This window comes from Carcharhinus amblyrhynchos, chromosome 11 (genome assembly GCF_965287045.1).
Source record: "Carcharhinus amblyrhynchos chromosome 11, sCarAmb.v2.hapA, whole genome shotgun sequence".
NCBI lineage: Eukaryota > Metazoa > Chordata > Chondrichthyes > Carcharhiniformes > Carcharhinidae > Carcharhinus > Carcharhinus amblyrhynchos.
In genome coordinates this window covers 31,411,632-31,988,347 of record NC_137334.1, presented here as the reverse complement: position 1 = coordinate 31,988,347, position 576,716 = coordinate 31,411,632, and the positions used below count along the sequence as shown (strand labels likewise).

At 42.2% G+C, this 576,716-nt stretch overlaps 4 protein-coding genes and 1 pseudogene across 6 annotated transcripts in view; 2 read left to right on the top strand and 3 right to left on the bottom strand.

Moving 5' to 3' along the window:
* glsb (glutaminase b) overlaps window positions 1-1,798 on the top strand; it is a 129,713-nt gene extending 127,915 nt beyond the window's left edge. The window contains exon 19 of the mRNA XM_080198813.1: window positions 1-1,798. This exon is cut by the window's left edge and continues 30 nt beyond it. The gene's annotated coding sequence lies outside the window, so the exon portion shown is untranslated.
* Window positions 1,799-6,548: 4,750 nt separating this feature from the next.
* LOC145350009 (signal transducer and activator of transcription 1-alpha/beta-like) lies at window positions 6,549-50,450 on the bottom strand. The gene is made up of 24 exons (XM_080198812.1): window positions 50,356-50,450; window positions 43,519-43,671; window positions 42,813-42,957; window positions 41,463-41,561; window positions 39,923-40,012; window positions 35,254-35,332; window positions 35,000-35,091; window positions 34,396-34,547; window positions 33,283-33,441; window positions 32,556-32,648; window positions 27,281-27,340; window positions 26,949-26,978; window positions 26,756-26,849; window positions 24,412-24,453; window positions 24,077-24,160; window positions 22,454-22,552; window positions 21,259-21,394; window positions 20,306-20,358; window positions 20,119-20,213; window positions 19,804-19,943; window positions 18,842-19,030; window positions 15,844-15,919; window positions 10,675-10,777; window positions 6,549-6,799 (listed from the first exon to the last, which is right to left on the bottom strand). The coding sequence occupies exons 2-24, from the start codon at window positions 43,644-43,646 to the stop codon at window positions 6,776-6,778; spliced, it is 2,262 nt and encodes a 753-aa protein (XP_080054938.1). The 5' UTR covers window positions 43,647-43,671; window positions 50,356-50,450; the 3' UTR covers window positions 6,549-6,775.
* Window positions 50,451-82,951: 32,501 nt separating this feature from the next.
* On the bottom strand, window positions 82,952-189,770 carry LOC145350008 (signal transducer and activator of transcription 4-like). Its single transcript, XM_080198811.1, has 23 exons — window positions 189,651-189,770; window positions 178,344-178,472; window positions 166,930-167,074; window positions 136,955-137,053; window positions 135,145-135,237; window positions 129,018-129,096; window positions 127,004-127,089; window positions 119,116-119,267; window positions 118,866-119,024; window positions 117,348-117,440; window positions 115,277-115,336; window positions 115,159-115,179; window positions 114,979-115,072; window positions 114,024-114,068; window positions 112,273-112,356; window positions 110,208-110,306; window positions 105,930-106,065; window positions 99,798-99,850; window positions 97,086-97,177; window positions 92,985-93,124; window positions 87,546-87,737; window positions 85,917-85,983; window positions 82,952-85,830 (listed from the first exon to the last, which is right to left on the bottom strand). Exons 2-23 carry the CDS (start codon window positions 178,469-178,471, stop codon window positions 85,698-85,700), a joined length of 2,250 nt encoding a protein of 749 aa, XP_080054937.1. The 5' UTR covers window position 178,472; window positions 189,651-189,770; the 3' UTR covers window positions 82,952-85,697.
* Window positions 189,771-227,758: 37,988 nt separating this feature from the next.
* On the top strand, window positions 227,759-499,831 carry myo1b (myosin IB). 3 transcript variants are annotated; one of them, XM_080198810.1, is made up of 31 exons: window positions 227,759-228,798; window positions 241,653-241,793; window positions 265,408-265,523; window positions 328,247-328,341; window positions 362,312-362,416; window positions 363,294-363,340; window positions 364,121-364,184; window positions 399,382-399,480; window positions 405,605-405,708; window positions 414,030-414,177; window positions 415,587-415,705; window positions 420,671-420,757; window positions 423,574-423,639; window positions 430,075-430,179; window positions 441,674-441,736; window positions 443,743-443,943; window positions 444,950-445,176; window positions 446,341-446,541; window positions 449,908-450,001; window positions 450,647-450,796; window positions 457,220-457,288; window positions 460,222-460,308; window positions 460,616-460,702; window positions 469,233-469,319; window positions 473,437-473,511; window positions 479,606-479,740; window positions 481,629-481,735; window positions 484,832-484,964; window positions 486,442-486,594; window positions 494,725-494,852; window positions 498,427-499,831. In XM_080198810.1, exons 2-31 carry the CDS (start codon window positions 241,659-241,661, stop codon window positions 498,548-498,550), a joined length of 3,411 nt encoding a protein of 1,136 aa, XP_080054936.1. In that variant the 5' UTR covers window positions 227,759-228,798; window positions 241,653-241,658; the 3' UTR covers window positions 498,551-499,831. The 3 variants fall into 3 exon arrangements, with proteins under 3 accessions (XP_080054936.1, XP_080054934.1, XP_080054935.1); XM_080198808.1 differs by lacking the exon at window positions 460,616-460,702 and having other exon boundaries at window positions 227,760-228,798; XM_080198809.1 differs by lacking the exons at window positions 460,616-460,702; window positions 469,233-469,319 and having other exon boundaries at window positions 227,761-228,798.
* Window positions 499,832-546,119: 46,288 nt separating this feature from the next.
* LOC145349807 (small ribosomal subunit protein uS17 pseudogene) lies at window positions 546,120-546,798 on the bottom strand (annotated as a pseudogene).
* Window positions 546,799-576,716: the final 29,918 nt, after the last annotated feature.

The window sequence follows — 576,716 nt, the reverse complement described above, 5'->3', positions numbered from 1 at the left end:
ATTACTGTAAATGTTTGTAAGTAAAGGTTCCAAAGGAATGCAAATGATTCAATGACAATAACATTGTACCATCTATCAAGTTCAAATAATACTTTCTCTGAAACATTTTCAAAGATTTTGGGAAATATTGGGAGGATTAGAATAAATATTCTTGAGAAACCATTAATGAACAGATAAATAACTAGATACATGAGGCATCTAACAGGTTTATAATCAAAACCTTGCTTATGCTTAATTAAAGAATTTGGTTGAACCCATTTTAATTTAAGGGATTATTTATACTGGTGGCATTTTTGATTTTTTTTTAACTAACAACACGAGTTTGATTTTCTCGTGTTGGAATTGCTGCAGTAATTTCATGTAATGAAAACTTAATAGAACTGAAAGAGCATTGTATTTCAGAAATGAACATTGTTAAGTGTACAAAATGCAGTCCCTGATTGCTGTTTTTCAGGACAATCAAATTAGAATGTTACTTAATTGTGGTTTGACTATTTTATGCAATTTAGTTAATTGGGTCAAATTAATGGTCTGCTGCACTTCTTGAAAGCACAATGTTATTATCAGACTTCTACATGTGATAAAGGTGTAAGCTAAATGGCACGAACAGCACGTATTCAATTCCCATACCGGTTGAGGTTAATCGTGAAAGCCCTGCCTTCTGACCCTTGCCCCTCCCCTCAAGCTAAATCACCGCCAGTCAGCTATAGCCCTCAAAGGGGAGAGCAGCCTTTGGTCATCTAGGGCTATGGTGATTTTACCATTCTTTTTACCTTTAATTGGTTAGTTCAGCACAACATTAAGATTTTCTGGAAATGGGGTAAACTGTTTTTTGCAAAAACTTTTATTGTACAGTATATTAAAACAAACAGAAAAAGGGCATTTTGAACCTTTTTAGAGAAGATGTCAAAGTATTTGATCTGTTCAACCCAACTAATCTTCTGAAACAACACCTTACACCTGTAAGATAATCACGGAAAACTGAAATGTTTTCAATACCTATTTCTGTTAGGAAATTTGGCCTTTTTTTTTCATTGAGAAAACTTGATAGAGGGTACAGCTAGTGGCATAGGATGCTGCTAAACTGGATATTTAGACCTTGAAATTTCCAAAAATGAAAAAGCATTTGGCTTTCCACATATTCTGAGATATTTCTGAAATACTAACCCATTTGCAGGGTTTGAGAAAGCTTTCTGCTGACGTGTTTTGTATGAATCATTTGTATTTGTGTAGGATGCCAGTTTAATACTAGCATTTGATGCATAGTGTTTGGCTGAATGACCTGAACTGCCTAAGCTTGCTTGGTGCACTTGTCTGTGTATGTGCATGCTTAGGATTGTCTTAGAAAGATTATAGCATTTCAGCATATTTTTGTTGGTTTGAATTTGTTTTCATATATGAACTCCTATCCATTGCTGTAATTGCTGGGTAGGAGTTGCTTCACTGCAATAAGTATATTTTCAATAATTGTAGATGTCACTGGTATAGGGTCAAACCAGCCTGCTCATGCTTCGGTCTTGCTCAGTGTGGGGCAGGACTGCCCTTTGCTTATATTTAAACCGGTGTCCAGATTGTGACTGTAATTGTATTTTTCCACATTGTGACCTGACTGCCTATTCAGGCATGGCAAATTGATGATGTTTAATGTACTTGCTTACAGCAATCTATTTTTAGTGCGTTGCTCCATATTTCAATCTGAAATGTTATTTTTGAAGTGTTGCTGGCAATGCAATGGTATTTATCTAAAAGATAGAGGCAAATCAGGTGTGTTAAATACACAATAAATACAATTCAGAAAGGTTTGTATTCATTTTTTTAATGCACATAAATGTATTGTTCTTAACAGGCTGGCTGTTAATTATCACCAACTTGATGAAAAAGGGTATTCCCCAAAGGAACTGATTTTCCACAATCATTTACTTATCAGTTATTTGTTACTGGCCTTACTGGGTGGTGTTGCCAGTTACAAACCAGAGAGTATTCTCTAAAAAAAACTTGTAATGGAGATTTATGTAAAAAAACACAAACCTCACATCCTTATCATCTCTGCCATACATCTCCAAGAGATGCTTCCAAGGTAATTGTGCACATTTCACGTTTGTGAACCTAGTCCATGTCAGCAGGTTAGTCTGCTGTGGATATTGATTCCAACTAGGGACACTGGATAATTTTCCCTTTCTTTCCCTCCTCACTCTGCTGGCTACTAAAATAATACAACTGACTTCAACACATTCACTCGATTAACATGGAGCCTGAAGCTTTCAAGATCTGTGTACATAGTGCCGCACCAAGTTAATGAGCTTTTGATCTTGCTCGTTTCCACACACACAATATCACTGTGCAAAAATCTGTCCAGATTTTGCTCCACTCTCTGGATTGTAACATTTTAGAGGCTGCATATCTTAATCCGTTTTCTAGGATGGAACCAAGCAGAACTCCACATGCCACAGGCTATCCAATGAGGTGTGAAGAAAATATAGGAATCTATCAGTTAATGTCTATGGCTGTAAAATTGCATGACTTTGCTATTCCTTTGCAATTCCTTTGCAATAATGAGTATTGGCTTTTGTCTTTTTTCTATTCTACATTGTATTTGTTTTAAAATGCAAGCCATGTTGCTTTATTGGTTTTAAACTTTGAAACAACAGATATTTGTAAGCTCCTTGCTGTGAAGCTTTACACATTGGTGCTTTTCCGTCAACACCAACTTTTGCTCTTTTAATCCTGCACGAGACAGACAAAAGGCACAGTAGAAAATACCGGAAGGGCACAGCAGAAAATACTGGAAGTACACAGCAGGTTATGCAGCATCTATGGAGAGAACAGAATTAATGTTTCAAATCTGTGAGCTTTCATCACAACTGGGAAAAGTAACAGGTTTTGATCAAGAGGTGGCTGGGAAAAAGACAAAGTCTGCAATGGGGTGAAAGTCAGGGGAAAATGAATGACAGAAGAGGGCCAAAAAGAATGATGATAGGGCAAGACAAAAAACAAAAGATTTGCCTAAATTATGTTTGCTGCTGACTAAAAGAAAATAGAGCAGAGACCATGGACTGAAATTGTTGAATTCAGTGTCTGGAAGGCTGTGAAGTGCCTAATCTAAAGATAAGGTGCAGTTCTTCAAGCTTGCATTGACCTTCAGTGGTGTGCTGCAGCAGGCACAACACAGTTGTCAGTGACAGAGCCCTGTGCAGAATTAAAATGACAGGTTACCAGAAGTTCAGGATCATGTTTATGTACTGTAAGGTATTCTGCAAAGCAGTCACCCAATCTGCTCCCCAGTTTAAGCAGCAAGTGCAGTACTCTAGGTTGAATGAAGTACACAGAAATTGCTGCCTGGAAGGAATGTTTGAGGTGTTGGACGATCAGGATCGAAAAGTGCTCATTTCCTATCTTTGCATGGAAATGTGCTGGGGGAGACTGAGTGACACGGAGGGAAGGGTCCCTTTGCAGTGCCAAATGTGTTAGTGGTGGGATTACTCTTAACACTGGTAGAAAATTATCTGTGGAATATGGAGGCTGATGGGGTGGAAGGTGAGGATTTGGGGAATAATGTCATGAACAGAATCATGATTCTGGAAAGGAGGGAAGAGGGTGAAAGCAGAAATGTGGGAAATGTGAATATGCTTGGGGAGTTGGTCAATCTTTGGTTGACAGAGACATCCCAGAAGGTTGGATTATCAGTACAGATGTGATGGAAACAGGAAGGACTGGGAGAATGGAATAGAACCCTTACAAAAAGAGTTTGTGTGAGGTGTAGTCAAGGTGACAGTGGGCTAATGTTTGTTAAGTGATAGCCTATTGCTAGAAATGGAGACTAGCAGTCAAGGGAAGAGTCAGATTTGGCCATGTGAAACTGAAGGGTGGAAATTGAGAACAATGGGGATGAAAACAATCTTGTCATTGTAGTATATACAAGTGCAATAAAATGATTGTCAATTTCAGCAATGATAATCTTTCACTAACGGAGGCAAGATTCTCACTGAGGAGCTTGCATCCTCAGAACCGTGAATTCCAAAACTGAAACCTTCTGATACATCTAAGGCTGTTGGGCACTTGGAAGAAAAAAAATACGAGCAATGTTCAACCTTCGTAGAATTCTACATTGATTGTCACCACAGGTGTTGCCAATAAGATGGTAATGTGATTTGTTCCATCTGCTGTGGTATCAAACTGCATATACTTGGATTGCTAAAACCTTTGGAGGTTGAATTGTTTGGAATTATAATAGTTATATATTCCACATTCCCATGTATGGCCTAAATAAATTCTAATTTTCTTCCTATAAAAGCAAAATACTGCAGATGCCGGAAATCTGAAATAAAAATACACCAGAAAAGCTCAGTTTCGTGCCCTGAAAAGTCATACAGATCCGAAATGTAAATTCTTATTTTCTCTCTTCACAGATTTTGCAAGTGTTGCTGAGTTTTTTCAGCTTTTTCATGTTTTTAATTTGTTCATTTCTGGTAATAATAATGTGCCACATATTAGACTGTTTGTATTTTCTCTTACTCCTGTGATTTCTTATGTTCTCTGTGAAACTGTTCAAGATCATAATGTCCCAGCTAAAGATTCATTGCATTTGACTTCCAGACCCTGCTAGAATTGGTCAGGCAGTCAATGGGGTATCTTTTAATCCATGTGCTTTTGTTTAGCGCAGCTTCAGATGACAAGAAAACTATGGAATGAAGAGATTTTATTACATTTGTAACACTTTTAATAGCAGGAAACTTACAAAGAAATTTAGCAGGAGGAGCATGATCAGTCCAAGTTTAACATGGAAGAGATTAGGATTTTACAGCCTCAGTTGCCATAAAACTATAACATCCCACCCAAGGTCAGTGGACTTTTCCATGGTCTGTCCCTTGCCCACTCTGATTCCTGTGATGGGCAGGCCTGTAAAATTCCAGCCAGACAGGTGAATCAAAGCTTGGGCAAAAAGGCCCTTAAAGGGGGCAGGAGGTGGGAAACTTGAGAGCTAAGGACGTAGATGGCTGAGGGCACGAGTGTCAGCAGTTGACATTAGGAACACTACGTAAGTTAAGAACTATTGCTTCCTTCAAATCTTAAGAGGATTTCAGGTGGTTACAGAGGCAAATGGGCATGAATGATCAGAACATGAGACTGAATTGTTAAATTGTGTTGGAACTAATGTGGATCAGTGAACACAAAGATGATGGCTTTGTGACTTGGTGTCAGTTAAGAACATACAAAATGAGTAGGCTATTTGGCCTCAAGCCTGCTCCACCATTCAATAAGATTATGGCTGATCTGTTTGAGAGTTCAATTCCCATCTACCCTCAATAACTTTTCATTTCCTTGCTTAATGAGAATCCATTTACCTTCACTGTAAACAGTGATGCTGCTTCTACTGTATTCTGAGGCACAGAATTCCAAAGCTAAACAATCCTCAGGGAAAAATAAAAATTTCCTCATTTCTGCCCTACAAGGATGATCTCCATTTTTAAACTGGGTTATTGGTGAGGGTTTTGGATGAGCTCAAATTTAGGGAGAATGGGATCTGGGAATTGGAATAATAATAATTATTATTATTGGAATAATTAGTGGAATAATAATTGTTGGTATAATTAAGACAGGAAGTCACAAAAGCAAGAATTAAGTTTTCAATAGCAGACAAGCTGCAACAGGACATTGAGTGATATTGCAGAGAAGTGCAATTAGGCACTTGGAGATTATATGGATGCTAAGGTTTTGGATAAACTGGCAAGTGAGGGATGAAATCAGTGTAGACATGGAGATTGTAGCAGGAGTTAAAGACAATGGACTGAGTCTTCCTACTGTTTGATTAGAGGAAATTGCAGTCTACTAACAAAGTGAAAGATGTTCCCATTTACATGCGGAATGTGATTTCATGTCAGATGATAAAAGTCGGAACAACTTGCTGAGAAATAGAAATACAAGTTATGTTAAGAGAGGCTTTAGAGTTAATAATGTAGACTGACAAGAGAAAATTGGGTTATGACAGGTTAGCCAAGGTACCAGGTGAAGGCAGTCCTAGTACAGAGGGTGTGGGAGGAGGATGGCATGTTCATCCTCCTCCCACAGTCTTATTACTAGGATTGCCTAGATGGGGGGGTTCTGTTCTGTCAAAGGTGAAAGGCTGCTGCAACACAGGAAGTCAGTGTCATCTGTGACTTCGATTAGAGCTGTGGCAGAAACCAGTTTTGAGAGAGTGAAGACAGGCATTGATTTTTGGAGGTGATGAGCACAAGTATTTGAGGAAAGAGGTTGAGGTAGTAGTTTGCAGGGATACATAGATTAAGGTGTTTTGAGAAACTGACAGTGGATTTGAAAGGGAGGAGAGTTGGTAGTTGATAGGACAGGGCAATATCAGCTAACAACTTACACATGTAATAGGCTAAAATGTACCTGTGAGAGCCGGAGGATTTTGATTAATGAAACCGAGATCAGGGAGACCAAGAGCAAAGTATAAAGTTGTGGGGGATAGGAGCTTGCTAACCCAAGAACTACCTTAAAGTTTTCAAACAACTAACTCAATACATTTAGTTTAAAAAGAAAAAGTCACATTAATTGAAAGCTAAATTTAATTGTTATAGTTAGTATTTCACAATTCAAGCAAATCATACAGAAATGATGCAAGTATTCTCTAAATGTAACTAAAACATTACAGGCAGTAGCTACTTTATTCTTGAAACATTTATACCAAAAATATGACTATTTACAATGTAACAAGATCAGTTTCCAACTCCAAATGATGTCTTAATGGATCCATTGGTATGAAGAGCACTCTTGGTTAACTTGGATAGGCTGAGCACATCTTGTTAACAAAAGACAAAGGATGATTAATGGAGATTCAAATATTGAATGAGTCAATGATTGAAAAAAATCTAAAAACATTTAAACAATAAATGCAGTTTAAACACTTTGATTTGCTATATGCCCTTCATAGAGTCTGTACTAGAACTGGTACATAACATTAGAAAATCATGTACCAACTGTCCAAGTAAGTAATTATGGAGAATGCAGACTAGAAAACATCCCCAATCTCAAGAGATTATTCACAAATCTCTCCTTTAGTGGTTAAGACATTCCCATCTAAGCAACAACAGTCAACCCTCCAGCATCTATGCCTTGTGGTCTCCAGTGCAGTTCTCAAAAAACAATCAGGCAGAGTCAATGTGATTTTGTGAAAGGGAAATAGCGTTTGACAAATTTATTAGAGTTCTTGAGGATGCACCAAGCAGGGTTTTTAATTTGTATATGGGATGTGGGTATTCCCATCCTTAATTTCCCTTAAACTGAATGGTTTGCTAGGCCATTTGATTCAAATGCTTTGCAATGTATCTGAAACCACATGTAGGCCAGATTTCCTTCACTAAAGGGCATTAGGAGTAAAGGGAACCAGAAGATGTATTTGGATTTCCAAGAGGCATTCAATAAGATGCTACATATGTTATTATACAAGATAAGAGTTTGTAGTGTTGCATATGGTTAGATGGCTAGAGGGATTGGCTAACTAAAATAGTTGGCATAAATTGGTCATTTTCAGGTTAGCAAAGAAACTAGTGGAATGCAATGGGGTGCTATTTGATCTAAGTTAATGGCTTGGATTAAGGGACTGACAGCATTGTAGTCAAATTTGTTGCTGACACAAAGATAGGAAAGAAAGTTGATCGAGGACAGAAGGTCTGCAAAGGGATATAGATATTAGGAAGAACAGAAAAGCAGAATATTTGAAGAGAGAGAAACTGCAAAATGCTGCAGTACAGAAGGATCTGATGTTCTTACATGTGAATCACCAGAAATTAACATGCAAGTACAGTACAAATGCACATGCTGCAAATTAGGCTAGCATTTTTTTTGTCCATTCCCAATTGCCTTTGAGAAAACAGTGGTGAGCTGCCTTCTGGAAGCACTCCAGCACATGTGAAATGGGTACACCCAGAATGCTTTAAGTTAGTTCAAGATTTTGACACAACGACAGTTAAGGAACAGCAATATAGTTCTATGTCAGGATGGTTTGGGGCTTGGAGGAGTGGTGGCATTCTAATGCACCTGCTGGTAGAGATCATGGGTGGGATTTACTGCTCAACCCACTGTGTGTTGATCCTAGTCCTGCCATCGTCACTAGTGTTTTCTCTTGAATGCATCCCTTGCTGCCACGAAATCTGGCAGGGGTGCACTATTTGCAGGAGTGAACGGCTGGACAGTTCCAGTAGGTTTGGAAGATGTTATTGAAGGACCCTTAATGAGTTGCTACTGTGTATGTTGTAGATGGTGCACACTGCTGCCATTGTGTGTTAAGGTAGGGAGTGAATGTTGGATGTCAAAGGTGGTGGGTTAGGTGCCACTCAAGTGAAATGCTTGGTTCTAGATGATGTGGTGCTTCTTGACTGTCATTAAAGCTGTACTCATCCAGGCAAGGGGAGAGTATTCTATCACACTCTTAATTTGTGCCTTGTGAACAGGGTTTGGGGAGTTATGTGGTGCAAGGGTATAGTCAAACGCTGCCTTGAAGCCAAGGGCAGTTGTTGTCACCACGCCTTAAGAGTTCAACTCTTCTGTGCATTTTGAACTCAGGGTGCACTGAGGTCAGGAGCTGAATGACCCAGGCAACACCCAAACTGAGCAGGTTATTGCTGCATATGTGCTGCTTCATAGCAGTGCAGCTGACCCTCCATCACTTCACAGGCCTGTCAGGGGAATGGAGTACAAAAGGTCATTCTGCTGCAACCAGAAGTGGCATTAGTGTTGAACACAGCCTCAGTTTTGGTGTTCTTATTTAAAGGAGGGATATACTTGCATGAAAAGCAACCCAGAACTTTCACCAGGCTGCTTCCTGGGATAACAGGACTGCCTTAAGAAAACTTTCATTGGGATTTGGAAGAATGGAAGGTGATCTTATTGAAAGACGAGATTGAGATATAACAGGGTAGATGCCAAGAGGATGTTTGCCCTCATGGTGAAATCTATATGACAAGTCCCAAGTCAAACCTGAATGCTCAGCAAGTCGGCTGGCAACATCAGCAACAACACCTGCCATTAGTTCACAGAAGTGGGGCACAGTCTGTGATTCTCTCCCATCCCCCTCCTCCAGATATGCAGTCCTATCCCTGGGTAAACATCAAGCGTACATTTCATTTTAGTTTAAAGATACACAAGCTAAATGCCAAATTGAGAATGACAGTGCTAATATTAATGCCAGAATGTGGGCATAATTTTTCTCTTGGAAAAAATAGAACATTTGAGACTTGAAATTGAAATATTTTATAGGTGGACAGCTAATTTTTAAAACTAGCAGTTTCATGGTTTTAACTTGTTTGTTTTTTATGGAGGAGAAAAACAAATGTGAAGTTGTTTTCAGTTTAAATGTCACTTTGTGACAGGGTTTGGCATTGATGTTGCAGCCACAGGGGAACTCAATAGATTTATGTTCTATAAATTGCCATAAATAACTGAACTACCATCATGTGACACTGCTGCACCAGACAAGGGCAGCACAAAATGCAGGTCATTTAAAAACTGTCTAAATGTATCAAGCAGAAGATGGACTGGTCAAGTGCAAGTGGTAATAGGACAGTGACCATCAAGGGACACCCAACATGATTTCAAACCAATGAGGCATCTGGTCAGCGGCAGATGTTCAAGTTCTGCTGGCCAGAGTTCAGCACCCCTTCAGTACCAGAAGCACCATCCAGAGCAATGGGCACAGCTGGTACTGCACGAGGAATAGGACTGGAGTCCCTGGAACCAAGGTAAGTGGTTCAGGCTCACCAGGGCTATTAAAGGTAATTTCCAGAGCCCATCCATCCCATAAAAGCCCACTTGGAGACTGTCAGGGTATACCTTGGTCTTCCCACTCGTTAGAATACTGAAGCCCCTTAATTGGCTACAAGGGCCAAGATTGGTTCTAGGGAGAAGGCTAACCTCAACCTTCGCCACTCCAGACACCATCACTTCAAAGCTAACAATGTCTCGACGTATAGCATTGACTACAGGCAGTTTGAATATTTCAACCATACGTCAAAGCTTTGCGAGATCACAACACTTCCACCCACTAACACCAAGCACTTTAAAAATTGGCAACATTTAACAAAAGAAATATGAACTTAAAGCGATTGAACTTCAGGCACCTGAAAGAATGGCTGTGGTATAATAGTTTTATTTTTGAGGAGGGGTGTGATTTGGCTTTGATTTTTCACATTTTGAAGAGTGGCATGGAAGTACATCTTTCATTTAAATTACATACAAAAAGGCAAGTTGCTGACAGTTAAATCAGAAGAGAAGCAATGTTTCAATATTGACAGCAGTTGAGGGAAAGCAGGGGAACAAGATTAATAATCAATCTGATCCTTCAGAGTCACTGTAAATGCTTAATGTATTTTTTCCAGTGAAATTAAGACTGGGATTATCCAACCCTCCCAGCCCCCAGGATCTTCCAGTCCTGCTGAAAGTCATGGAGTATTTGGTTGGCCTGTTACATTCCCTGCGCCGGGTCATGTCACAACAAGGCTGGAAAATCCAAGCCTAAATTTTTCTACTGATTTTTCATCCAATTGTTCAAATTGTCAACCTGTGAGATAGAAATAAATATTGTACTTTCACTGTTAAGTTAGTTTACTATGCTAAATGGAGCAGCGTGTATCATCCAGGGGTTTGTACAGGCTCCTAAGCACTGATTCTAAAACTTACCACTGTGTCAATTTCTGATGGACTCAGGTGGCGTTCCAATTCACCAAAATCCTCTACAGACATGGGTAGCAGATTTTCTGTTGACTGCAGTCGAGAGGGGTGACTGAAAATGATAAAAAAAATCTTTTATTCAAAAGGTGCGTCTTGAGAGATAAAGGGAATGAATAATCTGCATAATGTTGTGCCTTTCACAATCTCAAAACATCCCAAAATGCTCTACAGCCAAACAAAATACTTGGGTTGTAAATTGGCTACTGCATTATAAACAGCAAGGTCACACAAAGCAGTGAGATAAAGGAGCAGAAAATCTTACTTCAGGGATTAATATCAATCAAGAGCAGCAAAACGTTGTTGCTATTTTTCCGCAATGTGCCTCAATTCTTTTACCAGCACGTCCGATCAGGATCCAAAGCTTCGCGATCCTCCTATCTACTCTATTCAGACTTGAACACCTCTAAATCCTCTGAGGAGAACAGACCCAATTTGTGTAACTGAAGTTCTAATGTCGAGGCCTTCAAGACACATGACAGTGCAGAGTCACTGAGCAAAGACTGATAGCCAAGTTCCACACACGAGGGCGGGCCTCAACCGGGATCTTGGGTTCATGTCACACTATCAGTAATCCCCATGACTTACAAAATCTCTAACTGTCCTGTCTGGAGACAATACACATCTCTTTAACTTGTGCTTAATGCTCTCTCCACTTACATTGTCTGTACCTTTAAGACTTGATTAGCTGTAAAGACTCGCATTTCGATCATTATTCTGTAAATTGAGTTTGTGCCTTTATATGCCCCGTTTGTGAAACGATCTCCCACTCACCTGACGAAGGAGCAGCAAGTGTCCGAAAGCTAGTGGTGTTTGCTACCAAATAAACCTGTTGGACTCTAACCTGGTGTTGTAAGACTTCTTACTAACTGAATAACTCATCTTTGGAACTATTTGCATGAATCTGCTCCACTGTCTCTAATGCCTTCACTTCCATCCTAAAATGTCATGCTCAGAATAGGACTTTATTGCAACTTCCCTCGCTTGTGTATTTTATGCCCTTTTTTTTGATTCAGTCATGGGACATGAGCATTGCTTACGGGCCAGCATTTATTGCCCATCCCTAGTTGCCCTCGAGGTGGTGATGGTGAGCTGCTTTCTTGAATTGCTGCAGTCCACGTGCTGTGGGTTGACCTGCAATGCTGTTAGGTAGAGAATTCCAGGATTCTGACCCAGCGACTGCGAAGGAACGGTGATATATTTTCAAGTCAGGATGGTAAGTGGCTTGAGGGCAACTCACAGGTGATGGTGTTCTCATGTATCTGCTGCATTTATGAAAGCCAGAATCCCACATGCTTCATTAAACACTTTCACAACCTATCCTGCCACCTTCAAAAATTATGCTTCGATCAGTCTAGTACCATCTCAAATACTGTCAAATAATTTCTCTTGATTTCAGTCCTAAATTTATTTCTATTTGCAGCATATCAATGTCGGGGTGACTAGGCGCAACAAAAGAAAATCTCTTTATTAAATAAACTGTTTAGAAAGATACAACAATGTGTATATTTGAATGCAGCATCTCATCTGCTCCTGTTCTTTCCTGGTTGTCATTCAAAGCAGAAGCATTAACATGCATCTTTTTGCCAACTTTCTTACCTCAGTACCATCTTCTCACCTGGCACAGCAGCCAATGTGTACACGTGGAAGTAGAAATTTTTGCTTCTACACCTCCCACCTCACCCCCAGCCTGCTCTCTCAGTTCAACCCCAGGCCTCACAGCGACAAGATTAAAACGTCAGTAAATGCGAGTAGCAAAGCATCAGTGCACTAAAGCACAGGACCACAAGTTACAGATCTTTAATTCAAGTATGAATTTAAAACAAATCAAATGGATCAAAATATGGTAATAAACCAAAACAGTAGTAAATTCTTCTGTTGTAATGTTCATGTGCTGTGGCAAATTGGTGAGCAGGTATTGCACTTAAAATACCAACCTGCCTATTTAATGAAATAATTTGGTGTCTGCACAAAGTCTCTTAAGATCTCCAATCCAGTTACTCTTTTGTTACAAGACCACCCACTTCTATCTTGGTAACCTTGCCCAACTCCAACCCTGCCTCAGTTCATCTGCTGTGCAAACCCTCTCATCTACACTGATCAATTCTAGGTTTGATTATTCTAACATACTGGTGGTTTGGTCTTCTGTATTTTACCCTTTATACTGGAGCTCATTCAAAACTCTAACACTAACTTGCACCAAATCCCATTCACCCCGTCATCTGTATTTACTGGCCTACATTGTCTTCTGGTTAAATAAAGTCCTGATTTAAAATTCTCATCCTCATTTCCAAATCCCTCCATGGACTTACAACTTTATTTCTAATCTCCTCCAATGCCACAACTGTCAAGAGACACCTGCGTACTAATTTTGGCCTCTTCAGCTTTCATATTTGTAATCATTCTACCATTTTGTCTGGATTCTAAGGTCTGGAATTCCTTCAGAAAACCTCTTGGCCCTTATACCTCGCTTTTCCCATTTTAAGGCATTCTAAAACATACCCATCTATTGTGACATCTCATTTGGTTTAGTGTCATATTTGTCTCCTATTTGGTAAAGCACCTTCAACATTTTCATTTGTGTTAAGAGGCTTTTTAGAAATAATTGTTGTTGTTTAGTTATGGAAATCCTAACAGTTATCAATCTGGAAACTTCTGGAATTTAAATCCACAAAGTAGAAAGGTCATTAAATTAAATTAAAATATCACTATTGTTGAAACCTTAAGATTTCAGATATACAAAGATATTTTAGTTGCAATGGACTTCTGGCCATAGCAGAATTAAACCTGCCCCTGCTACATAGAGTTTTATAAAAAAGCTAACAACAACAGCCAGTTCATTGAAAACACCACCACCTATTGTTGAAGAATTAGAATGGGTCCATCGTCCCAGTTTTGTTACTGTATTTTAATTGTTATAGGAAATACAAAGACTGAAAGAATGCAGGATCTTTCAGTACATGTATTTTTAAACTTCCATAGTCTTCCTTTTTCCTCAGCCAGGATTTCTCCTCCACTGTCACTGAGAGGACCATGACCATCCAGTCATTTCCCCCACTTCTACCTTAAGACTCCCAGACCAGGATAAGACTCCCTTATCTTCACTTTCCACACCACCTGCCCATGTTTACCAAGTTGTCCTCCAGTGGAATGTTACCAGCAAATATATCTTCCCATCCCATCATTCCAAAGGGTCCACCCATTCCCTCCAACACCCTGGTCCAGTCTTCATAACCTGCTCCCCTTCCCAAATAACCTTTTGTGAAACCGCAAAAGATACAGAACCTGCCATTTCATCTGTCTTCCCACATCTAGAGCTACAAACACTCCGAACAGATGCAGCAGTCAATTGTACTTCTTTCAACTTAGTTATTCTCTGCTCACATTGTGATCTCTTCGACATGGAGGTGACCAAATGCTGACTGATGGCTTTACAATCTCCTTCAGTCCACAAGCTTAATCCGGAGCTTCCACATATCGTTAATTTAATTCTCTGCCCCTCGCTGCTCTCACCCTCCTACATGTTCTATCTAATGAAGCTTAAAAGCTCAGGGAAAAGCATCTCATCTTTGATTAGACATTTTACTTTTTGGATGAAACACTGATTTCAAAAGCTTCAGGTCGAGTTACTGTTTCCATTTTATTTGGATCAACATTGTTGATAATTATTGTGCTATGACCATCCTCTGGACCCATTTTTATTTCTTTCCCCCATGCCATTATCACGGACTTTATCTTTTGTTCTTTCCTCCCATCTTTTCCAGTCTCAAAATTGGTTTATAAACTTTTAACCTCCAATGCTTCCAGTTCTGATAAAAGGTTGTCAACTTGAAACATTAATTGTTTCTCTCTCCACAACTGCTGCCTCTGAGCATTTGCAGTATTTTCTGCTTTTCCTTAATCTTACTCATGCAGTTTGAAGTTTAAAACTAAGCTTAAAGTTTATTTATTAGTGTCATAAGTAGGCTTACATTAACACCGCAACAAAGTTAGAGTGAAAATCCCCTAGTAGCCACACTCTGACGCCTGTTTTGGGTACACTGAGGAAGAATTTAGCATGGCCAATGCACCTAACGAGTATGTTTTTTGACTGTGGGTGCAGACCAGAGCACCCAAATGAAACCCATGCAGACACAAGGAGAATGTGCAGAGTCTGCACAGACAGTGACTGAAACCAGGAATCAAATCCAGGTCCCTGGCACCACAAGGCAGCAATGCTTACCACTGTGCCACCCTGCAGTCAAGAGAGCGCAAGGGAGGGAGGGGCTGGAGTGAAAAGGGTAAAATGTTGAATACAAAAGGTAGACTAGTAAAAATTATACAATGCACTGCTTATTTTTGGGTATATAGAATCATAGACTCCCTATAATGCAGAAGGCAACCATTTGGCTCATCAAATCTGCATCAACCACAATCCCGCCCAGGGCCTATCTCCATAACCTCTCACATTTACCGTGCTAATCCCCCTGACAGTAGGTCAATTTAGCATGGCCAATCAACCTAACCTGAACATTTTTGGACTGTAGGAGGAAATCAGAGCACCCAGAGAAAATCCACGCAGACATGGGGAGAATGTGCAAGCTCCACACAGTGTACTTGGAAAACATTCTGCACTGGCCCATTGTGACTCATTGATTAATGGTAGTTTAGCTCTAATGTGCTTTAAGAACTAATGTCTATTGAGAAGACAAATATTTAATTATATCAACCTCATTGGTAATACTATACTTCCAACTATTCTGGATACTTCAGACAATTTTTGTTTGCAAAGATACCAAAACATTTAATAGATTTCAACAAAGAAAGATATTTCATACTTACGTCTGTACAATTGTGCAAGTGTTAAGAATCTTGGTATGTCTTAGGAAAATTTCATTTGTATCTATTGAATTAAACTTCACTTTGTGGGTAATTCAGAATAAAATAATCAGTATTGAACAAAGAACAAGCTTAAAAGTTGAACAACCACCACCTGAAGAGTTTGCAAGCCCACCATTTCTAGTTTGTTTTGTTTCAAGAAATTGCATTTAATGAGCATAAATTGGCTGAAAAAAAACCAAAATGTACACATTACCTGCATTGAAACAATTTAAGGAAACAATTTATAAAAATGTAACTTACACTTCAGACACAGAGATCAGTTCAGTCTTTATATAACCGCTGGTCTTGGAGTCATCTACATCCATTGGCTCTGAAGCTAAAAGAGAGAAGAACCACATATCGTTAGTTTACACTTGTTGGCGATGAGAATGACAGTTTCCAGTGGTAGCCCAAGTGCTCCTTTGAAAATCTGAGAACCACTCAACCCATATGTCACTTCAAGAACAGCATGTCATAGGAATGGAATCATTCCAAATGGCCCATATCAGATCTGATAAAACTGCCTGAATAGGCAACAGTTCTGGGTTACAAACAGCATTACCAGCAGACTTGTCCCTTCAGCAAAAAACATCAGACACATAAATGAATAGAACGTAGCAAAGAGTAGTCATGAGACCTTCATCTGTTGACATCCTTTCTGAATGCAGTAAATTTATAAGAATCAGGTTAAGAACTAAATGAACCATGTAAGTTTAAGCTTACAGATAAAATACAACTATTTCCTCACCGCTCCTGACAGGAAATGGATGTCTCCAAGGTCACCAGTTTATAAATGATCAGCCTGCGTGCGAGTTTGCCAGGTGTTGGTTTAAGTACGTGGAATGGAGTGTAATGTGAAACTGGATTTAAAGTGTGCCTCTCTGGAGCTTGGGAATTAATTTAAGTATTTGGACATTGGACTGCTTACTTTCCGCTTCACTCACACCCCAACCTTCCCTGTTCTAATCTTCAGATACCCAAGGCTCAGACACAGCAATCCCAAGATGAAGGAAGAGTGTATCACCACACCATGTGATCTGACACCAGTTCAGGTACTGGCATGGTGTATACTTAAAAAGGTTAGTAAGAAGTTGGAATCTGCAGATGGATGAGTCAGCGGGTATTAGTGGGATGCAGCCACAAGCAGGAAAAAGATAATTGGTGTTCCAAGTCACTAGAGGGGAGTCAAGTAAGGATCACAATAGGATGGGATACAAGAGTGCTGATGGGCATGCAAACCAAGGTATTAGGTATATGGGATAGCTTCCTGCTATTGTCAAGGAGCATGGGAGGAGCTCAGCTCCTAGCTGGCAAAAGAGCATTGTGCAGAGCGTGACCTCTCCACTCTCGCTACTCCAGTGGCAGATCCAGAGGTACTGCCACCTCTTATCTGCTGCAGCCTGTGTGTAACAGTCATCACAGCCTTTGAGGACATGGCGACACTACTAAATCAAGGAAATCACCACAGCTTTCCCAAAAACATTCCAATGGGCTTTCAGAGATTTTGCAATAGCAGAAGTTATTCAAATGTATTTTTTTTAATTAGTGCTGGGCCCCTCCAGTAGCTGTCCTCTGCCAAAGTGCAAACAAATTCCTCCAAGGGACACACATGGTTGAAAGTCAGCTGCCACATTAGCCAGTCAAAAAGTTAGCATCATTTCACAGATTTCCAGTGCATGCTTGGGGATGCTTATATAAATACTATTTCCAACATGCAGTGTTGCTCTTGGCTTTACCCAGAAGTGACTAGAGACACTGTGTGCCCCGGTACAGCATTCAGCTTCTATAATGGCATGTCCAGCAGCATAGCAGATCCAAATTTGACACAGACACGGGGTTCTTCTTCAGGGCTGAACAATTCTTCAGCCATATTTATGATATAAATAAGCAGACAAAAAAAGATAATAAAATGGGGGGAAAAAAACTAGGAGATTTAATTTAGAAAAATGCAAGGTGATGCATTTTAGCAGATTGAACCAGGGCAGGACTTGCTCAGTTAATGGTAGGGCACTGGGGAAAATTACAGAACAAAGAAATCTAGGGGTACAAGTTCATAGCGCCTTGAAAGTGGAGTCACAGGTGGATAGAGTGGTGAAGAAGGCATTCGGCATGCTTGGTTTCATCGGTCAGAACATTGAATACAGGAGTTGGAATGTCTTGTTGAAGTTGTACAAGACGTTGGTAAGGCCACACTTGAAATACTGTGTGCAATTCTGGTCACCCTATCATAGAAAGGATATTATTAAATTAGAAAGAGTGCAGAAAAGATTTACTGAGATGCTACTGGGACTTGATGGTTTGAGTTACAAGGAGAGGCTGGATAGACTAGGACTTTTTCCTCTGGAGTCAAGGAGGTTAAGGAGTGATCTTATAGAGGTCTATAAAATAATGAGGTGCATAGATCAGCGAGATAGTCAATATCTTTTCCTAAAGGTAGGGGAGTCTAAAACTAGAGGGCACAGATTTAAAGTGAAAGTGGAGAGATACAAAAAAGTGTCCAGAGAGGCAATTTCTTCACATTGAGGGTGGTGAGTGTCTGGAACAAGCTGCCAGACGTAGTAGTAGAGCGGGTACAATTTTGTCTTTTAAAAAGCATTTAGATAGTTACGTGGGCAAGATGTGTATAGAGGGATATGGGTCAAGTGCAGGCAATTGGGATTAGCTTGGGGGTTTAAAAAAGAGTGGCATGGACAAGTTGGGCCGAAGGACCTGTTACCATGCTATAAACCTCAATGACTATGAGATGCTTAAACTATTTAAAGGCACATCGCACAGAACGCAGTGTGCTATTCTCATACTGGATTGTTTTCACATTGTTGTGAAAATTGGGCAATTTGTAGCACTACAAAGAAATTGGAACATTTGAAAGCCATTCCCCCTTCCCCACTGCCCCCAAAAAAAGATTTTTGTTAGAACCAACTGAACACCATTAACTCAAAAGGAATTTACCTCCATTGTGTAAATTGTGGGTCAAAGAATTTCTTTTAACAGTTTGCCTTTTTGGTGAAATCTGTTTCCTCCATTTCACTGAAAACATGGAGGGTTTAACTTTCAAATCGGATACACTTTGCAAATTAATCTTGCTCTTACAGTTCTGTCACTGTACCTATAACAGCAACATTCAAATGTGTGCACAGTCACAACTAACTTAATTATACTGGTTTCCTCCTGACTTGTCAGATCTTCAAGAAGTCCAATGCTGTTGCAGAGTTTTTATTTAAACTCAAGAATATTCCAATTCGGGTCGGGCTCTACTTACGATCTTTTGGCCTGGAGTAATACTTCCCAAATGCCTGATCTTTGGGAACCTCGGGATACAAATACTTCAATGGATTTTCAGGAATATTTTCAGCTGCCATGACTTTGTAGTTGCGAATGATGTCTGGGAAGGTTACCGCTGACAGCTGATGCTTTGTGTATGGCTCTACTGAATGAAACTGGGACTCATCTAGGGAAAAAAAGTTGAAACAGTTAGAAATTTTCAACAAAAAGATACAGATTTTCCCCCTAGATGTGCCTATACAATAGGGATACCAGCAAGTGATATGGTATCTAAGGGACATTTTCCAACCCTATCAATTGTGGTGCTCATGTGCAAAACATGCACATTAAGGGACACGGAAAAAATAACCAGGAACTTGATTTCATTTGTTTAATCTTAAACATTGAAGTCAGTGTAGAGGCAAAGAAAGAGAGAATGGGACACAATAAAGTGGGTGGCCAGCCCACTGCCTTCCCACCCACCCCGAATCCCATATTATGAGGCTACGCGTATGGTGTCAAGCAGCTCAACCACTCTTTAGGTCTATGGAGGTCCTTAAATGGATAACTGATGTCCACTTAAGGACCTTATTCCACCTCTGTTGCCATAACATGTGAAGAAGCCAGTAGGACTAGCAACCTGGCAGGTTTGAAAGCACTGGCTTCTATTGGGAAAGGAGAATTTATCTCCCTCAGAGGAGAAGGTGGTGGGGATGGTGGTGTTAGCTGCTAATGGGGCCCATTATTAATAATTATTAATAATAATTCAGAAACAGTGTTACTAATTTACCATTTTAAAATCTGAAGTCCAACAGTAAAGCGCAAACTACATTCAATTTGTTTCTCTGCTTTTGTTTTTAAAGACGTTTCTTCTTGAGGACCAACAAATTCCAAGCAATTAAAATTTCTGACCCACCAACAGCAAGCTTTGTACATCTACAAAAAATTCAATCCACTTACCACTTAGTGATATTTCCACCCAGGTAAAAGTAATGGCACCTTCTCTACTGCTCTCGCTGAACCTCAGTAAAAATGTACCTGGCTGTTTGCCCTTCAGGAGAGCACGTTCTTTTTCCTTACTCACAAATCCCATGATCCACCTGAAATGGTCAAAACTAAATTTAATTTCCTTAAATTCCTTGAGTTGTTTATATATATATATATATATATATATATATATAAAAAAAGCAAGTGTTACAGATCAAAATCTACTCTGCTAACTTACATGGTTGTTACATACAGGTTTCATATTATGCTCAATGATATTCTACTTACCCATCATTCCAGAGGGGCAGGAGGTGCTTTTTGATTAATTCCAAGATCCCTTCAATCCACAGCCAGAAAGAGAAAGGTTTTTCATTCAGATTCTCCTGCCATATCATGGAGAGAGTTCATCAAAAGGGATGTGCTATTTTTGAATTCAGTTAGCAGCAATTACTTTGATTTAAAGTTAACTACTTACCTTGCAGAATCTTGACCATGGAATAGTACTGTCATTGAAGCTATTATTTGTACCTAATATAGACAAAGCAATTCAGTAAGTTTAACAATCACATTTTACCACAATATATGCTTTCAAATAACAGTTTTAACATTGCAATTTTCATAATGTGATGTGTTTGCAAAATTCCATGTTTTCTACTAGTTAATCTTGTTTTTTTGGTACAGCACAAAGTGATGCTTTATTTTGCTCCACCTGACATGTTTTTAAAAAATTATGACAGTTCTTTCAGGGAGAAATGCTTTCTTTTAGAAAGACAGCTACAATACCACAAGATCAAGTGTTAACAATGCTTAATATATTGAGGAAAGAGCAGGCAAACAGTATTTACTCAGTTGCATACATGCTCTTTGATCATCATTATGTTAAGATAGAATAAACAATATTCAATTAATTCTATGTAATTTAAAGTGCAAAAACATATGTACTGATGCCTGCCTATGTACTGACAGATACAGTCACTGCATAAAATATTGAGCAACAGGAAAATTAAAGCAAACGTAAAATACAAAACTCTTATGAAAATTGGGTATCAACAATATTTTTAATATATTACAATTGTTAAAACATTGTTAAAAGTTCTTTAACTACACACTCACTGCTAGGTGTTGTAAATAAATTGAAATGTCTGCTCTCTAGTTGCTGAATAGGAACCCACATTTTGTACAATCCACTTAACGTCATGGCTCACTCATCCAGAGGAAACATGGTTCAACCAAATGGCATAACGTATATGTAAGAGGAAACTCAAAAATGTTGTCACCTTCAAAACTTTTAAAGACATTCAGGGTATTTCCTCTCCTAAGGACAACTCATTAACATACAATGAGAGGACTGACGAATAATTCTGTTCCTCCATAAGCCCCCCCAACCCCCTCCCCTTTTCAAACATATCTGGTTATTGATTATCCTACCTAGCAACTTCTCTCCCAGCATGCTGAGCTGTTCGGCATTAAGGCCTCGCTTGGTGACAGAGGAGAACTGCCAACTCAGTACCTCAGATAACTGACTCCAAGTGGCAGCTGGAGGGTTGGAGAAAAAAGCCAGTGTCTGAAAAAGGGAAAAAACGTGTAAAATAGATAACATACTTCAGGATGGCTCTGACAACTGAATCTGACAACTTTACAATTTTTTACAAGCTTGTAAATCCTGAATTATGAATTTCCAAATGCACAATTGTAATGAAGTTGAAGACTGATTATTTCCAACTATCATTTTGTTTCATGGTGCAAGAAAAAGATGAACTTCCAACGTTTAGAAAAAATGTAAATCGTAATTCTGAAAACTATAAAGCAAATAGTCAATACTCAACCATCACCACTTTTAGGCTTTTTTTTAGTTCAATGTTAATTCCACCTGAATTTCAGCAATTTTAAAGTTGTTCTTTTGTTTTAATTTTCTTATGGGAAGTGGGTGTTGCTGGCAAGACCAGCTTTATTGTCCATCCCTAATTGGTCTTGAGGGGGCAGTGGAGAGTCACCTTCCTGAACTGCTGCAATCCATGTAGTGTAGGTACATCTGCAGCAAGTAAAGGAAGTGATATTTCCAAGTCAAGATGTTGTGCGACTTGGTGATGTTCCCATGTGTCCTTGTTCTCCTTGGTGGGAGAGGTTGCAGATCTGCAAGGTGCTACTGAATGAGCCTTAGAGAGTTGCTGCAGTACATCTTGTAAATGGTACAAACTGATATCTCTGTGCACTGGTTGGTGAAGGGAGTCAATGTGATGGCAGCAATGATTTGATATTAATCCACTAGAAACAGGCATTAAATAGATAACTTTCCATACAGTGAGGCTAGCAAGAAGCATTGCATACATTGAAAATGTGGATGTACAACACAATGGGTGGGATTTTCTGGTCATTTCCACTGACGGGGACCCCCAACTAGCGGAGACTGCAAACAACTGGAAACCAATGACAGGCCACCTTCACAAATAACACAAATTAAAACTGTTGGTATGCACTACTAACAAGTGAGACTTTCCCTTCTCCGCACAAATTTGGCAATGTATTCCAATAATGTGAACGCAATATAGCTTCAACTTATAAAGCCAGTGATCCTTTGCAGCGACACCCAGTTATGTCAATCAATGCATGACATGCAATGTACCTTAGCCTCGCTTACGAGCATGTTGTACCACAAAATAGAAGCCCAGCCATTGGGGAGCTGGCTAACATTGGATATCACCACCAACGGCAAAGATGTAATCTGCAGCAGTGGAGAGAAAAAAGTTTATTATGAAATGCATCATTCTATGATAAAGGAGGAGCCAGTTTTCCTCAAAAAGCTTAAATATCACTGCCCTGAATAGACACCATTTGACTTACAACATTAATGCTAGCAATTCAAATTTATTCTACTTCTATGTCATTCAAATCATACTTTAGTCTCCTACTCCATAGTAATTTGAAGCAAAACATCCCATGTTCTCAATTTTCCTCTAATTCATGTGTGATATCAAGGGCTGAGGTTTCATCTGCCACTACTCAGCAACCCCATGTTGGAAAACTGGAAGTGATGTGAGGTGAATTTATATTTCCTCACCAGCATGTTCCAAATTCAATTTTACCCATCATTGTTATTTCCACTCAAAGAGAATGCATTTTTGAAGGCTGCATTAATCATGCCCGTTAAGTTCACGTACCTTGGGGGAAGCGTGCTTTGGAGATAGGAACTCTCAGCCCATTTAAAGTTCTTGCCAACTTCACAATGTAATGGTGTTAGATTTAATTGTGTCTCAGAGCAGTGATTGATTATAGGCCTCTGTCCGTAAAAGATTGCATTAAATTGACTAGCATTGTATAAGAGTTCAATCGCATTAAAGTACTTTCTCCAGCAGATAAATTCATTTTCTGTATGGAGAATCAGTTATGAATGTACATTGGGGATACTGTGTGCTGAGTCTTCAGGCACACTCCAGAATGCATTAGGTACACAAGCAAAGAGCCATATGACACTGGCAAACTAGATTCACAACCAAACAGCCATATAACACTAACAAGTCTTGTGCTTTTCTTGATTTGTCCTTGTCTATGTTGAATGACTGTTTTCACATGATCTTCCGTCATGTCTCAAGAGCACTCATCCCAAGATTTACTTTTGAAAGAAACAAAAGTTGCAACGTTTCATGGGCACGGTGGCTAGCACTGCTGCCTCTCAGCGCCGGGGACCCGGGTTCAATTCTGGCCTCAGGTGACTTGTGTGTGGAGTTTGCACATTCTCCCTGAGTCTGCATGGGTTTTGTCCAGGCGCTCCTGTTTCCTCCCACACTTCAAAATTGTGCAGGTCAGGTTGATTGGCCATGATAAATTGCCCCTTAGTGTCAACGAAATTAGAAGGATAAATATGTGGGACCTGGGTGGCATTGTTGTCAGTATAGGTTCAATGGTAAATGACCTCCTTCTGCACTGTAGATTCTGTTTTTTTTTAGCATTTCAGTCAACTATTCAAAAATGCCTCAAAACTATCATTTACAAGTAGTCCAAGGCCCACTGAAGAAATCTACAATCCATTTAACATCTCGTCTCCTGACCAAATAGAATGAAAAATAAAAATTATGGATTTTGGCTTAAGTTCAGCTAAGTTGAATGACATTGTTTTCTCAAGAACACTCCCATCCCAAGATTTACTTTTTAAGGAAACACAAGTTACAGAATTGGATTTCAAATTGCTTTGAAATCAGGAATTTGCTTATAGAAGTGCTAGTTTTTTTTTGTCCTGAAAGCTTCTCACCTCAAGATCAATTATCACATTTTGATGACAGAACTGAGTCTCAAAGCTGATGGAATGAAGTTCCTCAGTCACAATAAGTGGTCCCTGTTAAGGCAGATTGGAAGAAGTTAGTTTTGCTAATGATTTAAAAACAGAATACAAACAGTTCAAACAAAATAATATCAAGGAGTATATTAAGGGCAGAGGGTGAAGCAAGGACAAGGAAACCAGCAGGAATTGAAACAATGGGTAAATGGGAATTGGTGTTTTGAAGAAGCTGGATATTTCCAGGGTGACGTGTGGGAAGTGGCCGTGAACAATGTTACTTTTGGAAGTATCCACAACATAACACTTACTTCTGTTGTTCGGCTTCCTGCATTTTTCTGTTCCTTCAGTTGCTGCAATTAGAAACAAACCATGATAAAGTTGATATAGAAAGGAAGGATAGACTATGAATCTAGGCTAGCGCTAAATATAAAAAAGGATAGTAAGAGTTTTTATAAATATATAAAGAGGATGAGGCTGGCTAGGGTGAATTTTGGACCCTAGAGGATGAGAAGGGGGATTTAGTGGTGGGGGAATGAGGAAATGGCTGAGGCCTTGAATAAGTTTTTTGCTTCGGTCTTCACGGAGGAGGACGCGAATAGTTTGCCGGGTGTTAACGATGGAAAGATGGTAGGAGTTGAGGGCCTGAATGCGATCACTGTCACTAGAGAAGCTCGACAGACTAGCGGGACTGATGGTAGACAAGTCCCCAGGACCGGATGTAATGCATCCCACGGTTCTGAATGAAATGGCAGAGGTGATAGTGGATGCCTTAGTGATTATTTTCCAAACCTCGCTGGATTCCGGGGAAGTGCCGCAAGATTGGAAAACGGCTAATGTTACACTGCTGTTTAAAAAGGGTAGCAGGCAAAAGGCAGGGAAATATAGGCCAGTTAGTTTAACGTCTGTTGTAGGAAAAATGCTTGAATCCGTCATCAAAGAGGAAATAGCGAGGCATCTTGAGAAGAATTGTTTGATAGAGCAGACGCAGCATGGATTCGTTAAGGGGAAGTCGCGTCTGACGAATTTATTAGAATTCTATGAGAATGTGTCTTGTGCGGTGGACGGAGGGGAACCGGTGGATGTGGTGTTTCTTGATTTTCAGAAGGCGTTTGATAAGATGCCACACAAGAGGTTGTTCCAGAAGGTTAGGGGGCATGGAGTTGGGAATAAGGTGTTAGCGTGGATAGGGGATTGGCTGTCAAATAGGAGGCAGAGAGTGGGTGTCAATGGGTGCTATTCGGATTGGCGGTTGGTGACTAGTGGAGTGCCCCAGGGATCGGTGCTGGGGCCTCAGCTATTTACCATTTGTATAGATGATCTGGAGGAGGGAGCTGAGTGTAAGGTGTCGAAATTTGCTGATGACACAAAGGTAAGTGGAACAGCAAATTGTGCGGAGGGTGTAGAAAGTCTGCAGAGGGATCTGGATAGCTGAGCGAGTGGGCAAGGACCTGGCAGATGGAATACAAATGTTGGCAAGTGTGAGGTTATCCACTTTAAAAAGTCTGACAACACCAGGTTTTAGTCCAACCGATTTATTTGATAGTAAACGCACAAGCTTTCGGGTTAGTCCCATCATCAGGTGAACCTCTCCATTCACCTGACGAAGGGACTAACCCGAAAGCTTGTGCGTTTACTATCAAATAAATCGGTTGGACTAAAACCTGGTGTTGTCAGACTTTTTACTGTGTTTACCCCAGTCCAACGCCGGCACATCCACATCGTTATCCACTTTGGCAGGAATAATAGTAGGAAGGACTATTACTTACAGGGCGAAAAGCTGCAGCATGCTACGGTGCAGAGGGACCTGGGGGTCCTTGTGCATGAGTTGTAAAAACCCAGCCTACACGTGCAGCAGGTGGTCAGGAAGGCAAATGGGATGCTGGCCTTAATAGCGAGGGGGATTGAATATAAAAGTAGGGAGGTCTTGCTGCAATGGTACAGGGCACTGGTGAGGCCGCAGCTGGAGTAGTGTGTGTAGTTTTGGTCGCTGCACTTGTGCAAGGATATTTTGGCCTTGGAGGGAGTGCAGAGGAGGTTCACTAGGTTGATACTGGAGTTGAGGGGGTTGAGCAAAGAAGAGAGGCTGAATAGACTGGGCTCGTACTTGTTAGAGTTTAGAAGGATGAGGGGGGATCTTATTGAGACGTATAAGATGATGAAAGGGATGGATAGGGTAGAGGTGGAGAGGCTCTTCCCGCTCAGAAAGGACAGCAGGACTAGAGGGCACAGCCTCAAGATAAGGGGGGCAGTTTAGAACAGAGTTGAGGAGGAACTTCACTCAAAGGGTGGTGAATCTCTGGAATTCTCTGCCCATTGAAGTGGTGGAGGCTACCTTGCTAAATATATTTAAGACGCGGGTAGATAGGTTTTTGGTAGGCAAGGGAATTAAGGGTTATGGGGAGAAAGCGGGAAAGTGGAACTAGCCACTTCAGATCAGCCATGATCTTACTGAATGGCGGGGCAGGCTCGAAGGGCTAGATGGCCTACTCCTGCTCCTACTTCTTATGTTCTTATGATACATTAAAAATAAAATCATTCCATGTTTTAAAACATGGACTTTTCTGTAAATATTGTTAGTGAACTGAGCTTTGAACAATTTGAGTACAAGAGCTCTGTGGTGAATTCACTGATCCAAATCTTTGGTTTGCCTACCAGATGTCGGAATTCAGCAGCGAGGCTTCCATTTGTTGACTCCTCCATGTTCATCACTTTTGTATTAGTTCCCAGTATATTAAATTTTCTAAATCTACAAGGAAGTAAAGGAGAATACAAAACACATATGAAAACAAAAAAGACAAAACCACACAGGGGAAAATCAACATTGGAAATAAATGTCTATACTTACCCCTTTACAGAACATTTTTCAGTGACATCCCTAAAAAGAAATGACACTATTATTCTATTTTTAGTGCAGAAACCTTAAGATAACTGATTTAATGACAACATCCCAAAAGTCTTTTAAAAAAAAGGTAAATTAGGAAATATTCTAGTTCGATATTACTTTATCTTATTGTGCAACTAATGTGTATTTCAACTATTCATGTTGACTCATGGTCATCTCAGATATTGAATATTAGCTGATCTTTAAGTTTACATTAAATTACTACTTTCCCATATTAAGATGCCCCTTATAATTTGCAGCATAATATAAATGAAAATAAGTATGATACCACATACTTGTCAAATGATGCTTTTACACGCAATTGGTAATTCAGTTCTGGTAGCCTTACTAAAAGCCTGTAACAAAATTGGAAAAAGAAAATAAAGAGCTAGTTCTTCAAACAGATTAAACAAGCCCTGCTTATGTTAAAATACTTCCTTATCTAATCATTAGTAGCAATTCCAAATCTTACTGTTTACCACTTGCACTTTCAAAGTCCGTGGTAAAATGAATCATGAGGTAGTCACTTTGCTATCAAGTCTGACATTGCAAAAAGACAGGATCCCTAGAAACATAAGCAATTCACGACTCTACCTCTACTTCTTAACAACAAAGTGCATGCCCTCCAACCATAACTAGTGCTAAGAATGTCAAAGCACAAATTATGGACGAGTTATTGCAAATACTCCGCAGGCAGGCAACTATATTGCGATCAGGGACTTCAATATGTATGGGTAGGAGCCTGGGATGGTGCCTTGGGGAATTGAGAGATGGAGAAATGCAGCAACAAAGGATGTTTTTCCTCAGTCTATGCACCCACTGGAATAGGACAATCAACAGTTCCATCTTTAGATATAAGGCACAGTACAAAACTCTCGAATACCCCTAAAATCTAAATACTGGCATCAGACTGACTTTATCACCATCCAGCAGAGCAACACGAAGATGTTATGATCACCAGGGTTATGGGAGGAGTGGAGTGCTCTACAGACCACCCAAGATCAAATTTACTATCGCACTGACAACCAACATACACCAGACCCCTAGAGAGAAATTGGCATCAGCAGACAGCTGTGAACAAGTTAGGCTTCAGTAGAGCTGTCCTCCCAACATCATTTCACACAGGTTTTGTTCAAAGAAGCAAAGTTAACCTTCAACAGTTCTGGAAGCTGCCAATTGCGTCTTTGGAACACAGAAAATTAACTGATCGGTTCAATGAAAACAATTAAATTAAGGAAATCCTACAGGAGAAAATGCAGCATGACTGGGCAACAGATAAAGCCGGTGCTAAGAAACCATTCCAGGGAGTCTGCCGCATGTTGGTTGTCAGTGCGATAGTAAACTTGGTCTTGGAGTGGTCTATAAAGCACACCACTCCTTCAACATCTTCAAACTCTCTTTATAACAATCTGAGATCCCTATCTGCTTCAAGACGACGACCATCATCCTGGTACCCAAGAAAAACAAAGCAGTGTGCCTTAATGACTATCGCCAGAAAGCTCTGACATCCACCATTATGAAGTGCTTCAAAGAGCTAGTCATGGCATGAATCAATTCCAGCCTCCCGGACGACCCGGATCCACTACAGATTGCCTACCACCACAATAGGTCCACAGCAGACGCCATTCCCTGGCCCTGCACTCAATCCTGGAACACCTAGATAACAAGGACACCGATGTCCAGACTACAGCTCAGCCTTCAACACCATCATACCCACAGAACTCATCTTCAAACTCCGTGGTCTGGGCCTTGGTACCTCCCTCTGCGACTGGATCCTGAACTTCCTAATCCGCAGACCACAATTAGTAAGGATAGGCAACAACACCTCTTCCACAACCATCCTCAACACTGTTGCCCCTCAAGGCTGTGTTCTCAGTCCCCAATATACTCCTCATACACCAATGACTGTGTGGCCAAATTCCCCTCCAATTCGATTTTCACATTTGTTGACAACACAACTATACTGGGTCGGATCTCAAACACTGATGTGACAAACTACAAGAATGAGATAGAGAATCTTATGAACTGATGCCGCAACAATAATCTCTCCCTCAACATCAACAAAATGAAAGAGATTGTCATCAACTTCAGAAGCGTAAAGGAGAACATGCCGCTGTCTACATCAATGGGGACAAGTAGAAAGGGTCGAGAGATTCAAGATTTTAGGTGTCCAGATCACCAACAACCTGTACTGGTTCCCCCCATGCTGACACTATAGTTAAAGCCTCTACTTTCTCAGAAGGCTAAGGAAATCTGGCATGTCAGCTATGACTCTCATCAACTTTTACAGATCCACCATAGGAAGCATTCTTTCTGGTTGTAACACAGCTTGGTATGGCTCCTGCTCTCCCTAAGACTGCAAGGAACTACAAAAGGTCGTGAATGTAGCCCGATCCTTCACGCAAACCAGCCTCCCATCCATTGACTCTGTCTACACATCCTGCTATCTCGGCTCGGCAGCCAGCATAATTAAGGAGCTCACGCACCCTGGACATTCTCTTTTCCACCTTCTGTCAGGAAAAATATACAGAAGTCTGAGATTACGTACCAACTGACTCAAGAACAGCTTCTTTCCTGCTGCTGTCAGACTTTTGAATGGACTTACTTTGCATTAAGTTGATCTTTCTCTACACCCTAGCTATGACTGTAACACTACATTCTGCACTCTCGTTTCCTTTTCTATGTGTGGTATCCTTCGTCTGTATAGAAACAATACTTTTCACTGTCTATAAATACACGTGACAATAATAAATCAAATCAAAAATCAAATCGTCCCATAACCCTAGTGATCATAGCATCTTTTATGCACTCCACTCCTGCAACAGAAGCTGTGTAGAATGCAAGATGTTCCGTGGCCCAAACAAGCCTGCTGATTGGCATGATAAGAGGAATTTTTATATAAAGTCCTGAAGTCTCTGTACGTATGTCCCTCACACAGCTACTTATCCTCTCAGTACAGGTGAGTCTTTTCTAATGGACAGGACAGTTATCAAGGAGTGCTGGGCTGAGCACTTTCTTAACCACGCAAGCACCATAAAATGGGGTCTCTCTAGACAAGATTCCAGACCGGCCCAAATGTGAAAAGCTGGACAGCAAATCCTCTACTGTGGAAGTTGACAAAGCCCTAAAATCCCTCCAATCAGGGGAAGCTGAAGGCTCAGGATCCCAAGAGAAATTTACAAATCTTGGAGATCAGCTAGCCATTAAACTCACACAGTTATAATCACGGAATGTGGGATCAACAAACCATTCCTCAGGAATTCAAGAACATCACAATTGTTCACTTGTACAAATGAAAATGGCAAAAATGTGTGACAGCCACAGAGTAATTTTCTGCCTGTGATAGCTGGTCAGATTCTAGCAATACTTCTATGCAACAGGCTAGCATTAATACAGCAGAATACGTCCTTCTAGAAAATCAAACTGGGTTCAGCAAAGGCAGAGACATTTGCAACTAAACCTTTATCTTTTGGTAAATACTATGAAATGCCACAAATGGATGGGAATCTACTGTGCCTTTGTTGACTTGACAAAAGACTTTGACACAACAGATATTCCACCAACCACCACCAAATTCTGACTATTACCCACCAACTATAACAATGACACAACGCTGGAGGCTGCAGATAACTTCACCTACTGCCAGAAGTGTCTGCAATCATAGTGGGGAGCTAAATAGCATTGCCAGATCAAGCTCAGCATTGTCCATTTACACAAGAAACTGTGGAGAAAATGAGGTATTAAACTTAACAAAATTTGGTGTGTACAAAGCTGTTGTAATATCTACCTCTCTTGTATGCCTCTAACAGACAAAACTACCGACTTCAAACACATTAAGTTGCTGGCAGATTCAATGAGATACATTTGGATCATGAATATCGAAATGAGTGAACAAAGTGTCCAATGCTGAGGTACTTTAAATAGCAGAAATGTTTGGAACTGAAGCACTCAAAGCCCAGTTCTGATGAAGTGGTCATGTAAGTATATACAATTGATGATTAAATTCCTATGGATGTCACGTGTTCTCAACTTCAAACTTGGGAGACTTTGGAGATTACGATTCAAGCAGTTCTTGGAAGATGAAGACCAGGAAATGTGGCTATAGACTGGGATAAAAAGCACAACAGAGAACTACCAGGGGAGTGATCAATTAGTATTGTATATTTCATTGAACAGCAAAGATGACAGGCAAAGGACCAAAGGCAAGCTAGAAATATTGGGTGCACCAAACAAACAAAAACACCATTTATCCTTGCCCGCACTGTGGAAAATCATACAGGTCTGCAAAACAGGATCCACAGCCACACTAGAACGCACAACAATTTTTAGACACACAAGAAATGACCATCTTTGATAATAAAGGAAAACTGATGACAACGATGGCTTAAAACCACACTACCAAGGAACAGAGATTACAGGGGACAGTGTGGCCTCCATCACGATCAACAAACAAGGCTACAAATTCATTTTCACAATACAATGTGATGGCTGCAACATATTATTAAAGCACAGGCCTCACTGTGCACCTTAACAGCAGTTTGCTATTTAAAAGTTGTTAAAAGTCACATCAATAACACATCTGAAACATTTGCAGAGTGATCATTAAATGCTATAGGCAAAAATTATTCTTCTGAAGAGTCACACTTTTTAGCTCCACTCTACAGCTACTCCTGCCTGGTTAATACGTTCATTTCCTCAATACAGACTGTGGTCTTTAGCTCATTCTTGATAACAGCCATGAAGATACTAACATGTCACTGAACAAATGCAAGATGATGCATTTTTAAAGATCAAATTTTAGGTGTTAATTATACTGTAAGTGGCAGAACCCTTAGGAACATTAACATGCAGAACAACCTGGGCATGCAGGTCCACAGTTCCCTAAAAGTGGCCAAGGTGATTAAGAAAGCATATGGCATGCTTGCCTTCTTCAGCTGGGACACTGAATACAAGAATTGGGAAATCACGTTGCAGCTATATAAAACCTTGGTTCGGCCACATTTGGAGTACTGTGTGCAGTTTTGGTCACCACACTACCAGAAGGATATAGAAGCTTTGGAGAGAGTGCAAAGAAAGTTCATCAGGATGTTCTCGAGGGCGTAGGCTATGAGGAGGATTACCTAGATCGTTTTCACTGGAAAGATGGAGGCTAAGGGGAGACCTAATAGTGGCTAACAAAATAATGAAGGGCATAGACATAGAGAGGCTAGTCAGGAGAGTTTTTCCTAGGTGCAAGTGTCAATTATAAGGGGGCATAGGCTCAAGGTAAGAGGGGGAAAGTTTAAGGGAGATGTGAAGGAGAAGTTTTTCTTGTGCAGAGTGGTGAGTGGAACATGCTGCCAGAGGAGGTGGTGGAGGCAGGCACACCAGCAACATTTAAAATGGATGGGTACATAAATAGAAGGGAATAGAAGCATATGTACCAAATAAGGGCAGAAGGTTTTGTTTGAGTTTAGTTGGGGCATCATGATCGGCACAGGCTTGGAGGGCCAAAGATCCTGTACCTGTGTTGTACTTTTCTTTATTCTTTGTAAATCTACTGATGGTCAAACATTAAAAAATATCACTGACCTTAACTTCACAGTAAACTGCACGCCAGTCTTTAGGACCATCGGTCTCTGTGGGTGAGTTGGCATACAAGGCTGTCGCTCTACCACAAAGGAACTAAAGTAAGGAGTGGAATACAAATACATGCAATTAATGTAAATACACATTTCGCAAATAACATTCTTTTAAAATGGCAATATACTTCAAACTGTTACAATAAAAGTTAATGAGCAAATGATCCATAAAGGAACATCTAAAATGCACAGGAAGAATATTACACACTGGTTAGCGTACTAATCAGTGAAAGTGTTGGCAGAATTGAAAATGCCTCAAACTAGAGGATATAACAAATTTACTTCCAGTTTTTCGTTGTGTTCAGATATTGGGAAAGTCTATGGGAGCACTTGTTTAATGCAAGAACATTGTATTTCTACAAAATCTCGGCAAACAGTAATGGATACGTTTTCTTTTGTCTTGGTACGGTCACAGTTAAACAACCTGCCAAAAGTCATTGTCTAAACAGAGTTGATGAATACCACCAATACTAGCAAAAGATCAGTAAGGACACACTGGTCTTTGCCAGTGTGAAATGGGCTCACAGCAAATCAGCAACCCGAATTACACCAGACCCAGTTTTCCTTTCTGTTGTGTAGCAAAGGGAAGTTGGTTTCGTTATCTTAAAAGCTCGAGGGAATTTGGATGAAGTGTTTGAAAAAGTCATTTTTACTCAAGCTTTCACTGAAATTGTTACCTTTTAATAAGGATGCAAAACAAATTGTTGTTCCTTTCCTCCAAAAATTGTTTATTTTGTGTAATGGGGTCCCCTTCATATGAATATTTCTGTTCCAGCTCTTCCAGTTTTTTTAACTGTTGCCGAACCTGCTGCAAACTTTCAGCCAGCAAAGTGAACCTGAAAACACAATCATGAATAAACTATTAGCAGGGATAAAATCAACTGTCCATTCTCTGTCAAAGACATGCAACCAGATGTCAGGACTTGGAATATCAAGTGATCAAACCTCCAGGAATGCCTCCCACAAGTGTTGGCAGCCATACTCCAGTGGAATGCATCGATAAGCTTCTAATATCCCCTAACCACCTTCTAGCACCAAACAGTAGAATCCATAGCACTGACGGAGGGGAATCAAGTTAGCTTCTTCCACCCCACCAACAACAACCTTACAGCAACTACTACATCCTGTGCAAGCTACCAACATGGATTCAAATTAAGTACATCTCACCCTCAACTGGAAAAGAACCCTAGGGTTGTAATCAACTGGAGGCCCAACAAACAAAATGAAATGAAATCACACTCTGGCAGACTGCAGAATTAAGCACGATCCCAGATGAGGGCAGAGACATGGAATACTGCAGGTGATGCAGCCCATCTAGGATGTTTACAGTACAAACAAGGATCATTTTAAAAATAAGGACACCCAAACTAAGTCCTACTGGTTTCCTTCATTTCTAAGCTTGGATGTGCCTCAATCTGATGGAAAACATGAGCATTTTGCATAACAGATTAGGTGTTACTTTGGAATTAAAACATTTTATTGCAGGTAGGATGGAAAATGGTTCAAATAAGCCATTTAATAGCACCCAGTAGTGCCTGGAAAGGGAACAGAATGGAGAGGAGAGATGGGAAGATAAGGTGATTTTCCAGTTGGTTCTATGACACAAGAGTTAAAGATTTGTTAGCTGCCCTTTAATTAATACCCCTTTATTGCCATATTATTGTTTTATGTAATCAAAGCTTCAGCTGCCATGACACCCAAATAACTTGCTATGTTCTGGAAAGGTATACACGCAAATCAATAATTTATGCTGAGTTAGCCAAGTTGCCACAACTGGTTGAAAAGCTCACCATTGCTGCAGCTGGTCAAGACAGGTGTTTGGTGGTCCACCAATGCACGCAATCTGCTGTCTCCGTTTCCATTCTACCAACTCTTCATTGATCAAAATGCTTTCAATTGCCTCCGTTTCATTCAGCAGGGTGGCAGTTTTATTGATTACATCCTACAAAGAACAATATAGTAAGTCAGTCAGTGAATTCTACATTTTTTTAAAATGTGTACAAGACGTAAAAATATTAGAGCGCGTGCACACGCACGCAACTCTGCAAAATCAATCATAATTTAAAATATCCAAACTTCCTTTTAAAAATGACAACTTTTCAATGAATTGAATGTGTAAACTGTTTTCAGAAAGCTATCTAGTTTGAGTGCTGATCAATAAAATAAACAATCCCACTTGGTCACACTTATTGAAAACACATTTGCTTATAATGAATTTCAGTTTTTTTTCAAAATCCAAATTTGGAAAAATAAAAACTGTAGCTCAGTCGATTACTCATAAGCTTAATATGACAATAATTATTAAAGTATTTTAGTCTTTTTAGTAAAGCTTTAAGTAAAACTTCAGCTTTAGTAAAGTTTAAAAAAACCACGACACTATAACTCACGGTTTACCTTTCGTTTCGAATCCAACTTGAGCATCATATTGTGGAGATGGAGTTTTTCTTGTTTAATTTCATTTTGGGCTAAACCATTAACTTCATGCTCTGCAAATGATAAATGAGAATGAAACAAAACATTGAACAAGCTGCACAGAATTTTAATTCATAACAAAACAGAAATGCCCTAAAATGAATTGCAACATAAAAAACTCACTTTCTTTCTCTAGCATCCTTGGTAAGCATATTAACATAAAATTTAATTCTTACCTCGACTTTGTAAAGTTTTGGATCTGAAATCAAATTCATCCTGAAGATCTTCAAGGGACTTGATTTCTTGTTCAATCTCCTAGAATCACAAAATCAAGCCGTGGTTATCGAAGGAAATAAAGGAGAGTATTAAGTTAAAAGCTGATGCGTTCAGAGCGGCTAAAAATAGTAGGCGATTAGAAGATTGGGAAAAATTTAAAAATCAACAAAGAATGACTAAGAAGGTGATAAAGAAAGGAAAGATAGAGTATGAAGCTAAACTAGCTCTACATATAAAAAATGACAGTAAAAGTTTTTACAAATATATAAAGAGGAGACTGGCTAGAGTGAATGTTGGAGCCTTGGAGGATGAGAGGGGGGATTTAGTGGTGGGCGATGAGGAAATGGCTGAGGCTTTAAATAAGTTTTTTGCCTCGGTCTTCACGGAGGAGGACACAAATAGTTTGCTGGATATTAAAGGTAGAAGGATGGTAGGAGATGAGGGCCTTAATGCGATTACTATCACTAGAGAGGTAGTGCTTGATAGACTAACGGGACTGAAGGTAGACAAGTCCCCGGGACCAGATGGAATGCATACCAGGGTTCTGAAAGAAATGGCAGAGGTGATAGTGGATGCCTTGGTAATTATTTATCAAAATTCGCTGGACTCTAGGGACGTGCCGGAAGATTGGAGATCGGCTAATGTCATGCTGCTGTTTAAAAAAGGTAGCGGACAAAACGTAGGGAATTATAGGCCGGTCAGTTTAATGTCTGTAGTTGGAAAAATGCTAGAATCTGTCATCAAAGAAGAAATAGCGAGGCACCTAGGAAAGAATGGTTTGATCGAGCAGATGCAGCACGGATTCGTTAAGGGGAAGTCGTGTTTAACAAATTTATTGGATTTCTATGAGGATGTGACTAGTGCGGTAGACAGAGGGGTAGACAGTGGTGTTTTTAGATTTCCAAAAGGCGTTTGATAAGGTGCCTCACAAAAGGTTGCTACAAAAGTTTAGGGTGCATGGAGTTGGGGGTAAGGTGTTAGCATGGATGGAGGATTGGTTGTCTAATAGGAAGCAGAGAGTTGGAATCAACGGGTGCTATTCTGGTTGGCAGTTGGTGACTAGTGGAGTGCCGCAGGGATCAGTGCTGGGGCCTCAACTGTTTGCCATTTACATAGATGATCTGGAGGAGGGGGCTGAGTGTAGGGTAACAAAATTTGCTGATGACACGAAGATGAGTGGAAAATCAAATTGCATGGAGGGTGTGGAAAGTCTGCAGAGAGATCTGGATAGGGTGAGTGAGTGGGCGAGGACCTGGCAGATGGAGTGTAATGTTAGCAAGTGTGAGGTTATCCACTTTGGTAGAAATAATAGTAGGAGGGATTATTATTTAAAAGGTGAAAAGCTGCAGCATGCTACGGTGCAGAGGGACCTGGGGGTCCTTGTGCATGAATCGCAAAAACCCAGTCTGCAGGTGCAGCAGGTGATCAAGAAGGCGAATGGAATGTTTTGCCTTGGAGAGAACGTAGAGAAGGTTCACTAGGCTGATACCAGAGATGAGGGGGTTAGCCTATGAAGAGAGACTAAATAGACTGGGTCTGTACTCGTTGGAGTTTAGAAGGCTGAGGGGGGATCTTATAGAGACACAGATGATAATGAAGGGGATAGACAGGGTAGAGGTAGAGAGATTCTTCCCACTTAGAAAGGATAGCAGGACTAGAGGGCACAGCCTCAAGTTGGGGGGGCTGCAGTTTAGATCAGAGTTGAGGAGAAACTTCTTCACTCAAAGGGTGGTGAATCTCTGGAATTCTCTGCCCATTGAAGTGGTGGAGGCTATTTCGCTAAATATATTTAAGTCACGGGTAGATACGTTTCTGATAGACAAGGGAGAAAGCGGGAAAGTGGAACGAATCCACTTCAGATCAGCCATAATCTTATTGAGTGGCAGGCAGGCTCGAAGGGCTAGATGGCCTACTCCTGCTCCTATTTCTTATGTGCCTAAGACAAATAAACCTACATTTGTATAGTGTCTTTCATGTCCTAAAGTGCTTCAAAGTCAATTACATGAAGTACAGACACATTTACACACTTAATTAGGACAAGGTTAGAGGGTGGGAATCCTGTGGCAAGTCACTCATCTCCTGACTTCCCAAAGTCTGTCCACAATCTACAAGACACATGACAGGAGTGTGATGGAATACTCGCCACTTGCTTGGATAAACATTGCTCCAAAAGCACTCTAAAATGGGACACCATCTAGGACAAAGCAGTCGACTTTTGATTGGTATCCCTCTTACAGCTACCCACTTCCTTCACCACTGACACTAGTACACACACTGCAGAAACTCATCAAGGCTCCCATAGCAGCTTCCAACCCCACAACCACTACCCTCTATAAGGACAAGACAGCAGCCACAAGGAACACCATCATTTGGAGGTTCCTGTGCAAGTTATCTACCACCTTGACTTGGAAATATATTGCCATTCCTTCACTGTTGCTGGGTCAAAATCCTGGAACACCCTCCTTAACAGCACCATAGCTGTATGTACAATACAAGGACTACAGGTGTTCAATGAGACAGCACACCATCTTCGAGGGCAATCAGAGATGGACAGTAAATGCTGGCCTAGCTAGTTACGTCCACATAGTGTGAATTAATTTTTTTAAAAATCACCCATTATGATCCCACAAAAGGAGTAAATGATCAGCTTTGTTTTGAGTTTTATAGCTGGAAAATGTGAAGCAAGAGGAGATTTCCTGCTTCTTTTACCAAGTTGAATCTTTTATTTCCAGTCAACAATAGGCAGCAGTTTAATAATTCAACCAAAAGTTGGCATTTTGAATAATGCAGTACTCCCCAGAACACCATTGATGTGTCAAGCCGAGACTGTGTTCAAATCATGGGAATGGAGTTTGCAGCAGTAACCATCTGACTTGCAGGCTAGAACGCGACTCATTTTATAACACTTAGTATTGGATGACACAGATAATTGAAAAATTTAACATAAATACAAATTCTCAAATTACATGTGCACTATCAAATTCTGTTGAAGGTCATATTTTCACCCCATTGTAAATTACTCTTTCATAAATGGCTTTGGATAATTCTATTGATGAATTATACAAGTCTTCTATCCTTTCAGTTCCATGTCAAATAGAAATAAATCATGATGCATGCAACACAATTTCCAAACGTCACAATTCAGAAATGAACCAAGAGATGCAGGAAGCTCATATTACAAAGATACTTCTTGTCCAAATACAGAAGTACAAATCCTGAAATAATTACTGTAACTATTTCACAAAGAAATGGAAAAGAAGCACATTATTCATGTTAATGCTCTGCATCTGTAAATAATATGTTTATGCCACTAAATCTTCATTCATTAACAACTTAAGCATCCACAGCTGCCAGATCCCTTAATAGAATGGATGGAGCTAATTGAAAGCCTGCCTCCTGGAAGACTGGTGAACTACTCTTGCTGTCAGGAAGTCCATGCTCAGGATGCCTTTTGGTCCTGACATTGAGGTCCAGAAGATTGTGGTAACCAATTGGCCTAAGCTTTAGATTTTTAAAAAATACACAACGATCCACCATTGGCTGATAAAAACAAGTTACTGAAGTGGGAGCTAAGACAGCACACACACCATTATCATGACCGCTAAAACTAGCATGTCAATGTAGAAAAATGTCAGAAGCACAATGATAAAATGGGACAGACGCCAAGGATAGAATATGAAATGAGACCGAAAATTCGGTCAAGTGGATGGGCTTTACAAAAGATCAAATTGGAGAAAAATGTGATGCTATGGCCAAAAGTGACGTGGTTGGGGCAGAAAAAGAGAAGATGCACAAGAGGTTGAAGTTGGAGGAATACAGTTCGGGAATTGGGCCAAGGAATACATTGTAAGAGTTGCAGTGAGGATGAGGGTCTTTGCCATAAGGGGGATTTAAACAAAAGAAGATTTTGGGGCATTGGGAATCAGAAGTTAAATTCAGATTTGAGGGAGCAGAAGGGAGCCCAAAAATGTTTAGTGTCATCTGACAGGCTCATTACAAATAATGAAGACACTTGTGGACCAGATTCTCTTAAATACACAGACTTGAGTGCATGAAAATTGGGGCCCATTACTTACGTCAACAGCAGCAAAGAATGCACCAGATTGCTTATACTGGAAGTCAGTTTGAAAGCTCATAAAGAGACACTCGCCACAAAAGGCCTGATCATTTTTCTATCGAAGCTACCTACTTGCCATTACACAGTGTGCATTTCTAAACGCAAGAATTTCTAATACTTATAAATTTAGAGGAAAGATTGCAGACAGAAAATTATTTTTAAAACAAATCCAGATTCCTACTTTGTTATTCATTGGAACAATGCACAAGATGATCTCAATATTTGAACAGCTTATCAATCCAAATTCAACCACAAAGAGTGGCCCAACCATTGCTGGAAGGGCTATTTGGATGGTGGAGAGTAGAGTAGAAACACATTTTGTCACAAGTTCAGTCCTGTAATGACGCAAAATAAAGCAAATTATACAAGGAACCCCAATCTTCCTGTGCTCTATCCCAGCTCAAATTTCAGATGTGACTTAAATTAAGATTCTGATTAGAAATACATTTCTACTCAATCAACATTCATGTTATGATTTGAACTCAAGAGGAAGTAGGTGACCATATACATACCTGAACATTGCTCTTTATGTTCTTCACTTTCTGATCCAGCTGTTTCTGCTTATCCTGAATCACAGTATTCTGGACCAGACCAACTTGATTCTGCAAATTCAAACATATTGCAAATATAAATATTCTGGTGATGTTCTTCCTCCCACAATTTGGAGAAATTGGGCTAAATTTTCACTCCTTCTGCTTAAGTGCTGCACATCCATTCAAAATTCAGAATCATAGAAACCACTACTAAAGATGATAACTGGAAAATCTGAATCCTGATGACATACTTGTGACAGCCAGCATCTGAGGGAGCCACACCAGCCAGATTCAATTCCGCCCCACACTTAGGTAGAAAGTTAGAAAGAGCAATTTGTCTCTGGGAACAGGAGAAAGTGAAGAGGGGAAGAGACCAAATAATCCGACCACCTGTTTCCTGAGCAGGATTCCTACCCTGTTGGAAAGTCCAGTGCTTCACGTAGCACAGAATAATTCACTAGAGGTACAAATGTAAAGGAGTTCTCCAGGGGAAATAGGGGGCTATATGCATGATCACAAACTTAGCAAACATTTCCTAAACTTTGAATTGATGATTTTTACTTTGAGAAACAGGACAAAGTACCAAAATTACCATATAACAAGACAGCAACCTAACAGCGAATGATATTATCACATTCCGATCATTTCTCAACCAACTTATCAACATTTTCTTGATAGAAGGTTTCCGAACTCAACTATTTTTATTATGTCTCAGCAAAGTTGTTGCTGTTTACCTGGGAACACTTGAACATAATAACACCAGAATGAGACGATCATGGTCAATGTCTTCTGGGCAGTTGAGCCTATGAGACGAGGCTGCAGGACTCTGAGTTTCTGCTAGATTGGTCAGACTCAACTGGCACCAAGGTGGGTATTAGTCGAGAGGGTGTCAAAACAGCAGATATGCTGACCTCTAAAAGAAACAATCATGTACTGCTCACTTCACATGGACTGGGCTCCAGTATTTCCACTGATCTACAAACAGCAGTACACGGAAGAAGGGTAACTCCATCAAAAGCTTCAATCTATTCGATCCATTCCAGAACAACCAGAATGGATCGAAGCAAGCATGAACTCCTATTACAAGATTGTGCAGCAAAGAAAGCAGAACACTAATGCCATGCAAGATAATATAGAAACAAATTCCCAAATACATTTGAGCATAGCCACAAAATTCCTTGACAACTTCAATAACCCGTGACTGCTTCAATGAAACCAGCAGCCTTTTTTTTGCCCAAGGATTGGGTCTTCTTCTTTGGCCGTTATAGCAGAGCTGAGAGGGGCTCATTTCAAAGTTGTTCCTATTCTTGACTGACTCAAACACACAATTGCATTTCCTGTTCTTATGAACAGATAATGGGAAGCAAAATGAAAAACGTTTTCAATATGAATTACTGCAATTCATTACTAGCTTTAGGTCATAATGAGCAGGATCATTCACTTCAATTGTTTTAAAGCACTGAACATGAAAAAAAATGCTGTTTTAGGCAAAATTGAAATATGTTGAATTAAGAATTACCTGTTCAGCTTTCAGGGCATTTTCCAAGATTTTCTTTTCTTCTTTCAGGCAGTTAGATATAGTCAGTGCCATCAGAATAGGCTCTTCCTGGAAGAAAACCTAAACAAAAAAGGATAGCTCCAATATACTTGATATGTGTTTATACAGAAGGTAAAATTTAATCAAACCTACTAGAGGTAATTTACCTGCAATTTTTAATCAAGTCAATCACTATGTGCTTTGCAAATGGAAACATACCATTATTATCAACACCAAATTATACATTCAGGCATTTATTGGAATAGTATATTTACTCAGAAAAGTTTATTGCATTAAAATCGACAGGTCGCCCTGCATAAAAATTTTCTCCTTTAAAAGAAGTTTCCTTATGTTGTGCACCCACATGTTCTTTTATAGAGAGACAGAATCCTTACAGTGCAGAGGAGCCATTTGGCCCATCAAATCTGCACCAATTCTATGAAAGTTCATCCTCCCCTGGCCCTCCCCTCTATCCCTATACCTGTAACCCTGTGCATTTACCATAGTTAATCTACCTAACCTACACATCACTGGACACTAAGTGGCAATTTAGTACAGCCAATCCACATAACCTGCACATCTTCGGGCTGCTCACTATCTAACTTACAAACAGTAATTATGTTAAAGTCTCCCTGAGATTGGTTTTCATCATAATATCCCCACAATTTCATATATATTATGTAATGTAAAATTGGCTTATCAACCTAAAATGTGTTTCAGTTTGTTTTAGAAACAATATCAAGCAAATCAATTAATATAAATGAGCCAAATGAGCAAACTGCAAAATACCTGGGCTTATTTAATTTTTTCATTATTCGTTCGATTTATTCTCCAGTAAATGTTACTATAATGTGGAGATGCCGGCGTTGGACTGGTGTAAACACAGTACAAAGTCTCACAACACCAGGTTAAAGTCCAACAGGTTTATTTGGTAGTAAAAGCCACTCACCTGATGAAGGGGCAGCATGTGCTCTGAAAGCTAGTGGCTTTTGCTACCAAATAATCCTGTTGGACTTTAACCTGGTGTGCAAGACTTCTTACAAGCTAATTTATGCAATGAGATGTTATTTTGCCATTGAACTATTTTAATAATGTTCATCCTTGTTGTACTACAAAAACAGCGGCACAACATTGGAAAACAGAATAATTTGCAAGCATAGAATTTGAAATTGAGCCAATCAATTTTACATTGGAGGCTAATTTGTCTTTGCTGCAATGCTGTTGTAAAATCTATTTTAAGCAGCTGAGTTAGGAAATTGGTCACTCAGGCACTCACATAATTGCTGTTTGTAAGTTGGATAATGAGCAGCACATAGAAGCTCCAATCCATACCTGCAGGTTGCGTTTGATTTTTCTGATGTTGTGCTGAAGCAAAAAGTTGTTCTCCAAGGAAAATCGACTGTATTGGTCATCCAACTGCACCAGCAGCTCATGAAACAGGACTGTGGCCATTGAATCATTTGTGGCAGCGTGTTCCCTGACAACATAAAACAGTAAGTGATAAATCAATTAGCTCAGCCTGTGAAAAAGTAGAGAGATACAACTGAAGGGATTGAAATTGTTCTTCAGTAAAAACACAAAAATAGCAAATCAAAAGAAAAATGATGTTAACAACTCCAGAGTCCAGTGCCCATCAAAAGAAATGTGCAGAATGTGAATTGGGCGATTTGCTTTCACACATTTTGCACATGCCAAAACTAACTTCATTCCTCTTTCACCAACCCCCAACATTTCTGCTTTAAGGCAACATGGTGGTGGCAGTGTGGGTGGCACAGTGGTTAGCAGTGCTGCCTTACAGCGCCAGAGACCTGGGTTCAATTCTGGCCTCAGGTAACTGTGTGGAGTTTGCACATTCTCCCTGTGTCTGCGTGGGTTTCCTTCCCGTCAGGGAGATTAGCAGGGTAAATATGGGGGATTATGAAGATAGGGCCTGGGTGGGACTGTTGTTGGTGCAGGCTCAATGGGTCAGATGGCCTCTTTCTGTATGATGATTCTAACCTTTAATCAGCTTTTTGAATTGGAATTGAAGTATTCTTACCAGTCTTTAGTCTCCAGCCACTGTCCAAGGTACTGCCTGATCTCCATTGGAAAGTTGTCATCATAGAGCTGATCAACTTGCTCAAGGAATTTGGAGTCTAACTGTTGTAGCTGGTACCACTGTGACATTCTGCAGAATGTGTGTATGAGTCACCTACATGAAATTTAAAGAAAAATACATTTGGAATATTTTATAATAACCATACTTCAAATTAAGAAAAATTATCCCTACATAGTCTCAGCCCCTGCTGGCCCTACCACCCTCTGTTCCTCCCATTCCCATAGGGGTGGCATGGCAGCACAGTGATTAGCACGTTAAATGTTACAAAGACTCCTCAATTTCATGTTACATTTTTATTTACAAAGTATCTTTGTGACATATGAGTGAACGGAATTGTCAATTAGCATTAAATATGGAGCTGTTGTGCTGCGGACTACACCTACTAGAATCTGGATTGAGAATGACCACTTCCATTTCACCAAACCTTTACTGTCGCCACAAATCAACACTTCCATTTTTCATCGTCATGCATGTTAACTACAAATGTCAGCAAATCTCTCAATCCATGCAGAGTCCCCAACTCCTACTATATCATAGGGCTGCAAAATATTGAATCTTGATAGGTTTCTCTGCAATAAACCATTGCATTGGAGGAAATCTGGATATTGCCCCCAGTAGGCTAGTGAACTCAAAACAGTAAACGGACTGTATATTTTTTCTTCAATTAAACATCCGTCTTATAAATTTCTGCAATAATGAATTAATTATACAATAGATATATAAGGGTAACTACACTTGGATCTAAACAACACATGAATGAATCTTTAGTAGTATCAGAACAGCATATGTCAGGATGTCATCTACAGTTTAGCAGTTTCTGGGTTCAAGTCATGCTTCAAAACACAAAGAAATTACCTTGGCTAACACATTAATACCCGGTCATGTTTTAGATTAGGCAACATCATCATGAGCTATTTAATAAACATAAACCAATCCCATTTCTCTATTTAAAAAATAGTGGGAAATTCCCCATGGGTCAATGATTACAGTAAGAAGTCTCACAACACCAGGTTAAAGTCCAACCAGTTTATTTGATAGTAAACCCACAGGCTTCCGGAAACGCTATTCCTTCGTCAGGAACAAAGGAACGCTGTTCCTTCCGTACACCTGACGAAGGAACAGCGTTTCCGAACGCCTGTGGGTTTACTATCAAATAAACTGGTTGGACTTTAACTGGTGTTGTGAGGCTTCTTACTGTGTTTACCCCAGTCCAACGCCGGCATCTCCACATCAGCAATGATTAGACATAGAGTGAGCATTCATTTCATTTACTATTTGTGGGATGAAAATTAGAGTTGGATGTATTTCAACCATCTTTAAAGGTACAGGACTTGGCTCCTTGAAACTGACCCTTTTTTGCTTTCTTTGGCTGTCTCCAGGAAAATGAGCACAGCAAGATGTGATTTGTGCCCAATTCTTTAAATATTAAACATAAACTAATTCCAAAGAATGCACCAAAAGGCGGCAAGCTTTGGGTATCCATGCACCTTTAAATTCAAAGCAAAAAGAGAAAATACTGATTAGTCTCAACAGGCTTGACAGCATCAGCGGAAAAAGAAACAGAGTTGACATTGTACAACACTTATGGACTTAACTCTATTTCTCTCTCCACAAATGCGAAGGTTATCCAGCATTTTCTGTCTTCATTTCAGGTTTCTAACGTTCACAACATTTTGATTTTATTTGCGTGTTCACTTAGTTTGTCAACCTTAATGGAAGGTTAATACTCCAGGCACCGTTGCAAGCAATACAAGAATAAGATCACGAAGCAGAGATTACACTTTGACCTGTGCGATAAAGGCTTACGAACTTCGTTTTGCATGCAGTCTTGCTTGGTTTTTCTATATCTTATGACCTCCTTCTGACATTCACTTGAATTTCCATCATCAAACACCTTGATTGTAACTGTTGATTAGAAACCTAACTGGACAAGGCACATAAACATTGTGCTCCAGAAGCAAGTCAGAAGCTGAATATTCTGTAGCATTCATTTTCTGACCTCACAAAACCTTTTCACTACATGCAAGGCAGGAATCAAGAGTGTGATAGCTTACACTCCACTTGTCCACAGCTGTACACAAGAAGTTCAACACCATCCACTTGTCCACTTGATCAGCACGCCATCCAGCAACTTAAATATGCACACTTTCCATCATGGGCACAATGTGACAACAGAGTACACCATCCACAACATGCAGTGCAACAAGTCTTGCCAAGTCTTCAGCTGCACTTTCCAAACCCAAATAACCAGAAGAATAAGATCAGCAGGCATATGGGAACATCACCACCTGCAAGTTTCCCTGTAAGTCACAAATCTTCCTGCCTTTCCTTCATCATTGGTGAACCAAAATCCTGGAACGCCATCCATAACGGTACTATAGTGTACCTAAACTAAAAAGAATGCAGGAGTTCAAGGAGGCAGTTCACAGTCACCTTCTCAAAGCTCACAGCACATGAATGAATGCATTTTAAAATGTGAGTCACATCACTTTCAGAGATAGGTGTGCCTTTTCAAAGTGAAGGCATCTAGCTCAAGCTTGTGGGATCACACTAAACAAATGGAACCTGTTAAAAAGCAATTCCTGTATGGATTGGCAGATGCAGTCTCAAGCTTTGCAGACTGCAGTTACTCCCACCTGTGACCAGGGAAAGAACAGGCAAGGATGGGTGGGGGGGCGGGGGGGATTAAAATATTGCAGCTCCTGATCAACACAGTGAAGAAAAATAGTGCAGAGAACAGGGGCAACCATGATCCAAACAACAGGAATGTTTTGTTTCAAAGTAAACCAATTCTCCAGGCATCTAGTTATAATGCCGCAAGAAACATGTTCTTAGTCCACATTAGGGATTTTAGGCAGTTTACTGACATAGCTTCATGTTCCTATAGTTACAAAATTATTTTCATTAAAATAAGTGCCATAATTCAACTTGATTTTTGTTAATAGCCGCAATAGTAATTAGGCAAGTGTGATTTTTTTTGGTATGCGTGCCCAAGAATCTTGAGAGGAGAGCGTGAAAGTCCAAGGTCAAGTTCCATGTTGTTCTCCTGTTTAATGATGTGCCTTGCTGTCTCATCTGGCCACTTGATGCATATCTCTCCTGCTCTAGAAAAGCCTCAAGAAAAGACCGATAAGAAATAGTGGCGTCATCGACAACTCAAACAAGTAAGCACTGTTCCTTCCTGAGCTTGTTGCCCAGTCTGCTGCCCGTAAGTCCAAAAATAAAATTGGTTTGAGTCTGTAAGCCCCACTTTAGCCAAATAAGTACCTAAATTAATTCTCTCAGGCAATCTCAAAATAATTACCTCTCCGGACCACCAATCGACAGAAATCCTTTCTTACTGGCCTAACAAATCACTAAACATTAAGTAATTTGGGACTTTTACGTCTAGTGAATCTATGTAATAAAGACTGTCACCCAGCCAAAATATTCAATTCATATCACACCACAGTCTAATAGTGTTTATTGTTTAATGTGCGGTTCTTTGAGCTCAAGATAACTGAGAGGAGCCTATACAAGAGAAATTCAGCATTGAAAATTTTCTGAAGTCCCATTGACTGAAAAATTGTACAGAAAAAAACTACCTTATTCATAGGGAGTGATAGTTTGCATATTGAAGATAATATGACAAAAAGGTTCGCATTTATAAAGTGCAATTCATGATCACTGGACATTTCAAAATGCTCTGCAGCCAACGAAATACGTTTGAAGTAGTCCATGGACTTTAACTTGGTGTTGTGAGACGTTGTACTGTGCTGACCCCAGTCCAATGCTGGCATCTCCACACTGTTGCAGTGTAGGAAACCTTGCAGCCAATTGTCACACAGCAAACTCCCATAAACAGGAAAGTGACAATGACCAGATAATCATTTTTGTCATGTTGACTGATAGATAAATATTGATCAGGATATTCCTTGCTCTTCTTCAGAAATATAGTACCATAAGAACTTTTACATCCATCTCAGAAGGAGGCCAGGCCTTGGTTGAGTGTCTCTTCAGAAGAAGATATCAACAACAGTGTAGCACTCCCTCAGTACTGCACTGAAGTGTCTGCCTTTACAAAGGTGTTCAAGTCAAGGCATGGGATTTGAACCCAAAATCCTGTGATTCAGCCAAAAGGGCAAACAATAGAAACATGGATGACGCTAAATTTGATAAAATACTTATTGATTTTAAAAATCATCTTGCAACCAGCCTCCCATAAATACTTGGATTTGCGAAAATATGTAATTGGTACTATTATACATTTATTCATACAACCAGATTTGCATTAATCTTTGCCAAGTCTTTAACTACCAATAAATTACCAATTCAGTGAACTCAAAAGTTTGCTTTTAAACTTCAACTTGTTGGCGCACAGTCTACTAAACAACTGCATTCCCAACTCATGTTGCGTCGCTTTTGCACAGCTACAAGCTACCGTTTAACTGACCATTACAGCCAAGATTCTTCCCGTCAGCCCAGCACTGCTACTCAAAATTTACAAAAAATAATACAGCATTTATTTTTAAGGCCAGTTTATGGATTTTACATACAGAAGCAGTACACTTTGCCTGCTAATGTTAATTGCATTATCACTCCCGTTTCCATATAGTCATATTTCAATGGAAATCCTCAATTTGAAATGTCAATTTCTTCTCTGTTTTTCTCCAAGTTCGGTATAGGTTGCTCATTAAGGTCAGCTCACTAAAGAATATAAATCACGTCACATTGTTCTACTAGTAATCTGCTTCACAGTGGTACTTTCATTAAATACAATCAATATCATATTTTATCCACTTTCCACAATTTTAAAATTATTATACTATAGGTCAACGTGTAGATAAAATGCCAGTGGAAACAGTACAAAAGTTAAAACTCAAACCATTTCACATATTCAAATCTTACAAATAAACCTTTATCAGTTACTTTTGTATATACTTGCAGTTCTGAAATTCACTTCAAACTTTCATGCCAGCTTATATTTAACACACCCCTCTGCTAGGCATAACAGATTCTCTCCTTAGACCAAACCTGATTTGTTGGCTTTGAAAGTATTTGCCACGTTTTACACAAACCCTCCAAACACTGTACATTGCCATTTCAGCTACAGTAGGGAAGGATTAGAAAAAAATGAAATGAATCAAGATGAAAGTTCAAAGTTCACTTGCAACAGCTCAAGACAGAGTCAGTGTTCTCCTCTGCAAAATGGTCCAAGATTTCCCCAAAATTCATCTCGAAGACTCAACAATCCATTTATTTGGAATACATCATGAATATATAATCCTTTAAACAAAAATATATTTTTCTTAAAAGTTTTTTTGAAAAATCTTACTGGTGGCCACAACAGTACCAAAACTAGAAACTAGCATGTACTTCTGGATAATCAGTGTTTGCACTGCAAAAGGCACTCCAGCCATAACAGCATGAAAAAAAAATTATGAAGCATAATAGGGTAGAATAAGTATACTTTAATTTATACAGATAACAGAAAGAGAAGAGACTTGCAAAGGCTTTAATTTGCCATATTCCACAAAGGATCATTTGCATCCTTTTATCAGAGATTGATGCCAAAGAAAAGTTCATGAAAACAGTTCCAGGGATATTTTACATGATTAGACTGGAGAGACCGGGGTTATTCTCCTTAGCAAAGGGTGAGAGGGGATCCAAGTGAGATGTTCAAAACAACAAGGGGTCTAGACAGAGTGGGTATAGAGAAGCCGTTCACATTGGCAAAAGGGTTGAGCAGAGGATACAAATTTAAAGGGACTAGTAAAAGAAACAAAGGTAAACAAACTTGTTGCAGTGTGTGCTTATGATCAGAAATGCCCCCGAAGGAAAAGAAATTGCAGGGTTACAAGAGAGTGGCATGAACTGAATTGCTCTTGCAGGGAGTCTGCTAGGCTGAATGGTCTCCTTCTGTGTTGTAAATATTCTTGAATTCTTTGCATCACCCCAACCCCTCTTTGCCATCCTAAAAAGGCTACAGGATTATCAGAGGAACACAGCAAGCAACTTTTTATTTGTGCGTGCCTTTATTTTGGTTCCTCATTATTTTGGCCCATATCATACATTTCAGCAACGCAGGTAAAACCAAACTCGCAGCAGTCTCACCTCACAACACGAGCCCATCTTTTCCTTTGCACAGGTGCCAACTTGGACACTTGCACTTTTTGTGAAATTTTGCTTTGATTTCAATATTCCCACGATCTGTGCATGGGCTCTCCCCTTTCTGCAAAAAGGAAGTTATCCAGAACTAAAAAACTTCCACACGTCCCTGCAAGTTATTTTGAAAAATCTGGTCCTGAAAACGAGAAGTTCCCCCACGCTAAACATTTTCCCAAACAGGTTGCTGGCTCTATCGTCTCGCAGTAAGACGTCTCATAACACGAGGTTAAAGTCCAACCAAATTATTTGATAGTAAACTCACAAGCTTTCGGGGTTTGCCCCTTCGTCAGGTGAATGGAGAGTTCTGGCCTCAGACAGGGCATATAATAGAGCATCTCCACATCATATCCTCTCACCACAGGTGCTGTCAGGCCCTCTGAATGTCTTCAGCATTTTCTGTATAGGTCAGTTTAACTCAGTTGGCTGGACAGCTAGTTCATGTTGCATGGCCACAATCAACAGCACCGGCTCAAATGGCATACCGGCATGAGATTATTCATGAAGGCCCACCTTCTCAACCTTACCCCTTGCCTGAGGAGCGTTAATTCTCAGGTTAAATCATCTAGAACCATGGTAACTTTTTACCCACAATCAGACATCCGTATGTGAAAAGAAGACAACAGCCCAAACCTCAGCACTGAAGCTCCAGAGCCAGCGGGACCGCACCAAACCTTCACCCTTTCCGACGCCAACGAAACGATCTGCACCACCGGCGGCTCCCCACGCAATGTAAACGCGGAAGGAGCAGCGGGGGGGGCGGGGAAAGAGGCAACCCCGCCCCCCCACGCCTGATTGACATCCCGCCCAGCCAATCGCAGAGCAGGGTCCTCTGAGCGACCAGTCAGCGTGCCGAGAGGGGGGGCGGGGCCCGGGGCTCTTCCCGCCTCTCTCTCCCTCCCGCTGGAGGCACTGCCGAGCCCAGCCCAGGCCGGGGGGAGGCAGCGGGAAGAGCGGCACGTGGTTTCCAAGAAGTAGCAGTGTAAGGAACAGGAGGCAAGTGGCAGGAAAGCGAGAATCGAAAGTGAAGATGCCGCCGGAAGCGGTGGCTTGATAATGTGAACACTTGCATCAACACTCACCTTTAAAACATACAGGCAGGAGCTCAGCCACATGTACTTAATGCCCCAAAATAAACTGTCAACAGCATCAATAAATAATTTGCCTTTATTGTAATACTTATTTTGTTTTCCGACTTTATTTATTATTTTTGCCTGCTTGTTTTTCTGAAAGATGGAACAACATTTTTTTGCTACCTTTTGGTACTTCATTCCTAATCAAAAACCCAATGAAATCCAGATTTCCCACATGAAGGACAAACCAGAACCGAGCTGACAAGTATTATACATCACATCTTGTGCTCAATCAAACAACATCCAAGCTAACAGGATGAGGCATTACACCGGCTCCCGGACTTGGTCTGAGCTTCATCTTAGCCAAAAGGCCAAGCTGGCTTTAAAATTTGGAGCAACATTTTAAGGGATTGGGCTACCTATGCTCATGCTGCAAAGTTTGTGTCTTTGCTACCAACTGCACATGTGTATGTGTCAAAGCCTGTTTTATAATAGTGACACGGGTTATCCGAGCAACAAGAAAACAAATTACTAATTCAAATATCAGCTGGATGCTCCAGTTTCCTCCCACAGTCCAAAAGGTGTGCTGGTTAAGTGCATTGGCCAGGTTAAATTCTTCCTCAAGTGTACCCAAACAGGTGCTGGAGAGTGGCAACTAGGGGACTTTGACAGTAACTTCATTGCAATATTAATGTAAGCCTACTTGTGACACTAATAAATAAACTTTAAACAAAGTTAATGTCTCAAGCTATTCCTTATGATGCCCGTCACTCCAAACACTGAAGACCCAAAACATGGATACCACTTGCTCTCTCTTCAGCACAACTTGAGCCTGGTTTATTAGACAAGCTGTGGAGATGCTGGCGTTGGACTGGTGTAAACATAGTAAGAAGTCTCACAACACCACATTAAAGTCCAACAGGTTGTGAGACTTCTTTGTTCTCTCTTTTCTTACTGTGTTTACCCCAGTCCAATGCCAGAATCTCCAAATAAACTTATCAGACAACACAGTGACTGAGCCAGAATGATTGTCCACCTTTGCAAGATCCAAAAAAAAAAGTCCCTACAGTAACCCCCCCACCTTTACTGGATGACCAGAGATCAGGAGGCAGAGTGTAATAGTGCAAGGTCGTGTCTGGATTGAAGTCGAGAGATTAGAGAAAATCTATGTGTTGAGAGTGGAATAGCACAGAGCAGAGCTCTCTATGTTATGTGCTGATAAAAAATTCCACCTAATCAGGGGTAAGATCAGACAGGACAGCTCAGTACACCTGGCAGAGTCAGGGTCGAGCATGGTTTTTAGAACCTGAATGGCTTTGCCCACAGTTTGTCTTGGTGCCAGAACATCAATGCTATTGACAATATCCTGCCCACTAAGCCTCCACCCAGTAATTTGCTGACTCCCTTTTCCCTGCCCACATATGTCACCACATCCAACATGGATTCTGAGGCAGCTTTACTTTACGTTTGTGTCATAACCTAGGAAGTCCAACTGGAAAGGAATATGATTTATTACAGTTCACAAAGTAAAACCAATGATCATGGGGTACACACACGAGTCCCCGTCAATCTTTTTGGCAAATCAGATAACTAAATCAAATAAAGGTAAAAGGGGCAGCTTCTTAAAGGGGGGACAACTTAAAACAAAAAGCAAGGCATAAAGGAAACTTAGAACATCAAACCAAATGTGATTAAGTGGGTCCCTATGGTACCCAACAAGTATGGAAGGCCTTAATGACACCTGTTGTAGGTTAAAGACATCTCTGAGACTGTTAGTGAGTCAAAATACAGTAAGATTTATTTCAAAAACTTTTGGGAGAAACCTGGTCCTAACAGTGTTTACCAGGCTTCTCTTTGAACACAAATACAAGTGTGTATTTATAGATCATGAGTCCCAGTATGAATCATGACGCAAACTCCCGATTCCGATTAGGATTGCAGGTCTTCCTATTTTGATCATGACACAAACTCCCAATTTGGCAGCTGCAGTCATGACATAATCTTCAGCCCAATCACAATCCGTAACGTTTCCAGCGGCGTCGGCATCCTTGAAGTTACTTGGGTAGTCATGGCTGTCCCAGCAGGACTCTTCCTGTTAAAAAGCCGGTATCGCAATCTACCAGCTGCAGCTGTTTAATGATGTTCAGTTAGCACAAATAGGTAAGGTTTGCAATGTCGGCAAAATAGCATTCATATTTGACTATCTATCTTTAAGGAAATGAAAGTTAAAGAATGAAAGACATGAACAAGTGAAGAAAACATGAATAAATAATTTATACTGATACCAGGGGCTGTATAAGCTTAAGGAGATCAGCCAGGAGGAAGGATTATGTTTATGATATATGCTAGGTACAAAATGCATTAAATTCATTAACCCTTTCTCTACTTCAGCACCTGCGGACACCGCATGCTCCCTCTCCAGGGACAAATGGCTGCAAACGTAGTGGTGGTAGAGGGACAGACAGTCAGGTCAGACGACCTCTTCGATTGCCCATTGTCTGGACCTGTTTATGCCAAGCTTGACTGCGCGTAAGAGTAGGTTCAGGAGGTGGTGCTCCTTCTTCCCGACCCCCTCTGCACCAGATGCCCGTAGATCAGGACCATGGGACTGAAATGCAAACAAATAAAAGGTCTTTTAGATAAATTGCAGTTTAGCAAATCCTGTCCTGGGTCTTCCATATAAAAGACTCAGGCAAAAAGTTGCAGCTGGGCAGGCCACTGCCTGTTACCAGGGGAACTCATACTCAAGGAGCCCTAAAGGAAGAATAATCAGCAATTCCCCATGAGCCTCATGGGGGTCATCTCAGTTTGACTATTTTCTCCGATGTGAGGAAGTTTCTGCTAGAGGCAACAATGTTCCAGAAACTGTTCAGATTTCAACTGAATATAAGGAGTCCTTGCAAATCTGTTAATGTAATTTCTGAGAAATAGAATTTGATTTTTCTCATTACACCATCTCAAAACAATACTGTAAATATACACTATTAGCAATGTGTACAGTAGATTATCAAAGGAATTTAGATAATCAATAGGTTTAACATTGCAATTACATTAATTTCTGTAGAATGTGACTTTGGTTTTGGTTTAATTTTGCCAAAAACATTTAGAAAAGGGTTGCATTTAAATATTCGGTGTGAAAAGCAAACTTAGAAAACACTGTGACAGAAGTTGGTTAAAATGTTAATACAGCAGTTATTGAAGTTGCATTCTCCCCACCACCACCCCCTCCCCCCCACACACACACACACACACACACACACACACAAAAGGCAGATAATAAGCAATTTGTTGGTCATTCAGTAAATCACTAAATATTTCATACTTGCTGCATTGAGGATGCCTGGTCCCATTCACTTGGCAGCCAGTGTCCTGCATATCTCCCTCCCTTCATGTTGTTCGCACAGGGAGCTGCAAGTATTGAGTAAAAATAGGTTTTTACTGGAAGTTATAATGCAAGGTCATCTTTTTTTCTTTGAAGGCAGGCCATTGGAAATTATTTTCTTTAAGTCAAGCTTGACAATTCACAAATGTTGGGGGGTTGGGTGTAGTATGTCCATTAATTTGTATTGTTAACTGCAAATAAGTTGCACTGTTTGAACTAAATGATTCCTATCAAACTGTTGCTGTATAAATAAAAAAGCTTAAGCAACTTGCTTTTGTAATCGTCACTGCTTTTGCTCAGTTTTCTCAGGATACTTTGGAATGCTTTGGAGAAGTGTTCATGGTGGCAGAAAGCTTAGCACTGCTGTCTCACAGCTTCAGCGACCCAGGATCATTTCCAATTGATTTGATTTGATTTGATTTATTATTGTCACATATATTAACATACAGTGAAAAGTATTATTTGCATGCTATACAAACAAAACATACCATTCATAGAGAAGGAAACAAGTACAGAATGTAGTGTTACACTCATAGCTAGGGTGTCAAGAAAGATCAACTTAATGCAAGATAAGTCCATTCAAAAGTCTGACAGCAGCAGGGAAGAAGCTGCTCTTGAATCGGTTGGTAGTTGACCTCAGACTTTTGTATCTTTTTCCAGATGGAAGAAGGTGGAAGAGAGAAAGTCTGGGGTGTGTGGGGTCCTTAATTATGCTGGCTGCTTTGCCGAGACAGTGGGAAGTGTAGACAGAGTCAGTGGATGGGATGCTGGTTTCCGTGAAGGATTGGGCTACATTCACGACCTTTCGTAGTTTCTTGCGGTCTTGGGCAGAGCAGGAGCCGTACCGAGCTGTGATACAACCAGAAGGAATGCTTTCTATGGTGCATCTGTAAAAGTTGATGAGAGGTGTAGCTGACATGCTTCAAAAAGATAACCATCGTCCCGGTACTTAAGAAAAACCAAGCAGCGCGCCTTAATGATTCTTGGCTAGTGGTTCTGACATCCATCATTATGAAGTGCTTTGAAAAGTTAATCATGGCACAAATTAATACCAGCCTCCCGGACTACCTGGATCCACTACAGGTTGCCTACCGCTGTAACAGGTCCACAGCAGACGCCATTTCCCTGACCCTTCACTCAATCCTGGATCACCAAGATAACAAGGACATCTATGTCACCTTTGGGTGACTGCCTGTATGAACTTTGCATATTCTCCTATGTCTGTGTGGGTTACCTCCCACACAATCTAAAGATGTGCATGGTAGGTGGATTGGCCGTGCTAAATTGCCCATTAGTGTCCCAAGATGTGTAGATTAGATAAATTAGCCATGCAAAATATGTGGAGTTTTGGGGGTGGGGGGGGGGGTGGTAAGGGGATGATAGGGGGCGGAGGGGTGTCTCAGTAAGATACTCTGTCAGAGGGTTGGTGCAGACTCGATGGGCTGAATGGCCTCTTCTGCAATGTAGGGATTCTATGTGAGAGATACAAGTAACAAATTCAGATGGGTACAGCTATTACGGTTATACTGTTGAGTTAGACTATATTATTCTAAACAAATCAGAAAATGTTGGGAAATCTCAGCAGGTCAGACAGTGGAGAGAGACAATAGAGTTAATGTTTCGAGTCCATGTGACTCTTCAGCACACTGACGAAGAATAATACAGACTTGAAATGTTAATTTTATTTTCTCTCTCCACAGATGCTGCCAGACTGTTAAGTTTTCGGTTTCTGTTTTCAGCATCAGCAGTAAGTCAAAGGAGAAAAACACCTGGTTAAAAAGGCCGAGAATAGAATAGATTGTTCATGAACTATAGCAGAATTGGAGCAGATAGGGAGCAGAGATTTGTAGGAAAGGAGATACAGAATAAAAATAGTGGACTCTTGGAGAGCAATACTCTCCAAAAAAATTAGCTGGTAGCTATTTGTGGCTTATTGGCAATCCAAATATGACTTTTAAGAAAATTGGAAAGAAAATAAATCCAATAAGGTGCCACACAAAAGGTAATATGCAAGATAAGAGCTCATGGAGTTGGGGGTAATATACTAACATGCAAGAAGATTGGTTAATGAACAGGAAGCACAGGGTGGGAGTATTTTCATTTTTGTAGGCTCGAACAAATGGATTTCTGCAAGAGTCGGTGTTGGGCCTTGGCTATTCACAACGTTGTTAATGACTTAGGTGAAGGAACAAGAATAATATATCTGTTTGATAGTCAGTAAATTGGGCCTGGACTCTCTGTTTAGAGTAATGAGATGATTTCATTGAAACATTCAGAATTCTAAAGAGGTTCGATAGGGAAAGCACTGAGAGGTTGTTTCCCTTTGCTGGGGAATCTAGAACTTTAGGGATGGGAGGGGGGCAGTCTCAGGATAAGGAACTGATCATTTAGGATCAAGATGAGAAGAAATTTCTTCACTCAAAGGTAGGTGTGAAACTTTGGAGTTCTCTACCTCAGAGGATTATAATGCTCCATCATTGAACATATTTATTGTCCCTCAGGGGATATGGCAACAGGCAGGAAAATAGAGTTTAAACCAAAGATCAGCAATGATCATACTGAATGATGGAGAAAGGTTGGCATGCTATATTGTCTATTCCTGCTCCTATTTCTTATGTGCTTGTGTTCTCAAGTATTATCAATACTTAGTTTAAGTAGGTCAACCCTTCATAAGAGAAATCCTCTGATCTGTGATTGTCATCCCATTTTTGTGGTAATTTTATGAAAGGCAAACAACTATTAGTCAAAATATTTGGCCAAAAGAACAATTTGTTGTATTTATGAGGAAGAATTTTGTGCTTCACCATTTATTGAGATGGCATAAATGTACACAAAAGGAACTTCTCGTGCTAATGGTGAACAACAGGAATCTACCCACACAGTGAATCCTAATGTAATTACTCATAAACCATTGGCTGATTTTTTTTGCACATTTGTTTCTCAGGAACTGAAATTTCCAATTAACCAAAATAAGTTATGTAATAAGAGCATAAAAATACTACAAATCTGCAATATCATGATAAAAAAATTAAAAAATTACCTTTGTATTAAGATGATCCAAAGCAGTTTAACTTCTAATATAAATCTCACTGGGTTTTTGAGTTTAAACTTAACATTGAAACTGAAAAAAAATTTGGAACTCAATGCAGTAACTTGAAAGAAAATTAGTAAAACACATTAAAAAAAATGTTTAACATCACTGCAAAAAAGAAAAACAAGTGCAAGACTAAGATAAAGATACAGATAGGCTGAATGATAGCCCATAAATACTTGCATAGTTAACAAACATTGTAAAATCTCTGGGAATCTATTGATAGGAATGGTAAAAGAAAATTATTTTAGTTGTGCCTCAGCAACTTTAAGATGAATCATGCTCCGACCTTGATTTACTCAACTGGATAGGTATACCAATGTGAGTGTCCCCTCCCAACCCAATATCCCCAGTACCAAGGCACTGGTTACGCACAACCAGCTATGATGGATGGGCCACATTGTCTGCATGACTGACGTAAGACTCCCAAATAAGGGTTCCAGTCCGAGCTCTGCAATGGAGGGGAACACTCGGAGGGCAGAGGAAATGCTACAGGCCACTCTGTAAACCTCCCTCAATAAATGAAACATCCTCATTGTTATGTGGGAATTGCTGGGCTAAGAACACACAAACTAGAGAAGAATCTGTGAAAGCGCCAATCACCTTGAGTGTCACGGGTGGAGCACACGGAGGCCAAGCGTAAAGAGCAGAAAGAGAGCAGAGAATCCAGAACGTGCCACCCACACACCTCAACGGACAGCGCCTGCCAAACCTGTGACAGAGTCTGTGGCTCCAGGATTGAATTATTCAGCCACTGCAGAACCAACCTCCCTGGATTGCAAGCAAGTCATCTTCAACACTGAGGGACTGCCAAAGAAGACTCAATATTGAACCATTTATTATGCTGATTATCAATTTACAAGGCAGATACATTCAATTCAAAACTAAATTATAATCCTTGAGGGTTTTCAAAAATTCCTATTGAATATAAAGGATAACAATGCATAATTCCAGACATTAAAGTGGAGCCCAGTTAGAACTGTTTCTGGTATCCAAGCTGGCTAGCCAAAGAAAATTCCAGATGTGTATTTCTAACTGAACTGTCAGTACCGCTATGGCCGATTAAACAATATTAAATCACATTATGACAAAAATACTCACCATGATGGCCATTGTGTCCCATTGGTATTGAGCAAATTAATATACTCTTATTTATCAAATAAAAACTAATTGACATCAGCATTAAACTTTATTCAAACTCTTGCAAATGGCAATTCAGTTTAAAATCCCAGCCCATTTGTACGGTATTGTATAAGAAGTATTCCTGCAGCTTGTTACTTGAGCACATGTTACTTGCACATTGCAGGAAAATGAAATTAAAAATCAAGCTCGAGTATTTTGTGCAGCATGCATTTACTAGTGTTTACATGATAGCATCACATATTGTTTGACATATGTGCTGTAAATTAATCTACATTTTCATCACGTGTGAACGTGCATTTTGGAACCATAAAGTTCAGAAAAAAACTCGATTTTAAGATTGAAACTGTGATAATTTTTTCTACTAATTAACTACACAGGTTGTCCCACGTTCTTTTTCTGTTCTATTTGGTCTCTTCCACTTACTTTTCTCCCATTTTTCCTTTCCTTCCACCATTTTAGTGCCTGCTTCCATAGTTTCTAATCTCTCTAATGTAGCTGGTGTTTTTCTAGGTTTCAGTTTCTTCTCAGCTGTTTCATGAAGTATAAAGATATCTAGCATTAACAAGGGTTAATATGGGACTGAGAAACAGTGCTGCCCACGGTGTAAAGTGACACATCACATGAGAATGCAGTCAGTTATGGACTGGACAAAGACCTGTGTAGAAGCAAGCATAGAGTTAGCTCATAGCTTGGGCTACATACCCTGTGCATATGTACATAGTTGTGTGTTACCAATCAACACTTAATGTTCAGCCAGACAAGACTCAGAACCTCTTTGTGAAATCTACTAAACATACAGCACACAACAATGAGATGTTGTTCCACTTTTTGTTTTAATGTCGCTTTGCCAAACCAAAGACAAGGGTAATTGTTGAACAGATTAGACCAATCTTTAAAACAAACTACATGCAGTTGCTTATGATTTCAAATTATTACAATTTCTTATATCTATTCAATAATTTTGATATTAAACAATAGTTGTAGAATAGCTGCTTTAATATTAGAAGCAAAAATAAAAAACACTAGCAACAATGTTGGTTACTTGATCTTTGCAGCGCCTTTCTGTTTCACTTTCAGATTCTCAGCAACTGGAGTTGTTTACTAACTTATCTTTATCTTCGCCTTGATTTAATTAGGTTCAAGGATCTTGGTGTATCCATAAAAGGTAAAGTCACCGTGGTCCCCGATGGACCATTGGCTGCTCTCCCCTTTAGAGGGAGAGCTGGCTGATGCCAATTTTTACCTGAGGATCACCACGCCTCGGGTGAGGGGCAAGGTTGGGAAGGCAAGGCCTTCGTGGATAACTTTAGCCAGTACAGAAATTCAACCCATGCTGTTGGTGTCACTCAGCATCACAAACCATTTATCCAGCCAACTGAGCTAACTGTAACCTTTGTATTCAATAAGGCCTTCCATGAAAACAAGAGCTACAATGTAGACACTCATGGATGCAAGACTTCAGGAATCTGAATACAAAGAAATCCAATATAAAAGTAGCTTTCTGTTTTGTGACTGACACTTGCTTTAATTGACCTGCAGACGACAATCATAGAACTGTATGCTGAAGTGTATTAAGCTTTGCACTGTTTATAGTGGCTAGCACAATGGAATTTCATGTATATATAAATACATTCTTGACTGTATTCTCTCCACGTGTGTCCAAAATATGGTTACATTTTCTTTCGAATCATTCGTGGGGTGTGAGTATTGCTGGCATGATTCATTCTGAATTGCCCTTGGGCAATTTTAAAGTTATAGTGAACAGCCGATGGGACAGGATAAAATGAGGAACGGACATATCAATGGAGTGCAGTCCTGCCAATCAATCATGCACACTTTACAGCAACAATTATTAAATAATGATGAGGAACAGGAGCCCTTGTTATGATTTTCAGAAGGCGTTTGACAAGGTACCTCACAAGAGGTTATTGCAGAAGGTCAGGGGACATGGAGTTGGGGGTAGGGTGTTAGCGTGGATAGAGGATTGGTTATCAAATAGGAGGCAGAGAGTGGGGGTCAATGGGTGCTATTCGGATTGGTGGATGGTGACTAGTGGAGTGCCCCAGGGGTCAGTGCTGGGGCCTCAGCTATTTACCATTTATATAGATGATCTGGAGGAGGGAACCGAGTGTAGGGTGTCGAAATTTGCTGATGACACCAAGATTGGTGGAACGGCAAATTGTGCGGAGGGTCTACAGAAGGATCTAGATAGGCTGGGCGAATGGGCCAGGAAATGGCAAATGGAATTTAATGTTGGCAAGTGCGAGGTGGTCCAGTTTGGTAGGAATAATGGTAGGAAGGATTATTACTTACGTGGAGAAAAACTGCAGCAGGCAACGGTGCAGAGGAACCTCGGGGTCCTTGTGCATGAGTCGCAAAAACCCAGCTTGCAGGTGCAGCAGGTGGTCAGGAAGGCGAATGGGATGCTGGCCTTCATAGCGAGGGGGATTGAATATAAAAGTAGGGAGGTCTTGCTGCAGCTGTATAGGGCATTGGTGAGGCCGCAGCTGGAGTACTGTGTGCAGTTTTGGGCGCCGTACTTACGCAAGGATATTTTGGCCTTGGAGGGAGTGCAGAGGAGGTTTACTAGGCTGATGCCAGAGTTGAGGGGATTGAGCTATGAGGAGAGGCTGAATAAACTAGGCTTGTACTCGTTAGAGTTTAGAAGAATGAGGGGAGATCTCATTGAGACGTCTAAGATGATGAATGGGATGGATAGGATAGAGGTGGAGAGACTCTTCCCGCTCAGAAAGGATAGTAGGACTAGGGGGCACAGCCTCAAGATAAAGGGGGGGCAGTTTAGAACGGAGTTGAAGAGGAACTTCTTCACTCAAAGGGTGGTGAATCTCTGGAATTCTCTGCCCGTTGAAGTGGTGGAGGCTACCTCGCTAAATATTTTTAAGACGCGGGTTGATGGGTTTTTGATAAGAGAGGGGATTAAGGGTTATGGGGAGAGGACGGGAATGTGGAACTGAGCCACGACAGATCAGCCATGATCTTATTGAATGGCGGGGCAGGCTCGAAGGGCTGGATGGCCTACTCCTGCTCCTATTTCTTATGTTCTTATGTTCTTATTTCCCTTAGCTCAAATACAGTGAATTCAGTTGCAGTGCTATACTGCCAAATCATTTTTTGCTTCATTGCAGTGAGATTGTAAATACTGAACCACTGATATGTTTTCTTCAGTCATTTACTTTGCGTGTGCATTTTTAAGGAAGCAGTTCCTCTTCATTTTAAACTTTTTTTAGCTTTTATCTGCCCCAACATTTTAGTGTTTGCTTCTTCATTTCATTTTTATGCATTATTTTCTGTCTCACAGATGTTCCATTATTGCTTTTCTTTTAATTACTTTCCTCGTACATTTTTAATCATCTACTGCATTGTTTCCTATCTGGCCCTGCCGCTAAATTTCATATTTCATTTCTTGATGCTGTGCTCTTCATCTGTAGTTTCACTTTTGTTTATTAAAGTCACTTTGCATATCTAAAGACAATGACTATTTTTACAGCTTTACCCAATGTTTCAATGAACTGTTTCAGCAGTTTCCAATGGATTTAAGTTACTATACTTCCTTATGCATAGTCAATATTTCTGATGTTTAAAGGTACTGTTATCGTCGAGTTCTGCTAATATTAGAAACAAGAAAAAAATGAGAAATGTAAGTGCTCTTGCCAAGAGCGAAAAGTTGTGGGTTCAGTTCATGGCTGAATATATAATACTGCCTGAGTATATGATCTAGCTGAATATTTCAGTAGTACTCCAGGAGTGCTTCATGATGGAGTCGCCTTTCAGGTGAGCTGGAAAACTAAGGTGCTGGAATCTGAAACAAGAACAGGAAGCACTGGAAAAACTCAGCAGTTCTGTCAGCATCTATTAAGAGGTAAAGCAGAGTTATTCTTTCAAGTCCATTGACTGTTCATCAGAACTGAAGGGAGGGTGAACCATCATGCCAGGAGTGGTCTTCAGGGCTAGAAGAGCAGTCCAACCACGGGACACCCATCCCGTGAGAGAATGGCGAGGCCAACCCCAGCTTAAGCCCACCCAATCCCCAGGACTCTTAGGGAGACATGGGGGAGACATCCTGGCAGCAGCAGAAGGGCAAATGGCATTTGGACATATCCTTGACCTTCTTAGAACCCAAGGTACTAGGCCAGGGTACCAGTGTCAGGGTGTCAGGGGGGCAGTGCACCACTGGCACTGCCATGGTGCATGGTCTAAAAGGAGCCTGAGGAGGGTTTTGGGGGAAGGGGCTGAGGGAGGAGGGAAGCTGTATGGGGGAGAGGACTGAGTGGGGGAGGGGCTTGAGGGGGGGTCTGAGTGGGGAAATGGGGCTAAATGAGTTGGAGGCAAGGTTGGGTTGAATTAGGTTGTTCGATAAGGTGCCTCACAAAAGGTTGCTGCAGAAGGTTAGGATACACAGAGTTGGGGGTAAAGTGTTAGCGTGGATTGAGGATTGGTTATCTAACAGGAAGCAGAGAGTTGGAATCAGTGGGTGTTTCTCTGGTTGGCAGTTGGTGACTAGTGGAGTGCCGCAGGGATCGGTGCTGGGGTCTCAACTGTTTACCATTTACATAGATGATCTGGAGGAGGGGGCTGAGTGTAGGGTAACAAAATTTGCTGATGATACGAAGATGAGTGGAAAAGCAAATTGCGTGGAGGGCGCGGAAAGTCTGCAGAGAGATTTGGATAGGCCAAGTGAATGGGCGAGGACCTGGCAGATGGAGTATAATGTTAGCAAATGTGAGGTTATCCACTTTGGTAGAAATAATAATAGGAGGGATTATTATTTAAAGGGTGAAAAGCTGCAGCATGCTACAGTGCAGAGGGACCTGGGGGTCCTTGTGCACGAATCGCAAAAATTCAGTCTGCAGGTGCAGCAGGTGATCAGGAAGGCGAATGGGATGCTGGCCTTTATGGCGAGGGGGATGGAATATAAAAGTAGGGAGGTCTTGCTGCGGCTGTATAGGGCACTGGTGAGGCCACAGCTGGAGTACTGTGTGCAGTATTGGTCCCTGAATTTGCGAAAGGATATATTGGCCTAGGAGGGAGTGCACAGAAGGTTCACCAGACTGATACCGGAGATGAGGGGGTTAGCTTATAAAGAGAGATTGAATAGACTGGGTCTGTACTCGTTAGAGTTTAGAAGGCTGAGGGGGGATCTTATAGAGACATATAAGATAATGAAGGGGCTAGATAGGGTAGAGGTAGAGAGATTCTTCCCGCTTAGAAAGGATAGCAGGACTAGAGGGCACAGCCTCAAAATAAGGGGGAGCAGTTTAGAACGAAGTTGAGGAGCAACTTTTTCACTCAGAGGGTGGTGAATCTCTGGAATTCTCTGCCCGTTGAAGTGGTGGAGGCTACCTTGTGAATACATTTAAATCACGGGTAGATAGGTTTCTGATAGACAAGGGAATTAAGGGTTATGGGGAGAAAGTGGACCTGATTCACTTCAGATTGTGAGAAACGCAGCTCACAGTCAAACAATTTAGTCAAGTCAAGTTCTGAAGGAGCAAGATTTTTATTTAACGTTCTTGCAAGACCGGGTGTCCAACAAAATAGGCACACCTTACATCAATTTGCAGCACATTTTTATACTTTTTTTTTACAAGCATTGTAATGGCTTTGCAATGTGTTGTTCTCCCCTAATTGGTGGTCCCTGTCCCATCTATGTGTTGTCATTCCCCTATTGGCTCGAGGTGCCCCAAGTTCCCATCCCCTCTACTCCCCATCTAACCATGTCTCCTGTTATCACAAGAGTGCATTAGTAAACTCATCCATCTTATCCAACACTGTTACATGTCCAGTTCAGATTGGCGGTAATCAATCCTTTGCCAACTTAATCACTGCTGTCCCGACTATCTCAGTGACCTTTTCCCCCCTTCTATGCTTAGTTGTAAAAACAACACATCTTGCAGACCATTTGCTTTTTGTAACTTGGGCCTCTCACATTCCTTCAGGATGTGGTGTATGCTTCACTGCACATCACACCTCTGGTGTTATCTCCATACCACAGGCAGTCTTTTTATTATCCCTAACTATTGCTGTGTTAGCAGCATCGAACCTTATGTCCTATGTTTGTGACTAAACTCACAGTTGTTTCCATAATGTGGGTTATCAATGTGCCTGGCTATATCCAGTCTACCTAACTTTAAGCTATTTCTCTATGCTGTACAGATATATGTGTTAACAGCATCTTTACCTATTGCTCACAATATCAGCCATGATCTTATTGAATGGCGAGGCAGGCTCGAAGGGCTAGATGGCCTACTCCTGCTCCTATTTCTTATGTTCTTATGTAAGAGGGAGGATGTCCCTTTTTGGAGGTGCTCCCCTGGTCAATGGTGTGGGACAGTGGAGGGGGGAGGGGAGGGGTGGGGTGGCACCATTTCAGCTTGTGGGGGAGGGGAATCTGTCTCTGACCACAGAAACTGGGATGCCTTTTAAAAATGGTGCTCTGCTCTCTGAAAAGCCATACTGGCCAGCGGGTTATCCTGAGATGGGTTTATTTGTATCGTTCATGTGGGTGAATCCCTCCTGACAGGCGCTGCCGGCACCAATGGGAATCACTCCTGAAGCATGGACACTTAGTTCCAATTCGAGTGAATCATGGCCACTGTGTGCAAATTGGATATTGTGTTTATCTACATTACCTATTCATTTTCTTCTACCGCTAAAGCAATCATCTAGCCCATTGCATAACTTGTCTTCAATTCCACAAGCTTTAATTTTAGTTAACTTTGTGCATGTCATAATAAATTAATGAGATGTCTGGTCTAACGCTTGATAAACAAGCAAAGGATTTGTTTATAATAATGAATTTTGTTTCCCTAGTCAGGCATCTTTGAATTGGATTCAGGATATTCAATTTAAGTGAACAATCCATGTTAGCCTTCTCCACAAAATGTCGCCACAAATAAGGATAAAGAAGCCAGAGTGAACGAGGAGAGGAGATAAAGAGAGAGGAGGTCAGGTGGTTGCGGACATTACCTCAGAGCAGGGAGGGCAAGGATGACAGCACCATCCAGCTGCCAGTCCAACACCGGCATCTCCACATCAGGGTATACAGCCAGGGATCCAACTAACTTGTCATAACAGTGTGGCAGAAGGTTCCAGCTTTCAAGGGAAGCTGCCACATCTGTCACAGTTGAGACATGGAAGATTTAAAAAAATCATTTTATAAAGGTTTTTTCTTCTATGCTGTTAAAATGGCGAATTACTGAGCTAAAAATGGTTCAGTCACTCACTGGATGCCTTGCACCAGTTTCAAAGTAACAATGGCCACAGGGCAAGGAGTCTGTGCCAGCCAACTCTGCACAAAGGAAAACTTGTGCAAGTCACAATCTCCCATAATGTTGCTAATAGACAAAGCATTAGCAATCCGAACGCAACAGTTTCAACAAAGAGAGTGGCAGTTAGGTTAACCCGACACCCGTTTTCCAAAAATGGAATCCAAACTCCAATTAAAGACCTAGGTTGCAATATTGAGAATATACATCCTGTGTCCAACATCGAGGATGTATGTCACATGACGTTCCCCAAGCTGTACTGTGATATTGTTTGTCGCAACTGAACTCTGGAAGTTTGTTTGAATTTCAAAGTGAATAAAACTCCAAGCGACAGCCTGTGCTGTCTTCTATCAAGCCAGCGGCAGCAGAAAGACCTTGGCCACTCATCAAACCTGCCAACTGCTGGAACCATGGCCTCCAAACTAACTCATTCTACATGCTTTCTCCTGACATGCAAGTCTCACACTCGAAAGATGGGGGGGCTTTCTACAGTCAGCCCATCTCCCCATCTCGCAATTCTGCACGCATGTAAAACCCATACGTGTAGTTTCCTGTGGTTGTGCTCTGAACCCTCTTCTTTTTTCATTATCCCCATTTACTGTGTGAATGTAAAAGGGTGGACATTGTGAAACCCCTCCCATATATGTATGTGTGTGTGCGTGCGTGTGTGTGTGTGTGTATCTCTATTTCACTTCTATTTTTGTCTTACCTTGAATTTGCTGTACAAGTTATTAATAGAGGATTGGAACATTTCCAAATTTAAGGGTTGAACATAAGAACATAAGAAATAGGAGCAGGAGTAGGCCATCTAGCCCTCTGAGCCTGCCCCGCCATTCAATAAGATCATGGCTGATCTGTCGTGGCTCAGTTCCACTTTCCCGCCCTCTCCCCATAACCCTTAATCCCCTCTTATCAAAAACCCATCAACCCGCGTCTTAAAAATATTTAGCAAGGCAGCCTCCACCACTTCAACGGGCAGAGAATTCCAGAGATTCACCACCCTTTGAGTGAAGAAGTTCCTCCTCAACTCCGTTCTAAACCGTCCCCCCTTTATCTTGAGGCTGTGCCCCCTAGTCCTACTGTCTTTTTTGAGCGGAAAGAGTCTCTCCACCTCTATCCTATCCATCCCATTCATCATCTTATACGTCTCAATGAGATCTCCCCTCATTCTTCTAAACTCTAACGAGTACAAGCCTAGTTTATTCAGCCTCTCCTCATAGCTCAACCCCCTCAACTCCGGTATCAGCCTAGTAAACCTCCTCTGCACTCCCTCCAAGGCCAAAATATTTTTGCGCAGGTGTGGCGCCCAAAACTGCACACAGTACTCCAGCTGCGGCCTCACCAATGCCCTATACAGCTGCAGCAAGACCTCCCTACTTTTATATTTAATCCCCCTCGCTATGAAGGCCAGCATCCCATTCGCCTTCCTGACCACCTGCTGCACCTGCAAGCTGGGTTTTTGCGACTCATGCACAAGGACCCCGAGGTCCCACTGCACCGTCGCCTGCTGCAGTTTTTTGCCACGTAAGTAATTGTCCTTCCTACCATTCTTCCTACCAAAGTGGACCACCTCACACTTGCCAACATTAAATTCCATTTGCCATTTCCTGGCCCATTCGCCCAGCCTATCTAGATCCTTCTGCAGACTCTCCACACCCTCCGCACAATTTGCCGTTCCCCCAATCTTGGTGTCATCAGCAAATTTCGACACCCTACGCTCGGTTCCCTCCTCCAGATCATCTATATAAATGGTAAAAAGCTGAGGCCCCAGCACCGACCCCTGGGGCACTCCACTAGTCACCACCCGCCAATCCGAATAGCACCCGTTGACCCCCACTCTCTGCCTCCTATTTGACAACCAATCCTCTATCCACGCTAACACCCTACCCCCAACTCCATGTCCGTCGACCTTCTGCAATAACCTCTTGTGAGGTACTTTGTCATACGCCTTCTGAAAATCCAGAAAGACCACATCCACCGGCTCTCCTCTATCCACCGCCCAAGACACATCCTCATAGAACTCCAGTAAATTTGTCAGACACGACTTCCCTTTAATGAAACCGTGCTGCGTCTGCTCTATCAAGCAATTCCCTTCAAGATGCCTCGCAATTTCCTCCTTAATGACGGATTCTAACATTTTACCTACCACAGACGTTAAACTAACCGGCCTATAATTCCCCGCCTTTTGCCTGGCACCCTTCTTAAACAACGGCGTAACATTAGCCGTTTTCCAATCCTCCGGCACTTCCCCGGAATCCAGCGACATCTGGAAAATAACCACCAAGGCATCCACTATCACCTCCGCCATTTCTTTCAGAACCCTCGGATGCATTCCATCCGGTCCTGGGGACTTGTCCACAGTCAGCCCCTCCAGTCTGTCGAGCACCGCCTCTCTAGTAACAGTAATGTCATTAAGACCCTCCAGTCCTACCACCTTTCCATCACTAACACCCGGCAAATTATTCACGTCCTCCTCCGTGAAGACAGAAACAAAAAAGTTATTCAATACCTTAGCCATATCCCCATCCCCTACCACTAGGTCCCCTTTCTCATCCTCTAAAGGACCAACGTTCACCTTAGCCAGCCTCTTCCTTTTTATATATTTATAAAAACTCTTGCTATCCTTTTTTATATTAAGCGCTAGCCCAGCTTCATAGTTTCTCCTACCCTTCTTTATCAAATTCTTTGTCAATCTTTGTTGACATTTAAACCTCTCCCAATCCTCTTCTCGCCCACTACTCTTAGCTACTCTAAATTCCTCCGCTTTTAATTTAACACTTTCCTTCACCTCCTTCGTTATCCACGGCTTATTACCTCTCCTCCTACTGTCCTTTTTGACCATCGGAATAAATTTCCGCTGAGCACCAAGAAAGATCTCCTTAAAGATCCTCCACTGCTCCTCAGCAGACCCTCCCTCCAACACGCTCCCCCAGTCAACATTTGCCAATTCTTCTCTCATCCTACCGTACTCCCCTCTATTCAAACAAAGTACGTGTGTCTGGGAACCCACTTTCTCCTCCTCCATCTGCACCAGAAACTCCACCATACAATGATCACTCTCCCCAAGAGGATCCTTCACCGCAAGGTCCCTAACTCTACCCGCCTCATTACATAGCACGAGATCCAAGATAGCTCTCTCCCTCGTCGGCTCCAACACGCACTGTTCCAGGAAACTATCCCGGCAGCATTCCAAGAACTCCTCCTCGAGCCCACCGCGTCCAACATGGGTCGACCAATCAATATGCAGATTGAAATCCCCCATAACTACAGCCATCCCATTCCTGCGTGCCGCACTTATTTGCGCGTTAACAGCCCGCCCCACCTCCAGATCATTATTGGGGGGCCTATAGACGACACCCACCAGCGTCTTCCTCCCTTTGCTGTTCCTAATCTCCACCCACAATGATTCCACGTTCTGCTCCTTGGCTCCAATATCATCCCTTGCTACCACCCTGATGCTATCCTTAATCAGCAGAGCTACGCCCCCCCGCTTTCCTCCTGCCTATCCTTCCTAAACACTTGATAGCCCTGTACATTCAGCTCCCAGTCCCTGTCACCTTGCAGCCATGTCTCTGTAATGGCCACCAGATCGTATCCATTTGTGTCGATCTGCGCCACCAGCTCATCCACTTTATTCCGAATGCTTCGTGCATTCAGATAAAGCGCTTTCATCCCAGCCTTCACCTGGACCCTATTTGCCGTAACGCCACCAACCATACTCACGCCCCCTACTCCCTCTATTATTGGGACATCCTCGGCCTCTTCCCTTACCTGTACCCTCTCCTTAACTTTAGACCTCGTAACGTCACCTACCCTCGCACCCTCCCCCCCCAATTAGTTTAAAGCCCTGTCTACAGTCCTCTTTACTCGATTCGCCAGGACTCTGGTCCCAGCACGGTTCAGACCAACCCCATCCCGCCCGAACAGGGGAAAATCAAAATAAAAAAACACCTTTCTGTTTACAGACAAGTAGCGATTAGGAAAATCAGTGCAGTTTAAATTGACCTCCCGTCCTTTCCATGACACGTCCATATGGCAGATGATTGGACCGGAGGTAGCCTCCATAGAAACATAGAAGATAGGAGTGGGAGGAGACCATTTGGCCCTTCGAGCCTGCTCTGCTATTCATCGTGATCATGGCTGTTTATCCATCACTATAGCCTAATCCTGCTTTCCCCCAATAACCTTTCATCCCATACACCCCAAATGCTATATCTAGCCACCTCTTGAATATATTCAATGTTTTTTCATCAACTACTTCCTGTGGTAATGAATTCCACAGGCTCACCATTCTTTGGATGAAGAAATGTCTCCGCAACTCTGTCCCAAATAGTCCACTCAGATTGTGACTCCTGGTTCTGAATTCCCTCACCATCAGGAACATCCTCCCTGAATTTAGAATTTTATAAGTCACTATGAGATTCTCTCCTCATTTGTCTGAACTCCAGCAATCATAACCTAGTCAATCTCTCCTTATACATCAGAATCCAAACATCTGCCATCCCCAGAATCAGCCTGGCAAACCTTCACTGCACTTCCTCAAGAGCAAGAACACCCTTCCTCAGGAAAGGAGACTAAAACTCTATATTCTATGTATTCTAGATGTGGACCTCACCAAGGCTCTGTATAATTGCAACAACACATTCCTGCTCCTGTACTCGAAACTTCTCGCTATGAAGGACAACATACTATTTGCCTTCTTCACCACCTGCTGTACCTGCAGTGGCTATGCACAAGGACACCCAGGGCCCGCTGCACATTCCCTTCTTCCAATTTACATCCATTCAGATAGTAATCTGCCTTCTTGTTTTTGCTTCCAAAGTGAATAATCTCACATTTATCCAATTATATTGCATCTGCCATTAATTGGCCCATTCACCCAACCTGTCCAGTTCATGTGTAAGGATCTCTGCATCCTTCTCACAGTTCACCCTCCCACCCAACTTGGTATCATTTGCAAACTTTGAGATATTACATTTTGTTCCCTCATCCAAATCATTAATATATATTGTGAATAGCTGAGGTCCCAGCTCCGATCCCTGTAGCACTCCCACTAGTTACTGCTTGCCAATTTGAAAAGCACCCATTAATTCCTACTCTTTGTTTCCTCTTTGCCAATCAGTTTCCTATCTAACTCAATACACTTCCCCCCAATCCCATGTGTTTTAATCTTACACAATAATCTCTTACGTGGGATTTTGTCAAATGCTCAAACCACATCGATTGGTTCCCCCTTGTCAACTCTACTAGTTACATCTTCAAAGAATTCCAACAGATTTGTCAAGTATGATTTCTCCTGCATAAATCCATGCTGACTCTGATCCTACCACTTCTTTCTAAAAGCTCCACTATAAAGTCCTTGAAAATGGATTCGAGAATTTTCCCACTACCAATGTTAGGCTTACTGGTGTATAATTCCCTGCTTCCTCTCTACCTCTATTTTTGAATATTGGAGTGACATTAGCTACCTCCAATCTGCAGAGACTGTTCCATAGTCTATAACAGACGACCATAGTGCATCCACTATTCCTAAAGCCACTTCCATAATTATTCTGAGATGTAGATTATCAGGCCTGGAGTTTTATCCACTTTCAAACCCATCAATTTTCCCAGCACCATTTCTCTACTAATATTGATCTCCTTCAGTTCTTCCCTCTCACTAAATCTTGCATGCTCCAACATTTCTGGTATCTGATTTGTGTCCTTTTTTGTGAAGATAAAACCAAAGAATGTATTCAGTTGCTTTGCCATTTCTTTATCACCTATTATACATTTCCCTCTTTCTGTCTGTAGGGGACCTATATTTGACTTCACCAACCTCTTTCCCTTCACGTATCTGTAGAAACTCTTAGTATCAGTCTTTATATTCCCTGCAAGCTTACTTTTGTACAGTATTTTCCCCTTTTTAATCAATCCTTTGGTCATTTTTTGCTGAATTCTAAACTGCTCCCAATCCACAAACCTATTATTTTTCTTGGCCGATCTATATGCTTCTTCCTTAGATTGGATATTACCTCTAATTTCCTTTGTAAGCCAATTGTGTGGCTGGATACCTATTATCTTTGGTCATTGTTGCACTTAACCGTTATGCCTCCAGATCTTTCCAGGGTTCAGTAGCCGATCTTTGTGGACCCTCCCAATCAGATGCACAAAGTTATGTCAATGGTTAGAAAGTGACAATAAAGGATGCCAAGGTTGTGGGTTTGATTGTCGTACTCAGCAGATGCACTTACATGTGTTTATAGGGGCAGCAGGCATGGTGGCACAGTGGTTAATGCTGTTGCTTCACAGTTCCAGGGGTAGGGATTCAATTCCAGCCTTGGGTGACTGTGTCTCCCTGTATCTGTGTGGATTCCCAATGGGTTTCCTCCCACAGACCAAAGGTGTGCAAGTTCGGTGGATAAATTGGCCCAAAGTGTCCAAAGATGTGTGGGTTAGATGGATTAGCCATGTTAAATGTGTAGAGTCAGTAAAAAGTCCAGGTTTTAGTCCAACCGATTTATTTGATAATAGACTCACAAGCTTTCGGGTTAGTCCCTTCGTCAGGTGAATGGAGAGTTCTGGCCTCAGACAGAGCATATAAAGCACAGACAGTTTAGAGATTACTGATTAGAATGCGAATCCTTACACCTAACTCTAATCAGTAATCTCTAAACTGTCTGTGCTTTATATGCTCTGTCTGAGGCCAGAACTCTCCATTCACCTGACGAAGGGACTAACCTGAAAGCTTGTGAGTCTATTATCAAATAAATCGGTTGGACTAAAACCTGGTGTTGTCAGACTTTTTACTGTGTTTACGCCAGTCCAACGCCGGCATACCCACACAAGTGTGTAGAGTTACAGGGATAGTACAGGGGAAAGGGCCAGTGTAAGGTACTCTGCCAGAGAGTCAATGCAGACTTAATGGGCTGAAAATCCTTCTCTGTGCTGTAGGGATTTGATGATTTTATGAAGCTGTTAACTAACATTCTCTTAAGGCAGGTGAGAATATTCATGCATTTCAGGATGAATCAAGTCAGCCAGACTGAGTGAGACAAAAAATTGCTACAATTGCAGGGAACCTATGTATCCAAAGTGTTGTTGATTGCATATACATGGCCATCAAGGTGCCTGTTGGCAGAGTTTCACTCTATGAATGTTCAGGTAGTTTGTGATCCCAGTTTCTACAGTTTTGTGTGAGGTACCCTGCCAGCTCCCACAATGCCGACATACTGAGACCATCAAGTACTGAGGCTGTTTGCGGCTCCAGCTCACTTCGACGGATGGTTGATTGATGACAAGGGGTACGTTTTGAAAACGTGACTGATGACACATCTCAAGCATCCAAGGACCCAAGCAGAGGACAGATACAATCACTGTCATGTATCATCAAACAGAATGGTGGAGAGGATAACAGGTCTGCTGAAAATAAGATTCTGATGTCTGTTCCGCTCCAGGTGCCCTGCAATATCTACCATAGTGAGTGTCCTCATCATTGTTGACTACTGTGCTCTGCATAATTTTCCTCTCTCTGTATCGGGGAACAATTGGGTGGCACGGGTGACTGTCTGCATGGAGTTTGCACATTCTCCCTGTGTCTGCATGGGTTTCTTCCAAGTGCTCCGGTTTCCTCCCACACTCCAAAGACATGTGGTTAGGTTGATTGGCCATGGAAAATTGCCCATTAGTATCAGGGTGACTAGCTGGGTAGGTATGTGGTGTTACAGGGAAAGGGTCTGGGTGAGGTTGTGGTTTGTGCAGGCTCCATGGATCAAACGGCCTTTTGCACTATAGGGATTCTATGATTCTATGGCCAGGAGGGAACTCAGGTGGGTGCACTTGCCTTAGAGGAAGAATCCAACGAAGACTCAGACGTAGACCCCGGGCAGATAGATTGTGTGGACAAAGAGGCTGAAATGAGGAACCTCCAGGGTGACCCTGATTTGGCACTCCTTCAGCTAGCTGACAAGATTTGTCTTCCATCTGAGATCAGGGGCGCCGCCTTCTCCTCAAACATTTCAGGCATAATGAATCCAATGTCACAACATTGCCTTAGTAATAAAGTTTGTTGTCCCAAACATTTCCAACTAGGCAAAGATGAGGCAACCAGCCATCAATCTCACAGCATACACAGTGCTGATGAGTGGAGAACTTCCAAAAAGAACTAATGTACAAACATGTTATTTACAATGAAAACATAAGGCACCATGCAGGCTCAGTAAGTAGCTGAGGGCAAAACATGCTACACTTTCAAGAAAGAGTCAGATATAGCTGTTAGGGAAAAGGCAGGACCAAGCTATTGAGTTAGATGATCAGCCATTATCTTAATAAATGGCAGAACAGTCTCAAAGGATTGAATGATTTATTTCTGCTCCTTTTTCTACATTTTATGTAAACCCTTTGCAGTATCTTAAGCTTATGTTTGTGTATACCACATTGAAGAACCTGCCCACCACCCCTCAGTCACAGTGGCATTAGAGAAAGATTGCTGACAGTAGTGTCCTTTTGGCGTAGATGACCTTGGCGATCATCCTCTGGTCAGTGGAGCCTGAATAAGCTCTGCTTGAGAGAGTGCGCTCTGCAACAAGGCTGGGCAGATCCCCCAATCACTGTGGATTCTGAGGGTGACAAGGTGACTGGATGAGCTGCTGTCCTCATCTGGGACACTGAGAGGAATCCACAGAGAAGACAGACAGCTCGTCTGCCATTGTGAGCTATGTCTGGACTTCTACGTTTGCCACTGATTGATGGGCACCCGTTGAGAGACTGGGTGCCATATCCATCTCCCATGGAGTCATTGTCCGTGTGAGGGCTTACGGATCCGAAAACAACCACAGGAATCCTCATTATGTTTTTGGAGCCACCTCTCCATGAGAGTCACCGCTCTCTCAATGGATGAGGCTGTGCATCCGGGACTCGGGGTTGATGCAATGCTCATGCTCTGCACAGACTCCTCAACGATAGAGACCATGACATGCAGATCCTCAGGGATCTCTGCCAGAGCTCCCCGCTCATCCTGCTGGACATCTAGCATCTGTAGCCTGATTGACAACTCCAGAGGTTCCTCATCTGCTTCAAAATCAGCATGCTTCTGCTCTCCAGTAGTCCCCCAATTGCTGGCACAGTGGGCACTCTGTCATCCCCATCTGCACATGTGTACTGCCATCTGATCCAGCACTCTATTGCCCTCTGACATGCCGGTATTTGCACAGGTGTTATGTGCTGAGTGAGGTCCATCTTCCATCAATGTCTGCTCTTGTATCACTGGAGGGTCATTGGCCTCCTAGCTGGCTTTGGATGATGGCTCATCTGAGGGATCAAAGCAATCGGTTAGAAGTATTAATCATCATGAATAATCAATGCCCATGATGAGCGGCCTGTTGTGAGTGGTATCACAGTCCTTGGTGCATCACTGAAGTTCTTATGAGGGATAAGATGCCCATACATTCTTTTCGCTTTCTGCCTGCCTTGTTTCAGCCTACTGGGACCCCCCTCTTGAATTGCAAATCTCCCAGCTCATGGCTAGTGAGGATTGCCAGGTCAATCAGCCAGCCCACTGCCAGTGACAGATCACTCAGCATTGTTATGGTTATGATTCCCTCTTATGTGCAGAGCTCCATTTAGTCCTCAATCTTCTACCTCCAACACCATTCCATGCTGCCCCCCCCATTTCCTTTAACCCGCCACAAGGCATAGGGGTGTTCCCAACTCCTTTGCACATCTGACCCTTTAATGGATCCAGGATTTCAGATTTTTATAGCTGTAACAGGCATGAGCCGAAGTGTGGTCTGAAACTCCATGAATCTTACATCTTTGGGCGCAACTTGGGATGGCACCCTTCCTCAGATTTCCACGGGACAATGCCCACTCAGAACTCACTCTTTGCTGCAGAAGATCATTCACGGTGGAACAATGGTTAGCGTTGTTGCCTCACAGTGCCAAGGACCTGGGTTCAATTCCCAGCTTAGGTCACTATTGGCGCAGAATCTGCATGTTGGCCATGTCGGTGATGCTCATATCCCATAAATGAGGAAAAACGGTTTATTTTTATCACTTTTTCAACTGCATTACTCTGTCTACATGGGTTTCCTCCAGATGCTCCGGTTTCCTCCCACAGTTTGACAGGTGTGTTGGTTAGGTGCATTGGATATGCTAAATTCTCCCTCGGTGTACCCGAACAGGCATCAGAGTGTGGCAAATAGAGGATTTTCACAGTAACTTCATTGAAGTATTAATGTCAGCCTACTTGTGACACTAATAAATAACCTTAAAAAAATTTTAACTTACTCCCTGCACTGGATCCACATGCGATGGACCAAGTTATGCCCATTGACCTCAGCTGCCACCTCTGCCCATGCCTTATTTATGAGGTGGGGTGGCTTCCTCCTTCCATCCTGTGGCATGATGATGCCCTTCCTGGCTATCATGTCTTCCACAATTGTGTACAGACAATTATTGGAGAAACTGGGAGCCTTGCTCCTACGAGAACTGCCATCCCGTCTGCAGTGTCTTCCTGATGCTGACTTCCCCCTGTGTCCTCTGTTGGTTTCAGTAGTCTCAAGCAGCTATCTTTAAACTTCAGACTGGGTTGCCATTGGACCCTGTGACTGTACACACCCGCCCCCACTAGCCCCGCTGACTCTATCCGGATATGCTTGCACATGGCCACTTAATTGACAGCCAGTGTGATAAGTTGTGCAAGCTATAAAATGCTGGGCTATAAATAATCATGATCTCAAAAACCTCAACCGTGTCTGCTTGACAGGATCTTTTTTTCTGTTTTCTTGAATTTAATGAGTGAATTGTAGAATCCCTACAGTGCAGAAGGAGCCATTCAGCCCATCAGAACTGCACCAACTCTCTGGAACAGCATCTTACCCAGGCCCATCCCATCCCCTTAACCCTGCACATTTACCACGGCTATTCCACCGAACCTACAGATCTTTGAACACTGAGGGGCAATTTAGCATGGTCAATCCACCTAGCCTGAACATCCTTGGAGTGTGGGGAGGAACCAGAGCGAACTCATGCAGACACAGAGAGAATGTGCAAACTCCATACACACAAACTTCACACAGACAGTCACACAAGGCAGAAATCAAACCCATGTCCCTGGCACTGAGGCAGCAGTTCCAGTCATTGTGCCATAAAAGATGATCCAAATAAAAACAGATATTCAATGAAACCTGTTTATTTTAATTAAAGTTCAGCTTTGTTCTACAGGAATACAGCCTCGATGCTGGAGAATAATTATTCATTTTAACCTTGCAAGTACTTATAGTAAATAGGTTTAAAGGACCTCTGTTTACTTAAGTTCTCCTGGGATTTCAGATTAGCATGATTTACAGGGTCAGATGACATTGTGGTTTAAGTGTAATATTAGATCCTTTGAAAGGATAAAGAGGTTTTTTGCAAAGAGTTGGAGTTTGAATGTTCTGGTTGACGTTAGGTGAGATTTACAGGCTTCTGAAAGCTCTAATTTGCTCTGAAACTCCAAGGCTGTCTACATTCATTAGAGAAAATATATCTGTGATTGCTAAGTCTATTTAAAGTGGGGTTTAAATCTCTGAGAAGAATGTTGCTTATTGGAACTGAAATGGTGAAAAGTTAGAAATTAGAGATGTTCTTTTTCGTAGAATCATGGAATAGAATCCCTACAGTGCAGAAGAAGGCCATTCGGCCCATCAAGTCTGCACCAACCACAATCCCACTCAGGTCTTATTCCCACAACACCACATATTTACCTGCTAATCCCCCTGACACTACAGTCAATTTAGCATGGCCAATCAACTTAAGCCACATATCTTTGGACTGTGGAAAGAAACTGGAGCACCCGGAGGAAACCCACACAGACATAGGAAGAATGTGCAAACTCCATATAGACAGTGACCCGAGGCCAGAATTGAATGTGGGACACTGGCACTATGAGGCAGCAGTGCTATCCACTGTGCCACCGTACTGCCTCCTTTTCATGCTTAAATATTGTTCAACTGCTAAAAGTTAAACTGCTTCTGTTTGTTAGTAGCACATTTAAACTGTGTTATGACAAAAACTTGCTTTGATAAAAGATCCTTAATTTGTCAGTAGAATCACACCTGCAGTGACACATCCTGTCCTCACATTTAAGCCGAAATAGAAATATTGTCAGAGTCTATTTGACTTCATAATATATTTTGGGATTCTGTTACGGGATCCTAACAATATAAATATATTGAACTTTAGTGTTTTAATATATTAAACTGAATTGATTTTTGAATGCAATAGATATAATTCATTACAGTTTAATTTAATACATTCTGATAAAAATACTTTTGTGCAGTCAATTGTACACTCTCATTTGAGAAATAGTTACCACAACATTATCAGTCATCAAATGTTATCTACAATATCTTAAAAGTAAACTCTTGAAATCCTGGAGGGTTTTATTGGCCTCTTGCTGTTATAGTCAGAGTCATTGTGGTTTACATCATGGAAACAGACCCTTCAGCCCAATTTGTCCATGCCGCCCTTTTTCTTTAAAACTCCTGAACTAATCCCAATTGCCTGCATTTGGCACATATCTCTCCATTGTAGCCATGTTACTATCTAAATGCTTTTTAAAAGATAAAATTGTACCTGTCTCTACTACTACCTTTGACAGCTTGTTCCAGACACACACCACCGTGTGTATGAAAAAATTGTCCCTCTGGACCCTTCTGTATCTCTCCCCTCTCACTTTAAACCTATGCCCTCTAGTTTTAGACTCCCCTACCTTTGGGAAAAAGATATTGACTATCTATCTTGTCTATGCCCCTCATTATTTTATAGACCTCTATAAGATCATCCCTCAGCCTCCTACACTCCAGGGTTGCTGTGCTGGGAAACCAACAGAAATACGGGGAAATAGCAAAAAAAAGCCATTATGGACGAAAATAATTAAACACCTCAAAGAATTTGAGGACCTTAATATCAAATGTGATCCCAGCCACTAGCAAAATTAAATCAGACTACAAGCAGGCTGATCTTTATATGATACCTTATGAAATTTGAAATATCTTTTCAGCATTGATTTTTTTTTCATTTCACCAGAAAAGTAAAGCATTTGTTAATACTTTTATTCTTTGGAGTTTTCTTTAATGAATTTGATGATATTGCTACTCTTTCAAAGAGTATTTTGTCATTAGCAAGAGTTTGATATGGTACACTTTACAATGAATTTAAATGGAAATGATTGTACATATGTAATGGAGAGGTAGATATTGTTTTCCTTATTAGTGGGCCAGATACTGCTGGGGCAGGGCGTACCCTGTAGATTACAATTGCTCTGCACATATCGGCTTTAGCATTTTTTTTGCTCACAGAATTGATGGGACTGTTAGCTGATAATGGCACAGAGAGGATGCCAGAGCATCTGGTTCCAGGCGACCAATGAGACAAATGGCCTATCTTCTAAAGCAATAAAGAATTGCAACATAAACATAGGTAGGATCAAAAAGGATGGTGAATTAAGATGGAATTTTATCTGGCATGAAGACCAAGAAGGCTAAATCCCAAAGGAATGCTGGCAAGTCAGAAACAGGACCTGATCCCACTCACTTCTGCTTTACTAGGGTGCATTCAGAGGTGTGTATGAAATCCCATTATTTCCCGGGATTAGCCCTTGCCAGGAGGGAGGGACTATTTGCAGGTAGGGAAACATTCTAATTACCAGGCTTTGTGGAGGCTTTTTCATTGAGCATCGTGTCTCCTGGTTTCCTGACCAACTGAGGTATACCCATTCTATCAAAGGAAGGATTTCAAATTAAAAGTATCACAACAAATGTGGATTTTTCAAGCTGCAGCCACCACAATACTGGGAAGGGGACCAAAAGTTTAAACCCACACTTACCTGGGGATTCTTCTGTGGGATCCAATGGGGTGCACTGAGCTCATGGAAAGGAGGAGGAGGACAACTTTTCTTGGATGGAAGTGATCAAGGATGTCAATTGCAGATATGTGCTCCCTTTGACCTGAAGACAGCACACTATGAAGATCCAGGACCTCAGGAGAGCATGGCAAGTGAATGGCATGACATTTTCAGGGACCAAGACCCACACTCTTTCTCAATACTCCTGCACAGTACTGCTCAGGACAAGATACCTTGCAGCTGCACTCATGGCTTTTTTTTCTAGGCACATCATATCTCTACTTGAACATCCAACAATCACGTTCAGTATCAGCCACTTGCCCTCTCATCCCATGCCTCATGGCTTCCCGCCATAGATGGAGTTGCTCCTTCGCTACATAAAATATTATGAATACTCATAATTCCCTGCTTTGTCTCCGTGAGTGAGAGGATGGCATACAACTTGGCAAGAAGCAGAGACCCAGAGCGAGTAAGGGGTGAGGTGGGTGGGATAGGGGTTTGGCCTTCCAGTGACAGCACCTTCTCAGGACCTGGATAATATGTGGCCACCTTCTCTACCAGGAAAAAGGTCTTGTTGCAGATGTCAGTATTGATCTGTTATGAAAGCCTGAGGTCTCCTGAGGCACTGATGCTTAGACATTTTGGGAGAGCTCTTCCTCTACCTATAGACTATTGGCAGCTTCCTTTGCCTACTTCTAGCTGGGTCTTGGTATCATTTTCTTTGCCCCATGGAGGGGCGTATAGCTGAGAAGAAATCAGGTGCTGCTTGTGTTGCATCTCTTCTCCCTCAGCAGAGGTGTAAGGTGGAGCTGTCTTGTCATGAAGGCTGGCAGCAAGGTAAGTGAAGTACGGTATAGTAAAGTGCCTTGACCAGCGGTCTTGAACCTGGCCACAGCTGGAGTTCTGCAGTCTGAGGCTTCCCAGCTTGACTGTTTAATTGAAGATGCTCTCCTTACTGTGTAATTGCGTCAGTGTAACACTAGCAAGCTGCTGAAAGATCACGAACAGGTGCCCTGGCTGGAAAATCCAAAATCTATCGTTAAAGCAGTTCAAATTGGCCTTTTAAAAATATTAATCAGTTCTCAACAGATCCAAGGAGGTTCTTGTTCACCTTCAATCGCAACCTGGTGAAACCGAAAGGAGGACAGGACAACGTTAGGGTTTTAGCCAAATGTCACTTCTGGGGGGTTCAACCCACTTTCACTCCCACCTCCATTTGCCTGGGAAAAAAACACTACCTTCCACTGCCATTTGGTCTCATTAAAATAGGCTGAGTGTCAATAAATTCAGGCTAATCTATTATTCCCTAACAGAACTGTGGGTGTATCTTCACAACAAAATTTCAAGGTGGCAGCAGAGCGTGGGAACTTCTTGCAAGCTGTGCCCTGCATACCTTCTAATTCTATCTTTTATTCTCGTTCTATGCTTTTAAATCTTTATTCTCTTTTGAACTCTCTAACAATGATTTAATTCAATCTTTTGCAGATTTGGCGATCCTCAAGGCCTTAGAGACACCCGACCTGAAACTGACCCAGACCTGCCAACCACCTGGGTGCTGCAACTGAATCTGCAGTCACATAGCTAGGGATTTCCTTACACTGGCTCCCACTGGCCAAGAAAATGGCTTTGAAGCCTGGGACTTTAATCTCCAGCCCCCCGTGACCTAGAAAATGCCACTGGAGCCACAGCCTTCTCTCTCCAGACGGCACTCCCTCAGCCCCCACAGCTCAGGAAGATGCCGTGGAAGCCGAGGCCTTCATTCACCTGGTCTCCACTGGCCAGACCTGCATCCCTGGGGCTGGGGTCTTCTCATCCCCAGATCCAACCGAACCCGATGGCCAGACCAGTAAGTCTGGAGCTGGAGCCTCAAGCCCACCTGTCCCCAACCCCTCTGACCCAGAGAGCTGCCACCTCCTAAGCACTTTCCCCATTCTCCTCTTCTACAACTGCCCCACACTCCTGAAAATCAACTCCTGCTGCTTAAAAATCACTAACACTGCTCTTTTAAATTTATTTGCAGGTATAGAAATTCTCCCACCTCTGAGGCAAGATCCCGACTCGGCAGTGACCTCAGAACACCAACACGTGGAACCAGCCATCCATACATCCACAACTGTGACCCCAGAGATGCCATTGACTTACCAGCCCTCGACTCATCCACACTGGAGCGTAGTCTGAGCTCTGAAGGCAAACCATGCAGACTCATCTACCAAAGCAGGAGCTGCAAGCAAGGCAACGAATCCTCCATCCATACACCAACCAGTGAGAAGAATGTCATTGGACACACCTATACCCTGAATACCACATACTACTGTCACAATCTCCCAGAGCCAAAAGAGACATCACTCCAGGAAGCATGGAAAACATAAAGGCCTGCAGGTGAGAGTGAAACCACGTGGTCGCAAGGCCCCTCTCCCTTGATTACAATCCCTGGAAAACAAGCTGGATGAACTTAAAGCCAGATTCACAGGGCAGCACGGTACACAGCAGTGGGACGGCACGGTAGCACAGTGGTTAGCACTGCTACTTCAGAGCTTCAGGGACCTGGGTTCAATTCCCTGCTTGGGTCACTGTGTGGAGCTTGCACATTCTCCCCGTGTCTACGTGGGTTTCCTCCAGGTGCTCAGGTTTCCTCCCACAGTCCAAAGATGTGCGGGTTAGGTGGATTGGCCATGATAAATTGCCCCTTACTGTCCTGGCATGTGTAAGTTAGATGGATTAGTGGGTAAAATATGTTGGGAAATGGGGGTAGGGCTTGGTTGGGATTGTGTTCAGTGCAGACTTGATGGGCCAAATGGCCTCTCTCAGTACTGTAGGGCTTCTATGATTCACTTTCCAAAGAGAACTCAGGGACTGCTGTGTGCTCTGTCTCACAGAGATATGGATCATTTCCGCTTCACCGCACTGTGCCCAACAACCAGAGGATTTCCAAATCCACCTTGTGGACTGCACAGTGGCCTCAGGCAAGACTTGGGAAGATGGGATCTGCCTTCTAATCAACACCTCTTGGTGCTTAGACGTACCAGCACTGGTAAGTTTCTGCTCCCCGGACCTAGAAAACTTGACGCTAAAATGCCAAGCCTATTATCTTCTGTGGAAATTCATCTGTTATTCTGACAGCAGTCTATATCCCATGCAGGCATGAGGACTGCGCTGGATGAAATAAACACCAGCACAAATAGCCTCGAGATGAAACATCCTGAGGCCTTGTTCATTGTGGCCAGGGACTTTGGTCAGAACTCCAACACTGCAACAGAAATCATGCATTTCTGTTCGTTCCTGATGTTTCTAACACTGAAAATAACTCAGAAAATACTTGCCAGTCTGAAATTCCTTCTTTAGAGGAATATTAACTTGAATCATTCCAATGATTTTAATCAGTTTATTTAAGAAGCGTATAACACTATCAAGCACAACATTAGTACGAAGTTATTCAACATTTATAATTCCATAACAAATTGTTCTAATCATAATTGTCAACCATTGAAATCCATAAAAATGTAACAAAAAGAGCACAGAAAAAAATGCAGGTTTATCTCCCATGTTTTCCAGTCATATGCAATATTAAATAAAGGATATTCTAAACATAGTAATCTGTATATAACAAACAACTTTAAAAAATCAAGTACAAAATTAATTAAACTGCATTATTAGTAGTTAGGAAAACATGTAAAAAATGTATATACACAAGGATTATTTACAGAGCTAAAGAAGAAGGTATATGTAGACCATAATGTCATGGGAGTCTCAAATTAACTTCCATGAATTCTTAGAGCATTTATGTACACAAAGCACAAACTTAAGATATTTGAAATGCAAAGTTTCAATAAGATAACTGACCCTCAGTATTTAGTGAATATTAGTTTCACAGTTTAAAGAAATCTACATATAAATCAAACAGTGTTTTGCCATTTCTTGTAGATGGAATAATGATGATAATTGAATAAAGGTCACACATACAATATAAAATTCGGAGTGATTATTTTAGAATCTCAGTGGGCTTGAAGTGATCTTCAAGTTTCAAACAATCAGATACTTATGTATTTTGTTTAAAAAGTTCAACTTGAGGCATGTAATAAGTTAACAAAAAAACTGACACCAAAAATATATATTTTGAAAACCAATGCTAAAAATTAACTCGTACTGAACCTAGAATACAACAGTCAAATGTACTGTTGTATTGACCTTTTAACCTATGATTGTGCCAAGAGTAGAGGTTAATTAGAGCTGTCCAATTTTCCCTGGAGTTAGAAAAATGAGCAGTGATCTCATTGAGACACAACATTCTGAATTAGTTGGATAGAGTAGATGCTGGGAGGATGTTTCCACTGTTTGATGTCAGTCATTTTTACATAGGGCTGAGATGAGGAGAAATGTCTTTACTCCAAAGATTGGGAATCTTTGGAATTCTCCACCATAGAGCTGTGCATTTTTTAATTATTGAGCATGTTCAAGTCAGAGGTTGATAGATTTTAGATACTAAGAGAATCAGTGGATCTGTGGATAGTGTAGGAAGATGGACTTGATTTAGCCATGACCTTACTGAATAATGGAGCAAATAGTAGGGTCAAATCACCTACTCCTGCTCTTATGTCATATGGTTTGCAAGGGTCAGTAAGCACCAATAGTTTTCAAATCTACCGTAATCTGTGAAAGCTAACAGGAAGAGAGGCTGACAAACATCCAAAACATGCCAGGTATGTTACAAGTGTGTTGAAGAATATAATGTTATTGTAAATACGATACATATACTATTCATTAAACTTCCACCCTGATGTCAACAAAACGTTTTCAGATGGGCAGCGTGGAAATGGCAGTATAACTGTTGAATTTGTTCAATGACCTGACTTCAGCCTATACCAAAACCAGAAATAGATAACCTCATACTTCTTGAACTTTGCAGGGCACCTCTAGTCTGATCTAAGGCCAAATATTAAAAGTCTCAGAGTGACCTGTCAGTCCACCTGGGCATTTTAGAAATTTACGCTTTTTTTTTGAGGTAAGCAACATTTCTGTTTGTGCTCAAATAATTTTCAAAATTAGCTTCCCATGTTGTGAATTTCTGTGCCAAGTATTCAATTGCTTATGTACACAACTCCATTCTTGCTGAGGTCAGGACACCCACAGCGAACTGTGGCAAGCATTGTTACTTTGGTTGGACAAATTTTCATTGCATAATACAGGGCCTGAAACTTAAATCAACAATATAACAATAAGTCAGCAATTGAACATTATATTGATGTCATTTGTCATTGGTGCCAATATATTTTTGCCTACGTTTCCACATTGCAATTACACTTATGAAATAGTTATTTGTATCCCCTTGAAATTGGTGGCATTGTGGTATTGTCACCAGATTAGTAATCCAGAAGCCCAGGATAATGCTCTGGGGACCCAGGTTCAAATCTCACCATAGCAGATAGTGGAATTAAAAAACTTAATAAAACACTTGGAACTAAAACTCTAATGATGACCATGAAACCATTGTCAAATGTCATATAAACCCATCTGGTTCACTAATGTCCTTTAGGGAAGGAAATCTGCTATCTTTACCTTGTCTGGCCTACATGTGACTGTAGAGCCCCAGCAATGTGGTTGACTCTTAAATGGCCTCAGAAACGGCCCTGCAAACCACTCAATTGCATTCAACCACTACAGGGTCAATAAAAAGGAGGGAAACTGAAGGGACCAACTACCATTGACCTTGGCACTGGAAACCATCTATCTACAAGATACACTACAAAAACTCACCAGGGTTCCTTAGGCAGTACCTTCCAAACCCTTAACCACTACCATGTAGAAGGACAAGGGCAGCAGATACAAAGGAACACCACTACCTGCAAGTTCCCCTCCAAGCTATTCACCATCCTTACTTGGAAATAATATCCCTGTTACTGTCACTGGGTCAAAATCCTGGGATTCTCTCCCTAACAGCACTTTAGGTGTACCTGCACCTTCAGGGTCTGCAGCAGTTTAGGAAGGCAACTAGGGATGGGCAGAAAATACTGGCCCAGCCAGCAACACCCACATCCCATAAATAATTTTAATTTGTTTTTTAAATGCTATCAATAATATGTAGATTTTTGCAGTTTGTTATATGAGTTATTGTGAAAAAAGCTATGGAAGTCAGTTTCAATCAAATCATTGCTTCAAAACATACAGCAGTCTCAATTTCTGCTGGACTCAGCTGTTGTTTCAATTCAGCATATACTCCAGGTGACATGGGAAGAAGGTCTGATGATGAAACTGGAGCTGTGGAAGCATTTGGACTGAAAAAAAAAACAACAAATTATTGGTCAATACTAAAACACAGCAACTTTTGGTTAAAACAAATTAATCTGTTGTTCATACTTACAATTCAGAGAATGGGATAAACCGTGAAGAAATATAACCTTTCTTCTCTGTCTCTGTTGGTTCAGAGACTGTATAAAAGAAGAAGAAATATGAATTTCAATCCTCAATATATTTTAATTATTTGTTGCTTTACTGAGGCCAATTGCTCTTTAACAGTTCTGTAAGATTAGCACAATACAATGTTTAATTTGTTTTCTCCCATTTTCTCTGGACGATTTAAACACATACTGGGTGAAATCACACCAGGAAATGGCAGTGTGTTGATTCCAATGCGAGAAACAGAGGAGGCGATTTTACTGACTCCTCACCCCATTTGATTGGTGTGGCAAGCCACCAAGATTGCAAGAGGGGTGAAAAACTGGGTTTGCACCAGGTTTCTCACCTCTCATGATCTTACTAGCTCCGGATTGTCGGCACTCTACCCAGGTTTTGAGCACATGCTGCCATTTCTGCAGATGAAGAGTAGAGGCTCAAAATCATCCCCATAATTTGCAGTGGTTAAAGTTTATTTATTAGTCACAAGTAGGCTTACATTTACATAGTAATGAAGTTACTGTGAAGATTCCCTTAGTCGCCACACTCCGGCATCTGGTCGGGGACACTGAGGAGAATTTAACATGGTCAATGCAATCAAGCCTGCACATCTTTGGAACATGGGAGGAAACCGGAGCACCTGGAGGAAACCCATGCAGACATGGGGACAAAGAGCAAACTCCACACAGACAATAACCCAAGCTGGGAATCGAACCCAGGTCCCTGGCGCTGTGATGCAGCAGTGCTAACCACTGTGCTGTCCCTTTAATGGTTTAATTCAGTTGTTAATCCATTTTATCTGGGTAAAGATCGTGTTACATTATCACATGGAATAATTCAACCTCTAATATTTCCAAATCTGGTCAGAAACCTGAGGGTTATACATTTAGAAAGTCATGATCAAAAAGTGTGCTGACGGCTTAATTTTATTGTAAGGAGGATCTTATGTCTTCATAGAGCAATAAAGGCTATTAGACAAAGCAGATACGCTAAGGGGTGTTGGTGGACATGTATAAGGAATTAATGACATTCATTATTTATGAGCAAGCCCATTTACTAATTTTGTGGGTGCTAAGTTTTGGTTGTAACGTAGGAACAGAAGATATCTGTAGTTTAATAACTTTTGTTGAAATGTCTATCAACCTTAGCTTTAAAAGTAACAACTGATCTATCATCAATTGACGTAAGGGGAAGAGGGTTCCAAATTTCTACCACCCTTTGCAGGAAGAAATGTTTCCTAATTTCACTCTTGACTCTTGTTATAGATTCCCCAAACAGCGAAATAGCTCCTCCCAATCTACCCTCCATGTTCCCCTTAGTATCTTGAAAACTTCAATCAAATTATCCAACAAATGCTAGGGAATACAATCTAAGTCTCTCCTTGTATTTTAACCCTTGGGAGTCAAGGTAGATTTCAAGTAAATGTATGCTACACTCCCTCCAAGGCCTATGGTGCTGTGTCCAGATCTGCTCACAGGTCTGCAGACGAACCAGGTCTTTATATGTTTCAGCTTGTTGAATGTGGTGGAATGTCAGATTAAGAATATTGTTTCATCATTTGTTTTTCAGTACACCCTCACAGATTGCTAATACTGACCTTCTTTTGGCTTGTTGTTGTAATGCTTTCCAAAAGCTTTGTCCTTTGGAATGTCAGGATATAGGTACTGTAGTGGGTTCTCGGGAATATTCTCAGCCACCATGACTTTGTAATCACGGATAATGTCAGGCAGAGGAACCGCTAACAACTGGCTCTTGGAGTAAGGTTCCACTGAATGAAATTTCATTTCCCCTAAAACAACAATAGCCACCTATTATGCTCAGGCCTTGCTGTAACATTAACTTAAAAAAAAATTTAACATCAGTACTGAATGAAACTTTGACTGCTAACTTTCAACTCTATTATATTTTAAAACACATTTTTACATATTTCCCAGATTTACTCTCCATCGCCAACCCCCATGTAACCCTAACTGTCAATACGTGGGTCACATAATGTAAACCAGGTTGTATGAGCCGAGAAGTATAAATTGGATTTAAATCATGAACAGAGAAGAATGAAAAAAAGAATGAAAGGTTGGATTAAGATAAAGATATATGTGGCAGGAAAAAATTATTTTAGTTTTTACTTTGTAATGTTTTTAACACTATCTAATTTCTGAGGGAATTAAATTTTCCAAGCCAGTCGTGGTTTGACAGTAATGATAACTTAATAATTCAATTACACCAGACTGCACCATTCCTAACTCTTCCTAAGGACCATATGGATTAGTAGCACCACTTCACACATTTATGTGCACGTCAATGCCAAGTCTATCAGCGAAGTAGTTATACTGCAGCCCAGGAAGCAACAGGATAATTTGGACAGCAACTTCAGCATTTCTGCTTTTAACTGCACACATGTCTAACATGGAGGTTGCTGTCCAATTTAATCCACAATAATGGTGAGCACTGATAATGCAAATCTGGGCTCATATTTAGTCTGCTGTACAGAACAAAAGTGGGAAGTGGTGAGTCTATTTGCATTAATACCCAGTGACAAACGTAGGCACAATTTTTTTACAAGTCTTTTATATAAATCAGATTGGTAAACACATTCATAATACCTCAAAGGATGATTGCAGGTTTAAAATTTAATTTCTGGTTTGGAGAATTTCACAATTGTGATCAGTTACTTCTGGGAAAAAGGAATACAAAAATTCCCTCTTTACTTGATAAGAACTTAAATGCTTTTGATATAGAATCATTATTTCTGCGCTTGAGTGCTCAGAATTTACACTCTTCAATGTTAAAACTGTAACAAATAGTACAAACAGAAGGGAGGATAAGATGCAAAACAGTATCAAAAATTAAGCTTAGCTAAAGCACCTATCTAAGATGGCGTTTTTCATTTGCCTTTTCACATTGATACAATGCAGATCTGTTCAGGCATCCAAGTGAACAGACACACCTATATTTCTTGGGATGGTTCCACACATATGAATCCATTGGGGTGAGTTTGGGTGAACTAGCTCCCAGGGTGTATTCACCAGGAAAGGCGATAGCTGGTTTGATTCCCATTGAAACTGGCCACCCTACCTAGAAAGGGTTAGAGGAGGGTTAGGGATCAAATTTTTGGATTCCTGCCCAGCCAAGAGGTAAAGTTACAAAGAAGCACATTGTCAAGCAATCCTTATGTAACAGGCAGACAAATGAATATGGCAGAAAAGTGCCAACTGAGGACATCTTGTGAACCTCGAGCAGAAACCTGAGAGGTTTGTCGGGGCATGTCATGGTTTATCACTTTACTAGCATGTGGGGATTGTTTGATTTACTGACTCTGTATAAGAGAAGGGCTCTTGAAGCATGGAAAGAATGTGACAACTCAGGGACCACCGTTACAAAGGAAAGAGGACCCCGAAGTCATAGAAGATGATGATATTCGTATTGAGTGACTGAAGCCTGGCCATCTCCCTCACCAGTGCAGATAATCTCAGTAGAGAGGCTGAGTCATCTCTGTAGTACATTCTCAGAAATTGCGATTGTCATCTCTTCTGAATAAAGTTGTACTAAATTTTTGTGTCTTTATTGTGTCTGTCTAAGCCGATCAAGCAGGGTCTTGGTCAACATTTTGCCTGGGTGGTCTCGATTAAAGTGGTCACCTTAAAGCCACAGTCGAGTCGGAAATCCCAAAAGCTTAGTAGTCACAATGGTGCATGCTAATGAAGCCTGGTATGAGCTACTTGGAAAATACCAAAGGGAAAATGGCCGGAGAGCTCAAAGCTTTTTGATCTCCCTCTAGAGGGTCAGGGATCCATGGAAAGTCAGTTGTGGGAAGAAAGAAAGAAAGAAAGAAACAATTAGGCAGGAAGGCCACTAAGGTTGAAAAGCCTTTGACAATCACTTGCTTGATTAGGTTTCTTCAATGGGCTGAGAAGGAAAATAAAACCCTCCAAGTGGAGAAAGATACTCTTGAAAGGCGAGTTGCTGAATTTGGAAAATGACTGAAAGAGGAAGTAAAGAAGGATGAGGTAAATGTGATACATATGACTCAGTTGCAAATACAGAGTGAACAAATTTACCAAGAAAAGGAACAGGCAGTGAAAGCAAAAGAGATCCACCAGTTAACCCATGAAAATACAGGCCTTGAAGCAGAAGTTAGGGTCCTATATACAAACAATCAGGATTGCCACCCAGTGGTGGACCACACAAAATGCCACGGAGAAGTCGAAAGATTGAAGTCACAGCTATTGTTCCAGAGAAGGATGTAATGCACATATGGGGATGTTGAGGGAACCATGGGCACTGATGTGGCCTGGGAAGTTTAACAGAAGAGACATCTGAATACAGATGATGGAACGCTTGGTCCTGAGTCTCTCTGGGATGCCGAGGTCGGCAAGGACAAGAAGGCCACCAAACAAGTTAAATCCGGCCCCACTGAACCATAGGGGAGGATCAACCATCAGAAGACGGATTCCAACACAGTAAATGGTATCAGATTATAATAACAGCACGTAACAGCAGGAGTATCTTGATCTCTGTTTCATGTAATATGGTGTGGTTTCCTGTTCTTGTCATCCTGGTACTGATCGGAATCTCGTTGAGAGATGGATTGGTATCCTTTAGCGAACCAAAGGTCATGATAAACAACTCTAACATACCTACGTGCTTTGAGTGTCCGGTTAATCGCAGCTATTTACAACTCACCCGGGACTTGGTTGTGCAATGTGGTGTGCCTTCAGTCATGGAACCAGACAAATCTGTGTCATAACTTTTCAATAAACACTGTCGTAGCCCAGCTAAAACAGAATGCTGGAATAGAGTGATGTGTGTGAATATTCCACATGCCAGAATCAGAACTGAGGGACCTCCCTTGCTCACTATTACAAACCCATCCAAGTTTAAACTTTGGGGAGATAGAAGCAAGAAATGTGCTACCAACCCTTATGAAAATGACTCTCACTACAACAATGTTGGGAATTACTCCTAAGTGAAACTATTAAAGTGCTCTGAGACAACACCAGGGCCAGACAGTGGTGTTATATTAAAGGAAAATGAGATGGGTTCTGTTTGATAATGTCTACCATGAATTGATACCAGTGGTTGAATCTCAGAGTGGTACAACTGCCCCTGGGCCCCAAAGGATGTTAAATGCAAAAGTGACGCAAATCTTAGTGAGGCAAGAAGTTAAAGTAGATAATAAAGAATGGAGAAAAGAAGATGGCAAAAAGGGATAACAGGGACCATATGTCAGTCTGTGGGGCAGAGATGTCTACACCCTAGATCTGAAAATCCTTAATCAGGAGATTAAGACTTTGACGGGACAGATGAAACGTTTTCTGTCTGTCCTAAACAGTAATCAGGAAAATAGCTCTCAGGCAGGGTAAGAAGGAGCAGAAGCAGACATGTATACAGAAATGGTGCTAGAAGGTCATGCCAACACCATAAACCAACTGATCATAGGTCAGGAGAAAGTGAGCAACTGGGAAAGGGAGAAGACTTTCTGCAGTACTTTTGGCAATTGGATGGTGGCACAATTGAGGGAAATCTTAGAACAGGCAAATGCTGGAAAGCTTCCATCCTGGATAACTAACAAACAACTCAAGAATCTGACCATGCGATCCCAAAATTCCAATCTAACAACATGTGATATTAGGGACCTGATTAAAAGTTTGCTTCAATGAAGAATGTAAAGGGAATACTGGGAATGCCCTGGGCATAGTATCTCGGATACTAATAATATCACCTAATGCCCCAGAAATGAAGGTATTCAAAGTAGATAATACTGGGGTTATTAAAGGGGGATGTTCATACAACAGAAAAATATCCTATGCCATCAGTCATTAGTCTCAATGGTTGGAACTACCTTCACTAAATGAAAACAGACCAGAGTAATCAGGTGTCTTTATCCTATCCATCCTGAAGTGAAAGCGATGTGCGGTTTGAAAACCAATATAATGTCCATAAATTGGACCTTAGCAACAAGTGAGGAGGAAGACGACCTAGTTAGAGTTGGATATATGGATAATGGTACCTATTGTGCCACCACTGAACTGACATCATACCATTATGGAGCGTTAACCTATCTAAATCAACAAAACATCATTTTGTTTCTCACTGGAATTGGCTACCTGTATAGGCAGAATGTAACTAATAGGCATATGCAAGAGGCCAAAGGTCATCATAAAGTGGAAATTAGAGGAAAATCAGTTCCTTGATGATCTTGTCTCACTGGAACTGCCAACTATAGGAAATTCATGCAGTGACATGTTCAGCATGAGTGGTTCAGTCCATATAACAAGGGGTTTCACTGTTGTGATCACTGTTGTAAGATTAGTTACTGAGTAGTAAAAGTAAATTCTTAATCATAAGAGACATGGGATTCATTTATAAGAGAAATCAAAGTGAATATTGAATGCAGATCCAAATTTGTTACAAACATATAGGATAAATAACATGGGGAAGCTGTGGGAAAATTATGTTGACAGAGTACAGCAGTACCAAAAAATAGTGATAAAAGCCAGACTAACTTTCTCTTGACTTGAGTTTGGGTTGAGCAATCATGCAATAAACTGTTCTATATTGTTTACCCGCCATCTCTTTATTCTAGAGAGGCCTGAAAGACAAATCTAAAAGCCATCCAATTGTTAATAGTTTACAAAGCCACCGATCTTCATAGAATCATAGAATTCTATATTGCAGAAGGCGGCCACATAGCCCATTGTGGGACCACAATCCCACCTAGACCCTATCCCCACAACTAGCATTTACCCTAGCTAGTCCCCCTGACATTAAGGTGCAATTTAGCACGGCCAATCCACCTAACCACCACATCTTTAGATTGTGGAAGAAACCGAAGCACCCAAAGGTGGAGAATGTGCAAATTCTGCACAGACTGTGACACAAGCCGGGAATGGAACCCAGGTTCCTGGCAGTAGTGCCATCCTTAGAGCACACTATATTCCCGATGATTTTTTAAAACATCTTTTAAATGACAAAGCTCATGCCTCTGACCCAAGCTGACCTGTGGAACAGAACAGAAATTCCATTACCGACTCACCATTCTCAGATCGATCCACCCAGGTAAATGTAATGGCACCATCCCTGCTGCTTTCACTGAACCGCAATAGAAATGTACCAGATGGTTTATCCTTCAGTAATGCTCGCTCCCTCTCCTTGCTTACAAATCCCACAATGTACCTGAAGAGACATATACCAAACATGTTAATTTGGACAATTATACATGACAGTATTTCACTGTGCAAGATTCAAGCTATTTTACTTCCTTTTTCTCTCTCCTATTCTGAAGGTGCCAACTTCAGTTGAATAATACTACTATGGTTGCTGGAGGCCCACAGGCAACTTGCTCACCAACCATTTTTGACATATAGGCCCAGGCAGTCCGTATCAAAAGGTCTTCTATATGGAGAATATCACAGCTAAGTTGCGTGTACTTTCCAACAGGAATTTATAGACAACCATCAAGAAAAACTAGCTGTCTTCTCTCAAACTGAACTTAGGTGTTATAGAATCCTTACAGTGCAGAAGGAGAATAATTTAGCCCATTGAGTCCACTCCAACTCTCTGAAAGGGCATCTGGAGAGCAAACCCGCAGCACTGGAAGATCCCGCTGGCAACAAGAGCTGGAAAATTCTGGCCGCTGTACTTTTCACAATGTCAGGTAGTCCAAAAGCACCTTATAACCAATAAAATACTTGGAAGTATACACACAAATGTGAGGTATGAGATGTGGCAACCAAACTGCACACAGCAAATCCCAAAAATTATAATGAAAAGAAGAACAGAATCTATTTTAGTCATATTGATTGAGGGATGAATATCAGGCAGAACAGCAGGAGAACCTAGGATCTTTGACTTCTACTTGAGAGTACTGATAGGATCTCGATTTAATATCTCAACAAGGTCAAGTTTCTGGGATGGATAATGAACTCATGACGGTGATTTGAGAGGTAATGATGCAACCACAAAGCTTAGGTTGACAATTCACATCATTTTCTAAGCGAGGAGAATTATCGAATGCCTTAGAACATAGAACACTACAGCACAAACAGGTCCTTCGGCCCACAAGTTGCACCGATCACATCTATAGCTAACAAGCCATAGAACTATGTGCAACTCCCAATCCCATTAGATCCCATATACTCATCCAGAAGTCTTTTAAAAGACCCCAGCGGGTACGCCTCTACCACCACCAATGGCAGCCGATTCCACTCACTCACCACCGTCTGAGTGAAAAACTTACCCCTAAACATCTCCACTATACTTGCTTCCCAGCAGCTTAAACCTGTGTCCTCTCGTAGTGACCATTTCAGCCCTGGGAAATAGCCTCTGAGAATCCACCTTATCTATTCTTCTCAACATTTTATAAACCTCTATCAGGTCACCTCTCAGCCTTCGTCTCTACTGGGAGGAGAGCCCTAGCTCCCTCAACCTATCCTCATAAGGCATGCCTCCCAATCCAGGCAACATCCCTGTAAATCTCCTCTGCACCCTCTCAATAGCTTCCACATCCTTCCTGTAGTGAGGCGACCAGAACTGCGCACAGTACTCCAAGTGGGGTCTGATAAAGGTCTTATAAAGTTGCAGCATTACCTCCTGACTCCAAAACTCAATCCCTCGATTAATGAAGGGCAGTACACCATACGCCTTCTTGACCACATCCTCCACCTATGAAGCCGATTTAAGAGTCCTTCTGCTCTTCAACACAGCTAAGAGTCCTACCCTTGATATTGTACTCCTTCATCCCATTGGTCCTGCCAAAATGGACCACTACACATTTATTCACGTTGAAGTCCATCTGCCACTTCTCCGCCCAGTCTTGCATCCTATCTATGTCACGCTGCAACTTCTGACATCCCTCAAGACTATCCACAACACTACCAACCTCCATATTGTCGGCAAACTTACTAACCCACCCCTCCACTTCCTCATCCAGGTCATTTATGAAAATGACAAACAGCAAGGGTCCTAGAACAGATCCCTGGGGCACTCTACTGGTGACTGACCTCCATGCAGAAAAAGACCCATCCACAACCACTCTCTGCCTTCTGCAGGCAAGCCAGTTCTGGATCCACAAGGCCAAAGCCCCTTGGATACCATGCCCTCTCACCTTCTCAAGAAGTCTTGCATGGGGGACCTTATCAAACGCCTTGCTGAAGTCCATGTAAACCACGTCCACCGCTCTTCCTTCGTCAATGTGTTCAGTCACATTTTCAAAGAACTCAACTAGGCTCGTAAGGCACGACCTGCCCTTGACAAAGCCATGCTGACTATTTCTGATCATTCTAAACTTCTCTAAATGCTCATAAATCTTGTCCCTCAGAATCCTCTCCATCAACTTACCAATCACTGAGGTCAGACTCACTGGTCGGTAATTTCCCGGGCTATCCCTGTTCCCTTTCTTGAAAACAGGAACCATATCTGCAATCCTCCAGAGCCTCTCCCGTCTCCAACGACGATGCAAAGATCATCGCCAGGGGTTCTGCAATCACTTCCCTCACCTCCCACAGTAACCTGAGGTACATCCCATCTCGTCCTGGCGACTTATCTATCTTGATAGAATTTAAAAGTTCCAACACATCCTCTTTCTTAACATCCACATACTCAATCTTTTCAGTCTGCTGCAAACCTGTAGTACAACCTTGATTGGGAGGTTGTAAGGGCAGGCCTTACATAGTATTATAAATTTCTTTTGGATATCAAAAAATCGTAGCCTTGCTATCAGACAGAATAATCTTGAGCACTTTTGCTACTATTGACATTATCAATGCTCTCTAAGATAAGTCAATCCCGGTAAAAGTACTCAATACACCATACGTGCCTCAAATTTTTTGAGGGAGTAGCTAAATTAGTAGATGAGGCTGTTCACTGGGTTTAAGTCATTTTGAAGAATGTATAAATATTTATTACATTATGAAGGGAGGAAAGAGAGACAACTTGTATAAAATAAAATTTTACCCTAGGATGATTCAGAATAGACTTGTCACGTAGATTTTTAGAAGATATTTGATAAACATCTGAGACTGAGAATACATGGAATCAGAGAAAAGTAACCCAAATGGAATGGTAAAAGAAAAATTAAACAGTGATATATCATGATAAAGCTATTAATGTGGACTGAAACTAATGGAGTTCCTCAAAACCTATTCTGAGCAGTCTGATTTTTGCATTACTCAGAATATGAAAATGACTACTTCCAGTAGCATAAAATGTGTATTGTTGCAGGTTGACTTGACAGTACCCAGAGGAATCTGGGTGAGCTAAGGAATTGAAAGTATCCAGGATGTAATCAACAAGGGTAATCAAGTAGTGATTTACATCTAAATGCCATTAGGTTAAGAGGTCAGAACAAAAAGCTCATCAACCTGAAATATTAACTCTGTTTCTTTCTTGCTGAGTATTTGGGGCATTTTTGTTTCTGTTTTTGTTTCAGATTTCCAGCATCAGCAGTATTTTGCTTTTGTATATAACCCTTTAGGCCACATTTAGAATGTTCTACCTTAAATGGCCACGATTTATTGAAAATGTCTCAGGAAAAAGTGACTGACAAAGAGGATTGAGTGCGCACAGGAGCCAAGTCATCCCATATTAAAATACCTGTACGTACAGACAGTTTATTTAATGTGTCAGAGAACTAGAGAAAACAACAATACCATGAGCTGAATGAGAATTTGGATAAGAATGGGGAAGAATGTGGTTAAAAAAAAACCTCAGGTACAGATCGTCAAAAATACTAGACAAATAAGTTGGAGTATTACTAGTACCAAGGAAATAAGTTCCATCAAATGCAACAGATGAGGGTCAAATAATGTAGTATTAACATTTCAGATTAAAATGTGTGTCTTTTAAAGAGGTAAACAAAATCTTATTTAATATAATGCAGGCTGTCCCGTAAATGGAATAAATCAATATTTCGCTATTAAGCCTGCTAATTCTATTATCTTTGTAAAGTGCGGATCATGGTCACATCACGTGACGTGGGAAAAGTCCCTGATTCGAAACTTGACAGCTGCATTAACTCCAAGAGACGACCATTAATCTTAGTAATCAATGCTTCAGCATTACTGTTAAGCCAGCAATCTACAAATACATCTCTGCGATTTCCATCACTTTATCTTGTATTATTCAGGGTTTTAATTACCCATCTATCCATAAAGCCAAAAGGTGTTTCTTGATGAGTTCTAGGATTCCATCTAACCACAGCCAGAAACTGAATCTATTAGGGAGATTCTCCTGTAAATGAAACCAAAAGAAAATTACTAGAATTTATTAAAAATAGCACACAGTGGTTCTGCAAATTTTTGAAGTTTACAACTACTTCAAGCTAAAAGAATAAAACACTGCCTCCTGGTTTATAGGAATATTTGTATGTATACACATGCACAAAGGTTTAATACAAGATTAGGAATTCAACGTATGCACAAACACACAGAAAGAACTGCCACTCACTTCTCATTGCCGATAACAATAACTTACAGTATTAGAACACGTTCCACAGACAAAAATAGCCCAGTGATTTGTAGTGAAAAGAGAATAAAAATGACATGGAGCCAAAGAAGCAGATAGCAGAGAAGTTGTTCAAAGCAGTGGGTCTGCAGTCTTGAAATAAGAATGGCAAGTACAGATTTGAATGGTTTAAGAATTCCAAAGCACTGAATCCAGATGGCTAAAGTCACAGCTGCTAATGGTGGGATGAGGGAAGTGAGGATACAGAAGAGGCTGGAGTCAGAAGAGCAAAGAATTAGTTGGTGATGTGTATGAGGGATGTTGCAGGAGCAGAGGAGATTAGAAAATTAAAGACACATTTAAAGAGGTGATGAAAATTTTAAATTTGTGGCGTTGGAGTATTGAGATCCAATGAAGGTTAGTGTGACCAGGGCTGATTAAATTGATAAACAAAAAGAAACTTACAGTGGAGTTTTAGATTTTAGGTGAATTGAAGTTTATGTCATTTATATAGATTGTAAGTAGTTGCAAATACTCTAGTTAGGATACAATCATGGACTCCCCAAGCTATAAAAGATAATAAAGAGAGAACACATACGTACATATTATTTGTTATTTTGTTAATTTACTTCTGTTACCCAACCAATTTGGGGTTTGGATTTTTAATGTGGGTCAATATTAGATGTGGGTCAATATAGATCATTCAGTGGAGTGGAGTATTAGGTGACATCCTGAGTCAAAATTTATTAAGTGATACACAATATGGAAAAGAAACACCTTAACGCATTTAACCGAACAAATAATTTCAGAATCATATCGATCTAATCTTGATCATTTACATTTACTGAAGTTAATATTTAGTTTAACTATACTCACTATGCTAATTAATTTTGGGTGGATCAATTATTTTATGTTTAGAAATAGTTGAATGATGTACGAAATAAAAAATATATTTTATTATATGTAGTTAAACAAGTTCAACAAGAGAAAACTGTGCTTGGATTTTCAATTAGAAAATGTCTCAACAGAAAATTGTAAGGGATTTCAAGTTTAGTCCACTCATGGATCACCAAAGTTGGACAACTGCTTTACATCAGCAATGATCCACATGACTGAGCAGGAATGAGAAGGACTAATTTATCCAAATCAGACCAATACGACTGATTGAAAGGAGTGTGTGAATCAGAAAGGTTCATTTGAAACTGCGGCAACATGTTGCTGGTGAATTAATGAGCAATGTCAATGTTATTTCATAACAAGGTGCATTCATGAACAATGTCATTTCATTGCAAAAGAAATTGAAACATTGAATGCCTTAATTAATTTTTAATTATGTACCATAGATTGAGTTTTGTTGAGTGGGTCTATCAATGCAAAGTCTGTGATAGATGGTAATTAATCACATCTCAGACTTCCTTCCTAACATGAGATGTCATGTCATAGAACATTGAACTGTACAGCACAGTACAGGCCCTTCGGCCCTCGATGTTGTGCCGAGCTATGTCTGATCCCAAGATCAAGCTAACCCACTTCCTATCATTCTGGTACTGGGATTCAGGGAGGCATTACATAGTAATGTAAATAACATGTCTCCTAATTGAAGATATTGCTAAACTATATGGGTGAAACATAAAAGGAAAGTAATTTGCATTAAAAGTGCCTCACCTTACAGCATCTTGCCTTCTTGAATGGAAAAGACTTGTGTAAAATGCTAAGTTGTATGGATTAGTTGAGAAGAATAATCCATAGAATGCCTCCATGGAATTCTTATAGTGCATGGTGGCACATAGTGCCTCACAGCGCCAGGGACCCAGGTTCAATTCAGGCCTCGGTCACAGGGTTTGGGGGATTAGCAGGGTAAATATGTGGGGTTATGGGAATAGGACCTGGGTGGGATTGTGGTCAGTATAGATTCGATGGTCTGAATGGCCTCTTCCTGTACTGTAGGGATTCTAGGATGCTATGATTTGAGAAGGAAGCCATTTGGCCCACTGGGTCAGCACCTCATTAAAAGAGCATCTTATCCAGGTCCACCTGCGCCCTATCCCTGGAACCCCACACATTTACCATGGCTGATCCATCTAACCTACAATCTTTGCACACCAAAGGGCAATTTAGCATGGCCAATCCACATAATCTGCACAGCTTTGGAATGTGGGAGGAAACCCACGCAGACACGGGGAGAATGTGCAAACTCCGCACGCACGTGCACACACACACACACACACACAATGTGCAATGTACATCACACTGCAATAATATGAAAGTTTAATTCTTCAATTATGGAGCGCATATATTATTGAGGTTTTTATATCCTAAGATTCAAAATGGCATATAACATTAGCAAAACAAAGACACTAATTAGACCTTCAATAAAATTATGTTAATAAAATTTAAATATACTTGCCTTACAGAACTTATTCCATGAAATGTGGCAATCATTGTAACTCAACTGTTGTCCTAGAAATGAGTAACAAAATATCAAGTGAATATGTAAAAGCAGAGTTGAATATAATTTTACCAATATATTATTAATTCTAAACTGCAGAATTACCCATTCTTGTTGTTTGTTTAAATCTCTAAACTGCTACACACATTAGGTTTAAAATCCATGCTTTGGTTTATTAAAAATAACCAAATGAAGACCTCTTGTGGTTTACATTCAGTAAGCCATAAATGAACTTTTACAAAGGAGTTTCAGATTTTTTGAAAATCTTTCCCCCCCATGTACTGCATACCACATTGTAATTTCTTCCTGATTCCTCATCTAAAAAGCATATTTACTAACAAATGGTGCATCTTCTGAGTCTTCCAGTCTCATCTCTAGTAGGAATCATGGTGGAGGGGGATACATCATTTGACCAGAGGTGACAGACCTATTTCCTGGTGGCGAAATAAACTGTTGGAATTTTGTTCTCCTGACTTTCAAGGCAAGGTTAAAAGGTGGATCGAGCTTCCCAACAAACAATGTCAGGAACTCCATTTACAACAATTAGCGTTTTGTGCATGCTCACTAAAGGCCTCACCTTACTGGAATTAAATTCGCCACCAGTCAGAACCTTTACTTTTCTGACTCTATATAAGTTATGTGTACTTGGCAGGCTGCACTCCTTTCATGGCTTTGATGTGAATGATCAGCTGATGCTGATTTTGCTTCTTGGAAAGCCCTCATAACTTCATTCATATTGCATGCTAATAGCAAAAGACTTGCCAAGGCTGGGCATGGGGAAGCAGGCTAAGCAGGAATAGGGTGTTGGGCGGGGGAAAGGCTAACAGCTGTCAACTCAGAGGAGGGATGAGGGAGGAAGGGAGGTGGAATGCCTCAAAGGGGCATGGCTGGTGGATGACAGCCAATTCATGACTCCAAACCTTCATCCTCCTGGGTAAATGGCCATGGCTGACAAGGACTCATGTCTTTTTGTGCTGCCATGGCAATGGTCTGTGTAGTGTCCAGGGCAAAGTACAAATGGAAGAGTCAGGGGAGGAAGGAGTGGTATTATTGAACATAACTCTCATCATCCTGCGCCATGCGCATTCATGTATGAATGAGAGGAAAATCCACCTCTGGTCCTCCAGGATGTCGTTCACCTGGAAGAGGTGAGAATGTTAAACCTAGATGGAGGTCAAGTGAAGGGCTTAATGTTTGCCTGCTAGCTTGGTGATGGATGGAAACATGCAAACATGCACTAAGTTTATCACTTCAATTTGTTTACACATCCATTGAGGGGTCTATGTTGCAGGCTGCAAATAACACTATCTTGGTAAGGGCTTTCATCCACATGAGAAGGGGGCCTCTTTTCAGTTTCACCCAGGGACAGGAGGAGCAAGGGACCTGGCAGCAGGAGGCAGTGAGCCTCAAGGTGGTCAAGACGCTGGTGAACAGATTGCACTGAAAATTCGAGCACTGGCCCAACCATGGGTATGACGTATGGCATTTCTCTTATCTAGGGATGAGTGAAAATCAATGCCTTCATTTGTCTGGGATGTGGTTGCCCATTTCTGCCTGTTTTTCCAGTAGGAGCTGCAGCCACAAGGATTCTGGAGGAATAATGACGAGCTCCTAGCCTACATTAAGTGAATGTCTGTCTGGGTGCCCTTTAAATATGGCGGCAGGACCTTGGACTCAATGAAGTAACAGCAGGGGGGGTGACTTCCTACCAGCCTATCATTAGATTTGCTGTGCTCCTCACTGATGCATAATTAATGACCTGACGGTGGAAGATCTCACATGTTCAGATGTTCAGGTGGGAACACTCCCACCTGCCATCAGACTCCGACTTCAGAACGGAAGATTCGATCATTCATCCAACTGTCCAAGGCAAACTATACTCTTCATTCCCAAATTCATAGAAATGATTTTTGGTTGTCAGGATCGTACATTTCAGTATAAAAGCAGGAAGCTAAAAGGATAGATTAATCCACGGTACTTTGTTGTTAACTTTTCATTTCCTTTTTGGGTACAAAGATTTTAAATGCAAACTCTCTGCAGAATGTGCATGCTTATTGACACTGTGGGCGGAATTTAATGCCCTTCCTCAGTGCCAGGGGACATATAAACAAGCAGAAGGATGATGGGTGGGACCTTGCTGCATTTCTGCCTCCACCCTGATTAAGTATGTGGCAGTAAGACACATGCAGTTTCCACCTTGCTGTCAATTGAGGCCCTTAATGGGCAATTAAACAATTCATCCTTCCATTGTCGGGAGTAATCCACTTGCTTTACAGGCAGCTCACCATATGGAGAGCATAACAAGAAATGCCACGCGAAGTTGCTTGCAGGCTCAAAGGAAGGATCCCTTGTTCAAAGTATTATCATATTCTATCAAGGGACCAGGCATCGGGAAAGGAGGACCCACTGAAGAAGGGAGACCACGCCTACCCTTCAATCTACATCCTCCTCCAGCCATTATTTATCTGTGCATGGGATGTGACCCGAAGCCTCAGTTGGATGTTGTATGTTGTATTGCAGTGACCTCCCCAGTGACAATAAACTGTGCGATTCTAATAACGAAGAAACATTCTTGTGAATTTAAAACCAAAGAGGGTTGTTTTCCTTGAACAGCTGGGACAATGTTTCCCTGTGATTGGCCGGCGGTTGGGACAGCCGCCCCTGAAGTCCTTTGTCCCGAGGAAGGCCCACCACTGTCCGGTTCAGTGCCTGGGTGCTACTTAATTCGATGTGCCTTCCCTAAAAGAGGCAACACCGCTTACTTACTGCAAAATAAATTACACTTTTCAGTAGGTTAACTGTACCTCACCTTTTCATTTTAGCATGAACATCTCCCAGTAAAATTTCTTTTGCGCCAAAATTCTCACTGATCATTTGGAATGTTTTAGCCGAACCATTCCTACAATCTGCTGTTGTTTTCAAAGCTATTTTTCAATCCTGCTGTTGTTCAGGTTTCACCACAATACAAGTATTAACTTGCTTTAAAATCTCTGCCAAAATATATATACAGCAAGTTTTCAGTAACATTCTAGCCAAACCAATCATTTCCTCTGTTGCTGTTCATGTGAGTTCACCATCAGTGCAACGGAAAGCTTATTTACGATACATCATTCAGACAGTCGCTTTGAAAGATCCACAAACTAGGGGTAAATTTTATAACTTTCAGGCAGCCTTTTAAATGGTGACCAATAATCCTGCTGTAGAGAGGGGAGCTAAAACTGAGGCATGGAAGGGAAAATACACATTTCAGATGCATTTGCAAGAGATGAGGAACTTTAACAGCAGTACAGTTGACTTTTGTGTCCCATGTTATTTGGTAGGGTGCCAAGAATGTGTGCTTGTGAATGTTGTGGTATGTTTTTAAAGAAGTCCTTTTGAGTATTTCCTATAATGATATATATAGTTTGTCCTGTCAAATGATAATATTGACATATATGAAATGTTCTCATTACTGAACTGAAGCACCACAGAGTCCATCTTAGTCTCTGGAGAAAATGTGAATATCATTACACTTTACTGTTCGAAAAATGTGAAATATTTTGCAACGTGTCTTTCAGAGATTTTATGAATAAAGTATATTTGTCCAAAAAAAATTAACTTTTAACCAAATATGGAATATTTTGATGTTAGAATAGAACAGCACAACAGTTTAGAAGAAGAAATCAATAAATTCCAAAATGACTAATTCATTAATTAGTTGTCAAAGACTACCGCTCAATTTTGTGATGTGATAGATGTTTGGGCAAAAAAGGAATGTGACAAGATCATAAGAAATAGGAGCAGGAGGAGGCCACTCAGCCCATTGAGCCTGCTCCAATATTTAGTAATGTCATGGCTGATCCGATTGCATCTTAACTCCATTTTTCACAGAATAATCACCCGCTAAGAGAAAGAAATACTCCTCATCTGTCTTAAATGGGAGACTCTTTGGCCAGAATTTTCCAGCCATTCATGCCAGTAGGCTCTTCCACTCAGTTGCAGTCCAGTAAAGGAAACGCAAGTCCTGCTTCTTCATGAACTTACTTTCATGTGATTCAACTCCACGTACACATCCAACACCCAGTGCTACCTCTAATCTCTGTATATATCCCAGTGACTTATATTAAGTGATTAACATCCAATTTAGGATGACCACTGTTAACCCATTCCTAACAATAACTAAGGAACTTTCTTGTAAGTAGCTATAGGGGAACATTTTCAACTTGCCACGAAACTGATAGTACTGATTAGCCATCTGTAACAGAAAAAGCCCAATTTTCATGTCAATTGATTTTCACTGAGTAGCTAAGGAGAAAGATTCAGTGTATACAAAATGCTTAGTCACATGCCACGATGGAGTTCTGCAATTAATAACTTTGCATTTGACATCAGTTAACCCTACTAAATGTCATGCAATTTGCACTCAAAAAAGCACTGAAGTAACCTGTCTGCTCAGCAGAGATGCTGAAAAGATGTAAAGAATCAAGAACTGTGCAAATGAGAATTTAAAATCAAAGCCAGCATAAAAGCATCTGGTAACATCATAAGGAGGAGCATGTTGCCTTGAAGAACCTACCCCTATCTTGATGTGCTCGTGTCAGTTCTGTTACTCTGAGAGGAGACAAGGAATCTTGGAGCAGTGGCACAAAGAATTAAAATACATCAGCTTGCTGAAAAGGTTTAATGTTTGGGCAAAAAAAGGAATGTGCCAAGATCATAAGAAATAGGAGCAGGAGGAGGCCACTCAGCCCATTGAACCTGCTCCAATATTTAGTAATGTCATGGCTGATCTGATTGCATCTCAGCTCCACTTTTCACAGAATAATGACGCTGAGGAAAAAAATCCTCCTTATCTGTCTTAAATGGGATACTCTTTGGCCAGAATTTTCCAGCCATTCATGCCACCAGGATCTTCCACTCCTGTTAACAGCACGCACCTACCGCTGGCTTCCCCAGGGGGAACCCTATTGACAATGGCAGGATCAGAATATACCACCGCCAGCCAATGTTAGGCCGTCTCCATTGCTGCAAAACAAGCAGTAGGTTGTGTGAAAAATCCTGTCCTTTAGTTTAGCTGTGCTTCCTAGTTTTATGATCGCCCAAAGAGAAAACATCATTTCAGCATCCATCCTGTCAAGTCTAATAAGGTAACTTCTCATTCTCCTCAACTTTAATGAGTGGAGGCCCAACCTGCTCAACATTTCCTCATCCATCTCGGGAATTAGCCTAGTGAAGTTTCTCTCAACTGCTTCGAAGTGTATCCCTTACTCCATAAATAATCTCTGGCTAGTTTAAAATAAGCATTTTAACACAACTTTGCTTTGTTTTGCAGATGGACAGTTTTCTTCTCTCCTGAATCCATCCTTTGGTTCACCCAGCCTGCTTTGTGAGCTTTTCAATGTATAATCCAATACTTTCATTCTGAGGCGCAGTACAACGGCAGTACAGCAGGTGGTGTTTGATCACCAAATTTAGCCCTTACAATTGGACATTTTATTGCTGACTAGATTGAAATTTTAAAAAAAAATGCAAAATAAGTAGGGTCGATACAAGAAGAATATTTTATCACAAATTTTTGACCTATCAGCAAAGTAATTTTGAAAGGAATCAAAGATTTAAGTTAAATAATGAGACTTATGAAGGTTTTTTTTAGTTTATTCATTAGTGTGTTACTGTGAAAATCTGGTGTTTTCCACAACAACTTTAAGGCAAATTCACCTGGGCTCTGGGCCAGCCTGCCTGCATGAGGAGGCTGCAATGTTGGGAAGCTTCGTCTCCAGGCTGCCAGAAAATAAGTGAAAAGTAGAAGGAAGTAGGAGAAAATAGGAGTGGCCAAGAATGTATCCCTGGAGGCAGAAGGAGTTTCCCTGGGGGTGGGGGGAAGAGAGAGAGAGAGAGAGAGGGAGGGAGGGAATACTCCAGCTGATAAATGATGAGAGAACATTTCTAGGATAGCAACAATTGTCCGTAATATTTGGGCTGGCGGGCTCCTGATTGTTCAGTTTATTAGCTTCTCTTTGTTTATCCTAACCATGGAAATACTCATGGGCATTGGGACCTGTGGGTATGTCAGCTAAATCCAGTGAGTCTCTGATTTTTTTTTTTACCTACCCAGCAGCTTCTCTGCTAACATGTTGAGCTGGTCCGAATTCAAACCTCGTCCCACGTAAGAGGAAAACTGCCAACTCAGCACCTCTGAAAGCTGACTCCAAGTGGCAGTGGGCGGGCTGGTAAACAAAGCCAAATTCTGCAAAATGTAAAGTACAGAACTAACTCAATCAGTTCTTATCTGAACATACAGGGATAAAGACAGAAGATACTGCAAACAATAACCAGCAACAAGCAGCTAAGAGAAAAGACATGCTAACATTTCACGTCTAACCACTTATCGGAACTTCAAGTGGTTTTGTTAAAGGGTTACACCCAAAACCTAGGCTGTCTAATTCTTTTAAACACAATAAAATGTCTCAACATCAGGTTGAAGTCCAACCAGTTTATTTGATAGTAAACCTGCAAGCTTTTGGAAACACTGTTCCCTTCGTTAGGTGTGTGGAAGGTTCTGATCAGAGCTTTCCACACACCTGAGGAAGGAACAGTGTTTCCGAAAGCTTGCGGGTTTACTATCAAATAAACTGGTTGGACTTTAACCTGGTGTTGTGAGACTTTTTACTGTGTTTACCTCAGTCCAACGCCGGCATCTCCACATCATAATTCTTTTAAAAACAGGGGAGGTGGTGGCATAGTGGTATTGTCACTGGACCAGCAATCCAGAGAGCCAGGGTGATGCTCTGGTGACCCAAGTTCAAATCCCACCATGGCAGGTGGTGAAATTTGAATTCAACAAAAAAAAAGTCTAGAATTAAGAATCTAATGATGACCATGAAACCATCATTGATTATCATAAAAACCCATCTTGCTCACTAATGTCCTCTAGGGAAGGAAATCTGCCGTCGTTACCTGGTCTGGCCTGGCCTACATGTGACTCCAAACTCTTACATATCCTCTCAAATGGCCCAGCAAGCAACTCAGATCTAGGGCAATTAAAGATGGGAAATAACTATTGATCCAGTCAGTGACACACACGTCCCATGAATTAATAATTAGAAAAAAAATGTGAACTGGGTATTTCCAGTGTTTGCAGCTTTCCTCACAGAGCTGATCTATTATCAAATTTAACTGAAATCTCTTGTAAAAATGTAAGCGTTTTCATTGCTGTATTAGTCAGACCCAAATGCATTGTGTGCAGTTCTGAGCAATTAATCAAAGAATGGATGTTAATCTCAGGAAAGTAGCATAGGAAATTCCAGTTATTAAGAATTTTAAGAAAACTAACAAATTGATACAGGCAAAATATTCATCATTTTGATTAATTTAAGAACAATTTCAAATTGAGAAGCTGAGTAAGAGAAGTGATCAACATACTTTCTAATTGTTTTGAAGCACATGGGTGATTTAAGTGCCTGGTCCCCTTAAATTTTTTTTGTGTTGGTGCACATTATGGTAACTTACAGGAGCCGATTTGTGTGGAGCCCGCATGCGTGGGCTTGGGTTGCTACACAGCTTAGAGGCAACATAAGAAGTTAAACAGCTTAATGAACTAACAGGAACATGACACTAGGAAGAGATCTTTTCAACCTGTCAAGTTTGTCACCATTTAATCAGAAATGTAGTGAGGGCATTCCAGAACTTGGGGTCTGAGCAATGGAAGGCACAGTCATTGATGATGGAATGGTTAAATGGGGATACCCAAGAGACCAGAATTGGAGGAATGCAGATATGTGAGGCTTGTAGGGCTAGAGGACATGTCAAGGATAGGGAGAGGCCAGTCCATGGAGGGACTTGAGAGCAAAGATGATCATTTTAAAAACACTGTTGGCCGGAAGCCAATGTAGGTCAATAAATAGATGAGCAATAGGTGAAGGGAATTGGTGTGAGTGGGGCCACAGCAAGAGAGTTTCAAATGACCTCAGGTTTCCGAAGCATACACAGTGGAAAATGATCCAAGAATGAGTTGAAATCATCAAGTCTGGATATCATAAAGGCATGAATGAGGGTTTCAGCAGCAAATGAATTAGGTGGGAGCAAAGTCAGGCAATATTACAGAGGTGGAACGAGGTAGTCTTGATGATAGTGTGAATAAATGGTCAGAAGCTCATCGGAGGTTTAACTACATCTCCACAGTTGTAAACAGTCTGGTGGAGTCTCAGACAATTGCTTGGGATGCGAATGGAGTCAGAAGCTTGGAAGAGGAGTTTGCAGTGAAGACAGAAAATAGTGACAACTATCTTCCCAATACTTAATTGGAGGAAATTTCAGCTTACCCTGTGTGGGATGTTGGATAAGCGATCTGATAATTTAACAAAGGTGGAGGTCAAAAGTGGTGAGGCAGAGCTGGGTGCAACTAGTGTAGATGCAAAAACTAATGATGTGCTTTTAGATGAAGTTGTTGAAGGGCAGCACATAGATGAGAAATAGACAGGGGGGCTAAGGAAAAATCATTAGGAATCTCCATAACAAAATGGTGAAGGAGCAGGAAGGGACATAATTGCAAGTAATATTGGCTGGGATTTTCTAGCCATTCACATTTCGTTGCTGTTGCGAGGATGGAGAATTTGGCACTCAGCCAAATCTCCGTTCGCTGCAGCGAGACCAGAGACCAGGTGTGAGCAGCTGGAAAATTCTGGACATTATATAGATATGAATGGAGAAAGCAGTCCTACCCAACTAGACGACAGTACAGATGGACTGGAGGAGGAATTTTTAAAAATTCTTTCATGGGATGTGGGTTCACTGACAAGGCTAGCATTTGTTGCCCCTCCCTAATTGCTCTGGAGAAAGGTGATGAGTATTGTTTTGGGGGGTGGGTGGGGGGTTGTTGGAAGTTTGCAGGTTGCCACTGAAAAAAGCAAGGAGGTAGATTTTTCTTGAGGACACCCTGCTGGAATAGGATGAGGGTGAATTTATCAGGAGGAACCGAGAGAATGTATTAATGCTGGAACAAGGGAATCAAAGAACAGCAGAGAGGGTGCTTGGGCATTTGTTAAAGGTTTCCAAACTTTGGGCTGGCACGGTGGCACAGTTAGCACTTCTGCCTCAGCGCCAGGAACTTGGGTTCAATTCTGGCCTTGGGTAACTGTTGGTGAAGAGTTTGTGTGTTCTTCTCATGTCTGTGTGAGTTTCCTCCAGATGCTCCGGTTTCCTCCCATAGACCAAAGATGTGTGGGTTAGGTTGATTGGCCATGCTAAATTGTTCCTCAACGTCAGGGAGATTAGCAGGATAAATACATAACGTTATGAGGGGATACAGCCTGGGTGGGATTGCTGTCGGTGCAGGCTCGATGGGCCAAGTAGCCTCTTTCTGCACTTTTGGGATTCTATGATTCAATGACATGGGAGAAATTGGCCTTGCTCACAAAGTCCATATCCTGAGAATTATTCTTTTAAAAACAGTTACTCAAAATGCAAAGTGTTTATTTTAAATAATACAGGCCACTGCTGGAGAAATTGCTTTAACTATTCTGTTCTATTGTTGCTTTCCTGCCTTTTCACCTCACTCTATTCATGAACCTTCTTAAAATCCAATGGATGGGATTTTCTGCACTCCAGCTCCCCCTCCCCCATGCCCCCATTCACATGTTTCGCGGTGGCAGAGGTGGCTCACCATTGGGAGGTAGCAGGATCTTCTGTCCCACTATTGTCAATGGGATTTCCCATTGTATGAAACCCCCATAATAGGGAAACCCACGGCGGGGGTTCACCATCGGCGGTTCAGGAAGATCCCCATGATGGGAAGGGCCGGAAAATTCGCATGTCTGGCTGAGCTTTAGATCACTCCCATTACTATACTGCATCTATTCTGCTTTTAACCATAGAATAGAATCCCTATAGTGCAGAAGGACGCCATTTGGCCCATCAAGCCTGCACCAACAACAATCCCACTCACGTCCTGTCCTCATGACCCCCTGTATTTACCCTGCTAGTCCCCTTGACACTAAGGGGCAAGTTTTCAGCATGGCCAATCTTTCCTTGATTGGCATTTTTTTCATTCACCCTTTCAGAAATAAGATTTTCTACATTCAAAGTTGTTCTGGTAAACAGTATAACTGCGAACAATGTGAGAGCAGAATATTCCAGCTATTTGGAGCTTCTTTGCAGAACAAACTAACACTGGGAGATGCAAAACTGACATGCTGCAGTCCCTCTGCTGGCTGAATGGTGTAAATGCAGTGTGACAATGCCCATGCCCATTATAAATGGGGGAGATGAACATATAATGAAAAACATCAGGAATTGCCTGAAGATCTATGATTTTTAAGATGGATATTAATTGATCCATATCTTTTCTCATTTCCAGATTGGGAAAAAAAACAAGAAGATTGACTGACTTACCTTGAGATCATTCATTAGCATGTTGTACCATATAACAGAAGCCCAACCACTGGGCAGCTGACTCACATTGGAGATGACTACTATAGGCAAAGAACTGGTCTGTTGTTCAAAAATAAAGGCAAACAAGTATTAATTTAACCCTTCGAGGGCTCCATGTGTATCACATTTTATAACAAATATAAAGGCTGGAATTTAATGAACATCCCCCTTCAGAGGAATGTTCCAAGGCAGAGGGAACTGTTTAATCATTTGTGAGCATGCAAGATGGGGCCCAGCCATCTGTACAACCTTCCCCACTTGTCTGCTCACCGCCCCCCCCAACACACCCACCCACCCACAACACCCACCCCCACACACACACACACACACACACACACACACACACAGTAATCCCTCAGGCAGGAAGGCAATCAATATCCACTTAACAGCCTCATACCACCACCATTGATATTGGTATTTAACCAGCAGGGGATGGACAACTAACAAGCAAATTTGAGCAGGTTTGCCTGTAGATTCATGGAGGGCAGAACCCTTGTTGAAAGGTACTTGGAGATCATCGGAGGGCAGCATTGGAAAGGCAGACGTTTGCTGAGAGCCAAAAACTGATTAAATGATTCTCAACCGATATGAGTTATTATTGTTGTGCATTGATTTGGTATGCTGTTCTCGTAATCAGAATTCTGTGGTAAAAATGAAAGTCCCACTGCACCCCCCGAGTCACTCCCGTTGAACAGATATGTAGATGAGCAAAAGAGTTCCCCATTAACATAAGAACATAAGAAATAGGAGCAGGAGTAGGCCATCTAGCTCCTCGAGCCTGCCCCGCTATTCAGTAAGATCATGGCTGATCTGAAGTGGGTCAATTCCACTTTCCCGCTTTCTCCCCATAACCCTTAATTCCTTTATCGATCACAAATCTATCTACCCGTGACTTAAACATATTCAACGAGGTAGCCTCCACCACATAAATGGGCAGAGAATTTCAGAGATTCACTATCCTCAGAGAAGAAGTTCCTCCTCAACTCTGTTCTAAACTGAACCCTCCCCCCCTTATTTTGAGGCTGTGCCCTCTAGTTCTGGTTTCCTTTCTAAGTGGAAAGGATCTCTCTACCTCTATCCTATCTAGCCCCTTCACTATCTTATATGTCTCCAGAAGATCACCCCTCAGCCTTCTAAACTTCAACGAGTGCAGGCCCAATCTACTCAATCTCTCCTCATAAGCTAACCCCCTCATCTCTGATATCAACCTGGTGAACCTTCTCTGTACTCCCTCCAAGGCCAATATATCCTTTCGCAAATAAGGGTACCAAAATTGCACACAGTACTCCAGTTGCGGCCTCACCAATGCCTTGTACAGTTGCAGCAAGACCGCCCTGCTTTTATATTCTATCCCCCTCGCGATAAAGGCCAACATTCCATTTGCCTTCTTGATCACCTGCTGCACCTGCAGATTGAGTTTTTGCGATTCATGCACAAGGACCCCCAGGTCCCTCTGCACAGTAGCATGTTGTAATTTTTCACCATTTAAATAATATTCCATTTTACTATTATTTCTTCCAAAGTGGATAACCCCACATTTGCCAATGTTATACTCCATTGCCAGGTCCTCGCCCACTCACTCAGCCGATCCAAATCTCTCTGCAGACTTCCGCGTCCTCCACGCAATTTGCTTTCCCACTCATCTTTGTGTCATCAGAAAATTTTGTTATCCTACACTCAGTCCCCTCTTCCAGATCGTCTATATATATGGTAAACAGTTGAGGCCCCAGTACCGATCCCTGCAGCATGCCACTAGTCACGAACTGCCAACGAGAAAAGCACCCATTTATTCCAACTCTCTGCTTCCTGTTAGATAGCTAATCCTCAATCCACACTAACACTTTACCCCCAACTCTGTGTACCCTAATCTTCTGCAGCAACCTTTTGTGAGGCACCTTATCGAATGCCTTCTGGAAACAGTGTCATGTACCCTTGCACCCCGGTTCTTGGCTAAAATTAGGATTTCACATTAGTAAATTAACGGTATATTTAATAAGTGTCCAGATAAGTGCTTGAATGAACTCACTTCCAAATCTATGGCCAAATCTTGATGACAAAACTGTGTCTCAAAATTGATGGAATGGAGCTCCTCTGTGACAATCAGAGGACCCTGTAGAATTGAAACAGTAATGACAACATTTAGAAAGAGGACAAGTAAAATGGAACACTCAGTAAAGACAGCCAAGTACAACTTTAATTAACACTTTGAATATAAGAACTTAGTAAAAGCTTCAAGGAAGTATAATTATTTAATAAGCAATCAACTGAAGTATATATAACAAAGATGTGGTTGTTTAAGAGAGCCTAAATTACCTTAAAAATAAGCACCAGAGCCAGTTTTCACCTAAGTTTGTGGATTAGAATTTTTATAAAAATATATAAGGAATTAATTGGATCAAATTGATATGGTACTTGGAAAGAAAATTCAGACATCTTTATTCAATATCACTTAAATGCATTTGAAACTAATTATAGCTTATAGCATAGAACATGGTGATTGTGTTTGTGCCAGCTTTTCACTAGAATCATTCAAAATTATTTTCACTGTCTCCTTCCTTCTCCAACTAACTATTGTGTATTCCTCTGCTTCAAATATTTCTCCTTCGAAAAAATGCCACATTCTTTGCCTCCACTATTCTCTGTGACATTGCTTTCCATACTCCAGCAATTCAGCATAATTCAATTTATCCTACCCATTCTCCTCAATCTCAATTACGATATTAAATTGATGATTCCTTGTTATGTCTTTTCAATCATTAGAAAACAGGGTGTTGGATTTGATGGTGGGCATTGGGGGAAGAATATGACGGAAAGCTTAGAAATCAGTTTCATGCCAGCATGAATGTACAGTGGGATCTTTTGCTGGTGCTTGCCATTGCAGGTCAGAAAACCCATCAAAGGCTGATGTGAATTTCATTTCCCCTCCTCCTCCAACTCTCCCATTCTCTGATTTGAAACAATGTGGCATGCAAACATCAGGACTCACCTGAACAATGTCTAGAGTGGCTCTGGATTCAGGATGGAGGCTGCCTGCAACCTTGGACCTGGAAAACTACAGTAGTAGGTTGGGGGTGCATCTGCAGGTGGACCTTTCAGATTACTGTCCTGGAGGGGGGTCCAACTCCCAACCTCAGAATGTTCCAACTTTGTTCTCAGGAGGCCAATATTCCAGTCACTGAGTGTTCCCGGATCTATCTTCGTTTTAGGACAACACACCTTCTTTCTTTCTTCAATAGTGGTCAGTGATATCTGACACCTTTTCAATATAACACCTTAACATGATGATGGACTACACACCATCCAGTGCTGCCCCACCATGGAATGTAAAACTACCAGGTGCGTAATTGATTAAGTAAAGACCAGAGGTTTTGGCATGTTTTCCCACTGGCCACTGCAGCAGAAAATGTTCTGCATTTTCACCCCCACCATGGGACTTAGTCTAAAATGGATGAATTCCACCCATAGGCATTCTTTGTTCACCATATCAAATCTATTCATAATTTTAAAATCACAACTGAACCTTTTTAGAGCCTTCTCTGCTCCAATGAAGCAGTCTTGGCCGCTTCAAAATTATAGATTCCCATCCCAGTCATCCTTAAAGCAATTATGTTCTGTATAATATTTTCTATGCGTTTCTTAAAAAATAGCTAACATTATACATTGAAAAGTTTCACCGTGTCATGTTGCTCGTTTAGGAACAGCAGGAAACGATAGTCTATTGCTCTGGCTGTTTTGAATGCAATTCATTTAATTAACGGAGCTTTGGAAAAAAATTACCTCATTCCCTTTAGTTCCTGCAGAAGATTTCTGTTCTTTCAGTTGCTGTCAAAACATGTAAATACTAGATTAGTTTTCTAGTTTTCTAATTTTCTACTGAAGGCCCTGCTTCTTCCACAGGTTTTGGCAGATACCAATACTCGACTGCACTTGCAGAAATAGTACCTTTATATCAAAGCACTTCACACAGTGAACTATTTATGGAGTGTAAAGATCATTATGCAGCCTGGCATTCTGTGCTGGCAAAATCCTAAATCACAGAATGAGTAATTGGATTCCTTGGTTAAAGGAAGTGCATTGGCTAGGAGACAAGGAGAATTCCCTGCTCTTTGAATAATTATTACAACATTTCTAACTTCACCAGATTTAGCAAAGTATGCAATATTGAAGTATACTCTCAAGGGTATCAACCTTGATTATGGCTTTGACTGAGGTTCAAACCTATAACCTTCTACCCTGAGGCTATATTGCTTCCAAATAAGCAAGTGAAGCCGAGGTAGCATCTCACCCAGATAATGGCCTGGATTTTCCAGCACTGTCATGGTGAGAGCAGCCATGGGAGATTCAACGGCCCAGCCAAAGGTCCACTGACTTCTGACAGGACTGGATAATCCAGGTGGTGATTGGGACTGGAAAAATCCTGCCCAATGAATGCCAAACAGACTATTTTATCTTTGGAAGACATCCTAGCAAAGTCCAACACTGTTTCAATCCACTGGGATCACTGGATAGCAATTTGAGGCAGGAATCCATAAGGATCTTCTTACTTCTTTGCCCAGACATCCTGTCTAACTCAGTACAAAGCAAGAAAGAGACTAGGGACCTCCTTTGTGGTTTTACACCATACCAACTTATTATTACTGGGCAATCTGGGAAATCTGATTACAATTTTCAATTCTTACAATGTTGGCATCAACTGTTCATTTTGAAGTGAATAAACAAAGATTTTTTTTACCAGGTGTCTGAATTCCACAGAAAGACTCCCATTCACTGACTCTTCCATGTTCATAACTTTGCTGTTAGTGCCTAATATATTAAATTTGCGATACCTGTGAATGGAGAACATGTCATTACGTGTCTACAACAACTTTAAGTTTTTCAAAAAATTGAGTAATTTTCATTTTATTTCCCTTACCCTCTTGCTGTTGAGCTTTCCCTAAAAAAAAGGAAAAGAAATGGGAAAAACAAATAAATCTTATTATAGAATTAAAATAATATTTATTAGGTTGAAAATAAAATGTTTTTTTACTTACTTGTCAATTGTAGCTTTCACCTTTAACTGGTAGTTCAGCTCTGGTAATTTTACCAAGAACCTATAAAACAAAAGAAACTTTTACAAATGCCAATTTTCATTATTATGTCAGTATTTTACTTTGACATTAAGACATCACTCGCAGCGATGCTCCCTGACACCGCTGAAGCTGCGATACTTTCTCCCTGTTCTATAGGCAGCTCCCCCTCTATCTACGCAGCGATCCCTGAGGTTAACTCCACTCTCGTACTGCCCTACATTATGTCAAAAACAAAATAAACCTTTCAAACTTACAAACATACATTCAACTACTGCATCATAACTCAAGTGTTAGGAATGTTGCAAAAAGACAATTTGGTTTTGTTTTTAAACTCGCCCTTGTGTAGGAACAAGACAGACAGGATATTGAGCCAACATCACTTGGCCATTATAGCAAGCTGTCCCTGTAACTCATGTGGGAGTTTGGCAAACTGGCCTACAATACAGAGCTCCAAAGTGGGCGTAGACAGGGCCAGAGGCTGGATTCCTTATGCTTGGAGTTGTTGCTTTCCCAAACCTCAGCAGGATCAACAGAAAATTGATGGCCAGTGTACCCAGTGATTGTAGGAATGCCAAATAAGTGAATACCTCAATGGAGTTACAGGAGTGACTTCCAGGGCTGGTTTGTAAGTTTAAAACGTACACACCAAGCCCTCCATGGATGGCAGCCAGATAGATTTAGACAGTGTGGACTGGCAGGTATATACCTTCACACAGTGATGTAGAGCAGGGATTTCCAAACTGGGTTCCACATGATTTGCTCAGGAGGTCCTTGGACTTTTCAAATTTTCAAGATAGTTGCCCTTCTGGCTTGGCCAATCGAAGGTGGTTGTTTCATGTTGTTGGCTGCTGATAGGCACACTGATCAGCCTATCAGCAGCCAATGATCTGAGAATCTGGCCTCTGATCAGCCAAGTTAGAATACCTCAATTTAAACTCTCAGGAAAATGAGAGGATGGAGCAGTGAGATGTGAGAGAGAGCAGGAGAGGGGGCCCCAGGCAAAGGGGGCTCTGATGAGTGGGCCCTCAAGAGGGGAACACCGGGGGGGGGGGGGCACCCCCGAGAGGGGAACGTTGGGGGAGGGGGCGCCTGAGAGAGTAAATGTGTAGGGGAGGCTCTGTGGGATGAAAGTGTGGTGGGGGGAGGAATGCTTGAGAGATGAAAGGGGGGCACCTCAGAGAGGAAAAGGGGACAGAGGGTGGGTGAGGAGGAACCGGGAGTGGGGCCCCAAGAGAGGGAAGCCCATGAGCAGGAGCAGAGGGTTCGGAAAAAGGAGCAGGAGGCCTGGGAGTGGAGGGCCCAGGAGATCGGTTTGGGGGTTAGGAGAGGGAAAGGCGGGCCTGGAGAGCCCAGGGTGCAGAAGCCCCAAGAGAGGGCAGAGCTGCTGGTCCCACCAAGCAAGGATGGGGCTGCAGTGTACTTGAGAAGAGCCGAAGATGTGGGGGCTCTGAAAGAGGCTGGGGTCATCGGTGCCTGAGAGAATCCAAGAGGGGCCAAACCCTTACAGGGGCCGGTGTCTCATGAGCCCTGAGCACGTCCAGGGAGGACCAGTTCTCCAGCTGCACTCCTAAGCTCTACATAAATTTATGAGCAATCGATGAGAATCACTTTTCCATTAAAAATGACAAAGTAAAGCTTCAGTAATTTGTTGAATAACAGAACATTTTAATTATAATTAATGGCATAGATACATCTTCTGAGTTTGTTGTGTATGTTTGTACCTATTGTGCAATAAAATCATTTTTTGTGGTTTAAGTCTTCAACATAATAAGTATATTTCTCAGGGGCTCAGGGAGGTCAAAAAGGTCACGAGGCTGAAAAAGTTTGAGAAACCCTGCTGCACTAGAGATTACAGATGAGGTGCCTGTGCACTGACACTATGTACTCTGAAGGGGATGGTGCTAGAGGATACTGGTAAGTTCAATGCCAGTGTTTCTGCCTGAACCACAGCCCAAAAGTATTCAAATTGCATGTGTTAACTAAAAGAAAATCATCAGAGCATTCTTTTATCAACCACAAAAAGCACACCCACCTGATTTTCACAGTGAACTGCACACCTGTTTTTAGGACCATTGGTCTCTGTGGATGGGTTGGCATACAAGGCTGTCTCTCCACTACAAAGGAACTGAATATTTTGGACAGAAAATAAATGTTGTCGTTTACACAGACCATTTATACTTTTGTTACGAGGAACTGGAGATCTAATTATGACTTGTTCATCTATTAATGTTAAAAGATTGTGCAACATGATCATTAAATTAACACCTCAAGTTTACTTCTCCATAATTTAGTATGAAATGTTATCATCTGGAAAAGTGCTGAACCATTTAGATTAGGCTTGGTTACTGGTCAGTGCTGAGTTAGTTGATGTCAATTGAGGTGACATCAAGGAGCTTACAACTGGACTTAATGTCATTGGGTTAGTGATTGGAGTAAAACGTTCAGCCATGCTCCCACTCCTCAACATTATCCAGGTATTATTGTCAGAGAGCACATTGATCTGAACATTGGATAGAAACAGGATCAGATCCAATCATCATGCCTTGTAGTATTACATAACCTGCTGGCACTCACTGTCAAGGTTCCTACATGAAGAATTGGCATTTTGATGAGGTAAGATTACTGTTGGTACTGATGAAACCATGCCACAGTAGAAGTCCCTGCCTTCACAGGAGATATAGAAAATTAGTTTGTTTACTTAACAAATAACCTAACAATTTAAGTAGCAAAATCACTGTAAATCTGAGCATAGTGATGAGGTTGCTTCACTAACAGTAGGTATGATATTTTTCAACAACTTCCAGTTGAACTATATTTACTCGTATATAATGATATACATGATTTTTATTTCCCCAGTTCCACATTTTTTTTTCTGTCCCACATTAATAACTCTGCATCCTGATCCTTGGGAAAGTCTGAAGACATGGACAGGTTAGTACTGCTCTTTGGTTTAGCTTACTGGGTAGAAAATTTAAAAGGAGTATGAAGGAACATTAAGGGAAGTGTACATGTCTGCATTCTTCTGAACAGGAAAAAACACTGGCAGAAACAAATATAGTTAGATGTCCACTGTGCTCTCCTGGGTATTGATGGGGCTTCTCACGAAGCATGACTAGCCCTGCACCTGTATTAGTACAGATGCAGCATTGTTATTTTAATAAGACAAGGAGGTCTGGACAGCTCCTTCCTCATCCACTGATTCCACTCATTGGATGTCCCAGGGCAGGGGCACCCGTGAAATGTGAGACACCCAAGTGTCTGTGAGATCTAGGACCAATTTACTTTTATTCCTCCCTGTCCCAGGATCAGTACTCATCTGGATGGTGACTTTCAGAAGACCCCTAATCTCAGAGGCTCAGGGCACCACTTCCATCAGCTCAAATTTCCTGCCACATTTAAAGATGTAAAGGCTCAGTCAATAGACCTCTCTTACATCTGGAGTTTTCCCCCCGTGTATAACTAAGATAAACATGAGCAATTGTCTTTTGGATTAGAATTTCTAGGTCACAATAATAAAACAAGCTGCCTTTTTAAAAATCAATGTTTGTACCTTTTGATGAAACTGTAAATCAAAATATTTACTCTTTCTTCCAAATGTGGTCTTTGCAGAGGCATTGGATCTCCATCATAAGTCACCTTTTGTAGCAGTTCTTCTAGTTTTTTCAGCTGTCTTCTGACCTGAAATAAGCTCTCTGCGAACAATGTAAACCTAGTTCAAAAGAATTTACATCACTCAAGGCAGACCATATTAACAAGGAACAGAGCTGAAAACTGAGGAGTTCTGATATTTTGCACTCTACCAGTTCTGCAGTTGATCAAGGCAGGTGTTGTGTGGCCCTCCAATGCAGGCAATTTGCTGTCGTCGTTTCCATTCTGTTAGCTCTTCAAACAATTGTCTGTTCATCAGAAAATCCATTTGGTTTGACAATTCTGTGATTTTATGGAGCACTTCCTAGATGACACAGAAATTCAAGAGTGAGTAGATTCCTAACACATACCTCATAACAATATCTTCAGATACAAATCACTGACCAACACATTTCCCAGAATGATGCAGCTTTAATAAAAAAACTGGAAACATTTCAGGCATGGAACTGTGACTTGTAAATGACTCGGATTTTGACATCAGCAGCAAGTGCCAATGATTTCAGTGACAGCTGCCAACAAAGATAAGAACATAGGAAGACAGAAGCAAGGTTAGGCCATTCAGCCCCTTGATCCTGCTCTACCATTTTACTAGATCATGGATGATCTTCAACCTCAATATCATCTTCCTACATTATGTCCATATCTCTTCATGTCACTGATATCCAGGAAGCTATTGACCTTTGTTTTGCACACAATGACTGAGCCACTAAAATGTTTATTTATTAGTGTCACAAGTAGGCTTACATTGACACAGCATGAAACGTTACCATGAAGATCCTCTAGTCCCAACTTTGGTGCCTGTTCAGATACACCAAGGGAGAATTTAGCATGGCCAATGCATCTAACCAGCACGTGGGAGGAAACCCATGTCGGCACAGGGAGAACATGGAAACTCTGCACAGCCAGGGACCCATGCCGGGATAAAGAATTCCAAAGATTTACCACCCTCTGACTGAAGAATTTCAGGGGAGGGAGGGAAAGAGACGGCTGGGGAGGGGTGGGAGGGAGAGAGATGGATGGGAAGAGGGAGGATTAGTGAGGAAAGAGAGAGCATGATTGGAAGCAGGGATCTGCACATTATGTTCGCCAGCACCAATCAGAAGGATTTTGATGGTCACAGGAAGGGGATTCAGCACCACCATTTTTCAAGCTGATTCTGACACAGTTGAAAACAAACTGAAAAATTGCCAGCGGGAAGCTCTCAGGGCTGGTGGGAGGTGACAACCACTGCACTTGTGGGCTGATAAGGGGTACCCAACCAATTTCTACATAACCAAATAAAGATAAAGGCACTGCTGGGACATGTTCAGAAGAATCAAATGCCCATTTTGACAATATGATGCCTTAACTCACGTTGCACATTCTTGTGAGATATGAACCTGATTGGGGCTATTTTAGGATTGGTTTACAAGAAACCTTTGTCCCTCTCATGGGAAACTCCAAATGTCAGAAGGAGCCAACTGAAAAGGGGCCAGAGGCCAAAATGCATCTCTCTGATGAGCTGGAGCATTAGACTTCCTCCCTCCCCCATAAAGCTCTTATAACATGAGTGCAAGTTGAGGCTGATGTGTAATCCAAAGGATACAATCAGACAATGCCCTGACTGAGAGTTCTCTCACCTGGCAGAAGCCCCTCTGTCATGCTTGGGTCATTTGTGTGTTTTAGCGGTCGGGGTGGGGGGGCAGAGTTTGGCTGCCTTACGGATGATCTCGAAAGCCATAACATCACTCCAAGAGTCTCAGTGGGGATGTAATGTCTGGGATGGAAGTCACCCACAATGGCTACCCAGTTAGCAGTAGGAATGTGAACATTTCAGGCTTATGTTCATCCAGATTTCTGTTCAATGTTTCCATAAACACAAGCATGTGTGCCCCGTGGATTCAGTAGCAATGTTGCCTTCATCCGGGCAATCAGTCAACTAAGGAGGAGAAAGTAAGTCCATAATCGTCAGGCTGGGCTAAGGGAAGAGCCTCACTCTGAGGAGCAAGGGGGCTCCCTCAGGAGTCAAAAGCTGAAGCTGACAGAGTCATTGAGTGGAGGCATTTGGCAAGATCAAGGATTATAGGAGATGCCTGTCATACCTCCAGATGAGAGAGAGTACCATAAACACCATTGCAAATTGAACAATATGGTGGGCCACAACAGCCACAATCTCCAGGGGAGTTGATGTCACAGGGACAAGGAGGCTCTAAAACTGACAGCCACTCTGAACTTCTTCATGAGTTGAACTTTTTCATGAATTGAACACTGCAAGACTCCATTGAAGACCTCTGGGATTTCTCAATCAGCTACTCACAAATGCATACAGGTGGTCACCAAGGCCTATTTAGCAAGGCACACAATTACTTCCAGTTCTAACGAGCTGAAGCCAATCAGGCTGCCAGGGCAGTGGAAATTACAAGGCCGGATTCCCATAGGCACAAAATGCACTCATATATATGACTTTAAGGGCTCCCTGGAAACAGCCATTACAATTCATCAATAGAAAAAGGTTCCACTCTCTCAACGTGCAGCTTGCCTGCAATCACCAGAAGCAGATTATGCAGGTATGTGAAAGATACTATAGAAGCTCACGACTTGTACATTTTGAGTCACTCGCAGGTGCCACCAATCTTCAAGGGTCCTCAGTGCATCCAGATTTGGCTCCTCAGTGACAAGGTTACCCACAAAAAACATGGCTGATGATGCCCATTCAGCAAAGTGCCTCAGAGGTATAACATTGTTCATGCTGCAACATGCTCACTAACAGAGCAGATCATTAGCATCTTGAAGATGCATTTTCAATGTCAGGATAGGTCAGGCAGTTCTTTCCAGTAAGCTCCTCAGAGGGTCTCACACATCATCGTGGCTTGTTGTGCTCTACACAACTAGGCGCTCCAAAGGGGATTTGCTTTGCCAGATGCCGAGATGACTGCACACCTGATGATGAGAATTTCAAGAGGGCTGAGCTTGGTGAGGGTGAGGAAGATGAGGCACCAGAGGAAGCAACCAATACATGGGCTAGATGAGGCAGGAGAAGGTTGACTTACCCTTGCAGATGAGATCATTCATCCTCTTCCTGCACTAGATGGCAGCCCTCTTCTGAGCATTGGCGTTGACTGCCCTGATGATCTGCATCCAGGTTGGTGTGGTGAGGTTGGTGGATCTCCTTCTGCCATCATAGCAATGAAGTAAGGCCTGGAGTTCCTTAATAGTATCCAGAGGTGCACCCAGCACTTTGTCACTGAACCTGGGGACAGTTGTTTTCTTACCTTTTGGAGTCATCAAACACCAAGACCGGCCCTGTGTTGCAGACAGTGATAATGAAGTGCATGTGTGTGTGTGGTTTAAATATGGCATCTGGAAAGATTATCTGATGAGGCCACAGCGGGGGGGAAGGGCGAATCCCAGCCCACCTTGCCACAAGACATGATATCCTTCATGTTCATGCAAAAATAACGAGCTGAGAATCAGACAATCTGTAGCAGAAACACACCATGCTGACAAGCAGGAAATGCTTTTCCCAGCCTCAACCACACTCGGTCCCTGAAGTGGAAATTTCCACCCAATGTGTTGCAAAATGTGATGTGCAAGAAGTCAAACTTGAGGTGGCCAATTTGTCAGCCCAAATCTACCAATAACATCAGTTGAGCTTGTAAAACTTACACAAGAGTGCAACTTTTATTCTAGCACTTGCTCTTGTGTTCATGGCTAATTAAGCAGATAAATTCTACCGTTAGCTAAAATGTGCATCTTTACTGGCACTGAGTATGGGGCAGTACGCCCAGGTATACAACTAAACCTCAACAGCAATGTACATATTCATTGGAATAAATGTAGGATGCCCATCACATTCTTCCACCCCTTCTGAAAGGCAGAAAACAATGCATCACCAGACCAAAATAAGCAGGCTAAATTACTCAGATTCACTTGACAACCAGAAACTAAAATCCCCAGCATGATAAACAGAACACAGATTAAATCAGAATCCATCCAGAATTAGTTAATATATATTTACTAAAATAGTGCTTCTTACAGGAAGGCCATTTCCCCAGTTGGAGTGAATAATGACTCTTGGTGACCAATCTCACCAAATTCTGTGGGCTGGCCAATGCAAATATTTTGAAAAACTTTTATTAGTGCAGAGAGTGATGAATGTCTGAGGTTTGGGGAAACTCCAAGTGCAACATCTCTTATTGGTAAAGTACAACTTTTATGGAACCAGTACTGGATTTTGGGGTTTTCAAATAAGATGAGGGAATGAAAAAGGAGAGAACAGTTTGCACAGGGGGCAGGGGGAAGGTCATAATATTGGTTAAAGAAACAATCACAGCTGTGTGGAAAGATTATATGTTTTTGGATCATCAAGGGACAATCACACAGGACTACTATAGATCTCCCAAGAGTCATAGGGGTATCGAATGGCCAAATATACAAGTAAGTTTCTCTGAAGTACAAACCAGTGGGGTAAATGTGTTGGATTTGAACCACTTTAATATCAATGAATAGAAGACATGGAATTCTTAAAACACATTCAGAAGAACCTTTTTTAGTCAGTGTGCAGCAAGCTCAACAAGAAAAGAATATAGACTTCGGGTCAGATTTTTGTGGGAGAGACTATCTGGAGCCAGGAAAATTCCTAATCTCCACAGACCCATCGCTGTTCTGGTCAGGTGCAGGCATTGAGTTGGTACCACCGCCTTCTAAAGCAGGACTGAGCCATAAACGGAGGCAAGTGGATGGCGATGACAACAGACCAGAATAGCTGCTTCTATTTACTGGGACATTGACCAAATTATTATGGTAAATCTCAAGTCCACAAACTCTCCCCACTCAGCCACATCCACACCCATGCCCCTTCCATGCTCCACATCTCCCCAAGTGCTTTTATATCCCCCATGTTCCTTCCATATTCCCATGCATCTTCTATACCCACTTTTCCACTATCCATTGTACAGAACCAATGAGCCATTGGCAAGTCTTCCAAATGTTCCTGAAACTGATACAATGAAAGAGGCTTTGGGAGAAAATAGCTCCATTTACATCCTCTTAAAAGCTAGAATCAATCACAGAAATTCATAGTAGCAACATCAGAAGCTTTTATCTACTTCCACCCTCAATCTTGTATAAATAAACATATAGACATTGAAAATAATCTTGCGAAAGAAACAGCAGATTATTACAAGGTAATAGAGATGTCAATCAAACAAAGCTCTCCCTCCCCTCTGCAGATTTATAAGTGTATTAGATATTCTTGTAGCCTAACAAAGCATTCATAATGAGGTCAGCTAGAAACCGTATCATAAAAGGAGGCTGAACAAATGACTTTACTAGGAAGGCTTGGTGCTAGAAAACTAGTATTGCACAGTAATTTCAAAAGAGTAAAAAAGGACAGAGTAATTGCAGGCCAGTCAGTTTAACTTCAGTGAATGGCAAATCATTGAAAAAAATTCTGATGGAAAGTATTAATCATCATTTAGAAAGCCATGGATTAAGCAAGCACAATCAGCATGGATTTGTGAGTGGAAAGTTAACTTGATTTAATTTTTTGAAGAGGCAAAAAAAGAGGGTCAATAATGTTAGTGTTTTTGATACAGTCTACACAAATTTTCACAACCTTTTTGACAGGATCCCATTGAACAAATGGACAATCTAAAAGCCTATGGGGTTCAAGGGAAAGTGACAAGTTGGATCTAAATTGATTCAATGGCAGGAAACAAAGTAATGATCAATGGGTGTTTTTGTGACTGAAAGGCTGTTCACAATGGGGTTCTACAAGGCTTAATGCCAGGTCCCTTTCTTTTGTGGTGCGCTTCAATTATTTAGAATTAAATGTAGGGGCCATGGTTAAGAAATTTGCAGATGATACAAAAAATGGCTTTGTGATTGATAGTGAGGAAAATAGCTGGAGACAAAGGTGTAGGAAGATATCAAAAGACTGGTCAGATGGGCAGAAAAGTGGCAAACTGAATTCAATACAGAGAAATGTGAGATAATGCATTTTGGGAGGGCAAATACAGCATGGGAATACACATTAAATGCTAGGATGCTGACAAGTGTTGAGCAACAGAGGGACTCAGTGCATGTCCACAGATACATAATGGTGCAAGTAAGTCAGCTAAGAAGGCATAGCAATATTTTTCATTATTAGTAGAGCAGAGAAGTTATGCTCAAACTGTATAAAATACTTAGGCAACAGTTAGAATATTGCTTAAAGTTATGGTCTCCTCATTGATTTACTTTTTAAATTCATTTGCAGGATGTGGGCAACATTGGCTAGACTAGCAGTTACTACCCATCCCTAATTGCCTTTGTGGTGTTGAACAGTCTTCTCACAGGAAGGATGCAAACACTTTATACAGGCACAGAGATATACAAGTGTATTGCCAAGACTGAAGATTTATAGTTACGAGGAAAGATTGTATAGACTGGCTGTTTTCTTTGAAACAGAGAAAGCTGAGGTGACATTTCATTGTGCTGAATGTTTGGAACTTACTACAAGAAAAGGTGAAAGAATCAAAAATCCTCATTGCATTTAGTAAAATACTTGGATGTGCACTTAAGACCATAAGACATAGGAGCAGAATTAGGCCACTCGGCCCATTGAGTCTGCTCCGCCATTCAATCATGGCTGTTTTTTTTCTCATCCCCATTCTCCTGTCGTCTCCCCATAACCCCTGATCCCCTTGTTAATCAAGAACCTATCTCTGTCTTAAAGACTCTCAGTGCCCTGGCGTCCACAGCCTTCTGCGGAAAAGATTTCTACAGATTCACCACACTCTGGCTGAGGAAATTTCTCCTCATCGCAATTTTAAAGAACTGTCCTTTTAGCCTGAGATTGTGCCCTCTCTAATTTTTCCTACTGGTGGAAACATCCTCTCCACGCCCACTCTATCCAAGCTTCACAGTATCCTGCAAGTTTCAATAAGATATCTCCTCATCCTTCTAAACTCCAACGAGTACAGACCCAGAGCCCTCAATCGTTCCTCATACGACAAACTCTTCATTCCAGGGATCATTCTTGTGAAACTCCTCTGGACCCTTTCCAAGGTCAGCACAGCCTTCCTTAGATACGGGGCCCAAATCTGCTCACAATATTCCAAACAGGATCTGACCAGAGCCTTATACAGCCTCAGAAGTACATCCCTGCTCTTGTATTCTAGCCCTCTTGACACGAATGCTAGCATTGCATTTGCCTTCCTAACTGCTGACTGAACCTGCACGTTAACCTTAAGAGAATCTTGAACAATGACTCCCAAGTCCCTTTGTGTTTCTGATTTTCTAAACATTTCCCATTTAGAAAATAATCTATACCTCCATTCCTCCTTCCAAAGTGCATAACCTCACACATTTCCACATTGTATTCCATCTGCCATTTTTTTCGTCACTCTCCTATCCTGTCCAAGTTCTTCTGCACCCCCGCTGCTTCCTCAATACTATCTGTCCCTCTTCATATCTTTGTATGATCTGCAAACTTAGCAACAGTACCTTCAGTTCCTTCCTCCAAATTGTTAATGTATATTGTTAAGAAGTTGTGGTCCCAGCACTGACCCCTGAGGCATACCACTAGTCATTGGCTGCCATCCTGAGAAAGCCCTCTTTATCCCCATTCTCTGCCTTCTGTCAGTCAACCAATCTTCTATCCAGGCCAGGATCTTACCGTTAACACCATGGGCTCTTGACTTATTTAACAGTCTCCTGTACGGCACCTTGTCAAAGGCGTTCTGGAAATCTAAATAAATCATGTCCACTGGCTCTCCTTTATCTAACTTCCTTGACACCGCCTCAAAGAACTCTAACAGATTTGTCAGACAGGACCTCCCTTTGACAAAGCTGTACTGATTCAGTCCTACTTTATCATGCACTTCCAAGTGCTTCATGATCTCATTTTTAATAATAGACTCTAAATGACACTTCAGTCCCATAAGCTACATAGCCATGGACCAAAAGCTGGAGAGTGATATTAGGTTTGATAGTTCATTTTCAGCTGGTACAGTCATGTGGGCTGAGTGGTCTCCTTTGTGCTTTAAATTCTGTTTATGTTGTATAATAGCATCCTACCTTTCGTTTATGATCCAGTTGATTGAGCATTCCTTGCAACCGAAAAACCTCCTCCTTCACGTGAAGACTGTTCCTATCACTGTGTTCTGAGAAAACAAAGTTAACTCTGATAAAAACACATAGGTGACATTGTCATGAGCATAAAAATTGACACCAAAGTGTGTTCCAGCTCATGGGACATATTAATCAGAAATGGGCAGACATTCAGCATGCACTGTGTTAGGGATGGTGGAGATATAGGGGTAAAACATACTGCAAATATCCATCAGTCAACCTGGGGTTGCTAGAAATAGTGAAGTCATATGGAATTTACATTTAAAGGGACAACAATTACATGTTGAAGACGTTTGAAAATGCTTCATCCCTGTCCTTTGCACTGACGTGCTGGACTCCAAGGAACCTCCTCTTCCAGTTAGTTGATGAATTGTCGACTACCATTCATGATTGAATGTGGCAGGCATGCAGAGCTTTGATCTGATCCATCAATTGTGGCATCATATAGCTCTGTCTTTAGCATATCGCTTCTGCTGCTCAGCATTCCTGTATCTTCAACAAGATTACATCTCAATTTTAGATATGCCTGGTAGTGCTCCTGGCAAGCAAACCAGGAATAGTCCCCTGACTAGATAATGATGGCAGAGTAAGGGATATACCAGGCTATGAGATTATAGATTGGAGTTGAATTCAATTCTGCTGATGGTCCACAAAGCCTGGTCCAATTTTGAACTGCTAGATCAATTCTGAGTCTATCCCATTTAATGGGAGTCTTAGTGTCACACAATATAATGCAGGACATCCTCAGTGTGATGGCAGGACTTGGTCTTCACACATTACGGTGGTTACACCGATTAATGCTGCCATGGGCAGATGCATCTGCAGCAGGTACATTAGTGAGGATGAGGTCAACTAGGCTTTTCCTCCATGTTGGTATGCTCACCACCTACCTCAGACCCAGTCCGGCAGGTATGTGCTTTGGGACTTGGTCAGCCCAATGTGTAGTGTTGCTACTTAGCCATTTTTCATGATGGACATTGAAGTCCCCCATCTAGATTACATTCTGGGCAGAATCTTGTGCCCTCTCTCATGGTGGGTTTGGTGTTGGTGGAGGACAGGGAAGGCATTTAATTAGATAGGAAGTTGCAGCTAAGGACCTCCTCACTTTCCTATCCCTACTCTGATGGACAATCTTCCCACCCTGTTGCCAATTGAAGTCCTTAAGTGTGCAATTAATTTCTACTTAAGGATCTCAACTGAGTGGCTTGTAAGGCCATTCCAGAAGGCAGTTATTAGTGAATCCAATCTGTGGGTTGAAGTCAGTTAGACCAGACACGGTAAGAACAGATTTCCTCCCCTGAAGGACATTTTAACTACAATCTGAAATTTTCATAATTATGAAACAAACTTCTCATTTTTATTTCAAATTTACTAAGAAAATTTTCCAGCTGCCATAGTGGGATTTGAACATGTCCCTGAAATGTCAATCTGTACCTCTGGATTACTGCTTCAACAACATTAAAGCATGCCATTGTCTGCACAGCCTTCTCTTCCTTTATTTAAAGTTTCACTTCTTTGTCTGGTTTCAATCCTAACAAAATTGCTTAATACCTTTTAAAAGTTTTTTTTATCCTCATTCTGCCAAATTTCACCTCAACTTTCCATTCCTATTACATTATATACAGTATACATCAATTCTGATCATCTAGATGAAACCTGAAAGTATTATTTATGATTGTTGCAATGATACAGAACAGAGCTCCTATTTCCAAATAAACTATTAACCAATTAAACTAAATCAAATGAACTGAGGAAGTTAAAGGAGCAGCCCCTTCAAGGCTACTGCTTTAAACAAAAGACAAATCACAAATTAAAACACCGACAGAACAGGACTCCTCGCCCCATTCCCAATTAAAGATGTTAACCATCAGCATTTCACCCAATTCGAGCCATAGATATACATCACAGGTGCTAGGACTTGGCTGCACAACAGAAAACAACTTTTCATTGTGAAAATTACCTTGTGTTTGTAGTGTCTTGTATCTGAAATCAAATTCATCCTGCAGGTCTTCAAGATTTTTGACATCTTGTTCTACCAACTATTTTATGAAAAAAGGAAAATAACTTTGGTTATAAAGATTTGTAAAGTTAGCCTATTTATGACTTGTATAGCAGTCAAGTTTTAGGATGAGGGTTCATGGTTGACACAGGATACATTCAGCCCAAACAGTTCATACCTGTGTTTGTGCACCACTTAAGTCTCAATTTTTTAAAAATCTAATTCTACCATTGTGACACTTTATTCCTTCTCCATCATCTGTTTAGTTTCCTCTTGAGTGTATCAATACTATTCACTACAACCACTGTCTGTGGTAGTGAGTTCCAAATTCCTATCACTATTTGGACGAAGTGATTTCTTCTGAATTTTCATATGGATTTCTTGGTGATCACCTCAGGTGTAGAGTGTCTCAGAGCCTTAGGACCAAGACTGTGCAGGTTTTTGGAACTTACCAGATACCTGGGCAGGTGGTTTGGGTGGTGTCCAGGGTTGCTGGAGTGTGGGCATAGACTGGTTTGCAAAAGATAAAATAGATAACAAGTGAGGCATCACATCATGTTAATGCAGAACCTATCTGAATTGTCCAGGTGAGTTTTTTTTTTACTCAATTAAAATTGATGCACGACCCATTCTAAAATCATCTGGATTTTGGGGTGCTGGAATGGAGACACTGCGTACCTGTACTGCTGCCTTTCTGCATTTAGCTATAATAAGGGGTTTTATGATTAAATACAGTGATTCTAGGAATTGGAACTTAAAAGAAAATCTCATCTTCTGAACAAGGGTTTAAGGACACCAACATCTTGTAAGGCATAAGCTTTAACACAAAGCACTTCCCGACAAACAGGAATGGACCTTTGCAAATTAAGGATGCATCACCTGAGTCAGGCACTGATAAATTGTATGTTGCCACAATCTAACAATGGACTAGTTTAAATTTTAAGGATGCTCCTAAATCAACTGTCAAAGCTGGAAAAATATGTTCTGACCTTAAGAGACAATTGTGTAATGATGAATTTACCACCATCTGCATTTCTCAGTATCCAGTTTTGTTTGAAGGATGTTGTGTAGAACAAGTGTGTAGTCCAGTATATACACTCAACATGCCTCCTGCCGGTTCAGCTTTCTCATAATATAAATATTCAAACCTCACAGCAGGATTTTTAGATTTATTGGATTTATTTCTACAATGTTTAAGGTAGCTGCTGCAGTGCAGTGACAATTGTTCTCTCTTAATTGGGAAAGAGATATCTTGCTAGATGCAGTTTCTTTCTACTCAGATATCTTGATTATCTCTCTGTCGTATTAAGACTTAAAAAATTTGAATTCTCTAATGGAAACAAGCCTATACTTTATTTTCAAAGCCCTATCAATGTTGGAAGGATGTATTTGTACTCCAAGATCCATTTGTTCCTCTATTCTGCCTAGACTTGCACTTTCTAGTTAAGTCATGGGGGAGGGTGAGCTGCTGGCCAGGATAGTTTGCATTCTGGAGCTAACAAAATCAAAACAATGAATGAGGTTTTCAACAGGAGGTGGGCTAATACAAGGATAGAGATGAGTGATTAAATGGAAGTGGGTGGTAATGGAGAAGATATGGGATTAGAAGTTCAGATCAGGCACATAGAAAATAGGAGTATGCAATTCGCCCCATCAAGCCTGCTCTGTCATTCAATATAATCATGGCTGATCCTCTACCTCAATGCTATCCTCCTGCTCCCTGCCCATATCCTTTGACGCTCTGGAAATCTATCTCCTTCTTATGTACGTTATGTTATTAGCCTCCACAGCCTTATGTTGTAGAGAATTCTACAGGTTTAATGCCCTCTGACGAAGACGTTTCTCATCTTGGTCCTAAATGGCCTACCCTGAACCCTGAGACTGTGACCTCTTGTTCTAGAACCCTCAGCCAGAGGTAATAACATCCCTGCATCCAGTCTGTTCAACCCTAAAAGAAGTTTATGTATTTTGATAAGATCATCCCTCACTCTTCTAAACTCCAATGAATACAGGTCTCGTAAACCCAATTTCTCCTCATACAACTGTCACAGGAGAACAGTCACCAGGAGAGAAAGCCCAAATTACAGGCGGACATTTTGAACCTTTAAAAACACTGAATTTTTAAAAATGGATTCCTGTGGAGATAATGGAAGCTGATTCTCTTCTCAGCAGGAATTGTATCTTTTAAGTTATGTTCTAGACTGTCTTGTGGATTTTTGCCTTCCAATGGGATTGGGATAAAAATCCATCTGCAAAACTTGGGCAGTTTGGCTAAGTGATGGGTGTGTCAGAGTGTGTGACACAGAACCAAAAAGAGGTTTCCCCATCCACCCCACGCTCTGGCAAGTAAAAATACAAGCTTCGCTCTTGCTGATTGCTGAAGCAAGCCAAGTCAGCAAGCCATAGTAGAAAAGGAATCAGGGCAATGAGTCAGTTAGACTGAAATGTAAAAACCAATTGCACAACTGTTGAACCTAGTACTAGTAGCACAAATCTTAAACATTTCACCATCTTTTCCTCACAGACAAGTCAAAGACTGATTCATACTTTTTTAAAAAAACTTATTCTTGGACTCACTTCTCATTTATAATTTGTTTGAATGTATGTGCCTGTGTTTTATTATATCTCTTGCATTTAACAGCTAACAAACTCACTCTTTCTTTAACTGAAGAAAGCCTGGTTAAATTGCTTCCTTTTAAAAGGTAAATATATTGAGACTGGGCAAAGGTATCAGCAAGGGAAGGGGTTCTTTTTTAAGTAATTTTGTGAGACCAACCAAGCGGGTTGAATCAAGAAAGGGAGGCCAGTTCATCTCTCTTCACCATGGGTGACTTTGGAACTTTGCTGAAATAGTTCCCACAGAGTGAATGGGAGAGTAATGAATTTGGGGATTTAGCCCAGGAACCAGTCGTAACAATGACAATCCTGACATCCCAGGAATCAGTCTGGTGAACACTTGCTGAACTCTCACTATGGCAAGTATATCCTTTCTTAGATAGAGACCAAAACTTGGTGTGGTCTCACCAAGGCTCTGTACAGCTACAGTAAGACATCCTTACTGCTGCATTCAAATCCTCTTGCAATAAGGCTAACATACAATTTGCCTTTCTAACTTCTTGCTGCATCTGCAAGCTTTCTTTCAGTGACTGGAGTACAAGAACATTCAGGTCCCTTTGCACATCAACATTTCCCAATCTATCACTATCTAAATAATTCTCTGCCATTCTGCTTTTCCTTCTGAAGTGGATATCTTTGAGTGGCACAGTGGTTAGCATTAAGGCTTCACAGCGTCAGAGACCTCGGTTTGATTCCGATCTTCAGTGACTGTGTGGAATTTGCATGCTGTCCCCTGGTTTCCACTGGGTGCTCCAGTTCCCTAGCACAGTCCAAATACGTGCAGATTAGGTGGATTAGCCATGCCACATTATCCCTTAATATCCAAAGATGTGTAGGTTAGGTGGATTAGCTATGGGAAATGTAGGGATAAGATGGCAGGGTGTGTCTGGTTGAAGCAATCTTTCAGAGAGTTGGTGTGGACTTGATGGGTCAAATGGCCTCTTTATGCACAGTAGGAATTCTATAATTCCCATCCTTCTAAAAAAGAGAGGCGGCACTGCTACCTCACACAGCCAGAGACCAGGGTGCAATTCTGGCCTTGGGTAGCTGTCTGTGTGGAGGTTGCACATTCTCAAAAAAACTCCAGCAGGTAAATTCCCCTTTCATAAATACATGTTGACTTTGTCTAATTCTATTGACATTTTCCTAAGTATCACATCCTTTATAACCAACTCTAGCCGTTTCCCTAATACTGATGTTCGGCCAAATGATCTGTAATTCCCTGGTTTCTTCCTCCCTCCTTTTCTAAATAGTGGGATTACATTTGCCATTCTCTAACTTGCCAGAATTGTTCTAGAATCTATAGAATTTGGGAAGATGATAATAAACACATCTACTACTTTTATGGCCACCATTTTCAGTCCCATTAATTTCTCCAACAGTTTTTTTTACTTGTACTAACTTCCTTAAATTCCTCCTTCTCATTAGACCCTTGCTTCCAAGTATTTCTTGGAAGTTACTTGTGAATTTTCTTGTGAAGACAGAACTAAACGAATTGTTTAATTGCTTTACCATTTCCTTGTTCTCCTTGTTATGTACAGTTGGGTAGGTGGTTAAGGTATGCACATCAGAAAAAGTTGACAGTCAACATTTATTGCCCTTCCCCAATAGCCTTTGAGAAGGTAATAGTGCACCATGTTCATGCTCACATCTCTTATGCATGGAACCCAATAGCATTTTTATAGCATTCCACATGTACAAATAATTCAGCAAGGTTCCCATTACAATTACATCTTCTGGGGACACTGCACAACAAATCGCTGCAATTATCCTTGACCTAACCTGCAGGTTGTTACATTCTGTCCTTGTGGGCAAGAACCTTTTTAATTACAATGTCACAAAAATATGTTTCTGTTTGTACAAGATAGCAAATTGTGCAAGGGAACAGTTAGGCACAGATATTATGGCTCCTGATGTTTTTGTAGTACTCATGTTCGCATATGCAAGGTTTAGAGTGAGTAGATGAAATTGAAAGCTCCCCCTCACTTGCCTTATAGGTATTGCCATCTCACTCTTCGGTCTTGTCCTACTTTACAATCTGCCACACCAATATTTACACAACCACAAAAACATCACATATAAGGTATATTTCAACATGAATTCTTTGAAGTTAATTGCTGCAGTTAGAGTTTGATTTTGTTTTATTTTCTTTCATTAAAGTCCTGGAGTAACACCTTGCACTTGATAGTACCGCACATCACCCTGCAACATGCTCAGCATTTGCAGATACCGGTGCCATTATGCATGCTGGAGGTTGCAGTTAGTAGGCTTCAGGAGTAGTATTGGATTAATCAGTATGTAAATCAAGAGGACTACGTGACAGTGGAAGAATGTTAGAACACATGGTCTGAACTCTTCTACAACTGACAGTGAAAAACACATGGTTCAGCTAGGTGAACAATTATCTTTATTATAGTTTACCACTGATGTTCGAAATACATACATCACAGGTATTTCGGGTGCAATCCTGCAGTGATTAGACTTCAAAAGTACCTCAATGGCTGTAAAATGCTTTGGGACATCCTGAGCTCTTGAAAGGGCGTATCTAAATACAAATGTTCCCACCGTTACTACAGAAATTTTGGGGTCAAAATTCCAAGAACATCTCAAATTCTCATACACGTCTAAAGTTAATCTCAGGTACTAGTGTTAAGACGTTCTTGCACCTGGTAAATTGGCTGTGCAGGTTGCACCGATGACACCACAAGTGTAGTATCAATCAGCAGCCAAATGTTCATCTTTTTTACCCATTTTCTCTGCCCTGGTTCTCCTGAAAATGTTGCCTCTCTCACAGGAAGAACCCAGACACTTTCGGATATCATATATTTCGATAGTAGTACTGATAACCAAGGTCATATCACCACAATCCTGCCCCCATGGTTGTCCGTACAAATACCTTGGGACCAGCTGTAAGGTGTCCATGGTCACCCCCATTGAGATCTGTATTTCCGAACACACTAAAGATGAAATATGCAATATTCCTAGTCTGCATAGCTCAGCTACTGACTGATGAACATGTTTAGCATTTAATAAGGCTTAACAAGCAAATGCTTGCTTTCTTTTAGGTTTAATTAATTCTCTTGCACTTTTTGAATAGGAGGAATTCTTTAATAAGGCCTTAACAAGTAAATACTTTATTTTCTTTCAGGTATCATGACTTTTCTTGCACTTTTTCTTGAAAAGGAGGAATTCTTATTGAAGTTTAAACTTGGATGAATAGGGCTATAATCTCTTGACCCTACACTCGTCCTGGAAAATCTCAGCTGCTAGTGGCACATCTCAGAAAGCTGACATCAATTTATTCATAATTTTTCAACATGAATTGCTGGTGGGTAAGGTCATTTTCTAACAGGTACTGAGTCAATTTATCTTTTCTATTTCATTCCCTATTTCTCACACATTTATCTTTGTAATAAAATGGCCTAAATCAACTCCTATGTTACACTGACAGCTTCACAATTAACAAACATACTTGTGTGTTGGTCTTTATGGCAGTCATTCGGTGTTCCAAATCTCTCTGTCTTTCTGAAATCATGGAGTTCTGTAGCAACTTTTCCTCAAGCCCCTAAGACACATAAAAGAGATTAAAATTTCAGGGACAAAATGAAACAGAAGATGTTGACCTCGACTGAATTTGTTATAACTGTATTTTTCAATAAATGAAAATGACTCCAAAACCAATAAGAGAGCAGATTTTTATGTTCTATTTCAAAAAGTAATTTCTTCTGTTTATATCAAAAAACCTCTGAGTGAACTCTAGTTATGATGTAGAGATGCTTGCGTTGGACTGGGGTAAACACAGTAAGAAGTCTCACAACACCAGGTTAAAGTCCAACCAGTTTATTTGCTAGTTGGCGGGGCAGGCTCGAAGGGCCAGATGGCCTACTCCTGCTCCTATTTCTTATGTTCTTATGTAATCCCACAAACTTTCAGAAACGGTGTTCCTTCGTCAAAACGTTCCACACACCTGAATCCCAAATCCAGCATGAGTTAATGTACTTGACTAAGGCATTGTAAGCAGCTGATTTATCACCCAGCTTCCCTTTTTGAGTTTAACTTATGTTTTATGTTTGGCTGCAGAATCACTTACAAGTATGTGATCTTGCAGTTGACACCTACTGCAGCCGGTATCATAGTTGAGACAAGCTATGTTCAGTTGATAAATTCTCCATCTAATTTTACCTGAGATCCGTCCAACAGTTGATTTTATAACTGAAACAATCTACAGTGGATATTCAGGAAAGTTGATGCTACAGTCATTCTGTGGCTGAACTATAGTGCAGCTGAAAAGCATAACTGATCTTACAGATGACATGCAAACAGCAGAACTGAAAACAGATTACAATTGATATTATATTTAATACACAAAATGGTTAATCCTGAGTCTTAAATGCAGAAAAACCTGTGTGTGTTTAGAACATTGAGCAAGTATATAACATTGCTGCGTTTCTTGGATAATGCTCAAAATTACACCTCATTTTAAAATGATTTGTCTTCAAATCCACAATCAATGGTGTTTTGACAGCACTGCCAATTTGGATATTATTGTTGTTATTAGTAAACTATTATCTGATTTTCAGACCTAATAATCACTTGCTATCTGTGGTGAAATGTTGCCAATAATAATTATTGCAATTATAAATTGAATAACATGGAGATGTCTATTTTGAGAGCAGCATTGCACTAAAAAAGTAAAATTGATTTCAATATTATATAGAACGAACAACCTAATGTTGGTCTGTAACTTGCTTGGGATGTAGAATTTTCACTGCATTTATAAATAGATCATATCTTTTTTTTAAATCACTTGAGAAAGTGAAAAAAAATCTTGCTGGAAATTAACTGGACTTCCAACTACGTAATAAGACACTAAGCAAAGCAGCTCAATTCTTAGCAGTGGTTTCCATAGTGCCAGTTGTCTACTGTACACGTTTGGCAACCAATGCTGGAAGTTCTTATCCCCAGTAATGAAGGAAGAGAAGGGATTTCACAGCCTATGATGTTTTATCTCTGAAAATACATGCATCAAAAAAAGCTATAAATCAGTGTATCCTTTCTTATATTCTGTGCTATACTTAAAGTTTAATCCTGGGTATAAAACAAGCTGCTGTTTTACTGTTGCTCTTTGTGTACAACTGCTTAAAGAAACCCATTTTCACCTCCATAATTTGCTGTTTTACTTGCCATGTGATTGATCATTAGTTATATAGAAGAAGGCACTCACACAGCAACTATTATTAGATAGCAATGAAATACATGAGCTTCTAAAAAAAACTGCATACCTGCTCAGGTGTGTTCACTGTTGTTAGAATCCTCCGCTCTTCCCTAAGACAATTTGCGATAACAGATGCCATATGCAAAGGGTTTCCCAGATACTGCACCTATAACATCAAGAAAATGGTAATGTAGTGATGGAATATTCAAACACAGCACTAACAAACAGGCAGTATTATTTTAATGCTTTGAATCTCTCTATTATCAGCATTGGGAAGGCATATCAAAGAAAGACTATTATTGTAAATTTCTTCCTTTTTCAAATTATTTGCCTTTTGCAACTTATTTCAATCTAGGCCAGGGAGAAAGATCTGGATCATTTATGCATTCATAACTGCTGTAACAACATTGGATATCCACAGGCAAAACTGATGGTGAAGGGTTGTCTGCTGTTTCAGAACATGGTTGGAGGATTTCAAAGACTGACCTCTTTACAGAAGAACCTTAAGGCGAAAATGGCCATACATGAATCTCAGGAGAACATTCCTAATAGAGAAACTGCAGCAATCATGGCAAGAAACAATGAGCAAAGTGAGTGCAGTCTTCATGTCCATGGGTTGTGAAAGTAAAGGTACAAAGTTCTCAGAACTAAGGAAGTATGTAATAGTAAATTTGAATAAATGATGCCACTAAACAGAAACAAAATAGCCTTAGTATGCTTGCAACAAACAGCCAAAATCAGCAATACACAATGCAAATCCTTCACACCATCATCAACATGCTAAAGATGTTTACAGCTCCAATCTGGAGCCAGATGAAGACAGAGACTTCCTTTCATTCACAGAACTGATATTGGAGCTCCACCCAAATGGATCCTGAATTTTGATCCTTCGATACAAGATCCTCTCACACTAATGTACTGATTTCATCCCATGTTAACAATGTTACCCACTTCCTTTTACCCATTCTTTCTGAATTGCAATTATCCTAATATTCAGATCCCAGTTCTGTTCACCCTGTCTCTGAAACTGGGGCTGTTCTCCTTGGAGAAGAGGAGATTGAAAGAACACAAAACACACAAGATGAGAAATCAGAGACGTAGACTATTATGTTTGGGTCTTGTTTGAAAAGTATAAAACGACCACAAGGTAGACCTGGAGAATTTACACAAGAGGCAATTTATTACAGATCTCAAAAGCTTTAGTCAGTCCTACACTGACTCCCCAAGCTCCACCCTGGGAAGAGCTAGCCCATGGAGTCATCTAACCCACACTGTCAAAGGGGCAGCATACACCGCAACCTACAAAAATAAAAAATAGGCCATATGGTCCACTGAGCTTGCTCCTCCATTCAATACAATGATGGCTCATCTTGTAATTCAACCCCATTTTCCCGTCAGTTTGCCAAGTGACCAGATAACTTGTTTTTATGATGTTGATTGAGGAACAAATATTAGCCAGGACATTGGACAGGAGTCCCCTGCTGCACTTCATAATTATGTTATGGGGTCGTTTAAGCTTGCCAGAATAGGCAGATGATGGTTCAGTTAAAAATCTTATCAAAAAAAAATGAATTTTATGCTCAAGTCTTTGATACAGATTGCATTCTGGCAATAAGCACATTAAAGGATAGGCCTCCCTATTTTACACAATTTTGGAGGGAAGGAAAATAACTATTGGGAAATGGTTAACACAGGGTTTTTTTAAAGCAGACCACACATGACATTAAACTCATTATTGGCCATCATGTTCTATCATGTGATGATCAAATATTTTAAATGAAAACAAAAGTACAAGTGACTGTAAAAAAGAGATTTAAATAATCAGGGATTAGGGTAGGGGAAACTCAGCCTCGGCTGTTGTCCCTGATCACTATCAATTGACTTCTGAAGTGTGAAATATGGGTACAAGGGATGTGGTTAGAATGTCTAACTTGCTACTCCCAGAAATAATTGAGGTGGATTGCATAGATGCATTTAAAGGGAGGCTAATTAAGTACACGACAGAAAAAGGAGTCGAAGGGTACTCTGATACAATTAGATGGAGTATACTCACAGGAGGTTTGTCTGGATTATAATATAGACCAGGTCTTGTTTCCATGCTGTAAATTCTTTGCAAATTCTATGCATTTGAAATACTGTAACCTTCAAGGCTACAAACAAGGTGTTGGAAGGTAGGATTAGAATGGATGGCTAGGTTTTATTTTTCAGCTGGTGTAGACATGATGACTGAATGACCTGTTTCTATGCCATAAATTTCTATGACTCTAATTCTCTGTAACACTGCTTTGATATTGTTCTGCAGTTAAATCAACTTGGTTTGAAATTGATTGAAGTTGATAAAGAAAGGAAGGATAGACTGTGAATCTAGGCTAGCACTAAATATAAAAAAGGATAGTAAGAGTTTTTATAAATATATACAAAGGAGGAGGCTGGCTAGGGTGAATGTTGGACCCTTAGAGGATGAGAGGGGGGATTTAGTGGTGGGGGATGAGGAAATGGCTGAGGCCTTGAACAACTTTTTTGCTTTGGTCTTCACGGAGGAGGACGCGAATAGTTTGCCGGGTATTAACGATGGAAAGATGGTAGGAGTGGAGGGCCTGAATGAGACCATTGTTACTCGAGGGACTGATGGTGGACAAGTCCCCAGGACCGGATGGAATGCATCCGAGGTTCTGAAGGAAATGGCAGAGGTGATAGTGGATGCCTTGGTGATTATTTTCCAAATCTCGCTGGATTCTGGGGAAGTGCTGGAAGATTGGAAAACGGCTAATGTTACGCTGCTGTTTAAAAAGGGTAGCAGGCAAAAGGCAGGGAATTATAGGCCGGTTAGTTTAACGTCTGTTGTAGGAAAAATGCTTGAATCCGTAATCAAAGAGAAAATAGCGAGGCATCTTGAGAAGAATTGTTTAATAGAGCAGACGCAGCGCGGATTGGTTAAGGGGAAGTCGTGTCTGATGAATTTATTGGAATTCTATGAGGCTGTGTCTAGTGCAGTGGATAGAGGGGAACCGGTGGATGTGGTGTTTCTCGATTTTCAGAAGGCGTTTGATAAGGTGCCGCACAAAAGGTTGTTACAGAAGGTTAGGGGGCATGGAGTTGGGGGTAAGGTGTTAGCGTGGATAGGGGATTCCTGTCAAACAGGAGGCAGAGAGTGGGTGTCAATGGGTGCTATTCGGATTGGCGGTTGGTGACTAATGGAGTGCCCCAGGGATCGGTGCTGGGGCCTCAGCTATTTACCATTTATATAGATGATCTGGAGGAGGAAGCCGAGTGTAAGGTGTCGAAATTTGCCGATGACACAAAGATAAGTGGAACAGCAAATTGTGCGGAGGGCGTGGAAAGTCTGCAGAGGGATATAGATAGGCTGAGCGAGTGGGCGAGGACCTGGCTGATGGAATACAAATGTTGGCAAGTGTGAGGTTATCCACTTTGGTAGGAATAATAGTAGGAAGGACTACTACTTCCAGGGCGAAAAGCTGCAGCACGCTATGGTGCAGAGGGACCTGGGGGTCCTTGCGCATGAGTCGCAAAAACCCAGCCGACAGGTGCAGCAGGTGGTCAGGAAGGCAAATGGGATGCTGGCCTTCATAGCGAGGGGGATTGAATATAAAAGTAGGGAGGTCTTGCTGCAACTGTACAGGGCACTGGTGAGGCCGCAGCTGGAGTACTGTGTGCAGTTTTGGTCACTGCACTTGCGCAAGGATATTTTGGCCTTGGAGGGAGTGCAGAGGAGGTTCACTAGGCTGATACCGGAGTTGAAGGGGTTGAGCTATGAGGAGAGGCTGAATAGACTGGGCTTGTACTCGTTAGAGTTTAGAAGGATGAGGGGGGATCTCATTGAGACGTATAAGATGATGAAAGGGATGGATAGGGTAGAGGTGGAGAGGTTCTTCCCACTTAGAAAGGACAGCAGGACTAGAGGGCACAGCCTCAAGATAAGGTGGGGGGGGTGCAGTTTAGAACAGATTTGAGGAGGAACTTCTTCACTCAAAGGGTAGTGAATCTCTGGAATTCTCTGCCCGTTGAAGTGGTGGAGGCTACCTCGCTAAATATATTTAAGACGCGGGTAGATAGGTTTTTGGGAGGCAAGGCGATTAAGGGTTATGGGAAGAAAGCGGGAAAGTGGAACTGAGCCACTTCAGATCAGCCATGATCTTACTGAATGGCGGGGCAGGCTCAAAGGGCTAGATGGCCTACTCCTGCTCCTATTTCTTATGTTCTTATGAAATGATATGGGCACAAAATGCTGAGTAAATTGGACTCAGACTTGTGAATGACAGCCCTCGAGATAGTGATATGAAGTTGTGTAACAGAAATGATAAACTTTAATGGATAGAAAATCACAGGAATTGCATTCACGATTTTCCAATCTGTGCTTTCAGTGGATGAGCGCTCCTGCCAGGAATGTGCATTCAGGAATCAATCACTAAATATGTGGTTGATTGTATGGAACAATTATACATCTTACAAGGAATCTATATTGGCTTAAACCGGTTGTCGTTCACATTTGTCTGGGCTTGATGAATTAAGTTGATAACAGCTTCACACTTGATAAAATACCACAGAAGAGGTTTCTAACAAAGATAATGACAAAATGTTGGAGGATAGAAAATAAAAAAATAGGAACAATGATTCTGTTTCACAGAGATTCGAGTGGAAAGTTCATATTTGCTATATACACAAATGATTTAGACTTCTGAATTGAAGGAAAGAACAGAATTGTTTTCAAAAGAGCACAACATAATTGCAGTGAAACCTTGTTCATTGATCAGCAAGGGTTATTTGCGGTTTTCACCTCACTACTGGCTCATGTGGTCAATGATACTTGATTTTTCCAATCAGATATATGAAGCCTCCAAAAAAAGTTTAAAAATGTGATTTAAATGTCAAATGATAAGGTTTTTCCACTTCACTGACACATCAATGAACTTGGTTATTATTAACATTCATAATTTACCCTAATCAAACTGTCATTGTGCGCTAAGGGAAAATTAAGGTCAGTCTCCAACATTATTTGATTCTATAATAAAGTTAGATATTGTGAGAAATAAACATACACTATTCATTTTAAGCTGTTAAAGTATCCTACTGTTTATTGGCCAGTTAGTTTTGTTAGTTACAAAACCAATGCACAGAGTGGATTGGGCAAGCTTTCAATCCATCTCCTAGCTCGCTCCAAAAAACAAACTCAAACTGAATCTAATTCATGGTAATCAAAAACAAATAAGATCCAAGCTGATAAGGTAAGACATTGCATCCCATCTTGGGCTTGATCTGACTCTTGACCTTAGCCAAAAGGCCGAGAAGCGATAGCAGTTATTAGAGTACCCCCAAAAATAGGTTGGGGATTGTGATACACAATTACCCTTTGTTGCAGGCAGAATGCAAACTTATGCTGCCTACACAATTAATTTTTTATTGCAGGAAGCCAGCACTAAACATGCTGTTAGGTAGCTGCTACCTCAGCAGAGGGAATGTGAGCAAAGCCAGCATGAGTTCTATAGATAGCCTACGTACTTAAACAAGCCTGCACCTTTTAAAGAAGATGCACATTTTGACTGGAGATTGGGCTGGAGATCATTATAAGAGGGAAATTTGACCTGGGAAAGGCACAACACAGTGCAGGTCCCAAGATTTTCCCAAAACTGGACAAGAGGGCCTTGGTATACAAGCTGAGGAGCGAGAGAGATGTCATCTATCCACAGTGACAGGAAGTGTTGCAAGCAAACTTTGCAATGGCAGTGGAATAAGATAGCCACATGGGGTTAGGCTCCTGCACCTAGCCAAAGGCCATGGATCTGTGCCACCAAATGTTCAATAACTGCACACAAATGGTCAAGGTTAATGATCATCAATGCAAATCTAACCAACTCCACCACCAGCCTCATAGACTGCTCAATGCACCATACCCACAATCTTGATCAATCATGACACATACTGCACACTCATAGCTTCATCTCACCCACACACACTTAGTCCTGATCCAAGTCTCACATCTACATCTAACTGCACATACTAGATTATTCAACCATGACAGCCAGACCCACTTGCTAACACAGTTTCTGCTCTCTTGCAGCTCAAAGACAGATATGGCTGCATACCCTTAAACCTGTTGAGCAGATGGTGCTCACCATTACTGGAACAGTCCTGACTGAGTTTGTGGCTGAAGGATCAAATATTAAGTTACACTCATACCTCATCCTCTTCTTCCCATCTGACTTGCCCTTCAGCCCACAACCTCTTCTGATTTACTTGCTGATGATGTAAGTATGCAGCTCTTGCATCCCTGCTACCCCGTCTCTGCAGCTCAACCCTTCTCCTATCAGATATCCAAGAACTACAATCTGGCCAGGCAGTGATGGAATAGAAAAAGGCAGAAGAACGTTGTCACTTATTCCCAGTTGCAGTGTCAGTACCTGAGCTGCTGGCTGTCTGAACTCCAGAATGTAAATACATATGAAATAGGAACATGAGATGATCATACCGCCTATTGGGCCTATTCTGCCATTCAGTACAAATGTGGCTTCTGTTGGGCTTCAACTCCACTTTCCCACCTGCTCTCAGTATCCTCTGATTCCTTTGGAATCATTCTCTTAGAAAGAGCTGTCTATCTTAGCTTTAAATATATCCAATAATAGCACATCACAACCCTCTGGGGTAAAGAATTCCAACTGATTGAAGAAATTTCTCCTCTCAGCCCTAAATGATCAGGCCCTTATCCAAAATAGTGCACCCCTAGTTCTAGTTTCCTCAGCCATGGAAAATGACTTCTCAGTATCTATCCTGTCAAGCCCCTTCATAATCTTGTATGTTTTACTGAGATCACCACTCATCCTTCTGAACTCCAGAGAATATAGATCAAATTTACTCAGCCTATTGTAGGATAATTCTTATCAGAGGGAACAATCTAGTGAACCTTCGCTGTCCTGCCTCTAATGCAAGTATATCCCTCCTTAAATATGGAAACCAAACTTGCATGAAGTATTCCAGATGTGGTCTCATTAAAGCCCAAGACAATTGCAGTAAGACTTCTTTATTCTTGTACTTGTTCCTTGTATACGTACAACCAAGTGTCTCTGAACATCATCATTTTCAAGTTTCACACATTTTGAAATATATTCTGTTTTTCTGTTCTTGCCAAAAAGTGTCTATGGGTAGGATTTAATGACCCTCCCACTGGTGGGATCCACGTTGGGTTCTCTGGCCAGCAAGGGGGCAAGCAACACAAAACCTGTAGACTTGATGGACCTGGAAGATCCTGCCAGTGGCCAAAGGTTCTCTGCATCTGCTGTGGGAAAACCCTCTGCAGGGACACTGGAAAATCCCAACCTGGTTGGAATTGAAAGGGTCAGTCTGTTGCAGGTGTAAACATCATTATGGCCACTAAATTTTGCAAGAGGACCATAATGAGATTTGTGGTAGCAAGATCATGGTTTGAGATCAACCCCACGTCCTGCTGATCAGAGCGAGTCCACCCCCAAACATGAACATACCGGGGGCTCTCCGACAACAACCCCCCCCCCCCCAACATTGGGCTCCGTGGAGGACCTGCCCCCGGCACAGTTAAGCACTGCTGGCTAGGCACCGCCAGGCTGGCCATGCCAGTGTCAGGGGCAGTGCCAAACTGTGCATATCCCTCTTCCCCTAATGGCTATACTTACCTTGGGGCCCTCAGTGGGTTCCCTTTGATTGAATCCTATTGTTCTGTGAACCTCAGTGTTGTGATATCACATCAGTATATTCTGAGGGGGTGAAATCATGTAGTGGGGAGGGCCATTAATAATATTAAGATGTATTAAAATCCTTTCAAATGAGGTTCCCATTCTTTTACATTACTGGCGAGGGGCAGGGAAAATCTCGTTGGCGAGAATCTTGTTTCCCGACTCCTGCGAGATTGTGTGCCTGCGCTGCTGTTAATGCTCGCAGCGAATCTGGGTGAAAAATCACTCCTGGAATTTTTGTTTTTCAATGGAACATAGTTTCGTTAAACGTTTTGATGTTTTCAACTGTTTATTTATTGCTCTATCTTTTAGTATTTTTAGCCAATGAATCTTAGCCTGCTCTCTCTTTATATCTATCTAATTGGTTTTGTTTAAGTTTAAGGTTGCCTAGCCATTGAAGGTAACTAACCCCCAAAGTCCTTATGTTGTCCATTACAATTTAGGCTACCCTCCCATTTTCCATTCTACTTGTCATTCTGAAAGATTGGGTACACTGTAATATTTATTTCCCAACTCTGATCACCTTATAACCATGTCACTGTAATTGCAATGCTTCAGTCTATCTGATGTATGTACACCTGTGTGCTGCCAGGTAGGGAGTTCAAAGATTTTGACGTAGCAATGATGAATGAGTAGTAGTAATATATTTCCAATATATTTTCAGAATGCTTTGTGATTTGGAAGGAGAACATGGACATGATGGTGCTCCCATGTACCCACTGCCTTACTCTTCTAGGTGATGAAGGTCAAGGAAGCCTTGGCTAGTTGCTGCAGTACACCTTATTGCTCATAAATGTTGCTGGCCAACATGCATTGATGATGGAGGGGCAGATTGTTAAGATGGAAAGGATGGACAGCATTCATCACTGCCACTCTATTAGTGCTCTTGCTATGGCTTTTCAGCAAGCCTGCCCAGACTGTTGTCACAGATGCTGAGGTGGCGCAATCTAATATCAGTTTTCTAGGACCAGGGCTGCTTGAGGTTGTTGTGCAAAGCCATCTGCAAACTCTTCCACTGAAAGTCAGCAGCATTCCATCAACAATGCTTTGGTTACTGGTGTAGTATGGCCTAGGAACACAGGAACAAGGCACCCAGAAGATGACTTTCACAAGGGTATTTAATTGACACTTGTATGTAATATGGAATGTTTTGATTTATGATTTTAGTCTGAAATGTTTATTTTCTGGTAGCTTTTATTTTTTAATTGTTGCTGAGTGAATGTTTTAGTGAACGGCAACAGAGAGAAAGTAAGGTGTGGAATCATTGGTGAATGGGGATTTCAGAATGCATTTACTATGATTAAAAGAGTCAAATGAGTTGATCACAGGCAACCCTCTCAGAAAGGGTCCATGTTGTTCCATGTTCCTCCTTAATTGGTTGCCATGTAGCTGCAGTAAGGGGTATGCCCTCACAATGCTGAGGTTGTGCACCATGCAACAGACAACCATATAGTTTGACAGCAGGTTTCCTCCGGAGCAGTACAGACAGCAGAAGCAATGTTTAAGCATCTCAATGGTCTTCTCCATCAAAAATGTAGCTTTTATCATGTGCAAGTTATCCACATGCACACAGGTTGTGCATTGGAATCAGATGCCATATCATCAAAGGGTATCTCTCATCACCCAACAGCCACTCTTCATTTGTCATGGTGAGTCAGATGGAGATGGTACAATGAGCTTCTGTAGAATGAAAGTACCATGATGGCTGCCAATATTGCAACTGAACTGCATGATATGCTGGGTATGGTCATGCACAACTGGATGGTGAAGGAATGGAATTTCTTTTGGCACATCTTAAAATTGGCATATGGTGCTTGCAAGCACCATGTGTTCAATTATGGCATCTTGCACCTTTGGTATTCCTGCAATCCTTTGAACCCATGCGCGTACTCCGCCTTCTTGTCTTTAGAAACAAAGAACAAATATATTGAGCGCTCTTGGAACGCACAGCCTCAGTGTCCTGTTATGCAACAATGGACAGCAAACTGACAGATGTTGCAAATCCTATTTGCTCCAGTCTGGATGGAGCCAGATGCATGAATGTTCATGAGCACAGTCACCTTTACAGGCATTGGCAATGCCGTCCTTGTCTTGCTCTGGGGCTGCAGCAGGTAGCAAATTTCAGTGGCCACCTCAGTGAAGTAGAGACATTTGAAGGTTCCTCTCTTAAGGTTTAATTTAGATGCAAAGTGCAACATAGTACAGCATGCTGCTGTTGTGACATCCATCACAACATCACTCTTTATCTGCAATAATATCATTTACAACACTATCTTTTGAGGTTTTATCCCTCCAAATTTCCCATTAACAGTGAGTGACAAACAACCTATTCAAATCTGAAGATGAAGTAATGGAATTTAACCCCAAAATTTTCTGTCTTCACTGGAAATTTCTAAATCAGACTTCCCTACTGAACGTGAGTGGGTGGAGCCTAATTGGCAAGCACTTTCAAGCAAAACACAGTCTCCTACACAAATGTATCTTGCTCTGGAGTTATAACAAGAAACACTGAATTTGGTAAAATGCACCAAACCAATTATGATATAATTTACTGCAATTTATTTTTACTTATTTTAACTTTGAGATGAAGTTGAGAAACCATAAAAAAAAATCCAAAGCTCAAGTTAAAAGTAAATTGTCAATAGATAACTGGATGAGTAGGTGGACAGAGGCAGGCTGAAATTTCCCCAACTTCAAAAGCTTCACTAATGTTGACAAGAATTCACATGCAGATAAAAAGTGGTTAAAGATTTTAGAGATTTCACTTTTCAGTGATTTATTAGTACTGGAAGATGATACTTTCTCTGCAAAATGAAAGTTCATCCTCCTAGAGCAGACAGCTCTGCAGGGCACTGCTACTGACCAACCAGCTAAACTATGTTCCTTTACTGGAAATGAGAGGAGTAGATCATTAAGATAGGATTCTTCCACGACGCTCGAAATGAGATGCAGACTTCAGTTATGTGGAGAGATTGAGAAACTGGGGTTGTTATTCTTTGAGCTGAGAAGGTTACATAGAGATTTAACAGAGATGCTCAAAATTGAGAGACATTTTTATGGATCAAATAAGGTGATACTCTTTATATTATGTTACTCTTTTAAAACTTTTCACAAGACGGATTACTGTTTTTCATTAATCTTGCTGACCTCATTCACCTTTGTTTAGGTGGTAGTATGGAGTCTGTATGTTCTTCCTGTGTCTGCGTGCGTTTCCCCCAGGTGCTCTGGTTTCCTCCCACAGTCCAAAAGCTAGGCTGGTTAAATGCATTGGCCATGCTAAATTCTCCCTCGATGTGGTGACTAAGGGATTTTCACAGTAACTTCATTGCAATGTTAATGTAAGCCTACTTGTGACACTAATAAATAAACTTTAAAAACTTTCATTTACTTTACTTTCCTTGTGATTACTTTGAAATAGGATGTGGACAGGTACAATAAGCATTTATTCTGCATTAGCTGCATATAATTGATTATATTCAGCTGAAATACATTAACGAATCATTTGGTCTCCTATATATCACAGCAGACTGAAACTGTGGTTGTTGGGTTAAGAAGTACATGTTTGTAATGTACTCTAACAGGGGTGGGTGTGTTTAAGCTGTGCTGTTAACTACTAAAACATAGAAACAAATTTTCCAATTCACAGCAAACTGGGTTGGCTTCTCTTGAGTCAACAATCTTCTTCAACACATAAAAGGTTACTGTAACTGTACTGGCAATAACTGAAAAAAAACACCCTATCCGGTGCTACTAACTCACAATCAAATACTATTAACTGTTTTAGTGGGCATCCATCATACTTGCAACCTGCAGAAATGTAGCCTTGTGTTTCAGGCATTCAAATTTGTAGCAACCTTTTATTCGATGCAGAATGTCAAGTTTCTGACTGCTTCTAAGGAAGCAAGAGCATTGGAAGAATTTTGATTTCACTGTAGCCTGCCATGTTCTACTTTGCCATGCATAAAGGTCTGGACTTGGACACTATGGGTGACAGAGCTGCTTTGTAGGCAGAAGTACATGAAGGAGAGCATCATGATCAAATTTGCTCAAAGGACTGACCTCTTCAGTAACTGCAAAAACGGACATCAGGGCACAGATAAGCACTGATGTCTTCCTTTCTATTTAATAGACTATGTCAGCGTATCAAATCTTTTTCATCCCTCTTCAAATGGAGAACTAATCTTTCCACCCAGTACCCAAGAAAGCACATACCAACACACCAGCCCTCTTTGTCCCTGCATAACAATGCCAATAACCATCGGTTGATTGAAGATGTCAGCATCAAATAAGTGCAGCCTTTCCCTATAGAACCTCCATGAACAACAAGTTACAATATAAATTACCACTCTATCTTAAAACAAAAGGCCAAAGTGGAGTAAACCAAACTATGCCTTTCCTTTCACTGTGCCAACTGTGGGTGGCTAAAGATGCCTTTTTTTCAGCAAATTCTAGCCTTTTTCCTAAAGGTCAGTTTTAGCAGAAGTGGCCAGAGGACTGGGGTGAGCTCCCTCTTGTGACAGTTCATTCCTGGGAGAAATATATATGATTGGCTGCATCTCTGGAGCTTGCTCATGATTAGCTTTACATCACCTTTAACATGCTACTGGTATGGTGCTCAAAGGGGGAATGGTAGAAGCTTGGCATACGATAAAAAAATAGAATCCGACAGGTCGATTCCAACTGTTGCCATTACGCTGGGCCCTGGATCTTTATCAACTAATCAGTGAATGGATAATCTTATAGAAGTTAGCCCTGAAAGATGGAAGCATGATTTACAAATACTAGGGTCATAGAGTGATAGAGATATTCCAGCACAGAAAGAGGCCCCTCAGCCAATCATGTCTGTGCTGACCATCAAACATCCATCTATTGTATTCCCACTGTCTAGTACTTGGTCCGTAGCATTGTTTGCTATGGCATTTCTAGTGCTCATCTAAATACTTTTCATGAGGATTCCTGCCTCTATCAACTTTTCAGACAATGAGTCCCAGATTCCCACCACCCTCTGGGTAAAAGAGATTGTCTTTGAGTCCCTCCCAATGTCCAGCTCCTTACATTGAATCTATGCTCCTGGTTACTGATCCCTCTACTAAGGGGAAAAGTTTCTCTCCTATCTATGTCCCTCATAATTTTGTACACTTCAGCCAGGTCCCCCGACAGCCTTCTCTACTCTAAGGAATATATCCCCAGCCTAGCCAGCCTCACTTTCTAGCTGAAACACTCCAGTCTAGACAACATCCTGGTGAATCTCCTCTGCACTCTTTCTAGTATAATCACATCATTCCTACAGTATCGCAACTAGAATTGCACATAGTACTATAGCTGTGGCCTACCAAACATTTTATACAACCCCATCATAACCTCCCTGCTCTTATTTTCAATGCCTCAGTTAATAAAGGCAAGTGTTCCATATGTTTTCTTAACCGTTTAATCTGTCCTGCTGCCTTTAGGGATCTTTGGACATGCACTCAAATATCTTCTGGTCCTCTGTACTTCCTAATGTCCTACCGTTCATTGTGTATTCCCTTGTCTTGTTTGTCCTCCCAAAATGTATCACCTCATACTTTTCAGGGTTAAATTCCATTTGCCACTGTTCTGCCCATTCTGCACATTTGACCAGCCTGTCAAAACCATCCAGTACTCTAAGGCTTTCCTCGTCATTACTTCCACATCACAAATTTTCATGCATCTGTGAACATACTGATCATACCCTCCACATTTCGTCCAGATCATTAATGCACACTACAAACAGCAAGGGATCCAACACTGGTACTTGCAGTACATCACTAGACACAAACAATCTTCCGTGAACACCTCTGTCTCCTGCCACAGCCGATTTTGGATACAATTTGCCCTGGATCCCACGGACTCTTACTATCTTGATTATTCTCCCATGTGGGTCCTTACCAAAAGCTGTACTGAAGTCCATGTAGACTAATCAACTGCATTGTCCTCATCTACACGCCTAGACATCGCCTCAAAAACCTCAATCAAATTTATTAGACATGATCTCCCCCTGACAAAGCTATGCTGACTATCCTTGATGAATCATCATCTCTCCAAGTGGAGATTAGTTCTGTTCCTCTGAATTTTTCCAATAATTTCCCTGTTGCTGATGTTAGACACATGGGCCTGTAAATACCTATTTTTTCCCCCTTCTTGAATTATGGTACCACATTAGCTGTCCTTAATCCTCTAGCAACCCTCGCACACAACAGGCCTCAGAAAAGTTAGCAACATGGATACAAAATTGGCTGAATAATAGGACGCAAAGTGGAACAGTCAATGGATATTTATTGGGCTGGAGGAAGGTTGTAGTGGTGTTCCCCAGGGATCTGTATTGATAAACTTGCTTTCTCTGATATACGTTGATGATCTAGAACAATGCAGGGGACATTTTCAAAGTTTACAGAACGGGAAATTATTGTAAACTGTGAGCAGACAGTAATGAACTTCAAAAGGACATAGGCAATTTGTGGAGTGGCAGATAGGCAGCAGATGAAATTCACTGCAGTGAAGCATGAGATGATGCATTTTGGCAGGAAGAACATGAAGAGATGATATAAAAATGGTAAAATTCTAAAAGAGGTGTAGGAGCAGAGGGACCTGGATATAGACCATTGAAGGTGGCAGGAGAGCTGGAGAGAGCATTTAGTAAGCCCACCTGGTTTTTATTGATTGAACAATAGAGTACAAGATCAAGGAAGTTATGCTGAACTTATACAAGACACTAGCTTGACCTCAGCTGGACTATTGTGTACAGTTCTGGGTGGCACATTATAGGAAGGATATGAACGAATTGGAGAGACTGCAGAAGAGGTTCACAAGAATGATTCCAGGGATGAGAAACTTGAATTATGAAAATAGATGGGAGAGGTTGGGTCTGTTCTTTTTGGTATGACAATACTGTGTCTTTAAGAAATATATTTGTGTTATGTTTGTTGTGCATGTTTTTTTAAGAGTCAATTCTATTTACTGGTGCTGCTTTGTCTGTAACAGGCAGTCCCTGTTGGTAATGCAGAAAATTTATTGCTCCTAATTGCAGGAATGTTTGTTTTAATCTGGACTAATACCGTTCTGTTAGTTTAGTGTTTTTCCTGGGGCTTTTCGGGGTAGGGCTTTACTAGGCTGATTGACAGGAAAAATCGTGTGACTGGGTAGGATTAGGCTTACACAGAGAAATCAATTCAATTGCTGCTAGGGATCTTCAGCGAGAAGAAGCTCTGTGTGTCTCTGTCTCTCTTGATATAGAGACTGGGATTTGCCTGAAAATGGGTCTCCTCTGAGGTTCTGCTGTTTGGGGAAGTCTCCTTCTCTGGACGCTGATGTACGGAATTCAGAAGACAGATATGTTTCTGTATCTGTCCAGAAGGATTAAAAGGATGGAAACATAGCACACACATGAACATATCTGCTTTTGAGTTAACTGATTCTGACGAACAATGTATATCTGCAGGGATATTGCTTAATTGGAACTATAGAGATGGTTAACTGTTAAGAATTATATCTTGTCATGTTTAAATATTTCAACGGGTAAAAACTATACTAGTTCTTTTTGTTATATTTCAACTGGTTGTTAAAGTTTGTTTTAATAACAGCTTCCTATTGGGTCAATTGAATTATACCTGGAACAAATGCATTGCCTGGAAATGTGGTGGAGGCAGAATCAATCGAAGCATTCAAGAGGGCATTAGATGATTACTTAAATAGGAACAAAGTGCAGAGGAACAGGGATAAGGAAGAGAAATGGCACAAAGACATGATGCTTGCCAAAAGGCCTCCTTCTGTGCTGTAACAATTCTGTGATTTGTAATCACTGTACTTGGATAGTCCTAAGATCATTCCCCTTTTCTTTTACTTTTAGAAAGTGACGAATGCTACAATTCAAAAAAAGCAGTGTGGCTAGTGTGTTACCTTGCCTATCCAGGCCATGTCACTGAAAATGCAGTCTTGGAGTTGACGATTAGAATACCACCTCCCTCCACATGGCAGACTGACCTTTTTGACAGGTTTCCTGTTATAAACACTCAGCATTCTGTGGCTAATTTTCAACTTCCTTTCCTAGAACCTGAACAGATTATATGGTGAATAAAGGACCTTCCAGTGCATAATAGGCATATATGCATCACCCCTCCACCATATTTGATGGTTACAAACTTTTTGCATTTGAAAGGCTGAAATGTTTAAAGAAAAATTAAGTAATTACAGTTGATAATTGTAGATTGGGCAATTGAAATTCACTAGCTTTAATGAAAAGGCAATTGTGATGAAAAGGTCTACAAACTACATTAACAAGTAAACAATAATCCCAATTGTGACTGTTTGGAAAGAAAAAGGAGCACTTAAAAGTAGCTTTGTATCTTTTAACACATCTATCAAATTTAGAGCGCTTAAAAATACAGCACATTCAATGCTAACCATTATTTCCTGTACCTTGCTCAGGAAACAACAGATAACAAACTACTTGAATATAATAATGTCACATGTTGAGCAATAGACTTTCCTTTGTCCCCCATTCTTACTTTACATAATTAATCTCAACAGGATGTTATCAACTATTCAGCATACAAACATTTTCCATTCCCAAAAGAGTTTATTTTTGATCTGATAAACAGTCCTAAAGACACCACATCTTTAAGTATGCATTTTAGCAAAAATAATATAAGAAACATTATTTTCAAAATAATAATTTGTTTGCTACATATATATTTTTGATCACAATTGCTAGAAAGTCAAACCACCTTGGTACAAACACTGGGGCCTAATTTCAACTTAAATATCTGTAAAACAGACACAATTAAGGACAAATTTAAGAATTCCATTTGTGTTTTTTAAGTCACCACTAAATTCATCAAGGCTTTTTACATATGCACCCACTCACTTAACTTCATTTCAATTTTGAAATAATTATCTTCCACCCATTTTCAGAACTAGTCGAAGATTGCACTGCTTAAATTTGGAAGTAGTTATGTTTAGGCTTTGCAGTGGTCACTTGAGGCTGCAGTAAACAATCTTTCTTCCTCCACAGTAATCAAATAGATTACTGTCATCCTGCACCCACAGTCCCACTTCTGTTTGTCTCTCCTTCCCAGCCAAATCTGAAGGGCTCAATAGTCATGCTACACTGGGGCATCCAGAGCTCAGGGGCAAAGGAAAGTCTATTGCTCAACACATTCAAGTACTTTGTTGTCTGTTGTTTCCTGAGCAAGGTGCAGGAAATAATGGTTAGCATTGAATGTGCTGTTATTTTTAAGTGCTCTAAATTCGATTGACATGTATTAAAGGATACAAAGCTACTTTTAAGTGCTCCTATTTTTTCCAAAGGTTCCACAGGAAAAACATATAATGGCTTTCGTACCTCTCTCTTCCAGCGAGTGAGTTCAAATGTACTCCCATGGAGCACAATTGGATCATTCTGTGCCCATTACAAGGCACCATTAGATAGAGACCCCATAGGTACAACAATTAACTCCGATTCCTATAATAACAGTGCTAAATGATTAATTTCTCTGACCTGTTTCTAGGTGACACTTCATTTTATTTATTTCTTTAGAACGGCTTTTCTGCAAATTTTCTTCCTTTCCAGGAGGCACTGTTCCCTCACTCACTCACTCTGTTGGACACTTTCCATTTGAGGGTGTGGTAAACTTCAGCAAGGTTTTGAAAATCAAAATAATCACAACTGAGACAATTGTCATCATATTACTGCATGTGCACACATGAATCAGGACAGCAAAGTCAGGCAATTATTCACAAATAAAATTTGGGATATGTTATGAAGCGGAGGTTGATCCTCCCCTCGAAATGGTTAGTTGTTATTTTTTCTAAGAGGAATACTTCACCTCATAACCTATTAAAAGTGTGCAAGTGGTAATATCCGTGCTTCAGCAACTTTTAGTGGTCAAATCAAAATAACTATATGATATTCTCTCTTTAAACTCAACAAGTACCAATTTATTTATCTAACTAACAGTGAACAAGTTAACTAAACTATTAACAAACCAAATAAAACACAATTTTAATGGAATGCTGTTTGGATAAATACAATTCCCACTTATTAACAAAACAATAGAATTTTAGTCACTCTCTAAATTACAACCAGGTTTGTTGTCTTCCAGAATATTCTGTCTTCTTTGCTATCTGATTGAAGCTTTCTTTTAAGACATAAGTGAGGCAATGAGAGCCAGCAATTCTTTCTGTCTCTCTCTCTCAGTGAACTGAACTAAGCTGTTACAAGTGGCAGTAGCTTTTCTGCTTATTGTCCCACGACCTTTTCTTTTATACCCGTGATAACATATCCACATCCTCTACAATATTATTGGTTCTCAGGTTACCAAAACATCAGTTTCAAATCTCTCAGGTTGCTGGCATCCAAGTGCTTAATTTAAACTGATAGGCTGAATTCAAAGACACCCAGAAGCCTGAAGTCTGTTACCAAGGCAACCCTACTGTTTGGCCTTTGATACAAATGTTTCAGTCTGGATATGTGCCTGCATTTTTTAAACTTTCTAAGCACAGAAAAGAACACTTTTTTTTAAGGGACCATGCGATACTTTCACCTCTTAGCATTTTACAATTTTTTTGTAATATACAAATGCCAAATTCTAACATTCTACTGAACTTTGCAACATCATGAAAAGATGGCTTCTTTCTTCTCTTTTAAACTCATGATAAAGTATCTGCAATTACATTTTCATGACCTGCAACATATACAATCTGTAAATGAAATGCTTGTAACCTAAGACTCCAATGAAATAATCTGGTGTTCTTGTCCTTAAATCTTTCCAGAACTATCAAAGGATTGTGATTGGTCTATGCAGTCATTTCTGATGAACTGTTTGTAACATAAATATTACAATGTTGTAAGGCCATTACAAAACTCAATAACTCCTCTTCAATCATGGAATCTTTTGTCTGGTGAAAAATAACCCATTGGTCTTTCACTTCCACTATCATTCTCCTGTAACAACACAGCTCCAACACCTACATTGCTGATGTTGATGGCGACTTTAAAGGTTTCAAAAAGTTTGGCATGGCTAAAAAGGGTGGTTAGCACTGCTTTTAAATTCTCAAATGTCTCCTGGCATTGTTTTTTTTAAACAAATCAGTCAATTGTGCCACTATGCTACTAAAGTTTGGTACAAAATTCCTGTAGAATCCAATCAATCCTGAAAATCGTAGTACTTCCTTCTCCAAAGATAGTCTTGGAAATTCCTCAATGGCCTTTGTCTTCACGTTTCTTGGTGTCGTCCATTCGTATCCGACGTTGTGTCCTAAGAATGTCACTTCCACCTTTGCAAATTCTGTTTTTGCTAAGTTTGTGACCAACTTTGCCTTCCGTAGTCTCTTGAACAGCTCTGCCAAATGCTCCATGCGATCTTTCCACGAATGATTAAAGATCACTAAGTCATCTATGTTAGCAGCACAATTAGTCAATCCTGCAACAACTGCGTTCATAAGCCTTTGAAAAGTGGCTGGTGTGTTTTTCATCCCAAAGGGCATTACTTTAAATTGATGTGGTCCATTTGGGGCTCTCTCTGACAAAGGTACTTGCCAGTAACTGTGAAGTAAATCCAACTTTATGATGCAAGTAGCTTGTCCTGCTTTTTCCACACAATTGTCCAGCCTTTGATAAAAGCAAACTATTGATGATGCTGGAATCTGAAACCAAAAGAAAAAATGCTGGAAAATCTCAGCACGTTTGGCAGCATCTGTAAGGCGAAGAAAGAGCTGACGCTTCAAGTCCAGATGACCCTTTGTCAAAGCTAAAAGGTATAGAAAGTGGGAGATATGAGGGATAAATGGCATAGAAAGTGAGAGAATGAAAGATGAGTCATAGCCATAAAAACAAGGGGAAAGGTTAAGAAGGTGCTGAGCACCTTCAGTCTGTGCGCTATCAGGATCCGGACCTTCCATTGCTGCCATTTTAACAAACGATCCTATTCCCATGCCCATATGTCTGTCCTTCACTTGCTGCAATGTTCCAGTGAAGTTCAACCCAAACTGGAGGAAAAGCATCTCATCTTCAGGCTAGGCACATTACAACTTTTGGCCTCAACATCGAATTCAACAAATTCAGATGATTAGTCTCCCCCACCTCAACCTTTCTGCTTTCATTTTATTTAATTTTTAACTGTTTTCCACCTTTTATTTCATTCTTGTCTTTCTTTACTTTTCTTCCACCCCCACTTCTCCCCTTATTTTATCCCCCCTTTTCTGACCTCTTCTCCTCCCTTTTCACAATTTTACCTCTCTCCCATCCATCTCCCCCCTCCCCATACATCTTCATCTGTCATAGCTTACTTTCTGATTTCAGCTTCTTTGCCAAATGCCCATTCACACCTTTTATTCTCCCTATGGACGACCATTAGCACCTCTTAGCCTTTCCTCTTGTTTTTGTGACTATTACTCATCTTTCATCCCCTCAGCCTACAGTACAAATACCTCCCACTTTCTATACCTTTAGCTTTGACAAAGGGTCATCAAAGATGTGCTGTTCGGCTGATTGGCAGGAATAAATTGTCCCTAAATCAGTTTCCCTCAATCTGGATGGCCATAAAACATTAGACAGGGGTCGTGGGTAAAGAGGTGGACTGGTGGTGTTGAGATGGTGGCGCGGGCTCGTTGGGCCGAAGGGCCTGTTTCCCGGGCTGATTTTTGTTCTTTGGACTCGAAACATCAGCTCTTTTCTCTCCTTACAGATGATGCCAGAGCTGCTGATTTTCCAACATTTTCTCTTCTGCCTCCAGCCTTGGAATTGGGATTGAGTCAGATTTAGCCGCAGTATTAACCTTCTGATAATCTACACAGAATTGTTGAGTACCATCAGGTTTGGGGACCAACACGATCAGCGAACTCCACTCAGTTTGACTCAGCTCAATGATGTCTCCTTGTAGCATCACTTCCACTTCCTTCTGAACACGCGCTGCTTTGAGGGAATTAAGCCGATAGGGATGTTGTTTCATTGGAACTGCATTCCCTACATCAACCTCATGCACTATATCATTAGTCCTCCCCATTTTATTTCTACATAGGTCCTCATAGCACTGTAACAAGTCTTTCAATTCAGTTCTCTGTTCCTGAGTCAGATAGCTTACTATCCTAATCCATTCCTTGAGAACCTCTTCATTATTCAATTTATTCTGAGGCACATCAAAATCCAAATCGTATGAATGGCAGTAACTAAAACCTGTTTCTGCGGTTCCCTTCGCCTGTCACAGTACTGTTTTAGCATGTTCACATGACATACCTTATATGTTTTTTTCTATTTGGCATCTTTACCAGATAATTCACTTGACTTAACAACATCTCAATCTGATCGGCATCACTAAACCTTGCTTTGAAGGGATCTCCTACCATTGGTAAAATCACCAACACTTTATTCCCACCGGCAAATGTATGAATTTTAGATTTCTTATAGAAATCAGAGAATCCTAGAGTGCAGAAGGAGGCCATTCGACCCATCAACTCTGCACTGACCACAATTCCACCCAGGCCCTATCCCTATATCCCATGCATTAACCCTAGCTAGTCCCCCTGACATTAAAGGGCAATTTAGTAGGGCCAATGCATCTAACCCGCACATTTTTGGACTGTGGAAGGAAACCAGAACATTTTGAGGAAACCCACACAGATACGGGGAGAACATAGCAAACTCCACACGGACAGTGACCCAAGCCGGAAATCGAACCCGAGTCCCTGGTATTGTGAGGCAGCAGTGCTAACCCGCTGTGCGACCGTGCCGTCCTAGTGCTTCTTGCTTCATTAGGTGCTATGCCACCTTCAAATAGTATCTAGCTAATTCACTCCTCTGTTTAATATTTCTTTCACCTCAGATATATAATCCAACTGTGAGATCTCTAACTTCAGACCTACCAATTTACCAACTGCACTCAACCCTCGAACATCTAGATAACAAGGACACCTATGTCAAACTCCTATTATTGACAACAGCTTAGCCTTCAACACTATAATTCCTATGAAATGCATCTCCAAACTCCGTGGCCTGGGCGTCAGTGTCTCCCTCTGCGACTGGATCCTGAATTTGCTAACTCACAAGCCACTATCAGCAAGGGTAGGCAACAACACCTCCTTCTCGATCATCCGCAACACTGGTGCCCCACAAGGCTGTGTTCTCAGCCCCTACTACTCTCCTTATACACTGATGACTTTGTGACCAAATTCCCCTCCAATTCGATTTTCAAGTTTGCTGACAACACGAGCATAGTAGGTTGGATCTCAAATAATGATGAGACAGAATACAAGAATGAGATAGAGGAGATAGAGAATCTGGTGAACTGGCGGGCAACAATAATCTCTCCCTCAATGTCAACAAAATAAAGGAGATTGTCATCAATTTCAGGAAGTGTAGAGGAGAACATGCCCCTGTCTACGTTAATGGGGATGAAGTGGAAAGGGTCAAGAACTTCAAGTATTTAGGTGTCCAGATTACCAATCTGTCTTGGTCCCCCCATGCCCACACTATAGTTAAGAAAGCCCACCAACACCTCTACTTTCTTAGAAGATGAAGGAAATTTGGCATGTCAGCTACGACTCTCACCAACTTTTACAGATGCACTAGAGAAAGCCTTCTTTCTGGTTGTGTCACAGCTTGGTATGGTTCCTGCTCTGCCCAAGACTGCAAGGAACTACAAAAGATCATGAATGTAGCTCAATCTATCATGCAGACCAACCTCCCATCCATTGACTTGGCAAAGCAGCCAGCATAATTAAAGACCCCATGCATCCCAGACATTCTCTCTTCCATCTTCTTCCTTCAGGAAAAAGATATCAGTCTGAGGTCACATTCCAACTGACGCAAGAATAGCTTTTTCCCTGCTGCTGTCAGACTTTTGAATGGATTTACCTTGCATTAAGTTGATCTTTCTCTACGCCCTAGCTATAACTGTAACACTACATTCTGCACTCTCTCATTTCTTTCTCTATGAATGGTATGTTTTGTCTGTATAGCGCACAAGAAACAATACTTTTCACTGTATGTTAACACATGTGACAATAATAAATCAAATTAAATTTTCCTTAATTTTAAAGGTCCTCTTACTTTGTATCCAAATTTCACTTCAAGTGGAACAAACTAAGTTGATTCATTTGGAGCATTTCTGATAGCAAATAATATAAAAGGAATACCTTTATCCCAATTATTTGCATAACCCTGATATAAGTTCTCAACATGGTCTTTAGGGTCTGATGCCACCTTTCCAATGAATCCTGGGATTCAGGATGGTATGCACACGATGTGAAGTGTTTGATGCCTAAACTATCCATGACCCCCCTTAAATAATTTGGCAGTAAAATTAAACCCTTAGTCTGACTGAATCTCCCTGGGTAATCTGTAACAGGTAAAGCAAGCAAGCAATTCCTCCACAACCCTTTTTGTCTTGACATTCTGTAAAGGAATTGCCTCTGGAAACCTGGTAGACACATCCATTATGGTTAGCAAATACTGGTTCCACTTTTGGTTTTAGGGAAGAGACGTACACAATTAATTGTAACCCATGTAAAAGATTCTTCAAATGTGGGAATTGGCATCAAAGGTGCTGGTTTTATCATTGCCTGTGGCTTTTCTGCCCTCTGACACAGCAAAATTCAATCACATCTTTATGCAATCCAGGCCAATGAACATGCATCTGTATCTTAACCTGAGTCTTCCTCACTCCTAGATGACCTCCTACGGGTAATTTGTGCGCTACCTGCAATACTTCCTGTCTGTATTCTAACAGCAACACAATCTGGTGAACATCCACCCATTTCTCATCTGCATGAACTTGCCAAGGTCTCCATTTCCACCTTAAGATTTTACCATTAAGGTAATAGCATTCTGAAATACACTCTGATTCCTTTTCCGTGTACGCATTATGATATAATGCATCTATCAACTCATCTTTCTGTTGTAATTCCATTAATTTTTCAGAATTAAACACCTTTGCCTAACCTGCTATTTGCTTAGGTTTTTCCTTTTCTGTCTCATCAAACAGTGTCAGCTAATTGGATCTCAACTCCTTCATCTTTGTCTTTTGTTCTCCCTCTTTGTTTTAACTTAGTGGGAGTGATGGAAAACATGGCTATTCCAGGAATACAGTCTATCCTTGGAAATGATATAGCTGATCGCAGGTGGGAGTGATGCCTATTATAGTGGAAAAGCCAAATGAAAACCAGGGAACTGGCATGGGATCTTGTCACTATACAGTTCCGAAAAATTTCAGGGTATTTTTATTTTAACTCTTTAGTTCCCTGGTTTAAAAAAGTTTTTTATCTCCAGCCTTTTAAGTTCACATTCTAACTCCAACGCTTCATGTGCAATTTTATTTTTTCTAGTTCACTGCACTTGACTGTTTCTCTGATAAACCTAAATGCTTGGCTATCTCCATTACAATTTCAGCTTTCCTTTTATTCCTGGTTAAACCTAATTTTAGCCTGTTTGCCAATTCTACAAGTTTTTCTGTCTTTCTAAACTTTCTTGGCAAATTCAAGAAGCATCTTTAACCCCACAACCTCTTTAGCAACGTTAAGAGCCATTTTCCCCATTTTTGATTCAATCAGCTTGATGTCGATTAGCAGATCTTTCACTTTTCACTTAAGAGTTATTTAAAGACCTAGGACTGTTCAAATCTAGGGCCTCAGCCCCCAGTCTGTTAAAGTGGAGGCTGCTCCCCCCCTCTGAGAAAATAATACCTAACCATTCATAGAGAAATACCTCGCCTTATAATCTATTAAAAGTATATGACATATGGTAACATCCACGCAGAAGTGGTATTTGTGCTTCAGCAACTTATAGTGGTTAAATCAAAATAACTACCTGAGACTCTCTTTAAAATCAGTAAGTAATAATTTATTTATCTAACTAACAGTGCACAAATTAACTGAACTATTAACAAGCTGAATAAAACACCATTCTAATGGAATGCTGTTTAAATAAATACAATCCCACTTTCTCTTTCTCTGCCTGAAGCTTATTACCAAGGGAACCCTGCTGTTTGGTCTTTGATACAAATGTTTCAGTCTATGTACTACATATGCACCTGCATTTTTTTTAACTTTCAAAGGACAAAAAACAGCAGCTTTTTTTTAAAGGCACCACGCAATACTTTTGCCTCTTAGCATTTTACAATTTTAAAAATAATTTAAAAAATAAATTCTAATATTCTACTCAGCTTCACAACAGATACTAAAGTGGGTATAGCACGCCTACCACAACTGATTACGTTGTAATGAAAGACTTTAATGTTTTACTTCATTAACTGCTAGTTATTGTTGTAGTATATGGATCAACTACACAACGGTGTGAACTTGTGAAACATTCAAACCTGGTAAAGCATTCAACTTATGTTTCAAAAAGTAAATTAAAAGATGTAGATAATTCAAATTACTTCAGGATGGAACGTTAGCAATCTTTTTCTTAACTCATTTTGTTCGCTTAATCAATACTTTCCTGCTTTAGATACTGTTATTTCACTGTAACTTCATTGCAGTGTTAATGTAAGCCTTACTTGTGACTAACAAGTAAACTTTAACTTTAGAAAATATGACTCCAGGTTTTTAGTTAAAACTACTCTCCCAAGCCATTAAGAAGGGTGTAACAGCAATTGTGGTTTACTCCCCCTCAAATTTCTCCCCTCCTGTCGCAGTGAAGTGCTTCATAGTGTCTCAGCACCTTCAGATCACTCGACTTTGATGGAAAACTAGACCACATAGGAGTCTGCAAAACATGAACATGGGCCCAGCAACTCTCTGGTGCAGAACGTACATACATCAAGATGTTGAATTACCAAAGCAGCTATCCAGTATTCAAGTGACAATGTTATGAAAGAGCACAAATTAAACCTCATTACACAATGACAATATTCAGTCAGTTCAGAAAAGTTACTGGTCTGCTTGTTTACTCAGTTGAAACATTTACAAACAGGTAATGCCACATTTGGAGTTGTGCCAGAGCTAGTATGGTTTTAAAAGTGAAAAAAGCTTATGCCAGACATTTGGTTTTAAATCCAGTGCACTATTAAACTGTTGTGGTCTATCTTGCCACTGGACAACACTGGGGCAAGAATTTCTCTAGTCATTTTGGTGACATCATAAATTATCTGTGAAATTTTCTTCTGTTCAAAGATTCTGGTGCAATTGCAAGTGTGATATTTTAAGAGTACATTTACGATGTTCAAAACATAATGAGGCAGTTTTACAGACACACTTACAATCTTGTTAACAAAGCAACTAATGGAACTCTAACTCCAATGCAAACTAGAAACACTTTCCATTGGCTCTCGCTCCATATTTTTACCCACAGCAGCAGCTATCAATTAAAAATCCACAAAGCCTAAATTCTGATTAAGTAATAAACATTGCTGTTGGCAGTGTTCAGTCTGGAAAGACAATGGCATGTGCCAAAAGTGTTAAGCGTTGTCTGGTGCGGCTCAGGAGCCCTATTCTGGCACTGGCAGTTTCTGCCGCATTCACTGCAGAGTAATACAGTGGGCTGAGGTGGTGCGTGGTTCGCCTGGCCTCTGTTTTCTCTGGGGTCTCTTCTTGGCTAACTGAGCTTTTCATTTCTGCTTGCCTCTTCCAAAGCCCTTTATAATTCTCAGCCTCCAGATGTCACGACTGTCAGGGATGATCTCCCAGTTGTCAGCATCAATATCCGCCATCTTCAAAACTTATTTGTATGTCTTCTTGAGCAGAGGTAGAGATGCCCAAAAGCTAGTGACCCAGTGGCTAATTCATCGTATAGAAGCTCTTTGGGTAAATAGCATCATGGGTAAGGTCAGTTATGATGGGGCAACATTGGAAGCATTTGAGATTTACAGTGAGGTTAAACAGGATTGTGTTTTGACACCAAAAGACTTTTGCATTTTCTTGTGTTTGCTGCTGTCATATACATCAGGTTATCGATAAAAGGTGCCTACTTGAATACCAGGACTGATCGAAAGCTGTTCAGCCCTACTCACTTGGGATCCGAGACAAAGTTTCAGCAAGTCCTCATCAGGGAGTTCCTTTGCAATGACGATGTTGCACCAACATTTGATATTGACGAATAGTGACAAATTTGGCCATCAGCACCAAGACGACAAATGTCATGGCCCAAGATGTTACCACAATTCCATCTAACAGCACTGGCAATGTGACACTGGAGATTGCTGAGAGTCTCTCATATCTAGGCTCCACAATCAACTGACATCATCTGTCACTTGATGCTGAAATCAAAACATTACATAAAAGCTGCAACTGTTACATCCAAGCTGATTAAGTGTACGTGGAACAACAGCAACTTGATTGACAATACCAAACAGCAAGTCTACCAAGCGTACCAACAAAAGAGGACATCACACTATGTGGCTTCAATGGACAGCCAATTCTCTAAGTGTAAATAGATTCTCTCCGCTCACATGGTCAAATGCTTTGGTAGGATCAATGAAGACAATATTTTATACATATATATAGTTTGTGCAGGAGTGCTGGCTGCCCTTGCTTGATGAGTTCAGTCAATATAGCATCAGCAGCTGGAGCTTTGCTCATGGTAAATGAGTCAGTGGCTCTGCTAAGCTCCTCTGCTGTAGGCTCAATATCCTGTTGCCATAATAGGCAGACCTTCTATGGTGTCCACAGCCTCCTGGGTGACAGTATTTTACCTAGGGCACAACTCAAGGTAGTGTTCCTTGCCAGGATGGCCAAACGGCTAAAGTATCGGACTTGAGATCAAATGGAAAGACACATGTCTGTGTAGGTTTGAGCCCCACTCTTTGTGCTGTCAGTGAATATTGACATTGCTGTTTTGAAACACCTAATGGTTTTTATTGCCTTCCTGCTTGGCTGAATGTATATCATGTTATCACTATCTCCCTATCCACTGCTTCCTGTTAATGTTGGATAGGCCAAAATTCTAAGCTTCTTCTTTTCCTTGAGCAATGTTTTGATCTGACAATCTCACTTGTATCCCAAAACCTTCTACTCATTTATCAGTGTGCTGATAATTTGCATCCATTCACCAGTGATGGTCTTTATTGCTGATTTGACTCACCGACATCAAAGTTTTGCTAAGGTTTCAAAATTAATGTCAGAAAAGACCAGCATTGCTTATGTTGCCCAAAATAAACTTTTCATGGCAAAATTCTGTGAATTATTCTTTATCAATTACCGGTGAGGAGAAAAAGGCGTAGGTTGTAGTATGGATAAAGTGGAACTGAGTGGAGCGAGGATTAAAATGCCTCATGTATGATTGGAATTAACTAGGAAACAACAGAAAGATGATCCATGGAACAGACTTTCAGGTTGAGGTCGAGGCAAAATTAGGTTACAATGGTCTGTGGAAGAAGGAGGGTAAGCACAAAATTAGGAAGCAAAAGGCCCCAATCTTGTATACAGAATAAAGAACAGTACAGCACAGGAAACAGGCCCTTCAGCCCTCCAAGCCTGCGCCACGCATTGGTCCAACTAGACCATTCGTTTGTATCCCTCCATTCCCAGGTTGCTCATGTGACTATCCAGGTAATTCTTAAACGATGCCAGCGTGTCTGCATCCACCACCCTACTTGGCAGCGTATTCCAGGCCCCCGCCACCCTCTGTGTAAAAAATGCCCTCTGATATAGGAGTTATACCTCGCCCCTCTTACCTTGAGCCTGTGACCCCTCGTGATTGTCACCTCCGACCTGGGAAAAAGCTTCCCACTATTCACCCTAACTATACCCTTCATAATTTTGTACACCTCTCTTAGGTCTCCCCTCATTCTACGTCTTTCCAGGGAGAACAACCCCAGTCTACCCAATCTCTCCTCATAGCTAAGACCCTCCATAGCAGGCAACATCCTGGTAAACCTTCTCTGCACTCTCTCTAAAGCCTCCATGTCCTTCTGGTAGTGCTGCGAACAGAATTGGACGCAGTACTCCAAATATGGCCTAACTAGCGTTCTATACAGCTGCAACATCAGACTCCAGTTTTTATACCCTATACCTCATCCTATAAAGGCAAGCATACCATATGCCTTCTTCACCACCTTCTCCACCTGTGCTGCCACTTTCAGGGATTTGTGGACTTGCACACCTAGGTCCCTCTGTGTTTCTATACTCTTGTTGGCCCTGCCATTTATTGTATAGCTCCCCCCCTACATTAGTTCTTCCAAAATGCATCACCTCGCATTTATCTGGATTAAATTCCACCTGCCATTTCTCCGCCCAATTTTCCAGCCTATCTATATCCTGCTCTATTGTTTGACAATGTTCATAGCTATCCGCAAGTCTAGCCATCTTCACGTCATCCACAAACTTGCTGATAACACCAGTTACACACCTTCTTCCAGATCATTTGTATATATCACAATTAGCAGAGGTCCCAGTACAGAGCCCTGCAGAACACCAGTGGTCACAGACCTCCAGCCAGAAAAAGACCCTTCAACTGCTACCCTCTGTCTCCTATGGCCAAGCCAGTTCTCTACACATCTAGCCATCTCTCCTTGTATCCCATGAGTCTTAACCTTCTTAACCAACCTGTCATGAGGGATTTTGTCAAACGCCTTACTGAAATCCATACAGACGACATCCACAGCCCTTCCTTCGTCAGCCGTTTTTGTCACCTCCTCAAAAAACTCTACCAAATTTGTAAGGCACAACCCCCCTCTTACAAAGCTACGCTGTCTATCACTAATGAGATTGAATATACAGATATTGAATATCAGGATTATATGACATATGTGATAGAGGAAAAGTCCTGATAATAGGACTAGCATTTTTCATCTGTAATAGGTTAAATTTAATAATTCAATAGAATTATTGAATAGGGGATAGGGCCTGGATAGTTGTCAGTGCAGACTTAATCGGCCAAATGGCCTCCTTCTGCAAGTAGGATTTCTATGATAATTAAGCAACATAATATAAGTAATAATAAACATTGAAATCTTTATGTAAATACCAGTGATCCAACGAAGATATATGCAAAGAGTGGAGAGCAGAGAAAGAGCTTTGTTTCTTTTCTAGGTTAGTAATTTATTTTATAAAATGCCTGACCGAAAACCCCTTTCAGTACTTGTCTTTTAAAAAAAAGAGTGCATAAATCTGTGACAGCCAATTTATATCCTCTTTAACAGGCAAGCCCTGACATGTTCTCCAAAATTAAATTAGACAACCTATGGAAGAGTACATTTCCTGCATTTCCAACAACATAATTTGCCAGATTATGTCAACCAAAGTAAAAACATTGTCAATTTCAAGCTCAGAATTAACCACTTGTCCAAATTATCTTGGGTAACACATGTTAAGTTTCAGCATGAAAACAAGAATTTCAACAAGTCAAAACACAGATGCAATGTTAAAATCTTACCTGAAGGTTTTGTTTAATTCGTTTCAGATTATGCTGAAGTAGGAAGTTTTTTTCTAGGAAGAAACGACTATACTGGTCATCTATTTGTTTTAATAAATTATGGAATAGAAGAGTAGCCAGGGAATCATTATTCGAGGCAAGGTCCCTGTTAAAAACAATGACCAAACCATTAAGTACAAGTCCAAGCACCTTATCTTATGTTATACATTGTTAATGGAGAAAACCATGATTTTGTTCCACAGTGGAAAATCCAGAATGATTCAGAAAATAAAGATATGAACAAACCTCATTCTGTAGGTGTATCTGGTCTCCTGAAGCAAGTATGTGGAAAGTTTAGACATTTTCTTTCTTTAAATAAACTTGAAAGTGTGAGTGTGTGGATGTTGCGTGACAACAGGAACAAGTTTGGCATTACATCTCCCTCTGTAAAGCAATCTGCTGACACTGAAGCTCAAGACAAGTTTGTTCTGGCAGGAAGCCATCATTGCTCCCCAACTCATACCTGGGACTAAAATTGCAATCTTGTCCCCAATGGCATCACTGCTCTGCATAATTAAAGCAGCATAGTGGCATCCAGTGAGAATGGATGGCAGAGTAGGCTGTAGAGGTCATACTGTCTACTCCTATTCGTTATGAGAAGGCAACTGGATTGCAGAGGGTAATTTGGTGCTAATATTTTAACAGCCTCCCTAGTGTCACAGCTCACAGATTACAGGTAGTTACTTATGTGAGGCACTGTACAGCTGCCTGCTTAATCCCAACATAGGTCAGACCTTCACAAAGTGAGGAATAAGAAAAGGAAATAAGAGTAAAATCCTTTGACCTATCTATTCCTTTATAGTTTTTTAATTTCTTTTCTTCTCTTTAGGTTGCTATTTGCATGCCAACATGCCTTGTCTTTGACGAATTGTGACGATTGTCTGCTTAAAGAGTGGTTTTGACAAGTGCTCTGGTATTGGATCATGAGGCACGACGAAAAATTGTCTTTACTCCACAGTTCCAATCAGCTACAAGCAGTTTCTTGTTAGTCATTTATATTTGATCCATAAATCCTAAAAGCAGTGTGAAATGTCCTTGGGTATCCTTCTCAAAACTCCATATTTGGATTCCTTCTTTCAGGCTTCCTCCCTACCACAGTACCAAGGCGGTTCTTATCAAGGTCACAATTGATGTCCTATTTGACTGTAAAAAAGGAAAAATGACCATCCCCATCTTTTTCAAACTGTCTGGAGTCTATGCCACAGCTGACTGCACCATCCCTCCTCCAGTGCCTCTCAATCATCATCTGGGTGGGCCTGCACTTACGAGGGTCCACTCTTATCTGTCTGTTCATAACCAGAGATTCACCTCCAGTGGTTTCCCTTCCCACTCCTGTATAATCAGCTCTGGTGTTCCCAAGGAGCTATCTTTAACTTCTCCTATTTCTTATCTACATGCTGCCCCTCAGCAACACATCTGAAAACACAATATTAATTTCCACCGATACATTAATAATACATATCACTACCTCACCACTATCTCTCCTGACTCCTTCACTGTTGCTAAATCGTCAGAATCTTTGTCCAATATCTAGTACTGAATGAAATTTCCTCCAATTAAATAATGAAATCATTTTGGACCCTGCACAATCTCCGTTCCCGAATTATTGACTCCTTTGCTCTCCCTGGCAACTTTTGCCATCTTGGTGTTGTGTGTGACTTCAACATGAGTTTTGAACCATATGTGTGCACCATTGTTACAACAGCCTATTTCAACATCTGTAATGTAGTCTGACTCTACCCTATCTCAGCTCTACTTTTGCTCAAACCCTCATCTATGCCTTTGTTACCTCAGGACTAGACTATTCCAATGCACTCCTTGCCGCCCACCTTTTAACATGAAAAATGTGAAGTCATACAAAACTACTGCCCATGTCCTGGGTATGTTGATCTCCATTGGTTTCTGATGAAGAAATGTCAAGTTTATCCCCATTTTCAATTCCTCTGTGCCCACGTTCCTCTCTGCCTGTAATCTCCTCTAGCCACACAATGCTCCGAGATATCTGTGCTCTTAAAATTCTGACCTCTTGAGTGTCCTTGACTTTATTCACTCCATCACTGGTAGCCATGCCTTCAACCCTCAAGGCTTAGGCTCTGCAATCCTATCCTTAACCTCCTCTACCTTCTTTCTTCCTTTAAACTTCTTAAATCTTCCACTTTAGCTAAGCTTTTCATCATCTGTGTGTCCAAGCCCCGAGGATGGCTCAGAGTTTACAGAGCATTCAGGAGTTCATCCAACACACCTTCATACCCATGGTGGTTGCACTGTGCTGTGAGGCTCTGAGAGCTTGATGGGGATAAACAACCTGAGCTTCACCAAGCTAGTCCGGATATTCTGCCGTCTCATCTCTGAAATTCATATGTGAGATCCTACCAACCAGAAGCATGTTATTAAAAACCTGAGGTGCAGCAACCAAAGAGTAAAGGGTTGAATTGGACCCCTCCAGAGGCCACTGCCCTAGACTGGACATGTATGCTTAAGCTGTCAGGAGATGCATCAGTGCCAGACTCAACAGCTGCAAGACAGTCCCGAATGTCACCCATGCACAACACAATGCCATCTGCGCTCTCAAGACTAATCACAACATTGTCATCAAACCAGCAGACAAAGAAGGGGCCCCTGTCATACTGAACAGAACAGATTGCTGCAAAGAACTGTACCGACAACTGAACAACCAAGGACACTACAGACAGTTACTTGCAGATCCGATCAAAGCACACAGCCGCTAACTCAACAGACTGATCAAGACCTTTGATCCGGACCTTTAGAGCACCCTCCATGCTCTCATCCCACATACTCCCCACGTTGAGGATCTCTATGTCTCCCGAAGATACACAAAGTCAACACACCCAGACGTCCCATCAAATCAGGCAATGGGACCCTGCGTGAGAACCTCTCTGGCTATGTTAAGGACATTCTGAAACCCATCGCACAAGGAACCCCCAGCTTCTGTTGCTACACTGTGGACCTCTTACAGAAACTCAGCACCCATGGAGCAGCTGAACCAGGAGTTCAACTTGTCACAATGGACATCTTGGCACCCTACACCAGCATTCCCCTCAACAACAGCATTGTTGCAACTGCCTCAGTATTCAACACTAACAATTGCCGATCTCTGGATGCAATTCTATAATTTATCCGCTCCATCCTGGGCCACAACGTCTTCAACTTCAACAACCAGTTCTTTATCCAGACACAGGAACAGCCGTGGGGATCAACTTTGCACCTCAATATGCCAACATAAGAACATAAGAAATAGGAGCAGGAGTAGGCCATCCAGCCCTTCGAGCCTGCCCCGCCATTCAATAAGATCATGGCTGATCTGTCGTGGCTCAGTTCCACTTTCCCGCCCTCTCTCCATAACCCTTAATCCCCTCTCTTATCAAGAACCCATCAACCCGCTTCTTAAAAATATTTAGCGAGGCAGCCTCCACCACTTCAACGGGCAGAGAATTCCAGAGATTCACCACCCTTTGAGTGAAGAAGTTCCTCCTCAACTCCGTTCTAAACCGCCTCCCCTTTATCTTGAGGCTGTGCCCCCTAGTCCTACTGTCTTTTTTGAGCGGGAAGAGTCTCTCCACCTCTATCCTATCCATCCCATTCATCATCTTATACGTCTCAATGAGATCTCCCCTCATTCTTCTAAACTCTAACGAGTACAAGCCTAGTTTATTCAGCCTCTCCTCATAGCTCAATCCCCTCAACTCCGGTATCAGCCTAGTAAACCTCCTCTGCACTCCCTCCAGGGCCAAAATATCCTTGCGCAGGTGCGGCGCCCAAAATCTTCATGCATAAGGTTGAACAAGAACTCTTCACCACACAGGATCTTTAAATTACACTATAGACTAGATACATCGATGACAATTTCTTCCTTTGGACTCATGGCGAAGAATCACTGAAACAACTACATGATGACATCAACAAGTTCCACCCCACCAACAGATTCACCATGGACTACTTTCCAGAATTAGTTGCATTCTTGGACACATGCATCTCCATCAAGGACGGTCACTTCAGCACTTCACTGTACTGCAAGCCGATGGATAACCTCACGATGCTCCACTTCTCCAGCTTCCACCCGAAACACGTTAAAGGAGTCATCCCCTGTGGAAAAGACCTCCATACACACAGGATCTTCTCAGATGAGGAGGAACGCCATCGCTGAAAGACGCCCTTGTAAGAACAGCATATGGCTCTCGACTCAACGATCGATAGTTCCCACGTGCCACAGCGAAAAACCGAACTGACCTCCTCAGAAGACAAACATGGGACATGGCGGACAATGTACCCTTTGTCGTCCAGTACTTCCCCAGAACGGAGAAGATATGACATCTTCTCCGGAGTCTTCAATGTGTCATTGATGAAGATGAACATCTCGCCAAGGCCATTCCTACGCCTCCATTAATTGCCTTCAAACAACCGCACAATCTCAACAGACCATTGTTTGCAGCAAACTACCTAGTCTTCAGATGAACAGCGACCACAACACCACACAACTCTGCCATAGCAACCTCTGCAAGATGTGCTGAATCATCGACATGGATGCCATCATCACACGTGAGAACACCATCCTCCAGCTACACCATGTACACATACTCATGCAACTCGGCCAACATTGTCTACCTCATATGCTGCAGGAAAGGATGTCCCGAGCCATGGTACATCGGCAAGACTATGCAGATGCTACAACAATGGATGAACAGGCATCACTTACCAATCACCAGGCAGGACTTTCCGCTTCCTGTCGGGGAACACTTCAGCAGTCAAGGGCACTCAGCCTCTGATGTTCGGGTAAGCGTTCTCCAAGGTGCCCTTCAAGACACACGACAAAGCAGAATCGCCGTGCAAAAACTGATAGCCAAGTTCCGCACGCATGAGGACAACCTCAACTGGGATCTTGGGTTCATGTCACACTTTGTGTAATCCCCACCATTTAGTCTGGGCCTGAAAATTCCTACTAATTGTCCTAGCTTGAGTCAATTCACATCTCTTCAACCTGTGATTAAATCTCTCTCCACTCACATTGTCTACATCTGTAAAGACTTGATTACCTGTAAAGACTTACATTCCAACCATTATCTTGCAATTGAGTTTTTGTCTATATCTACCCCGTTTGCGAACCCAACTCGCCACTCACCTGATGAAGGAGCAGCACTCCAAAGCTTCTGAACCAAATAAACCTATTGGACTTTAACCTGGTGCTATGAGACTTCTTACTAAAATCATGAGGACCATGTTACTGGAATTGTTACACAGCCACCACAACAGACTGCCATTCGGAAACTGTTGAGTGAGGTGGACTCAGCCAGTCAGCCTGCTGAAGGTTTGGTTGCTAATGTGATTACAGCAGGAGATTATGGTCTCAATATCAATATCCTTTATCAGGGATGTTGTTGGATTTTGCTTTGATGCTTCTTTCAAGCGCCTTGGGATATTCTCTAACCTCACTTGAAGCTAGGATTCTCCAGTCCCATTGCTGTTAGCAGAGATTTGGCTGAGTGCCAAATTCCCCATTCTCACTGGCAGCAGCAGTGTGGCATATGAGACCAGGGAATTCTGGCCTATGTTGTGTTAAAGGTGCTTTACAAACAAGTTCATGCTGCCTCAGGTAGTTTCATTTTTGGAACAATCCTGATTTAGTTTCAGAAATAACATTAAAATTTGATTTTTTGTTAGTTGCTAGCTATTCAACTGTTAGCTATTTAAAAATATAGGCAAGTTCTGTGAATGTTAGCATAAAAATCCAATCAAACTTTCTGCAAATTGTGCATTAAATGTTCTATTAAAACAAAAAATGTAATAAGTTTTAAATCTTCTGACGTTTGACATGATTTATTTTCTGTTCTCTTTGCTTCACTCTGTCTTAGAACTGTAGCTCAAGGTGCGATCTCCTCTACAGTGGGAAGACCAAGCACAAGTTAGATGACTACTTTAATTTCCCTTCCCATCCCTAATTATCTGCTGCTGCAATGAAGCTTAACATTAATTCTGACATTTTTTTTCTCTTTCTCTTGGACAATCTGCAGCCTCCTGCACTGAACCTTGACAATAGTCACCTCAGAACCTTAGCCAGATGCTTAATTTTTTTTGTGTGGGGATGCTACCGATGTGCAATCAAGTCTGCCCTTGTCTGGAGAGGAGGAAGGGTTAATGTTTGGGATGAAATGCACTGTAATGTTGGCAGGGAGATCTGTTCCCCTGGTGTTGGTCGGCTTTTTGTCTTCTTAGTGTTGGTGCATTCATTAGGGTAGGTTTTCAGATTTCCGTTCAGACACAATACAGCCAGAGTGGTCTGACTTTTCTTTCTATTGCAGTCAATGGAAATGAAAACTGAATGGTTTCAAAAATAACTGGTGGATCCACGCTGCTTTTTCACACTGAGGTGAACAGAATTAACTATTTAAAGCGTTTCTTTCTTTTAACTCAAATTAGTCCTAATTATTTTAATATTTTGAATTCTTCACTACCGACATCATTCACAACCAAACTTCTGATGGCTGAAATGAATTGCAGAGGTTTACTTGTGAACAAGGGAAAGTGAAAATCTATCCCATTATCTTTATCAAACTTTCTTCTGTTTTAGATTTCAGACCGTTCTACAATGTTACGTTATTTCAAGTTACCATAGAATTCTTACTGCGCAGATAGATGCCATTCGGCCCATTGAGCCTGCAGTGACAACAATCCCACCCAGGTCCTATCCCCACAACCCCACACATTTGTCTTGCTAGTCCCCCTGACACTAAGAGGCAATTCAGTACAGTCAATCAACTTAATCCACACACCTTTAGACTGTGGGAGGAAACCAGAGCACACAGAGAAAACCCACAGAGACATGGGGAGAACATGCAAACTCCACACAGACAGTCATCCGAGGCCAGAATTGAATCCATGCCCCTGGCGTGAGGCAGCAGTGCTAACTACTGTGCCACCATGTCACCCTCCTATCTTTTCACTAGCATCCCTCAATGACTTGGTCATTCTTTGTTTCTCCAACTTTTTCAACTTCAATGTTTCTTTCAGCTTTGGCTCAAATGATAACCTTCTGAATTAATTGAGAGATCTATGAGTTCAACCTTCAATTCAGAGATTCAAGTACAGAATCTAGGCTAGTGCAATACTGAGGAAGAGCTGCACTTTTGGAGATTTCATCTTTCATGTATGATGTGAAATCAAAGTCCATCTACATTGACAAGTAGACATGAAAATCTTAACATAAGAACATAAGAAATAGGAGCAGGAGTAGGCCATCTAGCCCTTCAAGCCTGCCCTGCCATTCAATAAGATCATGGCTAATCTGTCGTGGCTCAGTTCCACTTTCCCGCCCTCTCCCCATAACCCTTAATCCCCTCTCTTATCAAAAACCCATCAACCCGCGTCTTAAAAATATTTAGCGAGGTAGCCTCCACCACTTCAATGGGCAGAGAATTCCAGAGATTCACCACCCTTTGAGTGAAGAAGTTCCTCCTCAACTCCGTTCTAAACCGCCCTCCCTTTATCTTGAGGCTGTGCCCCCTAGTCCTACTGTCTTTTTTGAGCGGGAAGAGTCTTTCCACCTCTATCCTATCCATCCCATTCATCATCTTATACGTCTCAATGAGATCTCTCCTCATTCTTCTAAACTCGAACGAGTACAAGCCTAGTTTATTCAGCCTCTCCTCATAGCTCAACCCCCTCAACTCCGGTATCAGCCTCGTAAACCTCCTCTGCACTCCCTCCAAGGCCAAAATATCTTTGCGCAGGTGTGGCGCCCAAAACTGCACACAGTACTCCAGCTGCGGCCTCACCAATGCCCTATACAGCTGCAGCAAGACCTCCCTACTTTTATATTCAATCCCCCTCGCTATGAAGGCCAGCATCCCATTCGCCTTCCTGACCAGCTGCTGCACCTGCAAGCTGGGTTTTTGCGACTCATGCACAAGGACCCCGAGGTCCCTCTGCACCGTCGCCTGCTGCAGTTTTTCGCCACGTAAGTAATAGTCCTTCCTACCATTATTCCTACCAAAGTGGACCACCTCACACTTGCCAACATTAAATTCCATTTGCCATTTCCTGGCCCATTCGCCCAGCCTATCTAGATCCTTCTGCAGACTCTCCACACCCTCCGCACAATTTGCCGTTCCCCCAATCTTGGCGTCATCAGCAAATTTTGACACCCTACACTCGGTTCCCTCCTCCAGATCATCTATATAAATGGTAAAAAGCTGAGGCCCCAGCACCGACCCCTGGGGCACTCCACTAGTCACCATCTGCCAATCCGAATAGCACCCGTTGACCCCCACTCTCTGCCTCCTATTTGACAACCAATCCTCTATCCACGCTAACACCCTACCCCCAACTCCATGTCCCTCGACCTTCTGCAATAACCTCTTGTGAGGTACTTTGTCAAACGCCTTCTGAAAATCCAGAAAGACCACATCCACCGGCTCTCCTCTATCCACCGCCCTAGACACATCCTCATAGAACTCCAGTAAATTTGTCAGACACGACTTCCCTTTAATGAAACCGTGCTGCGTCTGCTCTATCAAGCAATTCCCTTCAAGATGCCTCGCAATTTCCTCCTTAATGACGGATTCTAACATTTTACCTACCACAGACGTTAAACTAACCGGCCTATAATTCCCTGCCTTTTGCCTGGCACCAACTCTTGTGGCGCAACTCTGAACAGCATGGGAGTCATGGGGTATTGGCTAACATTGCAACTGTAATTCTACTTAGGAATACTTCATTGGTTGTGTAAAATTTTGGCATATCCTGAGGTTGAGAGTGACATTATATAAATGCATGTCTTTTAAGGTGTTGATATTCAAAGTATTTAGTTCTGTCAATTGGTAGTACAAAAGTTTAGTATTGCTCAACCATGTTGTCAAAACTTTTCATCTTGCTCTCATCAGGATAGATTTACAAGAATACTAATCGGAAGTGGAATGACCATTATATGAATGATGATTGATTAGCAAATGACCTATGATTAGTAGAGGTTTTGCTATGGAGAATGCACCAAGGAACAATAAATTGCCAAGCTTTTGTTCAAATTCAAACTAGGCAGATCCTCTCTGATGGATCAAGGCATTGTTATAGTAGATGAGACATTGATTTCACATCTTACATGACAGATGGAATCTCCAAAAGTGCAGCTCTTCCTCAGTATTGCACTGTAGTGCTAGCCTAGACTCTGTACTTGAATCTCTGAATTGAAGGTTGAACTCATAGGCGTTTCACCTGATTCAGGAGGTTATCATTTGAGCCAAAGCTGAAAGAAACATTGAAGTTGTAGACGTTGGAGAAACAAAGAATGTGTGAGTAGCCAAATCATTGAGGAATGCTAGTGAAAAGAAAGGAAGGTATGACTGTCTCCTAAGCATCTGTTTAGTTGAAAAGGATGCAATGTGTGGACATGTTCCTCCTGTCTGCAAAGAATAGGGCCCTGTGTAGGAAGACATGTATCTCCTCACACATATAGGTGAGCCACACTGTGGGCCCAATTAATAATCATAAATTGGTTGTCAATATAATTCTTAGCACAATCAGGATTGTTTAGCAAGTGCTGTCAAATTGTGAAATCACATCTAATGTTGGACACTATGTTGTAAGTTTTCCAAACAGTGGCTGGTTGGATTTGGTCCGTACTTTACCTATTACAAACAGTCGAAGGGACATACAGTTTGATATTATCCACCAGCTTTGGGACATACAGCCTACATACCTGGCATCATATTGGCACTGAAATTCATATACCACAATACTTGTGTGATAGGTTAAATGTCTTTTTGGCTTCCATTCTGTTAGTGCAGAATGCAGTGTTTCTACATCATGATAGTTAGTATGAAATGGCTACTTTTATCTGCTGCTCAAATTTTTCAGACACCTTAATTTTTCAGAATAATTAGTGATAAATTGGACAATTGTCAGGACCGAAAATGGAATCATAGGTCCACTCATGAGTTTTCACAATGTACAGTGAGTAATAATTGGATCAGGGTAGCCATTATCCCACAGGATTACTTTGATGCTCCCTAGTTTCACATTACACTTGCGTGGAAATCAAATAGCTCAGATCTTATTTACAAGGTTGCTGATAGTGAATCTGGAAACCCACTGGCAGATTTCCCAACAAGCATATTAAAATAACAAGGTTCATTTGACTGCACCATTTCAAAGCTGAATGGATAAAGCCCATTAAGGTGTGTTAGGAAATTCTTACATGCAGCTGCAGATTTGAATATAGCAAATGTATCAGTGTCATTCCATCCAAAATGCGTTTCTTGTGGAAATCGACAATGATGTTTGTGAGAGCTGGACCCAGAGGGAATCCCATGGCAACACTATCTATGCTGTATACATGGAACTGTTAAATTGAATTCAACTGCATGGGTTGCTGAGTTCATAAGTTCAATTAGGACAATTGGAATGACATCTGTCCTGATGAGTACATGATGGAGAGCTTCGACAACATGTTGCTTTTTCCAGCAACATTTAGTTTTCAGGAGGTTGCAATGTGTTGGGGGGTAATGGTAAACTGTGTGTTTAGGGACTGGGGAGGGAGGGGGAATAATAATGTAGACCTTGAGGTATCGCTGGAAGTTCACTGATGATTTGCCTGACATTATTAATATAGCTTCTTGCAACCAAAGCGAATAAAACCGATTAACAGTTCATTTAGCTCATGTAGTCTGTAGGGCCTTCCCGTGCACAAATTGGCTGTTGTGTTTCCCTCCGTTACAAAGACTATAGGATTGATTTCAAAACTATCAACTGCTAGCAGCGTGAAGTCCATTTAGAAACGATGGCCAGAATTCAAGGCCATTCACTCCTCAACACCGCTGCCAGAGAGGACAGAGAATTTGGCACTCAGCCAAGTCTCCATTCACGACAGCGGGATGGGAGAATCCCACTGGCATGAATGGCAAGCAATAGGCTGAATTCTCCAGCCAATCCCTTCACTTGCTGATCATTCAAAAATTAAAATCTACCTAAAGGTGTTTTGGATATGGATGCTTGCTGAGAACTTGACTGCATTGCTGCTTTTTCTCTCTCTCTCCTTTTTAGATGATTCTATTGAAGGGTTTGATCAACTTTCATTTTCCGTTCTGAAATGGGGCCCTGACCAAAATGTCAAATATCTGTTCACTTCACAGATACTTTTTGAGCCTTTGTGCACCATTTTTATCAGGTTTACTGCGTTTGAACTTTATTTCTGCTTTTTTAAAATCAGCCATTGGATGCCGTGATGTTGACTTTATCGCAGCTGCAAAGAACAAAACTAAGTAAGGATGCACAATGTTTTCTAAGACAATGAGTTGGCATTTATCGATATATCAACATCCCAAAATAAACTATCAAAAGAAGGCAACTGAATTTAACTAAGATCTTACCAGTCCTGGTGTTCCAACCAATGTGCTAGGAACTGACGGACCTCCATGGGAAAGGTATCATCGTACAACTGGTCCACTTTTTCTAGGAGCTGTGAATCCAGCTGATGGAGTTGATGCCATTGGGCCATTCTGTCAAAAAGATTGAAAAACAATAACAATCAGCGTAGAACAAACCTAACTTACAGGAAGTGAAAAAATAAATTGATTTGATTACCATAACTAATAATACCATAACTAATTATTTCAAAGAGATTTTCATTTGCTGCCAAAACAGTTGGAAAAACTCAGAACACACCCCTCCTTTTTCCTGTTTCCTACTGCTTCTCATGAATTTCGACCCACATACATAAAAACACCAACACGTATGCTATGCCTTCAACTGAATTGTTATTAGTTGTGAAGCTATGGTTCACAATGTAGAATTATACTGAAAAGTTATTATTTGTTGCAAGACCAGCCATTGTATTCATGGACAAAAATATTACTAGTCATTACATACCTTAGTAGAGGGAAGATCATAAACAAAACATGACTGAATATCTGACAGTCTTTAATAGTTTCGTAAGGGGGGAAGAAACGTGTGAACATGGGAGAAAGTGTTACAGGTACTTCACCACAAAATATAAAATATAATGTGACCACAAAGACAAATGCTGTGACATTTCTAAACTGCACTTGTCTTAACCTTATTCATATCATACCTGATTCACAGATTTTAATTTTTTGTGTGCTTTACTCTAAAATTATTGATACATCTTGTTCTGAAAATAATTGCCCGGAAAATAATGGAATCAATTTGTGCTACAGCCAACAATTCCTGATGCAGATTCATGCTTTGTGAAGCCTTGCACCAGGGAAGGTAAGATAAAAGTTTAATCATATTTGGTTAAATGTATGTGCCAATTTCACATTATTTTCATCATAAACATCACTCTGAACAAATCCCTGACACTGAGAGCTGTGAAGGGTTAGAACATAAAAACTAAGAGCAGGAGTAGGCCATCTGGCCCCTCTAGCCTGCTTGCCATTCAATAAGACCATGGCTGATCTTTTTGTGGACTCAGCTCCACTTACCCACCCACTCATCATAACCCTTAATTCCTTTACTGTTCAAACATTTATCAATCCTTGCCTTAAAAACATTCAATGAGCTAGCCACAACTGCTTCACTGGACAGGGCATTCCACAGATTTGTAACCCTACGTGTAAAGAAGTTCTCCTCAACTCAGTCCTAAATCTGCTTCCCCTTATTTTGAGGCCATGCCTCCTAGTTCTAGTTTCACCTGCCAGTGGAAACAGCTTCCCTGCTTCTATCTTATCTATTCCCTTCATAATCTTATACGTTTCTATAAGATTTCCCCTCATTCTTCTGAATTCTTATGGGTATAGCCCTGTTTACTCAGTCTCTCCTCATAAGCCAACCCTCTCAACTCCAGAATCAACCTGGTGAATCTCTTCTGCACTCCCTTCAGTGCCAGTATATCCTGTCCTCAAGTAAGGTGACCAAAACTGCATACAGTACTCCAGGTGTGGCCTCAGCAGCACCTTATACAACTGCAACATAATCTCGCTGTTTTTAAACTCCATTTCTCTAGTAATGAAGGGCAAAATTCCATTTACCTTCTGAATTACCTGCTGCACCTGCAAAACAACTCCTTGAGATTCCTGCACAAGGACACACAGGTTCCTCTGCATAGCAGCATGCTGCAATTTTTACCATTTAAATAATAGTCCAATTTCCTGTTATTCCTGCCAAAATGGATGACCTCACATTTACCAACATTGTATTCCATCTGCCAGACCCTCACCCACTCACTTAGATTATCTATATCCCTTTGCAGACTTTCAGCATCCTCTGCACTCTTTGCTCTTCCAGCCATCTTAGTGTCATCTGTGAATTTTGACACACTGCACTTGGTCCCCAACTCCAAATCATCTATATAAATTATAAACAATTGCAGTCCCAACACTGATCCCTGAGGCAAACGACTAGTCGCTCATCACCAACCAGAAAAGCACCATTTACTCCTACTCTTTGCTTTCTGTTAGTTAACCAATTCTCTATCCATGCTAATACATTACCCGTGACACTGTGCACCTTTATCTTATGTAGCAGTCTTTGGTGCGGCACCTTGTCAAAGGCTTTCTGGAAATCCAGATACACCACATCCTCAGGTTCCCCATTGTCCACTGCACATGTAACGTTTTCAAAGAATTCCACCAAATTAGTCAAACACGATCTGCCCTTCATGAATCCATGCTGCATTTTACCAATGGGACAATTTATATCCAGATGTCTCGCTATTTCTTCCTTGATAATAGATTCAAGCATTTTCCCTATTACAGAAGTTAAGCTAACCGGCCTATAGTTACCAGCCTTTTGTCTACTTCCTTTTTTCAAACAGTGGTGTCACATTTGCGGTTTTCCAATCTGCAGGAACTGCCCAGAGTCCAGTGAATTTTTGTAAACTACCACTAGTACATTTGCCATTTCTCCCACCACCTCTTTAAGTACCTGGCATGCATTCCATCAGGGCCAGGAGACTTGTCTACCTTTAGCCCCATTAACTTGCCCAACACTACCTCTTTCATGCTAACAATAGTTTCTAGGTTCTCACTTACCATAACCTTCGTGTCATCAATTTTTGGTATGTTATTTGTGTCTTCCACTGTGAAGACCAACACAACATACCTGTTCAATGCTTCAGCCATTTTTTCATTTCCAGTTATTACATCCCCCTGCTCATCCTCTAAAGCACCAATGTTTATTTTTGCCACCCTTTTTCGTTTTATACATTTGTAGAAACTTTTACTCTCTTTTTATATTCTGAGATAGTTTAATCTCATAATCCATCTTACCTTTCTTTATAGCTTTTGTTGAATTAACTTTTGTTTAACATTCATCACACTTTATATATTTGATGGATAGTTTCCTACTTTGATTTCAGTTTCACCTGGATTGCTGAACACGGGTAAGGTTTGAAAAATGATATTGGTCAAAAATCTGTGATAGAATCTATCTTTTCCAGGTGTCCTGCTATTTCTTCCTTAATGATAGAAAGGAAGAAATAGCAGGACATCTAAAAAAGAATGGTTCAATTAAGCAGATGCAGCATGGATTCATGAAGGGAAAGTCGTGTTTGACAAATTTACTGGAACTTTATGAAGATATAACGAGTGCAGTTGACAGAAGGGAACCGTGGATGTGGTGTATTTACATTTCCAGAAGGCATTTGATAAGGTGCCTCACAAAAGGTTGCTGCATAAGATAAAGGTACATGGAATTGGGGGTAAAGTGTTAGCGTGGATTGAGGATTGGCTATCTAACAGAAAGCAGAGAGTTGGAATAACTGGGTGCTTTTCTGGTTGGCAGTCAGTGATTAGTAGCGTGCCGCAGGGATCGGTGCTGGGGCCTCAACTGTTGACCATATACATAGACAATCTGGAGGAGGGGACCGAGTGTAGGGTAACAAAGTTTGCGGATGACACAAAGATGAGTGGGAAAGCAAATTGCATGGAGGACACAGAGAGTCTGCAGAGAGATTTGGATAGGTTAAATGAGTGGACAAGGATCTGGCAGATAGAGTATAACGTTGGCAAATGTGAGGTAATCCAATTTGGAAGGAATAATAGCAAAATGGACTATTATTTAAATGGTGAAAAATTACAACATGCTACTGTGCAGAGGGACCTGGGGGTCCTTGTGCATGAATCATAAAGACTCAGTTTGCAGGTGCAGCGGGTGATCAAGAAGGCAAATGGAATGTTGACCTTTATTGCAAGAGGGACTGAGTATAAAAGCAGGGAGGTCTTGCTGCAATTCTACAAGGTACTGGTGAAGTCGCACCTAGAGTACTGTGTACAATTCTGGTCCCCTTATTTAAGAAAGGATATATTAGCTTTGGAGGGGGTGCAGAGAAGGTTCACTACGTTGATTCCGGAGATGAGGGGGTTAGCTTATGAGGAGAGATTGAGTAGATTGGGCCTGTACTCATTGGAGTTTAGAAGGTTGAGGGGTGATCTTATCAAGACATATAAGATAACAAAGGGGCTAGACAGGGTAGAAGTAGCGAGATTATTTCCACTTAGAAATGAAACAAGAACTAGAGGACACAGCCTCAAACTACAGGGGAGTCAATTTAGAACAGAGTTGAGGAGGAACTTCTTCTCCCAGAGGGTAGTGAATCTTTGGAATTCTCTGCCCAATGAAGCAGTGGAGGCTACCTCGTTAAATGTGTTTAAGTCACAGATAGATAAATTTTTGACCAATAAGGGAATTTAGGGTATGGGGAGCAGGCGGGTAAGTGGAACTGAACGACTATCAGATCAGCCGTGATCTTATTGAATGGCGGGGCAAACTGGAGGGGCTAGATGGCCTACTCCTGCTCCTGTTCCTTATGTTATGTTCTTAAAAAGAGGCTTAAAAAGAACAGAGAGAGAGAGAGAGAGAGAGGGGAAGTGAGAGCCATAGAGCTTTGTGGAAGGAATTAATTAGGGTTTAGGCAGCTGAAAGCACAGGCAGCATTGGAAGAAGAAATGAAGTTGTGGATGCACAAGGGAGACAGAATTTATGGAATGCATAATTTATTGAGGGTTTTAGGGCTGATTGATGTTACAGAGATAACGTGGGAAAGCCCAAAGGATTTGACATGAGGATTAGCACCTTAACAGAAACGAGGAGCAGGAGTAGGCCATTTAGCCCTTCAAGCCTTAATATGATCTCAAATCCAAACGGCAGAAGAAGGGAGGCAGACCAGGGCATTGAAATAGCTGATTCTGGAAGTAACTAAAACATGGATGAATGTTTCGGCATGGAGAAGAGAGGGGGAGGTGCAAGTGATATCGTAGAGGTTAAAATAAATGGTCTTTATGATGGAAAGAAAGTGGAATCTGCAGCTGGGCTCAGGGTCAAGCAGTAAATTGTACTTGCAAATGTGCCAGTTCAGCTGAGACAGTGGCCTGATGGGCACAGAATTGTGGCTTGGAAACTGAGGTCACAGCGGAGGTTAAATGCAATGACTCTGGTCTTAACTTCAACTGGAGGGCATTTCAGCTCATTTGTGATGTGGATGTCAAACAAGCAGTGTGTCAAGAAAGTCTTGGATATGTTGAAAGAGATTATTGTACAATTGGTGTGATCGGTGTATGTGTGGAACCTAACAGTGTGTCTTTTGGTACTATCAGCAAGGAGCACCATATAGGTGGCAAATGGGAGCACGCCAAATGAAGATGCCAAAGAGGCTCAAGGCACAAAGAAGGGAGGCTAGAAATGGGATGATAGCCTGCAAGAACACACTGGTCAGAGTTTCTTGAGGGGATGATGACAGCAAATTTAACGGGAAGGCGGCCAGGATCTAATGAAAAAGGACATATTGACAATATCAGCTACCATCAGTCAGGAGAGGAAGCAGTCATACAGACTCGCACAAACATGGCAGGCAACTGGTTAAGCCATTCACAGCTGGATCTGACTAAACCACATTAAGCTTCCTTGGGTCTTGTTCGTATCTCGCAAAACTATTTGTTATTTCTGGATTATCCTAGAATGCAAAGATCATTGCTGGCTTTTTTATGCTGCTGGTTGTCTTAGTCAACACCTCTCCCCTGCCTTTTCCATTCTCACGTCCAAGCGCAAGCAATTAATGGATTTCTTTGTCACGAAGAATGACACCATTTGCTCGGCTGCTTCTGTCATTTTTCCCCCTTCCTTTAGCCAACAAGGCCAAATTTCCTTTGAGGTAACTTTGTGTCAAAGCCCTGAACATACTTTTTCTCAATTTTCTCTCTTACCACATGCGCTTCCTGAATTCTTTGTTTACATAAGACACACCTCCTGCTCCTTTGATCATATTCCCACTAAGCCGCTGCCCACACAACTTCCGATACCTGACTTGCATGATAGTTGTTCTCGCTCCTAAAGTGCAGCCCCCCCACCTTCAAATCTGTAATTAAAAAGAAGTCCTTGATCCCTCTGGCCTTGCAAATTACCACCCCATTTCCAATGCAGTGACGTTGTAATACTGTTACTGTACTACCAATCCAGAGACCCAGGATAATGATCTGAGGTTCTGTGTTCAAATCCCACCATGGCAGTTGTTCAATAAAAATTAAATAAAAATTTGGAATTCAAAGTCTAATGACAACTGTGAAACCACTGTCAACTATTATAAAAACCCAAGTAATTCACTAATGTCCGTTAGGGAAGGAAATTTGCCATCCTTACCTGATCTGTCCTACATGTGAATTGAGACCCACAACAATGTGGCTGACTCTTAAATGCCCTCTGAAATAACCTAGCAAACTACTCAATTCACATCAATTAGGGATTGGCAATAAACGTGATGTTAGCCACACCCACATCCCATGAACAAATTTAAAAACCCTCCATTCTCCTTCATTGTACAGTTATCTCCCAAAACCATGCCTATCCTTCCCTGAACTCCCCCCATTTACACCTGTGCCATGGTACTAAAGCAGCTCGTCAAAGTCAAATGACTCCTCATCCATCACCACCAATGTGCAGTGTTCAACATGGTTGACTACATTCTTCCCCTCCAATGCATTTCTACCATCGTCCAACTGGGTGGGATTGCACCCTTGTTCCATTGGAACATAGGAATAGGCCTTTAAACCTGTTCTGTCATTCAATTACATAAGAATTAGGAGCAGTAGGCCATCTGGCCCCTTGAGCCTGCACCGCCATTCAATAAGATCATGGCTGATCTTTCCGTGGACTCAGCTCCACTTACCCGCCCACTCACCATAACCCTTAATTGCCTTACTTTCAAAAATGCATCTATCATTGCCTTAAAAACATTCAATGAGATAGCCTAAACTGCCTCACTGGACAGGGAATTCCACAGAATCATAGCTTTGTGGGTGAAGAAGCTCCTCCTCGACTCAGTCCTAAATCTGCTTCCCCTTATTTTGAGGCCATGCCCCCTAATTCTAGTTTCACCCGCCAGTGGAAACAACTTCCCTGCTTCTATCTTATTTCCTTCATAATCTTATATGTTTCTACAAGATCTCCCCTCATTCTTCTGAATTCCAAAGAGTATAGCCCCAGTTTACTCAGTCTCTCCTCATAAGCAAACCCTCTCAACTCTGGAATCAACTTAGTAAATCTCCTCTGCACCCCTTCCACTGCCAGTGTATCCTTTCTCAAGTAAGGAGACCAAAATTGAACAGTATTCCAGATGTGGCCTCACCAGCATCTTATACAGCTGCAACATAACCTCACTGTTTTTAAACTCCATCCCTCTAGCAATGAAGGACAAAGTTCCATTTGCCTTCTTAATTATCTGCTACACCTGCAAACCAACTCCTTGAGATTCTTGCACAAGGACACACAGGTCCCTCTGCACAGCAGCACGCTGCAATCTTTTACCATTTAAATAATAGTCCATTTTGCTATTATTCCTATCAAAATGGATGACCTCACATTTACCAACATTGTACTCCATCTGCCAGAATCTCGCCCACTCACTTAGATTATCTATATCCCTTTGCAGACTTTCAGCATCCTCTGCACACTTTGCTCTGCCACTCATCTTAGTGTCATCTGCGAATTTTGACACACAGCACTTGTTCCCCAACTCCAAATCATCTATATAAATCATAAACAATTGCAGTCCTAATACTGATCCCCGAGGCACACCACTAGTCACTGATCACCAACCAGAAAAACACCCATTTACCCTCCCTCTTTGCTTTCTGTTAGTTAACCAATCCTCTATCCATGCTAATACATTACCTGCAACACTGTGCCCCTTTATCATATGTAGCAGGCTTTGGTGCGGCACTTTGTCAAATTACTACTGGAAATCCAGATACACCACATCCACAGATTCCCCGCTGTCCACAGCACATGTAATGTTCTCAAAGAATTCCACCAAATTAGTCAAACATGACCTTCCCTTCATGAACCCATGCTGTGTCTTACCAATGGGACAACTTATATCTAGATGTCTTGCTATTTCTTCCTTGATGATAGATTCAAGCATTTTCCCTAGTACAGAAGTTAAACTAACCGGCCTGTATCATGGCTGATCTACAACATGGCTCCATATAGCAGCCTTTTCCCCATTTCTACAAATAGATTTGAAACCCAAAAATCTACCACCTTTGGATATAAATGTAATGATTGATCTACATGAATTGCATGCAGGATTATTGCGCGGTATCATTCCTGAAAGGTCTGCTGAAACTTTCTGGAGCAGGCACTCAAGTCCTATGCTCGCCTCCCAGTAGAAATCAATTCATTCTGTTCCTCGTAACATCTTGAAAACTGTGATCAAATCAACACTTAACTGTCTAAACTAATAGAAAGATCAGAAAAACAGCTGCAGTCAAATTAGGTTCTTTAACTGTGTTCTTTAAATACAGCAATTCTAATTATTCTTTCTCCAAAGACTTTACCCAATCAGAGCTTCTCACTCTGCAACAGGAGGAAGTGCCGTTGAGGCGAAGGGAGAGATGTCAGGTCGCGGAGGGGGAGGAGGTGCTGAATAGGATGAGGGGTGGGGGGGGTTGTAGGGTCAAGGGGGGAGGTGTCAGATAAATGGAGGGGAAGTGCCAAGTAGGGGGTAGGTGCCAAGTGAGGTGGGGGGGGTGGTGGTATTGTAGAGGCAGGAGGTGTCTATAGGAAAGTGATCTTTAGGGGTCAAGGGGCAGGGAGGTGTTGAATAGGGGGGTGTTTGGTAAAGGAGGAGGTGCCAGATAAGAGGGGTGTAGAGTTGGGGAAGGTGACAGATAGGAGGGGAGTGTAGGGTCAAAGGGGGAAGTGTGCATAGGAGGGGTTGTGTAGGATCAAGGGGAGAATTGCAGGTAGAAGTAAGGTGCTGGGTAGGAGGGGTGGTGTAGGGTTGAAGGGGCATGGTGGTGTAGGGTTGAGGGGCAGGAGCTGTCAAGTGGGGAAAACGTAGGGTTGAGCAGGAGGGGTGGCAGTTTGAGGTGGAAGAGGTGTCAGAAGGAGAACTCAGATGGAAGGAGGTGGTCTCAGGTGGTGGGAGGCGTCTGGTTGGGGGTGGGTTGTGTCGGGGGAGGAGGTCTCAGGTCGGCAGGGGTGTGGGGTGTGTCAGATCGATGAAACGGGAGCTGTTTGGTTTGGTTTGCACACGTGGGTGGAGTTAGGTGGGAGTTAGTGCATAGTTTGGGTTAGATGGTAGTCAGGCCAGTGCGGTCAAACCTGGTCGGATCAGGTGGGGGAGTCATGTGCAAGTGGGGTGCTTGGTGGGATGGATGTGGTGGTCCCCTGGAGGCTTGGGAATATGGATGTGTATTGTGTGGGAATCAGTTTGGGTGTTTAAAATAATTATGCTGAAATTACTTTAATTTTTTCCATCTCTTTTTCAGTAACTGTCAATGTAAAACTGGCAGAGCAGAAAGTTTGTGATTAAAATCATTTTGACGGATGTTACCTGCACAATTGTCTAGAGGAAGTAAGGGCTTCTGGACAATTACCAGATTAACCCTTACATGGTAAATTCCAAGAGGGATTTCCCATCACATATTTGTGGCACCCCCCCCCCCACCTCAATCTGATTCTGGGGAGCTGGGAAATTATTTCCCATTACTCTCTGTCTCTTCATCTAAGATAAAAATATAGATTGTAAAAAAGTCCCAGCACTGACCTTTGTGGCACTCCATTAGTCACAGCCTGCCAACTTGAAAATGTTTAATTCATGCCCACTCTCTGCTTCCTGTCTCTTAACTAATCTTCTGTCCATTCTAATATATTACCCCCAACTCCAAATGCCCTTATCTTTCCTATCAATCTTTTGTGTGGCACCTTGTCAAATGCCTTTGGGAAATTCAGGTGTAGCACACCTTCTGCTTCCCCTTTATCTACTCCATTAATTACATCCTCAAAATAAATTGTCAAAATAAATTTTTGTAAAATCTTGGGACTTGTTCTAATCATTTTTTGCGCATTATTAAGACTTCCAGTTAAGACTTCCCTAATAATAGATTTCAGCACTTTTCCACCAACTAATATTTGGACAACCAGTCTGTAGATCCTAGTTTTCTCTATCCTTCCTTTCTTAAAAAGCAGTCTTACATTTGTTAACTTCCTATCTGATGGGGCTGTTTCTGAATCTAAGGAATTTTGGAAATTCATAGCCAGCACATCCACATCCATCTCTTTTAGAATTCTCGGGTTTTGGGGATTTGTCGATATTATCGACTTGTCAATTTCTCTAGTTCGATGGATTCCACATCTTGTTTTATGGTCAACATTCTGGGTATAGTAGTGCAGAGCGAAAAACATGTGATTTGACTCCTGCAATGTATGGATGCCTACTCTGTCCGCTACGTTTTCCAGCCGCCCCATCTGAATCCTTGTCATTTGTTTTCGGAAGCTGGAAATTGAGCCAATCGTCAGGTTATACCAAAGGGCACCTGTATCTTAAAGGTTCGGTTCCCTACGCTTGAAAAACACGGAGCTGTCTTTTCACTTTATGAATGCCGCCTGTTCTATGGTGTACTTTCAGCTGCATTCACGTATTCCGACATTCGACAGCTAAATTCACCACACAAACAGAAAGTTGACCCAACTGACTCATTGCTACCACACGGCTGACGTGCGTAAGAACATTGAAGGGATTTCCCTGTGACAAGCACTTAGCGACCCTGGTAGAAGATCACCCCGCGTTCAGCGAATGTTCGGAATAAATCCCATCTGTCCTAAAATCACTCCTTAACGTCATGAAGGGACAACACGTGCTGCTAAGAAAGTTTAACCCTTCAAGCCGGAATCTTTCAAATCAGAAGAAAAGGGGTTTCAAGTGGTTCCACACAGTTCATGTGGAATAAACTACACCACTTTCTCTGACATGGCACATATAAGGAAAGGCAAAGCATGGTTCTTTGATATATATTCGCACACACAGCCATTTCAACCGTCTGAGTTATTTCTCCAACCAAATCACAATTTATACCCCTTTTGTTTTATAAATATCTGAAATTCGATTTAAAGTCATGTTTCTGCCTGCTTTGAAATACTTTGCCAGTAAGTTAGTGCAGCTATTAATGTAAGCGTTTCCGAATAGCCATTTCTCCCAAATGGTGCAAGGTGCGGGAAATCAGACCGATTAAAAGTGAAGTTTCTCCTTATTTTCTACCCTTTTAACTGGAGCCCTGAGGACGAAATTGGGAGATTGCCCCCGGTGTCACAAACCTAAATAAATATCGCAGAAGCGTCCCTGTTTCTGAGGGGAAACATAATGAATAAATCATGAAAAAAGACTAACTTACCCACTAAATCATAATATTTCCACACTTGTCTATACTGCGCAGTCTACTTACTTTGCAGCTTCTTCTCAGTCGGTGCCAGTCTCTCTGTTGTCTCTCTGTATGTTGTCTCTACCTCTCTCTCTGTGGTGTCTCTATCCCTCCCTGTGTGTTGTCTCTGGCCCTCCCCCTCTCTCTCTCTCTTTCTGGTGTCTCTGTCTCTATCTCTCTCTGTCCCTCAGCCGCTGACGCTCGCTGTTTCCGGCACGCGCTGCGTTCAGTGTTCCATCCCGTGGTGCGCGCTCACAGCTCGCGCGCGCCACGTGCCCGAGGCTCTCTCCTGCCTCGGGCAGCGGTGCGCATTCCTTCAGCGTCCCGCTCCAGCTCTGTGTCCAAGGTCTAAAATTGTGGCAGTGCGGTAGGTGCAAAGAGAGCAGCTATCACCCTTTTCCTCTCCCTCACTCTATCCCCATGCCCTCTAACATCTCTATTTCTTCCCCCCAACCATCCCTCCTCTATTCCCTTTCCCCAATCTCCCTTTTGCCTCTAAAGACCCCATGGCACTATATCAAAGAGTTTAGGGTAACCAACTATGGTTAAATATATTCCTGGAGGTTTCATCACATGACTTTCCCCTCACACTCCAACCATTAGTCAGCCAATGCAGCCATTCTTGTGATCCACCACCTGAGAACCATAGAATTCCTACAATGCAGAAGGAGGCCACTGAGCCCATTACCAGCAACAATCCCACCCAGACCCTATCCCCGTAAGTCCTCGTATTTACCCTGCTAACGTCCCTGACACTAAGCAATTTATCATGGTCAATCAACCTAACCTGCACATCTTTGGACCGTGGGAGAAAATTCATGCAGATACAGGGAGAAAGTGCAAGCTCCACACACAAAGTCACCTGAGGCCAGAATCAAACCCGGGTCTCTAGCACTGTGGCAAAAGTGCCAAATACAGTGCCACCATGCCCTCTTAAACCAATTGGAAAGCAAAAAGACACATTAACCAAATTGATGATGTTTGACTGTTAGCCAAATAACTTTCTTTCCCGTTTTCAATATTTTTATAACTGGTTTAAAGAAATGTTCAAAGAAAATAATAAAAAGAAACAAGTTTTTTAATGTCCCAATAATTTTTTCTCCAGCATTGCATACAGCAGTGTCCTGGAGATTGACCTTCAGTTCTTGGAGACTCCAGGCCAATACTGAAGAGTTGGCAACCTTAGACAAGTTATCCCTTAATATTTATTCCTCAACTGATATCACTAAAACAAGTGGGAATGTCACAATGCTTTGTAGAGTTTTGTTGAATATGATTTGTCTCCCACATTTCCTACATTAGACAATGACCACTTTTCAAAAGTATTTCACTGGCGACCCATTGATTGTGAAACGTGCTCTATAAATGTTGATGAATGATTATGGACCTGAAATGTTAATCTTGTTTCTCACTCCACAGATGTTTGCAGATCTGCCAAGTATTTCCAGCATTTCCTGAGATTAAAAAAAATCAGATTTCCAGTACCTGCAGTGTTCTGTTTCCAAATAAACACCCTTTTCTTGCAGGAAAATGGCAATTGATAGTATAAACTCAAATGCTTCAATTGAACTGATAATTGACCATAATCAGTACCAAGAAGAATCTGTTGCCCCACAGGCTGAAATTCTGCAGTTTACACTATTTTGTTCTGGTTTCTGCTGACAATACATCACAGTGCAACAGAAGATTGTGAGAACACCAGAGAAATTCTACTCAGTGTGCAGAATTATTTCAAACATATCAAGAGTTTCCCTTTTGGAGGAGGTGTTTTTCAGCCACAGGCTTATATCTCACTAGTTTGGCAGACCTAAATTGGAGTGCTGAGGGACTTGAAATTTTTAAGTGTGGAATTTCCCCTTGGTTTGCATTGCATTAGTTTGCATTGCATTACCAAGAGAGAATATATTACAGTGTGTAGACCACTAAGTTGTTATGCAACATCCAAAGCTATCTCCTCTCTGATGTCAACAACATTTTCTCATGTTTTTACATTCATTGTGACAATCGTGTAGTGATGTTTGCTTTCTCCCTGATTTTGGTAGCCTTTTAGTTGTTGAATATACTTTAGTTCTTTTTCCTTCATCTTCATTTGCTCTCATATACCTAGTTTACAATTTCTGTTTCTATGTCTGTTTATTGTTTCTACATTTTCACTTTGTGTTTCCCCTGCAATTATCTTTTTATTGTCCTTCCTCATACTGCCTGAAGAGAAAAGGAGAAATTAACACAGGACAAGAAACTTAGCATCCATTGAAGATGCTGAATCCTTGAAAGCACACCCAACTAACCTATCGCATATGTATTGTGGGATTGCGAACAACTTGGCTGATTTTCACATGCAACGTGAATATCTGATAGTATTGCAAGATCTCACACGTAAATCTGACAAATCTGACAAGTGTGACTATATCAAAAATATCCATACCGTTCTTAACACCAGGCTCGCATTCCGTATCCATTGGACTTGCCCCAAAGAATGACTGAACAAAAATAAGTTACAAAAATGCTTGTTGGACGTGTGTAGAAGTGACTAGCTGCCAGGTGATATGTGATGGGATTCATGCTCACTGCATCCAAATACATATGAGCTGCCCAAGACACAAAAGTGTCTTCATGCCCTGTTTATCTATGACTGGTTCTGTGTGACATGAATTGACCAATGGTTGGGTGAGTTGCAACAACCAGTTCTGAGCAAGCTTTCCACATACATTATGAAGGATTCCTTCCCTTTTGCAAAAACCATTCAGGACTCACATTTCAAAAACAATGCTGTGTTCATGTTTTCATTAGGCATTGCTAGTTATTCACCAATTTACCATTCAAGGAAGCTGTAGACATTTGCACCATGTCACTATGTTCTGGCGATCCAGATACACCAAAATCTGAATCTGTATTCATTGAACTTATGAATTCAGTAACTCATGCAGTCAAATTCCATTTTAACAGCACCATTTATGCTTAAATAGATGGTGTTGCCATGGGATCTCCTCTTGGTCCAGCTCTCACCAACACTTATGTAGTTTTTCATGGGAAACGCATCATCGATGGAATGACATTGAACCTCTTACCCTTGCATATTTCCGATTGGTGGATGATATATTTGCTGTATTTGAATCTGTAGCTATATATAAGAATTTCCTTATACATCTCAGTTGGCTTAATCCTGCGCTCAAATTCACCTTACAAATGGAGCAATCAAATAAGCTCCCTTTTCTACCATACCAATTGGGACACTGTCCAACGGGTTCTCTACTACTGTCTACTACAAGCCTATCTTCACTGGTCAATATAGACACTGGAATTCCTACATTTCATGCGCTTTAAGATTGGTCTCATCAGCAACCTCATAAATAGTGCTGGAGCTATTTGCTCACTGTGCAATCCTTGATACTGAATTGAAGAGCATCATGCCAACCTTGAGATAAAGACTACCCTGATTAGATCCACTCACAGAATGCTGCCATCAAGGCAAAAAGACGTTCTGCCTATCACACAAATGAGTAAAGTGGTGCATGAATTTCAGTGTCTGCTTGATGCCAGGGATGCCAGATCTTAACAACTGGTGGCAAATTATTTTAAATGGCACGTCCCTTTAGCTGTTCACAACAAAATACAGACCATACACAACTTGCAAAACTCCAAATGTCACATTAGATGTGATTTCACAATTGGACATTACTTGCTAAAAACCCTGATTGTGCTAAGAATTATACCAAAAATATATTTTAAAAACCAATTTAAAATTATCATTTGAGCTCACAGAATGGCTAACTTACATATGCTAAAAGCCATATACTTTCACCTAGGGTTCTTCCTTTGCAGATAGAAGTAGCATGTCCATACACAATGTCTTTTCCAATAGAACAAAATTGTGAGGTCAGCCATTCATTCCACATGGCAATGTCTTGACTAATCAGAGTCAATCTGCCTGGTTTGAATTTAACACAAAAGCTTGTTAACAAAAAACTGTTCCCAGCTACATTCCCCATGGTAACACCTTTTCCAACCAGCATCAACTTGTCAACCAATCAGCACTGTCCTCTCAGGCAGTATGAATTGTTGTTCCCTTTATTATTGTGTAATATTCCCAGTGAGTGCAAGGTGAAAAGTTTTGTTAGTATGTCTCTTTTTTCAGCACTATTGGACTATTTGAATCTAAAGATAACAGGTGCATGGAGGAGGGTTCCTGCAGCAAGAGCAGAGGTGGAAGCAGACAGAATTCTTATGGAAAACATATGGAGTCGGAAACTCCACTCTGAGTTGAGTGGGATACCAAGATTGTTTCACACTGAAGCAATGCTGGGGAGAGGAATAGAATTGATGGCAGTGGTTGAAGATGACCTGTACAAACAGGACGGTTTGCACTTGAACCAGAGGGACACTAATATCCTGGGAGGGAAATTTGCATCTGCTCTTCGGGGGGGGTTTTAAACTAATTTGTCAGGGGGATGGGAAAATGAGATGTAGTCCAAAAGCCAGTGTTAAGGGTCACGAGGTACTGAGGAAGGTACCAAGGTCGCAGGAGTGTACAGGCAAACAGGATGGTGGGTTGAAGTGTATCTACTTCAACGCAAGGAGCATCAGGAATAAGGTAGGTGAACTTGGAGCGTGGATTGGTACTTGGGACTATGATGTCATGGCCATTACGGAGACATGGTTAGAACAGGGACAGGAATGGTTGTTGGCAGTTCTCAGGTATAGATGTTTCAGTAAGAGTAGGGAAGGCAGTAAAAGAGGTGGAGGAGTAGCATTGTTAATCAAGGATAGTTTAACAGCTGCTGAAAGAAATTTTGAGGGCAATCTGCCTACTGAAGTAATGTGGGCTGAAGTTAGAAATAGGAAAGGATCAGTCACATTGTTAGGAGTTTTATACAGGCCCCCAAATAGTAATAGAGACGTGAAGGAGGAAATGGCAAAGCAGATTATGGATAGGTGTGGAGGTCACAGGGTAGTTATCATGGGTGACTTTAACTTTCCAAATATTGATTGGAACTTTTATAGGTCGAATAGTTCAGATGGGACACTTTTTGTACAATGTGTGCAGGAGAGTTTCCTGACACAATATGTGGATAAGCCGACAAGAGATGGGGCCACATTGGACTTGGTACTGGGTAATGAACCAGGCCAAGTGTTAGATTTGTTTGTAGGAGAGCACTTTGGAGATAGTGACCACAATTCAGTGTCCTTCATTATTGCAATGGAGAGGGATAGGGTCACACAACAGGGCAAGGTTCATAATTGGGACAGGGGAAATTATGATGCGATTAGGCAAGAATTAGGGAGCATAAGGTGGGAGCAGAAACTGTCAGGTATGGGCACAAATGAAAAGTGGAGCTTTTTCAAGGAACAAGTACTGCGTGTCCCTGATAGTATGACCCTGGCAGGCAGGAAGGAAATGGCCGAGTGAGGGAACCATGGTTCCCGAAGGAAGTTGAATGTTTTGTTAAGAGGAAAAAGGAAGCGTATGTAAGGATGAAAAAACAAGGGTCAGTTGGGTCGCTTGAGTGTTACAAGGTAGCTAGGAATGAGTTAAAGAAAGGGCTTAGGAGAGTTAGGAGGGGGCATGAGAAGTCCTTGGCAAGTCGGATAAAAGAAAACCCCAAGGTTTTTTACTTTTATGTGAGAAATAAAAGAATGACCAGGGTGAGGTTAGGGCCAGTCAAGGATAGTAGTGGGAACTTGTATATGGAGTCAGAAGAGATAGGTGAGGCATTGAATGAATACTTTTATTCTGTGTTCACTAAGGAGGAGGACCATGTTTTTGAGGATGAGTGCATGATACAGGCTGATAGGATGGAGGAGGTAGATGTTCTGAGGGAAGATGTATTAGCAATTTTGAAAAACCTGAGGGTTGACAGGTCCCCTGAGCCAGATGGGATGCATCCTAGGATACTTTAGGAGGCAAAGGATGAGATTGCAGAGCCTTTAGCTTTGATCTTTGGGTCCTCACTGTCCATGGGGATAGTCATGATGTGGGTATGCCAGCGTTGGACTGGCGTAAACACAGTAAAAAGTCTGACAACACCAGGTTTTAGTCCAACCTTTTTGGACTAAAACCTGGTGTTGTCAGACTTTTTACCATGGGGATAGTGCCAGAGGACTGGAAAGTGGCAAATTTTGTTCCTCTCTTCAAGAAAGGAAATAGGAATGACCCTGGTAATTATAGGCCAGTTAGTCTTACTTCAGTGGTTGGTAAATAAATGGAAAGGGTCCTGAGCGATAGAATTTATGACCATTTGGAAAGGTGCAGTTTATTCCAGGATAGTAAGCATGGTTTTGTGAGGGGTAAGTCCTGCCTCACAAATTTGATTGAATTCTTTGAGGAGGTAACTAAGTGTGTGGATGAAGGTAGAACAGTTGATGTCATTTTAGTAAGGCGTTTGATAAGGTTCCCCGTGGTAGGCTTGTGACGAAGATAAGGATGTGTGGGATAAAAGGGAATTTGGCCAATTGGATAAGTAACTGGCCGTCTCATAGAAGACAGAGGGTGCTGGTGGAAGGAAAATTTTCAGACTGGAGGCCAGTTACCAGCAGTGTACCACAGGGGTCAGTGCTGTGTCCTCTGCTATTTGTGATTTTTATCAATGACTTGGAAGAGGGGGCTGAAGGGTGGGTTAGTAAATTTGCTGATGACACCAAGATTGGTGGAGTAGTGGATGAGGTGGAGGGCTCTTGCAAGCTGCAAAGAGACATTGATAGGATGCAGAGCTGGGCTGAAAAGTGGCAGATGGAGTTTAACCCTGATAAATGTGAGGTGATTAATTTTGGTAGGACAAACTTGAATGCAGATTATAGGGTCAACGGCAGGGCTCTAGGAATGTGGAGGAACAGAGAGATCTTGGTGTTCATATCCACAGATCTCTGAAGGTTGCCACTCAAGTGGTTAGAACCGTGAAGAAGGCTTATAGTATGTTAGCGTTTATTAACAGGGGGTTTGAGTTTAAGAGCTGTGGCGTTATGCTGCAACTATACTGGACGTTGGTGAGACCACATTTGGAATATTGTGTTCAGTTCTGGTCACCTCACTATAAGAAGGATGTGGAAGCATTGGAGAAAGGTCAGAGGAGATTTACCAGGATGCTGCCTGGTTTGGAGGGTAGGTCTTATGAGGAAAGGTTGAGGGAGCTGGAGCTTTTCTCCTTGGAGCAGAGGAGGATGAGAGGCAACTTAATAGAGGTTCATAAGATGATGAGAGGGATTGATAGATGGGACGTGCAGAGACTATTTCCTCGGGTGGATGTAGCTGTTACTAGGGGGCATAACTATACGGTTCATGGTGGGAGATATAGGAGGGATGTCCAAGGTAGATTCTTCACTCAAAGAGTGGTTGGGGTGTGGAATAGACTGCCTGCTGTGATAGTGGAGTCGGACACTTTAGGAATTTTCAAGCGGTTATTAGGTAGGCACATGGAACACACCAGAATGTTAGGGAGGGGGTAGTTTGATCTTGGGATTGGACATAGCTTGGCACAACATTGAGGCCCAAAGGGCCTGTACTGTGCTGTAATGTTCTGTGTTTCTATGAGACCATTATTCTGCTTGATGGTTAGCCAAAGGAAATTACACTCATTCAAGAATAGATATTAAACAAGCAATCTGACGACACAGGAGCAGAAAAGCAGTTGAGTGTGATAGTGCTAATATGTAGAAACATGTATAGAAAATAAGAACAGGAGAAGGCCTTGTAGCCTGCACCACTATTCATTCTGACCATGGCTGAGCAATAAATTCAATATCCTGATTTCTCCCCCTCTCCTTCCCCCTCATATCTCCCTCCAGCCCCAGGAAATATGTTTAATTCCTTTTGGAAATCACACAATGTTTTGGCCTCAGTTACTTTCTGTGAATTCCACAGATTCACCACTCACTTGCTGAAGAAATTCCTCCTCACCTCAGTCCTAAAACGTTTACCTCATATCCTCAAACTATGACCCCTGGTTCTGGACTCCCCCACCATTGGGAACATTCTTTCTGAATCCACCCTGTTAGAATTTTCTAAGTTTCTATGAGATCCTCTCTCACACTTCTAAACTCTGATGAATATAATCCTAACTGATTTAGTCTCTCCTTAAATGACAGTCCTGTCATCCCAAGAATCAGCCTGGTACACCTTCACTATACTCCCCCTACAGCAAGAACATCCTTCCTCAGATAAGGACACCAAAGCTGCACAAAGCACTCCAAGGCTTCACCAATGCCCTATACAACTGCAGGAAAATATCCCTATTGCTATACTCAAATTCTCTTGCTATGAAGACCAACATACCATTTGCCTTCTTTACAACTTGCTGTACCTGTATGCTTACTTTCAGTGACTGATGCACAAGGACTCCAAGTTCTTGCTGAGTATCTGGCTCTCTTAATTTACATCCATTCACATGATAACCTGCCGTCCTATTTTTGCTACTGACGTGGATAAACTCACATTTATCCACATTATAATGCATCTGCCATGCACTTGTCCATTCATTCAACTTGTCCAACTCATACTGAAGCATCTCTGGTCCTGTGTAATGAGACAGGAATAATGAATGATCTTACAGTTAGGGAAACTCTTGGAAGAAGCGAGTATGGTTGAATTTAAAATACAGATGGAGCATGAGAAGGTAAAATCCAATACACAGTGTTGTGTGCTTAAATAGCTCAGAATATAAAAACAGATAGCAAAAGTTTCTACAAATATATAAAACAAAAAAATAGTGGCTAAAGTAAACATTGGTCCTCTAGAGAATGAGAGGGAGGGTGTAATAACTGAAAATGAGAAAATGGCTGAGGCATTGAACAGATATTTTGTGTCAGTCTTTACAGTGGAAGACACAAATAACGTGCCAAAAATTGATGACAGGAAGGCTATGGCAGGTGAAGGTCTAGAAACTATCATTATCATGAAAGAGATAGTGTTGGGCAAGCTAATGGGGCTAAAGGTAGACAAGTCTCATGACCCTGATGGAATGCATCCCAGGGTACTAAAAGAGATGGCAGAGGAAGTAGCAAATGTACTAGTGGTAATTTACCAAAATTCGCTGAACTCCGGGATGGTTCCCGCAGATTGGAAAACAGCAAATGTGACGCCATTGTTTAAAAAAGGAGGTAGACAAAAGGCAGATAACTACGGGCCAGTTAGCTTAACTTCGGTAATAGGGAAAATGCTTGAATTTATCATCAAGGAAGAAATAGCAAGACATCTGAATATAAATTGTCCCATTGGTAAGACACAGCATGGGTTCATGAAAGGTAGGTCATGTTTGTCTAATTTGATGGAATTCTTTGAGAATATTACATGTGCAATGGACAATGGGGAACCAGTGGATGTGGTGTATCTGGATTTCCAGAAGGCATTTGACAAGGTGCCACTCCAAAGACTACTGCATAAGATAAAGGTGCACAGGTAATGTATTAGAGTGGATAGAGGATTGGTTAAGAGAAAGCAAAGAATGGGATGGAAATTCCCACCCAAGGTCAATGGACCTTTTGCTTTTCCATCAAATTCTCTGTCCCACCTGCAATGATTGTAGCGGCAGATGGGGTAGGAAGATTGCAGAGATTCAAACATGGAGTTGCACGGAAGGTGGACATGGATTTGGGGAGTGACAACTTGTTCAAGAGCTTTGGGGAGGTAAAGGAAGTTGAAGATGAGGCAGTAGTTTGCAGGACAGAGGGGTCAAGTACATATTTTTTGAGGAAAAGACGATGATAACTTTAACTGATTTTGACCAATATCTGAGCATGTGCATTTTTGACAAGGATCACTATGTGGTCATTAGGACCAAAGGCATGGTCAGATTTTTTTCCTCTTGATCATTAAGGCTTAATTTAGAAACCTGAGCATAACACTGGTTGAGATTAACTAATTCAGAACAGGATTGAACCTGAGTCTTTAGTATTCTTTATGGCTCAATATCACAGTACAATATTTATTGAGTCAGCAGTTGAAACATTGCTTTCATCTATTTAACACTGTTCAAAATTGCCTTGAACTAAACTGTTCGCATTTCAGCTATTACATTTCTGAATATCTGGGCAAATGAGTGAATATAGGAATGTTGAAACCGTTAAATTGTCCTTTGTCCATTTGGCTTCATATAGACTGATCCGCTACAATGTTAGAATGTTTGAAAGCTAAACCACACTTAGAAGCACTTAGGTGTCTGACATTTGACACCCCTAAGGGAAAATTTTAAGTGTGAATGACACATTCGTTAATTCTTGCTTTTACATAAATTAAAAGGTTAGTTTTAATTTCTGGCACTAAGGAAGTTCAGACGTTATTGAGTATTGTTTTATTAAAAAAAAATCTATTCTTAGACACGATTTCAGGGAAGATGGGGGAAAAAGACAAACATTGTGAAAATTAAATTATCATTATATGATTGACCAATGAAGAGATTAGAGAAACTGGAATTCTTCTATTTAGAACAGAGAAGGTGAATGAAAGATATAATTGAAATATTCAAAATTATGATGACTTTTAGATCGTGTAAGTAAGGAGAAATTATTTACACTAGCAGGAGGGTCAGTAACCATAGGAAACAAATTTATGGTAATCAGCAAAAAAAATTCAGAGGGAAGCTAAGTTTTTTTTACACAATGAGTTGTTATGATCAGTAATGAACTGCCTAATAGGGTGGTGGAAACAGATTCAATGCTAACGTTCAAAAATGAATTGAATACATACTGGAAATAGAAACATTTGCAGGGTAACGGGGAATTGGTGGATAGAGGTGGGAATAATTAAATTGAATGATTTATATTGTCACATTCAATGAAAAATATTGTTTCTTGCAAGCTATACAGTTGAAATATACCATTCATAGATTACACAGGATAGAAGGAAAGGATAGGGTACAGAATATAGTGTTACAGATAGCGATAGGGTGGGGAGAAAGATCAGCTTAATATGTGATGGGACCATTCAAAGATCTGATGACAGCAGGGAAGAGGCTGTTCTTGAGTGGGTTGGCACGTGATCTCAGACTTTTATATCTTTTTGCCAGCTGAAGAAGGCGAAGAGAGTATTTTGAGGTGTGTGAGGTCCTTGATGATGCTGGCTGCTTTCCTGAGACAGCAGGAAACATAGATGGAATCAATGGGTGGGAGATTGGTTTGCGTGTTGGACTGGGCTGCGTTCACAAGTTTTTGTAGTTTCTTGTGGTCTTGGTCAGAGCAGGAGCCCATACCAAGCTGTGATGCATCCGGAAAGGATGCTTTCTATGGTGTATCTATAAAAATTGATGAGAGTCAAAATGGACATGCTGAATTTCCTTATCCTTTTGAGAAAGTAGAGGTGTTGGTGAGCTTTCTTAACTATAGTGTCATCATGGAGGGACCAGGAAAGGTTGTTGGTGATCTGATCACCTAGAAACATGAAGCTCTCGACCATCTCCGCTTCGTCACCTTTGATGTAGTCAGGGGCATATCCTCCACTATGCTTTCTGAAGTTGCTGACTATCTCCTTCATTTTACTGACATTGAGGGGCAGATTATTGTTATCATACATTTCACTAGATTCTCTATGTCCTTCCTGTACTCCGTCTTGTCATTGTTTGAACCCATTACAGTGGTGTTATCAGCAAACTTGAAAGTGGAGTTGGAGCAGAATTTGACCATACAATCACAAGGAGTATCGTAGGGGCTGAGGACACAGCCTTGCGGGACATTGTGGGTGTTGAGGATAATCATGGAGGAGGGATCATTACCTTTCCTTACTGATTGCAGTCTGTGGATTAGGAAACCTAGGCTTCAGGTGCAGAGAGATAAGCCAAGCCCTAGACCGTGGAGTTTGGAGATGAGTTTTGTTGGGATAATGGTGTTGAATGCTGAGCTGTAGTCAATAAAAAGGAGTCTGACATAGGTGTCCTTGTTGTCCAGCGTTTAGTGTATGGCCAGGGAAATGGTGTTTGCTGTAGACTGATGCAGCGATAGGTGAACTGTAGTGGATCCCAGACAATTTGAGAGACTGGAGGTAATGTTTGTCATGACTAACTTTTCAAAGCAGTTCGTGATAATGGATGGCCCAGCCATTGGGCAGTAGTCATTAAGCTGTCTGGCTTTTCTTTGGTACAGGGATGCAGGTCATCTTCTTGAATCAGGTAGGAACCACAGATCAGAGTAAAGAGAGGTTAAAAATGTCTGCAAATACCCCCACCAGCTGGTGCATGCAGGATCTGAATGCTCTTCCGGGCTAGTTGCTTTTCGTGGATTGACTTTCAAGAATCTGACACCTGCAGTGGTGACCTCGGATATGGTTCAGCCAAGGCAGATGGTGTCCTCTTGCTGGCCTCTGCATCAAAACGAGCATAGAATGTTTTGAGCTCATCAGGGAAGGGTGCATTGTTGCTGGCAATTCTATCTGTCTTCACCTTATGGCTGTTTATTTTGTGTAGACCTTGTCATAATTGGTGAGTGTTTGTATGGCAAGCCTGGGACTCTTGCTTGGTCCGGTACTGTCTCTTAGCATTTTTGATAGTTCTCTGTAGGTCATATCTGGATTTCTTGTACAGATCAGTGTTACCCGACTTCAATGCCTCAGCCCTGGACTTCATTGGGCAGTGGATGTCTCTGTTCACCCATGGTTTCTGGTTGAGAAACATCTGGATTAGTTCTTTGGCACACAGTCTTCTACACACTTACTAATGAAGTCTGTGGCTGTAGTGGCGTACTCATTTAAGTTGGTCGCTGAGTCCTTGAATATTGACCAGTTACTGACTCAAAACAGTCCCAAAGGAGATCATCCGTTTCCTCAGACCAACATTGCACGAATTGGATAGTTCTTTTAAAGAACCATCTGCTATGTTCATCAAGTTCTGAACCAAACCTTGAATCCGGAGCTCCTGACCCATAGGTGGGGATGCCACAAATGTGTCGCAAAACTTCCCTCTGACCATAGATACATTAATCTGATATCTGAAAATGAACTGTGTATCCAGTTCCAGTGAAGAATGAAAGATCTGTATTTGTTGGGATATACTTCAACACAAATTTAAATAAACTGTCCTAATTTCTTGTAAAATTTACAAAATATAAGAAACAAAACTATTCAAATCTATTGGCAATTTGCCAGATAGTCTCATCAATGCTTTACTGACATCTGCTGGTGGCAAAAAGAATTGTTGCTTTGCATTGGAAAGAAAACAAATCTTTCAACCATTGACCTTCTGTGAATCTTTGGGCAAACTAATTCCCTCAAGCAGACATTTGTTACTCTCATTGCACTTGGGAAATATCATAAAACATACAGGATGCCATCTACCTCTGCTGAATTCAAGCTTAACATTGGGGCTTGGGGAGAGGGGCATTGAAAGGACAGTGACTCACTTTGCACTTTTCTGCTATAACAGGGTTTTGTATATTTAAATGAAAGAAAAGACAAGTGTTCATCACATTGTTGTAGTATCTATTCTGGAGACTATCATAGGTAGTTTGCAAAGGGCTGACTTTCTGGGCCAGCGCACCATAGTGACGCACCGGTTAGATGCATTGACAGAGAACAGACACTGGATTGTGGCAACTAGGGGAATTTCACAGCAGTGTGTAAATATTTCTCATTGCCAGCTTCGGATGGTGTGAATTTTGTAAGACTCACCCATTTAAATTTTTATGTAGCACAATGGTAGGTGCTGCTGCTTCACAGCACCAGGGACCAAGGTTCGACTCCTGGCTTGGGTCTCTGTCTGTGTGGAGTTTGCACAGTTTCCCTGTGTCTGCATGGGTTTCCTCCAGGTGCTCCAGTTTCCTCCCACATTCTGAAAGACGCACTGGTTAGATGCATTGATTGAGAACAGGCACTGGACTGTGGCAACTAGGGGAATTTCACAGTAACTTCATTGCAGTGTTAATGTAAGCCTTATTTGTGACTAATAAATAAACTTCAAACTTTAATAAGCAAGCCCTCTGTGGATTAAACCATTTACGGGGTGGGGGGCGGGGGCATGCTGTGTAGTAATATCCAGTTCAGAAACAGATTTAAAGAGCTGTTGTTATTCCTTAAAGAGGCACCTACAACTTTGTTGGGTAAGTTCCATTCACAGGAATATAAAGGATGGTTGGTAATAGTGGAGGGAGCCAAGCAAGAGGGGAGCAGTGACTTTTACAAAGGAAACTTTCAAATGAGTAACTTTTTTCTGCTGCGGGCAGCACCTAGTAGGATTAACTCACTGTGCATTGTCATGAGGGGAAGGACCATCAGAAGCAGATGAATGGACATGCATGTTTTCAATTAGGGGATAAGAATATGCATGAACTTAGTGGCACCATGTCATTGGCAACATGTATTCTGGAATAAAACAGGAAATACTGGAAACACTCAGCATCTGTAGAGATGGAAAGAAATATAACTTTTCAGTTTAGTGATATTTCATGAGAATTCAGGATTACTGTGGTGACTTAGCATTCTAATTGAATTGTTGAATTTGCTGGACCTGTTTTTCCTACAGTTGGTGAACATCAGCTTCAGGTATGTAATGAGCATGCTCTTCAGAACAGATCTGTCTCTCCTGCTATATGATATCTCCTTCTCTGAAAGCATAATTTGTGTACAGCCTGTACACTTTTACAGGATTGTTTTATAATAGTAAATCATTGAAGCAGTGGAATCTTTGCTTTCAATGTCTCTATGTATTGTAGCGACATATTCTCATGTTTTCTTTATGCTGTGGTTTGCAAATCCACAGACTGATATCTTGGAACATCAAATCATAGAATCCGTAGAATGCCTACCATGCAAAAAGAGGTCATTTGGTTCAGTGAGTCTACTCTGACACTTCAAAAGCGCATTCCACTCATGCCCTTCACCCTATCTCTGTAATCCATGCATTTACCATGGCTAATGTACCTAACCTACACATCTTTGAACACTAAGGGGCAAGTTATCACGGCCAATCCATCTAACCTGCACATCTTTGGACAGTGGGAGGAAATCAGAGCACCTGGAGGAAACCAATGCAGACACAGGAAGAAACTGCAACTCCACAGTCACCCAAGTCCAGAATTGAACCTGGGTCCCTGGAGCTGTGAGGCAATAATGCTAACCACTGTGTCACCTTGCTGTTCGTATGACTCAAGAGGTTGTTTGAAGATCTGTGAAATCCACTTGTTATGTCTGGATATTACTTTAAATAATGGTATTATAGACTGACAATAGGAGAAGTGTGTTTCTGTAGTTTCCTGACATCTATCTTCAAGAAGTGTTTTTAATGGTTACATACAACTGTGTGTTAGTTGAATGTAACCCACTTCCTATTCATGAATGCCATTGCATTGTCAAGAGGAACCATGTGATCACATTGGTTAAACTGATGTGGCCTTGCATTCTAGGAAATATCGCTGGTTCACCTATTACTGTACTGCTCGTTGTTTTCCTTTGGAGACTGTGCAGACTAATTGACCTGACACATACCAGCTGAGGCAGCCATTAGAAATTCATGTCAGTGGCTTTCACCACCAAGGACAGAATATTCCTGTTCTTCACAAAATCTGCAGGAGTTGGAAACAGTTCTGAGACTGCCTCTCTGATATCCTTGTAATGCAGGAGAGGTCCATTGACTGTACTTGGAGATGAACAGGTTTTCATAGGCTAGTTCCATAGGGCAGCATGGTGGCAAGTGGTTAGCACTACTGCTTCACCGTGCCAGGGACCCAGGTTTGATTCCTGGCTTGGGCCACTGTCTGTGTGGAGACTGCACATTCTTCCTGTGTCTGCTTGAGTTTCCTCTGGGTGCTCCGGTTTCCTCCCACAGTCCAAAGATGTACTGGTTCGGTGCATCGGCCATGCTAAATTCTCCTAACTTGTACCCAAACAGGTGCCTGAGTGTCGCAACTAGGGGATTTTCACATTTCGGTGTTAGTGTAGGCCTACTTGTGACACTAATAAATAAATTTTAAAACTTTAAACTTTATCAATGCATTTATCTTTGCACATTCCTGTGGAAATTGTTATTGTTCACTATAACTTTGCAGAAAGAAAGGGAATTCCTCGATGATCATTTAAGTTGAGATACATTTCCATTGTAGGAGATCAAAAAAGTAAGATAAAAAGAGAAATTTGCAACATTTAACTTTTAAACGACAAAAAGCTTGCAACACACCAAAAGAAATGCAAAAAAAATTTTAAAAACAAAACAGGATTTCAGATTCAGAAACCAGCAAAGTACATCATGAAGTAATTCACAAATGTGGGTTTTAGATTTCTGGGGAAAATCCTGCAAAATACAGAATCTGCCCTGATCCATGTGCTTGCTAAACAGCCAGTGATCATTCAAAGCAGTGACATGCCAGTAACACAAACTTTCTATGCATTGAGAAACAGGAAAAACAAGCAAAGCAACCCCGGAGCATAGGACAACCTGAGGAATGTGGCAGTTAGCCTGGGGTGGGGGCGGAGGCGGGGTGGGGGTGCGCGGCGTCAGTGGTAGGGGTTGGAAGACAAGATGAAGAGCAAGATTTCAGAACTGGGAAAATAAGAATCTTAGAGCATGGCAGGTGGAGAGATTTCACCGTGGACCTTTGACATTACACACCTCCCATCAAAACCTCCATCCCAACCCATTGATCACACTGGTCTTGTGCATGCATGACCAGCACCAATGGAGAAGATTTAACCTCAGTGCTATAAATCCTACATAATCATTTTTTCGTTCTGATTATTTAATTTATAACGAGTTGTTTCCCTCAAAGTATCAGATTAACTTTTTTTGGACACCTTAGGCAGAAAGTATAGGATACAATGATCTATTTAGTTTACTTTCAGTCTGCAAAAGAGATAGACATAGAACATAGAACATCTAATCGAAAAATAGAGAAAACGCAGACTCCTCATATGTGCATACACAGATATTTAGAGTATTGATATTAATCATGTTTCCTAAAAACCTCAGGTAAAAACCAAATTTCAGACCTACAGCAGTGTTTCATTTGTCCTCTCTCAGAGATCAAGAAGTATTACTCTATTGTGGTATTTTTTGACAACACCAATTTGCATTTGAATTGAAGTCACTGTTGTTATAAATGTGTTGGCCAATTTGCACATGACGAGATAATGGCAATGTGGTAATGACCAATTAACTTGTTTGGTTATATTGACTGAAGAATAAATATTGGCCAGGACAACAGGGTATAACTTCCCTGCTCTTCAAAATACTGCTACAGGATTGCTTATTCCATCTGAGAATGAAGACAGGACCTCTGTTGATTAACTCAGCTGAAAGGTTTCATCTTTGACAGTGCAACATTCCCTCACACTGCGCTGGAATGTCAACTTTGACTTCATGTTCCCACCTCTGGAATGGGTCTAACCCATGTCCTCTGACTTCAAGTCAACGTGTTACCACTGAACTACGGTTAATATAGCTAACTTTGTCTTACTGCTTACCTTATTCAAACATGACAGGAAAGTACTGAGGTATATATTCCGAAGAAGCTTACTCACTTTGTAAGATCCATGACAGCAAAGTGTGTCAAAATAAGTTACGTGTAGCTGATGTTACCATAGTGTTGGCACATCAGACAATTATGCTTGGATTATTCCTTTGCATTAATGGGGAAGGTTTTATTTCAACTTTCACTGAAAACTTCCATAAAATGTGCACATACTTAATTTGTGATTGTCTGATTGTTTATTGTTACAATAGAAAGGAATTGTTTCACTCCTAGGCTTCCAGCATAGCACATTTCAAATAAAGCTCTATCTTAGGTCTGTTATGATCCCAGCTGCTTTTGCTACTGGGGAGTCAGTTCCCAAAATGGAACACTGATCCAATAGACTATGGGCGGGATTTTCCAGCCGCACTTGCTTTAAGGCCGGAAATTCCTGCTCGAGGTACTGTTGTATGGTCCGCCCCAACCCGCTATGATTCCTATGACAGGTGGGATGGACACAGTAATTTTTATTTTTTCTTTAGAGATGTGGATGAGTCACAAGATTTATATTTAACAGAAGAACACATTTACTAAGCATGAAAAGATTGATTATAATACAGTACTCCTTCACCCTACCTATATCTCCACATTTGTATTCAGATTTTTAAAGATATAAATGACAAATATATCTTCTACTATAATGGTTTTGGCTAGTACACAGTCCATGTAATCCAACAGGCCAACTGTTGTCAGACACACCATACTCTGAAATCAACAGACAGGTACCACCCAATATAACTTCTGTGGTATTGTCAAATTCCCCTCAGATGTTTATCTCATTGTGAGCTAACTGCTTTCATTGTGAGTGTTTCCAAACTCCACTCTTGAAAAACATGCATTAGAACCTTCTCCCAAACAATGCTTTCTCTTGGATGACTTCACCAAGGATTCACTTCCATGCTTTCATTCTCTCCTTTTAGTATTCCTCTGCCTTGTATTGCCATTCATGCTTCCACACAATCTCCCAGGTATCCAGCCATGCCATCACAACACCACTGCTTCACAGCTTTATTAAGATGTCACTAACCTTAGAATTACTTAACCTTCTCCAGATCTGCACCTTTAAGCTCTGTCCTTTAATTGGCAGTCTTTCTCTGTCCCTTTCTTTAACTGCAGTGATCAGTAACTTGTTCAAATTTCCATTCTTTGTGCCTTTGTGTTCAGTCTTTCTGGGACTTCTCCATTCACTTCCTGGTTTCTAGGAGTATCTGTTCTTTAGCTTCTGGAGCTTGCTTTTTGCTCCTTATGCCATTGTCCTACCTCTCTACTGACAGTTTCTGTGAGAGCTGCTTTCTTCTCATGAACCCAGTTCCAATTGAACTGCAAATGCTTACACTTTTAAGTGTGGGTTCATAATTGCCAAGCATCAGCCTAGTCTTTCTTTAAACCCTGTTTGTTTTCATGTTGTAAATTACAATGCAGACATGTAGACATCTTTGTTTAACATGAAGCTAACTAAAGTTAGCTTCATGTTAGCTTTAGCTAACTAAAGTTAGCTTCTTATGCAGAAATACAAAATTAAAGTTAAAGCTCTGCTTTGTTTCTAATATCCATAAATACAAATATAGATTACTTCAAACTCCCTTTGTTTCCTGACAGGTCCACTAAATATTCTCTACTATCCATCATCAGCAAGACTTTTGTTGACGAGCAAATGGGAAGAAGTCTCAATGTTTCCACAAGATCTAATGTAAAGCTTCTCTGTACAAATGTTCATGTTTTGACACCCTTTCGAAAGTGTTGTGTTTAGAATTGTACACAATACTCCAGATGAGGACTAACCACAGATTATTTTCTTTTTGCAGTAAATGCCATTATTTACAAAGCCAAATAGCCAAACACTTCTTCCATCACCATGTATTATTGTTAGGATTGGGATTGTAAATTCCCAGCTCCTTTTGTTCTTCTAATCCCCACCTCCTCAAAATAGTACTATTTACATTATACTGCTATTCCACAATGTTTCTCCCACTGTACATAGCTTTGCACTCTAAGCATGTAATATTGCATCTGCCATGTGCTATGTATATCCCAATATTATTAGTCAGCTTACATCTTCCTGACATTTGCTATTATCATACGCTATTTACGACACTGCCAAGTTTTGTATTGTTCTTAAACTTCAAAATTTATATATAACAAGGAAAGCATTGGCACTAATGCAGAGCCCTGTGAGACTCCATTGCACATTTCTCCCCTGTCAAAAATTAACCATTTGCCGTTACTTCCTGCCTTCTACCCCGTAGCCAACTTTGTACCCAAATTGCCATCATCCCTTTAATATCACATGCTTCTATTTTCTGAATAGGTTTGTTGTGAGGCACTATGTCAAATGCCTTCTGAAATTTCCTATTTGCAACATCCAGTGCACCAATCAGGTTCATCAGACATGATTTACCATTACCCAATCTGTGTTGGCTGTCCTTTAATAACCTCCAAGTGAAAATTGATTTAGCCCTTGACAATGATCTTGTTAATTATTATAGGCGGCACAACGTTTTCAGTTTTGTCAAAAAACTTTATTGGGTGTTTTGTTTGCGTTTTGGTTCCACGCTCCTGATCTACAGGCACCCAGTGCATAGGGGGAAGTGGGGAAGGAGGAGGACCTCCTTGTGAACCTGCTCCTGGGCCTGGCGAGATGAGGCATCTACACGTCCAGGCAGTGGGTGACTGAGGGGGTCGTCCAACCTGACTGTCTGCTCCTCTATCACGGCCATATTCGCGTGTCCCTGGGGAGGGAGCATGCAGTGTTCAAAAGCAGTATTGATGTCTTCCATACCCGCTGAGTGATGCAGGGACTGGGGTGTTTTATTGACCCCTTTAATCACATTTTAGTTTGATGTTTTAAGCTTCCTTTCTACTTTGTCCTTTGTTTCAGGCAGTTCCCCTCTTCTTGGGGGCTGTCCCTTTCAGTTTGTCCCTCAATAATTTGAATTAGTTTAATTGTTTAGTCAAAAAGAATGACAGTGATCTCCAGGTCCCCTGCAACAGTTGGTGTTTATTATTGCCCCTTTTAATCATATTTTAATTTGATGTTTTGCGTTTCTTTGGTTTATTTTGCTTCCAGCAATTCCCCCTTTATTGAGGGGCTGCCCCTTTTGCTTTGTCCCTCAGTTTATTTGAAAAAACATGCTTCATCTGCCACTTGTTGGAAGGAAATTGGGAACACCTGCATCCTGTTGCTGCTGAGGAGCTGTGTGCTGTTGGCTGTGCTCATATACTCCTGCAGAATCTGGAATGTTTTTCCCTGGAGTTCTCTCAAGGAGATGAATTAAGGGGCTCGATGATACTCTTGAGAGGGAGAGAGGCCTGGAGTTTGGAGGCCTAGAGCCTGGAGCTCAAAGGCCTCAATCACTTGCAGAAGGAAGGACAGGGGCAAAAAAACAATGGTCTCCAGTACCTTTCCTGCCATTGGCAACAGAGGCCGATTCTTGTTATACTGCAACTGGCAATGTTAATGAATACCTACCAGTTACAGAGCTATGAATGATCTGAAAAGACAGCCAACAGTTTCCATTAATCTTTAATCTGGAATTTGATACCAGTAAATTCTAAAAATATCACCAAAAATGCAAGGCTTCCAAACAATAACTCTGACCTTCAGACCTAAATTGGTATGGTATTCCTTGGGTTGGTTTTCTCATAACCTGGGACTCGTATAATCTCCCAGGAGAAAATAGATAGGAGAAAATAAAACTGAGGTGAGACTGTGCAGAGGCTGCTACACAGGGCATGGGAAGGAGAAGGCAAATGACCCCGATATTGTGCCCAATATTTTTATTTAATTCCATATGGGATTTTTAAAAAAATTGGAAGAAATCCACTGTCACTGAAGAAGAACTAGTGAAGAGAAAAAAGCTATAATTTTATAATGGTTGCCACAAACCTATATTTGTTTCAATAACATATTCTCCAGAGCATAATTTGAAGCTTCTTGGAGGAAGAGTAAACCTAGCATCAGTGTTTGGTCTTTAATTCTGTCAGCAGAACTAACATTTAATGTTTAACCAGCAGAACATTTTGGTTCTCATGTCAGTACCAGGCCCATTGCCTTGCCTTTTATTTCAGTCACCCCTTCCTAATTTTTCCTTTCTAACCTTGGTGTTAATTTTTATGTCTTGTGAAGCATAATGTTGTCCAAATGTACGTGAAGAAAGGGTCAGGCATTTCATAGTCCAAAATGTTTATGTTTCTATTCCGCTACAAGTTCAAACCTATTTGAGTGTCTGCGTGCAACATAAAGTACAAGAAAAGTGAGGCAAAATGATAACACAAATGTGCGCGTTTGAGAAATGATGTGAGAGTGTGTCTGAGGAAAAGGGTCGAAAGAACCATTAAGAAGCACACAAAAGGGAATGCCTGATGTAAAATAATGAAAGGGAGCAACAGAAGTGAGGAAATGTTCAACAATAACTTCCATCACAACTCCCAGACAAAGAATGATAGAAAACTATTCTAATTCACTGGGTTCACATTATTGGTTGAAATCAACTCATTAATGCACAGGCAGGAGGAAAGCTGGAATAGTGGCTTTTGTTTAAAGTGGACGCCATCTACAGTCTTGTGGTATATTGGGAATAGTGAAAGTTAACGTTAGTTTTATTAGTGTCACAATTAGGCGTGAACACTGCAATGAAATTACTATGAAAATCCCCTAGTTGCCAAATTCCAGTGCCTGTTCGGGTACACTGAGGGAAAATTTAGCATGGCCAATGCATTTAACCAGCAAGTCAATTGGCATCAATATCAGCGCAATGCCAGCAGGGAATTATTGGCCCATATTTTACCATAACTAAAGATGTTGGGCGCGATTTTACCACTTCGCCATGCTGATCGTCAGGTGTGGCAAGCTGGAAAAATAGAATGCAATGTCAAAACTCCGTTTCTCACCCAGCACCAAAAGGTTTCCAATCTTCCTGGTCCCTTCCGAGTGGCACGAACCGCTTACCACCCAGAAAGGGTGTGAAACTCATTAGCATGAGATTGACTGGATTTCAATACCATTAGCGAGTTCAGCACACAGGCTTCCCACTTCTCCAGTGAGACGTCACACTGGCGGGAATCACTACTGGTCTATAAAACTGTGGCTCAGGTGTAGCAGTAGCGAAGGAGAGTGAAGAGGTGAGTACCACTACAAGGGGGGGTGTGAGTCTGGGGGAATGTCTCAGCTGCTATTATGGTATGGATTGGGGTGGGGGGCTTGTATAGGTGCAAGGGTTTGGGGATACTCAGGTCAGGGATCACTTCTAGCTTGAGGCTCGTGTTACGTGGATTTCCTCTGGTCACTGAATGACTCCTGAGGGGTTGCATATGTGGTCATATGTGGCCCAACTCAGATTGCATTGGTTACCCTGCTATCTGATGCTGGACAGGCTCTGTGGTTCCTTGTGGACAATCCGTCCCAGACCCCACTAACTGTAGCAGTCAGCAGCTCTGTCAGCTGCTGCTCCAAGCTCGGGAGCTCTGCTGATGTTAACATGGCTGTTCACACTACATGGACTCTGCAATGTTGCCCTTGATGGGAACTCACCTCATGCCAGTCATGAGGGTGCCCCTTTCCCTTCTGCTTGAACTGCAAACCATTCCTGGAAGCCAGTGCATCAGACATACAGGTGGGTGCACTCATGTCTATGCCTCAGGAGTTCCAATGGGGATCGCAACATAGCCCTTATGCCCCTCCACCCTCTCCATGACTGGTATGGCAAGGATGTTGGCAACCCATTGAGGTGCTGGGTGGCCAATGCCAAGACTCTGCTTATGGACTGTCTCTCACACCCCCCACCCCCAAACCCATCCAGCAACAATGGATTTTGCTTTAAGCCAATCTTGTGGCTGCTGTGATGAATGAGAGAGATGTTCGTCTGTGGTAGTGCTAGCCCGGGCCAGAAACTGCAGCAGGAGGGCAATCGGGATCAGGACATGGCTGCTTATTGGCCCGAGAGGGGCCCAGAGGACGTCTATTTCATTACCATAAGAAGTAGTTGATGCCAAAACATTGAATGTTTGAGGCAGCTAGATATAGCACTTGAGACAAATGGGATCAAAGGTTATGGGAGAAAGCGGGATTAGACTATTGAGTTGGATGATCAGCCATGATCGTGATGAATGGTGGAACACGCTCGAAGGGCCAAATGGCCTCATCCTGCTCATATCTTCTATCTCCTATCCTCATGGATCTGGCATCTCACAGGGCAGGAGGACACCCACTCCCTTTGGCAGTGAAGGTCATGGTGGCCCTCAACTTCTTGGCCTTCCAGACGTCCAGCAGAGACCTCTATAGCACCTCCCAGTCCTCTGCACACAAGTGCATGTGTGAGGTGACGGATGCCCTATAAACCCGGACAGGCCACTACATTGATGCTGATGCGGGCCGAACCCAACAGGATGCCTGGGCTGCAGACTTCGTCACCATTGCCAGGATGCCCTATGTACAGGGGCTTTCAATAGCATGTACAACACCCTGTGGGCCCCATATGACCATGGGATGCCCTTTATTAATTGAAAGGGATTCCATTTTGTGAATGTCCATACAGTCTATGACCACTGGCTTAACGTTATGCAGGTATATGCATGCACTTGGTGACCATGCATAAAAGCTACATTTTGCCCAGCTCAGACATCCCCAGGGTCTTTGACCATCCTAGGCAACCGGGATGGGGTTACCCGCAGAGGTCATGGCTGATGATACTGGTCATTAGGCTGAGGTGGAAACCCGTTACAATGAGGCCCACAATTCCACCTGGTCCATTGTCAAGCAGTGCATTGGGTTGCTGAAGATGGGGTTCTACTGCCTGGACTGCTCTGGCAGGGCTGTCCATACAACCCTATGAAAGTCTCCTTCTGCATTGTGGTGCTCTGCTATGCTCACCACAACATGGCATAGCAGCAAGAGATTCCCTGAAGGAAGAGGAAGGGATCCCGGTGGAGGAAGCCCAGGAGGTTTTGGAAGAAGAGATTGAGGAGGAGATGGAGGACAGGCGGCAGCAAGGAACTGGCAGGGCAGGATCCTCATTGCCACAAGGTTCACCCACTAGGAGGCATAGGACCAGGCACCCCCCCATTACCCCTTGCCCACATGCCCTACTATGGCCTCCATTGATGTCACAGTAGGGTGATGGGCCTGGATTGGCGAACTCCCTCAAACAACCTCGCAGATGCAGGAATGTTGCTGTTGCTCCCTCCTGCAATTCCTGGCTTTGCCTCTGCATCTTCTGCAACTTCGGGAGAACTGATTCCAGTGGCTCAGCAGCAGGCTGGAGGCCAATTGTTCCTTTGGCTACAGGAAACCTCTGCCTACCCAAGGCCTCGGACTTTCTGCCTTCAGTGGTTGTGTGGTGCGCACCAGAAGGGCCCCAGAAGCCTCATCGCTAACATGTCCCACCATGGTAACCGTATCTGCGCTGGTTGATGGTGCAGCTGAAGCCAGTGTTGACTTTCCTTAGAGGTATTGACGGAGGTGGGGACACAGGAGTTGGCGTCGACTCCTGATCACTCATCAGGACCATCTCCTGCAAGAGAAGACACTTGGTTGAGAGAAGTATAACATACAGCAGTGCAGAAAGGGCCTTTCAGCCCATCATGTCTGCACTGACAACAATCCCAATCAGGCCTTATCCCTGTAACCCCTCGTGTTTACCCAGCTAATCTTCCTGACACAGAGGGGCAATTTAGCATGGCCAGTCAACCTAACCCGCACATTTTTGGAGTGTCGGAGGGAACCGGAGCACCCGGAGAAAACCCACGCAGATATGGGGAGAATATGCAAACTTCACGCAGACAGTGACATGAGGCTGGAATTGAACCCGGGCCCTGGCGCTGTGAGGCAGCAATGTCACCTTGCTGCCTGATCAGTGCAAAGGAGGGACAAGTTTCTGGGCCGATTGCAACTTATTTGAGATATGTCAAATGAATGAAGGTTTTGTGGCTCCTCACTTCTCTGAGTCACCATGACCTGGTTGTCACTCACAGAGTATGTTCCTGTCAGGAAGTCAGGAGAGGAGCTCGGAAACCCCACCTCTGGTTTTCTTCCCCTCCTTCCTGTTATGGGCCATCTCCTCCTGCAGGGACAAAAAGGGGGATTGAAAGCCTGATGGCTGGAAGACGCAGGATGTCAGGGTGGGGACAATTGGGTGATGTATGTTGGCACCATGCCTCGGCAGACAGGAGTTGTGAAGGGGGGTTGCCAGTGGAGAAAGGTGCTAGGGGCCAGGCGCTGATAGGCCGTGGAGCATCAGGGAATGGATTGATGTGGATATTCCAGGTGTGACAGACGGACTGATGCCAAGATGGGATGAACACTCTCCCTTGCTGCCCGAATGCTTTCTGCCCTGCCATCTCCAGTCCTTTGTGCCAGTGCACAGACACTCACTGCTGCTGCCACCACTTCCCAGGCCATGTTGCCGGCCTGAGCCCTGGATCATTGACTGTGTAGGGGAAAGAAGATGGCCCTCCTTCTCAGTGTCCAGCAGCTGTCCCAGCTCTCCCTCCATAAATCGTGGTGTTGCTTTGTGCAGTGCCATCTTTCTGGCGTGACTGGCTGTTTGTGCACCTTATTTAAATACAACTCCACCTGCTTAACGGCACACAGCTGCAGCCACTTCACACACCTGGAGCCTCTATAATGGCGTGATTCACATGGAGGCTCTTTCATTGTACAGAGTGTTGAAAGATTGCAATGTGGAGTGTGCATGAGAGACCAGTGTGTAACGCTCCTGTTTTCTTGCCATTATGACACAAATATTTTGGGGAAAATTACACCCATTAAGTTTGGATCATTGAATTGAACTAAGGGGTGGCTGACTTTGCACACCTGAAAACTCCAAGTTCAATCCCTGATCTGAGTTAGCTGAACTCAGCTAGGGAATTACCATTAACTTCCATCAATTTAAAGAGCAGAACATCAATCAGGATTCCCAATCTGAACTATTGTCCAGTGATCCTTATCGGAAATGTATGTACGTGTCTGGACTTCAGGGACTTTGTTGGGATTGAGTGGGAAATTTATATGATTGGATAACTTGCTACCACTCACTCAGGGATCATGGGATTGGGTGGGATGTTTATATGATTGGGTAACTCGCCAACACTCACCACAGAGATCCCAGATAAATATTATGTACTTGAGGAAGAGTGAAGGTGTCTGTAGAACTTTACCCCAGCAAAGAGTTAATGCCTTCAGGATGGGAAGAAAAAATGACAAAAAGAACATGACTTCCATGCATTTTCCCAAGTCTAATTTTGAAAATGTTATAAAAAGTATTAATGAAATACATTTTATGTTTGCTCTATGAGAAAAATACAGGTTTTGAGAATTGAATGAATGTTTCACTCATAATCCTGATCAAATCCTTTATTAAGATTTTAAAACCAAAAGGGTTTCTTTAATGAAGAGGGTTTGAGGTCTTTCTCGCTGAAATCCGTGAATAACCTGTGGCCAAATCTATTGTATGAATAATAGCATTCACTGAGAAGGATAATTAAATCTTGTCTTTCAGTTTCAATGAGAACTGATTGTAAAAATGACCAATAATTATTTTTCGAATACTCAAAGAGGACAATCAAAAAAGAGAGACGAATTGTGTTAAATAAGGCATGCAATAGAATTAAACCCTGTGAAATACGTTGCTGTTTATTAGTGATTACTAAAGTAATCATTTTACAAATAAGAGGTCATGAAATTCCAAACAAACAATAGATTGCCCATCAATGACATTTATCTAAATTATCCACTGGAACACACTAAACAATTAAATAGTTACAGGCACAGAGTTTCGGTCTCAACAGCTGTAAATCATTGCCTATAGAAGAATTTCTAACTTACAGGTGTGCTGGCGCTAAATCTGACATCCCCAATAATAGGGGCAGGAATCTCAATATGCTTTTAGCCTGTGCCCATTTGATGAAATAGAGGCAAATCATCACCTCTGTGCTGCCTGTTTGTTAGCATGATTTCTGTGTTCAACCAGCGGTAACCATGCTAATAATGACCAGCTATACGTATAAACAGGGATTCCAAAATCAGTACTTGCTAGCATTACCTATCACTAACTCTGCTTAAAGACAGCCTGCGCCTGTTAAAGGGATGATAGGTATACCAGCTCACTGAAGGGTGAAGTCATGTACAGACTCATAGTCATAGAGTCGTAGAGGTTTACAGCATGGAAACAGGCCCTTTGGCCCAACTTGTCCATGCTGCTCTTTTTTTTTAAAACCCCTAAACTAATCCCAATTGCCTGCATTTGGTCCATATCCCTCTATACCCATTGTACCCATGTAACTATCTAAATGCTTTTTAAAAGATAAAATTGTAACCGCCTCTACTACTACCTCTGTCAGCTTGTTCAGGACACTCACCACCCTCTGTATGAAAAAATTGCCCCTCTGGACACTTTTGTATCTCTCCCCTTAAACCTATTGCCTCTAGTTTTAGACTCCCTACCTTTGACTATCTACCTTGTCTCTGCCCGTCATTATTTTATAGACCTCTACAAGATCATCCCTCAATCTTCTACGCTCCAGAGAAAAAAGTCCCAGCCTATTCAGCCTTTCCTTATAACTCAATCCATCAAGTCCTGGTAGCATCCTAGTAAATCTTTTCTGCACTCTTTCTAGTTTAATAATATCCTTTCTATAATAGGGTGACCAGAATTGCACACAATGTTCCAAGTGTGGCCTTACCAATGTCTTGTAAAACTTTAACAAGACTTCCAACTCCTGTATTCAATGTTCTGACTGATAAAACCAGGCATGCCGAATGCCTTCTTCACCGTTCTGTCCACCTGTGACTCAATTTACAAGGAGCTATGAACATGTACTCCAAGATCTCTTTGTTCTGTAACTCTCCCCAATGCCCTACTATTAATTGAGTAAGTCCTGCCCTGTTTCAAACTACCAAAATGCATCACCTCACATTTATCTAAATTAAATTCCATCTGTCTTTCGTCAGCCCTCTAGTCCAATTGATCAAGATCCTACTGCATCTGGAGATAACCTTCCCCACTGTCCTCCATGCTACCAATCTTGGTGTCATCTGCAAACTTTCTAACCATGCCCCCTACATTCTCACCCAAATCATTAATATAAAATGATATAAGTAAACAGTGGGCCCAGCACTGGTCCCTGAGGCACACCACTGGTCACAGGTCTCCCGTTTGAAAAACAACTCTCTACAACCACCCTCTGGCTTCTTTCAAGAAGCCAATTTTGTATCCGTTTCGAAACCTCACCCTCGATCCCGTGAGATTTAACTTTATGCAACAACTTACCATGCGGTACCTTGTTAAAGGCCTTGCTAAATTCCATGTAGACAACGTCAACTGCATTGCCTTCATCTACCTTCTTGGTTACCCCTTCAAAAAACTCAATTAAATTTGTGAGACATGATTTTCCACTTGCAAAGCCATGCTGACTGTTCCTAATCAGTACTTGCATCTCTAAATGACTCTGTTGAAAAGCATTTAGCCAAGGACTTTAATGGTCCAGGTGACAGAAGAGAGCTGATGGGTGCACACAACGAAATGCTTGCCGCATTAAGAAGCCTGCATGAAAGGCTGTTAACAGTGAAAGCAGTATGCAGGAATCTGGCATCACCTTGGTGCAGGACTTCGTACAGATATTTGAGCCAATCCTTTCCAGCTTGGATGTGGTAGTCAACTCTATTAGCACACTTGTGGACACAACCAAAATGCAATGCCTGATGGCAAATGTCTCAGCTTTCATTGAAGCACAAGAAACATCACAAAAAATCCAAGTGCCGCAGTGGGAGCTGAAACTTGAACCATGCATAGTCAATTAGTGGCCATGTGAGTTCAGACACCTGCCACCATAGTGTATAGTTATCAGCATTGAAAGGTACTTGTGGGTTGTCGTAGCAGTTCAACAATCTATTCTCGAATATTGAATTGCTGAGGTGCCACCTGATAGAGATGGCAGTAACTTCATGAGTAAGAAATCTGCTGTCCCCTCTCAGGATCCATCTTCACAGCCCTGCCACTCCACTTAGTGCCCCTCCTATTGGCCTCTCAAACAACCAGTCCAGTCTTTTGCTTCCTATACTGCAATGATTTAGTCTGAAGCTGAGCCTGTTAAGGCCCACTATCTGCAGTAACCCACTCCCAAAAGTCAGCACTGAAGTGGCATGCTCCAGCAGAGTATTAAAAAGCTTAGGCTAGGGACTAAAGGATTGCATATAGTTAATTGTTTATATTTGAATGTTTGAATGCAATGAGGCATCATATTATTTATCAATTTGATTTGAAAGAAATCAAGTCAGAGAGCTGTCAGCTGTGTTACAATTAGTATCTCACCAGCCTGTGAGTCAAAATGTTATGGGCCAAATCCATGTCTTCAGCACAGAAATCTCGGCTGCTTTGCCAGTGTCATTTTGTCAAAAGTGTTACCTTTTGAATGAGACATTAAACTGAGACAGACAATCACAAGAGATCTAATGTAATTATTTCAAAGAGATATGGGGACATTATCCCCGGTGTCCTGGCCAATGCTTAACCCTCTATCAACGTCATGAAATAACAGATTATCTGGACGTGATCACATGTGTGGCAGCTTGCAATGTGGAAATTGCTGTTGTGTTTCCCGCGTTATGACTGATTACAATTCAAAAGTACTTAATCGGTGACAAGACACGTAAGGGTGTAAAAGGCATGGTATGAGTACAGGAATGCCTCTTTTTCTAAATTTGGTTTGAAACATTTATTTTGTGATGGCTTTTATTTTTGCACTGTGACCAAGATAATGCAGTGATGGTCAATGACAATGATAGTCAGTGACAGTGAAGTTAAGGAATGTGCGACTGTTGGTTCATGGGATTTAAAGTGTGTTCACTGATATCACACACAACTCAGTTCTTTACATGCAGCCTAGTCTGAAAGATGCTTCCAGCTCCCTGCCTTGCTTCCTGTTTTGCCTCAGCTCCCTTCTGCTCTTTCACTTCCCCTTCCTGCTCATGTTCCTACTCTTTAGCATTACATTTGTTAGCTCCCAGCAATTCTCCAATTGTGTTGGCAGGTTTGTGCAGCATAATGCCACAAACTTTAAGCAAAGTAACGAAGGACTCCTCCAGAGCGTAACTGTTGTTTCTGTATGCTAATGGTCTGCTCTATCACATTTCCAATTGCAGAATAACTCTCCCTGCATGCCTGCTAGACATCTGTGTGAAGATCGCAAATCTGAATCATGAACCATGTCATCAGTGGCTGGCACTGATTGCCCATCCTTTGGTTTGTGGTGACAGCTAATGCTAAGTTGGCATAGCAGATTTTTAAACTTAAAAGGTCCAGTGCACTGTTTTGAAGAAGAGCAGGGAATTTAGCATGGCCAATGCACCTAACCAGCAAGGCTTTCAGATTGTGGGAGGAAATCGGAGCACTCAGAGGAAACTCATGTAGGCACGGGGAGAACATGCAAACTCCATACAGACAGCGACCCAAGCTGGGAATCGAACCCGGGTTCCTGGCACGTGAGGCATCATTGCTCACCAAAGTGCCACCTACTATCTCATCTGAAAGAGGGCATCTCTGACAGTGCAACTTTCCCTCAGTACTGCACTGGGAGCGTCAGAGTAGATTTTTGTTCTCAAGCTAGAGGCAAGCGTTCGAACAGCTGAGCCACTTGAGTAGGGAACTTGGATAGCAAATTCTTGACTTTTGTATTTAAGCTATTGAGAAATATCCCACAGATGCTCTAAAGAACCTGCCTAACATGACTTGCATATTGTTAACTAATTTCCAAACATTTATAAAGACGAACAAATTAGGGGATTAGAACAAATATCGCAAAAACCTTACTTCATATATATTTTTCGAATATTAATTGTTGACATTTACTGCCTGATTCACACTTCAATAACAATCACATTATTTTACTGTCATGGAATTTTCATACTTGAAGTTAGATTTTTTGTTATATTTTCACAGAAAATTTAGATTTCCTGGACTGGTTGAAGAATTCAAAGCTCTTTGAAATATGTTTGCACTCCTGATGATGCTGCTAATAAATGGAATATTTCTAATTGTGTGCATTAACAATACACATTGATATTACTTTGACCTCTAAAAGCACCATTTATCCTTGTGTCAGTATGCCATTTATTTTTTCCATGCTTGCAAGTCTATATATCATTTTAAATACATAAAATGCTGATTGTTAATGCACTTAAGATTTTCATTCAGTAAGTTGAAATTGAAACGTTCTCACAATTTATTGCTTACACGAATGCCAATGTGCTCAGATGCTGCAAGCTCTTTTAAAACTTAATTTATGATCATAATTTAAAGAATCAAATAAAAACCTTAACAGTGTTGCAGTATCCGAGAAGCTGTCGCAGTAATTTCCAGTAGGTGGCGCATTTATTCCAGAATAAGACTTTACCAAAAGTTGTATGTGCACCTTAAATTATAAACTCTGATATATTGTTCATATTTGGAATGACATCTTGCACCTTGATGAATCAAAAGAAATCCAAACATCTGGATGACAACCTGATGGTACTTCATTTGAACACCGTGAAATTGTTCCATTATCTTTAAGGTACTTACCTTTGATCAATGTCATATATAATGTAAGAGGTCACACAACACTAGGTTATAATCCATCAGGCGAAGTCTGACGAAGGTGCAGCACTCTGAAAGCTTGTGATTTCAAATAAATCTGTTGGACTATAACGTGGTGTCTTGTGACCTCTCAGCTTGTCCATCCCAGTCTCCACGTCATGGCTGACATATAATTTAAGCAGAGAAGATGATTTTTTAAATTTTAATTAATGTTGTAATACTATTTTCTTAAATTATTTTTGCCAGTTTTCTATGCAATGTTCCCCTTCCTCTCTTGAAAATCCTACTTTCTTTTAGGGTATACTTAACGCAGGTACCACTCACCCTCTAGCATCTTAGTGTATTGGACAGAATGTTGACAAGTTACCATCCAGTCATTATAACCCTCCTATGTTCATATAACATCTTGTTTTCTGCTGAAGGGCCTCTTCCAAAACCTTAATTTGTCCCCTTTCCAGCTGCTGATAGACTTGCTATTTTTTTATTTGTTCATGGGATATGGGCATTGCTGGCTGGGCCAACATTTATTGCCCATCCCTGAGGGCATTAAGAGTCAACTATGTTGCTGTGGATCTGGAGTCACATGTAGGCCAGACCAGGTAAAGGTGATAGATTTTGTTCCCTAAAGGACATTAATGAACCTGATGGGTTTTTACAACAATTGACTGATGGTCATCATTAGACTTTTAATTTCAGATTTTTATTGAATTCAAGTTCCACCATCTGCCATGATGAGATTTAAAACAGGTCCCCAGAGCATTCCCTGGATCTCTGGATTACTAGTCCAGTGACAATGTCACTATGCAACTGCCTCTCTTATATATTCATAGCACTTCCTACTTTTATTAAAATTTTATATCCTGTCTTCTGTGTGTCCCAGTGGAATCATGGTATTAACTCCCTAATGGTGAAAATGATTCAAAAGATGCATTCATATCCCATTAATTACCCAGTTCATAAATATTTTTTAAAAATTAGCTTCATCTGTGATCCAAACCCCATCTAAGGATGGTGAAAATTCTATTTTCAAAAATTATAATAAATATATATTGCATATATCATACATTACAGAGATTACTGGCAACTTATGGAATTAGTACCTAGATGTTTTCAATATGAAAGTGAAACTAGCAGGAAATCTAGGAGGGGTGGGTATATGTTCTGCTGTCAGATCATAACAAATTTGTCTACAAACCAAATGCACGGTACCATTTAACTGTTTTAGAAGTAAATTTTATTTGATTCAGTTGGAACCCCATCTACTAGGATAGTATTTGGGTACAGGCCATATTTCAGAACATCAGAAAACACATATTTAACAAGTACAAAAATGATGCAAGAATCCCAACCACAATCCATTTAATATTCATACCATCTGAAAGATCTATAGTTTGCCGGTTGACACTCAATCTGTTTGGCCGCATTATGAATATCCATATCCAGCCAATCAAGTTCTGGGGCGGACTTGAACTCATAGCTTCTGGCTCAGAGGCAGGGTTACTACCCACTGTGTCACAAGACTTCCCATCCAAATACCTGAACATTCACTTATTCCAACTACATTTGCATCACATGTATTTAGTATACTCTGGAATGTACTGTGTCAATTTACATTAAACCTGCTGAGGGGGGAATGAAAATGTTGATGGGTAATTGCAAATAAAATTTTATATAAACATCAATTTGGTGGCCTCCGGATAACTCAATGACATCTAAAAGCTCCCACTCTAGCACAGGTTGACTTTTTTTCTCTCAGTAACATCCAAGTGTGAACATACTGTGTTCTCTTTGAGCAAAATATATTTACTTACACTGTTCACTGAGCTGAAAGATGCTGATAAACTCTCCATGGGCACTTGGAACTGCTGAGACACATTGCTTACCAAGGTCAAATCTGCTGAACTTTTAGCATTTTCATTGCAATGGCCCAATTTCACTTTTAATGAGCAGTGGACTGGATAACAAAGGCACAATTCAAGACAGGAGCCCACCACAGTTAGTGGGACGAATTCTGCTGACGTGCATATTTACTGACAAGTAGTTTAGTTTGTAAACTTCAAATTCTACTAAACACTGAACATTATTTACACTGTATTACTTAATTTTTAAAAAGCTAGAAAGTGCAGAATGAAAATAAAAAGGAAATTAGGAATGCAAAGAGAGCGGACGAAAAAATATTAGCAAGTAAAATCAAGGAATACCCGAAGATGTTTTATAAATACATAAAGATTGTGAGGATAAGTAAGGAAAGAAAAGGGTCAAACAGAGACTAAATTGGCAACTTGTGTTTGGAGGTGCAAAATGTGAGCATGGTTCTCAAGGAATATAGTGCATAAGTTTTCACAATAGAGTGAGCTGAAGCAGGCATTGTAGTAAAGGGAGTGTGAAAATTGAATGGGATAAACACAGTAAGGGAGTAAGATGCTAGATTCCTTAAAAGTGGATAAATCACCAAGAGCTGTAGAATCATAGAATCCTACAGTGCAGAAGGAGGCCATTCAACCCATCGAGTCTGCACTGACCATAATCCCAACCAGGCTCTATCCCCATAACCCCATGCATTTACCCTAGCTAGTGCCCCTGCCACTAAGGGGCAATTTAGCATGGTCAATCTTCCTAACCCACACATCTTTGAACTGTGGGAGGAAACTGGAGCACCCAAAGGAATCCTATGCAGAGACAGGGAGAATATGCAAACTGCACACAAACAGTGACCCAAATCAGGGATCAAATCCGGGTCCCTGAAGCTGTGAGGCAACAGTGCTCTTCACTGTGCCACGGTACTGCCCCGCAAACTCCACACAGACAGTGATCCAAGCCAGAAATTGAACCCAGGTCCCTAGCACTGTGAGGCAGCAGTGCTAACCACTGTGCCAATGTACCACAATTATAGATTGTTAAGGGAAGGAATAGTAGAGGCTCAGACCATAATTTTCCAATCCTCTCCAGCTACAGATGTGGTGCCAGAATCATGCAGGAATGCTAACATTGTACCATTGTTTAGAAAAGGAGGAAGGGATAGAATGAATAATTGCAGCTCAGAGAGCAAAATCTCAGTAGTGAACGATGTAAAGTTTATTTATTAGTCACAAGTAAGGCTTACATTAACATGCAAATAAGTTACTGTGAAATTCCCCTATTCATTATAATCCGGTGCCTGTTCGGATCAGTGTACCTAACCGGCATGTCTTTCAGCATGTGGGAGGAAACTGGAGCATCTGGAGGAAACCCGCACAGACATGGGGAAAACGTGCAAACCGCACAGACAGTGAACCAAGCTGGAAATCGAACCCGAGTCCCTGGCGCTGTGAAGCAGCAGTGCCTACCACTGTGCTACTGTGCCATCTTCGGAAAAAATTCTGAGAGGTGGTTTGAGGACAATCCACATGAATTTGTTCAGGAAAGGTTAATTTAATTGATTTTTTCGAGGCAACAAGGAGGATTGGTGAAGATAACACGTTTGATGTAGACTGAATAGATTTTAGCAAACCTTTTGACAAGATCTCACATGACAGACTGGTCTGTAAATTGAAAGTTTATAGGATCCAAACTAAAGTAGTTGGTCGGATACAACATTTGTTCAGTGGATGGAAGTAAAGGGTCATGGTTGACAGGTGATTTTTGTGACTGGAAGGCAGTTTTCAGTGGGGTTCTCAGTACTGAGCCTTTAACATAGAAACATTGGAGCAGGAGTATCTAGTTAGTCAACTAGATCATGGCTATCTCTTACCTCAAGGCCATCTTCTGGCACTATCCCCATATCCTTTGATGTCATTGGTATCTAGAAATTTATCAACCTCTGCTTTGAACCTAATCAATGATTGACCCTTTACAGCACTCTGGAGTTGGATAATTCCAAAGATTCATCACTGTGTGAAGACATTTCTCCTCATCTTGGGTTTAAATAGCCTTCATCTTGTTCTGAGACTGTGCCCCTTGGTTCTAGATCCCTCCCTCACCAACTAGGGAAACATCCTTCCTGTATCCATCCAATCGAGCTCTGAAAGAATTTTGTATATTTCAATGAGGTCACATTCCATTCTTCTTGAGACAGTATAGGCCCAGTCTACTCAATCATTCCACATAGGACAATCACACCACCCCAGGAATTAGTCTAGTGAACCTCTGTTGCACTCCCTCTGTGACCAGTATATCTTTCCTTGAATAAGGAGAGCAACACTACACACAGCACTCCAGGTTTGGTCTCACCAATGTGCTATACAAATGCAATAAGACTTCCGTACTCCCGAACTCAAATCGTCTCGCAATAAAGGCTAAGGGCAAGATTTTCCATTCTCAACTGTGGCTGCCTCACTGCAAATGAGACCGGAGAATGTGGCATTTCAGCCAAAACTCCATTCACTTTCAGCAGTCCTGGAGAATCCTAACCATGAAAGAGGACGGAGATCTTCACCCTAAACACCATTTGACTTATTGCATGTTAGCTTTCATTGACTTCTGAAAAAGAACTCCCGGGTTCATTTGGACATCAACAATTCCCAATCTCTCCTGTATATTTGTGGTAAATATCATATATATGCATATATAAAATACATAGATACCAATACATAGATACCATATGTTTGTAATATATATCAATGATTTAGACTTACCTGTAGACAGTATGATTAGGAAGTTTGCAGATAATACAAAAATTGCCCGTATGGTTGACAGTGAGGAAGAAAATTGTAGAGTGCAGAAAGATAGCAAAGGGCTGGTCAGGGTGGCAGAAAATTGGCTAATGGAATTCAATCCAAAGAATTCAATTTGAGGAGAACAACAAAAGAAAGAAAGAGAATTCATAATAAGTGGTAGGACTCTGAAAATTGTAGAGTAAGAGAGAAACTTTTGGAATGCAACTGATCCTCAAAGATAACAGAACAGATAGATCAGGCGCATTAGATAGACTGTAGCTGCATACTACTACGTACAATTCTGCATAGCACATTAGGAAAGATGTAGATGTGACCACATTTGAGAGGGTACAGGGAGGGTGATTGGTCTGTTGTTAGGAATGGAGAATATTAGCTATGAGGAAAGATTGGTTAGGCTCAACAGCTTTTCTTTGGAGCAGAAAAGGCTAAGGGCAGATTTAACTGTGGTTTATAAAATTATAATGAGGCTTGGATAGAGTGGATAGGAATGACCTATTTCTGTTGACAGAGAGGTCAATAATTGGGGTGCATAGATTTAAATTGATGGAAGAATTAGAGAGGAGTTGAGGAATATTTTCTCCACCCAGAGGGTGGTATGGATCTGGTACTCACTGCCTGAAAGGATGGGTGAGGCAGAAATCCTCATTGTATTTTAAAAAATTCTTGGGTATGAAATGGAGGTATAATTTACAGGGCTATGGATGAAGTGGTGGAAGGTGGAAATAACCAAGATAGCAGGCACAAAATTGATGGGCCAAATGGCCTCCTTTTGAGCCATAAATCTTTGTCTAATTCTAAAGGCATTCAAACTTCATTGTATATGAATTCAGAATGGGCAACACATTAATTAAAAAATTAAGTATATTATTTTAAAAATTGTTGCATTCTGCAAAAATGAATCAGCACGTTATTTATAAAATGATTCCTTCAAGTATTATGACTCAGTGGATTTGCACAGTCAGAAGCCGAATGATACAGCCCAGACTCCATCCATGGTGAAATGAGGCAACTTAATTGGAAACCGCTGGAGTTTTGAGTTGCCTCAGTTCATGGAGTGGTTTTGCAGCTCCCTAATGTTTATTTGACCCAGTGAACCACTAGGTCTCTTTCTCTCTGGCTTATTCTAACTGATCTCAATCAGATTGGTGACACTGTTACTACAACTGACAGTAGACATACGGGAACACCACCACCTTGAAGTTCCCCTCCAAGCCACTCATCACATGGACTGCAGTGGTTCCAGAAGGCTGCTCATTGCCAGCTAGTGATAGGCAATTAGGGATGGGTGAACAGCCTGCTGGCACTCACTGTGGCAGATTCGGAAACAAAGTAACTAGCAGAAAGCACTCGATGCTTCAGAATCCTATCCCGAATAAAGAGGCAAAAGGAGAAAGTTGACCTGAAAAATTGCTATTCAAAGTGAAAGTGAGTGTATATAAATTAGAGAAAAAAGAGACTTGCATTTATGCAGCGCTATGTACTTTGAGATATAGCTATTGTTGTAATATGGGAAACAGTGCAGGTAAATTTGTGCACAGCAAGCTCCCACAAATAGCAATGTTGATAGTGAGCAATTTAATCAGTGATGTTAGTTGAGGTATGGATATTATCCAGAAGGCTGGGGAAAAATAACTCCACTGCTTGTCTTCAATATTTCACGGTGGGATCAGCACTTCTGACGGTGCAGCGCTTCCTGTGTGTCCAGGCAGCCTGTGGAGAGGAATTCATAGCATTTTGGGGATGGGAGGATGCAACCAACTTAGGCTAACAAGAGCTCAGGCAATCCATCCACAATTAACCGTTAAGATACAGGCAAAATACTGCGGATGCTGGAATCTGAAACAAAAACGGAAAATGCTGGAGAAATTCAGCAAGTCTGACAGTATCTATGGAGAGAGTCCGAAAGATGTGCTGGTTAGATGTCTTGACCATGTGAAGTTCTCTCTCTGTACCTGAACCGGTGCTGGAGTGTGGCGACTATGGGGTTTCCACAATAACTTCATCGTAGTGTTAATGTAAGCCTACTTGTGACACTAAGCCAACGTTTCGAGTCTGAATGAACCTTTGTCCAATTAACCGCCTTTTAGGGAAGGATAAATCCCAGTCTTGACATTTCTTCTTTTGTCCTTGCTTCGAAAGTTGCAAAACCATAAACTCCGCTAGAGCTCCAAAAAATGGGATTTCTCCCATTGAAGTTGTCAGTCCTCTTTCTGTATGTCCCCAAACAGACTGTGTGACCGCCCTCACCTGGAGCAATGCTGTTGCTGCTGGGAGGAGGCGGGGAAAGCAGAAGGTGATTAGCATGGATGGAGCCGGAGAGCGGCACACCCCGCCTGAGGCTGGGACTGACACACAGAGGCAGGCTTCACTGGCTTTAGGGTTAGACAGGGAGGGAGGAGAATAGGAGCGAGAGGCAGGCGGCTGTGACACCAGAGCCCGTTCCCTAGCCATTGTCCTCTCATTGTGGCAGCGTCGTCCCTACAAAGGGGGGAAAAGAAAGAGCGCTCGGATTTATTTTATAACAGCCTCACAGAAAAGGTAACGTGCTTTTCTTTTTCTCTCCATTCCGAACTTTAAAATGTAGCGGGTTTTTTGAGAATCTCTTTAGAGATAGAATGGCGAGACCACATGTTTAAAATGTGATCTCATGTTTAAACGGGGAAAAGTTCCTAATTTCAACCCAACTTTAATGCCTACACTGGAATAACTGAGCAACTTAGTGAGCATCCAGTTAATTAGATGCTATAATCCATTTATTAAATAAAAGGGTCCCGACAACGAGACAAAGGGAAATAGCAGTGTGATTTACCTCCCGTGTGTGTAGTTTGCGGGTTCTCTCCACTCTCTGTCCCTATGTTCTTGTGTGGCTGAAGAGTTTGTTGGTGTTACAGGAGATTGGAAAGATTTTTCTAATTTTTTTTCATGTAGTGTTGAGGCGAGCGGATGTACAGTGAGATGTCAGGGTCGCTATCAGTGACTACCCTGTTTTTAAAAAAAATCTCTCCAGAGGATAATCAGTGTTAGAGCCGCCGTTAATATTGTTCATAGACTGGTGGGTGAAATCTGCAATAGTTCTTCAGTGAGACAGCTAAAACTGTGTGTCTCCGCCGCTATAATAATGTAATTCAGATGTGATTGAAACCAGATGATTTTCTCTCTCCGGTTCCTGTCTACTCCCCCCACCACCCCACAACAACCACCACCACCACCCAAATCTTGCTGATTTCTGGTGTTGGGTATTCGGATGAGCGGAAACTGCCATGTTTTGTTTGTGTTTCTCACCCTGTCCAGCTTTTCACTTATTATTTTTTCACCATCCTGTTGTGGGGTTTTGTGGCAGCTCTTCCTCTCTCCAGTTATCCATTTCTGCTGGCTTCCGCGATGCTTTGGTGTGCCACCCTGTCCCGGCACGGTGAATGGTCCTCTGGCATTGCGAGCTGTGAGACAATCTAATGTGGCAACAGGAGCAGTCACCTCACTTTATTTCCCAGCTCTTTACCCTGAGCAGACAGCGTTTCTTTTAAAAATCAACTTTCACTGTAACTCACCCAGCGTGCCATCAGCCTGGGAGTTTCACTCTGATCGATTTCTCGCTAGCCTGCACTAACCAGCTTAAAGAGTAATGCATTGAAAAGGAAATAGAGAAACAAGACGTGTTCTCGGTCCGGGTGACACGGAAGTACGGTCTCTGCAATGTTTAAAAGTCCAAAGCAGCAGGTAAACGCCAGCGAGCAACGTCTGGCTGACTCCTGTACACTGTGTACTGTGAGCTGTTACTGTTAGGCCAGGCCAAATGCTGGACAATGCTGAACACGCAACATGCTTCTCTTGGCTTTCTGAGAAGTTGTGTGTTTCATGACACAATGTGGGATCCCTGTAAATTGCCACTCCCTATGTATGTGGTGAATCAGTAAAATAGTTTACCAAGCCCATTTAACGAGATGGTTGTTACAATCCAGCTAAATGACGAAGGATAGAACTGGAGCCAATCTTTACACACCTTTATAATACAAGCAATTAGAGTTATGCACTGCAGCACCACCTAACCCAGCCACAGATTCAGTTTTTGTGTCCATTTCCAGGCACACAAATAACTCCGCAGTTAATACTCGCAACCTGTACGGTATGGTAGCACAATGGTTAGCACTGCTGCTTCACAGCTCCTGGGTCCTGGGTTTGATTCCCGGCTTGGGTCAATGTCTGTGTGGGGTTTGTACGTTCTCCTCATGTCTGCGTGGATTTCCTGTGGGTACTCTGGTTTTCTCCCACAGTCCAAAGATGCGTGGGTTAGGTTGATTGGCCATGCTAAGAAATTGCCCCTCGGTGTCTAGGGATGCATAGGTTAGAGGGATTAGTGGGCAAATATGTAGGGATATGGGGGTAGGGCCTGGGTAGGATTGTATTTGGTGCAGACTCGATGGGCCGAAGGGCCTCTTTCTGCACTGTAGGGTTCTATGATTCTATGTACACAATTAAAAACATGTATATTTAATATATACTTAACACTTTTGCTAATGATCACTGTGTAGGGGAGGTGATGACATAGCGGTATTATTGCTAGACTATTAATCCAGAAGCTCAGCTAATGTTCTGGGACCCTGGGTTTGAATCCTGACGTGGTAGATAGTGGAATTTGAATTCAATAAAAATATTTGGAATTAAGAATCTACTGATGAGCATTGTTGATTGTCAGAAAAAAAATTGATTCACTAATGTCCTTTAAGGAAGGAAATCTGCTGTTCTTACACTGCCTGGCCTATATGTGACTCCAAAGCAATGTTACTGTTAGGCCAGGCTAGGTGATGGGCAACTGTCCTTGGGCAACAAGGATAGGTAATAAATGATGGCCAGTCATGCCCCATCAATGAATCTTTAAAAAAGGTTTAAAAAGACATTATAACTGAAGTGGTAATATTTGCAGATGATTCCATCTTGACAAAAATTTGACGTATTGTTGTCACATTATTATACAGTGAAAAGTATATAAAAATGATATGAGGACAAGGTGAGTACTTGAAATATCATATCAAAGTGCTATGGACTAAGTGTTGGAAAATGGGAGTGAAAATGCTTGTTGGACATCACAGACATGATGGGCCGAATGGCCTCTTTCTGTGCTGTAAAACTCTACGACAAGGGCCGCCACCAATGTCACTGAAATCATATTATTGTTCATTGGAGCAAACTGGCTGTTTTCTACATTCATTGACTACATTTCAAATATATTTAATTAGTTACAAAGTGTTAGGGGACACCGTGTTGTAATGAAATGCACTGATTTTATATTTCCTTTATCTTTCTTGAGCAGTCAAATGGTTTTTGCATATATATTATGATGCACAGGTATAGTGTGTGGCTAATCTTTTGCCTTGCTAACTGATTCCTTTATAAGATGCTCTTTGAATCTCCATGCACCAATCCCAGTTGCTAATGGGGTAAAGAAGTAACTTCCTTGCCTGGCCTTTATCGTCGTCACTTTGAAGCTGGTCAGTCACTCTAACGTTTCGCTCCTGCCTTGTTGGGAAAAATTCTTGGATTCTGCCCTACTTGCACGAGAGTGGTTGAAATTCAAAACTCAGCCTGTACAGGATGATGTGACCCTGCATTCTACCCCTTTATAGCACAGAACTGTGGCACATGAGTTACCTGTGCCCATGTGTCATGACAGAGACACTTCTACTTTAACAGGATCACCTTTCAGCCTTTGATGCTTCAAATATTAAGTACAACAAATTTATTCTCTCCATCAACATTTTCTATTTTAATGGATACATTTCTCTCTCTTTCCAAAAGTTATTTCCAGGCAACAATTAATGATTTGGACAACTTATTCCCAGACATCAGCTACAAACTTACAGTTTGATGTTAGTAGGTGTACAACAGTAATGTGGGTGGATCACCAATATGCTGTTTCTTTCTTGGCTCTGGAGAAACAGCTGGTATGCATTTGTCATTTCTCCCTAAAATCACTTCTGCAATTCAGAGATCAATATGTGAGAAAGTAGAATATAAACCCATGTCCTACCATGTTGTGACACAGTACATTGTGGGATGCATTAGTGTTTGAGCCCTGGAATATATTTAATCATCTTCTGCGTTGCTATTCTTTAACTTAACATGGAAGCTTATTTGATCTAACATGTCTTTGAAAGTCATTGTTAAGGAAATGCCTAACTTTTATTTGCTATTTTAAATACCAGTCTTGTTCTTCCGTGTTTATTTCTTATCAACATGTGTTATAAGTATTTTATAGTATTGATCATGCCTAAGGCTTTCCTGTGTAGTCAAACTATGTCAGTGTAGAAGCACCACACTAATGGGAATTCCACTGAGAAAACTGTATAGTCATTGCTGATTTGGGATGGTCAGCTGATATATAAATGACAGTCTCACTAAGTGGCTGCTGTAGGATTTTAAAAGAATTAGCATCTATCCTACTGCGGTAGTGGGGAGGAAAGCAGAGTCTCTTTGTGGTCAACTTAGCTCCAAGGCACGACCTGGCAATGGGAGATTGATGGGAACTGAGTTGATCAAAAGCTAAGGTAGGGCACTAGTCAGCCAGTGAGTCTGACTCATTGATGGTGCTGTGAGGGGTAGACCTATTGCTGTTTGGATTCTTCCTGCTTAACTCCACACATGTTACAGTCAATGAGCTGCCTCATGTTGGTTGGTTAACTTCCAGAAGCAGTTAATTGTGTCCTTTGATGGACTGAGCACACATTACATAACCAGAAAATTAAAACTCTCATTAGGTTTTCAGTAGTTTTATTTGGAGACAGTTAGGATGAGGATCTCTTCATGGTGAGACCAAAATAAAACGATAAATTACATAGCCCACCTAATTGGCCTTTGGAATGCTAGTAATCTGGGTTTCTAAGTGAAACGTAAATGTACGTTCACTCGCTATGCAGAGGGAGTTTTAGTACAGCAAAATTTAAGTCACATAACTCTGGAGAAACAAAAAAAAATCAATTTTTAACCATAATGAAATAATTGGGTAACGAGTGTAATAGAGATCAGGTAGTCTTACTGTACCTTGTATCGATAAACACTTCTTTATTGGAAATGCTTTTTAATGGGGTGTGCCTGATGGATGGAAGCAGTTTAGTAACAAAGTGGATTCACTGTTCCATCATACCAGTAGTTGAATAGTGCTTAACTTAAATTAGTTTTTGCAGTGTTAATGTTAAGCTCTATGTAGTTTAAAGAGTCTACTGGTACATATAAAAAAATTACCAAGCCAATGGACACATTTTTTGGCACAGGTCCAGTTATATATACTTCTCAATTTTCCATCTAATCAGCTTATAACAAGCTCCGACTGTATTTAAAGATAACATAAAGGTCCTGCAGATTGCTGAACAATAATTAGTGGAACAAAATGACTTTCAGTAAAGGAGAAAACCTGTGCAGGTAATCATTTCAAATTGCAATGTCTCGAGAGAAAAGCCTTTAGATCCAAATTGTGTTAGTTCACTTCCTCTACAAATGCAGATTTAAGCATCTGGCTAAGGGCATGATTAGAGATCAGATAAGTATAAGTTGAAATGTTCAGTTATTGTATGGGCACAAATGCTCCAGTGATGCTTGGTTCAGGGGGTGCAGAATGTTGTTTTTGGAGGGTAGCCAGCTAGTGCTGAATAGTAGAACTGTACGACTATTTGCAGCTTTACTTGATTGCTTTTGGGAATTGAGCAGTAGTTTTGTAGGACCTTGTCTAAGAACATTAAATGGATGGGACTTGTGATTAAGATTGCACATGATCTGGTTTGAACTTTTTCTAAGCTTTTGTTGTATCCACCTTAACCATCATGTAGTCATGAATTTTTTAAACTCCTCTGGTTTAGTTAACTTGCTTCTGCTGAGCGAGATATTGAGCACTGCAATGTATGAACTCTTCAACATCTGAGCAATTGAATAGTACACCTAGGTTTTTTTTAATTTGGTGCACTAATAATTTCAGTGCTGTCACCATGGTAATCTTGGTAATCCGTCACTACAAACCTCATGGTTGCTGGTTAGCTTTCTTTTAAACAGTTGACTTGAGTGATGTTAATGAGAGTGAAAGAAGAATTCTGTTTTCGTTTATCTGAGAAATGATAGTTAAAGGCAAATGTTATATGATATTGAAGAAGGGTTCTAACTAAAACAGTAAATGGTGGAATTAGTGTCCAGCTCCATGAGCAGAAACCCCAAGTTAACACTTTTTGGGTGTAGACCCTTTTTATCAGAAGTGGATAAAGAGTGAATGGCCAGAATTTTCCGGCCATTTTCACCAGTGGGATCTTCTGGTGCATAGAACAGGGAATCCTGTTGACGGTAGTGGGATCAAAAATCCCAGCACCGCTGCCATGGAACATGCTGCAAAGGCACGTTGAGATCCCCAGAGTTTGTCAGAGGAGTGGTGGGTAAGGGAAGGGAGAAAGAAAATGGATTGAATGTCTAAACAGGTTTTCTCTGAAAAACTGGAAAGAGGTAAAATCTGATGGAAAAAGTATGAGGATTAACACTGTGGATCATTGAAAGGCATTCAAAGAACAAATAAGGTGATGAAAACCAAGAGAGTGAGAGTTGCTGATATGAAAAAAGCTGCCATGCGAGAAAACAAAAATGGCTCCAAACACGGAGTAGATTTGTCAGCAGTGGAAGAGAGGAAAGGCAGTTGTCCTCAAGTGTCCCATGCTTACTGCCAAAACTACCAGACTATGTTTTATCAGACAGTCCACACCCTCAATGCCAAACTGTTTCTGCATCATCCTTCCAGTAGTGATGTAACCTCATTACCTCCAGGAAGATGTAGTTACAATCTGAAGTGCTAAAGACAGTATTCAGACCAGATGATTGTATGTTGCTGTAGGAGATAGTTGAGGTTTGCAGCTTCACTTGTATTGACACTTGGGTGGAATTTGGCAGGGAATTCTTTGGGAACTAAGATATTAGTTTTCTGCTCAGCTTGCCACTTCTGGTAATTCCCACTGGGAAGTGACATTGGCATAAAATGAATTCGTCCAAAAGCTGAAAGATAAAATGGGAAGGGAACTGGGGTAAAAATTTGCAGGAAAGTTAAGATCACACTATTTTCATTCAATCGTAAGGCCTGGCCTTTGCTGGCTGGCCAGCATTTATTGCCCATTCTTAGGTGCCTTTGAACTGAATGGCCTACTAGGCCTTTGCAGGGGGAAGTTGAAAGTGGCTCTGGAGTCCACTGTAGGACATCAGGTAAGGACGGCAGATTTCCTTCCCATTAGTGAACCAGATGTCAATTGTCAGAAAAACCCAATGGTTTCATGGTCATCGGTAGAGTCTTAATTCCAGATTTTTTTTTTATTGAATTCAAATACCACCATCTGCCATGGTGGAGTTTCTGGATTAATAGTCTAGCGATAATACCATTAGGCCATTGCCTCCCCTTGCACACTGAAAGCAAGTATTTGGCAAATCGGTTGAGGTTATTCTCCAACTATTAATGTTTGAAGTGCACCAGTATAGGGTGGACATTGCTGACTGGAACTCTTAGAAATAAGTGTGTAAGCAGCAAGGTCCATTATTGGTGGTTTCATTCTAACTGGGCACATCATTGCTGTGGAATGCAATGAATTCTGCATCGAAATGTCAGAGCTCTGTGCATTCCCCATTGTTGGGTGTGGAGTGTTTTTGCAACAATGTGCAAATGTCAGTATTACTTCACATGGCATGAAATTAAGAGGTGTCACCAACGAAGTTACATTTTTATTTAATATACTGAAATGTATCTGTCACCTTTTAATGTTTGAAGAATTATATATTGTGGTTAGAAACTAAATGAATGGGCCTGTGACAAAATGACTTTGATTAAACTAATGAGTACACAATTACGACAGTGTAGCTAGTATAGATTTCTCTTTCACTCTTTCAGTCCCTTGCTGCAGACTACTGTTATGCTAGTAAGCCAAATGTATTTATGACATTAATATGTTACGTGCTAATTCACACATGTTGACAATTGCAGTTGAACAAATTGGAAGCGTGTTTAGTATTAACTATATAACATGTGGAGAATATGCCCAACTAGAAAATGTTACCACACTTGCAGTACTTCTTTAATTTGCTCAGTCATTGGGTAATCTGTTCAGATAAGTTGGCACAGCCTTGGAAAAACTGGGTGGATTGCAAGATGTGGAGATGCTGGCGTTGGACTGGGGTAAACATAGTAAGAAGTCCAACATGTTTATTTGGTTACCAAGGCCACTAGCTTTCGGAGCGCTGCCCTTCATCAGGTGAGTGGGAGTTCTATTCACAAACAGGGCATATAAAGACACAAACTCAATTTACAAAATAATGATTGGAATGTGAGTCTTTACAGGTAATCAAGTCTTAAAGATGCAGACAATGTGAATGGAGAGAGCATTAAGCACAGGTTAAAGAGATGTGTATTGTCTCCAGATAGGACAGTTAGTGGGATCTTGCAAGCCCAGGCAAGGCATGGGGGTTACAGATAGTGTGACATGAACCCAAGATCCCGGTTGAGGCCATCCTTGTGTGCAGAACTTGGCTATCAGTCTCTGCTCAGCGACTCTGCGCTGTTGTGTCGTGAAGGCCGCCTTGGAGAACGCTTATGAAAGATGAGAGGCTGAATGCCTGTGACCGATGAAGTGTCCCCAACAGAAAGAGAACAGTCTTGCCAGGTGATTGTTGAGCGGTGTTCATTCATCCATTGTCGTAGCATCTGCATGGTCTCCCCAATATACCATGCCTCAGGACATCCTTTCCTGCAGCATATCAGGTAGATGACGTTGGCTGAGTTGCAAGAGTATGTATGGTGTATCTGGTGGGTGGTGTTCTCATGTGAGATGATGGCATCCGTGTCGACCTGACACATCTTGCAGAGGTTGCTGTAGCAGGGTTCTGTGGTGTCACGGTCACTGTTCTCCTGAAGGCTGGGTAGTTTGCTGCGAACAATAATTTATTTGAAGTTGTACAGTTGTTTGAAGGCAAGAAGTGGGGGTGTGGGGATGGCCTTGGTGAGATATTCGTCTTCATCAATGACATGTTGAAGCTGCGGAGAAGATGTCGTAGCTTCTCTGCTCTGGTGAAGTACTGGATGACGAAGGGTACCCTGTCCATCGTGTCTCCAAGGTGGCCTTCACGACACATGACAGCGCAGAGTTGCTAAGCAGAGACTGATAGCCAAGTTCCGCACGCATGAGGACAGCCTCAACTGGGATCTTGGGTTCATGTCAAACTATCTGTAACCCTCACAACTTGCCTGAACTTGAAAAATCCCACTAACTGTCCTGTCTGGAGACAATACACATCTCTTTAACCTGTGCTTAACGCTCTCCATTCACATTGTCTGTACCTTTAAGACTTGATTCCCTGTAAAGACTCACATTCCAATCATTATTTTGTAAATTGAGTTTGTATCTTTATATGCCCTGTTTGTGAATAGAACTCCCACTCACCTGATGAAGAGCAGTTGTCCGAAAGCTAGTGGCTTTTGCTACCAAATAAAACTGTTGGACTTTAACCTGGTGTTGTGAAACTTCTTACTGGATTGCAAGAAGCAGATCAGCATTGCTCAGGTATAGGCCTGGGCTTGGAGTGAGGTAACTACTGTAGCATAAACAATCCTGTGGTGCCAGTTTCTTAATACAGCATATCACGTGACTAAAGGGATAAAGTAAAATGTATTTATTAGTCACAAGTAGGCTTACATTAACACTGCAATGAAGTTCTTGTGAAAATCCCCTAGTCACCACACTCCGGCACCTGTTCGAGCATGCTGAAGGAGAATTTAAAATGACCTAACCAGTACATCTTTCGGACTGTGGGGGAAACTGGAGTACGTGGAGGAAATCCACCTTGATACGGGGAGAATGACATTACGCTATTGATATAGAGAGCTAAATCTCTTTTTAGACGTAGTACCTCTGGCACTAGTTATGCACCATACAGAATAGATAGTGTTGGTGAATTTCTCCTTTATATTCAGCTATTTATGTATATGTTTTACTCCATTTACCACAGTACAAGTCCTTTTTGCCAATTCTGCTATGTTTCCTCTGAAAAAATTGTACTGTTCGCAATCATTTACTTGAACAGAAAATGTGTTCTTGCTTGATTACTACAGTAAATTTGTAATTCCTGTTCTTAGGAATTACTGGAGTAGCGTTGCACAAATGCATTTTTTTTCCCCTCATTGCCAGGTCTCAATTGACCAGCTTTTTAACGGGTAGTTGTATTCACACTGGATCAAGCATCTGAATTTAACATTGAGAGAAACGGAATCCCATCCCATCATGAAAACATTATTGCCTCAGCGCCAGAGAATGACTCAAAATTGTTATTTCAGAATACTATATAGTTAAGTGATACAAACCATATAAAATGAATATTTCAAGTATTCCCAGAGGTTGCTTCTTGAGTAGGAATATAGGACTCAGGAGTAGAAATAGGTTATTTGGCACTTCAAACCTACTCTTTTGTTTTGATAAATGGCTGATCTGGCTGTGGTCTCAGCTCCCCTTTTCTGTCTGTCCCCACATGGCAATAAAAAGCTATCTAACTCAGTCTTGAATAAATTCCATGACCCAGCCTCCACTAGGTTCTGCAGAAGAGAATTCCACAGACTAATGACCCTCCAAGAGGATAAAAAATCTCCGCATCCCTGTCTCAAAAGGTAGGCCTCTTATTCTCAAGCTATGTCCCCTAGTTTTGTCTCCTTCATAAGAGAGAACACTGCGAGTCCCTACAGGACCTTGTGCATCTCAAAAAGATCACCTCTCATTTTTCTAAACTCCAATGGGTATAGGCCCAACCATTTCAACCTTTCTAAATAGAAGCCCTTCATCTGAGGAACGAGTTGAGTGAACCCTGTCTGGGTTGTTTCTAAAACAGTCATTTTTTTTTTACAAATAAGGAGACCAAGGCTACACATAGTATTTAGGGGCCGGAATTCTCTGATGTCAGACACCTTGCCACCACTGCCAGCAAGAACAGACAGTTTGGCGCTCAGCCAAATCTCCATTCGCTGCAGTAGGATGGAGAATTCCAACCCCAATGTGGTCTCACCAAGGCCCTGTACAGCGCAGTAAAATTTTCCTTTTTTTATATTCCATTTATCTTACATCCATTTGCCTTCCTAATCAGGATAACTTTGTGATTCATGTACCAGGATACCCAAATCGTATGCCACCAAGTTCTGTAATCATTCTCTATTTGAATAGTATACTGCTTTTCTATTCTTCCTTTAAAAAAGTGAAGAAGTTTACTTTTACATTCTTGCAGTATTCATTATAAATCTTCTGCTTGGTTGTCATGGGCAGGGTAAACTGTATGATACCCTTTGTATTTCACTATCAAACGCACAGTTTTTAAAGAGGAGTTATAATTTTCCTTTCTGCCTCATCGTATGATGGGTTGTGGTGTACTCTGGATTTCGCTGTTTTCACACAAGCGCTGTACAATCTGAAGGCCTATTGATCCATCTTGCGCTCGCTTGCTCGCTCTTACTCACATTTTCACACACACTAGATTTGCCTTCAGGAACTGGAAAATTCCAGCACTAATGATGAAATTGAAACAGACCTCATGCCTCGATTGTGAGAACATGCTTGTGTAAGAGGAACATCTTGCTGATGTTTGTAATATGACATAACTATGAATATGTTTGGCGATTGTCTCTTTCGGACTTGTGTAATTTTTGAATGGTTGGAAACTTTCCCAACTGCTCATCGTAACGTTTTGGTGGAAACCACAAAAATAGGCAAGTAGCCCTTTTAACAAAGAGACAGCAGTAAAGTGAGAGAATTCCAACCAATGAGAGTTTTTATGCCATAAATGCCATTTTTAGTTACATTGCCTAAATGTAAAAAATTGTAATACACAGTTTGGTTAAAAAAAATTATTTCCACAATATAAATAGTTTGTTTTAGGATGATTCTGATTCTGACGTTGAGTTTTAAAAAAGCGTTGCAACTTTTCTATTGGTCCAGTGACAGGACAATTATTTTGTATTCAGTTCATGGGACATATTCAGCACAGTTAGTTTAATAGATAATAGAAGATAAAAGCAAATTACTGCGGATGCTGGATTTGGAAACCAAAAGAGAAAATGCTGGAAAATCTCAGCAGATCTGACAGCATTAGTAAGCCGCACATTTCTCCTTACAAATGCTGCAAGACCTACTGAAATTTTCCAGCTAATAGAAGATCTTGAAACCAGGTATAATTTTTTTTGATATTTGTCATCTTTTGTAATATACTGTGTTGCTATGGATGCAATGTTTATAGTTCCAGAGCTGTGTAACTCTTAATATATCAATGTTGCCTGTAATTATTGTAAAGGTTGGAACAAGATAACATCTTAACCATGTCTAATGTGACCTTTAAAACCATTTGATAGTTGACAACACATCTCAATTTATTGTTAGAACCCAAGAGGATTATTATTTACTATTAATCCAAAGTTAGTTTGAAGATAAACTCCTAATATTGGCACTGCTGTGGGACCTTTAGGATCTGACTAGGAATAAGTGATGTCACATCCATATCTAGTATACTGTCAGTTTTATTCTCGCACACAGTACAACTTCATTCACCCCACATTGTGCTTGTGACGATGCAAAATCTTTAAAGTTGTGCTGTGGTAAAGAAGGAATAATTATATCTCAAACTTACTGCTGCAATTTGCATTAGATCTAAAATCTTATTTGCATGTATTAATATAAGAAGTTATCGATAATTTTGTTTTACATTAGGTAAGAAAACTTTCTGACTTAGAATGGCAGTAGTCACAGAATCATAGAATCCCTACAGTGTAGGGAGAGGCCATTTGGCCCATTTGAGCCTGCACTGACAACAATCCCACCCAGGCCCTATCCCCATAACCTCACATACTTATCCTGCTAGTCTCCCTGACACTGAGGGACAGTTTAGCATGGCCAATTAACCTAACTTGCAATTCTTTGCAGTATGGGAGGAAACTGGAGCACCCAGAGGAAACCCACTCAGACACAGGGAGAACATGCAAACTCCACACAGACAGTCACCTGAGGCCGGAATTGAACCCGGGTCCCTGATGCTGTGAGGCAACAGCGCTGACCACTTTGTCACTCCTTCTTTGGGCTCTCTAGGCTAGGAACGAATGTGATCATAAGAAATAGGAGCGAGCTTGGGCCATATGGACATTGGAGCCTGTTCCACCATTTAATAATGTGGATGATCTGCTGCCATAACTCTACTTCTGCACCCACATTGCTTAATTTCTGTTTGTTTGGAATATTAACATCTGTAGTGATAGCAGCAGCAGCAGCACCCCCAGTGAGAGAGGATCGCACATTATTAGAAAACAGCTACTTTGTCTGTTTTATGAGTACATATTTTCAAGTTTTAACTTTTCTATTTCATTTCAGGGAAAAATGATGAAATCGGAAGTGAAAACATCCCTCCTGGACAACATGATAGGAGTGGGGGACAGTGTGCTTTTAGAACCTCTCACCGAAGATTCATTCTTAGAAAACCTCAAAAACCGCTTTGATCACAGTGAAATCTATGTAAGTACCATTAGAGTATATTCAGTGTAAAATAAAATCTATTTCTTACGGGTTTCCAGATAACGTATGTTTGTTAAACACTCTTAATGAAAGCAAAAGTTGTGGGCTGCACTTAGAAACATTTCCATTTCACAGAATATTTATATTTTATCCCTTTTGAGTTGTGGCTCAATATAATCTTAGCATTAGAAATGGCATATGAGGTACAAGTTGTTTACATTCACAACTTAGGCTGTTAGCTGCCAGTCTTGGATGTCCTTGGTTGTTTATTATTTTCCTGGATGCTAAAGATGGCACTTTGCTGTGAACAATTCCCACTCGCAGAAGAATGACACCAACCCTTTTTCCACTAAATGCGTAGTTACAAGTTAAGAGCTGCCTCTGAGTATTGCATCAAGAAGCTGGAGATAGCGGGGTGAATCCATTTACCTGACAATAAAAAGCCAAAGCTTTTTAGCATCTGAGCAAAAATTTGTAGTCCTCCTGCCATTGAGGACACTCCACATAGAACTAACCCGAACCTTATTGAATCCAGTACAATATTGCCGTTGGATCAATGGTTCATTGTCTCAGTGCTCCATCTTGGCTGACAGGCTTCAGTCATCCCAAGACACTTCACAGCCAACAAATTTTGTGTAGGCAGCAATTAGCAGGAAAAAAGGATCCATGAATACCAATGAGGCAAATGGCCTTTTGGCAAAATTGATTGAGGAATTAATGTTGGGAAGAACAAGTCATTCTATTATATTAACCTTAATTGCTTTTGTAATACTTCAACTTGTATTCTTCAGTTCTGAAGTTGCACTGATAAATTAGTCTTTACATGTTCTGAAGAGCAACATTTAAAGTTCCATTGATGCATCAAGGAATCTTGAGAAGAACTTCTTGACTAATAAACTATAGTTTGGAGTAAAGGATTGCACTCAAACAACTGTTTTGATAGAAACTTTTTCCTGTGAGAAAAGAATCTTGCATTGAAGGAAAAATGGATGTAATCATACAGAACGCTAAGAATAATTGTGTCAGAACTAAAAATAGATTAAAAAGTCATAATAGATTATTTGATGCTTATGCTTTTTTGCCAGCTTTGGGTCATAATTTATAGCAAATCAGTATTACTGGACCATCGGAACGAGAGTTGTCCATTTTATCCCTCTTTCTATTATTCAGTAGATCATGGCTGATCTGTGACTTAACTCCATGTGAGGCCTTTGTCTCATATCTCTTTTAATACCTTTGGTTAACAATCTGTCAATCTTGTGTTTAACTGTAACAATTAAACTAGTATCGATTGGCATTTGTGAAAGAGAATTCTGAACTTCTAGCATCCTTTGTACGCAGAATTGTTTTCAAATTTCAATTCTGAAAAGTCTGGCTCTAAATTTAAACTCTGTTCCCTAGCTCTGACTCCTCAGCCAGTAGGAACAGTTTGTCTCGATCTACCCGATCTTTTAAACTTGAAAACGGCAATCAAATCACTACTTAACCTTCTAAAACAATCCCAGTTTGTATAATCTTTCGTCATGATTTAACCCTTGAAGCTGAGGTATCATTCTGGTAAACCGACACTGTGCTCCCTCCATGGCCAATATTTACTATATTATGGCGTGGTGCCTAGAAGTGCTCTCCATACTCTGAAGAAGAGTCATACAGACTCGCAGCGTTAACTCTGTTTTCTTCTTCATAGATGTGACCAGACCTGCTGAGTTTGCCCAGCATTGTCTGTTCTTATTTCTGCTCTCAGGACTCCAATTGTGGTGTAATCATGGCTTTGCGTAACCGAATCATAACTACTCAATGTGGCAAATCCAGAATGCCATTAGCCTTTTTGATTATTTTCTGCACCTGTTCATGACATTTAGTGTTACTGGATCCTGAAGCCTCTTTGGACCTCCACTGAATTCCCACATGTCTCCCTCGCAGTTTGGTCATTTGCCGTGGCTAGCAGGAGTTCTATGGTCTTTTGAAAAAGTTCTTTTGAAAACTGCACAACAGAAATGCCAATAACCCGTCCTTTCCCTTTATAGATACTAACTGAACTGTTTTCTGTTTTTTGTTTTTAAGTCCACCACTTGCAATTTTATTCTTACTTTTTAATTTGGATTATATAGCCTCTGCTGTTTGTGGTGGAGTAATAGACTCAAAGTTTAGAACTGTGAAATTCTGTTATGAAGTTGTGATGGGGCTATAGCAAAATGTAAAATGGCAAAAAAAAAGCTGTCACACTGCAGAATGGAACTGCAATGCTATTGAATAGCAATGACTAGGATCTGTCTTCACTACAATTGAGTGCAGCAAAAGGTTAGTGAATAGTACCTACTAATTTGGAATCTATTGCATATGAATAGTGATGAATAGCTTCAATTGCAATGGATGAATGAGCTCCACACGGCAGACCTAGTGAGGTGCAAAGTATTCTGTTTAGCATGATTGATGCCCTTCCACTTAATTATGTGAAAGCTAAAAATAGTAAATTGTTGGATCCTTAAAGCAATTAAGACCCTTCACGTTTGTTTAGATCCCAGAATTAGTATTGTGTAATGTTCAGGAATAAAAATGGAAAATGCTGTAAATACACAACAAGTCAGCCAGCACTTCTCTTAAAAAGAGAGACTGCGTGTGACCTATTCTCTTAACAAATGCTGACTGATCTATTGTATTTTTCTAACATTTTCTGTCTTCATTTTGAGATTAATTGTAATGTTTTTGTTCTTTTTTAAAATCTCTTTTTCAGCTGCAATTTTCACAATTGCCTTTAGACAGTTGTGTGATCCATTTGTCAGATTGGTGGATTTGTCAGTCTAATAAACTGAAACCTCTGCACATTGATGTGGGGTTGCTAGCAATTAAACAACAAAAAAGATTTTTCTTTAACATCGGAATGGACAGGAAGATTGTTTTATATGCAGTTGCTGAGAGGAGCTGTAACGTTGAACCTTGACTGATAACTGTATTGATAGTTGGCTATTTCTTTCTTGCAACACAAGTTGCAGGATGTGAGATTGTTCAGTTTAGTTGCTTTGTTGTACAGTTTTGCAGTGAGAATTCAAGGCTGTATGCAGAGTGTCACCGCAAGATTTCTTCTCAAAATACCAGACATCAGTTCAGCCTGTCTGTGTGGTCAATAAGAATGTGAGAATTAGGAGCAGGAGAAGACTATATGGCCTGTCAAGTCAGCTATGCCATTGATCATGGATGATCTTTGGCTTCAAATCCTCACTCCTACCTGCTCCCCATATCTGTTGATTCCCTGGAAGACTAAAAGTCTATCTCTGGCTTAAGTAAATGGACATGATGTAGAGATGCCAGCGTTGGACTGGGGTAAACACAGTAAGAAGTCTCACAACACCAGGTTTAAGTCCAACCAATTTATCTGATAGTAATCCCACAAGCTTTCAGAAACGGTGTCACACACCTGACGAAGGAACACCGTTTCCGAAAGCTTGTGGGATTACTATCAAATAATTTGGTTGGACTTAAACCTGGTGTTGTGAGACTACTTAGGTAAATGGTGCATCCACAGCCCTCTAGGTTAGAGAATTCTAAAGATTCACAACCCCTTTTGAGTGAAGAAATTTCTCCTTATCTGTGTTCTCTCCTTAAAAAGGGTGTTAGACAGGGTATGTCCTCTCACCATGTTTATTCAACTTCCAAACATAAATGTGGCCTGGCGCCACTCATCAAGGAAGTTCACATCTTGGACACAGCAGGAGCAGATATTTTGAAAAAGTAAAACAGGGCAGAGCACATGGAAGACTCCAAATGGCATAGATGGTATCAGAACTTGGCCAGGCCTCTCTTTGGGACAAGCAGTGAGGGCAGCAAACAGAAATTGACAGCAAAAGATTGTGCATACTATAGCACACAGATCAGAGCACAGATGAATGAAAGAAAGACAAATGGTCCCAGATAATTGGGCCCTCATTCTGAAACTGTGCCCTCTTGTTCTTGATTGCCCAGCCAGAGGAAACAACCTCTCAGTATCTACACTGTCATGCCTTGTTTCAGTGAGATTGCCTCTCATTCTTCCAAACTCCAGAGAATATAGGCCTGATTGACGCTGCCTCTTATCTCAAAGAACAAACTCTTGAGCCTTCACTTGGTACGGCATCCAATACAAGTATATTCTTCCTTTTAATATGAAGACCAAAACTGCACACCGTATTCTAGATGTGGTCTCACCATCACTTTGTACAATTGTAGCAAGACGTCTTTATTCTTGTCTTTCAATCCTCTTGCAATAAAAGCCAACATGTAATTTTCCTCAATTACGTGTTGTATCTGTATAAATACTTTGTGTTCCTTGGCTGGGTATATCCAACTCTATCTAAATATTGCCATTTTCTAGAGTCACGCTTTGAAAAAACATATTCTGGTTTTCCATTCTTAAGACTAAAGTGAATAACCTCTCACGTCTTCACATAAGCCTCCATCTGTCATCATGTTGCCCACTCACTTAATCAGTCTGCATCTGTTTGCAATCTCCTGGAGTTCTCCTCGTCGCATGCATTTCCACTGAGCTTTGTATTGTAGGTGGAAATAGAGCGAGAACATTAAGATGACGCTCTTGAAATTGGAGAAAGTGAACATGTGCTCCGTTTTATATAACTTCATAAAAACAATCTAGCCACACACCAAGTGACCAAAGTGATTCCACTATAGTGAAGATGTAATTTTCCAACATTGCACTGTTAATACAGAACATAATTTGAAGAAAGTGCATCTTGGACATTTGGGCATGTGTTCTGTATCCATTTTCCAAATGGAAGTTTAAAATTGTTTGGTGGAATGTGCCTGAACTTCCAAATGTCTTATTGGTCTATTAGCAAAGCTGGCTGGGCTCTCTAACGTCACTGTGGGTGTACTTGTACCAGTTAGATTGCAACAGTATAAGGTGGCCACCAGTACACCATCACCTTCTCCAGGGCAATTGGGGATCAGCAATAAATGCTGGCCTTACTAGCAATGCTCACATTCTGTGGAAGAATAAAAATTTAATATTGGGCAAAAGTTTAGCTCCATGTAGTATTCAAAATTAATTCCCTAAATTCTATTCAGAGCCTTAAGAGTTTTGCATTGACATTTAGAATGTAGTGGAGAATATCTGTAAAGTCAGATTTTTATTGCTTTTGAATGTCTGTACTCATCAAATACTGGTGCTGGGGAATATTCACTTTGGATATTCATGATAGCATAAACCACTCCTTTTAAAGTAATCATCAACATAGAATCCCTACAGTGCAGAAGGAGGCTATTTGGCCCATCGAGCCTGCACTGACGACAATCCCACGCAGATCCTATCCCTGCTGCCCCATGTATTTGCCCTGCAAATCTCTATGACGCTTAAGTGTTAATTTAGCATGGCCAATTATCCTAACCTGCACATCTTTTGGATTGTCCGAGGAAACTGGAGCACCCGGAGGAAACCCATGCAGACATGCCTTCTCTAAACTGAGTAAAGCACTGTCTCATAAACAGTTTTTACACTAGTCACTGCTACTTTTGACTGGAATGTTGAATTTTGTGTGAGTTGAACTATGGTTGTATACCTACGCTGAACAGTGTTCAGGCTCCAGAAACACGTTTCAGCCAGCAGAAAGGATAAAACAAAACTACCGGACTGGGTTAGATTGGAACACAGGTCCCAGAGGTGAAAGGATAATGAATTTGAATGCATAAACCAATTCGCAAATTATTATGGTGATTTTGAAGAAATATGTGCATACAAATTTTGGCATTGCAATATTTTTGTGGTGGGTTTCAGAGTACTGCCTTCAATTTAAAAAAACAAAATTCATTAGATGCCGAAAATCTGAAAAAGAACCAAGCACTAGAATTACTCAACAGGTTTACCAGCATCTGTGGAGACACATTTTGAAGAAGACTCTGTTCAACTTCATAGAACCATAGAATCGTTACAGTGCAGGATGAGGCCATTCAGCCCATTAAGTTCTCACTGACCACAATCCCACCCAGGTCCTATTCATGTAACCCCACATATTTACCCTAATCCTCCTGATCCTACCCTCCCGATACTAGGGTCAGTCAACTTAACCCACACATCTTTGGGCTGTAGGAGGAAACCCATGCAGACACGGAGAATGTGCAGATTCCACACAGGCAGTGGCACGAGGCCGGAATTGAACCTGGGTCCCTGGCCATCGTGCTGCCCTTTCGACTGAACTTGAAACATAACTTTTTCTCTCTTCGCAGATACTCCCAGACCTGCTGAGTATTTTCAGCACCTTTCTTTTAATCTCTGCCTTCAGTAATATTGGTGTCTTTGGAGTTAGCAAGATTTACTTGAAGTTTTTTTCATCCGTACTGCTTGATACTATAGTAGCAAACGGTATCTGTAGCATTACTGATGGACATCTCTTTTGGCTCCATGGAAATTGAGTGCAGAACTTTTATTGTAGAAGTCAATCAGTAAAGCAATTCCTCAATTGTGGGTATGAATGAACCTCACCCAACTATCAGAAAAAAATTTAATGCTCAGAAAATTAAGTTCTAGTATATCCTTTCTCAAGTTAGGAGACCAAAATTGTACACGGTACTCCAGCTGTGGCCTCGCCAACACCTCATACAGCTGCACAATAACCTCACTGTTTTTAAACTCCATTCCTCTAGCAATGAAGGAAAAATTCCATCTGCCTTCTTAATTACCTGCTGCACCCGCAAACTAACTCTTTGTGATTCTTGCACAAGAACACCCAGGTCCCTCTTCACAGCAGCATGCTGCAATTTTTTACCATTTAAATGATAGTTCATTTTGCTGTTACTCTTACCAAAATGGATGACCTCACATTTACCAACATTATACTCCATCTGCCAGACCCTCGCCCACTCAGACAATCTATATCCCTTTGCATATTTTCAGTGTCCTCTGCGCACTTTGGTCTGCCACTCATCTTAGTGTCATCTGCAAATTTTGACACACTACACTTGGTCCCCAACTTCAAATCATCTATGTAAATCATAAACAATTGTGGTCCCAACACTGATCTCTGAGGCGCACCACTAGTCACTTATCGCCAACCAGAAAAACACCCATTTACTCCCACTCTTTGCTTTGTTAGTTAATTTGCTTTGTTAGCTCAGGAACTACTCCTCCAACTGGAGAGGGATGGCATGTTGGCACAATGGTTAGCACTGCTGTCTCACAGCACTAGGGACTCACGTTCAATTCCAGCCTTGGTTGACTGTGTGGAGTTTGCACGTTCTCCCCATGTCTGCGTGGGTTTTCTCTGGGTGTTCCAGTTTCCTCCCTAGTCCAGAGATCGGCAGCTTTCGTTGATTGGCCAGGCTAAATTGCACCTTTGTGTCAGGGAGATTAGCACGGTAAATATGTAGGATTATGGGAATAGGGCCTGGGTGAGATTGTTGTAGGTTCAGGCTCAGTGGGTTGAATAGCCTCCTTCTGCATTGTAGGGATTCTATGTTTCTAACCTTCTGGCCATCTACCCCTCTCACCCTTTTTAAGATGTTCCTTAAAACCTATCTCATTGATCAAGCTCTTTGTCCTCTGGTTTCTTCTGTGCCTTGGTATTGAAAATGTTTTATTGACACAATTCTTGTTGAAGAATATCAACATGATCACATTAAATGCACTATATGTTATGTATAAAATGCCTCAACACTTTATATATAATATAAAGGGACAAGATTAGATCTGGGAAGAAAACAATATATTTTTAGTTTATCTGCTTCAAAAAGAGCTGTGCCAAGTAATCAACAATCACTTAATAACAAACACAATTTGTAATGAACTCTGTTAAGCTTTTAATCTTCTCACTCGGTTTGGTAACAATAACTGTTGTGGATAATAATTGACCAGCTACAATTAAAATAGTGGCCCAACGGACATCTGATACTTCTCCTTCATAATTTCAAAAGAAATTTTGTGCAATATTGAAGTGGAGTTGTGACCATTGGTAGACTGTTAGTTATTGATTTGAGCATATTTGTGCAAAGAGAACTCTGGGTAACAAAAACAGCAAGGGAGAAAAGGAAAACACGTATTTCAATCAGGTGGGAGTTAAGCCAAGTTATTCTGATGCTGTTGTGACCCTGAGCATGTTTGTTCAGCAGTCTTGCAAATGATTATTAGTAGTTGGTACTGAGGATCCAATTGTTGCAGTGTACAAAGGTTACATAGAGAAAAATGAACAGCATGATAGTAACCAATGTATGTTAAAGTGGATATTTTAGTGGTTGTAATGTGGATTCAGTTTTGGCCTTTTTAATTATGACCCCTCCCTCCCTCCAGAAATGTGCTTGTCACCTATTTGGATGTTTCAAAAGTCTTTCCCACCTTTAGATATATTGATGGAGTGCACAGTTTTTGTAACAATGACTTGATGATTAGGAATCTATTGATTGTATTGCATGAAAGTATAGGATAAGAACTCATTTTAGAGAGACAGAGATTGAGATTGCCAAATTAGGTCAACATATGCAACAATGATTTGTATTTACATAGCACATTTTAACATACCAAAATGTTCCAAGGTCCTTCAAAAGGCATATTATGAGACAGAATTTGACACTGAAGGAGAGATTAGGATAGGTGAGGGTTCAAACGAGTAAAAGTGCTTTAAATGGGAATAATTAGTGCCTGCTGATAGCAAAAAATCATTTCCTAAACTCTGGTGGCTATTGAATGTGTTCCCTGAAATCTTAAACTTGTTCACTGGTATGGTATCCTATTCATGAACTTTCAGTCAACATAGTCTGTGCCCAGCTTAAAATATCAAATTGGTGGCTGTAAATTATATTTGACCATTAGTATTTTGAGTTACAGATAATCTCAAGTGAACATCTAATTAAATACAGCCATTCAGGAAATTCACACATCTTTGTTTAAGGATGGATAAACACATAAGGACAATAGAATTCCAGTTAACCTGGAAACTTTGAAACTCAATGATGTAAAATGGGTGTGAATGGAGCCTATTAATATTCGATTGTATTATGATGGTTTCCCTTATCCAAACTCTTTTTTGTTTTTATTCCAATTCAATCAAGTCCAATTCAGAGTCTCAACAAGTTTGAAACATTCCTGATCCAAGCCGACAAGACAGGGATCTCACTTCCTGTCTTGGGCTTGATCTACATGATCCAAGCTGATTGGAGTAGGCATCCAAGGATTGATCTTATTTGCATCTTAGCCAAAATAGGCGGAGATGCCGCTTTTAAAAATTGCTTCAAATGAAGCTGAAATGTAACCTAATGACTTCAACCAAGCACAGCATGTCCATACTACACTTGATTTTAGCCAAAAGGCTGACATGCAGAGCCGGGTGAATCTGAAGGGGCCTGAGCAACAATGCAGGATGATTCAAATCAGTGATCACACTGCCCTTTGGAAAAAAGACTTTGAACTTTTGGAAGTCACATGATGAGGAAATCACTTTGCTTTTAAAACCAGCAAGAAACTGCTGTTAGACAGAATTGTACTGAAAGCCATTAAATTCCAAGCTGCAACTTATTCCAGTTAAAGTTCACCTGGAAATTCACTTATACGAAACTATAGCCTGCAGAAAATCTCTCACTTTACAAGGGTTTCATTTTCAACTTTAAAGCATCAACTGCGTCTAAGAAATTACAATCTGTTGAGATTATAAGATGTAACAGTATATTACCACCTTCTGTATCCAATCTTTGCATATGTGGAAGTGTATGTGAGACTTGAGTGAAGTATTGCATTTTAAATTTGGGGTAAGTGTTTGATGATAAATAATCTTCTTTATTGTAAACCCACAAACAGCTTTCTGCTGGTTTTATTTCATCAGGCACTCATCCCGACGATAAGAAAATACACAGCTCCTAAATGCAAACATCCTCATGATGGATAGTTAAAAGAAACACAAGTGGTCAATAACACCAGTTTGAGCTTGAAATTTAATGCATATTTTTACAGAACAAATCACAATTCTTTCTTGCTGTTTTCACTGACGAATACAAAACTAATGCCTTTAAAAGTGATATTGGTTTGGATTTAATGGTGTCCTACTTGCAAAAAGACAGCATATCTGGGCTGAATGAATTAATCTCAGTAGTAGGAGCGCTTCAGTTGCCTCAGGGATCCTTGTCTGGGCGATGGAAAAATAGTAAAGATTGATGTTTCTGATTATTATCCAGTGATCTTGTTAGAATGTGCATGCACTTGAAAATTGAATGAAGAAGGAATTAGCATCAGACTCATGGTTCATTCCCCACAGTCTTGGTTCGTACTTGAAAGATTGTCACCTGAGATAAAGTGAGGAGATTGGCACCCATGGAACAATAGAACTGGTGTCTTTTTGGTTAACACGTACAGATATTAATTTTCCCTGAGTTTCCAAATAAAACAAACTGGAACAAGTTATTTTTGAGAGAACAGAAAAATGAGTGTGATTCTTTTTCATACAGGTGAAGCATTTTATGACTGGAGGTTGCAATTTGCATTAATTGAGTCCATATGGACAAAATAATGGAAAGTTATCAGCAGATTCTTCAGAAAGAAGCTGCTGGTGATTGAATTCGAAAAGGGTGTTGTAGGATAAGTGAATTAGGGTATTTTGTGTGTCCAGTATTTAAATAAATTATAAGATTGTATACAAGATAAATTGATAGATATAGACTTAATGCTGGTAATCAGGCTGTTAGTTGAATATATGCAGAAATATGTCTAAATGACAGTATCAACTGTCATTGAAATAGAATTCCCCAAGGAACTTGGTCAACTGTGTCAATGCAACTTTTGAGAGCCAGTGGTTAGGTGGATTACCTAGCCCTGCTCTGCAAAGTAATATCTAATATTTCACTCTGATATCTTCCAGTTACAATTCTGGGAGGAAATGAAAGGGAATGCAGTTGGTGCAGTTTTTAAAGGGGGAAAAATAATTTGTGAAATGAATAGTTCTGAGTATTAAGACTTCAAATAGATGTTGTTTGTTCATTGTGATGCCCCAGGACTATATAACCCTTCTTGCCAAGTGTTCTTTTAGCATTATGACTATGGCAAATGCAGACATTTATACAGCTAATGATGCACTGTTCAGGAAGTGGCCATGACTGTATGTTGTGAGAGGATTTGTCACGGTTAGTCAGTCAAGTCATATTTAAGCTAGATGAGACATTAACGCAATCCCTATTTGTATTTCTCTGTAATTTCTTTATAGTCCTCCCGTGGCCTTGCCCTTCCCTACCCTGCGACTTCCTCCAGCCAACAAATCTCGGAGATCTGCATTCACCTAATTCTGAGTACTCCCATTTTAATCACCCTACTATTGTTGGCAGTGCCTTAGGTTGTCTTGGTCCTACACCATTATGCCTTGCTTTTCTCCTTCAAGATGTTCCTTAAAATCAACCTCATTGACCAAGCTATTGATTACTGACTAATATCTCATTGCCAAATTATTTAACTGTTGTGAAGTTGTAAACATTGGCAGCACGGTAGCGCAGTGCTTAGTACTGCTGCCTCTCAGCACCAGGGACCTGGGTTCAATTCCAGCCTTGGATGTCTGTGAGGAGTTTACACGTTCTCCCCATGTCTGCATGGGTTTCCACTGGGTGCTCTGATTTCTTCTAAAGATGTGCAGATTAGATTGATTGGCCATGCAAAATTGTCCTTAATATCAGGGGGACTAGAAGGATAAATATATGGGGTTACGGGGTTAGAGTCTGGTTGGGATTGTTGTCAAGTTGTGAGCTTGATGGACCAGATGGCGGCCTCCTGCACTATAGGGATTCTATGATTCTTCTATGATAAAGTGGTTGGATATGGGAAAATATTTGGGCTGGAATCTTACCACTGTTAACATGGATGGGATTTTCCCATCCCGCCATAGTGAATGGAGTTTTGGCTGGCTGCCACATTCTCTGACCTTGCTGCTGCGGGAATATGGTGTGAATGGCTGGTAAGCTCGCATCCTTGGGAATGGGATTTTCTGGCGGTGTTCACACCAAGAATGGAAAACTCTGCCCAAGATCAACGGACCTTTGCTTGGTCCTGCCTCGCTAGTTATGATTCCTGTGGTGTTTGGAATGAGAAAATTTCACCCTTGGCATTTGTTGGTCAAGAATCATCCAATTGGACCACAAGATGTCTATTGGCTTTCCAGCTTACATGGGAACGTAGTGCATGACAGGTGTAGGCATGTTGGATGAAAGGTCATAGCGGTGTGAGGATGGGGTGGTTGGAGATAATAACGGACGATAATGCTTCAGCAATATGGCCAGAATTTATAATCAATGTCAGCTGCAGTCTAACTTCAGATGATGCAGTTTCTTAAAACATGAAAATGGGAGTTTTAAAGCAGTTATCAGTGTTAAACTGGTATAGTTAACCATGGTGATGGCCCCATTTTAATTATGTGTTCTTTCTTGTTCATGCAAGCTCTGGCAGTTTTGCAAACCAGTCTTAAATGCCAAATAACTTACTTTGCTGTATTGGTTTTGGGATTCCCTCTGAATTTTGTTGTTCAATTAATATATGCTCTGCCCATTGGCAAAAATTAGTATTTGTTTTCTATGGGGTGGGTTAAGTTGGCAAAAGGACATCAGTGAGGGTCCCATGACCTTCCAGATATATCACAAATAGAATAAAGATCCTCCAGTGGACCAGCTTGAGTCAGCATCACGATTGCCCAAACTGGTCAGGTCACTCCCATTGCCTAAATGCAAGACTTGATCACGCAACTGGTTTTACAAGTTGGAAATAGCATGAGTTGAATTGATCTCAGTGCAACATAGTACATTCAGTGCAGTGTGCAGCACGGATTAAAGGGTATAAGCTATAAGGAAAAGCTGGACAAATTAGGATTGTTTTCTCTGGAGAGACAGAGGTTGAAGAGAGACTTGAAAGAAGTCTATAAAATTATGAGAGGCACAGATAGGGTTGACAGTCAGAATCTTTTCCCAGAGTTGAAATGGCTAATACTAGGGGGCATGCACTAAGGATGAAAGGGGGAAAGTTCAAAGGGGCAAGTTTTTTTTACAGAGTGGTAGGTACCTGGAATACGTTGTCATGGGTGGTGGTGCAGGCGGATGAGATGGAGGCTTTTAGATAAGCACATGAATAAACAAGGAGTAGTGGGATATGGACCAAGGGCAGGCAGAAGGGATTACTTCAATTTGGCATCCTGTTTGGCACAACATCGTGGGCTGAAGAGCCTGGTTCTGAGCTGTACTGTTCTATATTCTAATGTTCTAATTTTAAATAGGAATGTGATAGATTTTTAGGGTCTCGTGGAATTGAGGATTATGGGACGTGGGCAGGGAAGTGGAGTTGAGGCAGAAGATGCTATGCTTGTATTGAATGGTGAAGCAGATTTGACAGGCTATGGGGGCGATTCTCCCAGCGCAACGGGCAGCAGACATCAGCGGAGGCCATTTAGCGGGCTCCCCACTGGGCATCATGGCATCGTGTGTCTCCGCCTCCACGTGCTTTAGAGTCATCAGCTCTCCGCCAAGCTAATTTAAGCATTGAAATTTGAATTTCCCTACTATTAGCGGGCCCGAGACTGCTAGTGTCTTCCTGCCTGCCAGGAGTGGCTCACTCCAGAGAGGTTTACTACTGCTCCCCACTAATGGTGACCTGACCCTGCTGGAGGGAACAGAGCCCATGGAGGCCCCCTTCCTGCCCGGAGGTCAGGGGGTGCCCCCTTGGCAGTGCCAATCTGGCCCTTTGCACTGCCTATCAGGCAGTGCCAAAGAGGTGGAGCCTGTTGAGGGGTGCTAATGGGTGGGAGTCCCACTGCCACTTTGCACAGGGACTGGTGGCAGACAGAGGGAAGGGGGGGCTTGGGGCTATTGAGGGGCCATTGCTGGAGGGCAGATCTGGGACTGCCAGGGGGAGGTGGGGTGTTGGGGCTGCCTGGAGGGCATGGAGGAGGAGGAGGAGGAGGTCAGGAAGATTAGAGCTTGCAGAGGGCAAATCGGGGCAGGTCTGAGAGGCCAATGATCGGGGATGGGCAGCTCAGTGGGCCAGTGATGTGAGGGATTGCAGGGCAGATCAGCGATGCATTGGTCTCAGTGCTTACAAATCAGCACAAGAGCAGTGGCTCGCTCAGCCCTATGTGCTGTTGGTCTCTCAGGTGGGAATTGGCCCTGCCCATTGATTTTGAGAGTGAATCTCATTAGGAGACTCTGCAGTGCACAGACTATGAGAGATTCATTCTGAAAAGCCCGCTTTAAAAAATTAGAGAGAGTTACTCCAGTTTTCATGCAAATTTGTCACTTTAAATTTTTTGGGGTGAATCGCCACCTATGAATTTCCTACATTATCGCACATCACTGAAATCGGACTCCACTTCTGTATCTTTGATAAATGTGCAGAAATGAATCAGAATACTTCATTGCCTTTTTGCTCCTGTACATTGGTACACGGTATATTTGACTTGTTTTGCAAAGATGTTTCACCATTTAAATTGTAGGTAATAAGAATTTCAGTTGGTCTGCAGAATGTTCCAATGGTTTGGACCTAGTAATCCTTAATGAAGTCATGGTTGTATTGAAGCTTACCATTTATGATGTTTTGGAGACAGAACTATATTGTGCCATCAACAGGAAGACTTATTTAATCATAACACCAAAAAAAAGGAAAATATTAAGGGTGAAACATCCAGTAGATACTCAAAACATCCTTCTAAGTACAACTTTGTTCTTCCTTACTGAATTAACACAATAGTGTTTATGGCAGTGACGACATTTAGACACATCTTGTTTTAAAAGGAGTCACCTTTTTTCACGTCCTATTTATATAAAATTTATGTGATGGTAATTTTATGTATCATCAGTCCTATCATGATGTTAAGGAACAGAGACATGTAAGAACAGCCTGGGGGTGAATTGTCCCTTTGATCTTTCCTTCTCTTTGTGTAAGTCTGCTTCAAAGGCTGTGCACGCTTGCGGACAATCACATGGCAAAGATTTTGAAATTTTAATGCTGACATTTCAGATAAGGAATTTCATAAAGTCAATATACTTCCCCAGAGATGGACCAAAATCGATCTGAAAACCTCATGACATTATCCATTTGAGTATTGACAATGGGCAGCACTGGAGAAAGCAGGAGTTGTACTGTGTTATATCGAAAGAGATTGAATTTGCTGTTTTTCTGTGCTTCGGGAAAACTGAGAAATATTGTGACTGCACTAATGATGCTTTCACAATGTCCGTTTCAATTCCTATTCTGTGAGTACATCTTACCTGGGCTTTGAGTCTGCTTTCAGTTTACAAAAATGGATTTAACTGCATGAGCACTGTGTGATATATACACAGCTTTTTTGAGTCAACAAGCAGAAGGGGCAAATTCTAAAGTGAATCTGTTGCTCATTTTCATACTAAATGAGGCCAGAGAACGCAAATATCCTTGGAGTCCAGACTTCCTTTAGAAAGCTGCATCAACCCCAACTTTCCTCAGTGTGGACTGAAGAAATGTCAAGAGGAAAGATAAAGTCTATGTTTGGTAATAACCTGCTGATTTATTTTTATTTATTTTGAAAACCAAAGCTAAGCATTTAAAACTCATCACCACAGAGCACCAGGAACCAAAACCTTCTGCTGGCTGACTGAATTTGCAGCAATACAGGATTTCCTCTGATACTGGCATCGTCCAATGTCAGGCAGGAAAAGTGGCATTGAGCCCGCCATTGGTAATAGCGAATTTTTACGTCTTATAGTGCGGAGTGGGAGGGAGAAAAGGCAAGCAAAGGTTCTGTGACATATCCCTAGCAGGTGGCCTCTGATTCGCCCGATCTGCCATCAACTCAGCGCTTTGATGATCTGGGCACCATTTTTAATTGCTGCATCCGAGAAACATTCTTCACCCAGGTGCACCCACTGACATCAGACGAGCACACTTTTACCCCCTGCACTGCCCTCGCCTCTAAATTCCCCTTGGAGTCACGCTCACCAGGTACACGTCTTCTGAGGCCAGTCGTGCATCGTGCCATTCTGCTGTGGTATTGCTGTGGATGTATTATTTGATGTGGGGATATGATTCTGGTGTATGGGCCCTATAATTACATGTTAGTTTATTACAATGAGGGTCCAGATGGTGAGCAGGAGGGGGAATGGGAATGTGGCCCATCACACGGATGGTGGGGAGGGGGGCGGTGCTGATGGTTATAAGCAAATTATTGCAGATGCTGGAATCTGAAACCAAAAAAAAAGCTGGAAAATCTCAACAGGTCTTTGACAAAGGGTCTTCTGGACTCAACATCAGCCTTTTCTCTCCTTGCAGATGCTGACAGAACTGCTGAGATTTTTCAGCTGTTTTTCTTTTGGGGGGGAGGAGGTGAGTGGTGGTCCTGCTTTTAAGTCAATGTGAAACGTGACTTTGAGCATCTCACGATATATTCTGTTCTTGTAGCCAAACCCGCCCAACAAAACCTGGAGCAGAAAATTGTGGACCATGTTTCAGGCTGATAGCTTTCATCTGTACCATGAAAGCTATCTCTCTCATCCTAAAGAGTGCTGGGCAGTTACTGCAGATCTGCAATCAAAATTGCTATTGTGCGAAATAAAGGACGCCACAATGGTTAACACTGCTGCCTCACAGCGCCAGGGACCCAGATTCAGTTCCCGGCTTGGGTCACTGTCTGTGCAGAGTCTGTACATTCTCCCTGTGTCTGCCTGAGTTTCCTCCGTAAGAAGTCTCACAACACCAGGTTAAAGTCCAACAGGTTTATTTGGCACCAAAAGCTAGTGGATTTTGTTACCAAACAAACCTGTTGGACTTTAACCTGGTGTTGTGAGACTTCTTACTGTGTTTACCCCAGTCCAAACGCCAGCATCTCCACATCATGGGTTTCCTCCCACAGTCCATAAGATGTGGTGGTTAGGCGCATTGGCCATGCTAAATTATCCTTCAGTGTACCCAACCAGGCACCAGAGTGTGGCAGCTGGGGATTTTCACAGTAACTTCATTGTAATGTTAATGTAAGCCTGCTTGTGTCAGTAATAAATAAACTTTAAATACGAGAACCTGCTTTTTCATACGCAGTTTACCTGAGGAGCCATGTAGCTAAAAGCTTGATTAAGTTATCTCGCACAATCTCAGTAACATGTGTTTTGCCGCAGAAAACCAGCCAACTGTCCTTCCAACCCATCAGTTTGCTAACTGTTTTATCTGGAATTAATCCCCATGACCTTTTCCTGAATAGAAATTTATCTTAAAAGCTATCTGAATTTTTGTTCTGCAATTTCCTCTCCTGTTTGATACTTTATGTAGATCAAAGTACACTGACTGTAATTATCAAATGCATGTAACAATAGGAATGACACATTGTATAATGTGCGCGCGTGCCCCCGTGGCTGTGTGTGTGCGTGTGTGTGTGTGTGTGCGTGTGTGCGTGCACCCCCCATGGCACTGTGTGTATGTGCACGCCACCAACCCCTACCCCCCCCGCCATGGCACTGTGTGTGTGCGCGCGCGTGCGTGCCCCCCCCAATGGCATTGTGTGTGTGTGTGCGCGCGTGTGCCCCCCCCATAGCACTGTGTGTGCGCGCGTGCACCCCCCTCCCCATGACACTGTGTGTGTGTGCATGCGCGTGTGTGCCCCCTCCCCATAGCATTGTGTATGTGCGCGTGCGGCCCCCCCCCCTCCGGCACTGTGTGCTCACAGCGCTGTCTGTGCATGTGTGCATGCACTGTGGCTACAAAAGCAGGGTGGTATGCTTACCTGTAACTCACTTGCTAATCCACCGAAGCATGTACACCACCTACAAGGCACAAGTTGGGAGTTCAATGGAATACTTTCCTCTTGCCCGGATGAATACAGCTCCAACAATACTCTAAATACTATGCAATGTTGGGGGTTCCCTTTTAACATTGTTTGATGCCAGGTATGATATAAGGGCGCAAGATCAGCACCATTTTGGAGTAGTCAGTCCTGCTCCCTGACACACTCTCTCGTTGGCCCATTTCCTCCTGTTGCTGACTGTCCCTCCCTCTAGTCATTGACCTATGTGATCTTGCAATTCAAAGCTGTTCTTCCTGACTCTTGCTGCTCATTTCCCAAGTCCGCTTTGATACCAAGGCTTCAGGAAAGAGATGTGAGGAGTGGGAGAGTCAACCAGCAACCAAGAAGCGTGGCTACTGACTGGGTAGATCAAGGAACATGATGTTTGGGAAGAGAAAGAGCTGGCTAAGAGGATTAATGAGACACAGAGGTGTGTGAGGGAGGCAAGTGGATAGAGTTGGCATATTTCTTTTATATTTTTAAATTTAAAACTTTTATTTTAAAAGTTATTTCATTTCTGAACATAAGAATTTAACAATGTATGATGTTTCAACTTACATCTGTGTTTTACTGCATGGAAAGATCCTACACAATATTCCTACAGATTTAACATTGGTTATAATGGGAAAATCTGATTTGCTTAAATTTTTTCATTTGAAGTTGTACTTTTCAGGATTGCAACTAATAACATTAAACAAGCCCACTCCCTACCCATCTGAAGCAAATTCTTTGAATAGGTCGCCCATTCCCGGGCAGTTCTCAACTTGCAGTTTGGTTGATTGGAACAGCTCATCGACCATCATGTGATTTCTTTGAGTCCATTACTTTCAGTAATTTCAGCCGTAGTATTTGTGAGCACAATGTTCATATTTTCGTTCCACCCCCACTATTGTCAGTTAGAAATTTAGCTAGTGCTCCATGTTTGGTCCATATCCATTTTTTCCATGACTTTATCCATAGCTGCTTTTTTGTTTTCCATATAATGTACTCCTGTAGAAAGATTGAAAATGGTTGCCATGACTGTAAAATGCAAAATGAACACGTTACTGTCTTTGTCCCACACCTTTTAGTGAAGTAGTTGCCATGGATATAAAGTCTTGTGTCAATAGGAAACCTGCAGTGGCACATGGCGGTGCCCTCCTGTACTTTTTACGTGTCATAATTTGCACTAATCTCTCTGAGCTTGTGTAAACTCATCAGTCGCACCCACATCCTTCAGTAGGATTTGTAATCTGTGACGAGGATGGTGAGCAAATCTTAGGATGATTTCTTTCTTTCTATCCTCGGTTCTTATCACCTGAAGCCGTTAACACTTCTATAAAGTTCTGATTACAAGTGTCAGGTGTTGTAATCTGACATCTGACACTATTAGCCTGATTGGGTAAAGTGTAGGTCCAATGACTTTCTGAGAAAACAGTTGCTTCAGTGAGTTCCATGTCCAATTTTGTTTGAATTCTTCATGGAAGGCTTGCTCAGCAGTAGACTCTACATCAATAATAATCAATAGAACATAGAACATTACAGCGCAGAACAGGCCCTTCGGCCCACGATGTTGCGCCGACCAGTTTTTAAAAAAAAAACACTGACCCACTAATCTAAACCAATCCCTTTTCGTCCATAAACCTATCCACAGATCTCTTAAACGTCCCCAAACTAGGCGCATTTACAACTGCAGCAGGCAGGGCATTCCAGTCCCTCACCACCCTCTGGGTAAAGAACCAACCCCTGACATCTGTCCTATAACTATCCCCCCTTAATTTAAAGCCATGCCCCCTCGTGCTAGCTTTCTCCATCCGAGGAAAAAGGCTATCACTGTCCACCCTATCTAAACCTCTAATCATCTTATACGTTTCAATAAGATCCCCTCTTAGCCTCCTTCTTTCCAGCGAAAACAACCCCAAATCCCTCAGTCTCTCCTCATAGGACCTCCCCTCCATACCAGGCAACATCCTGGTAAACCTCCTCTGCACCCTCTCCAAAGCCTCCACGTCTTTCCTGTAATGTGGGGACCAGAACTGCACACAGTACTCCAAGTGCGGCCGCACCAGAGTTGTGTACAGTTGCAACATGACGCTGCGACTCCTAAATTCAATCCCCCTACCAATAAACGCCAAGACACCATATGCCTTCTTAACAACCTTATCTACTTGATTCCCAACTTTCAGGGATCTATGTACACATACACCTAGATCCCTCTGCTCCTCCACACTATTCAAAGTCCTCCCGTTAGCCCTATACTCAACACATCTGTTACTCCTACCGAAATGAATTACCTCACACTTCTCTGCATTAAACTCCATCCGCCACCTCGCGGCCCAGCTCTGCAACCTGTCTAAGTCACCCTGCAAACTATGACACCCTTCCTCACAATCTACCACACCTACCATGGCCTACTGATATTATCGCTAGACTATTGATCCAGAAACTCAGCTAATGTTCAGGGGACCCAGGTTCGAATCCCACCACGGCAGATGGTGGAATTTGAATTCTGTCAAAAATATCTGGAATTAAAAATCTGGAATGAGCATTGCTGATTGTCAGAAAATCCCATCTGGCTCACTAATGTCCGTTAGTGAAGGAAATTTGCCATTCTTTTGGTAATGGTAATGCTATTTACCATTTATATAGATGATGTGGAGGAGGGGGCTGAGTGTAGGGTGACGAAATTTGCTGATGACACAAAGATGAGTGGTAAAGCAAATTGCTTGGAGGGTGTGGAAAGTCTGCAGAGGGATCTGGATAGGCTGAGTGAATGGGCGAGGACCTGGCAGATGGAGTATAAAGTTAGCAAGTGTGAGGTTATCCACTTTGGCAGAAACAATAGTAGGAGGGATTACTATTTAAAGGGCAAAAAGCTGCAGCATGCTACAGTGCAGGGGGACCTGGGGGTCCTTGTGCATGAGTTGCAAAAACCCAGTCTGCAGGTGCAGCAGGTTATCAAGAAAGTGAATGGAATATTGGCCTTTGTAGTGAGGGGGATAGAATATAAAAGCAGAGAAGTCTTGCTGCAACTGTACAGGGCACTGGTGAGGCCGTAGCTAGAGTAGTGTGTGCAGTTTTGGTCGTCGCACTTGCGCAAGGATATATTGGCCTTGGAGGGAGTGCAGAGGAGGTTCACTAGGCTGATACCAGAGATGAGGGGGTTGGACTATGAAGAGAGACTAAATAGACTGGGTCTGTACTCATTGGAGTTCAGTAGGATGAGGGGGGATCTTATAGAGACGTATAAGATAATGAAAGGGATGGATAGGGTAGAGGTAGAGAGATTCTTCCCGCTTAGAAAGGACAGCAGGACTAGAGGGCACAGCCTCAAGATAAGGCGGTGGGGGGGGGGGGCAGTTTAGATTGGAGTTGAGGAGGAACTTCTTCACTCAAAGGGTGGTGAATCTCTGGAATTCTCTGCCCGTTGAAGTGATGGACGCTACCTCGCTAAATATATTTAAGTCACGGGTAGATGGGTTTTTGATAGACAGGGGAATTAAGGGTTATGGGGAGAAAGCGGGAAAGTGGAACTGATGCACTTCAGATCAGCCATGATCTTATTGAATGGCGGGGCAGGCTCGAAGGGCCAGATGGCCTACTCCTGCTCCTATTTCTTATGTTCTTATCCTTACCTGGTCTGGCCTCCATGTGACTCCAGAGCCACAACAATGTGGTTGACTCTCAACTGTCCTCTGAACAAGGGCAACTGGGGATGGGCAATAAATGCTGGCCGGCCAGCCAGCAACGCCCATGTCCCACGAATGAATATTAAAAAAAAAAGTTAATATTTGCAATATTCATTACCATTTTATCCATTTCTAGTCCCTCAGAGTACAATAGCTGAACGGCCTTAGACAGTGGTCTTTCCCCATTGTGCCTCTGTGATAGCTGCCCCAAACTTTAGTGTGTTACTCAACATGTGTTCCTGGACCTTGGAATACTTGGTCATGGACAGCTTTTTTCTGTGGAAGCCCAGCGATTTTCAGGCTGACCAGTATGTATCGTTTGCTGCTTTGATGGACTTCCAGCCGCGATTGATGTCTATCTTGATGTGCAACCCTGAAGGCAGCTTGTATGCTTCAGACCCCCTCAGAGAATTAATCCCATATACCATGTGTAGCAAAACCACTTCTATAATTGCCACTTCTCCAGTTTTTCCCCTCAGACTCTGCTTGCCATCGAAACATATGTAGAACTGGCAGTAAGAGCATATGTTTCTGTTAAAAATGCTATCAACAGCTGCTGTAATTGCAGTGGACCTGGGAAACTTCAGCAGTTTTGCAGAAGAATGCTTTTGAAATGAGGGTTTAAAAGGATGCATCTTGTACTGATTAAGGCAGGGATATTTTTAAGAATAAACTTTGAGTGGTGCTGTAGTAAAGACATCAATAGACATTATGCATGTTTGTGATTGCTTCGCTGTGAGAGGTAAGGTGCACAGTAATATGACAGGTTTAAGGACCTGCTTTTTCACTTGTGCTTAGTTTTCGATAAACCTCAGAACAGCAAGATGGAAATTCCTCTACTCCTGTATAAAATATATTCAGCCATTCTCGACACTGCCCTCAGTAGGTGTGATCCTGCAGTACCAATTGTCTAAAGGAAGAACAATTTGGTAGTTTTATTAATGAAACTACAGGATGGCTGACGCAGAAAATGGTAACTTATTGCATTAGGAGCAGCTTTTCTGAGATTGCTATTTGAGGTTAGTTACAGCAGAGTGGAGGCAGCATCATGATACTGTGGTAGGAATTTGATAATCTAAAGGTCAGTGACCGAGAGGAATGTTGTAGCAGTAAATGCAGGCTTATTAATATTAATAAATGTCAATATCTTAATATTAGCTAAGTCAATTTGTGATGGTAATTAAATATATGAAAATATACAGTATAAATATTTAGCTGTAGAGTTTTCATATGATTTAATAAACCAGGCATTAAAAGGGCATTGAATTAGGCTTACATTAACACTCCAATTAAGTTACTGTGAAATTCCCCTAGTTGCCACAGTCCAGTGTCTGTTTGGGTCAATGCACCCAAGCAACACAACTTTCAGAATGTGGGAAAAAACCGGAGCACCCGGAGGAAACCCATGCAGACACAGGGAGAACGTGCAAACTAGATATGGTCATGCAAGAACAGAATCCAACCCCAGTTCCCTGATGCTGAGGCAGCAGTGCTAATCCACTAAGCCACTGTGCTGCCCTAAATTATTTTTCTCCAGCTTGCTTTTGGGATCTGCCTTTCCCTTGAACCTCCCCCAACTGGTGTGGAAATGAATAGCAAAGACCCACCAATCAACGGTGCACTTGATTGATCCCACTATCCATTTATTGGCATGGTGGCACAGTGGTTAGCACTGCTGCCTCACAATGCCAAGGGACCTGGAGTTGATTCCTGGCTTGGGTCGCAGTCTGTGTGCATGTTCTCTCTGTGTCAGCGTGAGTTTCCTCCAGGTGCTCCAGTTTCCTCCCACGTTCCAAAGACATGCTGGTTAGGTGCATTGGCCAGGCTAAATTCTCCCTCTGTGTACCCGAACAGGCACTGGAGCGTGGCGACGAGGGGCTTTTCGCAGTAACTTCATTGCAATGTTATTGTAAGCCTACTTGTGACACTAATAAATAAACTTTAAAAAATAAAAATGACTTTTCCTGCTTTATAGCAGAAAACTAAAGTCTCACAACACCAGATTAAAGTCTAACAGGTTTATTTGGTAGCACAAGCTTTCGGAGTGTTGCTCCTTCCTCAGGTGGGTGAAGAGTTATTACAACTTACTGTGCTTATCCCAGTCCAATGCCAGCATCTCCACATCGTTACAGCAGAAAGCCCATCTTTTAGAACTGCTAAGTCATAAATGTGTTGTATTTTAATTTTGTCATTTTTGTTTCTCTCCTAATACAGACTTATATTGGAAGTGTAGTCATATCTGTAAATCCATACAGACACTTGCCCATCTATACCCCAGAGAAAGTAGAAGAATATCGCAACAGAAATTTCTATGAGCTGAGTCCTCACATGTAAGTAAAGTAAAGCTAAACAAACTGCAGCTGACTCCAATCAAAGGACAGCGTATGGGCCTAGATGTTTACCTTGGATGAAAGGATAAAAAAGAGGATATGAATACTTTATTCTTTGGCGTTTTATTAAGACTGGTCTTCCTAGTTTTGTTGTAATTTGTTTAGTATATTGCAAGCATCTGCCAAACTGTTCCATCACTGACAAATTCTTCTATTCTCTGCTTGAACCCTGAAAGGCTTTGGTCCAAATATGGCATTTTCTTTTTCACTTTGTGTTTGACCCCATCTGTCCCTGCAACATCTGCTAATGCATTTTGTAACATAAACAGGGAAGAAGATTGCTCCTGAGCATTTATGTTCGTACGCGCAGAGTGGGTAAAGTGGGCCCTTCATGACTATTCTGTGGCAAATTGCTGTCAGGAACAAATACAATTTTAGCGATAAGTGGAATTTAAAAAAAAAATGATGTTACCTTTTAGCTTGGATGAAATTTATTTCAGTTTCTGATAAAATGGTTCACAATCCATCTTTGGAAAGTGACCTTTGCCTAACAAGGCAGAACAGGATGTTTTATTTAAGAAAATATATTTTTTCTTCCATGTGGGAATATTTAGAAAATGTTCATCATTTTGGTATTTTCAAAATATTTTCCCAATACTTCAGAAGGGATATTTAATAAAATGCTGTTTATAAACATTAGCAATGGTTATGTTAGAAGAGCAAACTTTCCTTTTTTAAAGTTATTTTCACATGAGCCTACAAACCAGACTTTGCATCTTCAATATGTGATGTACAAATCCATACACACGGTTGTTGTGATGGATTAATGTCTGCCAAGGTACATATTAGCTCCCCCCGACACTTAACAATAGTCAGGCATCCTACTACACCTCAATCAAGCAGCCCTTTTTCATTCGCAAATCGAGATGGCAACCGAGAGGACCTTGTGACTCACTCTGATTCAGAGCTGACACGTGTCCTGTGGAATAAGGCTCATGGGACAGAAATCATGATTCTTTTGCCCTTCACCATCTGTGGGTTCTGAGTTCAGCTGTAATGGCCTGGGGAGGTCCAGTGAGAGCAGTGAATCAGAACAGATCAGTTATTGAGCTTTGGGGTTTCCCCTGAAATGTACAGTTCACAATCACAATGAGCAGTGAATTCAGTATATGTAAATGAAATAAGTACAAGTAAGTAAACACACCGAGTGAAACAGAGATTTACTTATACTGCTTTCAATTTAGCATTCCCTGCCCACAATTCAATCTCCTGTACATTGGTGGGCAAACAAAAGGCAGATTGTGAGACAGTTTTGCGGAACACCCCCGTTCAGTCCGTAAGCTTGACTCTCCGCTTCCTATTTCCCCCACATTTCAGTTCTCCACCTTACGTCCACTCTGACCTTTCAGTCCGTGGCCTGCTACAGTGAATCTCCAGACAGCTCAAGGAACGGAACCTCATCTTTCTTCTCTGTTCTTTACATTAAGTTCACCAACTTGAGATCATGATTTCTGCCTCCATTTTGTTTCATTTACTGGTTCAAGTTTCTTCACTTTGCATTCAGATGGCTGCTATGCAACCACTATGCTTCACATGGTTACATCTCTTGTTTCTTCACTTCACCAATTCCTGCTCCCTTTGGGTTTCCCCCATCAAACCTGGGTGATTTTAATCTCTTGTGCTCTCCATCCTATCACTGACCTTCCATTTGTTGTTTTCACCCCATTCTGCCCCCTTTTGCTCAAAACCTATTTTAGGAAAATTTTCTCCCAAAAAATTTTCTCTGTCCAATAGGCGGTTATCCTGCCTGTTTCTTTTGGGTGAGCTGAATTTCATGAGTTTATAGAAATCATAGAAACCCTACAGTACAGAAAGAGGCCATTCGGCCCATTGAGTTTGCACCGAACACAATCCCACCCAAGCCCTACCCCCATACATATTTTACCCACTAATCCCTCTAACCTATGCATCCCAGGACACCAAGGGACAATTTTAGCATGGCCAATCAACCTAACCCACACATCTTTGGACTGTGGGAGGAAACCAGAGCACCTGGAGGAAACCCATGCAGATACAAGGAGACTGTGCAAATGCCACATAGACAGTGACCCAAGCTGGGAATCGAATCCAGGTCCCTGGAGCTGTGAAGCAGCAGTGCTAACCACTGTGCTACCATGCCACCCATGGTACTCTGTGCTAAACAGGCTGTCAAGTGAGGGGAGGAGCAGAGCCAATACCCACTAGAAAGGCCAGCAACAGTGTGCTGAGGGAGCCATTGGGCATCTGCCCATCTCACTATATACCAGAAGACCAGTTGATATCCAACCCCTCGGACATTGCCAGCCTCCCAGTCGGTGGCCCCAACACCAGCCCTGACCCCATTGGTGCTGCCTGGTGTCTGGTGGGCACTGCTCCCTCCTTGCCCCTGACCTCCTGGGGGCCTCAATGGCCTCCAGCGTGGCCGATAGGACCTTGTGATTCTGGTCCACGGCTGTGATCCCCGCTGGTGGCAGCTTTCACCGGTGAAGTCGGAGAGCCAGGTGAGGCTGGATAAAAGCATCCAGAGCTCGCTAAAGAGATTTAATTAAACTTGCAAACTCACGACGGGGAATGGCGGAAGGCTGATTGGAAAAATAAATGACCCAGGAGAATCGTGACCTGCCAGCCGCTGGGTGGGAGTTGGATTTGTTTGGCTTCCGCTTACTCCCGCCCCACGATGCTACTCGACTCGCATAGCGGGATGGGAAAATTGTACCCAATATGTTTCTATTGTTGCTCAGGTTTGATGAAGAGTCAGCTGTTGATTGTTTGTCGCCATGGATGCTGTCTGATTTGCTGAATGTTTCCAGCATTTTCTGTTTTTATTCCGTATTTATAGCATCTGCAGTATTTTGCAGGGAGATGTGATTATTGATGTGTCTGCCCTGCTAGTACTGTGCAGTAACCACACTGGCTAACTGACTCCATTCTTTGAACAGGTTTCTTTACAATCCAAAAACACAGGTTTGTTATTCAACACGGTTAGAGCCAATAATCTGCTAATAAACTGTCGGTAGTCCTGTCCATGAGTATGATTGAGGAGGGGTTCAGAATTAGTCTCGTGTCTTAGTATTATAATACCTATTTGCATTCAGGTCTTCAATTTATTGCCATCTTTTTAAAGTGTTTATTTTCCTTTAAAAATGTCAGAAAAATGAAGTTGGTGTTAATTGATGTGCAACACTGAAAACGGTGCGGCCATTTTTCATCTTTATTGACACATGACAGATATCCGTTTGGGCGCATGAACAAACTAATTTAATAGTGTTTGAAATATAGACGTTTCATCAATATTTGAAATGGTGAAAGCTACTTTAAAGTTAGTCAGCTGGTGTTTCCACAGGGGGTTAGCTTGGCAGAATCCCTGGCAAAGCAGCAGAAAGTATAAAAGAGCACACTTGTGCCACTTCTCTAGCGTCTCGACTGAAGTTATGGCAGGAAAATGGGAGAGTCTTGTGGACATTATAGGGTCCATTTTTTTTTGTTTCAGGCACTTTATTGGTAGGCCTGTAATAGTACTTCACTAATTTCTCACCCAATTTTTCTCCTCTTCTGAACTTAACAGTCCTGCCCGATTTATAAAATGTAACAGAATAAATGATCTGTTGAAAGTCTGCGTTGTATTAAAACTGCTGATGCAAGTCGTTTGATGCTGTTTGACTAGAAAAAGCTGTTGGGCTAGCTAACTGTCAGATTAACAGGAAAATTAAAACGGAATAGCTAAATAGAGCTGAACCGAGGCTGAAAGCTGAATGTTTTGTAATGATTGTAGTTATATTTCTAATGAAAGAATTTCTATGGCAGTGTTGAACAATGGGAACTATGTTGTGTTAAAGGTGTAAGATGTACTTCCTACTCAAGATATTGCTCTTGTTTTAGTGTCAGCATACGACGTTAGTTAGTTTAGCCTTCGATAATCTTTGGTGCAGATGGCTTGTATGTTTATGCATCATATTATTATGTTTCTACATTACCTGCTTATCAAGGCAGAGCTTGCTGAATGTTGTACCAAATCTGTAAAGTTGTGGTGAAGCCGCTTTCAAACAGTGCATGCCATGTGAATCTTAATATTCCGAAGTGGTAGAACTTGAGATGTAATTCCCTTTCATTTTGACAGAATAATGGATTTGACAACCTGGGTAACCTCTCAGTTACATAACGATTGGCAAAGACTGGAGGGGAGATGGAGTGGAGAATCCGTCCAAGTCTGTTTGAGATTAAATTAATTGTTAGCAATTGTTATGCAGATAACAAGTTTATTTTTAAGTATTGCCAGCTTGTCATAAAGCAATATTTTAGATTTTAAGGTACCTTTAAAAATTGGGATAGCAAAGCTGAAAAATAGTATTCCTTGAGGGAAGCTTCTTCTTTTAGGGATCCTCAAAGACTTGCACGATTTTATGACTGCAAGTTGCACTGAATGATATCCTAGTTGGATTATATCTTGACAGCTGAGAACGTCTTTGTAAAGCAAGTGAGCAGTTGGGGAAGTTGGGAGCACCTAGCTGGGTAGAGAATGCAAATACAAAATAAAATATATGCCACAAGTGCACAATGAACGGAGCAGAATTAGTGGAGAGAGAGCCTAAAAGAACTGGCTGTAGATTTGACAGTTTTAGTTGCAAGATAAACAATGAAAAAAGGATGGGATAGGTAACCAAAAGAGCATTTATTTATGCATGAAGATTATAAAATCTATTAGGTTAGACCACTTTGGATGACACTTCTGTGATCACATTACATAATAATGGAAATACAAGCTGCAGATGGAGAGAAGAGCAGCAAGAATAAAAGGGAGGAACAAAGATGAGGAAGTTTTTAAGCTTTCGTATCTAGATCTTTTGACCATTTTCCTACAAAATTAAAATCACAGAATAGAATTATAGAATCCATACAGTACAGAAGGAGGCCATTCAGCCCATCAAGCCTGCACCAACAACAATTCCACCCAGGCCCTATCTCCATAATCTCACATATTTACCCTAACACTAAGGGGCAGTTTAGCAATTTACAAATCTTTGGACCATGGGAGGAAACCAGAGTACCCGGAGGAAACCCATGCAAATGCGGGGAGAACATGCGAACTCTACATAGTCACCTGAGGCTGAAATTGAACCTGAGTCCTTAGTGCTATGAGTCCTTGCTGCACCACTGTGCTACCTGTTGAAGACAAGTAATTTTCAACATGTTTTTAAAGGCATAGCGCATTCACACAAATCTAATGAATGTGATTCAGTTGCTCTATAGACTGCAATTAATCTGCTTATCAGAATTATCTTGGCAATTAGCAATAACTCACACCCAACAGGCAGAATCCTATGACCCTGTCGCAGTGGGGCAGGGCTGGAATAGGTGAGGAGCAGTTCTAAACTCCTTTAGGTTCTGTGGGACTGGAATATCTCAACGGCAGGAAGGGGTGTAAAGTTCCGCAAATTGTATTGGAAAGTCTTTGGTCCTCTTTCTGGCTAGTAGACATAGCCATGATGTGGGGATGCCGGTGTTGGACTGGGGTAAGCACAGTAAGAAGTCTCAGAATACCAGGGTAAAGTCTAACAGGTTTATTTGGCAGCACAAACTTTCAGAGCGCTGCTCCTTCATCAGGTGCGTGAGGACTTGTGTTCGCAAACAGGGCATATACAGACACAAACTCAATTTACAAGGTACAGACAATGTGAGGGGAGAGAGGGCCAAGCGCAAGTTAAAGAGGTGTATATTGTCTCCAGCTAGGATAATTAATGAGATTACTGGCTGGAGACAATACACACCTCTTTAAATTGCGCTTGGCCCTCTCTCCATTCACATTGTCTGTACCTTTAAGACTTGATTACCTGTAAAGACTTGCGTTCCAAACATTGTCTTGTAAATTGATTTTGTGTCTTTATATGTCCTGTTTGCAAACACAAGTCCTCACTCACCTGATGAAGGAGCAGTGCTCCGAAAGTTTGTGCTGCCAAATAAACTTGTTGGACTTTAACTTGGTGTTGTGAGACGAGTAGATGTAGAACAGTAATATACGGTACTGTTGATAACAGTCAGCCCCACAGCTGAAATAGAAAGCCACTTTGGAGTTTTTGAGTCAAAGGGAGCAAATGTGGATTCCCACTTTCCCAACAGGCCAGGAGTGCCACATTCTGTCTGCAACTCAGCAGGCTGGAGATTGGAGTTCACAGTGAAAAGAACGTCCTGAGTGAAACTGACAAGCTGTTAACGTTTTGATCAATTACACTGAAGAGTGCAAGCCATGGCCAATTGAGAGACTGTTGTGCAAGGGTGCATGCAAGTGTTGCCAGTTCAGATCAAGGTGTGAAATGCCTTTGGGAGTGCTGTATAGGGGAATGCGGGTCAGATCAGATTGTGGAGCTTGACACCTAATAACACTCGCCTTTCATGCCTTCCTGGTCCTGAATCTGCTTGCTGCACTGTCCTTGTGTTGAAGGGAAAACACACCGATGATTTCTTTAACTACTTCCATCTACATCTGCTTGGTTGAAGAGGTTGTCCTGTTCCTCCAGCCCTCGGGAGAGTTCACCTCACTGCAACTCCTCATGTCTCTCAGCTGAATCTCAAGTAAGAGTGAAAGCATGAGGGAAAGCTGTGGGGGGATTGGAAGGGAAGGGGGAGCAGTATTTCAAGTTGCTGTCTAACCATTCCTAGGCCTTCCTGTTTCTGGTTCTTCTCTCCACTCCTCTGGTTGCAGCAGCCTGTAAAACCCAAATGCTCCTGGCCTTTTTCTGAAACATGTGGCCCTTATGAATAGAAATCCTTCCTTTTGGCAGAATGGTCAAGCCATTAAGTCTTCCCTGATTGGCCAGGAAGCCTGAAGGTCTGCTCTTAATTAGTGTGCTTGGATAACGAGCAAATGAATGGCCCACTACTCTGGAGTTTTGGTTCACAACCCAAAAATGGTACCACTGTAGCACCAGAGACTAAAGTAGTAGGGTAGAGCCAACCTTGACTCATTGGGTAGCACTCACTCTGAGTTGGAGCATTCTGTGTTCAAGTCTCACTCCAGGGACTTTGGGCACGATTCTCTCAAAAACGTTCTAAGTGCTGAATTCTCGATTTGTTTCTTCAGTGGGAGTTCAGACGAGAATCTCCCACACTCTGTGTGCAATACAAAAGTTGCGAATATCATTAAAAGCTCAGGGGGCAGTGCCTATTCACCCCAGAGACCGTCCAGTTCGCTGGTCTCCCTCTAATGCTGACTGATTCTCATGCAGAGTGGCAGCAGGAACTCCACCACCTGACACTGAAAGGGCACCCATGCCCTGGGGGCACCACCGCCCTGCTGCCCGATCCCTTTGGGGGCCCCGATTGTCCCCCCTTCACTCCAGCAAAGAGTCTCTCTGGCTGTACAGAATTCAGACCCAAATCTGCTCCAGTCATACCACAAGAAGGAAGTAATAATATCTTGCTGCATCATTTACAGAAGCTCCTTCTACAAGGAAATTGGTGTGGAGATGCCGGTGTTGGACTGGATGAGCGCAGTGAGAAGTCTCTCAACACCAGGTTAAAGTCCAACAGGTTTATTTGGTATCACAAGGTTTTGTCAGGTGAAATTGGAGTTGCAGTACTTTTGTGTAATGTGCCATTATTTAAGTTCTGCTTCATTCCTGGGTTTATTCCACTCTTTCCTGAATGATGGTTACCAGCTGCTTATGAAACCAAGTTGAGCAGCTGCATTGTGCCATCCAGTTATTTTCTGTTCATTTTGGGTGCATGTTGTGACCTTTAGATTATCGTATGATACACAGCAAAATCTAGGTGATCTGAAATAAACATTACTGCCCTTGTTTGGGCACTTTTATTGGGGGAGTTGCTGAGTAGAATAGAAATATATCACAGCAGTGGTGAGTAAGCTACAAAGGGAGTGAGGAAAAGTAAATTTCTGGCTGTGAGTTGGATTTGTTGTTCAGGTAGGCTCCTTTTTATTGAACAATCAATTGAAATTCACACAACAGCAAGATTTGCTGTGCAGGCAATCTGCTACGACATTGTTTCTCTCCCATTTCGTGGTGGGGATGTCATCCAAGAACCAAACTTGGGAACTGCCAAGAATAAGCTTTAGGATTCATAAGCTTCTCATAAAAGGATTACATAAACAGAAACCATTTGACAGTGACCATTGCCCAAAGGGAGTGCAGCCTTTTTCCTGCTAAATGCATTTCAATGCCTGATGCCAGAAATTACAACACAGTAGTGGGAACATTTTTGTGAATGACCAGATCATTTACATTCTTGTTAAATCCCATTCCCATACAAATCATATCAGTTTAGTTAATTTCAAATACTATGATTTATTTTCCAGTGACATTCTGTTGATTTTTTTTGAGTAAATTAATTCAAATTGCAAGATGTATGTGTTTCTCTGGCTTTTCTACTGGAGAAATTTTTTCTGTTCCAAGTTCTTCCTTATTCAGCATGTGTACTTCCAGCAAGAATTAATGCATCATGATCTGGTGCAGGAAACTCTTCCCTCTTTTTTGTTCAGTTAACCCAGCAGTGAATCATGGAATCCTATAGTGCAAAGGAGGCCATTTGGCCCATTGTGTCTGTACTGACCACAATCCCACCCAGGCTCTATCCCCACAATCCCATGCATTTACTTTAGCTAGTCCCCTGACACCTAAGGGGCAATTTAGAATGGCCAATCCACCTAACCCACACATCTTTGGACTGTGCTGTTGGCCAACTGTGGTGCCACTTTCGCTGCCTAGAACCTAGTTTAGTTGAGTCAGTAGACTTCAGACCTTGACCTGCTTACTCATTACTTGAAGCTATCAAGTCAACAGGGCGGTCCTTTAAGAAGTCCTGAACAGAAGACATGCTTCAACAAGGCAGTTTATTGTTTCCAGTGAAGGCAATTAACCTTGAGTGGGAAAGATTGTAACTTTGAGTAGCAGTGTCGTTCTAGCAATTGAACCAATACATGGTGAGGAGAAAATGATCAGAAGAATACATTCTCGAATTGGCTTCTGACTTTTAGACGTGTGATTGTCTCAGCCATAGATGTGGACATAAGGAGAAGCATTGCACTGATGTCAGAAATGATAATTGTGTTGATACTGGACTGATAAAACCACCTATTTATGCTTTAAAAATTCAACCACAAATTAGTTTTAACCCATGTTTGTTAAGTGTCTGTCTGTACAAAGATACCTCACCTTAATTGCAACATTCCGTTATGTAAAGAAGTAGATTTGTTCATTCTGATACAAATGTCTGGCTCCAGAGAATAAGGTAGTAATCCATTAATGGGGCAAACAGTCCTGATAGTAAATGAGATTACGGCCTTGAAATCATTCCAAAGTTGTCATTATTTTAATTCCATGCCCTTTGTACACATCCTTTTTTTTTCTTTTTCAAATGTGTACTCATTCCCCCTTAAATTCTCCCTTTGTTCTTTTGGTGCTACTCTTCAGCTTCTACCCTTCTGTTACTATTACAGGTGGTTCTCCTCAATGCACTTAAATGTATTCAGAATTTTGAGGATGATTCTTAAAACCCCTCCTAAACTATCTCTTCTCCTCACAGCTAAAACCTGTCATCTCTATGACCATTTTTGTGATTCTCTGCATTCCTTCAATAATGAAGAGTCTAAGTGCATTCCCTTGACCTTTAACAGCAATACCACCATTGTATTTCTCACCATCCATATCCTGGAGGAGCCGGGGAGAGACCATCATTGACCAGAAACTTAACCATGTAAATACTGTGGCTACGACAGCAGGACAGAGATTGGGTATTCTGTAACAAAGCTTTTCCAACATATACAGAACATGAGTCGAGGGTGTGATGGAATATTGTCCACTTACCTGGAGTAGTGCAGCTCCAACAGCACTCAAGTAGGTCATTACTATCCAGGGCAAAGCACCTACTTTCTTGCCCCTGACCTTTCACCACCCATCCCTTTCCAGTACCTTAAATATGAATTCCCTTCTTTACCAATGCACAATAGCAGCAGTGTACACAATCTACAAAAAGCACTGCAGCAACTCACCAAGGTTGTTAAGTATATTCAAGGTTGAGATAGACAGATATTTACTCAGTAATGGAATCAAGGGTTATGGAAGTGTAGGATTCTTAGCAGTATTGACAGGGTGGATGCTGAGAGATTGTTTTTCCTTTGTTGGAGAGTCTAGAATCAGGAAGCGTAATCTCAGAGTAAGGTGTCGCCCATTTAAGACAAAGATGAGGACGAATTATTTTCTCAGAGGGTAGTGAATCTGTGGAATTTTTTTACCAGAGAAGGCTATGGGGGTGTGTGGTAAAGTATGTTCAAAGTTGAGAGAGAGATGCTTAATCAGTAAGGGAATCAAGGATTATGGGGATAAAATGGGAAAGTGGAGTTAAAAATTATTATATCAGATCACTCATGATCTCATTGAATGGCAGAGCAGACAAAATGGGCTGAATGACCTACTTGTGTTCCTATATCTTCTGGTTTATGGCTCTTGGAGGTAATTCCCTGTTCCTCAGCAACATACACTGCTGAAGTCCTCGCAGATGGAAATCTTAAAAATGAATTGCTTTGAATTATGCTTCCATTTCTTACCCTGGTTTCATGGTTAAAAACTTTTTCAAAAGTTAAGCCTTCTTGAATGAGATGTAATTGGGTTTTTTTGACAGCATAGTAAGTATTGTGGAGCAGCCCCTCTCACACTTCCTACTTTCTAGTCTACTGACTGTGAATTCTTCATTGTGATTAAATGCTTTCCTTCCTTGGTGACATTACTATTGAATGTCCATCACTGGGGCCAGAATGAAAATAACATTGATAAAGGTGAAAGCCACACCAGAAATAATTAGATCTTTGTGAGCAGCTATCTTCGAAGTCCACAATGTATGTTACCACTTCATTGCTGACAGCACGATCTGGGTCATTGACTCTATGTAGGTTCTGAGTGGGGACCCTTAACAACTGCATTTCATGGGGCTCTGGTGATGGGCTTAGGACGCTTATTATAAGTTACTCATCCCAAAATTTTAGAATGGCATCAAAATAGCAGAATAAGGGGGCAAATTATAAAGTGACAGGTTTGTGAAGTTGGGCTTGACAAATGTGGCATTTGCATAAGGTATCAGCCTGTCTCCATGGTAGTATTCTCACCTGAGTGGAGGGGTTGTGTGTTCAAGTTCCACTGTAGACATTGGCACACAATTCAATCAATATATGCTGAGGTAAATGTCATCTTTCAGATTAATTGTTAAACGCAGTCTGTCCTCTCAAAAGGTCATAGAAGATTCCAAGTTACTAATTGAAGAAGGGGTGAGCTTCCATCTGAGTTCCCTCTGATATTTACCTTTCAAACAAGATCAAGAAACTAGATTGTCTGTTCATTGCCACAGTTTTGTTTGTGGAAACTTTCTTCTGGTCGTTGCCACAGTATTGTTTATGGAAACTTGTTGCGCTGAAATTGGCTGTAGCATTTTTTACGTTGCAACAGGAACTCCGCTTAAAAGTCCTTCATTGGTTGTAAAGCACTTTCAGACATCCTGAGATCGTGAAATGCAAGACATTTATTTCTATAAGCAGCGGAATTATAGGATTAATAGAAAATACTGTTGGACTGAAGTCATCTTGAGAGTCAGGGGTCCCTCAAATCAAGGAAATGGTTTGGCCGGAAGCAAAGGAGGCGAAGTTGTTTGAAATGATTCTGCCACTGGTCAGCCTCTAGGGGTCCAGCTTTGACAAAGGGTCATCTGGACTTGAAACATCAGCCCTTTTCTCTCCTTACAAATGCTGCCAGACTTGCTGAGATTTTTCAGCATTTTCTGTTTTGGCTGGAGTGTTGTATTCAATTCTGGAATCCTAATGAAAGGAAAAATGTAGATGAGAAATGTACAAAGAGCTACTGATTTGGAATGAGAAAATTAGGCATTTGAAGAAACTGGAACTTGTCTCCTTGGAGAAGAGGCGATTCACTGAGAGATAGGATGGAGGTTTTACAATGACATTTTGCTGAGGGGCAAAGAGCAGTGGTTAAAGCACCCTTTTTTAATGGATTAGTAATCATGAGTCCTCCTATCTGATTTGGGCAAAATGGTGCTAGGTGAGCTTCGAATTTAAAGTTTATTTATTAGTCACAAGTAGGCTTACATTCATACTGGAATGAAGTTACCGTGAAAATCCCCCAGTCACCATACTCCGGCGCCTGTTTGGATACAAGGAGGGAGAATTTAGTATGGCCAGTGTACCTAACCTGCGCATCTTTGGACTGTGGGTGGAAATCGGAGCACCTGGAGGAAACCCACGCAGACATGGGGTGAATGTGCATACTCCACACAGACAGTGACCCAAGCTGGGTCCCTGGTGCTGTGAGGCAGCAGTGCCAACCACTGCACCACCGTGCTGCCCTTGCCACTCTGCTTTGCCTTGAAGCATATAGTACTTAAATGTATAATTAAAGAAAAATTCTCCTCTTTTGAACCTCTAATTGGTGCCTACCACCAAATTTGGTGAGAGTGTGCCTACCTGAAGATCTTTGTGCTGCTTTTTGTATGCACATTTTCCGCTGAGCTGTATGTTGCAGGCCACGATCTGTACCTACCCACTGGCTCGCACGAAGCTCACCTCCAGCCACCACTATTTGAATACTCTTCACCATGGTGTTCCTGACCACAATGCCACAAATGGCTGTCCACTTTGCCAGCATGGTTGCGCTTAGTACTTCCATATTTTTCTCATGGACGCTTGGCATGTTCTCACCCACAGCTACGGCTCCATGGACTGAAGTGAGAACCACTAAAGTGGCACATTAGTCCTGATGATCTGATATATAGAATCCATACATTCAGCCCATTGAGCCTGCACCAGCAATCCAACCCTTTCCCCATAATCCTATGTATTTAGCCTAGCTAATCCCCCTGAAACTAGGGTGAATTTAGCATGGCCAATCAACGTAACCTGCACACCTTTGGGCTGTGGGGAGAAAACCCATGTGGATACGAGGAGAACGTGCAAACTCCACACAGACTGTGACCCAATCCGGGAATCGAACCCTGTGAGGCAGCAATGCTAACCACCACCACCCTTTGGCAGAGTGAGAAAGAAAAAGGGAAGACTAGGATGAAATGAAAGTAAGGAAATTCTGGAAGAAAGCATTCCTTCAGAGACCAGAGATAGCAATCAGTTTTCAAAATAGCTTACCATCATACTTCATGCCTCACTCCTGGACTTATCTATCCACTGGTGTCAACTCTGGTTCAATTGTATTCCTGAGGTATTGTCGCATACCCAACCCCATCAAACAGCTTTTCTTTTCATCTGCATTATTTTTGTAACCAAATAACATAAGCATTAAAAAGAAAATAGAGCACACTGATTCCTTGTAGCAATTCCCAGATTAATCTTTTAATTCCCAGGGATTCCAGGGCAATCCTGGAGAATTTGGCATCGTTCCTGTCTTAGCTGGCATTTGAGCTGGGTTGGTAGCAGATTTGGTACACTCTACTCACCAGATTTATTTTAATACAGCCTGAGGATTAATGTAGAACTGTCCTGTGCCTCTCTAATGATATGCGAGTTCAACACACCAGCCATTTTGCATCGGCTTATTATTTAGGCATGAATCATTGCTGGCCACACTTTATAACTGAGCTTGTTTAGAACAGCATTTGAAAATATTAAAATAAATTTTTGCTTTGGTGCTGCTGGTGTCCTACTGATTTGTTGATGGTGACGGTATCTTAGCCTGAGGGGCACAATTTCTTTGTGCTGCTGGTGAGTGCAAAAGTCAAAGATTCCCCTTTTAAATGCTTCCGCTGCTAACACCAAAATAAAATAGCCCTCCGAGGTGCTCCGAAGAATGCCCAGTGGGCTTTTCAGCAAAGGGCAATGGGTATGAAGCAACACAGATACGCACAGTTTGAGGATTAACCTTGAACAGGTCGATAAGAGAGCAGGTCGGTGACTTTGATTTACAGATGAGTCATCCGAACATTTAATGGCTCGTGGCTTTAATCAATTTAACAGTGACAAAGGATGTTTTTGTATTGTTGTCAGCCCCATTGGCTGACCAGCCACTACAGTGCCACAGAACAAAAGGAAATTTCATCAAAAATCACAGCTGGCTACTGCTTTTGATATGGAATTAGCTGACTAAAAGCTGCATAAAACTAGATGAGGTTCTATTTTTGTCACAATGTTGGTGTGGAGTGTTATTTAACTCTGGAATAGTCTATTTAACGTAAGCTGCCAGAAAATGTGACTGACTGAAAGAAATAATGTATTAAAAATAATAGAACATTTTTAAAAAGATCACTAGTGCGGCATCAGTAAAACATTCTTTCAACTTAATTCCACATCAACTGTGAAATCTGTGATTTCAAATTCACCAGATGTGCAGGGATTATGTAACACAACGTATTATCTGGTTTGCCCAAAGACAACTTGCTTGCAAAATGTAATTCGTGTTTTATGCTTATTGACAGAAGCCATAGCCACAACTGGAGAAAGAATTTGGGGTGGGGTGGGCGTGAGTGAGGGAGCAGTGGGTAGAGGGTTGAACACTAGTGTGGGGAGGGCGGGGTGGTGATTTGGTGGAGGGCATAGTTTGGATTAAAGATATGAGGGGCCAAGGAGGTTGGCAAAGTGGGGAGCATAGCTTGACATGCCTGGTGTGAATGGCCATGGGGAAGAAGGGTGTGGGCATAGCTTGACATGGGTGCTTGGCAGGGGGGTGGGGGGTGCCATTGGGCAAGGCCTTTAGAACTTGCCTTTCAAAAGGTTCGTTCTTCCAGACAATGGTTCTCGGCACTTCCAAGCTGCCATGAACCACAACTCTTGACAACTTGGCTTGAGTCTATGAAAATTGTGGAGGACTCTGACATGCCTACCCCTGAAATGGAGTTAGCCAGTTCAGGAGGGTAGAGTAGAAGCTCGTAACCTGAAACAGCCCGCACCCTTAAAACGGCATCACTGAACATTGGAAACCTCGGGAATGGGGTCAGGAATCCTGGAATCCGGTTCTAGCCACCATTTTCACCCTTCTGTGTGGGTTCCATGACTCCATGAAAATCTGGATCTTACATGATCTTAAATATTGAAGAAGAGTACCTAGGGCACAGTTGAAGCTTTCATTGGTAAATCAAGGCTCTGGAACAAGTTTGATTTTAATCAATTAAGAATGCCTGAAAAATTAATGAGGAAATGAGACCATTCAATCATTGAGCCCCCTCCTCCTAGTTTGCTATTGTGTCATTGTCAAGGACATCTACATTTTTTCCAAGGATTCCTGAAAATGACTTGCATGAGCCTAAATCCCAAAGTTTGCAATATTTTCTGATGTTGCGCCCTGGCAGGTACTGTGAAATACTAAAGGCAAAGGAAATTTTCACTGATAGTTAATGAGTTTCTATTGTTAAAACTTAAGGATATTATATCTTTATCATTTGATCAGTGAGGAAAATGGACTTCACCAAGAACATGGGGCGCAGTGATTGGTTAGTACTGCTACCTCAAAGTGCCAAAAACGCAGGTTCAATTCTGACACAAAAAGGTTATTTTTGTGTCAAGTTTGCACATTCTGCTCCCCCCAACCCGCCCCCCCCCAGCCCAGAACGTCTGCGTGGATTTCTTCTGGGTGCTCTGGTTTCTAGCCACGTGTGTTAGGTTGATTATCCATGCTAAATTGCCCCTTTAATGTCAGGTGGATTAGCAGGGTAAATATGTGGGGTTTTGGGGATAGGGCCTGAGTGGGATTGTTGTTGGTGCAGTCTTGATGGGTTGAATGGCCTAATTCTGCACTGTAAGAATTCTATGATTCTATGATATTCTGTGGAGTCCAATCTTAATCTCTGTTGCCCTCACACAGAATTGTGTTCATCTCGTTATCTCGAGATGTTTTGGAAGGGACTTTGTTGAACTCCCCAGTGGAGAGTGACTGCTCAATAGTTCAGATTTTGTGATGTTTCCTGGAACTGGAACATCTGGCTTCTGTTACTTGTCTTCTGGGATTTGCTGAGAATTGAATATTAGGCTTTAAATTTTCCTTGTGTAAACAGTTGTGTCGAGATTTATATGCAACTATTGTGTGAGATATCCTGCAGCCTTATCTGTCTGTTTATTGCTGCGATATTTGACGGTCAATTGACTGAAATATGTCTGTTTATTTTTTGAAAACAGTAAAATTTCTTTACTTGCTTAAAAATTGTCCCTCCTCTGCCTGGGATTCCCCGCAGGGCAACAATCTAACTGGAGGGCAGGATTACTGGCCTTGGGCCTCAATAGCCCCATTGCTCAGTGAGCCACTAAGGGACTGTAGGCCAGAGTGATTTGTGCACAACCTTTGTTTTTCTGAAATTTCCTACTCCCTTTCTGTAGTGAAATGCCAAGTCCCTTGGAAATTTCCCAAGACCATGTGGATCAGATCAGGGGCTTGACGTGTGGGATGTCTGAAGTTGAGAGTCTGAGTCCTACCACTTGTCAACACACTGGAGCAGAAATTCCAAATATCCTAATAAGGCAACTTAAAAAGTCTCAAAACATGCTGAGTATTTAAGTATGAAATATAGTCACATTGTCAACTATTTGAGCAATAGCTTCCTTTCCCTACCCTGCTCCGCCTCCCTGCCATCTCAATGCCTAGCACTTAGGCTTTTAGGTGGGTGGCATGTCAAGTGTTCTATTTGCTGCAGCTGAATTTCCAACTGCTTTGCAAAAGCAGCTTAATAAAAACCCTGTATAATATCTGAGGAGCTACAGCCCCCATGCCCATCCCACTATCCATCCACAAAGGTGTAACAGTGTTAGGAGAATTTTAGAGATTTCCAGAAGCGTTTTTGCAAAAATATACTTTATTCATATAAGATCTGAAAGACACATTACAAAACATTTCCAACTATTATAACAGTAAAATGCAATGATATTTATGTTTTCCCCAGAGATCAGGATTCACACTGAGGTGCTTCAGTTCAGTTTGAGATCATTAAATATATTTCAATATTTCCATTAGTGTGCAAAATTCTTCACAAACTATATACATTGAGCATGTTGCTCTCTGTGGTGCTTCTATTTCCAGAGGTTTTTAAACATTTTTTTACTCCATCCTTAAAATCCCAAAGCCAATGCACAGAATGGACCAGGCAAACCCAAATCCGTTCTTTGCTTGCTCCAAAAACCAAATTCATAATCCAATTGAATCCAATACATGGTCTCCACAAGAGTGACAAATAACATCCAAGCTGAAAAGACAAGGCATAGCATCCCATTTTGAGTTTGATGCTTGATCTTAGCCAAAAGGCCGAAAAGTGAGTTCTTCCATGTAATCCTGCACTGCTGTGAAGTTTCACTGTGGTCTTCTGCTCTTTCCCCCATCTGCTCCTGCTGGGCATTCTCCTAGTTTAGTCAGTGTGTTCATGTGACTGTGAATTTGAGCATTTTAGTGCTCACCGTCCTAACAATCAGCATGTAAGAAGCTCCTGCCAGCTCTCAGAAGCCCAGTTCCATATCATGCTCAAGGGAGCATTGATTGGCAGTGGGTGAGACTTCTGTCTGCCCTTGGAAGGAAGCGTTGTCACCCAATCAGATTGCCTGATAGCTCACCAATCCTTCCAAGCACTGCCCTGCACTAATCAGATGATGTACTGCAGTGCTATGCCCTGAACTAAGTCTTGGGGATCCCTGGAACAGGATAGCTGGGGATGCCCTAGGGTTCAGGGGGACATTCGAGGAGGATAAGTCAGGGTGGGAGAGAAGGTCTGGGCGCCCAGGTCTCCTTCCCACCTAGGATGGAGAATAGTTGGAAAACAAATTGCCTGTTCTGCCAGATCAACGATCTAAAAATCCCAAGGGGTGCAGAATATTCTAGGCAGTAGATCTGATAATCTCCTTCATTGGTTTGTTAATTGCAGGTGGATGTGCTGCTGATCCATGTCTGCACTGCTGACTGAAATATCTCATGAGGTTGGGATGTTTGACCAATGACATCAGACACTATTTTAAGTGGTGGCCCAGTGGTTAGCAGGGCTGCCACACAGTGCCGAGACCTGGGTTGAATTCTGACCTTGGGTCAATGACTGTGTGGGGTTTGCACATTCTCCCCATGTCTGCGTGGGTTTCCTCTGGGTGCTCTGGTCTCCCCCCACAGTCCAACAATGTGCCGGTTAGATGGATTGGCCATGACAAATAGAATTGTCCCTTAGTGTCCTAAGATGTGTAGGTTTGATGTATGTGACTTGGTAAATCTGAAAGACATGCTGGTTAGGTGCATTGACCCGAACAGGCGCCAGACTGTAGTGACTGGGGAAATTTCACGTTAATAATGTTAATGTAAGCCTTAATTGTGACACTAATAAATATGTATTTAAAAACATGTGGCGTTATGGAGATGAGGTGGGGAGAGGGCCTAGATCAGATACTATGTCAGTTTATCAGTCAGAGTTGGTGCAGACTAGCTGGGCTGACTGGCCTCTCTCTCTGTACTGTGCTTCCAGGTCAGCTGTGTGCTGTCCTGGGACGTATAAAATTCTGTCCATAGAATTTTGCAAAAGGTACCATTCGACCCATTGTGTCTGTACTGGCTGTTTGAAAGAATTAACCAATTAGTTTCACTCCTCTGCACATTTCTAATGGCCCTGCAACCTTTACCCACTCAGGTACATAGAACATAGAAAAACTACAGCACAAACAGGCCCTTCGGCCCACAGGTTGCACCGAACATGTCCCTACCTACTAGGCTTACCTATAACCCTCTATCTTACTAAGTCCCATGTACTTATCCAGAAGTCTCTTAAAAGACCCTATCGAATCCACCTCCACCAGTACTGCCAGCAGCCAATTCCACACACCCACCACCCTCCGAATGAAAAACTTCCTCCGACATCTCCTCTGTACCCACTCCCCAGCATCCTAGACCTGTGTCCTCTTGTGGCAGCCATTTCAGCCCTGGGAAATAGCCTCTGACTACCCACTCGATCAATACCTCTCAACATCTTATACACCTCTAGCAGGTCACCCCTCATCCTTCGTCTAGTGAATTTGCTTTTAACACAGTGAGCCTGCGTGTTCAAAACTATAAAAACTAACCAAGTAAAAAAAATTCTTCCTCTGCTTCCTTTGCCCCATTAGTCCAGACAAATTTCTCCTTATCGAGTATATTTCAACTCCCTTGAGGAAAATATCTTTTGAGGAAAATTTATTGCTCAGTTACACAAATCGGCCTAAATCTCTGCACATACAGAGCTCTTTGAATTGCAAAACCTAACTCACAGTCCCCTGCTTACATGTGTTGATGACCTCAACCATCTCCACTCGCATGAAAACCAACAGGATATTTCACTTGGCCAAAAAAAGCCAGTTAATCTTACAAACCAATCCCCTTGTGCCTACCCTATGAGCTCCGTTTCAACTTAAAAACTTGCAAGAAAACTAGGCTGCACAATTCAGCTCCTTGACGCCTGGTTTTTAGGTGCTTTTGTTTTCAAAATGGAGTCTGCGCAGCACATGCACACGTCTGGTACGGGCTGTGCTGGGTGTTGTTTTGGTGAGGACGGTGGCGTCCCAATGAGCATCCATGGGAAATATGCCAGGTCACTGAATTGTGTTGCCAGGCAGCATGTGATACTGTTTTAATGCCAGTGCTGTAATGTTGAAGAATGAGGAATCATATTCCTCCTCTATCATGGCCTCCCTGTGCTACCACCTATTGCTGCTCCTTCACTGTGCGGCTGGTTTGCTAGTGGTTTGGCTATTTGAAAGGAAAAAGGCACAAGGGGAGATTGCCCAAAGAGAGAGCAGGAAAAGTAAGAGGGGTGCATGCTTGCACCATCTGCAGCATGCTTTCTGGTTCCCTTTATTTAGGTTCTTGGCCTTTTGACTAAGATCAATCATCAGATTAAGCCCCAGATCAGTTACAATGCCTTTTCTTATCACCTTGGATCTTGTAAGTCTGTCCCGTGGGGATTTTGAATTGGATTCAATTTGAATTGGTTTTTGGAGCAAGCAAGGAGATGGATTAGTAGCTTGCCTGGTCCACTCTGCACATTGGCTTTGTAACTTTAAAATTAAATAATTTTTAAAAAATCAGCGGAGCTTGTATTGAATGGATAGAGTGAATATTACACGTATCACAATTGTAATGACCATTTTGACATATCTCACGTTACTTGATGACTGTGATGAAGCACCTCCGCGTGTAACAATGTGCGTAGAGAACCTGAGTGTTTTGCGCTTTGTGTGACAGTCACTTTGGAATTTTCTTTCCCAAATTTTATGAATAAAGTATATCTTTTTTAAAAAGAAGTGATTGTAGGATCTGAGGAGGAGGATTAGGTACAAAAATACTGCCATCCTTGATGGTTCCTGTCCCACTGTTGACCTTTGGCATCAGTGATGTCTAGATTTTGCCAGCTCTGATTATGTGTCACCTCGTACTGCAACAGAAAGGGAACTGGATAAGTGAGTGTTGTGTTGTGTAATCTGTTTGGCAGTACATGCAAGGTCTGAGATGTGGCTATGAAACTTGCGGTCACACTATGTGGGAGGGTGAGTGAAGCTATGAATGTTATCTATGAGTCGTAATTGATGGAAATTGTTGGTAGATGAATGTTGGAGATGTGTGTCGTGTCTGAGGTGCAATTGATGGAATATTGCATTTGAAGATGCATCCACTGATTTTGATCATGTTTGCCAGCTCATTAACCTCTTTGGCGCTGTGACCAGATCCTTGGTGCTTGATCACTGGTGCTGACCTCCACAGTTAGCTGGTTCCATTGCCTTTGCAACTTTTATTTGGAGAGCTTGTGGCCTCTCCTCCTCCACCAACAGTCCAGCATTGGTAAACCTTGGAGCATGCTCTCTTCCCTGTTACACTATAATTCATCCCTCTTCCTGCTCAGACTCTCTCGATAAATGGTTTCAGCATCTGGTCCAGCCAGAAAATGCACCTCCCCTTTTAAGAGGTACAGGCTGGCTTTAAGTACTGTGGCTGCACACAAACATGGGCTTCATGCTGAGGTGCGCAGCCACTCGACAGTGGGTTTAGTGTTGGCTGCAAGCAATGACCATCTAAATAAGCGAGCAGCATGAAGATGATGTTCTGCCGGCACCAGAAACAGCAGGCACAGGCCAATCATGCATAAGACCATCAGACACATAGGAGCTGAAGTAGGCCATTTGGCCCATCGAGTCTGCTCCACCATTCATAACTGATCTGATATGATAATCCTCAACTCCACTTTCCTGCCTAATTCCCATAACCCTTGATTCCCTTACTGATTAAAAATCTAAACATGCTCAAGGCTGAGATAGACAATGACCCAGTGTCTATATCGTAATCCCCATTTAGAGAATCAGAGACCAATGTCTGCCTACAGTCTTATTTTATACCAGTGTTGTGTAAATCTCTGTTTCGAGATCTTCGATGAAATGTTTTGTTTAAGGATGACATGGAACTTTATTTCCAACAGCATTACTGTGTGAACGTCAATAGAGGATTTCTTGCCTCATGTTTAAGGGTGTTCATTATTACTTTTGTGATTTGTGATATTAAAAATGGGACAAAGCAACATATCTTTCAGTCTAAACTGAATATTAGCAAATTTGGTAGAATTCTGGCCGTGATTCTCCCATTGCAACCTACAACTTTCCTGTTGGGTCACGGTGGGAGACGCACGTCTGCAGCCTTGAACAGGGATTTTTTGCACATGCGCCAGGAATGGATGAGCATCTCCCAGAGCTGGCGAACAGTCACTGGTCAGACTACACTGAAACCAGCGGGCAGGCAGCTAAGTCATTTAGATCTTTTCTGTATGTATTTTAAATATGTATATTTGTTCATTACCGGGATCTTTCGGGTCCTGATTGAATCTTTCACCCCGCCAGGAGTACTTTCATTCTGGCGGAGTTCAGACTAGCTACTCATGTTTGGGGAACTAGCGGGAAACTCTGCTGGAATGAAAGGGGGGGGGCAATCGGGGCCTCCCAAGGGGTCGGGCAGCGGGGGGTGATACCCGCAGGCAGTGCCAACTTGTGCTCCCAGTACTACCCAAGGGACAAAGTAGTACACATGTCCAGGGGGCACCTTGGCTCTGCCAATTGGGCATTGGGCAGTGCCAAGGGGTGGGGCCTACTGTGTGACGAGCCTTGGGGGGCAATCAGTGAGGGTGGGGAGTTCTGCTGCTAGCCTGCAGACAGGATAGTTTGGGATGGGGGGGGGGGCAGCGATTGTGGGGGTGGGCCTGCCTCTTGGAGGAGGGGGTCTGTCCCCAGGGTGGGGGTCTGTCGAGGTGAGAGGGGTGGGGGGATTGCCACTGCTGGGGGTGAGGCCTGGACAACGGGGTGCTCTGGGACAAGGGGAGGTCAGGGCTGATCTGGGAATTGCTGTGGTGGCTGTGAGGAGGGCTGGGGGGCAGCACTGTGGGGGTCCCGGACTGGCCAGCAAAAAAAAAGAGTTTGATAGTTTGGAGCCACTGCACATGCACAGAACTCCAGAACTGCCAAACGACAGTGTGGATAGGCCCCACCCCCTGTGTTTTTAATGATATTCCTGACTGGGACCTCTTTGTGTACAGAGTGCGGAGATTCAGGTGACAGAACAGTCAGGATTTAGAATAGTTTTCTCACCAATTCAGCACTTTTGGGAGAATCGCAGCCTCTCTCTCTCTCTCTCGAGCTTTATAGGTGGCATTGCCGTACCTGCCGTTTTTACTCTAGTTCCATTTTTGGGTCTAATATATGATAACATAAAGCAAACATTTTGTGCCTTTCTAACCACTCAGTAGCTGCCTCACCTATTGAACAGCGGTTTATCCTTTACCAATTTTGATCACTGCTCTGAGGCACTGCTGAAGGGATGGGAGGTGGGGGAATTTGAACATAATGGGGGGGGAATTTTTACGTTCCACCTGCCATGGGAATTGTAGCGGGCGGGACATGGACCATGCAAACGGCCGTTGACCTCGGGCAGGATTTTCTAATCTTGGTGTGAGCCCTGTGCTTGGTCCATCAAACTCTATCATTTAACAGGAATTTTGATAAAAGACGCATGTGTTGGTTGACATGGCCCTTAATAGGTTGCCACTATTCCTGTGGAAGAATAAATAAAATAAATTCAAACACATTAGCATTCCGGGTAAACCATTGTGAAAACTGAATTTGTGCATTTGCTTTCCATTTGACTATTGAACCTATATCTGTGACAATTCCTGGTACAGTTCTGACATACACTGTTAAGAATCATAAAATCCTTAGTGCAGAAGGCAGCCATTTGGCACGTCAAGCCAGCACCAACAACAATCACATCCAGGCCCAATCCCTGTAACCCCATGTATTTACCCTGCAAACCCCCTGACACTAAGGGACAATTTAGCATGGCCAATCAACCTAGCCTGCACATCTTTTGGAGTGTGGGAGGAAACCAGAGCACTCAGAGGAAACCCACACAGACACGGACAGAATGTGCAAACTCCACACAGATGGTCATCCGAGGCTGGATTTGAACCTGGATCCCCGGTGCTGTGAGGCAACAATGCGAATCACTGCACTACTGTGGGGTGGCACAGTGGTTAGCACTGCTGCCTCATAGCTCCAGGGATCCCGGGTTCGATTCCCAGCTTGGGTCACTGTCAATCTGGAGTTTTGATGTGGAGTTGCTGGCGTTGGACTGGGGTAGGCACAGTAAGTTGTCTCTCAACATCAGGTTAAAGTCCAGCAGGGTTATTTGGTAGCGCAAGCTTTCAAAGCATTGCCTCTTCATCAGGTGAGTGAGAATTCAGTTCACAAACAGAGCATATATAGACATAAACTCAATTACAAGATAATGGCTGGAATGCGAGTCTTAATAGGTATTCAAGTCTTTACAGATACAGACAATAAGAGTGGAGAGAGGGTTAAGCACAGGTTAAAGAGGTGTGTATTGTCTCCAGCCAGGACAGTTAGTGAGATTTTGCAAGCCCAGGCAAGTCATGGGGGTTACAGATAGTGTGACATAAACCCAAGATCCCGGTTGAAGCCTTCCTCGTGTGCGGAACTCAGCTATCGGTTTCTGCTCAGCAATTCTGCTTTGTTGTGTGTTGTGAAGGCTGCCTTGGAGAATGCTTACACGAAGATCAGAGGCTGAATGCTCTTGACTGCTGAAATGTTCCCCAACTGGAAGGAAACACTCCTGCCTGGTGATCGTTGAGCGGTGTTCATTCATCCATTGTTGTAGCGCCTGCATAGTCTCCCCAGTGTACCATGCCTCGGGACATCCTTTCCTGCAGCATATCAGGTAGACAATGCTGGCCAAGTCACAAGAGTATGTACAGTGTACCTGGTGGATGGTGTTCTCACGTGAGATGATGCATCCGTGTCGATGATCTGGCAAGTCTTGCAGAGGTTGTGTGGTGTCACCTTAGTCACCTCAGTACTTTACTGTACCGCAAGCCCACGGATAACCTCACAATGCTCCACTTCTCCAGCTTCCACCCTAAACATTTCCTAAGGACAAAGCCCTCCGTATACACAGGATATCCTCAGATGAGAAGGATTGCAACAGATACCTACAGATGCTGAAAGACACCCTTGTAAGAACAGCTTATGGCGCTCGACTCATTGATGGATAGTTCTGATGTGCCACAGTGGAAAACTGCACCGACCACCTCAGAAGACAAACACAGGACATGGTGAACAGAATACCCTTTGTCATCCAGTACTTCTTTGGAGCAGAGAAGCTATGACATCTTCTCTGGAGCCTTCAACGTGTCATCGATGAAGACTAACATCTTGCCGAGGTCATTCCCACACCTCCACTACTTGCCTTCAAACAGACCATTGTTCGCAGCAAACTACCCAGCCTTCAGGAGAACAATGACCACAACACCACACAACACTGCCATAGCAATCTCTGCAAGACTTACTGGATCATCAACATGGATGCCATCATCTCATGTGAGAACACCATCCACCAGGCACACGGTACATACTCTTGTGACTCGGCCAACATTGTCTACCTGATACGCTGCGGGAAAGGATTTCCCAAGGCATGATACGTTGGTGAGACCATGCGGACACTACGACAATGGACGAATGGACATTGCTCGACAATCACCAGGCAAGACTGTTCCCTTCCTGTCAGGGAACACTTCAGCAGTCAACAGCATTCAGCCTCTGACCTTCGGATAAGCGTTCTCCAAGGTGGCCTTCACGACACACGACAAAGCAGAATTGCTGAGCAGAAATTGATAGCCGAGTTCCACACGCATGAGGAAGGCCTCAACCGGGATCTTGGGTTCATGTCACACTATCTGTAACCCCCATGACTTGCCTGGGTTTGCAAAATCTCACTAACTGTCCTGGCTGGAGACAATTCACACCTCTTTAATCTCGTTTAATCCTCTCTCCATCCACATTGTTTGCATCTTGATTAAAGACTCTTGATTATTAAGACTCGCATTCCAACCATTATCTTGTAATTGAGTTTGTGTCTATATTTGCCCTGTTTGCCAACTGAATTCTTCACTCACCTGATGAAGGGGCTGTGCTCCGAAAACTTGTGCTACCAAATAAACCTGTTGGATTTTAACCTGGTGTTGAGACTACTTAATATGGAGTTTGTCCATTCTCCCAGTGTCTGCGTAGGTTTCCTCCAAGATTTCATGCCACACTCCAAAGTTTAGGTTGATAGACCATACTGAATTACCCCTTAGTGCCTCAGGATGAGGGATTAGCGGGGCAAATATATGGTGTTGCAGGGATAGGGCCTGGGTGGGATTATGGTTGGTGTAGACTTGATGGGCCAAATGGCCTCCTTCTACACTGTAGAGTTTCTATGATTTCTACTTGTGCAAAAGGATTGGGTTCGTGTATACAGCATTTGTTGAACGAATGAATCCGATCCCATGGTTTGGATCCCATTTTTTTCCAATAATAATGCTGAAAACTTTTACTGAAACATTGGTTTTGAGGTTGCACATTACACCAGATTGCAAGAATTTGAGCATGAGTTTTATGGCAATTTTTCATTCTGATGGTGTTGCTGATGTTTTTCAGCTTTTCTGTGGCAGTTGGTAAGATTGGAATTGAATTGCAGTCTTGCTCTTTACCAACTATCAATTGTTCCATGTTTCGAAATCCTGTCAACTATCGTAAGCAATGTCTAAGATATCAATTGTCATAAGTGGCTTAATGGTCTCACTGAAATATTAAATGCTTTTGTTTCTACTAGGCTTTTTTCTTTTTATATTGTTGGTGCCAAAGTAATTGAACTGAAAAGTATGTAAAATATTGAATCTTATTAAAAGTACTATATAGATTTTTTAATGCAAACGTTCCCACATTGATAGTAGGAAGGTGCTTCATTCACAGTGTTACAACATTTATTTAATCCCATAATACTTAACAGAAACATTGATACTGTTTGCTACAGTTGACAGCAGCAGCTATTGTGACAGATGTGAGGCTTTACAATATGGCTATGCTTTAAATTGTCTTCTTTAATTTGGGAGGAAAAAAGAGAAGTGGAGAGGGGCATGTAATTTCTTATTGTTCTGTTAGTATTTAGTTCATGCAACCTGATTGTCAGGTGGACTGGGAGCTCCAGGTCAAACCTATTCAGAATTAAGTGCCAAATTTAACACCTGATCACCTAAGGGAAAAGACAGCTAGCCTTGCTGCTGCCATATGTACATATTTGGGGATCTGAGAGAGATGCTGCTATGGGTATAAAACCGTAACAGCAGAACGCTGGTGAGAATTGATCCCCTATTTGAATAACTGTACCTTGGAGAGATTTAAAGACCAAGAAGTTACCTGGTGCTGGAAATCAATGTATTTGGGAGGATTGAGCAGAGGGACTTTTAAAAGGGCTCTGGAAGACACGGTGGAACAGTGGTTAGCACTGCTGCCTGTAACACCAGGGACCTGGGTTCAATTCTGGCCCAGATCACTGTGTGGAGTTTTGCACATTCTCTCCATGTTTGCATGGATTTCCTTTGGGTGCTCCGATTTCCTCTCACAGCCTAAAGATGTGCAGGTTTGCTTGATTGCCAGTACTAAATTGCCCCTTAATGTCAGGGAGATTTGCAAGCTAAATACGTGGGGCTAAGGAGATGGGGCCTGGGTGGAATTGGTGTAGGCTGGATAGGCTGAATGGCCGCCTTCTACACTGTAGGGATTCTATGACTCAGCCCTGTGTAGTAGGGAGACAAGAACCTGTTAATGTGTCGAGAGAGATTTGGGATTTTTAAAAACAAGGTTTCATTTCAGCTGAGAATGCGGTATAATGTATAAAAGTGGCTTAGGATTTTTGGTTGTGTTAAGAAGAAATACCTTTCTCTAGTTTAGCTTTGGGGAGGCGATGGCCTGTTGGTCTTAATGCTCGATTATTGATCCAGAAACTCAGCTAATGTTCCAGGGATCTGGGTTCAAATCTCACCACGACGGATGGTGGAATTTGAATTCAGAAAATATCTGGAATTAAGAATCTACTGATGACCTTGAAACCGTTGCCAATTTGTTGGAGAAACCCATCTTGTTCAATAATGTCTTGAAGGAAGGAAATCTGCCATCCTTACCTGGTCTGGCCTACATGTGACCCCAGTGGCATAGCATTGTGTTTAATCTCAACTGCCCTCCAAGGGCAACTAGGAATGGGCAAGAAATGCTGGTCCAGCCAGCGAGACCCATCTCGCACGAATGAATAAAACATTGCCCACTAATTAATGTTCGGTCTCTGTTGGTTTTGGTGTGTTTATTTCAGTCAAAGTCTTAAAATGTGAAGTCTTGTCGTGCGATTTGTTTGTGTTGCCATTAATAAATTTGTATCCCTTTTTTAAAGTAATCGGTCCCTATGGGGATTGTAACACCATTGACAGTTGCATCAATAACATTTTACTGTGTCAGTGATTTACATCTAGTTCTTTTTGCTCATGTGCTTCTGTTTCTTTTTCTGCCTACTTTTAAACATTACTCAAAATGTAAAACACCAGCATGGATGAAAGGAGTAAGAGAGAAGAAGAAGTATATTCAGCTAAGCTGTGCTTGAGTGGTGCTAAGTTAACATTTTAAATGTCTGCAGATGATAGGAGGTTGGGGAAAAATGAAGGAGCAAAGGAACTTCACACATTGAGGTTACTGGAAAGCATTAATGTCTATATTTAGTTTTTTTATAACTGGTGTTCTCCAATCGAGTTGAATTGTCAATACTCCAGTAAAATAAAAAAACAAAATTCTGGAAATCACAAGAATAGAACAGGAGTAATCCAATCTCTCCTTGAGCCTGTTCTATAGTTCAATAGGATCATGTCTGATCCGACTGTGACTTTCATGCCAATTTCTTGGTTGTGCTTGGGAGATCTTCCATAACCTTTGTCAATTAAAAATCTTACAGCCTTGAATATATTCAATTGCCAGCCTCTACTGCTCTCTGGAAGAGAATTCCAAAGATTAATGAAGAAATTGTTCTTCATCTCATTGGAAGGAGGAGATCCATAAGATCATAGAACATGGGCTGAATGTCATACTTCTGCTCCTATCAAGTCTGCTCTGCCATTTAATGAGATTATTGACTGATCTGATGTGATAATCCTCAACTCCACTTGCCCATCTTATCCCCATTACCCTTAATTCCTTTCCTGATTAAAAATCTGTCTTTCCCAGCCTTGGGACATACTTAACCCAGCCTCTGCATCCCTCTGTGGTAAATAATCCCTTATCTTTAAACTGAGCTCCCTTGTTCTAGATTCCCTCACAAGCAGAAGAATCCTGTAAGCATCTACCCTGTCAAGCCCCCTTTACAATTTTGTATGTTTCAATAAGCTCACTCCTTATTCTTCTAATTTTCAATCAGCTCAACCTGCTTAACCTTTCCACTTAAGATATCCCAGGCATCAGCTGAGTGAGCAATCTCTGAACTGCTTCCAGTGCAAATATTGATGTTTTTCAGTAAGGAGATACACATGGTATGCAGTTATTCATGTGAAGTCTCACCAATACCTTGTAAGACCTTCCCACTTTTATACTCCCTCCCCTTTTCAATAAAGGCCAATCATCAGAGCTCCTTTCTAATTATTTGCGCTACTTGCATGCTCGCTTTGGTTTCATATACAGGGACAGCCAGATCCCATAACAGACGGCTGTTTATCACTATTTAAATAATCTATTCTTTCTGCCAAAGTGGATAACCTCACGTTTTCTCATCACCTTCACTTTCTCATCCTAATCTCAAATGGGAGACCCATTTTGAAGCCATCTCCTTAGTTCTAGTTTTCTTCAGAAAAGGAAATTTCCTCTCAAGCTTCCACTCCATCCAGCCCCCTTAGAATCTTAAGTGTCAATAGGATCATCTCTTTATCTTCTAAACTCCAATGAGTATAGGTATAACTTGCTAAACCTTTCCTCATAAGATGACCCATTCATCCCAGCATTCAGATTAGTGAACCACCTTCGAACTGCTTCCGATGCAATTATATATACCTCCTTAAATAATGAGACCAAAAACTGTACACAATACAATGCTCTGTATGGTTGTAACAGGGCTCCCCCACTTTTACACTCCACCTGTCCTCCCTTACAATAAAGGTCAACATTCCATTTGCCTTCCTAATAGCTTGCTGTGCCCCATGCTAACTTTGTGATTCCAGGACATATGCATCACTGGAGACCGAAACCACATTAATGTTTCAGGTCGATCACCTTTTGTCAATACTTTCTGTTAATGATTTACTTCATGGATATCTTAAGGAAAATATAACTTTATGAAACCAAAACTGAAAAGATGCCCTCTGGCTGGACGTATCATATTGTTGAAAGAATGCACCTTTATCGCTCCTATACAATGGCACAGTGGTTAGAGCTGTTGTCTCAGAGTGCCAGGGATTCGATTTCTGGCTTGGACCACTGTCTGTGCGGAGTCTGCATAAGTTTCCTCTGGATGCTTTGGTTTCTTTCCCACAGTCCCAAAGACTTGGTGGTCAGGTGCATTGGCCATGCTAAATTCTCCCTCAATGTACCCGAACAGGGGCTAAAGTGTGGTGACTAGGGGATTTTCGCAGTAATTTCATTACAGTGTTAATATAAGCTTACTTGTGACTAATAGATAAAGTTTAAACTTTTCAATTAACTTACAAGGACTTACACGCTGGCTACTGTGCTCATGCCCAGTTGGTAAGAGAAGCATAGGCAGGATTTAAAGTTGCTCTTTGCATTAGTATTGGACCAACTGAGGCCCTTTTAACTGAAGCAGCCACCAGAGTCCTTGTGTATAGCAGTATTCATTGGCAAGCTCCAATTTTCCATTAACTTGAAAATGTTTTTGAAGTAATTTATTGCAGACAAAACTTATAATGCGTAACCTTTGAAACATGTTCCTGTGCAAAATAAGTAATGGTTGGCATCAAAGTAAATACACATTGGAGAGCAGAAATAGGATATTGTACTTGCTCTGCTCTGATTAATTGTAATGCATAAAAATATTTAAAGTACCACTTTCTGTTTTCTCTATGAATACTGTACAGTTATCCCTGAGTGTCCTCATCTCTGCCCCAGCGGAATTATGTGCTGAGTTCTTTGTAATGCTCTTGTAGAGATTATAGGTTTTAATTTTAACAGTTAACCAAACTGGTACTGGCTTTCATTTAACTCATGGTCAGGCTCCTTTAATTGACAAAATATCATAAGAGTCGAGCTAAAATAGACCCAGTATTCATTTTCAATTTGCAGACTGCCCTTAATCATAGGAAACATGGTTCAGTCTACAGGACAAGCAAGTATTTTCATACACCGTCACCACAGATAGTCCAGTTTAGCATCAAATGGCTGTGACTATTTTTTTCTGTAGGAAAACCTTTATTTGATTTTAACCGTTTCTCTGGAACACTGCACTGACTAAATTAAAGAACATACCCTAAAAGTACAAGCTTAATAAAAGATCTCTCCCTTTGCAATAGAACCTCTGCTTTTAAACCCTAGTTCCTTTTTGAGCTCCTCTTTGTTTGATATCTGCTTTTGAATGATGCTGATGAAATTATGGATTCATACACAATTGAAAACTATGTTAAGTGATTGCTCAACATGTGACAATATTAAGTGAGGAAATTATTAACGACAATGCACATTTCTTAACTGCAATTCTTGAAAATGCATATCCCATGACATCAGATGAATCACTTGCCTACAACAGGGGAGATTTTCCTGGTCCTGTTGACGTGCGCTTGCCGACTAAACTGGGAGGAAATTTTGACTTTGGGACGTGGATCAATGGCCCAAAATGTTCCCATCCCCAACCTCACTTATAAAAATAGGTGTGAAACTGGCAATAACTACTGGCCCAATGTCAGTGGGTAGTCAGTCTACATACTTTTACAGCCTCTTTAGGGACAAGAGATCCAAACCTGGATGACTTGCCAGAAATCTTTTCAGTTCTCCATCCCACTTCCCCACTGCAGCTTTGGGGATCAGTGGGTCTTGTGTGTGGCCACGAGTCCTGCTGTTGAAATGTTTCCCCTCTATGGTGATACCACAGTTTTTAGTTTATAAAAGTAGAAATCCCTTCAAAGGACATCACGTTGGAGGTGCCTTGGTGGCTTCTCCTCCAACAACACCAGCACCCGCCTCTGCCTGTGGGCCTGCTGTTCTTCTCAGGTCTTGTCCACTGTTTAATTGGTCAGCTGACATGGCCAATTAGGATGCCGCCTTCAGTAAGATCACATTGATGTTCTTAAATGATTACTTTTACGGGATATAAAATCCTGCCCGATGTTCTTGGCTTTAACCAACTGCACAAACATTCTCAATTCACTTCATATCTACCAGATTAAAGCATCAACAACCCTTTCTCCTCAATAGATTGGAGACTATCAGCCAACTTTGTTGTGAGTGAAAACTTAACTGGATCTATTTTAACTTGTGTTGCATAAGGTATACTGCCCATAACAGTTGATATGATCCCCTTCGAGATAATAACTCTTAAAAAGAGATTAATTCCCCAGTGACTGAGGGAAAGAACTGAAGAAGATTTAATGACTTGAATTTTCAGTATGGCGGGTTCCAGGCAGGGAACACATCCTTGCTAATTCAAATGGTCCTGATGCCATATTATACTTTAACAAGTGTTGAGTGGCATAAGGCGGGACTCCTGGCTCTCACTTGGGAGGATGTCCCACTTTAAAGAGCTGACAACCAATTAGACTGGCCTGTAGCTGTCTAGTCCACTCATGCTCGGTGTTGCAATGGCTGGAAGAGGCAATGCAGGGAGATGTCTGGCACTAAGTTTCATGCACTAGAGGAGACGTTAATTTGCAGGGGCCCTGGTGGTGGTGGGGCAAGGATTGGGAATGTCTGGTGGGGGGAGGGGCGGCAGTCACAAGAGGCATGGTTGGGGTTCTCTGAGGATAGGCTGATTGGGGAGGGTACTCTGGAGGTCACTGGGCCTTCAGGGGAAGGCACCCCTAATTAGAATGGATCAAAAATCATATACCATTGAAACGACTTCACTTGTATACACAAACATTATAAAAGAGCAATATTTTACGGGGGAGTGTATGTTTTCCAATTCTAATAGCTGGCTGGGCTCTCAGCCAAGTATATACTGTGAGGCTTGGCTGAGAACCCGGAGGGCTATTATGAGAATAGAATGCCTGTTCCCCTGAGGGGAGCTCATGCTCTGTGATTTCTGGATCAGTTTCACAGTGGTTGTTTCATGGGTTTGTATTTCAGGAAGTTTCAAAGGGCTTAGATGATTGACACTTTTATTAGCTTGTGCTTCAGACTTGCTTTTCCAAACATAGAAGAAAGTCCTCAATAAATAACTTATTTTGAAGTTTTTTTAATACATTCCACTTTACACTATGGGGTTCATTGGTCCTAGAGAATGAACAGTGAGTCAATGGGCATGGAAGTGACAAATCAGCAATAGGGAGCATAAAGGGACATAGTGAAGGTTAGATGTCCCAGCCTGGAATAGGGGGCATGAAGAGCCTTGGAGGTGGGTGGAAGGGCAGAGCCTGAGGCATGAGGAGCCATAGGGAGAGGTACGAAGATCAGAGCCTGGAATAGGATGCTCGGGAGCTGGGTGGAGGGTCATGAAGTAGCATGGATAGGGAGTGTTTGGAACATGAAGCGGTGTGAGAAGTTAGAGCTGAAGGGCTTTTGTTTTCCGTCATTGGGGAAAAGGCCCATGACACCAAGGCAGGCCTTTTAAATAGCCTGCCACCACACCTAACATCCCCTGTGGCTGCCTCCAAACTACTTCCCTGGTCAGCTGCCTGATTACAGTTTGTGCCAGGCCCAGGGCAATAAAATTTCCATCTTTGTTAGAATTTTCCTGAAGATGAAGATCTAGGCCTAAATCTCCAGAAGTTCCTTTTCTTTGAATAAAGAACCAGCTATCATTAGCATCCCGCTTGGTTGTCAACACAGAAACAGTGTGGTGTGTGTGTGTGTGTGTTGTGCTTCCCATCGCTCTCCCTCTCCATGTCTTGGCATTTCTGTGGCTTCTAAGGACTGAAACCTGCCGCTTGATTTTGGACAGGTTTTTTGCATCAAATGGGCCTGTTTCTGAGTTTGTATAAGCTAAAAGAGACATTTTAAAACATAACTGTCTTGTAAAGTCCTGCAGTGGTAGAAAATTTCAACTTGCATTTGGAAAAAATGAGAAAAGCCAATTAGAAAAGCCAGCTGGTGAACACCCTGGCACCAGGGAGTGCTTCAGTAAGCAAGCATCATGATTGCTGCCAGGATAGCGGGCACAGACCTGCACTATGTGGTCACATAGGAGCTCAGCGTTAATGGAATGGTATCCTTTCCTGTTAATAAATGCTCTTGTCTCTGGAAGGCACTGTAATGTTCACATGTGCCTATTATGCCTTGTATCTATGGAAATCTGGCAAGGAATTGTTATCTTGTACAGAAATGGTTTGAATGTTTAGGAAGTTAAAAAAAAATCAGCAGTGTAGTTGCATCTTTGTGTGAATAGATATAGTTTTGCACAATGGAAGTCAGGCAGGTAGTTAGATTGATAACCCACCTACCATATTTTTAAAAGCAATTAAAGGTCTACTGAGCTTGTTAACAAGCCAATAAACTGGAATAATATGTTGCTCCTTCCATAATGTGATGTTTACAAAAGAAACATGGGTAATGGGAGTTATGCTTTTAATGGCAAGTGTTGCAAAGGCAGATAGACATACCCCAAGCAGGGCTATGGCTGAATTCAGCAGAGCAGGACTCGGACTTTATAGGTATTGATATTTTGCGTTTTCATTGAGTTTCAAATTGCGTTAGGGCATTCCCTGAGGGAGGGGTACAAAAAGGAAATGCTGCAAACTGAATTGTGCACCATCACCTGTTGGTGCACACCGTTCTCCCCTGTGGGCATTGCATGTTCAGTGGGAAGATTTCCCTCCAGTGAGGAAGAGAAATAGAAGGCCAAGGGCATGTTAGCCTTGAGGCGCAGAAAGGTGGGCATTCTCTTGTGGAATAAGGGGCTGTCGAGGGGAGACAATAGCTGCAGGTGGACGACTGAAGGCGACAGCGCTATCCTGCCAATCTGGACAAGACTTGTATACTTACAAATTGCCAAGCCTGAGAAGATTCCACCTGTCCGTGGAGATGGTCACATCAATTTGCAACGTGTTGTCTGGGGAAATTGCATCCTGTGACCAAGGCCCATGGCCCTGAGCTTTTTTTGCAACCAGTTTCCTCAGGCGTCATCAGGAGATTTATGTGGAATGTAGCCACCAGTTGTGCACCACAACATCGAGGTGTTCACAGATATCATGTGCCGTTATGCCCATGTGTTTACCTCATTTGCAAGAGCAGTGCTGTTCATGCTGAAAGAGCCAGAAGCTTTGATAGCATTACCAAATTTCCAAAAGTCCAAGCCATAATTGGCTGCATTTATGTGTCCAAGTGCCCTGCACACTGCCAAGAGCATTGATTAATAGGATAGATTAACATTTCATTAATGTTCAGCTCATGTGACCACAGGAAATGGATAATGCAAGTCTGTGCTTGCCAACCTGACAGTAGTTTTGGTGTCTACATACTGAGAAACTCTAAGGTGCCAGCACATTATCAGCCCAGGACATTTGGATGGCTGGCTGGCTGGGAGATACCCTCAACAGAGATAGTGGATGATACCAGTGAGGAATCCATACGTGGAGCCTGACAGAGCACTAATGAAAGCCACACACCCACCAGTGCCCCCATTGAGCAGATCCTTGGTGTTCTCAAAATGGACTTCAGATGTTGGGCCAGATCAGTTGGCGTTCTGCATTATGCACCTTGGAATCTCACTCATGGTTGGTGTCTGCTGTGCCTTGCAAAATTTGCCTCCCAAGAGAAGGCATACCTTGGCAGAGGAGGATCTGATAGAGAGAGCCTCGTTTTCTGATGATGAGTGTGAGCATGCCGGTCAGTTGCAGGGAGGGTCAGGGATGCCCGAGTGGCACAGAATTTTCTAATTCTGAGAAAATTCCAACAGCAATGTACCTTCACCACCTTGTCCCATTCACCTTCTCCTGTTTTCTCCCTGACATCACTGCCAAAGCCACATCGATGGACAAAGGCCCATCGAGAGTCACTGATTAATGCTGAGCATAGGGATGCACATAAACACAAATCCTCTTAGCAGCATCTAATCAAACCCATTCAAGAGCATCACATCACACACACAAAATGCAGCAACACAGCCAGAATATCATGTGCAATGAACAATCATTAATAACATAATGAATTAACATTCTCCACTTGGGACAAATATGAAAATCGCCCCAAAAGTTTAAACCCACATGTGACTAATGTGTTTTCTTGTTTTGGAGCGGTGCTCTGCCTGCTGTCAGCTGTGCTGGAGACAGGCTGCTAACCCTGTTTGCCTGGGATGATGTTGGTGACCGTCCTCTGGGTCACTCAAGACCATGTGACAGTCTTGGAGTAGACACTCATTGTTTGGACGTAGAACTTGGAGAGCCAAGTACCAGAGGATGACTATCACCCAGAGAATCCAGCAAAATCAGTACCTTCAGGAAAAACAGAAACGAAAGCCAAATGAATATATATCCCACCACTACACAATTGGCAAAGGCACTATTAAACATTGAATGGTGGAATTCATCCAAATATTCCAAAAGGACAAGTGATTGTTGGTCAGATCTTGCTGTCCTGAACAAGTGCTGCCTGTAATGAGTTAGATTCAGGATGGAGATTGGAGTGTAATCTCGAATGTCTGTAATCAGTGTTAAAATTAAAACAATAATATCTCTGGCATGTTTTTCTCACTGAATCATCGATACTTGCCCAGATAACACTGAATGAGCATAGTGTGCAAAAAAATCAATGTCCTTCAGAAATGACCTGCAGCCAAAAGTGGTTTTCTTTTCTGAAGCCCACTTTTTTTCTTAATAACTTGTCTTAGGCATTTGTGGAGTTGAATTTAAAGGCACCACTTTTTATTCAATGTCGGTTTTGCAGTGTGTGCTGTGAATTTGGAAGTGTTGTCTATGTGTAAGTGTAGACATTCTCTATATTCCAGACGATGTATTCACTTAAAATTTGGATTTTAACATGTTTAGCTGAGGAGTGCATAATTTGACCAGACAGCAGTTTCTAGAGGACAATATGAAAGCACAGTGGTAGAAGAGGAAAGCAACTGTCCACAAGGGCCATGGCCATGTGGGTAAAAGTGCCCCCTTTGATGCTGAGTAGATCTGAGTTCTCAGCAGGAGTTGCATAAGCTCCAATGATGTCGAGGCTCTGAGACTTTGGAGGGTGGTGGACAGGATCTGCTTGCTGAATCTGGAGACAATATCTCTAGTTGTGATTGTAGTTGAAGCAAGTTACCTGCAACATCACCAGTTGAATCCAGTAGTAGCAGTTGAGTCAGATTGCCACTTCAGTCAAGAGCTCTTAGCTACAAATCCAGCTGTTTCTGGACAGTACAGTGTATCCCTGGTACCTAACATCCAGAGCTGTAGGGCTGAAGGTAAGTGAGCCATATCCTCTTTTTAATGATACTGGTTGCATAAACTAGGTAAGTTTAAAGGTCCAGCCAGGTTGAAGTGTCTTTGACAAAGTAAGTAGATAGGATTTGGGGCTGGGGTTATTCTGTTTGAGCAGATGATGGGAATCTCGTGGGAGAGTCACTCTGAGTCGGTACCATAATAATCCAGAGGTTAGAAGAGATTTTAATTCTTCTAATTGTCTCTGGGTAACTACTGATGTAATATAATCAGAAACCTCTGAAATTTGCAATTTAAATCACATTTTTGGATGGTTCCCAGTGCAGGACAGTTGCCCGAGGGGAAATTGCACTTCCCAGGCAATGACCATGCAGGGTATTTCCCAGGTGTCTGGAACTTGGATGTTACAACCTAAAAGGATTTTCTTCACTTAACTTGAAAAACAAGCATCTTTGCTGAGCTCCAGTAGGTACAGTCAGTGAGGTAATTTTTGAGATGTAGTCACTGGTGTAATGGAGGAAATATAGCAGCCAATCTGAGTGCAGTAAACTTCCACAAAGAGCAATGTGATCGTGACCTGATCTCGTTTTAGGAGTTGGTTCCAATCACTTCAAACGCCCCTACCTCAGTGTTGCCCCAAGTCTCCATGTTTCTCCTTATTTGCAATTTCAGGTCTTTGACATCCTAAGTAGAAGTGGAAAGACATCTAACAAAAACAGGGGATGCTGCAAACATTCAGCAGATCAAGCAGCATCTGTGATGTTAACCGTTCCGACTGATGACCTTTGCGAAGTCATCGACCTGAAATATTAACTCTGTGGGCCAGATTCTTCAACCTCGTCCCCCACAGCTGGGATTCTCCAGTCCTGCTGCATTGAATGGAGATTTGGCTAAATGCCAAATTCGCCATTCTCGCTGGCAGTGACAGCAGGATGGGAATGGCTGGAAAATTTTGGCCTGTTCCTCTTACCACAGAAATGGCTGGAACTTCTGAGTGTTTTCAGCATGTATCGTTCCCACCTCCCTCAAAGTCCAGCTCTTTTTTTTTCCAAACACCAAACTAAAGTCAATTGAAGTAATGAATACTTGAGTGATCTTGAAGTTTGAATATTGGAAACATAGATCCTAAGAACATAGGACGAGGAGTAGGCTATTCAACCCATTGAACCTGCAAAGTCATTTAATACAATCATGGCTGATAAGCGACTTTATTGCCTTTTGCACCCACTATCCCCATAACTCTTCACATTATTGTTTATCAGAAATCTATCCACTTTAAACATACATAGTGACTGAGCTTCCACGACCCTCAGAGAATTCCAAAGGTTCACAATCCTCTGTGTAAAGAAATTTCTCCTCATCTTGGTTCTAAGTATCATCCCCCTTAGTTTGAAATTATGTCTCCCAGACCCATAGACTCCCCAATCAAGGGAAACATTTTGCCTGCATCAACCCTGTCTATTCCTTAAAATATTTTATAGGTTTCATAGAACGTTACAGCGCAGAACAGACCCTTCGGCCCACGATGTTGTGCTGACCAATTAAGAAAAAAGCAATGACCCTCTAACCTAAACCATTCCCTTTCCATCCATAAACCTATCCACGGACCTCTTAAATGCCCCCAAACTTGGCGCATCTACAACTGCAGCAGGCAGGGCATTCCATACCCTTACCACCCTCTGGGTAAAGAACCTACCTCTGACATCCGTCCTATAACTACCACCCCTTAATTTAAAGCTATGTCCCCTCGTGCTAGCTTTCTCCATCCGAGGAAAAAGGCTATCACTGTCCACCCTATCTAAACCTCTAATCATCTTGTACGTTTCAATAAGGTCTCCTCTTAGCCGCCTTCTTTCTAACGAAAACAACCTCAAATCCCTCAGCTCTCCTCATAGGACCTTCTCTCCATACCAGGCAACATCCTGGTAAACCTCCTCTGCACCCTCTCCAATGCCTCCACATCTTTCTTATAATGTGGGGACCAGAACTGTACACAATACTCCAAGTGCGGCCGCACCAGAGTTTTGTACAGTTGCAACATGACGTTGCGGCTCCGAAATTCAATCCCCCTACCAATAAACGCCAAGACACCGTATGCCTTCCTAACAACCTTATTGACTTGATTTCCAACTTTCAGGGATCTATGCACATATACACCTAGATCCCTCTATTCGTCAACACTATTCAGAGTCCTACCATTAGCCCTATACTCTACACATTTGTTATTCCTGCCAAAGTGAATTACCTCACACTTCCGCATTAAACTCCATCCGCCACCTCTCGGCCCAGCTCTGCAACTTGTCCAAGTCTCTCTGTAAACTATGACACCCCTCTTCACTATCTACCACTCCTCCGACTTTGGTGTCATCAGCAAATTTACTAATCCATCCTTCTATACCCTCATCCAGATCATTTATAAAAATTACAAACAGCAGTGGCCCCAAAACAGATCCCTGAGGCACTCCACTTGTAACTGAACTCCATGACGAATACTTTCCATCAACCACCACCCTCTGTCTTCTATCAGCTAGCCAATTCCTGATCCAATTAACTAAATCACCCTCAATCCCATACATCTGCATTTTCTGCAGAAGCCTTCCATGGGGAACCTTATCAAACGCCTTACTAAAGTCCATATATACCACGTCAACTGCCTTACCCCCATCCACCTCTTTGGTCACTTTTTCAAAAAACTCAGTAAGGTTAGTAAGGCACGACCTACCCTTCACAAAACCATGCTGACTATCTCCAATCAATTCATTACTCTCTAAATAACTATAAATCCTATCCCTAATAATTTTTTCTGATACTTTGCCCACAACAGAAGTAAGACTCACCGGTCTATAATTCCCGGGAAAGTCTCTATTCCCCTTAAACAATGGGACAACATTCACTATCCTCCAGTCTTCTGGCACTATACCTGTGACCAACGACAACCTGAAGATCAGAGCAACAGGCTCTGCAATCGCCTCTCTTGCCTCCCAGAGAATCCTAGGGTAAATCCCGTCCGGCCCAGGGGACTTATCTATTTTCAAACCCGCAAGAATATCTAGCACATCCTCCTTATCTACTTCAATACTATCCAGTTTACAACCCTGTAACCCAGTGTTCTCCACAACTACATTTACGTCTCCCTGCGTGAATACCGAAGAGAAATATTTGTTCAGTGCCTCTCCAATCTCTTCCGGCTCCACACATAACTTCCCACTGCTGTCTCTGACTGGCCCTAATCTTGCCCTAACCAATCTTCTATTCTTAACATATCTAAAGAAAGCTTTAGGATTCTCCTTAATCCTATCAGCCAAAGTCTTCTTGTGTCCTCTTTTAGCTCTTCTTAACTCACTCTTTAGCTCCCTCCTGGCTAATCTATAGCTTTCCAGTGCACTACCTGAGCCTTCAAGCCTCATCCTGACATAAGCCTCCTTCTTCCTTTTAACCAGCGAATCAACTTTTTTAGTGCACCACGGTTCCCTTACTCGACCATTTCCTCCTTGCCTGACAGGGACATACTTATCAAGGACTCACAGTAGCTGTTCCTTGAATAAACTCCACATTTCGGATGTTCCCAGCCCCTGTAGTTTCCTAGTCCAACCTATGCTCCCTAATTCTCTCCTAATAGCCTCATAATTACCCTTCCCCCAGCTATAACTACTGCCCCTAGATTCATGCCTATCCCTTTCCATCACTAAGGTGAACGTAACCGAATTGTGGTCACTATCACCAAAATGCTCACCAACTTCCAAGTCTAACACCTGGTCTGGCTCATTTCCCAGCACCAAATCCAATATAGCCTCACCTCTAGTTGGCCTATCTACATACTGAGTCAAAAAACCTTCCTGCACACTTTGTGTAAAAACTGACCCCTCTAATGAGCTAGAGCTATAGCTATTCCAATCAATATTAGTAAAGTTAAAGTCTCCCATAACAATTACCCTATTACTTTCACTCCTGTCCAGGATCGTCTCTGCAATCCTTTCCTCTACCTCTCTAGAACTTTTAGGAGGTCTATAAAAGACTCCCAACAGGGTGACCTCTCCTCTCCTATTTCTAATCTCAGCCCATACTACCTCAACAGACAAGTCCTCATCAAACTTCTTTTCTGTCACTGTGATACAGTCTTTGACTAATAATGACACTCCTCCCCCGCTTCTACCTCCTTCTCTACTCCGACTGAAGCATTTGAACCCCAGAACCTGCAACAACCATTCCTGTCCCTGCTGTATCCATGTCTCTGAAATGGCCACAACATCAAAGTTCCAGGTACTGATCCACGCTGCAAGTTCATCCACCTTATTGGGAATACTCCTCGCATTAAAGTATACGCATTTCAAACCATGCTCTACTCCACCCCCATGATGCTGTGCTTTACAGTCCTCATCTATGACCCCCTTAATCTCATCTCTGCTACTCAATGAGATCAAGCCCAGTTTACTCAATCTCTCTTTATAAGACAGTCCCACTATCCCTGGAACAAATCTGTGAACCATCAGTCTTTTGCTAACCTAATGTATTTGGCAATATTAAAAAAAATTTGGCTGCTGTTACTTAGAAGCAATGCAAAAACATCCACTATGCATTCGGTGGTGACGTTTCAGAATTAATTAAAGTTTCCAAGAATGCAAGTGAAACAACTGCATTTTGGCAATAAATGTTATTTAAAAGTTGGCTGACCCCATTTTATTTTAAATGGATGACCTCTGGTGTTAAAATAATGTGAATCCTTAAAATCTAGGCCAGTGCAATACCGTTGATTGGACTTAACTTATTTCAGGAAATAGCGTGCAAGAACCTGTAGTTCTGAAATCTTTTGAGGCGCTGTCACATACCTGCCTTGGTCCCTGCATGCTTCAGTGACTAATGAATGCAAACTGTTGCGCAAGCTTGATACCGATACTGGATAAAATCAAATCTTTTGATCTTATTCAGTATTTAGTTACGTCACTGTACTCTTTAACTCCCAAGGCAATTTTACATTAGTGCCTGTTCAGCTCAGGTGATGAGCAAGTGTGGGCCAGCTCCCTCCAACCATCGCGAAAAGAACTTCCCTCATTCTGATAGAGCAGTTATAGGCCCATTGTTCTGACATCGGAAAAGCCCTGTTTTCCACCATCGTTCTATTTTTCTCTCGCAAGAGACAAATTTAAAAATTCCAAAGGAGACTGTGATGGTAGTGTATTTTTTTTCAATATAAGGCAGGAATTTTCTGACCATTCATGCCAGTGGGATTTTCCCGTCCCATTGCAGTGAAGAGAGATTTGGCTTGTTGTCAAATTCTCTATTGTTGCCTCAGTGGGAATGTAGCTTGAATGGCTGGTAAGATCATGCCCCTAATCAGGAGAATATAGTCAGAAAATGAGTAGAAGGCATATGTTAATGCTACTTTTTGGTCCTTAGTAACAAAGAGCTTTCACTTACAGCACCTTTCACAAGCCAAATGGTGTTTTACAGTGAATGAAGTATTTTTGGTGTAATGAAGAGAATCGTGGTGACCAATTTGTACACATCCATCACGACTTTTGTTGTTGAATGCCAGTCCAGACTAAACCGTTCATCATCATTTGCTTTCAAATCCATCCACGACCTTGCTTTATTCTATCTCTAATTTTCACCTACCCCAGAACCCTCTGGAAATGCAAGTTGTTCTTGCTGTTGACATTGGTTCCCAGTCTTGCACCTCATGTCAAGAGTGCATCTGCACCCAGCTGTCTCACTATTACACAGGCTTCGTCATGTAGTCAGTTATGATCATTTTCAACACACAATCTAAGTCTCAACTTCAGAAGTGTCCACCAATGGCTGAGAATGAACAACAACAGTGACTTGCATAGTGTCTCTCATGGAGTTCAATGCCCCAAAAGTTTCACAGGAGCTCATCAAACAAGCTTTGACATTGAGATTCAAAAGGCAATATTAGGATAGGTAGTCAGGTGCATTTTTAAGGAAAACTGTTGTTCAACTGTAGCTGATGGCTGACAAACTGCATGATTCATCAGAAGCAGTGGAGGGACTGAGTGAGGTGGTGGTGTGGTAGAGCACAGTTCCATTAGCATACACGTGGAGCCTGACATTGTGTTTTCGATACCAGACAATTGGATGATGGGAGGGCGATGGTGTTGTCAACTAAACTGCAGGTAAGCTCAAAGGATGATGAGGGATATTTTGCCATGATCACATGGCATGCCATTTGTGACATTGAAAAGACCCATTTCAGTGCTGTGATAGGAAGAAAATTGATTAAATGCAGAGAAATAAGAAAGATAAATTGAGGTAAGTAATGCATAAAAGTTTCAGCTTTGAGTGCCTGTCTCTTTGGCCTGAAGATAATATAAAAAAATTGAGAAGTCCTTATTGATTTGTTCAACTGTAGAAATCATGATGTAGTTAGTGATTTTTCACATTACTATCAGACTCCTTGTGAGTTTAAAAAAGGTAATTTGAAACTTGATCAAATTTACCTTTGTCAGTTGATCTAGAGCACGAATTAGATTCAGAAGATTGAAGGAGGGGCATCATATCTCGCCACAGAGAATGGAAGGGAAGGAATACGTGTTTACTCCAGATATGACCCAGACAGTAACAGTGTAAATACAACATTAATGAAATCGGAGGCCAGATGTCAATGTAAGGAAGTTTATGAAGTGACGGTGTGCACTACTTTTCTGTAAATTGAGATTAATCTACACAACAATCTTATTACGTACGTGGTGATAGCACGTGAATGTGCCACTGTCTTCAGTTTAATTACAGGGAGGAATATTTTAGAGTACCTCCCGGTAATGTTGCTGCTTTTACTGTCTTGTTTTGCTCAGAATCCATCCTGTTTTTACTGTGGGGAAGATTCCACAGGACCGATATCATTATCAGTCTTTTCGTTATCATGCCTTCAGTTGACTAGGCCCCAAACTCTGGAATTCCCTCCCAACACTGCACCATCTGCTCTGGCTCTCGACCATGCTTCCAGGCGCTCCTTAAAACCCACCTCTTTGGCCGAGATTTTGGTCACCTGACCGAATGTCTCCTTATGGAGCGTGGTGACTTAATTTGTTTTATAATGTGCAGTACCTTGGGATATTTAATTTACATTAAAGTGCCATATAAGTTGTTTTATCTGAAGTTTAGTGAGAAAGCCGTAGAGGCCAACTGATAGGAAACTGAGCGCTGTTTGGTAATCTGCGGCTGGATGCCAGGACTCTGCAGATGTGAGAGCACGAAACAGTTTTGAAAATATGCAAACCTTCCGTTTCTGAATTCCATTTTAGAAATACCGAGGGCAACCTGCTGAAAAACTGGATGGTCTGGTCTAGACCAGATGGGGAGCAGGCCCAACCTCAAGGCTGTATGTTATATTTCCTCCCTGGAATGTGCTTACTAATTGCTTACTGCAGAAAATGCTGAAAGATTTACTTGAACAAATTTGTGATACCTTGAGGTTATCATCTGTGTGATTTAGGATCAGGTGGTTTTTTTGATTGGGCTGGCTGGTGATTATAAAAATGAAAACTAGATCGCAGAAGTTAAATGAAAGTCTGTTTTTTCTACTTTTGTCTAATATGTGAAGGCAGTATTAAGATTTTGAAAAACTTTCATCATGAGCAAAGGGAATATCAGAATTCTCACCCACTGTCCTGCCCCAGACCTGGTTTTTAAATGACAAAAATGTGTTAACTCATATATGCAACAGATCTGAGATCAGACTCTTGCTTGGAGGAACAGTCTGATCTGTGCACTAAGACTGGAACATAAGAAATAGGAGCAGGAGTAGGCCATCTAGCCCTTCGAGCCTGCCCCGCCATTCAATAAGATCATGGCTGATCTGAAGTGGATCAGTTCCACTTTCCCGCTTTCTCCCCATAACCCTTAATTCCCTTGTCAATCAGAAATCTTTGGTTTTCTATGGCGTTTTCTATGGACTAGGAAAAGCGTACCTAAACACAAAATTGTTGGAGATACTCAGTGGGTCAGGCAGGATCTTTGGAATGAGAAGCAGTTAACATTTTATCAGAAATCAGAAACGTAGGGCCCGATTTTACCATTTTTATTGAGTGCTGAATCTGGGCGCAATTCAGATCCGACTTAGAAATCTGCTTTCAGGCGCCCTCATACGCATTCAGCCTGGAAAAAGATCGCAAATCTGAATTGCGCTATGGGCGGGGTTTAGCATGCACAATTCAAAAAAAAATTGAAAAAGCACGCCCGTGTCAGATTGCTCCCTGGCCACAAGAAGTGGATAAAGCAGCCCAGGAGCGATGGCCCCCACAGACATCACTGTCCCCTTTTTATGCACCTACCCCCCCGCCCAGACCGGCCGCAACCCCCTGCCCCCTTCCTCCATACCCATTGCCCGCAGAGTGGCAGCGTGCCCCCCCCCCAACCACCACCAGAGATACATCTTACCTGCCTCCCTCCCTCTAAGCCAGAGAATGACCTGGCCTCATCCTCCCACCGTGCCTCCCGCTCACAGGTCTGACCAGCCTTCTCTGTCCTCCCCCACCCCTTCACCAGAGAATGTTCTGGCTCCCCACGCCCCCGCCCCCCAACATCCCGAGGTGCATCTGAAGCATCTCCTCCTCCTCCCTCCTCCTGCCACCCCCCCCCTCCACACCAGAGAAATGATCAGATCTGCCTTGCTCCCCCCCCTCCCCCCACCCCCCAAATGAGACAACGATCGGGCCTCCCACCTCACCAGATAATGATCTGGCCTGCCACACACCCCTCCCCCTCCCCAACCACTGAACTGAGTCAGAGAGCCATTCAAAGCTCCAAATTCACCTCTTCAGCAGCTGGAGCGCCCGAAACGCACACAGTTATTTAGCATATCCATTTCCACCCGATTCCGGATTGGTGAACATGGTGGTAAAGGGGAAAATGCTGATAAAGATGGGTGGGTAGTTCATTAATTCAATTTAAACGCATGCAAATGCGGGCACGGATCATGTTAATGGCCTCACGCCCAACTTTACCATGTTTTCACATCTGAAAACGGGCACGATCCAATGGTAAAATCAGGCCCGTAGGGTGAAATTCTCCCATTTTGAGACTAAGTGCCAATGTGGGGCAGGAATGTGGAGTGTTACCCGCTGCAGCAACCAGCAGGAAAACATGCCAAACTTTTCAACCCTGACCATATTTATTATGCACCCAAGTGTTTTACGTCACCAGCCACCATATTCTGCCTGAACACCCACCAATGAATATGTTGGTGGGGACTTGGGGTAGTCCTCCCACAATGCTGTTTCTCCCTCCATCGATGCTGTCAGCAGAACTGCTGAGATTTTCCCCAGCTCTTTTGCTCTCTTCTCTCAAATTTTCAGCTTTTGCAGTGTTATCCTTTTGAACACAATAACTGGATTGATTGACGGTAAAAATTCAAAGACCTAAAGTTTGAGAATGGGACATCATTGATTTCGGTTGTATAAAATGTTAAGACTAATGTTTGAGCTAAGAGAACATTTGGTTCTTTCACCTATTTCAGGTGCAGTTATATTAGTGGTGCTTCCAGACAATGGGCATGATTTTTCTCTTTTATCGAAATATCGTACATATCAATGCTCTCATCTTCATTTAAAGAATTGCAATAAAATTGCAAGAAGGCTTGATTTTGAAATCTGAACCACCAGCCAATCCTAAGAGCCCCTAATAAAGATACTTTAATTTTGCTCAAGTAGTTAACAAGCCATTGAATCAGGATAAATGTCAAAGTTCAATACTCTAGCTGTGGAATTAGTAAGTGGCTAGGAGAAGTGATTTAAAAATAAATTCCTGTCCACTTCAGTGATCTTTTTTATGCTTGGGACCAAAGTAGTTGTCCTATATCTTCTCCTCAGACTGGCATGGGTTCAATGATTCAGATCACCATCTGTAAATTCCAATGCTTATATAAATGCTTTATAGCGTACATAGGGGAGAAAGAGCTTTGTTTTTTTTGCAAAAATATACTTTATTCGCACAATATCTGAAAGAACATCACAATCATGTCAAAATGATCATTGCAAGCATTAAATTCAGATGTTCTCTAATGCCTGTAGGATCAAGTGCAGGATCAGGTATAATGCCTGTTCTTGTCAGTTTGGATCTAACATGCCTCTCTTGTGAGGACCAGGAATGAGATTTAATTTGAATTGATTTCTGGAGATAGATTAAGGGCTTGTCCTATCCACTCTGCCCATTGGTTTTGTAACTTGGAGAAAGATATTTAAAAAATGAATGACCATTTGGAAATGTCTGTGATATGTTTTTTTGATTGTACTGAAGCACCTCAGAGAGTGCAACATGGTAGAAAATCTGAATATTATTGCACTTTCTGTGATGGTCTTTTTGAAACGTTTGTAATATTCTTTTAGATATTTTATGAATGAAGTATATGTTAGCAAAACAAAAATGAAAATTTTTATTTTGACTTGTAGTTCAATATACTTTTGTTACAGTTGTTTGAAAGCAGTTGGATAATTATTGGAGTAGAAAAAATAATTGGGGAAAATGTGGCAATGGTGGACATGTTGGGTAGCTGTTGAAGAGCATGGCTACAGAAACAAGGGCCAAAAGACTTCCTTCTGTGCTGTAACTGTTCAATGATTTTATGTAAGGAAACAATCATGAGATTTTTAAAAAATCAAGCAGTGTCAATGGATATCAATACTGAACATTCTGATTTTTTTAGTGTGCCGTGATAGATGTGCTAGTTTGCTCAGTATTAAGCAATTAACCACTGTGCCACGGTGGGTGGCACAGTGGCTAGCACTATTGCCTCACAGGGTCCCAGGTTCGTCTTGGGTCACTGTCTGTGTGGAGTTTGCACGTTCTCCCCATGTCTGCGTGGGTTTCCTCCGGGTGCCCCATTTTCCTCCCTCAGTCCAAAGGTGTGCAGGTTAGGTTGATTGGCCGTGCTGAATTGACCCTAGTTTTGGGGTAACTATGTGGGGTTATGGGAATAGGGTGGGATTGTTGTTGGTGCTGGCTTAATGGGGCGAATGGCCTCCTTCAGTACTGTAGGGATTCCATGATCCTAATTATTGTGTTGTTTTGTGTAATGCCTGATAATACGTCTTGATTTGATTTGGTATGTCCCATGTTTTGGAATACAGTGAAAAGTACTGTTTCTTGCACGCTATACAGACCAAATATATCGTTCATAGAGTACATAGGGAAGAAAGAAAGGAGAGGCTACAGAATGTGGTGTTGCAGTCATAGTTAGGAGGCGTTGATGAGCTTCCTCAACTATTGCGTCGGAGTGGAGGGATCAGGACAGGTTGGTCATCTGAATACCTAGGAACTTGAAGCTTTTGGCCATTTCCACTTCACTCTCTTCAGTACACTGGAATTAGCGGAGGTGCTGTCTTGTTTTCTTAGCTTATTGGATATGCTAGCTGGGGTTAAATGAGTCTGAACATCAACCAGAGATCAGCATCAATCTTTGTTGTGAGTTAGCATAAGAGGGTTCTGTATCATTCCCTTGAGTGTAAAGCATTGTGATGAAGCAGCTAGGAATCTACTTATGGTGGCTGGTTTCTTTCCTATCACTGTGTGTAGTTGGGTGTTTTGAAGGGAACTTGGTTGATCACTGGTATTGTACGACCATTTGACTGTGCTTGTTATATAATGCTCCAATACAACAGACTTATTGGGATGACAGCTCATCAACATTATTTTGGCAAATGGGAAACAGTGTGTTGAACGTTGTCAGAAGTAACAAAACTTATCGCAGAAGGTTAATCCTCATTGTTTTACCAAGGGAATTCAAGGGATTAGAGTTAGGATCTGTCATTTTTAGAGGAGAAATGACAGCACAAGAAGGGGGAGGAATTGCGTGCACTGATATCTTTCATTGTATTTACCTTTCAAAAAGCAGAATGAATGCCACTTCAACCTCCATCAAGTAAAATAAACTGAGATAGGTTTTAGGATTTGTTGCAAAAGTGGAATGTCTTGTGTATGTCGAGAAATGATTGAATTATATTTGGCATGTATATGGGATTGGGTTTTGTATATGTGAGAAACAGCCAGGGAAGGAAAGGAATCCGTAAGTAATAGTGGTGTATGTGGTCTTGGTGTGTGTTACAGTTTCCATTCAAGTGATTGGAGCAGATATTATGTTGCACACACGATCAAATTTGGGGAATGAAAATGCTTATTGGTGTTTTTCAGTTGCTGTAAGGGAGCAGGGTAAAAGTAAATAACTAGCAGAATGAGAGACTTGGCTTTTGCAATAACGTAAATGTATTGACGTGTTCTATGCAATGGCATTACATAGTCTACATCAATGCACTTCACTATTTAAATAATTCTAATCTTGCTTTCAATTAAAGCCTGGCACATCGATATTAAAATGGGAATTGTAAGTGTGAGCTGTCACTACTGTGATTTTTGCCACGTACCTCCACGTGATAAACCAGCAATACCAGCGGGTTTGGCTGGTTTCGTAACTATTTACTTAAATGTTTCCTTACAAGGTTATGACACCTGTGCTTACTAGTAAATAAATGTTCTCCAACTGAAACCTATAATGTAACCAGGCATTGACTTTTGTATCCTGCTAACGAACTTTCAGTCGACAAAGTCGTGCTTTGAAGAGATGGCGGCAGACTAACATCTGGCACAGCTCTTTGAGATAATGGACGAGATATCCCCTGATGATTTCCCTGGCCTCTGCACATAACTGGAGTAATGACCTTAATGGCGGCATTAACTGCGTATGCTGCTTTTCCAGGGATCCGCTCATCGGAAGCTACAGTGGGAGGTCTGAAAACCCCACCAAAAAAGTTTTGGCACGAATAGATGCATTTTAATGCAAAAGTGTTTGCAGAGAGTCGACTGTTCAGAGGCTAAATTCACTGATCCAGTATGCCCAGCAGGGAGGCCAGATTAGATAATCTGTGTTGTCCCTCTCAGCTACACTTTGAAGCAAAAGGTGTGGGATTGGTGAATTTATCTTTTTGTGCGCTGGACAGTCAATTGTTCCCTAACCCATTACCCTAAAAACACTTCTTAATTCTGCTCGAAACATGTAAACCATGAAATTCAGCATTCTAAAATGCATTGTCTGTGAGGCTCCACATCAAGTAGAATTACATCAGGAATGGCTACTTTCAATCATCGGGATTTGTAATTTGCACCAAAATGTTACTTGAGTGCTATTAATACATATTCTAATGGTTTTGCCATCATAAAGGTTGTCAAAACCGTGATACGAGAGGTGACAAAGCAAATGGTCAGGAACCAGATTTAAAAAGGGTTTTCAGTCTTTCAGGTAATAGAGTAAATAGCTGGCAAAAACAATGCCACGTGGACAAGTGTGAACTAATTGCTGTAGAAACAAGGGACAAAATTCTTCCATCCTGGGACTAAGTCCCGTGGTATCCGGGAACGTGGAGTGATTCCTGCTATAGAGGCCAGCAACCCTTGAAAATCTTCTGCTCCCGACCTCACTAATTATGCACCCAGGGGCTTTATGCTACACTCCATAGCATGGCATGCCTGATAACACATGGTCTGCTGTTGGGTTTGGGTGCCATATCGAAAAGGCACCCAATTTCATTGACCCACTGCTGAGGAAACAAGGTGGACCTCCTGAAAAAGAAGGTGGATTTCCAGGAACATTCTAAGGCTAGAAGATGGACTGCTTCCAGGACACTGAATCTGGAAGGTCCACCTACAGAAGGTCCTCCCAACCACTGCTGTCCAGGGTCCAGACTTACTGGTGGCTTCCATCTCAAACTCCGGAAGCAGCCCCAGGCATTGTTCAGGTCAGTCCCAATGTTTTTTGCAATGGTGTGTTTGCCCATTGGCACTGTAAGGAATCGGGTGTGAGTGCATCACATCGGTAGAATGTAAATGAGTTTCATGCCAGCCTCCAGAGGGTTTCCTGATCTGCCATGGCCAGCACCAGTGCAAGATCCCGTGGGAAATTCACACTTGTGTAAAATTGTTTTTTGGGGTTCCACCAAATTCTTCCTGCGCACCTGCAATTGAACCTGCTGGCAGAGGCATGGGAAAATTTGGCCCAGGGAGTTACAAGAAGCAACATGTATTAAATGGAACAATGGTGTACCAGGTGGTCTATTGGAATAAAACATGCAAATAATGGGGTTGCATTGATTAAAGGATTTTTAAAATGTCTTTTTATTCATTTGTGGGACATGGGCACCCCTGGCTGGCTAGCGTTTATTGCCCATCCCTTGAGAAGGTAGTAGTGAGCTGCTGCCTTGAATCACTGCAGTCCATGTGCTATGGGTTGACCCACAATGCCGTTAGGGAAGGAATTCCAGGATTCTGATCCAGCGACTGCGAAAGAACAGCGATATATTTCCAAGTCAGGATGGTGAGTGGCTTGGAGGGGAACTTGCAGGTGATGGTGTTCCCGTATATCTGCTGCCCTTGTCCTTCTAGATGGAAATGATCATGGGTTTGGAAGATGCTGTCTAAGGTTCTTTGATGAACTGCTGTAGTGCATCTTGTAGCTAGTGGTGGTGGTGGGAGTGGATGCTTGTGGATGTGGTGCCAATCAAGTGGGCTGCTTTGTCTAGGATGGTGCCATGCTTTTTGAGTGTTGTTGGAGCTACACCCATCCAGGCAAATGGGAAGTATTCCATCACACTTCTGACTTGTGTCTTGTAGATGGTGGATATGCTTCAAGAAGTCAGGAGGTGAGTTCCTTGTCACAGTCTTCCTAGCCTTTGACTTGCTCTTGTAGCCACTATGTTTATGTGGTGAGTCCAGTTGAGCTTCTGGTCAATGGTAACCCCAAGGATGTTGGCAGTGGGAGATTCGGTGATGTTAACACTATTGAATATTGAGGGACAGTGGTTAGAGTGTCACTTATTGGTGATGGTTATTTGTATGGCGCAAATGTTATTTGCCACCTGTCAGCCCAAGCCTGGATATTGTCCAGATCTTGTTGTATTTGAACATGGATAGACCCAGTATAAAAGGAACTGTGAATGGCGCTGAACATTGCGCAAACATCAGCGAACATCCCCACTTCTGACCTTGTGATGGCGGGAAGGTTATTGATGAAGCAACTGAAGATTGTTGGGCCTAGGACACTAACCTGAGGGACCCCAACAGAGATATCCTGGAGCTGAGATGACTGACCCTCCACAACCACAACCATTTTCCTTTGTACCAGGTATGACTCCAACCAGCGGAGAGTTTGCCCCCCAATACCCATTGATTCCAGTTTCGCTAGGGCTCCTTGACGCCTCACTCGGTCGAATGCAGCCTTGATGTCAAGGGCTGTCACTCTCACCTTACGTGTGGTATTCAGCTCTTTCGTCCATGTTTGAACCAAGGCTGTAATAAGGTCAGAAGCTGAGTGACCCTGGCAAAACCCAAATTGGGCGTCACTGAGCAGGTTATTGCTGAGCAGGTGCTGCTTGATAGAACTGTTGATGATTTCTTCCATCACTTTACTGATGATCAAGAGTAGACTAATTACAATTTAAAGAATGGTTCTAACCAATACACAGTACAATCTGAAGTAGCTCACTGGGAAGAATATTGGATTTAGTTTAAGATGATGGGAGTCATGCATCACCTTTCCACCTGAGGCCCTGGTGAAGACCTCGGTGCTACTAAGTCCAAAGGGGCATTTGCCTAACAGCATCAGGCATCTCTTCTGATTAAACCTTGAGTAAGGCAGAAATCCTGCGTCTGAGAGCTGCCAGTCAGTCAGAATGGTTCAGGAGTTCCCATCCAAATGTGGGAAAGGCAAAGTCTGAAATTGGAGTGAAAAGTGGAATATTTTCAGGACACCAATGGGTAGAGAAGAATGATGTGCGGTAAAATTATAATGTGATTGTTTGGATCACTCCTGAAACATGCACAGATTTGTATCTGGATCAAAGTAAATTACATTATCTGTAGAGACAGAGAGAGGCTGACACCTCTCCAGTGCTGGCAGCACCATCAGGATCAGTGGCCACTCCAAATAATGCACTGAGGCCTTCACCAGGAATTGTCGCTGGATCCCTGGAAACAGGTAAGTGGGGTGAGATGGGTGTTTTTGATTTGATTTATTGTTGCATGTATTGGTATACAGTATTGTTTCGAGCAAGAAACACACAAAGCATACTGTACATAAAGGGTGGCATGGTGGTTAGCACTGCTGCCTCACAGTGCCAGGGACCTGGGTTTGATTCCCAGCTTGGATCACTGTCAGTGTAGAGTTTGCATGTTCTCCCTTTGTCTGCATGGCTTTCCTCCGGGTGCTCCAGTTTCTTCCCACAGACTGAAAGATGTGCGGGTTAGGTGCATTGACCCGAACAGGTGCTGGAATGTGGCAACTAGAGGAATTTCACAGTAACTTCATTGCAGTGTTAATGTAAGCCTGACTTGTGACTAATAAATAAACTTAACTTAGAGAGTGCAGAATGTAACACTACAGTCATTGAAGAGTTCGAATAGAATTTTAGAAGCATAGAACGAGAGTAAAAGATAGAATTAGAGGGTATGCAGGCACAGCTTGCAAGAGGACACAACTCTCTGGCACCATCTTGAAGGGTGGAGGGGAAGAGGGGTTGGTTGTAAGAGCAGGCGTTGGCTTTCATACCCTCCCGACACCAAGTCCTTCAATTAGGCATTAGGTACCTGTGAATGAGGGACCCTCACCCCACAAGGCTGCCAGCAAACTCAACAGGGTTTCCTGTGCAACTTTCGGGAGTCACGGGAGATCCATGTAAGGCCGGTTTAAATCTCTGACCTAGCATTAAATCTTGTCGTCTCGGGTAATAACTGGTCTCAAACGACTTGTGAATGAGTCTAATTGACATCTCGCCATCAATGGGTGGGATTCCCATGTCAGGCTCCCCTTCAGCTCCTAAATGTGGGACCATTTTCCCGTCACCTGGAATCAGATGCACAGCCTTCTGCTTGATTCGCCTGCACCCCTCCCCCAATCCCCTTCTCCCAGCCATCAAGTGCACTACAGTGAGCTCCATTAAATTCCACCCATTATGTTTATTATTTTAAAAACACAGAAGTGGGCAGTGAAGGTGATTCTGGAGTCAGTAAATTTGTGAGGAAAAAACTTCGGGAAGACTTGTTTAGGAGAGTGTGGAAAGTACCTAATTTGAAGTTTTTATGATTATGGTTGACAAAATTAAATCTGACAAATGGTTGAGTCTTCAGTGATTTTAAAAACTAGGAGATCTGGGAGGAAGAAGAAATTTCTGGGGAACCTTTTCACCTAAAGGATAATGGAACCAGACTAATTCTATGATAAACCACTGAAGTAAACATAAATATGTACAAAAGTGAATATTTTCCTGGTCAGAGAAGAGATTTAGTTGAGAAGGGGGGTTAATTAATAAGGGCAGCACAGTGGTTAGCACTGCAGCCTCATGGCACCAGGGATCTGGGTTCAATTCCGGCCTTGGGTCACTGTCTGTGTTGAGTTTGCATGTTCTCCCTGTGTCTGCATGGGTTTCTTCCGGATGCTTCGGTTTCCTCCCAAACTCTAAAGATGCATGGGTTGGGTTGCTTGGTCATGCTAAATTACCCTTGGTGTCAGGGAGATTAGGAGGATAGATATGTGGAATTATGGGGATAGGACCTGGGTGGGATTGTTGTAGGTGGAGGCTCAATGGGCTAAATGGCCTCCTTCTGCATTGTAGATTCTACGATAAAAAGAACATTCAGGCTTGTTGGGGCTTAATGTGTTTTCAGATTCCTTAAAAAATTTGCATTTTTGATCTATGGAAATATCAGTGAAGTACAGAACAGCAATAGGATCTGATGATATTTCCCCTTCACTATTATAATTTATGATTGCTGAGGTGAAATATTCAGATGCCATTGGAAATGATGTATGGCTGGGGTATTTTCAAAAGAGAGATACTGTACAGAACTAGTTTATATCCAATGAGACTTTACTGGATAACAACCAAAGAAGTAAGAAACAAGATTAAAACTTAAAAGAACTCCAAAAAAACACATCTTGATGAACAGGAGAGAGACAAAGGCTGCCAAAACAGATGATAAAAGCTACAAAAGGAAGAGTATGAAAAGAAACTTGTAACAATTATAGTGGGAAATAGAAAGCAGAAAATGCTGAAAAATCTCAGCAGGCCTCACAGAATCTGTGGGAAGAGAAGAGAGCCAAGTCTAGATGAACCTTCGTCAATAAATTTGTCAGCTCTGATGAAGGCACATCTAGATTTGAAACATTGGCTCTGTTCTCTCCCCATGGGTGCTGTCAGACCTGCTGAGATTTTCCAGCATTTCCTGTTTTTGTTTCAGATCCAAGCACCCCCAGACTTTTGGTTTTATGTTGAGAAGTAGGTTGTAGTCAAGAGCAGTGGGGACCGTTTGAAAACTGATGACTGTAATATTATTAATGACAACTTAAAAAATGGCAGAATAACTAGTTTAGTTGAGGAAAAGGATAATTGGCAGGATGGGACAAAGGTGTCCCACAAAAAATTGTATAGAAGCCTCAGATATTTATCGTATTTATTTGATGGAAAGCCACTTTCCCAGATTTTAGATGTCACATAGACAGATGACATGGTAAACCATGTAGATGGAAATGTAAAATTAAGAGCTATTAACAGATGAATTTAGCAAAACTGTGACAGAGTTCAACTTAGGCAAATGGAAGATTACCCACTTTGGATGCAAAAATGATGAAACAAGGTACTTTTATTAAATTTAAAAGTGGTAGAGGCAGCCTCAAAATCCATTATAGATCATTAAAATGTCATGGGCAGGTACAGAAAATAAAAATAAATTATAAAAGGCTAATGGAATGTTGGCCTTTGGAGAAAAAGATCACAAGGTAGAAGTTAGACTACACTAACAGTACAGTAAACAGTTTAGGACACATAACTCCTTAGGAGACACTGGTTTTGAAAGGAGTACAGCCTTGGTTTGCCAGAATGATACACATAGACACAGAGTCCAGATCGGAGTCCAAATCAGAGGAGCGGTTAATAAACTGGGATTGCAGTCTCGGAATTTAAGAGGCATGTGATAACTTGGTATGCGTTTTCACAATATTAAGGAGAGCAGGGAGGGGAGAGAGAGAAACTATTTCTGATTCTCTGGGAGTCTAAGTTCAGAGGGTATGGTCTAAAAGCTACAGCCAGATCTGTCAGGAGTGAAATAAGGAAGGGTTTCTACAATCAAAGAATGGTAATTTTGGAGCTCTGCTCCAGAGCTGCAATTGATGCTAGACCGATTGTTCCTTTTAAATGTTGAGGCTGGTTGATTGATGAAGGGATGTAGGACAAAGGTGGGAGTATGGAGTTAGGATGGAGGTCAGCCATCATCTTGTTGAATGGCAGAAGAGGAGTAAGGGACTAACCGGCCTACTCCTGCTCCTATCCTTCACGATGCATATGATTTTGGTCATTCGTCTGGGAAGAGCTTTCACCACAGCATCCATTTGTGTTTTTTCCAACGATTCTCAGATTACCCATCCCCATGGTCCTGTGTGAGGATCTTCCTGATAACAATTTTAAACATCACCTATTCTTGATTGAACTTGTGCTGTCTTGACTCTACTGTTTTGAATTAGTTTGATGTGTGTGTGCATGTGCGCGCGCATGCGTGTGCATGTGTGTACTTTGAGGTTCCTCTTTGGGTTTAAAAAGCACACTTTCATCTGTCACCAAAACGGGAGAAGGGGTTTGATTTTGGCCATGTTGTCATCAAAGTTTGGGCATTTAAGTTGTAAAATGTAATGCTAGAGACTTTCAGTAACAGAATGGGAAGCTGTGTACTTAAAGCTTAAAAGTTGCATTCAGTTGGCATCTGAGCTGTGTGATAGTCAGATATGTGTTTCAATTTTCTTCTTTGCCCTGTGGTGTTACAGAGCCATTATTACATTTTTAATTGTACTTCACCCCATCAGACTTTGTTTCCTCCCCTCAAGGGCAGCTACCAAATCCAACCCCTCTTTATTTACATTCTAATACCCTGGTAAATGCTTCATATTCCACCTCCAATTTTATCCATTTTCTGTTTCCCAAATCAGACTGTATACCTGCTCCTGTTCAGGATATATCCAGCCAGTCGTATTGAGATAGAAGCAAGAGGAGAACCAAGTTGCAGCTATTATAGGTGGAGTAAGAAGCTTCTGCTAGTTAACAGACTTCGCAGCAGAAACTTTCTTAGCGCTGTCCTCGAGATTGTAGTTCAGCTTGCAATAACAACACCCTTTTACCTTATCTTTTCTGACAGAAAATAGTGCTGAACAGTAACAGCTGCGCGGGTTGAATAAAACGCTTGGGCTGAGATAGCACCTTTCAAAACCTTGGGCCCTCTGAAACCACTTTACAACCAACAAAGTAAATTTCTAATGTAGAGAACATGGCAGCCAGTTTGTACGGTATGCAATGATGGACAGATCTTCTGTTTGTGTGTGGGTTGGCAGGCAGATATTGGCCACACTGCTGTGGGAGATCTTCCTCGCTTTTCAAAGTGGGATCCTTCACATTCACCGGAGTGCCGACTTGGTTTAACATCTCACTTGAAAGACTGCACCTTTGAATGCTTGCTCAGTGTTGCACTGAATTGAAGCATAGTGGCACAGTGGTTAGCATTGCTGCCTCATAGTGCCAGGCACCTGGGTTCGGTTCCTGCCCCGGGTGTCTGTCTGTGTGGAGTTTGCACATCTCTCACTGTTGGCGTGGGTTTTGTTATGAGTGTGCTCATTTCCTCCCACACTCTAAAGATGCGCTGGTGAGGTGGATTGCCATGATAAATTGCCCCTTCGTGTCAGGGAGGTTAGCAGAGTAAATACGAGGGGTTATGGGGTTAGGATCTGGTGGGATTGTTGTTGGTACAGGCTTGATGGGCCAAATGGCGGCCTCATGCACTGTAGGGACTCTTTGGTTCGGAATTATGTGCTCAAGTCTCTGGAGTAGGACTCAAACCCACAATCCTCTGACTTGGAGCGGAGGTTGTTGTCACTGAGCCACCTGTTAAGAGACATCCCCCCCCCCCACCAGGTATCAGCAAAGTATGTTATGGGGTGTTGGGACATGAACCATATCCACAGTTCCAACCATACTAGCTGGTTCCTGGCTGTCTGGGAGTAGGGGAGGAGTTACTGAGGGGAACTGGAGCAGTCCATACAGCTGGACACAATCATTATGAATCACCTGACTGCACTAATGGATTTTCTTATCTTCTGACTAATGATCATTCGTATCAGAGGCTCGCGTCCAAGATGCCTGCAAGTCCCCCTGGTGAGGAGAAGGAACTTTAAAATAGACCAGTTAGGGACAAGATCATATTTAAAATGTGCTTCCTTAAGCTACTACCTCCGCACCCACCCCCACCACCACCGCAAGTTAACTTGCGAAGGAGTAGCACAATAACAATGGCCTACAAAAAATGCTAAATTAATCAGCATTGCTAAACCAAGGCTACTTCAGCAGTTTGTATTTATTTTGCTAAGACTGACGGGAGCGTAATTAATGTTCTTGGTCCTTCTCATGGGAGCTGGATTAATTGTGGGATATTTGGATCTGCATAGAGACAGACTCTTGTTGACAGTGGGGACTTATTAAACTCCTGTATTGGTTTGAATAAAAAAAAACACATCAGGGAATGAGGCTGTAAATATACAACAGAGCAAGTAAATTAAATTGTGGATCTGTTTCGGGACAGGCAGTCCAAAAATTCCCTCCCTCCACTTCTTTGTAGTTACTGATTTATTGTACAACATTTCTGACAGTTAGGAATGTGAAATTCAAATACTTTGTTGACATATGTTAGGGAATGCAGAAAAATGGCAAAATGCTACAGCTGTCTCTGGTGCTCAGCATTTCTGTGATGCTTTTTTTGTTTGTTTTTCTTTTGAGTTGATGCCAATGACTTCCCAGCCTGCATCTGAACTGGATCAGGCTCTTCCATTTTGATGTCCACCTCGCGCTCCCGTTTCCTGCAGTTAGAGACTGATGACATGCAACGTGCCTGCCTATTTGAAGCATGTACGAGTGAGGCCTGTTCTATTCCCTGCCACTCGTGCTGTAGTGATACTCAATGCCCAGGGAGGCAGGTTCATGCCTTGTGCCCACCATTCCTGGAGGTGGCAGAAGCTGCAGATGAGCAGGTGATTAAGCTTTTGCAGTTATTCAAAAAAATTTCCTCAGGAACTCGTGGATGCCATCACCAGTGTGCTGGGGTGAGCCTCCAAAACATTTTGCAGTCATCTCCTTTAGATGGATTATCCAGGGGGACTGGAGATGAAGGTGAATTCCAATAGGATATTTTCCTAATGACCATTACTACATATCACGTTTTTAAAGAGTCAGAAGTTGATCTACCACAACATACTTTTTACAGGATTTCTTAATGAGCAAATCCTAATTGTCAGAAATGTTAGTACACGTGCTGACATTTTTAAGATTAATTTGTGGGACATGGGTGTCGTTGGCTGGGCAGAATTTATTGCCCATCCCTAGTGGATGCCATTTATTGTAGGAAGTTATGACCTGCACTGTGCCTGAGAATTAATCTGATGGGTGTTAGATTACCTCAATTTACATAGAGGGCATTCAATCGTATCTAGCTCAGTTGCACCTTTCCAGACGATTCTGGTCTCTCTGGTTCAGAAACCAGTTCCTGGATGTGTAAAATTCTTACTTTTCAGTGTAGCATACTGAAAAGACTTGCGACTGTGAGGAAAAAACAGTTCTGGTTTCCATCCTATACATTATATAGAATATAATCCTTGGCCTCCCATTCCCTGATTCTATTGTCCACACTGTGAGTAAAGCAGGCAATGTCCAAGTCCCACCATCTAGGAAGGCGCTCTGAATTTCTACAGCTTCCCACTAACATGGAAAACTGAATTTTAATGCAGTAAGGTAACTAGCCTTCTAGTTAAGGCTAACATCTCAGTCTGTCGAGGGACAAAATGGCATTGATGACCAGCCTTGCTTCCTAAAAGGATCCTGGGAATGAGATGTTCTTCAATCACGCACACATGTAATTGGCAGGGAACTTTTGTAGTAGTATGGGCGGCACGGTAGCACAGTGGTTAGCACTGCTGCTTCACAGCTCCAGGGTCATGGGTTCAATTCCTGGCTCGGGTCACTGTCTGTGTGGAGTTTGCACATTCTCCTCGTATCTGCATGGGTTTCCTCCGGGTACTCCGGTTTCCTCCCACAGTCCAAAGATGTGCGGGTTAAGTTGATTGGCCATGCTAAGAAATTGTCTATTAGTGTCCAGGGATGCATAGGTTAGAGGGATTAGTGGGTATAATGTGTAGGGATATGGGGGTAGGGCTTGGGTGGGATTGTGTTTGCTGTAGTCTCGATGGGCCGAAGGGTCCCTTTCTGCACTGTAGAGTTCTATGATTCTAAGTTTGTTTTATTTCACGTTGGGAAGTTGGCTGAATAAAAGCACGTTACTACAGATGCTGGAATCAGAAACAGAAAATGTTGGAAAATCTCAGCAGGTCTGACAGCCTCTGTGGGGAGAGAAAGAGAGTTAATGTTTTGAGTTCATTCAGTTGTTGTGGCAAGTTAGTTGGACACAATGGTTAGCACTGCTGCATCACAATGCCAGGGACCCAGGTTCGATTCCTGGTTTGAGTCACTATCTGTACAGAACCTGCACATTCTCCCTGTGTCTGCATGAGTTTTATTCCCACAGTTCGAAAGATGTGGTGGTTAAATGTATTGGCTGTGCTAATTTCTCCCTCAGTGTATCCAAACAGACGCTAGAGTGTGGCGACTAGGGGATTTTCACAGTAACTTCGTTGCAGCGTTAATGTAAACCTACTTGTGACACTAATTAAAAAAAAATCTGTCAGTGTGGCAAATATGGCACTTTAAGGTTTCTTTTCAGCCAGTACTTGTGGTGATGAAAGCTACAATGGGCACAGTCTCTGCTGCTATGTTCTCTTCTACCCAGGGAGGATAATGGTAGCTTTCAGCAGCAGTCTCTTCCAGTTTATTTCAGAAAGTCTACCCACAAAATCCTCAACAAGACAATGATCTAACTCCTTTTTAAATGTCATGATGTGGAGGTGCCACATGCTTTTTAAATGCAGGATTCTATATTTCCAGTCATCATTGAGTTGACTGCTGACATTTTTGCACTGAGTAATGGAAATTGCTGCTCATTTGTGACCTGATGTTAGATTCTTTGGGTTGTATTTTTGGGACTCCTCTGCAGATGGGCTGGAACGGAGGTGGGGTGTGGGGAGAACGTCTAAAATAATGGTGCTGGGCAGCTGGCCAATTTCAAGTCACCAATCTGGGCACAAGAAATTACCACCAGGGTAGGGGGCAAAGTGGGGATAGAAATCCTGCTGTCCTCCCAGTGAAGCCTATTAGACTATTGCAAAACTCGGGAAGAGTTTGTCAGGACTAGAACTTCAGATTGTTAAAGGGGCTGACAGGTCAGCCACACCTTAATGATAAGTACGTACCAAGAGACATGCCAGTTATTACTATCCTGGCAAATCACCCCAGCCCATGATCAGTGGGGTAAAGGAGACTGGGCACATGGCAAGGTGATGCACTTGATGCTGCACAGGTGCCAAGGAAAGTGGGCACTCCATGTCCAGGGTTGGCACTCCTGGCATCCCAGCAACAGAAGAGCAGGGGCAAAGCTGCAAGGGCAATTGGGCAGCTTTCTGCCAAGAAGAAAGGCTCCAACTGGCAATTGGGGCATGATTGTCTGTGTTTGGGCCAAATGGTGATAAGGGGCAAGCCCCATTGTAGGAAGGGCAGAACTTCAGGTCTCTGGAGAGAAAAGAGTGGCAGGAAGGCAACAGAGTCCAAACCCTCAACATAGGATCTGCCACAAGATTGAGCTATCTGGAGATGACCACCATTGATTCCATTAGTTCTTGCATCTTGGTCATTATTCCATCATTGGCGTTCATGCTTTAAGTTGCCTAGACCCCAAGCTCTGAAATTCAGTCCATAAAATTCTCCACAGCTCCACTTCTCTGACATCTTTTAACACATGCTTTTGGTCATCTGCCCTTGTTAGGGTCTTGGACCAGAGCCCCAAGTTACATAAGGACACCACATTAGACCCCAACAATATTTACTTTTGGTATAAATGTGAGGTTAAGGTAGTTCTCCCAGGAGTAAATCCACTGACAAAGAATAATCTTTGAAAGTAGAACAAACTTCATTTAATAACACCATTTACTTTAAAAAGTGAATCACTTTAACTGTTATCAGTTGAGCAGTATTTAAAAATGAAAGAAAACATCTTTACTTTCTAGCTTATGACTGGTCCAGTACCAAATAAACTCCATTCGTGCATAGATGAAAACTACTTTTAAATACATATAATTAGCAAACCCAGGCATACTTGCTACAAATTGTGTTAACAGTCTTGAAGCTTTCAGAGAAATTTTGTGGAGGGAGAGAGAGTCCTCAGGAACATGCCTCTGACTTTAGCCTGACCCCAACTGAAACTGACTGCTTTCTGCTACAGATCTAGCTCCTTCCATTACCACATCAGCGCCTGATCAATAACTCATGACCCTTTCAATCAATCTAATCAAAACCACAGGGGAAATCTGTATCTGTAAACAAAAATCCATTAGCTCTATCCCTAAATAAACACTACGTGGCTAAAATGAGCAATTATCATAGCACTACTATCATCATATTTGATACCTCCCTACGTGACTCAGTGTCATAATTTGTTTAGAATATTTCTGTGAAGCTCCTTGAATTGCTGTTCTGTAGTAACAGCACAATATGCTTATTGAAATTTTTGTTCTTTATTGTCACCCAGTGTGGAACAGGACTTGTCATTCCTCCCTCGCTTCTGCCGAAATGTTTGTACGTTTCTTAAAAATTTCAGTTTTTACAACAGATGTATTATTTCCACAGCTACGCTTTAGCAGATGAAGCCTACAGATCTTTACGAGATCAGGACAAGGATCAATGCATTCTTATCACTGGAGAAAGTGGAGCCGGCAAAACAGGTATCAATGCATTTTATCTGTTAAATATCACAAAGTTTTGGCATTGTTGGTTTACTGAGACAATGGACAGTGCAGCAGCCGATAAATTAATTCTGGAGAGGTGGTTCAGTCCCATCAGCTGTGACTTAGTGTTGATCTAATATAAGTCTTTAAAATGATGAATAGGTTTGATAGGATAATGTGTTTTCACTTATGGGGAGACCAAAACTAGTGACTTAAATATAACACAGTCATTAATGAATCTAGTCAGTAAATAGGAAATAGGTCTTTCCTCAAAGACTGTTTAGAATATGGAACTTGCTCCTACATGAAGCAGCTGTGGTGAACAAAAAGATGCATTTAAAGGGGAGATGGAAAGGTACATGTGTGAAAACGGTTAGATGAAGTTAGGTGACAAGAGATGTGCAGAGAATAAACACCCTTTAAAAGCCCATTGGATAGAATGGTTTGCGCTGTAAATTCACCGTAATCCTATGCAATTCTATGCAATGGCTGCAATCTCTAATACTGATGAAAGAAGCTATTTTACCACTTCTCCCTCTTCATGCTGAGGATTTCTAATAACTATGTTTGTGGAAATGGCACAAATATTTTATGGGCCTCTATCTTTACCGAGAATAGGGGCCATTTTCTCGTCCGGGTAATTTAGAGGCAAAAATCAAATAATGACCTCATACTTTCATGGCACCACCACAATGGGTTGCATTTTATGTGCCCCTGACAGGCATGTTTTTGGTGGGGCGGGGGGGGGTGGCATGTAAAATAAGGTGGGTGCCCACCTTCCAACCCCAGCCCCTTTCTTTGTGGGGCTCTGCGTTCACATTCACTTCTGCTCCCTACACCCCTCCTGACCCCACCCACACTCGCCCCACAGAACACAAAGATGGAAGGAACAAAAATGTACAAATTGATCATAACAGTGACATTACTTTATGGAATAAATCAATAGTCCCCTTAAATGTAATTATACAGTAAATTTTTATTGCAGGCCCAGAGAAGGGCAGCAGATACAGAAGAGCGACACTGGGCCGACCAGAGTTCTCCAAGTTTGTATCTTCCCTGTTATAAACTAGAAACAAAATCATGGAGAGCCAATTGTGCTTCGTAATATTTCACATTCCACAGACTATCACTTTGGGGGATTGTAATGCAAAGCAATTACAAGAAGCTGGAGATCTAGTAGGGCATAAGAACATAAGAAATAGGAGCAGGAGTAGGCCATCTAGCCCTTCGAGCCTGCCCCGCCATTCAATAAGATCATGGCTGATCTGTCGTGGCTCAGTTCCACTTTCCCGCCCTCTCCCCATAACCCTTAATCCCTTCTCTTATCAAAAACCCATCAACCCGCTTCTTAAAAATATTTAGCGAGGCAGCCTCCACCACTTCAACGGGCAGAGAATTCCAGAGATTCACCACCCTTTGAGTGAAGAAGTTCCTCCTCAACTCCGTTCTAAACCGCCTCCCCTTTATCTTGAGGCTGTGCCCCCTAGTCCTACTGTCTTTTTTGAGCGGGAAGAGTCTCTCCACCTCTATCCTATCCATCCCATTCATCATCTTATACGTCTCAATGAGATCTCCCCTCATTCTTCTAAACTCTAACGAGTACAAGCCTAGTTTATTCAGCCTCTCCTCATAGCTCAATCCCCTCAACTCCGGTATCAGCCTAGTAAACCTCCTCTGCACTCCCTCCAGGGCCAAAATATCCTTGCGCAGGTGCGGCGCCCAAAACTGCACACAGTACTCCAGCTGCGGCCTCACCAATGCCCTATACAGCTGCAGCAAGACCTCCCTACTTTTATATTCAATCCCCCTCGCTATGAAGGCCAGCATCCCATTCGCCTTCCTGACCACCTCCTGCACCTGCAAGCTGGGTTTTTGCGACTCATGCACAAGGACCCCGAGGTCCCTCTGCACCGTCGCCTGCTGCAGTTTTTCGCCACGTAAGTAATAGTCCTTCCTACCATTCTTCCTACCAAAGTGGACCACCTCACACTTGCCAACATTAAATTCCATTTGCCATTTCCTGGCCCATTCGCCCAGCCTATCTAGATCCTTCTGCAGACTCTCCACACCCTCCGCACAATTTGCCGTTCCCCCAATCTTGGTGTCATCAGCAAATTTCGACACCCTGCACTCGGTTCCCTCCTCCAGATCATCTATATAAATGGTAAATAGCTGCATCCATGTTCTGTTGGGGATTTTCGACACCTATTTCATTAAATCGGCAGATTTGGAAGAATAGATTTTATTCGGCATTGGAAGGGTGGCAATCTTCCAATGGCAATGGTATGAGTGGAGATAATTCTGAGAATTCTCCATTCGGCCAAAACTGACCATTTGTGATGATCAAGTTACGGTGTGACTAGGATTTGTTTTGCTGACGTCTTTATGGTTCTTGTCAAACAAAGTCTGGACTTCGTATTTTCATCAGATGTAACAAGGGTACTAGTCTGCATCACAAGTTTCTTTTTAAAGAACTGGGATTACAAATGTTAACGTACAAATGAGGCTTTCTCAACCCCCCCACCCTCTGCCAACAAAGAAATCAAAACATCTTTCTCTCTAATGATTGAGCTTTTGCCAATGTTACCTTCTAATTCATTAAGAGCTGTGTTTCTGTATCTCTCTCCTTCTTCCACAGATGTTGCCTGAACTGCTGAATTTTTTTGGCTAACATTTTGAGTTTATAGTATTCCCTAGTGTTATTGTTGAGGTGTGCACATAATCCTTATGCAGAGTGTGGAAGCACAACTAACTACAGGTTAAAAGTCCAACTCCAGTGCCTCCACGTCATTTAGAAATCACAACTCTCCTTTCCACCACCACACTTTACACGTACATATACAAATGCTTATGCATGCACATATATATATATATCCTGCTTATGTTGTCCTTTAGTTCAGTTGCAACAAACCACAATTACAAGGACAGCAATGGGAGATACTTCTGCTGCTGAAACATATAACTTTAACAGCCGTGTGCTGTTATCCATGCAACAAAGTTTCCACCCAACGAGAGCTGTACAGTGTAAAATGAGCTTCAATATTGAAACTAAATCTGGCTGCACAATATACTTTGGAAAGAAAAGCATCTGATGTTGCAATCCATTTTTATTTTACAACAATTGAATTGAGTCTGAACTAGAACGTGGAAACAGTAACATCTCCATATTGGGTACCAGCATTTTGAGGTGTCATAAGTGATGTTTAATCTATTTCATTGGAACACGGTTTCATTAAAGGGAAGTCGTGTCTGACAAATTTACTGGAGTTCTATGAGGATGTGTCTAGGGCAGTGGATAGAGGAGAGCCGGTGGATGTGGTCTTTCTGGATTTTCAGAAGGCGTTTGACAAGGTACCTCACAAGAGGTTATTGCAGAAGGTCAGGGGACATGGAGTTGGGGGTAGGGTGTTAGCGTGGATAGAGGATTGGTTGTCAAATAGGAGGCAGAGAGTGGGGGTCAATGGGTGCTATTCGGATTGGCGGTTGGTGACTAGTGGGGTGCCCCAGGGGTCGGTGCTGGGGCCTCAGCTATTTACCATTTATATAGATGATCTGGAGGAGGGAACCGAGTGCAGGGTGTCGAAATTTGCTGATGACACCAAGATTGGGGGAAAGGCAAATTGTGCGGAGGGTGTGGAGAGTCTGCAGAAGGATCTAGATAGGCTGGGCGAATGGGCCAGGAAATGGCAAATGGAATTTAATGTTGGCAAGTGTGAGGTGGTCCACTTTGGTAGGAAGAATGGTAGGAAGGACTATTACTTACGTGGCGAAAAACTGCAGCAGGCGACGGTGCAGAGGGACCTCGGGGTCCTTGTGCATGAGTCGCAAAAACCCAGCTTGCAGGTGCAGCAGGTGGTCAGGAAGGCGAATGGGATGCTGGCCTTCATAGCGAGGGGGATTGAATATAAAAGTAGGGAGGTCTTGCTGCAGCTGTATAGGGCATTGGTGAGGCCGCAGCTGGAGTACTGTGTGCAGTTTTGGGCGCCGCACCTGCGCAAGGATATTTTGGCCCTGGAGGGAGTGCAGAGGAGGTTTACTAGGCTGATACCGGAGTTGAGGGGATTGAGCTATGAGGAGAGGCTGAATAAACTAGGCTTGTACTCGTTAGAGTTTAGAAGAATGAGGGGAGATCTCATTGAGACGTATAAGATGATGAATGGGATGGATAGGATAGAGGTGGAGAGACTCTTCCCGCTCAAAAAAGACAGTAGGACTAGGGGGCACAGCCTCAAGATAAAGGGGAGGCGGTTTAGAACGGAGTTGAGGAGGAACTTCTTCACTCAAAGGGTGGTGAATCTCTGGAATTCTCTGCCCGTTGAAGTGGTGGAGGCTGCCTCGCTAAATATTTTTAAGAAGCAGGTTGATGGGTTCTTGATAAGAGAGGGGATTAAGGGTTATGGGGAGAGGGTGGGAAAGTGGAACTGAGCCACGACAGATCAGCCATGATCTTATTGAATGGCGGGGCAGGCTCGAAGGGCTAGATGGCCTACTCCTGCTCCTATTTCTTATGTTCTTATGTTCTTATTTCTGACTAAAGAAAAAATTCCTGTAAATTTGGGCGTGGTCTTACCTGACGAGTAGGAGGGGGGCACATGGGCACGGATTGGGAAGCATGGTGTGTAAGGTTGACTGGAGATTGGAGCACCATTTTTCTCCATTTCAGTTCCCATTCCCAAAACAATTTCTAAAGTGTGGGTGAATTGCGCTGAATCTCCCAGCGGGAACCTCACTAGTTTTCCCGCTGGGGACAACACTCAACATTTTTTGGGGGAATTCCGCCCAGTGCCTGATGCATTGGGCAGCGTTCCAAATGTTACCACCAAAACATCAAGTGACTGCACTTCCCACACTTAGGGTGGGATTTCACGGCATCGCTTATCCCGAAACTGTAAAATCCTGCGGGAAGTCAACAGACCATTCCATGGTCCGTCACTTGCCCACTTCAATTCCGTGGTAGGTGGGGCAGTAAAATTCTGGCCATAGTGTCAATTCATTTGGTGTGACATAAGCAATGTGAATATCTAACTCCATCTGTACATGTTCCATCAGTTCTTTACATGAGTTATTTTACTATGAAATACACCTTACAAAATGGAGCCAAGTATCAGGCTCTCTGCCTCCCTTTTAAAAAAAAGAATTGTAATCTAATTTCCAAATGTGTAAAGTAATAATTTTGGTTTAGGAATGAACCAGGCAGGTTTCACCAACATGTTACTTCATCTCTGTAAAAAAAAAAAGCTCGTAGAAACGGACTGATGAGCTGATGATGAGCCCATCCTCAATGTGCTCACTTCAGTCTCCACACTGGTATCCCTTTCCAGTCTCCACACTGGTATCCCTTTCTCGGTCTACATGCTGGCGAATCTTTCTCATCCTCTGCTCATTCTATGCACTGGCATCCCTTTCTCAGGCTGAACTCAAGCCTCTTGCCGCTGTCTGCTAGAGGTGATGCAAAGCGCTCAATTGGTTCAGTGCCATTTGAATGGCAGTCTGGGTCACACCCTCTTCCATGCGTGCACTCCTGTATGTGAGCAACATTAGCTGTCATGGTCCGAGGAAATGCACCGCCAGGAGATGATGACCGGGTCCGGTCAGGCACATAACCCTCCACCATTGCCATTGTTTGGGGCCTTCAGCCTAGGTGGGGTGTGTTTCATTGTAAATCGGTCTCTGACAGCAGCTCCTGAGGGCAGGACCACCTCCTCAGTGAGGGGACAGAACTCCCATTCGCCTTAGTTTGTGGCTGTGGGCTGGGAGGCTGGTGCAGAGGGGGATAATTAATAACAACTTTGCTTCCCAGGCGAGGGGTAGGGTGTTGAGCCAGCCACATACCCCTGCCCCCACCTCCACCCGCAAGTTACCCCCCTCAAATTATTTGATTCAATTTTATTGTTGATAGGATGTAAAAGTTTGGTAGAAAGTTATGGATGGTGCTCGGTACAAAATCTGAACATAGGCTCTCCTATATTTAAGTGTGTGCTACCTAAATATTTATTTTTGGGTGTATGAAATGCCTTTACTTGAGCCCCACCCAGCCTGCAACCAAGGCTGAGGCAGAATCAATCAAGATTGCTTCTTTTTAAGGTTATAGCTATGGCTTGTGGAAGGTTTTCTTTCTAATTTCTTCTTCCCAACCCCTCCCAAAACCTATCCCCTACTTAGTACCACCCTAATGGAGGATGGCTGACATCACTGAAACATTTCTTTGGAGGCATAAGGGCAGGATAAGTATGCACTGTGGGATGGAAGTTACGATTTGAAAACATGTGTTTGCACATGTTAAATGTTTAAAAACATGATGCGGGTTGAAACACCTTTGTCTATATGAAGATTAGAAGCAGGAAACGAAGAAAATATTCAGCAGGTCAGGCAGCCTCTGTGGAGGAGGAAGGAGAGTGTCAACACTGACCTTTCATCAGAACTGCAAAAAGTTGTCAATATAATCGACTTGAAGTAAGCGAGAGTGGGAGGAAGGAAGAAAGCGAAGGTTCGTGATGGGGTGGAAAATAAGTGAGATGATGTGAACTAAGAAGTTGGTGGTGCAGTGCCAACAGGAGTGGGATTGGGGCAAGTAAAAAAAAACGAAAGATGTGTTGGGAAGAGGTGTGAATGGCAGAACGATGAACCAAAATGTCTGACATAGTAAATATAAACAAAACTGAACATGTCAAAGAGAAAGGATCGAAACAAAAACAGGGCAAGGATTGCAGTCTGGAATTTCTGAGCTTGACGTTGTGTCCAGAAGGGTGTAACATGCCTCATAGGAGGAGGATTGAGCTTCACTGGGACTCTGAGGGAAGCTGAGGTCACAAAGGCCAACTGGAGAATTCAAATACAGGCAATTAGAAACTCGGTCCTGCGTGCAGACTGTGTCACATGTTCCACAAAGCAATCACTCACTCTGTGTTTGGTCTCCCCACTGCAAACTGACCACGTTATGAGCAGCAAACACAGGAGATCAGGGGTTCCCAAACTGGGGTCTGTGGAGCACAGGGGTTTCCTGGGGAGCCTACCAGGGGAAAGGCTGACATCTTTATAAAATGCTGCAGAGCTACTGGTCCAATCACAGGCCGGCCTTTGAAGAAGAAAGTCTCTGATTGGACAAGAGTGGACAGCAGTGTGATGGGAAGACAGGGCTTTGAAACAAAGCTCAGAGTGGGTGCCAGAGCGGGAGGCCAGAGTGAGCCTCAGAGCGGAGGACAATCACAATCTTCAGAGTAAGAGAAAGAGGGGTGAGTGTATGTGAGGGGGGGAGGGGTGCGGGGGGATAGAATGTGTGCATGGGAAGATGGAGGGTAGAATGGGTGCATGAGAGGAGGGAGTAGGATGGGTGTGTGAGGGGAGTAGAGGAGGGTTGGGCGGGGGTAGAGTGGGTAGGTGAATCAACTTCCTTGCAAAATCATTGTTTCTGCTGCCAATACCCTTGTGCAGGTGAGCAAGCCTCATGCAGAAAATAAAGGAACAGCCTGCATGGGAGTCCCTGTGATTGGCGAATTGCTATCAGGGAAGGGGAGGGGGGTAGAGTGGGGTCTTTTGTGCTGCCAGAGTTATTGGAGCGAGCAGGTAGGGAGAGCAACGATGGGTACTGCACATGCATGTCATTTACGGGTCTGAGTTAGGGACAAACAACTTTCTGGGATGGCATATTCGAATATGTGATCCAATAGAATAAGGGACGGTCAGTTATCCTGCTTTCATTCACAGCAGGTTCCAGGTCATTAACACATGCTACACCTTCCTTTCGTTTCCTATCCATTTCTTCCCCAAGTACTTACATCTGTAGCCCCTGTACTATTAGCTAATGGAAAGAGGGTTTTTCCTTGTCTACCTTACCTAAATCTGTCATAATCTTGTATACCAAATCTCCTTTGCTCCAAAAGAGAGCAGTCCCAGCTTCTCCAATCTTGCCGTGTGTCCCCCATCCCCAGAACCATTCTGGTGAATCTCCTTGCACCCTTTCCAGGGCCCTTGCATCTTTCCTACAGTGTAGTGACCAGAACTGGGAACAATGCTCAAGTTGTGGCCTAACAGAGTTCAATAAAGGTTCAGCATAACTGCCCTGCCTTTGTACTCAGTACCTCTGTGTATGAAGCCCAAGAACCCATATGCTTTGCTCACCATTTAAGATGTCCTGTCGCCTTCAAAGATCAATGCACGTTCAACCCCGGCCCTTCACAATAAGGAGGGTGGTTTTGGGATCAAAGAGAGTGTTAATGTGACAAATAAAGAATCAAAAGATACGTGGAGCAGAAGTCTGAACGGCAGAATGATAAAAAGCTGCCGTTCAAAAGCGAAAAGAGAGAAAAACAAGAGTAAAGTTCAACTTGCAAAGAAAGAGGAAACAAAATGGGAGAAGTTGCTGACATTGAGACTGGAAGGCTGTAAAATGCTGAATTGAATAATGAGGTGTGGTTCTTCAAGCTGATGTTGAGCTTCATTGGAATCGCAGTGGTTAGTTGAGGATGGACAGGTCAGAGTGAGAACCAGGTGGAGAATTAAAATGACAGACACTTGGAAGCTCCCTCCATGGCCTTGTCCATCCCTGCCACGGTAATCCCTCGAAACTGACAAACCTCTGAGATACCTGTGCTCCACCAATTCTGGCCTCTTGAGCATCCCCAATTTTAATAGCTTCTGATTACTGACAGCTCTGCCTTCAGTTCAGGGCCCAAGCTTTCAGATTCATCCCTGCGCCATCTGCCTCTTTAAACCTCTTCCCTCCTTTCTGACGCTCCTTAAAGCCTATTTCTTTGATCAATCTTAAGCGCTGATATCTTTTTATGAGGCTCTGTGCACAATTTTGCTTGACAATCTTTCTTCGAAGTCCCTTGGGTGTTTTACAAAGTATAAATTGTTATCATAAAACTACAGTGTAGTTTTGAATGCTTCAGAAAGCTTGAAAGGGATTTAGTTTAAAAATGTTATTGCTATGGCAGTATAACATACGGAATATAGAAATGAGCCAATTAACAGATTTTTGTATGAATTTCAGTGAAGTTCCATGCTCTGAGTACATCACTTCTCAAATGTTATCCTGTCTTTAACGTAGATTAATCAAGGCCACTATTCCATGGGATTCAAGGTTTATTTTAACCAGAATTTTGCGGATCATATTCAGAATTCCATCCAATTTCCCACGCAAATCACAGAGTGGTCTTAGAAATGTTCAATATTGGTTATACTCGGTGTATTGGCAAGATTTAATTCAGTGTTTGAATGGGAAATATGCAGATTCTTCAATTTTCCTCTTGTAAAGATGCTCATCCACCAGTTTAGAGAAAACACAACTTGTTTATTTACAGGTAAAGCTGTGCAGAGGCTTGCAGCCTGAGGGCTGCAGTCAGCTCCTGAGATGACTGAGTACAGAACCCTGCACTTACCGAGGTGATTTCCCCATCCTGCTCCCTGTTGGTTCCTGGGTCATGTGACCCTTGTTCTGCAGATTGGTCCTTAAAGGGATAGTCATCACGCCTCTCAAATTTCCTCATTCCTTTTTCCTCCATATTTCTCTGCCAATTTTCCCCCCCTTGGTCATATTCCTCTATTCTTCCTTGATCCTTAAATTTGTTACGGAGATTCATTGTTTGGCCTATCATTCGCTAAGTTCCCAGATAACAATGCAAGACAACAGGGTATCAGTGTGTGGTTCCAGCAAATTATGTTCAATCTGAAGGAAAACAATCTAATTTGGGACCACCACAATGTGCGTTACTCCGGCAATAATTGATCCATTGATCCTTAGCCAGCCTTTAGTTCAACTGATTGGTAGCCATGCATTTAGTTGTCTCGGCCCTGAGTTCTGCAATTCCCTCCCTACATCTTTCTCTCTCTCTCTCTCTTCCTTTAAGATGCTTTTTAAAATTTACCTCCCGGGCTATGCTTTTGGTCACTGGTCTGGATGTCTCCCCTTGTAGCTTTGTGTCAGTTTCTTTTGGTGGTCTTGCAGAGAATGCATTAACCGCCCAAAAAAAAACCTGGCCCTCCAAGCACCACCTGCTCTGCCTGTGACAGAATCATGAAGTGGAGATGTTGGCATTGGACTGGGGTGAACACTGTAAGAAGTCTCACAACACCAGGTTAAAGTCCCAACAGATTTATTTGATAGCAAAGCCACTAGCTTTCAGAGCGCTGCCCCTTTGTCAGGTAAGTGGGAGTTCTGTTCACAAACGGGACATATAAAGACACAAACTCAATTTATAAAATAATGGTTGGAATGCTAGTCTGTACAGATAATCAAGTCCTTAAGGTACAGACAGTGTGAGTGGAAAGAGCGTTAAGCACAGGTTAAAGAGATGTGTATTGTCTCCAGACAGAACAATTGGTGAGGTTTTGCAAATGGCTTGCAAAACCTCACCAATTGTTCTGTCTGGAGACAATACACATCTCTTTTATCCTGTGCTTAACGCTCTCTCCACTCACATTGTCTGTATCTTTAAGACTTGATTACCTGTAAAGACTCACATTCCAACCATTATTTTGTAAATTGAGTTTGTGTCTTTATATGCCCTGTTTGTGAACATAATTCTCACTTACCTGACAAAGGAGCAGCACTCCAAAAACTAGTGGCTTTTGCTACCAAATAAACCTGTTGGACTTTAACTTGGTGTTGTGAGACTTCTTACTGTGACAGAGTCCACAGATTGTACGTTGGACGTATGAGGCATCTCCGAACTCATCTAACCAGAGTGGAAGCAAGTCATCCTCGATCCTGAGGTTCTGCCCTAGAAAGATGATCATGCTCCTGTGAAGTGCTCTGAGACAAGTTAAAGGTGTAAAGTTGTTGGAGGGTGTCCTCTGGCATTTTATCCCAGTGAATGTTATTCGTAAGTGGACTTTGGATGAGTGTCAACCACGGGGGCCAGCACAGCCAAGCCTCGTCTGACCGAGTTCAAATATGTGAACCTCCAGCATGAATCAGTGCTGAGGATAGGAAGCCTGGCTCACTTCACCCAGCCAAGTGCCCATACTCTACTGCTGACCCAGCCTGATATTGGGTAACATTATAGTGTTAATGGTTCAAATCTGAAACTGCCCTGGTCTTTTGTGGTTTACAAGTTCACTATCTTAACTAGCTGAAGCACCAAGTTAGTTGATCTTTTTTTCCCTTAAACAAGTTGTTTGATCTCCTTTGTAACTGAATTCTTACCGCCGATATAGAAAGGAGTGGGTTGATGGAAAGTGTTTTATTTTTAGCTCTGGCGCCCAGCTGGAGTTGAGCCGCTTGTCAATTTGCATCAACTTTTGGGATAAAGTTTGTGAGAATTTGAGAGAACTTTATTACCAGATGTTCACTATTTGGAAAGCAGACGGCACAATTTCCTTTTTTTTCCCTAATGTAACAATTGTTTCTCTAATGTACTAGTTAAACATTCAGCACTTGCCCAAGTTTATTAAACAAAATGGAAAGCTGGGAGTTGCGCTTTCTTTTTGAAAAAAAAGTCTGCTAACATAAAAAATTTGTTAATCGCCAGCTGGATTTCATCTCTAGATGACAAGAGACTGACTGTAAGTGAAACATTTATAGAATTCTGGGAGAATAGGGCGATTCTTAGGAAGTCGAGTCCAAAGACTGGCTCCGAGGATCCTGACTTTTATACCAGAAGTGTTCTAACCTTACAGATTGTTGTATTAACCTCGCAGATTCTTAATAACTTCCGTGATACACTTTGGATTCTGGTCAGAGTTTAAAAATGTTAGGTAGCGACCCAAAAAGAATGAAAAATGCAAAGTTGTTAGCAGCTTTGAATTGGCAGCTCTGGCTGTGTTTCAAATCCATGCTCTTCATAGGCCAGTTAAAACTGACCCTTACAGAGCAGTGAAAACTCATGAGTGAGTGAAATAAAAGGCTACTTGTGATGAATGTATTTTAAATCAAATTATTTATGTTTAACTGTCCCTGGATCACTGTGAGGTCAACTATAAATTCCTATCCTGCTCCCTTCTTTAGTATTGGTGATTTCTGGAAGGATTTCCACCTGGATCAAATGGAACCACTTATGTAGGATTACGTAGAATTTAGACCACAGAAACATGCCATTTGGTCTTTGCTGGCGTTTATGATTCATAGAAGCATTCTCCCATCCCCCTTCATCTAACCTCACCAGCATATCCTCTCTCCCACGTGTTTATCTACTGCCTCCTTAAATGTATTAATGCCATTCACCTCAACTGCTTTTAAAAAAATTTATAAATGGGATGTGTATGTTGCTGGCTAGGCCAGCATTTATTGCCCATTGCCCACCCCTAATTGTCCTTGAAGATGATGGTGAGCCACTGCCTTGAATCGTGCAGCCCACGTGGAGTAGGTGCACCCACAGTACTCTTAAGGAGGAAATTCGAGGATTTTGACCCAGTGACAGTGAAGAAACTACTTGTGATAGTGAGTTCCACATTCTTACCAGTCTTTGGTTCTCACAACTTCTAGTGTATTCAGATCCTTGTATGTTTTCCCTGTTAAGATGTTTTGCTTAGACAAAGTGCAGGATTACCCGAGGCACAGTGTGGTTGAAGGAAATTTGACTTTTGAAATAATGGCTCAAAGACAGCAAGAGGAAGTTGGTGAAGAAATTCAAATAGGAACATTTGAGTTTTGCATTGCTGAACAGTTGGCAATTGGAAATTGGCCACCTGGATACAGGACATTCCCCTTGTTCCATTGTACATGAACTTAAAATACTGATACTTTTTTTTTACTACAAACAGGAACTCCTGCACAAAGCTAATATTCTGGGACTAGTAAAATTTGCATGCTTGAATACATACATTAGTGTGTTACTCAAATTTAGAATCAATTACAAGGGGACTTCCTGCCTTGTGCAGGAAATGGTGGAAACAGAACCATCGTCGCCTCAGTTCAGTTGCCTCAACAAAAGGCTGCAGTGGAATGACGTAATTGTCAACCTCCAGAAGGGTTCACTCAGCTTCCTGTCTGGTACGATTATTCAGCTCAACAAAAATGGAGCATCAGGATATGTGTGTTGGCAAAACCACGATTGTAATTCAGGTTTAATTGGTTTCAACGTTTTGCCCTGTTCCTGAAAGAAACTGGCATTTATTGAGTTTATTTGTTCTTCTCTGTGACAGAACATATCTTGTTGATATTTTTATGGTACACTTATAATAAGTTCAAAAGAAATTAATTTGATTTCATGTTACACACTATAGTAGGAAATGTGGTTCTTCAGTTGTGTTAAGGAAAAAAAGTCATCTTCCTGCTGATTCATGCTATTACGTGTATGAAGCGTGACAAGTATTGACGTCGTCTTACTGGGGCTAAAATGGGCAGTTTGGCAAATACATTAGAAATGCATCCTGATTAAATGCAATGCCAATGTTACTGTTCAGATGAAAGATTCTCTTCTATCTTGTTCATACTACATGGTAGCACCAGACTGATTCCTGGGATGGCAGGACTGACATACAAGAAGAGATTGAGTCGATTAGGATTGTATTCGCTGGAGGTCAGATGATTGAGGGGGTTCTTATAGAATCCTATAAAATTCTAACAGGACTAGGCAGGTATATGCAAGAAGAATGTTCCCAATGGTGAGGGTGTCCAGAACCAGGGGCACAGTCTGAGGATACAGGGTAGACTGTTAGGACAGAGATGAGGAGAAATATCTTCATCCAGAGAGTGATCAGCCCGTGAAATTTGCTACCACAGAAAACAGAACGTTTTCAAGAAGTGGTAGATATAGCATTTGAGGCAAAGGGGTTTGAAAGATTTGGGGGGGATGGGGAGGCGGTAGAGTGGGATTAGACTATTGAGTTGGATGATCAGCCATGTACCTTTCACTCTTTGTGAGACAAAGGTGGTTTATAAAAATATGGCTTACTTTTTCTTGTCTATCTGTCCCATGAGGATTGTTGCAAAATTCAGTTCCCCTGAAGGTGGAATGAAGCTAATGCACATTCATGAGACATGTTAGGTGCTAACTTGCTCCTTTTTCTGGCTCTGATCCCTTCCTCTCCAGTACGAACATCCAATCCCTCCAAACCCCCATTCTCTACCAGGATAGCCTGAGTGCTGTCTGCCTCTTGCCTGAGTAGTCCCCATTGACCATCACCTTCCTACACCTGAACTTGTTCTGTCATTGAACAAGTTGTTCTTTAACTTGTCTTACTCCCTCTGTTGTGCATTATAAAGCAATACATTGCTGTGATTAGTGAGATGACGTGCTGTGAACATGGCCTGAAGCATTTGCAGGTTTTTATATCTCTTCCATGTTGGACTTCAATCTGGCAACAGCTCTTAAATAAATCTGCTCTGAGTAGGTTCAAAGATGGTGCTATAGAGTCATTGAAGAAAATGTGGAATGCTTACAAAGAGAGTTTTCAGCGTTATCTGACTGCAAACTAGATACGAGGTTTTAATGAAATTAAAGTAGTAATTTTCCTAAGCATATTGGATGCAAAACCTTTACATTTGTAAAAGAGCCCTGTCCACCCAAAGAACTCTGGTTAAAAAAAACTAATGAGGGATTGACCAAGATCCTTGAAAGCCACTTCTTATCTAAACCATTAATAATTGCTGAGAGATTCTGATTTCATCAACAAAGCCTAGGAGAGGGTGAAAATATATTGTAATTTGTTGCAATGCTGAGACGATTAGCCAAGAATTGCAAGTTGGCTTGTCTCTTGAAGACAGTCTGAGAGACAGACTTATTTGTGGATTTGGTAGTGAAGCAATTCAAAGATGATTGCTCACCGATAGCTCCTAAATACTAAAGTTTGCTGCTGAGATAGCAGTGTCCATGAAATTGGATGCACAAGAAGCTTCCCAAATTGGAGCTGGAGCCGAACTGCACAAGGTGGGAATGGACCGAAAGAAATATCTTAAATCGCAAGCATACCATAGGTGTGCTCAGGAGGAGCACTCTCCAAATGAATGGTGGAGTAGAGAAAATAAATCTAGAAGCTCTGGCAAGAAAGGCCACACACTAAGGCATGTTGGATGTGACAGACTCTCCAACCCTGAAGTTGTGCAAACACAATAACACATCAAGAACTTAACAAAAAGTACAAAATATCTGATGAGAACCAAAATTTCCAAGATGATAGCGGACTAGGAAAGATTCAAGTTCTTAAACTGGATGCCCTATCCATGAAAGGGGATACCCAAATATCTGGATTTATCCAAATTAAGGTGTGCAAGAAGCATTTTTGAGCTGCTATATCACTTCTCCCAGAAAACATATACTATTTACCACTAGAACTGTCAAATGTAATCCTGCAGACTTGTACCAAAAAGGTAGCTTCTACTTGATTCAGTGCAATTAATAGTCAATCAGCAGAATTCCCTCTGCACAAAGAACAAAGAAAATTACAGCACAGGAACAGGCCCTTCTGTCCTCCAAGCCTGCACTGATCATGCTGCCTAAAACCCCCTACCCTTCTGGGGGACCATACTCCTTCTCTTCCCATCCTGTTCATGTATTTGTCCAGATGTCCTATTGTATCCACTTCCACTACCTCCCCTGGCAAAGAGTTCAGGCACATGCCACCCTCTGTGTAAAAAAAAAAAATCTGCCTCATATATCTCCTTTAAACTTGCCCCTCACACCTTAAACCTGTGCCCCCTAGTAATCTTCCACCCCAGGAAAAAGCTTCTGACTATCCACTCTGTCCATTCCTCTCATAATCTTGTAGACTTTTATCAAGTCATCCCTAACATCTGTCGTTCCAGTGAGAACAAACCAAGTGTCTCCAACTTCTCCGCATAACTAATGCCCTCCATACCAGGCAACATCTTGGTAAATCTTTTCTGTGCCCTTTCCAAAGCCTTTGCAGCCTTCTGGTAGTATGGCGACCAGAATTGAACACTGTATTCCAAGTGCGTACTAACTAAGATTCTATAAAGCTGCAACATGACTTGCCAATTTTTAAACTCAGTGCTCCAGCCACTGAAGGCAAGCATGCCGTATGCCTTCTTGACTACCTTCTCCACCTGCATTGCCACTTTCATGTACCTGTACACCCAGATCCCTTTGCCTATCAATACTCTTAAGGATTCTGCCATTTACTGTATATTTCCTATCTGTATTAGACCTTCCAAAATGCATTACCTCACAAATGTCTGGATTAAACTCCATCTGCCAGCTCTCCACCCAAGTCTCCAACCGATCTATATCCTGCTGTATCCTCTGATGGTCCTCATCACTATCCGCAAACCCACCAACTTTTGTGTCATCTGCAAACTTACTAATCAAACCAGTTACATTTTCTTCCACATCATTTATATACATTTCAAGCAGCAAAGGTCCCAGCACTGATCCCTGAGGAATGCCACTTATCACAGCCCTCCACTGCTGCCCCCTGTTTTCTTTGACCGAGCCAGTTTTGTATCCACCTTGCCAGCTCATCTCTGATTCCATGCGACTTCACCTTCTGCACCAGTCTGCCACGAAGGACTGTGTCAAAGGCCTTACTGAAGTCCATGTAGACAACATCCGCTGCCCTATCATCATCTTTGTCACTTCCTCGAAAAACTCGATCAAGTTAGTGAGACATGACCTCCCCTTCACAAAACCATGTTGCCTCTCACTAATATGTCCACTTATTTCCAAGTGGGAATAAATCCTGAATCAAAGAATCCTCTCCACTAATTTCCCTACCACTGATGTAAGGCTCACTGGCCTGTAATTACCTGGATTATTCTTGCTACACTTCTTAAACGAAGGAACAACATTGGCTATTCTCCAATAGTCTGGGAAGTCCTCGTAGTAAAGTGAAATTTTCCTGCACTCTTTGGAAGAGTGCAGTTACATAAAATCAAGCTAAATTTAGAGAGCAAATAACCAATTGGTTGACAGCAAGAACACATTAAGAAAACTTTTGCAGAAATATATGAAGGTGTTCAAAAATACCTGAGGATCTGTGACAGGTGTGGAGGCAAAGCTCATGACCAAACCTGATAGCAACCCTAGATGTTTCGGGACAAGAATTTACCCTATCCAATTAAACCAAAGTAAAAGTGAAATTAGTTAAGGATAGAGTGATTGAGCCTGTAATGGTGAGCAATTGGGCAACCTCAGCCATCCCAGTTATTAAATCTGGTGGTTCTGTACATATCTGTAAGAACTTTAAGCCTATGATAAATGCGTGTTGCCCAGTGCCCCTTGCCACTAAGCAAGGGCCTATTTACTAGATTGTCTGGTGGTCAGCAGCTCAGCAAGATAGACTTGTTTCAAGCATTCCTCCAGAAGAGGGTGGCAACCATTGCTAATGATTGTTGCCCGCAGGAGATTGTCCTGATATAGGTGCTTACCATTCGAAATAACATCAGCAACAGCCATATTCCAGAAATCAATGGACTAAATTTTAAGTGGCCTCAATGGTGTCCAATATTACTGGGTCAATTTCCTAATCACAGGCAAAACTGAACAGGAACATTTACAAAACTTGGGTGGAAGCACTGGAGCATCCAAGAAGTCTAACCATGCGAAGAAGTAAAACTGTGAATTGTTAAAATCATCCATCAATTATTTACTTATTTATTAGTGTCACAAGTAGGCTTACATTAACACTGCAATGAAGTCACTGAAAATTTCCTTGTTGCCTGTTCAGGTACACTGAGGGAGAATTTAGCTTATCTAAGACACGACATAGACAAGGATGACCTCCATAAAGAACCTAAGAAAATAACAGCGATCCTAGATATGCCAAGACAACGGAACATGTCACAGTTGCAATCATTTTTAGGACCAATCAATTATTAGGGGAAGTTCATCCCAAACTTTGCAACACTACTAAACCCATTTCATGTGTTGTGTGCTAACCAACAATGGGATTGGATGGAGAATTGTGAAAGTGCGTACAAAGACGTGCTCAAGAAATCCAAGGTATTGATCCACTTCAACCCAGAGTTGACAGTTCAAAAAGCTCGGAATGCATCATCCTAAATGTGGATGTTGTTGTATCTCACATGATGGCAACTGGGAAAGAGTGGCCAATAGTTTTTGCAACACGGTGTTGTCAAGCGCAGAACAAAATTATGCACAACTTGAGAAAGAAATTTTGGCATTCAACGATTTCACTAGCACCTGTATGGGGGCAGATAATTTACTTTGTAGACCAACCACAGGCTGTTGGCAACAATTTTTGGTCCATACCAGGGAATTCCATCATTAGTCACAAGTTGTCTACCAAGGTGGGTGTTGATATCATCAGTGTATAATTATGAAATCAAGTATCAGAGATCAGAACAGCATGCCAACAGAGATGCCTTACTGAGATTGCCACTTCAGGACAAACCTGAATCACAGGACAGCTGCATCAACATCTTATACTCCGTCAGGTAGACATTGCCCCAGTGACATTGTATCAGGTACAAAGGCACATGAGGAATGACTGATAATGGGAAAGGTTATGGACATTGTTTTCAGAGGAGCAGCATTGGCCAAACAAAAGAAGAATTCTACATTCAGACTTTACGTAATGAGGGAACTTAAATTAACTGTCTGAAGTGGAGTATTGCTATGGCAAATCAGGGTCGTCATCTCTCCATGCTTCCATGACGAATCCTGGATCAACTGCACAAAGGTCATCCAGGGACAGGACAGATGAAAGAGCTCACACAAAACTATTTTCGGTGGCTGGGACTTGATTCAAAAATAGAAAAAAAGGTGGGTCAATGCTAGTCACGCGCTAGAATGCTCCACTTCTACAAACACTTCATCTGCGGGATTGGTCAAAACAACCTTGGCAGAGGACACATATCAACTTTGTGGGACCTGTTGAATGCTACACTTTACTTGTCCTAATGGATGACCTTTCAAAATGGCCTCTTCAGGATGATGATAATCCATCATGATGGAAAGAACCATTGAGGAGTTGGATAAGTTGTTCACAAGATTTAGATGGCCAGAACAATAGTCAGTGATAACTGGACACAATTTACCTCTCAGCAATTTGTGGATTAACTTGAGAACAATGGTATACAACACATAAGGACCTCCCCATATCATCTGTCCACTACCAGGTTGGCAGAAAGCTTGTACAGTCACTGAAACATGCCATTAAAGTGTCCAAAGGTGAAGGTTCATTATCCAGGATAGTAAACAACTTTCTCATGTCCTGTTGGGAACATGGTTCACGACACCACACAAAATTCAGCAGGAATGTTGTTCCTGAGAAGGAAATTGAGAACTAAATTCAATCTACTCACACCACCTAACACTACAATAGTAGAGTGACGACAACAAGCACAAGTTACTCACAATAAACAACACTGAAACTGAGGAGTTTTAAACCGTGAAATAGTTTCAGCAAGAAACTATTCTACAAGTGAGAAGCGGGTACCTGCAACCATTCTAAGATGGGCCGATTTCTTATACAGTACAACTTGATGATGAGAGGATATGGCAGAGACACACTGATTAAATCCTCACTTCAAAAAGTGAATTTGTGGAGACAGTATCAGAAAGGCTTACATCAGACACCCAAGGTTGTGAAATCCTGAACCAAGGATTATTATAGAATCAATTTCAGATTCTATTCCAGTAGAATGACCAGCATCTCTGGAAGCTAACAACAAAGCAACTGCACAAGATGAAGTACCTGATATTCGTGAGGAACAAGCTACCGCAAATGTCAAAGGTCAGGCTCTGGAATGCCGTATCTTATCAAAATGAAATTGACATCCACCAAAAATAGTTTTGTAATAATTGTACACAATTAGGTAATATTTCATAACGCAACTGATGTTCATTGTGGATAGTCATTAACATTTAAACGTTTGTTCTCGTATTACTGAAGTAAAGGGGGAGCGATGTTATGTATTGTAAAGGAATGCATCTGTGTCATTAGTCACATGACGTGCTGTGACATCGCCAGAAGCATTTGCAGGTTTTTATCTCTCTTCCATGTTGGTCTTCAATCTGGCAACAGCTCTTAAATAACTCTGCACTGAGTTAGTTAAACCCCACAGTATGGCATGGCAGCTCATCATATTTTGTCTCGTTAGTACTACCAGTCAAAAAATCTAATATATAACATACTCCAAAGGTATCCACATAGGCCCTAGTTATAATTATGGGCAGTCCTTGTTCTCATGCAACTCAGGCCTCCTCACACAACTCCTTTTCATGCACATCTATTACTGTATTAGTGCTAATTCCTGCTCTCATCCGGAACTGGAAGAAATAGATAATTTTGCTTCCAATTTCCATCCTTTGCTGACTTTCACATTGTCCACATCTAACACTTCCTTTCCCTCTTTCTCCACTTCTGGGGATAGACCATCTGCTAACAGTGACTTGAAGCTAACCTACTCCCACAGTTACAGTCACACACTGCTTCCTGTAAGGACTCCATTCCATTCTCCCAGTTTCTCCATCTCCACTGCATCTTTTCTGATGACGCTTGCTTCCACATTGGCTATGCTGACATGTTTTCCTTTTCCCCAACTGGGGATTGCAATACTCACACCCCTCCTTGAACTGTGATTGACAAGGCTCAAAACCGTGACCAACCCGTGTCCAGTACTTCTGACTTCACCCCTGCTCACCCCTCCTGAAACCATGACAGGGTTCCGCTTCTTCTCATGTTTCACCTCACCATCCTTTCATTCAAAGGATTATCCTCTGCCATTTCTGCCAACTCCAGCATGATGCCACCACCAAACATGTCTTTCCTTCCCCTCCCTGTCAGCATTCCAAAGGGACTGTTCCCTCCACAACATCCTGGTCCACTTCTCTGTGATCCCAACATCTCATCCTTTTCCCGTGGCATCTTCTCTTGCAATTGCAGGAGAAGTAACAACTGCCCCTTTACGACCTCCCTCCTCATTGCTGAGACACTCCTAGGTAAAGCAGCAATTTACCTGCACTCCTTTTGATTTGGTCTACTGTACTTGCTGCTCACAATGTGGTTGTCTCTACACTGGGATGACCAAACACAGACTAGGTGACTGCTTTGCAGAACACATCTATTCAGTTTGCAAACATGGCACTGACCTCCTGGTCACTTGCCACTTCAATTCAGCGCTTTGCTCTTGTGTCCACATTTCTCTGTTGCAACATTCCAATGGAACCCGAATATAAGCTTAATGAACAGCACCTAATTTTCTGATTCGGCAATTTATACTCAACATTGTGTTCAGCAACATCAGACCGTCAACTTTGTCCTTCATTTTGTATTTTTTTTCCACAGTCTGTATCTGGTTTTCATGTTTGACTTTCAGACAATGCTGACCTTTGTTTTGCTACTTACATCTACTCTGGACCAGTACTTTGTTCCTTGACTACCCTGTTTACCACTCTCTTTGCATTTTGTTCCATGATCTTTACTATTTAATCTCTCCTGCCCTGTAACCTATTCCCGACCTTCCTTTTTGCTGCACCTGGCCCTCCCCATCCTGCCTTTTCTATAGCATAAGACCCTCTTCACCTCTGAAGAAGAGTTATATAGACTCAATGTTAGCCTTGCTTCTCTCTCCATGGATGCTGCCAGACCTGCTGAGTTTTTCCTGTGCTTTTGATTTCAGATCTCCAGCATCTGCACTATTTGCCTTTATGCTAACTGACTCTCTTGGCTAATTGGAATTGGTGAATTGAGCTGCCGAAAGGCCTGATTGTGCTGTAGTTTTTCTATATTCTATGTTTCTCTCTTCCTTTCACATAGCAAACATCAGGAAAAACTGAACAGGCTGGGGTGATCTGATAGACATCTTTAAAATTATGCAGGAATTTGATAGAGTTGAGGAAAGGAAATAAATCCACTTGAGTCCCGAAATAGATAGTCGCTAACTAATCCAATAAGGAACTCATGAGAAACTTGTTTACTCAGTGTACAGAATATGGAACTTTCTACCACAAGGGGTAATTGAGGTGAATGGCAGAGATAGTTTTAAGACTCAGTTTAGTAAGTACAGTAATGGAGGAGGGTGTAGAAGGATATTGCTACAAATTCCATTCATTATATCTGAATATCCCGGTAGATGTTGCCACGTTTTAAAGTGCAGCATGTTCTAGTCCTGATACTGGTGCTGGTTCTTTTGCCCAGTGACAAGGATGAGACCTACTGTGAGCATGTTGATAGCTTCCCAAATCAGTTCAAGGGTCAGTGATAGTTTAGGAGTCGGTCAGTTTTGCATTCTGAGAGAAGTGTCCCAGGTAGTGGACAGGATTGGGGACAGGGAAAGATCTGAAGAGATGTCCCAGAAAGAGGGACAAAGACAGGTCCAAAGAACATCCCAGGTCAGTGACAAAGTCAGGAGACAGAAACACATCCCAGTTAAGTTAAAGAAAGAACAGAGTCAGAGAAAATCTTCCAAGCAGCTAGTGTGCTGTGAGCTGTCTGTACAGCTAGAACTGGGGAGAAGGCCCAGGAGCTGTTTGGTCATTGAGTGTTGTGGAAAAAGTTAGGGTTAGCAGAAACCCAGGAGCCACCAATTGTGTGCATACCAGAAAGTGGAGGCAGCTGGAATGATCTCTCCGGTGTGAAAAATTGCTGAGGAATTGAGTGAAAGGAACCTGTGTATTTGCTCTGAATTCAAAATCAAGAATGAGCTTAGATTTCAGTTTTGGGTGTCTCGAGGAGAGATCCCAACTGAAGAACACATCTCTTGACTGCTCAGAAGTCTGACAGGAGTTGAATTAGCCTGAGCACGAAGTCTTGGTTGTGAAAATCTTCACTGAGGCTTTGTGTCTGTAAGGGTTGCTGGGATGAAGGGAATGATGTGATTTTGAATAATGTTTTGGTGCTGGCATTGAAATCTTTCCAATCCTTTTCTCTAACATTATATAGTTCACTTTTACAAAATAAATGTTGAATTCTTTGTTAAAAGTTCATCAGCAGACTCCTGTGAATCTGTTCAGTAACTGTCCTCCGCGGTTTGAACAAAAATAAGAGTTATGGTCTATCAAGCCTGGTTCCACTCGTGAGATCTGAATTGTCCAATATCAACATCAGCTGGGATTCTAACAATACGGAGGGTAGGAGGAGACCTGTGTTGAGTGTAAACACTGGCCTATGCTGGTAGGGCTGAATGATGCGTTCCTGTGGTGTGCATTGTCACATATAGAAATGGATGTCAGGAAGAATTAAGGGAGGTGACAGACTGCACAGTCAAAAAGGTGAATTTTGAGGGAGCTTTTTGAAAGAGGAAGGGAGAAAGATCTGGCAAGTGCATTCACCAAGTCGAAGGTGAGGTGGTAACTACAGATGAAGCATTGGGGGAGGATGCAAAGGAGGTCCAAAGAGGTAGGTAAATAATGGTTTTTGCCCCAGTGCTGCACACTCCATCCCCCTCTGCAGCCACTGTCCCTGGTTTAATCAAACTATTGACAAGGTCCACTTTTAATTTTATTCTGAACTGAACTTGCAATCTCGTATGCTCCCCAGCACCAAGGCCGCTTACTCTCACCTCTGTCCATTTTTATTCCTGCCTCAGCCCACCTACTGCTGAAGTTCTCATTCGTACCTTCATCGTCTCCAGCATCAACCAAATCATAGGTCTTCTGGCTAGAGCTAACCTAACCCCACCCATTCTATGGCAGCACAGTGGTTAGAACTGCAGCCTCAGCACCAAAGACGGGTTTTGATTCCTGGCTTGGGTCACTGTCTGTGCAGAATCTGCACATTCTCCCTGTGTCTGTGTGAGTTTCCTCTGGGAGCTCTGGTTTCCTCCCACAGTCCAAAAGGCGTGCTGGTTAGCTGCATTGACCTTGCTAAATTCTCCCTCAGTGTACCTGAAAATGCACTGCCTGAGAGTGTGGTGGAGGCAGACTCAAAAGAATGCAGGAAGGAATTGAAGTGTTATCTGAAACGGATGGAGATGCAGAGTTATGGGAAGAAGGCAGGAGCGAGGCACTAGGAGAACTGCAGCAATTCACCAAAAATCCTTAGACAGCACCTTCCAAACCCGTGATCACTTCCATCTAGAAGGACAAGGACAGCAGATACATTGGAACACTACACTTGCAAGTTCCCCTTCAAGCCACTCACCATCCTGACTTGGAAATATATTGCCGTTCCTTTGCAGTCACTGTGTCAAAATCCTGGAAATCCCTCCCTAATGGCATTGTGGGACAACACACAGCATCTGGACTGCAGCGATTCAAGAAGAAAGCTGACCACCACCTTCAAGGGCAAATAGGGATGAGCAATAAATTCTGGCCAGTCAGCGATGCCCATGTCCCACGAGTGAATAAAGAGAATTCATAGAGACAGCAAAGACATGAAGGACCAAATGGCTTCCTGTGCTGTAACAATTCTATGAATTGATGATTGCTGCATTGAAAGATGAGATGCCTATTCTTACGTGATATTGTTGGAAGAATAACACAAAGTAAAAGTCAAGAGGATTGTAATAAAGTCTTTTTTTCCAAAGACGTAATCATGCTCCATTAGATTTGAGAGAATTCTGCCTTTTGTATTTAATTCCTAGCATCAGTGCTCATTTTCACATTAGCCATCTGGTAGGTGGGATAGGGAAGTGGGGTGGATAAGATTTGTGTAAAGTAAGGAATAAATGACTATACTTGGCACATGAGTCTCTCTGCTTGGTACTTTCATCCATTATTAAGTGGTTTTTCATGGTGTAGAATGTCTTTCTTTTGAAGTTGTTAGTTTTGAGTGCTTAAGGGAAACTCTCGCACTAAAGGAGTTTATTTATGCATTGAGCACTCTTCCAATATCTATCTTGTGGCACTAATTTACTTTGCATCATTTCATCTGCAGAGTATGATTTCCACTTGTTGATAGCAGCTATTAACTGCTCTGAAGAGTTCATTACCAACCGTGTATCATTGACAAACTACTGCTGTCTGAAATACACAAGGAATGTAGAAAAGTCGACAGCGGGGTTATTCAATTCTGAGAGTTTCTGAAAAGTAGGCTTTTGCCAACAATTAAGGAGGAGGTTTTTGTGTTAATGAGCATCCTACACTGAGAAGCAAATTGATATTGAAAGTGGTTGGTTCTGACAAGTGACACAAATCTTGTGGCTCTTCATTGTATTAAACCTGCAGTATCATATTCATATTTCAAAATGTAATGCTCACCCACCAGTTATTTTCAGACAGGTGCCAATTTCAGATAAGTGAATCAAGATGCGCACATTTCCAAATGGACAGAATTATGCTAGATTGGGGCGGGGAGTGGGTGGGTGCGGAGGAGAAATAAGGGCAACAGAGAAATCAGAGTGAAATAATCACAGCACCATTCAGTATTGTTGTGACTTGATAGTTCTATGTTGTTAAAAAGTTTTCTCTATATATTTTCCTGTTTTAATTTGTATTTTGAACTTGAAATTAATGAAACAAGTTGAATGCAATGCCAGGAGTTGAAAATACAAGGATGCTGTACTTCAGCTTTGATCAGCAGGAGTTAAATTAAGGAGAAATATTCAAATAACTGAGAACACATTCCCTGACCCTAGTTGAATACGATGCAAATGCATGGTTTGTGTGTCATTCATCAGCTTCAACAGCTTTTAGCATTAGTTTACTTCTTGGTGCAGGGGAGTTGGTGGCATAGTGGCATTGTCACTGGACTAGTAATCCAGAGTAATGCTGTAGGGACCTGGGTTCAAATCCTACCCCGACAGATAGTGAAATTTGAATTCAATAAAAAATCTGGAATTAAAATTTAATGATGACCATGAAGCCATTGTCATTTGTCATAAAAACCCATCTAATGTCCCTTTAGGGAAAGACACCAGCCATCTTTACCTGGTCCGGCCTAAATGTGATTCCAGATCCACAGCAATGTGGTTGATACTCAAATACCCCCAGGGATGGGCAATAAATGTTGACCCAGCCAGCGATGCCCACATCCCATGAATGAATAAAACAAAGAATGCTCATTGACACAAAAAGAAACTGGCCCTTCAATTTTGGATACAATAAAGGCATGGCTTCTGAAGCTCTTATACATTGGAAGGATAGACAAAGCTCTTCTTTCACAAACTTAGAGCTTTATAGAGTCATCGAGGTTTACAGGAAACAGGTCCTTCAGCCCAACTTGTCAATGTTGCCCAGTTTTTACCATTTGGCTATTCCCAATTGCCCATGTTTGGCCCATATCCCTCTATATCAATCTTACCCATGTAACTGTCTAAATGCTTTTTAAAAGACAAAATTGTACGCGCCTCTACTACTACCTCTGACTTTGAATTGAGAAAGGAAAGTGGAGAGGGATTGGAGTACACCAGTACATCCAATATTGCCCTCCTGGCTTATACCATTCAACTTTTGTTTGCTATTCTTTTAAAAGAAGGGAATGAGACAGTCTAACTGATGCATGTAACAATATGTGGTCACTCCTTCAATGCCAGCCAGTCAAAACAAAGCGGTCCATTAGTTGCAGACTGATTTCCTTGTTGCTATCACATCCCCTGCTTCATTTAATGGTAATCTTGTCCATTTGGAAATGTGTGTATCGCTGTTCACTTCTTGGCTTTATTTGAATGGATATTAACTGGAGATTGTGTTTTATATTTTGAAATGTTTGAAGAGGAATGTAGGTTTCATAGATAGAAGAGCATGTGATTGATATCACTTGTCACAAGACTGAAGAAGAGGAGTGGCAGTGCTTGTCTAAAACCTTGTATCCTGTTGCACTATTTATAAATTTCCTTGTCATAAACATGTTACAAAATGGAAGTGGAACAGAGCTGCTTTTCATTGGCACAATGCAACCTTTTCAAAAGATTTTTTTCAACTACACCTCCAGGCCAAATGTTCAGAATAGCATCAACTTTGTTAAAATGATCTGCTGATTATGGTGTGACCTGTCTGCCTGTCTAGTAGTTTATCTTTTCTAATCACTGTAGTCCTGTTTGCTGCAGACTCTCTTTTTTTGAAAACTTTTCCCTCTAATTTACTCAAAAATCTAATCCAAACCCAGACTGACAGTCTATAAAGAGTTTTGAAGTAAGTAGCTAATGCTTGGCTGTTGTCATGTCTGGGGTGGAGATGGCCATTCAGCTTCCATGAAGCTTATGTTTTTTCCCTTGTGCAGCCACCAATGTAACTGTAGCCTAGATAGAAATGATGAGTTGTGAAATACATTCTTGTTGGCTTGAATGAATTACCTCCATGAATTGGGGTGAGATTAAATTAGTTTTTTAGATGTGGGAATCAAAGGTTGCATAAATTTCAAGGGCAGTGCTTTAAATTCTTGTCCTTATTTTTGTTTGAAAGTGAGAGGATTTTATAATAAGATTGGCAGGACAATAAGGGAAACTTTCGGTCAAAAAGTAAAGGTTTTGCTTAAGGTACAACCAAAAATTAGTAGTCAAAGGCTTTGCGTTTTATTAGCGTAATGCATTCTTGGGTCTGTTTATAAATTCATATAAATTACTTACCCATTTTTTGCATTTAGTGTGCCCACTTGGGGCAGCATGGTGGCACAGTGGGTAGCACTCCTGCCTCATAATGCCAGGGACCCAGGTTTGATTTCAGCTTTGGGTGTAGTTTGCACATTCTCCCTGTGTCTGAGTGGGTTTCTTCTGGATGCTTCAGTCTCCTCCCACAGTCCAAAAATGCGTAGGTTAGATGAGTTGGTCAAGTTGAATTGTACCTTAGAGTCCAAAAATATGTAGGTTAGGGTGATTAGTCAAGGTAAACGTGTGGGGTTACCGAGATAGGGCAGGAGAGAGGGTCTGGGTAAGATACTCTGCAATGTTGGTGCAGGCTCAGTGGGCCGATTGGCCGCTTTGTGCACTGAAGGAATTTTATGATAAATATTCATTACGAGTTGAACCCGCGTCGAACGTTTTTTACTGTAATCCAATGTAAAAGTTTGCTTTCAAACCCAAACAATCTCTAATTCCCCTTGAATCAAAACCTGAACTTGCCTGCAAAGTAGTCTGTAATTATGGGTAGCTGGATGAATAATGGCATACACGAAACAAACAGTGTGAATAAACATAACATAACTAATTCCTAATCCCTCCTCTGAAATTGACTGAAAATAATATTTTAACCAACCTAGGAGTTGGACTGAAAATTGCAAATCATTTTTTTTTTAAATCAAGGAAAAGATACAAAACAGAAAGAAAATGGATTAATTAAATGAATGAATATAGTACTTTAAATCTGATTTAAAGCAAAAGTTCTGATTCGTCAGTAATTTTCAGAACCTTAAACCATATAGCCATGAACATAAACTCTTCAGTACAAGAAAGATGAGTTTGTTTATCTCCAGCCCATAGAACACAAGAGCAGAAATGCAACTGTATATCAAATCTACTGACAAAAAGCAAAATTCTGTGCGTTCTGAAATAGAAAGAGAAAATGATGGAAGCACTCAGTGGAGAGTGAAGCAATGTTTCAAGCTGGTGGCTTTAAATCTACTGACTTGAGTAGAAACTTATTTGTCCTTTCATCCTGTGATAAAATATGATGCTCACTGCTCAGTTAATCAAAGCTGGGCAGCTCATGTTGCAGTGAAAGGCACCAACATCAAGCCAGATTTTTCACCAAGAATGAGCTGTGGCTCAAAACCTTGACTAAGATAATGGGTTGGATTTTCGGGCAGTTGTGGAGACTCTGGGGATCTTTAAAAATGGTGAGCGGGACCCAGCTCCAAAAGTCCTGCCCCTACCTTGTATTTCCGTCAGTTCTTATTTTTGCTGGTATGTCGGGGTGGTGGGGGGGGGGGGAAGGCAGGGTGAGTCTTGTGGGGAAAGTGGAGGAAACCAGGCCATGGTTTCCATGGTTACCATGGAAAACATGTGACTCCCACATGTTGGAAACCGAAAATTAGCAGGGTAATTTAAATTTGGGGTTGAGTACAAACAGATCCTGTTTTCGGTGGAGTGAGGACATTGTTCCAGAATATAGGAGTTATGGATCTTTAGAGAGGGTGCAAATACTCGTGAAAGGGTGATGAGGTCTCTAGAACTGGTAATCTTTTTAAATGATCAGCCCTTTACAGAGTAAGACATACCTGCCTATGTCTGAGAGTGGGAAATAATTTTTTTGGGGGGAGCCATTGGGGGTGTGAACAGCATACCTTGGCATGTATAGGCATGTGTGCGCTCATGCAGAGGTGGTGTGAGATGGAACTTTGAACAAAACAACTGAGGTTACAGAGAACACGACACTTTGCCAAATCCGAGGGGGATTAACAGAGTAAATAGGAGAGGTTATGGAAATAGGGCCTGGGTGGGATTGTGGTCGGTGCAGACTCAGTGGGCTGAATGGTCTCCTTCTCCATTGCAGGGATTCTATGATCTGGGTTGGGGGATGGAGGACACAGCTGGTTCTCACACCCACATGTTCTTTTTCCTCCCCGGCACTTTTACCCAAGGGCAGGTGCGGCGAGCTGGGAAATGTCTAGACTTGAGCTACATATCTCAGGAGCAAACAACAGGTCTAATGCACCCATCTTCCAAGACAAAGCTGAACTGCTGGTCTGGGAGACGGGGTTTGGGGAAACTGCAAATAACGTGCACAACCCCTTTTTAGGCACTTTGTCCAGAAGAGCATTATTAGAAATTTCTACCATAGGGAACTTAGCGTCTACTATCATTTCTTATACAGTAGGGCTGGCTTGATAGGTCTGCTTAAATAATCACATTATTTTTGCCGACAAGCACTCAGTACTGAGATGAGTCATTTCCTTTTGGGAACTACAGCTGGCCTTTGTGAAGTGTTCCCAGAAATATTTTCCCACCAGCCAGACATGGAAGACACTTTTAACCTTGTTACAGTACTAACAAGCTATAAATTCTGTAGTTAATCTAAGGTGTAAATGTACATGATTAACATGAAATCGATCCTTTTGTTTTGGCACGTAGCTATGGGTGATGTAGGAATCAGGTAATTTAACAAAACCTATGCTCCTGGGTGGTAAAATATAGATTTGTACTCCTGAGTGAGTTTGTCATTGAAATTATCAACAGGAGGTGTGTTACCCAAGCACTGTTCAATCATTACTAGGTCAAAGTCAAAACAAATGTGTGAAATGATCATTACAGTTTCGTATAGAATTATCAAGGAATCTAACTGTTACAATTTGAACTTCTTCCCAAGGCTTGTGTTCCTGGCAAAAAATCATTTTTCCATTAGCAGTCCTGTGTTTCCCAGGAACCAAAATTGAACTCTTGTGTGCGGCATAAATGGATAGATGCCAGTCCATTAACAATTACCTTTTCTTATGGGCAAAGCACCACGGTCCATGTGGACCCACATAGCCTCTCCCATATTATCCAGGGGACAGTAAATAATACGTTATCCAATTGTTATTTTCAGGATAACCTAGCTGAATTTATTTAGGAGTGAGATAATTACACAGAACCAGAAACGAATGGCAGCAGCAACAAATGTGTATTGTAATACTTAAATTGACATATAAACTGTTTGTTCACAATAAATAGTCCTGTATCTTAAGGATTTCTTAAAGTAACTTCTGAATTGAGTCATTGGTAAATCTTGGAATAGCAAAAGGTCCCTCTCAGTCCCTATTCCATATCATTGAATCCCTACAGTACAGAAAGAGGCCATTTGGCCCATCAAGTCTGCACCAACCACAATCCCACCCAGGCCCTACTGTCATATCCCTACATATTTACCCACTAATCTCTCTAACCAATTCATCTCAGGGCACTAAGGGCAATTTTTAGCATGGCCAATTAACCTAACTCGCACATCTTTGGACTCTGGGAGGAAACTGGAGCACCTGGAGGAAACCCACGCAGATACGAAGAGCATGTGCAAACTCCACACAGACAGTGACCCAAGCTGGGAATCGAACCCAGGTCCCTGGAGCTGTGAAGTAGCTGTGCTAACCACTGTGCTACCATGCCACCCACGTGTGTCACATGTGAAAACTGACAGTCGGAATGGGAGACTGAAAATCATGCAAATACTTGCTAGCATCTTCCAGTCTCTGATTTGGAATGAAACCCCTTTTGAAGAGCAAACTCTGAGTTGTTAGACAGTAGGGATTGTTAGAGGTCAGAGGACTATCTTCATTTTTATGTATTGCCCAGTGGAAACTCTCATTTTAATGTACACATCAGTTAACTAATGAAACCGTGCAGCAATGTTACCAAAAGTGGACACTGAAAGGCGATATTATAAGTGAGATCTCACTGGTCAGCTTTTGTAATATTGTTTAAACCCTCCTATCTGCCACTTTAAGGACTTTACCCCAGTCACAACAAGCAAATCTACAGAGTACTAGATTGGATTAAGGATTGGCTGACTGACAGAAAGCAGAGGCTTGAGATAAATGGGTCCTTCTCCAGCTGGCAAAATGTAACCAGTGGGGTGCCGCAGGGGTCAGTCCTCAGACCTCAACTGTTTACAATCTGCATAAATGACCTGCAAGCAGTGTTAGAGTGTAACATAGCAACATTTGTGGATGATACTAAAATAGGTGGAAAAGCAGGCAGCGAAGGGGAGATAAATATTTTACAGACGGATATACATAAGCTAAGAGAATGGACCAAAATTTGGCAAATGGAGTTTAATTTGGATAAGTGTGAGATTATTCATCTTGACCAAAAGAATAGAAAGGCAAACTATTACCCAAATAGAAAGCAGATTCTAAATGTCTGGGCAGAAGGATCTGGGTGTCTTTGTTCATGAATCGCAGAAAGTTGGTATGTAGGTACAGCAAGTAATAAAAGGCAAATGGAGTGTTAGCATTTATTGCAAAGGGACTGGAGTATAAAAGTAGAGAAGTATTATTGCAATTGTATAGGGTGTTGGTGAGACCACATCTGGAGTATTGTGTCCAATTTTGTCTCCTTATTTGAGGAAGGATGTGGTGGCATTGAAGGCAGTTCAGAGGAGATTCAACAAATCGATTCTTGTGATGAAAGGGTTGACTTTTGAGGAGAGATTAAACAGTTTGCTGGAGTTCAGAAGGATAAAAGAGGATCTGATCGAGATGTATAAAATTTTAAAAGGGGTTGATAGAGTAGGCCAGATGTTTCCCCTTGTGGGGCAATCTAGAACAAGAAGTCATAGGTGTAGGTGAGAGGCGAGGTGACAGTGGTTAGCACTGCTGTCTGACAGCGCCAGGGACTCGGGTTTGATTCCCAGCTTAGGCCACTGTGTGAGTTTGCACGTTCTCCCCGTGTGTGTCCCCGGCACCCAAACAGGTGCCGGACTGTGGTGACTAGGGGAATTTCACAGTGACTTCATTGCAGTGTTAATGTAAGCCTTACTTGTGACTAACTTTACTTTTACTTTACTTTTAAAACTGAGATGAGGAGGAACAACTACTCACAGAGCATGGTGAATTTGTAAAACTTGCTGCACCATAACATGGTGGAGTATGAATCATTACATGGTTTCAATAATATATCTCTGATTAAAAAGCAGGTTAAAGGGAAATAGGGAACAGGTAGAGAGGTGGATTTGAGACCAGGGAGGGATCAACCATGATCTGAATGAATAGCAGGAACAGGCTCGAAGGGCTGAATTGCCTACTTATGCTCCAAATTCTGTTCCTTAAATTGGATTCAATTTTAAAATGCAATATTCTGGACTATCAGATATATTAAATCATATAAATAAACCGTCCTGTTTGAGGGTATCTGAACTCTGCTTCTGTTGCAACTGATTTAATACCAGTATTTTGGAGTTTGAAATATATTGCATAAAGGGTAAGCGATCCATCAGCCATGCATGGAACAAATAGGAAATAAGAGTTGATGTGCTGTACATATCCATTCAGTATGTGAAAGAGAAAAAAAATTAGTGGTAAATGTGTAACAGTTCCTCTGAATGATTACAAGAGGTCACATCCAACATGCTAGCCTTCCTTCCTTTTTCAAATGCTGAATGTGCATTCCTAACACATTTTGTTTCAACCCTGACTTGGAGCATTTTTATTTGGTCTCTTCCCCACGCATGTTCCAATAGCTTAGGCTGGGTCTGTTTTATATCTTATAATTGTCGAGAAAATTGATGTTTTGGAACTCTGTGCTACTAAACAAGCTAAAGCAAGTGTCTGGTGTGGTTGGTAACAATTGCTCTCTATCAGTCAAACTGCAATAAAATAGGTTGAATTTTCCTACACTGGGTGCTGACACCAGCAATGTCAGATGAAGGGCATTTGAGCAAAACAGCTTTTGTTGGCGTTCCACCCCCATTCCCACTGTGGGAGACTGATATGCGTCAGGGCAAACTCCCAATTCTGTCATTTTGCTTTTTGAACTCACCTTCCTTCCATGAGTACAAACATAACTAAGAAAAATAACACCAGGCCCTTGGTGGGATTGTGGTTGGTGCAGGCGCGATGGGTCAAATGGCCTCCTTCTGCACTGTATGGATTCTAGGATTTTATTCTAATTAGTTTGGATCTCATAGCCTCCATTTTATGGTGGGACCAATTTCAGAGACCTGTGTCCAAAAAAAACCTGAAAAAATGTCTAACCTGAAATGGGTAGGGCCATTTTTCAGGATTCCTTGCAATTGCGTCAGGCAGATATTTAGTCCTCTTGTAAATATATATTCCTATTTCATGTCCCTTTACAAGAATAGGATATCACGGAGCAGATAGTGGACTTGTTCCTCTCTGATTTGGAGTTTGCATGTTCTCCCTGTGTCTGTGTGGGTTTCCTCTGGGTGCGCCAGTTTCCTCCCACAGCCCAAACATGAGCAGGTTAGATGGATTGGCCGTGCTACATTGCCCCTTAGTGTTCCAGAATGTGTAGGTTAGGGGGATTAGCAGGATAAATACGTGGGGTTACAGGGATAGGGCCTGGGCGATGTCCTCGTTCTGCACTGTAGGGATTCTGTGATTGACTTATGATTTCACTCCCCTCCACAGCCTACTGCTGAGCTTCCACGTGCTAAATTAGATTGGATGCCATGTTGTGCGAGAATAGTTATGCCTACTTTCTGATCTGATGGCTGATAATCAGATATGATGTATAAAGGACGTGTTCTGTATTTTCCCATTATTTTTAAATATAAGTCAGATGTATCGGATTGATTGAATTTAGTGAAAAAAAGGTAACCTTACTAACAGAACTTTTCTATGTATTTAATCCTTCCAGAGGCCAGTAAATTGGTAATGTCCTATGTTGCTGCTGTTTGTGGCAAGGGAGCAGAGGTCAATCAAGTGAAGGAGCAGCTACTGCAGTCAAACCCTGTGCTTGAGGGTAAGTTTTAGAATATTTAGTATGTCATCTCACCATTTAATTGGGGTAGTGCTGTTTTGTGTGCTAAATTTAAAACCATTCTAATAAGATGTTAAAGCCCAAATTTATTTTGCTATTTACCTCCATTTTTTAAGGTGGCGCGCGTCTGACTGGCCTTGTGGCGCGCGTCTGACTGGCCTTGTGGCGCGCATCTGACTGACTGACCTTGTTGGGGTTAATGCACAGTAAAGATCCTGAAGTGTCATTGGACTAAAGCTGAAGTCCATGCAATGAGAAACCAGCCAGCATCATGTGGCACCTGAGACAGCTTCCCTGAGATTTTTGTGTTGTCCCCCATGGATAATGATTATTCAGAAGTCTGGTACATCAATTAGGCTAGTTTGTGATGGGAAGTGATCAATTGGCAAACAAAGTTCACTGGATAATAATCTGGAGGATCCTAACCATAACTTAAAGAAAAGTTGTTTGTCTCGCTTCCAGAGACTGGAGTGGGAATGCTGATTTAAAACACTATTGCTATGTGAAGTGTAATAAACATTAATGCTTAAACATTTCTCTTGTGTTGCCTGGCTGTTACCGAACTTGGGTCAACATAGTTAATTGTATTGTAGAAAGATAGCAATGCAGCGCGCGGTGTACTCGGTGACTGTGTAACTGAAAGAGCACTGGTTTGTGTACGGATGAAATGCTCATCCAGATCCTCAAGTAGAAATATTTATCTTTGTGGCTCATCTGTTTTTATTTGTGGGCCTAAATTGTCGAAGAATATGAGGTGCATTTCCTGCTGATAAAATAGAGAAGGATTGAATTTATTTTTTTAATCGAAGCAAAGAATTCTAGTTAATACCTTCTTCTTCCTTGTTCTTGTTCCCACCAGCCTTTGGAAATGCCAAAACAATGAGGAACGACAATTCTTCCAGATTCGTAAGTATTTTGTTTGGCACTTCAGAATTGCTGCTATTGGCTTTTATATTAGAAAACTACAATTTGATCATGTTTAAATTTTAGAAAAAGTTTCTCTTTCTCATCAAAAGATTGAGCAGAAATTGAACCTTCAAACTAAAACTTGGATATGCATCGTGCATCATTCTGCTACGAGAGGTGGTGTTTATAAAACTGCAAGCCTGTGTCACATCATGTCACATTGTCCACTTCTTCATGTCTTGGTTACTTTGGCTTGTGCTATGTGAAAATTCCTTGCAAACTTTGATGGCATTGTTTTCAATGTAACACTGCTGCTTTCGTGAAAACCTGGGATCAAACATCAGCCTTTGTTATCTGTTGCCTCCTGGGGGTTTGTCAGACAGTCTGTTACCAATCTGTGGCTTTGTCATAAGCTTCCCTGAGCGATAAGGGGCTGAGTCAAAGGTTAAGAGGCAAAAGTTACCAAGTTACTGCACTGTCACAGCATCTCTGAGAGACCCTGCAGTGAAATATGAACCTCTTTCAAATTACACGGACACCTGTAAGCGGAGGTTAAAATCTTGCCCATTATTTCTGAAGTAATTTTTTTGTTCAAGAGAAAATGACCTCATTATGGAATGAAAAAGCACAGCTTAAGATATTGTTAACCATATTTGGAAGGAAACTGTCAATGATAATACATTTCTTCGTCTTCCATTGAGGCACTAGTTGTAGTTTACTTAATTGTCGCTCTTACATCAATTTCGTAACACGTTTCAACGCAATGTTTCAATTTCACAGGGAAAGTATATGGATATTGAGTTTGACTTCAAAGGTGACCCCCTTGGTGGCGTTATCAGCAACTGTAAGTATTGCACATTGGCAAATAGAATGATTTAGAAAGGCCTGTTTCTGAGCTGTAATTTTCTATGGTTCTATGGTTAAACGTATTTGCTACGCAGACAGACTGTTGTTTGCCCAGGGCAGGCAGCACTGTAGAACATTACCTGCATGATTTCCTTAATGGTGTCAATGCAGAATACTGCACAGGTAGTGGGCTGGAGTCCTGTCTGTACCTGGGAGTCAAGGTATGTCTGTGCAGCTAGAATCAGCACTATGGGAACTAATACTTTGTTAAGCATTTGTGGTAGTTTTAAACGGACGGAATTTGGGTGCTGTGAGTTGCAGAGTTTTGATTTACACTGGAAAACTTTTAAAGTACTGATCACTCCTATATTTGTTTTGGGAATCTAGCTCACACTGATAGGTATCACTATCACTGAAGGAAGGATTTATTTTATTTCTCCAATTCTCTTCCCTGTTGTACAGTATCTACCCTGAAACTTGAAGTGGTTTGGATAGATTTCAGTTACGCAATGGATGATTGCTGATTTGATTGTGTGAATGTTGTTGTACTTTGTTCTGTGATGTCGACTGTTACTTTGGTAAAATATATTAAAAAACTTACTGTGACATACCTAGCTTAATTCCAGTCCAAGGTTACCTATTTGGCAATCCCTTCCTATTATCCTTGGCTTCCAGAGGTGGTACGTTCTTGAGGCAGAGATTTAGCAAGAAGAATTTAAATGGTTCCATGAAGCCTTGCATCCAAGCTCTGGTATAATTAGAGAACGGTAGTCATTCTGTGTGTTTGTGTGTGCCTTTTATATGCTCTGTTTGAGACCAGAGCTCTCCACTCACCTGACGAAGGGCAAACCCTGAAAGTTTATGTGTTTACTATAAAATAAACTCGTTGGACTTTAACCTGGTGTTGTGAGACTTCTTACCATAATTAGAAAATTATAGTAACACAGCACAGAAACAGGCCCTTTGGCCCAAGTTGTTGTCAAAGTGACCACAGTCCTTAATTTTGATGTCTTTGGGTCTTTCTAACCCACTGTTAGAAATGTCAGCAAGAGAAACCTTTCAGCTGCCTGTAACTCTAAACATTTCTTCAGGATGCCAAACCTGTTGTCTCTCTTTTTTTCCTGTAACAGCAGCATGAAAAAACTCCCTGATCCCACCAGACTGCTGCCTTCCTAAATAACATGGTGTGATTGATGACAACCTTCTGTCCATCCATGCCCGTGTCTGGAACGCAATGGCCTATGTGAGCACAGGAAGGTTCTCTTTTATTGATGAACATTAAAGTCTGAGAGTGCTAACACCGTATTATGCTGACCAATATTTTGTTTTGTGTCTTATCTATGGAAGGTCAAATGTGGAAATAGGAAGGTATGAAAATGGCAGCAGGAATGTCAAGCCTGCCCATAATCATTATGTAGGGAGGACTGTGATTAGACTACGGGCTCTCTCCAGCCCCTAAACAGTCATGTGAACTCCCAAAACAGATAAAAATCCAGAGGTGAAAGACCCCAGAGCCAATAAGGCAGAAAAAAAACTCTGAGGCAGTCATAAAGGTATTTTCCAATCAGAACCAACCCAGGAGATCACACTGACTATGCGTACAGAACCTGTTAATTCACTTTTGCTTCTGCCTCAGCCAAAACCTGGTCCGGCTCTCTTGTGAAGGAGTGCAGGGAGTCAGCACACATGGTGGAAGAAACACATTTCAGAGGCTCATCCATCAGTTTAGCTGATATCATTGTGCACCTTGCTGGAGGTGCAGCAACAGTAGCCACATTCTCCTTTGTATAGTTGACCATGTATGATCAGAGATCTGGCTCCTCACCAGGCCTTGCAATGCATTTTTCCTGAGTGCAAGTGAATTCTGTAAGTTATCTTACTCTGAATGTAGATTTCTTTCCAAAAAAGATGGTGAGTGGTCAGTATTTTTAGCCATTGGAACAGGAGTATTCTTCCTCTGACACCATATCTGCTTCCCTCCCTGCAATGATCATGTATCTTGTGCTACTTCTCATCTACATTTTTGAGGGTTTATACTCATGCTTGACAAGGGTTCTGGGAGCTGTGTAGATTGTTATAAGGTGCTGACCTTGAGGATTATTGGGTGTGACCTTGTGGTGTTCATCCAGACTTAGAAAAGCAAAAGAGGAATTTAGTTTGCTCTTTAATTAAAATGTTGTTTTTGGAGGAGAAGGTATGTGTCGTAAGTGAGGGGGAAGGTGAATTCTGCAGTAATTTACCTGAAACAATTTAATTAAAGCAGCACAGGAAGAGTTTTATCCTCAAAAAAAAGGTTTGATTTGAATTATTTGGATTAAGAATGTGACTGTATGCAATAAATGCCACAAATATAGATATGCAGACAATTGTTACATTGCTTTATAACAATAACTTGTATTAATCTAGCATCTTTAACATTATAAAATGCCCCAAAACACTCTGAAGTTTAGTGCTTGCCAATGTATCAATGGGGTGAACTTGACTGGGGACAGGGAATGGACTGTGTATTCCTTATTTTGCCCTTCCCCTGTAAAATAACCGAGTTACTAATTTTTCTTTTGTGATAATGCACTGGAAATGGCCTCAAAAAGCTGAGACTGGAGGGCTACCACCCCACGGTGATTTAAATTGAGATAGATTGACAAATCTGATTGGCTGGCAGTTAAGTGGTAGTGACTGCTAATGGGAGCACTTGGGAGCCCTGAAAAGAATATGGATGTTGGACTTGAAGGTAAATCCTGGGGGTTTTTGGTCAGGATAGGATCTGCGATCCCATTGAAGGGGGATGTGAGGGATTAGGAAGTTGAGTTCTCGAGACTAGGGGTGAAGAGTCACAAAAGTGGGGTATCATCTTGCCAATGTGCTCTCAGTGGCACAGGGAGCACCCCAACTTCTTTCCATCTTTTAGCCCAAGCTGTAGTACAGCAATGAACTGATAACCTTTGTTCTGCCTTCCCAAACCCCACACATTATTGCAGTGGAGGCGGAACAAAACCCTTAATGGTCATTAATGGCCCAGGTAAGGGCCTTAATAGGTCAAAGGGCAGGTGGAATGCCTGACACCTCACCCACATACATGGGTTCGGAATCAGTTTTATTTTACATGCCCCCTCACCTTCTAATACGGGCTGTAAAATTCCCCTCAATGATTTAGTGTAGGGAAGGGAGGATGTTGGTATCATTTGGTAACTACTGCATCTCTTTTACCCCTGGAAGATGCTAACTGAGCCGGTGTTCTTTATTGTATGGGCCTAGCCAGAACCTGGCCTTCCCTCTCCCTCTCCCTCCTCCCAGCCCCATCTCTTTCTGTCCTCGTCTCTCTCTCTCCCTCTCTCTCTGCCGCTGCCGCCGCCGCCCCCACCCCACCCGCCTGTTTATCATCTCAGGACTGCTTCTACTGGAGTACTGGAGTTTTGAATGCTACTTATCTCACTGGAGAATGTTTTTCTTTAGATATCCCACACGTAAGTTCTTACTGGTAAAATATATGTTGTGTTTTGATGAATAGGACATGTTATTTTCTGTGGATAGAACCCAAATGTTTTCATGTCATTGAGTTCTGTGGTTCCCAGTGCCCAGTTTGAATGAGCAGTAAACTCACGTCCAGAACATATTGTGCTGACTGGGCATTCTGAGTTCAATTAAGTGAAGAGATGTTTTCGGCAGATATAACCAGCATAATTGGGAGGCATTTATAAGTTAGATCAGCTTCAAGGTTAAACACAGTACGTGATGTGATTGTCTTAGATAATAATATTGCAGTGATGAGACTTTATGGTGCCTGTTTTCAGTTATACCGTTGTACCTATGCTAGCATGTTCACACACTGCATGTACTGTGTTGGATTTTTACTGTATAGAAATTCATGAAGCTGTTTAGAACAACTCCTGAAATCCTCTAATTGTAACAGGTGTTTAAGAACACACGTTTGATTGTAACCTGCTGAGAACAGTCTAGACTAGTACAGTCTGTAATCATTCCATTCATATCAGGTAACTAGCCCTTAATTAGTGTGTCTGTTACGCTGACGTCCTGTTTGAATTGGGTTTTTTTTGGTTTATGATACCTTGGGGAACATTTTTGCTGAACTTGTTTCAGTGTCAAAAGATTCCCAACGTACAATCCGTTTGTTTTAAAAGGAAGTTCAATGTTATACCATAAAACGCTGGCAGTCACAGAAGAACTCCATTCGGCCCATTCTCCTTGTGCAGGCTGTTTGAGCTATCTGATTAGCCCCACTCTCTTGCAAAGACCCAATAAGTTGATGTTGTTTAGCAGTCAGTTTTTGTCATTGTGTGTGGTCCCTTTACATTTGTTTCCATGCACGAGCATGAGTTAGCATGGAATGAGGCTTACACAGCAGTTTAGCAGCAATATTCCTCCCCTCAGCTTTTCCCATTGATGTCATTTTTGTCCTCACGCCAAATATTTATTCAAATCCCTTTTTCAAAGTCATTATTGAAATTGCCTCCATCACCCTTTTAGTCAGTTTCAGGTCATCATAATCCACTACCAAGTTGTTTTAATTCCTCAGCAGCACTGGTTCTTTTACCTTGCATTGGTGCTTCTTGTGATACCTTTGGCAAACTCTGCCCTACCCTTCTCTGCTCTAAGGAGAACACCCACAGCTTCTCCATCCTCTCCACAGAACTGAAGTTCCTCATCACTGGTACTGTTCCAGGAAATTACCTTCACACCCTTTCGAATCCCTTGACATCATTCCCAAAGTACAGTGTCTAGAATTGCAAAGCCATACTCCAATTGTGGTCTAACTATCATTTTATAAAAATTTACTCAAAAACCAAGCAATGATATGTACAGCTGGGGCAGAATGAAGAGCATCAACCCACTACTTTCACAGCTCGAGTTAAAAGGTGGGTAGAAAGTGGGGGGGGGGGGGGAGGCATCCCATTCTCCTTGCCCCCTTCACCCTCTCCAAGGTAGTAACCTCCAACCTTCTGCTTTCTGTTAGCCTCCACAACCTGACACTACCCCTTTCCTTCCCCTTGCTCGGGTCCCTGGTCCCACCCTGACAGAATTCCTGGACTAAATCCAGCATCCATGATCATTACACGACCTTATGTAGAAAAAAGTAGTTTCATGACTCCGTTCACACAGGGAATGGGCTGGGTGATGGTGGGTATGGGCAGAGGTGGGGAGTACAAAATTGGGCAGGATAGCTGAGGATGCCAAATCCTTTGTCTTCCCCTTCTGCTGGTATTTTACAGTTGATACTGTGTGTTTGCACAGGGGCAATAAACCTTGGGAGTACTTGCCACTTTGGATGTTGATATGCCAAAATAGAGAAAGTTGTGTATTTGTGAGATTTGAATGCATGGCTGCTCCGATATCCAAGATATGATAGTGTTCATGTAGGTGATTCATGTATTAAACATTTTTCAAATCCCACTCTCCAAACACAAAGTTTACATTGGTAATTTAGCTATTTGGTGCGGTTTCTGCAGCAGACAGTCAACTTTAACCATGCAGAAATGTTAATGTTGAATGGTAAGGAGGAGGTTGCTGTGACTCCCAGTTAGTGTTTTTTTAATGTGGTGGTAGCTTCTGTGGGCTGGAGGTTATACTGGATTCTTTCCCAGGCCATTGCCTGGTTTTGATGTAGTCATGACATTTAGGTGGCCTGGTGGAAGATAGCCTCTCTAAACTTTGGAGAATTTAAAAATGGGTTTTAGCCGTTCCAGAGTTTTTTTGTGAGAAGTGTATTTTGTTTCAGTTAGACAATGCTGTGTGTTTGTGCTTTGCATTCACAGGCTGCACTGGTGTTAGGCAAATGTTGACATGGGAGAGAGCTAACTTTGACTGTTTGAGGAAGGAGTGGGTTGGTTGTAAGGCAGTTTCTATCTGAGACTGTTTTTGCTAGTTTTGATTTTGATGTGTTGCGTTCAGACGTGAATTTTCAAAGAAAGGGTTTATTGACTCCATATCCTCTCTAGCACAAAAACTGCTGACTTCCACATCTACACCATCAGCTGCAAAACTCACCCATGTGTTTGTTACCTTTAGGCTTAACTATTTTGGTGTTTGCAAGGCCATTCTTCATAAACTAGTGCTTTTTCCCCTTGTGTTCTAAACCCAAACCAAATCTCACTCAGCCATTTCTCTTGTGTGAGTTGGACCTTGATTAGTTCCTGGGCCAGCAATACCTCCATTATAAAACTCTCACCTTTATTTTTAAAATCCTCCACGTCTCAGCTCTCCTCATCTCTGGAAACATCTGCAACCCTCCAAAAACTCGTCCCTCTTCCAACTCTGGCCTCGCTCGGTAAGAACATAAGAAATAGGAGCAGGAGTAGGCCATCTAGCCCTTCCAGCCTGCCCCACCATTCAATAAGATCATGGCTGATCTGAAGGCGAATGGAATGTTGGCCTTATAACAGTCTGTAGTCTGCACCTGCAGACTGGGTTTTTGCGACCCGTGCACAAGGACCTCCAGGTCCCTCTGCACTGTAGCATGCAGCAGCTTTTCGCCTTTTGAATAATAATCCCTCCTACTATTATTTCTGCCAAACACGTGCTAACATTATACTCCATCTGCCAGGTCCTCGCCCACTCACTCAGCCTATCCAGATCTCTCTGCAGACTGTCCACACCCTCCACACAATTTGCTTTTCCACTCATCTTTGTGTCATCAGCAAATTTCGTCACCCTACACTCAGCCCCCTCCTCCACATCATCTATATAAATGGGAAACAGTTGAGGCCCCAGCACCGATCCCTGCGGCACTCCACTAGTCACCATCCGCCAACTAGAATAGCACCCATTGATACCAACTCTCTGCTTCCTATTAGACAACCAATCCTCTATCCGTGCTAAAGCCAATCCTCTATCCAATTCTCTAACTGTGCTTTCAGCCGTTCAGGCTCTTAGCTATGTACATAGTCTGGCTTTAATTGCTGAATGGCAAAGTATTCCAAATTTGTATATCTGGAAAAATTAAGTAAAGATTGTAGTAATTTTGTGCATAGAATTAAGAAGGCGCAATTAGTAGAAGCTGGGCTGACCGGAGCTTCATTCAAAGCTGAACTCGTTGTTTGTATGTTTACGTTGAGCTGAGGTAGCTGTTTACTCCGAATATGCTTTTTGATGAGCTTTTTCATACAATACAACTAAAAGTGCTGGCGGATAATGTGAGTGTGCAAGCAGAAAAACACAATGCTATTGGCTGCCATGTAATGGTGTCAACCCAGCAATTTTGGTCAGCTCCAATTGAAGGGATTTTGGCCAATTCTGTGTGACTGAGTTGAATAGCAGGAAGCCCCTTGCTTGTTATCACATTTGATCTCTCTGAGAATAAGGCAGAATGTTCTATCAGCTGTTCTGCAGTAAACCTGAAATGCTAATAACTACAAGTTCATGGGTGGATTGTGGGTGGCATGGTGGTTAGCACTGCTGCCTCACAGTGCCAAGAACCTGGTTCAATTGCTGGCTTGGTCAGTGCAGTGTCTCCACATGGGTTTTCTCCAGGTGCTCTGGTTTCCTCCCTACAGTCTGAAAGATGTGCTGGTTAGGTGCATTGGCCATGCTAAATTCTCCCTCAGTGTACCTGGACAGGCACAAGAGTGTGGGGACTCGGGGATTTTCACACTAACTTCATTGCAGTGTTAATGGAAACCTACTTGTGATATTAATAAATAAGTTCATCCATTGAGCAGCTGAGCCATGAAGACCAGAAGGAACCAAGGGTGGTCTCAGCCAGGGTGGCAGTTGGTGGCTTTGGTGTTTAGGGAGGGTAAAATTGGCCATTCTTGCTGGGTTCTACTGCATTCAGTGCATCAGATGGGGTTTGGGGTGGGCTCAGCTGTGATCCTCCTCCTATCATTTGAAAAGAGAGTTTGTGTAACAGCTGCCATGGCCTCATGAAGTCATTTGTATTCATGGATAATTCAGTAAAATGTAGTCACTGTATGTCCAAGTGCAGCAATCACACGGCTCCACCACACAAGCTATATAGAGATAATATAGCTGTTAATATGCTTTGGTGGCTTTTGATTGTGGAATTGACAGATAATTCATTTGTTACTACTCCTCAGTGGGAAGGTTGTGGTTTCACACTGGGTACTTGAGCATGTAATTGATTCTGAGACTTTGGTTCGGTCATGAGCTGCTGTCTTTTGGATGAGAAATTGATCCCTGTTCTCTCAGGTGGGTATAAAATATCAAATGGAATAATTTTGAAGAAGCGCCTGGAAGTGGTCTCCTGACCAGTATTTATCCCGCAGCCAGCATTTCTAAGAGAGCTGATCCGCTCCTGATCACGTTGCACAAACTGACTGTTGTGTTCATTAGATGGCAAACCGGGTCGACACTTCAAAACAGATGCTTTGGCTGTTAAGTGCTTGGTGAGGGCCCTGTGGTCATGCTATCCTTTCTTCCACGAGTGTTGAACAGGAAAATGAGGGGAGGATGTTTGCTCTTCATTTGGGTGCAACCTGAGCAGGAAGATATTGTCCCAGGATAATGCCGCATCTCAGAGGCAGCACCTCCAACAATACAATGCTCTCCTAGTGCTGTACTGAAGTGTCAACCTGGAGGATGTGCTGAAAGTCTTGGAGTGAGACTTGAGTATTTGATCTGACTGAGTAGTGAAAGTAAAAGCACTGAACCATGTCACCACACTCTGATAGTCGATGGCATGCCTCAAAAATGGATCGGGTGAGGCGCCTGGATTTGTGTGGAGTCACACCCAGCCTGTACTGAACATTCTTGGGAAACGAGAGGGAGGAGGAAATTGGCAAAAGAATTGAAAGAAACACATTCAGTAATTGTGACGTTACAGTTCAGGCACTTGGAGACGGTGTGCGACGGCTGAATTTGAGTTATTCTACTTACCCTGTGTAACTCCTTGGGCATTAAAGTGATATTGTATTCACACAGTTGCTTTACAGCACTTCAAATGTTGGCAGAGCACCAACAGTCTCATTTCTTAGCTCAGCTGGCTGGTCGGCTAGAGTGTGACGCAAAATGTCACTAGCAGCGGGGGTTCGATTCCTGTGCCTGCTATGGAAATTCATGGAGGCCCTCTCTCCAAGCCCTGTATCTCACTTGCTGAATGGTGTCCCCTTCTCAAGCTGCGAGTAACCAAAATATGTCTCGATCACAGAGAGAGATGTTTTTAGATCTATGGCTAGATAATTCATACGTATCTTTGAAAGTTTAACTTGGCATCAGAATCTTCTAGGAAAAGAAACTTCCATAATTATGCTTTCTTAAACACAAAGTGCTTAATGGGGCATAATTAATAGTTTTGATGGGTTCAAACTTTCATTTCCATTACAAAATAAAGAAGAACTTGAATAGCTTATGTTCCACTTATTCAATTTTTTTTGTTGATTTCTATTTGTTTTAAACCATCTTTCATGTTCACAAGAAATTTCAGTGTAAGGTGCTATTAACATTGGCATAGATTGGTATAGAAACCAGTGCAAAATATTGACATAATTTCCACATAAGCTAAAATGAGGAAATGTCAGCCCACTTTTTCTCAAGCTTCTTGTTTGACCAATTGAGTAATCATCGTAAAAGGGAGAGTTGGGTTGATAACCTATTGGGGTCTAACCTCGGATGAATGGCAGTGTGGAATTGGCATATTATCCCAATGTCTGTGTGGCTTTCCTCCAGGTGCTCCAGTTTCTTCCCACAGTCCAAAGACGTGCAGGTTAGGTGGGTTGCCCCCAGTGTCACAAAATGTGTAGGTTAGATAGATTAGCCATTGCTAAATATGTAGGAGTTATGGGGAAAGGTGGGATTGATGTTGGTGCAGGCCCAATGGGCTGAATGGCCTCCTTCTCCATTGTAAGGATTCTATGATTCTATTACTTAGAGCTGCTTTAGTGGTATTCATCGTGAGGAATGAGCTAATAAAGCACAAGGAAATTTGAATATAGTCAGTAGCAGAGGCTGGATTTCAGGATCTCTTGATTCCTAAATGCACCCATTAAAAAAGGGGGAGGTCAAACTCAAGCTGAGTTTATGGTAATTTCTTATAACACCGTCTTCAATAAATTTTAAGTGGCAAGAGCAGATGTGAATTCAGGGAGTTTAAGGGAGTGATTTTGCAATCTGTCTTGAGTTCATCAAGGATAGTTTGTGAGCATGTTCTCATGTCCGTTTTTCTGCCCAGCTTGCTCACGCAGCTGTGAATCTGAGAGCAGCGTTGCAGAGCAGGGAGGAATAAAGGCCTGGGAGCACCGGCTCCCCAGCAAAGAAACTGCCTTACCATTTAAGGAATTGTGAAGTATTTCACAGCTTCATGCAGATGGAATGATGGGGACCAGCGGGTGTATACAAAAAATAAGTCTTGCACATGAGGCACATATGGTAAGGAAGCGATTCATGTCAAAGGCCCTGAGGGTAAGTAGTAATCAGAATGGAATGGCAGAAGGCCAAGGCCTGGTAGGGGGAGTAAATCCTACCAGAAAATCCATATTGTGTTTATTTTAAAATTAAACTAATTAAAACCAGAATGAAAGGCAGTGTTAATGAAACGCTTAGAAAGAAACTTTTTGAGTTGGGGATGTTATAGCACATTGGAATGATTTTTTTAGAATCTCTCCCACGAAAAGAATTGCTCCCATCCATGCATTATAACGTTTTGTTAGCATTTTCTTGCTTTGGAATATTCTATCTGTAGTTTTGTGACATTTGAAATATTGTATGTCCCTTTTGTTGAATTACCACTTGGTTTTGTGTGCCCTATCCTTCCAGAGCAGTATATTTTGTGCTTTCTAATGTTATGGCACCAGATGTATATTCCTCCATAAGTATAAATCTGGCACCAACAAGATACTGTGGAACCAGATTGTACGAGTGTCTTATTAGCTTTCTGTCCGGCCTTGGGAAATTTTGGGCTGGTTTTCCACTCTGATGTAGTTTCATTTGACAATGGGAATCAGCTCTGCTTTCTCATTCTCTCTTTCCAAACCAGGGACATTATCCCAGTGTCTGCGTGGCTTTCCTCCAGGTGCTCCAGTTTCTTCCCACAGAGAAATTTGGCAGGAATTAGAATGTCTACGCTTAGAGGACATTTGATCCAAATACTGGGAACTATGATTTCATTTATGTCAAATGCAACTGCCCAAATATCCTGGGTGCGGCTTGATCATTCAAAGCCTTTACTTTTACTTCAGTTACTTATTCTGGACAGTTCAGTGTCTTACTTTTAATCTACCAGTGCCGCTAAAGTATGTTTTATAAGCATGTTTGGAATGAAGAAAAGCAGGGAAGTTATCCCTGGTGTACTGGCCGTTATTTATTCTTCAGCCAATAATACATTGTTGTTTGTGGAAACTTGCTGTGTACAAATTGGCTTCTGTGTACCCTACATTATGACAGTGACAGCATTTCAGAAGAACTTTCCTGGTTGTAAAGCACTTTGAGATGATTGGTTGTGAAAGGCATCACATAAATGCAAATCATTTTGGTGTTGCCTCAGGTCTGTTCATTATATCAATTGTTCATCAACTAGTTCTGAGACCATCTGTAAAAAGTTTCCAGGAAGTTTGCATAATAGTGTGATTGGTATCCTTTTGCTGTGATGTTATGGTTAGATGCACACAGTTGGCTGCCCAATTACTGACAGTAATATTGTTGCACAGATAGGCTGGTAAATAGCAGTGGTGGAGGATAAAAACCTTAAGACATTCCGGAGCTATGTACTGAGTAGGAGGGCAATGGATGATTACACCTGGCCCAGTGACTGTGTTCCTGACAGAAAGAACCAAGCCAAATCCCACTGCTGGAAGGTGTCATGCATTGATGCATTCAATAAATTGCTTTCAGCTGCAGGAAAGATAAAAGCACGTGACTATTCATATCAGTGTTCACTATCGAGCAGACTTAGCAATATTTATTACCAGTCCCTTTAAGAGGACTCTAATGAACTTTATATTCTGAAATGTAAATGTACGTTAGGTTTATATGTAAATTAAATGAGGGTGGGTCCCTAATACCTAATTCCTTTGACAAGGAGAACTCAACCAAAAACATTAGAACTCCTGGATTATGGAAGAGTTTTTGCTGCTTTAATTTATTCGTAGAGAAATCAGCTGGATCATTCGTTTGTACCTGGCTGCTAAAAGTTTACCAATTTTCTTAAATCCAATTTCTAACATTGGGAAAAAATACCTGTAAATACTGAGTACCGCACTTGGTAAATCTATCTTCCAACGTTACATTCTTTGAAATGTCAGTGAACGTGTTTAGCTGGGCTCTCTGAAACGTGCGTTTCATGGCCAGCCGTGATCCAGCCATAGCATTCCTGTCTCTGACAGAATATTGTGTCTGCAAGCCTCACTCCGGGCATTTGAGCACAAAGCCACAGTTGGCAATGTACTGCACTGTCAGACAGAGAAACATAAGAATCACCTACAGTGCAGAAGAGGCCATTTGATCCATCGTGTCTGCACCGACTCTCTAACAGAGTACCTCCCCTGCCCCATCCCTTTTATCATGGGTACCCCACACATTCACCATGGCTAATCCACCTAAACTATCTTGGGACACTATGGGGCAATCTAGCATGGCCAATCCACCTAACTTGTGCAAAGGGAAGGGGGAGATATGAAATTATTTTGAGTTGCTGCGTTCATGGTGATGGAGCAGTAAAAGAAATGCAGAGCTCTGATTTCATTTTTCGGAAGACTGGCCTGTGTAGCAAAGTCACACGTTCAGCTGAGCGACATGGTTTAAAATTTGCTATGTTGCAATGGATCTGAAATGTGATCTGTGAGTATTGGAACACAGTGAGTAACAAGGCACTGAGGAACACTGGAAACTTTGTAAGGTCACAATTGCAGTAAAGGCTACCATGGTCCTTCCATTGAGTGTGCTCTGGAGTTGGGTCACCTTTCACTTTCCCAGTTGCGCTGTTGACTTGGTGAGGTTGACGTTTATGGTTATCGATGACTGGAAGTACCTGGCTGCTGCAGAGCCATCAGGTAGCTGATGTGTGAGATGCAGCCGCGTTCACAAGCATTGATTGTCAATATTGATTCTTGCTTTGCCACCCTATTGTGGTCATGACACATTCAGTGTGGAATGTTAATCATTTACTGAGCCACCCACAGGCTCTCTGATGCTGCAGGCACTTGTACAATCGATATCTTTCCGTCGACTTTGCCTGACACGCAGGAATTTTCAGTGCCTTTTGAAATAGTGCTGCGGCCAACACTAGCTTTACTGTCGCTGGGTCAAAATCTCGGGACTCCCTCCCTAACAGCACTCTGGGTGTGCCTACGTTGTGTGGGCTGTAGCGGTTCAACAAAGTGGCTCGCCACAATTTTCTTAAGGACAATTAGGGATGGGCAACAAATACTGGCCTAGAAGCAGTGCCCACAGCCTGTGTAAGAATTTAAGAAGATCGATATAAATACTTCAAAATACATTGAAAAATCCTTTTTAAAAAATCTGAGCAATTGAACTGGTTTTATATTTGAAGTGCTATCTCCCTTTCCTTTAAACTTTATTGTTCAGGATACTGGCTTACATTGGGTAATGTTCAATTTGCTGATAACCTCATCCACGTGAAAGTAAAGCAGGTATGAGTCCAGCTTCTCACTGCTTATGGAATGGGTCCGTGGATTAATATTCGGTGAGAACAGGTTCAGGCTTGGCTACAATGCTCATTATACCATTTCCCCCAAGCAACTCCCACCGTCCAACACAGCAGAATAGCTTGTCAGCATGTCTAGCTGCACACGTCATTGAGTGTTCACCAGAATGAGGAATGGCTCAATTTCTGCCACCAGCGTCATCATGCCTCAGCAGAAATTGACATTTTCATTGGCGATGTTGGTGCCAATTGGCACTCAAAGTAAAAACCCCTTAATCTCAGTCATAAGTTTATCATTCAAATAGTCTGCCAAAACATGCCGAAGCTTGCTTAGATTGCATTCTTCTAACATATATTTGATTCCTTAGCTTATGAACTGGAGATTGAGTAAGAATAGTTGAATGTTCCTTTTGTAATTAGAACAGAGTTTTTGTAATTAGAACAAACAGAATTTTTTCTGTTTGTTGGCACAAGTCCACAAAGGTGTTTTGATGGTGCTTTACCACTAGTGGGTAAAAATGCCTTACTCATTTGGGTCATTTGTCTGTTTGAGAGGTTTTTTGGGCATTTGGCCAAGATGTTTGATGTATGTAGAACCCCGTGACCATGCTTCAGTTTGCAAACCAAACGACTGAAAAATCTACATACTTTTGGGTTTTTAATCTGATATGAAGTTCACCTTCTCTCCCCTTATCACGCAACCCGTTTACCGAAGCCCGTAACATTGGTGCTGATGACGACGACAAAGTTAATGGATACCTCACAATTTACTCTTCCTAAAAGGTACAAAGCACTATCAGACATCTTGATGCTTCTTTAACTAGAATTTTCCTGCCTCTTAATTGGCTTGCGGTGTAGTCTGTCATTAAATGAAATATTTCCAGCCAGCAGTTCCAAATCTATGCTTTCAGCTGCCTCAATGAATCGACCAACATTCACACTAATGGAGCTCAGCTATTGAATTACTGGTTCCAGTCCAATCACCCATTGCCATGTCTGGCATCTTGGCAGCCAACTCTGTCAATAAATCAACTGTGCTGCCCTTCTCCTCTTCACTTCCACTTCAAGAGGATAGTCACGCGTTAGTCGGACAACTTGCACAACAAGGATTTGAATCCTCACTTGATAGGTAGCAAGTGCTAAAAGCTATACCAGAGCAGCACACTTCATCATAAAATATGCAAGTGCATTTTTCTAACACGGGATGAATACTGTATCTCGTCGCACCCTGCAATTCTGGTTGGTGGGTCAGAACTTTGGCAGCAACTTCATCCCTTTTTGCAATCAAACCAGGGTTGACTGAGAGCATTGAATTTATTAGTATTTCTGAGCTTGTCTATTCTTAAAATTATGAAGAGTGTGGGACAAACCTGATGCCTGAATGTTTGTGTTGCTGCCCCATAGGTGGCAGTGATGGTGCGGTGGCACAGTAGTTAGCACTGCTGCCTCTCCACTCCAGGGACCTGGCATTCAATTCTGGCCTTGGTGAGTGTCTGTGTGGAATCTGCACATTCTTCCCATCTCTGTGAGGGTTTCCTCTGGGTGATCCAGTTTCCTCCCACACTCCAAAAATGTGTGGGTTAGATTGTTTGGCCATGCTAAATTGTCCCTTAGTTTCAGGGGATCAGCAGGATAAATACATGGGGTTATGGGGATAGAGCCTGGGTGGGATTGTTGTTGGTACAGGCCTGATGGCCCAAATGGGCTTTTTCTGCACTCAGAGATTCTATGAATTATCAAGTGGCAGCAGCTGATTGGCACAGATCAAGTTTGATGACCAATTGGGGGATTTGGGTGTGAACAAGAAGTGGGAGCTAGACATGGAGGGATCAGTTAAAAGGCAAATGGCAACCATGAGTATGTTTGTTCATTGTGTTTGGAAATTGATGAATAGGGACAGCAGAGGAGGAGAGTAGGGAGGGAGAGCAGTGGTGGTTTGGACAGCTGTCCAAGCTTTATTGATGCCTCCCTTCAGCCTTGATTGAGACTACGGTCAGCAAAGTTGCAGTCTATCCTCTATCTGGATTAAGAGCTCCAATGAGTCAAAGACCCCCAGGCATGGTTAGATATGGCCACGGATGCCAGCTGCCTCCTGTTCCTCGCAAGAGTATAAACATTTTTGCTCTCAGCTCAAGTGATGGTGACTCTGTCCCACTACACGAGCAACTGAGTTGCACTTTCTTCTTTTATGCAATTTTTTCACACTGCAGTCACGAGCACTAATAGATCTCTGCTGTGTTTCTGACAGTGATACTCAAATGTGTGCTAGACCGCACGGTGGCCATTTGAATATTGGTGTATATTACAAAAGGTTGCAGTGTGTAGATGTATTTTAACTGCCTCCCACACTCAAATTCATCTCCTGAGTGATTTGTGCACTTCCGGCTTGTCATGCTTACTTCCTTTTGTCATTTACCGTAACACTGAATTGATTGGGTAAAATAGCAGGAACTTAGAACTGAAGAAATATGGACCATCCAAATGAGGAAAGTGGTGAAGAATTGTCTGTGAGAAGTTGCCAATCACCTAGAAAAAACAGCCTAAATAATCAGTTGGAAGAGCCTAGCAATAACTAAAAAATATGAAAAGATGATAGTGGAGTAGAAAAGATTATTCAAAACGTTTTTGGAAACATTTTCTTTATTCAGTAACGGATATCTTTCATGCTTTAAAGTATCTTAAAGATCAGCACGGGAATGTTTCATGATTATATAAATATTTGAATTAGGAGCAGGAGTACACCACTTGTCCCTTCAAATCTCCTCTGCCATTTAAGCTCATGGTTGACCCAAATGTAACACCACATTCCTGCCTGCCCCCAATAATATTTCACCCCTCTGTTAATCAAGAATCTATCTAGCTCTGCCTTAAAAATGTTCAAAGGAGACAATCTTACCAAAAAAATTGTAATTGCTGAATGAACATGAAAACAGGAGCTTCCACCATATTTTGAGGAAGAGAGTTCCAAAGACTGAGAGAAAATAGTTCTCCTCATCTCTTAAAATAGCGACCCCTTATTTTTAGACAGTGATGCCTAGCTCAAGATTTTTCCAACATCCCCATCACATCCATTCTATCAAGAGTTCTCAGTACCTTTTATGTTTCAATCAAGTTGTCTTATATTCTTCCAAATTCCAGTGATTGCAAAGTTAATCTGTCCAACCTTTCCTCTCAAGACAACCTGCCCATTCCAGGTATTGTGCCAGCAAACCTCATAAGTATTTACATCTTTCCTTGCATTAGGAAACCAATACCATATACAGTACTGCAAATGCGCTCTCACCAATGCCCTGCATAACTGAAGCACAACCTCCCTACTTTTGAATTCAGTTTTCCTCACAACCAATAACATGTCTAATTATTTGCTGTATCTGCATGCTGGCCTTTTGTGATTCATGCACTGGAACACCAAGATCTTTCTGAATTTCGGAGCTTTGAAATCTCTCACCAATTTGGTAATTTTTTTTATTCTTCTTGGCAAAATGGGCCATTTCACACTTTCCAGCATTTGCCAGATCTTTGGTCACTCACTTAATCTATAAATGTCCCCTTGTAGCCTCCTTATGCTTTCTTCACTATTTACTTTCCTACCCATCTTTGTGGCATCAGTAATGTTTGCAATGAATCTTCCCTTTTAATCTCAAATGCACTAAGCAATATCACTGTTAGTTTTTGTGATTCCCAGCGTTTGAAATAATCATTTTTAGACAAATGTTAGAGCTGAGATTATGTATTTTTCTGATCATGTGCCGCAGAACAATATATTGTTGCATTGGCACAGTGACAGTAATACAGTATTGATTAATGTAGCATTCTGGCTATACCCCATAATATCGCTCTGAAATCATTGTGGAATAATATAACCGTATAACAGCAGTCTAGCCTGTGATCATGCAAATTGGCCAAATACATTACTTCTGTTGTCTAAGATGCTTGCAGATGACGTGACGAAATCAATAAGCAGTGCCAATGCAGTAAAGCGTCTTTGATGTCCATACATATGAAAGCTTAAGGATGCAACTAAATCTGCTGTTATGCTATTGAACTACTGGTCCCATTCAGAACTTTAAATGATTTTTCCTACCTGTATTAACCATGTGAGTCTCATTGGGATGCAGCAGATGAGTGGAGGTCTGGATCTAAAAGTTTGGAGCTTGGAAGACCCTAGACTGAGGAGTCTTCAAAAACCCTAAGATAAAATTGCAGGCCATGCCAGCATCGGCCTTATTTTTGTAAAGTTCATGCTGTGTTGCTAAACTACGTACTTCAAATACTACATATTTGGTTGGCAACATTTGAAACATGAATGGTAAAAGCAAGTTGCACTAGTGACACAATTTTTCTAAACACATGTTGCTTCTTGTCCTGTTCTGTTGTACATTCTGTGGATACTTCTGCAGATTGAAGCTTTGGCGTTGGTGCCTGAGGGGTCTGCTGAGCCTGATGTCTCATTGCACCTGCAATGGGTTAAGATTGCTTTCTCCTTGGGCATTTTACTTGCTTCAAGGCGTGCAATTACAGAGAGAATGCCTGTTGTAAATGGGTTATAATAAAGTACTAATTTAAAGTTCCCCTTTACAATAATTGATACGTTTTTGCAGCCGACCCTGCTTACAGGTTACTTAGGCTTTATGTAGGGCTCTGTCATCTAAGCAGGCACTTTATAGCCTCACATCATAAACAAATTTGAACAAGGTTAATACTGACTGTATGCCCAATTATATGTGTTTTTAATTCAAAAAGTGAAATGTCGGTGACTGTAGGTTTCTAATGAAATACTTCATCTGCTTGGTTACTGAAATTATAAAAGTGTGGTGATTTTAAAAAGAAAATCAACTATTTATCATCAAGTTGCTCTCCTACTTGTCAACAATTGGCGTGAAAATGACTTGCAGGAATGGCTACAATAAAGTTTAATCTAAACAAAGTGTCTGTGGCTGTGGTATATCAGCATTTATCCTTTGTGAAAATTGTTGCTTTATGTTCAAAGAATTTTAGCAGCCAAAATAATTTTTCCTCTGGTGGTATTGTGTCTCCTTTGAATACTGCCCATTATACTAATATTTGGGTTTGGACTGACGAAGCAGCCAGTGTGTGGATTACTTTATGAAGCTGGTTTGTGTCTGGAGACAGAGGCTGTGTGTGCTGATCTTCTGTCAGTTTAACAAAAAGAAATCTCGAGATGGCTGAAGTATCCATTAGTGCTGCTATGATTTAGACAGATCTGCTTATTTTCTCCCCACAAGAGATGGTGACTGAATAGTGAACTGAGCCACACAATGCCATAGGGAATCTTTCCCAGAAATAAGAGTGCAATAAGTATTTAAATAGAATTTTACTGGATCAAATTTGAATTACAAAATGTCAAACAACATATGGACTTCAGGCTTTTTTAATACCGACATTACCGACTGGAGGAACAGGCTCCACAGGCATTGTCTAAATATATTGGCAGTGTGATGTCCTTTTCAGAGAAGGTCAAAGCAGTTTTATCTGCACTACTCTCAATGTCTGTTTCATATGCAAATTGGCAGCATGAATATTATGCTAATTTAGCTGCGTTATACCAGAACACAATAGTAAAGCACAAGAAATAGGATCAAGATTACCCACGCAGCCTCCTGAGCCTGCTGCGCCATTAAATAAGATTGTAGCTGATCCGCTGCCTCTGTTCCATTCTCTTGCTTTAGCTTCATATCCTATTGATCCCCTTACGAAGTATTTAATGGGTACATTTCTCCAACCCTGCACGCTCAGCACAGATTGCGCTGGTTTCAGAGAATTGTGGGGGAAGAACCAAAGCGTGGTCAGCATTGGCAAGAATCCTCTTTGGATTCTCCCAACCCCCGCACTCTGACAATCTGGTTCACATCCAACAAGAGCATGAACTAGATTAGCATATTCAAATATTCATTTAAATATGCAGGGTCAATTTTGAGCCTGATTCTGTCCGCTCCTGTAAAGCTTCAACTCTCAGGCACAATGGGAACCTGGCATGAATCACTATTGGTCTCCGTTTGTGGCCATGACTGCGGGCTGGGAGAAAGGGGTGGCCTGAAGTGGAGAGGAATGGGGGGGGGGGGGGGGCGCTTCCGAAGGAGGTTGGGGGTTCCTGAGTGGGCTGCCTTTAGCAACCCCATAGCAGGGTGTAGCTCATTTCGGGAAGAAGGCAGAGGAGACAGCAAGTGTGCGTGCGTGCGCGTGTAGTGGGAGGGGCAGAGGCTGATGCCAGTGAGTAGAGGGCACTGGTCTTTGTGAGTAGGAAGAGGCTAAGGGAATGTAGGGCTGCCTTGAGATCGAGGCATCCTTTTTAAAGAGTGTCCTGATTTTCGAGGAGCTGGCCTTAGGTCCCCACCCCAAAAAACTTCGAAGTGTAGGTGGATTTGGTGAAAATCTCCTCAGGTTCCAAAACAATTTCTTAATGTTGGTGAATTATGAACTAAATCGCACGAAAATCATCCAGCAGGAATCTCGGTTTTTCCGCTGGGGACAAATTTAGAAATCTTTTGCGAGAATTCTGCCCAATAATTTGCATACGAAATATTGTTTGAACTAAATTCTTCTAATTTTAAAAGCAACCTCTCCTTTCTTGAAGTTCTTGATTCAGAATCAGAGTCAGGAAGCAGAGCATCTGTATTCGAGACAACTCATACCTGGGGAACCAGTTCCTCCCCTTCCCCAACATCTACATACTTAGATGTTAATTGCAGTGATCAGACAGATCTGGTTGATTGCCCTAACCTAAAGCTAGTTGATTGCCCTAACTTAATGCTAATTTCTATAGTCCCATATAACAATTAGCAAAGAGGAAAGCTGACCAGTGGTGATTTAACTTGAGCATCACCACACCTTAGGCAAGGGGCAAAGTTGAGAAGACAGGCCTTGAATAACCTCAGCTGCTATGAGAATTGACCCCACATTGTTGGTGTCACTCTGCGTCACAAACCAGCCTTCCAGCCAACTACGCTAAACATACCTAGGCTGAGATGAATTATAGTCCTCCACTAACCATTGCCTTTGCTAAAATCAGTTAACTCAGTGTGTAATGGGAATGTAAATTGAAAAGAAAATATTTGCATGCATATGAACATAAGAACATAAGAAATAGGAGCAGGAGTAGGCCATCTAGCCCCTCGAGCCTGCCCCGCCATTCAATAAGATCGTGGCTGATCTGTCGTGTCTCACTTCCACATTCCTGCCCTCTCCCCATAACCCATAATCCCCTTGCCTATCAAAAACCTATCAACCCGCGTCTTTAAAAATATTTAGCGAGGCAGCCTCCACCACTTCAACGGGCAGAGAGTTCCAGAGATTCACCACCCTTTGAGTGAAGAAGTTCCTCCTCAACTCCGTTCTAAACCGCCCCCCCTTTATCTTGAGGCTGTGCCCTCTAGTCCTACTGTCCTTTGAGCAGGAAGAGCCTCTCTACCTCTATCCTATCCATCCCATTCATCATCTTATACGTCTCAATGAGATCTCCCCTCATTCTTCTAAACTCTAACGAGTACAAGCCTGGTTTATTCAGCCTCTCCTCATAGCTCAACCCCCTCAACTCTGGCATCAGCCTAGTAAACCTCCTCTGCACTCCCTCCAAGGCCAAAATATCCTTGCGTAAGTACGGCGCCCAAAACTGCACACAGTACTCCAGCTGTGGCCTCACCAGTGCCCTATACAACTGCAGCAAGACCTCCCTACTTTTATATTCAATCCCCCTCGCTGTGAAGGCCAGCATCCCATTCGCCTTCCTGACCACCTGCTGCACCTGTAGGCTGGGTTTTTGCAACTCAGGCACAAGGACCCTGAGGTCCCTCTGCACTGAAAAAAGAGCAGGGAAGAGTGACTAATTAGATAACTCTTCGAAAGAGCCGGCATAGGCACCATGGACTGAACGAGCTCCTCCTGTGCCATAAGATTCTGTTATTCTAAGTTGCTGCTCTGTGTTTTGTCAAAACCATACTCAACACTGACCACTGGGACCAATTTCTTCAATTTCCCAAAGAACCATCGGGAAATTGGAGGAACAACACCTCAGCTTCCTAAATTACAGGCTTCTGGATTAACATTTGAGTTCAAACAACTTCAGAGCGTGAACTCTGTCCGTCATTTTGATTTTTTGTCCTTAAAGCCCTCCCCTCTCAGGGCCAGTAAGTAAATTGTTCTTCTGTTTTGAGAGTGTTGATCTTTCTTTTGCTATTAACACATTCTGCTATCTGACCTTCATGCCACTATTAGCACCTGCCTTAGACTTTATCACTATCATTACCACTCCCTTTGTCTTGTGTCTATGACATCTTTGTCAAGTCTCATTCTTATCCTTGACCTTCTATTTTGCTCCACCCTCTCTTTTCTACAGAATAAAACTCATCACATTTCTCCCTCTCCAACTCTGGTCAAATGAATTTGAAACATTAACCATGTTTCTCTTTCCACTGATACAGTCAGACCTGCTGAGTTTTTCAGCGTTTTCTGTTAGATAAATCTTTTATAAGATATTTATAAGACCCCCACTTGCAAATTCATTTTGGAGGATAACATTGACATAACTTAAACCAATTTCTACCTGAAATAGCTTAATCGTTATCTCTGTTCAATATGACATTTTGTAACCTGCAACCAGAAAAGTTTAGGGCTAATAAACCTTTTACAATTTCCTGATAAGTCAAGTCACTTGTTTCTAATTACAAATCAAGTTTGAATTATTGACTGCATTCTTTGTTTACATCAGAAGAGTCAAAGATTATGAACTCTTTAAGATTATATGGAATAAAGTTGTGTTTCTGTAACGACTTTATTAGAAATGAATTCTAAAATGCAATTCTGATTAGCCAAGGGTGCTCCAGCTTTTTGTGTGGTTGGACTTTTGGAACCATGGAGAATTTGAATAAGTTCAATGTTTGCATCAAAAAGCCATGCTTTAGAGGAAGCATGCGTTGGAGCATCCGAGCTACAATGGTGTATCCCTCTCTTTCTTCATGTGATTTCCTCATCGGAAATGATGGATAAGAGCTGGTCCCTATAGTTTGTCGATCCCAAAAGTAAAGGAAACTTTGGCATATTTCACCTTTTTATAACCACGAAAATATTTGTGTTGGTATTGAATGCACAACTGTATGTTAACACAAGCAATGTTATATAAGCACTTAATTCATCAATGTTGTGGGCAGATGTGAGAATCTAATTTGTGCTGCGGTTTATTATTACTGTCGGTGGAAGGAATGCTTGATTTTTTAAAAAAATGGTGTTTGCGTTCAGAAAGGCTTTCTTCATTACCACTTTGGAGTTTGGCATTCTTTGAAAGCAAAAGGGCACGATGAAAACAAAGGGCTCTGTAAGCCAGCTTTACTGAAGTGGGTGATTGCATTTCTGCCACCTCTACAATAGTGCTAGTATTTACCCGACACAGATGTTTATTGTAAATTGTAACAACTTGATGTAAATGTACTGGTAAAGATGCTAACAATACAGAATAGGCAGGCACATCAAGGCAGATATATGCTGTATGCCTGCTCAAAACAGTTTGACTTGGCATTTTATTCTTCTGTGAAGAACATTAGCAAGTTTTATCTGTAGTGTTCCTTACAGAGAGCAACTGGCAATATTGAGGGAGTTGCGTGTTTTGCTAAATTTTTGTTTTCATTCAAGAAGCATTTTAGTGATTGGTTTTAGCCAAGATTTTTTTTAAAGGTTTGAGATTATATTTTGGTGATACTTGATACATTAAAGAAATGAACTTTAATGATCCTGTGGAGTTAACACCAATGAAAGTGCTGACAGATTTGTCCAGTCGATCTAAAGGACACGCCACATCATGTACAAAAATCAGCACTGACAGCCTGCTGTTTATGCAAGACTATAGAGGGAATGGAAATGTCAAACTGAGAGTGCCTTTTGAAGGCTAGGGTTAATGTGCATTGTTAATTATAGGGGATGGCCAACATTAGAGATTGATGTGTGATTTTGGAGTGCGTTATTTGACTAATGACTGAAAAGGCAGTGGCAATCACCATTTCCTAGCAATCTAGGAAAGCACGTACGAGAAAAGAAATAAAGCATTATATTCGTTTGGCCAGCATGTAAGTTGATTTTTTAAAAGTATTGAACGTAATGGTGAATTAACACAGTGTTCCAGCATAGTTTAAATATTAATGAAAAGAAATATAATTCAAGTTTATAAGGGAAGAGCAAGAAAATGTTGTTCAAGGAATAATTTTGCTTGGGATAGTTTGGCTGGAGTAGGGTGTGAATGAAGGCAATAGCAGCACTCATCTGTAGCTGGTAATGTCTGACTGCTGTGTATTTCTGGTATGCTCTGAGTCATGCTGATGAAAGCCCATTTCCTTTACAGTAGTATCAGGCCTGATTTTGGTAGCAGTGCACTCGTAACTATTCGTATTTATACAGCACATTCAAGAAGGAAAAACATCCCAAGTTGCTTCACCACGGCATAAACAGGCAAAAACTGACACTGGATGAAGCGTGACCAATAGCTCTTTTATGAAGTGGATCTTGAAGGATGAAGTAGATGTGAAGAGGCAGAGGGATTTAGGGAGGAAATTATAGAGGATGCAGGTGGTTGAGAAGACAGTTGTCAAAGGGGCAGATGCACAATAGGCCAGAGTCCTGCTGCCTGTGTGCTCTTGGTAAATTTCCCCCTCCGTATTGTCTTTTGCTACAGGCAAATTTCCGAAGTGTGCACTCACTTGAGTTCTGACAAGGAGTAGAGGAAGAATTTCATCTATTGCCCATTGCTCGTTTCCCTGAGACAGTTTGATGTAACTGACTGGCCCCAGAGGGCAGTTAAGAGCTAGCCACATTGGGGTGGGACAGGAATCACATTTAGGCCTGACTGGGTAGGGATGGCAGGCTTTCTTCCCTCTTGAACATTAATGAATATGTTGAGTTTTATGACTGTTGGACGGTTTCCAGATGAATTTTATGGCTACCAGATTTTTAATCGCCAATTCTTTTTAATTTTCTGAAACTGTCATTTGTGTCGGAACTTTCATTCTCGGATTATTAGTCTGGATGTGGAGATGCTGGTGTTGGACTGGGGTAAACACAGTAAGAAGTCTCACAACACCAGGTTAAAGCCCAACAGGTTTATTTGGTAGCAAATGCCAGTAGCTTTCGGGGCTCAGCCCCTTCGTCAGGTGAGTGGGGAGTCCAGGCCAGATTTAGGCTTGTGTAGAGCATAAAAGCCAATATAAATATGTGGACCAAATGGTTTATTTCCATGCTGTTTAATTCTTTGTAGGCCTCTGGATTACTCGTCCACAATGCCATTTCCAGCGTAAATGTAAACCGTTCATATTTCATCCTCTGCACAGATCTATTCCTTGAGGACTCTCTGATATACCTTCTGGGAATGTTCCTGTGGCCACCCATTCTGGAGAATGATGCAGGAGATTACAGGGCTTATTGCAAACTGCCCATTTTGGAGCATTTAACCCACAAAATACTGGGCCTACTGCCCCATAGGAGGGAAAAGCAGACTGATGAAAACATCTACCATCCATCCCAGTAAGCCATGTTCATTTCCTGACCCAACTGAACCAGATATGGCAAAAAAATGCCTGGTTGAGACAAAAAGCCAAGAAACCTATTTTCCACCCTAATTCCCCTCAAGATAGTAGTAGTAATGAGTCAGTTTCAGGTGCTCTAACAGTGCTGTTGGAAAGGGAGTTCCAGAATTTTGACCCAATGACAACAAAGCAATGATGATATACTTCTAAGATAGGATGGTTTGAAGGGGAATTCGCAGGTGGTGGTTTTCTCATGCAGCTGCTGCCCTTGTCATGCCACGTGGTAGATATTTCAGGTTTGGAAAGTATTGTTGAAAGAGCCTTGGTGAGTTGTGCAGTCCGTTTTGTAGATGGTACACTCTGCTGCCACTGTGCTTTGTTAGTGGAGGGAGTGAATGTTCAGGTTGCTGGATGTGGTGCCAATCATGAGGGCAGCTGTGCCCTGGATGGTGTCGAGCTTATTGTTTGAGCACCATTTTCCTGTGCTATCCTTGTATCCCTTGATGTTCTTAATATGTAGAAATCTATCAATCTCAGTCTTGAATATACATGATGATTGAGCCCCCACAACACTGGGAGGCAGAGAATTCCAACAATTCACCACCCTCTGAGTGAAGAAATGCCTCATCATCACAGTCCTAAATGGCTTGTCCCTTATTTTGAGTTTGTGTGCCCTGTTCTGAACAAACCAACCCCTCCTCCAACCTGGGGAAGCATTCTTCCTGCATCTACCCTGTTGATCCCTGTAAGTATTTTGTATGTTTGAATGAGATCACCTCTTATTCTACTAAACTCCAGACATCCTCAAAAGACTAGTTCAAATCTCAGCTCACCCAAGGCCTGACTCTAGTGATTTTGGGTTGGTGAATTAGCATTTTATAAGCTGTTTGCTATCCTTCCTACCTCTGAAAAGGTTTTGTAGCAGGAAAAATGTCAGAGGTGCCCCAAGGCAGTGGAGCAATTTCCACTTTGACTTGGCCAAACAATGTTGTTTTAACCGCGTGGCTATCGCCAATCTAAATTGAAGAAACTGCTCTGTCCTAGAGAGAGAATGATGTGGGTATGCCGGCGTTGGACTAGCGTAAACACAGTAAAAAGTCTGACAACACCAGGTTTTAGTCCAACCGATTTATGTGAGTATTATCAAATAAATCGGTTGGACTAAAACCTGGTGTTGTCAGACTTTTTACTAGAGAGAGAAGGCAGCAATTTAAAACAATAAAACACAATCCAGCACGGTGCATGTTGGTGCTGTGGAGAGGAGTTGTAAAATAAACTGGAACCTGCAAGGTGGAAAAGCTCTTTGATCAACTGCCTTAAATGATCCAACATCTGAGCATAGAAACTTGAATTGTAGGGATGACTCTTCCTTTGTAACGAAGAGATGAGGCAGAAGGTCAGCTACAATCGTGTTGAATGGCGGAGCAGACTTGAGAGGCCATATGATCTGCTCCTGCTCCTGTTTCTTGTGTCCTTTCAGGGGCAGCATACTGCCACATAATCTCAACAATTATACACTGCTCACCTCAAGGATTGCAATCCCATGCCTGAAACTGTTTTTAAACGTTATTGACTGATGAGTTCGGCACAGACCAAAATATTAAGCTGCTTGGGTTTTTGAGAAACAAGTTATTGTGACTACCCAGCTTCTGCAGAATTATACACACTTGTCTCATGAGAACTTGGCCAGATGATGGTTTACCTGATTCAAAACAGTGTAGCCCTGAGCATGCCAGAGATAACACAGCGATAACCGCCTTCAGTTCCTTACTGAAGGCAGGCCAGGGAAGTGGGCTGTTTATGCAACATTTTCATGATTAAGGCTGTAACTGAAGTGAAGATGGCAGGGCAAAGCTCGGTGCACGGGGAACCTGTTGCTATGGAAGTGGATTACTCTGGTTTTTATATTGCTATAAGTGCAATATGAGGTAAAAACCAGAGTAATGCACTTTCATAGCAACAGGTTCCCTGCACACCAAGCTTTGCGCTGCCATTTTATCTTGCTCTTGTCCAATTTTTCTTACTCTCTCACGTTCGGGAGACGTTGCCTAATGCTTGGCTGTGGTTCCAGACCAGACTATGCATTATCCAAGTCGCATTTAAACCGAAAAAGTGGTTGTCAGCAGACTAATACTGATCAAAGAGACAGCGCAATCAAGTCCTAGCCTCTCCTCAATTGTCATTCACTATACACATTTCCAGCAAATGGGTCAAGTGAGCTCAGCCACTAATCTATGGTTTTCATGGAAATATGGATGAAATTGCAAAATTTGATCCTAACTACATTAAAAAACCCTGCATTTAGTTGGAATAAGAAGGGAATCTGATAGATTCGCTTACTCAAAATCATTGGCAATAAGAACAAGGAAATCTTTTCCTCCTTTAACTCCCCCCCCACCCCAAAACACAAAGCAAAATCCAAGCTTTGCCCAATGTTTAGGTGATCTAGGTATTTATTGTTTCTACTTTGCCAAAACTGCCTTCAGAAGGTAAAGTAGGATGAGTAGATTATACTGACTTATGGAAAAAAAAAGATTGACTTTTTTTGTACTCTAAGCTTTCTTGTTTTCCAATCTGAACATTTTGTGCTTATTTTGGCGTACCCCACATTTTGTGGTCAGTGGCGAAGTAAGGAAAGTATATGTTGCCTTTCTTGGCCATAGAAGGTTTCAAAGTACTTTGTAACCAATGAAGTATTGCTGAGGTGCTGATGCAATGTAGGAAATACAGCAGCCAATTTGTGCATAGCAATGTGATAATGAGCGCAATGATCTGTTTTGTGATGTTGATGGAGTCACAAGTATTGGCCAGGATACCAGAGTAGGTCACCTGTTCTTCCAAATAGTGCCACTGGGATCTTGTGCAACCACCTCTTGCTTTTTACCTGCTGAGGTTCATGGCTCTGGGGGCACCCACCCTAAATTAGCTTAAAAAGCTTTGTTTTAAACATGTTAAAATGGAAACAAGCAGCCTCTTTCAGACCTGTTACCAAACAAGCTACCTCCTGTTGTCCACCTTTTGCCTCCCACATCCTCCCTCTGTTAAAACTCAAAGTAAGAGAGTTTGGCATTGTTGAAACTTCAACTTGTTAAAGAAAATTTTAAAGAACAACCTACATCACTTCAAACCCACATATTACTTTATTTTGTGCTCACAATGACCATTGGGAGTGATTAGAAGGACCTGCTCCCAGTTGTTCCATTACAGCCATCTTTTATACAGATCTAATCATATGAGTGTATTCACTTCTTTACAGATCGAATCACATTCTTCAATACAATGGATTTTCTACCTTGTTTACCCAATAGGTCTCTACCAGAGTAAAGAACAAAGGAAATTACAGCACAGGACCAGGACCTTTGGCCGTCCAAGCCTTTGCTGATCATGCTGCCTGAGTGAACTAAAGCCCCACATCCTTGCGGGGACCATATAATCTCTCTCCCATCATATTCATGTATTTATCCAGACACCCTTTAAAACTCACTATCGTATCTACTTTCACTACCTCCCTGGCAGCGAGGTTCCAGGTACCCACCACCCTCTGTGTAAAAAATCTTGCCTTGTACACCTCCTTTAAATCTTACCCCCCTTGCACCTTAAACCTATGCTCCTGAGTAATTGACTCTTCCACCCTGGGAAAAAGCTTCTGACTATCCACTCTGTCCATGGCCTTCATAATCTTGTAGACCTCTATCAGGTCGCCCCTCAATCTCCATTGTTCCAGTGAGAACAAACCAAGTTTCTCCAACTTAGCTAATGCCCTTCATACCAGGCAATATTGTGTGTGTGTGTGTGTGTGTGTGTGTGTGTATGTATTGGGGGGGACGGTCAGATGTATCTCTGGTGGGGAGACGGCTGTTCGTTATCTGGTGGTTGGGGGGGGAGAGGAGGTGGGTCAGATGTTCCTCTGGAGGGGCGGGCGAGTGAGGCCAGACCATTCTATGGGAGCGGGAGGGGATGCTGGGGAGTGAGGCCAGATGGTTTTTTGGGGGGAGGGGGTGCGGGGGGAAGGGTGGTGGGTAAGATGTATCTCTGGTGAGGGGGGTGAGGTAGGTGGATCTCTGGTGGGGGGGGAGGGGGTCTGCTGCCACTCTGCGGGTGGGGAGGGGGGCAGGGGTAGCAGTCGGTCTGGGTAGTTGGGGAGGGTCGTGGACTTGTCAGGGAGAGAGAGAGCAACAAGGGACCCATCATGGAAGAGGAATGTGTGTGGGAGCTTGCACTTAGACTGAAAGGACCAAACGGTGCAGATTTGAAATGCTGTTGGAAGATTCGCTTAGCTTGCAGTTGAGGGCAGATCTCCAGAGAAAACACTCACTATGAAACAAAGTTCTGGACTAGAGAAAAAAATAATGGAAGTAGAGCTAAAAATCACCCCTACCCTCTCTATCCAGACCGACTGCCACCCCTGCCCCCCACACCCCCCCCAATTGCCCGCAGCATGGCAGCGGACCCCATCTGCTCTCCCTCCAACAGAGATCCATCTGTTTTCCCCCCCCAACAGAGATCCACCCCCCTCCTCCCCCCAACAGAGATACAGAGATTCACCCCCCCCCAAACTCCCACCAAGATACACCAGTGCTCCTGCTTTTTGCTCCCGGGCTGCTTACTCTACTTTCTCCGGCTCGGAAGTGATCCGACGTGGATGCGCTTTTTCCAATTTTTTTTCTAACTGCGCATGTGCAGTTCAGAGCTCCAATTGTTCCGGCAGCGCTGAGCCCCGCCCACAGACCAGAGCCGGCAAAAAGCGCATGGGCGTGCTGCTAAGAGGATTCCGGGCTCGGATCTGTATTACGCCTGGATTCGGCCCTTAGATTCCAAATGGTAAAATTGGGCCCTATGTTCCAAACGCAGCCTAACTAAGATGCTATAAAGCTGCAACATGATTTGCCAATTTTTAAACTCAATGCCCTGGCTCATGAAGGCAAGCATGTCATCTGTCTTCTTGACTACCTTCTCCACCTGCATTGCCACGTTCAGTGAACTGTGTACCTGTACATTCAAATCCCTTTGCCTATCGATACTCTTAAGGGTTCTGCCATTTACTGTATATTTCCTGTCTGTATTAGACCTTCCAAAATGCATTACCTCACGTTTGTCTGGATTGTGGTCAGTGCAGACTCGATGGGCTGAAGGGCCTCTTTCTGCACTGTAGGGTCCTATGATCTGATCTAAACTCCATCTGTCATCCCTCCGCCCAAGCCTTCAACTGATCTATATCCTGCTGTATCTTCTGATGGTCGTCATCGCTATCCGCAAGTCCTTTGTGTCATCCACAAACTTACTAATCGAACAGCCAAGGTCCCCGTGGTGATCCCTGAGGAATGGCACTTGTCACAGCCCACCATTCAGAAATGCATCCTTCTGCTGCTACCCTCTGTCTCCTATGAGTGAGCCACTTCTGTCTCCACCTTGCCAACTCACCTGTGATTCCATGTGACTTCACCTTCTGCACCAGTCTTCCATGAGGGACCTTGTCACTGGAGTCCATGTAGCCAACATTCGTTACCCTATCCTCATCAATTATTTTTGCCACTTGCTCAAAAAAACTCGATTAGGTTAGTGAGACATGACCTCCCCTTCACAAAACCATGCTGCCTCTCGCTAATATGTCCACTTATTTCCAAGTGTCAATCCTGTCTCAAAGAATCCTCTCCAATAATTTTCCTACCACTGACGTATGGCTCACCGACCTGTAATTATGTGGATTATTCTTGCTACTCTTCTTAAAGAAAGGAACAACATAGGCTATTCTCCAATCCTCTGGGACTTCCCCTGTAGCCAGTGAGGATACAAAGATTTCTCTCAAAGCCCCAGCAATTTCCTCCTTTTGCCTCTCTCAGTATTTTGGGGTATATCCCATCAGGCGCTGGGGACTTGTCAAGAACCCCAATACCTCCTCTTTTTTGATCTCAACATGACTCAAACTATCTATACACCCTTTCCCAAATTCATCATCCACCAAGTCCTTCTCTTTGGTGAATACTGATGCAAAGTACTCATTTAATACCTCACCCATTTCCTCTGTCTCCATGCATAGATTCCCTCTCCCCCAACGCCCTCCGTCCTTCAGCACACCAACCCTCTCCCTGGTCACCCTCTTGCTCTTTATATCTGTATAAAAAGCCTTGGGATTTTTCTTAATCCTGCTGTCCAATGATTTTTCGTGACACCTTTTAGCCCTCCTTACTCCTTGCTTATGTTTCTTTCTACTTTTTTGTATTCCATACTTGCTTCATGTGTTCCCAGCCTCCTAGCCTTGGCAAATGCTTTCACTTTCTCTTTGACTAGGCTCAGAATATCTCTTGTTACCTAAGGTTCCCAAAACTTGCCATACTTATCCTCCATCCTTACAGGAATGTGCTGGTCCTGAATCCCTATCAACTTGCACTTGAAAGCCTCCCACATGCCAAATGTTGTTTTGCCCTCAAACATCTGCCCCTCCAATCTACGTTCTTTAGTTCCTGTCTAATATTGTTGTAATTAGCTTTCCCCCAGTTTAGCACCTTAACTTGAGGACTAACTTTTCTTTATCCATCATTACCTTAAAACTTACTGAATTGTGGTCACTGTTCCCGAACTGCTCCCCTACTGAAACATTGACCACCTGGCCGAGCCCATTCCCCATACCAGTGGCCAGGTCCAGTGCCTGTGTACCTTTTTCCACTTAACTTAACAAAGGAGCAGTGCTCCAAAAGCTTGTGATTTCAAATAAATCTGTTGGATTATAACCTGGTATCATGTGACCTCTCATCTTGTCCACCCCAGTCCAACACCAGCATCTCCACATTCATTCCCATTCCACTCATTGCAAAATAAATGCAAAAAAAAAGTCAGAACATTATATTATCAAATAGGTTCAGGATGCAACAGAAGACTTAATTCACAGTATGCTTCCAAGCAACTCTTTGATGCCAGTAATTCAACAGTTAACTCTCTTGGGACAAACAGCAACTTGCATTTTGATCAGTTTAATTTTGATATTAAACAGAATTATTGAAAGCACACAATATGCAGGGTTGCACTAGCCTGCTTTATATAATAGAAATAAGAAGCTAGCCACATTCATGTGTCATCCTTTTATTTCAACAAATTACAAGGAAATGTGCTGATAGCACCTGTCGTGTATGGTTAACATTTCATGAAGTCTATTGTGTAACAGCTTGTTTCACCTCCAGTGTTCAATAGACAGTTTAATAGTCTTCAGTAATGGAGCAGTAAATAACGTGAGATGCGAGTTGTTTTTGCCCTGCCTGAAGGTTAGTTCCAGGTTAAAAATAAATCTTTGCCTGTGTTGTTTTAGCTGCTCTGCTGCCCAGGTTGAATCCCCTTCTTGTTTGTAAATCATGTAATTTAGGATCCAAAACTATATCTGAAATAGGAAACCTTAAATCCCCTGTTTCAGAACCATTTGGCATTTCTTGAAAATACTTGTGGTTTTAATAATGTGAAGGTAGTTTATGAACACCTTACATTGCACAGTTTCATCTGTCACATATACTCATTACTAATTAAGACTTCTTGAGTTGCAAATATTTTTGCTCTGGATAGCAAATATATCTTGCAGAGGAAATGAAAGGATGTTGATAATTTATGCCTCTTATTTTGCTTGTTTATTGCACTCATCATCCATTGTTAGTACCAAATGTGCTGGTTCATGACCATGCTTTAAATTAAGAGAAGGCATAGACGATAATTCATTACCACTTACTTGCATTGTCTGAACTAGGATGTTTCAACTAAGAGCCTTCAGCTTATACGTACCAAACATATCAGAGATGGGAATGCATACCAGCACAACTGCCCGTCCTAAACACAGTTTTTCTATTAAAGGAAGAATGTACCACAGTCTGAACTTGTGCAAAGTGAAATAATTAATCATCTATTGAAGTTATGCAGGTTCAATCTATGCATACATTCAAAAGAAAATCAGAGGGACAGTCCTGCTTCTCTGTTAGAACTGCTGCTTATTTTTGAGTGGGCTTAAACTGTAGCTGTATAGTCCTGGGCCTAAAATAACTATCTTCTGGGACATGTTCAATACTGTCTTTCTGGGGATTGTACCCAACCTCACAACAGCTTACACCAGTTGGACATGATTTCTTGTCCATTAGTTTTTGCCCTGATTTCAGATGGTGTACAAACTGTGGTTAGATGGCTGACTGGTTCTCCTCTGCCACTTTGAAGTAGTTGGGTGAGAGGGAGGATGGAGAGAAAGCTGGTGTGGTAAGAGACTTTGGGAACAGATTTATTTATCTCCCCCTCTCATGTAGCCAATCTGACTGAAATGGTGTTGGTGATTGGGACACTGGCTGTTTAATTCTTCTCCCTTTTTTAAAAAAAAGAAGTGTTTTTGCTAATACTTGAACAGAAAATGCTGGAAATATTCAGCTGTTCAGGCAGAATCTATGAAAAGAGAAGCAGAGTTAGTGATTTCAGATTTGACCGTTTTATAGAACCAGGGAAAAAAATGAAAGATTTAACAATTCTTGAGCAAGTACAGAGATGCGGAAAATGGGACGAGTAGCAGGAAAGGGCAAAAGCGAAGCTCCGGGATGAGGAGGAAGCCAAGAGATTTTAAATTATGTAAGAGTCGGTGGTGTAAGACAGAAGGAGATGGTAACTGAACAAATGAGAGTCAAAAGATTGTTTTAGAGGATCTGGAAACGGCAAGAGCAGAATGACAGCAACAGCTGCTGTCTGAAAAAGTGGGTGTGGTGGATCTGATGTTTTTTAACTCAGATGTTGGGAGCTGTAAAGTGCTTAATCATTTTTACTTTATTTACTGCATATGTGACCATAATGTCATTTACTCCTCATATTTTCCAATCGTCACCTTTGCTGTAATATGTCGCCCACTGATTCTCCCAATTAACTAGTTTCCTGGTCTGGATTCATTTTATTTTTGTGTGTGGGATTTTCCATTTTTTGTTAGCATGCATCATTGTCTCTGAATTGATATCTCCAGACGTATAAGGGGCTGTACTGAATGCGCACATCATGGGGAGAAGTTTGGATTAAGTGTGGGTGAAGAGGGATGGGATTTGGTAAAGTGGACACACATTTCTCTTTTTTAATATCAGAAAACCTGTGAAGGAACAGAGAAGGTAGGAGAGAATCAGAACAAGAAGGTGTAGAGATCAGAAGAAGAGGAAACAAAGTTATGTGGCTGTCAGAAAGGTTTGGTAGAACAGATCAAGTGAACAAGTTCATAAGAGCACACCAGGGTTATGAAGGACTCTGCTTCTCTCCCCAGCCTGCTCTGGCCAGTTTCCCAACCGTTTTCACTCCTTTTTAACCAGACTAAATTTAATTCTTACTCTTTGATTCCATGGCTGTTCTGTGTCAGATTCAGCATTAGCTCTCTCCATCCCATTCTCACCTCTTCCTGTCTCCGCTGGGTTGGAGATTGCTGCATCAGGTAATCAAAGCTGTAGCCCTCAGTGTTGGTGAGTCAACAAGCTGGCTCCATTTGAACACCATCAGCCTTCACATGACGGATTTGGGGTTCAGGGAGTGGTGTCAGCAGATTAAGCACCTTTCTCGCTGTCTTCGCTCTAACAGAATTGGTCCACTAAAACTGCCTCCATGTGAATTTGAGAGACACGGTCACAGACTAAAATAGGTGGACTGCAAAAGGAGTTAAACAGGACTCAGGATGAGAAGCATTACAATGTTATGTTTGTTCCTTAAATTGAACTTAACCTGTGGATACAATTGGCCAAGGATGCACTGAAGTCATAAAATTCCTTTTCCGCAATCATTCGTTACGGATCCTGATGTTTCTATTTTAGAAAGATTGTGTTTGCAAATGTTTCCTTTCTCTCATTCCATCCTAATGGTCAGCTGGAACACATCATGTACTTTATGTTCACAGTAGGTCATGAATGGCTAACATCCGGCCAAAATAATATTTGTTTTAATTCTCCATCTCTACTGGCACCTTTCAAAAAATAAATTTCCATAGCTGGTCTACCCTGATGGAGATCAGTTACTGCACTTCATAGAAAGCTATTTATGGAATTTTAAGATAATCTAAGCATGTATTTTAAACATGTTGCACTATTTGAACAATTAAAAATAAAATTTCTCCCCCCCTCTGAAAGATCTCTTGGAGAAGTCACGTGTCGTCAAGCAGCCCAGAGGTGAACGGAATTTCCATGTCTTTTATCAGCTGTTATCGGGTGGCTCTGAGGATTTGCTGAGTAAGTGCACCTTTTGAACATGGATGTTCTTGAATTGTTATATCTGTGCACAGTACACCTATGCAGTGCATATCTTTCAAAATGACAACCAGAAGATTTGTTTCATTGATTTGAATCAATGAAACGGTGGCACAGTGGTTAGCACTGCTGCTTCACAGCACCAGGGACCCGGGTTCAATTCTGTCCTCAGTCACTGTCTGTGTGGAGTTTGCACATTCTCCCCGTGTCTGTCCAGGCGCTCTGGTTTCCCCTCTTAGGTTGATTGGTCATGCTAACTTGACCCTAATAGCAGGGGATGAACAGAGTAAATATGTGGTGTTACAGGGAAAGGGCCTGGATGGGATTGTGGTTGGTGCAGACTTGATGGGCTGAATGGCTTCCTTCTGCACTGTAGGGTTTCTATGATAGTAACAGCATGCATTTATCTAGTGCATTTAATATTACAGTAAATGTGACCCAAGGGTTTATTACAGAGTGACTGAGAGATATATGAAGGTAATTCCAGAGCTGCTGGTTTAGCCAGCTGAAGACACAGATGTCAACAGTGGAGTGATGAAAATCTAATGTGCAAGAAACTAAAATTGGAGCAGCATACCTTATAGAATCATAGAGTTGTACTACTCAAAAAGAGGCCCTTTGGCCCATCATGCCTGCACCAGCCACCAAGCACCTACATATTCTAATCCCATTTTCTAACATCTTGGCCTTTCGATTGCTCGTCTGAACGCTTCTTCATTGTGGTGGAGGGCTGGAGGAGGTTACAGAGATTTGGGGGGTGGATTTTTGGAGGTGGCCAGTGAGGCCCTGGGGATTTGAATATGATCATAGGAGTCTTAAAATTGAGGCGTTAACAGACTGAGAGCCCATGTAGGTCAGCAAAAATGGTGAACTGGATTTGGTGTGAGTTAGGATATAGGCAACAGTGTGGTTTGTTATGTAGATCAGATAATGCGATACTGTTTCCAAGCCATTAGAACATTTTTTATTGAAAGGTGTGCATTGCAAAGCATGTAGCAGTAAAGTCAGGCCATATGGGTCAGTAGGGGGGTCCAAAGAGAGAAATTACCTTTACAATCATCTGACACTTCCCTCCTATTTTTGTCATGAGTTTCCTGAAGACATTTCCTCATGCTGAGGCATATTTCCCAGGCAGTTTTCTCATTCCTTATCCAGGGTTTTGTTATTTCTATGTGAGCCATGATGGTGAGCATTGGAAGGCTATTCAAAAATCTCTTAAGCATAGAAATAAATTTGAGATTCAGGAATGTAGAGAGTGCAGAAAGGAAATAAAAATGAAGTAGTGTGTGACTTATATCGGGGATAGCTGGGATAAATTCAGTCAGTCCAATGGGAGGGCATGTGGCACAGAATGAAATACTCTGGCTAAAATCTTTCGTGAGTGGGCGATCCAAGGTAACCCGAGAGTGCTGGTATGGATCAGCAGCTAATTCACAAGAAAGGGGCCGGTTTGCTTTATGAAGAGATGATGTGAGGTATAAAATAAGGGAAGCTATTTTAATGCGACGCTTAAATTAATTGAATGTAGATTGGTAAACACAAGCAGTTTTGCACTAAAAAAAACACAGTGCTGGAAATACTCAGCATCTTGACAGTTTCTGTGGAGAGAGAAACCAAATTAATATTTTAGATCAACGATTTTATTGAGACAACATAAAAAATGTGTGCAGGGGCAGAGGGACCTGGGTGTATATGTGCATAAGTTATTGAAGGTAGCGGGACAGGTGGAGAGAGCAGTTAGTAAAGCATACAGTATCATAGGCTTAATAGGGGCATAGAGTACAAGAGCAAGGAGGTTATGTTGAACTTGAGAGGACACTAGTTAGACCTCAGCCAGAGTATTGCTTACAGTTCTGGGTGCCCCATTTTAGGAAAGACATGAACACATTGGAGAGAATGCAGAAGAGATTTATCAAAATGGTTCTAGGGATGAAAAACTTCAGTAATGAGGATAGGGGAAATGGGGTCTGAGTGGGCAGGGTCTGAGGGGTAAGAAGGCTGTGGAGGATCTGAGGGGGGGAGAAGGCTGTGGAAGATCTGAAGGGAGAGGAAGGTTGAGTGAGGGGGGTCTCAGAGGGAAGGGAGGCTGTGGGAAGATCTGAAGGGGAAAGGAGGCTGAATTGGGGGGGGTTCTGAAGGGGAAAGGAGGCTGAATTGGGGGGGTTCTGAGGGGGAAGGGAGGCTGAGTGCGGGGGTTCTGAGGGGGAAGGGAGGCTGAGTGGGGGGATCTGAGGGGGAAGGGAGGTTGAGTGGAGAGGGATCTGAGGGGGAAGGGAGGCTGAGGGGGAGATCTGAGGGGGAAGGGAGGCTGAGTGCGGGGGATCTGAGGGGGATGGGAGGCTGAGTGCGGGGGATCTGAGGGGGAAGGGAGGCTGAGTGCGGGGGATCTGAGGGGGAAGGGAGGCTGAGTGCGGGGGATCTGAGGGGGAAGGGAGGCTGAGTGGGGGGGATCTGAGGGGGAAGGGAGGCTGAGTGGGGGGGATCTGAGGGGGAAGGGAGGCTGAGTGCGGGGGATCTGAGGGGGAAGGGAGGCTGAGTGCGGGGGATCTGAGGGGGAAGGGAGGCTGAGTGCGGGGGATCTGAGGGGGAAGGGAGGCTGAGTGCGGGGGATCTGAGGGGGAAGGGAGGCTGAGTGCGGGGGATCTGAGGGGGAAGGGAGGCTGAGTGGGGGGGATCTGAGGGGGAAGGGAGGCTGGGTGGAGGGGACTGAGGGGGAAGGGAGGCTGAGTGCTGGGGATCTGAGGGGGAAGGGAGGCTGGGTGGAGGGGACTGAGGGGGAAGGGAGGCTGAGTGTGGGGGATCTGAGGGGGAAGGGAGGCTGGGTGGAGGGGACTGAGGGGGAAGGGAGTCTGTTGGGGAATCTGAAAGGGAAGGGAGGCTGAGGGGTGGGGGGTGCTGGGTGGGAACAGGAGGCTGAGTGGGATGTCAGATGGGATGGGGTTGGGCTATCCTCATGTCTTTAGTGTGGGGGGGGGCATTACCCATTATTTACTGTGGGGAGGATGCCCCTCTTTTGTGAAGGGTTGGTGGTGGACCAGGGGTGTGGGAGAGATGGAACAGTGACAGTGTGGGGATATCAATAGATTGGAAACTGACTAATGCTCATATTTGAAGAGGATGACAGAATAGACAGATTCTGTCTATTACCCAGCTGTATTATTTGATGCTGTATAAAATAATTTAATCAATTATCAAAGTACACTTGCAAACTATCTTGACAACAACAGCGATCTAACAGCAGTCAGCATGGGCTCAGAAAGGGGAAATTGTACCTCTCCAACCTCCTTGATTTCTCTGATACCCATGTGGACAGTGATAAATATAGATGTAGTGTGGACTTCCAAAATAAACAATTGCACACAAAAAGCTGCTAGTCGAGCTCAGAGCTGCAGAGATTCAGGGTAAACCTTTAGAAAGGCTAAGAGATTGCCAGAAGGATAGCAAACAGGTATTAGTTGGTCGAATAATTCTTGAGGTGGAGGGAGGTTGTGGATAGGTTCCCCTGGTCTCAACTCTTGCAGTTGCTGCTGTTTCTAATTTACATCAATGCCTTTGACTCAGAAACAGAATGCAAATTAGTCAAATTTGTAAGTGATCCAAACTAGAAGCTGCAGTCAAATTGCTTTGAAATGATGAAAATAATTGTGGCCATGGACAGAAACAATGTCGGGGTGAAATTTAATGCAGCCAAATGCAAACTACTTCACTTAGCAGCTATAAATAGGTTATGTATATTCCTCATGGAAAAATTGGCCCTAATTTTGTATTAAAATGGGTGGAGAACTGTGATCAGCACCCAGTGAATTTCTGAGAAACTGTCCTTAGTGTTCAAGGCCCCCATCATTTGTGGAGTTTCAAAAAAAAACTAGTAAACAAAAAATCCAGGATTTCTATCATCTTTCCCTTGCCCTAAATTATTTACCCTGCATCTTTTCGTGCACAACTGACCTTCCAAAGTCTTTCTGCTGCTCTATTCCATCGAAAGTAACGCAATTGAAGGCTTGTTTCCTTCCACTTTTTTAACCCAACCATGGGAAGAGGGCATCTCTAATGAGACCAACATTTATTGCCAATCCCTAATTGCCTTGGTGAACTGCCACAATCCATGTGGTGTAGATACCCCCATAGTGCTATTCAGTAGGAAGTTGCAGAATATTATCCTGATGACAGCGAAGGAAAGACCACGTGGTTCCATGTCAAGATGGTATACGACTTGGTGGGAAACTTGCAGATGGCGGTGTTACCATGCTGTCCTTGATCTTCTATGAGGTAGTGGTTGTAGATTTGAGGTACAGCCAGAACCCTTGGGAAGGTGATGGTGAGTTGCTGCAGTAAATCCTGTAAATGGCATACACTGCAGCCACCAGGCAGCAATGGAGAGAATAGATGTGTAAGGTGATAGATTGCATGCCGATGAAGTGGGCTGCTTTATTTTGGATATTGCGCTTCTTGGATGTTCTTCAAGCTGTACCTATCCAGGCAAACAGAGGCTATTCCATCACAATCCTGTCTTGTGCTTTCTACATGGTGGATAGATTTTGTGGAGTCAGTGGGGTGGGATTTTCCAGTCCCACCCACCCACCAGGATCATATGGTCCCACAGAAAGCCTTTTGGCTAGGTTACTGCTGAATCTCACATGGTGGGTCCTGCTATAACGGAATTGGAAAATCCCAGCCAGTAGATGAGTTCCTCATGGTAGAATTCCCAGCCTCTGACCAGCTCTTGTTGCCATAGTATTTGGGTAGCTGGTTCAGTCAAGTTTCTGATCAATGGTAAACTCCAGGATTTGAGAGTGGGGAATTTCAGTGATGGGAGTGACGTTGAATATCAAGGGAAGGTGGTTAGATTCTCTCCTGTTGGAATGGTCATTTCCTGGTGCTTTTATTGCACAAATGTTATTTGCTACTTAAGTATCAGCTTCAGTTTGAATGTTATCCAGGTCTTGTTACTTGTGGACGTGGATTATTTCATTATCTGAGGAGTTGCAAATGGAAATGAACACTGTAATCATCAGCCAGATCTCAAGTTCTTACCTTGTGATGGGAGGAAGGTCACTGATGAAGCAGTTGAAGATGGTTGGGCCAAGGACACTAGCCTGAGGACCTCCTGCAGTGATGTCTGTGCCAGATGTTCCAGTGGGGAGTTTTCCCCTCTATTCTTATTGACTTCACTTTTGCTAACGCTCCTTAATTCTGGGGCCTTATGTCAGGAGCAGTGGCTCTCGCATCACCCTGGAATTCAACGATTTTGCCAAGGTTAAATGATGACTGTACTGCAAGTTATTCTTAATTCCTCAATAATTAATTATTCTTGATTCTAAAATCTGTCACTTTATATTGTATGTAATGAATTACATCTGCTACCCCTTTATCTATCCTATTAAGTCTATCTATCTAACTAATAGTTCACTGTTTTCAATGGTATTTCTTAATGTATTTCCAAGTAACACTGTGTGAAAGCTTTTCATTGTGTTAACATTTCTGAGGCTAATGTTCATGCACTGACTCTCTCAGGCTAATTTTCAGGTGGTGTGAATGGGCAGTAATTGACAAGCCTAACTCTCCTGCAATTGTCATCTTAGATGGGAGTCCTGAGATGGACAATTAGAATTCCCTAATATTTCAAGCAGAAAGCTCTTTGTAATATGTAAATTGAGGTACATGGGATCTCAACTATAATTATTGGTAATAAGTGGACAGACTCCTAACATCTACCATTTACACCAGGCAATAAATGGCTGGTCAGCTCCTTAAAGAGACTGTTGAAAGCCACTTGGAAAACAATGCAGCTACAAGTGCTGGCCTGACTAGTAATACTCACATTTTGTGAAAGAATAACTTTTCAAAACCATTACAGCTGCCAGATTATTCTGCTGTATTCGTGAATATTTGAAAGTAAAGGTAAACTCCTTAATTGTAAGGGATACCGGATCTCCTTCACAAAGAGATTGGTGATCCTAAACCCAAGTGAATATCCAAAGCAACCCAAGATTTCAGCTGGCGAGGACAGGCTACATCCAAACGACAAAGAAACACTGTGATCATGTAAATGCTTTGAAAGATTGGAATTTTACTATCCTGTATTATATTAACTTTTCTCCTCCAGAACGATTGAAGCTTGAACGGGAATTCAATCAATACAACTACTTAGGTCTGGATTCGGCTAAAGTGAATGGGGTCGATGATGCTGCTAATTTCAGAACTGTCAAGGTAAGATGCTTGGGATTGTGGGGAATAAATTGAAATGTTATAACCATTAAGGTTGTTAAGAAGGCGTACGGTGTGTTAGCTTTTATTGGTAGAGGGATTGAATTTCGGAACTGTGAGGTGATGTTACAACTGTACAAAACTCTGGTGCGGCCGCACTTGGAGTATTGCGTACAGTTCTGGTTGCTGCATTATAAGAAGGATGTGGAGGCATTGGAAAGGGTGCAAAGGAGGTTTACCAGGATGTTGCCTGGTATGGTGGGAAGGTCTTATGAGGAAAGGCTGAGGGACTTGAGGTTATTTTCATTGGAGAGAAGAAGGTTACGAGATGACTTGATTGAGGCATACAAGATGATCAAAGGATTGGATAGGGTGGACAGTGAGAGCCTTTTACCTCAGATGGTGATGGCTAATACAAGGGGACATGGCTTTAAATTAAGGGGTGGTAATTATAGGACGGATGCCAGAGGTAGGTTCTTTACTCAGAGGGTAGTAAGGTCGTGGAATGCCCTGCCTGCAGCAGTTGTGGACTTGCCAACTTTAAGGGCATTCACATGGTCAGTGGATAGGCATACGGATAACATTGGAATAGTTTAGGTTAGAGGGTCATTAGATTGGTTCCACTGGTCGGCGTGACATCGAGGGCCGAAGGGCCTGTACTGCGCTGTAATGTTCTATGTTCTATTATAACATGCTTTCACTGGAATAATGCATTTCTCTAGACAATAATCCCAGTGAAGGATTCAGATAAACTGTGAGAACAAAGTCCTGGAATTCTTCTTTCATTTCTTCTAGTTATGTATATTTAAATGAAATGGTCTCTAGTAACATTGCGCATACTGGGTGGGATTTTCCATGCACGTTTCATGGTGACAGAGGTGCCTGCCATTGGCCAGTGGTGGGGTCTTCTGGTTCTGCTGTTGTCAATGGATTTCCCGCTCAATGCACTCCTCACCATTGAGAAACCTGTGGTGAGGGTATGCCATTGGTGGGGCCGGAAGGTCCTGCTGCGTGGAAAATTTCAGCCAATATGTTGGTGAAAATGGCCATTTTTTTTTACCTGGCTCTGTTGACATCAAGTTACTGTTTCTCTTTCTCCCTCTCTCTTCTCATGTCTTTCCCAATAACTTTTTCCTTCTCTGTTTCCTCTTGCTTCTTTGTCTTTTTATTTTCTCTCCTTTCAGATGAGAGTTGGAACATGGTCCAGTGTTATGCAGCCAGGAAAGGAATCACTAACTATCACTCCAAAAGATGTGCAAATTAGGTTGATTGACCATGGCAAATTGCCCCTTAGTGCCAGAGAGATTAGCAGGGTAAATATGTGGGATTACGGGGCCTGGGTGAGATTGTAGTTGGTGCAGGCTCGATGGGCCAAATGGCTTCCATCTGCACTGTAGTAATGCTATGCTTCTAACCATTCTAGGCAGCATAGGAGAATGAAGGTTATAGAGAGAACGTGGCCCTTGGTGACTCCCTTTCCATCACATTCTTAACTAATTGTGCTCCTCCTGTTCCTATTGTAACCCCATGCCTTCATCTTTCCACCAGCCTTTCCCTATCTTGCCACCTTCCACGTTCCCAATGTTACCCCTACCTCTTTTCCAATGGACTACTGCCCTATATTCTTCCCTTCCTGTTGCTCTACTATCACACACGTCACTATTAACCCCCATTCAGTACTTGCTCCATCACTTCTCTTTGTTTGCTCCAAAAATGCACAGGAAGATTCTGGGAGGCTCCCCTCACCTAAAACAATTCCTCCTCCTGGTTCCTGTTCTCACTTTCTATCTTATTCCCTTGGAAGCTTGAAATGATTTAAAAATTCAACTTGGTTAATTTATAAAACCCAATTACCTGGGAATTGTTGTAGTGCTATAGTGGCCTAGTCTTTGTGGGTTCAAATCTCAAACTAACTGCATAGTAAGGCCTAAAGCCCACTATCTGGCCAACTTTAGATTACATGATTCAGGCACTGGGCTGAGAGAATAGATCCAACACTCTGTTCTCTGCACCAGAATTTCTGGTCCCCTTTCTTCCTCTCTTTTTCTCTCTCACTCATTATTAGCAAATTGCAGGTGGGATAGTTATTGGGCTTCAAAATGCAGTGCCTTTTTGAAAATTGAAGCAATTAAATGGAAGATACAGCCTTCCCTCTTGTTTCCTCTCCCTCTGATCCCTGTGTCTCTCTGTATTGAGTGCGTGTGTGCGTGTGTGTGCGTGCGTGTGTGTGCGTGCCTTTCTCCCTCTTCTGAACGCATTTTCTTGAGTTCTTAGAGCATGAAACTAAACCTTCAATAGGTGTGAATGGTCAGGGCATTGTAAGTAGCTGAGCATGGGTCTGATGTCTGTTCCTCATGTCTCTGGGTATCGGTGGAGAATGGGGTGGAGACAGACATACAGCAAGCTGTTTGTGCTGCTGGACAGTTTGTCGAACTGGGAGAAGGAGAAACCTCATTCCTCCCCCTCACTCAGCACAGTCTTTCTCATTAAAGGGGACGAGTCAACCCAGATGATGCAGTATTGCTGAGGTTCTGGCAGTGGAAAGGAAGAACTTTGTGGCATTGGTAGGGCCTCAATCATTTTAGTCTCACCATTTTGTGGCAAAGGTGGGCCTACTTGACCTGGTTCTTGTGCATCTCGAGTTTAAATGCCTGTTGTTGTTTCTTGCTGTAATACGTTTCCACAGCTACCGTATAACCAGGTGTTCAAATCACCTCCTGAATATGGCAGTGAAAACAATACTAATTAACCCAGTTGGTCTTTAGGCTGAGGGTTTACAGTGAACTTGCATCTATTTTGAATGTAATCAGTTGAGTGTGCTGAATTGCTTCAGCTAGCAGCTGGTTGTGTAGGCAAACTGGTTTACACTTGCTCTGCTTTTAGTGATGAAGGTGCTTAGAAAGCTTTACATGTTCAAGGAAAACATGTTATGATGCCAGAAATGCAGATTTCAGGTAGCCATACATGGGAGCATTTTCACTCTATGCTTGCTTTGAGTTTGATAAATTTAGCTTCTAAGTCACTGGAACTGCAAAGTAACAGGATATTTTATTTTGGAGAATGATCGTATAGTTTGCACCCCCCCCCCAGCACCCCGCCACCATTTGTACTAACTGCAACTGACAATGCAACTTGAAATGCTAAAATTAAAATAAGCTGCTTAAACTTTTGAACAATGGTTGTGTGCACTTACAGATCTGAAATAAAGTACATTAAGTAAGATAATAGAATAGAATCACAGAATCCCTACAATGCAGAAGGCGGCCATTTGGCTCATCAAGTCTGCACAGACTACAATTCCACCCAGGTCCTATACCCATAACCCCATGTATTTACCCTGCTCGTCCCCCTGACACTAAGGGGCAATTTAAACATGGCCAATCTAACTAATCCACGCATCTTTGGACTGTGGGGAAAAACCAGAGCACCTGGAGGAAACCCACGCATTCACGGGGAGAATGTGCAGACTCCACATCGACAATGACCCAAGCTGGGAATTGAACACAGGAACCTGGCGCTGTGAGACAGCAGTGCTAACCACTGTGCCACCATGCCACCCATCTGACAGAACCAGTACAGCAAAAATAACAATCATATCACCAGCTTAACTAAGGTTATCATGTACTGCGTTCTGTTCAATTGCCAGTATTGATCGTCTGTGGGCAAACTACAAGATTTCAAAGGAAAATCCACTCCAAAAATAAATTGAGAGATGTCCCACTTCTACTTGTAAAATAAACACTTATGCTGAAGCGATCAGGAAGTTTCTGTGGGGAAGATATAGTTACAATCCCATCCACCGTCCTCAAATGGCACAGTCTTTATTAGATACTGATCATCAAAACATCTCCTCAAAATGCATTGTTCAGGCTCAAAACAACTGATTTTAAAAACTGGGTACCAACAGCAATCATGGGGGTGATTCTCTCCCAGCCAACAGGGCTGCTTCTGTAGTGCAGTGGGCTGGGAGACTCTAGCAAAGGCCATTTCACGGGCTCCCCGCTGGGTGCCAAGGCCTCCGCATGTCTCCGGCAACCGGATTTCCAGCATCGTGCCGGAAATCGGCATGGAGCTGCATACGTTATTTGAATACAATTTAAATACAATTAGCAGGCCCATTAGCATCCCCACCCAGGAGGGTTCAATCCAGTGGGATTTAGTGTAGCTCCCCACTTGTAAGAAGCTGGCAGCCCAACCCTGCTGAAGTGAAGGGGGAGCCATCGAGGCCCTCCCTAAGGGCCAGGGGATGGGTACCCCCTGGGCATTGCCATCTTAGGCACCTTAGCACTGCCTACCAGGCATCAGGCAGTGCCATGGGTGCGGGGCCTTATTGGAGCAGGGCCTCTGGGGTGGCATCTCAATGCCACTCTGCAATTGGGCTGCGCGACGGAGGGAGGTCATCAGTTGGGGTTGCCATTGGAGTTGGGGGTGTGGAGTCAGCCTGTTGGAGGGAGTTGGGACTGTGGGGTTGGAGGGGGGAGATGAGAAGATCAGGGCTGCAGGGGGTATGAAGAACATTGAGGCAGGGTGGGGAGGGAGTGGCTGGCCCGGGCTAGCGCTTGGTCTGTGTGGGGGGTTGGAGGAGCAGCTCTGAGGTAGCAGGGCTCATCTGAAACAGGTCCACTGCACATGCACTATCTCCACTCTGATAACATGGTGCATGAGCAGTGCCTCCTCAGTGCTATGCTGCCGGTCTCCCCTGCCCTGCCCACTGATTTTTGGACTCATTTACGTGGTGCACTGTGCAGTGCACAGTGTGGGAGATTCATTTTGAAACTCCCGTTGATAAAGCCAGCGGGATTTACTCCAGTTTTTACTCAAATTTGACACTATTGTATTTTTGGGAGAATCCCATGTCTCTGTAATTTCTCCACAAAATCTTCTCTTTTTCCTGCTTGAAGGCGTCAACTCCTGGTTGATCTCCACACAAATACACGTCAATCTGTTAATAGTGTTCAGAGCAGCGATAACAGCCGGTTTCTGCTCATAACTGGACTGCAGCTGTTCAAAATGAAGGCCCACAACCAGCTTCCTAAATGCAAATAGATGATGGGCAATGCCCATCCTGAGTATGAAATTGTTCAAAGGAAAACCAGATGATCTAAGAACAATTGTCACTATTGGCTCAGCTAGGATCAGCACAGAATGGAAAGCAAGCATGGGAACTCCATGGTTTGCAAGGCTCATGCCTATTGCATGCATACCCTGGACTCAGAGTGGAATTCCCCAACCAGCGAGAAAGTTAAAGTTTATTTATTAGTCACAAATAAGGCTTAGATTGACACTGCAATGAAGTTACTGTGAAATTCCCGTGGTTGCCACATTCCAGCACCTGTTCGGGTCAGTGCACCTAACTAGTGCGTCTTTTAGACTGTGGGAGGAAACTGGAGCACCTGGAGGAAACCCACGCAGACAGGGAGAGAATGTGAAAATTCCACACAGTGACCCCAGCTGGGAATTGAACCCGAGTCCCTGACGCTGTGAGGCAGCAGTGCTAACCACTATGCCACCGTGCTGCCCACTGGTCCAGAACGCGTCTGGGCCAACGTGATGTGCAAAAGTTGGAACTTGCCTGAGGAGGACATGGGGTATGCATCTGGTGATCAGTCTGTGCGTAGGGAGGGGGGTCAGAGAGGCAGCGTTGCAGGGTCACGGAGCTGGTCAGTGATTGGGAGGCTGGTAGTGTGGGGCTGATCCTGGACACTGGAACACGACAGCATTGGGTTGGGGGGAGCATCTACAAGGTGAATCTTCCAGCTTTTGTGTCAACAACGAGATTTATCCTTCAGCCCCAGGCTGTTCCCAGATTTCCACCTCCTTTTTCAGGCGATCCATCTTCTTTCCTCAGTGATGTTGGGTACCTTTTAAATATGGTACTAAGACATGATTATGGGATGCACACCTTCAAACCTGCCCTGTTGCAGAAAATAGCACAAACCAGGCCCCCCTCACCACCCCCACTACTAAGAGTCCTTCCATTAGCCCTATATTCTGTACTCTTGTTACTCTTACCAAAGTGAATCACCTCACACTTTTCCGTATTAAACTCCATTTGCCACCTCTTGGCCCAGCTCTGCAGTTTATCTATGTCCCTCTGCAAACTGTAACATCCATCCTCACTGTCTACAACTCCTCCAACTTTGGTGTCATCAGCAAATTTACTAACCCATCCTTCTACACCCTCATCTAGGGCATTTATAAAAATGACAAACAGCAGTGGCCCCAAAACAGATCCTTGCGGTACACCACTTGTAACTGAACTCCAGGTTGAATATTTCCCATCAGCCACCACCCTCTGTCTTCTATCAGCTAGCCATTGCCTGATCCAAACTACTAAATCACCCTCAATCCCGTGCATCTGCATTTTCTGCAGTAGCCTACCATGGGGAACCTTATCAAACGCTTTGCTAAAATCCATATACACCACGTCAACTGCCTTACCCTTATCCACCTCTTTGGTCATCTTTTCAAAAAACTCGATAAGGTTTGTGAGGCATGACCTACCCTTCACAAAACCGTGTTGACTATCCCTAATCAATTTTAGTCCCACCCCTTGCTGTTTTTCATAGGCCTGCTAATTTAGCAATATTCAAAATGTAGCAAGTTATAAAAATGCAACCCCTCTCCCATTGCCCCGCTTGCTTAAACAAAAAATCCCTTACTGAATACGAGTATGAGTCAGTGAATATTTTGATTTGGGTTTTCTGTTGCATACACTTGGTCAGTCATGTGAGTTGATGCCCATAAATAAGGCTGCTAACCTTTGTCTAACCAGAAATAAACTCCAAAAATATAAACTTCATGCAAAGTACTGCTTTCTAAAATACACTTGAGATTTATCTAATTTAGTTTTGGCTTGTTTACAGTATTTTTAGGAGTTAGAGCCTTATGGTCTGAACTTTCACTGTGCTTCTCAATCTCTGAGTTGAGTGGGTATTTCCATATTCTCCTTGTTCCTGGCTTCTTACTCGATCTCTCAAAATCAAATGTATTTTTATTGGGAAGCTAATTTCAGGAGTGATGGATGACTTTCTGTGGCACTGTCTGATGTTTTTCTCAGCAATAATAGAAATTTGAGCTTTCTGCTGCATTAATGAGAAAAAGGGTAGAAGCTGAAGGGTCCTGTGTCCCAGGCTGACTGATGGGGTTGCAGGCGAGGACAGCAAGACCACCTTTGTGTCGATCTATAGATGTGATTCTGTGTTTGGACCCAGTTGTCTAAACAATCTGGAGTGTGCTAAGAATTACACTGAAAACCAATTTGAGATTATCAGTCAGACTCACAGTGTGACTCAGTTACATGTGATAGAACCCATATCTATTCACATACCTTTTGCAGACAGAAGGAGCATGTTTATGCATTGCGCCTTCCCAACTAAACAGAATCTTGATAGACAGCCAAAAACTGATTTATTCCCCATGGAAATGCCTTCACTAATCAGAGTCAATCTGCCTTATTTGAACAAAAGCTTGGCAATTAACTGCTCCCGCTCATTCTCTGTGGCAATGCCTGTACCAATTAAGTCCACTGGCCAACCAAATGGCACACACTTCTCATGCAGCATAAGTTGTTCCCTTTATTATTGGTAATCTTGCAAATCTGTCCTGGTGAGTAAACAGCGAATGGCTTAGACAGCATGTCTCTTTTTTCAACACTATGCAAGTTTGTATACCTGAGACAGACATGTTTATAATGATAGGGTAATGGAATGATAGTAAGTTAAATGATGCAGTGTTCTTTAATCTGTCAACAGGTAACACAGCAGCTCTGTTTAGTGATGCTTTTTTTAATGTAATAAAATGCTGCAAGATGGAATAATGCTTCCTATGTACAGTAATAGGATATGGGTTCAGAAGTGATGCCTGAGATCTGCATCCCATCTTTCTTTCTTGGTTTGGCTGCACATGACCTTTTGATGTCCAAAAATGTATTGATGTAAGCTTGTCCAACCAGCAGCAGGAGGCATTGTTACCAGGTGCACAGTAAATTTATTCTCACCAGGCATTTTAGGACAATTTTAAATGCAATGGGAATTTAACATCTGGAAGCTAAATACAAAGATTGCCTTCGTCCCAGGAGACTATCTAAATTTTACATCCGTTTTAGCACAGTAAATTGCAGGGAATTGCAAACATCGGGACAAAGTCCAACGTGTCTGGGTGCAATGAACCATTTCCTATCTTAATTGCAGGTGTGAGAAAACACTTCCTAATTCTCATTATCAGGCTGAGACAGGCCATTTATAGCCCTCCTTCTGACGCATGTCTTTGAGTCTGCACTTCTAATAATTCTCCCGTTCTCTGCTCTTTTTCCCCTCCTGCAGAATGCCATGCAGATTGTTGGTTTCATGGACGATGAAGTAGAGTTAGTCCTGGAGGTGGTGGCTGCAGTGCTCAAGCTGGGAAATATTGAATTCAAGCCAGAGTCTCGAGTTAATGGCTTAGATGAGAGCCGCATCCAAGACAAAAATGGTAGGAGCGATGTTGCCAACCCCTGTGCAGACTTTGGAATGCAACGTTCATGTCAATTTTTATCTTCTCCTGGTATCATACCACTGTGAAAGGGAAAGCTTCTTCTGAGGGTTGAGCGGTTATTTTGGGAGGTACCAAGGGTGTTGGCCACCAGCTGAAGAGTCAGTGAGATCCCGACAATTCTTTTCAGAAGGCCCACCACATCATCTACGAATCAGCCATCTAACAGGCCAATAGCAGGTCTCTTTCGGCACCCCCTCCCCTCCCTGCCAGAACAAGGACCCTGAGGGCGGAGATCATGCCTGTCACGAGTTGCTGGGCAGTTGTCTTGAATCACAGCACCACCAGGGAAATGGTGGCCCCTGCTACCACGACACCCAGCCAAGGCCTAGGATCTCAGGCTAGGGGTGAATGATGATGTGAGGGGAAAGCAGGGACGATGGGGCAGGGGGTGTGGTGGCATAGGGTGGCCATAAAGGAGTGGTGTGGAGTGAGTTCAGCAGCAACGGAATGGTGTGGCTCTATATATTACCCCCCCCCCCTTCCCAATGCCAGGTCCCTCAATCATGCATGGAATGCCTTTAAGTGAGGGATACTCCCACCCCACTCCAAACCCTACAAGCTAGGGTTTGCTTGTTGTGCTACCCACTTAGCAAGCCTACTGTTAATGCCAGCAGTCTGGGGATGAGGCCCTTAAATGGCCATTAATTGGCAACTTAATAGCCTCAACAGATGGTGGGGGACTCTTGTTTGTCCATGGACTTTCCTGCCACTCATTGAATTGGAGTGGAGGTTGGAGGGCAGTGGGGGTTCCACTCATCACCCTCATCATGACTGAATGCCCCCCCACAACCAAACCCACAGTGGCTGAGGGCACAGGATTGGAAAGTTTAATTAGTAGGATTTGAGTCTGCCTATTATTATTATCGACAAGTTTTTGCCAGTCTGGCATTGAGCCTTGAGCCTCAAGATGATGGACCACATTTCAGTGGATGGAAAATAATATCTGGCACAGACCTTTCTGCAGAGGCACACCATTGACTTATTGGGTGGTCACAAAGGAACATTGACAGAAGCTACAGGGAACTGTTCATTCCAGAACATTCTCCCTCCAGCTGGAAGTTGAGGGGGATGATTCAGTCTGGATTGATGTGCAGCAGGATAATAGTCACAAAAGCAAATTAGGCAACATTGCCAAGAATTGTTCCAAAGCTTGGATATGGGGATCTGCTTGGATACAGAGACCTAAAAGAGGAAAACATTAAAGATTGGGAAAATTACTTGTAATATGGAATGTTTGAGCCAGTGGCTCAGTAAAAACTTTTAATTAAATTTGTAAGTTAACCCTCCGCTTGTCGAATTTCTCACGCTGTTGATTCAGATGCTGCAGTTATTTGTTATATTTGCAGAGCTAAAGGAGATCTGTGAGTTACTTGGCCAAGATCAGGCTGTGCTGGAGAGAGCCTTTAGTTTCCGAACAGTGGAGGCAAAACAAGAGAAAGTCTCAACCACATTAAATGTGGCCCAGGTAAATGTGCCAGAGTCTCGCAACGTGCACAGCTAAGTTACACAGCTTTCTTTGTTACACAGCTAAGTTACACAGCTTTCTTTGTTACAGCAGCTTGCACTTATGTGGCACATTAATGTCAAAAACATCTTGGAAGCATAATCGGAAACATATGAGCACAAGGCAAAGCGGGAGATGAGAAAAGAATGGCCAAACCTTAGTCAGAATAGAGGGTGTCAAGAGGTGAAGGAAATTTCCAGAACATGGGTCCTGGGTAGGTAGAGAGGGGCATTACTGGCAGTTGTATTGTGAAGGGAGGCAGATATGCCTGGCACAGGTCAGGCCACAGGGAGTGCCAGGTGGGTTGTAGGATTGGAGGGAATTACAAAAATGGGCAGGAGCAAAGCCTTAACGATATTGGAAATGAGAATTTTAAGTTAGGGATGTTGGGGACTTGCCTACATCAATGTAGGTCAGTAAGGACATGAATGATGGGTGAACTGAGACTTGCCATGAAACTTGCCATGACTTGCCAGCAAACTAGCAACAGAGGTTTGGATGATCTACAAGCCACAGAATAGAGAGGATTGGAGGTCATCAAGGAGTATTGGAATAATTAAAGAAATATAATGTACCCTATTCATAGTAAGAGGATGCCACTTGTGGTTGAATAGCTCCGTTTCAGTCCTGTGACGGGCCAGAAAGCTCATCATAAAGGCTCAAACATGGAGGCAGGATGTGGATTTAGAAGGCAAAATTTTTCTGCAGGAAAGTTGGAGTGGGAAGGAAGATTGAAGATGGAGCAGGAGGTAAGGTTTGGGATTTTTGAGGGGGCGGAGTTGACTGTTTTGTAAGAGGGACAGAAAGTAGCTGAGAAGAGGAAATCACTGTCATTGTTAACTAGCATAAAGGCAAATTGACTGATCAGGATTTTAATGGGAATGAGGTCAAGGGAACAATAAGCTCGTAGCATTGGCAAGATCAGCTCAGAGAGGCCTAAAGGAAGATAGGAGATTAACAAAGCTTTTTCCAATCGGGTTCAGATTGAGGGTTTGATCAAAGCCTGGACCAAGTTTAGTTTTGAGGGTAAGGCAGAAACAATTGAATAAATAGCTCAGTCTGAGTGGTAAAGAAATCCGAGTTCCTGACACTTGTCAGTAAGGATGGAGGAAGCATAAGAGATTTACGGAGATGATCATTAGTGGAATAAATAAGCTGGGAGTTATTTCTGTTCTGTAGGCTGATGAAAATATTAGGAAGAGGTGAGTGAGGCCTAGTTTGACCAGAAGTGCCTAAACCAGTTGTGCATCAGATACATTCGACTCTGCATCCTTTGGATGTGAGAGAGTAAAGATGTGACAAAATGAGGGAGCTACCAGAATGGGCAAGATTAAAGACTTTTCCAAAAATGGCTTGCTTGTGGAAGTAAGGGAGAATTTGAAAAGATCCACAGTTGCAGAAGATTTGTGACAATTAGAGAATCAACGTTTTGGCATTTGACAGCTTGGTGATGGAGGTGGTATTGGGATATTAGTGGTGAAAAATATAAGGATGTCTTGTCCATGCTAAAGACACTTGGAACAGAGAGAATGAAGGAGATGGGAAGCATTTTTTTTAGCAACAGGAGTAGGCCATTCGAGCTCTCAAGCCTGCTCCACCATTCAATAGGATCATGGCTGATCCGATGACGCTCCTCATGTCCACTTCCTGCCCTTTCCCTGTAACCCTTGATTCCCTTAATGATCAAAGATCTATCTATCCCAGCCTTAAATATACATAATGACACTGGCCCCACAGCTCTTTCTGGCAAGAAGTTCCAAAGAGAGACAACCCTCAGAGAAGAAATTCCTCCTCAGCTCAGTCTTAAACTGGCACCCCCTTCATTCTGAGACTATGCCCTGTGGCCGTAGACTCGGTCATGAAGAGAAACACCCTGTCAAGCTCCTTAAGAATTCTATATGTTTCAATGAGATCACCTCTTATTCTTCTAAATTCCAATGAATAGAATCTCAACCTGTTTAATCTTTCCACATAAGATAATCCCTCCATGCTGGCGATCATCCTAGTTAACTTTTGAACTGCCTTCAATTAAGTAGCATATTTCCTTAGATCAGGGTCCTGAAACAGCTCTCAGTACTCCAGATGTGCTCTTACCACGCTGAGGGAGTGGCAGTGAATTTGGGTAGGAGCACTTCTCAGAATGGAGAGGTAAAGAGAGGACAGGAAGGGTTTGAAAATAAAAAAAAGCAAGATGGTTGAATTGGAGATTGAAATCACTAAGCGATACAGGTAGGTACAAGTTCAAAGATGTTTGAACATTGTGTAGAACATTATTGTTTGCTGAGCAGCAGGGAAGGCTGCTGATTAAGGATGAGTAATTTGGAGTCTACATCTCAAAGCTTTATTTGATTAACCCGAAGGGTCAGGCTAAAACAATGCAGAAGCTTTGATTTGAGATTGGATTGAATCCACAGTAGGGACAGATTGTTCATTGTATTTTGCAACTGCTAGGCTTGACACGTGGCCTTCTCTCGCTTTTTATTTTACCTTTGGTTTGTTTCCAATTGTCCCACCTACTGCAAATGTTGATTGTTGCCAGGACACAGTTCTGTGGATGCTGGGAGTTCCCTGTTAGTCTGACTCAAGTAGCCATTCTCCTTGTGTTACTTTCACCTCATGCCTTTCGGGTTAAGTCAAAGAACCACATCCTAATAAATGAGCAAAAAAACTGGGCACTTCTCCAGTTAAAATCCAGAAACGGTAATGATGGCAAATTGCAGCAAAAAAGCACACTTTCCTAGGTTGATATAAGAATCCTTTCTCTTTTTGAAGGGCAGCTTTGATGTAGCCTTTGGCTGCCTGATTCAACTATAAATTCTGTGGAAGAGAAAATACTGTGGATGCAGCTTGTTTTTCACATATTTATTGACATTGTACTTGTGAAGTACATGTAATAAATTATTATTTACTTTTAAGTATTGACTTGTGCCTCCAAAACTGCTTTATTGATTATACTCAACTTTTGGATTGCAGAACTTGATTTTGATTTGGAATTTTTTCTAGAATTTGGTTGAAACGCCTCCCTTCCCTTCATTGCCTAGGTACCCACCCCCCTCTCCCCTCCCCCTCAGCAGGTCACAATAGTTTTCCATTTATTCTTGGGCCTTTCTCTTTGCCCTCTTCCTGGCAGTCCCACCACTATCACTCACCTCACCATATTTCTTCTCTTTCCTTCCACAACAGCCAACCAAGGAAAGATGGTGGTGTAGTGGTATTGTCACGAGATTAGTAACCCAGAGGCCTAGGGCAAAATCTGGGTTCCTGATTTCAGATCCCACCACAGCAGATGATAAAATTTGAATTCAGTGAAAATCTGGGTGATGCTCCAGGGACCCAAATTTGAATCCTATGATGGCAGATGGTGAAAAGGAAATTTGTAATTAAAAGCCTAATCTTTATTGTAAAAGCTCACCTGGTTCACTAATGTCCTTTTAGGGAAGGAAATTGGCCATTCTTACCTGGTCTGTCCTACATGTGACACCAGGTTTTGTTAACTTTCAAATGCCCTCTCTAGCAGAGGGCTGTTAAAGATGAGCAAAAAATACTGGCCCAGCCATCGATGCCAGCATCCCATAAATGAATTAAAAAAAACAATTTCAATCTCTTCTCGGCTACTTTCATTGATGCTTCCTCAATCTTCACTGATCCCCTGATGTGCTAGTTCCTGATTTTTCCCTTTTCGGTTACTCTTCACATTCATTTCCTCATCTACATTTCATTGGTGCCCAGTTGCTGTTCCACTCTTTTTTTGATGTTGCCTCAGCCTCTGCACTATATAACAAGGCCGGTCTCTCAACTGTCCTTGTAGATGTTTCCTTTCAGTTTGAGCTATACTATTCTGTCACATAACGTTCCATTGTACTGCTTCCAATGACTCCATCCAGAAGTAATCTGTTAGTTGATTTTCCCATTTGTCCTTCCGTCTTCTGTCATCACTGACTCAAGATATTTGAAGCTATTCACTTTCTCCAAGTCCTCGCTCAAATCTTTCCACCTTCACTCTGATCCCTCTTCCCTAGACTCAAAATGACAGCTTCTGAATTGGGTCTTTGTTCGACTGATCTTCTTACTTTTGTCTTCCAGTGCTTTTCTCCTGTTCTCCAACTACTCAAACATGTTTTCCTCATCCCCACCACATCTGCAAACATCATTGACCATGGCATTTACTGTTGCGTTTGCTCAATTAGAATATTCATGACAGTCAGGAAGAGGTAAGGGGTTCAATGCCAATCTTCGGAATCCAACTTTGGCTTTGAAATTCTCAAGACAGGATTTTCCAGCCCTTCCTGCCAGCAGAATCTTCTGGTTCCATTGTAGCTGGCCCCTTCATCGTGGAAAGGGCAAGCCATGCAAAACAGCCTAGATTTGGCAGGGCGAGAATATTCCAGAGGCAAGCTGCCTTCAACACAGGAAACCCGCCTTAGGGGTGGGGAGGTGGACTGGAACATTGCATCCTCAATCTTTCCCGCAGTGCCTCCTGCTCTTGCCTGACACTGCTTTCCTATGTCCAGTAATAGCCATACATACTGCTTAGGAAATTATTGGAAATGATGATTGATATGAATAGAGATGAGAACAATGCCGGAATTATCCCCTACACCGGCAGCGATGGGTTTTCCTGTGGTGGAGATGGTTCTCCATTGGCTGCCGGGGGAATTTTCCAGTCCTGCTGAAGTCTGCAACATTTTGCATGGCTCACCAGTCCCACTGGCAGGGAAGCCACAGTGCTGGGGTCGTCTTCAGTGGGACCAGAAGAACTTGCCAGTGGGAAGGGCCAGAAAATCCCGTCCAATGTCTTCTGGTTCTGCTGAAACTTGAAACGAAGCACAACTTAAACCAAAGTTCAAAGTTTAGAAAAGTAGAAGTGTCCACCTTTATACTAAGATATCACTTTTCCAATGATGGTTTGTCTTTCCTTGTTTTCAGGCTTATTATGCGCGTGATGCCTTGGCAAAAAACCTTTATAATCGCTTATTCACTTGGCTTGTGAACAGAATCAATGAGAGCATCAAGGTACTGTAGTTTGCATATTGCTAGCTGAGAATTTAAACAATCAAATGGTCCTTCTTGGAAATGAATAGCTTTGTGAGATTCTTTTATTGATTAAATATTCTCATGAAGGAATTATATGTTTATATTTATGAATATTTATATTTATGACTCTACATTATGGAATTTTTTGGCTGTAAACCTAATCAGCTGAAATGCCTCCCAGGTCTGGGTCTCACTTTAGCCTCCTGTAAAATGTGTCTTTAGTAATAAGCTGAGTGGTGGATTATTGAAGGAATGGGGAATATCTTTTTACTCAAACTCATAGCTACAAGCCTTGTGTGAAATTGTTTGCTTCACAAATGAGATGAATTGTCCATTCTTCTGTGTGTAACCTCTTACTAATCGAGACAGGCAAAAATGTTAATTTATTCCCTTCATGTTGTTATGCTAAAGAGATTTAGTTACTAAGTTATGCTGCTCCTATAAAATGCTTTCACCATTTCTCTTATCGTGGATCTCTAGAGCAGCTGAATTTAAGTTGTAGTTTTTCTTTTAAGTACCTTCTCTTGAACAAGATTGAACTTACCTGGTGTGCATGCCAGCCTTGATAGTGCCAGTCCACCTGGTGATTTGTCTGCTGCCCTCAGTGGCTCCCCTCTGAGGCAGGAATATCAACTGCTGCTGGAAGGTCATCAACTCGGTGAAGGACGCACTTTGGTCCGCCCGAATCTTGCTGACCTTCCAGCAGAAAGAACTGTCCTCGACCGAGTGTTGCACACTGGCACATTCCAAGGTCCAGGACTACGTGCTGAGGGACGCGCTGAAGCTTGGGGCAGCTGCCGCAAAGGCACAGTGGGGAAAGGCCACACTGTAAGGCCTTTTAACAGAGGCAGACCGAGGGCCCGGGAACTGCAGAATACCCTCGACCTGCGGAGCTGTGTGCCAACCTGAGCACTAACGGCACACAGTAATTTATTGAGGCATGTAGAAAGTTTTAGGTATTGAAATGTAATCATTGTAATCAGAACAAATCTGTAAATATTGAGGCATGGATATACTTTTTTAAGTTTTGAAATGTAGTCATTGTAATTTGTACAGATCTGTAAAAGTGTTTTGATTCCACGTTGTGTTTGCTATTCAAAGCCCTGCATATTTGAAATAGATTAATCGAGTTTTTTTTATGAATAAAGTATATTTTTGGTTAAAAAAAAATTTGCTTCCTCTGCACTGCACACATAATGGCCAGCGTCCATTCACTCAAAGCCCAGCAGCAGCTGCTGCTCATTTACATACCCTGAGTCAGATCCGCTGAGTTCAGTGAATTTTTTTTCTGGCTCAGGGAACCCAACCTTTAAAAATGTCCTTCCACGGGGCAGTTGGAGGGTGTATTGAAACAGGAGGTGGGATGGGTGACCCAGGAACGACTGCACAGACTGCTGGGTACAGTGGCAGGCTGGGCAAAAGGCTAGCATTGTGATTAAATGAATAGAAAGATCATGAAGCATAAACTTCAGTCCTCACCTCCCACACATTTCCTATGCGCCATCCAACCTGATCTATGCTGACCCATGCTCCCCAATAAATCTCCATGGCACCTATGCCAACTCAAGGGCCCCAACCCATCCCCATGGAACACATACACCATGTCCCAACTTAGTGCCTTCCCACACCCACCTGCCTTTGCCCTTGCCTCTCCCTAACAACTCAACTAGGATATTTGGTCAGATCCTTGACAGCTCCGGCACCTCCTGGGGAGCCCTGGTGCCTCTGGGATGGCTTTGATAATTTTGATACCTCCCGAATGAGTTTGACAGCTGGACAGTTCCAATGATCTTGATTAATTATGTTTTCTTGTTTAATTATGTTCACTAACAATCCAAAAAGGTGCCTTAACTCCCATATGGGATGTCTTACCTCTTCCTGTGGTGCCTAGAACCCTATTAATAGGAGTACGTTACCTCTCCCAATGGGTACCCTGATCATTTAAATCCATACACCAAATTTAGATCTCTTTCTTGTACTAATTTGCACACTCTAGTTTCCACACTCCTGTTCTTCCAAAATCACGTTTCAGTGAAAGCAACTGGTGTTTTAAATGGCAGTTGCCTTTGTGAATGGCTCACGTGTAAACCTTAGTTCAACAATCCCACTCCCACGAAGAGGGAAAGTGTTGCGCTCAGAATTGGGACTTAGGATTTTTGGCCATATCTGGGATTTTAATCACAATGAAAGGGCTCTCTGTTACGGTACAAATCCAGGCCTTTGACAACTGGAGAACCCCAAATTATCTCTGCAGAGCCCCCCTTTGGGAAATACTGTTCTACAGATCTGTCATGCCAGCTAGTAGTCCGAAAGGAGCAAATTGTAAAGATCTGCAGAGGCTGTGGGTGGGAAAAATGACAGTTAAAGATAAAAGTATAATACTGCGGGTGCTGGAAATCTGAAATAAAAACAGGAAATGCTGGAAAAACTCAGCTGGTCTGATCGGCAGCCTCTCTGAAGAGAGAAACAGAGTTAATGTTTTGAGTCCAATATGACTCATGCAGAACGGTTAAAACTAGTTGAGCTTCAGTTAGACTAAGATTTGTCCTGCTTGTTTGTAACATTGCTGTTGCAAGAACGAATCTTTGATTAATGTCAGGGACAGACAGAAGACTCATTCCAGCCAATGTTTGACATGAGATTAGCAGACATGATTAGGATGGGAGAAAAATAGTTTCAAATCTGCTTTGTATATGGGTGGAAAACATTCACTAGTTTGTTTAGCAGGTTATTTTGGGATGGTATATTTTAAAATAAGTAATTTTATTTTTCTAACTTGATGCCCTTTTCAACAGGCACAAACCAAAGTAAGGAAGAAGGTGATGGGAGTATTGGACATCTATGGTTTTGAAATTTTTGAGGTAAGTTTTAAAATTTATGGCATTTGTTATTAGATTTTGAAACTGCTAGTTTTGTCGGCAATGTTTAACTTGATCCTGATCCTGAATTGAGAGGATTAATCATTCAAAACTTCAACTGAATGCAGTACTATATTGTGGTGGTAAATTTTAGCACCAGAAGGTGGCCAGACCATTTACAGCTAACGTACACATTTGAGATGAGTCCTACTGAAAGTACTGGGAATTAGTTTGACCGATTAATAGTCACCATTGAGTGACGAGTTAATTATACAGTAGAGGCTCTGACAAGGTTGTTTGCTCATCTTAATTGGTGCGCGGGTGTTTATAAGCTTTAAATTCAATAACAAGAACAGAAAATGCTGGAAAAGCTCAGCAAGCCTGACAACATCTGTGGGGAGCGAATGGACATAATGTGGAGGTGCTGGCGTTGGACTGGGGTAAACACAGTAAGATGTCTCTCAACATCAGGTTAAAGTCCAACAGGTTTATTTGTCAGCACAAGTACTACTTCTGCTACCAAATAAACCTCGTGTTGTGAGACTTCTTACGGAGAGAGTAGAGCCAACGTTTTGAGTCTAGTTTACCCTTCGTCAGAGCTGAGAGCAAAGAGAATCAGCAGAGATTTATACCATGAGAGTGGGGTGGGGTGGATTGCAACAAAGGGAATGTAAATGAGGATGTAGAAGGCTGAAAAGGTGCTAAAAGTGTCCATTAGTGATCAGAATATGTGAATGGCAAAACAGAGGTATAGACTGTTAACAAAGGCATCTATGTCGCTTAACAATGTGGAATGTGGCAGGTGGGAGGGCAAGAAGGAGAGCTGGAATGGAAAATGGAAAAAATGGAGATGGGAAAGAAGGATGATAAAATGGATGAATGAGATAAAGCAAAATGAAATAAAATAAAAGGAAAAGGGGTGAAAGTGGAGGAGAGAGTTCATGCTCAGAAATGGTTGAACTCTGTGTTCCGTCCAGAAGGCTATAAAGTGCCCAATCAGAAGATGAGGTATTGTTCCTCCAGTTTGCATTGGGGTTCACTAGAACGTTGCAAAAGGCCATGGATGAAAATGTAGATAGGAGAGCAAGGTAGTGTGTTGAAGTGACAAGCGACAAGAAGGCCTGGGTCCTGCTTGCGGATGGACCAAAGGTGTTCAGCAAAGCAGTCAGTCTGCAGACTCTTGTAGCTTTTTCCCGACGGAAGAGGGTGAAAAAGAGTATGTCCAGATGTGTGGGGTCCTTAATTATGCCAGCTGCTTTTCCGAGGCAGTGGGAAGTGCAGACAGTGTCAATGGATGGGAGGCTGGTTTGAGTGATGGACTGGGCTTCGTTCACGACCCTTTGTGGTTTCTTGCCATCTTGGACAGAGCAGGAGGCACACCAAGCTGTGATACAACCAGAAAAAATGCTTTCTATGGTGCATCTGTAAAAGTTGGTGAGAGTCATAGTTGACATGTCAAATTACCTTAGTCTTCTGAGAAAGTAGAGGCGTTGGTGGGTTTTCTTAACTATAGTGTTGGCATGGGGGACCAGGATAGTCTGTTGATGATCTAAAAACTTCATCCCCATTGATGTAGACAGGGGCAAGTCCTCCACTATGCTTCCCGAAGTTAATGACGATCGCCTTCATTTTGTTGATATTGAGGGAGAGAATATTGTTGTCACACCAATTCACCAGATTCTGTATCTCTTTCCTGTACTGTCTCGCCATTGTTTGAGATCTGACCCACAATGATGTCATCAGCAAACTTGAAAATTGAGTTGGAGGGGAATTTGGCCACACAGTCATAGATGTATAAGGAGTGTATAGTAGGGGGCTGAGAACACAGCTTTGTGGGGCACTGGTTTTGAGGATAATCGTGGAGGAGGTGTTGTTGCCTATCCTTACTGATTGCGGTCTATGAGTTAGGAAGTTCAGGATCCAGTTGCAGAGGGAGGAGCCGAGACCCAGCCCATAGAGTTTGGAGATGAGTTTTGTAGGAATAATGCCGTTGAAGGCTGAGTTATAGTCAATAAATAGGAATGTGACATAGGTGCCTTTGTTATCTAGGTATTTCAGGGCTGAGTGCATGTACTGACAACAACGTTGAGGACAATAATGTGATTCAGCGTGCCTAGCAGTGAGTAATGCTTGGCAAATATCCATCTGAGCACCAGGTCCCACAGGACTTGTTGGAAGAACCGCCCCTCATAACTTATTAATTAACAAACGCTAATTCATTTATTTTATGTGTGTGTAGTTACAAAGCCAAGCAGTTCACTAAAGGTGTTAAATTGAGGACAAGGTACGAATGAAGGAAATAAAGGAGTGAGGTGTTTAGGAGAGATGGGGAAAAAAGCTATTTTCCCTGGAGGGATGTCCGGAACCTGGAGGTGGGGGGAATTAGAGATAGATCTTTCAGTGATGACAGTGGAAATGTGAAATTTTCTCCCCGCAGAATGCTATTGTATTAGGTCAGTTAGGTCAATTGAAAATGCCAAATCCTTTGGTAAGGTTACTGAGGGATAAGGAGCCAATGCGGGTAAATAGAATTAAGATACAGATCAGTCATAATCTGATTGAATAGGACAGGTTTGAGGTGCTGAATGGCCTACATCTGTTCCAACAGGGAAATATCCTATGTTATGTTAAAATTAATTGAATCATACTGCAAGTTTCAATAAACTTTGCCTAACCTTGTGCCTCCAGTGATTACAATTGCAGATTCGAGCTTTTGCTTTTGGAATGCAGTATTTCTTATTGTAACAGTAGTTATTGGGAAGGGGGGAGGTGTTGGTGGTGGGAAGAGTTGATCTTAACATCAATGCACCTAAGCAGCCCCTAACCAACATCTTTATAATATAAAAACAAGGTCTAACAATTCAATAAAAGCAAATTGCTGGAATCTGAAAGCAAAAGAGAAAATGCTGGAAAATCTCAGCAGGCCTGGCAGCGTCAGTAAGGAGAGAAAAGAGCTGACGTTTCAAGTCCCGGTGACCCTTTGTCAAAGCTCATTTCATTTACAATTCATTTACGAAATGTAGGCATCACTGGCCATCCCTTGAGAAGGTGGTAGTGAGCAGCTGCCTTGAACCGTTGCTGTCCCTGAGAGGTGTAGATACACCCATGGTGTTATGAGGGAGGGAGTTCCAGGGTTTTGAGCCAGTGACAAAGAAAGAATGATAATATATCAGGATGGTGAGTGACTTGGAGGGGAACTTCTAAGTGGTGGTGATGTTCTGATTAAAAGTTACTGCTGAGTGCACAGAGCAATGTAACCACACTGTTGGAAACTGTTCAGGACACATGCAATCTGTGATAAATTGAGTTTCTATTTTTGAGTTAAAATGAGTAGACGTTGTCCTTGGGCATATGCCTCAATCCTCAAATTGACACAGCATGGTGTTTGTGTACTTTAATCTCTTTGTGTGTTTGTTGGTAAAATGGGAAAACGAAGGGCAGAGTGCAAGATTGTTGCTTGACTCTTGTGGGTGCTTTACTTTTCTGGTTACTGGATGTTGTCAGATGTGAAGCAAAACTGTGCATATGAAGTACATTTACCAACATTTTCCGCGAACTTTGCTGCATGTGGTGCCAAAGCCATGCCTGTGGTTCGTCAGCAAGTTTTATTGGGCAGCAACTGAAACTTTCAGCAATTCAATGAGTTAACTTTCCCCTTCCCCCTTCAAATGAGCTAAATCTTTTGCCTATTTGAATGGAAATGTTAATGCGGGCCTGGAATGCGCATTTCAGGTGACAGAGTTTTTTTATAATCTATACCCTACAGCTAAGATGGTCACCTTGTGATGTCTATGTGACTTGAATTTTAATATATAGTGGCAACGTTTCTTTCTAAAACTGCACTGTCTTTGCTTAATATATAATTTGTTCTCCAGTCTCATCAGTTAGCCGTTGTTCATATTTCTAGCTTGCAATGGCGTGTTTTTGTTTAAGAATTACTTTAGATGCTATTTGACTATTTTAATAGAATTCCATCATATGTTGAAGTGCACTCAAGAGACATAATAGAATCTTTGTTGAGATGACGAACAAATATACTGGCCTCATTTTACTAATTGAAAAAAATCCTCCCCAAGTTTTGAGTTAATAATCTTCAGAAATGATGTGGGAAAATAGCAATATCTTTGGCTGAATGTGTGTGGCCCAACTGTTGCATATTAAGTGAATGGAATATGTATAGAGCGAATGGAGGCAGGGAGTCTGCGTCAGCACGAATGTGCTGTAGTACTGCTGACTGTGGAGAGTGTCAGCAGTAAACTCTGCTCACAGATTACTTCTATTTATCAAAATGGGATTTTTTTTAAGTTAACAGTTTGTTGAACATTTCAAAAATTTTAAGAGTGCAAAAGAGCACCTTATCGACAAACTTCATTAAAAATACTCAACTGTTTGCGCTGTTGAATCAGCTCCTGACAGACGGATTTTAGTTCAGTTGGTTGCAACTAAAAGTTAAGCTGCTGCGATAAACTAAAGCTGTAGCTCTGAAGCCTCATTTTTACCACACACTTTAATCAGTCTCAGCAAGTTTACTTCCAGCTGCAGAAGGGCTGAGGTTCAGAAGCTGGTAGCTTATGTGGAGAAAAGGACTAGACAAATCCCCAAATGTTTTAAACCTATTCTGTCTTGAAAATCCATTCTCTCCTGTTAAATGCACAGGCTCAGTTGCTCACTTTGCGACAATGGTAATTATTCCCTGAATAAGGCGCAGTAAATGCTGTGTCAATCGAAGGGGGAGGCTCTTCATTCTGATCAATTCAGCAATGAACCACTGCAATGAGCTCTTCCATTGACACACTTCTCAATGAGACTTGGATATAGTGGGTATGAGAGATGTGGGAGAGGGGGTGATGAGAAGCAAGTGGGAATAAAAGAATGATGAGGTATGGGGATCAGTGCAAAGTGGATTCACAAATTAACTGGCAAGGGTGGAATAGCCTTGTTTCGGAAGACTCCCTTTGTGTGTTGACTGCTTCCATGAAGCTTTCAGTCTGCAGAGGTGCACTGAAACAACAGGGATGAGTGCTGAGAGAGTATTAGTGAATGCAAAATAACAATGTTGAGGGATTATTACTAAATGAAGCCATTATGCCACAGTTAAAATTTTCAGTGCTGTGTATTATTTTGCACTGGCATTTCCCTTCAAGTTCATGTTGAAACTCTCCTTTTTCTCTCTCATACCCATCAACTTTGCTCTTGGCTTGTCGCTGATACTAAAACCAACCACACTGTGGGTACAAGTTGCTGATATTGTGAGAACTCCTGCTTACAGGCTGCAAAGTTACTCAATCCCTTCCAGTGGTTTAGAAGGAGGCAGGAGCGAAGTTCAAGATGGAAGAAGCCTGATTTTTGTCTGCAGACGGTGCCTTGAAATGCTGACTATCCCTGTCAAACATGGACGGTTGGCTTGAGAGGAAGTGGTTCCCACGTTATAAACGAGCTTGAATAATTTATTTTGGGAAATGGACAATCAATGTATTACTAATGACGTCTGGTCATTGTTGTTCAGCATTGTGCTAATCAGCTCTTTCCATGTCAGTGCTATCGATGATACATCAATGCTGTTATGATGGTAACGATGAAGATTGTACTAAACAATACACGATCGTCCTCTACCTGACTATATCCACGTCAGATATGTTCCTTGTGTAACAATTGAGGCGGCGTGGTGACACTGTGGTTAGCACGACTGCCTCACAGCACCAGAGACCCAGGTTCACTTCCCAGCTTGGGTCACTTTCTGCACGGAGTTTGCACATTTCCCCCCACAGTCCAAAATACATACTGGTTAGGTGTTGTTGGCCATGCTAAATTCTCGCTCAGTGTAGCTGAGCAGGCACCAAAGTGTGACGACTAGGGGATTTTCACAGTAACTTCATTGCAGTGTTAATGTAAACTTTGTGACACTAATAAATAAATGTAAACTGGGAAGATGTGTACTTTGTACTTAGCAGCTATAAGGAGTATTATATTTGATTTGGTTTCAGCAGGTATGTTATTATTTCATGTCTATTAATTTAAATGTTGTGTACAATCTCTGATGGTTCTTTAATTTTCTTTTTTTCACAACAGAACTCTGTAAGTATGACCTGTTTGCAGTGGCAGCTTTGCTGCATGTGGCAATCATTTATTTAATTAATAATAATTTAAATGCTGTAAACTGCTACAATGAAGCTTGGAGATCAAAAGCTCTTGTGAGCTACTTTCCTGTATAATTCTGCTTCATGGCATTTGCAGTTTGCTTTATTTGTTAGGCTCTACTGCTTTGATTAAATGTCATGGTAAGTAGGTTCCAGGACATATGTGTATGTGTGCGTGTGTGTTTGTGTGTGTATGTTTGTTTGCTTCATCTATGCAAATTGTCGAGTTGCAAGGGAATGAGTGTTAATGAGCAGCACGTGCAAAGCCCAAATGGCAGAGCTTTTGTTTCCTCTCTTTCAGAACAACAGCTTTGAGCAGTTCATCATTAACTACTGCAATGAGAAATTGCAGCAGATCTTCATTGAGCTAACTCTGAAGGAGGAACAGGAGGAGTACATTAAAGAGGTAATGACCCACTTTCAACACACGATTGACATTTTGTCTCATCAGTATTGGAAGAAGGTGACCTGATGTGATTTGTTAGCTGATCCAGATGGAGGCAGTACTTGGGGTGCTAGGATTTGACTAGATTCTGTTTTCTGATTTGCTACCCAGTGACCAGCACTAGAGAGTGCATATATGTGGATGTCAGAAGAAGGAAGGATTGAATGCAGTTGTAACATCGCCAATAAGTGAATAGCATATAGATATGCACTCTCTCTAGGGCTATTCGCTAAATGCGATTTAACAATATGGTTTAACAATTACACAATGGATTGATTGACTTACTCTCCTCTATCCATCTTGTATGTAATATTGTGTTCTAAACCTTTTTAGATGAATATATTACATGTTTGAAACTAAGTTAGTCGGAAGGAAGAATATCAATGCCTCTGACAATAATCTCTGAAGCCACTTTCATTCCTTTTTCTCCTGTGCCTGTTTCAGCCAGCCAAATGTGTGACTTACTTTGACTTTCTATAGAGGTTCCCAGGGATTGTCTATCAGATTGGTGGGAGAGATTTTGGAAATCTATATTTAAATAAAAGGATCTTCAATGTGAGCAGCTACTGCTTTGCCTTGTTTGTTGGGAGCAAGTGAACAATGCTGCATGGCTTGTGTTCAGTTTATTAAGTGGCATTTTTGGCTTGGAGCAGCCATTTACATGTTCCCACCAATGTCCCAATCTTTGTGCAGAGTTGATCACCTTGTCATATCACTGCCACTCCCACAGTTACACAGCAGTTCTTATTTTTTTTCTGAATAGTGTCATTGTAAATGTGTGTCTCTCTTTCTTACACTGCCTTACATTTTGGTTGATTATATTACAGGATTAAATGCTTGCTCTGTCACTGTAAGATTTGATTCCTCCCTCTCCACTTTGTGCACTTCCCAAGGATTAAATGCTTGCTTTGTCACCCAACACCAGTTGTGTTGGTGAAAGTCACATTTCCTTTGAATGTTTATGCTCAAATTGCTCATCAGAGTTTTGAAGCTTTGCGAATTGTGTTCCAGGAGCAGAATACCCTCCGTAGTGAAGAAAGAGTCTCCATAAAGATTCTATCTGCATGATTATTACCAATAAACATATATTAGAGAAATCCACACATCTGAAGCAACCTGCACAGCCAACATAACAATTGGCAATGTATCCTGCTTTGAAGAGAAAAGAAGAAAGAAAAACTAAAAAGGAAAAGGAAAAGAACAGGGATGATGTACAATAAACAAGGCGGAATAGAGTAAGAAATGGAAAAGGGCAGAATTGGGACAAAGTGGAACAAGGGAAAATGACAAGGGCGAAAAAGAAAGAAGTTTGGAGGGCACAGAAAGGGAGCAAATGAAAGGGGATGAAGAGAGAGGAGAATATAAGTGAGACACAAATGGAAACTATTCAATACTGTGCCTGTGGTACTGTTTAATCCCTATTGGATTTGTCTATTCTAATGTCACTTCTCTCCTCTTGTACCCTTTAATACTTTTCTTTTCAAACTGTTTAATTCACCCTTAAAAATTGTATTCAACTTGGCTGTAATGAGCACTTAAACACTTCCAATCTGATGTTATGCCCCTCGTTACTAATTTAGCGATCACTGGAAATAATCATCTCTATTCATCCTCCTGAACCTTTTCAGATTTTTCATCATTTCTTTGGAATCCTTTCCAACTTTTCTGCTTTGGAGATCACAGTGCTGGACTTTCAAAACTTTCATCTTAACTTCATTGTAAAGCTACTTTACACCTATTCATGCCTCTCATTGTTTTTACAATAATTCATATCGAGGATTGAAAGAAGACCATTTCCTTCTTTTTGTGTCCACTGCTGTGATGTATAAAATGCAGGCTCCATTCTTCTTTTTTATGCACCTGCAATCTTGTTTTTATTGATTCATGCATTTGATCAGGGAATCATTAAATGATTACAACATAGAAGGAGGCCTTTCGGTCCATCATATCCATTTCAGCTCTCTGCAAGAAGAATCCAGCTGGACCCACACTCTATCCTTTTTCCATAGTGCTGCAGTTTTTGTTCCCTCTGCTCCTCTGCCTTGGTTGGGAATATCACAGGATGTATTTCCATTCTCTGTCTTAAAAATACACGAGTACAACTTTTATCCATGTTGTGTTATATGGCAGCCTGTTTCTCTAACATGTCAGCCACAAACTTTGGGTTTTTCAGCTTTCTTGATTTAGTATTGTTAGAAAATATTTGACATTATTCCCTCTACGTTCTTCGTGAGATTACTAGATAATCATGGCTGAGGAAAGCTATTTGGCGTATGTTATATCACCCATCCAGCTGGTTCTTAAATGATTCCAGATGTTTTCTCTCCATTATTTGACCTGGCAACTATTCCATGTATTGACCAGTCTCTAAGAGATTCCTGAAATTAGGGTGAGATTTTCCCACCATTTCTGCCAGAAGGATCTTTCAGTCCTGTTGAAGGTGACCCCCCATGGTGGACTCCCCAGTGACAGAATGGGCGAACAAAGCAAATGGCCGTTAACATCGGTGGGGATTGAAAGTCCCACCTTTGGCCAGCAGCAGTGGGGCTGAAAAATCCTGCCCTTAGTCTTACTTGTCTTTTCTTAGTTTGTGCTAACCTCAAGATATTATTTAAAATAGTTTGCTGCATTTACTGTTTTCATACTGTTTACTATCTTTCATAAAATTACCTGTCAAAACATCTCCATCGTTCCTCACTTTGGGGATCAGTCTTCTAACTCTTCATACTCTGCCTCTAACACTTGGATGTTTCTTTTGTGTATCAGTGACCAGAATTGAACATGGGAATCAAGATCTGATCACAACACTATAAAGTTTCATCGTGATTTCTTATGGCTGTTTGGTTTATACAGTTCAACTTTCCATTTGATTTGTTGCTTGCTGTGCATAGGTTGGACATGTTGAACTGAGTTTTCTTTGCTAATGTTCTATCTGTTTTCCTCTCCCTCTCCTGAAGCTGAGGAATGGTGCTGGAATACTTCAGGTGCTGATCACCCTCCAATACATTGTCCAAATGCATTTCTTCTTCCTGAGTCTAACTAGACAATGACTGGCTGTAGGTTAGGGGGGTGGGGGTTTATCCAAATATAACCCTGCTCTTCTTCACCACCTACACATGCACCTCTCTGTGGGAATCTTTGGGATAGCAATCAGCATTCAGAAGCTCCTTTACATCCCTTCCCAACCTGAACTCTGAGATCACCTTTAAAGTGCTGCTGCAATTGAGCTGAGCCAACACGGCCTACACTGGGGTTTGAACTTGGAACCTTTCTGGTCTATAGCTCAGCATTGGCAGCTTTTACATTTATTACAGCGCAGTGACTGCAGCTGTTCTTGGCATGAGATGTTACACATTGTGGAATTTATTTACAGTAATTGGTTATTGCTAAACGTGGTGGGAATTGTATGGTACATGCAATTATGAGGTACGAAAATAAATTTGGTTCTATTGCTGAATTTCCTTTTGAAAATCTAATTTGTAAGTTTCCAGTCTGTGAGATCATATCAGTCTAGGAAATAGAACACACATTTTTGACTTTCTGTTGACCTACATCAGGGTAAGGATTTAGTCCAAACATTTTGGGCAAAATGGGCCTATATTTTGGCTTGCATTGTGTTCTCGATTGCAACGTGGTTTCACTTTTTTAGTGTCTTATCACTTTTCCTGGTGCTGGTTGAGAGCACAGCATCTGATCAGAGCTCTGGTGAAGGGTCTTCCAGACTCGAAACAATAGCTCTATACTCTTTCCACAGATGCTGTTGGACTTGCTGAGATTTTCCAGCATTTTCTGTTTTTGTCTCCGATTCCAGCACCTGCAGTAATTTGCTTTTAGCCTCTGATCTAATATTGACCCTTGGGCTGCTCTTGAAATGGCTTCTTGGTGATTTAAGAGAATGGTAAAGGTTGAATTTGAGTGACCCTCCCTCTGTTATCTTTCCCTCCCTTTTTGCCCAAGCATCAGGCAGCATCTTTCCATTCAGCATCTCCCCCAGAGCAGTTTTGACCTGAGGAATCTAAGATGGGAAAGTTTCATGGTACAGTTATCACTAAGTTCAAAATGGGATTGGAGATGAATCAGGAAGTGGTAGTTACATGAAGCCAGATATAGATTCTAAATGCTTAGAAGAAAAGCTGGACTAAGTGGGGTAAGGAGTTCTACATAATTGAGAGAAATAAAGGTAAGGAAGAAGAAATCTGTTACAGCAGCTGAAACTGGAAGTTTGTGTGACGTATTTAAGGATTGGTACTTGGACCATAACTCTTTTTTGTACATCAATGACCTGGATTTAAATATGTAGGGCAAATTTCAAAGTTTGATGATATGGAAATTATGGCAGGTGGAATTTGACGCAAAGAAGCATGAAATAATGCATTTTGGTGGGAAGAATGAGCAGAGGAGGAGAGGCAAAGTGAACTAAATGGAACATTTTTAAAGGGGATGTGGGAATGAGGTGAGGTGATGCAGGAAAGTGGGAGGTGTATGTACACAAGCGTTTGAAGTCAGAAAAACAAGTTATCATAGAATCATAGAAACCCTACAGTGCAGAAAGAGGCCATTGGCCCATTGAGTCTGCACCAATCACATCCTATCCAGGCCCTACCCCCACATCCCCACACATTTACCTGCTAATCCCTCTAACCTAGGCATCTCAGGACACTCGGGTCAATTTTTTTAGCATGGCCAATCGATCAAACCTGCACATCTTTGGACTTACAAAGTTCTGAAGATTGTTTAAAAACATAAGATCCTTGGCTTTATTAATAAAGAAATGGAGTACAAAAGTAAGGAAGATATGTTGAACTTTATCTCACAGTAGTCAGGCCCCAGTTGAAATATTGCATTCAATTCTGGGCGCCACATTTCAGGAAGGATGTCTAGAAGATGATGGAGTAGTGGTACTGTCGCTGGACTGGTAATCCAGACGCCTGGGCTAATGCTCTGGGAACGTAGGTTCAAATCCCATTGCATCAGCTGGTGGAATTTGAATTCAGTTAATAAATAATGTAATATAAAGCTAGTTTCAGTAATGTCGTAAAAGCCCATCTGGTTCATTAATATCCTTTAGGGAAGGAAGTCAGCCATCCTTATCTGGCCTGACCTATATATGACTTCAAATCACAGCAAATGGCTGGGAAAGCCACTCAGTCCAAGGACAATTAGGAGTAGGCAACAAATATTGGCCTTGCCAGTGACATTCTCATTCCATGAAAGAAATATTTTGTGTAGAAAGTTAAGAGCAGACTTGATAAAGGTGTTGAAAATTATGTGTGGTTTTGATACAGTAAATAAGGAGAGTCTGTTTCCATTGGCATAACAGTCAGTAAACAGTCAGCATTGTTAATTGGTAGAAGAACCAGAAGAATATTGGGTGGGATTTTCTGGCTTCTCCCATGAGCCATGCAAAACGCCATGGACATCGACAGGATCTTCCTGTCCTGCCAATGGCGAGCCACTTCGGCTGTCAGCAAACGCACCATGGGAGGAACCAAAGAATCCTGCCCATCATCGTGCAGCAACTTTTAATGATGAGGGATGGGAGAAGCAGATTTAGTAATAACATTCAAAAGAGAATTGGATAAAAACTTGAAAGAAAAATAATGTATAAGGATATCGGAGTTGGGGGGGGGGGGTGTTGGAAAGGGGTTGGGACTGTGCAAAAGAGCAGTGGAATAGGACTAATTAAAGATTAACTGAATACTGAGCTGGCGTAGACACAATGAGATGAAATTCTTCCTCTGTTATTCATCATTCTATGATTCTATTTGTAGATTCAGGAATCCCAGAGAATCATTTAGCATGGCTTTGTGAGTGGAAAACCATGTCTCAAATTTGATTGAGTTTTCTGAAGGGGTAACCAAGAAGGTTGATGAGAACAGTGCAGTCGATGTTGTCTATGTGGACATTAGCAAGGCCTTTGGCAAGATACTGCACGGTAGGTTGTTGCATCTCATGGGATCTCATGGGAGTTGAGGGGGTTGAGCTATGAGGAGAGGCTGAATAAACTAGGCTTGTACTCGTTAGAGTTTAGAAGAATGAGGGGAGATCTCATTGAGATGTATAAGATGATGAATGGGATGGATAGGATAGAGGTGGAGAGACTCTTCCCGCTCAAAAAAGACAGTAGGACTAGGGGGCACAGCCTCAAGATAAAGGGGGGGTGGTTTAGAACGGAGTTGAGGAGGAACTTCTTCACTCAAAGGGTGGTGAATCTCTGGAATTCTCTGCCCGTTGAAGTGGTGGAGGCTGCCTCGCTAAATATTTTTAAGATGCGGGTTGATGGGTTTTTGATAAGAGAGGGGATTAAGGGTTATGGGGAGAGGGCGGGAAGGTGGAACTGAGCCGCGACAGATCAGCCATGATCTTATTGAATGGCGGGGCAGGCTCGAAGGGCTAGATGGCCTACTCCTGCTCCTATTTCTTATGTTCTTATGTTCTTATCCAGGGTGAGGTAGCCAAATGGGTGTAAAATTGGCTGGATGACACAAGACATAGGATGGTTGTAGAAGGTTGTTTTTCAAACTGGAGGCCTGTGACCAGCGGTGTGCCTCAGAGATCAGTGCTTGGTCCACTGTTATTTGTCATTTATTATTAATGATTTGGATGAGAATTTAGGAGCCGTGGTTAGTAAGTTTGCAGATGACACCAAGGTTGGTGGCATAGTGGACAGTGAAGAAGGGTATCTAGGATTGCAGTGGTATTTTGATCAATTGGGCCAGTGGGCTGACGAATGACAGATGGAGTTTAATTTAGATAAATGTGAGGTGATGCATTTTGGTAGATTGAACCAGGACAGGACTTACTTAGTTACTGGTAGGATATTGGGGAGAGTTACAGAACAAAGAGATGTAGGGGTACATGTTCACAGCTCCTTGAGAGTGGAGTCACAGGTGGACAGAGTGGTGAAGAAGGCATTCAGCATACTTGGTTTCATTGGTCAGAACATTGAATACAGGAGTTGGGACATCTTGTTGAAGCTGTACAAGACATTGGTAAAGCCACACTCGGAAGACTGTGTACAGTTCTGGTCACCCTATTATAGAAAGGATATTATTAAACTAGAAACAGTGCAGAAAAGATTTACTTGGATGCTACCAGGATTTGATGGTTTGAGTTATAAGGAGAGGCTGGATAGACTGGGACCTTTTTCTCTGGAGCTTAGGAAGCTGAGGGGTGATCTTGTAGAGGTCTATACAATAATGAGGTGCATGGATCACTGGATAGTCAATATCTTTTCCTAAAAGTAGGGAAGTCTAAAACTAGAGGGCATAGGTTTAAGGTGAGAGGGGAGAGATACAAAAGGGTTCAGAAGGGCAATTTTTTCACACAGAGGGTGTTGAGTGCCAGAGATGATGATAGAGGCAGGTACAATTTTGTCTTTTGAAAAGCATGTAGACAGTTACATGGATAAGATGGATATAGAGGGATATGGGCCAATCGTTGGTAATTGAGTCTAGCTTAGTGGTTTTAAAAAAAGGGGTGGCATGGGCAAGGTGGGCTGAAGAGCCTGTTTCCCTGTTGTAAACCTCTATGACTCTACAGTGCATCCAAATCCCACAGCTATAAGACTGTTTAGTTGTACTAAATAAATGGTTAATTTAGCAGCAATTTATTCAGGATACACTGTCCCTTGGGATTTTCTATTGCTTTATAACTTGTAGAATTCTAATAACTCTTATAAGTTAAAGTAATAGTTTGTGCAGAATTTGCAGTGAATTAATGTTATGGAGAAGACACAGTGATTGTATTTTTTTAACATTTTTTCATAGCCAGTGTCACTGGCAAGGCCATGCCCATCCTTGAGAAGTTGATGATGAGGCATTGTTCACTAAGCAATCTCCTTGCTCGTGTAATACTGTACACTTGTTTTCATTTTCTAAAAGAGGCTATTTCTTTCAATTAATGATTCAAGTACTAGTTCATTTGAAGTCTTTCACACATGGGCGGAATCACATTTTGGGGAAATTGTGTTTTCTCAGCTGGCAGCTGCACTTATCCAGTTGATCAAATCCTGGACACCCCTATCACTTGTAGGATGGCACGGTGGCACAGTGGTTAGCACTGCTGCCTCACAGCGCCAGGGACTTGGGTTCAATTCCAACCTGTGGTAAATGTCTCTGTGGAGTTTGCACATTTTCCCTGTGTCTGCGTGTGTTTCCTCCAGGTGCTCTGGTTTCCTCCCACAGTCCAAAGATGTGCGGGTTAGCTGGATTGGCCATGCTAAATTGGCCCTTAATATCAGGGGGATTAGCAGGTAAATATGTGGCGTTACGGGGATACGGCATGGGTGGGATTGTTATGTGTTGGTATGTTATTATTATGTTATTGTACGTTTAATATGTTATTGGTATGTGTTGGTCGATGGGCCAAATGGCCTTCTGTACAGCAGGGATTCCATGCTTAGCTATGGCAATGTGTAGAGTTAAGGGAAGGGGCAGAGGAAGGAACATCTGTCAGATACTCTGATACTGTCAGAGAGTTGGTGCAGAATGGCCTCTTCTGTGCTGTTGGGATTCTATGATTCTTACGTTTGGACTTGAGGTTTTTGGATGAAAACCTAGAACAAGGACAAATCCACCTTTCAACTTTTGACGGAGAACAAAAGCTCTGGCAATTATAGTTTGTAATTGTAGATGGGGAACGCTCAAAGAAATATTACAAATGTTTTCATGCTCAGTGACTATTTCAGCAAAACCTCTAAAATGTGTTAGTAAATATAAACCACGACTTCCTAAGGATTCTGTTAAATTATCCCCACACACAGATATATCTATTGAGCATCCCTAATGGACTTTCCTATCTAAAGCTTTTTTAATTTTTTATTTAAAGGAAAGATAGGGAAAATAGGGGGGGAATCAAAAAAGAGAGCGAGCATTGGTGGATGTGGGGGAAGGGCAGGGGGCAAAGGTCTGAACTGAGCTCCCGCTTCTCAAAGACTTGCAGGCAGAAGCCACCAATAACTTCCACTTGTAAAACAGCTTTGATGTAAGAATTTGCCACAGTAACTTCATAGAAAGCAAGTAGAAAGTGAACAATAAAGTCAGGAAAGGTGAACGTGACCAGACGCACAAACGGATGGATGGGTTTTGAAGAAGCATTTAAAGAAGGAGAGAATAATGTAGAGGTAAAGAGATGTTGATGTGGGAATGCCAGAGATAGGGCCTTGTGGCTGAAGGTAACTACATAAGTAACTACATAAGAGATGGTTGTCAGAGGAATAGTGTGTCCAGGAAATGCAGCTTAGGGCTGGAAGAGAATGCTGAGGTAGAACGTGGCCATGGAGGAATTTAAAGAATAGGTTAAGGATTTTAAATTGCAAATAATGGGGACAGAGACAGTGTTAAGTAGTGATCAGGACTTAGTGCAGGAGATGAGAACTGCAGTAGAGTCAACACCAATTTAGAGTCTGTTGAGGGCAGAGGAAGGCATGCCAAGGAAGGAAAGGTGTTGGTGTAGCCGAGTTTGGAAATGATGATGAACAATCAATGCAGCTGAGGTAAACTTGTGGCATGAGAGAGAACTGGTCAAGAGAAAGAGTTTAGGAAGTTCATAAAAACATGGTGGTGATGCAACTGGACAAAAGGCAGATGCGCTTAATTTTAACTTACAAGACTTGCAATGTGTGATAGCCCTAAACTGCAGCTTCTCTCTTGTCCTGAGCCTGGTGACTAGTTTAAAGCAGGCTTTTAAGTGTAAGTGTAATTGCCAGAGGTGTGCAGGCTGCAGGAAAAGCCTGCATTTACCATTTTGTTTACTAACTGTTTCAGCGGTTGAGAAAAATAAGTGAATATACTAAAGGATTCAGAAGAAAATCAACAGAGAATAAAAGAGAAAGGATTTTCTTTTGATACATTGATCCATATTGAGTGCATCTGCCCAGATAATAATCTGTATTGTAAGGCTGTTACTCAGTATTATCTCAAGAATAGAAATTGGTTCAGAGTATATATTTTTTCAAATAGTAGAAACAATTGGAAATTGAAATTAGAAGTGGCAAAAAAAATTCCTTGCCCGCTTCTCTATTTCGTGTGCGAGATTCATTCTCGGTCTTCCTGACTGTACCTGACCATAGTGCATTCCCAGAGACCTGGTCAGACAGTGTGCACTGAGGCCGGAGGCTGAAACTTGCTCTCTGTTCACAGTTAGAAAATTCCATCTCTTTCTTTCTTTGTGCTGGAAGAAGCTGGAAGTTGAAAATTAAACCAGGGAGAAGGGACAAATGGAGGAAATACTTAAGAATTTGGAAATCTCCGAGCAGACGGGAATGTGAGAAACTGTACAGGGATGAATTGCAAATGTGAAAATGATAAACAATGATCAGTTTATCTGGAATCACAGATAATCTGCAATGCAATCTATGAAGTAGCTCATGTTTTTAAACATACTTTTAACGAAAGGTTGGGTGAATAGAAAACTTAAACGAACCTTTTCATAAACAACCCTTGTCACCACAAGGTAAAACTTCCCAGCTTTTAACTGCTGGCTTAATCACTTTGGCACAAGGCAGGGTGATACTGTCTTGCTAAGATACACCTTGTATATTTGAATTCATAAGTTCTGTCTTTTTAGATATAGAATTGTTTTATTGAGTTTGTAAATGGCATTTCGCTGCAAAGAATATCACAGAACACTTGATGTTTCCCGCATAACTGTTGACTGCATGTATTTATGTCTTTTAAAACTGTGTTCTTTTTCTGTGCTGTAGCCCCTTTGAATCCCTTTCTTGCTTGCTGGTATTGATGCCTTGCTAATGGCTGTACAAAGACTCCTTCCAGGTACTTGTACTCTGTTCTTGTTCCTAAATCAAGACCTTGTCTTGTCTGCTGGCCTGTCTAGAATCTTTCCAATGTCCTTTATTCTTCCTATGTCCATTCTTCTGTCAGTGTGTATTTTTTTAAAATCTGCAATTAGGATGCGCTGGAACCATCTGTAAAGGGTGAAAATTGCTAGCTCATTTCTTGCAATGCTGAAGCTATTGGTGAAATTCACATAGAAATGCTTTTAAAATGTGTCAACATATCTTTCGCCTGAAACAGCATCTATCTGTGTTGTTTAGGGAATTTGTAGATTTGTTTAGGAATATGTGTGATCAAGAAATGACTTCCCTTGGAAAAAGAACTGCATGCATCAAAGTGACTGAAGTGACCTTGTGCCATGACGTATGTTCCTGGACGGTTTCCCATGAAGTGCATGGGAAATTGACTTGGATTGGGGAATGGAATGGGAGAAGCATTGGAAGCTTTTCAAGCGCAGTGTTTCTAAGTGTATAGAATTCTGGCTGAGAGCGGCATTGGAATGTTTCCAATTTAGAGTGTCACTGTGCATTGGAAAAATTCTCAACCGGAACAAAGTTATAAACAGACACTGTCCTTAGCCGGATGTTGAAAGATTATCGGAAGGAGCCATTTTTTTTTTGCTGCAAGAATCACATTCTGAACATTCATATATTTCACAGGGAATTGAATGGACTCACATAGAGTACTTCGACAACGCCATCATCTGTGAACTGATTGAAAATGTAAGTTGGACTTTTTTAGTTTGAATAGAGGATGTGCAAAGAATTGACATCATTTCTCTATATTTATTTCATGAAATTTACATTTTAAAGTTTTCAGTTTAAAACTTACTATTAAAAATGTTGAAGCAGTTGTAGGAGCTCACTGCTACTTGGATGTGGTTGAAGCACATTTCATTGATGCATTTTAAGGAAAGGTCAGATGCACATATGAGGGAGACTGGAAAAGGTGGACAGGGTGAGAAGCATAATTAATGGGGATGCATTTTCCAGATAGGGTGGGTCAGTGGGTGGTGTGCAGGGTCCCTGGCCCAGGTGTAAAAGTCAGGAAGAAGTTTTGCTGCATGTGAGAGGCTCACCCCAAAGCCGTTTGATGGCCACCAGGCCTTTAATTGCCTAGGCAGGACTTCTGCCCTCTTTCCAAGAGGAAGTTGTTCCTCTGGAAACTTGCAGGTCAACTGACTGTTTGGGAGCTCTCTTATCCTAGAAACGCCGCAGGGGGAATTGGTCACAACTGGTGTTACAGCAATTTTTCTGAAGGAGGGAAGCCCAGGAGCTCGGATGCAGGTAAATCCGGAATCTTGCTGGGGCCAGGCTAGTAGGCCTTCACTGGACAGTGGAAGGAGAAGTAAAACATCAGGGGGAGCCTTGAATAGGCGCTCCCTGTCCAAAAAGGAGTCAGCTTTTCCCAGTCACCCTCTCCCATCCAGGGATAGCCTACAAGCCTTGCCAGCTTTCACCAGATGATATGGGCATGAGTGAGGACTAGCTAGCATAGCCACAGGAAAATTTGGAAATTGACTTGGATCAGGGAATGGAATAGGAGAAGAATTGGAAGCTTTTGAGGTGCAGGAATTCTAATTGCATAGAGTCCTGGCTGAGAGGGACATTGCTGCCATGGTGAGAGGAGGCTCATGTAGAATTGAAATACTGGCATAAATCAGTTGAACCAGATCAGTTTTTGCACTATACAGTCTGTCGTTCTCATCCATAAACTTTTCTAAAATAGTAGCTGGAGAAATATAACCATGGGTTTAAACATATTATCATATCAGCAAATGCGAGCTATTAACTATTAGGTTTGATATTCTTGATGGACTTAAATAATTGGAACTACAAAACCACTGTTGATCTGGCCTATCGCTGCAAAGACCAGATACAATTAAATTAGGATAGATAGGTGCTTGGTGGTTGGCGTACACACTATGGGCCGTGGGGCCTCTTCCTCTGCTGTAAAACCCTATGACTCTCTGACAAGCTGGCGTTATCTACAGCTTTACCTTAGACCTATTACAATATATCTTGCACACAGCACCTCTTTTTTAAAATCTGTTTGTTTTTTTCCATTTCCATCTCTCTTTGGCTTCCCTAAGTTAGTACTTGTAAATATTGACTAGGTGAGCCAATGACCTTTGTCAATGTAGCTTTAGGGTCATTCAGTGAGAGGATCACATGATTCGACCACTCAGCTATCATTCTCTTTGGCTATTGTAATATCAAAAAATCTCATCCCTGTTTATAGAATGAGTGAATTCTGGAACTCCTCTGGAGAAATTGTGGATACAACTCGTGTTGAACCACATTTGAACAATTGATTTATAAACAATTTACATCAGAGTATCAAAATTTCCACAAATAGAATAAGTAAAACTTTATTGTTAAGAGTTTTTTTCGTCCTTTCTTGGTGTATTACTTGGTGGCAGTCACTTTTGCTATGTTAATTTTTATTGAAACTTTTTTTTTGTTTTGCTAATACCTGAGCTTAAGTTTTGAGTAGAAGTCCAAGAATAGCTTGGGGAAATTGTTACTGTGGAGAAAAGTCTAGATTGTTTAGTTTTGCCTTAATCTATGCTAACATGTATGAGCATGTGCACAAACACCCACACATATGCACATTGATGTGTTTGTATATGTATACATATATGTGTATTTATTTATATGCATATATTGCAGTATCTTTGCACCGTAAGTGCTGGTTCATAGGTTGATATGTGTGTGTTCGTGTTTAGAATACAAATGGAATCCTGGCGATGCTTGATGAAGAATGCTTGCGGCCTGGCACAGTGACAGACGAGACCTTCCTAGAGAAGCTCAATCAAGTCTGTGCCGTACACGAGCGCTTTGAAAGCCGAATGAGCAAAAGCTCTCGCTTCCTTAATGATACCACTTTGCCTCACAACTGCTTCAGGATCCAACACTATGCTGGCAAGGTACAGAAATTGATGCTAAATTATTAGTCTCTCCTGTATCCAAAGCTTATTGTTTTGCCTCTATATTCAAAGTTAATTTGTTGCTAGAAAAGGTACTCAAGACAGTAAGGACATGTTTCCTGCCTTCAATCACATAGGCCACTAATAATGGAACCCAATCCAACTTTTTTTTTACATTAAAAAAAACAATCTTAATTCACTGTTTATTGTGCTATCTTCAAATTTAATTGCATCATGTTGACACTGTTCTGATTTTAACACAGTAATTTCTTTATAAAAATTATACAATTTGCATGTTATGATGAAAATGATTATATCTTCTTTATATTTGTACACAATGACTAAATAGGTCCTGCTAAGAGATTAGCAATTTGCCATGACAGGATGGGATATTATTTTGTCTATTTAACCTACAAATCTAATCATAATCACCAAGATATAAATGATCATATGCTATTAATGCTTCAGTTCAATTAATTGGCATAGAAAAAATGTTCATGCCTTTGCCTGATGTAATCCCTCAATATGCAAGTCTCTGATCAAACTTGTGAAGTTTATCTTTAAATTTTGCAACTATGTAACTTATCCCTAAGGAGCTACAGTTGTCTTAGAATGATAGAATCCCTACAGTATGGATGAGGCCATTCAGCCTATCAAGACTGCACTGAATCTCTATGAGCACACCACCCTCCCCTCCACCCTATCCCCATAATCCTGTGCATTTACCATGGCTGGTCCACCTAACCTACATGTCTATTGACACTTACAAAGAACAAAACAGCCCAGGAAACATTTTAACACTGAGTCCCCCCCAATCCACCTAAACTGCATGTCTATGTTCTGTGGGAGGAAATTGGAGCATGCGGAGGAAACCAGACATTGTGCAAGCTCCACATGGAGTCATCCCAAGGCCAAAATCTAAACCAGGTCTTTGCATTGAGGGAGCAGTGCTAGTCATTGTGCCTTCTTAGTTTGATGGTTATTCTGCTTCTGTTTCCTAATCAAGGTGATGTACCATGTGGAAGGATTTGTAGATAAAAATAATGACCTGCTGTACCGCGACCTGTCCCAGGCTATGTGGAAGACCAACCATGTGCTAGTCAAAGCCCTTTTCCCAGAAGGAAACCCTGCTAAGATGTCCTTGAAGAGGCCACCTACAGCTGGGTCACAGTTCAAAGCTTCTGTTGCAACTTTGATGAAAAATCTACAGACCAAAAATCCCAACTATATCAGGTGGGAACTTTTTTTAACTCCGCACAACAACTTGCTAAGAAGGGAAATTAAATGCTGAACATTTCGTGAATGTTCAGAAATAGTAAGCTTGATATGACACTCAGGAAGCAAACATTTCCAACATAGGCCATCTGTCACATGCCTTGGATTGTCCTTGGATACTCTACACCTTTGTTCGGCCATTTACACATTCTGATCTCTTACTGGGCTGCAATCAGCACTATTCCCAATTCTTTACTACTACCATTTACATCCCCTTTGTGCTTTTGTCTATGGCACCCCTGACCCTTACAATACAAATCTTGTCCGATTTTCTTTGTCTTCAGCTCTGACAAAGGGTTGTCCAGACTCAAGATGTTGGCTCTATTCGCTCTCCACTGATGCTGTCAGACCGGCTGAGATTTTCCAGCATTTTCTGTTTTTATTTCCAACTTGATAATGAGTGCAAGAACTGTGCCTCAAACACAATATAAAAACAACATTGATGTATCTGGAACCTTGGGCCTGGTAATAGGATCTTCACTGCAGCAAACCGTTTGTCACTCAGCAACCCTAAACATACGCAGTTGCAAAAAATAGGTAGCATGTCATTTTTCCACAAACTTTGGAGCCGGTTGATCAGCTTCTGAAAAAGAAAGCTCAGTAAACAAGTTGGATGCTCTGCCAAATGGTTACAGCTGAAAAGTTAGTATAATTTTTCCTTCCAACCATTGACTCATCTGACTATCTTCAGTTTTTGATTACTGACTTCTGCCATTCTGCTTATTGTGTAAGTCCATGGCATTTTGTCTCATTGGCTCCTTCCAGAATAGCTTTTCCCTTGACTAACCTCATTTCTGCTATGCATTAATTAAGTAGTTCAGAAGCATGCAGTGAATATATATTTTTCAAATTTGGATGGCTTTGCCTAAATTGGAAAGCAATAAGTATATGAAAACACATTTAAGAGACTCCATCCTCTTTCCCAAAAAAATGGGAACTTCTGTGAAACAGGGGTGCTCACCTTCACACACAATACATTGCGCTTGCTGTTCTCGAGTAAAGAGACAAAGCCCCAAAGATCTGATTATATCGCCTCCTAAAATAGGGTGTGTTTGTTTGAGGGGGAAGTTTAAAATTACTTGTATGGTATTACCAATCAGTTCTATGCTGGCTACATTACAGATGCATCAAGCCAAATGATCAGAAAGCTCCACATGTCTTTACGGAGGCTTTAGTATGTCATCAGGTCAGGTACCTGGGGCTGATGGAGAATGTGCGGGTGCGACGAGCAGGATATGCTTTCAAGCAGCCTTACGAGCCCTGCCTGGAGAGGTACAAGATGCTATGTTCACAGACGTGGCCCCACTGGAGGCAAGGAGCAAGGTATGGAGTTACAATTTGGTTTTGGTTTCTGTTATCTTAAGGACAGTCTAGAAAGAGTGGAGAAAATAGTTTTACACCTTGGTTCCCTTACACTGTCGGAAATTTAATGATTAAATATGGGCCATACTCTTGGCGACTCAATTAAGTTAGCCAGTGAGTAATTGAGTCATACGGTTTGACTTTCTGTTTGTTAATTAGTCAGGATGGGACTAGATATTGGTCTGATATCTCCTGGATTGAAAGGGAGAACATCTGGCCGGAATTTCTGCTCCTGATATGTATCCAGTGGACTTTTCAGGAGCATTTGACTGCACAGATCAAGGGTGTCCATGTTTTGGCCACTCTATAAGATAAAGGTGCAGTTACAAATGGAAGGAAAGAAGTTTTGCATTTATGTATCAATTTGCATTATTAAATATACTTTACAGACAGTGAAGTTGTGGCAGTACAGTAGCACAGTGGTTAGCACTGCTGCCACACAATGCCAGGACCCGGGTTCGATTTCTGGCTTGGGTCACTGTCTGTGCAGAGTCTGCATGTTCTCCCGGTATCTCCGTGGGTTTTCTCCGGGTGCTCCAGTTTCCTCCCCAAGTCCAAAAGGCACACTGGTTAGGTACATTGGCCATGCTAAATTCTCCCTCAGTGTACCCAAACAGGTGCCGGAATGTGGCTACTAAGGGTTATTCACAGTAATTTCATTGCATTGTTAATGTAAGCTTATTTGTGACTAATAAATAAATTTTAACTTTAAGTTCTTTTCAAATGTAGTCACTGTTGTAATTTGTAAGTTGCAGTGGCTAGTTGCACACAGTATTGTGATAGCAGATCTATTTTTCATGCTGGTTAAGGGATTGATATTGGCAAGGACACGGGGCAGAACTTCCCTACATGTGGGATGCTTTTGGTCTGTCACCTTGTCACTTTTGTGTTAGTTTACAGTAATTAAAACCTCGACAAGCTATGAGGCAGATGTGTAATGAGTATTTATATGTAACAATTTGTCTTTAGCTGCAGTGGTTTACTGGCTTGAGCACTGAGCTGGAACCTAAAATGCCTCCTAGTAGCTGTTAGGCACAGTACCCAACCTCTTAGCATTTTCCTTTCGGATCGAATGACTCCAAACTGGTGCGCAGTGCCAGCCATTATTGAAGTGAATGAAGATATTTCAGGAAGCAATTTGTCAGTGGAATCCCTGAGGAGGAGTCGCCCATTAATGTCAAATGCAACAAGTGAAGCAGTGCAGATGATATCCGGGTTTTGATTTCCCCAAAATGTTTGTACAGGAGAAGGGGGGACTGAGAACAATATGACTTACCTTCATGACTAAAACGTGCAAATATGTTATACTCATTAAACTCTCTCACATTCTGTTGAACAATTGAATATTGTGTAGGAGAGAGTCTAAACTTACTTGCCAGTTTGTCTCTTGGTTATTTATCTGCTGCTCTTTCCCTTTCATGAAACAATGACTTGTCGCGAGCATTGTTCACGGCTGCTGGTCAAACTCCTGGATTTCACCCCAAGTTGTCAATATATGTGCATGAGCCTTCAGATTGGCCAGAAACTGAATTGGACTCGCCGTTTAAAGTTCAAATACTGTGGCTACACGAGCAGGTCAGCGGCTGGGGATTCTGTGGCGAGTAATTTAACTCCTGACTCCCCAGTGACTGTTAACCATCTACAAGGCACAAGTTGGGATGGAATACTCTCCTTTTGCCTGGTTGAGTGCAGCTCCAGCAACACTCGAGAAATTCAATGTCATCCAGGCCGAAATAGCCCCCTTGTTTGGCATCCCACCCATTACTTCCAACATTCACTCCCTCCACCACTGATACAATAATGTATTGCATCTATAAGATACACTACAGCAACTCAAAGGCTTAGCCGACAGCACCTTCCAAACTAGTGACCTCTACCACCCAGGAGGATAAGGGCAGCAGATACATGGGAACACCGCCACCTGCAAGTTCCCCACCAAGTCACTGTCTATCATGTCTTGGAGATCTAACGCTGTTCCTTCGCTGTTGCTGGGTCAAAATCCTGGAACTCTCTTCTGAACAGCTCTGTGGGTGTACCTATACAACATGGACTGCAGATTTTCAAGAAAGTGGCTCGCCATCACCTTTTCGAGGACAGCTAGGGATGGGCAATAAATGCTGGCCTAGCCAGTGACACCCACATTCTCTGGAAGAATTTTAAAATATGAGTACTGAAAGGTTAGTTAATCCTTCAGGTTGATGACAATGGAGCCCAACACACACTCAACTGGCATCACATGAATAAGGGATACTCCCTGCTCAGGGAGCTGAATAGTGATCACAAGCCCATTGTCATACCCTGACCACCATACAAGCTAGCTCTGAATACTCCAGGAGGCAAACCTGGCATCTTCCTAATCCGTTTGGCTGTGGAACTCAGTCTTTAGAAGCCCATAGTGGAATGAAGGTTTCTTTTAAATATTAACAGGAACATAATCATGGAATCATAGAAACCCTACAGTGTAGAAAGAGGCCATTTGGCCCATCGAGTCTGCACTGAACACAATCCCACCCAGGCCCTAACCCCATATCTCCACACATTTACCCACTAATCCCTCTAACCTACACATCCCAGGACACTAAGGGGCAATTTTAGCATGGCCAATCAACCTAACCCGCACATCTTTGGACTGCGGGAGGAAACCGGAGCACCCTGAGGAAACATACGCAGGTACAAGGGGAATGTGCAAACTCCACACAGACAGCGATCTAAGCCGGGAATCGAACCCAGGTCCCTGGAGCTGTGAAGCAGCAGTGCTAACCACTCTGCTGCCGCCTGCTTCACCGACAAAATGAAAACGTGAGCAGTGAAAATTGTAGTGTTGGTGATTAACTGGATGATTGTAATGCGTTCAGGAATCATGGAATTTTACAGCTCCCCCAGTCCAGAGCTCCTGGGACTAATTAGCTGACAACTGAGAGTGGGACTTTCTTCCACTGAGGGTTTGGCGTCCTGACCCTCAACATGTTCAGACCACCCACTGTGTATTTTCATTGCGGGGCAACCTTTTTAAAAGTCTGGTTTGTGACCAGTTTTTGGTGGCTGAGGGAGGGCGGGATGCTGGTAAGCAAGGAGTATTTCCCCCACATCCCACCCATGAAAAACTCAGCCTCAAGTTTCACTTGAATAATGCAGAACATATAGTTACACAGAGCTTTGAACATGAATTCTATCACATTCTCAGAATGTCTATCTCATTTCTTTTCAGCATGATCTTGTCTCACAGTTGATCTGTAAAATTACTTAGTGTACTTGTTACAAAGGAATTCCAGCACCCGAAAGGAGAAGCATCAAGTTAAACTTCTTCCTATATTCTTTTAATTTAAGGGACGGCGTCCAAGTGCTGTTGACAGAACTTCAGATCCCTCCTGAAGAGTTTTCATATGGTAGATCAAAGATATTTATTCGAAATCCCAGAACGGTAGGTAATCCCCTGCTGTAACCTTCCCAGTTATCTCAAATTTCAGTGGATTTACTTGTAAGCAGCAGTTAAGCACATTAATCCAACAGTTTAAATTAAATACAGGCAGGTCACAATCCTATCAAGTAATTAATTTGATAACATTGTTGGCTTGTGTTTATTTTGTGGTTTAAAGAAAAATTCCTGTAGTAGCAACAGAATGCCATTTCTGGCTGTGTGATTTTAAATTAACCAAAAATACTCCCATGCCAATAACTGATGTAAATCGTGATCGTGTATCAAATTGATAAAGCAGTAAGTGTCCATGGAGTCGTAAAACTTTTAACAGCGCGGAATAAAGGTCCATTGCACGTCAGCTTCCTAAAAGCTAACTGCTTTGTTCTTTTGTCTTTAATTTTTTTCTTTGTCAAAATAATTTATCCACTTCTCCTTTTAAAATATTTCCATCAATTAATAGGGCATTTCATTATCTGAACAACCCTCTGCTTAAAAAGAAAACCCTTTGCCTTTTGTTGCATCTTAATTCAAGCTGAATGCAATTGCCAGTGCACTTCTTTGATGTAACCTCACGGGGTCAGACTGTCAAATTTGCCCGAACCTTTACTATTGCCCTAACTTATTGCATTACTGTATTTGTTTCTGCAGCTGTTTGAGCTGGAAGATCTGAGAAAGCGTCGCCTGGAAGATCTGGCCACGCTGATTCAGAAGATCTATCGCGGCTGGAAATGCCGCACACGCTTCCTGTTGATGAAGAAGAGTCAGATCACCATTTCGGCTTGGACTAAGAGACATTTTGTAAGGCTCCAGTACAGTATCATTTTGTATGGTCAGGCCCTTCCTTCCTGTAGTTCCTGTCCCTTTACTGCAAGGTAGCCGGGTCCAATTTGTGTTCTTAAACAAAGCTTTCCACTACATTCAATCAACGCTACAGAAATGGAGCAGAAACAACTTACAGTTAGAAAGAGCCATTAGCATAGCAAAGCACCCCAATCCACTTCAAAATAATGCTATCAAATAACATTTGACAATGAACCATGTAAGATTGTGTAGGAATGGAGTACCAGAGTTCAAATATCTAGGCAGCTGAAAGCATGGTCAGCAGTGGTGGAACCTTTTATGGATATGAAAGAAGGCAGAATTGGAGGAGCACAGATATTCCTGTGGAGTTGTAAAGCCCACAGCTCCCTAAACATTGTTTTGATCACTTGAGAGGCGGAATAGCACCGAGGGCTTTGATTGTGATTTCATGGCATACGACAAAGCATAGTTCTTACAATGTGGCCGTGTAAACCATTGGTTAGATTGTCTCCCTCACTTTGCAATTCAGATGATTTTTTGCCCTGTTACTTGCTGGAAGTATGAGCTGCCAACACTGTGGCCAGTTTAATCCCAGATAAAAACAAAGAAAAACTCTGGAAATGCTTAGGTCAGATCTGTGGAGAGAAAAACCTTTTCTGAAATGAAACCTTGGATGGGATTTTCCAAGCAACCCACCATGTGTTTGGCAGCAGCAGTGGAGGTGGCTGGCGGCATGGTCTTCTGGTCCCACTGCTCTCAATGGTGTTTCTCATTGCATGTACCTCAGGCTGCTGGGAAACCTGTGGCGGGGGTACACCATTGGAATATCCTGCTAGCGTGAATGGCCAACAAATTCCGGTCCTTAACTCTGTTTCTCTCGCCACAGATGATGCCAGACCTGCTGAGTATTTTCTGCTCTTATTTCAGATTTCCAGCATCGGGCATCTAAATCTGGGTTAGCAATGAAACAAATAGTTTATCCCCTTACCTAATGAGATTTAATGATCCAGAAACAAAGGAACCACAAAGAAGCCAATGAAGATGAACTGGAGTCAAATTAGGTACAGAAAGAGGAACAAAGTGAACAAAGGAAAGATTGGATTGCGAAAGGGGGAGAGTTCAAAGCATTATGAGCCAGACCAGAAAAGTCAGGAAAGTGGCCTAGATCCTAAGTTTTTACATTTGAATTCGGCACGGGTGAGCATAAGGTGTTTCACTTCAGGTATGATTCAAGTAATCGACTAGGAATCTTGTATTAAACAAAGCTTTTAATTAAGAACACAGATAAAAGACAATAATAAAAATTAGCATAACTTCTGCCAATTACAAGAACAACCATGATGCTAGATCTTCATCTTTTTAACACCTACTGTAAATTGGTCCACTCAATGATGCATAAAAGGCAGATTATGTTTAACTAATTTACTGGAATTCTTTGAGGACGCTATAAGGTCAATGAACAACAGGAAACCAGTGGATGTGGTGTATCTGGATTTCCAGAAGGCATTCGTCAAGGTGTCACAAGAAAGGCTGCTGCATAAGATAAAGGTGCACAATGTTATGGGGTAATGTATTAGCATGGCTAGAGGATTGGTTAACTAACAGAAAGCAAAGAGTGGGGGCAAGTCTGTGTTTTTCTGGTTGGCGATCTAATGGTGTGCTTCAGAAATCAGAAATGGTTTCAATTTACATCGATGACTTGGAGTTGGGGACCAAGTGTAGTGTGTCAAAGTTTGCAGATGACACTAGGACACTGTCTGAAAAGGGATATGGATAGTTTAAGTGAGTGGGCAAGGATCTGGCAGATGGAGTGCAATGTTGGTAAATGCGAACTCATCAAATTTGGTAGAAATAACAGCGAAGTGGACTATTATTAAAATGGTAAAAAATTGCAGCATGCTGCTGTGCAGAGGGACCTGGGTGTCCTTGTGCCTGAATTGCAAAAAGTTGGTTTGCAGGTGCAGCAAGTAATTAAGGCAAATGGAATTTTATCCTTCATTGTTAGAGGGATGAAGTTTAAAAACAGTGAGGTTATGTTGCAGCTGTATAAGGTGCTGGTGAGGCCACACTGGAGTACTGTGTACAATTTTGGTCACCTTACTTGAGAAAGGATGTACTGGCACTAGAGGAGGTGCAGAAGAGATTCACTAGGTTGATTCTGAAGTTGAGAGGGTTGGCTTATGAGGAGAGACTGAGTAGACTGGGACTATACTCATTGGAATTTAGAAGAATGAGGGGTGATCTTATAGAAACGTATAAAATTATGAAGGGAATAATTAAGATAGAAGCAGGGAGGTTGTTTCTGCTGGTGGGTGGAACTAGAGGGCATAGCCTCAAAATAAGTAGGACTAGATTTAGGACTGAGTTCAAGAAGAACTTCATCCAAAGGGTTGTGAATCTGTGGAATTCCCTGCCCAGTGAAGCAGCTGAGTCTATCTCTTTGAATGTTTTTAAGGCAAAGATCGACATATTTTGAACAGCAAAGGAATTGAGGGTTATGATGAGTGGGCGGGTAAGTGGAACCAAGTGCACAAAAAGATCAGCCATGATCTTATTGAATGGCGGAGCAGGCTCGAGGGGCCAAATGGTTTACTCCTGTTGCTAGTTCTTATGTTCAAATGGCACTGTCTGCCTCTACCAGTTTCCAACAGCAACTCCCAAACAGCAGAATTTTCAACTCCAGGGAGAGGGACAAACAAGACACTGCTTTCTGTCTCAAGTCCAAACAGCATCTGAGGAAAAAAAATGAAACTTAAATCTTGGACTTTTCTTTGGGAAATAAAGCTATCTCCAGGCAGCATCTGACTTGATAGTTATGCTCCACCCAACAATTTCAAAAGGATCATAAAACCCTAGGAACTCTGCATTTGTCCAGATTAAAAATAAACATAATGTCCATTATATTATTTCAGTAACAATTAGAGGACACTGGCTACAGAAGTTATGGTGCCAAAATAAAATGCTAGGAGCTGCTTGAAAAAAAGTTGCAAAGGAACACGATTAAAAATACATTTCTTAAAGGCACAGTATCGTCACAAAAGAAACGGAAAAGTAAGAAAAAGTTTTACATTTAAATGTGTGTTTACATGTTTAAATTTATGTTTAAGTTTAAATTCACTACCTGCAGGAATAAGACATCACAGTTTCAGCTGTTCCATATCTGGACTGAAGACATTTGCCTCATGCTGCAAGAACATCAAACTTTTTTTTTAAAAATGGTCCTTGTATTGTTAAATGCTAGTCCAAAATTTCTGCAGCCAGTGTAAGTTGTTTTAACAGCGCAAACCCTGCAATTTATTCACATTCACAGGGCGATTTGATGGACTCCCCATTTCTACGTGATTAATGGTGGAATAATGCAACTCGTTCAGTAATTCACAACTTGGTGTATCGCTTCCTCCCCACGGTTTGCTGGTTTATTTGCACACTAAATTAAACTCTGCCCTAATTTCCCAACAGATTCTGAGCCAATATTTCACAGTATATTGCTAACATGAAGAAAAGGCTTCCTAAACACACTTCCAGCTTTTTGAAAAAGAATTGTTTGTTAGGAGTTAATTTATCATTGAGGATTATTTGAGGATGATGTTCCCTATTTTGATTACATGATTTTAATTTGGCTTGAATATGACAGAGAATGTAACCTGAACTCCATTAACTCGTAAGCTGGTATGACAATTAATAGTCAAGTAGACAAACCTTTTTTGCAGTTCCTTAAGTAATTGATATTGTTGGCATCCCTCATGGGAAAGGTGAGAGATTTTCCCTGTGGTCTGTTTTTCAGGCAATCATGAACCAATGTACAAGACCTAAGTTACAACACCCACCACAAAGATAAACCATTCCCTATGGTTTCTAGCAAGACTGAACCTGTCTCTGCACACTCAGATTTAACATGCCCATGGCAAAAATACACATGGGAGGTTATTTGAATGTTGTAAATTAAAGGTCACAACAGAAGTGTGTGTGTTTGTATCTCAGGAGTCCCTCAGTGCAGGGTGGTTTACAGTCCAGCAAATAGCTCGCTCCGTATAGCACTGGTACATCAAAGGTTAAGAAGTGTTGCCGATTTCCCCATAGAATTGTGGACCTGTAAAAAGCCAGATGTTTTGGTTTTACCTTGAAGGCATTGAGATTAGATCGTTAGTTTTAAATTGTACCAGGAGAGCAATCCTTTCAGCAGTTGACTACCTGCTGGGTTTCACACAAGAATTTTGTGGGAATCCAAGGCTGGATATTGTTAATCTGCTTTATTCCTTGGGGGTAGTGTCTGTCCTGTGTTATTCTGATGTTTCCTGCTACCATTGCAGTAATGAGTTGCATTTATCATTTAGTGTTGTGAGTTTGCCTGTCTTGTGAAGAGATGTGGGGTGAGATTTTGTTTTAAGTGCAGTCCAGCATGCTACTTGGGAAAATATATTGTGCTTAGTTACAAAATTAGTGATTGGAACTTTAAACATGTCTGAATGAAATTCTTCTGTGGTACAAGACATTTCAAGGGATATTCTGCTTCCTGCTCCATTTCAATCCCATCACCCTCACTTGCAGAAACATGTTTCCGCAAAATAACCAAAGCAGATTGATCCATTTGGGAGGGAGGCATGGGGGAGAATCTTTGACAGATGGGAATGGTGGAGAGAGCGGAGAATCCAGCTGGAGTCCCAGAATGGTTTTTAAACTGAGAATGCCTACTGAGGTTGTCCCCGCACCCCGCCAATGATGTAAAGGGGCTCCTGCCATGAGAGGCCAGGAACCCCAGAAGCATGCATTATCATATGCTTAATGGATCTCTCTACTGTATCATCATTCCCTCACATAGGGAAGTAACCTCCCCCACCCCTTTTGCTGGCATGATGTCACATTGACAGAGTTGTAAAATGGGAAACTGTCCAACAAATCCAACTGGAGGTGCACAGGCAAGTACAGCTCCTACAGGAGGGGAAGCAGAGTGGGGAGCAATGCCTGGGTAATGGGACCTGACGGGGAAGTGCCATGGGTCAGTGGCCTTCCATTGGGGGATTGGGGGTTGGGGGGGAGGGAGGTGTCCTATTGTCTGTGGGATTGGAAGTTCCCTGAGCAGAGAGTTGAGGTTTCTATGCCTGTGGTAGGAGGGTGTTCCTGTGTCTACTTGGTGGGGGGATTCCATGAACGCAGGGGGATTCCATGGGAGGAGGAAAGGGGTTTGGATGCGGTGTTCTATTTGTATTTTTTTTCGATCTGAGCTCCATCTGTCAGGAGCTGAGGTCACTGACGGAATACCACACCTCGGAGGCCACACCACTGCCCCTTCCATTTTTTTTCCCCAAGTGATTAAAGCCGGCAGGAAAATCCGGCAAGACAGTTGGTGAGCTGCCCTCCACTTTTCCCAGCAGAAACAACACTTAGAAGCAAAATCAAAATATTCTGCCCTTTGTGTCCCAGGGTACAACATGTACTTGAATTTTCAGTGACACATCTATAATACCCAAAATTCCATGGTGCTACTGGATGTTAGGCATTTCCTACTTTCCATTCATTTTGATTGTATGTTGCACACACACAGTAGTTATATTGGCACTAGTGGAGGGGTTTTAACGTACACAGTTCCTGTACGGCTGAATGCTACTAACTCACCAAGAGTCAAGTCACTAATGGTACTCGATAATAGTCAAATTAGAATATTATCAAAGCTGCCAACTTGGCAATTGTCAGCCTGTCTCACTGACGAAATAATTGGAGAAAAACGCAAAAACAGAGCACAGCCACTGATGTTCCATTGCCTTGTTCTCTTGAATTTTGAGTTCCCTGAGGAGGTCTGAATTAACTGTAAATTATCATCATGTAATAAAATAACTTTCTTCATCACCTGCCAACAAATCTTGCTGTATTGGCTTGTACAAATAGATTTCAGCTCTTGGGATTTTTCTCCTCCCACTTGAACTCATTACATTTCCAGAGATGATTTTATTCTGCTCCTCCTTATTACCTATGAAGATGCTGAGTTCATTGGCGCTACCTGCTCTCCTCACACAACACTTCATGCCACAAACCTAAATATTGAGCATTGTGGTGTTACTGCGGCCGAGCCAGATCCAGTCTCCAACCAAATTCTACATGGAGACAGCAGCAGTGTTCACTGCCTTTGCCTTGGGCTTGTCTCTCTTTCTCACCCTTCCCCCTTCCATCTCCATCCTTGGCACAGACTCACATTGTAGCTCCTACATTTTGTCTTGGCTGAGATCAGACAGAGAATGAAAGCTAGAATTGATCTGGGGAATATGGTTCAGATCCTCATTGGGCACCAACGCTTTTTGGAATGATATCAAGCAATAGATTATCATCCATCCATGGCTGGTTTACGTTGGGGATTTGGATTAGCCTGGAATGAGTTTGCTTTAAGAAACTAACAGCCCTTCTCTCCCCTTGATTTCTTCAACATAGCAACGAAAGAAATATCTACACCTCAAGAGTGTGACCTTAGTGATCCAGTCATACATCAGAGGATGGAAGGTGAGTTATTCTGTAGTGAAGTAGTATTTATTTTTCACATTTGCATTTATGATTTCATATTTTTCCATTAAAAATTTGGGCCTGATTTTACCATTTTCATTCTAAGTGCTGAATCTGGGCATAATTCAGATCCAACTTAAAAATCTGCTCTCAGGCGCTCCCATATGCACTCAGTCTGAAAAAAAATTTGCGGGCCCCATTCGCTCTGTGGGCAGGGCTTAGCACACCCTCCTCAGAGAATGGTCTGACCTCACTCACCACCTCTCCCCCGCGCCCCCCCCCCCCCCCACACTTCCCTCCAGAGAACAATCTGGCCTCACCTACCCCTCCCCTCCATCCAGAGAATGGTCTGGTTTCACTGAACCCCGCCCCCCTCTTAGGGAATGATCTGGCCTGCCTCACCCCCCCCCCCATCCTCCCAGAGGAACATCTGACCAACCTCCTCCTCCCTCCCCACCAGACAACAATCAGCTCCCTCCCAATTACAAGACAACGATTGCCCGCACCCTCACCCCACCCCAAACCACCAGATAATGATCGCCTCCCACCCCCACCCCCAACCAGACAACAACCTGGCCTTGCTTCCCCCACCCCACCTCCGATCTGAGTCAGAGAGCTGTTGGAAACTCTGAACTTGCTCTTTAGCAGCTGAACGCCCGATTCAGACTTGTGTTCAGCAGGTTCATTTTGGTGCGATCCCGGATTGGGGAACGTGGTGGTAAAGGGGGAAATGCTGATGAAGTTGGGTGGGCAGTTCATTAATTCAATTGAAATACATGCATTTAAATCGCTGTTGCCCCCGGTTTCGGGTACAAATCGGATTGCTGTTATTCCCGGTTTTGGTAAAGGGCTGTCTACACGGACGCGAGTGCGGATCACATTAATGGCCTCACATCCGACTTTACTACATTTTTGCACCCGTTTTCAGGTGCAACGCAATGGTAAAATAGGGCCCTATGTGTGATATTTATGATCTTATAAATTGAACATGAATTAAGGGAAAGAAAGATCGTTGATTTGGCTCTTTTAACCTGATTTATATCCTGACGATAAGGTTTCAACAAAAGTGAAGGTTGTTGAAAAGAAAAACCTTCTCATTGTTAGATAAGTTTACACCTATCTAATCTAATTTATATTTGCACCTACTTCCTGGTAACGGAAGGGAATTTTTCTGAAAAGTGAATAGCTTTTGACGTCTGCCATTGTGAAGGGTTTTGCGAGAGTAGATAGAGCGAAACAGATTGCATTAACAGATAATGACGAAGGAGCACTAACGAAGGTATGTGGCACAAGGGGAAACATTTCCACAAGAGGATATGATTTAGAATGTACTGTCTGAAAGGCTGATGGACGAAATTTCAATGTCAACATTCAAAAGGAAATTGGATATGTATCTAAAAGAGATATGTCTAATTTCACCGATGATTCCTTGTGTCAACCTCACTGATTTATTTGGCAAATGCAAACTCTCTAAACCAAGCAGTTTCTTCTGATTTTGCTAAGTGTGGATAAGCCTCTGCTGATTCTGTGCTTTGGACACTCTTCTATGATGTGGCGCATTGTTTGTTTGCTCATTCCCACAGGCAAATAGGGGGCTAGCACTAATGCCCCATCGGGGGAGGTTAGCTAAGCAAGGTCCGTGGCTGAATCTCAGATTAATCAGCAGCCAACTGTAATGTGGTGCAGCCGACCTTTGAATCAGATGGCAGCCCTCACCCAACTGGGCACTTAATTCAATGGGAGGACCAACATTGCCCGCCTCAGTGCCTGAATGTACTTAATTAATGTCAGATGCCTCATGGAGAAGTGGCATTTGTTTTCCTCCAGTTCTCCCACCAGTGGGCTGAACCCCGTAACTTAAATTCAGCCCTAATTCTTTCAAATCACTGGCAGAGACGTAATGGGTCAAATGGCCCCCTTCTCTGCTGTATAGTTCTATAAATGATAAATTATATGGTGATGTAAGGGGACACTGGTTCATACAGTGAATATGACATTCAGCTTACCTGCCTATCTGATTTGTTAAATGAATCAGTCCAGACTAATTTTGCTGGCTCTACAGCAGCAAATAATTCAGCACTGGTAAAGCTGCCTGCCTTTTGCTAAGAGCATGTTCACTTGGAATTAACATCACATCAATTTATTCACTTTGTTCATGCTCTGCTGGATTCCCCTTTTTCTTTGATATGCTGGGAGTATTATCTATGCTTCATGTGTTGCACGTGAACTTCTTGGTGTTGCTTTTACAAAATCAGATGTTGTACTGTTTAGATATTCTCTTTAGTCCATGTTATTGTCAAATCACATATGGAGACAAATATAGAAAAACCTACTGATCACTGCATTATCTATAATTGTGGCAGTTTATTAGTATTTGTGATATCAAAGCAGTATTGCCACAACTTTTCATCTTTATTGCTAGTGACACAGAGCTTTGTGTGGAATGGGAAGTGCAGATGCCTGAATTACTAAACATGCAGTGCTGATTCTCAAACACTCCACCAAGGTACTAAAGATGAAAGCATATATCTCAGTGCTAGGATCGCTATTTCTGTTATGGACATTAGCTTTATTCGGGCTAAAAGAGAAATGAGAAGAAACTTTAGTAGGTTTTGGGATGCGAAGAGCAATAACTTTTCATTCAAAGGGTTGAGTCTGAGTCTGTCCTTCCACTGAGTTTCCTCTGGTGCCCTCTTACACCCTGTAGGGTTGCTACAGAAGTGGAGCACTGAAGCTGGTGAGCTGCTTTTAGCCAAACACACTTTACACATCACTGTGCGGAAGGTCAGAGAGCTGATGATCCTGCTATCAAGGCTTAAAGAAATGTCAAAATGGCACAGGCAGCAACAGTAAGCATCTGAAAGAAGACAAGGCAATTTTTTAAAGCGTTTTATTTTATTTTTCTCTATTTATTTCCTCCTACACCTTTGAAGGCACGGAAGCTTTTGCGAGAACTGAAACACCAGAAACTTTGTGAGGAATCGGCTACAACAATTGCGGCCTACTGGCGAGGCTTTCAGGTATGAACAGTTACTGGTTCCAGTTTTGAAGGGTGTTTGTATTCACTGCTGCTTGATTATTTGTATTAAAACCCATTTTATTTCCTGATCGCTTATAATTGAGGCAACTTTGACTGCTTTCATCGCTCTCTGGAGGAAATTCTATTCTTACCACTTAATTGTTCGATTCTCTTTTTTATTTAAAATAAAACAAAATTTTCTCTTTGCTTTTGCTAATTTCTTTTAAATGCTTCCATTTTTTCCCTCTGCTACCTTCCTCCCCGTACTTGCTATCCTGCGGGGGGGGGAAATGAAAACACATGTACAGGCCCGACAGGATCTGAGGCGACTGAAGGAGGCGGCTATGCGTAAACATGCTATTGCTGTTATTTGGGCTTACTGGCTTGGATACGAGGTATTTCATGACCCCAACTTTCATAGTCCCCACCTCCCTCAACCAAACTCTTTAACAACTAGCACATTCAATGTCCACGAATGAGGCATGATGAAACCAACAGTATTTCTTTTCAGAATAGTTAGATCGTAGATGTCTTAATTTGCTGCATGCAATTGAATAGCATAGCATGTGGCATGTTGACCTGAAAAACTGCATCTTTTCGAATGAAGTGTAACCGTTACTTACTAACAACCATTACTGTAGTAAGGCATGATGCCTTGCTGGTTGTGAGATGTTGTTGTGAAGTCTAAATGCAACGTTTTAATGTACTTTGTGGTTCAAGTAGTTAGTTGTGTTATGCAGTCAGGTAATACCCAGCTCAGATTACTGGGCTGGTCCTGAAAGATGCAGAAAAAATGTTATTTGTTTGTTGCCGTTCTACAAATGTTGGCACCATGTTGGTTTGTTCTGAGGGTCAGTCTTAGTGCTAAAACAAATTAGTATGCCAGTGTGCTCTGCCACAGAGACCAGCCCAGTTGGAGCAGGAGGAGATGAATGACTTGACAATGAGTTGACCTTAGCCTTGCCCATAGAAGTCAATAGCAGCTATGCACAGTGGGATAGGCAGTGTGACCTGCCAGGAACAATTGAGCTAATTCTGCCTTGTGGCTCCTCTCCTCCATCTTCCCTAAAAGATGGGATTATGCAGCAATGTTGCTCTAATGGCGACAATTATTACAAAGGCTCTCAAATGTGAAAAAACTCTATTGTTGAATCAAAACATTCTTCTCCTTGCCTCCCTATATACAAAGGAATTGATGGTTCCATGCTCAGTGGTTTGGAATACACTCCCCCATATTGTGGAGTTAAGCAAAGTTGAGGCACTTTCTAGGCAGGAAATGTCAAGTTAATAAGATAGTAATATTTCAAGTGCACATATCATTCAACTTTGCATCCCCCCACATCCTTTTTAAAAAACTATATCCTGATAGATGTTTGAATCCCAGAGTCAGAAACATTATTTGCAGTAGAAAAACTGAACTGTTAATCCTAAATCGGAAATTGAATGATGGATAATGTAGCTGTGTTTCTAGGCTGAATTTACATATTTTTAGTTTCTTAGAGAAATTTAAGGAATTTCAGGAATTATTGTTTGTGATGTTGTTATGATTCCAGTTGATGTAACTTGACAAGAAGATCCCAGAATGAAACCTTAGTTCAAAAGACCGTAACCTTACTTTATTTCGTCAAGCATTAGGGAACAGAGTCACATGATTGCTAATTAATTTTGACAAGAAAAAGACATTAAGGAATGGGTTATAATATAATATTCCTTTACTCTCCCCTTAACAAATACACACATGTCTTAAGATTAACATATATGGCCCAGTACATTTGAATCTACAACAGTCACATTCATCAGTCCTGTTTTAAAACACGCAGATTGGCTGTGGTTCAACACATACTCTGCTTTGAACCTGAGTTAGTGTCTGTGGATTTTTTTCTCAGAGTCCCCCCAGATGATGGTCACATGAGAGTTTCCAAACTCCACTTTCAAAACACGTTACTCTTACATAATAATGGAATAGAATCCCTACAGTGCAAAAAGAGGTCATTCAGTCCATTGGGCCTGCGCTGAAAACAATCCCACCCAGGCCCTATTCTGTAACCCCACATATCCTGCAGTCTAAGGGGTAATTTAGCATGACCAATCAACCTAACTTGCACATCTTTAGAGTGTAGGAGGAAACTGGAGCACCTGTAGGAAACTCACACAGACACGGAGAGAATGTGCAAACAGTCTTGAGAGGCTGGAATTGAACCAGGGTCCCTGAGAGGCAGCAGGGCTAACTACTTTGCCATTATGTCGCTCTAATTCTCTCATAACAGTGCTTTCCGTTAGCAGGTTCCATTCCTAAATCCAGTCTACATTTTCTAAAGGACTCTTTTGAACAGACTTCTGCTCCACTTGTACTAGTGAATCCACTTTACGTTTTACACCTATGGCAGCATAGTGCACAGTGGTTAGCACTGCTGCCTCACACTTGGGTCACTGTCTGTCTGTAGTTCTCCCCATGCCTGCATGGGTTTCCTCTGGGTGTTCCAGTTTCCTCCCGCAGTCCAAAAGAATGTGCTGGCTAGGTGTATTAGCCATGCTAAATTCTCCCTCAGTGTACCCGAACAGGCCCCAGTGTGGCAACTAGGGGATTTTCACAGTAACTTGATTGCAGTGTTGATGTAAGCCTACTTGTGACACTAATAAACTTTAAACTTTAGGCTTTCTTTGTCTTGACTGCTTTTACACACACACATTCTGATATCCAGCCATCAATTGCCCCAGAAATATTTCAGTTAATGTCTGTTAAACTATAGTTAGATACCACAAACGTTAAAACCACTTCAGATATCATTCTTAATTCTCACTGACCAGCTCCTTTTCAGTTCTGGGACTTGAAACGAATAGTACCCTGTTCTGCTCCGAGTTCTTCTTTGTTCATTTTAAATTCAGGCACTCTGGAAACCCTTCTCATTTTTCTAGTTTCCTTAAGTAGCTGTGCTATCGTATTCTGGCAGTAGCTTTTTTAACCATTATTCTATTGTATGGCTTTTCTTTTAGCAAAGTTGAGAAAGATGTTAGAACATAAAAAAACTAGAGCACAAACAGGCTCTTCAGCCCACAAGTTGCGCCAAACATGTCCCTACCTACTAGGCTTACCTATAATCCTCTATCTTACTAAGTCCCATGCACTTATCCAAAAGTCTCTTGAAAAACCCTATCGAATCTGCCTCTAGCACCACTGCTGGCTGCCGATTCCACGCACCCACCACCCTCTGAGTGAAAAGCTTACCCCTGACATCTCCTCTGTACCTACTCCCCAGCACCCTAAACCCATGTCCTCTTGTGGCAGCCATTTCAGCCCTGGGAAAAAGCCTCTGAGAATCCACTTGATCAAAATCCCTCAACACCTTATACACCTCTATCAGGTCACCTCTCATCCTTCTTCTCCTTAAGGAGAAAACCCGAGCTCTCTCAACCTATCCTCATAAGGCATGCTCCCCAATCTAGGCAACATCCTTGTAATGTTCCCTCTCTAGCTGTCTGTCACCAACTGCTTTATCTTCCAGTTAAAAACTAAAGAACAAGAAAAAAATCTCCATTTCTGGGAAGTGGGCTTCTTGTTGCTAAGCAATGTCTGCAACTATTTATTCTAAAGGTTGTTATCATGCCTAAACAAAATAAACTGTTGAGAGCAATGTCAGTGAAACTTGATTGCTTTTGAAAGCCAGTCTGAAGGTCATGGTGTCAGTTGTGGTAGTTTCACTGTGGTGCCCTGCCTAGTGGCTTTCCCCTCCTTAACCCTTCAGACAAAGTAGTACCTTGCCTCGTGTCTAGAATTAATGTAACTCTATCAACCAGCATTTTTGATTAATCAGCACCATCCAATTCTGAGCATGCCAGATAGCAAGATTTTATGGTTTTAAGATAAATCATGATCTATTTTGATTGTGGAATAGGAGCGAATAGCTGAATGGCCTATTGTCATTTAGCCTCTCAATTGAGCATAAATTGTCTCAAATTGTAATCTTTTCCACAACCCCAATGAGCAGAAATCCTGTTCACCCCCAGCCCTCCGATTTCAGTGCTCCACCTCCTCCTGGCCCCTTGAGCAGAGCTTGGCATTTAATTTTCTCTGCTGCACAATGAAAAGAACCAAATTCCCTCGCCAGAAAGATCTTGTTTTTTTAGACACTGAATTCCCCCCATCTCTAACTAAGGCCTTGGCGTTCTTTGAAAAGTGTGGTGTCCAGAATTGTATATTTAATATGTAGGTATGACAAATATGTATAATTTAGTGTTCATCTAGTGAAGGGTGATTCTACAATGACACACCTGGCAATAATTCTGAACAAAACCAACCTGAACCAAGAAGATTCACAATGCATTCGATCCACAAGACACTATTGTTGGTGATCAACTGATCAGTCTAGCTCATTGATATAGTTTGAGAGGCTTGTCACTGGACGTTGGGATTATTTCCACTTGGCTCCAGATAATTACTATGTGTAAATATCTTAACAAATAGACTGTTCCAAATAGGAAGCTTGCCAGTGTTCCAGTAGCCTGTGTGGTTTTAGCAAGTTAAATTCTAGCAATTACCACAATGCAGAAGTAGGGAATTTCAGACTTTGACTATGTCAGTAAAAGCTCTAGAGAGGTACATTTAAAGTTCAGATTGTAAACTTTATATTGGGCAAGAAGTGATTGCCCTTTATAATGAGTATACAGAAGCTCTGTGTGGGTTATATTTCTCAGAAGGTTGCCATGGACAATCTTATGATGATTTAGTTCCACACATGTTGTTATATTTCCAGCTGACCACAATAAAATATACACACAATCATATGTGTCATTATTTAGTCCGGTTATGGAGGTGGAATTAAGATCTAGAAATCAAATTACATTAGTAATTATTCAGCATGTGTTAACTTGTGATATTGTTTATTATTTGTTAAGGATGGAACTAGTTATTATGAGAATGTACGTTTGGAGTGCCACTTTGTTGCCCAGCATGATTGCAATGCAGCAGTAAAATTTAGGGTGCCACGTTTTACTGTTGCACTGTAGTCATGTGCTGAGTAACAATGTATCAGTTCACCAGCTACACTTTGTTTTTACATAGTTTCAGCATTTCTTGCTAATCCCTAATTGCCCCTGAGAAGGTGGCGGTGAGTCATCTTCTTGAATACATGTAGTGTACCTACATGTGGTGTAGGTACACTGATGATAAGAACATACAAAATAGGAACAGGAGTAGGCCATCTAGACCCTCCGGTCTGCCCAGCCATTCAGTAAGATCACGGCTGATCTGATAGTTGTTCAGTTCCACTTAGCCACCTGCTCCCCATAACCCTTAATTCCCTTATTGGTCAAAAATCGATCTATCTGTGACTTAAACATATTTAACGAGGTAGCCTCCACTGCTTCAGTGGGCAGAGAATTCCAAAGATTCATTACCTTCTGGGAGAAGAAGTTCCTCCTCAACTCTGTTCTATATTGACTACCCCTTATTTTGAGGCTGTGCCCTCTAGTTCTTGTTTCCTTTCTAAGTGGAAATAATCTCTCTACCTCTACCCTGTCTAGCCCCTTCATTATCTTATATGTCTCTATAAGATCTCCCCTCAGCCTTCTAAACTCAGGTGATCAAGAAGGCAAATGGAATGTCGGCCTTTATCGCGAGAGAGATGGCGTATAAAAGCAGGGAGGACTTGCTGCAATTGTACAAGGTACTGGTGAGGCCGCACCTAGGGTACTGTGTGCAATTTTGGTCCCCTTATTTGAGAAAGGATATATTAGCTTTGGAGGGAGTGCAGAGAAGGTTCACCAGGTTGATTCTGGAGAAGAGGGGGTTAGCTTATGAGGGGAGATTGAGTAGACTGGGCCTGTACTTGTTGGAGTTAAGCTAACCGGCCTGTAGTTACCCACCTTTTGTCTACCTCCTTTTTTAAACATTGACGTCACATTAGTTGTTATCCAATCAGCTGGCACCTCCCCAGAGTCCAGCAAATTTTGATAAATTACAACTAATGCATCTGCTATTACCTCTGCCGTTTCTTTTATTACCCTATATTGTTAGGAAGGAAATGCCAGTATTTTGATCCAGTGACAGTGGAGAAATGGTGTTATATTTCCAAGTCAGGATGGTGTAAGGCTTGGATGGGATCTTGCAGGTGAAGATATTCCCATGCATCAACTATCCTTGTCCTTCAAGCTGCTGGAGGTCGTGAGTTTGGGAGGTTCTGTTGAAGGAGTTTTTGTGAGTTGCCATGGTGCATCTTGTAGATGGTACAACACTGCTGCCAATATGTCAGTGGTGGACGAGGTGAATGTTGAAGGTGGTGGATGGGGTGCCAATCAGCAGGTTGCTTTGTTCTGGGTATTTCTGAGCTTCTTGAGTGTTGCTGCAGCTGCACTCATCCAGGCAAGGGAAGAATATTCCATGATACTCCTAATTTGTGCCTTGTAGATGGTAGACTAGCAAAGAGGGAGGGGGAGAAGGGAAACCCACTCTCCATCAGTGCTGCGCTCAGAGCAAAGAGCTACAGAAAGTGTATGTGAGAGAGAGTGAGAGGTTGGGAAGAGTGCAAGTGCCAATCCAGCAGGGGATATAACCGAATGAGAGAGGGAAGAGTCAGGGCATTAGTTAGTTACCATAGGATTCCTAGCCTCTGAACTGCTCGTGTAGCTACTGTATTTATACAGTGGTGCAGTTCAGTTTCTGGTGAATGGTAGTCCCAGGATGTTTATAGTGGGGGATTCATCATTGGTAATGTCACTGAATGTCTCTTATTGGAAATGGTCATCGCTTGATACTTGTGTGCCGTGAATGCAACTCACCAGCCGAGGACTGAACGTGGTCCAGGTATTGCTGCATATGGACATAGACTGCGTTGGTATCCGAGGAACCGCAAGTGATGCTGAGCATTGTGCAATCATCAGTGATCACCCCACTTCTGACCCTATGATGGAATGAAGGTCATTGATGAAGTAGCTGAAGATGGTTGGGCCTAGGACGTTAGCCTGAGGAACTCCTGTGATGATGTCCTGGAATCAAGATGATTAACTTTCAGTAACTATGGAGAACTGTAATGTGATGAAGTTCCAGCATTTTCAGCTTATTTAATTGAAGCATTGAAAAGGGAATTAGACTGTTATTTGAATAGGAACAATGTTTATGGTAATGGGGAGAAGGTGGGGAAATGGCAGTTAAGTGGCTTGCTCTTTCAGAGCGCTAGTGCATACAGGATGGGCTGAATGGCTTCCTTCTGAACTGTAAAAATTTGGTAATTGAGTGCTTGAAGTGTGACTATTTCTAATTTATGAGAACCAAAAGATGCAACATGATGGCAGCAAATGTCTGTGGTTTAAATTCTTTATGTTGAGTAAAGGATTCCTGAAAGAATATGTGATAATGGAACCCAATTTACCACCAGTGATTTTAAGAAATTTGCTAAACAATAAAAATTCAACATCACCTTATCACACATTAACAAGGGGGTATTGGTTAATAAAAATATCCATCTAGAGAGCCTCATGAAATGTCAAGAGACAAAAGAAGATTTAAGAACATAAGAATTTCTTGCCTTATTGTCACTCTGATCTATACCTCTCATGGCTGACATGAAATTGCCTGCAGCACTGTTGAATGGAAGAGATTATAAGACAATTCTGCCAACTAAAGTACTCCCTTCAAGCGACCTGGAGGAAGTAAGGCTCAGGTAGAAGGAAGTCAACACTTCAACCAGCATTTTAAAATCCCTACCTGAGCTGTAGAAAGGACAACGTATATACGTATAAGATCTAATCATGAAAATCTGAAACTCAGCAAAAGTAATTGGTGAAGCCAATACATCATTGAAACCAAAGTTTGTACACAAATGAGAAGAAATAAAGTATATATTTGATCCACGCACAAGCTACAAAAACAGGAAAGCTCATCGTCAATATCATTAAATAGCGAAACAACATCAACAATCACCAACTAACATTGGCGACATCAAGCACAACTTCTACAACACCAGGAGCGACATGCACATCACCCATGCAGTTTGTCAGTCCACCACTGACAGTGATGAATACCAAATCTACAAGATGGAGGCTTAATGCCCTATCACCTAAGTCATATTGTAAATAATATTGTTAGAGGAGAAAGCTAAACTACATAAGATTCTTAAGGTGTTCAGTTTATTTATAAAAGTTGACTGTTAATCTTTAGAAAAGCTGGTTAATGATTGGAACAATTCTATTGATACAGAGGCATTATATATTTCTTTGAAGAAGAATGTTACTTTGTTGCTGTAAATTATTAATAAAGAACTAGAAGTTGCAATGCAGATGGATTTCTAGGGCACTACATTTTACTGCTGTACTGCAGTCATGTAGCAGGTAATGACGTATCAATCCACCAGCCATCAAGAGAACTAAAAGAATACACTTGAAATTCAAAATGCCGGAGCTTCAAGTGTGCAGACATAATGGTGATTATAACAACACATATTGAAGAATTGATGACTTACTCTAGGCTTTCTGAAATAGCTGATTGTTGTTGAATTCATGTTATGTGATTTATACATTTATATTTGCGTCTGATCACGTGGCATTCGTGTTCATAATTTTGATCCACGTTTCTTTCAATGCTTTTTTGGGAACTTCCTTCTCTGTTCTCAGGCTAAAAGGATGATCCTTTATTACAGAGATGAGGAGGAATTTCTTCAGCCAGAGAGTGGTGAATCTGTGGAACTCTTTGCCGCAGAAGGTTGTGGAGGTCAGGTCATTGAGTGTCTTTAAGGCAAAGATAGATAGCTCTTGATTAATAATAAAGGATCGGGATTATGGGGAAAAGGCAGGAGAATGGGGATGAGAAAATTATCAGCCATGATTGAATGATGGAGCAGACTCGATGGGCTGAGTGGCCTATATCTTATGGTTTACCTGCCTCTCTTTTATATCTACCAATCTGTCTCTTCACTGATTTGTACAACCTTTCAGGCACGGAGAGAATTGAGACGCCTGAAGGAAGAAGCCAGGCGTAAACATGCAGTCGCTGTCATTTGGGCTTACTGGCTTGGACTAAAGGTACTTCCCCACACAACCTCCTCCTACAATCCATCTAAGTGGAAATTACATTAATCACTAACCTGTCACTGTACTAACTTTTAGACCACTTCCTCTTAGTTTAATTGATGTCATCGATCAGCGTCAGTTGATGAAAATTAAAAGTAAAAATATTGGCATGGTTGATTTGCCCAAGTTTTTTTTTAGCTGAAATGAGTTTTATTTGAAGTGCATTTGCTACATTTATGAGTGATTTATATGTGTCCTCACACATTCTGAGTTAAGCTAAAACCCATTTGAATGTTGACTGTTTAACTCATCAGTAACATTAGACACTTTCCATGTTTGATGTTTCTGCTAAATTATTTGTCATCACATCAGGTGTACATAGCCAGGGTTTCTGTGGTCAATGGGTATATATAGCTAGCATCTATAGTGGCACACAATGGTTAGCGCTGCTGCCTCATAGTGTTTTCTCTGGGTGATCTGATTTCCCCTCTCAGTTCAAAGATGTGCAGGGTAGGTTGATTTGTCATGCTAAATTGCACCTTAATGTCCCAAGGTGGGTAGATAAGGGAGATTAGCAGTATAAATACATGGGGTTACGTACATAGGCTGAGGGTAAGGTGCACTGTTGGAGCGGCCGTGCAGTCTCGAAGGGCCAAATGGCCTGCTTCTCCAATGCCATGATGACATGCATAAATACGAGGTTTTGGAAAAAGCTAACTTCTCTAAAATTGCTGCCATCAATCATTTCACTGTTTAGTTATTCAGCTACAGTCCAAACTGCAATATTATTTGTGGCAAGCTGAGGGATTACTTGGAGTTTGGTAACAGTGAGCAAGATTCCCTGGCCTTCCGTCAGCAGGAGGTGGAATCATAGAATCCCTATAGTGCAGGAGGCCACTCGACCCATTGAGTCTGCACCCTCCACAGTCCCAACCAGGCCCTACTCCCATAACCCCACATATTTATCCTGTGTTAACTGCCCTAACACTAAGATCAATCTTATCGTGGCCAATCAACCTAACCCACACACCTTTGGAATATGGGACGAAACAGGAGCACCCAGAGGATCCCATGCAGATATGGGGAGAATGTGCAAATTCCACACAGACAGTGTTCTGAAACCGGAATTGAATCTGGATCCCTGGCGCCATGAGGCAGCAGTGCTAACCACTGTGCCACAGTGGCACATTTTTCCTTAGCGATGGGATCTTCTGGTTCCACTGCTGTGAATGGGAATTCCCAATGACACCACCCTGTGCTACTGGGAAACCTGCACTGGGGGTTTGCTGCTGGTAGGACCAGGGAACCCCACCGACATGAGTGGCTGGAGAAATGTCTCAACAACACTGGCACTTGAATATCTAGATTCTGTGACTGCCTAATTTATTCCAGCAAGTACATTTAGTGAGATAACTGTTAACTTAGTTGATGACTGGTTTGTTCTAAAGTGCTCATTACCAAGGTAAAGGGTTCTCCAGCACCTATAATCTGACTAAGAGTTAAGGAGGTTGTGACATTGACATAAGATGCTTTTGCATGCAACAGAAAGAATGCTGCCAGTTTAACAAAACTGCTGCTTGGATCCTTTTTATATCTTTTGGAATTCTAGAGTTGCAAGTAATATCCCTTTGCAAATGTTTGCAATAAAATCGCTAATGCGGCTGGTTTTTGAAAGGCTTTTAAACACTGGGTAACAGTTAAGGTAATGTGCGCATGTTCAAACTTTATTTTTAAGCTTAATTGTTAAAATCAGTTGGAGCAATGATGTGCATAATATGACACAGGACCCTCTGCAGCTTGTTCTCCCTTCACCTATGACCTTCGGCAGACTTGCTGTTCCCATGCCCCTTCAGCCTCCAGTCATGGCCTTGGCCAGCTGCAGGATGTTGTCCAGGCCAGATTTAGTGTTGGTCCTTCTCGTTTTCTTGCCCTCCAGCAAAATCAAAAGGCAGGGGGCAGCGCATTAGGAGATAATGTTAGCTATCATCGAACAAGTGAAAAGATTCTATTAATATCAAATGACTGGTGTCATAGTTGATTATTTCCTTACTCTTCCTGGGGGGGATGCAAGTTCTCCTGCTCAGTGTGGGAGTCACAGACTTGGGCCCAAGTCCGACCACCCCTCTTGAATAAGTGCGGTGCAGCATTCTTGAGAGATTCTTAAGGTAGACATTTGGATGGCAATGTGAAGTGCAATTGGACCCACCTTTGGAAAAAGATACAAGTTCACAGGAAACATGGACGCTCATCAGATTGATTATTTTTACTTCTTTCAGAATTTGAGCTTGATTTGTTTAAGGTACCCACAGAAGTAATGGTAGTGCATTGTGCATGCAGTTTAAATCTATGTGCTGTTTAATAAATATTTGTGAAATCAGCATGCAGTCCAATAGTATTTTGAGAGTAATATAATGCCATGGGGATTTGATAAAGCTGTACTGAGAATCTCAAAATCCATTGGAAAGCTGTTTATCCTCGCAATGGAACAAAGCTCTTAAACGGAATTGCGTTGTTGCAAAGTAAGGCCACTGATGCCAAAATTGTGCTGCTGTTTACTCAAGTGGGATCTTACAGTCCCACTTATGGTGCATTCCTACTGTGGATTTTCCACCAATGAGGGATGTGCTCAATGGGAAATCTTGTTGACAATGGTGGGACTATAAGAACCCACTGCCAGCAAGCAGCACGCCATCTCCCACTACTGTGAAACACACCATGAGGAGGAGGAAAATCCCACCCATTGTCTTAATGTTCGTGAATATAACTGAGGCTTAGAAAATGCACCTGTGAATCAAGAATGTAGAACGATGTTTGATGTACGTTTTATTGCAGAGTCTTGGTAGAAGAGTCACATGACTTAGCATAAGTTGAACACTCCCCAGCTAACCCCATAAAGAAGTCCATCCTTTATAGACCTCAAGAAAAAGATGATGGTGAAGGAGGACTCCCTGAAAGTGGCCTGGTCAAAAATCTGCATCTCTCTGAAAATCTTTCAAAGCCTAATTAGGCCGCCTTTCAACTCGTTTAGTAGAAAACCCCCAGGGGTCTTTTTCACTGGTAAGATCTTCAGAACCTGACATGACAAAGACATTACCACAATAGGTAATCTCCATGACAGGTGATGCCCTTTCAAAATCTGAGACATCAATCCCCCTTCATTCGACATGACTTATACTGCGACCATCACATTTGATATTGTCTTAAGAACTCTATCATATTTGAGTTATCTCAGTGGAAGCCGACCCCCTCCCCCATTCCCCAAAACTACCCATACTCTCTGATAAAATCGCTTCTCCATCTTCTGTACCATGACTGGCATTCAATGTTTAAAAAAAAAGACACTAGACAACAAATAAGAGGAAGAATTGGAAGAAAGCATAGAATATGCTTCCTAGTGATCCAAGCTTCTGCACAATCGGTATTCCTAGCTACAAGGTGATAGATCCTTGCAATATGGCACAAAACTTTTTGCGACAGACGTTCAGATGGAACATCTGTGTCATATCTGAATCAGACTTCTCCTGGAAATCCAGCTAAACCTGGAATTTATTTCTGGAATCCCACATTATCCAGAAACATCTCGCCTAAATGAAGAATACCCATCAAAGAAATAAAGGAGATTGCCACAAACATGGAAATGGCCACCAAAGCTGCGAGGTCCTTGATACAGCTTCTGACATTCTGGATTCTTTTCCAATCCTCTGGAATCTAAACAGAATGTTGTTTAAAAACTCTTGAATTTATGTTATAAAATTATGAATAACACCCCTTCAACAGCTATGAGTAAAGTCATTAACCTAGGAGACCACTGTTTTTGAAACAGTTCTGAAAACTAGTACTACTAATCCCTGTTGGTTCCTAATACATTACTAACATTTCCATTTGCAGATTGTGTGCATGTTTTTGTTCATCAAAGAGTTCGTTGGCCTGTCTTATTGATTAATAGGTTGAATTATTGTTTTTTTTGTGCATCCCTGTGTCAACTGAAAAATTGAAACAGAAAATGCAAGAAAAACACAGCAGGTCTGGCAACATCTGTGGAGAGAGAGAGTTTTGAGTCTAAGTGACTTTCTACAGAGAAGAATTACCAGTGTTAAACATTATTTGCTTACTACTTGTTTTCCTTCAGATCCGGAGGGAGTACAGAAAATTCTTCCGTGCGAATGCAGGAAGGAAGATCTATGAATTTACCATTCAAAGAATTGTAAGTTGATATAAATTTCTCCTCTAATAGTTGTACAATTTAGAATATGTTTGTAATAATATTGATGGCTTCCAGTGCATGGTAAATGTGTATCCTAATTAGATGCAACTATTTATGGACAATGAACTGTGAAGTTGAATTTTATTTTAAGTTTATCATCTAGAGTTAAAGCTAATCTAATCAATTGGGTTAAATTAACTCTACTGTCTTAAAAAATAGAAGTCTCAACACCAGATTAAAGTCCAACAGGTTTATGTGAAATCATGAGTTTTCAGAGTGCTGCACCTTTATTGGGTGAGTCACTCATCTGATGAAGGAGCAGCGCTCCGAAAGTTTATAATTCCAAATAAACCTGCTGGACTTTAACCTGGTGTTGTGAGACTTCTTACTGTGCCCACCCCAGTCCAATGCCGGCATCTCCACATCATGTCTTAACAGATAACCATACATTTGCTCAGGGTATCTGCAGATGCAAACATGCTACAAAAAACTCTTCTTCATGTGGTTAAAACACAATTCCGGATCCCAAAACTACAATTTTCGATGCCAGGCCAGTCCATCTGGCTAGACCATTAACACTCTCCCCTGAGGTTCAAGAAGTTGTATAATTGAACTCCAAAGTAGATTTGAATTTGAAATATAAACTGAGACTTTGCATTGTCAGATGGAGATGTTAAACTAAGGTCCAATGTGCCCACTTGGGTGGGTACCATGATACTTTGTAAAACAAAATAAATTTTATTTTGGTCAAGTATCTGTCACTGAAAATTTGGTCTCCTCTTAATAGAGCAAGAAAAAGCAATTAAATTGAAACAACAATTTTAGATTATATTAAGAGACAACACCAGCCCCTTTTCAATTCCTGAGGTTTTCACTAATGAAGAATGACTTAAAACTGTAGTGATTGCTACTTGGGCCAGGCCTACCCAAAGTGAGATCCTTTGGCCAAAAAAGGCAGTACGTTAATCAGAGTGATTTTAAATTTCATGTGGATTGGGAAAATTGAATTGGCAAATGTCACCATGAGAATGAACACATAGGGCCCGGCTTTACCATTTTCATTCTAAGTGCTGGATGGACTTGAAACTGGGTATGTTTCATATCCGACTTTTAGACTTGTTAAGGTGCCCCCATACCTACTCTGCCTGAAAACATATCAGCCATTCTGAATTGTGTTGCACAAGCCTGTGGACAGGGCTAAACGCACTCGAAACCCAACAGCTCCTATCGGCGCCTCCAACTGCACATGCGCCAAAAAAAGATAAAATACTGCTCTCCTGCCACATCCCTCCTGGAACAGATAATGCCTCTCCCTATCCCCCACAGACATTGCCCCACCCCCACAACATTACTGACCCCATTATCCCTTGCACCCCCCGCCACCCAGACTGATCGCAGCTCCCTCCCTCCACTGATCGCTGGCAGAGTGGCAGTGGACCCCTTTTCCACCCCACTAATTTCAAGAAGAGTGGAAGTGGACTAGCCACCCCCCCAATCCCCACCCCCATCCCACCTCCACAATGGATCTCGAGCAGAGAGTCGTCAGATACTAGGCACTTACCTCTTCACTGCCCTTCACTGATGGAGCATCCGAATCAGACTTTTTCGGAGCTGATTCTGACAGGCAAACGCAATGGTAAAAGGGGAAAGTTCTGGTAAAGTTTGGCGTGCAGCCCATTAAGGCCATTTAAATGCATGCAAACACATTTAAATGGCTGTTGCTCCTGTTTCATGCATGGTCCCGATCATGGCCATTTTTCGGTTTTGGTAAAGGGGGGGGGTCAGCGTGGAGGTGGGTGCAGATTGCACTGCTCGCCTCGTGCATGACTTTACCAAGTTTTTGCGCCCGAAAACGGATGCAACATGATGGCAAAATCAGGCCCATGGAGTGTATTCAGGACATTTTCCTGGAACAATATGTTGTGGGTCCAACCAGGAATCAGATGACTTTGCTGATAATGTGTATGGAGACAACTTAAGTAAAAGATCCCTTAAGAAACAGTGACAATAATATGGTAGAACTTAGCATTCAGTTTGAGACTGAGAAGCAACTGTGCTAAACTTAAATAATTATGTAGGAATGACGGTACAGTTGGCTGGAGTTGATTAGGAAAGGAGTTTAGTAGGAAAGACCAGCAATTGCAGACACTTATGAAAATAGTATCCCAGCGAAGAAGAAAGATTCTAGGAAGGGGATAAATAAACCATGGTTAATAAAGAAAGTTTAAGGATAGTATTAAACTGAAAGAAAAAACATACAAGTAATAGTAACCAGACGATTGGGAATATTTTAAAAAACTAACAAAAGATGACAAAAAAAACGAGAAGATAAAATATGAGAATAAACTAACAAATAATATAAAAATAGACAGTAAGAGTTTCTTTAAATATATAGGAAGGAAAATAAAGGCCAAAGTGAACACGGCCTCTTGGAGAATGACACTGAATGAGTTAAACAAATATTTAGTGTCAGTCGTCATGTGGAAAACACCAATGACATTCCAAAAAATATTAAATAATCCAGGGGCAAAAGCAGGCTGTGGAAATAAATACAACAACTATCACTAGAGGAAAAAGTACTAGGGAAGCTTATGGGCTAAAGGCTGATACGTTCCCTGGAACTGATGGGTTGCATCATGCGATATTAAAGGAAGTAGCTACACAGAAAGTGGATGCACTGGTAATCATATTCCAAAAATCCTTAAATTCTGGGAAAGTCCCAGAGAATTGGAAAACTGCCATTGTAACACCCTTATTCAAAAAGGGAGAGAAACAGTAAACAGTTAACTAGAGGCTGGTTAGCTTAACATCTTTTGTTGGGAAAATGTTAGGGTCCGTTATAAAGGACGCACCAGCAGAGCATTTAGAAGTGCATAATATAATCAGGCAGAGTCAGCGTGGGTTTTTGAAAGAGAAATCACATTTAACAAACTTATTAGAATTCTTTGAGGTGGTAATGAGCAGGATGGATCAAGGGGAACCAGTAGATGTAATATATTTGGATTTCCAAAATGTCTTTAATAAGGTATTGCACAAAAGCCTAATTAATAACGTAAGAGCCGATGGTGTTGTGGGTAACATGGATAGAGGATTGGCAAACTGATAGGAGACAAAGAGTAGGGATTATAGAAGTATTTTCAGGATTGCAACCTGTAACTAGTGGTTTGTCACAAGGATCAATGTTGAGGCCACAATTATTGCAATATATATTAATGACTTGGATGGCAGAAATGGATGTACTATAGCCAAGTTTGCAGATGACACAAAAATAGGTAGGAGGGCAAGTGGTGATACAGAGGGATATAGACAGGTTAAATAAATGAGCAAAAACTTGGCAGATGGAACATAACAGAAAAACATGCAGTTATGCTCTTTGGCTGGAAGAATAAAGAAGCTGAAATATTATTTATTTAGAGAAAGACTGTAGACAGCACAAAGGATTTTGGGGATTCTCGTCCATAAATTACAAAAAGCTTGCATGCAATACAACAGGGAATAGGGAAGGTAAATGGAATGTTGGCCTTTATTTCAAGGGGAGTAGAATATAAAAATAGGGAAGTCTTGCTAAAACCAAATAGGCACAAGTTAGACTGCACCTGGAATACTGTGAACTGTTTTGGTCCCTTATTTACTGAAAGATATACTGGCATTGGAGGCAATCCAGAAAAGGTTCACTTAGTTGATCCTGGGTATAGAGGGATTTTCTCAGGAGGAGAGACTGAGTAGGTTGGGCCTGTGCTTCACTCTGGCTTTTAAGTAGAAATTTCATTCTCTAGCAGCCAGTCCAAAGTGATTCTCAGGTCCTTGCTCCTTTCTCCTTTCTCAGCCAATAACTTCTAATCTCAAAACTGACTTTCACAGTGTATGTAACCCTGAAGATCCCTCCCTCTAGCCAAAGCTAGACAAATCTTCCCAGCTTCATTGAAACCCTCACGTTTTGTGTGGTGAATAATAGAGATTTGCTGCCTCATTCTTTCTGCTCTCTACTGGATTCTTGTTGACTAGCTCTGTCTATGAGATTTAGTGATATTTAGGAAAATCTGCAACCTGAACCTACAATGGTTTTCAGTGGACTTTTCCCCTATCAAAGCCTGATTTGATGGCAACATGAATCATATTAGCTTTATATCTGGGCAGAAATGTGAATAAGCTATCCTCTTAACCCCAAGTTCCTTTTAGAATTCAATAGACAACTTAAAATATAACCATTTACAAAACTGGCAATTCCTAATACTGTCTGGGGAATTGGCGATGATCTGTCAGCACTGCTGATTTGGTCAACGTTAATAGATGTGAATATTTTGTAGCACCTTCTCAGTAAAGTTTTTTGGGCCCTCTTGATTTTAACAGCCAAGCAGTCTAGGCTTGTTGTAGGGCAGAATTCACAACAAATCACATGTCCCCCTTCATTTGTCCAATTTATTCTAAATTGAAAGTATAGGTACAGGTTCAAACACCTGAGGGTGGATAAGTCCCCTGGGCCAGATGGGATACATCCTAGGACTCTTTGGAAGGCAAGGGATGAGATTGCAGAGCCTTTAGCATTGATCTTTGGGTCCTCACTGTCCATGGGGATAGTGCCAGAGGACTGGAGAGTGGCAAATGTCGTTTCTCTTTTCAAGAAAGTAAATATGAATGACCCTGGTAATTATAGGCCAGTTAGTCTTACCTCGGTGGTCGGTAAGTTAATGGAAAGGGTCCTGAGAGATAGAATTTATGACCATTTGGAAAGATACAGTTTAATCCGGGATAGTCAGCACAGTTTCGTGAAGGGTAAGTCCTGCCTCACAAATTTGATTGAATTCTTTGAGGAGATAACTAAATGTGTGGACGAAGGTAGAGCAGTTGATGTCGTATACATGGATTTTAGTAAGGCGTTTGATAAGGTTCCCCATGGTAGGCGCGTGAAGAAGATAAGGATGCGTGGGATAGAAGGAAATTTGGCCGATTGGATAAGTAACTGGCTGTCTCATAGAAGGTGGTGGTCGAAGGGAAATTTTCAGACTCGAGCCAGTTACCAGCAGTGTACCACAGGGGTCAGTGCTGGGTCCTCTAATATTTGTGATTTTTATCAATGACTTGGAAGAAGGGGCTGAAGGGTGGGTTAGTAAATTTGCTGATGACATCAAGATTAGTGGTGTAGTTGATGAGGTGGAAGGCTCTTGCAGGCTGCAAAGAGACATTGATAGGATGCAGAGCTGGGCCAAAAAGTGGCAGATGGAGTTTAACCCTGATAAGTGCGAGGTGATTCATTTTGGTAGGACAAACTTGAATGCAGATTACAGGGTCAACAGCAGGGTTCTGAGGAATGTGGAGGAACAGAGAGGTCTTGGGGTTCATATCCACCGATCTCTGAAGGTTGCCACTCAAGTGTATAGAGTCGTGAAGAAGGCTTATAGTGTGTTAGTGTTTATTAACAAGGGATTTGAGTTTAAGAGCCGTGGAGTTATGCTGCAACTATACCAGACATTGGTGAGACTACATTTGGAATATTGTGTTCAGTTCTGGTCACCTTACTATAAGAAGGATGTGGAAGCATTGGAGAGAGTGCAGAGGAGATTTACCAGGATGCTGCCTGGTTTGGAGGGTAGGTCTTATGAGGAAAGTCTGGGGGAGCTGGGGCTTTTCTCTTTGGAGCGGAGAAGGATGAGAGGCGACTTAATAGAGGTTTATAAGATGAGAGGGATTGATAGAGTGGATGTACAGAAACTATGTCCTCGGGTGGACGTAGCTGTTACTAGGGGGCATAACTATAAAGTTCATGGTGGGAGATATAGGAGGGATGTCCGAGGTAGATTCTTCATAGAGTGGTTGGGGTGCAGAACAGACCGCTTGTTGTGATAGCGGAGTCAGACACTTTAGGAATTTTCAAGCGGTTATTGGATAGGCACATGGAACACACCAGAATAATAGGGAGTGGGATAGCTTGATCTTGGGGTTGGACATAGCTTGGCACAACATTGAGGGGCGAAGGGCCTGTACTGTGCTGTAATGTTTTATGTTCTATTTTCTATGTACAGTCCCAAAACACAACAATCTCATTATAACCTCATATTTCTAATCATACTGACTATAATGCATTGCTTTAAACTAGATACAAAAGTATTTCTTGGAACTGAAGAAGAAGCTACCTTCAATGTCTCCCACAGAGACGGCCTGGCCTGCGCGACCATACCTCTTCCTGGACAATACACACACTGAGCTGAAGAGGATTTTCCACCTATGGAGGGTACAAAACAAAAGAAGTTTTTGTCAGATATTAATAATTAAATACAGGTTCACTAGGCCACATTATCTTCCCTCATTTGCCATTTTCTCCTGGCCTATGCCTCCCCATTTTCTGTGCCCAATTTATTTATTTTTTACTCATTTGTGTGTCGCTGGCTGGCCAGCATTTGTTGCCCATCCCTAGTTGTCCAAGGGCAGCTCAGAGTCAACCATATTGCTGTGGCTCTGGAGTCGCATGTCGGCCAGACCAGGTAAGGATGGCAGATTTCATTCCCTAAAGGACATTAGTGACCAGATGGGTTTTTCCAACAGTTGACAATAGTTTTGTGGCGTCAGTACATTCTCAATTCCAGATTTTTAAAAAATTGAATTCAAATTCCACAATCTGCCATGGCGGGAGTCAATCTGGATTCAAATTCCCAGAACATTGCTGAGTTTCTGGATTAATAGTCTGGCGATAATACCACTATGTCATCTAGGTCACCTCCCCTGATATCGCAAATTCCTGATCTTAGAACTGTTCTCTCATATGAGACTCAGAGATGGGTATTTCTCTCAAATGGCAAGTAAAACATAAAATAGTGACTGAAAGACAACCTTGCAGAGACCTAGAAGTATTTTACCACTTCAATGACCAGGGATTGATGGAAGGGGCACCATATCTAGTTTGAGCATGCCTGAGCTAGGGAATAGAGTAAGTAGTCAGGAGTCATGACTGCTGATCTGACCGGAAGTGTGTGCACATAATAATGCTCACTGAAGACAGGTTGAGGATTGCTTGTGACACTCCTTTGCTCTCCCTGACTCACTGGGGGACATTTTCCCAGACTCTTGGGAAGGGCTGGGGTGTGGGAAGAAGACAAAAATGCGTCTACCCAGTTTGCCAATGAGTTCCCTCTTTTGGCTGCTCTTTCCCAGGGCAGGACAGATCCAGTGCTGTGGTGGGAAGCCAATTAATGTAGTTAAGGGATTGATTTGTCAGGTTTTTTTTCCCAGTACAAGGCAGCTGGCAGCACCCAGGACCCCCCGCGGTTTTGCACCTTGATGGTTCAGAGATCAGAAATCTGTAAGATTTCAAGGATTTTAAGTGTTTACCGCAAGAAATAGCATCAAAGGCTTGCTGTAACTTGACTGTCTGGAGACTGATATCTCTGGCAAGTTCTGTGATTGATACAGCGCCAGTTGATCTCATGATTAGGCCTCCATTGTGTCACTGACACTCACACTACTTCCTTCTCAACAGTAGTCTCACTGGTGACGACTGCCAACCGCTCTCTATCCCTCCCACCTACGGAATTTGCCCACCTTGCCTAATTAGACAGTGTTCCAGGCAAGGGGTCTTTAATTGGCTGGTTCACATATGGTGGTGTGTGAAATCCCACTGCTGTTGTGATCTTAAATGGCCCTGGAGCTTGAACATTTTCAAACCAGGAAGTTTCAGTCCACTATTTCTAATAGTCATCTAGACTGAGTGTCCCATTCTGGGATTGTGCGAATTTATCTAATACATTAGAAAACTCCCAAGTAATGGTTTCCCTGTAAGACATTAAACAGAATGTACTCGGAAACTACAGAAAGGGGAACAAAAGTTGTCAGCGTTTCAAATGGGTGGCCTTGATTTGGTCAGTCTTTTGAGTGACTGAAAGAACAAATCGAAAGGCTGATGGTGTTCTGGGAGTGAGCAATTCACCTTTGTTCATTTATAACAAACATTGCAGTGCTGTTCAGCTTTAAAGAGCCGTTAAGAAAGGTTGAAGTAACATAAGCTCTTTTTGTTGGACAGCCTACCGTCTAAACCTGGAGAGTGTGGCTTCCTCTTGGCTTTGCATTAATAAATGGAAAAGGAGACTTTTGGACATTTATAACAAACTGTTTTGCTCTGTTTGCAGTGCAAGAAGTACAGGGATCAGTTCACCGCACAGAAGAAAGCTATTTTCGAAGAGAAGCTCGAGGCGAGTGAACTGTTCAAAGATAAAAAGGCATTGTATGCCAACAGGTAATTACCAAAGTCAGACATAGACAGGATATATTATGAAATGTTCTTCATAAGCACAGTGCTTTAAAACAGAAAAATATAATAATTTATATCCTGAATACTAACACATTTCAACGCATCATACCATTTATATTCCTTTTTCTGCTGTGTTTGTTGAAATTTTTTAAGTTTCCTTTGACATTTGCTAATATGCATGTTATTTTTCCCAAAACAAAGGTAATGATTAATTCATTCATGATCATGCAACGAGAATTCAGAGAACTTTATAGCCTTTCTTCTTCAGATACAACTTGAGTAAAAGAGTTATGCTAGTTGCACAGAAGCATGAACCATAATGAAGTGCAAAATAAGGAGTACAGTGCTTTTCTTTTTAAAATGTGATCATCAGCTTTGGCTCTTTTGATATTAGCAATCTGATTTTGGTGAATGATTATCCAAATACATTCACAACAAAAAATAATGGGGACGATTTCCAAACGTATTTGGACTTTGCAAGGTCAAAATTAATCTCTAGGCTGTAAAACGTCTCTTGAGCCCTGCTCCACTGAGCCGTATGTTAATTTAACATAAAGCAGTTATTTACTACTTGGCCATCTGTCCACAGAAGCCAGGGAGGAATATTGGAGAAGGACCTCCCTCTCAACAGAATGCTTGGGCTGCTTTGGCTGAAGAATTGCTATTTATTTTGAGAAGAAAACAGAACTTGTTTTAAGCCTTTGTGTCAAGAGGGCTGTCAGGAAGTAGTTCACTTCAGTCCTGTTTATCCTGCTTTTATAGATTGAAAACCAGAAGTAAACCTAAGGAAAAGGTGAAAGCAAATACTATTGATTCACTCAAATCCAAATGAGATAAATTTCTTACAAAACTTTGGATATGCTACATCGGTAACTTGAGACATAACAGAATCATTGAATGATTATGGCTCAGAAGAGGCTATTTGGCACATCATATCTGTTCTGGCTCTTTACAAGAGTAACTCAGTGAGTCTTGCTTTCCTGCCCTTTTCCCTCAAATCTGCAAATATTTTCTCTTCAGATAATTATCCAATTCCTTTTTGAAAGCCATGATTGAGTGTCCCTTGACCAGATTCTCAGGCAGTTCAGGTCCTATCCTAACTTCGTGCTCAAGTGAAAAAAAAATTACCGCATGTTGCCTTTGATCCTTTCACTATACAATTTAATTTGATGTCCTCCGGTTCTTGAACCTTCCATCAATGGGAACAGTTTCTCCCAATCTAGTCTGTCCAGATCCCTTATGATTTTGAACACCTCCATCATGCCTCCTCTCCTCCCTCAGGACAGCCTGAACTTCTCCAAGCTATTCATGTAACTGAAGACCCTCATCCATGGAATGATTCTTGTAAATCTTTTCTGCACCCTCGCTAAAATCTTTACATTCTTCCTGAAGTGTGGTTCCCGATAATGGACACACTGTATTCCAGTTGAGCTGTATTAGTGTTTTATGAACATTCACCATAACATCCTTGCTTTTGTACTCTGTTTCCATTCATTAAGCCCGGGATCCCGTATGCTTTATTAATCACTTTTTCAACTTGCCATCACCAATTTGTGCACATATATCCCCCAGATCTCTCTGCTCCTACACCACCTTTAGAATTGTATCCTTTAGCTTGTGCTGCCTCTCCTCATTCTTCCTACCAAAATGTACGACTTCACACTTCTCTGCATTAAATTTCATCTGCCCCATTCCACTCCATAAGTCTGTCTGTGTCCCCTTGAACGCTATCTTCAAAATTACAAAATAAGAGATTGTTCACCTGCTGTATCTGAGCTGATGCTAGTTTTATAACAGGAGCTGTCTACTCTATTACCCTTTCAACATTCTTTCCTTATATTCTTTTATATTATTTAATTTCAAATGTTCCTCCACATGTGTTTCAGTTGCTTTTATGGTCGATGCTTCATTGATTGTTATGATGAGCCATTCCCCAACTCGTGGCACTTGATGTGAAGAATAACTTCTAACTTGCTCCTTTGTTCTTTTCGTGATAATCCTGAGTCCTTGGCCCCTTGCTACTGCTTCACAAACTGTTGGGAACAATATTTCATTATTTATTGTCAAGATCAAGCCTCCAGTGCATCTCCGCTCACTCTTCTTTGGTTCAGTTAAAAGTAGCCTGTTATTGATTCTTTCTGCAAAATCATAGCTCTTCATTCCTGATATCATTCCATTGATCTTCACTATCATTCCTATGAATTGAATGACATGCCTATAACTGCTTGCCCACAGCTCTACATAGTATTCGGGCTTTAGCCTCATCAATACCTGTATAACTTCACCATCACTTCCATTCTTTTGTATCAGTTCCGTTATGGATAAAACTAAGAATCCCCCTTGATGGTACATGCTATTTTTAATCTGCACTCTAATCTTCAAATGGGTAAATATCTACTTCCCAGACATCACGGATGCTATTTCCCACGTTACTTTAGTGGTGATTGCACAGTCGTACAGACTGACTGTCAGTCTGCAGTCTGTTCTGAATTACCTGATCTTAGCTGGGGTGGTCAGAGTTCCTGCCCCTGATCTCTATTCAGTGACCCCAGTTGGAAAGTGCGTAAGTGTAGCCTTAGGATAGGTTGATCAGAAGACATAGGGACAGATGGACAATCGGCGCATCGAGTCTGCTCTGCCAATCAATGAAATCATGTAACACAGTCGCTGCTTTTACATGAGGGATAGTTGTTTAGGTGAATGTCACATCCTGCCTAGCTCCCATAGAGCTAAACCTTCTTTTAAAACAATAGCAGCCAAATCATTGCAAAAGAATTTAGTTCTGTCCTGTTTGTTCATGGTAGGGCTGTTTGACCATATCAACACCCGCCCCTCCCCAATGTTACTTGTTTTGTGAAACAAAATAAAATGGGTATTAATGTGAAAATGTTGCTGTTTGTAATTACGTTTTATCACAGTTGATCTTGGGAAGCGTCAACTGTATTTGGATTCAGTTACCAGACTGAAATGCTAAGCAGGTATTTGGAGTTCTGTTAAATGAAAACAGTGTGATAATGTAAGTGCATAAAATGACGGTGGGTTCGTTCATTGTAATTTCAGTTCTGGAATTTTCCCTTACAGTGTTTGTCAACCTTTCCAAGGTGATTATCTGGAAATCAGTAAGAATCCCAAATACCAGAAGCTGACTGGTGCAGTGGAGGAGAAGATTTTGCTAGCAGATGTTGTAAACAAAATTAATCGAGCTAACGGCAAGGTCAGAAGAAGTTTGGTTCGTAGTGTTTTCGTGGGTCTGGTATTTTCCAAGGGATGTTTTCACTCCACGATCATATCCTTACCTAAAGTGTGGCGAAAACTCCTCCCAAGTAAATGTAAACCTGTAACTGTGAGGGAATTCTGGACCGATGTCTTTGTACTTTGTTCCAACCTAAACTAGGAAAACAGGCTGCCTGGTGACATTATAAGTAAATACAGGATGTGATTCAATAATGAGTGATGGAGCAGTAAAGTTCCACGTTCAACCTTTTAATGAGTGAATTAGCTAATCTAATTCAGGCTGTTGCTGAACAATTGTTCTCAGCATCTCCAGTTCACAGGAGAGAAAAAGATCAGTTTCTCTCTAGCTGATGAGTGAACATTGACCTGTGGATTGTAGAGTGAGGACAGAATGGGACTTGGATGTAATGCATCCATTGAGTCACTGAAAAGAATGTTGATATATATTGTCCACATTTAGCTACAGGTACAGTGTCTCAAATCCAGTAACCTTGGGTTGAAGTCCATACCAAATTTCAGATCTTGCTGTTTTTTGGAGAAAAAAAACACAACACTAATTCAATTAATAGAGGACAGATGAAACAAATAGAGAAGTTTGAAGAAAGAATATGCGATAGTGAAGAAATATCATTTGAATGTATCAAGTGTGAGCTGAGTTAGAGGTTCAGGCAGTTCCAAGCAGGTCGGGAAGGCTGGGCTGAGCCAGATTGGATGGAGCTAAGGATCAATTAGAACATTAGAGCACTTGGCAATTTGTCCCAATTTATTACACTCATTTAATAAAAAATTAAAATTGATTCATGGCGTATTACAAAAATCTTCAATTGATTTTTGATCATCCGGATTTGAGACACAGCACCTGCATTTTAAATGGTCACCTGGAGTGACATACTGAAAGGTTGTCATGCCTATTGAACTAACGTCACTGTGGATGGAAAAAGAGGGGGAACGTTGATGGAAAAATATGGTTTTATTATACTTTGATCACTTTAGATTTTGAATGATTGGTTTATCATTTAACACTCCCAACTGCAACCAATAGGTAATCAGTTGGAAGGGAACAATGTATGTACCAATTGTCCCCCAAGCAGAAATGTTTAGCTATTATCCTACCCCAGTTTATTATATTGAAACTTTTCACTAGGCATGTACTGATTGAAAGAGCTTTAAGTTATTGATATGGTGCTGGGTGGACAGGATTTTTCATAATGTACGAATCAGGATACGTGGAAAACATCCAGCTTCTTTTTAAAGCACAGGGTCACATATGGCTTGAGGAAATTCTGACCTCAGCAAGAACGTCTCATCTGTTGGGAATACGCAACTGGCAAGTTTGCAGTGACATTATTTTGAAAATCATGATGAGATTGAAAAGGGGCTTAAATGAAATGATGACTTTTTCCTTCCAGCCAAGTTCTGACCTTATTTCCAATGACAGTTGTTCTTGTTTGATGTAGGGAACCCCAAGAATCTTCCTATTAACCCAAAGCAAGTTCATCATAGCCGATCAAAAATCAGGTCAGATCAAATCCAACATTCCGGTGATGGACATTACCAGTGTGTCTGTGAGCAAACAGATAGATGGACTCTTTGCTGTGCATCTTAAAGAGGTAAGTGTTGCATTGACCTGACATCAAATGTCCTTTTGTAGAAAATAGAAATGGGTTAAACAACACCAGCAATGTATCAGAAATCTGAATAACTATCTTGTTCTTTGCAGATTTGTGAACTGTAAAGCAATTAAGAGAGAATAATTGCTCACTATTTTCTATCTGTCACAATCTTCTCTTTTTCTGTGTAGAGCCATGGTTGATTGAAAATTACTGAGAAACTCTTAATTGAAGCTAAATTTATAAGCCTTAGCAATCCATTTAGAACACTAAACCTAAAATCCAGTGAAAATTTTAGAAAAAGCACAACAATAAAATCCCATGAAATTTAAATATTTTGGAATAAATTGTCATCCTGCATAACTTACTGTTTAAAAGGAATATTTAAAATTCCACTAAATCCTTCTTCAGAAGTGGTGTAATTCCTTTATTCCACTCCCTTTTCAATAAACTCTGAAACTCCCTGTTAAGTGTGCACTATTTTAATACAGCAATTTAAGCATTTTTGAAGCGTATTCATCAACGCAACATGTGGTAGGAGGCAGTTAGCTCAGTTGCTTACATGTGGTTAAGCATAATGCCAACAGTGGAGGTTCAATTCCCTTTCCAGTGGAGGTAGAACTTAAGGGTGGCACAGTAGTTAGCAGTGCTGCCTCAGAGTGCCAGGGTCCCAGGTTCAATTCCAGTCTCAGGTCACTGTGTGGAGTTTGCACATTCTTCCCATGTCTGTGTGGATTTCCTGTGAGTGCTCCAGTTTCCTCCCACAGTCCAAAGATATGTGGGTTAGGTTGATTGGCCAAATTGACCCTAGTGTCAGGGGATTAGCAGAGTAAGTATGGGGGTTGTGGGTATAGGGCCTGGGTAGGATAGTGGGCGATGCAGACTCGATGGGCTGAATGGCCTCCTTCTGCACTGTAGGGGTTCTATGGCCTGCCTGATGCTATGTGTGTGATGCTGCTCCAGTTATATAATCAATTGTCTCTCTTCAGTAGAGAGAGCACTATGATCCTTCGTGGACTATAGCTAATTACCTTCCTACCTAAATTGTGGGAGCCAACTTTCCAACTTTCTTGGTGTTGGGACCCCTCCTGTTTGTTTTTTCTATTAATGATTTGAATGTGGGGGACACAATTGGGAAATTTGTAGACGACACAAAAATTGGCTGTATAGTAGATAGTGTAAGGAGTAAGCGCCAAAAGGATACTACTGGGTTGGTGGAGTGATTTGATTTGATTTATTATTGTTACATGTATTAACATACAGTGAGAAGTATTGTTCTTGCACGCTATACAGACAAAACATACCGTTCATAGAGAAGGAAATGAGAGAGTGCAGAATGTAGTGTTACAGTCATAGCTAGGGTGTAGAGAAAGATCAACTTAATGCAAGGTAAGTCCATTCAAAAGTCTGACAGCAGCAGGGAAGAAGCTGTTCTTGAGTCGGTTGGTACGTGACCTCAGACTTGTGTCTTTTTCCCAAAGGAAGAAGGTGGAAGAGAGAATGTCCGGGATGCGTGGGGTCCTTAATTATGCTGGCTGTTTTGCTGAGGCAGCGGAAAGTGTGGACCGAGTCACTGGATGGGAGGCTGGTTTGTGTGATGGATTGGGCTACATTCACAACCTTTTGTAGTTCCTTGTGGTCTTGGGTAGAGCAGGAGCCATACCAATCGTTGTTTACGATTTACAGAGACGATTTGGAGTTGGGGATCAGTGTGTCAAAATTCGCAGATGACACTAAGATGAGTGGCAGAGCAAAGAGTGCAGAGGACGCTGAAAGTCAGCAAAAGGATATAGATAGTCTAAGTGAGTCTGACGGATGGAGTACAATGTTGGTAAATATAAGGTCATCCATTTTGATAGGAATAACAGCAAAATGGACTATTATTTAAATGGTAAAAAATTGCAGCGTGCTGCTGTGCAGAGGGACCTGGGTGTCCTTGTGCAAGAATCTCAAGGAGTTGGTTTGCAGGGGCAGCAGCTAATTAAGGCAAATGGAATTTTGTCCTTCATTGCTAGAGGGATGGAGTTTAAAAACAGTGAGGTTATGTTGTAGCTGTATAAGGTGCTGGTGAGGCCACAGCTGGAGTAGTGTGTACAGTTTTGGTCTCCTTACTTGAGAAAGGATATACTGGCACAGGAAGGGATGCAGAAGAGATTCACTAAGTTGATTCCAGAGTTGAGAGGGTTGACTTACGAGGAGAGACTGAGTACACTGGGGCTATACTCATTGGAATTCAGAAGAATGAGGGGAGATTTTATAGAAACATGTAAGATTATGAAGGGAATAGATAAGATAGAAGCAGGGAAATTTCCACTGCAGGTGAAACTCGAACTAGGGGGCATGCCCTCAAAATAAGGGGAGCATATTTAGGACTGAGTTAAGAAGAAACTTCTTCACACAAAGGATTGTGCATCTGTGGAATTCCCTGCCCCGTGAAGCAGTTGAGGTTACCTCATTGAATGTTTTTAAGGCAAGGATAGATACATTTTTGTACAGTAAAAAAATTAAGGATTATGGTGAGTGGGTGGGCAAGTGGATCTGAGTCCATGAAAAGATTAGCCATGATCTTATTGAATGGCGGAGCAGGCTCAAGAGGCCAGATGACCTACTGCTCCTAGTTCTTATGTTCAAGTTGTAATACAACCTGAAAGAATGCTTTCTATAGTGCATCTGTAAAAGTTGGTGAGAGTCGTAGCTGACATGCCAAATTTCTTTAGTCTTCTGAGAAAATGGAGGCATTGGTGGGCTTTCTTAACTATAGTGTCGGCATGGGGGGACCAGGAAAGTGGCAGATGGAGTTCAACTCTGTTAAGTGTGAGCTAATACATTTAGGGAGGTCAAACAGTAAAAAGGAATACACAATAAATGGAAATATACTGAGAGAGATAGATGAAGTGAGAGAATGCTCGCCTTCATTGGCAAAAGTATTGAATAGAAAAGTATGATACAATGACGAAACTGTATAATTTGATTTCTTATTGTCACATGTATTAGTGTACAGTGAAAAGTATTGTTTTTAACACACTATACAAAGCATACCGTTTGTAGAGAAGCAAAGGAGAGGGCACAGAATGTCGTGTTACATAGTCATAGCTAAGATGTAGAAAAAGATCAACTGAATATAAGGATGTTCCATTCAAAAGTCTGATGGCAGCAGGGAAAGAGCTGTTCTTGAATCAATTGGTACGTGACCTCAGACTTTTTCCTGTTGCAAGAAGGCAGAAGAGAGTATATCCAGATGTGTTGAGTCCTTGATTATGCTGGCTGCCTTTCCAAGGCAATGGGAAGTGTAGGCGGTGTCAGTAGCTGGGAGACTATTGCATTGGGCTATGTTCACAACCCTTTGTAGTTTCTTGCGGTCTTGGACAGAGCAGGAGCCACGCCAAGCTGTGATATCAGTAAGGATGCGTTTTATGATGCATCTGTAAAGGTTGGTGAGAGTCGTAGTGGACAGGCCGAATTACCTTAAAGACACTAGTGAGGCCACATCTGGAGTATTATCTGCGGTTCTGGTCTTTGCAGAAGGATGTAATTGCTCTGGAGAGTGCAGAGAAGATTTTCTACAATGTTGCCAGGCCTGGAGAATTGCAGCTACGTGGAGAGATTGGGGAGGTTGGGCTTGTTTTCCTTGGAACAGAGAAGGCTAAGAGGTGACATGATTGAGATATATAGAATTGCAAGGGGCTAGGAGAGAGAATAGACAGGAGGAACCTGTTTCCCTTGGCAGAGAGTTCAAAAACCAGGGATCGTAGATTCAAGCTAAGTGACCGAAGGATTAGAGGGGACATGAAGAAAAACTTCTTTTGCCTGAATTGGTGGTGGAGGCAGAGCTGCACTTTAAGTGCTATAAGTTACAGGTCTACAGTCCATGTGCAGGAAGATGGGATTAGAAAGGGCACCTGAGTGTCTTTGGGTCAGCATGGACAAGATGGGCCGAATTGCCCCCTGTTATGCTGTATTATTTCTATGGTTCTATCTCAGAGGTCTGGAGAAGATAACAGAAATAGGGAGGGATGAAGCCATGGAGGGATTTGAAGACAAGGATGTGAATTCTGAAGCTAACAGGTTACTTGAATTGGAGTAGGATCTGAACCCACAAACATAGACAGAAGTGGTACTACTGAGATATTGTTGGTGTGTACAAAGACACGGTCAGGATCAGGCTCAGCTCAAATGGTCTCATAGTTTGATAATGTCCACCACACTGTTATACTCTTACATGTATGGGAAACATATCTGTTTTACAATTAAAACAAAAAAGATAGTGGACACTCTGCTTTGAAACAAAATTGGATTGAAGATCACATGTCCTTCCTGTTCTGCCAATATACATGGAACACGACTGGTAGCTAGTCTGGTGGTCTGGCCAGGATACTAAAATGCAAATGGACTATTGGAGCATTTCACTGGGAAGACATTAAAATGCAACAAACTTTTCCTGCAGATTAAAGGCTACTACTTTCACAATGGACTTGCAGATTTCTTGGCATTGGAATGAAATTCCACAGAATTGTTGTGAAAAGAAGCTTGTTCTATCACAAGGGGATACAAATGGGGAAAACTCAAATATTATTGTGTCAGTGCCCAAGTCATCTGAGATCATTTGTGCGGACAATGGAAAACAGATTTATGGTCACCTAACAGAAACTAGGTTCTGATCAGGGACATTTATTAAGACACAGTTTGAGATCAGTCACAGTCAGTCCCCCCTGACTTTCTTTCCTTTGCTGGTCTAAATCTGTTCCCCCTAACAGATTTAGACCATCAAAGGAAAGACCCTACCTAAATACCATCATTAGGCAGTGAGTTGGGGTTAGCCTTTACTGACCAATTTGAAGAACAAAACCAAGTTGCCACCACAAGGGTTCAATTGCACTTCAGTTGAAGTAAAGCCAGAAAACTGTTGCTGCAAGCAGTAAATCACTACAAATCCATCGGCAGAAACATCGAATCTTCGTTTCCTCAGTGAACCAAAAGGAAATCACAGCCCTGCAACATACCAAGACTGCATCTCTAGAGAATCCAGGGCATCAGTGACATTTTGGACCCTTAAGACCCAAGTGCATGCTACATCTTTTGCAATCACTTTTCTTGCGTGTGTGTGTATACATCTGTGTAAGTGTATGAATGGTTGCTGTTGCAAGTACATCACATGTGGAGAAATAAATATTTATCATGACGTGGAGAGAACATATATTTTGTCTGTTCTTGAGAGTCCCAGCACTCAAGGTTAAAACCCTCCCTTTCTCTTCAAAATACACCTATCTGTAGTCAGTCAAGAGTAGAAAGAGGGGAATCATCTTGCCATCTGTATAAAAGCAAATTACTGCAAATGCTGGAATCCAAAACCAAAATTGAAAAAGCTGGAAAATCTCAGCAGGTCTGGCAGCATCTGTAAGGGGAGAAAAGAGCTGATGTTTCGAGTCCAGATGACCCTTTGTCAAAGGTTATCTTACCATCTCTCTTATGTCTGTAACAATAAGGTGCAGTCACTGGTTATATAAGCTCTGCATGGCAATTATTCACCTGGATGTGGAGCCATATCCCACCATGGATCAGCATCTTTCAAAAAGGAGAGAGAGAAGTGAGGGAAAGCTCTGGTAAAATCTATTTAAAAAGTTTTTGTGTTTCTCTTGAATCCCTCATTCCCTGTTGTTCAGTTAAACTGTTGCAGTATATAACTTGACCCTTAAAATGACATCCATTTTGGGAATGTCATTAAAATATGTGAGATTTGGCCATCAGTGATAGTTCAAGACCTCAGAATGATGCTGTAATTCAAGGAGCCAACTATCCAGAAGTTAAGAAGCTGCTGACTGAATGTGAATATTAGTGTACCATTAGCCTTTCACTCTCGAGTTCTGGTGGGTGTTATTTCTGAATATAGTTTTTGTCAGGCATTTTAATTTAGTTATGATTTCCTTGGAGGATCTTCATTCAGTTTGCAAAATGCTGCATAGTTATGAAATATTGCTCAAACAGAAATGTGCGCAAATAGAAATGCGGAGCAGTACTAACTAGAGTGAGGTTTGTTCACTCTAGATTTGTGTCAGTTGAAGGTTAAAGTAGAATATGAGCAGCTTGATTAAAAATGCAGCAAGTACAGCTTTTCTGTAGTAAATTGGTATTATCATTTATGTTTGTTAATTTGTGCGGAATGGAAATCTAACGGATCTAATAAATCCAATTTAGTTTACTGTGGCCTTGTTCCAAATAATATGTCCATGTCTTTACTTAGCAGCATTCTGTTACAGCACATGACTTAGAGCATTGTTTCAAATTTGTCTGCTTCATAGAGCCAATTAGAATCTAGTTTAATGTTTAAAATTGTATTTATTCAGCACTCAACAAAACATCCATGTCCTTGGATTTGTCAAGATTTTCCATTTTACATATAGTTATACGTCGATCTCATATTTTCTTGGGTCAGCCTCATTTGAATAAGTTTCATTTGCTTCCAGTTTGTGATGGGGAACCCTTTCAATGGAGGGGTGGGAAAATCACTGCTGTAGTCCTTGGGCTGTTGAACAATATACCTTGTTTTGAATTTTAAAATAGCCTGATTTTACTAGATTGGTGCTACATTTAATAACCTCCTCAACTTGTCACAACCCATGCTGCACTGGAACTAATAATGGAAATCAAATCACACGATTGTCTTGTTGTGTACATGATTTTAAAAACACTGGCCATATTAGCACATACATAGACACCATCCCCATCACGCTGGCTAAATGTCTCAGAAGAAGAGGCAGATTCTGCGCTAGAGGTGGAATATCCCCTACCTTCAAACTTCACATCTGATTCCAATGATGTGACTCCCTTGTTAATCAGTTACAAGTTCTTATTTTAACAATGCTCCCCATTCACCCCCTCCCGCCCTGCCCCCCACTTATCTGATTAAAGTGGTTAGTGGGTTAAAATTGCAGCAATATCTACATTTCCATGTTCATTCTGACTGCATTGTGGGTCAACCCACAGCACATAGGCTGCAGGGATTCAAGAAGGAGGCTCACTACCACCTTCTCAAGGGCAACTAGGGATGGGCAATAAATGCTGGACAGCCCGCAATACCCATGTCCCACGAATGAATAAAAATAACTCCAAGTTACCGGAGGCCTTCATTGCAGACAGGCAAGGGCCTCATTAAACATTCATTGAAAATTGATGACATTTGAGCCCAACCCTGTTTAACCTCAGGGTGCTTGTGTTACTGCTTGTACTCTGATAGACTGCTATAAATTGGTTTCAAGATGAGAAGTGGCTCCAACAAGTGATCATGCAAAGAAGTTTAAGATACCTTCTTAGTTAGTAGGAAGAGGCTCACTTGTCCAGGCCCCACATTGAATTTTTTGGCTTATTTTCTTTTCCTATACCAGCCTGATCCCACATCCTTTTCTGCTTCCATGCACCAGCCATTGTATGAGTTTTTCTGAGAAAGGAAAATAAGGTTCATGCATTAAAATGGCCTGAACCCCTCATTGTGCTGGCCACCAACCATCTCGCTCATGCCAGACAGCCCTCCTTTTTCTCGATTGCCCGCACCAGGTCACATTCACATGTTGAAATGGGGGCTTGAAATGTTAGGGGTCCCATACTGGTTTCTTAAGGTTTGCATTGAGATCTGATTATATGTGAGCTCCTTCTAGTGACAAAAAAACACATTGCAGCACTGCAAGTTTTATTCCTCCATAGGAATGACCTCAATGTTTTATCTACAGCAATGTGGGTTTTTGATTAAAATTCAGTAAAGTGATAAATGGAACGCTTTTCCATTTTGGATATTTAATATATTCCTTGACTGTTACAGCAGTATATTTTAATTCCAGACTGAGATGATCCCTCATCCCACTTTGACTTCTCCAACCCCTAAATGCCAGTCTGTGACAAATTATAAATGATTTCTGCTAAAATTTGGAGCCACTGTTCAGTCCTTCAGAGGGCTTTTTTAGCTCGGAGATGAACCAGGCTTTCTTCCTTAATTTGGTTGGATTTGAGCTGAAATCTCAGGGTTGAAATGTAATAGTAGTTTATTAAGACTGTGTCTGGAGTTCAGGCCCAGCTGATGTTGAATTATTTACAATATGCACTACAGGCAAGAGCACTAATTCCACCATTCTTTTACCACAGGGTTCCACAGCTGCTGCTAAGGGTGATTTCCTGTTCACCAGTGACCGCTTAATTGAGATTATTACCAAGCTTTATCGCACAATATTCTTCAAAACCAACCAGAAGATAAATGTTGAGATAAACAATGAGTAAGTCCAGAATTTGTTTAAGACGTGGGGAAAAAAGTGAAAATTGTAAATCTGTTTAGAACACTGAATATGTAACCAAGATGGCTGAGGATCAGTTAAGCCCTAAGGTATAAAAACTCAAACGCACATACCACCTTGACATCACCCCAACCCCCGGAAATACAAAGAAGTCCCCAACCTAATAGCCCCCTTCCCTTAACGTACACCACCTCGACAATCACCTCTCCCCAACCATGCAGAACCCACGCAGCCCTTATCCTCTTCCTCCAAGAGCCCCGACCAACACCTTCACCCCCTCCTTTTCACACAAATATACCCCCCATCCACCGCCCTGCATAAGAAAAATACTAAGGAAAAGGCCCAGGAAAGAAGAAGACAAACAAGCTACAATATAAGGGCAAGGCATCACAAGGGGCAACAAGGTTTGCATATGAGCTGAGCAAAAAGAGGCGGAGCATGAAGAAAAGTGGACATGTCCTCTCAATAAATGTCTGAAAGTGGACATGTCTGATTCCCACAGCTAGCTTTGGGTATACATCGCCACATCCTGCTACTTGTCAGGACTCCATTTCATTGCCTTAGATAATCCATTTCCGTTGCAACTGTTTTGGTGAATCAACCTTCCATACCTGTGCTTCCAATATGCCTTCCTTTCTCCTCAACTGAGTTACCTCCCAGAATGTTTGACAGTGCCCTCGACCATGCCCATTCTGCTTTCACGCCTTGCCCTCTCTTGCAGAACCCTTATTCTCACCTTCCACCCCACCAGACTCTGCATTTGACTGATCATTTCCGCCGCCTACAATGTGATGCCATCACCAAACATTTCTTCCCCTATCCTCCCTTTCGGTAATCGGAAGGAACCATTCCGACCCCCAGGCCCACTCTCCAGCCCTTCACATTCTTACGAAACCTGTACGTGCAAGTGCAGGAGCTGCCCTTTTACCTCTGCTCTTTTCATCTCCCAAGGTCCCGAACACTTTTTTTCCAGGTGAAACAATGATTTACTTGTATTTTATTCAGTTTGACATACTATATTTACTGCTTGCAAAGCAGTTTCCATCATTGAAGTAAGCAAACGCAGATTGGCTTATTGCTTGGCAGAACGCCTGTGTTCAACCTCCAGGAGTAATCCCGAACTTCTGGTCCACTTGCTGTTTTTATTTTTCATCCCTCTACCCATTTCTCCTCGCCCTCCAACACTGTTCCAATGAAGCTGGGCGTATTCTCAAGGACCAGCATCACATCTTTCAACTAATCACTTTACTGGATTTAGCATAGAGTTCAACAATTTTGGATCACAACCTCTCGGCCAGTTTTTGTGCCCTTTTTTGTGGTTTGGAATTTGGATCATTGGAGCAGGTGTGGGCCTTGCAGCCCCTAAAGCCTATTCTGCTATTTAACTAGGACATGGCTGATTTTCTCAAGCTATCTGTTTCCCTTAATACCATTGGTATCTGGAAATCTATCGCCACCTGATTTGAACATACTCAATGATGGAGCCTCCACAGTCCTTTGAGGTAGAGACGTAGAGAATTCCAAAGATTCTCTGACAAAAGAAATTCTCATCTTCCGCTCTTCACCCCCTCCCCAAATAAGTTGTTGAAATTCAGTTAACTGAAAATGTCAAAATGTGAGATTGGTATATTTTTGCTAGATTTTGGGCATTAAGAATTATAGAACCAAGACAGGTAAATGGAGTTATGATACAATCAGCCTTTATCTAATTGAATGACAGTACAGGTTTGTGGGAATAAATGATTTATTCTTGTTCTTGCCTTCCTAACTGGAAGGATCATACCCACTATGTTAACCAGTCTTTCCCCTTTTAAGTAAGTGAGCCCTGCATGATTAAAAGTAACAAATACCCATGGTCAGTGATTTTAAACTATAGCAGCTCCTTGACTTTCCATCTGTTTCTAATAATAGAAGTTCCTACTGCTATGTCTATCTTTTCCCCCCTCTATTTTTGAAACCATTTGTGTTTTTAAAAAATAAACAATTACTGCATTAGCAGGAATTAACCTTGAGTCAGATTTTAAGTTTTTGCCCATGATAAAATTCCTGTGAATAATAGCTCAGAGGGGCATTTGTATTCTGGCAATGGTCTGCAGGACACTGTTTCCACAGGCTATCAAGTCCTCTTGATTGACAGGATAATTTCATGTTACCAATGCCATCCACAATATTATAAGCTTTGGTGGTTGTGAGAAAGGTGTTTGACACATTGACACAATTATCAGTAAATCCAGCACCATTCAGTGTTATGTAGCTGTTGGTAAATTGGGTTTTCTGATCAGGGTGCAGTTGAGGGTGGGGGAGATGGGTGTCAGAAGAGAGAAAAAATGTATGATTAAATAATTTGAATGCAACTTGGAATGAGATAAATGGGATAGTCATTGTATTAGCAATGGTTTAATAGTTATCCAGGGAATAGGATGAATGTACTTGCATTCTTTCACAGCTAGGGTTATAGTCCCAGGATAGGCCTCATGTGAACACTTTCAGATATTTATTTCCAGTTCACATGAGACTGCTATTTGAGTGGCAGCTGACTTGGATCCAGTAGAACCCTTTTGAAATCAGGTTTAATTATTTTTGCCTAATGATGATTCAGAATAGTGGGACACTTTAAATGAATGGTCATGCACATGCACACAATTTTGGAGGACTATATGTCAGATAGACACTGGAAAAATATTAGAGTTATTTCAAAGCCTTTCACACACAAGTGGATGAGGTAGGGAGATGACCTCATCTCATGCCACTCAATGTAAGTGGCTCAGGGTTCTTTGTTTTTTTTCTAGCTTGACCTTCTGTTTAAGAAAGTATCTGGCCTTTGATGTGTTTTCTTCCTCTTTTGGTGCAGTTAAACTTGCTTTAAGGAATCAGGGGGTTGGGTCCATATTCTTGCTCATCTGTTTCCTAGGCACTGTGTTTCACTGCTTTGGTCAAGAAGTGCTGGTAGGGGCACCTTCCTCATTCCCTAAGATGTTTGAGCATAGTTCAATTACTGAATATTGCATGGAGCACTATTTCACTCTGCATTTGCTGTACACAGCAGCTGACTGTTCCGTGTGCAGCTAGTGTTCCCGTCACTTGCCTTTCCGGCTTTATTTTTTGACAAATTGAGTTTCAGAATTAAATTTTTAAAAGGTTGATGGATATGTGACCAAGATCAAGTTGAGTAGTCGCAGAGAGCAGTACAAAGACCATCATAGTTAATGTGGATTGATGAATTAATTATAATATTGACATTGTTGATACAGGATAAGGCTTTGGGGTTTTCACTGGTAATTTCCCAACAAATGGGAATGTGCTGTAATTGCTTAATTGCAGCATCTTGTCAATTTGCAATTATTATATCCAGGATGATAGGAATGCATTTGTTTAAAAAAAAGTATAATGAGAATGGCTATTTTTTTTTGTGTAGAGTATACATTTGAAAAAATGTGCATATTGGATCCAACCTCATTGCTCCTGTGTTAGGATTTTGAATCAATACACCTGGTATTCAGTACGAACCTCAAGTTTTCATAGGAGAATAATAAACGGTTTGCTATATCTTTTTTAGGTTTCTGGTTCAATTCAATCAGGATAAAGTCTGTGTGAAGTTTATCCAGGGAGCACAGAAAAATGGCAATCTCCCTGCATGCAAGAGGAAAAATAATCGTCTCCTGGAAGTCACAGTTCCTTAATCGCTACAGTTGCTATCAATTTTGGGACAATTTCTAACTGCACATATGATTATATATTCTTTCTGTTAAGTTTCTTCTCCTGAAGCTGTGACTGGCCGTTGGCAGTTGTTAATGTAATGGTGATGTCACTTTATTTTCTAATCCTAAGATTGGTTCTCAAATGGTTTACAAAAACAACCGCAGTGAGCTCCTTTCACAAATTTCAAGGTGGTAGATCCCATCATATAGTGTATCTACGTCCTATATAGCATTGAGCCTTACACACCAGGAAGATCCCAGATTCGATCATTCAGCCTGCAGTAGAACACTATAGTTGGGCACATGAGATGGCTGATGAACTCTCATCGCCAATTGGCCACTAACCAAATAGTCACTTGGATGAGACATCACAGTCTTGAGCTTCTAAACCTGTGGAACAACCTGGTCATGAGTCAGCACCTTCAGGAGGAAGTTAGGGGAGGGGTGGTTATTAGGGAAAATTCTGGGCAAGGGAAGGATTACAGAGGTTTTAAATGTGAAACAAATCTTGTGGGTTGGGGGAGTTTAAGCAAATTCATGATCTTGGACCTAAGCTGGATGCCTTGGTGTGTGGAACATTATGTAGTCCTAGCTTTCTGCAAGACAGAAGCTAAAACTAGATGGGAGGGGAAAAAATGATTTTAAAAACCAAATTGAGCAAAATGAGAGATGCTGCGAATGATTTTATTAATACATTGTAACTTTGCATATTAAAAGCTATGACTTGGTTATGGGGATCAACCTTTCCGAGATTGGAATATTGCTGAACCGTGTACAGGAATACTGCTTGTTTTGAAACAAAATTATGCATTTTATGTATTATACAACAACAAAAAATAGGTTTTAAAGCATTTTGTAAAGGCTATTTATGTTGAATTTCTGGGAGAGTTGTTAGGTACAGACAACCTGTGTTGAAAGCTGTAATGCAGCTGACACCCCAATGTAACTCTTGCTAAGCCACCTACGGTTTATAGAATTTACACTACACATGTCTTTAGAAAAAAACAGTAACAGAATGAATTGCAGTTCAGTGGTTTTTCACTAAGAAATGTTTGAGGTAATGAGATGTAAATAGATTGAAGTTGGTATTGTGATCATAGTCTGATGTTTCTTGTGTTGTAATGCTGTAATGTTATAATCGTATTTTTGTATTTAATACCTCTTTCAAGCTCATCGTGCCTCGAGAATTTGTGTATCAGACAGCTGTCAAAAACCGAGTTAACAGAACTGATTTCTTAATCTTTTATAAATCTGTTAAATTCATTTGTCTGTAGTGTTTTCTGTTGCATGAAGTAAAGTATGAGTACCAAAAACCACTAAGTATGCATGGGTTCAGCTAGTGGCCTGATCACAAAGCTCTTGAATAGTTAAATGAAGAGTGACTTGTGATTTAGTACTTATTGAATTTGCTGTGTTAATAATCCAACATGTATACAAGACTAAAATTAATGATTAGGATTTGTTATCGATAAATATGCAGAACACAATATGACTGTATTAAACAGTGTTGCCTTTGTGGGAAATAACATTTTAAAAATAGGGTTTTCTGCCAGTCTTCTTTCAAAGAAGAGTTGATGACACCTTGTGCAGGTGGGGCAATGTTATGGAGTAATTTTATTTTGCACGTATTTCTGTTTATTCCTAATTGTTCACTGAGTTTAGTATTGGTGTCATTGAAGAACAATTTAGATTATTGTTGATGCTAGTTTCATTTTTATCTGTCTCTGTACTATTTCAGATAATAGCTACAAAAGTTTTTCATCTGCCCATGTCACTGAAACAGACCCCAGCAATTATGATACCTCCAACTTTTCTGGCTGCAGGTTCAGAAGAGAAGTATTTAGAGTTTAAAATGTTAAGAGTTCCCATTGTTAACGCTACCACTTATATAAAAAAAAGGGATGTGGACTTCACTGGCTAGACCAACACTCATTGTCCACCCCTAATTGTTCTTGGCGTGCTGCATTGAAACACTGCGGACCATGAGGCATAAGTTCACTCATACTGCTCAGTGTTGTTCCAGAGTTCCAGGATTTTGACCCAGTGACAGTGAAGGAATGACAATAATATTTCCAAATCAGGATGGTGAATGGCTTGGCAAGGAAACTTCTGAGTGGCGGTGTTCCCATGTACCTGCTGCTCTTGTTCTTTCAGATGTTAGTGGTCATGGGTTTGGAAGGTGCTGCTAAAGGGTTTCAGCAGTGCATCCTGTAGATGGTACACACTGTGCATTGGTGGTGGAGGGAGTGAATGTTTGTGCATGGGGCGCCAATCAAAAAGACTGCATTGCCTTGGTTGGTGGAGAGCTTCTTGTGTTGTTGGAGCTGCACTCATCCAAGCAAGGGCAAAGTATTCTATTACACTCCTGACTTGTGCCTTGCAGATTATCGACAGACTTTGGGGAGTCTGGAAATGAGTTACTCACTGCAGGATTCCTAGCCTCTGATCTGCTCTTGTTGCAACAGTGTATTGCTAGTCCAGTTGAGTTTCTGGTTAATGGTAAACCCCAGAATGTTGATAACGTAGATTCAGCAATGGTAATGCCAGTGAGTGTCAAGGAGCGATGGTTAGATTTTCTCTTGTTGGACATGATCATTGACTGACACTTGTGTTGCGTGAACGTAATTTGCCACTTGTCAGCCTAAGCCTGGATATTGTCCAGGTCTTGCTGCATGATACGGTTGATGTAAAAATATAAGTAGTTATATTACAGATCCATTAAACACAATCTTTTTTTATAAGGTATTATAATTTAACAAAGAGGTTTAGAGTTCTATCTGTGATTGTGTTGTGTTAAGTTGCAATCACTATAAATAAACTTTCAGTCATTACTAATGTATTACTGTCCTTAGATGAGATTTTTTAGCATGGAATGTACATGCCCTACAAACCCAAAGCAATTCCAACTTGAGTGTTCTAGTTTCCATCGTGCCTTCCAAAGTTCAGCTACTAATTGCTATTTCTGTAACTAAATTCTTCTCTTTATTAACTATGGTAAAAATACTTCAGGCAATCCTTTGGGATTAGGGTAGAAATCTTGTGGTCTCCTTACATGGGTTGACTATGTAGCACTGTATCTTATGTCTTACTGAGCAGATTTAATCCAGGAATCAGAAACATTTACTTGCACTCTCTTTCTATGTTATAAAGGACATGGTTAACATCAGAGTGGACATCCCTTTCTGGCAGAGTCCTCCATGTGAGAACATGGATTAATTGGTTGTTGATGAATAAGTTTGATACATTGCACAGGATTTTAACTAGCAGAACATCAAAATGGTTGACGTAATAAAAGGTTTCTGACATTAGTCCTGTCATGATATTGAAGTGAGATTTCAGATGTGCCTGTGAGCTAGTACCAGGAAAAAAAAACCATGAAAATGTCATCATTGTAAAAACCTAACTCATTCACTAACACACTTTAGGGTGAAGAACTGGCCAACAATCTCCAGTCTGGGCAACATATAGCTTTAGTTTGTATTGTATGTTTGACTCTTATCCTCTGAAGTGGCCTTGCAAGTCATTCAGTTGTACAAACAATGGCTTGAAGAAGCTAGCCTTGACTATCTTCTTCAGGCAACTGGAAGTGGCCTATTAATGCAGCTGACCCATATTGCCACATCCCAGAACAAACAAAAAAAGTAAGGAAACATTGGGCCCAATTTTACCATCACATTGCGCCTGTTTTCAGGCACGAAACTTGGTAAAGTTAGGCATGATGTGCGATCCGCACCCACCTCTGCACTGGTTCCCCCTTTACCAAGGCCCGAAAATGGACATGGTTGGGATCGTGCCTGAAACAGGTATGACAGTTATTTAAATACATTTGAATGTATTTAAACTGAACTAATGCATGCCCAACTTTACCAGCACTTCCCCCTTTACCACCACATAGGCCAGTTGGGAATCGGCGCGAAACAGACATGCTCCATAAAAATCCGATTTGGGCACTCCCATCAGTGAGGGGCTAAGTGCATAGTGTCCAACGGCTCTCTGCTGCTCATGGGTGTCCTTTTGTTGCGACCATTTTCTTTCTTGGGTCGGTGATGGCAGTGCGAGTGTGTGGGGGGATGGGGGCTGTTGCTCAGCGTGGTCTCCAAATGTCCGACTTGCAGCAGTGACCTCTGGTCTTGTGGTGCTGCTGGGTCCTAGCGCACTCAGCACACTTCCAGCTGAAGGATGTGCACAAAACCCTTGCAAATTGCACTGCTGCAGCCTGTCAACTTTTCAAGAAGCTGTGATGGTGGGGAGCATGTGGCTGGGGGAAGGCCTGGGCCTTACCACTTGCAGGAGTAGAGGGAAATGACCACCAGAGGCAGGAGGTGGCTGCCGTTCATCCAGAGGTGTGAAGGGGAGGGAGCAGAGAGCCAGGCAGTTCCGCGCACGCGTGTCATTTGAACAGATGTTGGACACTGTGTGCTGCTGACATCTCTGCCTCTGAAAGAAAACAGTGCAACACCTGTGCAACCTGTTGTAGGACCTGGCACCTAGAGGCGGGGGGGGGGCAGTGGGGGCACACCCACTCTCAGTGGCTGTCAAATTGATGGATCCTTTCAGACCTCTCGCGGAGATGTGTGGCATCTCCCAGTCAGCTGTGTCAAGCAGGTCACAGAAGCCTGTGTGCCCGGGCTGGGCAGTACATCTTGGACCAGACCCAATAGGAAGCCCAAGCTGCAGTGTTCAAAGAACAACCCAGCGCGGGAAACAGGCCCAACGAGCCCGCGCCGCCATCCCAACAAAGCATCTTCCTACCCCTACCTTGCCCTGTGTGTATGTGAATGGTACCCCTATTGTAACCAGATTCAGGGGAGAATAGTGTAGGGTCAATTTGGTACATCAATCAGCCTAAGAGCACATCTTTGGGGTGTGGGAGGAAACTGGAGCACCCAGAGGAAACCCACGCAACCACAGGGAGAATGCGCAAACTCCCACAGACACCAGCCCAAATCCATGTATCTGCACAGCTAGCAGTGATAGTCACTGAGCTGTTGTGGTGCCCATCGTTCATTGCTATTGCGGGGATGCCTAATGTACAGGGGGCCATTGACTGCACACGTTGCCCTCAAGGCCCTGCTACAGAATTTGTGGAAATTCAGCAACAGAAAGGGATTCAGCTCCCTGAGTGTTCAACTCGTGTGCGATCACAACATGAACATTATGCATGTCTGCACAAGACACCCAGGTAGTGTGCACGACAGCTTCATTGTCAGGAGCTCAGACATCCCGGAGACATTTGAGTGGGAGCCCAGGCTGCGGGGGGTGGCTCCTCGGTGATATGGGTTACCCACTTCGGACATGGCGGATGACACCTGCGCAGAAGCCTGTGACTGAGCTGTAGACTCACTATAATGAGGCTCCTGTAGCCACCCAGGCAATAGTGGAGAAGTGCATTGGGCTCCTCAAAATGTGATTCCGATGCCTAGACCAATTTGGTGAGGCCCTTCAATACAACCCAGTGATCTCTTCCCGCTTAGTGGTCATGTAATGTGCCTTGCACAATCTGGCTCTGTACAGAGGTGACATATTGGAGGACATGGAGGCTGACCAGGCAGGCGTTGCTGGGGAGGATGACCAGCAGAAGGAGGAAGAACACGCTGAGGAACACCAAACAGACGCTGGAGGGCTGGCCTTCCAAATGAAACATGCAAGGGAGGGCCTGATCACCAGGCAGTTCACTCCGTAGAGGTTTGCGTCAAGAGGTTTCATCCCCCCCTTCCCAAATTCCTTCTATATCCTGTAATATTGTGTCACACCAGTGTGGTGGGGACTCTGTTGCTGAGTTTTTGGCAGCAGGAGGGTGATGACTCTAAGCACCATTATGGTGATGCCCTGGTGAAAACTAGTGTGACTCCTACCTGAGTTCTGCATGCATGCTGGTACCTGGGCCCAATTCTGTGTAGTGGGTAAAGGATCTGAAACCCCCATACTGGGCCCTAGGGTGGGGGACGGGAGGGAATCACTCATGGAGTCTAGGGAACCAATGACTTTCTTTTCTCAATGACACAGCTTTGAGGGGTCTCCCCAACTAACATCAATATGAAACATCTCTTAGGTGATCATCAATGGAAGAGGATTCCTGGTCAAGACAAATTAGTCACAGATGGTTGGTGAAAAAAGCATGTAACTGCAATAAAGCTGTTTAAAAAAAGATGCTCTAAATAAAAACTTGTGAGCAGAAAACGTTAAGGTGCTTAAATATCTTTCTAACTAGTGCAGCCCTTCACCTGTGCCATCTCAGTGCAACTACAACTTCCTGACCTTACATGACTTATCCCGATGTCTCAGTGACTCTCCAGAATGTACATCGGAGGTGGATGGGGCCAGCTGCCTACTGTGACCCATGGCTTGTGATCAGCATGATGGGCGTCCTTTGGAGGCCCTGAACCTTGAGGACCCTGCCTGCTTCTAGGTGTCTCAGATGTTTCCATGACACTCTCTTCATCTGCCCATGAGATGCCCCTGTATCCGGAAGCGGGGGGAGTAAGAAGGTGTAGCCACAGCCACAGTCTTCTGGCTGGAAGGCCCTGGCATGGGTTTGAGCCCTTCCTCCTCCCTTGGGGTTCCTGTGGGCACTTGGATCATTCCATGGCACGGTAGTGCTTCTGCAATGAGCTCTGATGTCACCTGGCACTGCCCGTCCTGGAGGTCCACCGGCATCCTACCCATGGTGGTCGAGCCCTCTGCAATGGCCACGAGTCAGGGGCCACCTCTCAATGGCCACAGCAGGTGCCCTCTATCAAGGATATGCATCTACTCTTGATTGGACTTGAGGGAGCTAAGCAGGTACTGATGAGACTCCATACTTCCAATTGATGGAACCAATATTCAGTATAACATGTTCTGTGTTGTGGTCAGGACGATATAGAAAATATTTATGCGATTAATTTATCCACGTTATTGCAAATGCTCCATACATTTAGGCATAATGCCTTAAGGCTTGTTTTTTTAACATTCCTTGCTCCATTTCCATTTTTATTGTAGTCCTATTTGATTCTGGCCCTTGATTTCGTTGCCTATCACATTTCTTATTTCCCTTTCCCTCTTTTGTTCTTGTATCCCTGACTCCTTGCATAAATTCCTATCTCCCTGCCATTTTAGTTTAAACCCTCTCCAACCACTCTGGCAAATACTCTCCCTAGGACATCAGTCCCAGTCCTGCCCAGGTGCAACCTGTCCAGTTTGTACTGGTCTTACCTCCCCTAGAAAATATGCCATACTTCCCTGTTTCCCAAAAGTCCCTTAATTTTTCATAACTCTGCTTAAAAATCTTATCTCAACCTTGCTGTTTTTCAAAATTGTATCTCTCTCTCTTCGTCCCATTTGATTTTGGATTTTCCAGTAGTGCATGAGAACTGTTTTCGCTGACCTCAGCAAGTTAACACATTGCTTTAGAAGAACATAAAAAAATAGAATCTCAAGTATGCAACTTATTCCTTCGAGCCTGCTCTGCTACTCGATAAGATTATGGTTGATTTGATTGTGGCCTTAATTCCACTTTCCTGACCCCACCTACCTGCCCCCTTGTGGATCAAAAATCTGTCTTATTGAGCCTGGATTTTATTCAGTGACTCAGTCTTCACTACTCTCTGTGAAAGAATTCCAATGACTAACAAAGAATAAATTGCTCCTTGTTTCAGTCTTAACTCAGCAATCCTTTATTTTTAAACAGTGCCCTCTAATTTTAGATTCCCCACAAGGGAAAACATCTTTTTAGCACCTACCTTGTCAAAACCCCTCAGAATCTCTCACGTTTCAATAAGATCACCTCTGGTTCTTTTAAACTCCATTAATATAAGCCCAACCTGCTCAACATTTCTCAATAAGATGACCCCCTCATCTCAGAAATCTGCTTAGTGAGCCTTCTCTAAACTGTTTCCAATGCAATTAGATCTGTCCATAAGCAAGGAGAACAAATAAATAACTGTACTCGGTATGGTCTCATCAACCCTCCATCCCCCTGCAGTAAAGGCCAACATTCCATTTGCTTTCCTAATTACTCGTATGTTAGTTATTTGTGAGTCATGTACAAGGATACCCAGATCTCTTTACATTGCAGAATCCCAGTCTCTTTCCCTTTATTCTACTTTTCCATTTTTTCTTATACAAGTTCACATTTTAACAAATTATATTTCCCCCTGCCCAATATTTGCCCATTCACCTAACTCTTTTGTATTTTCCTCACTTATATTTGTATCATCAGCAAATTTTGCAACAATACTGTTAGTCCACTATCCAAATCATTAAGTAAAATCCTGATGAGTTGAACTTCAAGGGATCTGCCCGCAAATCTGTGTTAAGTGGAGCTTTGTGATAGCCTAAGTGGCCACTTTGCCACATTAATGCATCTCAATGGAACCTGATATGCTTATAAATTCATATCAATGGGAAAAAAAATTGAAAAGCCAAATGAAAATATAGTAAAGAAGTAAATGTGAGATAAAGATCTATGTTCAAATTGTTCACACCTTAGAACAGACTCTATGAAAGTCAGAGTTTTGCATTGTAAAATGCCAGGAGTTAGCTCCAGATAAACTAATTGTTTTCTGCTTAACATGCTGTTTTCAGACGCATGCCATGTCGTCCACCATAACATTAATGCAGTCAGGCAGATTCTCAGTATTTGCTGTTGCAATGCAAAATCCCTGAGCATCCCTTCAGCCTTTGCAGTATCACCTAGCGAAACGTAGGTAGGTATTCATCAGACTCTTTAGGATCATCAGCGTCCTCAGTTGAAGAAAGCATTGTATCTATAATGGCATCATTTCAGTTCTGCCGTGCAGCACGTGGCATCTTTCCATCTGTGCACACGTTTCAACAGTTGGCTCTGCTGGAATTTTCATGCCAGCCTCCCACAGGCGATTGAAAAGTGTCCCATCATTGTGATAATAGGTCTCACCCTTCTCCTCCTGGTTCTCTGCTCGTACGCAGTCGTAACCTGTTTAAACCTCGTGTGGTGGAAACAGTTAGCAATTATTGTTTCCTTCACCATCTTCCACACCACCTTCATGAACATGGCCTTTAGAACGGTTAGATTATACTCCTCTTTATCGATGGCCTCGATAACTTGAGAGATCAGCAGGTGTCTGTAGTTGTTTTTCAGGTTTCCAATTACCCCTAATCCATTGGCTGGAACTTAGCTGTGATGCTGAGAGGCAAGAGTATCAGCTTAATGTTCAAGGCTAACAATGTCAGGATGTGTGGAGCAACTATCTATAATGATGAAAAATCTTCTTGTCCACTTCCCAGAATTAAGCTTCAAAAATGCTGAAGGACATCAAAATAGTTTTGTTAGCCTCACACTGTGAAGGTAGCATCTTTTCATTCGTGAAACAATGTTGCCTCTTGTAATTTCCTATCACAAGAAGTGGCAGCTTTTCCATGCCATCCAAATTAACGCAGAGCAAAGCAGTGACATGTTCCTTGCCCCGCTTTCCACCATTACATTGTCACATTTAAATATCAAAGAGTTCTCTGGCAGAAGTTGGTAAATCGGTCCAGTTTAATTCCCATTAAAAATATATTGTGGTGCATACTCATTCAAGGAATGGGCGAGACTATTTTGAAGTCAATCATGTCATGTTACCACTGCTTACATCACAAAAGACGAAGCCGTGCCTTGCATGGTCCAGCCATTCATTGCTGAAGGTGAACAGCATCAGCCATCTTCTTCTTCCTTGCTGCAGAGAATGCCTGTTTGTTGCACTATTTCAAGATGTTCACCTTGTGTTCCATAATGGTGGTCAACACAATTGTGATGCTCCCACTCCTTCACTTTGTCCACTTCCTGCTTTGGGCCACTGTTTCCACTTGCTGCGTCAACTTCAACTTCTCTCTGATCGACAACACTTTCTGACATGCTTATATACTCACTTATCATTTTTGTAGGTTTTGCACATCCCTTGACAGGGAGATCTCAATGTCAACGTTGGCTTGCCCAACACTTCATGACTTTGCGTTTTGGTGTCATCCAACTCTGCTGATTGAATGGATGGATTGATAACACAAATAGTGAGTCCGATATGACAGCCATTTCAAGTCTTTGACTGCAAAATAACTACGGCTGGGACCTGAATATTCAAGGACCAAGGAAAAAAATTAATGATGGGATCAGTAAGTGAGAAGTGATCTAGGCGTGGAGGGTCAAAATGTAGAATCAGTTTGGATGGAGATAAGAAAGGCAGTGGTAGTCATGATTTACAAACCCACTGACAGTAGCTACACTTTGAGCAGGACATAAGAAACAAATGAGACTTTTAAGAAAGGGACTGCAATAATTGTGGGAGATTTTAATCTTCATATAGATTGGACAAGTCAAATGGCAATGGTAGCTATGGAGATTAGTTCATTGGTCATGTGATGAAGGTTCACCTAGACTCAAAATATTGGCTCTATTTTCACCCCACAGATGCTGTCAGCTCTGCTGAGATTTTCCAGCATTTTCTGTTTTTGCTTCAGATTCCAGCATCCGCAGTATTTTGCTTTTATCTCAGAGTTAAAAAGTAATTGTGTTAGGTACGTTTATTTGAGTTCTTTGAGGATGTAACAAGCAGGGTGGATAAAGTAGTATCAGATGTGGTGTATTTCAATTTCCAAGAGGCAGTTGATAAAATGCCACATAAGAGATTGTGATCTTGGGCATGATCTAGTAGTGAATAGAGGATTGGTTAATGCAGAGGAAATAGACAGTTGGGATAAATGAATCATTTTTAGGTTGGCAAATTATAACCAGTCCAGTGCACAGCAACTGGTGCTAGTGCTTCAATAATTTACAATCTGTCTTAATGACTGATGGGACCAACTTTTTGAAGACATATTTGCTGATACAAACACAGGTAGGAAAGCAAGTTGTGAGGATGATATGAAGAGTTTGCAAAGGGATATGAATAGGTTAAATGGGGGAGTCATATTTGGCTGCATAATGTGGGGAAAAAGTGAGGTTGTCTACTTTGGCAGAAATAAAAGAAAAGCAGAATATTATTTAAATGGAGAAAGTCTGCAGATGGATGTAAATACCCTTATAACTGAATTACAAAAGGTCCGTAGGCATGTACAGCAAGTAATTAGGAAGGCAAATGGAATGTTAGCCTTTATTGCAAGGGAAATGAAGTATTAAAGTAAGGATTTTTTGCTATAATTATACAGGGCATTGGTGAGATTTTGAGTGCTCAGTGCAGTTTTGTTCTCCTATTTAAAAGATATACTTGTATTGGAAGTAGTTTTGAAAAGGCTCAGTTAGCTGATTCCTGGATTTAAGGTTTGATATGTGAGGAAAGATTGCGGAAGTAGGGTCTTTACTCTTTAGGGCTTCGAAAAATGAGAGGTGAACTGAAACTGAAGATTCTGAAGATACTGAAACATAGAAGATTCTAAGGGGCTTAACAGGGCAGGAGCTTGGAGGATATTTCCTTTCAATAGGGATTCCAGAACTAGGGAGCACAGTTTAAAAATAAGGCATTTCCTATTTAAGATGGAGATGAGGGGCAACTTATTCTCTCTTCAGATCATTACTAATCTTTGGAATTCTCTCTCTCAGTAGAGGATTGATCATTAGTATATTTAGGGCTGAGTTAGACCAAATTTTTGACTGTCAAGAATCAAAGATTATTGGTGGTGGGGGGAGGAGTGGTAGGTGAAATAGTGGAGATAAGGCCACAATCAGATTAGCCACAATCTTATTGAATGGTAGAGCAAGTTTAATGAGCCAAATGGCCACCTTCTGCTCCTATTTTTTATGATCTTAGGGCAAAAATCAATTGAATCCAGGGCATTAGGAACAGAGCATGAGAGTGGATTAATTTATCCTTTGTCTCAGATGAGGTGCTTCTTCAGATATAGCTAAGTTTGGGAGCTCATCCACTGGGAACTCACATTCTGTTCTCAGAGAACATTGACAGCAACTCTTAGAAGTTAGAATTAAGTGCATGAAGGGATTGATTCAAAACTTGGCCCATTAGGGAAAAGACGCAGTAAACATGCTACTTGTTTCAAAATGATGGAAATGTGCAGTGTACCAGCACAAATATAATGTTTGTGAACAAAGGTCAAACGTCTGAAATATTGTTGGCAGATTATTAAAGTTTCCTTTCACTCCAGATGTTTGAAATCATAGTTGGCCAACGGCTGGTGGTAAAATCCTGCTTGACTGTGGATCTGATTGTTAAAAGTCCCCTGAGACAGCTTAAGATAAATTGCTGGTTTAAAAAAATTAAAAATAACTGCAGCTTTTGTTAGTCCCAATTGCTGTGTTCCCACAATCCAATTTGCTGGGAAAATCATTCCCTTTCGAAGCTCTCTGTACAGTGTTAGTTGACTGTTGGAATTCAGCCATGACTGCCAATGTCATTAGCTTAGTGTTTAAAAAATGTTTGCTACGTTTTAAGGAAACATTCCATCATAAATGGGGTCCAGACACAAATGCCTTAATACCAATTTGTACATAAGCATATATAATTGAGTGTAGAATAGCTTGAGGACAATTGCTACAAAACATAACCACAAATCATCTTCCATTGCTATGTTCACTTTGTATGCTGTCTTCATACTGTGTTTAATACCAACTCAGTGTTCAATCAGAATATTATCATTTTCCTCATTGCATTGCCACTTTTGAAAATCAGAAACAATGATTTTGAAGGGCACACTGCTAAATATTTTTATTTTTAACAATTAAATGAACATCTTTTAAATAGACCATTAGAGGACCTGTTGCAAAAGGTTGTTATGCAGAAGTTATTTTTTCCCTCTAATCGATTAAGAAAGACTCCACAAATGAGCTGATGCCTCAATGGTACGAATTCAATGGGTTATACCTTATTACCTTTAAAACAAATAGGCAAGTATAGGAACTAGCATGTACAGAATTTGAATGAGCAGTGGCAGCAGGGGAGGGGAGGTGATAGGAGGGTGCTTTGAAGGGGTACATCCGATTCAATATGCTTCTTTGTTAGGAATCCAGTTATCAGTCATGCTTGTAAACCCTACGGGATAGTGCTGGATGACAGCTTTAAACAGTATGAATAAAAAGAAGCAATGGAGAGGAATATTAAGCATATAGACGCATCTCCAGCCATCACGCATTTGATTCCCGACCAGGTAGCCTTTTGCTCTGAATCCTGTCTGGCCAGTTAATATTTGAAGTCTGCAATCTTCTATTGGAAAGATTCCCAGCATGATGATTAAATGGAGGAGGAAGAAGAAAGGGAGGGGTAGAGGAGGGGATAGGAGCACTTTCTGGACTGTTGACTGATAATACAGCCTTGCAAGCAATGGCCTACCTGTCCAAATTTGGCAGGTCAAATTGGGAACTCAGGAAGAATAAGATTTTTACCTGGAATTATTTTATGATTCACAAAGAATAATAATTCCTGAAACAGTAACCAGAACAGTAAAGAAAAGGAACAAGTCACTTGGAGCGAAGAACTAGGAACACACATAAAGGAATACATATATTACACTTTTAAAAATCCAAAATGTTGCTCTACCACATCAATTCTTTATACATAGACTGTATACCAACAGTATATAAAATATTACTGTAATCTTTGCTGGCAGAATAGATGATTTGCTTATGGTGAATCCCAATTATCAACCTTTTTGCCTTTTATATCACAGACATTCATTTCATCCATTCTTCACTGCAACAAGTATAAATTTCTACCCATGACAACTTTGCCATTTTGATCTCTGTGCCATGTTTATAACATATTGGCATTTCTACTAGCATTGTGTTTTTTCTCATTTCAACTTTGGGATGCCAGGGTGATCTATTAACTTTATTTTAGAAAATATTTTATGATTTTTATTCTACTTAATGGGCAGAATTGGGAGCAGTGTAGAATCAAAGAGAAGGTGAAAGAATGGACTAGAGAAAAGGGGAAGATTGATGTGAGGAAGGTTGGATTAGCTAAGATGTGAGTGATCCATGGTTGCACCATGAGCAGCTTGCTAATCTTTTCAGATTGCCCATTCTCCCTCTGATTCAATCAGGGGGCAGGAAGCGTTGAGGATGGCCTTCCTGTCTGGAAGCCCTTTGAGGTCTTAAGTGGGCATTGCAGGATTAGAAATTTGCTCTGATTTTTGGATGCAGTTTACGTGATTTCCATTGTGCCCATGCTTGTTCAGATTGAGATGGGTAACAGGCAACATGAAATCAGAAGTGGGATTGTTCACTGATGACTGTACAGTGTACTGTACCATTAGCAACTCCTCATGCTGCATGCCTCATGACTTGGGCAACATTCAGGCTTGGGCAGATAGGTGGCAAATAAATTTATGATAGACAATAAACATCCTCAACAAGAGAGAATGTAACCCATGGAGGATGAAAGAATCGTCCCATCTAAACACTCAGCTTGCCTGCAATCTGAAAGGTTCAGCAAGCTGATAATGGTGTGACCATGGACCTCTTACATCTTAGCCAACTCCCTTCTTCACAAAAATCTTCCCCTTTTTTTCTAGTATTTGCTTTCTGGCACACATGAACTGAGTTTAAGTTTATTTTAGTGTCTCAAGTAGACTTACATTAACACTGCAATGAAGTTTCTGTGAAAATCCCCTAGTCGCTACACTCTGACGCTTGTTCGGGAACACTGAAGGAGAATTTGGCATGGTCAATGCATGTAACCAGCATGTCTTTTGTACTGTAGGAGGAAAGTGGAGTACCCAGAGGAAACCCATACAGACAAGGGGAGAATGTCTCTGCAGAGTTTGCACAATGACCCAAGCTGGGAATGGAACCCAGGTCCCTGGTGCTGTGAGGCATCAGTGCTAACCACTGTGCCACCCTGCTGGTCAGAGGACCCCCAGAAAAAGGAAGGAGAGCTACAGCTCAACATTGAATAGGCCCAATAATGTGATGTAACACTCACAGCTCCATCTTTCTGTTGTATTGCAGACAGAAACTTTGGGTGGGATGTTACGGCCTCGCTCTTCCGGAAACCAGAAATTCCTGTCCAAGGTCAACAGACTTTCCCATTATTTGCCCCTCGACCGCTCCAATTCCCATACCTGTTGCAGCTTTTGTGCGGTTGGGACACCATCTCCTTGAGGATGTTGCAATATTTTCTAGTTGGGTGGGATTGTAGTCAGTATAGACTTATGGGCCGAATGGCCTCCTTCTACACTGTAGGGATTCTATGGATCTCACCAAAAACATCTCCAAAACTTCTGAACTATCTTTAGGCTCTTCCACAGGAAATGTTCCAAAAATGTACTTCCCTGTAATCAGGGTGCCCATCCCTTTAAATAATGCTACAGCAAGGCCCCTCGTGCTTCTTTTTCAGAATTGGCAATGCAGGTATTGCCAGTATATGTGTTGTCCCAAATGAAAGCATTGCAGATGCTGGAAATCTGAAGTAAAAACAGAGAATGCTGGAAATATCATGTCAGACAACATCCATGGAGAGAGAAACAGGGTTAATGGGTGGAATTTGCTGGCCGTGCTTATCCTGAAAGCGAAAAATCCTGCCCAAGCTCAAAAGATCTTTCCATAGTCTGCCCCTTGCCACTTTGATTCCCGTGGTGGGCGGAACGGGAAAATTCGCCCTGATGTTTAAGATTAGAACTGAGAAAATACAGAAATGTAATCGAAATTTGGGAAAGCTGAACAGAGCATTTTCAAATTGGCAGGCCATAATTAGTGGAGTACCAGCATTTAAGGTTCAGTACTAACAATCTAGACCAATGACTTAGATAAGGAGAGAGAGTAACGAATACAAAGTTAGATGAGAAGGTAAGCTTTGGAGAGAACAGAAAGGATGCAAAGTGATATAGACAAGTTAAGTGAGTGGGCAATGAGATGGCCGATTAAACATAATGCAAGGAAGGGTGAAGATTCACTTTGGTTAAGAATAAAAAAGCAGAACATGTTTTAAAAGGTGTGAAACTTGTAAATGTTGATGTTCAGAGAGAGTTGGATACAAGGAATGCAGAAAGTTAGCATGCAAGCAATTTGGATCTGAACCTGCAATTTCAAATGGAAATTAGGACAACTGGTCCAGTTAAACTTGTCCCAGTTGGCTGGGCACATTTGTTTCTAGTTGGGGCTAGTTAACTCTGCTGCAGCTGCCCCTAGTCTACTTTGGGACCAGTTAGACTGGCTAAAACTCCTGGTCAGCTGGTTCCATTTGAGACTAGCTAAATATTCAAAACTTGTGAAAGGGAAAATCTAAAACAAATTCACCTGCTACATTCACATAAGTACCACTATTAAGTGAAAAGAAAAGTGTCTGTGTGCGCTGAGTGAATCATAAAACACTCTTGATTGGGCAGTGCTGCAAATTTCAAATTTTGTGATGCAGAAAAGCACAAACCATGTGAAACATAAACTAAATAAATGGCGGAGATAAAAAAAAATGTAGAACGTTAAATTACAGCTATCATAGCATCAAACTTAAACAGTATTTACGTCACTGAATCGGGATACGTTCTTTGATTTCAACCTTCTGTTTTTCTCCGAGATGCTAAGACTCTTGATTTCCCTGTAATGAAAGAAATAAACACAGAAGCCAGAAACACAGTTAATCATGTAAAGTGCACAAACCAAAAACAGTCATAATGCAGAAATGTTAAACTGCAGCTGTTCATCAAAACACAGAACTTAAGCATTAGGCACAAGATGGGTTGCTGGGTTTCTTTCTCTTTTTGAGGTCCTGGATTTTCTCAGAGATTTAATTGTTCATTTTAGCAAGCTCTTTCTCAAAACCCTGTTTACTCAGACTCTGGTGTTAGAGGTGGCGGGTGAAACATGTTGTAAATAAGAGAAAAAGTTTAAGCTTGAAATTAAAAGTTCGGGTGACAAGAAGCCTCCAAGTCAACCTCCCGTCGTATGAAATTCAATCTTCTATGCTGCCTGCAATAAAATAGCCTTTGAAAAGCTCACTATTTATCCTTCTTACAGTTCATCCCCTTGAAAGAGGTTGCTGCCTGTGATAAAACAGCTTGGAGGCACCCCCATTTGTTAACTTACTGCTTCTTAGCAGTTCATCCCCATGGCAACCCTAGGTCATCTGAGCCAGGCTTGGGACCTAAGGGTGTCATAATCAGGAAAACAATTAACTCCTTCTCAATACTCCTAAAAAGAGGACATTGCATCTCACAAAGATAAAACACGCCTTTCATACGGTTACCTTTGATAGCATTTAACTCCTCTGGTGAGAGTGAAGGCTTTGCAGTGCCTCCAGCTTTGACAAATTGTGGACACACCCTCCCACCGACAGACCTGTTCCTCAGTTGTTTGGGTCCCTAGATGACAATAGTCAAGCTCTGGATGAATAATGAATTTGACTTGGGCTGGGTGCTTTATTCCACTCTCTCTCTGTTATCCCAATACCACCTGACAGTTGTACCTGTAAGTAAAATCAGCGACATATTCAGCATCCTACATATAAAATTGGAGTTTATTGCAGAATGAGGTTAATGGCAGATGTTATGTCAGGATATTCAATAGTGCAATCAGACTCAATGAATAGCAATGGAGGTAAATCTAATGATACATCTTTGCTGAAAACAACAATCAACATCATGTATTTTTTAAATTAATCATAAGAATCATGATCTTGCCATCAATTGCAGAGTACAACAACTTACTGGCCTCATTGTCCTCCATCTTGGGGACTTGTTGACTCTGCCTGAGTTGTGTTGGGGTGCAGGCATGTTCGACACTGCTTACGTTATGATGAAGGTGCATCACCTTGCCTGAGATTGTCCAACCTTCTTGCTGCAATGTGATGAAAACTAATTGGCATCATTCATATATCAGACTTGGGAAGCCATTCACGCAACTCCAATTTAATCTATCGTCTTCTTCCGATCAAAAGTTGCTGTATTTACCATCGAAAGAGGTGTACCATGTGCGTTCAGGTAACAGTTGTATCTCACCTATTTTTGACAGTTCAACTTCAAGCTGTAGCTTGAAATTCATAGCCTCCAGATTCTCCACTTTCTTTTCCAGATTCGCTACCTTTCAGGGGGGCTGCCCTCTCTGAGCTTCTTGGTTATTTTCTTCCGTTGGGACGGGGAAGGTAGATGGTCAGAGAGGCAAGGCTCAGAAGTTTTCATCTTCAGCTGCTTCTTCTTGGTTTATTATCCTCATCTAAACCTCCCACTGAGGCCATTCTCTCTTCCATTCACCCCCCCCCCGAGCCCCTCCCTGATCCACCTCACCCACCCCCCCCAGAGCCCCACCCTGATCTGCCTCACAACCCCCCCCCACCCCCCAGAGCCCCACCCTGATCTGCCTCACCAACCCGAGCCCCCTCCTGATCCGCCTCACTCCCCCTGAGCCCCACCCTGATCCACCTCACCCTCCCCGCGCCCCACCATGATCCTCCTCACACCCCCCTGATCCGCCTTACCCCCTCCCCCACGCCCTGGTCCCCAACCCTAGATCTGCCTCACCCCCCTGGTCCCCAGCCCTGGATGTGCCTCACTCCCCCCCACCGAACCCCACCATGATCCTCCTCGCATCCCCCTGATCCGCCTCAGCCCCCCCCCGCCCCGGTCTCCAGCCCTAGATCCGCCTCACTGCCGCCCGCCCTGAGCCCCACCCTGATCTGCCTCACACCCCCGAGCCCTACCCTGATCTGCAACATACCACCACCACCACCCCCCCACCCTGCCCCCCCCACCGCTCCCCCACCCCCCTACCCCCCCGCCCACCCCAACCCCAACCCACCCCACCCCCACCACTACGCCCACACCACCACCACCCCCACCCCCTCCACCCCCACACCCCCATGGAGACATGTGCTTGCGCGTGTTGTCGTGGTGATATGCACATTAGCAGAACATGGGCTAGCTTTTAGGGGAGACAATGAAACTTTTGGATCACCAAATAATGGCAACTGCCTTGGCCACTTAGAATTAGTTGCTAAGTTTGATTCATTTCTTTCCAACCACATAAAACAATATGGAAACAGAGGTCTCCTTCATATTTGTCTAAGACAATATGTGATAAACTTATTCAGCTTATGGGTAATAGAGTAACAGAATCAGTTTTGGATGATTTGAGAAAAGCAGGCTACTTCAGTTTGTCTGTGTTATAAAAAGATATACATCACCTGATGATGGTTTACCTGTTGAATGCTTTCTAACTTCCCTCGAGTTGGAAAATCACAGGGGTGAAAGTCTGGCGGATATGGTGGTGGACTATCTAAGTAAAGACTACTAAGTTGATTTCAGTAAGTGCTGAGGACAGTCATATGATAATGCAGCAAATATGGCTGGTAAATACAAAGGAATGCAGCAAAAAAAAATACAGATAAACAAGCATGCTATTTATATTCCCTGTGCCAGACATTCAATAAATCTTGTTGGCCGTGCTGAAGTAGATTGCTGTTTAGATGCAATAAACTTTTTTGCTGTTGTGCACGAAATATACACTTTCTTTCTATCTTCTACAAAGAGGTGGGCTGTGTTGTTATCATTCTTGAATGCAGACTCCAGAGTACCAAAGTATGTTAAGCATCTGTCCGATACTAGGTGGGAAGCACATGCCAAAGCTATGTCTGTCATAAATGAGAGTTACACATCAATCACTGATGCTCTAAGTATCTCCGTACTAATGAGAATGAAAACAGTGATACAAAAAGACAAGCTGATATTCTCCTGGAAATGTCAACATTTTGTATATATATTAATGTACCTTAAAATAATTTTAAAAATTACAATTAAGTATTGTTTCCAGGGTATACTATATTATAATCTATGAGAGAGATCAAGCCAGCCAAATGATAAATATGTAAACAGTAAATGCATTCATTTGAAAATAATTTGTATTTTTCACTTTAAATACCTTGCTATTAAATAATTAAAAGGCATAATTATGTTTTCAATTTTTTTGTGGTGATCCAAGATCCTATTTTGGTACACATCTTTGTGAGACCTTTTGGTGTAACTTTTTAACAAGGGGCCTCCAAGCTTGATATATCTTAGGGCCTCACCAAGTCTAAATCCGGCACTGCCCCGCTGTGATAATGATAGGTTCTGGAAGCAGTTAATTAGTAATAAAACTATAATGATGATCTTCAGGCTATCAAACAGGTATTGAAAATGCAAGCACTGTTTTTTCTTCAACACAGCAGGCTGTTTGTTCCAAAACTTAAAGACAAGAGGATTTAAATAACTTTGACAGTTCCATAGACTCTTTCACCTTTTAGGAAATTCAGGACTTCACCTGAAAATTGCCAGGCGCTCTGCTGGAAATAGACCACAGCAAAAAATCAGCATTGTCATGGACTTCCACAATTCTGTGGAGATCTTGGCCAATCATATATATTTGATATTTGACACTGGTGCTAATTAGATATAACAAAAATTTTGACAGCACCCTGTGACAATGGCAACAGAAATCATGAGATGCTCCTGCCAGAGGGGAATTTGTTATAAGCTGATCAACCCAGGCAGTCTTTTGGCTTAGTTCAATCCAGTTGGCTTCAACTTGTAATTTCTAATTCAAAAAAATCATTGAAACAGCTATATGTCAACTTACTTCACTTAATTCTAATTAGTTCCAGTTTACTTGTCAACTGGTTCCAGTAAGGATCAAGTGGTTATGGTTAAAGTCAACTAGGTAAGTGGAAGCACAACTGACTTCTCGTTATAAGTATCAGTTATCCTGGTTATAGTTAGTTGTAACAGTCAGCAAGTCATTGAGTTGCAGTGTGATCCAAGGCAACCATATCTGTAATAAGTATCTAGCTCAAGCTTTAGCTCAGAGTCAATGAGCTGGACACTGCAAAGTTCCAGAAATCGGTTAAAGCTGTTAGGATAGGGTCAGTGGTCATGATCAGGGGAGTGTGACTGCAAATGAGGCAGGATAAAGGGACAGAAGGTAAAAGTGAGGAGCCTCAACTGCCCAACAGATCTGAGCATCTTGCAGTTTGTACACATGAGAAGATGGGCTGCATGATCGACAAGTGAACTGACTATTGCATTGTAGAACACAAAGCCATTCAAGTGGGATTAGTAAATAGGAAGTCTATGGTAGTAGAGGGTAGGATAGGGCGATTGACACATTCCTCTGTTGCCAAGGTCATGAGTCCAGATGGTTAAGTTGCATGTCTGGTGCCAGGGTTCTGCTCTGGGCCAGAGAAGCATAGAAAAGTTCTGGTGTTAGAAAGAGCCCATTCAATCCATCGTGTCTGTGCTAAGAAAAAAGAAACTAGCTGCTCATTTCAATCCCACTTTCCAGCGCCTGAAAGTAGCCCTGCAGATGCATTCTCCGATGCAGATCAAGATACTTCTAAATGAGGTCAGCTTCAACAACCATCTTCAGCAGTGAATTCCTGATGTCCACCACCTTCTGGGTGAAATGTTTTCCTCATGCCTCCTCTATTTGTTCTACCAAACACCTTAAATTTATCCATCTTGGTAATTGATCATCTGCTGGGGAAAACATGTCTTTCTTGATTACCCTATCTAGATGTGTAATAATTTTGTACACCTCAATTAGGTTGCCCCTAAGCCTATTCTCTTCTAAGGAAAACAACCCTAGCCTATCCAATTTCTCCTTATAGCTGCAGTTTTCAAGCCCTGGCAACATTCTTGCAAATTTCCTCTGCATTCCAGAGTAATTATGTCCTTCCAGTGGTGAGCGGAACTGCACACAAAATTCCAGCTGTGCCCTAACCAGCGTTTTATACTATTCCAACTTTGCATCCCTGCTTTGGTATTCATTATCTCACCCAATAAAAGAAAACATTCCATATGCTTTCTTCATCACCTTGTCCACCTATCCTGCTACCTTCAAGAATCTGTGGACGTGTCCTCCAAGATCTCTTACTTCCTCAACCCCTCTCAATATCTTCCTGTTTATTGACTATTCCCTTGCTTTGTTTGAATTACCTCAAGTTTCTGGATTGAATTCCATTTGCCACGTATCTGCACACTCAACCAAAAGGTTCATACCTTTCTGCAGTTGACAGCTATCCTCTTTGTTATTAGTTGCACAGCCAGTTTTTGTCTCATTTGCAAATTTCCCAATCATCCCTCTCATATTTAAATTTAAATCATTAATATATACAACAAACAACAAAGGTCCCAACACAGCCCTGTGGAACATTACTGGAAATCATTTTCCATTTGCAAATACAGTCATCAATGATGATGCTTTGCTTTCTGTTACTGAGCCAATTTTGGATCCAGCCTTCCCCTATATCCCATGAGATCTCACTTCATGACCAGTCTGTTATGTGGGACCTTGTCAAGTGCCTTACTGAAATCCATGTAGACAACATCCACTGCACTATCCTTATCAATCCTCCATGTTACTTCCTCAAAAATTGTATTAAATTAGTAAGACACGATCTTGCCCTAACAAAACTAGGCTGATTATCCCCAATCAATCTCTGCCTTTCTAAGTGAGTTTATCATATCTCTCAGAATCAGTTCCAATAATTAGCCCACCATTGAAACCTATCCCTTACACCCTTTTTAAATGCTGGAGAGGAACTTGGAGTTGTAAGGCGGGGATCCAATTGTGGTTCATGTGGGTTCCAACGACCTAGATAGGATTAGTGAAGATCTTCTGCTTAGGAAGTATGAGCAGCTAGAAGTAAAATTATAGAACAAATTATAACCAGAGCCGCAAGCAAAGTAGCATAGGGTAAATGAAATTAGATAGATAAATGTACGGCTTAAAGAGTGGTGTGGGAGAAATGGGCAGTACTGGGAAAAGTGGGAACCAAACTTCACCTAAACTGTGCTGGGACCACAGTTCTTGTGAGTTGTATAATTAGGGTGATACAGAGGCCATTAAACTAAATAGTGGCGGAAATGCATCATTTGTGGTAAATCAAAGGGAAATGATTCTGATATCCTGAGTAGTTTCAAGTTTATTTAAACTAGAAAGTTTACATTAGCACTGCAATGAAGTTACTGTGAAAATCCCCAAGTATGGCGGGAAGCTAGGGAAGCATGATGGTATAGCTCTGTTAGTTAAGGATGTCATTAGTACAATAGTGAGAGCTGACCTTAGCTCGAAAGAGTAAGATGTGGAATCAGTTTGGGTAGAGATAAGAAATAGGAAAGATAAGGGGTTACATTGAGGGAGAAGTTGATAGATCTAACAGTAATTCCACAGTAGGAGAGTGTATACATGGAAAAATAAATGGGATGTATAAGATAGGTACCTTAATAATCATGCATGACTCTAATCTACATGTGGAATGGGTGAATAAGACTGGCGAACGGAGCCTGGAATTCTCAGAGTATATTCAAGGCAATTTCTCAGAGCAAGACATTTTAGAATCAACCAGGGAGCAGACTATTCTCAGTCTGGTAATGAGCAATGACAGTAAGAAGTCTCACAACACCAGGTTAAAGTCCTACAGGTTTATTTGGCAGCAAGGAGGATCAGCCTAGTTTTGTTAGGGCAAAATTGTGTCTTATTAACTTAATACAATTTTTGAGGAAGTAACATGGAAGATTGATAAGGATAGTACAGTGGATGTAGTCTACATGGATTTCAGTAAGGCACTGGACAAGGTCCCACATAACAGACTGGTCATGAAAGTCAGATCTCATGGAATATAGGGGAAGGCTGGATCCAAAATTGGCTCAGTGACAGAAAACAAAGGGTAATCATTGATGAATATATTTGCGAATGGAAAATGATTTCCAGTGATGTTCCACAGGGCTGTGTTGGGACCTTTGCTGTTTGTTGCATATGTTAATGATTGAAACTTAAATATGGGAGGGATGATTGGGAAATTTGCAAATGAGACAAAAACTGGCTGTGTAATTGATAATGAAGAGGACAGCTGTCAACTGCAGAAAGGTATGATCGACTTGGTTGAGTGTGCAGATAAATGTTTATCCGGCATCTCCACATAATGAGCAATGAGGCATGACTTATTAGTAATTCAGTGGTAAGGAAACCTAGTGATGATGGTGATCAGAGCATGACATAGGGCCCAATTGTACCATTGTGTTGTGCCCATTTTTGGATGCAAAAGCTTAGTAAAGTTGGTCGTGAGGCAAGTATCCATATCCTCCTCAGTGCCAGTTCCCCCTTTACCAAGACCAGAAAATGGCTGCGATCCGGACTGTGCCCAAAATGGGGGCAACGGCCATTTAAATTAATTTGCATGCATTCGCCCATCCAGAATCGACACGAAACAGACATGCTCCAATTCGGGCACTCCAGTTAGTGAGGAGGTAAGTGCATAGTGTCCGATTGCTCTCTGCTTGAGATCAGTGGAGGGTGGGGGGAATGGGGTCTGTTGGAGATATGTTGGAGTGGAAGGGAGTCGTGATCGGTCTGGGTGGCAGGGGTCAGTTAAGGGGGTCAGTAACGTTTGAGGGTGGGGCAATGTCTGGGGGACTAGGGGGAGGCATTATCCAGCCCCAGAGGGATGTGGCAGGGGAGCAGCATTCTATCTGTTTCTTCTGTGCATGCACAGTTGGAGGTGCCGATTGGAGCTGCAGGATTTCAGGCATGTTAACTCCTGCCCACAAGCTTGTACAATGCGATTAGGACTTGCTGAAATTTTTGTAGGCAGAATGCGTAAGGGGGTGCTTGAGAACGGGTCTAAAAGTTGGATCTGAAACAGTCCCAGTTTCAAGTCTGCCCAGCACTTAGAATCAAAATGGTAAAATAGGGCCCATAATTTCATGTTTGATTTGAAGAGGTGAAGTGTGGGTCTAAGCCTAGTGTTTTAAACCTGACTTAAGGGGATTATAAAGGCATGTAGGCAAAGCTAGCTAAAGTTAGGTTAAAAAGATAGAATAGGAAAGATGCAGTGGTAGACCTTTAAGGAGATACTTAGTAACTATCAGCAAAGATTTATCCCAATAGGAAAGACAGGCTCTTTGAGAAGAATGCCTCATCCATGAGTGAATAACAAAGTTAAAGAAACATAAATTGAAAGAAAAAAACGCATAAGTCTACAAAAATTAGTGGTAGGTCAGATTTTAAGAACCAGTAAAGAATTCTAAAAAGAACTAAAATGACAGAAAGTAGAATATGAGAGGAAGCAAGTTCATAGTATAAAAAACAGGTAGTAGGAGTTCCTACAAGTATCTAAATAGAAAAACAGTAACTATAGCTAGTATTAGTCTAGACACCAAGTCTGGGGAGTTAATAATGGAAACGAGGAGAGGTTGAAATAATACTTTTTGCCTGTCTTCACTGGAGAAGACAGAGGAAACTTCCCAAAGGTACTTGAAAATCAAGAGGTAAAAGGGAGGGAGGAGCTTAAAATAATCATCTTCACCAGAGAGAAGTTGCTGGGAAAACTATTAGATCTAAAGGCTGACAAGTCCCCATGACCAGATGATTATCTTCCTGAAGTCTTAAAAAAACTGTTTGCAGAGATAGTAGATGCGTTGGTTATAATCTTACAAAATTTCTTAATTTTGGAAGGGTCCCAGATGTGTGAAACATAGCTTATGTAGCACCTTTATTCAAGAAAGGAAGGAGGTAGAAAGCAGGAACATATCAGCCAGTTAACCTGACACCTATCAAAGGGAAATTGCTAAGAGAATGAAAAGGTTGCCACATGGTGGATTACCTAACCAGTTCATGGAGCTTTATTTGATAGGCGTTGCTTCCTTCAGTCCAAGGTGGAACAGAGGGCGGCACGGTAGCACAGTGGTTAGCACTGCTGCTTCACAGCTCCAGGGTCCTGGATTCGATCCCTGGCTTGGGTCACTGTCTGTGTGGAGTTTGCACATTCTCCTCATGTCTGCGTGGGTTTCCTCCGGGTGCTCCAGTTTCCTCCCACAGTCCAAAGATGTGTGGGTTTGGTTGATTGGCCATGCTAAAAAAAAATTGCCCCTTAGTGTCCTGGGATGTGTAGGTTAGAGGAATTAGCGGGTAAATGTGTAGGGATAGGGCGTGGGTGGGATTGTGGTCGGTGCAGACTCAATGGGCCGAAGGGCCTGTTTCTGCATTGTAGGGTTCTAGGTTCTTACGTACTTTAGAGGGAAAATCTAGCAAGTGTCACTGATAATGTCACCATGCTAGCATGTGACACACTACATAGAAATGCTTTGGTTTACAATACATAACAAGGAGGTTTTAGCAAGTTGCTTAGAAAATCATAATGTGATTAGGCAGAGTCAGCATGGTTTTGTGAAGGGGAATATGTGCTGAACTAATCCGTTAGTGTTTTTGAGGATGTAAGATAAAGGAGAACCTGTACTTTGATTACCAAAATGAACTTGACAAGGTGACACGTCGAAAGTAACTAAGATAAGACAACATGGGCTGGAATTCTCTGATGACATACGTCTCAACACCGCTGCCAACAAGAACAGAGAATTTGGCATTCAGCCAAATCTCCATTCACAGCAGTGGGACCAAAAAATTGCAGGCACAGATGAGGTCAGAGAATCATGGCCATAGTATAGGGCAGTCTTGTCCAACAGACAGGCCCTGATTCTTCCCATTCAACCTGTCAAATATTCTTGAACATACTACAGGCTTAGATTTGAAAAATGTTGTAAAGCTGCTCTTCCAATCACAGGCTGGTTTCTCCCTGCATTATGGCAAGCAGTGAGAAGGCAAGCTGTTAGTTCCAGAACCTTGAGTGCAATTGGGACTGGAGACCAGATAGATGGATCAGGGCCCTGAGCGACGCAGGTGGTGAGGCCAGAGCGAGAGTGGGGCCCAAAGCAGAGTTGGTGGGCCAACACCCAGATCAAGATCAGGTCTGGGGCCTGGAGTGAGTGAGTGCATGTGCAAGAGTGTCTGTTTGTGAAAGGGAGAGGAGAGTGTGTCTGTGAGAGAGACAGACAAAGGAGAGTGTGTTCATATGTGCTTGAGAGAGGTGTGAGATCTAATATGAAGTGGGACGTTCTATCACACAAGCTTCTCTTTCTCACATGCACACATTCTTTGCTGATTCTTAAAATTTGACTAATTTTCTGATCTACCACTAATGTGGTGCAGCAGAATCAAAATTTGCATTTGTGTGTGAGAGAGGAACAGCAGTCATAATTTGCACGTGTGTGTGAGAAAGACTGTGTGAGAAAAGAGAGTGTGTGTGTGCATTTGTGTGAGAGGGGAGAGTGTGCTTGGGGGAAAAGAGAATGTGTTTTGTGTGGTTCTCTCCCAATCTCATGGTTCTCATTCACCCTCAAACTCTCACCTTTTGGTCACCGCTGGCTCAACTCAAAACATTTTCAGTCAAGCCTTCAGCCACTCCCTCAACCATAATCTCAAACCTATGCTCTATGTTCATTTTTTTCCCCTTCCCTTCCTTGGAATACATTTCTCTTTAAATGTTGTCATGGTCTACATACAGACACACTTCCAGTCGGAGTCACTAGATGGCAATTTAAGAACAGAAAATGTGACTCCTTTTCTCTTTCCTAACCTACAGGTATTTACTACTGGCCCTGCTAACTTCAGCGAGGCTGGGACTGAACCTGCTAACTTCCTGCACAATATCATCTACTAACAGAAAATACTTCATCAGCACTGAGCAATGTTCTTAACATCCACATTTAACCACACATTATACACAGTAAAATAACATTTACACAAATTAAGGCTGGCAAAGGAAACCTCCACTTCACAAGCAAAGCCCCATATAAAATGTTACTCAATGTGAGATTTCTATAATGTTTTTGTAGAAAATATTCCACTCAAAAAAGTAGTTCACTAGCTGCAAAAGGACATTTTGAGTTCTGAATGGCGCTTTACAAATGTAAGCTATTTTCTTTCCACTACCAAGTATCGGAATCATTGCCCTTTCCTGCTGTGTCTTTGGCATTATACTGCACTTTTCTTAAACAAGTGAAACTTCAATATTAATAATTTGAAGAATTGCACATATTTTTCAGCAAGTATTCCGGCTGAGGTCATTAGAGAGATTGGGTGGGAATATCACAAAGCCTTTCATATGCCTGGTATGTAATGAAATGGTTATAAATAAAAAACTTTTTAATAAAGATCGCCGTTCTACTGTGCTTTTGATAGCGGTGGTATTCAGAACAGGGATGTCGAAAATTGAGCAAGAGGTGGACAATGCTGCACTTTCCAGCCATTAATCCAATCTTCAACCTTCCATATAGACAACGGAGATTGCTTCTTAATATGTTTTAGATGTGTCCCTGCTAGCGCAGCAAGTAAGTTGATCACATTTATGTAAATGAACTTAATATGTCAGATGGGAAATTGTTTCTTTCAGAAGGGAAACAACAGGCACTTTATTAGCCATGTCTAGTCATTCAGCAAAACACCTAGCAACCTGACGTTGGCAACCTCTTTTAATCATTGTGGGCGAAGGAGAAGGATATTTAAAAGTTAGATCTGCCAGTGAAACAGTTGTTAACAGCAGACTGCGAGCTGAGAATTTCTTCAGGTTTCAGTTTCATGAAGGGTTCCGATATCCACGTTATTGATAGGCGGGGTACTAGATTGGTCCAATTGTTTTTCTTCTTATTCTGTGTATTTTTGGAAGAAAGCAGCTTATTAATTGAACCAAGCAGCATTTTGCTTACTGTTAATTTGGTCCAACCTTTATAGAGATTGAAGTATAAAGAATTGCAAGTATAAGACTACATGCATCAGAAGTAAAAGTGTATATGTATTTAAGGTACAGAGATCACAACAAAAATCGTATCCAGAAAACCTGCATGTTGAGCAGAGGCTGAAATCTCTCACATTGCACTCAACAGGCTATTTCACAGGAATGATTCTAACTATTTGCAGTGGTCTTAATAAATGTGTAATGATTTATGTTGTCACATTTTAAAAATATATACAATACCAATATATACTCTGGCAACTTTGTTGGGACTATATCAATATTTAGTTCTGTTCTCTTTTAAGATAAATTAAACAAGTTTCAAAACTTTGGCAAGCTGGTACATTGGTTGGCACTGTTCCCTCACAGATCCACATTCAATTCTGGCCTTGGATGACAGTGTGGAGTTTGCACATTCTTGCTGTGTCTACATGGGTTTCCTCTGGGTGGTCCAGTTTCCTCCCCCAGTTCAGAGATGTGCAAAATAGATGAGTTAGCTATGGTTGGGTATTGCATGAGAGGCTGGGCGGGGTGGGGGGAGTGGTGGGGGGTGGTGAGTTTGTTCTGGATAAGATGCTTTTCCAGAGAGTTGGAGCAGACTCAGTGGGCTGAATGGCCTCCTTCCACCTGTTAAAAAAGAAGAAAGAAAGAAGTGCAAATTTCTGGGGTTATAAGTTACGTTAAAAGCCATTAATGGAGCTTTCTTTGGTTAGAAAGATTGATGATGCTAACTATTTTTATATTTCTCTCACTCAGCTTCCTTTGTAAAGTGTTTTGTTTCTGGTGAGGTTCCTCCACAGTGCTTTTTGGACACTTACAGTCACAATATTTTCTGATATGAGATATAAGCCAGTGTTTAGGGTGAGCTTTAAGAAAAATTTCACTGAAATAAGCCTGCAACAACAATGCTGCCTGTAGATGGCAGAATTGCCTATTTCTTTTTGCATTGTAAGAAGCCTCACAACACCAGTTAAAAGTCCAATAGCTGCCCCTTCATCAGTGAGTGGAGAATTGGGTTCACAAACCAGGCATATATATTCACAAACTCAATTATGTCGCAATGGTTGGAATGTGAGTCTTAACAGGTAATCAAGTCTTTACAGGTGCAGAGAATGTGAGTGGAGAGAGGGTTAAGCACAGGTTAAAGAGATGTGAATTGTCTCATTCCAGGACAGTCTGTAAGATTTTGCAAGCCCAGGCAAGTCATGGGAGTTTGGCTAAGATCAAGTGTAGTATCGCCATGCTGCACTTGGTTGAAGTCATTAGGTTACATTTCAGCTTCATTTGAAGCAATTTTTTTTTAAAGCGGCATCTCGGCCATTTGGCTAAGATGCAAATAAGATCAAGCCCTGGAGGAGGAGCTACACCTACTCCAGTCAGCTTAGATCATGTAGATCAAGCCCAAGACAGGAGGTGAGAGCCCTGTCTTGTCAGCTTGGATCGGGAATGTCCCAACTTGTTGGGACTCTGAATTGGGTTTAATTTGACTTGATTGGATTGGAATAAAGTTTAAAAAAAAAGACATGATCCCAAGATCCCAGTTGTGGCCGTCCTCATGTGTGCGGAACTTGGCTATCAGTTTCTGCTCAGCAATTCTGCATTGTCATGTGTCTTGAAGACTATCTTGGAGAATGCTCACCCGAAGATCAGAGGCCGAATGCCCTTGACTGCTGAAGTGTTTCCCAACAGGAAAGGAACACTCCTGCCTGGTAATCGTCAAACTATGTCCATTCATATGTTGTAGTAGTGTCTGCACGGTCTCGCCAATGTACCATGCCTTGGAACATCCTTTCCTGAAGCGTATCAGGTAGACAATGTTTGTCGAGTTGTACGAGTATGTACTGTGTGCCTGGTGAATGGTGTTCTCATGTGAGATGATGTCATCCATGTCGATGATCTGGCATGTCTTGCAGAGGTTGCTGTGGCAGGCTCGTGTGGTGTCTTAGCCGCTGTTCTCCTGAAGGCTGGGTAGTTTGCTGTGAACAATGGTGTGTTTGAGATTGCGCGGTTATTTGAAGGCAAGTAGTAGGGGAGAGGGGATGGCCTTGGCGAGATCTTCATCTTCATCGATGACGTGTTGAAGGCACCAGAGAAGATATCATAGTTTCTCTGCTCCAGGGAAGCACTGGATGAGGAAGGGTACTCTGTCTGCTGTGTCCTATGTTCTGAAGAATTCAGTGAGGTTTCTCGCTGTGGTGTGTCGGAATTATCGATTGATGAATCGAGCACCATATCCTGTTCTTATGAAGGCATCTTTCAGTGTCTGGAGGTGTCTGTTGCATTCCTCCTCATCTGAACAGATTGTGTGTATACAGAGGACTTGTCCATAAGGGATGGCTTCTCTAATGTGTTTAGGGTGGAAGCTGGAGAAATGGAGCATCATGAGGTTATCTGTGGGCTTGCAGTACAGTGAAGTGCTGAAGTGACCGTCCTTGATGGAGATGCGTGTGTCAAGAATGCAACCAATTCTGGAGAGTAGTCCACGGTGAGTCTGATGGTGGGATGGAACTTGTTGATGTCATCACTGAGTTTCAGTGATTGTTCGCCATGAGTCCAAAGAAAGAAAATGTCATCGATGTGTCTAGTGTAGAGCAATGGTTGAAGGTCCTGTGCGGTGAAGAGGACTTATTCGAACCTGTGCATGAAGATGTTGGCATATTGAGGTGTGAATTTAGTCCCCATGGCTGTTCCGTGTGTCTGGATGTTGAAGGTGAAGACGTTGTGATCCAGGATGAAATGAGTGGGTTATAGAATTGCATCTGGAGATTGGCAATTGTTAGCATTGAGAACTGAGCAGTTGCAGCAATGCCGTCATCCTGGGGGATGCTGGTGTAGAGTGCCAAGACATCCACTGTGACGAGGAGTGTTCCTGGTTCAACTACTCCATGGGTGCTGAGTTTCTGTAAGAAGTCCATAGTGTTGTGACAGAAGCTGGGGGTTCTTTGTACAATGGGTTTCAGGATGCCCTCGATGTAGCCGGTGTGGTTCTCACACAGCGTCTCATCGCCTGACACGATGGGATGGCCAGCTGTTTGGGCCTTGTGTATCTTCGGGAGGCAACATGAGGAGTATGTGGGATGAGAGCACGGAGGAAGCTCTGAAGAGTACACAATGGATATGTCATCATAAAGGGTGTCTCGAAACTCTACACAAGCATCCCCCACAATGGCGGCATTGCTGCAACTGCCTCAGTACTCGACACTGTCACCTGCCAGTCTCCAGCTGCAATTCTACAGTTCATCCACTTCATCCTGGACCATGCTGTTTTCATCTTCAACAACCAGCTCTTCATCCAGACACATGGAACAGCCATAGGGACCAAATTCACACCTCAATATGCCAACATCTTCATGCACAGGTTCAAACAGCACCTCTTGACCGCACCGGACCTTTAATTGTCACTATGCATTAGATACATCAATGACATTTTCTTCCTTTGAACTCACGGCAAACAATCACTAAAACAACTACATGATGACATCAGCAAGTTCTATCCCACCATCAGACTCACCATGGACTACTTTCCAGAATCGGTTGTATTCTTGGACACATGCATCTCCATCGAGATGGTCACCTCAGCACTTCACTGTACTGCAAGCCCATGGATAACCTCGTGATGGTCTACTTCTCCAGCTTCCACCTTAAACACGTTAAAAAAGCCGACCCCTACTGACAAGCTCTCTGTAAACACACAATCTGTTCAGATGAGGCGGAACCCAACAGACACCTACAGATGCTGAAAGACGCCCTCGTAAGAACAGGATATGGCATTTGACTCCTTGATCGACAGTTCCGACGCTCCACAGCAAAAAAACACACCGACCTTCTCAGAAGACAAACACGGGACACGGTGGACAGTGTATACTTGGTCGTCCAGTACTTCCCCGGAGCAGAAAAGCTATGACATCTTCTTTGGAGCCTTCAATACTTCATCGATGAAGATGAACATCTCGCCAAGGCCACCTCCACACTCCCACTACTTGCCTTCAAACAACTGTGCAACCTCAAACAGACCATTGTTCGCAGCAAACTGCCCAGCCTTCAGGAGAACAGCAGCCACAACACCACACAACCCTGCCACAGCAACCTCTGCAAGACATGCTGGATTATCAACACAACACCGTGATCTCACGTGAGAACACCACCCAACAGTACATAGTACATACTCTTGTGTTATCCGCCTGATACGCTGCAGGAAAGGATGTCCTGAGGCTTGGTACATTGGCAAGACCATACAGATGTTACAACAATGTATGAATGGACATAGCTCGACAATCCTCAGGCAGGAGTGTTCCCTTCCTGTCGGGGATCACTTCAGCAGTCACGGGCATTCAGTCTCTGATCTTCGGATAAACATTCTCCAAGGCGGCCTTCACAACACATGACAACGCAGAATCATCGAGCAGAAACTGATAGCCAAGTTCCACCACATGAGGATGGCCACAACCGGGATTTTGGGTTCATGTCACACTACCTGTAACCCCTATGACTTGCCTGGGCTTGCAAAATCTTACAAACTGTCCTGGTTTGAGACAATTCACATCTCTTTAATCTGTCCTTAACTCTCTCTCCACTCACATTGTCTGCACCAGTAAAGACTTGATTACCTGTTAAGACTCGCATTCCAACTATTATCTTGTAAATGAATTTGTATATGCCCTGTTTGTGAACCCAACTCTTCAGTCACCTGATGGAGGGGCAGTGCTCTGAAAGCTTATGCTACTAAGTAAGCCTGTTGGACTTTAACCTAGTGTTGTGAGACTTCTTACTGTGCGCACCCCAGTCCAATGCTGGCATCACCACATCATTTTTTTGTATTGTTTCTGTAGTAGCTGAAATAAATGGGGGGGGGAGAAAATGACAAAAGAAAATACAAACTAAGATAAAGAAATATTATTGTAAAGGTCAACAAGGATTTTAAAAGGAAGGAGAATCATAAAAACACTGTCCAGCTCTGGAAGGCAAAATCATTTGAACCAGTCAAAGCAATTGTCTACAGGAAAGCTTAGCTGACCAGTTGAATGTGGGCTTCTTACTAGCTCACTCAAAAACAGAAAATGCTGGAAAATCTCAACAGCAAAATCTGACAGCATCTGTGGAGAGAGAACAGAGCTAACATTTCGAATCTGGATGACCCTTTGTCAGAGCTGAAGACAAAGAAACCAGGATGAGATTTATACAGTAAGGGGAAGGGGGGATGTAATTGACTAACAAAAAGACAAAGGGAAAGTAAATGGTGGCATTAAAGGCTGAGAATGATGCTAATATCAGTCTATTAAGAGATCATGAAATCCTACCACCATTCTCAGTCTTTACCATGCAAGTGCAGCAGGCAATTTTTTGGGGGGGCCAGCTTTTATTGCTCATCCCATAATTCATAAGCTTCTGGTGACAGACTAGCGACCTGTTTCAGGAATCAAATGAAAATCTGCCTTAATGCAGGAAAAAAATTGGAATTGGGCCGATTAGTGACCAAAAACGGAATTTACACATGGGAGTCCAGGGCCATGGCTGAGGTGTGAAATGAATACTTTGTCTCTGACTTTACCAAAGAGGTGCTATCCAGACCATGGAGATAAATGAGGAACCTGTCCCAAGAAGGATTCAAAATTGATAAAGAAGAAGTGTTGAATAGAATGTCGGTACTTAAAGTTAACAAGGAACCTGGACCGGATGAGGTGCATCCAAATAGATCGAAGGAAGTGAGATTGGAAATTCCTGGGCTGCTGACCATAATTACCCAGTCTTTGCTAGATTCAAGAAAGGTGCCAGTGGACTGGAGAATTATAAATGTTATACTCTTGTTCAAATAATTACAGGTCAGTCAGAAACAATTATTCAGGATAGGATTAGTAAAAGAACCAGCATGCATTTCTGAAGGGGAAATCATGTTGAATTAAATTGCTGGAGGTTTTTGAAGAGGTGACAGAAAGGGTCAATGAGAGTAATGCTCTTGATGTGGTGTACATGGACTTCCAAAAGGCATTCGATATAGTGCCACACAACAGACTTATGAGAAAAGTTATAACTCATGGAATAAAAGGGATTGTAGCAACATAGATACAAAATTGGCTGAATAATAGGAAACACAGAGTACTGATTAATGGATGTTTTTCAGGCTGGAGGAAAGTTTATAGTAGTGTCCCCAGGGGTTAGTATAGGGACCCTTGTTTTTCCTAATACATATTAATGATCTAAGTCTTGTTGTGCAGGGGTCAATTTCAAAGTTTGCAGATGATACAAAACTCTGTAAACTATGAAGAAAGCAGTGTAGAACTTCAAAAGAACATAGACAAATTGGTGGAGTGGACAGATAGATGGCAAATGACCTTCAATGTAGAGAAGTGTTATTAGTAGAAAATCATTATTTTGTAAATTGAATTTGTGTCTTTATATGCCCTGTTTGTGAACAAAACTCCCACTTACCCAACGAAGGAGTAGTGCTCTGAAAGCTAGTGGCTTTTGTTACCAAATAAACCTGTTGGACATTAACCTGGTGTTGTGAGACTTCTTACTGTCTTAATTAGTAGGAACATAGTGTACAAGAGCAATGAGGTTATGCTGAATTTACACCAGACAATACTTGTGTATCGTTCTGGGCACCACATTATGGGAAGGATATGAATGCATAGGGGAGAGTGCAGAAAGAGGTTTACACGAATGGTTCTAGACATGAGAAACTTTGGTTATGAGGATAGATTGGCAATGTTGGGACTGTTTGGAGAAAAGGCTGAGAGAAGATTTGATAGAGGGGTTCAGAATCATGAAAGGATAGGGAGAAACTGTTTCCACTTGAAAAAGCATCAAGAACAGGAGGGTACAGATTCATAGTGATTTGCAAAAGAAGCACATTGAATGTGGGAAAAACAATTTCACACAATGAGTGGTTCGGGTCTGGAATGCACTGCCTGGAGGTGTGGTGGAGACAGGTTTATTTGAGGTATTAAAGAGGGAATTAGATAATTACTCAAATAATTGAGTTACAGGGAAAAAGCTGGGGAATGGCACTAAGGCATGATGCTCATTTGCCAGTGCAGACAATAGGCTAAAAGGCCTCCTGTCATAACTTTTTTGTGATTCTGTGACGAAAAGATTAAAAATATTTTAAAATTACATGTTAGGAATAAACATATAATGCTATCTGAAACCACTGCAGTGATCGTAGATACGAATTCAGACTCTGCATACAAAAACAAACTATCCATTTCCTAATGGTGTTTTACTACATCCGTGGAAAGCAGTATTTGATTAATGTAATAGTGACTGTTTAACTGTTGATCCAGGTTATCGAATATTGTAGGCCATTGTAGTGATTTCTTTCCACAAAATGTACTATATTATTATTGCTTTCTGTTAGTTGTCTTGGTCCAGATTTTGCAGTCAGTAATGAAACATTGGCGCTCACTACTGACTTTGAGAATAGTCACCCTGCCCACAAAGGTCCAACAATCTGTGTGGTGTGGATTTTCTCTTTCCCAACATCAGTTTGAATCTGGCACCAAACCAGAACATCCAGCAACAGCAATGTCATCAAGCAGGGGAAACAGCCAATCACATTGAAGTATTTCACAGTCAGCAAACCATGGAGTAAATACTATTGAATTACAATTTTATAGAGTGAAATGAAGACATTCAACATTCACATTGCATTACACTAGAAGCCGAAAATAGTAACAACATTTTGAACAAATTATTTTTAAAAATTATTTCTTTTAATCATAGAAACAAAATTTGACATTTAACAAAATGGAGGACCACTTCCCAAGTTTGGCGAGCGATTGAGGACCATGTGCGTAAAATAAATTCTGTCAATGAAAGCTACTATTTTTTTGAAAGCATTTATTATGTGAAGAATTTGTCTTGGTTAGTCCATTAGCTTAGTAGTCATGGACCATCAACAAAATTACAAGGCTCATATGAAAATGTTGCATTTAACTTGGAATATTTTAATAATACCTTTAAGAAAACAAGTATTTACATCCTATATCAGGTATACAGATTTTCATCCAAAAGTGTTTCTGTGTTAGGCTAGGGATGAAATCATTACTGTTAATAAATCATTGATGCCAGAGCAACATAGATGTTTGCCAGATAAATTAACATATTGTAAGCAGTATTTGATGAGTCGTCTTCCTTGTCACCAAGCTGGAGAGTCTAACTTTCTATTACTTTAGCTGTATAAATTATGAACTAATTGACAAATAAATGAGGTTAGACTGACAGGATAGAGATCTAGGTGTGCTATGACTACAGCATGTGGCAAACTGAGGAATATATGAAATCTCAGACAACCATATCTGTTGTAAGTGGCTGCAGTTTTCTACATATGTGGATGTGGAGAAGGATGCTGGGTAGATTTGTGAATTGACTATGGCACCATCGTTCAGGTTGTCATTCAACTACAAGAGTGAAAATGAATGTATTGACAGGAGGCAGTAGTTGGTGGGATAGATACTATTCTTTGCAGCAATGACTGGGAGCTCCAAATCTTGGGTACCAGGGTTAAGGACACCTTGCAGTTTGGAATGGGAGACGAGGATTGTGTTAGCATGGTACATGTGAGAACCAATGACATTGGCAGAAACAGGAATGATTTTCATCTCAGAGAGTTTGAGAAGTTAGACGTGAAATTAGGGAAAATATATTAGCACAGATAATAGTTATGTTAATAGGTATGGACCAAGAGTGGGCATAAATGGGGCTTTTTCAAATTGACTTGCTGTGATTGGTGGAGTGCCACAAACATCAGGGCTGAGGCCTCAGCTGTTTACCAATTGTATTAATGCCTTAGATGAAGAGACCAAGAGTAATATATTTAAGTTTGCTAACAATACAAAGCTAGCTGGAAAGGAAAAGAAAGCTGTGGGAAGAACACAGGGGAGGTAGCAAAGTGTTATAGTCAGGTTAACTGAGTGGGTAACAAGACAGCAGATGGAGGATAATGTGAGGCAGTGTGAAGTTATTCAGCTTGGTTGTAAGCATCGAAAAGCAGAATATTTTTACAAGGCGTGAAATTTGCAAATGTTGCTGTTCAGAGAGATTTGTGGGTGCTGCTACAAGGAACGCAGAATATTAGTGTGCAGTTGCAGCTAGCAATTGTTGACCTTTTTTTCAGAGGAATTGGTGTGCAGGAATAAAGGCTTCTTGCTACAAATGTACAGAGTTTAGGTAAGATCACATCTGGCATACTTTGTGCATTTTTAACTTGCATTGGAGACAGTACAGCAAATGCTCACTAAATTCATTACTAGGATGAGGGGGTTGTGCTATGATGAGAAGCTGAGTAAATTGGGCTTAACTGTACCTAAATTCCCAACAAATGAATGAGAGACAATCTTACTTAAACATAAAAGATTATTAAGGAAGTTGATTTCATGTTCGAGAATCTAAAACACAGCGGTATCAGTTTCAGAACACGGGGCCAATCATTTAGGGCTGGGATAGGAAGAAATTTCTTACCCCAAAGAGTTATGAATCTTTGGAATTCTCTACCCCACAGGGCTGTGGATGTTCTATCGTTGTATACATTTACGGCTGGAATAGATAGATTTTTGACTTCTCAGGGAATCAAGGCATGTGGGGAGTAGATGGAAAAATGGAGTTGAGGCCAAGATCAGCCAAATGCATGTGATATGACAGAACAGGCTCAACAAGCTGTATGGCCTACTCCTATTTCTTGTGTTCTTGTGCACAGTTACTGGTAAGTTTTATAACGTACTATTATCTCAGTTCAGTTTATGTTTTACGCCACATTCGCAAAGATCTGGATTGGGTTACTTGCATTGTAAATCTTCATGGTGCTCTTTCCATGCACATTCCCCTCCTCTCAGTTGACAGTTGCACTCTATTCTCACCTCGCAAAACATCTGAATCTGGACAAAGCTCGACTTACCTTGGACCATTTCCTGTCTTCATTCACTAAAGGCCACCCTGTACAAATAAAAGCAGGTAATCTGAATTCTTCCCCTCTCAGAGTCTTTGATTCTTGCTCCTCAAGAGTAGTTCCTGGATGGTCTGGCACAAATGAAATGCATCTCAATGGCTTGATGAAAACTAGCTGTGATTTACCCACTCCTGCCCTACAATCTCGGCTGCCTGCAGCACAGAGAAATTCACCACAGTAACAGCACAGTAAAATCAGAATAGGAAATGCTGGAAAAATTGAACCTGTCCGGCAGCATTTAAATTGTCAGAATTTCACACCCGCACTGATTTTGATTTTGATTTGATTTGATTTATTATTGTCACATGTACTAACGTGCAGTGAAAAGTATTGTTTCTTGCACGCTATACAGACAAAACATACCATTCATAGAGAAGGAAAGGAGAGAGTGTAGAATGTAGCGTTACGGCCATAGCTAGGGTGTAGAGAAAGGTCAAGTTAATGCAAGGTAATTCTATTCAAAAGTCTGACAGCAGCAGGGAAGAAGCTGTTCTTGAGCCGATTGGTACGTGACTCAGACTTCTGTATCCATAAAAATAAAAAATATATAAAAATATATGGTATATAAAAATCTGAGCGTTTTGTTCCATTGCCCTCTTTGCTGCCCTTTCTGTTGACGAGGTGTAAATAAAGCTTTTCAATAATGACTGCCTGCAATTGCGCATGTATTCGTTTTACTCAGTGCAATACTGGGATGGAATTTGCTTTTACATTTCATTTGAGAAATTAAGGACTGAAGAACATTGTGAGACATTTCTGGAACTTCTAAAGTTGATTTCAAGGAAGTTTGAGAAATTTCGAGGATTGATCCGTGTGCACATTGCTTTGAGTCCATATTGAAAAGTAAGTTGTGTTTTCTGTTCATGGGAAATGGACGTTGCTGGCTGGGCCAGCATTTATTGCTCAGCCCCAACTGCGCTTGAATTCAGTGACTTCCTAGTCCATTTTCAAAAGGCATTTAAAAGTTAACCACATTGCTGTAGATCTGGAGTCTCATGTAGGCCAGACCAGGTAAGGATGGCAGATTTCCATCCCTAAAGGACATCAGTGAACCAGGCGGGTTTTTACAATAATCATTCGACTTTTAAATTACAAATTCTCTTTTCACCATCAGCCATGGTGGAATTTGAACCTGGGTCTCTAGAGCCAGTGACCTGGGTAAACTTGAGGCCACCGCCATGGAAATGCCAGGAAGAGACAGTTGCAGATTGCAAGGGAGTTCTTTCCCTGAACTGGCAGGAGAGGTCTGGGTTTCTTTGCGATTCAGGCTACGGTGGCCAAATTCACATTCTTAGAGGAAGCAATGCAGATTGCCATGGTAACCACCAACTATTTAAATGTCCCATTTTGAGTCAAAGTGCTTCTGCCTGTCGGAAAGAAAGCTATATCCAAAGGTCATGAGGAAACAGTAATGCTACAGATCACAGCCATGAACTAGTCGATAATCGAAATTCCCCCTATAGTCCTAAGTGTAAGACAGAAAGAAAGTGAAAGTCATGAACTAGAACATGGTCCTAGTAAATCTAAAGCTGGTTCAGGAGTCTGAAAATCCTTGATTGTGCATATGATAGATGTGGAAGCAGTAGCTGATCCTGTCAAGCAGGAAAGTCAAGTACTTAGTCAAAAAGGAAGAAAACACAACACGTAGAAGGGCTGAGGATATAATTCCAGCATCCAAGATTGATATTAAAGTCAGAGATTCATAATTTACTTTCATCACTGAAACAGCTGGAGCAGTTTCTGTTGTCTCAGAAATCCTTAAGTCACATTCCCTTACACAAAATGGGTGAAACTGGGTGAAGTTAGTGTTTGAGTGGAATATGATGGTTTGGTAGTAGTAGAAGAGAACAAAGTCTCTCTGATGGAAAGAAATTGGCTTATATTTAAACTGGGCCAAGTTATTTACAGTAGGGATCAGTAAGGATATGTGTGTCATTAAGAAAGTGCTAAGAGCACAAAGTGGTCTTTGAACAAACGGGACCAAACAATAAAATCAAATATCATAAATCACCAGATCATGCAAATGTGGGTTTACTGTGACTACTGATTCAATTCTAGCTTGTTTAATCCTGTTGTCAATAGCAAAATATGAGAAAAGGAACACAAAGTGATGATGAGCCATGATACACCAGGCATGAAACTGAGGGAATTTTGTGTTGGCCAGAAAGACATGGTGAAAAATCACCTAGATGATAAGGAAAAGCATGTGATTGGAATTGTTGTAAGGAGACTAGGTGATTCATAAATCTAGTGAAGATTAAAGAGACTCCGTCAGTGTCATATCGATAAATTGCGTGAGCGCATGAGAAACATTCGATAATCAAAATTCCCCCTATAGTCTAAGTGAAAGACGGAAAGAAAGTGAAAGTCAAAAATAAACTGAAGGTTTGCCAGTTCACAACCACCGATGGAGCAAAATGAGTCAGGGCCTTTGATTGTGACAAAATCAGCTAATACCACTGTCCCAGCCATTCACTGGAATTTGTAATCAAAGTTCAAGTTTACGTAGAGAAGTTGAGGGGGCAAAGTCAAACCAATGGAAATGAATACAGGAAACCAGACAAGAAGTGAGAGAAGTCAGGTGGTTTAACTGAAAGTACGTAGGAAGGAAGAAGAAAAAGTTGTTCTTTTCATGATTTTTTGTCAAATTATGAAATTTTTGTTAAACATATACTGATGTTGAGGATTTCTTTTTACGTATAAATTTGTTTTTGTTGTGATTACAGTAAATGAAATTGTTCAATAATGGCTGCCACCAGCTGAGCAAATGAGTCTATCGCAGTGCAATACACAACATCTGCTCCACCTCACCACTGGAGCAGACTGCCAGGCTGTAAAATCAGGTGGGATGACGAAATGGATTTTTAGCAGTGGTTGGTCTTGGTATCCCCCTCATCCTTAAGCCAGCTGAGGACCTTAGTTGGCCAATCAATGGCCACATAAAGGTCAACTACTTAAGGGCACCCCGCTGGTTGTCTTGCACTCTGCTGGGGGATGTGCCTCTTGTCTGGGCACCCTCTTGCCATCGGAGGCCTCTGAATGATAGAGTCTAGGACCAGAGGGCATAATATCAGAGTAAAGGTTCACCCATTTAAGGCAGAGGTGAGGAGGAATTTCTTCTCTCAGACGGAGTGAATCTGTGGAATTCTTTACCATTGAGGGCTTAGAGGCTGAATTGTTAAATATGTTCAAGACTGAGATAGACAGATTTCCAGTCAGAAAGGGAATTGAGTAAGTATAGGAATAAGGTGGGAAAGTGGAGTTGAAGATTATCACATCAGATCATTCATGGTCTTGTTGAATGGCACAACAGACTCGATGGGTTGAATGGTCTACTTCTGCTTCTAATCTTATGTCTTATTCTATTTCTGGAGACAGAGTCTAAAAACTAGAGCCAGTCATTTCTTGCGTGAAATTAGGAAACACTCCTACATGCAAAGGTAAACAATTGATGCTCAATTATTTGTTAATTTTAAATATGAAATTGATAGATTTTTACAGTGCTGAGGGATATACAGGACAAAGTTCGAGATATAGAGTTAGGTAGATCATCAGGCATGATCTCAGTGATTGGTAGAATAGACTCAAGGGACCTCTCCTGATCCTATGGTTTGGAATTTTCTTAGTGAGGCCAAATTCAGCTATTCAGAATAAATCTGAAATCTCCAATAATAGGTGCAAGCAAAGAGGTAGGCCAGGATTTTCCACGGTAGAAAACGTTGTGGGTGGGATGGAAAATTTCGAGAGGTAGGAATTGGTGAGATGGGAAAATCCTGGCAATAGATCAATATTAAATCATTCATTTTTACCACATTCGTAGATGCAATGACATTGTGACCTGCTTTGACAGGAGCCAATTGCACACAGAAAAGCATTCCGGCCAGTTTAAAAAAAAACAAGAGTCTGTCCATCTCAGGGAGAGTTACATATGAAAAGTGAAAAAAACAAATCATGTTCAGTCCTCAGACAGAACATCCAGATCCCTGAGAAAACAGATCACACCACTGTGTTAACTGAAGTGACATGAAGGAGAATTAGGCTATAAATAACCATGATATAAATTACTGGTAATTGAACTCAACATCTTACATAAAGCACAGAAACACAAAGGTACAGAAGGTAATAAAACCTGTCTGAACTGCCTGCAGTTTAATCTCAATGGAGTTAGAGATCTATCAGTATTTAGAACTGTACTTTGATGGCTCAGTTGGTGGAAGTAGAATGCAGGAAGATCACAAGCCCAATCCCAGTGTGTTGCGTTAGATGTGGGAGAAAAGCATGTCTGTCTCTTGATTTTTGTTACTTCTGCTGGAAAGTATGTTTGTGCAACTAGCCGGTGAGGATTGAGTTGAGCTTAGCCTGTGCTGTCTTCTGTGGTCAAATAGGTTGTGAATGCTCCCATTTGAAAAGTGGATAAGGTACTGGAGCTGGGTATGTCCCAACAGAAACAGCATCTTTAGGTAAGCAGGGAAGATAAAGAAACGTGCAAACCTTCTAAATCTATTAGGCATTTGGACAATAATGAATGTAAAGACTTATGAAAAAAGAAGAGGTTTTCCATTCCTGAATGTCTACTCTCCCATCCCTTTATGTTGCTCTGAGATTTCACAATTTCCGTTCATGTTTTCAGTCTCACTTCTCTATATAAATGGAAGATTTTGTTTCAGCTTGGTGTAGGCATACAACCTACCTTTTTCAAATTAAATTCCAGGATCCTGGCAATGCTTGCATTTCTTACAGATTTTTCTTTATTCTAAATGGGATTTCCACTGTAGATGTGGTTGGCGGAGTCAGCATAGCTCTGAGGAAACTTCTGACCTGAGTGTTTCTGTCTGTGTTTCGACTGAGATAATCAGTTCTATCACTCCACTCCCAATTCCTCTTCAGGTTAGTTTCTTTCTTTAAAAAAAAACCCAGTCTCTCTTTTCCTGTTTGTATTAAAATACCCACCGTCATCTTACTTTCCTGTTGTAATGTGGGTTTGCACCTAAAAGCTTACTCTCCACTGATGCTGCCTGACCTATTGAGTATTTCTAGCACTTGGTTAAAGTTTCCAGCATCTGCAGTATTTCACATTTTTTCATTGCGAAGCATGTAAGGGTAATGCCATTTTTAGATGTTATTAATTCAGTCACTTTTCTCTTCATCTTCTCCTTTCATCTTGATTCTTGCTAAAGTACCATCCCACAGGCGGTTGCAACTGCCCAATATCCCACCCAAGTTGTCAATGTTACTCTGTTTTGTTACATGGTGAGCAACAATGGTCTATTCAACTGTGGAAGGCAAGATAGAACGGGGTCATTCACTTGCACCTAGTTTTCAGCAGGAGTCATTGGGTAGTGATCTGGCTGGTTGGGGGTATTAAAGTTAACTGTAGTGCCACTATTACATAAGCTAAGATGGCCAACTTGGCATTGAACAGGCCTTCTTGTTCTGTTTGTTTCAGCAGCCCTCCAGGCATTACGTTCAAGCATTAAACCATCGGCAAGCTTTCTCTATCATGGTTTTTTTACAAAAGAAGCAATGAATCGATGTGTTCCTTATATGCCGCAGGGGAACATTTGTTGTAATCTGTGGTTTCCGACACAATTGATAGAAATGTGACTGAAACTGCACCTTATATATTTTATGTTTCCTGTGTATCTGAGACTATAGTGTGTAACATTTAGTTGCTTTGCATTTCCCCAATGATCAAGTATATATAAAACACAGATTCAGAGCGTGTGCCTTTATGTTACTTCAATGCGGTATTACGGAAAAGAATTATTCACTCTATCCTTTAAGAAAAGAATATGCGTGTAACCTTTTGGTAATGATAGCATTGAATATTTGAAATCTGCTGCATCAGCAGATTCCTTCGCACTGTTTCTGAGTAGTTGACAATTTCTTTTACAAACAACATGACAGCGCTCAGCAGGGGAGCAACTGGAAATTTCAAAGACTGAGCTGATCTATGTCTGGTTGCTTCTCTAATAAACTGTTTAATGGGCTTAATAAAATGATGAATTATACCATTCAATGTCAACTTCATACTGAGACACGGCCAACAATGAAAAAGTGTCATTTCCATGAAATATTAAGCATTTTCTTTAAAAAAAAATGAACCTTTAAAGATAGATTTTGTACATTGAATAATTTCATTTCATTGATTTATTGGAAGTTACAGTCACTATAATCAATTATTAGAGAGTTACTATTTGCTTGCTTGTCTGCAATTTCTCCTGCCTGCTTTTGGAAGTGCGTGTTTATCATGCTGGGAAGTACTCCTCTGGAGTTCCTGTCATTTTTAGTATGACTTCCAAATGGTCATTTTTGACCCAGAGGCCTAGAGGACGAATGGCATCATCATGGAATAAAATTATAGAATACCTATTGTGCAGAAAAGGCACAATAGGTATTGTATGTATGTCCATCAAATCTGCACTAACTCTACAAAACAGCACCCTACCTAAACCCAATCCCTTGCCCTAACCCCAAGCATTCATCATGGCAATCCACCTAACCAGCATATCTTTGGTTTGTGGGAGGAAACCCACAGAGACTTGGGAAGAATGTGCAAGCTTCATACAGATAGTCTCCTGAGGCCAGATTTGAACTTGGGTCCCTGGCGCTGTGAGGCTGTGCTGTCCATTAATTGTCCACTCAATGGCAATCTTGCCCTCACTTGATGTCCACACACATGCCCTTTCCAACATGAATAAATGGATGAAAATCAAGAGATCAAATCATGGGAATATTTTCCTGTCTTATCCTGCAACATCATTAAAATAGATTATTTGATCATTACCACATTGCAATTTGTGAGACCTTGGTGTGTGCAAATTGATTGCCATATTTTGCTACCTTACGACAGTGACTACATTTCAAAATGTAAATGGCTTTGGGAGCTCCTGAAGTCATGAACGATGCTGTTTGAATGTAAGTTTTTTTCACTGCTGCCCTGGCTAAACCTTGGACCTTCATACTTTCTATAGCTTAGTTCCTCATTGGAAAATGCTCTCCAATGGGGCGCTGCCATTTGATTTCTAGTAATAAATAATCTTTTCCTTTCTCCCAGTAACAGCATGGTAATGACATTTTAATGTGACAGATGAATTCCATCTCCGTGCACAGCCTGCAACTCTTTCATCTTTTACTGTGAAGAGATTTATAACTTCCCCAATGCATTTATGCAGTGCTTGAAGTATTACTTGATATTAGACTATACACACATAGTTTGCAGATTCATGATGTGAACTAGTATTTGTACTAATCATAGCTATGCACTAATACTTGTTTTTGAAGAGCAATGTTGTTAGAATGCTGTCAGAATTGTTAGCATTGTCAGAATGGAAACTATTGGAAAATACGTAGTTTATAAACAGCTTTTTATTACACAGTTTTTCCTTTCTATCTCTTTCTCACCTATGTAGGTGTTACAATCAGACAGCCCCCCACGAAGCGGGAGTTGTCAATTGCTAGGGCAGAGGCTGATCTCCCAACACTTGCTGCCGGGTGCAGGTCCTCTGTGGGCTACAAGATGCCCAATCAGGAAGGAGCTTGACCAACGCCACCCCCACCCCCCGGAGCATCATGGAAGGTGACCAGTTTTTACTGAGCGGCCTCTCCAGATGGCAAATTGCCCATCGCATTGATGCTCATTCATTGGCCTCTTCAGGGCTTCAATTGGCCTGAAGGTGGGCGGGCCAACTTCTGCTTACTGCAATGGTGGTCAAGCGTTAGTGGTGGTGGGAAGGCAAGGGGCAAAGCACCCCCTCCTGTTGTCCCACCCAATTTTAAATGTCGCACCCCCGCCACCTCCCAACATTCCCCCATGCAGGGGAGGGTTGGGGAAGCAGAGGAGGTATTGTGGGAACTAGTGCTAAAATTTCATCCTTTTTTTAGGGAATCATGGGATATGGGTGGCAAAATGAAGTTGAGGCAAAAGATCAGCCAGAATCTTTGAGTGGTGGAGCAAATTCAAAGGCCCAGCTGGTCTATACCTTCTTAAAGTTCTTAGATACTTTGGGCTGGATTTTATGCTTCCTCACCAGTAAGTTTGAAATTGGGGAGAATGTAAAATCCAGCAGATGGCCTTCCCACTGCTTACCCACCAGCCTTAGCCTGTCTGAATGTTTATGGGGTTAGAAGAGGTGTCTAGCACTCTGCCCATCCTTGGATTATTGCAGCCTTTATGTTGCTAATTAATAGTCACAAGGGCCTCATTCCATTGCTGCTGGTATTTTACCTATAGCAAGGGGAGCCCAATGCCAATCTGGAAGATCGGCAGCTTCAGCTACGCATACTGGTGTTGGGCAAGAAGGTGGAATGCCTCCTTTGAACTTCCAAGGTGGTCATGGATCTATTTTGTCCCTGGGTGCAGGACTTCTCTCCTCCCCTGGACCTTTCCCACCAGGATCCCAGTGTGCATGTGGCCTCTCCCTTAGTCCCTGATCAATCCTATTTGCCACTGTGTCAGCCAGAGGACTCCACAGAAAGAAAAAAAATTACATTGACAAAGTGCCTTTCACAACCTCAGGATATTCCAAAAAGATTTAGTCAACAAAATATTTTTGAAGTGTAGTCACTGTTGCAAAGTAGGAAACACTGCACCCAATGTGCACTCAGTAGCTCCCACAAATAGTGGTGTAACATCGATTATATAATCTGATTTTCATGATGTTGATCGAGGGGTGAATATTGGCCAGGACCGATAACTCCACCTCTTCTTTGAAATAGTGTTTTGGGATTTTTATGTTCACGAGAAAGTAGGCAGAGCTTCCGTGTGTAACATCTTATCCAAAATACAGCATTTCTAAGAATGCAGCACCAGCCTAGATTTTTACACTGAAGTCCTTGAATGAGACTTGAACCTACAACCTATTGATTTAGTGCATGAGTGTTGACAACTGAGCCACAGTTGACACACATTCAGCAGAAGTGGTTCTGAAAATCCCATGCTCTACAACAATTGTCTAATTGGCACTTGAGTGCCGAACCTGGAGATTTCTGTTTCTGCACCTCCACGCAAATTCAAATTATGGTCATCAGCAAGTAAATCCAAAATTGTGTCCTAAACCCCGACTTTCAGGCAGGCATGTTTTTTCTGTCTGTTCACAGGATTTATTGTGGCTGATTTACTTTACAATTATATTCAACATTTCTGGAACCGTTTCTTAGCTCCTAGGGCTTTAGTAACCTTGAGGATATTGAAACACACAGTCTTACTGAGAACCTGAAACTCCCCACAGCCACACTCTGCCCATTCTGTACATCCCTAAAAAAGGGTGATATGTGGACAGATGTGTTCTAGTTCCTTCTCAAAATGGTTGTACTTCCTGATGTAATGCAAATAAAGGTAAAGTCGCCATAGTCCCAGAAAACCTCAAAGGGGAAAGTGACTGGTGGTGATTTAACCTCAGAATCACCACACCTCAGGCAAGGTTGAGAGGGCGGGCTTTCATGAATAACCTCAGCCAGTAGAGGAATTGAACCTGTGCTGTTGCTCTGCTTCACTAACCTACCATCCAGCCAAATGAACTCACCGACTCCAGTATAGTGTCTGTGAATAACAATGATCCACTCGCTGCATTTTAGTCACAACACCGTCAAGATCTGTCCCCAGACTGACACTGCTGGTGAATGGATACTTCTTTGATCACCTTTCATATATAGACCATAGAACCCTACAGTGCAGAAGTGGAGACTTGAAGCCCAGGCCTATATTACAATAGTAGCTTTTCCTTGCTGCCTTCACCCATAAGTGCCTGCTTCTTGTTCAGGAAGATGGTAAGCTGTTAATGGTAAACTCTCTCAGTCTGGTTGTCTGCCATATCACACTCTCAATCATTGACCAATTAAACACTATAGTTAGCACCACATTATGTGGCTGTTTTCAACTACAATATTCTCCAAGTTTTTAATGTTTAGCTGTTAATGATAGCATTTTTAATGATATAATATTTTTATAGAAAGCTTTATTTAAAAATAAAAGCCAAATGCAAAATGACATCTCATACATTGGACCTATTTAATAAACACGATTCAGAAAAAAATTAGTTCCAGAAGGCTTTCACTGGCCTTTTTCCAGCACTGAAAATGGCCGCTTGGAAGTTCAGTCTTCTCATGGTCTTTGGGGAGAAAATGTCTCAAGCCTCATCTCTGAGTGTTTTATACAAAAGCTAATTGCTCACAGAGATCTTTAATCAGCTTTTTTATTTTGTATTAGACTTATTCTAGTGGTAATGGTCTCATACAGCTGAGAGCAATCCAAAAATTAAATTTGCCAGGATTCATTGTGGCTGACAGTTGGGGAAAAAAATCAATTCCCAACACGTTATACACAGATCTACTTTGTTTAACATTATTGTAGAGAGGAGAATGTAGCTCATTGTTTCCAAGTGTGTGTGTTACAAGGTTATCAGACAGTTAATATGGAGCAGTTAGTCATGGTGTAAACACAGGAAGAAGCTGTGCGTACTTGAAGCAAAGACAAGTATTTGTTCAGACTGTCAGAGAAACTCTCTGCTCTAAGGTCATCCAATCAACTCCTTCTCCACTAGAGGCAGAATTGCAAAACCGTCAAAATTTGGTTTCATGTTGTTCTCAAGATAAAGGAACCAGTTTTAATGGTGTAAAAGCCAGCAGCCAGATCAAAGACATTGACCTCCTCTAACTAAAACACCTCAATCTAAAAGCTTTTCATATCATCAGTTTGAGTAGAATAAAACCACAGGGTCTGGATGTGAAAAGCCAGTGTATGACGCAGACAATTACCCATTGTCCCCCGTGCTCTGCTTTCAAATGTAGTAAATAACCTTAGACGTTTTAACTTTGCAAGGTCCTGTTACACACACTATTACACAAAAGGAGAAGGTGGTGGAGGGATTTGGAGAGAAAATTAAGTGTTCAGGTGCTAGATGGTTAAAGACAAACACACACCCAGAAGAGAAAAGCAATTTGGACAGTAAGTAGCCTTATTTCCCTGTTTTATTGGTGTTCATTTTAAAGTATACATGAATGGTTCAGACCAGTATTCTTATTTCCCTATCTTATGGTGATGTGATTGCACAGCACAGTACGTTCTGGATCATTTTGGATAACGTTGGTTTTCTCAGTGGAAACAAAACTGCCATTTTTTGGCAAGAATCCCCCCTCCCAACCACCACCACCACCACCACCCAGGACAACAGAAAATTTGTGATGGCAGGCGTATGTTGTAACAAGAGAGGATTTCACACTGAGAACACCTTCCATCATAATGTGTGGCACGACTACTGAGCTACATGGGATAGATTAAAAATAGATCCAGCAGCACAAAACTGCATTCATAAGATCATCCTCCACAGCAGAAATGAATGGATTCCATTACAATCAGTCATCTCATGGCCTGGCACATCTCTTATTCTACCATTACCCTCTAGCTAGGGACCATCCCTAATTCAATGCAGAATATGAAAAGCATGCCCAGATGGACCTAAACATGAAGTGCCAACCTGCCCAATCTACACCAGAGGGCTAACCTGCATGCTTTATCCCATAACCAATGGCTTACATCAAAGCTCTGCAGTGCTGTCATGTCCAGTTGTGAAATGTGGTGAAAATTAGATAACTAACAAAAGGATGCTCCATGAACAGCCCCAACCTCGATAATGGCAGAGTCCAGCACATCAGTGTAAAATACAATGCCAAAGTGTTTGCAATTAACTTCAACCAGTATGGCTGAGTAGCAGATCCATCTTAACCTTCTGAGGTCCTCACCATCACATATAACAGAACATATAAGAACATAAGGAAATAGTGGGTGTAGGCCATTTCCCCCCCCACCGCACCCCCCCCAACCCCCTCCCCCACCACCACCACAAGCCTGCTCTACCATTCAATAAAATCATGGTTGATCTGATTGTGGCTTTAACTCCATTTTTCTCCACAACTCTTAACTCCCTTGTAGATCAAAAATCTAATTCAGCAATGAATACTTCAGCGGCCCAGCATCCATTGCTCTCTCAGGTAGAGGATTTAGTTCTTAGCTAATTCAGTTCAATCTACGGTCCAACATAGTGGATACATCAAAATGTATGGGTCCCAACACGAACCTGGTTATTTTCCTGGAGATCTGCGCTCCTGAACCAGTCACGCTGTTCCAGTATAGCAACAACAATGGTGTCTAACTGATAATGTCAAAAATTGCCCAGCTATGCCTTGTCCCTTACAAGGGGGAGAAAAATAATCTGACCAATCAACCTACTCTCAATTATTAGCCAAGTGCTGGAAGGTATACTTGACAGTGCTATATAGCAGCACTTACCAATAACCTGCTCACCAACGCTCAGTCATCAGAACCTCATTTCAGCTTTAGTCCAAACACGGACAAATGAGCTGAATCCCAGAGGTGAGAGTGTCTGCCTTTGAGATAAAAACAGCATTTGACTGAATGTTACTTACAAGAGGCCCTAGTAAAATATAAAGTCAATGGGAATCAGGTGGATACCTCTCCACTGACTGGAGAAGGGAAAATGATTGTGATTTGTGAAGGCTGAACATCTCAATCCTAGGCCATTCCTGCAGGCCCAACCATTTCAGCTGTTTCATCACAAGGTAAGGAATGGGAATATTTGTAGATGATTGCATAATGTTCAGTACCATTCGCAACTCCTCAGATAATAAAGCAGTCCATGTTTAGGAGAGCAAAACCAGGACAATATTCACACTTGGACCAATAACTGGCAATAAGAGAGGATTCTCTCCAACAAGTGAGAAGCTAATTATCTTCCCTTTACATTCAATGGTGTTACCATCGCTGAATCCCCCACAATCAACAACCTGGAGGATACTATTCACCAAAAACTGAATTGGAACAATCACATAAAGACCGATCACTAAAGTAGGTCAAGTCAGAGGCTGAGAATCCTGTGGTGAGTAACTCAACCCATTACTCCTCAAAACCCTCCAGTACCTACAAGGCACAAGTTAGATTTGTGATGGCATTTCCTCGGCTTCCATAGATGGATGCAACCCCGACAACAGTGAATGGGATCAACACCATCCAGGACAAAGCAGTCTGCTTGGTTGGAACCCCGTCCCTTACACTGTCCACCACCAGCATACAGTGGCTGTAGTGTGTATCACTTACACCAGCAGCATTGTGGATGTACCAATGCCACACATATTGCAGCAATTTAAGAAGATGGTTCATCCACTATCTTCTCAGGGGCAATTAGGAATAGGCAACAAAGGTTAGTCTTGTCAACAATGCATCACACACAACCAACCCAAAAGACATTACCAATGGCTCTCACACACATCTCACGTCCTGTGCAACTTGTGTCCTCAGCCATTACACAGGTCCCCTCAGCACTTACAGAAGGCAGGCATCCTTAACATCTGTCTTGGCATGTCTTCTACTCAAGTCTGCCCCTATCTCTTTATGATGTGGAGATGCTGGCGTTGGACTGCAGTAAACACAATAAGATGTCTCACAACACCAGGTTAAAGTCCAACAGGTTTATTTGGTAGCAAATGTGACTAGCCCCGAAAGCCAGTGGTGTTTGCTAGCAAATAAACCTGTTGGACTTCAACCTGATGTTGTGAGACTTCTTACCATATTTCTTTAAGCAGGAGAAGATCATCCACACCAGAAGGGAAAGATCCCAGACCGGAGGGGTTGAATGAGTTCATGTTCCTCACACAATACAAAGAGCATGTGGCAGAGATGGCTGGTAAGGACCAGGACCATTCCTGTGTTGATGGTGAGACTGGTTTCTCCCATCAACAGCTCATCATCAATCACCCAACAAAACTGTGAGTGCTTTAATGTTTTTTCATTGTTCCTTTTGGCTCTGAGACTTGGACAAGGACTCCTTGTGCCGACTCTTCTCATGAAGTTTCCATTAGAATTTAGTCTGCTGATAGGATGATTAGCTTCCCCAGGTAAGCCTGGGTACTCAAGGGGGAACATGGCATGAATACTGACCGATTGCGGGTGTCCAACCCACAAACTCAGTAGAGACCCAGCAGGACCAGAAGAAACTGCTTGGCTAAGGGACTTTGCATTTGCTAAATAAAAAAATAATGTTGTCGACTATCCAACCTAGTTAGCCCTTCTCTCTGTCAGGCACCAGCAGCATAGGGAAGAGGTCCACCGGAAGGTAGCCTATCAGTCACAGCCCCACACCTTCTTAGATAAAGATCCTACTAGATGTACAGCCACCACAGTGTTCATCTGCAGCCTCCACTAGTGCGAAAGCACACACCTTGGTGGGACCTGGTTCTGGAGCAGGCTGAGGTTCACAGCGCAGACTTGGGTCTGTGACAAGTGGAGGCAGGGACACCCAAGGTCACTGAGGATTGCTGGAGGCCAGGTTCCTGCAGAGTCTGAGTCAGCTGACTAGTCTCTGGCCTCAGCCCTATCACAGATGTTGTAGCTGCAAAACAGACACTAGATCATAAGGCAGGGGTGTCATATGCCATCACCAGATTGCAACAGACAATGGAAGAGTGTGCCCGCATTCAGTCTGAGATCATTGCACTAATTAGCCAGCACAGAAAGGTCAGCACTGGTAAGATAGCAACTGACATGAAGGTCTTTATCCAAGACATTATACTGACCTTCTTCAGATCTGCACTCCATCACTTTAATGATAGTTGGGATCCATCAGTAGCTAAGCAAGAGTTGGGACAAGACAACTCAACCTCACTCCCAATGCCTCTTCTCCTCAAGGAGCCAGGCTGGGTCGCATGAGCATCCATAGAGAGAAAGGCCATCAACTGGACTCCCTGGTGTTATACATCCAAGTGAATCGGCGAGTGTCCAGCAGGTCCTAATCTCCTTTGCCAGTGACACCATCAACTGCAGCTACTCAGGCCAAGGAGGGTGCAGCTGCCCACAGCAGGAAACTCAAGGTAGGCTGTGTGATCTAGGCTTCAGCCCTCCAGAGGTCATCACAGACAACAGGGGTTTGCAGTCAGCAAGCTGCCTCCACCTCTGTGAATATCAGGGATGTACCAAGTGCACACAAATTAAGAGATACTAAGAGCACAAAGGTGTCCATAATCTGTAAAGAATTTGCACACATGTAAATAGATCTTGACTCATACCATTTCCTCATATTGTGTAAGCCTTTTCTAGCTAACGATACACTTCATGATCAATCAAACGTCAAAGGTGCCCCCTTTTGTCCAAGTTGTCCTATCGTCTCCCTCCACTCTATGTTATCTGGAACCATCTCAATACGGTACCTGGCTGCTATCTGTACAGTATCAACAGGAGTGAAGCCTCTGCCTCTGAGAAAGTTATGGCTGGCCAAGGTTTCTCTGAGATCTGCTACAATGTTGCCTCATGAGTCTCAAACCTGGAGGCTGCTTTATCCTTGATGCTTCTGCATTGTAAAATGCTCAGTGTGAATCTCACCAAGCTCAGCCCTCTCAAATTCTCATCATCAGAGGACATGTGTAGTTCCTCCAGCTCGGCATCTGGTAAAGCATCTCCCCTTTGGAGCGCCAGATTGTACAGAGCACAGCAAGCCACAATCATGTGTGAGATCCTGTGAGAAACTTACTGGAAAGAACCACCTGACCTATCCAGACATTGAAAACGTACCTTCAAGATGCCAAAGATCTGCTCAGTCATTGACCATGTTGCAGCATGAGCAACGTTATGCTTCTCTGAAGCACTTTGCAGCCACTGAAGAGGTGTCAACAACCATGTCCTTTGTGGGTAGCCTTTGTCACCAAGGAGCCAATCCTGGATGCATTGAGGAGACCTGTGGCACCTGAGAGATGTGCAAGTTGTGGGAACTTCCAGGGTACCTCTCACATACCTGTACATTCTGCTTCTGGTGTTTGCACCAGTTGCTCATTACGCATTGAGAGAGTTGCAGTTGATGAATTGTAGCGCTGCTTTCATGGAGTTCTTAAAGACACGTGAGTGCATTTGATTACAGTGGAATTGCTGTAAATCCCACTGCTCTGGCAAGTTGGTTGGCTTCAGCGAAGGGGAACTGGATGTAATTGTGTGCCTTGCTGAATAGGGCCATAATTTCTCAAATGCACTTGTGGGACATGCTTGAGAATTCCCACACAGGAGTCCTGAAATGAGGCACTCGTGAAGAAGTTCAGAACGACAGTGAGCAATGGATGGTTTTCTAGTCCCTATGGTGTGAACTCCTTCTGGAGATTGTGGCAGTTGTGAGCATCGACATCCTTGGACGTGTAAAGATATCTACGGTACTGTCTCTTGCTCATCTGGAGTATGAAAGACATCTCCTGTACATGCAGGTATCCTAAGGCGAGCTCAGAGAAGACAGCAATCTCCCGTGGAGCAGAAAGACAAAAGCTCGCTGGATCTTGATTTTCAGTCCAAATACAAACTGTGAAAGCTGGGCCTCATGATCCTTCTAATCATTTGGGTTTTAAGCAGGAGCTGTTGTCAATGCCTCTGCCAGACTCAGCTTCTGAGTGTTGAGGGGCTTCCACAGGCCCTTGTTCATCAGGGAGAAGCTCTTCCCTTAGCCCAATCTGGTGGCAATGGATCCTTTTCTTAGTTTCCTGACTGCCAGGATGAAAGAAATGTTGTTGCTCCATTTATGAGGCACTCATGTTCATGCCTGTGAAAACATTGAACAGAAACATGATCACGTTTCTGCTAGTAACTAGGGAGTCACTGTGGGACACTTTCACCCCAGCCATTACATCCCCATTGAGTCCCTTGGAGTGATATTACAGCCTTTTGGATCACACTTCGGGCAGCAACTATCTCCGAAACACCACCCCTGCCACAGGGCTTTGACACAGGGGCTTGGATTTGTGTTCTTCTTGGCGAGAGAACCCTTAGGGCACTGTCAAACTGTATCCTTTGAATTATACAGCAGTCCCAACTTGCAGTCTTGTTATGAAAAGGTTTTGAAAACCAATCCTAAAATGGCCTCAATTGGATTTATATCTCACAATAATGCACAACATGAGTTAAGGCGCCATATTGCCTACATTTACAATGGCTGTTCCAAACATGTCCCAGCTGTGTCTTCCTCTCCATTTGGTTAAGCAAAAGTTAGTTGGATGCCCTTCAATCAGCCCACAAGTGCACTTGTCTCCTCCCACAATTCTTGGCAATGCTTTCATAATTTATTTTTCAGCTGGATCAGCTTGAAAAAAGGCGATGCTGAGGAATTACTACCAGCTTTGAGCTGCCCCCCCCATCTTGCCTCCTCTACTGAGACTCTGAGACTTATGGAGAGCCCTCCCCCACCCTTTCCTTTGAGACCAACAATTCTCTTAACCGCCCACCCACATTGCTTGTTCCCCATCTAACAGGATGCAGATGCCTCTCTTGACTGTGACTAGTGGCCCAATATCAAGTCACCAACCTCTTGGACCGACGTATGCGTGAGGGGCGGATCACACCGTGCGCGCACACCTTGCTGGGTACAACTGACCACAGGACTGACAGGGGCCAAGGCAGGAGTGCCAAGCACAGACCTCTAAATTGTAACACAGCTCCACAGGACTGACTATGCTTTGTGGCCCTGGCTACTTATTGCGCTATTGCCCAGGACTCTCTCTGCTTTCCGGCCTTGATTAATTCCCTCACCGCTGTCCCAATCATGTGTCTGCATGCTTTCATTCCCTGTCATCCCCCTACCCCCCCCATCCCCAGTCAATCCTTTACCTTCTAGCCCCTTCCCTTGCCCCCTGTCGTCTCACCTGGTATGGTCCCTGACATGATGCAGCAGGCTGCCCCGCCCAGCATGCAAGTTGGGATATGAAAGTTGTGAACTATTTTTATGCTGGGGGAAACTGACTTTTGGCCATTCTCCACCTTTTCTATATGACCTACCATGACGCCCATCACTGATGGAATTTAAAAAATCCCATCCTCTGCTTCAGCTCAAAGAAAAGGCAAGAAAGGGGGACATCATTTATAGTGAGGACTGAAGGTGATGGCTTTAGTTTTCTCAATTTTCAGCAGGTGGAGGTGCGGCCCTTTGGATACAGGATATCAGAGTGGCAGCCTGACAACACAGAGGGTTAGGGAGAAGTGGAGGAGTGGTAGAGCTGAGTTTAAGCACAACCTTGAGCATGACTAACTATATGAGACTTAAATAGCGCTTGATCAATCTATGTCTCTGACCTAGTGCCAAGTCGTTGGCCCAGAACAGCCTTGTTGCACGAAACTGGTTGCACTTGCTCAGTTATAGAACTATAATTAACTGTAATCCACCCAAGTCTGTCATCGCTGTCCAACATGACCACTGTATGCTGCATGGTCCTAGCAGGATGCCAGGGATATCACTTGTCAGAACTGAAACCATGTTTACAGCATCAGTAATGGTAAAAGATTTTGTGAAACTGGTTGTTCAATGTGTGTCAGGTATCGAGATGGATTTATCATTTTGTTTCAGGGTTTTACATGGTCAACATTTGCACGCATGTTGCCTGTGATTTCCTGTCTATAAAGAAAGAATTTGAATTTATATCACGCCTTTCATATTTTCAGGATGTCCCGAAGGCAAATGTGGCAGCATGTGTGAATAGTGAGACTAATAACCAGGAACTGAGATAAGGAGACTGGTAGTCTGTTATCGGTGATATTTGTTGATGGATGAATATCCAGACAAAGCATTGGAAAACTCCCTGCTCCACCTTAAATAGTGTTGTGTCTACCGAAACAGACAAGAAAGCTGACAAGTCGCAACAGTGCCCCAGGAACTCAGTGGAGTGTTAGCTTTGATTGTGTGCACCGATCCTGGAGTGGAACCTGAACAATGGAGGAAATATCATGGATAATGTTAAATCTGATGGCAGGCAAGGGAGCACAGCACAAAAACATGATTACCAAATGCTTTATAGGAGAAAATAAAGTAAAATTAAACTTTCATTTCTTTTCTCCAATTGGGTTGCCTTTCAGGATTGTACAAAGGCAAACTTACAAAAACATTTTAAGTCCCGAATGAGTATGAAAATGAGAGAGTTTCAGATCCTTTTTTTGGGCAAGTCCAAATCTGGTATCTTATGCACATAGTGCAAAAAAAAACTCTTCAAAATGTTTCTCATCAGTAGGGGGAGGGGCAGGGCTTAAATCATCCAAAAGCTGGCAGCTCGAGGCCCCAGATGCGCAGAAAGAAGCATAATGGCAGCTCTCCTACCAGAATACGCCACCACTGCCGATGCCACCTCCCCCACCCCCCCTCCCCGACTGTGGACACAGTCTGCCCCTTCCATCCATGTACCTCGGAGACTCTCTCCCACATTATTGACCCCCTCATCTGGCGCGCCACGCTCGCACACTCTCCCTCTCATGCCCCCCTCCCCCAGATTGCAGAGTAGCTCTCATCCCCTTCCCCCATGTTCCCAATGACTATCTCCCACTCCCCTCTCTCCCCTCATGACCCTGGTGATCAGCTCCCACTCCCTACATGGCCCCCATGACTGTCTCCCACCCCCACCCCCATGTTCCCCAATGACTGACTCCCACTGCCCCCACTCCCCCCATGTCTCCGATGACTGTCACCACTCTCCCCCTGTCCCCGATGACTGTCTCCCACTCCCCCTCTCCCACACCCCCATTTGCTGAGTGGCCCTGTCACCCCCATCACCACAATAGCACATTCCTTCACCCCCTCCCCACCCCCCATGCCCTGCACAGAACCCCAGCCAGTGCTGAGACCCAGGCCCTGAGGGAAGCAGCACTGCTGCTATGATCCCGTCACATCCCCACCCCCTCATCACCATCAACCCACCCCCACCATTTCTGCCTCCAGTCACTAAGGCTCGAGGATGTCTGCTGTCAGTGCTAAGACCCAAGATTGGTACACCACGAGCAGCATCTTGTTCCCCACTTTCCCCCGGCACACACACAGCCCCTCTACCACAAAATGCAACATGGCTGCCTCCGTGACCACCCTCCTGCAACATGGAGCCCCGTAGACAGAGCAACGTACCTCCTCGCTCACCCTCGAGCAGGTATTTTCCTCGCTGGTTTGAGCTGCTCTAACAAGGACATTAAGACAAGTGAGGTGGGATCATTGTAAGTAGCGCATTAATTATACTAAGATGTGTGCAAAAGCATGCTAATTGATGTCTTGCCCATTTTGGACGAGTTCCACATTGTGCCCAGGTTTTTGTTTTTGATAAGATGGAAATGGGTGCAGAGATGGGCGCCATTCCCATTCGCTGACTCACTCCTGATCTTATGACGTCACCTTGCCAAAAAATGGGCAGGATGAGGTTGTAAGATTGGCCCCATTATTCTCTAGAAATAGATCACTTTAAAAGAAGTCCTCTATTTCCCGGAAAGGCATTGACTTCTGTAAATGGGATAACTCCACAGGCAGCAGCTGCTCTCCAGAAACTGTTGACATCACAATTCTTAAAGAGTTGCTGTAACTGGTGAATGTTAGTGAGCATTATTCAAGTCCAGGGGCATCACAGCCTATAGTCCAACCTCTTTATCTGTTTTCTGCACAGCAGTTAAGAACAAGAACACTGGCTGACTTTCTTTTCCTTCCTTCCCAAACCCAGAAAAGCCAGGGTTAATTGTAGTGCTTTTCTTGCCTTGCAACTAACTCAGGAGCAACCAGGCATCACACGACGCAACCACTCAGCTATCACACTGTGCCATGCACTTAAGAGTGAAAGGCTTGCAAGGTGAGTACCAGGAGGCACAAATCACAAGAGCTCGACAGTTAACATTTCCAACCCACTGCTCCTGGCTTTCCTGCACAGTTTTATCCCCCTCAGCCTGCTTGCTTTGTCACTTCCTGATTTCTTAAACCATGGTGACCTTGAATAAATAAATTGAACCAAATGCATGCATACATATGCTGTCCATGTATAAATACTCTGGATAGAATTTTCTCAACTCCCCAGTGTGGTGGGCTTGGAGGTAGTGTAACGGGCTGGAAAAATAGAGGGGGCAGCCGAGCCGGAGGACTTCCCTATGATAGGCAAAGATCCAGATCAATTGCCCTCTGAGCAGAGACAGGCAGAAAATTACCATCATAAAGGAGTGATGATTTAGAAGGCCATGAAGGTGGTCCCAGTCAGTCATCAGAGCTAGGGACCCATGTCCCAAAGAGGAGAGATTGTCCCTGTGCCCCCAAGGAGCTATTAGGCTGGATTTCCCCTATAGTCTAACAGGCCTGCCTTCTTTGTCCCTCTGAATTTTTATTTGGAAGGAATGTCTGCGGCACCCTCTCATCCTCCAACCCTTTTGCAGTTCCACCGAGAGGCGGCTGCTGTTGAGGCGAGTTGGGTTTCCTCTGGGTGCTCCAGTTTCTCTTACAGTCCAAAAGATGTGCGGGTTAGGTGCATTGGCCATGCTAAATTCTCCCTCAGTGTATCCAAACAGATGCCACATTGTGGCCATTAGAGGACTTTCACAGTAATTTCATTGCAGTGTTAATGTAAACCTACCTGTGATACTAATAAATAATCTTAACCTTATTGGTCCCCTGGCATCAGAGTCCGAAATCCAGAGGAAAAACTCAGCCCCCACACATTAAGCATTTTGGGCAGGGATTCACTTTCCTTTTAGAATGCACACAAGGAAACTGTGGAATGGGTAAGAGAAGCAAGAAGTCTCCCTGGCACTGTGAGACTTCTTACTGTGTTTACCCCAGTCCAATGCCAGCATCTCCACATTAAGTGGGGACTGAATATCCAGGGGTATCAGACATTTCGGAAGGATAGACAGGAAGGAAAAAGAGGCGGGATAGCTCTATTAATTAAGGATAACATCAAGGTGGTAGCGAGAGGCAATATAGGCTCTAAGGAGCAAAATGTGGAATCGATGTGGGTGGAGATAAGGAATAGTAAGGGGAGAAAGTCACTGGTGGGCATGGTCTATAGGCCCCCAAATAATAACTTTGAGGTGGGGCGTGCTATAAACAAGCAAATAATGGATGCATGCAAAAACGGAACAGCAATAATCATGGGGAATTTTAACCTGCATATTGATTGGTTGACTCAAGTCGGACATGATGGACTTGAGGAAGAGTTCTTAGAATGCTGTTGGGATAGTTTCCTCGAATAGTATGTTACAGAACCTACGAGGGAGCGAGTTATCTTAGATCTGGTCCTGTGTAGTGAGACAGGTAGAATTAAAGATCTTCTTGTGAGGGATCCTCTAGGAATGAATGATCACAATATGGTTGAATTTCTAATACAGATGGAGGGTCAGAAAGTAGGGTCCCAAACCAGTGTCCGCTGCTTGAACAGAGGGGAGTACGATAGGATGAGGGCGGAGTTGGCTAATGTAGACTGGGAGCGCAGACTAGTTGGTAGGACGGCTGAGGAACAGTGGAGGATTTTTAAGGAGATTTTTCTCAGTACTTAGCAAAAATATATTCCGGTGATAAAGAAGGAATGTAAGAAAAGAGATAACCAGCTGCGGATAACTAAGGAAATAAAGGACAGTATTAAATTAAAAACCGATGCGTACAGAGTGGCCAAAACTAGTGGAAAATTAGAAGATTGGGAAAGCTCTAAAAAAGCAACAAAGAACGACTAAGAAAGTGATAAAGAAAGGAAAGATAGATTATGAAACTAAACTAGCACAAAATATAAAAACTGATAGTAAAAGTATTTACAAATATATAAAAAGGAAAAGAGTGGCTAAAGTAAATGTTGGACTCTTCGAAGACGAGAAGGGGGATTTAATAATGGGAAACGAGGAAATGGCTGAGGCCTTAAACAAGTTTTTTGTGTCAGTCTTTAGGTAGAGGACACAAATAGCATACCGAAAATTGACTGTTGTGGGACTTTTGGGGGTGACGTCCTTAAAATGATTACTATTAAGAAAGAGGTAGTGCTTGGTAGACTAATGGGAACTAAAGGTAGACAAGTCCCCAGGCCCAGATGGAATGCATCCCAGGGTACTGAAAGAAATGGCAGAAGTAATAGCAGATGCGTTAGTTGTAATTTAACAAAATTCGCTGGACTCTGGGGAGGTTCCAGCTAATTGGAAAACAGCTAATGTAACACCACTGTTTAGAAAAGGAGATAGACAAAAGGCGGGTAACTACAGGCCGGTTAGCTTAATGTCCGTAGTTGGGAAAATGCTGGAATCCATCATTAAAGAAGAAATAGCAGGACACCTGGAGAAGAATGGTTCGATCAAGCAGATGCAGCATGGATTCATGAAGGAAAAGTCGTGTTTGACGAATTTACTGGATTTTTATGAGGATGTAATGAGTGCGGTTGACAGAGGGGAACCAGTAGATGTGGTGTTTTTAGATTTCCAGAAGGTGTTCGGTAAGGTGCCTCATAAAAGGTTGCTGCAGAAGATTGGGGTACACGGAGTTGGGGGTAAAGTGTTAGCGTGGATTGAGGATTGGCTATCTAACAGGAAGCAGAGAGTTGGAATAAATGGGTGCTTTTCTGGTTGGCAGTTGGTGACTAGTGGCGTGCCGTAGGGATCAATGCTGGGGCCTCAACTGTTTACCATATACATAGACAATCTGGAGGAGGGGAACAAGTGTAGGGTAACAAAGTTTGCTGATGACACAAAGATGAGTGGGAAAGCGAATTGCGTGGTCGTGGAAAGTCTGCAGAGAGATTTGGATAGGCTAAGTGAGTGGGTGAGGATCTGGCAGATGGAGTATAACGTTGGCAAGTGTGAGGTCATCCACTTTGGAAGGAATAATAGTAAAATGGAGTATTACTTAAATAGTTAAAAATTACAATATGCTACTGTGCAGAGGGACCTGGTGGTCCTTGTGCATGAATTGCAAAAACTCAGTCTGCAGGTGCAGCAAGTGATCAAGAAGGCGAATGGAATGTTGACCTTTATCGCGAGGGGGATGGAGTATAAAAGCAGGGAGGTCTTGCTGCAATTGTACAAGGTATTGGTGAGACCGCAACTAGAGTACTGTGTGCAATTTTGGTCCCCTTATTTACGAAAGGATATATTGGCCTTGGAGGGAGTACAGAGAAGGTTCACCAAGTTGATTCCAGAGATGAGGGGGTTAGCTTATGAGGAGAGATTGAATAGATTGGGCCTGTACTTGTTGGAGTTTAGAAGGCTGAGGGGAGATCTTATAGAGACATATAAGATAATGAAGGGGCTAGACAGGATAGAGGCACAGAGATTATTTCCACTTAGAAAGGAAACAAGAACTAGAGGGCACAGCCTCAAAATAAGGGGGAGTCAATTTAGAACAGAGTTGAGGAGGAACTTCTTTTCCCAGAGGGTAGTGAATCTTTGGAATTCTCTGCCCATTGAAGCAGTGGAGGCTACTTCGTTAAATATGTTTAAGTCACAGATAGATAGATTTCTGATCAATATGGGAATGAAGGGTTATGGGGAGCAGATGGGTAAGTGGAACTGAACCACTATCAGATCAGCCATGATGTTATTGAATGGTGGGGCAGGCTCGAGGGGCTAGATGGCCTACTCCTGCTCCTATTTCTTATGTTCTTATGTAAGAGAAGCAACACAGAGCTCTCATTACCACTTTATTAATTCAGATGTGGCCTACTTTATGTTTTTCATATTGAAAATGGATGTTGAATTTAATGCTTTTAGAGCAAGGCAGACAAAATTGAAATGTTATAAAATAGTTTTTCATATATTAACTCCGCATATAATTCACAGGCAATGTAGTGCCACCTAATGATCAGCAATAAGGTTTGTTTTAAAAATGCAGACAATGTGTTTACTTCCAGTTAGGTTTGAATCTCATTTCAATGAGAACATGAGCACCAAAAATAAGTACGCTTTTGTTATGGTCATTGAGGTATCTCATATGTGAGGAAATATATGTTTCAGAGTGTGCAGCCACAGAAAAATCAGCACATACTCGTAGTTTCTGTTTGTCTTATGAACTGCAAACTGTCTTCCTGTCAAAATGTGTCCCACTAACTGACTAGGCTAAGAGGAATCGGGAAAGTACAGTGTTGGGCTATAGGACCCAGGAGAATTGAGAATGTCAGAGCAATATGGTACATAATCTGATTGGTTTGCTGTTGAGTTATAAATACCCCAAGGAAGCGCTGTTTTGAGGAATGACTCGATTGGTTGCTTCTTACCCTTCCAATGCTTTCTGCAAATGTGTCTCCGACTTTTTGATTACTATGCTATAGTTCATGCTGGGTGCGTCATAAATCTTCCTACCTATATCACAAATGTCAAGGTCTGATAATGTTTGTTTATCAGTCACACTGCACTCAGGCCCTGTTCCTCACTGAGCCTAGAAGTAATTTTGAAAACTTCTCCCAGTCAGAGCCCTCTAGTGTAGCATGACACCAATTTATTTACAAATTCATTCACTAGTTCTGAGCATGGCAGGCAAGACCAGCATTTATTGCCCATCCCTTATTGCCTTTGAGAAGGTGAGAGTGAGCTGCTATTTTGAACCACTGAAAATGTGGGTGAATTCACTCCCATGCTACTGTTATAACAAGTTCCAAGATTTTGATGAAGGAATGACAATATATTTCTAAGCCAGAATAATGTGTGACTTGGAGAGGAACAATGTGGCTGCGCCCCCCTTGTTCTTCGAGGTGGTAGAGGTTATAGTTTTGGCATTTGAATAAGCTTTTGAGAATTGCTGCAGTGCATCTTGAGCCTGTAGGTGCTGAGGAATCAGGAGGAGATTGGGTGTTGAGAGCATTGTAGGACACTGGTTATATTACTGGGCTAGCCACACAGAGGCCTGGACCACTGATCCAGACAAGAGTTTAAAACTTGCTGCAGCAGCTGGGGAACTTAAATTTGCTTAAATAGTATTTGGAATAAAAATCTGGTATTAGTAATGGCGACGATAAAACTACCAGATTGTGTAAAACCTAATGTCCTTTAGGGAAGAAATTCTGCTGTCCCTACCCTACATATGACTCCAAACCCACAGAAATGTGGTTAATTCTTAACATCCCTCTGAAATAGTTGTAATCAATATGCTCATGAGTACCTTCTCAAAGGGAATTAGGAATAGGCAATAAATACTGACCTCTGTAGCGATGCTGAGTAAAGAGAAGTCACTTGTTGCAGAATGCTCAGCCTCTGACCTGCTGTTGTAGCCACGTTCCTTACGAAGTTGCTCCAGTTACTTTAGTTCAAAGAGTTTATGGGCAGGTTCACAGTGACAAAGTTTTGAAACTTTTCCGAGTGTACATATATGTGCTGCCAGGGTTTAAATGACTAAAAACATCCAGATTACTAGATTGAAGCACTATAAGTTGCACAGCACTAGTCAGTAGAACGACCAAGTTCATTTTGGCTCTGGAATTGGAGCAGAAATTCCTCCCTCTCCCACCTTCCCATCTCCCCTCCTTCCCCTTTTCCTTCCCCGCTTCACCTCTCCCAGGATGAGCCCATCCCTCCCCTAGGATGGGTCCAACCCTCCCCCAGTGCTTTGGGAAAAAATTTTGGTTCTCATCACGACTAGTCTGAAGAGCACAAAGCATTTTCTGTTTCCCTCTTCAGGGAGGCCGAAAACCTTCCTGTGATTCCTGATTGAATCTTGATTGTGGACAGTTTTGTGCTCTGGAGTTGTGTCTACAAGGAAGTGGGTGAAAATGGACCACGAGTTATTGTCAAATTGGAAAAAATTCCAGATGTTAAGTTCTAATCTAATGCGTCACTCATTCCCAAAATGAAACCATTCGAAATTATTTGAATATTAAAAATTTAAGTTTAGAGAATAACCTGAAAGATTTTGGATGCGATCTTACCAGCTTGCTGCATTAGTCAATAGCATGGTGAGCCAGGGAGATAGTGTCAAAGGCCTCTTTTTACCAGTGAGAATGGCTTTACACTCGGAAAGAGTGCAAAGCCTGTTAGCATAGAATTGACTGCAGTAACATCTATTTACCAGGGTTGGCATGGCTGCTTCCACCCTCCAGGATGCTTGCCCCTCTCTGGTGAGATGTCATGCCAGCAAGAATCACTATTACTCTGCAGTAGTCATTGTCACGCCAGCATGGATTGAAGGCCATTGAAGCCTTCATGTGGCAGGGGTATGGCTGGGCAGTGCCTGCCAGTAGTGCTCACCTGGCACCCTGACAGTGCCTGGTTTGGCATCATGAGTGTGCCAGGGAAGTGCCAAGGTATAGAGCCTAAATGGGGCTGGGGCCTGTGTGGGTGGGGCCATGATGGGGAAGCTACGCGGAATGGTGAGGGACTTGTGGGGTGGGGGGATCTTTGCATGGGAAGAGCTGTGCAAGGAGGAGCGTACGCGTGTTGGTGTGATTGACAATGTATTGATATTGGAAGGATGTTCTGATGTCAGGGCAGGCTGGTGGGAGGAGGTCTCCTGGTTCACTAGGAGGTCGGGGGCACCCTTAGTTCCACCTCCCTCTCCTACTGGTGCAAACTCCCATCTGTCATAAAAATTGACAGAGTGCCAGAAGATTGCAGTGCTGAGCTCGTCCAAAAGACTGGAACAGAGGAGTTCCCTTTTCTTCCTTATCACACTTAAAAAAGGCCTTTTTACTGTGTAACATGATTAATGGGTTGACATGAATTGCTCATGGGTATGAGAGTTTAATTTTACCAAAGTTCAAATAATCAGTTGTCGACTGGGTTACGAAATAACATTTTGTTGTTTTTGCCCATTGTTATCGGATTGAAAATGCTAACCTCCTGTGAGCTGGGTGGATGGGTGGAAATTATGCTTAAGTATTCAGGCATCCTGGGTCTATTTTTGTACTTTTCAGACGAAGCAGATAATTGCTAGCTGGATTTTCTGTCTGATACAGAGTGGAGTTGACTGTGGAGCATTGACGAAACTTGCAGTTTCTTGGAAAAATTCCACAAACTTTTGGGTATGAACGCGGGCCAGTAATTTTGCAAACATCACTGTGTGTGTGGAATCACCAATGGAAACAAGGAATTAGAGACAAATGCTTTTAATTACATTTTCTGCAAATGCGCTGCTGCATTTCCTTCATTGTAACAGTGACTACTTTTCAGAAGTACTTCATTGGCTGTTACTGGGATGTTCTGAGGTTGTGAAAGGTGTTATAGAAATGCAAGACTTTTATTTACTTTATAATCACATCATGTTTGTCAAATAAAGAGGGGACAAAACAGTTGTCTTCTTCTACCTTATGGGTGTCATCTGCTTGTGAGTCACAGGCGTTGACGGGTGTTAGGGGTTATGGTTTCCTCAGCCGTAACAGGCCTAGATTTTCCATTCCCACTTGCAGTGTCTGTCTTGGAGGGCAAGTTGGAGGGAATTCGGTGAGAGAGATAGAAATTGGTTTCATGCTGGCATGAAATCACAGTGGGATCATCCAATGGTGGATCGCACGTTAATGGGATGCAAGGTAAGGCCCAGCCAGACTCGTCCACCCCTTGACACAATTTTGTTGGCAGGAAAACACACAGGTTCAGAATATGCCCAGCCAAGCACAATGTGCAGAATTCAGGACCTACCTTTAAGATCTTGCTCAAATCGCAAGGAAAAGAAGATGCTAGAAACCCACAGTTACCTGACCCTGGAGGAACATGGTGGGATCATCATGCATGTAGCTCTGCCATGAAGCTTTCTTGGAAGGTGGAAAGTCTCCATGCAGCAACTTCGATTTCACTGATTCCCCTGACCTGTTTCAGAGTTTCATGGATTTTATCATGGGTTATCTGGCAAAGGGAACAGTCCAGAGAAGGTTCACTAAGTGGATCCTGGGTATGGAGGGATTTTTTTATGAGGAGAGTAACTTGGGCCTGTGCTCATTGGAGTTGAGAGGAATGAGTCATGTAGAATTCTCAAGGGGTTTGATGGGGTAGATGCTGAGAGGTTGTTTTCCCTTGTGGTAGACTCTAGGACTGGAAAGGGTAGTGAATCTATGGAATTCTTTACTGCAGAGGGCTGTAGAGATTGGGTCATTAAGTATGTTCAAGACTGAGATAGAAGATTTTTCATCAGTACGGGAATCAAGGTTATGGGATCAGGCAGGAAAGTGGAGTTGAGGATTATATCAGATCAACCAAGATCTCAATGAATGGTGGAGCTAATGTGATGGGCCAAATGGCCTACTTCTGCTCTTAGGTCTTATGATCAGGGACTTTGCAATGGGCTAGTACAGGTAAGTGTCTAAAGGCATGTGGAGGTTGGGAGGGGAGGAATGCTCAGGTGTGAATGGGAGGGGAAGTTGTACCAGGGAAAGGGAAGGTTGTGAGGGGGCAGGGATTAAAGGTACTGTGGTGGGGTGGAGGGGGAAAGATGTTAAATTGGACGGTTTGGCAGTGGAGGGGGGATGGGTCAAGGTGTTGGGGGGTGAAGATGGGAGGGGCTGGCACATGTGTAAGTTGGGAAGAAGGTGTATGAATGGAGGAATGGTGCAACAGGGCAGGAAGGTGTAAGGGTGGAGGAAGGTATATTGAGGGAGGATGGAGTATGGAGGCTTGTATGGAGAGGGGAAGGTATAAGTGGGAGCAGAGGGGTGATTGTGCTGTATGGAGGGAGGATGGTGTATGAGGAGGTGTTAGTAGTCTATGGAGAGGGGATGGTGTTTGGGGGAGAGGTCAAGGTGATGGTGTATGTTGGGGGGAAGGTGTATTGGGAGGAGAGGGCACGAGGTGGTGGTGCATGCAGTAAGAAGGTGTATGGGGAGGAGAGGGGAGAAGGTGGTGTATCCAGGGGAAAGGTCTATGTGGAGGAGAGGGGAGGAGGCAGTGGTGTATGCAAGGGGGAAGGTGAATGGGGAAAAGAGGGGAGGAGGTGGTGGTGTATGCAGGGGGAAGGTGTACGGGGAGGAGAGATGGGGAGGTAGTGATGCATGCAGGGGGCAGGTGTATGGGGAGGGGAGGGGAGGAGGTGGTGGTGTATGCAGGGGGAAGGTGTATGGGGAGGGGAGGGGAGGAGGTGGTGGTGTATGCAGGGGGAAGGTGTATGGGGAGGGGAGGGGAGGAAGTGGTGGTGTATGCAGGGGGAAGGTGTATGGGGAGGAGAGATGGGGAGGTGGTGGTGTATGCAGGGGGAAGGTGTATGGGGAGGAGAGATGGGGAGGTGGTGGTGTGTGCAGGGGGAAGGTGTATGGGGAGGAGAGGGGAGGAGGTGGTGGTGTATGCAGGGGGAAGGTGTATGGGGAGGGGAGGGGAGGAAGTGGTGGTGTATGCAGGGGGAAGGTGTATGGGGAGGAGAGGGGAGGAGGGGGTGGTGTATGCAGGGGGAAGGTGTATGGGGAGGAGAGATGGGGAGGTGGTGGTGTATGCAGGGGGAAGGTGTATGGGGAGGAGAGATGGGGAGGTGGTGGTGTGTGCAGGGGGAAGGTGTATGGGGAGGAGAGGGGAGGAGGTGGTGGTGTATGCAGGGGGAAGGTGTATGGGGAGGAGAGATGGGGAGGTGGTGGTGTGTGCAGGGGGAAGGTGTATGGGGAGGAGAGATGGGGAGGTGGTGGTGTATGCAGGGGGAAGGTGTATGGGGAGGAGAGATGGGGAGGTGGTGGTGTATGCAGGGGGAAGGTGTATGGGGAGGAGAGATGGGGAGGTGGTGGTGTGTGTAGGGGGAAGGTGTATGGGGAGGAGAGGGGAGGAGGTGGTGGTGTATGCAGGGGGAAGGTGTATGGGGAGGAGAGATGGGGAGGTGGTGGTGTGTGCAGGGGGAAGGTGTATGGGGAGGAGAGATGGGGAGGTGGTGGTGTGTGCAGGGGGAAGGTGTATGGGGAGGAGAGATGGGGAGGTGGTGGTGTATGCAGGGGGAAGGTGTATGGGGAGGAGAGATGGGGAGGTGGTGGTGTATGCAGGGGGAAGGTGTATGGGGAGGAGAGATGGGGAGGTGGTGGTGTATGCAGGGGGTAGGTGTATGGGGAGGAGAGATGGGGAGGTGGTGGTGTGTGCAGGGGGAAGGTGTATGGGGAGGAGAGGGGAGGAGGTGGTGGTGTATGCAGGGGGAAGGTGTATGGGGAGGAGAGATGGGGAGGTGGTGGTGTGTGCAGGGGGAAGGTGTATGGGGAGGAGAGGGGAGGAGGTGGTGGTGTATGCAGGGGGAAGGTGTATGGGGAGGAGAGATGTGGAGGTGGTGGTGTATGCAGGGGGAAGGTGTATGGGGAGGGGAGGGGAGGAGGTGGTGGTGTATGCAGGGGGAAGGTGTATGGGGAGGGGAGGGGAGGAAGTGGTGGTGTATGCAGGGGGAAGGTGTATGGGGAGGAGAGATGGGGAGGTGGTGGTGTATGCAGGGGGAAGGTGTATGGGGAGGAGAGATGGGGAGGTGGTGGTGTGTGCAGGGGGAAGGTGTATGGGGAGGAGAGGGGAGGAGGTGGTGGTGTATGCAGGGGGAAGGTGTATGGGGAGGGGAGGGGAGGAAGTGGTGGTGTATGCAGGGTGAAGGTGTATGGGGAGGAGAGGGGAGGAGGGGGTGGTGTATGCAGGGGGAAGGTGTATGGGGAGGAGAGATGGGGAGGTGGTGGTGTATGCAGGGGGAAGGTGTATGGGGAGGAGAGATGGGGAGGTGGTGGTGTATGCAGGGGGAAGGTGTATGGGGAGGAGAGGGGAGGAGGTGGTGGTGTATGCAGGGGGAAGGTGTATGGGGAGGAGAGATGGGGAGGTGGTGGTGTATGCAGGGGGAAGGTGTATGGGGAGGGGAGGGGAGGAGGTGATGGTGTATGCAGGGGGAAGGTATATGGGGAGGAGAGATGGGGAGGTGGTGGTGTATGCAGGGGGAAGGTGTATGGGGAGGAGAGATGGGGAGGTGGTGGTGTATGCAGGGGGAAGGTGTATGGGGAGGAGAGATGGGGAGGTGGTGGTATATGCGGGGGGAAGGTGTATGGGGAGGAGAGATGGGGAGGTGGTGGTATATGCGGGGGGATGGTGTATGGGGAGGAGAGATGGGGAGGTGGTGGTGTATGCAGGGGGAAGGTGTATGGGGAGGAGAGGGGAGGAGGTGGTGGTGTATGCAGGGGGAAGGTGTATGGGGAGGAGACATGGGGAGGTGGTGGTGTATGCAGGGGGAAGGTGTATGGGGAGGGGAGGGGAGGAGGTGGTGGTGTATGCAGGGGGAAGGTATATGGGGAGGAGAGATGGGGAGGTGGTGGTGTATGCAGGGGGAAGGTGTATGGGGAGGAGAGATGGGGAGGTGGTGGTGTATGCAGGGGGAAGGTGTATGGGGAGGAGAGATGGGGAGGTGGTGGTATATGCGGGGGGAAGGTGTATGGGGAGGAGAGATGGGGAGGTGGTGGTATATGCGGGGGGAAGGTGTATGGGGAGGAGAGATAGGGAGGTGGTGGTGTATGCAGGGGGAAGGTGTATGGGGAGGAGAGATGGGGAGGTGGTGGTGTATGCAGGGGGAAGGTGTATGGGGAGGAAAGATGGGGAGGTGGTGGTCTATGCAGGGGGAAGGTGTATGGGGAGGAGAGATGGGGAGGTGGTGGTGTATGCAGGGGGAAGGTGTATGGGGAGGAGAGGGGAGGAGGTGGTGGTGTGTGCAGGGGGAAGGTGTATGGGGAGGAGAGATGGGGAGGTGGTGGTGTATGCAGGGGGAAGGTGTATGGGGAGGAGAGATGGGGAGGTGGTGGTGTATGCAGGGGGAAGATGTATGGGGAGGGGAGGGGAGGAGGTGGTGGTCTATGCAGGGGGAAGGTGTATGGGGAGGAGAGATGGGGAGGTGGTGGTGTGTGCAGGGGGAAGGTGTATGGGGAGGGGAGGGGAGGAGGTGGTGGTATATGCAGGGGGAAGGTGTATGGGGAGGAGAGATGGGGAGGTGGTGGTGTATGCAGGGGGAAGGTGTATGGGGAGGGGAGGGGAGGAGGTGGTGGTGTGTGCAGGGGGAAGGTGTATGGGGAGGAGAGATGAGGAGGTGGTGGTGTATGCAGGGGGAAGGTGTATGGGGAGGGGAGGGGAGGAGGTGGTGGTGTATGCAGGGGAAAGGTGTATGGGGAGGAGAGATGTGGAGGTGGTGGTGTACGCAGGGGGAAGGTGTATGGGGAGGAGAGATGGGGAGGTGGTGGTGTATGCAGGGGGAAGGTGTATGGGGAGGAGAGGGGAGGAGGTGGTGGTGTATGCAGGGGGAAGGTGTATGGGGAGGAGAGATGGGGAGGTGGTGGTGTGTGCAGGGGGAAGGTGTATGGGGCGGAGAGGGGAGGAGGTGGTGGTGTGTGCAGGGGGAAGGTGTATGGGAAGGAGAGGGGAGGGGGTGGTGGTGTGTGCAGGGGGAAGGTGTATGGGGAGGAGAGATGGGGAGGTGGTGGTGTATGCAGGGGGAAGGTGTATGGAGAGGAGAGGGGAGGAGGTGGTGGTGTATGCAGGGGGAAGGTGTATGGGGAGGAGAGATGGGGAGGTGGTGGTGTGTGCAGGGGGAAGGTGTATGGGGAGGGGAGGGGAGAAGTTGGTGGTGTATGCAGGGGGAAGGTGTATGGGGAGGGCAGGGGAGGAGGTGCTGGTGTATGCAGGGGGAATGTGTATGGGGAGGGGAGGGGAGGAGGTGGTGGTGTGTGCAGGGGGAAGGTGTATGGGGAGGGGAGGTGAGGAGGTGGTGGTGTGTGCAGGGGGAAGGTGTATGGGGAGGGGAGGGGAGGAGGTGGTGGTATATGCAGGGGGAAGGTGTATGGGGAGGAGAGATGGGGAGGTGGTGGTGTGTGCAGGGGGAAGGTGTATGGGGAGGGGAGGGGATGGGAGGAGGTGGTGGTGTATGCAGGGGGAAGGTGTATGGGGAGGAGAGATGGGGAGGTGGTGGTGTATGCAGGGGGAAGGTGTATGGGGAGGGGAGGGGATGGGAGGAGGTGGTGGTGTATGCAGGGGGAAGGTGTATGGGGAGGAGAGATGGGGAGGTGGTGGTGTATGCAGGGGGAAGGTGTATGGGGAGGAGAGATGGGGAGGTGGTGGTGTATGCAGGGGGAAGGTGTATGGGGAGGAGAGATGGGGAGGTGGTGGTGTATGCAGGGGGAAGGTGTATGGGAAGGAGAGGGGAGGAGGTGGTGGTGTGTGCAGGGGGAAGGTGTATGGGGAGGAGAGATGGGGAGGTGGTGGTGTGTGCAGGGGGAAGGTGTATGGGGAGGAGAGATGGGGAGGTGGTGGTCTATGCAGGGGGAAGGTGTATGGGGAGGAGAGGGGAGGAGGTGGTGGTGTATGCCGGGGGAAGGTATATGGGGAGGAGAGATGGGGAGGTGGTGGTCTATGCAGGGGGAAGGTGTATGGGGAGGAGAGGTTAGGAGGTGGTGGTGTATGCAGGGGGATGGTGTATGGGGAGGAGAGATGGGGAGGTGGCGGTGTATGCAGGGGGAAGGTGTATGGGGAGGAGAGATGGGGAGGTGGTGGTCTATGCAGGGGGAAGGTGTATGGTTAGGAGAGATGGGGAGGTGGTGGTGTATGCAGGGGGAAGGTGCATGGGGAGGAGAGGGGAGGAGGTGGTGGTGTATGCAGGGGGAAGGTGTATGGGGAGGAGAGATGGGGAGGTGGTGGTGTATGCAGGGGGAAGGTGTATGGGGAGGGGAGGGGAGGAGGTGGTGGTGTATGCAGGGGGAAGGTATATGGGGAGGAGAGATGGGGAGGTGGTGGTGTATGCAGGGGGAAGGTGTATGGGGAGGAGAGATGGGGAGGTGGTGGTGTATGCAGGGGGAAGGTGTATGGGGAGGAGAGATGGGGAGGTGGTGGTATATGCGGGGGGAAGGTGTATGGGGAGGAGAGATGGGGAGGTGGTGGTATATGCGGGGGGAAGGTGTATGGGGAGGAGAGATAGGGAGGTGGTGGTGTATGCAGGGGGAAGGTGTATGGGGAGGAGAGATGGGGAGGTGGTGGTGTATGCAGGGGGAAGGTGTATGGGGAGGAAAGATGGGGAGGTGGTGGTCTATGCAGGGGGAAGGTGTATGGGGAGGAGAGATGGGGAGGTGGTGGTGTATGCAGGGGGAAGGTGTATGGGGAGGAGAGGGGAGGAGGTGGTGGTGTGTGCAGGGGGAAGGTGTATGGGGAGGAGAGATGGGGAGGTGGTGGTGTATGCAGGGGGAAGGTGTATGGGGAGGAGAGATGGGGAGGTGGTGGTGTATGCAGGGGGAAGATGTATGGGGAGGGGAGGGGAGGAGGTGGTGGTCTATGCAGGGGGAAGGTGTATGGGGAGGAGAGATGGGGAGGTGGTGGTGTGTGCAGGGGGAAGGTGTATGGGGAGGGGAGGGGAGGAGGTGGTGGTATATGCAGGGGGAAGGTGTATGGGGAGGAGAGATGGGGAGGTGGTGGTGTATGCAGGGGGAAGGTGTATGGGGAGGGGAGGGGAGGAGGTGGTGGTGTATGCAGGGGAAAGGTGTATGGGGAGGAGAGATGTGGAGGTGGTGGTGTATGCAGGGGGAAGGTGTATGGGGAGGAGAGATGGGGAGGTGGTGGTGTATGCAGGGGGAAGGTGTATGGGGAGGAGAGGGGAGGAGGTGGTGGTGTATGCAGGGGGAAGGTGTATGGGGAGGAGAGATGGGGAGGTGGTGGTGTGTGCAGGGGGAAGGTGTATGGGGCGGAGAGGGGAGGAGGTGGTGGTGTGTGCAGGGGGAAGGTGTATGGGAAGGAGAGGGGAGGGGGTGGTGGTGTGTGCAGGGGGAAGGTGTATGGGGAGGAGAGATGGGGAGGTGGTGGTGTATGCAGGGGGAAGGTGTATGGAGAGGAGAGGGGAGGAGGTGGTGGTGTATGCAGGGGGAAGGTGTATGGGGAGGAGAGATGGGGAGGTGGTGGTGTGTGCAGGGGGAAGGTGTATGGGGAGGGGAGGGGAGAAGTTGGTGGTGTATGCAGGGGGAAGGTGTATGGGGAGGGCAGGGGAGGAGGTGGTGGTGTATGCAGGGGGAATGTGTATGGGGAGGGGAGGGGAGGAGGTGGTGGTGTGTGCAGGGGGAAGGTGTATGGGGAGGGGAGGTGAGGAGGTGGTGGTGTGTGCAGGGGGAAGGTGTATGGGGAGGGGAGGGGAGGAGGTGGTGGTATATGCAGGGGGAAGGTGTATGGGGAGGAGAGATGGGGAGGTGGTGGTGTGTGCAGGGGGAAGGTGTATGGGGAGGGGAGATGGGGAGGTGGTGGTGTATGCAGGGGGAAGGTGTATGGGGAGGAGAGATGGGGAGGTGGTGGTGTATGCAGGGGGAAGGTGTATGGGGAGGAGAGATGGGGAGGTGGTGGTGTATGCAGGGGGAAGGTGTATGGGAAGGAGAGGGGAGGAGGTGGTGGTGTGTGCAGGGGGAAGGTGTATGGGGAGGAGAGATGGGGAGGTGGTGGTGTATGCAGGGGGATGGTGTATGGGGAGGAGAGATGGGGAGGTGGCGGTGTATGCAGGGGGAAGGTGTATGGGGAGGAGAGATGGGGAGGTGGTGGTCTATGCAGGGGGATGGTGTATGGTTAGGAGAGATGGGGAGGTGGTGGTGTATGCAGGGGGAAGGTATATGGGGAGGAGAGATGGGGAGGTGGTGGCGTATGCGTGGGTGTACTCTGGCGTGCTTTAAATATGGCACTGAAGACCCAGCATAGCAGATAAATCAGAGTTCACCTGCCAGCAATTTGATATATTTCCCATGAACTCCTTCTTAATGATATAAGACGTGCTGGCATCAGACAATGTGGTGCAAAATCCTATCAATGCGACCAACGGGAAAAGTGTCATTTTTCATGCCTGCTGCCGCACTTAGTGAAATTCAGTGGAGTAAATTGGCAGTAACTGAAACTTATCACGTGTTTCAGAGGTCATTTGTTTTTTGAAATGACAAGACTTAATCTTTTGTGGCAAGTTTAGTTCCCATTTGTCGTGTGAATACAGCAATGTCACGCCATTCAATGTGCTTCAATGGTGACTCCAACAGAGGAAGCCTTCTTTGTGAAGCTGCTCTAGAAGCGCAATCAGGACAGCAATATTTAGGTTTGTGACTTTTACCCGCACATATGCCTCTTGTCTGAAGTTACTGCACCATTTCCTGAGAGCAGTGGGGTGGCACGGTGGCATAGTGGTTAGCACTGCTGCCTCACAGGGATCTGGGTTCACTGTCTGTGCAGAGTCTGCATGTTCTCACTGTGTCTGCATGGGTTTCCTTTGGGTTCTCCGATTTCCTTCCACAGTCCAAAGATGTGCGGGTTCGGTTGATTGGCCATGCAAAATTGCCCCTTAGTGTCCTGTGATGTGTTGGTTAAAGGGTTTAGTGGGGTCAATGTGTGGGGTTGTGGGGATAGAGCCTAGGTGGGATTGTTGTTGGCGCAGACTTGATGGACTGAATGGCCTCCTTCTGCACTGTACAGTTTCTATGATTTCTATGATGTCAATCACCCAAGGCTGGAATTGAACCTGGGTCGTTGGCACTGTGAGGCAGCAGTGCTAACCACTGTGCATCCTGTGGCATTGGTGTTGTTTTAAAGTGAATACAGTAAATCCTTAACTTTGATTTCCATTGAATGTTTTCACAGTGCGTGATCTAATGTGGCAATATCATATGTACCAGAGAGGAATAGCACACCGAGTGTGTTATATTTTTCGATTATACGCCACAGGGGCCAGTTAGCCTGCCTCCTTGCCCTGCCCCTAAGAGTGGAAGGCAATGGTAAACCACCACTGATAAAAAATTGCCAAGGGAGTGATTCAGAATGAAACATCAGCAGACAATGAGCCAAGGAATCTTCTTCAGTCACAACACACGTACATGATGCTGATGATGATAGACATCTTAACAGCTGATGTCTTAAAACAAAAAGCAACCTGAATAAGTAATTTAGAGCACGGTCACCTATGCATGAACAGAATCTTTAGGGTTGTTTTTATTTTGGCCTTGGGCTACTTTTGAGATGTTGTTTTCCTTGGTGAGCAGGAGCAAGGTGGCTTTGTGATCATCCTGACTCAGCCCCACCAGGCAAACTTATGTCTCAAGCTCCCAATTATCATTCCATCATCAGCGTCACAAATTAGCTGTTGCTTTTCCAATTATATATAGCGCCTACACTCAAAAACGACATCACTGACTGGACAATGGTAGGAGTGAGGGGCCACCCTTGCTTTTATTGCCATGCTTACTTTCACTTTGCTTTCAAGGTGCACCAGTTTCACCCTCTCAGATATATTTTTAACCAATAATAAATGAATGATAAAGATCTAACATCAAATGCTTCCCTTCTGATTACAGGGGCAATTCTCTGTGTTTGTACTGAAGCCTTTCTTGATAGTTGTGGATGTTTGTTGATGATCACTGAAGGCAGACAACCTGCTCCAATGGGCATGAAAATGTGGGAAGTACAACCCCACCCCCTACAGCCCCCGCTCCCAATACACTTCACACCATTGTACACGGGTTTTCTTAAATGAAACGTGATGTTCTTTAATTCCTCCACCTGATGCCTTTATCTGTTGAAGACAGTGATTCCTTGCTGGAGTACCCTTCCACACTAACAATCCTCTGCACCTCTTGTAAGTGGCTGCTCTTTATTTCTGTGATCTTGCCACAGATGTGGAGAACTCTCCACTCACCCGATGAAAGAACAGCGTGTTCCGAAAGCTTGTGGCGTTTACTATCAAATAAACCTGTTGGAATTTAACCTGGTGTTGTGAGACTTCTTACTGATTTTGCCACAGGGGCAGAGGGTTCAGAGGTTGATGGGAGAGAGAGCTCAGTTAAATGATTAACTGTGCATTGGAACAGTTTCCTGGGGCGATCCAGCTTCCAAACAAATCTCAAGGGAAATCAGCAACTCATTCCATGGAGGCAGCAGCCAATTAAGGCTCCACCTTATGGGGACATTTTCAGTAACATCCCCCCTCCCACCACCCCCCACTCCTGTGTCAGACTAAGCTCCTCTGAGATCGGAAGCCGCCAGCATCTTGGGGGCGGGAGTGTTTGGCAGCAGGCCCGTAGGGTATCAGTACCTCCTTTCACTGAACCAATGATTGAGCCTTACGTGATAAAAGTCCACTGCCAAGGCCAAAAGTATTCCTGTGGATGGGCTTTGCCATCACACCTATAACCCTAACAACCCTGGCCCTCCTTTAATTTTAGATTTTCAGCAGGCTTCCAAGAGTGCCTCTATTTTGAGACATATTCTCACATTTGCCTTTCTGCCTCAGCAGCACTCACTGCTTCCAGTAGAACTGCTGGTTAGCCCGATTGCAGACCCTATCATTGTGCTTCCTGCTTCAGAAACCCACTACCATTCTGGCAAAGGTAGAGGCAGCCAATTAAAGTGAGCCTTGTTTACATAAGAACATAAGAAATAGGAGCAGGAGTAGGCCATCCAGCCCCTCGAGCCTGCCCCGCCATTCAATAAGATCATGGCTGATCTGTCGTGGCTCAGTTCCACTTTCCCGCCCTCTCCCCATAACCCTTAATCCCCTCTCTTATCAAAAACCCATCAACCCGCGTCTTAAAAATATTTAGCGAGGCAGCCTCCACCACTTCAACAGGGAGAGAATTCCAGAGATTCACCACCCTTTGAGTGAAGAAGTTCCTCCTCAACTCCGTTCTAAACCGCCCCCCCTTTATCTTGAGGCTGTGCCCCCTAGTCCTACTGTCTTTTTTGAGCGGGAAGAGTCTCTCCACCTCTATCCTATCCATCCCATTCATCATCTTATCAATGAGATCTCCCCTCATTCTTCTAAACTCTAACGAGTACAAGCCTAGTTTATTCAGCCTCTCCTCATAGCTCAACCCCCTCAACTCCGGTATCAGCCTAGTAAACCTCCTCTGCACTCCCTCCAAGGCCAAAATATCTTTGCGCAGGTGTGGCGCCCAAAACTGCACACAGTACTCCAGCTGCGGCCTCACCAATGCCCTATACAGCTGCAGCAAGACCTCCCTACTTTTATATTCAATCCCCCTCGCTTACCCTACATATGGTCCCAATATCAGGTTCCCCAGGCCAGTGGGAGAATTCAGCCTGATGAGTCTTGGT

What these genes read in the sequence shown, in the direction of transcription:
- LOC145350009 (XM_080198812.1), bottom strand. Translation starts at nt 43,646, where the DNA reads ATGTCACAGTGGTACCAGCTACAACAGTTAGACTCCAAATTCCTTGAG. An exon ending in GTAAAAGCATCATTTGACAA is followed by an intron (nt 26,979 to 27,280) that starts GTATGTGGTATC and finishes ATTTCTTTTTAG; the next exon opens with GGATGTCACTGAAAAATGTT. An exon ending in CTGCCCCTCTGGAATGATGG is followed by an intron (nt 19,944 to 20,118) that starts GTAAGTAGAATA and finishes TGACCATTTCAG; the next exon opens with GTGGATCATGGGATTTGTGA.
- myo1b (XM_080198810.1), top strand. Translation starts at nt 241,659, where the DNA reads ATGATGAAATCGGAAGTGAAAACATCCCTCCTGGACAACATGATAGGA. An exon ending in CTAATTTCAGAACTGTCAAG is followed by an intron (nt 405,709 to 414,029) that starts GTAAGATGCTTG and finishes CCCCTCCTGCAG; the next exon opens with AATGCCATGCAGATTGTTGG. An exon ending in CCGCATCCAAGACAAAAATG is followed by an intron (nt 414,178 to 415,586) that starts GTAGGAGCGATG and finishes TTATATTTGCAG; the next exon opens with AGCTAAAGGAGATCTGTGAG.
- LOC145350008 (XM_080198811.1), bottom strand. Translation starts at nt 178,471, where the DNA reads ATGGCCCAATGGCATCAACTCCATCAGCTGGATTCACAGCTCCTAGAA. An exon ending in CAGTGAACACACCTGAGCAG is followed by an intron (nt 135,238 to 136,954) that starts GTATGCAGTTTT and finishes TATGTGTCTTAG; the next exon opens with GGGCTTGAGGAAAAGTTGCT. An exon ending in TGCTAATGAATGATCTCAAG is followed by an intron (nt 106,066 to 110,207) that starts GTAAGTCAGTCA and finishes TACATTTTGCAG; the next exon opens with AATTTGGCTTTGTTTACCAG.